The following is a 535,669-nucleotide window of genomic DNA, read 5'->3' on the forward strand; positions in this document are numbered from 1 at the left end:
AACACCAGACCCCCAGCCCAGTATTCCAGAGCTGGGAGGAGAAGTCCATAACTTTGGGCTGTAAAAACCAATGGGGATTGTGACTAAGTGATAGGGAGGATGCAGGAGACTCAGATAGCTCCTCTTAAAGGACTGGCACATGGACTTACAACAGTCCAACTTCCTCTGAGCTCTAGCACCAGGTGGAAGCTTTGGGGGATCCATGGACATACAGGTAGGAACTGGGCTGTCTGGTATCAAGGCAGGAACTCAGGGTAGGCTTTATCTCAGATGGGGTCATTGTTCCTGTGCTGGGACCTCCCCTGTTTCAGTGCCGATTGACAGCCATATCTGAGTTTCCATCAGTGTGGCCCACACTGTTCCCTCTGTTCTGGTGATTCCCTGTGACCCTGCCCATCCAATTTTCAGCCCCATCCAAGCTGTTTTCAGTGGCTTTTCCATATGAATGGCCTATCTTGGCTCAGGCTTCAGACTTTGCTAAAATCTGTCAAATAAGCAACAGCTGGCATCAGTGTGCCCCAAATCTATCAATAAAAGGCCCAAGACCTGGCACTAGCAGCAGTCTGCCTTGCATCACAGCTAGGCCTCACCTGGACACTTCCAAGCCCAATACAAGGAGCAGCAGTCTGCAAACCTCTCTGGAGCTCCTGCTGGGTGGCTCTAGGCAATGACTGACTTTGCAATTCCCAGGAAAACTCAGAGCCAGTGCACCCAGTGAACAGCTTCAGACCATACCAGATTACAACTCTACACATCCAAAAGTGACACACTCAAGGGGAAGACTCAGTGAGCACCAAAGCCCCACTGAAGCATATTCTGCTCCATAGGCATGTCTCCTGCACAGAAGCTCTCCCACTGCAGTCACAGATGGTCCTAACAGCCAATTGGCCTGAAGATCAATTCTTCCCAATGATGCAGCAATCAAGGCTCAACTACAAGACTGTACACACAGCCTACACAGGGTTGCACCTAGGGTGCCTAGCTCAGGTGACTGGGAGGCTGAGTCACTGGGCCCTACAGGACACCTACTATACAAAGCCACTTTACCAATTCCAGGAGAGACAGCAGCTCTATCTAATACATAGAAACTAACACAGGGAAGCAGACACAGAAACAGATCTAAAATGAAAGAAATGTAAGCAAGCAAATTCTAGACACAGAGTTCAAATCAATGGTTATAAGGTTACTCAAGGATCTTAATGAGAGCTTCAAGATAAATAGTGAGACTTCCAAGGATCTTAGTGAGAATTTCAAAGACATGAAAAATAAACAGTCAGAAATTAAGCATACACTAGCTGAAATAAATAATAATTTACAGGGATTCAATAGTAGAGTAGAGGATTATAATAATCAAATAAACAATTTGGAATATGAGGAAGCAAAACACCCCTAATCAAAAGATCCAAAAAATAATGATAATCCAAAAATTTGAAGATAATGTAAGGAGACTCTGGGACAACTTTAAGCATACCAACATTCACATTATGGGGGTGACAGAAGGAGAGCAAGATATTGAAAACCTATTTGAAGAAATAATGACAGAAAATTTCCCCTACCTGGTGAAAGAAATAGAGTTACAAGTTCAAGGACCACAGAGACTTGTGGAACCCAAAGAGGCCCACACCAAGACACATCATAATTAAAATTCCAATAGTTAAAGACAAAGAGAGAATCTTAAAAGCAGCAAGAGAAAAGCAGTTAGATACCTACAAGGGAGCACCCATATGACTATTAGCTGATTTCTCAACAGAAACTTTGCAGGCCAGAGGGTAGTGGCAAGAAATATTAAAAGTGATGAATAGCAAGGACCTATCAATATTACTTTGCCCAGAAAAGCTCTCATTTAGAATTGAAGGTCAGATAAAGAGCTTTGCAGACAAGAAAAAGCTAAAGGAGTTCATCACCACCAAGCCATTATTACATGACATGTTGAATGGTATTCTTTAATAATAAAAATAACAGATAAAAATATCAACAATAAAATGGCAATAAATACATATATGTCAAAAATTAAATCTAAAAATCAAAATAAATGAACAAGAAATCTAATGAACAAAATAAAGTGATGAGCAAAACAGAACCAGAGGCATGGAAACATGGAACAGACTGACAAATCTCAGAGGGAAGAGGGGTGGGAGGACAGGAAGAGCTTAAAGATCTTATATACATACTAGAGGCTCAGTACACGAAATTCATGCATGGGGAGTGGGTGGGAGCGGGCCCGTCCTATGGCCGGGATACCTGCGGGATTGGGCCTAAACTGGCAGTCTAACATCCTTCTCATAATCTGGGACCGCTGGCTCCTAACCGCTGGCCTGCCTGCCTGCCTGATTGCCTCTAACCACATCTGCCTGCCTGCCTAATTGCCCCTAACCACATCTGCCTGCTTGCCTGATTGCCCTTAACCACTCGCTTGCCTGCCTGATCACCCCTAACCACCTGCCAGCCTGATAGCCCCTAATTGTTTGCCTTCCTGCCTGATTGCCCCTAACCACTCTGCCTGCCTGATTGCCCCTAACCACTCTGCCTGCCTGCTTGATTGCCCCTAACTGCTCACCTGCCTGCCTGATCACTCCTAACTGCCTCTGCCTTGGCTCCTGCCACCACGGCTTCATCCAGAAGGACATCCGGAATAATGTCCAGAAGGTCATTAGGTTGCCTGATCTAATTAGCATATTATACTTTTATTTTTATAGATATGCATTACCTGTGGTTACAGAAAATAGGGTGGTGAAGGCCTGGGTCAAGTTGGAAACTGGGTGTAGGTGGGCCATGGGGAGAAAAAGGAGGGTATTTTAATACTCTCTACTATAAAGATTTTTTTAAAGATAAAGAACAGAGTGGGGGTTCCCAAGATGGTGACCAGCAAGAAGGCAGGGAGGGTGTGTGAGAGAGTGAGGGGGCAATAGAGGAGTGTGTGGATGTGTGTGGTGTGTGTGTATGAGCTAGGGACAGTTAGATCCTGCAGGTCTTTCTGGGGGCTGCCAGACCAAGTAGTCTTAGACTGTGAAACCCCACTGCCCCCACAAACACTCCGGGGTGGCCAGCACTGGAACAGAAACAACACCATCTTGAAGAACAGAACTGTTTGTGACTAGGCTCCTAGCCTCACCACTACCCAATTTGGTCTCAGAAACAAACCAGGAACTGACAGGCACTCGGGACAAAGACCTACTACCACATTTGCAGACCCACGGACATCAAGACTCCAGACATCCTGGCCGCAAATTTATGTGAGTCACAGAGCTCATATCCCTCCCCACCAGCCTAATGTAGCGACATAGGACCTGCTAGACCTGCTCCACATGAGCAGGCCTTCTGGCGACACAGGGAAGCTGTGCAACTTAACTTTGACTCTGGGCATGTGCACACTGGGAGTCTTTCCCACAGCACGCGAACAGGCTACCCACTGACATAGGGTGGCTGTACTACCTGAATTTGACTCTGGGCATGTGCACATGAAGTCTGTTTCCCATGGTGCAGGAGTGGGCCTCCCGCCGATACAGGGCGGCTGTGCAACCTGGGCCCCCAACCAGACCAAGGACATTGATCCTCCATGCAAGAGGTCACATTGAACACCATGATTTGACTCTCAGTGCGCACATGCAAGGACTCTGTTTCTCACCCCATGTGCGTGGGAATCCTGCTTCTTAGTGTGCGCACATTGAGCACCAGTGACTCCAATTATCAGCACATTTGTCCATAGGGACCATGATTCTCGGCGCGAGGCTGCACCAAATGACAGAGTCCAATACTCAATTTTCAGCATGTGCCAAGACTCCTACTGTGTCCCAAAGACCACAGGGTGGTGAGGGGACTTTGACTCTTGGCATGTGCTAGGGGACTCTGATTTTTGGTGTGCGCCTGGGGGAACTTGTTCTCAGTGCAGTGAATGCAGGGTCTGTGATTCTAGGTGCATGCATGAGGCTGCACTGAGCACTGGTGACTCTGATTCTCGGTATGCGTGGTTCCCACTGACCCATGGAAGCTACATGTCTCAGAGTCGGAGCTCTTCAGTGAAACTCGGGTGGTGTGACACTCACACTGTACATGGCTCAGGCCCCTGCAACTTGGCGTTTGGACCTTCTGGTGATAGCTAGAATGGGGAGACAATGAAACAATCCCCAGGGGAAAGAAAAAGAAAAATCACCAAGATAGGAAATAAGTGAAACTGAGGCATGCAATATGACAGAAAAAGAATACAGTGTAATGGTCATACAGTTCATAAATTGGATGGATGAGAAAATCAACAACCTATGCAAAAGTCACAAAGAAATCAGAAGTGATATAGCTACAATAAAAAACGCTATTGAAGGTTTCAACAGTAGACTAGATAAAGTGGTTCTCAACCTTCTGGCCCTTTAAATACAGTTTCTCATGTTGTGACCCAACCATAAAATTATTTCCATTGTTACTTCATAACTGTAATATTGCTATTGTTATGAATCGCAATGTAAATATCTGATATGCAGGATGGTCTTAGGTGGCCCCAGTGAAAGGGTCATTTGACTGCCAAAAGGGTCTTGATTCACAGGTTGAGAACCACTGGCTAGAAGAAGCTGAGGACTGAATTAGTGAGTTAGAAGATAAGGTAGAGAAACAAGCCCAATCTGAACAGAAACTGGAGATAAAAAAATGAAAAGCAGGTGGAGAGCCTAAGGGATCTTTGGGACAACATGAAATGCAGTAACATAAGTACAATAGGGTGCCAGAAGGACAAGAAGAGCAGCAAGGATTAGAGAATATATTTGAATAAATAATGACAGAAAACTTCCCTGATATGGGGAAGAAAAAAGTCACACAAGTACAGAGAGTTCAAAGCAAGATGAATCCCAAAAGACACCAAGACACATCATAATTACAATGGCAAATGTTAAAGACAATGAGAGAATTTTAAAGGCTGCAAGAGAGATACAGAGAGTTACCTACAAAGGATCCCCATCAGATTATAAGTGATTTCTCAATATAAACACACAAAGCTAGAAGGGAATGGAATGAAGTATACAAAGTGATGAAAAGCAAAGGACTGAATCCAAGTATACTCTATCCAGCAAGACTATCAATCAAAATTGAAGCAGAAATCAGGAGCTTCACACACACAAAAAAGGCTAAGGGTGTTTATTACTACTAAGCCAGCAATGCAAGAAATGCTAAAGGGAATGCTATAAAAAGAAGAAATAAAAAGAGAGGAAAGAACACAGGCATAAAGTACAGAAATGGCTACAAACAAGTACCTATTAATAATAACATTAGATGTAAATGGATTAAATGCTCCAATCCAAACACATCGGGTGACTGAATGGATAAGCACACATGGCCCATATATATGCTGGCTACAGGAGACCCACCTCAGAAAAAGGGACTTACATAGACTGAAAGTGTAGGGATGGAAAAATATCTTCCAGGTAAATGGATATGAAAAATAAAACTGGGGTAGCTACACTTATATCTGACAAAATAGACTTCAAAGTGAAGACCATAACAAGAGACAAGGAAGGCCACTTCATAATACTAACGGGATCAATACAAGAAGAGGATATAATGCTGGTAAACATATATGCACCCAATGCAGGAGCACCCAAATACATAAAAAAGCTGCTGGAAGATATCGTGAGAGAGATTGACAGCAATACAACCATAGTAGAAGACTCTAATATCTCATTAACATCACTGGATAAATCCTCTAGACAAAAAATTAGCAAAGAAACAGCAATCCTAAATGACTCACTAGATTAGATGGATTTAATGGACATCTTTAGAACATTCCCCCCAAAACTACAGAATATACATTCTTCTAAAGCACACATGGGACATTTTCAAAGACAGACCACATATTATGACATAGACAAAGTCTCTCCAAATTCAAGAAGATTGAAATCATATCAAGCATCTTTTCAGATCACAAAGCATAAAATTAGAAATCAATTACAATAAAAACAATCACAAAAATTCAGACACTTGGAGGCTGAGTAGCATACTATTAAATAATGATTGGGTTACCAAAGAGATCAAAGAAGAAATAAAAAACTTCCTGGAAACAAACGACAATGAAAACACAACCATCCCAAATCTTTGGGACACAGTGAAGGCAATCCTGAGAGGGAAGTTCATAGCATTACAGGCCTACCTCAAAAAAAAGAAAAACTGGTAAGAAACCATCTAACTCTGCAACTTGAAGAATGAGAAAGAGAGCAACAAGGAAAGCCTAGAGTGAGCAGATGGAAGGAAATAATAAAGATCAGAGCTGAAATAAATGACATAGACACCAAAAAACACACACACATAATACACAGCATCAATGAAACCAAGAGATTGTTCTTTGAAAGGATAAACAAAATTGATGAACCTCTAACCAGGCTCACCAAAAAGCAAAGAGAGAGGACCCAAATAAACAAAATCAAAAATGAAAGAGGCAAAATACAACAGACTCCACAGAAATACGAAGAATCATAAAAATATAATATGCGCAACTCAATTCAACAAACTGGTCAACCTAGAAGAAATGGACATACTCCTAGAAAAATATAACCTTCTAAAACTCAACCGGGAGGAATAAAAAAATCTGCATATGCTGATAATTACGGAGGAAATTGAAGCAGTAATCAAAAAACTTCCAACAAACAAATGCCTGCATCAGACGGCTTCAAAGGTGAGTTTTATCAAACATTCAAAGAAGAAATAAAACCCATCTTACTCAGACTATTCCAAAAAATTAAGGAGGAAGGCACACTTCCAAGCTCATTCTATGAAGCCAGCATTACCCTAATCCCAAACCAGATAAAGACACCACATTAAAAGAGCACTAGAGACCAATATCCCTGATGAACATAGATGCTAAAATCCGCAACAAAATTCTAGCAAATAAAATCCAGCATTACATTAGAAAGATCATATACCACAACCAAGTGGGATTTATTTCTGGGATACAAGGATGGTACAATATCCACAAATCAATAAACATGATACGCCACATAAACAAACTGAGAGCTAAAAACTATATAATCATGTCCATTGATGCCGAAAAAAGCATTTGACAAAGTTCAACACCCTTTCCTGATAAAAAATTTCAGCAAAGTGAGAATAGAAGGATCATACCCCAACATAATAAAAGCCTTATGTGACAAACCTACACTCCAAATCATACTCAATGGGCAAAAACTAAAATCATTTCCCCTAAGAAGAGGCACAAGACAGAAATACCCACTCTCACCATTCCTGTTCAATATAGTACTGGAAATACTAGCAATTGTAATCAGAAAAAAAGAAGAAATAAAGGGCAACCAAATTTTAAAGAAGTAAAACTGTCCTTATTCCCAGATGACATGATATTGTACATAGAAAACCCCAAAGACTTTATCAAAATACCACTAGACTTAATAAATGAATTCGGCAATGCAGCAGGATATAAAATTAATACCTAGAAGTCTATGGCTTTTCTATATACCAATAATGAACTCACAGAAAGAGAAACTAAATTAACAATCCCATTTACCATTGCAACAAAAAAATTAAGATACCTAGGAATAAATTTAAGCAAGGAGATAAAGGACCTGTACTCAGAAAGTTTCAGGATGCTGAAAAAAGAGATAGAGGAAGACATGAACAAATGGAATGCCGGGAGCCGGTCCATCCTTGCTGTTTCAAGGGACCTGGCATATATGGCATACTGTTCTTAATATGTTTGCTCACCTTCTTGGTGCTATGTGTTTTAACCAAGGTCACCTCTCCAAGAAAGGTTGTTTCCCCAGGTAGGGATTTTTCCCTGAAGTTAGGGAGGGGATAAAACCCCTTAACTAAGTGCCAGGCGGGTAGTTAATCACTTTAACTACAAACAATCACACTTAAGCTACATAATCTTTACTCCCTGAAATGGAGATAAGAAATGAACTAACCTTTGGAATAGAGATTGATAGGATTGGAATCTACTGGTATAAATAAAGATGTAACAAGACAACAGGAGACACAGAACCTAGAAACAGAACCTAGCGAGAGAACCTGGCTGAAGAACCTAGAGACAGAACCTAGACTCAGAACCTAGACAGAGAACCTAGAGAGAGAACCAAGAGACAGGACTTGGCTGGAGATCCTAGACAGAACCTAGAGACAGAACCTAGCAAGGAAACATGGCAAGGGAACCTGACTAGAATCTGGCGACAGAACCCGACTGGAGATCCGGGCTAGAACCTGGCAAGAGAACCTGGCTACAGAACTTGGAAGAGAACCTAGAGCCAGAACTTCGCTGGAGATCCTGGCTAGAGGTCCTGTCATTCTTCTTCGCCGACTCCGTCCACACCTTTGGGGACCCCTGGACCCGCTGGGGTTGGACCCCAGCAAGGGAAGAATATGCTATATTCATGGGTTGGTAGAATCAACATTATTAAAGTGTCCCCCAAAGTAATTTATAAATTTAATGCAATACCCATTAAAATACCAATGGCACACATCAAAGACCTAGAACAAACTCTCCAAAAATTCATCTGGAATGAAAAAAAAAAAAAGACCACAAATAGCTGTAGCAATCTTGAGAAAGAAGAACAATGTTGGAGTGATCACAATACCAGATATCATGCTATATTACAAAGCCACTGTTCTCAAAATTCCTGGTACTGGCACAAGAACAGACATATAGACCAATGGAACAGAACAAAGAACCCAGAAATAGACCCAAGCCATTGTGCTCAATTAATATTTGTCAAAGGAGGCAAGAGCATATAATGGAGTCAAAACAGTCTCTTCAATAAATGGTGTTGGGAAAATTGGACAGATACTTGCAAAAATATGAAACTAGTCCACCAACTTACAGCATACACAAAAATGAACTCAAAATGGATAAAGGACTTAAATGGAAGATAAGAAACCATAAAAATCTTAGAAGAAGCCATAAGCAGCAAAATAGCAGACATTTGTCATAGCAATATCTCTATTGATACAGCTCAAGGGCAATGGAAACTGGGGAGAAAATAAAAAAAAGGGTGGGACTACATTAAAATAAAAAGCTTTGCCTAACCGGGTTGGTTCAGTGGATAGAGCATTGGCCTGCGGACTGAAAAGGTCCCAGGTTAGATTCCGGTCAAGTGCATGTACCTTGGTTGCTGGCACATCCCCAGTATGAGGTGTGCAGGAGGCAGCTGATTGATGTTTCTCTCTCATCGATGTTTCTAACTCTCTATCCCTCTCCCTTCCTCTCTGTAAAAAATCAATAAAATATATTTTTTAAAAAATATTTTTAAAAAAAGCTTCTGCACAGCAAAAGAAACCATCAACAAAACAACAAGAAAGCCCACTGCATGGGAGAACATACTTGCCAATGTTATCTCCAATAAGCGTTTAATCTCTAACATTTACAGGGAACTCATACAACTTAACAAAAGGAAGATAAACAATCCAATCAGAAAATGGGCAAAGGACCTGCCTGAATAGACACATTTCTAAAGAAGACATACAAAAAGCCAAGAGATATATGAAAACATGCTCAAAGTCACTAATCATCTGAGAGATGTAAATCAAAATGACATCTCACACCTGCCAGAATGGCTATCATCAACAAATGACAAATGCTGGAGAGGATGCGGAGAAAAAGGAACCCTACTTTATTGCTGGTGGGAATGCAAACTGGTGCAGCCACTGTGGAAAACAGTATGGCGTTTCCCCCCAAAATTAAAAATTGGAACTGCCATTTGACCCAGTAATACCACTTCTAGGAATATATCGGAAGAAGACAGAAACACCATCAGAAAGGATATATGCACCCCTATGTTCATAGCAGCACAATTTACAATAGCTAAGATTTGGAAACAGCCTAAGTGCCCATCAGCAGATGAGTGGATTAGAAAACTGTGGTACATATACACAATGGAATACTACACTACTGTAAAAAAGAAGGAAGTCTTACCATTTGTAACAACATGGATGGAACTGGAGAGCATTGTGCTAAGCGAAATAAGCCAGTCATTGAAAGTTAAATACCACATGATCTCACTCATTTGTGGAATATAAACAACATTATAAACTTATGAACAAAAATAGATACAGAGGCAAAGATGCATCGAACAGATGGTCAAACTACAGCAAGAAGGCAGAGGAGGGTTGGGGGCTGTAAGAGATCAACCGAAGGGCTTGTATGCATTCATATAAGCATAACCAATGGACACAAGGCACTGGTGGTGGGGGGAGGTGTAAGGGAATGTGCCAGGGGGTAGTGGATACTGGGGGAGGTCAATTTGGGGAAAAGGACACATATGTACTACTATTTGTAATACTTTAAACAATAAAATAAAATTTTTTAAAAAATAGAGAACAGAAAATGTGAGAACAAAGAATTGGCAGACAACAATGAAAGTACAGAGAAAACCAAAAAAAGGGCCCAAAGAAAAAAGAAATCTGCCAAAATGGAGGGGGAAAAAAGACACAATCCAAAAAACAAGTATGGATAAAATAGAGAAAACAAGGAGAAAATAGAGAAACAAAGAAAACTGAGAATATTAAGGGAGAAAAAAGAGAAATGTCAGTAAAAAATGGAGAAAACAATTAAAACTAGGAATAAAATAGAAATCATTCTTGCTCTCTTTTCTCTTTCCTAATTCTTTTTTCTGTGGTGGACACTTTTTGGGGGGTTATTGGTGCCTTCTGTACATTCAAGTTTTGTTCCTTCTGTGTTGTGTCTTGATGTCTTGTATTTTGTGCTGTTTAGTCAGCACCCTCACAATGGCTGGCATGACATGGTAGGGAGAAAGCCACATAATCACATTGAGAGGAGACTCCATCCATGAATGGGACAATACTATTCAAACCCAACTACATCAGAAGAACCAAAATATCTCAAGTACGGGACATCTCTAGAACACGCATCCCAGGAAAACTGAAACACTGCACCACTGGGTCCCATAAAACATCTCTTACATAAGACCAATTAAAAAAATCCAGGGCATAGCAATTTGATCTAATACATAGAAACAATTACAAAGAAAGAGCCAAAATCGGGAGACAAAGAAACAACCACCAAATGAAAGGAAAGATGCAATCACTAGAAAAGTAACTAAATGAAATGGAGGCAAGCAATTTGAAAGAGAAAGAATTCAGAGTCATGTTCATAAGGATGCTCAAACATTTGGATGAGAAATTCACCAACAAACCTTTTACTCATTTAGCATTAGAACAACTTAATTTCTTAATTATTTCAATAATGCATCTCCATATTTCATGCCTTATATTACCAAAACCAAATAATTTCTTTCTAATTAGCTAGAATTTTATCTATTTTTTGTTTTATATATATATTTTTTATTGATTAAGATATTACATATGTGTCCTTATACACACGTTACCCCCTACACCCCCCCCCACTCATGCCCTCACCCCCCCGTTGTCCGTGTCCATTGGTTAGACCTATATGCTTGCATGTAAGTCCTTTGGTTGATCTTTCCCCCTTACCCCCACACTTTCCTACCTTCCCTCCAAGGCCTGACAGTCCAATCAATGCCTCTCTGTCTCTGGATCAGTCCTTGTTCATCAGTTTATGATGTTCATTATATTCCACAAATGAGTGAGATCATGTGGTATTTATCCTTCTCTGACTGGCTTATTTCACTTAGCATAATGCTCTCTAGTTCCATCCATGCTGTGGCAAATGGTAAGAGTTCCTTTTTCTTCTTCCTCTTCTTAAAGATACCTTTCAGCACTTCATATAATGCTGGTTTGGTGGTGATGAACTCCTTTAGCTTTTGCTTATCTGTGAAGCTCTTTATCTGACCTTCAATTCTGAATGATAGCTTTGCTGGATAAAGTAATCTTGGTTGTAGGTTCTTGCTATTCATCACTTTGAATATTTCTTGCCACTCTCTTCTGGCCTGCATGGTTTCTGTTGAGAAATCAGCTGACAGTCGTATGGGTATTCCCTTGTAGGTAACTGACTGTCTTTCTCTGGCTGCTTTTAAGATTCTCTCTTTGTCTTTTGCTCTTGGCATTTTAATGATGATGTGTCTTGGTGTGGTCCTCTTTGGATTCCTTTTGTGTGGGGTTCTCTGCGCTTCCTGGACTTGGAAGTCTATTTCTTTCACCAGGTAGGGGAAGTTTTCTGTCATTATTTCTTCAAATAGGTTTTCAATATCTTGCCCTCTCACTTCTTCTGGCATCCCTATAATTCTGATGTTGGTACACTTGAAGTTGTCCCAGAGGCTCCTTACACTATCTTTGTATTTTTGGATTCTTTTTTCATTTTGCTTTTCCAGTTGGGTGTTTTTTGCTTCTTCGTATTTCAAAGTTTTGACTTGATTCTTGTGATCCTCTGGTCTGCTGTTGGGAGTCTGTATAATATTCTTTATTTCAGTCAGTGTATGCTTAATTTCTAGTTGGTCCTTTATCACAACATCGAGGGTCTCACTAGATTTCTTGAGGATCTCACTACATTTATGGGCGGTTTACATAAAATTCTTGAAAAATATTAGAACCATGGTTTTGAACTCTATTTCTAGTCATTTGCTGTCCTCCATTTCTGTCATTTGTGACCTGTTTCTTTGTCTTCGAATTTTGTCTGCTTCCCTGTGTTGGTAGAGTGGTTTTGTGTGCTAGGTGTCCTACAGGGCCCAGTGGCTCAGCCTCCCCAGTTACCTGAGGTGGACACTCTTGGTGCACTCCCTTGTGGGCTTTGTGCACAGTCTTGTTGTAGTTTATGCCTTGATTGTTTTAGGTGTCACTGGGAAGAATTGACCTCCAGGCCAATTGGCAGTGAGGATCAGCTGTGTCTGCAGTGGGAGAACTTCTGTGCTGAAGACACCCTTCTGGGGCAAGACTTGCTTCAGTGTGGCTTTGGTGCTCACTGAGTCTGCCCCCTGATTGTGTTCCTTATGAATCTGAGGAGTTGTAATCTGGGTGGTCCCACTCTGACCACTGGGTACACTGGCTCTTGGATCTAAGGAGGTGCTAATTAAGCCTCTGACTGAGGTTACCCAGCAGGAGCTACGAAGAGATCTGCAGATTCCCCTTCCTTTTTTGGGGGTTTGGGGGTGCCCAGATGAGGCCCAGCTGAGAAGCAATGCAAGCTGCTGTGGGGCCTTGGGCCTTCTCTTGGAAGTTCTGGGTCTGTCTGGCCCAGCTGCAATTTGTTAGGTGGTTGTCAGGTTGCAAAGGACCCAGGCATTCATATGCAAAAGGCTTTGCATCAGCCTGGATGGGGCGGGGTCTCGGAATCAACAGGGCGGAGCAAGCAGCTATGGCTGATTCTCAGCCCTGCCCTAAGGGGCGGCGCATCTCAGTGTCCAGGTAATTGCTGCCAGCACCTCTGAGGGAAAGCTGCCCTCAAGTTCCAAGTTCTGCCTGCTGCCAGACAGTCCAGTTTCTCCCCGTATGAGCCCTGGGACCCCAGAGATTTCCGGGAACTGGAGTTCAGAGCAGTCGGGAGCTTGTGACTCCCTCCCAATTCAAAAAGACAGCCGCGTCCTCAGGTGCCCGCCCCTTTCCCTGCGCACTGGAGCCTCCGTACCCCTGCACTTTACTTTTGTAGCTCCTCTGAGTCTGTGTGCTCTTCTCTTTCCTTCTAGTTGTAGAATTTCAACTCAGCCAGCCTTCCTGTGGTTCTGGATGATGACCGTTCTGTCTTTTAGTTGTATTTTTGAAGTTGTTGTCAGAGGCAGCAACTTCTCGTGTTTTCCTATGCCGCCATCTTGGTTTCTCTGAATTTTATCTCTTATAAACATTAAATTTTAGGTGGCAAATTAAGTACTTGGCATTTCTTAGATTAGTAATACATTCATATTTTTAAGAATAAATTTCAAAGAAAATACAAGACATATTCAATTAATATATTCAAATCTATCCTCTAGATCCTTCATATGAGACTAACTCAGATTAATTAATGTTTCAGTATCCTGTTATTTTAAAATACCTAGGTATTTAACATTTTTACTATTTAACCCAGCAAACTCCAAAGTTTTAAGTTACCAAAAACTTTGGAAAACTCTGAAAAAGCTTTATCATATAACCTTTACTTTTGTTATATTTATAACAACTTTGAGATTTCATAGCCAATTATTATTATCCAAGGCATTTTCTTGGCAAATTTTGTAATAGGGATAACTCACCAGCTTTCAGTGGCTTTAATGTGAAAGTACTGTTTTATTTTCCTTTATAAAAACAGGAGTTCTTCCCGCCTTCCTCCGAGTGTTATGGGCAAAAATAGAACATTGAGGACTAGTTATGGTTATGGGAAATAATAATTATGCTGTTAACCATGATTGCCCTTTCTGTTCAAAGAAAGGACATACCTACCTGCCTGCGAGTCATAAGCCCCCCAGACATTGGTGTCAACCTTGGAATGTGGTCCATTCTCATTCAAGAACTGCCCATTATCATGAATCATTAACTTTGTTGCCCCAACAATGGAGTCCCAGCCCAGCCTATATAGCTTACTTTCCAATTCCTATAATCCCTACTTCCCCATGTAATCTTTGTCCCGGTATTCATAAACCAGGGAAGGGAAGAACAAGCTAAAGTCCCCAACAGATAGAAAGTCAAAATTACATTACAAACACACAGACAGAAATCTCACTAGCTAAGAGTCTCTGGTGTCTGAAGCCTTGAGAGGGAGAGCAGGAAGAGTCTCCAAGATTAAGAATTCTTAGCAGCTGCTGGGACTTTCTTGCAATCTCTGTCACATGTTCAGACTCACCACACATAACTGGGCTTCCCCGAAGCGAGTTTTGACCCATCTTTTTTTTTTTTTTTTCTTTATTTTTTTTTATTTTTCGCTTAAAGTATTACAAAGGGTATTACATAAGTGTCCTTTCCCCCCCCCCCCCGCCCTTGACAAACCCCTACCCTCCCTTACCCCCCAGTGTCTTATGTCCATTAGTTATGCTTATATACATGAATACAAGTCCTTCGGTTGATCTCTTACTCCCCTCCCTCCTGCCCCCCAACTCTCTCTGGCCTTCCCACTGCAGTTTGACAATCAGTTTGAGGCAGCTCTGCCTCTGTATCTATTATTGTTCAAAAGTTTGTAATGGTCTTTATTATCCATGAATGAGTGAGATCATGTGGTATTTTTCCTTCATTGACTGGCTTGTTTCACTTAGCATAATGCTCTCCAGTTCCATCCATGATGTTGCAAATGGTAGGAGTTCCTTCTTTTTAACAGCACCATAGTATTCCATCGTGTAGATGTACCACTGTTTTCTAATCCATTCATCTACTGATGGGCACTTAGGCTGTTTCCAGATCTTAGCTATGGTGAATTGTGCTGCTATGAACATCTGGTTACATATATCCTTTCTGATAGGTGTTTCTGGTTTCTTGGGATATATTCCTAGTAGTGGGATCACAGGGTCAAATGGGAGTTCCATTTCCAATTTTTTGAGGAACCTCCATACTGCCTTCCATAGTGGCTGCACCAGTCTGCATTCCCACCAGCAGTGCACAAGTGTTCCTTTTTCTCCACATCCTCTCCAGCACTTGTCGTTTGTTGATTTGTTGATGATGGCCATTCTGACAGGTGTGAGATGGTACCTCATTGTTGTTTTGATTTGCATCTCTCGGATGATTAGTGACTTTGAGCATGTTTTCATATGTCTCTTGGCTTTCTGAATGTCCTCTTTTGAAAGGTGTCTATTTAGATCCTTTGCCCATTTTTTGATTGGATTGTTTATCTTCTTTTTGTTAAGTTGTATGAGTTCCCTATAAATTTTGGAGATTAAGCCCTTATCAGATATGACGTTGGCAAATATGTTTTCCCAAGAGGTGGGTTTTCTTGTTGTTTTGTTGATGGTTTCTTTTGCTGTGCAGAAGCTTTTTATTTTGATGTAGTCCCATTTGTTCAGTTTCTCTTTAGTTTCAACTGCCCTAGGAGCTGTATCAGTGAAGAAATTGTTTTGGCATAAGTCTGAGATTTTGTTGCCTTTGTATTCTTCTAGAATTTTTATGGTTTCCTGTCGTACATTTAAGTCCTTTATCCATTTTGAGTTTATTCTTGTGTATGGTGTAAGTTGGTGGTCTAGTTTCATTTTCTTGCATATATCTGTCCAATTTTCCCAACACCATTTATTGAAGAGACTATCTTGGCTCCATTGTATGTTCATGCCTCCTTTGTCAAAAATTAATTGAGCATATTGGTTCGGGCTAATTTCTGGACTCTCTATTCTATTCCACTGGTCTATATGTCTGTTCTTGTGCCAGTACCAGGCAGTTTTGAGAACAGTGGCTTTGTAATACAGTTTGATATCTGGCATTGAGATCCCACCTACTTTGTTCTTTCTCAGGATCGCTGCAGCTATTCGGGGTCTTTTTTTATTCCAGATGAATTTTTGGAGAGTTCGTTCTAGATCTTTGAAGAAGGCCATTGGTATTTTAATGGGAAGTGCGTTGAATTTATAGATTGCTTTGGGTAGTATGGACATTTTAATGATGTTGATTCTACCAATCCAAGAACATGGTATGTTCTTCCATCTGTTTATGTCTTCCTCTATCTCTTTTTTCAACGTCCTGTAGTTTTCTGAGTAGAGGTCTTTTACCTCTTTAGTTAAGTTTATTCCTAGGTATCTTAATTTTTTTGGTGCGATGGTAAATGGGATTGTTTTTCTAATCGTTTTGACCCATCTTTAAATAAATTAAACCAAACAACAAAGAAACATAACATCAACAGAAATACTCTTATTCAGGCACATACAATGCACTAAAAGTTTACACGAGAGAATGCCTCGAATTAAAAACCAAAATATCAAAGTAGAGCAATGTATCCTGTCCCTGGTTCAGGAAATGCTTCACCCCAAAAACTCAGCATTCTCCAATGGATTGTTTTGGGGGAATGTATTCCCTAGATCTAGAATTTCTGTTTCCCATCCTTGGCAGTTCCTTTGTGACCATTCGTGCTCAATCTCCCATACTGGAGGTGTCTTGCAAAGAACCTGGAGGTGTCCACTTTGTCCCTCTCTGGCCATTTTCCTTGCAGGAGAACAGAACCACAAATCAGAACTCCACAATTGCTTTATATCCCAGACATTTCCCAGTCACATATATCTGGCCTCCAAGGATACCCAAGCACCAAAATGGCATTTAGTCCAATTTATCATTTTGGCCCATGCATGTGGCTTGCCTGGTTGCCACACATATATTCCCCTTGTGTCATTTTTGCTATCTTCCAAAGAAAAATAGTTTCCAATAAATTTTTTGGTATCTGTGAATAGATGGGGCTCAGACTAAGAGGCCACCCCAAATTGGGTGAGACACACCTCCCCTTAAACCAGCCTTTCCCTCTCCACTGGTGTAGAAGTCCTGGATGTGGGCCCAAATTGTGAGAAATGGCTCACCTGTCCAAATTACGGACTAGAAAACAGAAGCATGGTGAAAATGAGAATTTTAATAACACTCTCAAGAAAGGGCACCCATTTTATAAGATCACACTTGGGGCAAGGGACATAGCCTATTTATTTATACCCTCCTCCAGTTTCTCATTGGCTGAGGATTATTAGGTCACCTGTTTCCTAATACATCACCTAGGTGTTGCTGACTCACATTGGGTTATTTTTTAAAAATGGGCAGGGGCCTTTTCTAGTTGTCTCCACCTCCCTTTGTCTAGGGCCGTGGTCAGCAAACTGTGGCTCGAGAGCCACGTGCAGCTCTTTGGCCCCTTGAGTGTGGCTCTTCCTAAGCCTTAGGAGTACCCTAATTAAGTTAATAACAATGTACCTACCTATATAGTTTAAGTTTAAAAAATTTGGCTCTCAAAAGAAATTTCAATCATTGTACTGTTGATATTTGGCTCTGTTGACTAATGAGTTTTCCAACCACTGGTCTAGGGGAATCTTCTTAGGACATGTGCTATTGGCCACATGTACTGGTGATACCCTTTCCCCATCCCCACATCCTGTTTGCTCTGGGGAAATTCAGTAATGGCCTGGCCACATGGTCTTTCTTTTCTATGAAGATAAATTAAATGCTTTATCACCTTCTTACACAAGGACTAGAAAACATGTTTGAAGAAATAATGACAGAAAACTTCCCTGACTTTGGGAAGAAAAAAGTCACACAACTCCAAGAAGCAGAGAGAATACCAAGCAAGATGAAGCAAAAAAGACTGACACATGATAATGAAATTGGCAAATGTCAATAGCAAAGTAAGAATCTTAAAGGCTGCCAGAGAGAGACAGAAAATTACCTAAAAAGGATCTTTCTTTAGACTATCAACTGAATTTTTAACAGAAACACTTTAGGCTAGAAGGGACTGGAATGAAGTATACAAAGTGATGCAAAGCAAGGGACTGACTCCAAGAATACTCTATCCAACAAAGCTATAATGCAAAATAGAAGGGGAAATCAGGAACTTCACATACAAAAAAATGGCTAAAAGAGTTTATTATCACTAAGCCAGCAATGCAAGAAATACTAAAGGGATTGCTGTAAAAAGAAGAAATAATAAAAATGGCAAGAAACAAGTACCTATCAGTAGTAACCTTAAATGTAAATGGATCAAATGTTCCAATCAAAAAACAGGGTAGCCAAATGGATAAGAAAACATGATTCATACATATGCTGTCCACAAGAGATCCACCTTATAACAGGGGTCTCAGACTGAAATTGAAGGGATGGCAACAAAATTTTCAGGCAAATGGAAATGAAAAAAAAAAAAAAAGCTGGGGTAGCAATTCTTATGTCTGACAAAAATAGACCTCAAAATGAAGGCCATAACAAGAGATAAGGAAGGCTACTTCATAACACTAAAGGTATTGATACAACAACAAGAGGATATAACTCTGGTAAACATATATGCATCCAATAGAATAATATATATATATATATATTACATATAATATATTTATATATATATAAAACTTCTGGAGGATATCAAGGGATTGATCAACAGCAATACAATCATAGCAAGGTACTTTAATACCCCACTAACATCACTGGATAAATCTTCTAGATAAAAAAATCAATTAGGAAACAGCAATCTTAAATGATGCTCTACAATAGATGGAAATAATTGACATCTTCAAAACATTTTACTCCAAAGCTATGGAATATACATTATTCTCAAGTGCGCAAGGGACATTTTCAAAGATAGACCACATGTTAGGACAAAAGATAAGTCTCTACAAATTAAAAAAGATTGAAATTGTATCAAGTATCTTCTCAGACCACAATGGCATGAAATTAGAAATTAGCTACAATAAAAAAGCTCAAAAATAATCAAATACATGGAAGCTAAATAGCATGCTATCAGACAATGAATGGTTTATCAAAGAGATCTAAGAAGAAATAAAAACATCCTGGAAACAAATTAACATGAACACACAACAATCCAAAATCTATGGGACACAGTGAAAACAGTCTGAGAGGAAGTTCATAGCAGGACAGGCCTACCTAAAACAACAATAACAACAAAACAAAAACAAACAAACAAAAAACAAGAAAAACTGATAATAAATTATCTACTAGTAACTCTAATAATTAAATAATCAGGAAATGAACAAGAAAAGCCCATAACAATTAGAAGGAAAAAAATAATAGAGATCAGACTAGAAAGAAATGACATAGATGCCACAAAAAAAGGAAAGAAAAGCAAACGAACAAACTAAAATAAAAGATTAGTAAAAACAAGAGCTTCTTCCTTGAAAGGATAAAAAAAGATTGATGACATTCTAGCCAGACTCTCCAGGGGAAAAAAAAAAAAAAACTAAATAAACAAAATCCGAGATGAAAGAGGTGGAGTAACAACTGACCCCACAGAAATATAAAGGATTGGAAAAAAAGAAAAAACACAATACTCTGAATGACTTTACTCCAACAAATGGGCCATCCTGGATGAAATGGACATATTCCCAGAAAAATACAATCTACACTAATAAAAGAGAAACATGCAAATTGGTGTCACTGAGAAGCACCCACCAGCCAATCGGATGAGTATTCAAATTAACCCAACAAAGATGGGCATATGCAGGAACGGAGTGAAGACTGAAGGCTCCGGCAGAGTGAAGATGCAAGGCTGAAGACGATGGAAGACTAAAGAGGCTTGGCTTCTCCGCTGCGGCCAGAGCAGAGGCCTGGGTCCTGGGTGCCATAGGAAAACTGGTGCCAGCAGACAGGGGAAGGGAAGGCCTATTGCATGAATCTTTTCATGCAACAGGCTTCTAGTCTTCCATAATTCAATCAAGAAGAACCAGGAAACCTGAATAGCCAGATACCTGCTGATGAATTTGAAGCCGTAAAACACACACACACACACACACACACACACACAAACAAACGAAACAACGACAACAAGAGCAAAACAATCCAGAAAACAACAGCCCTTGTCCAGACTGATTCACAGGGGAGTTTTACCAAATATTCAAAGAAGAACTGACTCCTCTACTTTTCAAACTATTCCAAAAAATTCAAGAGGAAGGAACACTTCAAAACTCTTCTTATGAGGCCAACATCACCCTAATTCCAAAATCAGAGAAAGACATGATAAAAAAGAGCACTACAGACCAATATCCCTGCTGAACATAGACCCTGAAATCCTAAACAAAATTTTAGCCAACTGAATCCAGTAATACATTAAAAAGATCATATATAATGACCAAGTGGGTTTTATTCCAGGGATGAAGGCTGGTACAATATCTGCAAATCAATAAATGTGATACAGCACATGAACAGATTGTAAGACAAAAGTCTCATGACATTATCAATCAATGCAGAAAAAGCATTTAACAAAATCAACACCCTTTTTAAATAAAAACTCTCAGCACAATGGGAATAGAGGGATCATACCTCAACATAATAAAAGCCTTATATGCCAAACCAACAGCCAACATCATACTCAAAGGGTAAATACTAAAGCCATTTCCCTAAGAACAGGAATAAGACAGGGATGCTGACTTTCACTACTCATATTCAACATAGAATTGGAAGTGCTAGCCAGAGTGACCAGACAAAAAGAAGGAATAAGAGGTATCCAAGTTGAAAAAGAAGTAAAACTGTCATTATTCACAGACTAGAGGCCCGGTGCATGAAATTTGTGCACTCAATGGTGGAGGGGGTCCCCTCAGTCCGGCCTGTACCCTCTGGGAGTCTGAGATCCCTTGGGGGATGTCCGACTACCAGCTTAGGCCCGCTCCCCACTGCCATGGAGGCAGGAAAGGCTTCCACCATCACCACTGCATTTGCCAGCCGTGAGCCTGGCTTCTGGCTGAGCAGCACTCTCCCTGTGGGAGCACACTGATCACCAGGGGCAACTCTTGCACTGAGTGTCTGTCCCCTGGTGGTCAGTGTGCATCATAGTGACCAGTTGTTCTGCCATTCGGTTGATTTGCATATTAGACTTTTATTATATAGAATGACATAATAAAAAATCCATTAAAAAAACTACTAGATTAATAAATGAATTTGGTAAAGTAGCAGGATACAAAATGAACACCCAGAAATCTATGGCATTTTTATAACCAGTAGTGAACTCACAATAAGAGAAACTAAAAAAAAAATCCCATTTACCATTGTAAAAAAAATTAAGATACTTAGGAATAAAATTAACCAAGGAGGTAAAAGATCTGTACTAGAAAAACTACAATATGCTGAAATAAGAGATAGAGGAAGATGTAAACAAGAGGAAAAATTAAACCATGTTCATGGATTGACAGAATAAGCTATTGGTAAAATTCCCATACTACCCAAAGCAATCTATAGATTCTATGCAATCCTTATTTAAATATGAATGGCATATTTCACAGACCTGGAACACTCCACACATTTATATGGAACCAAAAATGATGCTGAATAACTGCAAAAATATTGAGAAAGAAAAACAAAGTTGGAGGAATCACATGCCATATATTAAGTAACAGTACAAATCCACTGTACTCAAAATAGCCTGTTATTGGCACCAGAACAAGCAGATAGATCAATGGAACAGAACAGAGAACTAAGAAATTGACCCAATCCACTATGCTGAATTAATATTTGACAAAGAAGGCAAGAGCATACATAGAAACAGAGATAGTCTCTTTAATAAATGGTGTTGGGAAAATTGGACAGATACATGAAAATAATGCAAGCATTTGGCCCAGTCATCCCACTTCTAGGAATATATCCTAAGAAACCTGAAAAAATCATCAGAAAGAGTATATGCACCCCTATGTTCATAGCAGTGAAATTTACAATAGCTAAGACTTAGAAACATCTTACATGCCCATCAGAAGAGGAAGTGGATGAGAAAACTATGGTACATCTACACAATGGAATACTATGTGGCAATAAAAAAGAAAGAACTCTTATCATTTGCAATGGATGGATGGACCTGGAGAAATATTATGCTGAACAAAATAAATCAGTCAGAGAAAGATAAGTATCACATGATCTCACCCCTATGTAGAATATATTGAACCAAATAAACTGATGGTCAAGAATATACCCTACTGTGGACTCTGGGACCTCACAGTGAGTGCACACTGATGAGACCTCAGCAACCCTTGCCACAAGAGCCAGAACCACAAGCATATCAACAACAGCTTGCACAACGAGGCCTGGGGTGAGTCACATTGTTAGACAACCTGTGACAAGACCTCATCCATGAATGAGAAAGTAACATTTAAGACCCAACTACATCAGGAGAACCTAAATAGCTTAAGTAGGAGGCTCTACTAGAACACTAAACTCAGGAGATCTGAGAGACTGCACCACTGGGTTCCACAAATTACCAACTACAGAGGATGACCCCCAAAAGTACTTGGGTAGCATAGCAGTTGGATATAAGATAGGGGACAGCAAAAATGGGCAGACAAGGAAACAATCCTCAAAGGAAAGAAAAGAAGAATCATCAGAAAAGGAATTAAATGAAATGAAGGCAAATAATTTGTCAAAGAAAGAATGCAGAGTAGTGGTTAAAAAGAAGCTCAAACGTTTGGATGATCAATATAACTCAATGAGAATTATAAGGACCTGAATGAGAATTTCACCAGCATGAAAAATAATCAAGAGGAAATGAAGAATGACATAGTTGCAATAAAGAACACAATGGAAGACTTAACTGGTATACTAGAAGAAGCTGAGGACTGAATCAGCAAATTAGAAGACAAAGTAGGAAAAAAACACCCATGCTGAGTAGCAACTGGGAAAAATAATTAAAACACATTAAGAGAGTCAAAAGGAGCTTTGGGACAACCTGAAATGAAATAACATCCTCATAATTGGGGAACCAGAAGGAGAGGAATCTGAGCAAGGAATATAAAACCTGTTTGAAGAAATAATGACAGAAAACTTCCCTAACTTGGGGAAGTAAAAAGTCACACAAATCTGAGAAGCACAGAGTCCCAAGCAAAATGAAACCAAAAAGACCCACACAAAGACACATCATAATTAAATAGGCAAACATAAAAGACAAAGAATCTTAAAGGCTGCCAGAGAGAGACAGAAAGTTATCTACAAGGGATCTCCCATTAGACTACCAACTGATTTCTAAGCAGAAACATGTCAGGACAGAAGGGAATGAAATGAAATATACAAAGTTATGCAAAGCAAGTGACTGAACCCCTAGAATACTCTATCCAGCAATGCTATCATTTAAAACTTAAGGTGAAATCAGGAGCTTTGCAGACAAAAAAAGGCTAAGGGGGGTTGTTATTACCAAGCCAGCAATGCAAGAAATAATAAAGAGACTGCTATAAAGAAGAAATAAAAAAGGAGAAAGGAAAACAGGCATAGTGGAGAAAGATGCCAAAAAACAAGTACCTATGAATAGTAACCTTAAATATAAATGGATTAAATGGTCCAATAAAAAGACATAGAATAGCCAAATGAATAAGAAAACATGAGCCATATATATGCTGTCTGCAAGAAACTCACCTCAGAACAAAGGACTCCCACAGTCTGAAAATGAAAGGATGGAGAAAAAGGACTCAGGCAAATGGAAAAAAAAAGGTGGGGTAGCAATACTTATGTCTGACAACATAGACCTCAAACTGAAGGCCATAACAAGAGATAATGTAGGCCACTACATAATGCTAAAGAGATAAATACAACAAGAAGATCTAACTCTGTTAAACATATATACATCCAATACAGGGGCATCCAAATACATTAAATAACTTCTGGAAGATAGCAAGGGAGAGATCTACATCAATACAATCATAGTAGGGGACTTTAATACCCCATTGACATCATTGGATAAATCTTATGAACAAAAAAAAAATCAATAAGAAAACAGAAATCCTAAATGACTCACTAGATCAGATGGAACTAATTAATACCTTCAGAACATTTCACCCCAAAGCTACAGAATATACATTCATCTCAAGTCCATCTGGGACATTTTCAAAGAAATACCATATGGTAGGATATAGACTAGACTCTACAAATTCAAGAAGATTTAAATCATATCAAGCATCTTCTCAGATTACAATAGCATAAAATTAGAAATCAACTATAAGAAAAACAATCAGAAATAATCAAACATATGGACGCTCAATAGCATGCTACTAAACAACGAATGGGTTACCAATGAGATCAAATAAAAAAAATAAAAAGCATACTGGAAACAAATGAAAATGAAAGCACAACAACCCAAAATCTATGGGACACAATGAAAGGAATAATGATAGGGAATGTCATACCAGTACAAGCTTACCTCAAAAAAATGAGAAGAGAAAAACTTGTAACAAGTTATCTAACCATACAACTTAAAGAATTAGGAAGAGAGCAACAAGAAAAGCTCAGAATAAGTAGAAGTAAATAATAAAGGTCAGGCAGAAATAAATGACATAGAGACAAAAAAAGTCAATAAAACCAAGAGCTGGTTCTTTGAAAGGATAAACAAGATTAATGAACCTCTCTCCAGACTCACTAAAACAAAGAAAGAGGACCCAAATAAACAAAATCATAAATGAAAGAGATGAAGTAACAAATGACCCCACAGAGATACAAAGGATCATAAAAAAAACCCAAAACTATGAACAACTTTACTCCAATAAACAGGACAACCTTGACAAAATGGACATATTCCTAGAAAAATACAATCTTCTAAAACTCAATCATCAAGAATCAGAAAACCTGAATAGACCAATGACTACTGATGAAATTGAGTCAGTCATAAAACAAAACAAACAAAACTCCCAATAAACAAAAGCCCTGGATCTGAAGGCTTTACAGGGGAGTTTTACCAAATATTCAGAAAAGAACTAACACCTGTCCTAGTCAAACTATTCTAAAAAAATTCAGAAAGAAGGAACATTCCCAACCCCTTCTATGATGCCAGCATTACTCTAATTCCAAAAGCAGATAGAGACATGACAAAGAAAGAGAATTACAGGCCAATTTTCCTGATGAACATAGATGCTAAAATCCTCAACAAAATTCTAGCTATTCAGATCCAGCACTACATTAGAAAGATCATACACCATGACCAAGTGGGATTTATTCCAGGGATGCAAGGCTGGTATAATATCTGCAAAGCAATAAATGTGATACATCACATAAAGAAACTGAAAGATAAAAACCTCATGATTGTATCAATAGATGCAGGAAAAGCATTTGACAAAGTCCAACACTGCTTTTTTGATAAAAAACTGTCAACAAAGTGGGAATAGAGGGGTCATACCTCAACATAATAAGAGGCTCCTATGCAAAACACAGCCAACACCATACTCAATAGACAAACGCTAAAACAATTTTCTATAAAAACAGGAACAAGCAGGGATGTCCACTTTCACCACTCCTGTTCCACATAGTACTAGAAATGCTAGCCATTGTACTCAGACAAGAAGAAATAAAAGGCATCCTAATTGGAAAGGAGGAAGTAAAAGTCTCACTATTTGCAGTTGACATGATACTGTACATAGAAAACCTTAAAGAAAGGTTTCCATTCCATTAGAAAACTACTAGATTTAATAAATGATTTTGGCAATGTAGCTGGATATAAAATTAATACCCAGAAATCTATGGCATCTCTACACACCAATAATGAACTCTCAGAAAGGGAAACCAAACAAATAACCCCATTTACCATTGCAACAAAAGAAATTAGATACTTAGGAATAAACTTAACCAAGGAGGTAAACGACCTGTATTGGGAAAACTATAAGACATAGAAAAAAGAGAAAGAGGAAGATATATGTAAGTGGAACAATATAATGTGTTCATGGACTGGTAGAATCAACATCAATAAATGTCCATACTACCCAAGGCAATCTACAGATTCAATGCAATCCCTATTAAAATATCAACAGCATATTTCACAGAGCTTGAACAAATTCTCCAAAAATTTATATGGGCTAAAAAAAGACCCCGAATAGCTGCAGCAATCTTGAGAAAGAAAACTTAAGTTGGAGGAATCACAATACCAGATATTGTTACTAGTATACTACAAATCTATTGTACTCAAAACAGCCAGGACCTGGAACAAGAACAGGCATATAGACCAGTGGAACAGAACAGAGAATCTAGAAATCCACCCAAGTCATTATTCTTATTTAATATTTGACAAAGTAGGCAAGAGCATACAATGCAGTCAAGACAGGATCTTCAATAAATGATGCTGGGGAAATTGGATAGATACATGGAAAAAAATGAAATTAGACCACCAGCTTACACCATACAGAAAATAAACTCAAAACGGATAAAAGACTTAAATGTAAGATGTGAAACTATAAAAATGCTAGAAGAAATCATTGGCAGCAAAACCTCAGATATCTCTCACAGCAATATGTTTATGGATAGAATAAATCTCCTACAACAATGGAAATTAAGGAGAAAATAAACAAATGGGGAACATCAAAATACAGAACTTTTGCAAAGAAAAAGGAACCATCAATAAAATAATAAAAGTGCCCACCACATGGGAGAACATACTTGCCAATGATACATCCGATAAGGGGTTAACCTCCAAATTTTACAGGGAACTCATACAACTTAACCAAAGGAGATAAACGATCTAATTAACAAATGGGCAAATGACCTCAACAGACATTTCTCCAAAATGGACATACAGAAGGCCAAAAGTGCTCAAAGTCACTAATCATATGAAAGATGCAAATCAAAATGACAATGAGGTGCCATTTCACACCTCATACACTATCATCAACAAGTCAACAAATGATCAGTGATGGCAAGAAGGTGGAGAAAAGGGAACCCTCGTACACTGCTGGTAGGAATTCAAACTAGTGCAGCCTCAGTGAAAAATAGTTTGGAGTTTCCTCAAAAAATTAAAAACGGAACTTCCATTTGACCCAGTGATTCCACTTCTGGGAATATATCCCAAGAATTTAGAAAAACCCATCAGAAAGAATATATGCACCCCCATGTTCATAGCAGTGCAATTTATAATAGTTAAGATTTGGAAACAGCCTAAGTGTCCATCAGCAGATGAGTGGATTAAAAAACAGTGGTACATTTATACAATGGAATACTACACAGCTGTATAAAAAGGAACTCTTACCATTTGTAACAGCATGAATGGACTTAGAGAGCATTATGATAAGTGAAATAAGCCAGTTGGAGTAAGATAAATATCACATGATCTCACTCATATGTAGAATCTAATGACCAACATAAACTGATGAACAAAAATAGACCCAAAGATATAGAAACCACGAAAAGACTGTCAAACCTCAGAGGAAGGCAGAGGAAGATGGAAGTGGACAAGAGATCAACCTATGAACTCTCAAGAACACAGACAGTGGGTGGTGAAGGCTTTGGCAGGGAGGGGTATGGGACAGGGCACTGGAGGAAAAAAATAGACATATGTAATACTTTCAACAATAAAGATTTATTTTTTAAAAAAAAGTAGATCCTGAGTCATAGAAGTATGAACCTCAGAGGAAAGACAGGGGAGGCTGGGTGGGAAGAGATCAACCTACGAACTTGTATATGCATAACCTGTGGACCCAGACAATGGAGTGGTGAGGGCCTAGGCGGGTGAGAAAGGATGGGAGCAGGCTGGAAGTAGTTTACGGGGGGAAAGGGAGGACCTATGTAATACTTTGAACAATAAAGATTGAAAAAAAAGATTCCAATAAAAAAAGCTTTTAACCTGAATGCACTGCTTAAATAGTGAGTTGTTCCCCTTAAAGACACTTAAAAGTCTCCTTTTCTCCTTCTCCAATCAGTCAGTCAAGATTTATTTTCATCTTCAAATAGTGTCCTAATTTTTCCAATAAGAATTTTTTCATGCTGACTTGAATATTCCTTTGACACACACCCACTGTTAGTCATATATATATATATATATATATATATATATATATATATATATATACACACACACACACTAGAGGCCCGGTGCACAAAAATTTGTGCACTCGGGGGTGGGGGGGTCCCTCAGTCTGGCCTGTGCCCTCTCACAATCTGGGACCCCTCGGGGGATGACCACCTGCTGGCTTAGGCCTGCTCCCCAGGGGATTGGACCTAAGATGGCAATCAGACATCCCTCTGGCAGCCCAGCAGCCCTCGGGGGATGTCCACTTGCCAGCAGGGAGAAGACCTAAGCTGCAGTCGGACATCCTTAGCACTGCTGAGGAGGCAGGAGAGGCTCCCACCACCACCCCTGTACTGGTAGCCATCAGCCTGGCTTGTGGCTGAGCAGAGCTCCCCCATGTGGGAGCACACTGACCACCAGGGGGCAGCTCCTGCATTGAGCGTCTGCCCCCTGGTGGTCAGTGTGTGTCATAGTGACCAGTCATTCCCAGTCTTTCTGCTGTTAGGGTCAGTTTGCATATTACCCTTTTACTGTATAGGATAGAGGCCTGGTGCACTGGTGGGGGCCAGCTGGTTTGCCCTGAAGGGTGTCCCAGATCAGGGTGGGGGTCCTGCTTGGGTGCCTGTCCAGCCTGGATGAGGGGCTGATGGCTGTTTTCAGGTTGGCCACACCCCCTTTAGGGTGGGGGTCCCCACTGGGGTGCCTGGCCAGTCTGGGTGAGGGTCTGAGGGCCATTTTCAGGCTGGCCAGCGACTGAAGCTCCCAGCCTCTCCTTTTTTTCTTTTTTTTTTTTTTAGTCTGGGGTTTATTTACCTTCTATAATTGAAACATTGTTGCTGTCACTGGTGCTTCCAGCTCTGAGGCTGCGGCTGGCTGAAAGCAGGTATCTGGGATTTGTTTAGCTTCTATAATTGAAACATTCTTGCTTTCGGAGCTCAGAGCCGGGCCGCTGCAGGCCGGGAACCTTGGCTTCCTCCATCACTGGAGCAAGCAAGCCTCATGTTCGCTTCAGCTGCGTGGCTTCCAGCTGCCATCTTTGTTGGTGGTTAATTTGCATATCACCCTGATTAGCCAATGGGAAGCATAGCGGAGGTACAGTTAATTACCCTTTTTGTCTTTTATTAGATAGGAGATATATATATATATCTTTCTTTCTTGCCCAATAACATGTATCAATTCTTCTTGAATTTTCCTGCTCACAGGCTGCTTTCACATTCTTTAGGAAGCAAATCAGTATTTCTTTTATTTTTACAAAAAAAACCCCTATATTATTTTTAGAAAATGGCAGCCAAATAGGCAGATGTTTCATGCACCTCAACCCAGGGCCAGACTGGAAAAATAACTAAATCAGAGAACATCCACTCAGAATAACAAATTAGACACAGCTGAGGAAACAGTTTACATGGAAGGGCAGAGGACAACTGGAGAATGAACGGGGATGTGGGCTTGAGAGGGACAGCTGGCCAGCAGGCCAAGAGGGTGAGAAGGTAGCTGCTTATCACCAAATCTACATCCCTTGGCGACAGGCATAACATCCAACCATGAAAAGGAATAGCCACAGGTCTGCTGGTAGCTGGGGAATCTGAACCTAAGACCACAGCTTCCAAAGGCTGTGAAAGAAAGGTAGCCCAAAAGGCGGCCCAAGCAGCACCTCGGATAGAAACCCGAAGTTTCATAGTTGTTTTGGTTTTGTTTTGTCTTTGGTTTTATTCACTAACCCCAGAACATAGGACTTTTAAATTGCAAACACTCACCGAGGCTTCAGTGCAGGGAGAGGCACAGACTTGGGGTGCCTGAGGAGAGGCTGTGGAGGGATGCAGAACAGAGAGAGGTGGCCAGGACTCCTGCATTGGGACATTCTTAAGCTCCCAAACCTAAGCAGCCATTTCTCCCCTGAAGAGCTAGCCCCTCCCAGTAGCCTCAAGGCAGGTAATACAGCCTGCCACACCCTGCCTGCATTTTGAGCTATACAAAGGAAACAAAGGCAGAGGCCAATCTTACTGGTCTGAATGGGCCCTAAGAAGCCTCAGTGACTTGATTGAAAGAGTGGCCAGTCTGTCCCGCTATTCTGGGAAACAGACAGATAAAAATAATCCAGGTTGCCAGCCAACCCCATTGGTCTCCATACAATGATCTCTGATCGACCAAGGCTAGAGTAATATTTTGAGCCACTAGCAGAGGAGTAGCTCTGGGTGAAGATGAAAACACCCATTTTACTCCCTTAAAGTAAAACAGCACTAACCTCACTTAAATCCTGCCAGAAGCAGGTATTTGAGTGATTAAGATTGACAGAGGGAAGACAGACAAGGGGGAGGGGGAATTTGCCCCGCCTGTTTGTAGCCAAGGCCTGTGGTGACAGACACAAGCAGAGGACATGTGGATCACTTGGAACTTTAAGCAAGGTGCTAAAAGCCAAAAGACAGTGCCTGACAGTGGCCAGTACCTAAGTAACTAACAGGAAGCCCAGAATTAGCAGACAGAACAGAATAGTGGGATAACAAACCAGCTCCCATGGGGCATTAAAACTCAGCTGAAGTAAAGGACAATTCACTTTTAAATTTTTATTATTTTCAAATTTATTATTATTCTTTTTCTTTTATTTCTATTTTTAACTTTTTTTGCACCTTTTTTCTCACTTCTCTTTCTTTCCTCCTGATTTTCTTCTCCTTTTCCCATTTTAGTTTTTCTATTTCCTTTCTTTTATTGCCTTTTTAAAAATGGATCTTCTTGCGGAAACCGGTTTGGCTCAGTGGATAGAGTGTCGGCCTGCAGACTGAAAGGTCCCAGGTTCGATTCCGGTCAAGAGCATATACCTGGGTTGTGGGCACATCCCCAGTAGGAGGTGTGCAGGAGGCAGCTGATTGATGTTTCTAACTCTCTATCTCTCTCTCTTCCTCTCTGTAAAAAATCAATAAAATATATATATATACATAAAAAATGGATCTTCTTTATCTGCTTTATTGATGTGTTGTTATTTTAGTCCATATTAGTTTTTCATATATAATTTCCTCTTCCCTGCTCCTACCTCATTTTCCCTTCTCTTTCCTTTCTCTTCGCTACTCATTTTTTTCTTTTTTTCTCTCTTATCTTGCTCTTTTCTTCTCCTAGTTGTTTTATTGATTCACTTCCTATCTGCTCTCTCCCCCAGTCTCCTTTTAAAAAAATTCGTTCTTTATTTTATTTTTTCTTATCTTCTCATTTATGTTCTACCTCCTCTATTCTAAACCATGGTCCTCCCCTATTCATCCAATTCCTCAACCTTATTTTTTCTACTTAAGCTCAGCACCTATAGATTCTGCTCCTACCCCTGCTTTTTTTCTGGGTGTTTCTTGTTGGTGCTTTTTGGCTTATTTGTTTGTTATGTTGTGTTTTTCTCCCCATATTCTCTCTGTTGTTGTTTTTTGCTAATATTCTTGTTCTCTTTTCTCTTTCCTAATTCTCTTTCCTCTTGTGGTCACTTTTAGTGGGTTAAAGGTGTCTTGTGTACATTTATGTTGGGTTACTTCTATGTTGTGTCTTGTTGTGCTGTTTGGTCAGTGCCTCCACAATGGTTCTGAGATGGTAGGAATAAGCCACATAATCAGACACCATGAGAGGATACTTCATCCATGAACATTACAATAACATTCAAGACCCAACTACATCAGGATAACCCAAATATAGCAAGTAGGGGGCCTCCCTAGAACTCCCAGTCCAAGAGATATGATGAGAGACTGCACCACTGGGACCCAGAAAACATCTCCTACATAAGAGCAATTAAAAAAATCTTGGGGCGGGGGGCATACAGTTTGATCTAATACATAGAAACAATTACAACGGAAGATCCAAAAAGGGGACAAAAAACCAACTCCCAAAATAAAGAAAAGAAGGAATCACCAGAAAAGGAACTAAATGAAATGGAGGTAACCAATTTCTCAGAGAAAGAATTCAGAGTCGTGGTAATAAGGATGCTCAAGTGTCTAGATGAGAAATTCACCAAAATGTGTAAGAATCTAGAGCAAACATGTCAAACTTGTGGCTGGTGGGCATGTCATCTATGGGCCATGAGTTTGACATGCTTTATCCAGAAGAAATGAAGAATGATATAGCTGCCATAAAGAATACAATGGAAGGTTTTACCAGTAGACTAGAAAAAGTTGAGGACCAAATCAGTAAGTTAGAAGACAAGTGAGAAAACACCCTAGCACAGCAGCAACTGTGAAAAAAAAAACATTAAAACTCAGGAGGAGAGTCTAAGGGAGCTCCTGGACAACATGAAATGAAAAACTATTTGCATAATAGAGGCTCCAGGAGGAGAGGAAGATGAGCAAGGTATAGAAAACATGTTTGAAAAAATAATGACAGAGAATCACAGACATTCCATAAAACTGGGATCTTAAGCCAGCCAAAGGAATGACATTTCAATTTTTCAATTTTATTTTTTTATTATTTTGTTAGCTTTTTTTTTTTTGCTTTTTTCTTTGTTTTCCCTTTTTTTGTTTGTTGCTTTTTTTTCTTTCTTATTTTTTTAATCTCCTTTTTTCATTTGTTCCTTTATTTCCTACTTCTATTCACATTATTTTTTCAACCACATGAGCAACAGACATGTGAGCGGCAAGCTCTTGTCCAGGGAACATCCTCCCCGTGAGCAGCCTGCCTTGAGCCTAAGACCAGCAGCCTCATGTGGCCTGGCCCTGTCCAAGGAGCAGCAGCTGTGTGAGAAGCCCACTTCCCCATCAGAAGAGCAGCAAACACGCGAGCAGTCCGACCTTTCCGAGGAGCAGCAGCCGCAAGAGCAGTCTTCCTACATCTGAGGAGAGGCAGCCTTGCACAGCCAGCCCTGATTCTAGGAGCAGCAGCTGCGCACAGCCCTCACCCTGCACTAGTCTGAGGAGTAGCAGCTGCACAAGCATCTTGCCTTCGCCCGAGCAGCAGCAGCCGCATGAGCAGCCTGCCCAATCCGAGGAACAGCAGCTGTGTGAGAAGCCCACCCCCATCCGAGGAGCAGCAATTCTGCGATTGGCCGGGCCTCATTTGAAGAGCAGTGGCAGCCTATCCTGGTCCGAGGAGCAGCAACCACACGAGCAGACCACACACATCCGAGGAGTGGCAGCTCTATGCAACACCCACCGGTCTGAGGAGCAGAGCCACAACAGCCTACACCTGTCCAATGAGCAGCAGCCAGTCCTAGGAGCAGTAGCCCCACAAGCAGCCTACCACATCAGAGGAACAACAGCAGCATGCAGCCAGACCACATTCAAGGATCAGCAGCCACATGAGCAGTCCACCCCAGTTCAAAGAGTAGCAGCTGTGTGTATAGCCTGCCGCATACAAGGAACAGCAGCCTCGTGATCAGCACATCCTCTGTCTGAGGAACAGCAGCTGTGTGTGAAGCCTCCCCTCACCAGCCAGAGGAGCCACCACAGCTGTGAACAGCACCGACCAGAGGAGTTGCTGCCAACTGAGGAGCAGCTGCTACCACAACTGCCCGAGGAGCAACCACAGCCCAAGAAGCCACTGCCACCCAAGGAGCAGCCCCTGAACAACTCAACATCTAGATATGTCAGTGAGATCAAACATGGGTAGAAAAAGAAACCTCCAAAGGAAAGAAAAGGAGGACTCATCAGAAAAGCAGCTAAGTGAAACAGAGGCGTTCAGCATGACAGAAAAAGAATTCAGATTAAGGGCCTAGAATGCATAAACCGGATGGAGGAAAAAATCAACAACTTGTGCAAGAGGCAAGAAGAAACAGATAAAAAAAAATCAATAAATTGTGTAAGAACCAAGAAGAAATGAAAAGTGATATAGCTGCAATAAAAAAACACCATTGAAAGTTTCAACATTAGACTAGGAGAAGCAGAGGACCGAATTAGTGAATTAGAAGACAGGGAAGCAAAACACACCCAAACTGAACTGCAATTGGAGAAAAAAATTAAAAGACAGGAGGAGAGCCTAAGGGAGCTATGGGAAAACAGGAAACAAAACAACATACGAATAATAGGGGTGCCAGAACAACAGAATGAAGAACAAGGGTTAGAAAACCTATTTGAAGAAATAATATCAGAAAACTTCCTTGAGGTGGGGAAGAAAAAAGTCACAAAAGCACAGAGAGTCCCAAACAAGGTGAACCCGAAAAGACCCACACCAAGACACAACATAATTACCATGGCAAATGTTCAGAACAAAGAGAGAATCTTACAGGCTGCAAGAGAGAGATGTAAAGTTACATACAAGGGATCTCCCATTAGATTATCAAATGATTTCTCAACAGAAACACATCAGGCCAGAAAAGAATGGACGGAAATTTACAAAGTGATGCAAAGCAAAGGACTGAATCCAAGAATACTCTATCCAGCAAGGCTATCATTCAAAATTGAAGGCGAAATAAGAAGCTTCACAGACAAAAAAAAAAAATCTAAGGGAGATTATCACCACCAACTAGCAATGCAAGAAATGCTAAAGGGACTGGTGTAAAAAGAAGAAATAAAAAGCTCAGAAAGAAAACAGCCACAGAAAATAGAAATGGCTACAAACAAGTACCTTTCAATAATAACTTTAAACATAAATGGACTAAATGCTCCAATCAAAAGACATCGACTGGCTGAATGGATAAAAAACCATGACCCATACATTTGCTATCTCCAAGAGACACACCTCAGAAGAAGGGACTCACACAGACTGAAAGTGAAGGGATGGAAAAATGTCTTTTAGGCCAATGGAAATGAAAAAAAAGCTGGGGTAGCAATACTTATATCACACAAAATAGACCTCAAAGAGAAGGCCATAATAAGAGATAAGGAAGGCCACTTCATAATACTAAACGGATCAATACAACAAGAGGGTATAACCCTGATAAACATATATGCACCCAATGCAGGAGAACCCAAATACATAAAAAAACTCCTGGAAGATATCAAGGGAGAGATTGACAACAATACAATCATAGTAGGGGACTTTATCCACTGACATCACTGGATAAATCCTCTAGACAAAAAATCAGCAAAGAAAGAGGAATACTAAATGACTCACTAGATCAGAGGGACTTAATTGACATCTTCAGAACATTTCACCCAAAAGACACACAATATACATTTTTTTTCAAGATCTCATGGGACATATTCAAAAATAGACCATATATTGGATCACAAACATAGTCTCCCCAAATTCAAGAAGATTGAAATCATACCAAGCATCTTCTCAGACCACAAGGCATAATATTAGAAATAAACTACAATAAAAACAAAGGGAGAGATTGACAAAAATACAATCATAGCAGGGGACATAAATACACCACTGACATCGCTGGATAAATCCTCTAGACAAAAATTGGCAAAGAAACAGCAATCCTAGATGACTTACTAAATCAGATGAACTTAATTGACATCTTCTGAACATTTCACCCCAAAGCCATGAAATAGACGTTCTTCACAAGTGCTCAAGGGACATATTCAATAATAGACCACATATTGGGTCAAAAACAAAGTCTCCCCCAATTCAAGAAGATTGAAATCATACCAAGCATCTCCTCAGACCACAAGGGCATAATATTAGAAATAAACTTCAATAAAAACAACCCAAAATACTCAAACACTTGGAAGCTGAATGGCATGTTATTAAATATTGATTGGGTTACCAATGACATCAAAGAAGAAATAAAAAAGCATCCTGGAAACTAATGACAATGAAAACACAACAATCCAAAACCTATGGGACACAATGAAAGCAGTCCTGAGAGAGAAGTTTACAGCGCTACAGGTCTATCTCAAAAAACAAGAAAAAATGGTAGTAAATCATATAACTCTACATCTCAATGAATTAGAAAGAGAGCAACAAGAAAAGCCCAGAGTGAACAGAAGGAAGGAGATAATAAAGATAAGAGCAGAAATAAATGACATAGAGACCAAAAAATCAATACAGAAAATCAATGAAACCAATAGCTGGTTCTTTGAAAGGATAAACAAAATTGATGAACCTCTAGCCAGGCTCACCAAGAAGCAAAGAGAGAGGACCGAAATAAACAAAATCAGAAATGAAGGAGGCGAAATAACAACAGACCCCACAGAAATACAAAGGATTGTTAAAAATTACTATGAACAACTCTATTCCAACAAACTAGACAACCTGGAGGAAATGGACATATTCCTAGAAAAATACAATATTCCAAAACTCAATCAGGAAGAATCTAAAAATCTCAACAGGCCAATACCTATGGAAGAAATTGAAGCAGTCATCAAAAAGCTCCCAGTAAACATAAGCCCAGCACCAGACGGCTTCACAGGGGTGTTTTACTAAACATTCAAGGAAGAAATAAACCTATCCTCCTCAGACTACTAAAAAAATTCAAGAGGTAAGAACACTTCCAAGCTCATTCTATGAAGCCAGCATCACCCTCATACAAAAACCAGATAAAGACAACACAATGAAAGAGAATTACAGGCCAATAACCCTCATGAACATAGATGCCAAAATCCTCAACAAAATCTTAGCAAATCAGATACAGCAGTACATTAGAAAGATCATACACCATGACCAAGTAGGATTTATCCCAGGGATGCAAGGATGGTACAATATCCGCAAATCAATAAATGTGATACATCACATAAAGAAATTGAAAGAAAAAAAACCACATAGTCATATCAATTGACGCAGAAAAAGCATTTGACAAAATCCAACACCCATTTTTGATAAAAACTCTCAGCAAGGTGAGAATAGAAGGATCATACCTCAACATAATAAAAGCCATATATGACAAACCCACAGCCAACATCATACTCAATGGACAAAAACTAACACCATTTCCCCTAAGAACAGGAACAAGACAGGGATGCCCACTCTCCCCTCTCCTGTTCAACATAGTACTGGAAGTATTAGCCATTGCAATTAGGCAAGAAGAAGAAATAAAAGGCATCCAAATTGGAAAAGAGCAAGTAAAACTGTCCTTATTTGCAGATGACATGATATTATACATAAAAAACACTAAAGACTCCATCAAAAAACTATTAGACTTAATAAATAAATTGAGCAATGTAGCAGGATACAAAATTAATGCCAAGAAATCTACGGCATTTCTATACATCAATAGTGAACTAACAGAAATAGAGACTAAAAAACAATCCCATTTACCATCACACCAAAAAAATTAAGCTACCTAGGAATAAACTTAACTAAGGAGGTGAAAGACCTCTACTCAGAAAACTACAGGACATTGAAAAAAGAGATAGAGGAAGACATAAACAGATGGAAGAACATACCATGTTTATGGATTGGTAGGATCAACATCATTAAAATGTCCATACTACCCAAAGCAATCTATAAATTCAACGCACTTCCCATTAAAATACCAATGGCATACTTCACAGATCTAGAACGAACTCTCCAAAAATTAATCTGGAATAAAAAAGGACCCCGAATAGCTGCAGCAACCCTGAGAAAGAACAAAGTAGGTGGGATCTCAATACCAGATATCAAGCTGCATTACAAAGCCACTGTTCTCAAAACTGCCTGGTACTTGCACAAGAACAGACATATAGACCAATGGAATAGAACAGAGAGCCCAGAAATAGGCCCGAACTAATATGCTCAATTAATATTTGACAAAGGAGGCAAGAATATACAATGGAGTCAAGACAGTCTCTTCAATAAATGGTGTTGGTAAAATTGGACAGATACATGCAAGAAAATGAAACTAGACCACCAACTTACACCATACACAAAAATAAACTCAAAATGGATAAAGGACTTAAATGTACGACAGGAAACCATAAAAATACCAGAAGAATCCAAAGGCAAAAAATCTCAGACATATGCCAAAGCAATTTCTTCTAACTAGAGAAAATAAACTAATGGGACTACATCAAAATAAAAAGCTTCTGCACAGCAAAAGAAACCATCAACAAAACAACAAGAAAGCCCACTGCATGGGAGAACATATTTGCCAATGTTATCACCGATAAGAGTTTAATCTCCAACATTTATAGGGAACTATTTGTTGTATAACTTAACAAAAGGAAGATAAACAATCCAATCAAGAAATGGGCAAAGGATCTAAATAGACACCTTTCAAAAGAGGACATTCAGAAAGCCAAGAGACATATGAAAACATGCTCAAAGTCACTAATCATCCCAGAGACGCAAATCAAAACAACAATGAGGTACCATCTCACACCTCTCAGAATGGATATCATCAACAAACAACAAGTGCTGGAGAGGATGTGGAGAAAAAGGAACCCTCGTGCACTGCTGTTGGGAATGCAGACTGGTGAAGCCACTATAGAAGACAGTATGGAGTTTCCTCAAAAAACTAAAAATGGAATTCCCATTTGACCCTGTGATCCCACTTCTAGGAATATATCCCAAGAAACCAGAAACACCAATCATAAAGGATATATGCACCCCGATGTTCATAGCAGCACAATTCACCATAGCTAAGATCTGGAAACAGCCTAAGTGCCCATCAGTAGATGAATGGATTAGAAAACTGTGATACATCTACATGATGGAATACTATGCTGCTGTGAAAAAGAAGGAACTCTTACCATTTGCAACAGCATGGATGGAGCTGGAGAGCATTATGATAAGTGAAATAAGCCAGTCAATGAAGGAAAAATACCACATGATCTCATTCATTTATGGATAATAAAGACCATTATAAACTTATCAACAAAAATAGATACAGAGGCAGAGCTGCCTCGAACAAACTGTCAAACTACAGCGGGAAGGCTGGGGAGGGTTGGGGGGCAGAAGGGTAGGGGGGTAAGAGATCAACCAAAGAACTTGTATGCATGCATATAAGCATAACCAATGGACATAAGACTCTGGGGGGTAGGGGAGGCCAGGGGATTGTCAAGGGTGGGGAAAAAAAGGAGACATGTAATACTCTTTGTAATACTTTAATCAATAAAACAATTTAAAAAAAGTTCTCGTTCAAAGTGCTTTTTTTAATAAAGAAAACATGTCCTATGTGTGAATGCCACCTAGCAGGATGCGCTCACATCCATCGGGTGCTGCAAACTTCTTGCCACACCACTGACAAAAAAATAATAATGATGACAGAAAACTTCCTGGACTTGAGGAAGAAAAAGTCACACAAGTCCAGAAAGCACAGAGAGTCCTAAACAAGATGAACACAAAAAGACTGACACCAATACAGATGGTAATTAAATTGGCAAACATCAATGGCAAAGTAAGAATCTTAAAAGCTTCCAGAGAAAAACAGAAAGTTACCCAAAAGACTATCAACTGAGTTCTCAACAGAAACACATCAGGCCAGAAGGGAATGGAATTAAGTATACACAGTGATGCAAAGCAAGAGACTGAATCCAAGGATATTCTATCCAGCAAGTTACCATTCAAAATTGTAGGTGAAATAAGGAACTTCTTAGACAAAAAATGGCTAAGGGACTTTATTACCACCAAAGCAGCAATGCAAGAAACACTAAAGGGAGAGTTGTAAAGAGGAGAATCAGAAAGGGAAGAAGGGACACAGGCATAAAGAATAAAAATGGCAACAAACAAGTACCTACCAATAATGACCTTTAATGTAAATTGATCAAATGTTCCAATCAAAAGACATAGAGTAGCTGAATGGATAAGAAAACATGACCCATATATATATATATATGCTTTCTATAAGAGACCAACTTAGAACAAAGGATTCACACAGACTGTATTTGAAGGGATGGTAACAATTTTTCAGGCAAATGGAAATTAAAAAAATAAAAAAGCTGGTGTAGTAATACTTATATCTGACAAAATTGACCTCAAAGTGAAGGCCACAACAAAAGTTAAGAAGGCCACTTCATAATACTAAAGGGATTGATACAATAAGAGGATATGACTCTGGTAAACATATATGCACCCAATACAGGAGCACCCAAATACATTAAAAAACTGAAAGATATTAAGGGAGATATTGAAAGCAATACAATTACAAAGGAAGATCCAAAAAGGGAACAAAAAACCAACCCCCAAAATAAAGAAAAGAAGGCCATAGCCGGTTTGGCTCAGTGGATTGAGCGTCGGCCTGCGGACTGAAAGGTCCCAGGTTCAATTCCGGTCAAGGTCATGTACCTTGGTTGCGGGCACATCCCCAGTGGGGGGTGTGCAGGAGGCAGCTGATCGATGTTTCTCTCTCATCGATGTTTGTAACTCTCTTTCTCTCTCCCTTCCTCTCTGTAAAAAATCAATAAAATATAAAAAAAAAAAAATAAAGAAAAGAAGGAATCACCAGAAAAGGAACTAAATGAAATGGAGGCAACCAACTTCTCAGAGAAAGAATTCAGAGTCATGGTCATAAGGATGCTCAAATGTCTAGATGAGAAATTCACCAAAATGTGTAAGAATCTAGAGTAAACATGTCAAACTTGTGGCTGGTGGGCATGTCATCCACGGGCCATGAGTTTGACATGCTTTATCCAGAAGAAATGAAGAATGATATAGCTGCAATAAAGAATACAATGGATAACTCCTCTAGACAAAAAATCTGCAAAAAAACAGCATTTGTAAATGACTCACTAGATCAGATGGAACTAATTGACATCTTTGGATCATTTCAACACAATACATTCTTCTAAAGAGCACATGGGACATTTTCAAAGATAGACCACATATTACAGGCTAAGTCTCTACAAATTCAAGAAGTTTGAAATCATATCAAGGATCTTCTCCGATCACAATGGCATAACCTTAGAAATCAACTACAATAAAAATAAGCAAAAACAACAAAAAAAAACTCTTGGAGGCTAAATAGTGTGCTATTAAGCAATGAATGGGTTACCAAAAAGATCAAAGAAGAAATAAAAAACATTATGGAAACAAATAAAAATGACAAAACAACTATCCAAAATCTATGGGACACTAGCAGTCCTGAGAAGGAAGTTCATAGCAGTACAGGCCTACCTCAAACACACACACACACACACACACACACACAAGAAAAACTGATAATAAGTTATCTAATCCTACAACTTAAAGAACTAGAAAGAGAGTGACAAGAAAAGATAGAGGAAGATATGAACAAGTGGAAGAATATACTGTGTTTATGGATTGGTAGAATTAACATCATTAAAATATCCATACTACCCAAAGCATTCTACATATTCAATGAAATCCCTATTAAAACACCAACAACATATTTCACAGATCTAGAACAAATACTCCAAAAATTTGTATGGAACCAAAAAGGATCACGAATAGCCGCAACAATATTAACAAAGAAGAACAAAGTTTGAGGATTCAAAATACCAGATATCAAGTTATATAACAAAGCCACTGTAATCAAAACAGCCTGGTACTGGCACAAGAACAGGGCAGGTATATAGATCAATGGAACAGAACAAAGAACCCAGAAATTGATCCAAGCCACTACGCTCAATTAATATTTGACAAAGGAGGAAAGAACACACAGCGGAGTCAAGACAGTCTCTTCAATAAATGATGCTGAACAGATACATGCGAAACAATGAAAGTAGACCATCAACTCACACCATACACAAGAATAAACTCAACATGGATAAAATACTTAAATGTAAGTCATGAAACCATAAAAATCATAGAAGAAACCCTAGGCAGCAAAAACTCAAACATCTCTCTTAGGAATATATTTATAGATACATCTCCTAAGGCTAAGGCAACTAAGGAAAAAATTAACAAGTGGTACACATCAAAATAAAATGCATCTGCGCAGCAAAAGAAACCATCAACAAAATGAAAAGGAAGCCCACTGTATTGGAGAACATATTTGGCAATGATATATCTTGTAAAAGATTACTGTAATATCCAAAATATATAAGGAACTCATACAACTTAACAAAAGGAAGACAAACAATCTAATTAAAAAGTAGGCAAAGGACCTAATAGGCATTCCTCCAAAGTGGACATAGAGAAGGCCATAAGGCATATGAAAAAATGCTCAAAGTCACTGATCATCAGAGAAATGCAAATTAAAAACAAAATGAGTTATCACTTCACACCTGTCAGAATGGCTACCATCAACAAATCAAGAAATAACAAGTGTTGGTGATGATGTGGTGGAAAAGGAACCCTAGTTTACTGCTGGTGGGAATGCAGACTGGTGCAGTCACTATGGAAAATAGTATAGAATTTCCTCAAAAAAAAATGGAACTTCCATTTGACCCAGTGATCCCACTTATAGAAATATATCCTGAAAACCTGAAACACCAGTCAGAAAGATTGTATGCACCCTTATGCTCACAGCAGCACAATTTACAATAGCTAAGATCTGGAAACAGGCTGAGTGCCCATCAGTAGATGAATGGATAAAAAAAGTGGTGGTACGTTTATACCATGGAATAATATGCAGCAATAAAAAAGAAGGATCTCTTATCTTGTGAGTTAGCATGGACTGACCTGCAGAGTGTTATGTTAAATTTATGAAATAAGCCAGTCAGTGAACAACAAGTATCACATGATCTCACTCATATGTGGAATCTAATGAACAAAATAAACTGATGAATGGAATAGATCCAGAGACATATAAGCATAGAACAGACAGATGAATCTCAGAGGGAAGGCAAGAAAGGTTGGGTAGGTGGGGAGTGATCAACCAAAGAACTTGTATGCATATGTATATGCATAACTTATAGACGCAGGCAATAGGGTTGTGAGGGCCTGAGGTGGGAGGTGGGAGCTGGCTAGAAGAAATTATTGGGTACAAAAAAGGGAACATATGTAATACTTTGAACAATAAAGATTTAAAAAATAAAATAAAATCATATACTTGATAAAGAATTAGTATGCATAATTTTAAGAAATTCAACATACCAAAAAAGAAAAGACAAACTACCCTTTAGAAAAGGCTCAAAGTTTTTAAATTGGCAACAAATAGCCCAGCTGGTTTGGCTCACTGGTTGAGTATCCACCCAGGAACCAAGAGGTCACTGGTTTGATTCTTGGTCAGGGCACATGAACCAGTTGCAGGCTTCATCCTTGGGGAGTGCAAAAGGCAGTCCATCAATGTTTGCTAGGGGTAGCCAATCAATGTTTCTCCCTCTCTCTCCCTCTCCCTTCCTCTCTCTAAAATCAATAAAAATAAACATTTATTTTGGCAACTAATAAAGGTAGATACCCAAGTGACCAAGAAAAGTGAATAGATAATCTCAATATAATCAGGGAAAGGCAAAAAAAAATAATAATCAATGGGCTACGTTTTTATGTCCATCACTTTGAATGTAATTAAAAATCTGGCAATTCCAAACATTTTGTTAAAGGGAGAAATAGAAAATCTTATGTTTGATAGTGAAAGTAATTGATAAAGTTGTAATTAGCTAGTTATTAATAAAAGAAAAGGAGCAAAACAAAGACCGGACATAGTAAGCATTCCGTTTGGACAGCTTAACCAGGAAGCTGGAACTTTACACTCCCCAAGGAACCACATGCAAATCAGGGAGAAAAGGTCCAACAAAGTGGAGATGGACAAATGAGCAGTAAAATCGGGTTGACATAGGAAGGTACCTCTCAGTTAAACCTGGAAACAGAGATAATTGGTCAGAGGAGGTGGGGCCATTGCAGTACCTCAAAATTTGGGCATACGTAATACCCCAAACAAAGGAGCTTGTTCTCTTGTCTCTCCTGGCTCTTGTGGCTCTCTTGCATTCACGAGTATTCCTAGAAGCAGACCCCACACACAATGGACTGATAGAATGCAGCTGGAAACAAACTAAGCTAGCCTGATGCTGTATTGAAATGTGCCCCATCATGGAAGGGAAACTGGGCAATGGCTTTAATTCTAGCTCTGCTAAAATAAATTCCTTGGCAGAAATGTGAGCTTGAAAATTCAGGGATGTAACCTCCATGCAAATAAATTCCACTCATTCTCCGATGTGAATCTCAGAATTTTTTTTCTCTTTACATTGTAGGAAGCTCACTTCTAGCAGCAACAGGTAGGGACTAGGAGCCCTCCCAACAGACAACAGATGGTGCCCTATGTACACCAAACACCAGGAGAAGAACTAACTTGTGGAAAGCATCTATTCTCTGCTCCTTTCCTACAAAAGGGCTCACAGCCTCCCAAACCTTGAAATCCTGATATGGATTGTGGTGAGATGATCCTCTCTCCCTAGCCTGGAAGCTATATAATTCCCAGCTTCCCCACACACACCCCCGCCCCCGACCCCGGCCCCTTTGCTATGGCTTACATTTCTGCAATTTGTCTGCTCTCTGTTGCCACACTGTGAGACTCAGACCTCAGCTTAGAAACACTCTAATCTGCCCTGACCAGTTTGGCTCAGTGGATGGAGCATAGGCATGCAGACTCAAAGGTCCCAGGTTTGATTCTGGTCAAGGGCATGTACCTTGGTTGTGGGCACATCCCCAGCGGGGAGTGTGCAGGAGGCAGCTGATCGATGTTTTTCTCTCATTGATGTTTCTAACTCTCTATCCCTCCCCTTTTCTCTCTGTAAAAAAAAATCAATAAAATAAATTTTTTTTAAAAAAGAAAGAAACACTCTGGTCTGTAAGCAAAATAGCCCTGACACTGTGTGTCCTTGCAGAGCAATGGACAGATGGGTGCCAGAAGAACACAGAACATGGTAAGCAGGCACACATACTCACTGTTGCCTTGGAATTTACTCCTGGCATGCAAAATTCAAGTGTGCCCAGCCCAGTGGAGCCATGAGCATACTAGTACAGCTCCATTCCCCTATTGCCTCGTCTTGCCATCTCCCCTTCAGCATGAGTCAGAAGGGGATGGCCACAGGACAAGCTTCTACAGGTAGCCCCAGACATGTGGGGCCTGGAAACGAAAAGGGAAATGGGCGTGCACTCACTGTTGCTCAAATTTTTCTACTGGTGGACAAAACCCAGTGCCCCCAGCTTGTTTTAGTCCCAGGAGAGGACAGCAGTCATGTACCCCTAGCTGAGGGCTTAGGGCTTGGCAAGGTTTGCAGCCCAGCAGTTTGTGGCATGCATTAAAAGCCTCTAACCCCATAGCATTGCTCTGCTACTGAGATGAGGCTTGGAAATTTCATCTTTTCCAGTAGTCCCATGAATCCCTAGCCCTGCAGGTTTAGGCTTAGTGGTTCAAATACCTTGGCCAAGAGCTGGGGATGCGGGGAGGGAGGGAATGCCCCTTATCTGCCTGGCCCAGGGTGAGTTCCCCTGACAACTGCTCATTGTTAGGGTAGCAGGACTAAAGCTGCTTGGGCGTTTCCCTTTCTATGGCAGCACTGATAAATTTTTACTTCTATTGGCAAATGCAACTGCTGTGTGTTTTGGCTCATGCAAACACTGATACTTGTCATTAATGTTTCTTCCACAGGTATACCTACTATGGAAAAGCCTCAAATGTACAGGAGCTCAGAAAAAGGAAAGGTTTTTAGTAAATAATCTTGGAGACTGGCTGCTAACAGAATTTAATCCCAGGGCCAGGATTTAAATCTCTGTCCAGTCAAGTTAACAGAGAATGTTCTCTCCTTCTTAAGGGAGGCTGTCTCATCCTGCCAAGCCTTTTGAGGGACTGAGGCTGTTAGGAATATACTAAGAGAGAGCAATAAATTTCTAGCACAGCTATTAGAAACCAAACAAAAGCCAGAATTTTTCTACCTAAGGCAATAACAGGTAAAAACCTCCAATAAGGCCAGAGGCCATCGGAATCACTCATGCAGAGTTAAATAAACCCAACTAAATAGTGCCTTGACCAACAGTGACTGTTGATAAGGCTCCACACTTGGAAAATGATATTACTATTTTGTTTTTTTTTTGTTTTTTTTTTTCTGTACATCAGATTATTTATTCACTTGATTCTTAGATGCACTTGTTGATAGATGCATGTTTGTTGTTCACAATTTGTATCTTTACCTTTTTCTTCTTCCTCTTCTTAAAGGATACCTTTCAGCATTTCGTATAATACTGGTTTGGTGGTGATGAAGTCCTTTAGCTTTTCCTTATCTGTGAAGCTCTTTATCTGACCTTCAATTCTGAATGATAGCTTTGCTGGATAAAGTAATCTTGGTTGTAGGTTCTTGGTATTCAGCACTTTGAATATTTCTTGCCATTCCCTTCTGGCCTGCAAAGTTTCTGTTGAGAAATCAGCTGACAGTCGTATGGGAATTCCCTTGTAGGTAATTGAGCTTGTTTCTCTTGCTGCTTTTAAGATTCTCTCTTTGTCTTTTGCTCTTGACATTTTAATGATGATGTGTCTTGGTGTGGTCCTCTTTGGATTCCTTTTGTTTGGGGTTCTCTGCGCTTCTTGGACCTGTAAGTCCATATTTTTCACCAGGTGGGGGAAGTTTTCTGCCATTATTTCTTCAAATAGGTTTTCAATATCTTGCTGTCTCTCATCTTCTGGCACCCCTATAATTCGGATGTTGGTATGCTTGAAGCTGTCCCAGAGGGTCCTTACACTATCTTCGTATTTTTGGATTCTTTTTTCATTTTGCTTTTCTGGTTGGGTGTTTTTTGCTTCTTCGCATTTCAAATCTTTGACTTGATTCTTGCGCTCCTCTGGTCTGCTATTGGGTATAATATTCTTTATTTCAGTCCGTGTATGCTTAATTTCTAGTTTCTTTATCGTAGCATCGAGGGTCTCATTAGTTTTCGTGAGGCTCTCCACAAGTTTATTGCAAGCCCTCAAAATTGCGTTTTTTAGCTCCATATCCTCCATTTCTGTCATGTTTTTTTGTCTCTGCATTTTTTTATGCTTTCTTGGTGCACCCCCTAGTGGTCTTTGTGCGCAGTCTTGTTCTAGTTAAGCCTTGATTGTTGTAGTTAATACTAGAGGGATTTGACCACCAGGCCGACTGGCTGTGAGAATCACCTGTGTCTGCCCGGGAAAACTTCTGTCCTCTGGGGAGGTGTTAATCTAGCCTTTGCCTGAGGCTATCCGGCAAATGGCTCTGCACAGAGCTTGGGCGGGGCGGGTCGGGTCGCAAGGGATCAGCAAGGCGGGCGGAGGGAGCAGTTATGGCTGCTCTCAGTCCCGTTCCCGGCAGCCGCTGCAAACTTAGGAGAGAAAGCTGCCCTTAGGTTCCAACTGATGCTGGACAATCCCGCTTCTCCCGTCTGAGTCTGAGTCCCTAGAGACTCGCCCAGATCTGGAGCCCAAAGTCTGAGACTCACTCCCGACCGAAAACGACAACCGTGCCCTCAGCCACCAGCCCGCTTTTCGCGCGCACCTCCGCACCTTTAAATTTTCCACACTGCGCCTCCTCTGAGCCTCGGGACACTGCTGTCTTTCCTTCTAGTTGAAGAGTCACTCCTCAGCCAGCTTTCCTGTGGTTCTGGGTGATGTCCGTTCCATCTTTTAGTTGTATTTTTGAAGTGGTTGTTTGCAGCAGCAGTCTCTGGTGTTTACCTATGCCGCCATCTTGGTCGAGTCTTTCGATATTACTATTTTGAGAAGGTCTCAGCCCCCAGTGCTGGAGGGGCAAGACACAAGCCTCATGATGCTGAGACTGGCAGTGGGAGGTCATATTGTGCCAACCCTAAACCTTGGCAACATGACAGCAGAGCTAGGAAAAATTGGGGATGCTTATAATTTTCCTCAGCTACCAAATATCTCCCTCTTTTAAGAGGATGAAATATTAATCTCCCTCTCAGGAGGATGAAAGGTTTTAGGTTTTTTTCTCTTCTAACTCAATAGGCAGTATAATCTCCATTCACAGTGCTTTGAGAGTACATAGTCTGGCATGGAATTTTACTCTGTGTTTGGCAGGGAAAGGTCTGTCTGCTTTAAAGTGCTAATACCTGGTCTCCAAAAACTCATCTAAGACATCTCTCAGAATGCAGATTCTGAAAAATAGATATTATTTGAGCCTAAGCTATCTGAGCCAATCAGTTTGTTAAATCGGTGTGTTTTGTTATAGGATACTTGTCTCCATGGAAGTATGTCTCTTAAAGTGTAAGTATGTTTGCCAGTAAAAAGCATATGTTTCTAAAAATTATGAAATATATCTGCCAATCTAGGAAATGCTAATTGCTTACTTTTAGCTTTTTCTATCTACCTTATCCCTCCAGAATTTGGCAATTCTTTTTGTTTGTTTGTTTTGTTTTTGTTTGTTTTATTGTTGAGAGTATTACAAATGTCCCAGTTTTTCCCTCCCATTGCCCCACCCCACCCAGTTCCACCCTATTGTCTGTGCACATAGGTAATGAATATATGCATATAAATTCTTTGGTTAATCTCCCTCCCCACCCCCACCTTAGTCCTCACCACCCTTGCTTCTCCCTGCCTTCTGAGATTTGTTAATATGTTTCATGTTTTCATGCTTCTGATTTTATTTTATTCATCAGAGTGTTTTGTTAATTCGATTCATTGTTCTTTTATTTTGATTTTTAGATTCAATTGTTGATAGATATGTACTTATTGCCATTTTATTGTTCATTTCCTCCTCCTCCTCCACCTCCTCCTCCTTCATCTTCTCCTCCTCCACCATCTCCTCCTCCTTCTTCTTCTTCCTCCTCTTCTCTTTCTCTTTCTCCTTCTTTCTCCTTCTCCTCCTTCCTAACTGTTTTTCTCTTACTGTTAGATTCTCTCTTTGTCCTTAATCTTTGGCATTTTAATTATGATGCGTCTTGGTGTGGTCCTCTTTGGGGTCCTCTTATTTAAGATGCTCTGTGCTTAGTCTATTTCTTTCCCCAGGTAGGAGGAATTTTCTGTCATTATTTTTTTCAAATAGGTTTTCAATGTCTTGCTCTCTCTCTTCTCCTTCTCCCCCAACTTTCCTAATATGAATGTTGTCCCAGAGGCTCCTTACACTATCTTCTAATTTTAGATTCTTTTTTTCTTTTTGCTCTTCTGATTGGGTGTTTTTTGCTTCCTCATATTCCAAATCATTGATTTGATATTCAGAATCTTTTACACCACTGTTGAATCCCTGTAAATTATTCTTTATTTCAGTTAGTGTATGCTTAATTTCTGACTAGTCCTATTTCATATCTTTGAAATTCTCACTAAGATCACAGAAAGTATCATTAAGTCCCTTGAAGTTCTCATTAAGATTCTTGGGACCTTATAACCTTATAACCATTATTTTGAACTCTATTGAGTGGTTTGCTTGCTTACATTTCATTTAGTTCTTTTTCTGGAAATTTCTTCTGATCTTTCATTTGTGACATGTTTCTTTGTCTCTACATTTTGGTTATCTCCCTGTGTTTGTTTCTTTATATTAGGTAGAGCTGCTATGTCTCCTGGAATTGGAGGAGTGGCCTTGTGTAATAGGTGTCCTGTGGGGCCCAGTGGCTCAGTCTCCTCAGTCACCTGAACTGAGCACTCTAGGTGCACTCCTATGTGGGCTGTGTATACAATCTTGTTGTAGTTGAGCCTTGATTGCTGTTGGTATCATGGGGAGGAATTGACCTCTAGGCCAATTGGCTCTGAGGACCAGTTGCAACTACAGTGGAAGAGCTGCTGGACAATAGAGACCCATAGGGAGCAGGGCTTGCTTTAGTGTGGCTTTGGTGCTCACTGAGTCTGCCCCTTGAGTGTGTCGCTTGTGGATGTGTAAAGTCATAATGTGGTATGGTCTGAAGCTGTCCACTGGGTGCACTGGCTCTGGGGCCTCCTGGGTGGTTCAAAGTCAGCCACTGCCTGGGGTCACTTGGCAGGAACTACAGCGTGGTCTGCAGATGGCTGCTACTTGTATTGGGCTTGGAAATGCCTAGGCAAAATCAAAGTGTATTGGGCCTCTTATTGATAGGTATGGGGCACACTGATGGCAGCTGCTGCCTGTTTAAGAGATTTTAAGAAAGTCTGAAGCCTGAGACAGGACATGCATCCCTATGGAAAAGCCGCTGCAAACAGCTTGGGTGAGGCTGAAAATTGGCTGGGGAGGGGTCTCAGGGAATCACCACAGCAGAGCAAACAGTGTGAGCCATGCTGATGGAAACTCAGATATAGCTGCCAGTTAGTTCTGTGATGGGGGAGGTCTCAGCATACGAATAATGACCCCTGAGAGCACCTCTATCTTGGAGAAAGCTGACCCTGAGTTCTTGCTTCAATGCTAGACAATCCAATTCCTCCCCTATGTCTCTGAATCATCCAATCGATTGTCCCGGTGCTGGAACTTAGAGTGAGTGAGTACATGTAAGTTCATATGCTGGCTCTTTAAGAGGAACTGCCTGAGTCTACAGCAACCTCTGTTTTACTCAGCCACAATCCCCACTGGTTTTTACAGCCTGAAGTTACAGGGACTTCTCTCCAAGCTCTGGGTCACTGGGTTGGGGGTCTGTTGTGTGGCTTGTTACCCTTGCTCTTCATGGGAGGTCTCTACAGTCCAGATATCTCTCCCAATTGAAAAGAAAATGCCACAGTTGGATTTCAGACCAGCTCATTCTGTGCCTCTGCTCTTCCTACCAGTCTCTATGTGCTTTCTTCTTTACTTCTGGACTGTTGGGGTCCAATCCCAGCGGGTCCAGGGGTCCCCAAAGGTGTGGACGGAGTCGGCGAAGAATGAATGACATGGAAACTGGTTTCAGTTCATAGCGAGGTTCTCCCTCCAGGATCTCCAGCAAAGTTCTGGTCAGGATCTCCAGCTAAGTTCTATTGCCAGGTTTTCTAGGTTCTCCAGCTAGGTTCTGAGTCCATGTTCTGTCTAGGTTCTCCAGTGAAGTTCTGTAGCCAGGTTCTGTCCAGGATCTTTTGCCATGTTCTCTGGTTAGGTTCTGGTTAGGATCTGACGATGATCTGTTGTGGATCTGATGAGGATCTGATGATTATTGTCTTGTTACATCCATATTTATACCAGCCGATTTTAATCCTGTCAATTTCTATTACAAAGGTTAGGGCGTTTCTTATCTCCATTCCAGGGAGTAAAGATTATGTAGCTTAAGCATGATTGTTTGTAGTTAAAGTGATTAACTACCTGCCTGACACTTAGTTAAGAGGTTTTATCCCCTCCCTAACTTCAGGGAAAAATCCCTACCTAGGAAAACAACCTTTCTCGGAGAGGTGACCTTGGTTAAAACACATAGCGCCAAGGGGAGCAAACATATTAAGAACAGTATGCCATATATGCCAGGTCCCTTGAAACAGCAAGGATGGACCGGCTCCCGGCACTGGACTACTTCCATTCAGCCAGTTTTCAGGTGGTTCTGAGTGATGGTTGGTCTATATTTTAGTTTGTAATTTTGATATGGTTGTGGGAGGTGGCAAGTACCAGAATTTACCTACCCTGCCATCTTGATTCCTCCCTGGCAATTCTTAATGTTTATACATTTCTTTGCATAAATTCAATAAGACCAGTTTCAAACCATGTGGTCTTATTAACCAAGACTTTTACTGGAATTACTTTGAAAGTAATTAAGAGTGACTCTCGAAGCTAATCAAAGCCCCCTTCAGTAATGGCTTGGAACCTTGCTTGATCACATGATTCATGGCAGTCTTTCCAGGTAAGGAACAAAGGTAGTTTTCCTGAAAGATGTCAGGGAAGGAACCTTAAGACATCTTTGGGGACCTCAAGGACTTGATTAATTTACCTAAACCTACAGGTATTAAAGGAAAACCCTGATGGCAACTATGGCCGTGACTTCTCAGCCCTGAGGGGCTGACTATAGCTTAATCTAAAGATTCCTTGTAAGATCCAGCAAAGCAGATTTGAAAGGTCTTGTGTGATCAATTTGAGGAAGCTGTATGATCTATTTAATCAATTACTATTCTTGTTGTGTTTATGCAAATAATCAGACCACATTAAAGCTGCATTTAATGTAGTCTCTTTGAAAGTGAAGGTAATCTTAGGGAGAAAAAATTGTGTTTCAATGGAAACCACAATGCCCAATTGTGGATATTGGACTCCAGTACAGTTAACTGTCTCCAAAGTTTTGTTTTGAAGGCTGTGTCTGTATGCCATACAGTTCTCAGCACCTGATGACATAACCAGAGATGTTCTAACTGCCGATAATCTATTAGATTGTCACTCCTTGCTTTCATTCCAGCAAAAGCCTTGCATTTAGAAATCTTCTCAACTGGTTTTTAATTTACTATATTGATTAACTTTGAGTTCTTTCTGTTTTCATAGGGTATATGCTTATGTGCTTATTTACCTGATTACTTATACACAGTATAAGCCTCACTTTAGAAGCCATCATCATCACCATTTCCTGAAATGAGACTCAATGATTTGGTCTTATGATTGAGTCAATGAAACATGGACAGTCTATTAGTTTTGCTTGAAACTGCTTTCCCTTTTATGTCCTATGCACTGTTAATATATATATATATATATATATATATATATATATATATATATCTTGCAATGATTGTCTTGACTTGATTTGTAATAGTGAAAATTGAAAATTATCTAAATGTCTTTCAATAAAAATAAGCAATTTCTGAAGTGAAGCAATAAAATTAAGAACAGCTATTAATATGCAATATAAATAAATAAATGCACGAATGTAATATTATAGGCAACATGAATTCCATGTATTTATATAAACTACATATTATTAGAAAAATAAACAAGTAGCAAACTTCATATAACATCATATTTATATAGTCTAAAATACGTAAAGCAAAAGTTACATACATATTGTTTATAAATACTGTGGTAATATTGCAAATCTACACTAATAAAAGAGAAACATGCAAATTGGTGTCACTCCGCTACGCCCACCAGCCAATCAGAGCAACTATGCAAATTAACCCAACAAAGATGTTGGTTAATTTGCATATGCAGGCACGGAGCTAAGACTGAAGGCTTTGGCCAGAGTGAGGAGTAAAGACTGAAGACAAGCCTTGCTGCGGCCGGAGGGGAAAAGCCTAGCCTCGAGGCTTGGCTTCTCTGCTGTGGCCAGACCAAAGGCCTGGGTACCAGGTGCTGGAGGAAAACTGGTGCCAGCAGCCAGGGGAAGGAAGGCCTATTGGGCAAATCTTCGTGCAACGGGCTTCTAGTATTTACATAAAAGTGACAATCACATAATTTAGTTTTCAACCAAGAAAAGACAATGGAAAATAGAATTGAGATAGAGTACTCAAGGGGCTTTGACTGTTTCTGTATTGTATAGTTTATTTTAAAAACCTGAGAAGAATATGTAAAAAAGAGATTTGTAAGACTGGACAATGGGTATATGAAATTTTTATGTTATTCTCTATAAACTATTTTGTATTTGAAAAATTTCACAGGAAAAAGCAATTACACAACAGTATCTATACTATAATAATAAAAGCGTAATATGCAAATCAACTGAATGACCAAACAGCAGAACAACCATCCAGGCGACTTACTGGACAACCATGCTATGACACGCATTGGCACCAGGCCAGCCAAGGTGGGTGCGATATAATTGGTCAGGGGGCCCCTCCATTGCCCCATGATCGCCCCACAGAGGTAGGCCCAGGCCACCTGGCCAGCAGCCACAGAGGGAGGCCCAGGCCATCCGACTGGCAGCACTGTGGCAAGTGGGCGGGGCCTCCCTCTGTGGGGCGATCAATCTGGGGGTTCCTGCGATTGATCACCCCTCAGAGGGAGGCCCAGGCCAGCCAAGCAATTGCACCCCATGCCTGTTGCCCACAGAGGGAGGTGACCAGTGGCAGGGTGCAGGGGGCAGGGGGAGAGAAGCACTGCACAGATGGCAAGCAGTGGCAGCAATGGGGGCAGGGCCAGCTGCTGGCAGCTGGGGGAAGGAAAGTCCCGATAGGCCCTGATCACCAGCCAGGCCTAGGGACCCTACCTGAGGGTCCAAGATTGCGAGAGGGCGCAGGTCAGGCTGAGGGACACCTCCCTGTGCATGAATTTCATGTACTGGGTCTCTAGTCTGAAATATTAGTCACTTGAAAATAGTGGAAACCATGTCTTAGCATTATTAGAGTAGAAAAAGCCTAATGATATTGGACAGCTGACACAATGCCAGTCATTGCAGACAAAAGAATTTCTCATGGAAAAAAAGCATTACTTTGTCTAGTATGTCATGTGCACAGATTAAAAGATACAATATTTAAGAACTAGTAGCCTGGTGCACAAAAATTTGTGCACTCGGGGAGGGGGGGTGTCCCTCAGTTATTAAACATTTATCCATTTATCGGCACAACACTGACCACATTGGTGGTGGTGGTGGTCTTGTCAGAATGTGTTATATTATGCAGATGAAAATCTATTTAAACAGATTTGATGTAGATATTTTCAAAGATGGAAGAATTGTCCCTGTCAACTATTTTAGTTGATTCATATCTTCAGTAATTATCATCATTGCAAAGTTTTCAGACCCCATATGGATTGCTGGATATAATAGGTCATGTGCTGTTCCTGTCCTTTGTAGCCTTTGTGACCTTAAGGAGGACTCTAGTTTTCCATGTATATGTTTAAGTACCAACCTTACCGACTTAAAAATGTAAGCTTTTAACACTGCTCTCTCTGTTCCATATCCTTCCAATGAAAAGTGGAGTTGGGTTACAGCACAGGAGAGAAATTCAGAAGGGGAATATTGAAGTAATGACAACAGTAGGAGAAGAGGGAACCTATTTCCCTGGCCACAGGCACTGGCGCTCTGGACCATAGGGCTGGCAGCTTCTCCGGGTGGCTGCAGCCTGGGACCTCAGGCGGGTGGCTAGTCCGTCTCCTGGGCTGCAGCCAGCCGCAGGTGCTGGTGCCAGGACCAAAAGTGGGTGGCTTCTTCTTCTGTGCTTCCAGGGAGGGCAGTCAGTTATGTGTGTATGTGTGTGCATGCAAACATAGGCATGTACACGTGTGTATGTGGAAATCTGCTGGGCAAGTCAAAACCATAGAAGAGTTGCCCCCTATCTCTTGAATCTTCCAGAGATATCCCCCACTTTTTTATTCTATCACTATTGGAGACTCAGTATTTGCAGCCAGCAAGCCAGTAACTCTCAGTATCTATTTATGACTTCTTCTTTCCCTGTCTGTCTTCCAACCCCTAATCATATTTCCACCTGGATGCATCATTTTTACTCCCAATATGCTGTATAGAGAAGGAGTCAGGATGCTGTCTTCCCATGAATAGTACTCAGTAACAAACCAATTGCATTTTAGTTGGGCAATGCCCCTACCCACCCTTCAAATCCCTTCCACCATGCATTTCTGTTTCCCTTTTTGTTTGTTGGATTTTTCTGCTGCTCCTTCTCCTCACCCCACCACCCTTAGATCAAAATGTAAAATTCTTTTACATTGTCAAGAAATTATTAAAAATACAGGTACTTTGAAAAAAAATTACAGGTATTTCTCTGATCACCGGCAGGGGACAGGAGCAGGGAGGCAGGGAAGAGGCGGCTGCTGGCCCCCCAAGATCTACGTGGCAGCACACATAGAGGCCAGAACCCAGTCTCATGGGTTTTACCCATGTAGTTTGAGAGGTGTTCGAGATCTTCGTGGCAGCCAGAACCCAGTCTCATGGGGTTTGCAGTTTGAAAGGTGCTTACGATCTATGTAGTGGCTAGGACCCGGTCTCAGGGGGTTTGCAGTTCAATCTACGTGGGCGTCAGGACCTGGTCTCATGGGGTTTTACCCGTGCAGTATGCAAGGTGCTCGCAATCTATGTGGTAGCCAGGACCTGGTCTCAGGGGGTTTGCAGTTTGAAAGGTGCTCGCAATCTACATGGCAGCCAGGACCCGGTCTCATGGGGTTTGCATTTGAAAGGTGCTCATGATCTACCTGGCGGTCAGGACCTGTTCCACAGGGTTTGCAGTTTGAAAGGTACTCTGATCTATGTGTAACCAGGACTCGGTCTCAGAGGGGTTTTTACCCGCGCAGTTTGAAAGGTGCTCGCAATCTACATGACAGCCAGGACTCGATCTCAAGGGCTTTGCAGTTCGATCTCCATGGGCATCAGGACCTGGTATCATGGGGTTTTACCCGGGCAGTTTGAAAGGTGCTTGCGATCTACTTAGGTGTCAGTGCCGCCTCTCCCCTACCCCACCTGACTTCTCCGATCAGTGCTGGGGGTGGGGCAAAGGCCCCCACTTCTCCGATCACACTTGGGGGGCCGGGCAAAGGCTCCTGCTTCTCCTATCACACCCAGGGGGGCAGGCAAAGGCTCTGGCTTCTCTGATCACTCCTGGGGGGCCGGACAAAGGCCCCCGCTTCTCACGCCTGGGGGCCGGGCAAAGGCCCCCACTTCTCCGCTTCTCTGATCACGCCTGGGGTGTGGGGTAAAAGCCCCCTCTTCTCTGTTCATGCCTGGGGGGCTGGGAAAATGCTGCCCGGTTCTTGCCTGCTCCCTGGTTTTCCAATCACCGTCAGCAGCAGGCAGCTTCTCCCATCCTTTCCCGTTTGCCTCCCAGCATTGCGCCTATGTATGCCGCCATCTTTGTTGGCCATTAACCGCCATCTTTCTTGGCAGTTAATTTGCATATCACCCTGATTAGCCAATGGGAAGCGTGTCGGAGGTACAGTTAGTTACCATGTTTGTCTTTTATTAGATTAGATGGCTATTTTTCAGATTACACAGTATTTATATTTAATAGTTATGCATATGTTTTTCCAAAGCTTTCAAGCTGCTTCATTTTTAATTTTTGATAGTACCAAAAGTTTCACTGATATAACATACCTTACTTTATTGAAATTTTTTGTTTAGATTCCTTCATTCTCACTAGACTATTAACTCCAAAAATAAAGAAATGATATCTGTGTTTTCAATGTGCTACTTCAAAGACTATTAGAGTTCCTAAAACATAGGGGGTGTTTTGAAAAATAAATAAGAAAGAAAAATAGAAGAAAGGAAGGAAAATAGAGTGGTGAGCAGAGGAGAGAGAGAGACAGAGAGAGAGAGAGGAAAGTGAGAGGGGCCAGAGTTTTTCACCCCCAAATACACCTTTAGTGATATTTCTTATTTTAAGCTGGTTATTTATAAGAAACAAAAGATTCAGAAAGAACTTTTGGTCTTCCCCTTTCCCTGCCTACAGGTAATATTGCAAATCCTATATAATAAAAACCTAATATGCAAATTGTCCCCTTGACCAGCGTTCCACTGGGAGTTCAACCACCTGAACAGTCGCTATGAAGTGCACTGACCACCAGGGGACAGATGCTCCAATCAATAGGTTTGCTTGCTGCAGGTGCTAGTGGGCTGGACTAGAAAGTGAAGTGTGAGGTGAGAGTCATCAGGAAGCTCCCAGGGTTTGGCCCGAGCCCTGGATTGAGGCAGGTGGGGGCAGAAGCCAGGAGGGACTGGGTGGCAAGGGAGGCTGCTATGCATGATCTGAGAGCCATGGACTGCCCAGCCCTCCGTAGCCTGTGATGTTCTCAGTGCACAATTTATAATCTACAGAGCTGCTTCTTTTTATTTGTTAAGTTTCACTAACTACTCCAGGAGAGTGGGTAGCGCCATTTTGGGGGAATGGGCCAGGCGTGCCTACCCAAGGCCAAGGGGCGGCCTCTGGCTCCCAGAGATGCAGAAGAGAGGGGGCGGGGCTGAGTTGGAGAAAACTAGTCCAAAACTTGAAAGGAAGCAGGAGGCAGCTAGGGGCAGAGGGTAACAGCTGCACAGGGGCCTAGAAAAGCTGCTGGGTGGGGGCAGCCGAGGAGCCAGGTGCCTCTCCCACAGGACAGGTCCCTCCCTCCTTCTCCCTGTGACCCATGACCCCAGCTCTCCTCGGAGGCCCTACACAGCCCCACCCCTCCCCACACAACCCCACCTCACCCCCACCCCACAGCCTTTGGGGAGCTCCACCCCCAGAGGAGAAAAGGGGAGGCTACAGCCAGGAGGTCATAGGAGGAGGGGACAGAGCAGGGCCCACCAAGTTAAATGGAGGGGAGAGAGGGAGAGACCCCACAGGACTGGGGACAGAGATGGGTGGGGAAGGAGGGCCATGCGAAAGCGTCACCCTTGGTTGAAGTAGAAATCCTGACCCCATTTTACAGAACCCAGCAGAGCGTGTGTGTGTGGGGGGGGAGGGGGGTGAAGACAAAAGAGGGTGTGAGGGGGCTGGATGGATGGAGAGCAGCAACGTTTGATTCATGGCCTATTTATTTTTATTTTTGTTAATATATTTTTATTGATTTCAGAGAGGAAGGAAGAGGGAGAGAGAAAGATAGAAACATCAATGATGAGAGAGAATTGATCTGCTGCATCCTGCACGCCCCCTACTGGGGATTAAGCCCTCAACCCAGAAATATGCCCTTGACCAGAATCAAACCCAGGACCTTTCAGTCTACAGGCCATGGTCTATCCACTGAGCAAAACCATCTAGAGCGACCCATAGCCTATTTAAAACCACTGCTGTAGGCTGAGCAGGGGTCTTACCACGATGGTGTTACCTGATAATGAAGGTGTCTTTCCTTATGTTGGGGTAATCGGAACTGCAGTGAAGTAAAGACACACCCATAGAGCCTACAAAGGGTTTCCATGCACAGGATGCAATTTACTTCATGTGGCAGCTGAAGAGAGTGAGCAGAGCCTTGGAAGGACATGAGGTTACCAAGACCAGGGGCTGGAGGGAAAGTGCATGCCGAGTATTCTGAGCCATGAGTTACAATCTATATATATAAAAACCTAGTATGCTAAGTGTCCAACTGAGCAGTTGACTGACCATTAGCTATGACATGCACTGACCACCAGGGGGCAGATGCTTCGACCAGTAAGTTAGCTTGCTATTGGGGTCCGGCCAATAGAGACTGGGTGAGACAGGGCCAGACACATCCTGGAGACCTCCCACAGTCCCTCCCCAGCCACCAGCCCCGATTGGCCCTGATCAGGACTGGGGGAGATGGCCCTGATTGTTCCCGATTGCTGACCAGAAAGAGGGACCCCACCTGTGCACAAATTTTGTGCATCAGGCCTCTAGTATTTACATAATTTCAAAAAAAAACCTGCTTCAGGAAGGCAGCCTTAGCACATTTACCTTGGCATGTATGAATTAAGTATAGCAGCAAGCCTGTGTGGTGGACTTCTCTCTGTGTCCCATTGTTTCTGGGTGACCCAGCAAGGATCTTTTTTCCATATATTTGCTTTTTCTCATTTACTTATGAAATGTCTACTTTCCTTTTGAAATCTCAGACCCCTGCCTTCATCTCTTTTGTCCTGATTGGTTTTTAACCCTCAACTGCCCAATGTGTCTTGGGATCTCATATTCTTATGGAACTCCCATATGCACATCTACACTAATAAAAGACAAACATGCCTTAAGCCATGCCCACCAGCCAATCAGAACGACTATATGCAAATTAACCCAACCAAGATGGCGGCTGGCAGCCACGGAGCTGGAGCAAGCAGGAGGCTTGGTTGCCCCAATGATGGAGGAAGCCAAGTTTCCCGCTTGCTGCGGCCTGGCTCTGAGCTCCACTCAAAGCAACAAAGTTTCAATTATAGAAGGTAAATAAACCCCAGATAACTGCTTTCAGCCGGCCGTGGCCACTGAGCTGGAGCGAGCAGGAGGCTTCTCTCCCGCCTGCCCTGGCCAGCTCTGAGCTCCACTCAAAGCTACAAAGTTTCAATTATAGAAGGTAAATAAATCCCAGAATAAAAAAAAGAAAAAAGAATAAAAGGAGAGGCTGGGAGCTTCCATCACCAGGGGGCTTGGCCAGCCTGAAAATAGCCATCAGTCCCTCACTCAGGCTGGCCAAACCTCCATGGGGTGAGGGTCCCCACTGGGGGGCGGGGCTTGACCAGCCTGCAAACCGCCATCAGCCCCTCACCCAGGCTGGCCAGGCACCCCAATGGGGACCCCCACCCTAAAGGAGGTGAGACCAGCTGCAAACAGCCATCAGCCCCTCACCCAGGCTGGACAGGCACCCCAGTGGGGACCCCCACCCTGATCCAGGACACCCTTCAGGGCAAACCAGCCAGCCCCCACCCATGCACCAGGCCTCTATCCTATATAATAAAAGAGGAATATGCAAACTTACCCTAACAGCAGAAAGACTGGGAATGACTGGTCACTATGACACACATTGACCACCAGGGGGCAGATGCCCAATGCAGGAGCTGCCCTCTGGTGGTCAGTGTGCTCCCACATGGGGGAACTCTGCTCAGCCACAAGCCAGGCAGATGGCTGCCAGTACAGTGGTGGTGGTGGGAGCCTCTCCCGCCTTCTCAGCAGCACTAAGGATGTCCGACTGCAGCTTAGGCCTGTTCCCTGCTGGCAAGTGGACATCCCCCGAGGCTGCCGGGCTGCCAGAGGGATGTCTGACTGCCAGCTTGGGCCTGATCCCCCAGGAAATGGGCCTAAGCCAGCAGGTGGACATCCTTCGAGGAGTCCCAGACTGTAAGAGGGCATAGGCCAGGCTGAGGAACCCCCCGAGTGCACAAATTTTTGTGCACCAGACCTCTAGTACATAATAAAGTTGGTCATCCTCTCCTGTGAATCCATTTTATGATAATTTGATTATGAGTCCAGCCACAAGAAATTAGAAAAGTGGGAGAAATTTTCCTTCCTTACAGAAGAAATAAAAGGAAAATTTAAGAAAGTTTATAATTGAGCAGGGAAAAACAGTATTATCCTGATTTTATGCATGTGAATATTAATAAAAAGTATAGACATTAAGGCCAGGGTTTTAACTCAGTCCTAGGACTCATGACACAATGTTTATTTCACTTCAACTTATAAAAAATGCAACATTTGCCAAAACCGGTTTGGCTCAGTGGATAGAGCGTCGGCCTGCGGACTGAAGGGTCCCGGGTTCGATTCCGGTCAAGGGCATGTACCTGGGTTGCGGGCACATCCCCAGTGGGAGATGTGCAGGAGGCAGCTGATCGATGTTTCTCTCTCATCGATGTTTCTAACTCTCTATCTCTCTCCCTTCCTCTCTGTAAAAAATCAATAAAATATACTTTAAAAAAATGCAACATTTCTTATTCTTGTGGGGGAAATATTGGCATAACTTTTTCCAAAAGTAATTATTGAAAATACATTTTCTCTGGTTTTATACATAAGCTTCTATATTAAAATTTGTTTTTATGTGGTTATTTTTGTGAAATTACTGTTAATCAAGTAGTTACTTACAATGCTGGATTGTTCTAGAGGTAGAATGGGCTAGTATACATGGTCGGCAAACTGCAGCTTGCGAGCCACAAGCAGCTCTTTGGCCCTTTGAGTGTGGCTCTTCCTAAGCCTTAGGAGTACCCTAAATAAGTTAATAACAATGTACCTACCTATATAGTTTAAGTTTAAAAAATTCGGCTCTCAAAAGAAATTTCAATCGTTGTACTGTTGATATTTGGCTCTGTTGACTAATGAGTTTGCCGACCACTGTGCTAGTTGAATCATTGTAATTATATGCATTATTCTGACTAATTTTTCAGTGTATAGAATTGAGATGCTATTCTTCAATAAATTACCAATTGACTTCTTGGGTAGCAGGAGTGACTCATGGGCAGCTGTGGTGGCAGCTGTGATGTAATCATGTTGGATGAAGATGATATTAAGATTTTAGTGATAACTAAAGCAACCCACATCCTTGAAGATGGAAACTCTGAGCAAGCCTGTTGTCCAAAGTATCAAAACGGAGAGTAAACAAGAACCTATATGTTCTGCTCAGGAAAGACCAGAGTCCAAACCTTCCAGTGACTGCAAGATAGAAGTTCTTCCTGTTCAGGCATCACTGTTGCCTGGAGAAACTGTTTCTAAAAATGCACCCCAGACCTCATGGGGCTATTAGGACAGCAGGGGCAAGTCCTTATTTTCCTCAGCCTCAGCTACAGTAGCCACAGTAGGACATGGTATTTCAAATGCCATTGAGAAGGAAGGCAGAGACTTCCCTTGTAATCCCTAGTCCCAGAGAAATTTCAACTGAGTTTCAGCATGCAACAGGAGAGATAAATTCCAAAAAGAATAAAAAATCCTCCCCAATTTCTAGGCCATTTGGTGTATTCTCAACCATCTCTACTGCTGTTCAGAGAACAGTAAAAATCATTATCAGTGGGGGTTTAGGTGCCCTAGAATTAATTGGGAAAAAGACAGTGGATGTAATAACAGAAGGACATTCTGGATTTAAAAGGACCAAAGGTGAACAGAAATTCTACACTATCTAAGATTTTATGAGTGGCAAAGGAGGAAGAAAAGCAGTGGACCAACAATGAGATTATTATGGAAACAGAAAAGAAAACTCATTATGGACTATTCTTTGATTAATTTAAAAGCTCTTTTTTATCTAGAAGCTCTTGAGATGATTTCCTGGGAAAGTGAAGTAAAGATGAAATATTAATTCTCTAAGTGAAGGAGAATTAAAGACTCTTAAGCTTATATTGGAAACTGAAAGAAGCATTTTCCCTAGCAGAGTTCTCCGAGGAAGAAGAAGAAAAGAAAAAATGAGATAGGTAACAAAGATATTTTCCCAGATGCATGTCTCCTTCAAACAAGAAAACTTGGCAGGACAAGAAATAGACTAGGAATGGATCAGGACATCTCTGGAGAGGCCATTAGAAGAGAAGAAAGAAGGAGGGAAAACAATTGGAAGGAGGAAAAACTGAACAAATCAATAAAAATTCAAGAGAAGATATCCATGCATTTACAATCCAGAGCCTAGAACAGACTGTGAAACAAATGAATTGTTTCACAAGTAGCAGCTCTGGTTCTGCATGCCCAGAAGCAGGAAGTGAACTCTACAGAAAGAAGCAGAACTTAAAAGGAAAACGAGTTGACAGCTGTGTTTGCATAGAGTTGTTCTGTCTCAAGCAGTGTTTCTCAACCTTGGCTGCCCATTAGAATCACCTGGGAATCTTTTTAAAATCCTTATTTCTGGGCCTTATCCTCCGGAAATTCTGTTTCTTTGTTATGGGGTGGGGCCACAACATTAGTAACAAAGAAACAGAATTTCCTGAGGATGAGGCCCAGAAATCAGGATTTTAAAAAGATTCCCAGGTGATTCTAATGGGCAGCCAAGGTTGAGAACCACTGGTCTAAAGAGTTTACCACCTGCCTAACAACCACTAGTGTCAAAGAAAAGGCAGATGTCCTTAATTTATTAATTATTTCTAGAAGCATCAAATAGTGCTTTCTATATTCAGGATGCCCTTTAGCTACTCTTACTTGTGTTTGTATGGATGAAAAGGGGCCACATAATAACCTGACTAACTCAGAGAAGGCCTGTGTGGTGGCCATGTAAATATAAGAGACCTAAAGTTACCACAAAGGATAGTCTGAAATTAAAATCTCACAGGTGTCAGAATGGCTATCAACAAACAACAAATGCTAGCGAGGATGCGGAGAAAAAGGAACCCTCATGCACTGCTGGTGGGAATGCAGATTGGTGCAGTCACTGTAGAGAAGAGGATGAAGTTTCCTCATAAAACTAAAAATGGAACTCCCATTTGACCCAGTGATCCCACTTCTAGAAATATATCCCAGGAAACTAAAAGCACCAATCAGAAAGAACATATGCACCCCTATGCTCATAGCAGCACAATTTACCATAGCTATTTTTTGAAACAGCCTAAGTGACCATCAGCAGATGAGTGGATTAAAAAACTGTGGTACATCTACATAATGGAATACTACACTGAGGTAAAAAAGAAAGAATTCTTACCATTTACAACAGCATGGATGGAACTGGAGAGCATTATGCAAAGCAAAATAAGCCAGTCAGAGAAAAAAAAATATCACATGATCTCACTCATTTGTGGAATATAATGAACAATACTGATGAACAAAAACAGATCCAGAGACAGAGAAGCATGGATCAGACTATCACACCTCAGAGGGAAGGTAGGGTGGGTGGGAGTAAGGGGGAGAGATCAACCAAAGGACTTGTATGCATGCATATAAGCCTAACCAATGGCCATAGACAGCAGGAGGGTGAGGGCATGAATGGGGGGGTGGAGGGGGAATGGGGGGATAAGGACACATATGTAATACCTTAATCAATAAAGAAAAAAGGAATAAAAAATAATTAATACCAATAAAATTAGATCATAGAGAAAAAAAAGCCTTTTACTTAAGGAGCAGTTTATAGTGGGTACTCATGTCATAGGCCAGTATCTCCCCTGACAAAGATCAACTTAGTTCTTTACTGAGCCAATTGCCTTTTTGCATCTAAGTTAACAAACATACCTGTGGAATGTCAGGGTAACTTGAAACTTCCCTTTTGCTGGACCCCTCAGAGCACAACGATGGAGCCAGGGCACAGATCACAAATTCCCTCACTGTTATTGTGTTAATTGTTGACTGTTAACTATCCTGTACCCACCTGTGTAAGGGAAGCATGTGTCTATCATTTTACTTTGTATCCACCCCCGCCCCTGCTTTGCTTGCTCCCATGCATCCCTAATCCATCACCAATGGATTTACTAGTAATGTAACCCAATTACATCTCCTCTTTTGATTGTAATGTATAAAATCAGGTGAAAAACTGCCATTCTCCTGAGCATTACCCCAATAGGTTGAGATTCTGCTTCCAGGCAATTGTCCACAGCTGTTCAAATAAACTCAAAAATTCTTTACAGGTTTGAATGTTTTTTGCTTTAAGTTAGCAATGGTTATCTAGATCATTGAGAACAAGACTGAATTACCAGAGGGATGAGTTGCAGGGCCAGAGGTCTTTGTCAGAACATTGAAGAACAGAGAAAATTGGCTTGAGACTTGTGATGGTCACGAAATGCACTCAATTCTGGGTAACCTTGCTGAAGTAAGGGAGAAGGGTTATATTAGTATATGAAAATTCAAGCAGGATAGCAGTTTTATAGGAAGTTTGTTGCCTTCACTGCTTGGCTCAAGTATTCAGTTCCTCACACTGCTCTTCCCTGTTGTTATAATTAATAAATTATTTGAAAAGAAACAGTTTTAAAAAGTTTAAGTATAATAGCTCTAGATAAAGGTGAGTGGGACACTCAAGCAAAAATATTGGTCTTTGCTTTGATGATGGAAAACACTAACAATTTTGTCATGGATTTGATTTTGCAGCCCATGAATATAGTTGGTTGTTAAGCAAGAGAAAAAGGACTTAATTTAGTATTCTAGAATTCACATGCTTGATCTATTAATGCCAAACACTTCTTTCTCTAGTAAAATCCATGGCTTTAAGACACTGAGTATATATAAACTCTGTAATGATTACCCTTTATTACACAAAATATTAGAATTGTTTGGAAAGTTTCATCTGTTCTTTAATTCCCAGCAGATAGTTGGCATTGAGGAGAAACTTATAGAATAGACTTGTAGCCACACAAATTAACTATAGCAACATGCCCTTTGGCTGCAAATTGCTCTCTCACCCCAAGATGACAAGCTTCAAGATGTAGTTGACCACCACTGAACTGGATTCAAGATCAGTAAGTGCCTTCTAGAGAAACTGTTTCATGTTTGCAGATATTCTGAGACTCTCTGGGGTGTTTTCAAACATATTCCATGTGCAGGATAAATTCTGTAAGAGCCAGCTACAATGGAGTGTGAAGCACTTTTAGTAATGGGTTTTTTGTTGTTTCAATACCTTTGAAGTAGACTGTAGAGTTCTATAGAAATGATGTTCATTTATAACAGGATTTAACCTGTAAGGCACAGTACATTTTTTTCTCATTATTATTTTAAAGTATTCTTAAGGATATTTATAAATATGTTTATCTTTTAAATCTTCCTTTTTGCTCTATAGGACAATTTTAGAGAAATTTTAGTAAGTATCATCTTACTAAAAGTTACTTTTTAAAAAAATTCTTTAATTTTATTGTTTTACTGATTCAGGTGACTTGTTTGAGTTATACCACTCACCTTCTAAAACATTAATTTTTTATAATTTTTTTCTTTATTGATTAAGGTATTACATATATGTTTTTATTGCCCCCTCCCCCCCTCACTTATGCCCTTACCCACTGTTGTCTGTGTCCATTGGTTAGGTTTATATGCATGCATACAAGTCCTTTAGTTGATCTCTCCCCCATACCCCCACCCTCCCCTTCCTTCCCTCTGAGGTTTGACAATCTTATTGATGTTTCTCTCTCTGGATCTCTTTTTGTTCATCAGTTTATGTTGTTCATCAGATTCCAGAAATTAGTGAGATCATGTGATATTTAACTTTCTCTGACTGGCTTATTTTGCTTAGCATAATGCTCTCCAGTTCCACCCATGCTATTGCAAATGGTAAGAATTCCTTTTTTTTACCACAGTGTAGTATTCCATTGTGTAGATGTACCACCGTTTTCTAATCCACTCATCTGCTGATGGGCACTTAGGCTGTTTCCAAATATCAGCTATGGTAAACTGTGCTGCTTTGAACATAGGGGTGCATATATCCCTTCTGATTGTTGTTTCTAGTTTCTTGGGATATGTCCCTAGAAGTGGGATCACAGGGTCAAATGGGAGTTCCATTTTTAGTTTTTTGAAGAAACTCCATACTGATCTCCACATTGGCTGCACCAGTCTGCACTTCCACCAGCAGTGCACAAGGCTCCTTTTTCTCTGCATCCTTGCCAGCACTTGTTTGTTGATTTGTTGATGATAGCCATTCTTCCAGGTGTGAGGTGGTACCTCATTGTTGTTTTGATTTGCATCTCTCAGATGATTAGTGACTTTGAGCATGTTTTCATATGTCTCTTGGCCTTCCTTATGTCTTTTTTTGAAAAGTATCTATTTAGGTCCATTGTCCCTTTTTTGATTGGATTGTTTATCTTCCTTTTGTTAAGTTGTATGAGTTCCCCGTAAATGTTGGAGATTAAACCTTTATCTGTGATAACATTGGCAAATATGTTCTCCCATGCAGTGGCTTTCCTTGTTGTTTTGTTCATGGTTTCTTTTGCTGTACAAAAGCTTTTAATTTGATGTAGTGCCATTTGTTTATTTTCTCTTTAGTTTCCATTGTGTTCGTAGCTGTATCGGTGAAGAAATTGCTTTGGCATATGTCTGAGATTTTTGCTGCCTTGGATTCCTCTGGTAGTTTTATGGTTTCCTGTCTTATGTTTAAGTCCTTTATCCATTTTGAGTGCATTTTTGTGTATGGTGTAAGTTGGTGGTCTAGTTTCATTGTTTGCATGTATCTGTCCAATTTTCCCAGCACCATTTATTGAAGATACTGTCTTGACTCCATTGTATGTTCTTGCCTCCTTTGTCAAATATTAATTCCGCATAGTGGTTTGGGTCGATTTCTGGGTACTCTATTCTGTTCCATTGATCTATATGTTTGTTCTTGTGCCAGTATCAGGTAGTTTTGAGAAAAGTGGCTTTGTAATACAGCTTGATATCTGGTATTGAGATCCCTCCTACTTTGTTCTTCTTTCTCAGAATTTCTGCAGCTATTCGGGGTCTTTTTTTATTCCAGATGAATTTTTGGAGATTTTGTTCTAAGTGTGTGAAATATGCTGTTGGTATTTTAATGGGGATTGCAATGAATCTATAGATTGCTTTGGGTAGGAAATACATTTTAATGATTTCGATTCTACCAATCCATGAACACAGTATGTACTTCCATCTGTTTATATTTTCCTCTATCTCTTTTTTTTAGTGTCCTGTAGTTTTCCAAGTACAGGTCTTTTACCTCCTTAGTTAAGTTTATTCCCAGGTATCTTAATTTTTGGGGTACAATGGTGCATGGGATAGTTTTTTTAGTCTCTCTTTCTGTAAGTTCACTATTGGTGTATAGAAATGCCATAGTTTTTTGGCGTTAATTTTGTATCCTGCTAAATTGTGAAATTCATTTATTAAGTCTATTAATTTTTTGATGGAGTCTTTAGGGTTTTCTATGTACAGTGACATGTCATCTGTAAATAAGGACAGTTTTACTTCTTCTTTTCCAATTTGATGCCTTTTATTTCGTCTTCTTGTCTGATCACAATGGCTAGTACTTCCAGTACTATGTTGAACAGGAGTGGTGAGAGTGGGCATTTCTGTCTTGTGCCTCTTCTTAGGGAAAATGGTTTTAGTTTTTGCATATTGAGTATGATGTTGGCTGTGGGTTTGTCATATACGGCTTTTATTATGTTGAGGTATGATCCTTCTATTCCCACCTTGCTGAGAGTTGTGTTTTTTTTTTTTTTTATCAAGAAAGGGTGTTGGATTTTGTCAAATGCCTTTTCTGCATCAATTGATATGACTATGTGATTTTTATCTCTCAATTTGCTTATGTGATGTATCATGTTTATTGATTTGCGGATATTGTGCCATCCTTGCATCCCCAAGATAAATCCTACTAGGTCATGGTGTATGATCTTTCTGATGTAATGCTGGATCCAATTTGGTGGAATTTTGTTGATGATATAAGCATCTATGTTCATGATGGATATTGGCCTTTAATTCTCTTTCATTGTGTTGTCTTTATCTGTTTTTGGTATTAGGGTAATTCTGGCTTCAAAGAATGAGCTTGGACGTGTTCCTTCCTTTGAATTTTTTAGAATAATCTGAGAAGGATAGATTTTATTTCTTCCTTGCATGTTTGGCAAAAATCCTCTGTGAAGCTGTCTGGCCTCAGTCTGTTGTTTGATGGAAGCTTTTTGATGACTGCTTCAATTTCTTCCATAGTTATCAGCCTATTGAGATTATTAGATTCTTCCTGATTGAGTTTTGGAAGGTTGTATTTTTCTTGGAATATGTCCATTTCCTCCATGTTGTCTAGTTTGTTGGAATAGAGTTGTTCATAGTATTTTTTAACAATCCTTTGTATTTCTGTGGGGTCTGTGGTTATTTCACCTCTTTCATTTCTGATTTTGTTTATTTGGGTCCTTTCTCTTTGCTTCTTGGTGAGCCTGGCTAGAGGTTCATCAATGTTGTTTATCCTTTCAAAGAACCAGCTATTGGTTTCATTGATTTTCTGTATTGTTTTTTTGGTCTCTATGTCATTTATTTCTGCTCTAATCTTTATTATCTCCTTCCTTCTGCTCACTCTGGGCTTTTCTTGTTGCTCTCTTTCTAATTCTTTGAGATGTAGAGTTATATGATTTACTACCATTTTTTCTTGTTTTTTTGAGATAGACCTGTAGAGCTGTAAACTTCTCTCTCAGGACTGCTTTCATTGTGTCCCATAGGTTTTGGATTGTTGTGTTTTCATTGTCATTAGTGTCCAGGATGTTTTTAATTTCTTCTTTGATGTCATTGGTAACCCAATCAATATTTGATAACATGCTATTCAGCTTCCAAGTGTTTGAGTATTTTGGGTTGTTTTTATTGTAGTTTATTTCTAACATTATGCCATTGTGGTCTGAGAAGATGCTTGATATGATTTCAATCTTCTTGAATTTGGAGAGACTTTGATTGTGACCCAATATATGGTCTATTTTTGAAAATGTCCCATGTGCACTTGAGAAGAACATGTATTCCATTGCTTTGGGGTGAAATGTTCTGAAGATGTCAATTAAGTCCAACTAATCTAGTGAGTCATTTAGGAATGCTGTTTCTTTGTTGATTTTTTTGTCTAGAGGGTTTATCCAGTGATGACAGTGGTGTATTAAAATCCCCTACTATGATCGTATTTTTGTCGATCTCTCCCTTGATATCTTCCAGGAGATTTTTTTATGTATTTGGGTACTCCTGCTGGGTGCATATATGATTATCAGGGTTATATCAGCTTGTTGTATCAATCCCTTTGGTATTATGAAGTGGCCTTCCTTATCTCTTGTTATGATCTTCACTTTAAGGTCTATTTTGTCAGATATAAGTATTGCTACCCCACCTTTTTTTTAAATTTCTATTTGCCTGAAATATATTATTCCATACCTTCACTTTCAGTCTGTGTGAGTCCCTTGTTCTGAGGTGGATTTCTTGTAGACAGCATATATATGGGTTATGTTTTTTTTTTTTCATTCATTCAGCCACTCGATGTTTTTTTATTGGATCATTTTGTCCATTTCCATTTAAAGTTATTATTGAAAAGTACTTGTTTGTAGCCATTTTTATTTTTTGTGCCCGTGTTCTTTCTTATCTTTTTTTTCTTCTTTTTACACCAGTTCCTTTAGCATTTCTTGCATTGCTGGCTTGGTAGTGATAAACTCCCTTAGCCTTTTTTTTTTGTCTCTGAAGCTCCTTATTTCCCCTTCAATTTTGAATGATAGCCTTGCTGGATAGAGTATTCTTAGATTCAGTCCCTTGCTTTGCATCACCTTGTAAATTCCCTTCCATTCTTTTCTTGCCTGATGTGTTTCTGTTGAGAAATCATTTGATAATCTAATGGGAGACCCCTTGTACAATACTTTCTGTCTCTCTCTTGCAGTCTTTTAGATTCTCTCATTTTCCTGAACATTTGCCATCGTAATTATGATGTGTCTTGAGGCTCATCTTGTTTGGGACTCTCTGTGCTTGTGTGACTTTTTTCTTCCCCACATCAGTGAAGTTTTCTGATATTATTTCTTCAATTAGGTTTTCTAACCCGTGTTCCTCTACTTGTCATTCTGGCACCCCTATTATTCATATGTTGCTTCGTTTCATGTTGTCTCAAAGTTCCCTTAGGCTATCCTCCTGTCTTTTAATTTTTTTCTCCAATTGCAGTTCAGTTTGGGTGTGTTTTGCTTCCCTGTCTTCTAATTCACTAATTATTTCCTCTGCTTCTTCTTGTCCATGGTGTTTTTTATTACAGCTATATCACTCTTTATTTCTTCTTTATTCTTATATAAGTTGTTGATTTTTTCATCCATCTGGTTCATGAACTGTATGACCCTTATTCTGATTTATTTTTCTGACATATTACATGCCTCCAGTTCACTTAGCTGCTTTACTGAAAATTCATCCTTTTATTTCCTTTGGGGGTTTCTTTGTCTACCCATTTTTGTTCTCACCGAAGGATCTAGGTGTTAAGTCATGCAGGGGCTTCTCCTTGGGTGGCTGTGGCTCCTCAGTTGGCAGTGGCTCCTCTGATGGGCACTGTATGCAGCAGTGGTGATTCCTCTGGCTGTTGGGGGGAGGCTGCTCGCACAGCTGCTACTCCTCAGACAGGGGTCTGCTGCTCATGGGGCTGCTGCTCCTTGGACAGGTCGGGCTGCACATGGCTGCTTCTCCTCAGAAGGATGCAGGCTGCTTATGTGGCTGCTGCTCCATGGATGGGTCTGGCTGCTCACGGGTCTGCTGCTCCTCAAACAGGGTTAGGCTGCTCGCATAGCTGCTGCTCCTTGGGCGGGTGCAGGCTCAATGTGGCTGCTGCTATTTAGACATGTGCAGGCTGCTTGTGCAGCTGCCACTCCTCTGACTGGGGCAGGCTGCTCGGGCAGCTGCTGCTCCTCGAATGGGGACAGGCTGCTAATGGAACTGCTGCTCCTCAGATGGGGGCGGGCTGCTTGCACGGCTGCTGTTTCTTGGACCGGGGCGGGCTACTAGCACAGCTGCTGCTCCTCGAATGGGGACAGGCTGCTAATGGAACTGCTGCTCCTCAGATGGGGGCAGGTTGTGGGGCTGCCACTCCTTGGTTGTGGGAGGGTTGCTCCTTGGGTAAGGACGGGCAGTTCCTTGGACTGGGATGTTCTGTCACACAGCTGCTGCTTCTCGGATGGGGATGGGTTGTGCGCACAGCTGCTGCTTCTCAGACTGGGGGTCAGGCTGCTCATATGGCGGCTGCTCCTAGGATGGGGGCAGGCCATGTGAGGCTGCTGCTTCTTGGCCTCAGGTGGGGTGCTTGCAGGGCTGCTACTCATGTGGTCGCAGTGCCCTGGTGTTAAAACATTGGGTTGGTCAGAGGGGAGCGTGCTTTGGAACTCACAGGAGCCTGTGCCCAGGGTGGCTGGAGTCTTGGTGACCGTGGGCCTGCAGCCAAGGTAGAAGGTCCCTTGTGGGGGTGGCTGTAGAGTCCTGGGTATTATCTGTGGGCACCCTGGGTAGAGGTGAGGCTGGGTTCCCAGTCACAACAGCTCTCCCCTTCAAAAAGTTGAGGCCTCTGAGGAAGCTCCGGGACTGTTTGCAATGGTAGCAGAAGCTGCCTTCTTAGGCGAGCCTGGTTAGCCTGCCTCCAAAGGTCCTTTGGGATCTAACTTGCCTAAATCACACATACACACACACACACACACACACATGCCACATGACCACCCACTCCTCTGTTTCTCCCTCACTCACACTCTCTCCCTCACTGCTGCCTTCTTCCTGCCTCTGTAGTTGAGTCTGGAGTGTTATTGACCCATTCATGGATGGAGGCTCCTTTCCAGGTGTCTGGCTATGTGGCTCGCTCTCTACACATTGGCCAAACAGGATAAAATTCACCTCGACAAGACACGACATAAAGGGAACAAAACATGAATGTACTCATGACACCGATAACCCCAATATAAGTGACCACCAGAGAAAAGAGAATTAGGGGCAAGAAAAGAGAGCACAAATGATATTGAAGAGTGAAAAAATAGTATGAGAGAAAAGAAAAAGAAGAAAAAGGACTAAAAAGAAAAAAATTATATATGTGGGGGAAAACATCAGAGAACAAACAGGTAAACCAAAACTTTCAAACAACAAATTCCTAGTAGGGTGGGGGCAGAATCTTACATACAGAAAGTAAGGTTAAGAATTGGATGAGTATGGGGAGGACCTCAGTTCAGTGTAGAGGAAGCATAAAGAGGATGAGTGGATAAAGAGGAAGAGAAAGAGAAGAAAAGAAAAATAATAATTAAAAAATTCTAAACATGATTAAATAGGATAAAAATAAAATAAATTAGAATGATAGAAAAATAATGCAATAAGAAATAGAAAATAAAGAAACAAATGAAAAAAGGAAAATAAAGAAGAAAGAAAAAAGATAACAAAATAATAATAAAATAAAATAAAAATGAAAAAGTGAAGTGTCATTCCTTTGGCTGGTTTAAGATCCCACTCTTCTGTACTGTCTGTGGCTTCTCAATTTCCTATTGCTGGGACTGAAGGCATCTCTTCAGGCCAGTCCCTGTGGATTCTCAGGGGCTATTCAGATTTTTTTCTCTTTGTACCTCTCAGGGTGTAGTCTGGGTGTGGCTGTATTGGTTGCCTGGAAACTGCAGGGAGGGGCTATCTCTTCAGGAGAAAATGGCTACCTAGGTCCCACTCATCAGGTATGACTCAGTTCCAGACTCGTGGCCACCTCTCCCAAACCCTCTCCTCTCCTCAGCATCTCCCCAAACTCCATAAAACTGCACCTCAGCCATGGGTGAGTGTCTGTATCCTAAAGGTCCTATTAACTAGGTTCAGTAAAGAAAAGCAAAGACCACAAAGAGCAGAAAGAGATGCACCTCTGAAAGCTCCTCTCTTCCCAGCACTGCATGGTCTGGGCAGCCATCCTGAATACCCACTCTGGGCTCAGTCTGTCGTGACTGTGGGCCCAAATCTAGAATCCCCTGCCACCAGCAGTCCTGCGGACCTCTTTCCACAGAGAGACACTGTGCCTGACCCCAAGGACATGGCCTTTGTGCCATGTGGTTTCCCTCTGACCCTCTGCACTCAGAGATCTTGCAGTTCTCCCCAGCCCAGATCCCTGATTTTACCATTCTACAGGTGTCCTCTACCCTTCCTGGCTGCAAATTGTCTCACCAGCTGTGTCTACTTTGCCAATTCTGGGTCGATGTTATTCGATTTAGTTGCTTGTTCTATCTGCTCTGGGACAAGTCTCGGAACATGTCCGCCTATTCCACTGCCATTTTGTCTCCCCCCCCCCATAACCTTTAAATAAAAAGTAATAATTGTTTCAAATAAATAAATAAATAAATAAATAAATAAATAATTTACCAGTTAAAGTCAGTTAGTATGTGCTTTGTACTCTTATAAATTAGTCATTCCTTATGGGGAGGGGCTAACACCTGAAGTTATAGAGATCAATAAGCTGATATAGCCCAAATCCTCATGGGAATTATCTTCCTCTTTATCTTATTCATTAACTCTGAATTCATGAAATACTTGTTCAATAGTTATTAGGCAAACACTAAGAAGGACTGGGCAGTAGATTTTGTTGCCCTTGTCTTTAGGAAACGTATGTTCTAGTAAAAGTGCTCAGACATATATGGCATTAACTCACCACAGATGTCAAATGGTTTTAAATGGTATATAAGATGGTTTGCAATGGCATAAAAGTTTCCTGAAAGATTTTTTTTTTATCCTTACCTGAAGATGTGTTTGTTGATTTCTAAAGAGAGAAGAAGGGGGAGAGAGAAAGAAATATTGATGTGTGAGAGAAACATTGGTAGGTTGCCTCCCGTGCACCCCTCTACTGGGGATCGAACCTGCAACCTTTGGTGTATGGGACTATACTCCAACCAAGTGAACCACTCATTCAAGGTCAGAAAGATAATTTTTAACATTGTGATCTTGCAAAGTTATAAAATTGCAATTGAAAATTTTGATTATAAAGTTTGCAGAAAGAATGAAAACAAAAAGAGGTGGCAGAGCATAAGTTTCGTCTCAGATCTCAGAAAGAAATGAAAATGGAATATATATATATATATATATATATATATATATATATATGCGCAGGGCATGGCACTGCAGCTGTGGCAGGCGGGTGACAGAGAGAAAAGTTGTGTGCAATGTTTGCTAAACTATGTTAAGAGGAACACTTTCATGACCATGTAACAATTTTGCAAAAAGTATTTTTAAGTATTCAAATTCTAATAGTAGTCAAAAAGTGTATAATTGTAGAACTCATAAAAAATCTCTACATGCCATGAGAATAGTGGTAGATTTGCAATATTGCAAGGTTGACAACAGTTTGGGTCTTATATCCTGGTTCCCACCATTGCTCATATCTTTTTAAGCAGAAGTAGGCATAATCTCTGCCTGCCGTAGAGTATCTCAAAACCAGATAAAGACACTACAAGGAAAGAGAATTTCAGACCAAAATCTGTGATGAATATAGATGCTAAAATCCTCAACAAACCTCTAGCAAAGCAGATCCAGCATTAAATTAGAAAGATCATACACCATGACCAAGTGGGATTTATTCCAGGGATGCAAGGGTGGTATAATATCCGCAAATCAAAAAATGTGAAGCATCACATAAACAAATTGAAAGACAAAACTCATTTAATTATATCAATTGATGCAGAAAAGGCATTTGACAAAAATCCAACACCCTTTTCTGATAAAACCTCTTAGCAAAATGGGAATAGAGGGATCATACCTAAACATAATAAAAGCCTTATATGACAAACCTACACCCAACATCATACTCAATGGGCAAAAACTAAAACCATTTCCCTTAAGAACAGGCACAAAACAGGGATGCCCTCTTTCACCACTCCTGTAACACATAGTACTGGAAGTACTAGCCATTGTCATCAGACAAGAAGAAGAAATAAAAGGCATCCAAATTGGAAAAGAGGAAGTAAAATTGTCATTATTCGCAGATGACATGATAATATACATGAAAACCCTAAAGATTCCATCAAAAAAAATGCTAGACTTAATAAATGAATTCTGCAATGTAGCAGGATACAAAATTAACACCCAGAAATCTATGACTTTTTTATACACCAATGATGAACTCACAGAAAGCAAAACTAAAAAAAAAAACCAATCCCATTTACCATTGCAACAAAAAAATTAAGATACCTAGGAATAAATTTAACCAAGGAGATAAAGGACCTGTACTCAGAAAATTACAGGATGCTGAAAAAAGAAATAGAAGAAGACATAAACAAATGGAAGAATATACTGTGTTCATGAATTGGTAGAATCAAGATCATTAAAATGTCCATAATCCCCAAAGCAATCTATAGATTCAATGCAATCTACCATTAAAATACCAATAGCATATTTCAAAGACCTAGAACAAACTCTCCAAAAATTCATCTGGAGTAAAAAAAAAAGCCCCTGAATAGCTGCATTACTTCTGAGAAGGAAGAACAATGTAGGAAGGATCACAATACCAGATATCAAGCTATATTACAAAGCCACTGTTCTCAAAACGGCCTGGTACTGGTATAAGAACAGATATATGGACCAATGAAATAGAACAGAGAGCCCAGAGATTGCTCCAAGCCATTATGCTCAATTAATATTTGTCAAAGGAGGCAAGCAAATACAATGGTGTCAAGACAGCATCTTAAATAATTGGACAGATACTTGCAAATAAATAAAACTAGACACCAACTTAAACCTTCCACAAAAATAAACTGAAAATGGATAAAGGGCTTAAACATAAGATGGGAAACCTTATCTTAAATATTAGAAGACTCCATGGGCATCAAAATAGTACACATATGTTGTAGCAATATTTTTACTGATACAGCTCCTATGGCAATGGAAACTAAGGAGAAAATAAAGAAATGGGACTACATCAAAATAAAAAGCTTCTGCACACAAAAGAAACCATAAACAAAACAACAAGAAAGCCCATCACATTGGAGAACATATTTGCCAAAGTTATCTCCGATAATGGTTTAATTTCCAAAATTTACAGAGCTCATGCAACTTAACAAAAAGAAGATAAACAATCCAATAAAAAAATGTGCAAAGGACCTAAATAGACACTTTTCGAAAGAGGACATACACAAGGCCAAGAGGCATATGAAAACATTCTCATTCACTAATCATCCTAGAGATGCATGTCAAAACTACAATGAGCTACCATCTCACACCTGTCAGAATGGCTATCATCAACAAATCAACAAACGACAAGTGCTGGAGAGGATGTGGAGAAAAACGAACCCTCATGCACTGCTGGTGGGAATGCAGACTGGTGCAGCCACTGTAGAGAAGAGGGTGAAGTTTCCTCAAAAAACTAAAAATGGAACTCCCATTTGACCCAATGATCCCACTTCTAGGAATACATCCCAAGAAACTAGAAACACCAATCAGAAGGGATATATGCACCCCTATGTTCATAGCAGCACAATTTATAATAGCTAATGTTTAGAAACAGCCTAAGTGCCTATCAGCAGATGAGTGGATTAGAAAACTGTGGTACATCTACACAACGGAATTCTACACTGATGTAAAAACAAAGGAATTCTTACCATTTGCAACTGCATTGATGGTACTGGAGAGCTTTTGTTAAGTGAAATAAGCCATTCAGAGAAAGATAAATATTACATTATCTTACACATTTGTGGAATAAAATGAGCAACATAAACTAATGAACAAAAATAGAAGCAGAAACATAGAAACATCGATCAGACTGTACAACCAATGAGGGAAGGTGGGGGGGGGGGGTGAGTCAATAAGTGATCAACCAAAGGACTTGTATGCATGCATATGAGCAAAACCAATCAACACAGACAGTAGGGGGGTGAGGGCTTGTGCTTGGGGTTAAGGGGTGGCAGGGTAGAGGTCAATGGGGGAAAAGGGAGACTCATGTAATACTTTAAACAATAAAGAATTTAAAAAAAATCAATTGGTGGGGATATGAATGGGTTTGTTTATAAAATATCTCATATCCACTAATAATAATATCTTATATAAATTACTATTTCAAAAAGTGGTGACAGTAAAATATGAGAGATGATTGATATAGTTAAATCAAGCATTTCTACTTTCCACAAGGTGGCATATATATATATATATATATATAATCTGAGGGGGAAAAGGGGACAATGATATTTTAAAAATATTATCCTTATCAATCATTATTGATAAGGATATTTTCCTTTCACCCAAAAATGATTGCCTCGCATGATATTTGACTAAACTTTTGGTCAAATTACTATGGCTCTTCCTAGGTAATTTGGAAGCAAATAAATAATATCATTTTGGTCTGTTTTTTTGTACTATGTGCTAATAATACAGACTAGCTCTCAAATTATTTAAGTCCAAATGTTATTTCTCATTACTGATTAAATAAATTCATTTTTATTTCCAGAATATGGTGCAATGCACTTTTCTCACCCTTTACAACAGTTAATACATTTGTTTTTTTAGTGTTAAATGATGGTAAATTAAAAATAGCAACAAAACAAAGACAAAAAATGCATGGGGTACCACTAAGAAGAACATCGTATATAATAAAAGAGAAACATGTAAATTGACCATCCCTTTGCTACACTCACCAGCCAATCAGGGTGAATATGCAAATTAACCCAAAAAAGGTGGTGGGTTAATTTGCATACAGAGGCGCCGGGTGGAGAGCAGAAGCGGGAGAGCCAGCAGCTTGGGGGGATGTGACTCCCTCAGTTGCTCTCTCAGTCACTCCCTTAGGGGGATGTGGCTCTCTCAGTCACCGGGTGGAGAGCAGAGCAGGAGAGCTGGAGGCTTGGGGGGCCGTGGCTCCCTTGGTCGCTCCCAGTGCAAGGAGCACCAGGAATTCTGTGAATAGTAGTTCCGATGGCAGCCCCAGGACTGGAAGCAGAAGCCCAGAGTGCAGGGAGCACCAAGAATGCTGGGAATCATAGTTCTGGTGGCAGACGGATCTCCTAGACACTAGAGCAAAGTGAGCCTGGAGCAAGTTACTGTTGCAGTGGGGATTGGAGGGAAAGCAAAGATGAGAGACATAAGTAAAATCAAAGTGTCTAGGAAAAATTAAAGGGAAGATATTCTAAAACTTCCAGGAAATCTCCACCAATGAAGCAAAGAAAAAAAAAATGCCTCCATTATTTTGTGAGCAACAAACCAAACTGGGTTGGGGGTCTCAGACAATTCGTTCATATGATTGCAAAGACAGACAGAAACTCCCGGATTGGAGAGGGCTCCACTGAGGACTCCCAGATTGGAGAGGGTGCAGGTCAGGCTGAGGAACACCCCCCAAGCCCCCCCCCCCCCCCCCCCCCCGTGCATGAATCTTTGTGCACCGGGCCCCTAGTCCTATCTAATAATAGACAAACCTGGTAATTGACCATACCTTCGCTACGCCTCCCATTGGCTAATCAGTGTTATATGCAAATTAACCACCAACAAAGATGGCGGCTAATTTGCATACTGAAGGCAGGGCGGGACAGCGTGAGCTGCGAGCACGCCTCCATCCAGGGCAGGCCAGCCCCAGAAGCCCCAGAAGCCACCTGATATGGTAGTAACTCTATCAGTAAGCACTCTGAATGTCAGTGGCATAAATGCACCAATTAAAAGACAGATTATGAGGGTGAATCAAAAACAAAACCCACTTTAAATATAAAGAAACACATATATTAAAAGTAAATGAATTAAGCTGAAGCCTGTTTTTCTCAGTAGATAGAGCATTAACCCATGGACTGAAGGGTCCCAGGTTCGATTCCAGTCAAGGGCATGTACCTCAGTTGCTGGCTTGATCCCCAGTCCCTATCAAAGCATGTGCAGGAGGCAACCAATCAATGTGTCTCTCCCTTTCCCTTCACTCTCTCTAAAATTCAATGGAAAAATATCCTTGGGTGAGGATTAACAAAAACAAAGTAAATGGATTAAGTAACATTAAAGAGATTATAAGAAAAATATATTCCAAATTTATTTGTTAGTTGTATAATGGTTATGTTTAAATTATTAACACCTAAGAAATTGGGTGAAGGGTACATATAATATGCTGTAGTATTTTATTGGTTTTTTTTACATGTATGAGACTATTTCAAATTAAAATATTAAAAAATTAAAAATTAATAAAATATTAATTGAAATGTGTATGGATTACATGGAAAATCTCCTAATTGCCTCTAGCATAATTTATTAAATTGTGCTAAAATTTACAAGGGTTCAATTAAAAAATATCTTAATTCTAAATGATATAATAGAAAATATATAATAGTGCAGTTATATGCACTTATCTGAAAATAAAAATTTAAAGAAGTGAATTTAAAGAAGGGATTAGCCAAAGAAAATATATGCACAACCAATGAACACAGACAACAGTAAGGTGATGGCCAGGGAGAAGTTGGGGGCAAGAGCTGGGTAGAGGGGGCAAAAGGGGGGAAATAAGGACGTCCTATGTAATAATAATAAAAGGCTAATATGCACATTGACTGAACGGCAGAATGACTGGTTGCTATGATGTGCACTGGCCACCAGGGTGCAGACGCTCAATGCAGGAGCTGCCCCCTGGTGGTCAGTGCACTTCCATATAGGGAGTGCCACTCAGCTAGAAGCTGGCTCATGGCTGGCCAGTGCAGTGGTGGTGGCAGGAGCCTCTCCCACCTCTGTGGCAGCACTAAGAATGTCCAACTAACAGTTTAGACCCGATCCCTTGGGGGCCTAAGCCTTTAGTTGGACATCCCCTGAGGGCTCCCTGGCTGCCAGAAGGATGTCTGACTGCAATCTTAGACCTGATCCCCTGGGAGGTGGGCCTAAGTCGACAGGTGGACATCCCCCAAGGGGTCCTGGACTGTGAATGGGTGCAGGCCGGGCTGAGGGAACCCCCCCCCCCCCCCGCCCAAGTGCACACATTTTTGTGCACCGGGCCTCTAGTATAAGATAATAGACAAAAGGTATAAAAAAAGATGATGTTATAATCTGTAATCTGGTTAATTTGTATGTACTTTTAGCAATTATTTCTACATATCCAAACACTTTATAAGCATTACCATTTGTAATCTTTACAATTCTATGAGTAATTACTACATGGAACAATTTGTATAAGATCACACAACCAATAAATGGCATGCTCAGAATTTCAACTCAGGAAAAATTTAACACAGTAGTATAGTCCCTTCTATCCTCAAGGTCTCTGAATTCGACTGGGAGATCTATGAAGTTTCAGAAGGCCTGCTGCAGTCCAGACTTTGAGGACCAGCATAATTTGTATCCCTCCTGTCAATTAGGATGTTTAGGGGCACATTGCACAAAGGACACTCTCCCTTCATAAGAGTAACTTGTCCTGGGATTATTAAAGTCCCCAGTATCTTTGAGCAAAAATGTTTGTTTAGCTATATTATTCTACATAAAATATAGCAATTATTATACATTTCCCCACTCAAAATATCTCAGTGATACCCCAATGCCTAAGGAAATATTTTCCAAACTTTATTACTCTTAAGAGTCAATACAGATGGTATTATGCATGTTCATATGAAGGCCCTGTATCCTGAAACCAAATTTGGTAGCTATCATAAAGTTTTGAGATATTCCATATTTTCAACATGTAGGGCATGAAATCTAATGCTATTTCTTAAAATTTGTGATGACCAGACAATAGGATCACCTGATTGTTTCACCTACCCATATCTGTCTCTATTCAGGATGCCATCAGTCTTTGTTTCCATATATCCATTCAAGACTAAGCAGCACAGATAGAACATAGGTGTTGCCAAACTTCTGGTGGCTATGAGCTAAGGGCATAGCAGTCATGCACATAGTTCTCCAGTTACATGTGGCGCAGTTGAAAAAGTAATTCAGAATGCCAAAATTTAACAATCCAGAAGCTTCCTAAGTAAAAACAAATATAATGTAAAGCAATGTATTAATTTCTTATGAAAAACGTAATTTCATCTTTATAAAAAATATATACTTTTATTGATTTCAGAGAGGAAGGGAGAGGGAGAGATGGAAGCATCAATGATGAACAAGAATCATTGGATGCCTCCTGCACACCTTCTACTAGGGATCCAGCCAGAAATCAGGGCATGTGCCCTGACTGGGAATCAAACAGGGGACCTCTTGGTTTATGGATCAATGCTCAACCACTGAGCCACAGTAATTTCATCTTATAAAAACAAAACACTTCCACCCAATAAAAAGATCTACTTTCTAGCCAAAATACCACATAATTTATAACAAATTTATTATAATCAAAAGTTATAGCCACTGTTTGAAGAACTGTTTAGTCCATGAAGAATCACAAATTATTGAAGCTTTTTACCTGAAAGGAATCAAGGATTTGAAATCTTGAATCCACTCAGTTTTAGTAAGAAGAAGGGCTTTTGCCCCAACATTTCATTTTTAAAGTTATCAAACCTACAGAAAAGAATCTACACTAATAAAAGAGAAACATGCAAATCAGTGTCACTCCACTAAGGCCACGAGCCAATCAGGATGAGTATGCAAATTAATCCAACAAATATGGCGGTTAATTTGCATATGCAGGCGCAGAGCAAAGACTGAAGACGACTAAAGACTGCAAGAGGCTTGGCTTCTCCGCTGCAGCCAGAGCAGAGAAGCCAAGCTCACTGCTGCAGCCCAAGTGGAAAAGCCAAGCCTTGCTGCTGCAGCCAGAGCAGAGAAGCCAAGTCTCGAGGCTTGGCTTCTCTGTTGCAGCTGGACCAAAGGCCTGGGTTCCAGGTGCCAGAGGAAAACTGGTGCCGGCAGCCAGGGGAAGGAAGGCCTATTGCATGAATCTTCATGCAACAGGCTTCTAGTGGTTCAATAAATATCTACTAATCTTAATTCACCAATTATTTACATTTTGCCATCGTTTGCTTTACCTCTTTCTACCCATCTATCCTTTTTCTGTCTATACCATTTGAAATACATGGCAGGCATATTGGCTTTTCCTTGTCTACTAAAAATAAAGACAGTCTCTCCCATCAATTCAATTCTAGAAACATACCTAAGAAAATCACAATAACCCCATAATGTTACCTCATATCCTGTTTATATACAGATTTCCCAAATAGTTCCCAAATGTCTTCCATACCTGCTTATTGTATTTTTCCATCCAATCTAGATTCACACATTGCATTTGGTTATTATGAATTTACTCTCTTTCTCTTTTTTAAATAAGTCATGTCATTTGTCTTACTAACTTGTTTTTAAATTTATCATTATTGTGGAAAGTATTACAGATGTTGTGTGATGTCAGTTTTTTTGGGCTACAGCCTGTCAAACATTGAGTTTTAAGGATCTTGTAACTCAAATTTCCACACATTTGAAAGAATGTAGTAAAACGGAAAGTTTCCAGGTTTTTCATTGGACAGATTATGTAATTTCTTTACTTTTTGCATCAATACAACCACATCTGTTTTAAGAGGCTGTGGAATCATGATTTCAATTTGAAATCCAAGTGAAATATTGAAATATATCAGATAATAGTGTTGTAAATAATCAATATACTTTTAATTGTTGATTAAGATTATATTAGTATATACTTTTAAACACATGTATCACGTAACAAAATGAAGCATTATCATAATATTTGAAGAGAATATGTGGCTTCTCATTTTTCTCACAAAGTTCTATTTTCCCAATCTCTAACCCCTGAAGTACAAAGTGTAAATAAGATTAATGTGTTTTAGGAATTTTATTTTATTACAAGGGACCCAGTGCATGAATTCGTGCACCTTGAAAGGTCTTGGCCCATCCTCTGCACCCCCGCCCAGCCCCTCCTGCCATGGCCCCCGGTCCCCTATCTGCCAGAAGCCCCGTTCCTGCTGCTGCCACCACTCTCACATGCCAAAGGCACCAGCCCTGCTTTCACCTGCTGATGGCACAGAGCAATTTGGGCCTGTGCCAGCAGAAGGTGCTAGCAGGGCCAGTGCAGTTAGCAGGTGCAGGCAGCAGCTGCTTCCCCAATTGCCCCTCAGGAGCAGTGGAAAGTGGAAAAGCCCTCAGGGGCAATTGGGGGGGGCAGCTGCCACTCGCATCCACTGACAGCACTGAGTGATCAGAATCAGTACTGGCACCGGCAGAGGGTGCAAGCAGTGGCTCTGGCACCAGCAGCAGGTGCAAGTGGGACTGTCGGTGGCAACAGATGTGAGCACCATGGCATGTGGGAGCAAAAAATTTTCAGTAACCACCAGAGGCTCGAACTGATGAGAGTGACCAGCACCCCACCTTGGTCTGGCACCCCTGCTCACCTGCTCCACCATCCTACTGTGGCCATTACCTGTCATGTTCTGTGCTCTTCTGCCTGCTGCCGACACTGCCATGTTCCATGCATGTCCCCTAATGGTCAGTGCATGTCTTAGTAACCGGTTGTCTGGTTGTTCTGCTGTTTGGTCAATTTGCATATTAGGATTTTATATAGATAGATTAAAGGGCAACTAATCAAAATATTCTCTTTATTATAATATTACAAAGTATGTATATCTTTTCAATTATCTATCTACACTAATAAAAGAGGAACATACAAATTGGTGTCACTCTGCTATGCCCACCAGCCAATCAGGATGAGTATGCAAATTAAACCAACAAAGATGGCAGTTAATTTGCATATGCAGGCATGGAGTGAAGACTGAAGGCTCCGGCCCCAGCGAAGACCGAAGACTGAAAACGACTGAAGACTGAAGATGACTAAAGACTGAAGAGGCTTGGCTTCTCCACTGCGGCTGCGGTGAAGGCCTGGGTCCTGGGTGCCGGAGGAGAACTGGTGCTGGCAGCCAGGGGAAGGAAGGCCTATTGCACAAATCTCTTTGTGCAATGGGCCTCTAGTTTATAACTAAAATTAGGATTTAGATTCTGTGATTATAAATATTTTACATTTGGAAATAAGTCTTATTACATTGAATGATTGGACTTGCCCCAAGGCTTCATAGAGGCACTTGGATTGCTAATTCTCCTAAAGATATCACATGATCTCACTCATTTGTGGAATATAATGAAAAACATAAACTGATGAACAAAAATAGATCCAGAGACAGAGAAGCATCGATCAGACCATCAAACCTCAGAGGGAAGGCAGGGGAAGGTGGGGGAAAGGGGGAGAGATCAACTAAAGGACTTGTATGCATGCATATAAGCCTAACCAATGGACACAGACACTGGGGCGGGGGGGGTGAGGGCACGAGCAGAGGTGGGGGGCAATGGGGGAATAAGGACACATATATAATACCTTAATCAATAAAGAAAACAATAAAGATATACAAAGGATTTACTGAGAGACACTGTATTACTAAGTATTACTAGTAAAAACATTATGTGGGTTTGGTAATTTAAAAGGAAAATGCATAATAGTTATCTCTTCATTGATTTATTCAACTTTTTTCTTACTTAGTTGTGAAGACTTTCTTAGGCTCATTAGATAGGCCATCATTCTACCTTTCTAACTTACAGTTTAATCATAAATCCAGTTTCTCACAAGGTAAAGCCTCTATTCCTTAAATTACATCAAGTTTCACTTTAAATACTGCATTTTTCTTCCCTAATGTACTAACCTGTTTCTTATGCTTTATTTTAGAGAAGTAGATGAGTTCACAATTATGAGGGTTGTGTTTCTCTTAAGAAATAATCATTTTTTCAAGTTGCTACTTCTTTTTCTCAAATTATATATGTAATCCCACACTGCTTACCTTCAAGCAATTTCTTTATGATTTACTCTCTCTTTCATATGCATTCAAGAGTCAAGCAAACCAAATCAGTGAAACAGTGGTTATGGGATACTGCATGTTAATAAACAGTCTGATCAAATTATATGCCACTAGTTTCTACCACTCTGATCTGCTTTGTCCTCAGATTCACAAATATATTTTATACTATTCATTTAAAATATAGGCATTTATCCCCTAATTTTGCTCAACAAAACACTCTACAGCTATGAGAGTGACAAAAAACTAAAAGTACTCTTTTTCCTTTCTTCTAAAACAAAAGGTAGATGAAAATCTACTTCTGTTTTCTTTTCACTTTGTAGTTTTTTTTAAAATATATTTTATTGATTTTTTACAGAGAGGAAGGGAGAGAGATAGAGAGTTAGAAACATCGATGAGAGAGAAACATCGATCAGCCGCCTCCTGCACATCTCCCACCGCGGGATGTGCCCGCAACCCAGGTACATGCCCTTGACCGGAATCGAACCTGGGACCTTTCAGTCCACAGGCCGACACTCTATCCACTGAGCCAAACCGGTTTCGGCATGTAGTTTTTAATTATGTGCCAGGGTTCTCATTCTTACACTCTAAAGTAGAAAAAGCATGGAATTTGGAGCCACCCAAAATTGATTTGGAATCCCTGTTTTGCCAGTTATGGATTAAATTGTGTCCCCAATAAAAATACACTAAAATACTATCCCCCAGTACATGAGAATGTGACCCTATTTGGAAGCAGTGTAGTTGCAGATGTAATTAGTTAAGATGAGATCAAAGTTGTGTAAGATGGACACCTAATACAATCTGACTGATGCCTTTTTAATTTATAGTTTTTATTCTTTAAATTATTACATATGTCTCCTTTTTCCATGATTGACCCCCCTGCCACTCTCTTCCCTCAAGAGAAGCCCCCACCACCCCAGTGTCCATGTCCTTTGGTTATGCTATTATGCATGCATACAAGTCCTTTGGTTGATTTCTTACCCCCATCCCCTGCCTTCTGTCTGAGATTGGACTGTCCAGTGTTTCTTAGTCTCTGGATCTATTTTTGTTCATCAGTTTATGTTGTTCATCATACCTACATATTGAGTGAGATCATATGATATTTATATTTCTCTGACAGGCTTATTTCACTTAGCATAATGCTCTCCAGGTCCACCCATGCTGTTGCAAACGGTAAAAGTTTCTTCTTTTTAATAGCAGTGTAGTATTCCATTGTGTAGATGTACTACGGTTTTCTAATCCACTCATTTGCTGATGGGCACTTGGGCTGTTTCCAAACCTTAGCTATTATAAATTGTGCTCCTGTGAACACAGGGATGCATATATCCTTTCTGATTGGTGTTTCTGGTTTCTTGGGATATATTTTTTTTTCTTTTCTTTTTTTTTTATTAAATCTTTATTGTTCAGATTATTACATTTGTTCCTCTTTTTTCCCCCCATAACTCCCCTCCACCCAGTTCCCACCCCACCCTCAGCCCTCACTCCCCACCCACTGTCCTCATCCATAGGTGCACGATTTTTGTCCAGTCTCTTCCCGCATCTCCCACACCCCTTTTCCCCCCAAGAATAGTCAGTCCATTCCCTTTCTATGTCCCTGATTCTATTATAATCACCAGTTCATACTGTTCATCAGATAATTTATTCACTTGATTTTTAGATTCACTTGTTGATAGATGTGTATTTGTTGTTCATAATTTGTATCTTTACATTTTTCTTCTTCTTCCTCTTCTTACAGGATACCTTTCAGCATTTCATATAATACTGGTTTGGTGGTGATGAACTCCTTTAGCTTTTCCTTATCTGTGAAGCTCTTTATCTGACCTTCAATTCTGAATGATAGCTTTGCTGGATAGAGTAATCTTGGTTGTAGGTTCTTGCTATTCATCACTTTGAATATCTCTTGCCACTCCCTTCTGGCCTGCAAAGTTTCTGTTGAGAAATCAGCTGACAGTCGTATGGGTATTCCCTTGTAGGTAACTGAGTTTCTTTCTCTTGCTGCTTTTAAGATTCTCTCTTTGTCTTTTGCTCTTGGCATTTTAATGATGATGTGTCTTGGTGTGGTCCTCTTTGGATTCCTTTTGTTTTGGGTTCTCTGTGCTTCCTGGACCTGTAAGTCTATTTCTTTCACCAGGTGGGGGAAGTTTTCTGTCATTATTTCTTCAAATAGGTTTTCAATATCTTGCTCTCTCTCATCTTCTGGTACCCCTATAATTCTGATGTTGGTATGTTTGAAGCTGTCCCAGAGGCTCCTTACACTATCTTCGTATTTTTGGGTTCTTTTTTCATTTTGCTTTTCCGGTTGGGTGTTTCTCGCTTCTTCGCATTTCAAATCTTTGACTTGATTCTTGCGCTCCTCTGGTCTGCTGTTGGGAGTCTGTATAATATTCTTTATTTCAGTCAGTGTATGCTTACTTTCTAGATGGTCCTTTATCACACCATCGAGGGTCTCATTAGATTTCCTGTACATCTCATCAAGTTTATCGACAGACTCTAGAAGCCTCTTGAGAGACCTCAACAGTGTGGTTCTGAACTCAATATCCTTCCTTGATAGTTTTGTCCTGTTTCTTTGTCTCCGCATTTTTTATGCTTTCTTGGTACACCCCCTAGTGGTCTTTGTGCGCAGTCTTGTTGTACTTAAGCCTTGATTGTTATAGTTAATACTAGAGGGATTTGACCTCCAGGCCGACTGGCTGTGATAATCAGCTGTGTTTGCAGTGGAGGAACTTGTGTCCTCTAGGGAGGTGCTAATCTAGCCTTTGCCTGAGGCTATCTGGCAAATGCCTCTGTGCAGGGCTTGGGCGGAGCGGGTCCCACGGGATCAACAGAGCGGAGGAGGGAGCAGTTATGGCTGCTCTCAGTCCGTCCCCAGGGGCTCTACCTCTCTGCCCCAGCAACAGCTGCAAACCTCAGAGGGACTGTAGCCAGACAGTCCTGCTTCTCCCGATTGAGTCTGGGTCCCTAGAGACTTGCCCGGATCTGGAGCTCTGAGTCTGAGGCTCCCTCCGGATTGAAACAGACAACCGTGTCCTCAGCTACCAGCCCGCACTCCGCACCTTAGTATTTTACTTCAGCATTGCGCCTCCTCTGATTCTTGGTTCCTCCTAGTTGTAGAACTTCCATTCAGCCAGCCTTCCTGTGGTTCTGGATGATGTCCATTCCGTCTTTTAGTTGTATTTTTGAAGTGGTTGTTCGAGGCAGCCAACTCCGGCGTTAACCTATGCCGCCATCTTGGTTTTTTCTCTTGGGATATATTCCCAGAAGTGGGATTATGGGGTCGAATAGGAGTTCCATGTTTAATTTTTTGAGGAATCTCCATACTGTTTTTCACAGTGGCTGAACCAGTCTGCATTCCTGCCAGCAGGGCACAACTGTTCCTTTATCTCCACATCCTTGCCAGCACTTGTTGTTTTGTTGACTTTCTTAAAAATATATTTTATTGATTTTTTTACAGAGAGGAAGGAAGAGGGACAGAGAGTTAGAAACATCGATGAGAGAGAAACATCAATCAGCTGCCTCATGCACACTCCCTACTGTATATATGCCCACAACCAAGGTACATGCCCTTAACGGGAATCAAACCTGGGACCCTTGAGTCTGCAGGCTGATGCTCTATCCACTGAGCCAAACCGGTTAGGGCTGATTTGTTGATAGCCATTCTGACAGGTGTGAGATGGTACCTCATTGTTGTTTTGATTTGCATCTCTCAGATGATTAGAGACGTTGAGCATGTTTTCATATGTCTCTCAGACCTCCATATGTCCTCTTTCAAAAAGTGTCTATTTAGGTCCTTTGCGCATTTTTTTATTGGATTGTTTATCTTCCTTTTGTTAAGTTGTATGAGTTCTCTGTAAATTTTGGAGATTAAACCCTTATCTGAGATACATTGGCAAATATGTTCCCCCATTCAGTGGTCTTTCTTGTTGTTTTGTTAATTGTTTCTTTTGCTGTGCAGAAGGTTTTATTTTGATATAGTCCAACTTGTTTATTTTCTCCTTAGTTTCCATTGCCCTAGAAGCTAAATCAGTAAAGATATTGCTACAACATATGTCTGATAATTTGTTGCCTGTGAAGGCTTCTAAGATTTTTATGGTTTCCTATCTTACATTTAAGTTCTTTATCCAGTTTGAGTGCATTTTTGTGTATAGTGTAAGTTGGTGATCTAGTTATATTGTTTTGGATGTACCTGACCAATTTTCCCAACACCATTTGTTGAACAGACTGTCTTGACTCCATTGTATGCTCTTGCCTCCTTTGTCAAATATTAATTGAGCATAATGGGTTGGGTCGATCTCTGGGTTCTCTGTTCTGTTCCATTGGTCTATATGTTTGTTCTTGTGTAAGTACCAGGCAGTTTTGAGAACAGTGGCTTTGTAATATAGCTTGATATCTGGTATTGTTATTCCTCTAAGTTTGTTCTTCTTTCTCAGGGTTGCTGTGGCTATTCAGGATCTTTTTTTTTTCCAGATGAATTTTTGGAGAGTTTGTTTTAGGTCTGTGAATTATGCTGTTGGTATTTTAGTGGGGAGTGCATTGAATCTTTAGATTTTTTTGGGTAGAACGGACATTTTAATGATGTTGATTCTACCAATCCATGAACACAGTTTGTTCTTCCTTTTGTTTATGTCTTCTTCTATCTCTTTTTCCATTGTCCTGTAATTTTCCAAGTACCGGTTTTTTGCCTGCTTAGTTAAGTTTTTTCCTAGGTATCTTAATTTTTTGATGCAATGGTAAATGGGATGGTGTTTTTTGTTTTTGTTTTTGTTTTGTTTTAGTTTCTTTTTCTGTGAGTTCATTATTGATGTATAAAAAAGTCATAGATTTCTGGGTGTTAATTTTGTATCCTTCTACATTGCTGAACTCATTTAATAAGTCTAGTAGTTTTTTGATGGAGTCTTTGGGGTATTCTATATACAGTATCATGACATCTGCGAATAATGACAGTTTTACTTCTTTTCCAATTTGTATGCCTTTTATTTCTTCTTGTCTGATAACTATGGCTAGCACTTCCAGTACTATGTAGTACAGGAGTGATGAAGTAGGCATCCCTGTCTTTTTCCTGTTCTTAGGGGAAATGGTTTTAGTTTTAACCCATTGGCTGTAGGTTTGTCATATAAGGCTTTTATTATGTTTAGGTATGATCACTCTATTCCCACTTTGTTGGGAGTTTTAATCAAGAAAGGGTATTGTATTTTGTCACATACTTTTTCTGTATTGATTGATATGATTGTGTTATTTTTGTCTCTCAATTTGTTTATATAATGTATCACATTTATTGATTTGTGGATATTATACCATCCTTGCATCCCCAGAATAAATCCCACTTGGTCATAGTGTATGATCTTTTTAATGTAATGCTGGATCTACTTTGCTAGAATTTTGTTGAGGATTTTAGCAAATATGTTTATCAGGGATATTGGCCTGTAGTTTCTTTCTTTGTGGTTTTGGAATTAGGGTAATGCTGCCTTCATAGAATGAGTTTGGAAGTGTGCCTTCATCTTGAATTTTTTGGAGTAGTCTGAGGAGGATAAGTTTAGGTCTTCTTTAAATGTTTACTAAAACTCCCTTGTAAAGCCATCTGGACCAGGGCTTTTGTTTGCTGGTAGATTTCTGATTATTGCTTTAATTTCTTCGGTAGTTGATGGCCTATTCAGGTATTTTTATTCTTCCTGGTTAAGTTTTGGAAGCTTGTATTTTTTTAAGACTGTGTCCATTTTGTCTAGATTGTCCAGTTTGTTGGAGTAGAGTTGTTCATGGTATTTTTTTTTTTTACAATCCTTTGTATTTCTGTGGGGTCTGTTGTTACTTCACCTATTTCATTTCTGATTTTGTTTATTTGGTTCCTCTCTCTTTGTTTCTTGGTAAGCCTGGCTAGAGGTTCATCAATCTTGTTTATCCTTTCAAAGAACAAGCTCCTGGTTTTAATGATCTTTTGTATTGTGTTTGTTTTTTTTTGTCTCTATTGCATTTATTTCTGCTCATTTATTTATGCTCTGATCTTTATTATTTCCTTCCTTCTTACTCTGGGCTTTTCTTGTTGCTCTCTAATTCTTTGAGATATAGGGTTAGATAATTTATTACCATTTTCTCTTTCTTTCTTTCTTCTTTTCTTTTTCTTTCATTTTTTTTTTTTTTTTTTTTTTTTTTTTTTTTTTTTTTTTGTAGGTCTGTAGAACTATCAACTTCCCTCTCAGGACTGCTTTCACTGTATCCCATAGATTCTGGATTGGTGTGTTTTCATTGTCGTTTGTTAACAGGACTCTTTTTCTTTCCTCTTTGATCTCTTTGGTAACCTAATCATTGTTAAAAGCATGCTATTTAGCCTCCAATTGTTTTATTTTCTTCATTATTTTTATTATAGTTGATTTCTAATTTTATGCCAGTGTGATCTGAGAAGATACTTGATATGATTTCTATCTTCTGAATTTGAAGAGACTTTCCTGTGTCTCTATATGTGTTCTATCTTTGAAAATGTCCCATGTTGAGATAATATATATTCTGTAGCTTTGGGGAGAAATGAAGATGTCAGTTAATTCCATCTGATCTAGTGAGTCATTTAGGATTGATGTTTCTTTGTTGAGTTTTTGTTTACCTGGTGGTGTTAATACAGTCCACTCCCATGACTGTATTGCTGTGAATCCCTTGATATCTTCCAGAAGATATTTTATGTATTTGGTTGCTGCTGTATTGGGTGCATATATATGTTGACCGAGTTACATCCTCTTGTTGAATTGCTCCCTTTAATATTATGAAGTGCCCTTTCTTATCTCTTGTTACAGCCTTCACTTTGAGGTTTATTTTGTCAGATGTAAATATTTCTACCCCAGCTTTTTTTTTTTTTTCATTTCTGTTCGCCTGAAAAAAATTTTCCATCCCCTCATGAACAGTCTGTGTAAGTCCTTTGTTCAGAGGTGGGTCTCTTGTAGAATATGGTTCACGTTTTCTAATTCATACAGCTACCCTATGGCTTTTGATTGAAGCATTTAATCCATTTACATTTAAAGTTATTATTGATAGTACTTGTTTGTCTCCATTTTTATTCTTTATGCCTGTGTTCCTTCTTCCCTTCCTATTTCTTCTTTTTATAGCAGTCCCTTTAGCATGTCTTGCATTGCTGGCTTGGTGGTAATAAACTCCCTTAGCCCTTTTTTGTCTATGAAGCTTCTTATTTCACCTTCAATATTGAATGATAGCCTTGCTTAGAATAGTACTCTTGGATTCAGTCCCTTTGCATATTTCATTCCATTCCCTTCTGGCCTGATGTGTTTCTGTTGAGAAATCAGTTGATAATCTAATGGGAGATCCCTGGTAGGTAACTTTCTGTCTCTCTGGCAGCCTGTAAGATTCTTACTTTGTTGTTCGTGTTTACCAATTTAATTATAATGTGCCTTGGCATTGGTCTTTTGGGGTTCATTTTGTTTGGTATTCTGTGAGCTTCTTGGACTTGTGTGAGTTTTTTTTTCCAAGTATCAGGGAAGTTTTCTGTCATTTATTCAAGCAGGTTTTCTATTCCTTGCTAAGAAGTGAAGAAGAAAAGGTTGGCAAAAAGGAAAAAAATGAGATCAAGTAAAATAATGATAAAAAATAGAATGTAGAACATTAATCTAAAAAGTGAAAGATTAAAAATAAATAAATAAACAAAATAAAGAAAAAAAATCCCTTTTCTTTCTTAAGTAAAGATAAAAAATAAAAAAGTGAAGTAGTGAAGTGTTGTTTGCTTCAGCTGTGTTTTAAGGTCCCATGTGGGGCTGGTTTAAGACCCCTCTCTACTGTTCTGTCTTCCTATTCTCAGTTTCATGTTAAGTACTCAGCACCGTGTTGAAGGTCTGTCTCTTCTCTTGTGTCTGTCTCCATAGCCTTGGTTTCAGGCATGTTGGTCCAATCTGCCCTCTTTGTCTCCCTGTTTTCAGAAGTATTAACACAATCATCTATTTCTGACATGGGCTCTAGGTGGCAGTCTTGCTGTTCTTGCTGTTATAACTTCCCACAAATGCTCTTTTTTGGCATGAAATTTGACATTTTTAAGTGTAAAAATATCTATGATGTTAACACCTTCGGCAAATTTGACATATGAAGTTTTGAAGCTTGTTGTCAATACAACAAAATAGCATACATATCAAATCACATATATAGCAACATATGTGTAACTCCATCTATTGAAAAAAAAATCCGCATTATTAACCGGTACACCTAGTATTCGTTTCCAGGGCTGCTAGAAGGGGCTAGCTCTTCTGGAGAAAATGGCTGTTTAAGATTGGAGGGACTGGACTGTCCCAGAGCTGGATTCCTGGTCACCTCTCCCTCCTTTGGTCCCCAGCCTCCACCAAACCACCTCCACCTCCACCACAGCCTGGGTGAGTGTAGTTGAAAGATCCTATGTACTGGGTTTAGCAAGTAAAAGCAAGGACATTATAAAGACAGTGTAACCACACTGCTGCACATCTCTCTCCTCCTGGCACTGCGCAACCAGTGCAGAACTTCAGGCTGCCTTTCTGGGCACAGCCTCTCATGGCTGTGGTTTTAGATCTAGAGTCCCCCACTGCTAGCAGCCCTGTGGACCCCCTTCCACAGTCGAGTGTTATGTGTCTCCCCAGGGGACACAGACTTGTTGCAGCACAGTTTCCTTCCAACCCTCTAGTCCAGTGGTTCTCAACCTTCCTAATGCCGCGACTTTTTAATACAGTTCCTCATGTTGTGGTGACTCCCAACCATAAAATTATTTTCATTGCTACTTCATAACTGTAATTTTGCTACTGTTATGAATCGTAATGTAAATATCTGATATGCAGGATGTGTTTTCATTGTTACAAATTGAACATAATTAAAGCATAGTGATTAATCACAAAACAATATGTAATTATATATGTGTTTTCCGATGGTCTTAGGCGACCCTTGTGAAAGGGTCGTTCGACCCCCAAAGAGTCGTGACCCACAGGTTGAGAACCGCTGCTCTAGTCCCAGTGGTTGTGCGTTTCTCCCTCTAACCCAAATCCCGGATCCTACTGTTCTCCAGGTGTCCTCTGACTTTTCTGGCCATGGATTGTCTCACTAGCTGTGTTTAATTCTCCTATTGAGGGTGGATGTTATTTGATTTAGTTTCTTTTATCTTCTCTGTGAGAAGGAGCAGGATGTGTCTGCTTATTCAGCTGCTATTTTGTCTCCCCCTGGACAAACTTTTTAGGAACCCATGGCCAGGGAGGCTGGAGTCTCGGTGTTCATGGGTTCACAGCCGAGGCAGCAGGTCCCTGGCTGGTATGGCTGCAGGGTCCTGGTTGGTGTCCAAGGGCTCCCCAGGTGGAGGTGAGGCTGGGCTCCCAGTCACAGCTGCTCTCCCCTTCAAGATAGCACAGCCTCTACGGCAGAGCTAGCTGTCCAACAGAGATTGCAGCAGTAGCAGAGGCTGCCCGGCTAGGGGAACCTGGCCCGCCAGCCCACAACGGTCCTGCGGAATGTAACTGTCACACACACACACACACACACACACACACACACACACATACACCACATGTCCACACACTCCCCTTTCACTCCCTCACTCACTCACACTCTCTTCCTCACTGCCATTCTGTCGGCCACCATCTTGGATCTCATGACTGATGCCTTTATAAGAGGATGATCATGAGAAGATGCAGAGACAGAGAAAGTTGACCATGTAAAGACATTGAAATGACATACCTACAAGCCAAAAAAGAATCAGGATAGCCAATCATCACCAGAAATTTGGAAAGAGTCACAGAATAGATTTCCCTCAAAACCCTTAGAAAACATCAACTCTATCAGTGGCTTGATTTTGGATTTTTAGCTTACGACTGTGAGAGAAAATATTTCTATTCTTTATGTACCCAATTTGTAGTACGTAGCTATTACATCCTTAGGAAATGAATGCAGTGGGAAAGTTACTCATTTTATTTGTTACTAAATTCCTCCATCTATAAAGTCAAAATAAGAAACCCTACCTTACTATATTGGAACATTGAAATTATAAACAACATATAGTACACACATGTGCACATCAATATTTACTATTAATAATAATCTAAAAAGATTCCAAATAGTATATTTTAAGTAAAATATAGATTGTCAGGATTGTAAATTTATAATCCTATATGATAAAAGCCTAATATGCTGTGTCTGGTTGACAGGTCGACCATTCAACCAGTCAAAGCATAATATGCTAATGAATGCTAAGGATGCTCAACTGCTCATATGACGTGCACTGACCATGAGGGTGCAGACAGTCGACTGGCCAACCTGTTGCTATGATGTGCCCTGACCACCAGGGGGCAGATGCTCCGACCGGTAGGTTAGCTTGCTGCTGGGGTCCAGCTGATCAGAACTGAGCAAGATGGGCTGGACACAGCCTGGAGCTCTCCCATAGTCCCTCCCCAGCTAGCCAACCTCCCGCAACCCTCTCCAGCCCCAATCATGCACCGGTGGGGTCCCTTGGCCTGGCCTGCACCCTCTTGCAATCTGGGACCCCCCAGAAGATGTTGGAGAGCCGGTTTCAGCCTGATCCCACTCAACACAGGAGCTGCTCCCTGGTGGTGAGTGTGCTCCCACAGGGGGAGCTCCGCTCAGCCAGAAGCCATGCTCATAGCTGGCAAGCGCAGTGGCAGTGGCAGGAGCCTCTCCTGCCTCTGTGGCCATGCTAAGGATGTCCAACGGATGGCTTAGGCACACTCCCCCTGAGGGAGGGTGCAGGCTGGGCTGAGGGACCCCACCAGTGCACGAATTTTGTGCACCAGACTTCTAGTATATCAATAATAAGAGCAGCTTTTAGCTATAATTTGAAATTTAGAGGTAAAGACACAGATATCAGAGATAACCTTTGATTTTCTAGGGCTGAGGAGTCCTGAGGGGAACAAATTCATCTTTCTGTCTACCCTAAGAAAACCTGTGACTCCTGCAAAGGAGAGAACTATAAGGAAAGAATAGGCCTTGGCCAAACAATATCTCATAGGAATTCCATCCTATTGAGCCCATCTGTAGAACTGGAGGTAATTTATTGTTGGCCCACACAGAGTCGGTTAGCAGTTTTAGGAATCAATGGCAGTGAGTAGATAATGCTCTATGAGCAGCAAAGACTGAAAGAGAAATTAGTGCTTAAATTATATGGAATAACCACATTCCACTTCCCTGGCACTTCAAACAAGCAGAGAACCTTACCTAAAATCAGTCATTGTTGGGAAGCAAGGAAAAATCAGATGGCTTTATGTGAGCACTGTTAATAATCTTTGGGAATATTTGTGAAATGGAACACCTGCTACAGAAAACTTTGAATGTGACATTTATATTCACCAACAGGTGGATGTATTAACAAAAAATTTATCAAATAAAATTTGACAGTATTTTGATGTCTACATATGAATAAGTATTCCATTCTGGTCAATTCTGATGCTGATTTATTTCCACTATTTAAATCTTGAAGGTTTTCTTATTTTTGTAAATAGAAACAAACTTTCAGAGCTGAATTTGATAATGTGAGGAAGAAATACAAGTCGGGGTTGTAAGACCATGAACCAATTAACTAAGATCTGCTCATTAAATTTGTTTTAGCCGAAACCAGTTTGGCTCAGTGGATAAAGCGTTGGCCTGCGGACTGAAGGGTCCCGGGTTCAATCCCGGTCAAGTGCATGTACCAGGGTTGCGGGCACGTCCCCAGTAGGGGATGTGCAGGAGGCAGCTGATCGATGTTTCTCTCTCATCGATGTTTCTAACTCTCTGTCTCTCCCCCTTCCTCTCTGTAGAAAATCAATAAAATATATTTTAAAAAAATAAAATAAAATAAATAAATTTGTTTTAGTGTTTCTTTCAGGCCATCTCCTCCCATTTTTTGTGTAATTTGTTTCTGAGTTTGGCACCTGTCTGTAACTTTGGGATTTTCAGTCTTCCAGGACACTCCTTCACTGGTAAATGAGTAGTGAAGAACCATGAAAATCATGATACACTTGAATGTATGTTTCATATATCAGGGCTAACCTGGAAGATTAAGCTGAGGCTGGGACTGACTATATCATACCCATGCTGCGGAAGCAAGACTTCCTTTTCACTATTCTGTGTCTACTCCATGACCACTCTTCCCTGCAAGCTCTTCCCTATAAAAGTCTTGCTCTCTGGATCTGCTTCAGTGAAATATATGTTATATAAGATGCATTAAAAAGACCATCCTTTATAAACTGTCCCTCACTACAGTTAGCTAGCAGGTGTTCTAACAATGTCTGGGCAGGAAGAGTGGTGCCTGGCTTCTCATGCAGTAGAACATACATTTCAATAGGAAAGAGGCAAAAAGGGATTGAAGGATTGGGCTTTGAAGTCAGATACCTGAATTCAATTTCAGCTTTTCAATAAGCTACTCTTAAGACTTTGGATAAGTTACTGATTCTCTTGAGGGTTTAGTTTCTTTATCTGTTAAACGGAGATAATAAAAATTTTCACTTTCAGAGTTTACCTGAGGAGTCATAAAATTGTCAAAGAAAGAGTTTACCATGGGGTAAACATTCAACAAATGTACTCATTGGTAATATTTTAAGTTTAGGTTAATATATGAGAACTAGCTAAATAATTTATAATCATGTTAAAAACACACACATATATATCTGAAATCAATCAAATGTCATATGTTGAGATTTTATAAGTTGAATACTTTTAATAGGAATCCATTTTCTATGGGTTGCCTTTCATTTTGAAATTAGAAACTTAAAACTTGGGAATACTGTCACTCATCAGTCAGTGCTTTATAGTTGTGAACTGTGATTTCTACTATACTTCAATTCTGTAAAGCAAGTGGTATTTTATATATTACTTTGATACACATAAAACCAAATTATTACATATCATTAAATGGAAAACTTTACATAAATTTCAATAAACTACTTTAACTTTCTCAAACTTGAAAAAGCTATTCCTTTACCTGGTGACTCCAAATGTGCAATGTTGGCAGTTGTTTACAATTCAGAATATTTCCAAATGTATGAAATAAAGCCAAATGTATTTTTCTAAGATAATTTTCCTATGGTTTTTGAAACTTTGTATATGTGTGTATGTAGAAGAAATTCTATCCATATTCAGGATATACAACATTTATGTTAATAGCATTTCATGTAAGAACATTTGGTCATGAAAACCTTAACCTATGCAGTTATAAGATACTAGAGGCCCGGTGCACAAAATTTGTGCACTCGTGGGGGGAAGGGGGGGTCCCTCAGCCCGGCCTGTGCCTTCTCGCAGTCTGGGACCCCTCGGGAGATAACGACCTGCTGGCTTAGGCCTGCTCCTGGGTGACAGAGGGCAGGCCCCATCCCTAGGTGCAGCCCCTGGTCGGGCTCAGAGTAGGGCCAATTGGGGAGTTGGGGCACTGCCCCCTGTTATGCACAGAGCAGGGTGGATCGGGAGGTTGTGATGCCACCCTCAGTCACGCTCAGGGTAGGGCTGATTGGGGGGTTGGGGCACCGCCCCCTATCACACTCAAGGCAGGGTCAATGGGGAGGTTGCAGCACCACCCCCTGTGATGCACAGAGCAGGGCCAATCAGGGGGTTGGGGCGCTGCCCCCTGTCACTCACAGAGCAGGGCCAATTAGGGGGTTGGGGCACTGCCGCCCCCCCCATCACACACAGAGCAGGGCCCATCAGGGGGTTGAGGAGCTCCCCCCTCTCATGCACAGAGCAGGGCCCATCAGGGGGTTGGGGAGCTCCCCTGTCACGCACAGAGTAGGGCCGATAGGGGAGTTAGGGCACCGCCCCCTGTCACACACAGAGCAGGGCCAATCAGGGGGTTGGGGCGCCACTACTGTCACACTCAGGGCAGGGCCGATGGGGAGGTTATGGCTCTACCCTGTTACAGACAGAGCAGGGCCCGTGGTGGGGGGGGTTGGGGCGCCACCCCCTGTCACACACAGAGCAGGGCCAATCAGGGGGTTGGGATGCCACACCCTGTCACATACAGAGCCACAGGGTGATCAGGGGGTTTGGGCGCTGCACCCTGTCATGCTGATCTGGTGCCAGGAGACCTCTCGGCTCTGCTGATCCCGGTGCTGGGAGGCATATTACCCTTTTACTATATAGGATAGAGGCCTGGGAGCCGGCTGCTTTGCCCTGAAGGGTGTCCTGGATCAGGGTGGGGGTCCCCACTGGGGTGCCTGGCCAGTCTGGGTGAGGGGCTGAGGGCTGCTTTCAGGCTGGCGGTTTTGACTGAAGCTCCCAACCGCTCCTTTCTTTCTTTTTTTTTTTTTTCTTCTGGGCCAGCTTTAGCTCTGGCTCTAGCTCTGAGGCTTCCGCTGCTGATTTGTTTGCCGTTCTATAATCGAAACAATGTATAACTTCAGCTCTGAGATCCCAGCCGGCTATATTTGTTACAAAGTTTCAAACTGCCAGCTCAGAGGCCGGCAGCGCAGGCGGGGAACGTTGGAGTCCACAGTCACGGGAGCAAGCAAGCCTCATGTTCGCTTCCAGCTGCCTGGCTGCCGGCCGCCATCTTGGCTGACAGTTAATTTGCATAAGGATATGCTGATTAGCCAATGGGAAGGGTAGCGGTCGTACGCTAATTACCATTTTTCTCTTTTATTAGTGTAGATAACTAATGTAATAAACTCATTTTCACAGTTGCCCAGACCAACATATAATTTAACATGGATAATCTCATATCTAGAATTTAAAAATAAATTCCCCGGGAACAGAATTAGAAATATCTTATTTGGCAGCATATTACATATAAAAATATTCTGAGTACTTCAATAATTCCTAAAATTAACACTATCACACATGATAAAATGGCAATGCAGTCTTAAGTAGCATTCGAGGAAGTATAATATTGTGACCACAGGAGTTCTCTTAAAGTCATTTCTAGAAAGAGCAATATGAACAATTTTTCACTATTAAAGTTTATTATATTAGTAAGATTACACTGAGTTGCAAGTAAGAGAAAATTGGAATTCTACAACTCCTTAACAGAGTGAGCATAGGTAAATTACTTAATCTTTTTGTGCCTTGATTTCCTCATATATGAATGGGAATAATAACAGTGCCCAAATCATAGATTTGGTAAGAGGACTAAATGTGTTAATATTGACAAGGCAATTAGAACATATCTTAGGACACAGATGATAATATGCAAATATTTGTTAAATAAAAATAAATGTTCCCTGTAATATAACCAAATATTTTACACATATTTATAGGTACCAGATAAATGAATTATAATTTAATAAACAAAAGAGACTCAACAAAATAAAGCATAACTGTAGGATAACGGCCATGATCATCAAGTGCATAGAAACTATACTTTATGAAGAAGGTTTGAATGATGATATTCAAGCTGGGCAAAAATTCATCTATTGTACTCAACAGCAAATCCCTTTCATAGTTAAAAATTTAATTTATTCTGTTTTTCTATATGTCTGTTCTTGTGCCAGTACCAGGCAGTTTTGAGAACAGTGGCTTTGTAATACAGCTTGATATATGGTATTGAGATCCCACCTACCTTTTTCTTCTTTCTCAGGATCGCTGCAGGTATTTGGGGTCTTTTTTCTTCCAGATGAATTTTTGGAGAGTTCATTCTTAGGTCTGTGAAATATGCCATTGGTAATTCAATGGGGAGTGCGTTGAATTTATAGATTGCTTTGGGTAGTATGGACAATTTAATGATGTTGATTCTACCAATCCATGAATATGGTATGTTCTTCCATCTGTTTATGTCTTCCTCTATCTCTTTTTTCAGTGTCCCATAGTTTTTCGCATATAAGTCTTTTACCTCCTTAGTTAAGGTTATTCTAGATATCTTAATTTTTTTGGTGCGATGGTAAATGGGATTGCTTTATTAGTTTCTCTTTCTCTAAGTTCACTGTTGTTATAAAGAAATGCCATAGATTTCTTGGCATTAATTTTGTATCCTGCTACATTGCCAAATTCATTTATTAAGTCTAATAATTTTTTGATGGAGTCTTTAGGATTTTCTATGTACAGTATCATGTCATCTGCAAATAAGGACAGTTTACTTCTTCTTTTCCAATTTGGATGCCTTTTATTTCTTCTTCTTGTCTGATCGCAATGGCTAGTACTTCAACTACTATGTCGAACAGGAGTGGTGAGAGTGGGCATCCCTGTCTTGTGCCTGTTCTTAGGGGAAATGGTTTTAGTTTTGAACATTGAGTATGATGTTGGATGTGGGTTTGTCATATACGGCTTTTATTATGTTGAGGTATGATCCTTCTATTCCCACCTTGCTGAGACTTTTTATCAAGAAAGGGTGTTGAATTTTGTCAGATGCTTTTTCTGCTTAAATTGATATGACTATGTGATTTTTATATCTCAATTTGTTTATGCAATGTATCATGTTTATTGATTTGCTGATATTGTACCATCCTTGCATCCCTGGGATAAATCCTACTTGGTCATGGTGTATGATCTTTCTGATGTATTGCTGGATCTGATTTGCTAGAATTTTGTTGAGGATTTTGGCATCTATGTTCATGAGGGATATTGGCATATAATTCTCTTTCATTGTGTTGTCTTTATCTGGTTTTGGTATGAGGGTGATGCTGGCTTCATAGAATGAGCTTGGAAGTGTTTCTTCCTCTTGAATTTTTTGTAGTAGTCTGAGGAGGATACGTTTTAGTTCTTCCTTGAATGTTTGGTAAAACTCCCCTGTGAAGCCATCTGGCCCTGGGCTTTTGTTTGCTGGGAGCTTTTTGACGACTGCTTCAATTTCTTCCATAGTTATTGGACTATTGAGATTTTTAGATTCTTCCTGATTGCATTTTGGAATGTTGTATTTTTCTAGGAATATGTCCATTTCCTTCAGGTTGTCTAGTTTGTTGGAGTAAAGCTGTTCATAGTATTTTTTAACAATCATTTGTATTTCTGTGGGGTCTGTTATTTCTCCTCCTTCATTTTTTATTTTGTTTATTTGGGTCCTCTCTCTTTGCTTCTTGGTGAGCTTGGCCAGAGGTTCATCAATCTTGTTTATCCTTTCAAAGAACCAGCTCTTAGTTTCATTGATCTTTTGTATTTTTTTTTTTTTTTTGGTCTCTATGTCATTTATTTCTGCTCTGATATTTATTATCACTTTTCTTCTGCTCACTCTGGGCTTTTCTTGTTGCTCTCTTTCTAATTCTTTGAGATGTAGAGTTATATGATTTACTACCACTTTTTCTTCTTTTTTGAGGTAGGCCTGTAGCGCTATAAACTTCCCTCTCAGGACTGCTTTCATTGTGTCCCATAGGTTTTGGATTGTTGTGTTTTCATTGTCACTAGTTTCCAGGATGTTTTTAATTTCTTTTTTGATCTCATTGGTAACCCAATCGATATTAAATAACATGCTTTTCAGCTTCCAATGTTTCAGTGTTTTTTATTGTTTTATTGTAGTTTATTTCTACTATTATGCCATTGTGGTCAGAGAAGAAGCTTGGTATGATTTCAATCTTCTTGAATTTGGGGCGACTTTGCTTGTGACCCAATATGTGGTCTATTTTTGAAAATGTCCCATGTGCACTTGAAAAGAACATATATTCCGTTGCTTTGGGGTGAAATGTTCTGAAGATGTCAGTTAAGTCCATCTGATCTAGTGAGTCATTTAAGGTTGCTGTTTCTTTGCTGATTTTTTGTTTAGAGGATTTATCCAGTGATGTCAGTGGTGTTTTAAAGTCCCTTGCTATGATTGTATTGTTGTCGATCTCTCCCTTGATATCTTTCAGGAGTTTTTTTTATGTATTTGGGTGCTCCTGCATTGGGTGCATATATGTTTGTCAGGGTTATATTCTCTTTTTGTATCGATCCCTTTAGTATTATGAAGTGGCCTTCCTTATCTCTTGTTATGGCCTTCACTTTGAGGTCTATTTTGTCAGATATAAGTATTGCTAGGCCAGCTTTTTTTTTTTTCATTTCCATTTGCCTGAAAGATATTTTCCATCCCTTCACTTTCACTCTGTGTGAGTCCCTTGTTCTGAGGTGGGTTTCTTGTAGACAGCATATACAGGAGTCATGTATTTTTATCCATTCAGCCACTCGATGTCTTTTGATTGGAGCATTTAGTCCATTTACGTTTAAAAGTATTAATGAAAAGTACTTGTTTGTAGCCATTTTTTGTGTGTGTGCCTGTGTTCTTTCTTACGTATTTTTCCCTTCGTTTTACACCAGTTTCTTTAGCATTTCTTGCATTGCTGGTTTGGTAGTGATAAACTCCCTTAGCCTTTTTTTTTTTTTTTTTTTTTGTCTCTGAAGCTCCTTATTTCCCCTTCAATTTTAAATGATAGCCTTGCTGGATAGAGTATTCTTGGATTCAGTCCCTTGCTTTGCATCACTTTGTAAATTTCTTTCCATTCTTTTCTAGCCTGATGTATTTCTGTTGAGAAATCATTTGATAATCTAATGCGAGATCCCTTGTACCTAACTTTCTGTCTCTTACTTGCAGCCTTTAAGATTCCCTCTTTTTCCTGATCATTTGCCATCTTAATTAGGATGTGTCTTGGTGTGAGTCTTTTCGGGTTCATTTTGTTTGGGACTCTCTGTGCTTGTGTTACTTTTTTCTTCCCCACATCATGGAAGTTTTCAGATAATATTTCTTCAAATAGGTTTTCTAAGTCTTGTTCCTCTTCCTGTTTTTCTTGCATCCCTATTATTCATATGTTTGTTCTTTTCATGTTGTCCCATAGTTACATTAGGCTCTCCTCCTATCTTTTAATTTTTTTCTCTAATTGCAGTGCAGTTTGTGTGTGTTTTGCTTCACTATCTTCTAATTAGCTAATTCTGTCCTCTGCATCTCCTAGTCTACTGTTGAAACTTTCCATGGTGTTTTTTATTGCAGCTATATCATTCTTCATTTCTTCTTGATTCTTACAGACGTTGTTGATTTTTTCATCCAATTCTTGATTCTTGCATTAGTTGTTGATTTTTTCCTCCATCTGGTTTATGCACTCTAGGACCCTTAATCTGAATTCTTTTTCTGACATGTTGCATGCCTCAGTTTCACTTAGCTGCTTTTCTGGCGAGTCCTCTTCTTTCCTTTGGGGGTTTCTTTGTCTACCCATGTTCAATCTCACCAACAGATCTAGATGTTGAGTCATTCAGGGGCTGTTTCTTGGGTGGCAGTGGCTCCTCGGGTTGTGGTTGCTCCTCTGGCAGTTGTGGTAGCAGTTTCTCCTCAGTTGGTGGCAGCTCCTCTGGTGGGTGCTGTTCACAGCCGTGGTGGTTCTTCTGGCTGGTGGAGGGAGGCTTCTCGCACAGCTGCTGTTCCTTGGATGGGGGCTGGCTGCATGATGCTGTTGTTCCTCTGATGGGGTGGGCTTCTTGTGAGGCTACTGCTCCTTGGACAGGGGCAGGTTGATTGCAAGGCTGCTGCTTCTTGGACAGGGGTGGGCTGCTCACATGGCTGCTGCTCTTCAGACGGGAGTGAGCTGCACACGTGGCTGCTCCTCTTCGGACAGGAACAGGCCACTCACCTGGCTGCTGTTCATCAGGCAGATGCAGGCTGTGTGTCGCTCTGCTCCTCGGACCGGTGCGTGCTATGCAGGGCTGTCGCTCCTCGAACTTGTGTGGTCTTCACGTGTGGCTGCTGCTCCTCGTACTGGGGTGGGCTGCTGCTGCTCCTCGAATGGGGATGGGCTGCTCACAGAACTGCTGCTCCTCTGATGGGGGCAGGCTGCTCACACAGCTGCTGCTCCTCCGATTGGTGCAGGCTGCTCATGTGGCTGCTGTTGCTTGAACGAGGGCTGGTTGCTTCGCAGCTGCTGTTCCTTGGACTGGTGCAGGGTGTGGGCTGTGCGCAGCTGCTGCTCCTCAGATGGGGGCGGGCTGCACGGGGCTGCTTCTCCTCAGACATAGGCAGACAGCTCGTGTGGCTGCTGCTCCTTGGATGGGGGAGCAGGCCACTCACACAGCTGCTGCTTCGTGGACAGGGGCAGGCCATGTGAGGCTGCTGCTCTTAGGCCTGGGGCAGGCTGTTTGCGGGGTTGATGCTCCTTGGACAGGAGCAGGCTGCTCACGTGTTTGCTACTCATGTGGTTGCAGTGCCCTGGACTAAAGCATTGGGCCGGTCAGAGGGGACCATGCTTCAGAACTCACAGGAGCCTGCGTCTGGGGTGGCTGGAGACTCAATGACCATGGGACCACAGCCGAGGTAGCAGGTCCCTGGCAAGGGTGGCACTAGAGTCCCAGGTGTTTCCTGAGGGCACCCTGGGTGGAGATAAGGCTGGTTTCTCAGTTACATCAGCTCACCCCTTCGAAAAGGTGAGGCCTCTGAAGAAGAGCTGGCCTCCTGGTACTGTTTGCAATGGTAGCAGAGGCTGCCTAATTAGGCTAGCCCGGTTACCTGCCCCAGAAGGTCCTGCAGGGGCCTAACTGTGCCTCACTCTCTCTCTCTCTCTCTCTCTCTCACACACACACACACACACACACACACCACACACAACCACACACTCCTCTTTTACTTCCTCGCTGCCGCCTTCTTCCTGTCTCTGTAGCTGGGTCTAGGGTGTAATTGACCCATTCATTAATGAAGTTTCCTCTCCAGGTGTCTGGTTATGTGGCTCCCTCTCTAGCACTTTAGCCAGACAGGATAAAACTCACCTTAACAAGACATGACCCAAAGGGAACAAAGCATGAATGTACTCACAACACCAATAACCCAAATATAAGTGACCACCTGAGAAAAGAGAATTAGGGGAGAGAAAAGAGAGCACAAATGATATCTAAGAGAGAAAAAAGGATAAGAGAGAAAAGAAAGAGAATATATATATATATATATATATATATATATATATATATATATATAAAACACCACAGAACCAATAGATAAACCAAACAAATACAAACACCAAACACCCAGTAAAGAGGGTGGGGACAGAATCTGTAGAAGCTGAGCTGATATACAGGAAATAAGGTTAAGAATTGTATAAATATGGGGAGGACCTCAATTGAGTATAGAGGAAGTAGAAAAGGGATGAGTGGGTAAGAAGAGAAAGAAGGGGAACAAAATAATACATTCACAAAAAAATTTATTTAAAAATGGTATAAAATAGAAAATAGCAAGTAAAAATAAAATAAAATTGAATGATGGAAAAATAATGTGAAAAGAAATAGAAAATAAAGCAACAAACAAAAGGAAAACAAATAAAAAAGCAAAAAAAGAGCTAACAAAATAATAATAAAAAATAAAAATAAAAATGAAAAATTGAAATGACATTCCTTTGTCTGGCTTAAGATCCCAGTCTTCTGGAATGTCTGCAATTTTTTTTTCTGTTGCTGGGACTGAAGGTCTCTCTATAGGTCAGACCCTGTTAACTCCCAGGAGCTATTCAGATTTTTTTAATCCTTTGTACCATTCAGGGTAGAATCTGGGTGTGGCTGTATTCCTTGCCTTGATACTAGAGGGAGGGGCTATATCTTCAGGAGAAAATGGCTGCCCAGGTCCTGGGCTCAGGCGTGACTCAGCACTCAACTTGCTGCCACCTCTCCTGGACCCCCTTCTCTCCCCAGCCTCTCCCCAGATTCCACTTGTCCCCACCTTCTTCCACCCCTCAGCACGGGTGAATATCTGTATCCAAAATGTCCTATGAACAGTGTTCAGTGAAAAAAAAAAATACAAAAAACAAACTGCAGGCCACAAAAATGGAAAAGACTGAGTCTCTGTGAGCTCCTCTTTTACCGGCACTGTGTGGTCTGGTCAGCGCTTCAGGCTGCACCCTTTGGGCTCAGTCTTCCATAATTATGGCACCCAGATCTCAAATCCCCCGGGGCCAGCAGACATGCAGACCTCCTTTCCCCAGTCAGAGGCTGTGTCTGTCCCAAGGGATGTGGCTGGGTGCCACACGGTTTCCCTCTGACCCTCTGGGCTCAGAGATCTGGCAAACTTTCCTGCTAGGGGGTGATTTTTAGAGTTCCCTTCTGCCAGAAGGCCTGGGGGACCCTTTCCACACTCGCGGATCATGCTGGCCCCAATGGCCGCAGACTTTGTGGGGCGCAGACTTCTCCCGTGTGTGCGTTCCTCTCTCCAACCTGAATTTCAAACTGCACCTTTATCTAGGCAAAATCTGACTTTTCCATGAGGAGGAGAAGGGCTTGTCTGAGTCCACGTATTTGCACTGCTTGATATCTGGTGTTCCTGGGTTCTTAGCTGGTCCCTGGGTGCCGTGGTTGAAGGTTCTCTGGATGTATATGCTTCAGATAACAGCCACTCTCCCCTTCAAGATGGTGTGGTCTCCATGGCAGAGCCAGCCACTCTGGGAGAGATTTCAGCAGCAGTGGAGGCTGTCCGGTTAGGGGAGCCCGATCTGGCAGTCTCCAATAGTCCCCTAGAGTATAGCTATTGCTCACCCACAAATTTACACTCGGTACATCCACACACTCTCCTTTCATTCTCTCACTCTCACACTGTCTTGCAGTCTGCCTTCCCATCGGCAGCCATCTTCCTATCTCTCCAAGGTAAGAATCTTAAAAGAGGCCAGAGAGAGACAGAAAGTTACCTACAAAGGATCCCCCATCAGACTAGCAACAGATTTCTCAACAGAAACTCACCAGGCCAGAAGGGATTGGAATGAAATAAACAAAGTCATGCAAAGGAAGGGTCTGAATCTAAGAATACTGTACCCAGAAAGGCTATCAATCAATACTGAGGGTAAAATGAGGATCTTCACAGACAGAAAAGGACTAAAGGAGTTTATTACCATCAAACCAGCAATGCAAGAAATGTTAAAGGGTCTTCTTTAAAAAGAAGAAATAGGAAGCAAAGAAGGAACACAGGCATAAAGAATAAAAATGGTGACAAACAAGTACCTATCAATAATAACCTTAAATGTAAATGGATTAAATGCCCCAATCAAAAGATTTAGTGTAGCTGAGTGGATAAGAAAACACGACACATATATCTGCTGTCTATAGAAAACCCACCTCAGAAAAAGGACTCACACTGAATGACGGTGAAGGGATGGAAAAGGGGCTTTTAGGTGAATGGAAATGAAAAAAAAAAAAAAGCTGGGGTAGCAATATTTATCTCTGACAAAGTAGATCTCAAAGTGAAGGACATAACAAGAAATAAGGAAGGCCACTTCATAATACTAAAGGGAGCAATCCAACAAGAAGATATAACTCTGGGTAAACATATACGCACCCAATACAGGAGCACCCAAATACATAAAAAAACTTTTGGAGGATATCAAGGAGAGATTGATAGCAATACAGTCATATAGGGGACTTTAATACCCCACTAACACCACTGGACAAATCCTCTAAACAAAAAATCAGCAAAGAAACATCAATCCTAAATGACACACTAGATCAGATGGACTTAATTGACATCGTCAGAACATTCCACCCCAAAGCCATAGAATATACATTATTCTCAAGTGCACATGGTCATTATAAAAGATAGACCATATATTGGGACACAGGCAAAGTCACTTCAAATTCAAGAAGATAGAAATCATATCAAGCATCTTCTCAGATCACACTGGCATAAAACTAGAAATCAACTACAATAAAAATATCAAACACCTGGAAGCTTAAAAGCATGTTATCAAACAATGACTGGGTTACCAGAGAGATCAATGAAGAAAGAAAAGCATCATGGCAACAAACGATAGTGAAAACACAATAATCCAAATGGTAAGAACTCTTTATTTGTTACTGGTGAGGGGATGAGTGGGGGTATAGGAGGTAATGTGGGGATAAGGACACTTATGTAATAACTTAATCAATAAAAAAAAAGTAAAAAAAAAAAAAAAGAAAATACAATAATCCAGATTCTATGAGACACAGTGAAAGCAGTCTTGAGAGGGAAGTTCATATCTCTACAGGCCTACCTCAAAAAAAAAAAAAAAGAAAGAAACAATGGTAATAAATTATCTAACCATACAACTCAAAGAGTTAGAAAGAGAGCTATAAGAAAAGCCCAGTATAAGCAGAAGGAAGGAAATAATAAAGATCAGAGTGGAGATAAATGATATAGAGACAAAAAAAAAAAAATACAAAAGATTTAAAAAACCCAAGAGCGGGAGGAAGCAAGATGGCGGCGATATAGGCAGACGCGTCCCAGGTCTTGTCCCGGAGCAAACGGAGTAAGCAGCTGAAACTAATAACACCCACCCCGAATTGGCAAATTTACTCAGCTGGTGAGACGGCTTGCAGCCTGGAAGGGCAGACCTCCCCTGGAAAGGTTAAAAACCAGGGATCTGGGCAGGAAAGTTTGCCAGACCTGAGCCCAGAGGGTCGGAGGGAGACCGCATGGCAGACAGCCGCGTCTCTTGGGACAGACACAGACCCTGACCAGGGTAAGGAGTTCCGCGGGTTTGCTGGCGCCAGGAGATTTGAGATTTGGATTTTGTGATTGCGGAGAACTGAGACTAAAGGGGGCATCCTGAGGAACTGATCAGACCGTGCAGTGCCCATAAGAGAGGAGCGTTTCCCAGACCATGCAGTGCTGGTAAGAGGAGCGTTTCCCAGACCGGTAAGAGGAGCGTTTCCGCGGCCGGCCGGCGTTTGTCTGTTTCTTTGTTTTCACTGAACCCTGCTCATAGGACAGTTCGGATACAGACACTCACCTGTGCTGAAGAGAGGGTGAAGGTGCAGACGAGGGGAATCTGGGGAGAGGCTGAGGAAAGAGGGGGAGCCGGAGGAGGTGGCAGCGAATTGAGTGCTGAGACCCCCCTGGGCCCAGGACTGGGGCAGCCATTCCTCCAGAGGGTGGAATTCCTCCCCCCAGCCCCCCAGGCAAGGAGCACAGCCACACCCAGATTCCACCCTGTATGAGATAAAGGACTAAAACAAGCTGATTAGTCCCTGGGAGTTACCAGGGTCTGGCCTATAGAGGGATTTTCAGTCCCACCAACAACACAGAGCAGGGTAAGGATTAAAAAAGGATAGAGAAGCTGTATAGCCTCAGAGGCCAACCCAAAAACACTGCCACCCAGAGGTTGAGCCACAAACTGACTCTTAGGGGAATACAAATTAAGGCAGACTGGATCACAAATACGGCCGGCTTTAAAATCAGGACTGTGATTTACAACACGGAGGAACAGTGTAATGCAGGCAACACTCTCCTAAATACCTGGCAGGACCAAGGCGAACCAGGCTGAAGAGTAGAAGAACCGAAAGACCATCACTACTGCAAATTTTTTCTTTTTCTTTTTCTTTTTAATTTTTTCACCTTTTTACTAAGAAACCAATTTTTTTTTCTCTTTTTCTTCTTTTTCCATCACCTGATTTTACCCTTTCAATTACCACATTTTTATTTTTAACCAGTATTATTACTCCTACCATTTTACCATTTTTTAAAGTGCCATTTTATTTTCTCTTTATTTTCTTTTGGGATTAGTGTTCTCCATTCTATTTTCATCGTTCCTTTAGCATTAATTTTCCCTATCTCAATTCCACCTCTTTGCTAAAACCCTCTTCCTTACTTTTCCCCTTTTGGTGTCCTGTTTCTCTTACCCTATTCCTGCTCCAGACTTTCCCAATTCCCTCTTTTTACCCCCTGTCTAATTCCACCCTACTTATATATCCTATTTCCAATCTACTGCTCTAAATCCTTATACACCTATTCTTTATCCTTCTTCACTTTCCAACCATTTTTTTTTCTCTCTTATCTTTCTATTGTTTTCTTGATTGTTGAATATATTGGGCTTTTTTTTTTTTTTTTTTTTTTTAATTTGTTTGTTTGTTTTGTTTTGTGTTTTTTCTTCTTTTTTAGGACTGGTTGTGAGGTTGTTTTTCTTTTTCTTTTTCTTTTTCTTTTTTTTTTCTGCTGGTTTTTCCCTTCCCTCCCCCACCCCACCCCAGCTATTTTTGTGCTTCTGTTTTCCCTTACCCCTCTGGATATTATTGGTGGTATGTAGTTTGCATTCATCTCCAGGGATCTGTTGCTGGAATTTGTTGAGATTAGTGGCAGTTCTATTGGAGTTTGCTCCTCATACGGGGAGTCTCTTCCCCACTTCTACTTCATTCTCTTTTTTCGCTCTCTTTTTTTCCCCCCTCTTTTTTCCCAATTCTATTTTTGCACTCCTTTTTTGTTTGTTTTTTTCTTATTTTTCTTTTCTGTTCTCTCTTTTATCTTCTTCTCTTCTTTCTCCCTTATCCCCTAATTCTCTTAATTCGGGTGGTCACCTTTATTTGGAGTTATTAATATTGTGAATATACTTGTGTTCAGTGCCTGGTACGTTGTGCCTTGCTCTGTTGTATTTTGTGCCTTTAAATCAACGCAGCAGATCCAAGCAACAGCAGCCCCCTGATCACCGCAGCCTCCTGATCACCACAGCCTCCTGATCACCACACCCTCTGTCTGTGGAACAGCAACTGTACGTGAAGCCTCCCCCCACCAGCCAGAAGAGCCAACACAGCTGTGAACAACACCCACCAGAGGAGCTGCTGCCAACTGGAAAGCAGCTGCTACCGCAACCGTCTGAGCAGCAACCACAACCCAAGGAGCCCCTGCCACCCAGGGAGCAGCCACTGAACACCTCAACACCTACATATGTCAGCGAGATCAAACATGGGTAGGCAAAGAAACCCCCAAAGGAAAGAAAAGGAGGACTCGCCAGAAAAGCAGCTAAGTGAGACAGAGATATGCAACATGACGGAAAAAGAATTCAGAATAAGGTTCCTAGAGTACATGCACCACATGTTCAAGAAGCAAGAAGAAACAGATGAAAAACTCAACTACTTATGCAAGAAGCTAGAAGAAACAGATGAAAAAATCAACAACTTAAGTAAGTCCCAAGAAGAAATGAAGAGTGACATAGCTTCAATAAAAAACTCCATTGAAAGTATCAACAGTAGACTGGGAGAAGCGGAGGACCGAATTAGTGAATTAGAAGACAAGGAAGCAAAACACACTCAAACTGTACGGCAAATGGAGAAAAAAATTAAAAGACAGGAGGAGAGCCTAAGGGAGCTTTGGGACAACATGAAACGAAACAACATACGAATAATAGGGGTGCCAGAACAACAGAAAGATGAACATGGATTAGAAAACCTATTCGAAGAAATAATATGAGAAAACTTCCCTGAGGTGGGGAAGAAAAAAGTCACACAAGCCCAGAGAGTCCCAAACAAGGTGAACCCGAAAAGACCCACACCAAGACACATCATAATTACCATGGCAAATGTTCAGGATAAAGAGAGAATCTTACAGGCTGCAAGAGAGAGACGGAAAGTAACATACAAGGGATCTCCCATTAGATTATCAAATGATTTCTCAACAGAAACACATCAGGCCAGAAAAGAATGGACGGAAATCTACAAAGTGATGCAAAGCAAAGGACTGAATCCAAGAATACTCTATCCAGCAAGGCTATCATTCAAAATTGAAGGGGAAATAAGAAGCTTCACAGACAAAAAAGGGCTAAGGGAGTTTATCACCACCAAGCCAGCCATGCAAGAAATGCTAAAGGGACTGGTGTAAAAAGAAGAAATATCAAGCTCAGAAAGAAAACAGCCACACACACACACACAAAAAGAAATGGCTACAAACAAATACCTTTCAATAATAACTTTAAATGTAAATGGACTAAATGCTCCAACCAAAAGACATCGAGTGGCTGAATGGATAAAAAAACATGACCCATACATCTGCTGTCTACAAGAGACCCACCTCATTAGAAGGGACTCACACAGACTGAAAGTGAAGGGATGGAAAAATATCTTTCACGCAAATGGAAAGGTAAAGAAAGCTGGGGTAGCAATACTTATATCTGACAAAGTACATCTCAAAGTGAAGGCCATAACCAGAGATAAGGAAGGCCACTTCATAATACTAAAGGGATCAATACAACAAGAAGATATAACCCTGGTAAACATATATGCACCCAATGCAGGAGCACCCACATACATAAGAAAACTTCTGGAAGATATCAGGGGAGAGATCGACAACAATACAATCATAGTAGGGGACTTTAATACACCACTGACATCACTGGATAAATCCGCTAGACAAAAACTCAGCAAAGAAACAGCAAGCCTAAATGACTCACTAGATCAGATGGACTTAATTGACATCTTCAGAACACTTCACCCCACAGCTGCGGAATATACATTCCTCTCAGGTGCTCATGGGACATATTCAAAAATAGACCACATATTGGGTCACAAGCAAAGTCTCCACAAATTCAAGAAGATTGAAATCATAAAAAGCTTCTTCACAGACCACGATGGCATAATGTTAGAAATAAACTACAATAAAAACAACCCAAAATACTCAAACACTTGGAAGCTGAATAGCATGTTATTAAATATTGATTGGGTTACCGATGACATCAAAGAAGAAATTAAAAACATCCTGGACACTAATGACAATGAAAACACAACAATCCAAAACCTCTGGGACACAATGAAAGCAGTCCTGAGAGGGAAGTTTATAGCTCTACAGGCCTATCTCAAAAAACAAGAAAAAATGGTAGTCAATCATCTAACTCTACAACTCAAAGTATTAGAAAGAGAGCAACAAGAACACCCCAGAGTGAGCAGAAGGAAGGAGATAATAAAGATTAGAGCAGAAATCAATGAAATAGAGACCAAAAAAACAATACAGAAAATCAATGAAACCAAGAGCTGGTTCTTTGAAAGGATAAACAAGATTGACAAACCCCTAGCCAGGCTCACCAAGAAGCAAAGAGAGAGGTCCCAAATAAACCAAATCAGAAATGATAGAGGCGAAATAACAACAGACCCCACAGAAATACAAATGATTGTTAAACAATACTACGAGCAACTCTACTCCAACAAACTGGACAACCTGGAGGAAATGGACAAATTCCTAGAAAAATACAACATTCCAAAACTCAATCAGGAAGAATCTAAAAATCTCAATAGGCCAATAACTATGGAAGAAATTGAAGCAGTCATCAGAAAGCTTCCAGCAAACAAAAGCCCAGGGCCAGACGGCTTCACAGGGGAGTTCTACCAAACATTCAAGGAAGAACTAAAACCTACCCTCCTCAGACTACTACAAAAAATTCAAGAGGAAGGAACGCTTCCAAGCTCATTCTATGAAGCCAGCATCACCCTAATACCAAAACCAGGTAAAGACATCACAATGAAAGAGAATTACAGGCCAATATCCCTCATGAACATAGATGCCAAAATCCTCAACAAAATCTTAGCAAATCGGATCCAGCAGTACATCAGAAGGATCATACACCATGACCAAGTAGGATTCATCCCAGAGATGCAAGGATGGTACAACATCCGTAAATCAATAAATGTGATACATCACATAAACAAATTGAAAGAAAAAAACCACATGGTCATATCAATTGATGCAGAAAAAGCATTCGACAAAATCCAACACCCATTTTTGATAAAAACTCTCAGAAAGGTGGGAATAGAAGGATCATACCTCAACATAATAAAAGCCATATATGACAGGCCCACTGCCAACATCATACTCAATGGACAAAAACTAACACCATTTCCCCTAAGAACAGGAACAAGACAGGGATGCCCACTCTCACCACTCCTGTTCAACATAGTACTGGAAGTATTAGCCATTGCAATTAGGCAAGAAGAAGGAATAAAAGGCATCCAAATTGGAAAAGAGGAAGTAAAACTGTCCTTATTTGCAGATGACATGATATTATACATACAAAACCCTAGAGACTCCATCAAAAAGCTACTAGACTTAATACATGAATTTGGCAATGTAGCAGGATACAAAATTAACCCCAAGAAATCTGAGGCATTTCTATACACCAACAGTGAACTTTCAGAAAGGGAGATCAGAAAAACAATCCCATTTACCATCGCACCAAAAAAATTAAGATACCTAGGAATAAACTTAACTAAAGAGGTTAAAGACCTCTACTCAGAAAACTACAGGACGTTGAAAAAAGAGATAGAGGAAGACATAAACAGATGGAAGAACATACCATGTTCTTGGATTGGTAGAATCAACATCATTAAAATGTCCATACTACCCAAAGCAATCTATACATTCAACGCACTTCCCATTAAAATACCAATGGCCTTCTTCAAAGATCTAGAACGAACTCTCCAAAAATTCATCTGGAATAAAAAAAGACCCCGAATAGCTGCAACGATCCTGAGAAAGAACAAAGTAGGTGGGATCTCAATGCCAGATATCAAGCTGTATTACAAAGCCACTGTTCTCAAAACTGCCTGGTACTGGCACAAGAACAGACATATAGATCAGTGGAATAGAATAGAGAGTCCAGAAATTAGCCCGAACCAATATGCTCAATTAATTTTTGACAAAGGAGGCATGAACATACAATGGAGCCAAGATAGTCTCTTCAATAAATGGTGTTGGGAAAATTGGACAGAGATATGCAAGAAAATGAAACTAGACCACCAACTTACACCATACACAAGAATAAACTCAAAATGGATAAAGGACTTAAATGTACGACAGGAAACCATAAAAATTCTAGAAGAATACAAAGGCAACAAAATCTCAGACATATGCCAAAACAATTTCTTCACTGATACAGCTCCTAGGGCAGTTGAAACTAAAGAGAAACTGAACAAATGGGACTACATCAAAATAAAAAGCTTCTGCACAGCAAAAGAAACCATCAACAAAACAACAAGAAAACCCACCTCGTGGGAAAACATATTTACCAACGTCATATCGGATAAGGGCTTAATCTCCAAAATTTATAGGGAACTCTTACAACTTAACAAAAAGAAGATAAACAATCCAATCAAAAAATGGGCAAAGGATCTAAATAGACACCTTTCAAAAGAGGACATTCAGAAAGCCAAGAGACATATGAAAACATGCTCAAAGTCACTAATCATCCGAGAGATGCAAATCAAAACAACAATGAGGTACCATCTCACACCTGTCAGAATGGCCATCATCAACAAATCAACAAACGACAAGTGCTGGAGAGGATGTGGAGAAAAAGGAACACTTGTGCACTGCTGGTGGGAATGCAGACTGGTGCAGCCACTATGGAAGGCAGTATGGAGGTTCCTCAAAAAATTGGAAATGGAACTCCCATTTGACCCTGTGATCCCACTACTAGGAATATATCCCAAGAAACCAGAAACACCTATCAGAAAGGATATATGCACCCAGATGTTCATAGCAGCACAATTCACCATAGCTAAGATCTGGAAACAGCCTAAGTGCCCATCAGTAGATGAATGGATTAGAAAACTGTGGTACATCTACACGATGGAATACTATGCTGCTGTTAAAAAGAAGGAACTCCTACCATTTGCAACATCATGGATGGAACTGGAGAGCATTATGCTAAGTGAAACAAGCCAGTCAATGAAGGAAAAATACCACATGATCTCACTCATTCATGGATAATAAAGACCATTACAAACTTTTGAACAATAATAGATACAGAGGCAGAGCTGCCTCAAACTGATTGTCAAACTGCAGTGGGAAGGCCAGAGAGAGTTGGGGGGCAGGAGGGAGGGGAGTAAGAGATCAACCGAAGGACTTGTATGCATGCATATAAGCATAACTAATGGACATAAGACACTGGGGGGTAAGGGAGGGTAGTGGTTTGTCAAGGGCGGGGGGGGGGGGAAAAAGGATACTTATGTAATACCCTTTGTAATACTTTAAGAGGAAAATAAAAAAAAAAAAAAAAATAAAAATAAAAAAAAAAAAAAAAAAAAACCCAAGAGCTCGTTCTTTGAAAGGTTAAACAAATTTGATGAAATTCTATCCAGGCTCACCAAGAAGCAAAGAGAGAGGACCCATATAAACAAAATCAGAAATGAAAGAGGTGAGGTAACAACTGATCCCACAGAAATACAAACAATTATGAAAAAATACTATGAACAACTCTATTCCAACAAAATGGACAACCTTGATAAAATAGACACATTCTTAGAAAAATACAAGCTCCCAAAATTCAACTAAGAACAATCAAAAAACCTGACTAGGCCAATAACTACTGAAGAAATTGAAACAGCGATCAAAAATCTTCCAGTAAACAAAAGTCCTGATCCAAACAGCTTTACACAGGAGTTCTACCAAGCATTCAAAGAAGAACTAAAACCTATCCTCCTCAGACTATTCCAAAAAATTCAAGAGGAAGGCACACTTCCAAGCTCTTTCTACGAAGCCAGCATTGCGCTAATCCCAAAACCAGATAAAGACACCACAAAAAAAGAGAACTATAGGCCAATATCTTTGATGAACATAGATGCTAAAATCCTCAGCAAAATCCTAGCAAATAGGATTCAGCAATACATTAAAAAAATCATACACCATGACCAACTGGGATTTATTCCAGGCATACAAGCATGGTACAATATCCTCAAATCAATAAATGTGATACATTGCATAAACAAATTGAGAGACAAAAATCACATAATCGTATCAATTAATGCAGAAAAAGCATTTGACAAAATCCAACACCCTCTCTTGATAAAAACTCTCAGCAAAGTGGGAATAGAGGGATAATACCTCAACATAATAAAAGCCCTATATGAAAAACCTATAGCCAACTTCATACTCAATGGGCAAAAACTAAACCCATTTCCCCTAAGAACAGGAACAAGACAGGGATGCCTACTGTCACCACTCCTGTTCAACATAGTACTAAAAGTACTTGGCATAGTGATCAGAGAAGAAGAAGAAATAAAAGGCATCCAAATTGGAAAAGAAGAAGTAAAACTGTCCTTATTCACAGATGACATGATACTATACATAGAAAACCACAAAGACTCCATCAAAAAACTACTAGACCTAATAAATGAATATGGCAATGTAGCAGGATACAAAATTAACACCCAGAAATCTATGGCCTTTTTATACACCAATAATGAACTCACAGAGAGAGAAATGAAAAAAAAATCCCATTTATGGTTATACCAAAAAAAAAGTAAGATACCTAGGAATAAATGTAACTAAAGACGTAAAAGACCTGTACTTGAAAAACTACAGGACATTGAAATAAGAGATAGAGGAAGACATAAACAAATGGAAGAACATACCATGCTCATGGATTGGTAGAATCAACATCATTAAAATGTCCATACTACCTAAAGCAATCTATAGATTCAATGCAATACCAATTAAAATACCAATGACATATTTCAAAGAGCTAGAACAAACTCTCCAAAAATTCATCTGGAATAAAAAAGACCCCGAATAGTCACAGCTATTCTGAGAAAGAAGAACAAAGTTGGAGGGATCACAATACCAGACATGAAGCTATATTACCAAGCCACAGGTCTCAAAACTGCCTGGTACTGGCACAAGAACAGACATATAGACCAATGGAACAGAATAAAGAACCCAGAAATTGACCCAAGCCATTATACTCAATTAATATTTGACAGAGGAGGTGAGAGCATACAATGGAGTCAAAACATTATCTTTAATAATTGGTGCTGAGAAATTTGGTCAGATACATGCAAAGAAATGAAACTAGATCACCAACTTACACCATACACAAAAACAAACTCAAAATGGCTAAAGGACTTGAGTGTAAGACATGAAACAATAAAAATCCTACAAGACTCCATAGGCAGCAATATTGCAGATATATGTTGTAGCAATATATTTTTTTTTAATTTTTTTTTAATATATTTTATTGATTTTCCACAGAGAGGAAGGGAGAGAGATAGAGAGTCAGAAACATCGATGAGAGAGAAACATCGACCAGCTGCCTCCTGCACATTCCCCACCGGGGATGTGCCTGCAACCCAGGTACATGCCCTTGACCGGAATTGAACCCGGGACCCTTCAGTCCACAGGCCGACGCTCTATCCACCGAGCCAAACCGGTCTCAGCTGTAGCAATATATTTACAGACACAGATCCTAGGGCAAGAGAGACTAAGGAGAAAATAAACAAATGGGACTACATCAAAATAAAAAGCTTCTGCACAGCAAAAGAAACCATCAACAAAAACGCCCACTGCATGGGAGAACATATTTGCCAATGTTATCTCTGATAAGGGTGTAATATCCAACACTTACAAAGAACTCATACAACTTAATTAATAAAAGGAAGATAAACAAATCAATAAAAAAATGAGCAAAGGACCTAATAGACACTTTTGAAAAAGGACATTCAGAAAGCCAAAAGACATATGAAAGCATGCTCAAAGTTGCTAATCATCTTAGAGATGCAAATCAAAACAACAATGAGGTACCATCTCACACCTGTCAGATGTCTATCACCAACAAATCAACAAATGACAAGTGCTGGCGAGGATGCAGAGAAAAAAGAACCCTCTTTCACCGCTGGTGGGAATGCAGACTGGTGCAGCCATTGTGGAAAACAGTATGGTGTTTCCTCAAAAAAATTAAAAATGGAACTCTCATTTGACCCAGTAATCCCACTTCTAGGACTATATCCCAAGAAACCAGAAACACCAATTAGAAAGAATATATGCAACCCTATGTTCATAGCAGCACAATTTACAATAATTCAGATTTAGGAGCAGTTTAAGTGCCCATCAGCAGATGAGTGGATTAAAAACCGATGGTACATCTACACAATGGAATACTATGCTAGTACAAAAAAGAAGGAATTCTTACCATTTGCAGCAGCATGGATGGAACTGGAGAGCATTATGCTGAGTGAAATAAGTCAGTGAGTGAAAGAAAAAATACCACATGATCTCATTCATTTATGGATAATAAAGAACATTATAACCTGATGAACAAAAAGATAAATACAAAGGCAGAGAAGCATCGAACAGACTGTCAAATTACAGCGGGAAGGCTGGGCATGGTTGTGGCAGGGAGGTAAGAGATCAACCAAAGGACTTGTATGCACGCATATAAGCATAACCAATGGATGCAAGACACTGGGTGGAGGGGGGGGGGGGTTAGGGCATGTGCTGGTGGGTAGCGGAGGCCAAGGGAAGGTCAATTGGGAATAAAAGGAGACATATGTACTACTAATTGCAATACTTTAAACAATAAATAAATAAATAAATAAATCTATCTATCTTCCGGATGGCTTTACAGGGTAGTTCTATCAAACATTCAAAAAAGAACTAAAACTTATTCTTCTCAGACTAATCCAAAAATTCAAGAGAAAGACACACTTCTATGCTTTTTCTATGAAGCTAGCATTACGCTAATTCCAAAACCAGATAAAGACACCACAAAGAAAGAGAACTACAGGCCAATATCCTTGATGAACATAGATGCTAAGATACTCAACATATTGGATCCAGCATTCCATTAGAAAGATCATACACCACGACCAATTGTGATTTATTCTAGAGATCCAAGGATGGTACACTATCTACAAAACAAAAAATATGATACATCACATAAACAATTTGAGAGACAAAAATCACATAATCATATTAATTAATGCAGAAAAAGCATTTGACAAAATCCAACACCCTTTCTTGATAAAAACTTTCAGCAACGTGGAATGGAGGGATCACACCTCAACATAATAAAAGCCTTAAATGACAAACCTACAGCCAACTTCATACTCAATGGGCAAAAACTAAAAGCATTTCCCCTAAGAACAGGAACAAGACAGGGATGCCCACTTTCACCACCCCTGTTGGACATAGTATTGGAAGTGTTAGCCATAGTGATCAGACAAAAAGAAGAAATAAAAGGCATACAAATTGGAAAAGAAGAAGTAAAACTGTCATTATTCACAAATGACATGATATTGTACATAGGAAAACCCTAAAGACTCCACCAAAAAAACCAATAGACTTAATAAATGAGTTCAGCAATGTAGCAGGATACAAAATTAACACCCAGAAATCTATGGCTTTCTTATACATCAATAATGAACTTACAGAAGGAGCAACTAAAAACACAATCTCATTTACCATTGCAACAAAAAAATTAAGATACCTAGGAATAAACTTAACAAAGTAGGTAAAAGACCTGTACTTGGAAAACTGCAGGACAATGAAAAAAGAGACAGAGGAAGATAAAAAGAAATGGAAGAACAAACCGTGTTCATGGGTTGGTAGAATCAACATCATTATAATGTCCATACTACCCAAAGCAATTTATAGATTCAATACAATCTCCATGAAAATACCAGCAGCATATTTCAAAGACCTAACAAACGCTCCAAAAATTCATCTAGAATAAAAAAGACCTCAAATAACCACAGAAATCCTGAGAAAGAAGAATAAAGTTGGAGGGGTCACAATACCAGATATCAGGCTATATTACAAAGCTACAGTTCTCAAAACTGCCTGGTTCTGACACAAGAACAGACATATAGACCAATAGAACAGAACAGAGAACCGAGAAATAGACCCAAGCCATTATACTCAATTAATATTTGGCAAAGGAGGCAAAAGCATACACTGGAGTCAAGACAGTCTCTTCAATTATTTTGCTTGGAAAATTGGTCAGATACATGCAAAACAATGAAAGTAGATCACCAACTTACATCATACACGAAAATAAACTCAAAATGGTAAAGGACTTAAATGTAAGAGGAAAAACCATAAAAATCTTAGAAGACTCCATAGACAGCAAAATATCAGACATATGTCATAGCAATATCTTTACTGATACAGCTCTTAGGGCAAAGGAAACTAAGGAGAAAATAAACAAATGGGACTACATCAAAATAAAAACTTCTGCACAGCAAAAGAAACCATCAACAAAACAACAAGAAAACCCACTGCATGGGAGAACATATTTGCCAATGCTATCTCAGATAAGAATTTAATCTCCAAAATTCACAGGGAACAACTTAACAAAAGGAAGATAAACAATCCAATCAAAAAATGCACAAAGGACCTAAATAGAGTCTTTTTGAAAGAGAACATACAGAAGGCTGAGAGTCATATGGAAACATGCTCAAAGTCACTAATCAGCCGAGAGATGCTAATCAAAACAACAATGCGATACCACCTGACACCTGTCAGAATAGCTATCATCAACAAATCAATAAATGACAAGTGCTGGCAAGGATGGGGAGAAAAAGGAACCCTCATGCACTGCTGGTGGGAATGCAGACTGGTGCAGCCATTGTGGAAAACAGCATGGAGTTTCCTCAAAAAGTTAAAAATGGAACTCCCATTTGACCCAGTAATCCCACTTCTAGGACTATATCCCAAGAAACCAGAAACACCAATCAGAAAGGATATATGCACCCGTATGTTCATAGCAGCACAATTTACAATAGTTAATTTTTAGAAACAGCCTAAGTGCCCATCAGCAGATGAGTGGATTAAAAACCTATGGAATACTACGCTGCTATAAAGAAGGAACTTTTACTATTTGCAACAGCATGGATGGAACTCGAGAGCATTATGCTAAGAGAAATAAGCCAGTTGGGTAAAGATAAATATTACATAATCTCACTTATACATGGGATATAATGAACAACATAAACTGATGAACAGAAACAGTTCCAGAGACAAGGTAACACTGAACAGATCATCTAACTTCAGACAAAAACTAAAAGCTTTTCTAAAACTTCTGTTTTATTGTTTTTAGAAACCATAAAAAAAAACATGGAAGCCAGAAAAATGAACCATTCAGAAATGAAGGATACGCTAACTGAAATGAAGAATAATTTACAGGGAATCAACAATAGAGTAGAATCTACTCAGTAGATGAAGCTGAAAATCAAATCAGTATCCAATCTCAGAGAGAGGCCAGGGGAGGGGGCGGGGGTTAGAGATCAACCAAAGGACTTGTATGCATGTATATTAGCATAACCAATGGACACAGACACTGGGGCGGTGGGGGCTTGTCCTGAGGGATGGGAGTGGTGGTGGTGGGGCAGTGAGGGAAAAAGGAGACATATGTAATATTTTAAACAATAAAAAAGAATAAAGGTGTTTTAAGAGCACTAGCAAATTGATTTATTTCAATTAAAAATATTAAAAGATAAAAAATAATTTTGGACAGCATAATGATTTACAAATATATGGTTATATGGCCAGGGTCCCAGATATAGTTGAGATCTATATTATCAACCTTTCCTCCTATTGTTCTGCATTTCCTTTTTGGGAGATTGCTAATCATTTGTAAGTTACCTCATAAAGTTGCTTTTTATGTGTAAATCTTGATTGTTTTTCTTTGAATGTGCAGGTGTTAAGCACATTTAAAAGCAGTTTAAAATAATGATGACTTAATCAACTAAAAAGTGTTAATGAGTAGAGCAATACAATAAGACATTCCACCACCCACAGGTGAGATACTTGTTGGATACATTTAATTTCCTTTTATATGTTTTGGCTATATTCTTCCCAGAAAATTGAAAATAGAATTTAAGCATTATTCACTTATAAACTGATTTAGAAAACAAAAGTCAAAATATATTTTTAACATGGAGCTATTTTGCAAGTTAAATCCATATATTTGTTTAACTGTATATGTACAGTTATGACTATTTTCCTTCAAAAGATTTGTTAACTTCAGAAAGAATTTTCTGCTTAAAAACAGTATAGAAAGTTAAATCTCATTATATATATATATATATATATATATATATATATATATTCAATGGAACTTAAAAATGTCAATAATTATAAAAGGGAAATTTGTTTAAAAATAGTATATAGCAAGCAACCAGGGTTTGCAAATACCTTGTCCAAAACAGTATGGCTTCTCTGAGATATATTCCTCAATCTCAAATACACACACATACCTCTCTCTAAAAGTTTTAGTATGAACCAGTTGTTCAAAAATAAAAGCATATTTTCTCTGAAACTATATTGAAAATAGTCATCATCATGAAAAAAGAAGCATTTGCTAGCTTTATTTTCAGTATAAATGTTATAAGTAAGCACACAAAAATCAATTGCATGTCTATGTAATAACTAACAGTGATCATGCAAAAACAAAATTTAAACCCAATATTATATCAGCTCCAAAGAAAATGAGATACTTAGACATGCAGTTAATAAAATCCTATGTGGAAAATTATAAAATGCTGATGAAAGAAATCAAAGATGACCTAAGTAAGTAAATCTTCTATGTTCATGTATTGGAAGGTTCAACATAATTAAAATGTCACTTCTCCCAAATTGATTTATAGTTTTAACACAATTCTTATCAAAATTCTGGCAAGATTTATTTTGAAATATTAGACAAAATTATTCTCAAATTTATATGGAAAAACAAAGAAAATTAAAGATTTAATTTTTTTAAATAGTTAAATAAAAAGTCCTACAACTAAAGAAGCCACATTAAAACTGGTAGGAGAGGTGGAGATGCCAACAGACTGGGCCAAAACACGAATGTAGAAGATAAAAATTGGAAGGGATATCTCAGCTGTGGAAATATACCTGAGGAATGAGGGGTTCTAGCCCCCAAACAGACTTCCCAGCCCAAGCTTCCAATGCCAGGAAAATAAGTCCCATAACTTTTGGCAATAAAAACCAGCAGGGATTGTGGCTGTTTAAAATGGAAGGCTGTGAAGTCCCAGGCAATTCCTCTTAAAGGGCCCACACATGGACTTACTTGGATTCACTCCCTCTGTGTTCCAGTGCTAGGCACCAGCAACACACGAGATGGAACTGAGTTGTTTGGCATCAGGGGAAGAGCTGAAGGGGATGCTTTCTCCCAGGCAGAGATGCTGGGAGAGGCCATTATTTCTTCTCTGGGCCCTGCCCTCACTAAGTTGGCAGGTTGGCACCATATTTGAGACTCCATCAACCTGGCTGTCACTGTTCACTCCCTGTGTTTGTCTGAGACCCTGCCCTATCCACCTTATAGGCTCACCCATGCTGTTTCCAGTGACTTTTTTATGCAAATGACCTGACTTGGCTCATACTTTGGACTTTTCTAAAATCTCTCAATCAATCAGCATCTGGCTTCGGCATGCCACATATCTCTTGCTAAGTGGCACCTGGCACTAGTGACAGCCAGCCTTGATTCCTGGCTTGGTCTCTCCTGGGCACCTCAAAGCCCAGCACAAGTAGCAGCTATCTGCAGATCACTTTGCAGCTCATTCTGGGTGACTCTAAATCAGGATATAGGTGGTGACTGCCTTGTCCTGTACCTCCCTGGAGACCCCAGAGCCAGTGCACCCAGTATATAGTTTCTCACTATGTCAAGCACCACCCAACCTCCTCCAAGGGACAAACTCAAGGGGCAGACTCAGTAGGCACCAGAGCCCCACTGAAGTAAGTCTTGTTCCATACAGTAGGTCCCTGCACAACTGATCCTCCACAGTGGTGCAGCCAATCCTTATAGCCAATTAGCTTGGGGGTAAATCCCTCCCAATGAGGAGCCAGCAGCAATCAAGTCTCAACTACAACATGATGGTGTACACAGCCCACACAGCCCACACCTGAAGTGTCCAGCTTGAGTGATTAGGAAGGCTGGGCCACTGGACTATACAAGACCTGCTACATAAGGCCACGCTACAAAATCTGGGAGACAAAAGCATCTCTACTTAATACATAGTAACAGATACAGGGAGGCAGCCAAAATGAGGGGACAAAGAAACATGTCCCAGCTGAAAGAATAGAGCAAAACTCCAGAAAAATAACTAAACAAACTAGATGCAGAGTTTAAAATATTGGTTAAAAAAGATGTTCAATGAAGAATAATTGAATATAGAAAGAACTTCAACAGTATGTGGATGAAAGGGGCCACATGCTAACCTGATAAGCTCAGGGAAGGCCTGCATGGTGGTCTTGCTAACTCAACCTTTACCTTAACTGAGCCTATCTGTCTTTTTGCATTTATAATAACATACCCTTGAAATGTCTGGGTAACTTGTAACTTCCCTTTTTCTGGACTCCTTGGGGCACAACTTAATGTGCTGGGCACCAGGACAGATACCACAAATTCCTTCATTATTATCATGTTAATTGTTCCTGCACCCACCTAAATATGTGTCTATCATTTTACTTCTTATCCAATCCCAGGAGTTTCCCCGCTTTGCTTTCTCCTGCCTCTCTAGTCTAGCACCAATGGATTTCATGTAACCCACCTGTGTCTCATCCTTTGATTGCATTATATATATATATATATATATAGAGAGAGAGAGAGAGAGAGAGAGAGAGGAAATATGCTAATTAGGCCTGGACGCAGTAACAGATCACAACTGAACAGGAGGAGGTTGCACACAGCATTGGGGGCAGGGCAGAACTGGGGACTGGCTCCCTTAGTAGTCCTGCAGGGTCAATCTCAAGAGGACAGGCCAGGCACCAATGGACCAGTGCTGCTGGCACTTGAATGTGAGCAGACAGAAGGAAAAAAACCTTCAAGGCCTGTCCAAGGCAGGTTTGTGTTTAAAACCAAATGGGGTGGTCCAGAGCTACACGGCACTGACAACCATGGCAGTCTCAGAGTTGGTGGCACGGCTGTGGCTCGGAGTGTGGGGAGTGAGGGCCATACAAGCAGGAGGCTTTGGCTGCAGTCAGCTAATTTCAGCTCTGAGGCGGCGCGATCAGGGAAGCCGGTGGGACCTTCGCAAAAAAAGAGAAGGCTGAAGAGGAATGATACTTCTGAGAACAGACTAAAGAACAGCTGGTAGCCTTGAAGAAACAACATGAAGAAGAGATCACTCATCATAAAAAGGAGATTGAGCATCTGCAGAAAGAAACTGAGCGGCACAGCAGAACATCAAGAAACTGAAAGATCATGATACTGTGGCGGTGTCAGGGTGAGGGACAACCATTATTTGCTGGTGCGGCCTGAGCTGTCAACAACAAAAAGTGCACAGGAGCTCAGCGGGCGCACAGACGGGCACACGGACACTGGGCCTGCCTCGCTGCCTCCCGGCCTCGCAGGCCAGGCCCTGCTGTGCCCCACTGCCCAGGGAGGATGTCTTACAAACCGAACTTGACCGCGCACATGCCCGCCGCCGCCTTCCTCAACGCTGCTGGGAGCATACGCCCGCCTTCCACCAACATGGCGACGTCCTCCCAGTACCGCCAGCTGCTGAGGGACTACAGACCACCATCTCTAGGCTACGCGCAGGGAACAGGGAACAGCCAGGTGCCCCAGAGCAAATATGCTGAGCTGCTGGCCATCATTAAAGATCTGGGGAAGGAGATTCGACCCACGTACATGGGCAGCAAGAGTGTGATGGAGAGACTGAAACGAGGCATCATCCATGCGAGAGGGCTGGTTGGGGAGGGCTTGGTGGAGACGGAGCGGACCGCCAGGTCCTAGCCTCCGAGTCAGCGGGAAAGGCTTTCCATCTTCTTCCAAGAAGTGACAGCTCATTGCCCCCCCTACCCCCACCCCGCTCCCCAACCCTTTCAGATGAAACTTGGTTTCAAAATGGTAACAGCTTGTTTTCTCCTTCCCGTGCCCCTCCCGTGGTGGTTCGTCAGGCTCCGAACCTCCCATCGCTGAGATGGAGAAGAGATTTTTGCAGTTATTAGGTTTATATATTAGATAGGAACTACCCAGGGCATTTAGTGTTGTTGTTTTTTAAAGCATTGATTTACATGATGCACGTCAGTTACCTATCACAGCAAACCATAGTTGGCCTCCAATGTAACGGTGTTTTTCTTCTGGATACATTTCTGTTACTCACATGTTCTTTATGTTTCTCTTCTGAGCTGATGCAACTCTGAGGGTTTGTTTCAGTCAGTCCTGAGGCAGCACTTTAGTAGCCAGTGCCCGTTCACCACACAGTATAAATTCTGCTCAATGTAACTTTTTTTTTTTTTGCTTAAGCATTTGCATGACTATTAGTACTTTGAAGTCAATCTTTAAAATGCACTAGTTATAAATATAGAAGAAAGACCAACTTATTGAACCTCCCTGACAAGGACCCCTGAAATTTCCCCTAAGGATGTATGTAGATTTCAGTTCCGCCTTTCCCATCAGTGGATCCAAACATCTGGAAGAAAGTGACTAATACTGTTTGCATCTTTGTATGTATTTAGTACTTGATGATGTAATAAGGCTTATTTTCATTAACAACAACAACAAAAAAGAAAGTGAAAGATCATGCTGATGATTAAGTGCACACAGTTCCCAATAGAATGGCGACATACTGTCCACTTCTTTTTTTTTCTTTATTGATTAAGGTATTACAACTGTGTCCTTATCCTCCCATTGTCCCCTCATCCCCCCCCCATTCATGCCCTCACCCCCCGTGTCTGTATCCATTGGTTATGCTTATATGCATGCATACAAGTCCTTTGGTTGATCTGTCCCCCTTAGCCACACCCTCCCCTGCCTTCCCTCTGAGGTTTGAGTATCTGATTGATGCTTCTCTGTCTCTAGATCTATTTTTGTTCACCGGTTTATGTTGTTCATTATAATCCACAAATGAGTGAGATCATGTGATATTTATCTTTCTCTGACCACTTCTATGAAGACATAGTTCTGGTAACTAATATCTATCTATGCTGCCAACAGATTATAATAAATTGTGATCAGTGGGGGGAAAAAAAACATGTGGGATGACGTCGGAATTACCCAAGCATGCCCCCAACCCCTTCACCTGCCCAGACGTCTAGGGTCCCTTTATAACTGGGCTGAGCACAGTGGCACCCAGTGGCCTGGACACCAGGCCTGACCACCTCTCTGATTTGGTCCAAACATCTGAAGTTTGCATTAGTTGCCAAGTTAAGAAATTGGAGCATTCACATAAAATCAGGATTCCCCACTTCTCTTTCCAACGTGGCCATTGGGCTACCAACCAAGGGTGGTTGGTGTCACTTCAACCCTAAGAGGAACCCCCAGCTTGGGGGTGTGGTGAGGAGGAAGCTATCTGTGCAGACAGTTCAGTTGTGTAAACTCCCACTGACTGTGGCACAGCCCAACAGTGTGGCCGTTCAACTGCAAGGCAGCACAGCCATGAAACAGTTCGGTTGATAAACGAGGCCCCTCTCCAGCTTTCAGGGGGCTCAACCTGCTCCAACCCATTGCACCCCACTCTGCCCTGAGCTGCCCAGTGCACCCCACTCTGCCCAGTGAGATAGCTTCAGTGTTTCAGCTCCAGCAGACAGAACACATCCCAGCAGAAAGGGAAAGTGTAGCCATGGCTGGTGTTGCTCAGTGAATAAAGCCTCCGCCTGAGGACTGAAGGACCCAGAGTTCAATTCCCAGTCAGGACACATGACTAGGTTGTGAGCTTCATCCCCAGTGTGGGGCGTGCAGGAGGCAGCCAATCAATGATTCTCTCTCATCACTGATGTTTCTATCTCCTTCCCTCTCTAAAATCAATCTATACTAATAAAAGGGCAATATGCTAATTAGACTGAACAACTTCCGGAAAACTTTCCGGACATCTTTTCGGACAAAGCCATGGTGGCAGGGCTGAGGCAGAGGCAGTTAGGGGCAATCAGGCTGATAGGGGAGAGCAGTTAGGGAAATCAGGCTGGCAGGCAGGTGAGCGGTTAGGAGCCAGCAGTCCCAGATTGCAAGAGGGATGTCTGATTGGAGAGGGTACAGGCTGGGCTGAGGGAACTGCCCCCCCCCCACCATGCACAAATTTCATGCACTGGACCACTAGTGTATAAATATAGATATAACCCACAATTCTCCAGAGCATTATTTCAATTCATTGAGATTCTGCTTCCTGGCATATGTTGACAGTTTGGCTCAAACAAACTCACAAAAAAATTATTTATAGGTTTCAATGGTTTTTTATATTAACAAGTATAAAAAAAGAACACAGAAACTATAAAAAAGAACATGGAAGCCAGAAAAAAGAACCATTCAGAAATGAAGGACACACTAACTAAAATGAAGAATAATTTACAGGGAATCAACAATAGAGTAGAGGAAGCTGAGAATCAAATCAGTAATTTGGAATATAAGAAAGCAAAAAACACCCAATCAGAACAGCAAAAAGAAAAAAAAATCCAAAAAAAAAGAGGATAATATTAGGAGCCTCTGGGACAACTTTAAGTGTACCAACATTTGCATCATGGGGGTGCCAGAAGGAGAAGAGAGAGATCAAGGAGTTAAAAACCTATATGAAAAAAAAATAATTATGGAAAAATTTCCTAATCTGATGAAGAAAATGGACACACAAGTCCAGGAAGTGCAGAGGGTCCCAAACAAGATAAACCCAAAGAGGCCCACACCAAGATATATCATAATTAAAAGTCCAAAGGTTAAAAACAAAGACAAAATCTTAAAAGCAGCATGAGAAAAGCAGTTATTTATCTACAAGGGAGCTCCCCAAAGATTATCAGCTCATTTCTTAACAGAAACTTTGCAGGCCTCAAGAGATTGGCAAGAAATAATCAAAGTGTTAAAAAGCAAGGTCCTACAACCAAGATTACTTCCACTCAGCAAAGCTATCATTTAGAACTGAAGGACAGATGAAGAGCTTCCCAGACAAGTTATAAGAAATGCTAAAGAATCTTTTTTTAAAAGAAGAAGAAGAAGAAGAAGAAGAAGAAGAAGAAGAAATATATATATGTATATATATATATATGATAAAATGGCAATTAATACATATATATCAATTTAATTATTTAATTAATGCAAATTAATTAAATGCTCCAAACAAAAGGCATATGGAGGCTGAAAGGATAACAAAACAAGACCTCTACACATGCTTCCTACAAGAGACTCACATCAGATAGAAAGACATACACAGACTGAAAGTAAAAGGATAAAAATATTTAATGAAAATTGAAAACAAAAGATGGGATAGTAATCTTATGGCAGACAAAATAAACTTCAAAACAATAGGCTAAAAAGGACCCAGCTATTCCACTTTGGGTATTTACCTGAAGAAACCTAAAATAGTAAATAAAAAAAAAAACACATATACATCCATATGTCCATTGCAGCATTATTTACAATAGCTAAGATATGGCAACAACCTAAATGTCCATCAATAGTTGAACAGATAAAGAAGAAGTGGTGCATATATACAATGGACTATGTATGACTCAGCCATAAAAAAAAAAATCTTGCCATCTGAGAAAAGAGGGTATTATGTTAAGTGAAATAAGTCAGACAGAAAATGATAAATACCATATTATTTCACTTATGTGTGGAATCTGAAAAACAAAATAAAGAAACAAGCAGAACAGAAACAGACTCATAAATGCAAAGAATATTTTTGATGGTTCTCAAATAAAAGTGGGCTGGGGGCATCTGTGAAAAAGGTGGAAGGATTAAGAAGTAGAAATTGGTAGTTACAAAATAGTCATGGGGATGTAAAGTAGAGCATATTGTAATGACTACGTATGCTGTGAGATGGGTACTAGATTTATTGGCGTGATCACTTAATAAGTTATAGAAATGTCTAATCACTGGTTTGTACACCTGATGCTAATATAATATTGTATGTCAACTGTAAATGAAAACTGAAATATTGCCCAGCTGGTGTGGCTCATTGTTTGAGCACCGATCTATGTACCAGGAAGTCACAGTTCCATGCCAATCCTTGGTGGGGGCATTCAGAAGGCAGCCAATCAATGATTTTGAAATGGAATTTTTTGACTAGAAACCAGATTCTTTGTCCGCCAGAATTCAAGAATGAATCCACTGACAGAAAGTGGTATAGCAAAGGTGGAGATTTATTGAAGAATAAGTACATAAGATGGCGGATCTGGAAGTAGCCAAAAAGGTCTATATTTACAAAATAGACCTGTCTTAATAAGCAGCAACTGTTGCTGCTCCCAAGTAGGGAGGGGGAAAGGTCCCCATGAATTCCTTTTCCTTATGGCTTATAAAGGCTGCAGATCCTGGTGCCTTGATATCCCCTCTGATTGGTCATTATTCCCTTAGACTGGTTACTATAGTAAATCCTGAGCTCAAAGTTCGAACCTCACATGAGAAATATAAGATTCCCCCCACTCCTTCCTCATTGTTCTTTTCTTTCTGGCTTTCTTCCTTCTTCTTTATTTTGTAAATATAGACCTTTTTGACAACTTCCAGCTCCCCTGTCTTATGTAAATGCAACTGTTGCTGCTCCCTGCACCTGGCTTCCTTGTGTTATGGAGATATACCTTCTCCCAATCTGTAGCCCTGTGTTTTTTCCATGAACCCCAATTCTAAAAATTCCCTAAGCCTGCCTATAATTCCCCTAAAATTTCTGTTTCAATTCTCTCTCATCATTGATATTTCTATATCTCTCTCTGAAATCAATAAAAACATATTTATAAAAAACTAAAAATATAATCTATCCTATCTAATAATAGACAAACATGGTAATTAACTGTACTTCCGACACACTTCCCATTGGCTAATCAGGGCGATATGCAAATTAACTGCCAACCAAGATGGCAGCCGGCAGCCAGGCAGCTGAAGCGAACAGGAGGCTTGTTTGCTCCAGTGAAGGAGGAAGCCAAGGTTCCCTGCCTGCTGCTGCTGGGCTCTGAGCTTGCACTCTAAGAAACAATGGTGCAATTATAGAAGCTAAACAAACCCCATGCTTTCAGCCAGCCGGCCGAGCTGGAGTTGCAACAATGTTTCAAAAATAGAACCCAAACAAACCCAGATACCTGCTTTCAGCAGCTGAGGTCTCAGAGCTGGAGCCGAGCCTCAGAGCTAAAGCTGGCTCTCAGCTCCAGTGTCAGCCATAGAAAGTAAATAAATCCTATAATAAAAAAAAAAAAAAGGAGAGGTTGGGAGCTTCAGTCACCCGCCAGCCTGAAAACGGCCCTCAGCCCCTCACCCAGACTGGCCAGGCACCCCAGTGGGGACCCCCACCCTGAAGGGGGTGTGACCAGCTGCAAACAGCCATCATCCCCTCATCCAGGCTGGCCAGGCACCCCAGTGCAGACCCCCACCCTGAAGGGGGTGTGACCAGCTGCAAACAGCCATCATCCCCTCATCCAGGCTGGCCAGGCACCCAAGCGGGACTCCCACCCTGATCCAGGACACCCTTCAGGGCAAACCAGCCGGCCCCCACCCATGTACCAGGCCTCTATCCTATATAGTAAAAGCGTAATATGCCTATCAGCACTGGGATCAGCGGAGCCGCAAGGCCTCACTGCCCCTGTGTCAAGCAGAGCAACGAGGCCTTCCAGCACTGGGATCAGTGGAGCCAAGAGGCCTCCTGGCCCCTGGAGCAGTGTGACAGGGGGCAGCACCCAAACCCCCTGCGGCTCTGTGTGTGACAGGGGGTGGGGCCACAACCTCCCTATCTGCCCTGCTCTGTTTGTGACAGGGGAAGGTGCCCCAACCCCCTGATCGGCCCTGCTCTGTGCCTGATAGGGGGGAGCTCCCCACCCCCCTGATCAACCCTGCTCTGTGTGACAAGGTGGAGCCGCAACCTCCCCATCGACCCTGTCCTGACTGTAACAGAGGGGAGTGTCCCAACCCCCTGATCAGCCCTGCTCTGTGGGTGACAGGGGGTGGCACCCCAACCCCCTGATTGGCCCTGCTCTGTGTGTGACAGGGGGCAGTGCCCCAACTCTCCTATCGGCCCTACTCTGTGTGTGACAGGGGGGAGCTCCCCAACCCCCTGATCGGCCCTGCTCTGTGTGTGACAGGGTATGGAGCCCCAACCCCCCTAATGGGCCCTGCTCTGTGCGTGACAGGGGGCAGTGCCCCAACCCCCTGATTGGCCCTGTTCTGTGTTTGACAGGGGGTGGCGCTGCAACCACCCCATCGACCATGCCTTGAGTGTGACAGGGGGCGGTGCCCCAACCCCCCAATTGGCCCTACCCTGAGTGTGACTGGGGGTGGCATCACAACCTCCCGATCCGCCCTGCTCTGTGCATGACAGGGGGTGGCTCCCCAACTCCCCAATCAGCCCTGCTCTGAGCCTGACCAGGGGCTGCACCTAGGGATTGGGCCTGCCCTCTGCCACCCGGGAGCAGGCCTAAGCCAGCAGGTCATTATCTCCCGAGGGGTCCCAGACTGTGAGAGGGCACAAGTGGGGCTGAGGGACACCCCCCCCACCACCAGTGCACAAATTTTTGTGCACCGGGCCTCTAGTATATATATAAAATCCTAATATACAAATAGACCAAATGACAGAACAACCAAACAACTGAACAACTGGTTGCTATGATGTGCACTGACCACCAGGGGGTGCACAGAACATGGTGGGCTTCAGCAGCAGGTGGCAGAGCACAAAACATGGCAGGTGTTGGCCCCAGTGGGATAGTGGAGCAGGTGAGCAGGGGTGCCAGACCAAGGTGGAGCACTTTTTGCTGTCATCAGGGTGAGCCCCTGTGGTTACTGAAAATTCTTTGCTCACAGGCGCCACAGTCCTGCCCAGCACTCTCATCTGCTGCCAGCGTCAGCCCCACTCACACTCACTGCTGGTACTGGAGCTTGCACTTGCTGCCAGCGCCCAGCACTGGTCCCAATCACTTGGTGCCATCAGTGGATATGAGCAGCAGCTGCTGGCTCTGATTGCCCCTGAGGGCTTCTCTACTTCCCCCTGTTCCTGAGGGGCAATTGGGGCAGCAGTCATCACTCACACCCGCTGACAGCAATGCCTCCCCTCACACTTGCTGCTGGCGCCAGCCCCAATCACTACGTGCCATCAGCCAGGGCAAGTAGAGCCAATTCCGTCAATGCATGGGAATGGCAGAGACAGGAGCAGGTCTGCCAGCAGATAGGGAACCAGGGGCCATGGTGAGAGGGTCAGGGAGGGGGCTCAGAGGATGGGCTGAGACCCATCCCTTTGCCCACTGCAACATTGCGGCCCACAGTTTCTTTCAAGGTGCACGAATTCATGCACTGGGCCCCTAGTAATTATATAAATTCAAAAATAAAAAAAGAAACAATTTTTTAAAACAAGAATCAAGGGGCAAGAATTAGGTAGATTTTAAGACTTTACATTTAGCTATAGAAATCAAAATTGTGTGGAAGGACATATATATGAATCAATGGAACAGCATAGAAAACCCACATGACTATCCTTCACTGAAAAAGAAATAGACTCACATGAGTAAACTTAACTAATTTTAACAGATGTACAAAAACAGTTCAATGGAATGATAGCCTTTCAACAAATGGTGCTGAAGAATTAGATATCCATAGGCAAAAAAAATTGAACTTTAATCTCTTCATAGCTGTCAGAGATAGTAAGAGCTCTGCTGCTCTGAGTTGTTCTGTGTCTATATTTTCTTCTTAATTCTTCATGACGACGCCAGCACTGGTTCCTTCTTGAGCCCTGTCCACTGTCCCAATTGTTGGGAACTTACCCAAGTTTCTTCTTTATCCTCTGCTCACTAGTAACAGGTGTTGGGTCCAAACCCCTCTGCCTAGGGCTGGACCTCCTTGGACAGCACCAAGTGTCAGAGACAGCAGGTCTCTGTGGCAGGCAGACAGAGAAGCCAGGAGAGGTTGTATGTTAATAAGAATGAGTCTTATTGCAGAAGCCAGTGGCCACATAGCCATCAGACAAGACAATTCTTCACAGCAAAGTACATACAGGCAGGCATCCGTACACCAGCTGGTAAATCTTCCCTACACGGTAGTAGCAGTCTCTATTCCCACAGCCTCAGGTTGCCTCTAGATCCCTAGCTTTTACATAGCAATAGTACATGAGCTCTTGCTTAGAGCTTTAGCCACAGCAGCTTCTCTAGCTTCTGTGGCTCAGCAGCTTTTCCTGTCTTCCTTGCCCAACACACTGGCTGGTCCACATGGTAGCTATGTCTGAGCTCTCTATGAAATCTTAGCCTTACATTGTAGCAGTACCAGCTCTCAGCTCCATCTAAGCTTTCCTGTCTCCTGAACACATAGGAGCTATATTCTCTTTGCCTAATACCTCTGCTTCTCTGAGCTCTCTCTAGCCTCTGCTCTGCCCAGCTGCTGTTTCTAGCAGACTTTTTCACACACTTGGTTAGTAACCCGTATATTACTGCTGAGACAAAGAAGGCTTCATTCCAATAGTTAAAATCAATCATATTGGGTTACAGAAGGGTACAATGTACCGTGTGTCCTTGCACCTGCTCATGGTATCTTAACCTTAGAATCTGATTAGATTCATGCCAGAATGGCCTTGAACATCCTGGTATACGAATAATAAGGCCTCTGTGCTCTCATAAGAGCATATACAAATTATAACTAAAAATAAATAATTGGTTTAAATGTGCTCCGGTCACTGTGACTCAGTTGATTGGGCACTGTTCCATGCATTGAAAGTGCTGGTTCAATTCCCAGTCAGGGCACATGCCTGGGTTGTGGGCTCGATCTAAGGTGTAAGGCGTGCAGGAGGCAGCTGATTGATGTTTCACTCTCACATCAACGTTCCTCTGTCTTTCTTCCTCTCCCTTCCTCTCTCTCTAAAAATCAATAAACTATTTTTAAAAAAATAATAATTGGTTTAAATGTAAAATGTGAAACTATAAAGCTGTCAGAAAAAAAAATACACACACGGAAAATCATCTAGATCTAGAGTTAGGCAGAGTTGTTGGCTATTACTCCAAAAATGGGTGATTCATAAAGGAAAATTTTGATAACTTGAACTTCATAAAAAATTTTAAAATTTGGATTGTGAAAGACTTTGTTAAGAGGATGCAAAAGCAAGCTACATAATGTGGGGAAATATTTATAAGCCTCATGTAATGGACTGAATGTTTGTTCTCTCAAAATCTATACCTTAAAAGCCTAATGTCCCATGTAGTTATATTTGAAGATGGGACCTATATAGAAGTAATTAAATTAAATGATGTCAAACAGGTGGAACCCTGGTCCAATTTGATTAGTGTCTTTATAAGAAGACATACCAGAGAGCTCACTATCTCTCTGCCATGTGAGGAAACAGTAAGAAGGCAGCAGCCCATAACCCGAGGGGTAGCTCTCACCAGATGCCAAAATTGCTGGCACCTTCATCTTGGACTTCTCAGCCTCCAGAAACATGAGAAAATAAACTTCTGCTGCTTAAGCCACCCAGTCTATGGTATTTTGTTTGGCAGCCTGATCTGCCTAATATACCACATATGGAACAAAGAACTAGTTTCTAGAATATATAAAGAAATCTCAAAGTTCAACATAAAAGAACAAACTATTGGCCCTGGCTAGTTTGGCTCAGTGGTTAGAGTGTAAGTCCAGGGACTGAAGGGTCAAGATTTCGATTCCTGGTCAAGGACACTTAGCTGGGTTGCAGGTTCAATTCCTGGCCCCAGGGCATGAGAGGGAGGCAAACAATCCATGTGTCTCTCTCACATCAATGTTCCTCTCTTTCTTTCTCCCCCTCCTCCCTCCCTTCCACTCTCTCTAAAGAGTCAATGGAAAAAAAAAATCCTTGGATGAGGATTAAAAAAAAAAAAAGAACAAATTATTGAATTAGAAAATGGACAAAAGGAAGTGTTCATTTCATGGAACATATGGATGGCAAATAAGCACATGAAAAGATGTTCAATATCTTCAGCCATTAGGGAAATACATATTAAAACCACAATGAGGTATACTATGTTCCTAGAAGAATGATTAAAATACAAAATGATGACAACACTAAATGCTAATGATGTGAAAATAAACAGGAACATTCATACAATGCCAGTGAGGCTATAAAATGATACAATCAGTCCAGAAACCATTCTGACAGTTTCTGAAACTAACATGCAATTCTATATAATAAAAGCCCAGTGACTGAAACAGCAGAACAACCCAAACGACCAGAGACCAGAACGACTGCCGCCTGTTGCCCTGGCCAGCCCTGCCCCACACTGGGGACCCCACCCCAATCAGGGGCATAGTCAGCCTAAAAACTGCACTGCCCCTAGCCCTGGCTGGCCCTGCCCCCCAGTGGGGATTCCCACCCAATCGGGGCATGGCCGGCCTGCAAACCCTCCATGGCCTCTCATCCCAACTGGACCCCCACCCAGTGGGGACCCTCACCCCGATCTGAGGCCCAAACCAGGGCAGGCAGGCTGGCCCCCATCCATGCACTGAGCCTCTATCCTATATAATAAAAGGGTAATATGCAAATTGACCCTAAAGGCAGAATGAGCAGATCGACTGATCGACTGATCGACCAATCGACTAGTCACTATGAGGTGCACTGACCACCTCTTGGTCCTTTTCCCTGGCCAGCAGGCTCTGATCACCCAATGGTGAATGGGGAACCAGGGGTGGGTGGTGGGGGATGCAGGTGGTGCCAGGCCAAAGCCCCCGCCCCACCAGTCACCCCACACACACAGAGGGCAACCTGCAGCATGGGCAGGGCTTGCGAGTGGGCAGAATGGCCAACCTCTCTGTTTTTACCCCCCACCCCACAGGCTCCTATCACCCGATGGCAAATGGGGAACTGGGGGTGGGTGGCAGCGTGGGCAGGGCTGGCTGTGGGCAGCTGGGGAAGATGGCCCTGATCACAGGCCAGGCCTAGGGACCATACCCGTGCATGAATTTCATGCGCCAGGCCACTAGTTATCTTATAATCTAGCAATTGCATGGTTGGGCATTTATTCAATGCCGGAAGCCGGTCCATCCTTGCTGCTTGACACAATCGCTGCAGGGAAGAAACATCTGCACAGCATGTTTCAAGGGACCTGGCATACTGTTCTTAATATGTTTGCTCCCCTTCTTAGTGCTATGTGTTCTAACCAGGGCCACCTCCCCGAGAAAGGTTGTTTCCCCAGGTGGGAATGTTTCCCTGGAGTCAGGGATTAACAGGACTAAGGAAGGGAATAAATCAGTAAAACCCCGTAGCTAAGTGCCAGGCGGGTAGTTAATTACTTTAACTACGAACAATCATGCTTAAGCTACATAATCTTTACTTAGGCCATAGAATAGGATAATCTCCTTCAGTCACTTCCTTGTAGCTTAACAGAACAGAAGAGTAGTGACCTTGGAATGGAGATAACAAACTAGCCCTAACCTTTGGAATAGAATGGATAGGATTAAAATCAACAGAACTAGATGGAGATGGGATTTTTGGCAAAGGTCAGATAAAAAACTATGGACATAAAACAAGGAACTGTAGAAGGTCAAGGGAGGACCCAAAACATACCATGATGTGACTATAGAGGCATGCTTATAGAATCAAATGGTATAAATACAGATGTAACAGGAGAATAAGGGAGAACCTGGCTATGCTGATCATCTGAATGCTGTCTACATGTCCTTCATTCTTCGCCGACCCCGTCCACACCTTTGGGAACCCCTGGACCTCTCCAGCTGGACCCTGGCAATTCAAGACAAATAAAAACTCATGATAACACAAAAACCTCTACATGAATATTTATAGCAGCTTTATTTTTAATAGCCAAAAAGTGAAATGAAGTCAGATTTCTTTCTACTGAGGAATGGCTAAACAAACTCTACAACATACATATCATGGAATATTACTTAGTAATTAAAAGGAGTGGACTGTTGATACATACAACCACTGAATCTCCAGAGAGTTATGCTGAGGGGAACAGTTAATTCTAAAAAGGTATGATTGCATTTATATAACATTTGAAAAAAATAAAACTTTGAAGGAGACTTGACTTAGGGTGGTGAACACACATTATACAGATGATGCATTATATAATTGTACACCTGAAACATATATAATTTATTAACCAATGTCACCCCAATAAATTCAATTTAAAAAATGAATAAAGGGTAGATTAGTGGTTTCCAATGTTTAGAGAAGAGGACAGGCAAGAGGAGAGGTGAATGTGGACAAGAAGAGGAAACTTTGAAGTGATGAAACTGTGTTATATCTTTGCTGTGGTGCTGGTGCATGCACAAACCTAATTTGATGGTTGTTCTATTTATACTGCTAGACATTACCAGATGTTTGTGCATCTAGAATACATAAAGAAATCTGTATCCTCATGGTCACAAGATAGTTGCTCCAACTCCAGGTAACGCAACCACATATGTGATAAAATTTTATAGAACAACACACACACACACACACACACACACACACACACACACACACGTGTGCATCCACAAGTGAGTGCAATATAAATAAAACCAGGGGTGTCTGAATAAGGTTGATGAGTTGTATCAATAGAAATATTTGACACTGATATTATACTATGATTTAATGAAATGTTAGCATTCAGGAAATGGGATAAATGTATATGAGATCCCTTTGTATTACTTTTATAACCATATACAATTCTACAATTATCTTACTACAAGTTCTATTTTAAAATATCATCAAGGGAAAAGAAAACTCTAATAGCCCAGTTGAATGTCATCCAATTACGCCTCAATTAAAAAGACTGAGTTATATTTTTCCAAACTGTTATGGTGAGATTTAATATCCATTACTAAGTTTAAAAAATAAAACATAAAGTAACGTACCTAACTCCATACTTATAAAATAATGACATATATGTATATAAATATACAAATGAGCATATGAGGAAAAAGCAGCATTTAGAATATTACATCAGGTGATGAGCATTAGTTTCTTAAAATAATGGAGTGAATAGGAGAGCAAAACAAATCATTCAAAACTTTTTAAACAGCATACATAATATATTTATATGAAAACCGTATATACATACAGTGTGTCTGTGAAAAAATTTATAAAATTACTAGTGACCCTGTGCACGGATTTGTGCACATTGAAAGGAAATTAATAGGAAAGTGGCCAGTAGGGCACGACTGGGTGAGATGGGCCGTACATTCCCTGGAACCAACCTCTCGCTGTCCCTACCTGGCATCTGCAGAGTGAGCAAGGTCCCTTGGCCTGGTAGGGATAGGGCCAAAACAGGCTCTCCAGCATCCCCTGAGGGGTCCGGAAGTGGGAGAGGGCACTCTGCAAAGTTGCTGTAGTACAAGGTGTAGAACACAAACAAAAGTGCACAGTAAACAAGATTTGGGCTAGACAGTGCCCCAGCAACAACATAACCCATGGCCTAAGGTGGAATCACGCAGCCCTGTAAGGAATCGGGCTCCATTCTCTCTGGTTTCAGTTGTGTAAACTTTTTTAAACCCTTTTCTACACAGTGAATTTACCAGTGAATTCCAAGTAATTCCAAACATGTTTCTACCTAGTTTTCAGCTCTTTACCAGTGATTTCCCAGTGATTTCAAACATGTTTCTATCCAGTTTTCACCTCTTTATCAGTGATTTCCAAGCATTTTGAAACAATTTTCTACACAGTTTCCAGTGCTTTACCAGTGATTTCTGTAGGTTTTTCAAACACTTTACTACAGTTTTCAGCTCTTTACTGGTGAATTACAAGTGTTTTCTAATATATTTCTATCTAATTTCCAATTCTTTACCAGTGATATCCACGTGTTTCCATAGAGTGGGCAGTTCTTTATCAGGGATTTCTAAGCGTTTTGAAACAATTTTCTACAGTTTTCAGTGATTTACCAGTGACTTTCATATGTTTTCACTTTACTAGTTTTCTGCTCTTTACTGGTGAATTCCAAGTGTTTTCCAATATATTTCTATCTGATTTCCAACTCTTTACCAGTGATATCCACGTGTTTTACGCACATTTCTACACAGTTCCCATCTCTTTAATGGTGTTTTTTCGGTTTTGCCAAGCACTTATCTCTTTGTTTCCAGCTCTTAACCAGCGATTTCCAAGAGTTTTTAAATCCTTTTCTACACATAATTCAGCTCTTTACCAGTGAATTCTAAGTGTTTTCAAATAGATTTTGATAGTGTGCAGCTCTTTGTCAGTGATTTCCAAGTGTTTTCAAATACTAGTTCCAGCTTTTTACCAGTGTATTCCCAGAGTTATGAAAACTGTTTGACCTAGTTTCCACCTCTTTACCAGTGAATTCCCAGTGTTCTCAAACAGTTTTATACCTATTGTCTAGGTCTTAACTGGTGATTTTTTTAAGTGATTAGAAAAAGTTTTGTAGAGAGCTACAACTTTTTAGCAGTTACTTCCAAGTGTTTTCAAACACTTCTTTGCAGTTTCTAGCTCTTTAACACTGATTTCCTTGTGTTTTCAAACACATTTCAACAGTTTCCCACTCTTTACTAGTGACTTCCCTGTGTTTTCTCACTCTTTAGTACAGAGTTTTCCATTCTTTACTCGTGATTTCTCACTGTCCTACACAATTTCCAGCTGCGAGTTCCAGGTGTTGTCAAATACTTTTCTCCTAAGTTTCCAGCTCTTTGCCAGTGAACACCCAGTGTTTGCCAACCCTTTCATAGACAGTTTTCAAGGCTCTACCAGTGAATGCCAAGTGTTTTTAAACATGTTTCTACCTAATTTCCAACTCTCTTTACCAGTGATTTGCCAGTGTTTTCAAACACTTTTGTACCTCATTTCATATCTCAACCAGTGATTTCCAAGTGTTTAGAAACAGTTTTATAGCGACTTAGAAACTTATTAGCAGTGACTTCCAAGTATTTTCAAACTCTTTTCTCCCAGTTTTCCAGCTCTTTACCTGTGATTTCCCAGTGATTTCAAACATGTTTCTGCCCAGTTTTCATTTCTTTAGCAGTAATTTCCACATGTTTTCAAATAGGTTTCTATAGAGTGGGCTGCTCTTTGTCAGTGACTTCCAAGCTTTTTGAAACAATTTTCTACACAGTTTCCAGTGCTTTACCAGTGACTTCTGTATGTATTCAAACACTTTACTATAGTTTTCAGCTATTTACTAGTGAATTCCAAGTGTTTTCCAATATATTTCTACCTAATTTCCAACTCTTTACCAGTGATATCCACATGTTTTATGCACATTTCTACAGTTTCCATCTCTTTAAAGGTGATTTTTCTGGCGTTGCCAAGCACATTTCTCTGTGTTTTCAGCTCTTAACCAGCGATTTCCAAGGTTTTTAAACCCTTTTCTACACAGAATTCAGCTCTTTATCAGTGAATTCCAAGTGATTTCAAAGATGTTTCTACCTGGTTTGAAGCTCTTTAGCAGCAATTTTCACGTGTTTTCAAATAGGTTTCTATAGAGTGGGCAGCTCTTTGTCAGTGATTTCCAAGTCTTTTCAAACACTTTACTACAGTTCCCAGCTCTCACCAGTGAATACAGTGTTTTCAAACATGTTTGCCACTTTCCAGGTCTTTACCAGTGAATTCCAAGTGTTTTTTAAACATGTTTCTTCCAGCTCTTGAGAGTAATTTCCAAGTGTTATCAAATAGGTTTCTATAGAGTGTGCAGCTCTTTGTCAGTGATTTCCAAGTGTTTTCCAATACTTTTCTAGTTCTAGCTTTTTACCAGTGTATTCCCATTGTTATAAAAAACATTTTTACCTAGTTTCCAGCTCTTTACCAGTGTTTTCCTTGTATTTTCAAACACATTCTCACCTAGTTTCCAGCTCTTTACCAGTTAATTCCTAGTGTTTTCACAGTTTTACACCTATTGTCCAGCTCTTAACCAGTGATTTTAAGTGTTTAGAAACAGTTTTATAGCGACTTAGAAGCTTTTTAGCAGTTACTTCCAGGTGTTTTCACTTTTCTACAGTTTATAGCTCTTTGCTAGTAAATTCTCTCTGTTTTCAAACATTTTTCTCCTTGTTTCCAGCTCTTTAGCAGTAAATTCAGTGTTTTCAAACAAGTTTCTACATAATTTCCAGCTCTTTAACCAGTGAACTCCACGTGTTGTCAAACATTTTTCAAGTTTCCAGCTGTTTACCAGTGTATTCCCAGTGTTTTTCAGCACTTTAGTACCTAGTTTCCGTCTTTTTACCAGTATTTTCAAACCTGTTTCTTCCTATTTTCCATCTCTAAACCTTTGATTGCCAAGTGTTTTCAAACACTTTTGTATCTAGTTGCCATCTCTCAATCAATTATTTCTAAGTGTTTAGAAACAGTTTTATGGAGACTTAGAAGCTCTTTATCAGTCATTTCCAAGTGTTTTTAAACACTTTTCTACAGTTTCCAGCTCTTTACCAGTGATATCCATGCGTTTTCAAACACTTTTCTACTGTTTCCAGCTCTTTGCTAGTGAACACCTCATGCTTTCCAACCCTTTTCTACACAAAATCCAGCTCTTTACCAGTGAACTCAAAGTGTTTTCAAACATATTTCTACCTAGTTTCCAGCACTTTACCTGTTAATACCCAGTGTTTTCAAACATTTGTATCTAGTTTCCAGCTCTTTACCAGTGTTTCCCCAGTGTTTTCAAACATCTTTCTACCTAATTTTCAGCCCTTTACCAGTGTTTTATGTGTAGTTCAAACACATGTACGTATTTTCAAACACGTTTCAAACACAGCTCTTACCAGTGAATTCCAGTGTTTCCATCTTTTCAGCAGTGAATTCCAGGGCTAAGGCTCAGCTTAGGGTTAGGGATGAGTTAGCATCTGAGTCTTTGCCTGCAAATTGGAATCACTTGGAGAGTTAGTGTTAGGGATAGGTTTAGGGTTAGGGCTAGGCCTAGGGTTAGGGTTAGTGTTATGTTAGGATTAGGGTTAGGGCTGGGTTGGGTTTTATGGTTGGGTGTGAATGCCACATCCATTTGCGGCTAGGGTTCAGGATGTGGAAAAGGGGCCTCACACAAATGAATACACTAGACAGGAAATATGAATTTAGAAGGCATGGGGGCCAGGTGGAAACCTTTATCTAGTGGAGAGGCTCTATGAAGCCCTGTCCCTGTTAGCTTTTATTCAATTTTAGAATACACATCTTGCCTTCAGTTAGGCAGGCAATCTGATAGCAGACAGACTATTTTAAAGGTCAGTAAATATTAGTAAAGATTTACTTTGAGACTATTATGTCAGAAAATGGTTTGAGCCACCATTATTTTTTTTTTTTAAATATATTTTATTGATTTTTTACAGAGAGGAAGGGAGAGAAATAGAGAGTTAGAAACATCGACCAGCTGCCTCCTGCACATCTCCTACTGGGGATGTGCCCGCAACCTAGGTACATGCCCTTGACCGGAATCGAACCTGGGACCTTTCAGTCCGCAGGCTGACGCTCTATCCACTGAGCCAAACCGGTTTCGGCAAGCCACCATTATCTTGACAGAACAATCAGTGCATAGCTTTAGCCCTTGCTAAAGCTCAAGGTCCATCAGCCTGCCAAGTTCCCTTGCTGCACTTTAATGATAGTGTTGACAGTGGATAGCTTCCAGCAGTTGTGTTAGGTGGGTTAGGGTTAAGGTTATGTTTAGTGTTATGGTTAGAGCTAGGGCTACAGTTAGGTTTAGGGCTAGTGTTAGGATTAGGACTTGGGCTATGATTAGAGGTAGGATTAGTGCTAATATTAGGGCTAGGGCTAGGGTTAGGATTAGGGTTGAGGTTTGGGCTAAGGCTAGGGTTAGGGTTAGGGCTAGGGTTACTGTGAGGATTACTGTTATGGACAGGAATAGTGCTAGGTTTATGATTTGGGTTAAGGCTTCAGATATGTTTAGAGTTAGGGTTAGGTTTAGGACTAAGGCTCAGATTAGGATTAGGGTTGGGGCTAGGGTTAGGGTTAGGGTAGGTCTAGGGTTAAGGCTAGTGCTACAGTTATGGTTAGGGTGAGGTTTAGGATTAGCATCTGGGGCCTTGGATCCACGTTGGAATCACCTGGAGAATTTTAAGAACTCCAGATTCCTTAGTTCCACCCCCAGAGATTGATCTAACTGGTCTGAAGTATGGCCAGGGTTCTGGGTCTTTTAAGAGATTCTTGCTCATTCTAATGAGCAAAAAAGTGAGGTCCTCTGATGGAGGGCTCACATTACAGAGCAGGGAGAGCATATTGTGGACACTCTAAGGTTTCAGGCTGATATAGAACCCATTCCCTTCCCTGGTTGGAGCTGGAGGTGAAGGTCAAAAGAGATCTCCTGGAAGCAGTGACCTGTGCTTTCAAGGATGAGTAGAAATAGGTAATGTTACCCACAGAAGAACTGGGGGATGGAGAACTATATGTTGACTGACAAAAAAGGGTGGTTAGGGTTAGGGCTATGGTTAGGGTTAGGGTTAAGGCCAGGGTTAGGGCTAGGGTTAAGCTAGGGTTAGGGCTAGAATTAAGTTTTCAGATAGGTTAGGGTTAGAGTTGTGGCTAGGTCTAGGGAGAGGGTTAGTGTTAGGTTTCAGGATTGGGTTAGCAGCCGTGGGCAAACTACGGCCCAAGGGCCAGATCCAGCCCTTTTGAAATGAATAAAACTAAAAAAAAAAAAAGACTGTACCCTTTTGTGTAATGATTTTACTTTGAATTTATATTAGTTCACACAAACACTCCATCCATGCTTTTGTTTTGGCCCTCCGGTCCAGTTTAAGAACCCATTGTGGCCCTCAAGTCAAAAAGTTTGCCCACCCCTGGGTTAGGGTTAAGGCTAGGGTTAGGTTTAGTGTTAATATTAAGACTAGGGCTAGTTCATGTTAGGGCTAGGGCTAGTTCATGTTAGGGCTAGGGTTAGGTTTAAGATCAGTATTAAAATCAAGGCTTGGACTCGGGTTAATGTTAGCATTAGGTTTAGGGTTAGGATTAGTGATAAGGTTAGTGTCTGGTTTCTTGGATGCACATTGGAATCAGCTGGAGAGTTAGGGTTAGGATTTGGGTTAGGGATAGTACTAGGGATAGTGTTATGGTTAGGGCTAGGGTTATGGTTAGGTTTAGGGGTTGGGTTAGGGTTTGGGCTTGGGCTAGGGTTAAGGTTAGGGTTAGTGGCATGTTTAGGGCTAGGGCTAGGGTTAGGTTTAGTCATAGGTCTAGGGTTAGGGTTAGGTTTAGGACTAGGGCTACATTTAGGTTTATCGTTAGTGTTCAGATTATGTCTAGGGCTCGGGTTAGTGTTAGTATGAGGTTTAGGGTTAGGATTAGTGTTAGGGTTATTGTCCGGTTTCTTGGATTCACATTACAAATTAGGGTTAGTGTTATAGTTAGGGTTAGGGATAGGGCTAGGACTAGTGTTAGGATTAGGGTTAGGGCTATGGCTAGGGCTATAGTTAGGGTTAGGTTAGTGTTAATATTCAGGTTAGGGTTAGGATAGAGTTAGGTTTAGGGTTAAGGTTAGGGCTATAGGGCTAGGGTTGGGGTCAGGGTTATGTTTGAGGTTAAAGCTAGGGCTAGGGCTAAGTTTAGGGTTAGGTTTTAGGGTTGGGTTAGTTTAGGATTAGGGTTAGTATTAGTCTTAGAGCTAGAGTTATGGTTAAGGCTAGGGCTGCAGTTAGGGTTAGCAATAGTTAAGATTAGGGGTAGGGCGCAGGTTAGTATTAGCCTTCAGTTTAGGGTTAGGGTTAGTGTTATGGTTAGGGCTATGGCTAGGGTTAGGTTTAGAGTTAGGGCTACAGTTAGGGTTAGGGTTAGTGTTAAGATTAGGGCTAGGGCTTGGGTTAGTGTTAGCATAGTTTTAGGTTTAAGGTTAGGTTTAGGCTCAGCATCTGGGTTCTTGGATGCACATTAGATCACCTGGAGAGTTAGGGTTAGGACTAGGGCTAGGGTTAGGGTTAGGTTTTATGGTTGTGTTAGGGTTTTATGCTTAGGGCTAGGTTTGGGATAGGGTTTGGGCTATGGGTTGGGTTAGGGTTACAGTTAGGATTAGGGTTAGGGTTAAGATTAGGCTAGGGTTAGGTTTAGGGCTGGGCTAAAGCTAGGTTTAGGGTTAGGTTTTAGGGTTGATTTCGGGTTAGGGTTGTGTTTAATATTGAGATTCTTGGCTAAATATTGGAAAAACCTGGAAAATTTGGTTTAGGGCTAGGGCCACAATTATGGCTGAGGTTAGGTTAGAGCAAGAATTAGGGCTTGAGTTAGGGTTAGGGTGAGTGTTAGTGTTAGGATTAGTATTATGACTATTGTTTGTATTAGAGTTAGAGGTATGGTTAGGGCTAGGGCTAGTACTAGGTTTAGGCTTAGTTTTAGAGTTAGTGTTAGGTTTATGGCTAATGCTTGGGTTAATGTTAGGGTTACAGTATGGTCAGTGTCTAGCTCCTTGGCTGCACATTGGAATAACCTGGAGAGTTAGGGTTAGAGTTAGGTTTTTGGTTAGGGCTAGGATTAGGGTTAGGATTAGATTATCATTAGGTCTATGGTTAGTGTTAAGGTTTATTCCTAATTCTAATCCTAACCTTAATCCTAAATATATCCCTAATGGTAACACTAAATCTCCATGTGACTCTAATGTGCAGTGGACCCAAACACTAACCCTAAACCTATCCGTACCCTTAAACTAAACATACACATAGCCCTAACCCTAAAAATTACCCTAACCCTAACCCTAGCCCTAAAACTATCTCTAACTAAAACTCTGACCCTAATCCTAACCTTAGACATATTCTTAACACTAGTCCTAACCCTAACCCTAACCCTTGCCGTAACCCAAACTCACCCCTGAAACCTAACCCTAACCTTAACCTAATCCTAACAATAACCCTAATCTAACCCTAACCCTAATTATAGCAATAGTCCTAACCCTAACCATAACTTAACCCTAACCCTAGTCCTAGCAATAGTCCTAACCTTAACCCTAACCCTAGCCCTAACCCTAACAGTACAATTAACCCCAGCTCTAGCCATAACCCTTACCCTTGCCCTAGCTCTAATCTTAGCCCTAGCCCTAACCCTAAACCTAATCCTATCCCAAACCTAACCATAACCCTAACTCCAACCCTAACACTAAAACTAACACTAACCCAAGCCCTAGACATAACCATAACCCTTACACTAAACATAGCCTTAGCTCCAACCTGATCCTTATCCCTAACCCTAATCTTAATCCTAGTCCTAGCCCTAATCCTAACCATAGCCTTAAATTGAATGCTAGTCCCAGTCATAATCATAACCCTAACCTTAACCCTAAACCTAGCCCTTGTCCTAGCTTAAACCTAACCCTAACTATAACCATAACCTTAACCATAACTGTAACTATCCAGGTGATTCCAATGTGCAGCCAAGGACCCCTATGCTATCTCTAACTCTAACCCTATCCCTAGTCCTATGCCTAACCATAGCACTAACACTAGCCCTAACCCTAAACTTAACCCAACCTTAAAACCAAATCTAAAGCTAACCCTAATCCTAGCCCTAACCCTAAACATAACCCTAAACCTAACCCTAGCCCTAGCACTGATCTTAACCCTAACCCTAACCCTAACAATAGCCTTAGACCTATCCCTAACCCTAGCCTGAACCATAACCATAGATCTAGTCCTAGCCCTAATCCTAATCCTAATCCTAATCGGAGCCCTAGCCCTTACCCTAAACCTAACTCTAACCCTAACTGTAAATCTTTAGGTAATTTCAATGTGCAGCCAAGGACGTCAACTGCCGTAGACCAATTCCAGCATGTCATAATTTCAAGAGTTTCATCAAAAGGTTGATGAGACTTGGGGACTCAACAGGGTTGAGTCACACATGTAGTCATCTGTTGGGAATGGCCAAAGGCATTTCCCCAAACCTGAATAGGAAACTTGTTATGGCTGCCAGACAGTTAAAGGGCATCTTAATTTACATGTTATTGCCTCCTATTGGCCAAACACCTGAACAGCCGTAGGCTATTCCCCAAACTGACAATACCTCTGTACCCTTTGAAACCTTACCCTTTGAAGTGTATTATCTCCACCTTACCTTAGGACAAATTGTGTTAATAAAAGCAAGGGTCCTAGACAAGGAGGTAGTCTTCAGTTCCTTTAGCTGAAGTTCCTCTGACCCCCAATGCCTTTCAAAATTATATCTCATCTCTGGACTCTTTATTAGTCTCTGGATTCCTATGTCATCTATGCGCAGCGCCTTTTCCAGATTCCTGAATCCTTCCTGATGCTGGGACATGAACCCCGGCAGTCAACACTAAGCTTAAAATGAGCGATAGCCCTAACCCTAACAATAACACTAACTCTAGCCCTAGCACTAATCTTAACCCTAACCCTAACTCTAGCACTAGTCCAAATATTAACACTATCCCTAACCCTAACTGAAGCCCTACTCCTAGCCCTACCGCTAACTCTAGTCCTAACCCCAACCATAACCCTAAGCATAACACTAACCTTAGCCCTAACACAAAACCCAACCCAATCCTACAACCTAACTCTAATGCTAACCCTAATCCTGGAACTAACCCTAACCCAAATCTTAACTCTCCAGGTAATTCCAATGTGCAGCCTGGATGCTAACCCTAACACCAGCCTTAACCCTAGCCCTAACCCTAACCTTAAACATAACCCTAACCATTATGCTAACCCCAACACTAAAACAAATCAAGCCCCAGCCTAAACTAAACCTACCCCTAATTCTAGCCCTAGCCCTAACCCAAACCCTAACCGTAACCCTAGCCTAACCCATAACACTAAACCTAACCGTAGCCCTAACCCTAAACCTAACCCAACTGGGAAACCTAACACTAGTCCTCACCCTCGCCCTAGCCATAACCCTAAACCTAATCCTAATCCTAACAAAAACTCTCCAGGTGATTTCAATGTGAAGCCAAGGAATTGGATGATAAGCCAAAAAGAAGCCTTAGCCAAGACCCTAATCCTAACAATAACCTTAGCCCTGGTCCTAACCTTAATCCTAACTCTAATCCTAACCATAGCACTAGCCCAAATCTTAACACTGTCCCTAACCCTAACTGAAGCCCTAGCCCTAATGCTAGCACAAAATCCAACCTAACCCTAACCATAACACTAACTCTAGCCCTAACCCTAACTTAAGCCCGACCCCTAACGATAACTCTAAACCTAGCCCTAACCCTAACACTAACCCATCCATAAAACTTTACCATAACCTTAGCCCTAGCCTAACCTTAACCCTAAACTAAACCTAACCCTAACCCTTGTTCTAGCTCTTACCCCAACCCTAATCCTAACCCTAAACCTAACCATAACTGAAACTGTAACCATAACTATCCAGGTGAATACATTGTGTAATCAAGGACTCAGAAGCCAACCTAATCATAAAGCTAACCCTAACCCTAACCCTAAACCAAGTCCTATTTATAACCCTAACCCTAACCCTAACCCTAACCCTAACCCTAGCACTAGCCCAAATCTTAACACTAACCATAATCCTAACTGTAGCCCTAGCCCTAACTCTAACCATGTTCCAAACCTAACACTAACCCCAGCCCTATTCCTAAACATAACACTAACTCCAAAGCTTACCCTAATCCCAGCTCTAAACCTTACCCTAGCCTGAGCCCTAACCCTAACCCAAACCTAAAACCTAACCCTAACCCTAGCCCTAACCATAAAACTAACACTAACCCTAACCCTAGTGATAACCCTAACCCAAACCCTAACTTTACCGGAAACCTAACCCTAGCTCTCCAGGTGATTCCAATGTGGAGCCAAGGACCTCAATGCTAACCCTAACACCAGCCCTAGCCATTACCCTAACCCTAATCCTAACCTAACACTAACTCAGGCCTTAGCCCTAACCCTAACCTCAACCCTAGCACTAAACATAACACTAACCCTAATCATAACCCTAGCCCTAACCCTACCCTTAACTCCCCAGGTGATTCCAATGTGCAGACAAGGATCCAAACGGTAACCTTAACCCTAAATAATAGCCTAACCCTAGCCATATGCCTAACAATAACACTAACACTAAACCTAACTCAGCCCCCAAACCTAACTCAAATGCTAACCCTAATCCAAGCCCTAACCTTAACCTAACCCTACCGTGAACCCTAATCCTAACCATAGCCCTAGGCCAAAACATAAACCTAACCCTAACCTTTACCCTTGTCCTAACTCTAAACCTAATATAATACTAATACTAATCCTATCCTAGGCCTTACTCTAATTCTAACCTTAACTCTAACCCTAATCCTAACACTAACCCAAGCTCTAGCCTCACCCTAACCATAACTGTAAATCTCCAGGTGATTCCAATGTGCAGCCAAGGACCTTGATTCTAACCATAACACAAGCCCTAGCCATTAACATAACCCTAACACTAACCTTAGCCTTAGCCCTAAACTTAAACTTAACCCTAATCCTAACCATACCTCTAACCCTAACCCTAATCCTAACCATAGCACTAAACATTACACTAACCCTAATCCTAACCCTAACCCCAATGGTAAACCCAGCCCTAGCCCTAGCCCTAAGCCTAACCCTAGCCCTAGCCCTAACCATAACACTAATCCTAACACTAACCCCAGAGCTAACCTTAACCTTAACCCATCCCTAACACCTAACCCTAATCCTAACCATAGCCCTAGAACTAGTCCTAACACTATCTGTAACCATAACCTTAACCCTAACTCTCCAGTTGATTCCAATGTGCATCCAAGGACCAAAATGGTAAATCTAACCCTAAATATAAGCCTAACCCTTAGTGTAAATCTATTCCTAGCCTAACTATAAGACTAACCCTAGCTCTAACACTAAACCTAACCCAACCCCCAAACCTAATTCTACAGCTAACCCTAATTCTATCCCTAACCCTAACCCTAACCCTAACTATAAACTTAAGCCTAACTCTCCACATGTGATTCCAATGTGCAGCCATGGACTTCAAAGTTAACTCAACAGGAACACTAGCCATAACCCTAACCCTAACCCTAGCCCTAGCACTAAAGATAACATTAACCCTAACACTTACCCTATCTCTAAACCTAACCCTAACCCAACCCTGAAACCAAACTCTAATCCTCTTCTGAGCCCTATCCCTAACTCTAACCCTGACCATAATCCTAAAGCTAACCCAAACCCTAATATTAACACAAGCCTCAGCCTAACCCTAATCCTAACCTTAATCCTAGCTCTAGTCCTAACTCTAACTCTAACCTTAACCCTAACCCTAACCCTAACCCTAACCTAACCATAACCTAACCATAATGCTAACCCAACCCTAAAACCTAACCCCAACCCTAGCCCTAGGGCTACAACTGACCCTAACCCTACTCCTAAGCCTAACCCTAAGCCTAGCCCTAACCATAACATTAACTCTAACCCTAGATATAACCTTAAGCCTAAAATATAACCCTAACCCTAACCTAACTCTAGCCTTAGCCCTAGTGCTTAGCCTAACCATAATCCTAACTCTAACCCTAACCCTAATCCTAATCCTAGCTCTATCCCTTATCATAAACCTAACCCTAACCCTAGCCCTTACCCTAAACTAAACCCAATCTTAAAACCTAACTAATGCTAATCTTAATCCTAGCCCTAATCCTAAACCAACTCTCGAGGTGATTCCATTGGGCAGCCAATGACCCAAATGCTAATTATAACCCTATCCCTAACCCTGACACTAACCCTAAACCTAACCCCAGCCATAACCCTATCTGTAACCCTAACACCAGCCCTAAGCCTAACCCTAAACCTAATCCTTACCCTAGCACTAATCTTAGCACTAATCCTAACACTAACTGTATCCCTAATACCAGCCCTGATACTAACCTTAGTCCTAACCCTAACCCTAACCCTAGCCCTAGACCTAAATATAACACAAACCCTAGCCATAACCCTAACCTTAACCAAATATTTAAACATAAATATAAACCTAGCCATTCCCCTAGCCTTGCTCTAAACCTAAATCTAATACTAACCCTAAAACTAACCCTACCCCTTGCATCAACCCTAACTCTAACCATAACACTAACCTTAAACCTAACCCTAATCCAAAACAAACACTTAAACCTAAACCTACGCCTAGCCATAGCCTTAGCCCTAGCCCTAGCCCTAACCATAACACTAACCCTAACCCTAACCCTAGACCTAACCCTAACCCCAAACAAACCCTAAAACCTAACCTTAACCCTAGGTCTAGTCCTAGACCTAGACCTAACATTAATCCTAACCTAACACTAACCCAATTTCTAGCCATAACTCTATCCTTAACCCTAACCCTAGCCTTAGCCCTAACCATAATAATAACCCTAACACTAATCCTAGCCCTAACCCTAACCCTAAATCAACCCTAAAATGTAAGCCTAACTCTAGCCCTAGCCCTAATCCTAATCTAACACTAATTTTACCCTAACCCTAAACTTAGCCCTAACCCTAAAATTAACTGTAACTCCAGGTCATTCCAATGTGCAGCCAAGGACCCAGATGTTAACCCTAATCCTAACACTAACACTAATACTAATACAAACCTTAACCCGAGCACTAACCCTAACTCTAACCCCAGCCCTAAACCTATCCCTAACCCTAACCCTAACCCTAGACCTAACCCTAAACCTTAGCCTAAATCTAATCCTAATCCTAACCCTAGTACTAGCCCTAATCTTAACACTAACCCTATCACTAAATGTTGTACTACCATAGCCCTGACCCTAACCCTAACCTTAGCCCTAGCCTTAAATATAACACAACTTTAACCATAACCCTAGCCCTAACCCTAACACTAACCCAATCTTAAAACCTAAACCTAGACGTAGCCCTAACCCTAACACTACCTAACCTTAACCCTAATCCTAGTCCTAGCCATAACCTAACCCTAACCCTAACCCTAACCCTAACCCTAACCCTAACTCTAACTCTCCAGGTGATTCCAGTGTGCAGCCAAGGACCCAGACATTAAACCTAACCCTAACTCTAACCTTAACCCTAACCCTAATCCTAACACTAATTCTAAACCCAGCAATAACCCTAACCCAAACCCTAGTCCTAGCACTACACATAATACTAACCCTAACCCTAACCCTAGTCCTAGCTCTAACCCTAACCCAACCCTAAAACTTAACTCTAACCCTATCCCTAACCCTAATATTAAACTTAGCCCTAATCTTAACAGCAACCTGAACCATAATTGTAGCCCTACTCTTAGACCTGATCCTAACCCTAGCCCTTACCCTAAACCTAACCCTAACCCTAGCCCTAACCATAACACAATCCCTAATCATAACCCCAGCCCGAACACTATAAACCAACCTCAAAAGCTAATCCTAAACCTAGCTGTAGCCCTAGCTCTAATGCTAACCTACCTTAAACCTAATCCAAGTGCCCTTACCTTCACCCTCACCCTCACCCTCACTCTAACTCTAACCTTAACCCTTATCCTAACTCTCCATGTAATTCCAATGTACAGCAAAGGACCTGGACACTAACCTTAAACCTAACTGTACCTTAACACTAACCCTAAACTTAGCACTAAACCTATCCCTAACCCAGGCACTAGCCCTTGACCTAACTCCAACCCTAACCCTAATCCTACCCTAATCCTAAACATAGTCCTATACCTATACATAACACTAAGGCTAACCCTAACCTTAACCTTAACCCAACTCTAAAGCCTAACTCTAGCCCTAGCCCTAACTTAACCTTAATCCCAATCCTAACCTTAGCACTAGCCCCAGCCCTACACATAACCATAACACTAACCATAACCCTAGCCATAATCCTAACATTAACCCTACCCTAAAACCTAATCATAATCCTAGATGTAGCCCTAGCCCTAACCTAACCATAACCCTAACTCTCCAGGTGATTCCAAAGTGCAGCCCATGACCCAGCCAATAACCCTAACCCAAACCCTAGCCCTAGCCCTGGAATTCACTAGTAAAGAGCTGGAAACATTGGAATTCCTTGTAAAGAACTGGAAACAAGGAGAAAAGTATTTGAAAATACTAGGAATTCACTGGTAAAGAGCTAGAAACAGTATAGAAAACTTTTTGAAAATACTTGGAGATCCCTGGTAAAGAGCTGAAAACTGTGTAGCAAAATGTTTGAAAACACATGGAAATCACTGGTAAAGAACTGTACATTGTAGAGTGTGTGAAAACACTTGGAAGTAACTGCTAACAAGCTTATAAGTCTCTTTAAAACTTTCTAAGCACTTGGAAATGGCTGGTTAAGAGCATGAATTCAGGTATAAATGGTTTGATAACACAGGAATTCACTAGTAAAGACCTAGAAACTACATAGAAATGTGTTTGAAAACACTAGAAATTCAAGTGAAAAGAGCTGTACACTGTGTAGAAAAGTGTTTGAAAACATTTGAAAGTAACTGCTAAAAAGCATGCAACTCTGTAGAATTCACTTGTAAAGAGTTTGAAACTAGAACAGTGTTTGAAAACACTGGGAATTCACTTAAGAGCTGGAAACTTTGTAGGAAAGTGTTTGAAAACACTTGGACATCAGTGGTAAAGAGATTGAAACTGTGTCAAAAGGTGTTTGAAAATACTGGGAAAACACTGGTGCTGGAAACTAGGCAGACATGTGTTTCAAAAAACACATGGGAATGCAGTAGTAAAGAGCAGTAAACTGTGTCAAAAGTTGCTTGAAAACACTTAGAAATCATTGATAAAGAACTGCCAACTCTATAGAAACATATTGGGAAATGCTTGCAAATCACTGGTAAAGAACTAGACACTAGGTAAAAACCTGTTTGGAAACACTGGGTATTCATTGGTAAGGAATTGAAAACTGTAAAAAAAGTGTTTGAAAACATTTGATATTAACTGAATAAGAGCTGCAAAGTGTTTGGAAACACTTGGAAATCGCTGGTATTGTTACAGAAAAATCGAAGAACCAAGCAATGCTTAGAGAGATGGAGTTACATTTATTACGCATGGGCCCAGAGGAAAATGTCTCTCAAATTCTGGGTGAAATTACATTTGAAGTTCCCCATATTTATACAATTTTACCTTCTTTGTCCCCCAAATATGGGGTTTTTCTGGTTCCCTTTACAAGTTCTTAAAGGGCCCTATGTGCTGGGGCTTTGAGACCTCAACCAAAGGCTTGGCCTGGTGCCAGCACTGATAACTTCGTCTGGGGAAGGTTTAATGGCCCCTATGAAATGGGAGTAGTTTTATTTTCCTTATTATTTAAGCCAGCAAGCATTTACAGAAGCCAGGAATAGCAGGGTTAAAATTTCAAACAACAGTTTTCATATAAGACTAGAGGCCCAGTGCACAAAAATTTGTGCACTCGGAATGGGGGGGGGGGAGGGGGGTCCTCCAGCCCGGTCTGTGCCCTCTCGCAGTCTGGGACCCCTCGGGAGATAACGACCTGCTGGCTTAGGCCTGCTCCTGGGTGGCAGAGGGCAGGCCCAATCCCTAGGTGCAGGCCCTGGTCAGGCTCAGAGCAGGGCTGATTGGGGAGTTGGGGCACCGCCCCCTGTCATGCACAGAGCAGGGTGGATCGGGAGGTTGCGATGCCACCCTCAGTCACGCTCAGGGTAGGGCCGATTGGGGGATTGGGGCACCGCCCCCTGTCACACTCAAGGCAGGGTTGATGGGGAGGTTGCGGCGCCACCCCCTGTCATGCACAGAGCAGGGCCAATCAGGGGGTTGAGGAGCTCCCCGCTGTCACTCACAGAGTAGGGCCGATAGGGGAGTTGGGGCACCGCCCCCTGTCACACACAGAGCAGGGCGGATCAGGGGGTCGGGGCCCTGCACCCTGTCAGTCTCAGGGCAGGGCCAATGGGGAGGTTATGGCTCTACCCTGTCACACACAGAGCAAGGCCCGTGGAGGGGGGTTGGGGTGCCACCCTCTATCACCCACAGAGCAGGGCCGATCAGGGGGTTGGGGCGCTGCCACTGTCACACTCGGAGCAGGGCCGATGCAGAGGTTATGGCTCTACCCTGTCCCACACAGAGCAGAGCCCGTTGGGGGGGGTGGTTGGGGTGCCGCACCCTGTCAAACACAGAGCCACAGGGCAATCAGGGGATTGGGGAGCTTCCCCCATCAGGCACAGAGCAGGGCAGATAGGGAGGTTTTGGCCCCGCCCCCTGTCACACACAGAGCCGCAGGGCGATCAGGGGGTTTGGGTGCTGCCCCCTGTCACGCTGATCCCGGTGCCGGGAGGCATATTACCCTTTTACTATATAGGATAGAGGCCTGGTGCATGGGTAGGGGCTTGCTGGTTTGCCCTGAAGGGTGTCCTGGATCAGGGTGGGGGTCCCCACTGGGGTGCCTGGCCAGTCTGGGTGAGGGGCTGAGGACTGTTTTCCAGAAGCGAGTGACTGAAGCTTCCAACCGCTCCTTGTTTTCTTTTTTGTTTTTTGTTTTTTTTCATTCTGGGCCAGCTTTAGCTCTGAGGCTTCGCCGCTGAAAACATTGATACAATGTTGCTAAAGCCCGGCTGAATGAAAGCCGGTTTCTGGGGTTTTGTTTAGCTTCTTATTTGCAACATAGTACATAGTTGCTTAGAGTTGCAGATGAGAGGCCGGCAAGTGAGGCGGGGAATGTTGGAGTCCACAGTCACTGGAGAAAGCAAGCCTCCCTGCTCGCTTCAGTGCTTGGCTGCCGGCAGCCATCTTGGCTGACAGTTAATTTGCATATACTCACTAATTAACCAATGAAAAGGGTAGCCATCATACGCTAATTACCATGTTCATCTTTTATTAGTGTAGATGGATGCTTCAGTATTGAGATGGAAACTAGGTAGAAACATTTTTGAAAACACTGGGAATGCAGTGGTTAAATGCTGGAAACTTTGTCAAAAGTTTTGTGAAAACACTTGAAAATCACTGACAAAGAGAGCTGCCCACTCTATAGAAACTCAATTGAAAACACTTGGAAATCACTAGTAAAGAGCATGTTAAAAAACTGGATGTTCACTGGTAAAGAGCTGGAAACTGTGTAGAAGTAATATTGTAAATACAATTCACTGGCAAAAAGATGAAGACTGTTGAAAAGTATTTGAAAACCACTGGTGAAAAGTTAAAAACTGTGTAGAAAAGTGTTTGAAAACTGCGGGAAAACACTAGAGCTGGAAACTACGTAGAAATGTGTTTTAAAACACTGGGAATGCAGTGGTAAAGTGCTGGAAACTTTGTCAAAAACTGTTTAAACACACTTGGAAATCATTGGTTGAGACCTGGAAATGAGGTACAAAACTGTTTTAAAACACTTGTAAGTCACTAGTTAAAGTGGGAATCCAGATATAAAACAGTTTGAAAACACAGGAATTCACTGATAGAAGTGGAAACTAGGTAGAAACATGTTTGAAAACACTAGAAATTCATGGGTAAAGAGCAGGACACTGTCAAAAATGTTTGAAAACACTTGAAATTCACTGGTTAAGAGCTGGAAATGGTGTAGAAGAGAGTTTAAAAACACTTGGAATTAACTGCTAAAAAGCTTCCAACTCTATAGATAACTGTTTGATAACACATGGAATTCACTGGTAAAGAGCTGGACACTGTGTATAAAAGTGTTTGAAAACACTTGGAAATCACTGGTAAAATGTTGGAAATTAGGTAGAAACATGTTTGAAAACACTTGGAATTTACTAATAAAGAGCTGGAAACTGCAGAAGACATTGAAAACAGGGAATTCACTGGTAAAGGGCTGGAAACTGTGTATAAAAGTGTTTGGAAACACTTGGAAATCAGTGGTAAAGAGCAGAAACTATGTAGAAATGTCTTAGAAAATACTGGGAAAACGCTCTAAAGCAGCGGTTCTCAACCTGTGGGTCGCGACCCTTTTGGTGGTCGAACGACCCTTTCACAAGGGTTGCCTAAGACCATCCTGCATATCAGATATTTACATTAGGATTCATAACGGTATCAACATTACAGTTATGAAGTAGCAACGAAAATAATTTTATGGTTGGGTCACAACATGAGGAACTGTATTTAAAGGGCCAGAAGGTTGAGAACCATTGCCTATAAACTGGATAGAAATGTGTTTAAAAACATAGGGAATTCATTGGAAAAGAGCTGGACACTAGGTAGTAAACGGTTTGAAACATTGAGAAATCACTGGTAAATATCTGGAAAGTGTAGGAAAATGAAAATACTTGGAAATCACTGATAAAGAGCCAGAAACTTGGTAGAAACTTGTTTGAAAATACTGGAATGTAGTGGTAAAGTGCTGGAAACTTTGTCAAAACTGTTTAAACACACTTGGAAATCATTGGTTGAGACTGGGAAATGAGGTACAAAAGTGTTTGAAAACTCTTGGAAATCACTAGTTAAAGCTGGTATCCAGATATAAATCGGCTTGAAAACACAGGAATTCACTCATAAAGAGCTGGAAACTGTGTAGAAGACATTGAAAACAAAGGGAATTAACAGGCAAAGTGCTAAAAACTACTGAAAAGTGTTTGAAAACCCCTGGTAAACAGCTGGAAACAGTGTAAGAAAGTGTTTGAAAACACTGGGAATTCACTGGTAAAGAGCTAGACATTAGGTAGAAAAGTGTTTGAAAACACTTGGAATTTACTAGGTAATGAACTGGAAACTGTGGAGAAAAGTGTATGAAAACCCTTGGAAATAACTGCTAAAAAAATTCCAACTCTGTAGAAAATGTTTGATAACAGGGAGTTCCCTGGTTAAGAGCTGGATATTGTGTAGAAGTGTTTAAAAACACTTGAAAATCTGAAAAAACTAAACTGACCCCAAACCCTAACCATAACACTAGCCCTAGACCTAACCATAATTAACAGTAAGCCTTAACTCTAACCTAACACTAACCCTAACCATATCAGTAGCCCTAGCCCTAGCCATGGACCTAACCCTAACCTAATATAATCCTAATCCTAACCACAGCCCTAGCTCTAGCCATGGACCTAACCCTAACCCTAACCTCGTCCTCACCTTCACCCTCACCCTCATCCTAACCTTAACCCAAACCCTAACTCTCCAGGTGATTCTATCTAATATGTACATAAGGACCCAGATGTTAACCCTAACCATAACTCTAAGCCAAGACCTAGCCATAACCCTAAACCTAACACTAACCATAGCCCAAGCAGTAATCTTTTTTTAAAATTAAATCTTTATTGTTCAGATTATTACATTTGTTCCTCTTTTCCCCCCCATAACTCCCCTCCTCCCAGTTCCCACCCCACCCTCCACCCTCACTCCCCACCCACTGTCCTCATCCATAGGTGCACAATTTTTGTCCAATCTCTTCCCGCATCTCCCAACCCCCTTCCCCCTCCTCCAAGAATAGTCAGTCCATTCCCTTTCTATGTCCCTGATTCTATTATAATCACCAGTTCATTCTGTTCATCAGATTATTTATTCACTTGATTCTTAGATTCACTTGTTGATAGATGTGTATTTGTTGTTCATAATTTGTATCTTTACCTTTTTCTTCTTCCTCTTAAAGGATACCTTTCAGCATTTCATATAATACTGGTTTGGTGGTGATGAACTCCTTTAGCTTTTCCTTATCTGTGAAGCTCTTTATCTGACCTTCAATTCTGAATAATAGCTTTGCTGGATAAAGTAATCTTGGTTGTAGGTTCTTGGTATTCATCACTCTGTATATTTCTTGCCACTCCCTTCTGGCTTGCAAAGTTTCTGTTGAGAAATCAGCTGACAGTCGTATGGGTATTCCCTTGTAGGTAACTGAGTTTCTTTCTCTTGCTGCTTTTAGGATACTCTCTTTGTCTTTTTCTCTTGGCATTTTAATTATGATGTGTCTTGGTGTGGTCCTCTTTGGATTCCTTTTGTTTGGGGTTCTCTGCACTTCCTGCACTTGTAAGTCTATTTCTTTCACCAGGTAGGGGAAGTTTTCTGTCATTATTTCTTCAAATAGGTTTTCAATATCTTGCTGTCTCTCATCTTCTGGCACCCCTATAATTCGGATGTTGGTATGCTTGAAGCTGTCCCAGAGGCTCCTTACACTATCTTCGTATTTTTGGATTCTTTTTTCATTTTGCTTTTCCGGTTGGGTGTTTTTTGTTTCTTCGCATTTCAAATCTTTGACTTGATTCTTGCGCTCCTCTGGTCTGCTGTTGGGAGTCTGTATAATATTCTTTATTTCAGTCAGTGTATGCTTAATTTCTAGTTGGTCCTTTATCACAACATCGAGGTTCTCATTAGATTTCTTGAGGATCTCACTATCGGCGGTCTCACCAGTCTTTTCAAAGGCCTTACTAAGTTTATCGGCGGCTTCTAGACAGTTCTTGAGAGACCTTAAAAGTGTGGTTTTGAACTCTATATCATCCATTTCTGTCATTTTTGTCCTGTCTCTTTGTCTCTGCATTTTTTATGCTTTCTTGGTGTACCCCCTTGTGGTCTTTGTGCGCTGTCTTGTTGTAGTTAAACCTTGATTGTTGTAGGTAATACTGGGGGGGGGGGGGGGGATTTGACCTCCAGGCCAACTGGCTGTGAGACCCAAGCAGTAATCTTAATCCTAACCATAAACCTAATGCTAAGCCTAGCACTAGCACTAATCTTTACACTAACACTAACCTTAAAAGTAGCCCTAGCCATAACCCTACCCCTAGCCCTAAACATAACACTAAACCAACCCTGAAAGCTAACTATAAACCTATTCCTAGCCCTAGCCATAACCCTAACCCTAACCCTAATTGTAGCTCTAGCCATAACCGTAATCCTAAACCTAACTCTACAGATGGTTCCATGTGCAGCGAAGGACCCAGAAACTAAACCTAAACCTAACCTGACCCTAATACTAAACCTAACCATAGCCCTAATCCTAACCTAAAACCTAGCCCTAGCCCTAATCTTAACACTAACCCTAACCCTAACTAGCACTAGCCCTAATCCTAAGCCTAACCCTAGCCCAACTTTAATCCTAACCTTAGCCTTAAACATAACATTAACCCTAACCCTAAAACCTAACCCTAAACTTAGCCCTAGCACTAGCCTTAACCCTAAAACTAACCCTAGCTCTAGCCGGAAATTTAACTCTAACCCTAACCCTAATCGTAACTTTAGCACTAGCCCTAATCTTAACAGTAAACCTAAACCCAAATGCTAGCCCTAGTCCTAGCCCTAAAACTATCCATAACCTAACCCTAACCCTAACAACCCCATCCCTAACAACCCTAACCCTAAATCTCCAGGTGATTCCAATCTATAGCCAATGACCCAGATGGTAACCCTAACACTAAGCTGAGCCCTCAACAAAACCCTAACATTAACACTCCCTAGCCCAAGACCTAACCTTAACCCTAACCCTAACCCTAATGCTAATCCTTACACTAGCCTTAACCTTAACATTAACTCTAACCCTAACTATAGCCTTAGCACTAACCTTAACCCTAACCGTAATCCTAACCCTAGCCCTAAATATAATACTAATCTAACTCTAAACTGAACCCTAAGCCTAGCCCTAGCCCTAACCCTAACACTAAGCCTATCCCTAACTCTAGCCCAACCTTAACCATAACTCTAGTTGTAAACATAACACTAACGTATACCTAAAACCAAACACTAAGCCTGGCACTAGGCCTAGCCCTAAACCTAACCCTAATCCTAACTTTAGCACTAGCCATAATCTTTACCCTAATCCTAACCCGAGCTCTAGCCCTAGTCCTGCTGGAAGCCGGTCCATCCTTGCTGCTTGACACAGTCGCTGCAGGGAAGAAACATCTGCACAGCATATGTTTCAAGGGACCTGGCATATATGACATAATGTTCTTAATATGTTTGCTCCCCTTCTTAGCGCTATGTGTTTTAACCAAAGTCACCTCTCTGAGAAAGGTTTTTTCCCCAGGTGGGAATTTTTCCCTGGGGTTAGGGATTAACAGGACTAAGGAAGGGCATAAAACCCCTTAACTAAGTGCCAGGTGGGTAATTAATCACTTTAACTACGAACAATCAAGCTTAAGCTACATAATCTTTACTTAGGATAATCTCCTTCAGTTACTTCCTTGTTGCTTAACAGAACAATAGAGTAGTAACCTTGGAATGGAGATAACAAATGCTCTAACCTTTGGAATAGAATGGATAGGATTAAAATCAACTGGTATAAATACAGATGTAACAGGAGAATAAAGACAGAACCTGGCTGGCTAGAACCTGGCTAGAGAACCTGGCTAGGCTGCTGATCAACTGAACGCTGTCTCCGTGTCATTCCTTCTTTGCTGACTCCGTCCACACCTTTGGGAACCCCTGGACCTGCTGGGGTTGGACCCCAACATTTGGCGCCCGAACAGGGTTCCCCTAGGTAAGGCCCCCCCGCACTCAGGATGGATAGGACTGCACTGTAGGGTGCTGAAGACCCCCCTATAGAGGATAAGTAGGGTAAGAGGGTGGATAGTACAGAACCTAGATTGAGAAGATGGGCCATACTGAGTCTAAAGAAAGAAGACTCTGTATTGATCTTATAAGACATATGTTTGCTACCAGAGGAGTTAAGGTAACTCCCAGTCAGACAGAACGTTTTATACAAGAAGTCTGTTCATGGTTTCCTGAGGAAGGAACTGTTAATTTAGAAACTTGGACTGAAGTAGGAGAGCAATTAAAGACTTATTACAGATTCCATAGATCTGAGAAGGTCCCGGCATATCCCTAACCATAACCTAATCCTAACACTAACTGTAGCCCAGGCCCTAACATTAACCCTAAACCTAACACTAATACTAACTTCAGCACTAGCCCTAATCTTAACACTAATACTAACCCTAACCCTAGCCCTAACTCTAACCCTAACCCTAACTCCAATCCTAACCCTAAGACTAACTTGATCCCTAACCATAACCCCAGCCCTAGCCTTAATCTTAATACTGACCCTAACCCTAAAAGTAGCCCTAGATCTAACCTAAACCTAAGCATAGACATAGCCCTGACCATAAAACTAATCCTAACAGTAACCCAAACCTAAAACCTAACCATAACCCTATCCCTATCCCTAAACCTAACCCTAATTTTAGCCCTAGCCCTAAAACTAACCCTAACCATAACACTAGCCCTTATCCCTACCCCTAGCCCTAACCCTAACCCTAACACTAATCCTGGCCCAAGGCCTTAACATAATCCTAACTCTAACACTAATGCTCCAGGTGACTCCAATTTCAGCCAAGGACCCAGACACTAACCCTAACCCTAACCCTAACCCGAGCCTTAGCCATAATCCTAACCCTAACCCTGATCCTGACCCTATCCCTATCCCTAACCCAACCCTAACACTAACCCCAGCCCTAATCCTAACCATAAATCTAGCGCTAACTCTAACATGAACACTGGACCCAACACTAACCATAACACCAACCCTAAACCTAAAACTAGCCATAACTCTTACCCTAACCCAGTGGTTGGCAAACTGCGGCTCACGAGCCACTTGCAGCTCTTGGGCCCCTTGAGTGTGGTTCTTCCTAAGCCTTAGGAGTACCCTAAATAAGTTAATAACAATGTACTTACCTATATAGTTTAAGTTTTAAAAATTTGGCTCTCAAAAGAAATTTCAATCATTGTACTGTTGATATTTGGCTCTGTTGACTAATGAATTTGCCGACCAGTGCCCTAACCCAACCCTGAAGACTAATCCTAACCCTACCCCTAAGCCTAAACCTAACCCTAACCATAACCCTAACTTTCCAGGTGATTCCACTGTGCAGTGAAGGACCCAGACACTAACTCTAAACCTAACCCTATCCTCACACTAATCCTAACCATAGCCCTAACACTAACTGTAACCATAGCCCTAGCTCTAAACCTAACACTAAGCCGAGCCCTAGCCATAAGCTTCATCCTAAATATCCCTACCTCTATCCCTAACTTTAACCCTAACTCTAACCCTAACCCTAGCACTAGCCCTAATCTTAACATTAACTGTAACCCTAACTTTTCCCTAGCCCTAACCCTAACCCTAATCCAAACCTTAGCCCTAAACATAACCCTAACCCTAACTGAGCCCTAAAAACTAAACCTAACCCTCTCCCTAGTTCTAGCCCTATGCCTAACACTAACCTAACCCTAACTCTAATTCTAGCCCTAGCCCTTATCTTGTAAGTAAGTAACTGCTTTTCTCTTGCTGCGTTTAAGATTCACTTTGTCTTTATCTCTTGGCATTTTAATTTTGATATGTCTTGGTGTGGTCCTCTTTGGGGTTCTTTTGTTTTGGGACTCTGTGCTTCCTGAACTTGTAGGTATATTTCTTTCACCAGGTAGGGGAAATTTTTCTGTCATTATTTCTTCAGATAGGTTTTCAGTATCTTGCCTTTTCTTCTGTCACCCCCATAATGCGACTGTTGGTATGCTTGAAGTTGTCTGAGAGGCTCCTCACACTATCTCCATATTTTTGGATTTCTTTTTCTTTTTGCTCTTCTGGTTGGGTGTTTTTTGCTTCTTCATATTTCAAATCATTGATTTGATTCTCAGAATCCTCTACTCTACTGTTGAATCTCTGTATATTATTTTTTATTTCATTCAGTGTATGCTTAATTTCTGACTGGTCCTTCCCCCCACCCTTTTTTTGGAAGTTTCTAGAAGATTCATGAGTAACCTTATAACGATAGTTTTGTACTCTATATCCAGTAGTTTGCTTTCTTCAACTTCTTTCATTTGTGACTTCTTTGTCTCCCCATTTTGGCTGCTTCTCTGTGTTTGTTTCTATGTATTGGGTAGAGCTGCTATGTCTCCATGACTTGGTAGAGTGGCCTTGTGTAGTAGGTATTCTATAGAGCCCAGTGGATCAGCTTCCCTAGTCACCTGAGCTGGGAGCTGTAGGTGCACCCCTTTGTGGGCTGTGAGCACAGTCTTGTTTTAGTTGAGATTTGGTTGCTGTTGATGTCACTGGGAGGAATTGACCTCCAGGCCAATTGGCTGTGAGGACCAGCTATGACAATAGTGGGAGAGCTGCTATGCAGGAGACACCCTTCTGGAGCAGGACTTCAGTGGGGCTTTTGTGCTCATTGAGCCTGACCCTTAAGTGTGTCGCTGGTGGATGTGTAGAGTCATAATCTGGTATGGTCTGACACTGACCACTGGTAAAATGGCTCTTGGGTCTCCAGAGGGGTCCAAAGTCAGCCACTGCCTAGGGCCATCCAGCAGGAGCTACAGAGAGATCTGCAGATTCCCCCTCTTTGGAAAGAGGCTGTGGGGAGTGGCAATGGCTAACCGCCCTGCATCACCATCACCTAGACTAGCCATGCCCCAGGCATGAACCCAGAGGCACCCCACAATCCAGACCCTGTGTGCACCTGCAGGAGACACTGCCTGGACCATGCAGCTAAGTGAACACCAGCAGGATCCTGAGCAACTGCAGCTGTCACCTCTAGAACCAGCTCTGTGGGGGAAGAGAGAATAGCTCAGAACACAGACAATCAAGGTGTGAGACTCAAGGCAGACCCAGCCTCTGGGTTAAGGAGTCCCTGCCTGCTGGATTACTAGGGGCTTCAACCTCTTGGAACTCAATCAGGTTGCCCAGGGCCAGAAAGGGGCAATGACTCACGTTCACCTGCACTAGAGAAGCTCCCAGGAGACCCAGGATAGACACAAGGGACCAGATTCAACAACATCTGAGCAAAATCCAGCGAGCTCCATAAACAGCAGACCTAAAGGTTTTTGAATGTGTGAGTGTGTGTGGTTTTATTTTTTGGTGTGTGTGTGAGTGGACTATTTTTTTTATGGTTTGTTTTTTCCCCCTTTTTTCTTTCTTCTCTTTTTTTTCTTACATATATCTAATTTCTCTCTTTCCTTTGTTTCTATTCTACTTTTGTTTGTTCTTCTTAATTTTTATTTTATTTTGTTATTTTTTCTGGTTTTTTTTTGTTTTATTTTTCCTATCTATATCTTAATATATCCATTATTACCATGTTTTAAATTCATTATTATTATTTCATTTATTTTCGCTTTTCTTCCTATACTAGTTCTTTTAGCTTCCTTCTTGCTTCCATTTAGCCATTTTTTCATTTTTTTCTCCCTTTTTCTTTATATCCCCTCTAAGTCTTTGGTCACACATTTTTTAATATTCTTTTTATCTTTTTTCTTTGCTTTGCTTTTTTTTCTTTTTCCTTCTTAGTCTTTCCTGTTGTTGCATTCGGTGGCTTGATTTTCATAGTGGTTTTGGTTTGGTCCTGTTGTGTCTTATTCCATCTGTCAGCACCCATATAACATCTGGCATGATGACATTGGGGTTGAACCTCACTATCAGAAACTTGGAGGGGAGATCCCTTCCATGAATGGGACATCACCAATCAAGCCCCAATTAGAACAGAAGAGCCCAAATGATGCACACACAAGGCATTCCTAGAGCATCCAGCTCAAGGGATCAAAGAAACTGCACCACCAGACCCCTCAAGAACCCTTCTACATAAAACCATACCACAAAGACTGGGAGGTATAATAGTTCTATCTAATACATAGAAGCAAATACAAAGAGACAGCTAAGATGGGGAGACAAAGAAACAACCCCCAAATGAGAGAAAAAAAGGAATCTTGAGAAAAAGAACTAAATGAGATGTAGGCAAGCAACCTATCATATATACAGTTCAAAGCAATGGTTATAGAGGTGCTTAAGGAATTTAGTGCATATTACAAGGAACTCATTGGGAACTATAGAAGCATGAAAAAGGAAATAGAAACCATTAAACAGAACCAGACAGAAATGAAGAATGATATATCTGAATTAAGAACACACTGGAAGGAATTAAAGTACATTGGATGAAGCAGAGGATTGTATCAGTGATTTGGGAGACAAGGTAGAAATAAATACCGAATTAGAGCAGCAAATGGAAACACAGAATTAAAAATTAGGAAGTTGACTTAAAGGAGCACTTGGACAACATGAAATGTAACAAAATCCACATTATAGGAATACCAGAAAGGGGGAGAAGGTGAGCAAGGAATAGAGAACCTGTTTAAAGAAATAATTATAGAGAAACCAAGATGGCGGCATAGGTAAACACTGGAGATTGCTGCCTCGCACAACCACTTCAAAAATACAACTAAAAGACGTAACGGACATCATCCAGAACCACAGGAAGGCTGGCTGAGTGGAATTTCTACAACCAGAAGGAAAGAAAAAAGCATATCAAGACTCAGAGGAGGTGCAGTGCTGAAGTAAATACAAAGGTGCAGAGGTGCATGCGGAGAGGGCTGGCGGCTGAGGACACGATTGTCTTTTTCAATCAGGAGGGAGTCTCAGGCTCTGAGCTCCAGTTCTGGGCGAGTCTCTGGGGACCCAGACTCATAAGGGAGAAACAGGACTATCTGGCATCGGTCAGAACTCTAGGGCAGCTTTCTCTTGAAGGCACTCGCAGCGATTGCCAGGACCTCTGAAGGCAGGACTGAGAGCAGCCATACTGCTGGCTCGCTCGGCCTGCCCTGTTCATCCCCTGGGACCCCGCCCCGCCCAAGCCATGCAAAGAGGCTTTTGCATATGAAAGGCCCGGCCCTTTGTAATCTGAAAATAACTTAACAAACTGAAGCTGCCCCAAGGCCCCAGGGTAACTTGCATTGCTTTACAGCTGGCTTCTGCTGGGTAGCCTCAGGCAAAGGCTAGATTAGCACCTCCTTAGATCCAAGAGCCAGTGTACCCAATGGTCAGAGTGGGACCATCCAATTACAACTCCTCAGATCTACAAGGGACACACTCAGGGGGCAGACTCAGTGAGCACCAAAGCCCCACTGAAGCAAGTCTTGCCCCATAAGGGTGTCTTCAGCACAGAAGTTCTCCCACAGTAGACACAGCTGATTCTCACAGCCAATTGGCCTAGAGGTCAAATCCTCCCAGTTTTACCTACAACAATCAAGGCTTAACTACAACAAGACTCTGCACAAAGCCCACAAGGGTGTGCACCAAGAGTGTCTACCTCAGGTAATTGGGACACTTAGCACAGAAAGCCACTCTATCGACACAGTGAAGCATAAAAAATGCCGAGACATAGAAACAGGACACAAATGACAGAAATGGAGGAAAGCAAACTACTGGATAGAGAGTTCAAAACCACACTTTTTAGGTTTTTCAAGAATTTTCTAGAAACCGCTGATAAATGAAGTGAGATCCTCAAGAAATCTAGTGAGAACCTCGATGTTGTGATAAAGGACCAACTAGAAATTAAGCATACACTGACTGAAATAAAGAATATTATACAGACTCCCAACAGCAGACCAGAAAATCGCAAGAATCAAGTCAAAGATTTGAAATGCGAAGAAGCAAAAAACACCCAACCGGAAAAGCAAAATGAAAAAAGAATCCAAAAATACGAAGATAGTGTAAGGAGCCTCTGGGACAGCTTCAAGCATACCAACATCCGAATTATAGGGGTGCCAGAAGATGAGAGACAGCAAGATATTGAAAACCTATTTGAAGAAATAATGACAGAAAACTTCCCCTACCTGGTGAAAGAAATAGACTTACAAGTGCAGGAAGCGCAGAGAACCCCAAACAAAAGGAATCCAAAGAGGACCACACCAAGACACATCATAATTAAAATGCCAAGAGCAAAAGACAAAGAGAATCTTAAAAGCAGCAAGAGAAAGACAGTCAGTTACCTACAAGGGAGTACCCATACAACTCTCAGCTGATTTCTCAACAGAAACTATGCAGGCCAGAAGGGAGTGGCAAGAAATATTCAAAGTGATGAATAGCAAGAACCTACAACCAAGATTACTTTACCTAGCAAAGCTATCATTCAGAATTGAAGGTCAGATAAAGAGCTTCACAGATAAGGAAAAGCTAAAGGAGTTCATCACCACCAAACCAGTATTATATGAAATGCTGAAAGGTATCCTGTAAGAAGAGGAAGAAGAAGAAAAATGTAAAGATACAAATTATGAACAACAAATACACATCTATCAACAAGTGAATCTAAAAATCAAGTGAATAAATTATCTGATGAACAGTATGAACTGGTGATTATAATAGAATCAGGGACATAGAAAGGGAATGGACTGACTATTCTTGGGGGGGAAAAGGGTATGGGGGGTGCAGGAAGAGATTGGACAATAATCGTGCACCTAGGGATGAGGATAGTGGGTGGGGAGTGAGGGCGGAGGGTAGGGTGGGAACTGGGTGGAGGGGAGTTATGGTGGGAAAAAAGAGGAACTAATGTAATAATCTGAACAATAAAGATTTAATTTAAAAAAAGAAATAATTATAGAAAACCTCTCCAACCTGGTAATGGGAAATGTCACACAAAATCAGGAGGCACAGAGAGTCCTAATCAAGATGAATCCAAAGAGAGTCACACCTAGACACATCTAAAATTAAAATGACAAATGTTAAAGACAAAGAAAGAATTTTAAAGCCATCAAGATAGAGAGAGAAAATGACGTACAAAAGAGTTCCCATTAGAATGTCAGATGTTTCTCAATAAAAACACTTTGGGCCAGAAGGGAGTGGCATGAAGTTTTCAAAGTGATGAAAAGCAAGGGTCAAAATCCAAGACTACTGTATTGAGCAAGGCTATCATTTAAAATGGAAAACTTTCCAGACAATAAAAAAGGTTAAAGGAGTACATTACCACCAAGCCAGCAATGCAAGAAATGTTAAAGGGCTGCTTTAAGAAGAAGAAAATGAGAGAGAGAGAGAGGATCATAGTTATAACGAAAATAAAAATGGCAATAAATAAATACCATCAATAAACCCCTTAAATGTAAATGGATTAAATGTTCCAGTCAAAAGACATAGGGTGACTAAAAGAGACAAAGAAGGCCACTACATAATACTATAGGAAATGTTTCAGCAAGAAAATATAACCCTTGTAAACATATATGTACCCAATATAAGAGCAACTAAGTATATAATAAAACTTTTGATGGACTTTAAAGGAGAGATTGACAGTAATACAGTCACAGTAGAGGACTTTAACACCTACTGACATCACTGGATATATCTTCCAGACCAAAAAAAAAAATCAACAAGGAAACAGAGGCCTTAAATGACACACTAGATCAGACCGATCAAACTGATATTTACAGAACATTTCACCCCAAAGCAACAAAATGTATATTCCTCTCAAGTGCACATGGAATATCTGCATTTTAGGACACAAAAACAAGTCTATAAAAATTCAAGCAGATTAATATAATTCCACACATCTTCTCGGACACAATGGCATGAAGTTAGAAATAAACTACAATGAAAAACACCCAAATACATGGAGGCTAAGTAGCATGTTATTAAACAACAAATGGGTACCAATGAGATCAAGCAAGAAATTAAAAACTTCCTGGAAACAAATGAATATGAACATACAGCAACCCTAAACCTATGGAACACCGCAAAAGCAGTCCTGGAGGGAAGCTCATAGCATTATAGGCCACCCCCTCCCCAAAAAAAAGCATAAACTAATCCTACAACTAGACGAATTAGAAAGAGAACAGCAAGAAAATCCCAGAGTAAGTAGAAGAAAGGAAATGATAAAGATCAGAGTGGAAATAAATGACATAGAGACAAAAACAAATACAGGACAAAAGATCAATAAATCCAAGAGCTGGTCCTTTGAAGGCATAAACAATTCTGATGAATCCCTGGCCAGACTCATCAAAAAATAGAGAGGACACAAATAAATAAAATCAGAAATGAAAGAGGCAGTATAACAATGGACACCACAGAAATACAAAGAATTGTAAGCAAATACTGTGAACAACAAACTGGACAGCCTGGGTGAAATGGACAAATTCCTAGAAACATATAATCTTCCAAAATGCAATGATACATCTGATAAGGGGTTAATATCCAAAATATATAAAGTACTCATACAACTCAACAAAAGGATGACAAACAATCCGATTAAAAAGTGGCAGAGTACCTGAATATACATTTCTCCAAAGAGGACATACAATAGGCAAAGAGACATATGGAAAAATGTTCAAAGTCACTAATCATCTGAGAAATGCATATTAAAATGACAATGAGATATCACCTCACACCTATCAGAATGGCTATTATTAAAAAATCAACAAACAATTGCTAGTGAGGATGTGGAAAAAAAGGGAACACTAGTACACTGCTGGTGGGAGCACAGATTGGTGCAGCCACTATAGAAAACAGTATGGAGTTTCCTCAAAAATTAAAAATGGAACTTCTGTTTGACCCAGCGATCCCCCCAATTATGGGAATATATCCTAAAACCCCCCAAACACCAAACAGAAAGAATATATGCACCCTTATATATTAATAGCAGCATTATTTACAATAGGTAAGATTTGGATACAGCCCAAGTGCCCATCAGTAGATGAATGGATAAAAAACTATGAGACATTTACACAATGGAATACTATGCAGCTGTAAACAAAGAGGGATCTCTTAGCCTTTGGGACAGCATGGGTAGACCTGGGGAATATGCTATGTGAAATAAGCCAATCTGAGAAAGACAAATGTCACATCATCTCACTTATTTTTGGAAGCTAATGAACAAAATAAATTGACTAACATAATAAGACTCAAAGCATGGAGGTATAGAACAAACTGACATATTTCGATGTGGGATTGGGGGATGAGAAGAGATAAAGCAAAGAACTTATATACTTATATGCATAGCCCATGTACATGGGCAATAGGTTGGTGATGATCTGGGTGGTGGTAGTGGTAGGGGCTGGGTGGTGCTAGAGGGTAAAGGGGGGGAAATGGGAGACATCTGTAATACTATCAACAATAAATATATTTTAAAAAAGTATTGCTATTCTAAAAGACCTCAGGTTAACAGTCCTATTTGACAAAGGCTGTTTTCATAAAGTCTTAAAGATATTAATTTTCCAAAATAGTCAACATCTAGTCAAAATTAAGTATTTACTGAAACTGACTTCTCAACTGTGATTAAAAATATTATTTGCTTTTCCTGCAACTTGAAGAGATCTTTTGAACAGACCACTCCATATTCCAAATGAAGTCAGGTCCCCAAAATGTCATACAAGATGGGCTTTAGTGCTTAGCAAGCAGGAAAATTAAGTGCACATGACAGACAGGAAAATAGTGATAGTGGTAGAGGAATATATAAAGAGATTCTGTCATTAGGATGGAATACTCAATTCACATGTTAATTGTTTTCTATACTTTTATTCTGTAGAGGGGTAAAATTTGATCTGTAAGGTACATTACCAATAATTGTAAATTACTAGTGTTTTTCAAAAATGAAACCTAATAGAGAAAATTAATATACTAGACTATAACTAAAGTATTTGTGTTAGGGGAAAATATTCATGCTGATTCCAATGCACATTGGGGAATTAGAAAAAAATACTGCCATGATGAACATTTAAAGCCTTTGGTAATATATATATGCCCATGCACACACATGCAAACATAAATGGTTATCTTTGACATTAATAGAATTTATTTAATGAAATTAAATTACTTATGGGAATTCTCCTCTTTCTACTGTTTGTAAGTTAAATAATAATGTGCAAATTATTTCCATATAAAAACATTTCAGTTCCTAAAAAAATTTAAAAAAATAGCAATTCCACTTCTGGGTATATATCTGAAGGAAACAAGATCATTATCTCAAAAAGACATCTGCACTCATGTTAATTATAGCATCTATACTAATAAAAGGGTAATATGCTAATTAGGGTAGATGTCTTCCAGACTTCCATCTGGACAAAGTCACAGCAGCTGTGAGGCCCGGGGCTCATGGCAACCATGGGCTCAGGCAGCCATGGGCCTCAGCAGCTGCGAGGCCTGGGGTTTATGGCAACTGTGGGCTCAGGTAGCCATGAGCCGCGGTGGCTATGAGGCCTGGGGCTCATGGCAGTTGTGGGCTCATGGCAGCTATGGGCTCAGGCAGCCATGAGCCCCAGCAGCTGCAAGGCCCAGGGCTCAGGCAGCCATGAGCCCCAGTGGCTGTGAGACCTCAGACTCAGGCCTTGCAGCTGCTGCGACCACGGCTGGCAGTGGCAGTGGCAGCAGCAGCGGGGTGATGGGGATGGTGCCTTCTCTTGATCAGCTCAGTTGTCTTCCGCAGAGGGAGGCCAGACTGCTGTGGGGAGTGGGCCTAAGCTGTCAGTAGGACATCCCCTGAGGGCTCCCGGACTGTGAGAGGGGGCAGGCCGGGCTGAGCCCCCTCCTCCCCAGTGCATGAATTTTCGTGCATCAGGCCTCTAGTTATTTATAATAACCAAGACATAAAAACAACTTAAGTGTCCACTGATGGGTAAATGGGTAAAGAAGTTGCACCACGCACACACATGCACACACATTGGAGTATTAGTCAATCATAAAAAAGAAGGAAAAACAGTCTGTCTGGTGTGGTTCAGTGGTTGAGCATCAACCTATGAACAAGGAAATCACAGTTTGATTCCAGGATAGGGAACATGCCTGGGTTGTGGGCTCAATCCCCAGTGGGGGGTGTGCAGGAGGTAGCTGGTTGATGATTCTCTCTCATCATTGATGTTTCTATCTTCCTCTCCCTTCCTTTCTGAAACCAATAAAAATATTTTTTAAATTTTTTTTAAAAGAAGGAAATACTGCCATTTGTGACAACATAGATGAGCCTTGAGGGTGTTGTTGAGTGAAGTAAGTCAGACAAAGGCAAATATTGTATGCTTTCTCATTTATATGTGGAAGCTAAAAATGTGAACTCACGAAAACACAGTACAGATTGATGGTTGTCCAAGTTGAGCAAGTTTCAAGCTGCAGCTTTCTCTATCTATCCAGTCCTGTCTCTTTTCCATCTTTCAAATTTCCTGATTTACTTATGGGAATTTCTCACTTTCCCTCACTAACCATGAATTTTTCTTTTAAAAAGTACATGTATTCTTTTATTAAATCTAGAATGAGAAGGAAAATAAGCTGTCAGTAGGACATCCCCATGCACTCAGCTGACCACCTCCATCCAATTTCTAGAAACATTGCATGTGATTAAAATAGTGAATAAAGGTCAGCACCCATGGGTACTACCACTGAAAAGAACCAGGACCTGGTACATCTGTCCTCTGAAATGTGCTATAGGCACAGCATGCTGGCTTGCATTAGTAGAATTCTATCTGTTTTTATAAGCAGAGTCTGTCTTGACTGGATAGCATCTATAACATGCCAACTGTTACATATTTGGAATACCATCCCTGAGGTATACTAAATGTAAATCACAAATCATTAATAAAATGTCTCCTCAATGAACTTCATGGATAGGAGGAATTTACTCTAGGTATTAAGTGCTACTAAGAAAAGAGGGAGAACCCAACTTCCTTATTTTCTAAGAGCATCTCCCAGTAATTGTAACATCTTACTCATCACCACATCCTCAATGCTTGTAATAGTTCCTAGCCTACAGTAGAAACTTGAAAAACACAATTGAATAAATATATATTGAGCCCTGGCCAGGTAGCTCAGTTGGTTAGAGCATCATTCCTATATGCCAAGGTTGTTGGTTTGATCTCCAGTCAGGGCACATACAAGAGGCAATCAATGAATGTATATATGAGTGGAACAACAAATCAATGTTTCTCTGTCTCTCTTTTTTTCTCCCCCTTTCTCTCTATCTAAAATCAATAAAATAAAAAATAGAGAAAAATGGATAAAATAATATATATCTCTATTTCCTCACTTGTAAAATAAGTTAGATCAAACCCCTAGTCATTTTGAGATTGAAGATATTAATTCCACTTGAAAGCAAATAGAGTTTTCATTAAGTTATGATACCGGTAAATGTACCAAGCAAAATGAAAAGTCATAGTCTATTATCTCCAGATATTCTTTTAGGCTCCTCAATTATAATTATTTTCTTAAGCTACATCACCAATAATAAAGAAAACAACAGAAACTTATTTTAAATTATTTTATTTTTCAGAATTTTCTAACACATGGTGTTAGAAAAATGAATTTTGGTACCATGACTTAAAACTTCTTCTCAAGGTTAGCCTTTAAATTAAACACAGTAGCTACAATAAGGATATTTAAACCTCACTCAGAGAAATGGTGAAAATCAAGGCACAAATTCTTTTGTGGAGGGAAATTATTTCAAAGTGTGATTTTAAAAAGCTAATAAGAAGAGTAAGAAGGATAAAATAGAGACCATGCTGGGAAGACAAAAAAGTGAATAATTCTCCCTAAAAAGAGAATAAAGAGGGGGGCAAAAAGCAAAAGAAAGGCTCACTAACTTATTTTCCTGATATAAAATTCAAGTACTTAAAACTTTTTTAAAAATCATAAAATGCTGCTACTCATCTCAAAGAAAAAGTAATCTTCATTATTTTCTAGAATTGAAAAACAACAACCTTTTTTACTTAAGGATAGTCAGTGATCTTAAGTCAATACTTAGAAATGGAAAGGTTTGCTTTTCTAAATCTAATATCTACATACTATAATCTACCTTGAAAAAAATCATCTGAAGGAACACAGGACTTTATTTCTAATACAAACGTAAAAAAAAAAATCTAACAATCTAAACAAAAGGGCTTTCAACTGGATATGGAACTTACTATATTTTGCACTAAATTTCTTAAGGACAAACATTGTGCAATACTGTTCTTTATATTCCATCAGGAAGTACTGTAAAACATACCTTCACAGGTGATCAAAAAAGTACTTACACAATTGCACAAAAATTCAGTTAGAATTCCAGTTTTTCAACATTTAAAAAATTGCCAATTTTCACTTATATCCATCTTATCTACATGTTGATAAATAAAATTCTTCCCAGGTGTTGTTAAATAAGAAAATACTAGTCTCATTTGTCACTTGTGCATTTGTACCTGAATATTTTACCAACTGAAACACATATTCAGAAAAATTGTCATTGTTCTCAGAGACAATAAGGCAAAGAAATAAATATTTGCTTTTAATTTTTTTCCTTTCTTTTCTTCTTCAATTTGTGTTTTAAGGCTCAGAGCAGACATTATGATATATCAATTTTTTTTATAAGGTTTTCAAATGTTTGGCCCAAAGTGAAGTTGTTCTGTTGAAGTTACTTAAATATTCCTCTCATCTTCTCAAGTAACTTCAAACATGTTCATGCCAGTCATCCATTCCAAAAGGAGCAGTGATTCAAAGGAAAGTTAATAACTTAGGGATCTATAAAAGACACTGCAATGTATCTTGTTCCATTTTTAACAGGAAGCCCTTCATGCAGATGCGTGAGTCTCCCTGGGTGCATAAAACTCCAGCCTTTTCTCGGTGATTCAATAGAGCAATTGTATCGAAGAAATTTGCATCCACCTCCCTAAAAGAGATGAAACAAATAAATGTATCATCCTATTATGTTTAATATTTTATCACTAGAGGCCTGGTGCACAAAATTCATGTGGGGGGGTGGTGTCCCTCAGCCTGGCCTGTGCCCTCTCGCAATCCAGGGTGCCTCATGCACCAGTGACCATACTTTTCATACAGGTGAAAGGCATCTTGCCGTTGTATAAGCTACATTTTTTTTGCCCTGAGTATAAAAAGTAGTACATAACATGATCCTTCTGAGGCAGTAGTGCCATTTTCCCCATCTTATGGGTGGAAAAACTGAAGCAGAGACAAGTTAAGTAATTGGCTTTGTCACCCAGTTATAAGTGTCAGAATCAGGGCTGACCACAAAATGTGCAAGCCAGAGTCCATGCATGTCATCGCTGCATCATCCTGTTTTTTTCAGTGTTAAGAGTAGATTTGCCAGATTTTAGTTTTTAAATCTAAGAGACTGTTTCCAATATATAGGATTGCATGTTTATTCCCATGTAGAATAAACAGGATGTGGACAGTTTGGAGGTTCTTCTGATGAATTAGGATTAAATAACCACAGATCTCTTTTTCAAATATTGCAGAAGCCACCTTCCTTGTTTAACTGTGTGTGGGATGTAGCCATTTATAAGCTATGACATAGTCACTTGCAATCCGAGACCCCTTGGGGAATGTCCGACTGATGGTTTAGAGGTTAGAAAAAAACCTTGTGAGAGAAAAAAACAAAACAAAACAGAGGCCACTCCAGCGAGGTTGGGTTCTGAGGAGCTAGGGCTAACTTTCTTCGTGAAGATTCACCAGGTCAGGGAAGAGGGGAGGAAGGAGAGAGAGGAAGAAAGAAGGAGGAGGAGGAGGAGGAGGAGGAGGAGGAGGAGGAGAAGAAGAAGAAGAAGAAGAAGAAGAAGAAGAAGAAGAAGAAGAAGAAGAAGAAGAAGAAGAAGAAGAAGAAGAAGAAGAAGAAGAAGAAGAAGAAGAAAAAGAAGAAGGAGGAGGAGGAAGAAGGAGAAGAAGAAGAAGAAAGAGAGAGAGAGAGAGAGAGAGAGAGAGAGAGAGAGACTCCTCCCCAAAGACTCCAGACTCTTATTTTAAAACACAAAACCTTGCTTCCCCACGTTTATCGCACATCTAAACACAAACCATCCTGTACTTCAAGCAACATGTATTAGGGAAAGCGAATATAGCTTTAAAGCAAAGGTTAGGGGTTTCAGAAGTAACTCCTCTATTCTCTTGGGCGGAAGCTCCTGAGGGGGCCTGCCTCTTTGCGAATCCACATTTATCTCTTGGCGCATGGGAGGTTAGGGAGCACAGCATTATCCTGGGAAGGGAAGGTCAGGGGGACTGCACACTTGATACTCACCCCATTTCATTTCCTCACCCTCCCAGGTAGCTCAATTCGACTGGGTGTGGGGAGAGATTGGGCGGCTCTCCGGGGGGGGGGATTCTGCAGCTGCTGGGGGGCAAAGAAAAGCCTCCCCCAAAAAAGGTTTTTCAAAAGCCTTCAGGAAGCCACGACGGTTAAACAGCGCAACTGGGCTCAGTGAGAGCCAAACTGTCTTCCCACTTGCACCTGCATGTCTGTGCCTCTACGGGCAGTCCAGGGGCCCTCCCAGACCCTTGCCCCACCCTCCCACCTCCCTCACACACACTTTGGACTGGGTGCTGCTGCACTGGGGGCTGCTTATATGTCCTCCTTTGACCTCTGCACTATCCCAAACTCCCGAACCCCAGGGCTCACTTCCGGGCTTCCGAAGCCCTCAAAGTCTCTCCCTCAATTCCAAGGCACTGCTCCCGGCCACCTCCCAGCTGCAGCCAACACTCAGACCTGGAGGCGAGTGGCCCTGCGGGCCCACCCTCCTTTTTCTCCTCCACTCACTACGCCCGGGTACTGGCACAGATCTGTGGGCCACGCAGTTTAGTGAACACATGCCCAATGTCAAGAATGGTGCCTTTGCTCGAAGGTAACCGGGGCAGTCTCCCTCTGGAACTCAGTCCTGGGGTGCTGCCTTCCACTTCTAAATTCAGATCTCATGCAATTCACACCAAAAAACCCCTGCTCTCCCAAGGAAGAGACCCACTGAAGAGACTCCTGAGGCAGTGTGGGGCATGCCTCCTCTGCACTTGTGCACAGAGTGAGTGTCATGTTTGCAGTGAGCAAGCCTGCTGCACTGCTCAAGGGGGAGACATGTGTAGCCACCAAAACAGTGGTTCCTATCTTTTCTCTTTTGTTTACAGAGAAAGAGATTCCAATACTATCCCAAACCCCCATGTAGCCATGCACTCAAAACTCCTTCCTATGCCCCTTCTCCAGACACCGGCCCTCCAATGTCCTGGCTGCTTCTGCCCGCTCTGAGAGGGGCTGCACTGTAAGTTCATATGTTTGACTAGTTAAGAAAAAAAACAGGCTGAAATTGGACTTACATGGAACCTGTCCATGGTAACCACTTGCTCTACAGGAGCGCCCATAGCACCCAAGTACTTGAGACCCTTGCAATCTGGGACTCCTCCGGGGATGTCTGACTGCAGGTTTAGGAGCCCGAACCAGGCCAGGTGCCATGCAGCTCACGCTCATCCCAGCCGCTGTGCCTGCTGCCGCCACTTGGTAGTACTGCCCGAGTCAGGAGAGGCTCCCGCTGCTGCAGCTGTGCTCATCAGCCATGAGCCCAGCTTCTGGCTGATCAGCACTCCCCCTGTGGGAGCACACTGACTACCAGGGGGCAGCTCCTGAGTTAAGCGTCTGTCCCCTGGTGGTCAGTGTGCATCATAGGGACTAGTCAACTGGTCATGCTGGTCATTTCACTGTAACGGTCACTGGGCTTTTATATATATAGACTAGTATATATAGATTGGCAAAATTCAAATTATGCCATATAAGAAGAAAAGTAAAAAAAAGGGGGAAGGGTTTAAGGCCTTTTTGTAATGACTGAGGAATGTAAAAAATAAAACCCATAATTACCTGAAAATCTTCTCCCACATTATTGAGTGCAATGTTGATGGTAAATGTAGAAGCATCGTGATGAGGGCGAAGAGAACGCTGTCTGTCAGGGGAGTATTTTACCACAAAATTCAATAATGCAAATCCCTAAAAAGGCAAAGTAAATGAATGGATTTGCTTAGCAATAAAAACATAAAATAGCATATGTGTGTAAAAACTGGTAAGAGGTAGGCAGGAGGAATGGGAGAATAACTACCTTTGTATAATAGCCTGCAAAGACCTTCAGTGTAACTGGTGCAATAAACTCCCGGATAAAATGAAGCCAAACATTCTCCAGATCAATTTGCTTCATGTGGATATCATCAGTTGGGACATTTTCATAACCACCAGATATACGGCTATCCTAAAAACAAATTAATGACATCATAAAGTGTGGTCCACAGCAATCCACATTTATACTATCTTGGAATTTTTTCAATCCCAAGATCATTATAAATAAAGAAATTAACAGTTTAATTATGTCACAGCATCTGCTTTAACTGCAAGACTATCAAAAAAACTTAGGTAAAATGGCTTTGCAAATATATCCATGAAGCAAAACATTACAGAGTTCAGTAGACTCCTTTCCTACTTATTTAATGCGTTAACCCAAAAATAAAAAGACCAAAGTAAGAGATAACAAGTGTTTATTTGAGATTCAAAAGAATAGTTATTTAGAAAGCACCTATTCAGACAGAAACAAAAGCAGTGGGTATTTATGAGAAAGGGAAGGAGAACAATTACATCAATAGAAGGAAGCATTTCTATAGGTGCAAATAAGCTAGCATGGTGATGCTAATGCTAAACAATGTTTTTAATTTCGGTCCAGGTAGTCATGGCATCTTCTTTCTTGTAATCTTTGCACACAGTGGTTTGGGATGCAATGCTGCTCTTGGGTCTAGGTTATTTTGCTCTTTTAACATTCCAAAGATTTGAGGAAGAAGATATGCAAGATTCTGGGATGGCAGCTTCAACTCCATTTTAAAGTGGCTCCATTTAGATTATTTTTACAAATGTGTATTTAAGAGCTGACTATAAAGTAAATAAAATTAATTTCCAAAGCCCTTCCAAGCCTCCTAAAGAATGAGTTTTATACAGTGACCCTTCAGGCAGTCTTAGCTGCTTGATGGATGTAAATTTGTTGGATTACCTACCATAGAAACAAGCTTTCCCTGCTTTGTTTTCTTACTTCTACTTTGTGGCACCCAGTCTTTCTATGACAGGTTTTCATTATCCTGCCTGCAACTTGCTGACTTCAAGTTCTTCATCATTCTTTGAACTTCTGTATCCCTGATCAGCTAACTGATGTAATTTAACAGAGGCGGTAATATTCAAGAGTATTCCACTTAAATTTCTTGGTATTGGGAATGAGCTGGCATGTGAGGACTCTCAGAGGAAAAGAAATACATTGAACCACTGACAGCGAGACTTCCTGCCAAGTCCTTGACACTGAATGTAAATAAAAAACTGACTTACACTGAAGGCATTTAGATTCCTTCTTAAATTTTATACAAAAAAGCTTTGATAATCAACCAGATAAACTTAGTCTTAGTATTTTTCACTATAGCTCACTGTAAAAATGCAGAGAATAAAAAGTGGCCTCAAGAGCAACATCACACAGTAAAGATATACATTACCTCACCATCTCCAGCCTGGGACATGATCCTTAGGGACTAGCCAGTGTAATTACATGCATAAATGAGAAACTGAGGCCCAGAGAGATCAAATGTTAAACACTCATTAGGTAATGGCAGAATTAGACTTAAACACAGCTCTCCTGACAGCCTTGGCTAACCTACTATTCAGGTCTATTCAGAGATGTACAACAAAAAGGACAAATCCACCCTAAATTCTCTAAATATCTACCCTTCCCCCAACCCCACATACACATTTCAGTTTTCTGTGTGAAATTACAACTTACGTGATGTTTCCCTCCAGACCACTGGCCATAATGCTCCATTTCTTCCACCAACTCATCACAGGCTTTTTCAGAAAATATGGGAAACCAAAAGACATCTGGACAAGGCTATGACATTGAGAGAACGCTTTATTTTTCTTTCTCATAAAGCATGGCATCACCATTAAGAGAATAACATTCTGTGTCTTTTTAAAAATATATTTTACTGATTTTTTACAGAGAGGAAGGGAGAGGGATAGAGAGTTGGAAACATCGATCAGCTGCCTCCTGCACACTCCCTACTGGGGATGTGCCCGCAACCAAGGTACATGCCCTTGACTGGAATCGAACCTGGGACCCTTGAGTCCGCAGGCTGATGCTCGATCCACTGAGCCAAACTGGTTAGGGTACATTCTGTGTCTTTTAACTAATAACTAGCATTTTAAAACTAATAGGGCAGAATATTCAATATTTTCTCACTTAGATGTCCTTTTTAGGAGGTCTGTCCCACATTTTTGACATTACTATTATAAACAATACTAGTTTTGGGGATTTTTAACACTTAGAAGACTTTTTTTTTTTACATTTTAACATCAGTAAAATAAAATGTGTCTTAAAGTCAAAGCCAAGCAGCCACTGTGATGTAGTTTTAATGCCCCGGCGCTTAGTAAAACATTCATCCTGCCGTCACCTGTGTGAGTACATATGCACGTCTGTGTGTCCTTTGTATACATGTATTTAGTTGGTGTTGCATTTGCTGAACTGAGTTGCCCTTTAAAATGTCTTTTAAAATGATTTATGCTACAATTTGTGACAGAAATGAAAAGTTACTATGTATACAGTGCACTAGAACATATAACATATATTCCTTAATAATTAATTATAAAATAACTCTTTCAATACGTATAAAATAAAAACATTCTAAATGACCAGAAAACATTGTGTCATAGTTTAATTGGCAGTATTTTATTTTTCTTTCTCATAGTATACAAAATAAAAAGATAACTCAGAATCAAAGATTTCTTATATTCTCTAAAATAAGGTATTAGCAATAGTTTGGAATACTACTAATCTAAAACAGAGCTCATTTTGTAAAAGACATCTCTAAGAGATTCTTGGAGCCTAATTTCTTTCAAAGGTAAACTTTCATGAAAGATATGTCAATGGCTCCTTATTTTTTGTGGTTTGGGAAGGCTACAACATTAACTTATGGACACACACAACAGTGTGGTGATTCCGGGGGGCGGGGTGTGAGGTGGGGGGGGCGGTGGAGGTGGAAGAGGGTATAGGGGGGATAAGTGGTGATAGGGAAAAAATGAAACAAAAAGAAAGCTATGACATTGAGAGCATGCTTCACAAAAATGCATGATCTTAAAATTTTTGTTCATCTACACATTCTACAGTTTTATAACTATATGATCCTTAAGGCTATAAAATTGGGAATTAAGCCATATGAATTTTACCTAAAGAGTAATTACTGCACTTTCAAAACATCCCCCACTAAAGCAGTATTGTAGTAATAATATGCCCTTCTGGAAAATATAGCAAAAAGTTCTACATATCATAATAATTATTAATACAAACCTGTTCAACTATATTTTCAGTGAAAATCTTTGAATAATCATGGTTTATATACTTTTCCTTCCAGTCCTACAAAAAAAATCAATTGCACAGATTAAAGCAAATACCTTTACAAATACTTGAATAAACAATATAAAGTATATCCATTTTAGAAATTACTCAACTTATAGATGACTGTGTTTTAGACCACCGAAACCACAGTTTATGTTTTTCAATATTTGCCTGATTCTATGTATGATCATATATATTTCTATGAAATGAAAAATTTTGGTTTATGAAGCTTATATCTCAGAATTTAAAAATGTGAAAAATATTACAGTGATTAGATTTGTATACTACATCCTATGCATCTACACAGGGTAGATAAATATGTGTTTAAAAGTGAACAATAGAAAATCCTATCAACAAATATTAGTAAATATTAACACATTAGTCAATTTGAGTATTACTTACATAGTGAATTACTTTAAAATAATTTCAATTTTAAAAATGTATTCAAAATTTCTTCCTTCACTGCAGTTTTTAATATCTGTCAAAGAATGATCATAGGGTTCATAACACATTCACTTCCTTAAGTTACTAAATTTAAGATATAGTAAAAATAGATTTTCTTGATGTTAATTCATGAACCAATTCTCCTCTTTGACCAATCTCTGACACATAAAGCACACACTGAAATACCTCAATTTTTGTCAATATCAGCTAGGAAATCCTTTCCCTGGGTCAAGTGTTTCATTTAAAACCCCAATTATTTAGAGAGTATATATTAAAATATGGAGTGAGTTATTATTTAAAAAGATCTCTTCTTAAATGTATTTAGGCAGTCTAACAAAATTCTTAAGTTTCTCTTTATAAAGTACAAATATAGGAAAGTGACAGGAAAGAACTGAGGTACAGATATAAAATAATTCAAATCAAAACATGTTCCAAAAATATTTGTCTGAAATATACTTTTTGAGGCCAGATTTCAAAGGATTCAGATAATTTATGTACATTCTTAGTTTAACATATCTCTGCTTATATGTATCTAAGATATTTCTGATATTGAGAACCAAAACTATCTTTAAATTCTTTAATAAATTTCATTTACAGTATATAAGGATCAAATTACTATATTATCTCATTACTCCCTCTAACAATGATTAGTTTTTGGATTTCAAAATATGGGGAAAAATTAGAAGTAAATAATCATTCATAACATTTCAGAATCCTTCTGTATTCTTTCCTATGTATCATTACTGAAATTAAAGAAAAAAGCCCCTAAAACTTTACATTAATTTTTTATTTAGACCACCTTTCAAATATCATTGAACAAACTGTGAACTTACTAATTTCTTATAAGTTCTGATAATGGGAAAATCATTAAATATGTTGCTATGCATATCCCCTACAAGGTATATCTATATGGTGAATTTCCAAAGAAAACAACAAAGTAAAGCCATAGAAAGAAAAGCTATTCCAACTCACTGGTGATATCATTGCATAGTCTCCAAAGATTTGAATTTTTACACAAACATCTACATTTCAGTACATAATTTGGAATATTTTTTCAGGAAGCTAACATTACCTAAGAAATCAAATAATACTCTTTTTCAAAATAACAAGAAATTTAGCACTAAAGTAAAATATGTAATTCCACCCTCACCATTAAAAAAGCTTCTTCTTAAGTCCATGAAAATGTGCAGCTAAATGGACTGGAGATGCTTTCCTTTATTTATCTACTAGAGGCCCGGTGCATGGATTCGTGCACCAGTGGGGTTCCTCTGCCTGGCCTGCACCCTCTCACAATCTGGGACCCCTCGGGGGATGTTGGACTGCCGGTTTAGGCCTGATCCCCATAGGCAGGTGGCCTGCAGGTATCAGGCTGAAATTGGCAGTCCAACGCTGCCTGCTGCTCCTGCTCATCCTGACCCTGCTGTGCCTGCTGCAGGCTCATGCCCAGTCAATCCCGATCAGGAGAGGCTCGCACTGCTGCCAAAGCGGCGCTCGCCAGCTGTGAGCCCTGCGTTTGGTGCCAATCGGTCAGCTGAGCGGCGCTCCCACTGTGGGAGCACATTAACCACCAGGGGGGAAGCTCCTGCATTGAGCGTCTGCCCCCTGGTGGTCAGTGCATGTCATAGCGACCGGTCGACTGGTCATTTGGTCACTTAGGCTTTTATATATATATAGATTTATGTTTTATTAATCCTCACCTGAGGATATTTTTTCCATTGATTTTTAGAGAAAGTGGAAGGGAAGGAGGAGGGAAGGAGAGAGAGAGAGAGAGAGAGAGAGAGAAGAGATAGAGAACATAGATGTGAGAGAGACATCAATTGGTGAAAATACTTTTAAAGATATTTATTTTTTATTCAACAGAGTATTCAGAGACCATTAAATTTCCTAGTCCTGGTTGTCAATTACTCCTTCAAAATAAAACAGAATTCTGATCAGGTGGATTAAGAGTTTGTAATTTAAGACTTTTACTATTGGCAAGGGAAAACCCTAAATAGTAGTATTACAAAGATGATCCTTTAAGAGAGTATTTTCCCTTGAATAAATGTGCTGACTTCACTAAAGAGAACAGACCAAAAAAAAAAAAAAAAAAAAAGGTTAACTCCTGTAGATTCAAATCTTTCAGGAAAGAAATAATTTTAGAATTTAAAAGGAAATTGTTTCCCAACTTAAGACTTTCGATATATGTTAAATCCAGTTACTCTGAAATTTTCTCTGGCTATCTTTGGTATATATTCACAAATTGTTTTAAAAAATAAACAAGGAGAGATAGAAAATGGTGGCCCAATAGGCAGATGTGCCATGCACCTCATCCTGGGGCCAGACTGGAAAAGCAACTAAGTCAGAGAACATCAACCTAGAATTCACAAGTTAGACACAGCTGAGGAGACAATTTACAACAAGAAAGGGCAGAGAACACCTGGAGAACAGTAGGAACTGGGATCTGGACTGAAGAGGGCCAGCTGGCCAGTGGACCAACAATGTGAGGAGGAAGCTGAGGTGCATCAAAGCCACTTGGCAACAGGCATAACATCCAACTGTGAAAAAGAAAAGCTACAGATTTGCTGCTGGCATGCAAATCTGGACATAAGACCACAGCCTCAAAAGGCTGAGGCAGCCTGAGCAGCTCAGTGCTGGGGGAAGAGAAACATGCAGTTTAGTGGTTGTTTTGGTTTGGTTTTGTCTTTGCTATTATGCACTAAACCCAGAACATAGGACTTTTCAATTGCAAACACTCACCTGAGGCTTCTGCGCAGAGAGAGAGGCACAGACTTGAGGAGTCTGAGGAGAGGCTGAGGAGGGAAATAGGGCAGAGAGACATGGCCAGGACTCCTGCATTGGGACATTCTTAAAGCTTCCAAACCAAAGTGGCCATTTCTTCTCTGAAGAGCTAGCCCCTCCCAGTAGCCACAAAACAGGTAATATAGCCTGCCACACCCTGCCTGCATTTTGAGTTATACGAAGGAAAGAAGGCAGAGGCCAAATTTACACGTTTTAATAGGCCCAAAGAACCCTCAGTGACTGGATAGGAAGATGTGCCGGTCCAGCCCACTATTCTGGGAACCAGACTGATAAAAACTCCAGATTGCTAGCCAACCCCACTGGCCTCCATACAAGGATCTCTGAATAACCAAGGCCAGAGTAATATTTTGGGCCACTCATGGAGGAGTACATCTGGGTCAGGGAAAAAACATCCATCTGATTCCCAGAAAGCCAAACAGCACCACTCACTCCTAAAGCCCTATCAGTGATTAAGATTGACAGTTGGCAGACAGGCAAAACAGACAGATTGGTCCCACCTGCTTGTAGCCAAGGCCTGTGGAGACAGACACAAGCAGAGTGAGTGGTGGATTGCTTGGAGCTTCAACAGGGTGCAAAAAGCCAAAAGAGCCCTAACTGGTTTGGCTCAGTGGATAGAGTGTCAGCCTGTGGACTGAAGGGTCCCAGGTTTGATTCTGGTTAAGGATATGTACCTTGGTTGCAGGCACATCCCCAGTAGACGGTGTGTGGGAGGCAGCTGATCAATGTTTCTCTCTCATCGATGTTTCTAACTCTCTATCCCTCTCCCTTCCTGTAAAGAATCAATAATAATAATTTTAAAAAGCCAAAAATTAGTGTCTGACAGTGGTCAGCACCTAACTACTTAAAAGGAAGCCCAGAATTGGCACACAGAAGAGTGGGATTCTAAACAAGCTGCCACACAGGGCATTAAAATTCGGCTGAAGTGAATGACACTTCACTTTTTAATTAATTAATTTTATTATTATTATTTTTTTACCTTTTTCTACCTTGCTTCTCCATTTTCATCTTGTTTTTCTTCTACTTTCCCCATTTTATTTTTTCTCTTTCTTTTCTTTTTACCCCCTTTTAAAAATTGATCTTCTTTATCTGTTTTATTGATGTGTTATTATTACAGTTGTCTCTGTTGGCTTAGTCATATAGCTAACTTCATCTTCCCTGCTGTCCTACTTCATTTCCCCTTCTTTTTTATTTCTCTGAACTACTCAATTCTTTTTTCTTCTTCTCTCTGGCTCTTTTCTTCTCCTAATTTTTAATTGGTTTCAATTCAGGCCATATGCGCTCTCCTCTATTCTCCTTTTCAAATAAATAAATAAAAATTTAAAAACTTTTTTTTCTTCTTGTCCATTCATTCTCTTTCTCCCTCCTCTATAATAATCCATGGTCCTTCCCCTATTCATCCAATTCCTTAACCTTTTTGTACTTAAGCTGTGCCTCCACAGATTCTGTCCGTACTCCACTTTCCAGATTTTCTGTTTGAGCTTTTGGGTTTATTTTTATTTATTTTTTCTTTTCTCGATATCCTTTTTGTTTTCTTTTCTCTTTCCTAATTCTCTTTTTTCTGGTGGTCACTTTTTGGGGGGTTATAATTGCCTTGTGTACCTTCGTGTTCTGTTCCTTTTGTGTCGTGTCGTATTGTATTTTGTGCTGTTCGGTCAGCACTTTCACAATGGCTGACATGATGTGGTAGAGAGTGAACAGCATAATCAGACACCCTGAAAGGAGGCTCCACCCAAAAAATGGGACAATAACATTCAAGACCCAACTACATCAGGAGAACCCAAATATCTTAGGCAGGTGGACTCCCTGGAACACCCAGCCCAGAAGACCTGAGAGACTGTATCACTGGGTCCCACAAAACATCTACTACATAACAGCGACTGAAAAAATCTGGGTGGCATACCAGTTTGGTCTAATACAAAGAAACAAATACAAGAGAACAACCAAAAATGGGGAGATGAAAGAAAAGGAGAAATCACCAGAAAAGGAAATAAATGAAATGGATGGAAGCAATTTGTCAGAGGAAGAATTCAGAGTAATGGTTGTAAGGATGTTCAAATGGCTGGATTAGAAATTCACCAACATTTGTAAGAATCAAGAGGAAATGAAGAATGACATAGCTGCAATGGAACGCAATGGAAGGTTTCAACAGGAGACTAGAAGAAGCTGAGGACAAATCAGCGAGTTAGGAGACAAGGTAGAAAAAACACCCAAGTAGAGCAGCAACTGGGAAAAAAATTAAAAAGCAGGAGGAAAGTTCTAAGGGAGCTTTCGTACAACATGAAATGAAACAACATCTGCATAATAGGGGTGCCAGAAGGAAAGGAAGCTGATAAAGGAATAGAAAACCTGTTTGAAGAAATAATGACAATGCCAAGAAATCTGAGGCATTTCTATACACCAATAGTGAACTTGCAGAAAGAGAGATTAGAAAAACAATCCCATTTACCATCGCACCAAAAGAATTAAGCTACCTAGGAATAAACTTAACTAAAGAGGTAAAAGACCTCTACTCAGAAAACTACAGGACATTGAAAAAAGAGATAGAGAAAGACATAAACAGATGGAAAAACATACCGTGTTCATGGATTGGTAGAATCAACATCATTAAAATGTCCATACTACCCAAAGCAATCTATAAATTCAGTGCACTTCCCATTAAAATACCAACGGCATACTTCACAGATCTAGAACGAACTCTCCAAAAATTCATCTGGAATAAAAACAGACCCCGAATAGCTGCAGCAATCCTGAGAAAGAACAAAGTAGGTGGGATCTCAATACCAGATATCAAGCTTTATTACAAAGCCACTGTTCTCAAAACTGCCTGGTACTGGCACAAGAACATACATATAGATCAATGGAATAGAATAGAGACCCCAGAAATCGGTCCAAACCAATATGCTCAATTAATTTTTGACAAAGGAGGCAAGAACATACAATGGAGCCAAGATAGTCTCTTCAATAAATGGTGTTGGGAAAATTGGACAGATATATGCAAGAAAATGAAACTAGACCACCAACTTACACCATACACAAGAATGAACTCAAAATGGATAAAGGACTTAAATGTACGACAGGAAACCATAAAAATTCTAGAAGAATCCAAGGGCAACAAAATCTCAGACATATGCCGAAGCAATTTCTTCACTGATACAGCTCCTAGAGCAGTTGAAACTAAAGATAAAATGAACAAATGGGACTACATCAAAATAAAAAGCTTCTGCACAGCAAAAGAAACCATCAACAAAACAACAAGAAAACCCACTGCATGGGAAAACATATTTGCCAACGTCATATCTGATAAGGGCCTAATCTCCAAAATTTATAGGGAACTCATACAACTTAACAAAAAGAAGATAAACAATCCAATCAAAAAATGGGCAAAGGATCTAAATAGACACCTTTCAAAAGAGGACATTCAGAAAGCCAAGAGACATATGAAAACATGCTCAAAGTCACTAATCATCTGAGAAATGCAAATCAAAACAACAATGAGGTACCATCTCACACCTGTCAGAATGGCTATCATCAACAAACCAACAAACGACAAGTGCTGGAGAGGATGTGGAGGAAAAGGAACACTTGTGCACTGCTGGTGGGAATGCAGACTGGTGCAGCCACTATGGAAGACAGTATGGAGTTGCCTCAAAAAACTGGAAATGGAACTCCCATTTGACCCTGTGATCCCACTTCTAGGAATATATCCCAAGAAACCAGAAACACCAATAAGAAAGGATATATGCACCCATATGTTCATAGCAGCACAATTCACCATAGCTAAGATCTGGAAACAGCCTAAGTGCCCATCAATAGATGAATGGATTAGAAAACTGTGGTACATCTACACAATGGAATACTATGCTGCTGTAAAAAAGAAGGAACTCTTACAATTTGCAACGACATGGATGGAACTGGAGAGCATTATGCTAAGTGAAATAAGCCAGTCAATGAAGGAAAAATACCACATGATCTCACTCATTCATGGATAATAGAGACCATTATAAACTTTTGAACAATAATAGATACAGAGGCAGAGCTGCCTCACACAGATTGTCAAACTGCAGCGGGAAGGCCGGGGAGGGTTGGGGGGCAGGAGGGAGGGGGGTAAGAGATCAACTGACGGACTTGTATGCATGCATATGAGCATAACCAATGGACATAAGACACTGGGGGGTAGGGGAAGCCGGGGTATTGTCAAGGGTGGGGAAAAAAAAGGAGACATATGTAATACCCTTTGTAATGCTTTAAGAAATAAAAAAAATATATAAAAAATAAAAATAAAAAAAAATTTAAAAAAATTAAAAAAATATATAAAAAAAAGAAGGATTTTACATATTGAAAATTATTAAGGGTAACTTGAGAAGCTGACTTTTAATATAAAACTGTCTTTATAATAACTGAAACAGTGAATGATTAAGACCTAATGAAAACTTATTTCAGGTTCATTATTTCAACTTATTTCATGTGACTCAATTGTATAGTCACTACCACAATGAAAAGCAATCTATCTGCCTTGTTTATCTTAGTTCCCTAAGGTGAATTTTTATATCATTATATTCATTGCATAATTATATGATTTAATTTGTAATTAGATTTCTAAGTCTCCAAAACCATACAGATGTTATCCTATGGTGACTATATATTCTGTATATTTTACTGGTTTTTAGATGTCTCATTGGTCTGAATATATTTGCAACTATTCCTTTATCTAATATTTAAATTTAAAGGACTAATATCTACCACATTTCTAACTATTCTCCCTTAGTTACATTTATTCTTTGTTACTTTATATTTCCTACCCTCTCCTTCTGGCTTCTTTAGTTTTAACTGAGCATTTTATATAATTTTTCTGCTTTTCTTAACATATCAATTATACTTTAAAAAATCAGTTTAACCACTAACTTAAATGAGTGATAGGCACATGTAATAAAGGATATTATATAATTCGTTAAAATTATTTCCACTAGTCAATTATTTCCTTTTGGTGTCACAGGATTAAAAAAAAAAAAAGAAATAATGACAGAAAACTTCCCTGGTTTGGGGAAGAAAAATGTCACACAAGTCCAAAAAAGCACACAGAGTCCCAAACAAGATGAACCCAAAGAGATTGACACCAAAACACATCATAATTAAATTGGCAAACATCAATGACAAAGTAAGAATTTTAAAGGCTGCCAGAGAGAGACAGAAAGTTATCTACATGGGATCTCCCTTTAGACTATAAACTTATTTCTCAATAGAAACACATCATGCCAGAAGGGAATGGAATGAAGTATACAAAGTGATGAAAAGCAAGGGACTAAATCCAAGAATACTCAATCCAGCAAGTCTATCATTCAAAATTAAAGATGAAATCGGGACCTTCACAGACAAAAAAAGGCTAAAGAAGTTTATTACCACCAAACCAGCACTGCAAAAGATGCTAAAGGGACTGCTATAAAAAGAAGAAATAGAAAGGGAAGAAGGAACACAGGCATAAGGAATAAAAATGGCAACAAACAGTACCTATCAATAATAACCTTAAATGTAAATGGGTTAAATGCTCCAATCAAAAGATACAGGGTAGCTGAATGGATAAGAAAACATGACACATATATTTGTTGTCTATAAAAGATCCACCTCTGAACAAAGTACTCACACAGACTGAAAGTGAAAGGATGGAATTTTTTTTTTCAGGCAAATGGAAATGAAAAAAGAAGCTGGGGTAGCAATATTTTGTATCTGACAAAATAGACCTCAAAGTGCAGGCCATAACAAGAGATAAGGAAAGCCACTTCATACTACTAAAGGGATCAATACAACAAGAGTATATAACTCTGGTAAATATATATGCACACAACACAGGAGTACCAAAATACATTAAAAAAAAAACTTCTGCAAGATATCAAGGCAGAGATCTACAGCGATACAATCATAGTAGGGGATTTTAATACCCCATTGACATCACTGGACAAATCCTCTAGACAAAAAATCAGCAAAGAAACAGCAACCCTAAATGACTCACTAGATCAGATGGAATTAATTAACAACTTCAGAACATTTCACCCCAAAGCTATGGAATATACATCTTTATCAAGTGCATATGGAACATTTTCAAAGAAGACCACATATTAGGACACAGGTTAAGTTTCTACAAATTCAAGAAGATTGAAATCACATCAAGCATCGTCTCATATTAGAATGGCATGAAATTAGATATGAACTACAATAAAAACAATCAAACACATGGAGGCTAAATAGCATGCTATTAAACAATGAATGGGTTACCAAAGAGATCAAAGAAGAAATGGAAAAATTTCAAAAAACAAATGAAAATGAAAACACAACAATCCAAAATCAATGGGACACAGTGAAAGCAGTCCTGAAAGGGAAGTTCATAGCACTAGCTAAACAAATAAACAAACAAACAAACAAACAAAAAACAAAAAACACAAACAAACAAACAAAAAAACAAGAAAAACTGGCAATAAGTTATCTAATCTTACAATTTAAATAACTAGAAAGAGAGCAACAAGAAAAGCCCAGAGTAAGTAGAAGGAAGGAAATAATAAAGATCAGAGTGGCAATAAATGACATAGAGACCAAAAAAAAAAAATATTAAAAGATCAATAGAAACAAGAGCCAGTGCTTTGGAAGGATAAACAAGATTAATCAATCTCTAGCCAGGTTTACCAAGAAACAAAGAGAAAGGACCCAAATAAACAAAATCAGAAATGAAAGAGCTGAAGTAACATCTGATCCAACAAAGGATTCTAAAAAATACTGCAAACAACTTTTTTCCAACAAACTGGATGAAATGGACAAATTCCTAGAAAAATATAATCCTCCAAAACTCAATTAGGAAGAACAAGAAAACCTGAATAGGCTGATAACAACTGATGAAATTGAGTAATAAAAAAACTTCCAGCAAACAAAAGCCCTGGTCCAGACAACTTCATGGGGGCGGTTTTACCAAACTTTCAAAGAAGAATTAATACCTATCCTCCTTAAACTATTTCAAAAAATTCAAGAAAAAGGCACAATTCCAAGCTCTTTCTATGAAGCTAGTATTACCCTAATTACAAAACCAGATAAAGACACTAAAAAGAAAGAGAATTACAGGCCAATATCCCTGATGAACACAGATGCTAAAATTCTCAACAATATTCTAGCAAAACATTAAAAAGATCATATACCAGGACTAAGTGGGATTTACTCCAGGAATGCAAGGCTGGTACATTGTCTGCAAATCAATAAATGTGATACATCACATAAACAAATTGAAAGACAAAAGCCACATAATCATATCAATTGAGGCAGAAAAAGCATTTGAGAAAATCCAACACTCTTTTGTGATAAAAACTCTCAGCAAAGTAGGAATAGAGGGATCATACCTCAACATAATAAAAGCCTTATATCACAAACCTACAGTATGATTACTCAATGGGCAAAAACTAAAACCATTTCCCCTAAGAACAGGAACAAGACACCAATCCTGTTCGACATAGTATTGGAAGTGCTAGCCATAGTGATCAGATAATAAGAAGAAATAAATGGTAACTAAGTTGGAAAAAGAAGAAATAAAACTGTCATTATTCACAGATCACATGATATTGTACATAGAAAACCATAAATACTCCATCAAAAAACTACCAGATTTAATAACTGAATTTGGCAATATAGCACCATACAAAATTAACTCACAGAAATCTATGGCATTTTCATACACCAATAAAGAACTCACAGAAAGAGAAACTAAAAACAAAATCCCATTGACCAAAAAAATTGCAACAAAAAAATTAAGATACCAGGGAAATAAACCTACCTAAGGAAGAAAAAGACCTGTACTCAGAAAACTACAGGATGTTGAAAAAAGAGATAGAGGAAGATATTAACAAGTGGGAGAATATACTGTGTTCATGGATTGGTAGAATCAACATCATTAAAATGTCCATACTACCCAAAGCAATCTATAGATTCAATGCAATCCCCATTAAAATACCAACAGCAAATTTCACAGACCTAGGACAAACTCTCCAAAAATGTGTAAAGAATAAAAAAAAGACCCCGAATAGCCTCAGCCATCCTAAGAAAGAAGAATAAAGTTGGAGGGATCACAATACCAGATATCAAGTTATATTATAAAGTCACTGTTCTCAAAACTGCCTGGTACTGGCACAAAAACAGACATATAAACCAATGGAACAGAACAGAGAATCCAGGAATTGACCCAAGCCATTATGCTCAATTAATATTTGACGAAGTAGGCAAGAGCATACAATGGAGTCAAAGTCTCTTCAATAAATTGTGTTGGGAAAATTGGGCAGATACATGCAAAAAACTGAAACTAGACCACCAACTTACACCATTCACAAAAATAAACTCAAAATGGATAAAGGACTTCAACCTAAGATGGGAAACCATAAAATTCTTAGAAGAATCCATAGGCAGCAAAATAGCAGACATCTCTCATAGCAATATCTTTACTGATACAGCTCCTAGAACAATGGAAACTAAGGAGAAAATAAACAAATGGACTACTGCAAAAGAAATCATCAACAAAACAACAAGAAAGCCCACTGCATGGGAGAACATATTTGACAATGTTATCTCTGATAAGGGTTTAATCTCCAAAATTTACAGGGAACTCCTACAAAAGGAAGATAAACAATCCAATCAAAAAATGGGCGAAGGACCTAAATAGACACTTTTCAAAAGAAGACATACAGTAGTCCAAGAGACATATGAAAACATGCTTAAAGTCACTAATCATCCGAGAGATGAAAATCAAAATAACAATGAAGTACACTCTTTATTGGCTATCATCAACAAATTAACAAATGACAAGTGCTGGTGAGGATGCGGAGAAAAAGGAACCCTTGTGCACTGCTGGTAGGAATGCAACTGCTTAGATGGACCTGGAGAGCATTATGCTAAGTGAAATAAGCCAGTCAGAGAATGATAAATATCATATGATCTTACTCATTTGTGGAATATAATGAACAACCTAAACTGATGAACAAAAATAGATCCAGAGACATAGAAGCATGAAACAGACTGTCCAACCTCAGAGAGAAGGCAGGGGATGGGGGGATAAGAGAGCAACCAAAGGATTTGTACGCATGCATATAAGTATAACCCATGGACACAGACAGTAGGGGGTGTTAGGGCATGTGCTGGGTGTTGGGAATAGCTGGGGAGAGGTCAATGGGGGGAAAAGGAGACATTTGTAATACTTTAAACTATAAAGAATTAAAAAAAAAAGACATTACAAGTGGTGGCGAGGATGTGGAGAAAAATGAACCCTAGTACACTGCTGGCGGGCATGCAGACTGGTGCAGCCATTGTGGAAAGGAGTACAGAGTTTCCTCAAGAAATTAAAAATGGAACTCCTATTTGACCCAGCAATTCCACTTCTAGGAATATACACCAAAAAATCAGAAACATCAATCAGAAAGAATATATGCATCCCTATGTTCATAGGGGCACAGTTTACAATAGCTAAGATTTGGAATCAGCCTAAGTGTCAATCAGCAGATGAATGAATTAAAAAATGTGGTACATCTACACAATGGAATACTATGCTCCTATAAAAAAGAAGGAATTCTTACCATTTGCAACAGCATGGATGGACCTAGAGAGCATTATGCTAAGTGAAATAAGCCAGTTGGACAAAGGTAAATATCACATGATCTCACTCATTTGTGGAATATAATGAACAACCTAAACTGATGAACAAAAATAGATCCAGAGACATAGAAGCATTGAACAATCCATCAAACTGCAGCAGGAAGGTGAGAGCATAGGAGTGGGGGTGATAGATCAATTAAAGGATTTGTATGTATGCATATAAGCATAACCAATGGACACAGACAGTAAGGGGATGAGGGCCTGTGCTTGTGGGAGGGAGCACATGGGGAGAGGTCAATGGGAGATAAAGGAGACACATGTATACAATACTTTCAACAATAAAGAATTTTAAAAAATTTACACAAAATGTTAAAAAATAAAAATTATAAAATGAAATTTATTTTCTCAAACTAATGCTTGATTTTTCTTCCTAAAAATCAAAATGTAATATCAGATGTGAGCTACTTGTAACCATTTTTTTTTCTCAAGTTGTGGTTAAAAATTTGATGTGCTTTTCAATATATAAGTAGAAATAAATTTGGAGAAATAAATTTCCTTCCCCAAACCTAATATATATTTTTATAAAAAAAGTTCTTAGGCAGGTTTAGATCTACTCTATAGAACATAAAATATAATTAATTACATCTTTTTAAAATTGATATGATTTAAAAAAAATTTAAAGCCTCTTACCACATTTTCATATTATTAACCCAATTTATTTTAACCCATTTAGAGTTACAGGAAAACAAGTAATAAATAAAGTTGAGTGTGAAATACATACCACAGGATTTTCAAAAATCTGCCAGAGGTCATTGTTATAATGGGAAGTATTGTAATTTGCAGTTGATAATAGTCTTCCAAATTCATGTCTATTAGAAATGTACATAAATACACCCTATATGTCAAAAAATAATAATATTAACAATCATAGAATAAAGTATAAGAAAATATATTTAACCATAGGAAAATATGAGATATCAATTTTAACCTTTATATTTTCATTTATGAACATGCATTTTTATTTTTCATATAAAATGTACATGATTAAAAATTAAATGATTTTTTATTCATTATGAATTCAGACACCACACAAAACAAATTGTTTGCACTGCCACCCAACTGAAAAAAAAAAGAAGAGGCAGAATGGTCCTTTTCTCATTGATCCTAGATATAGACATCAGGGAAAAATTCCTGTTTAAAATCAGAACTATTCTTGAGACAATGTGCAATTAACTGTATCGCTTTTGGCTTCTTGCCCTTTCAAAGAAGACATCACATTTTTAAACAAGAATTCAAATGTCAATATTCTTTCATCAGTCTATTTTATTTTTTTATTGTCCTAATGTTTAAAAACTGAACACAGAAACTACTCATACATAAAAAGGCGGCTAAAAATCAGTCTCATATCTTTGTGCCAAACCAAATAAATGTGGCAACACCAATAAGGTAAGATTGTTTCTTTTTATACCTGTTTTAATGGTAAAAGAGTTAGTTATCCTATATATAATAAAAGGGTAATATTCAAATAGACCGAACAGCAGAACATCAGAACAACCAATCAAAGCGTACTATGCTAATGATATGCTAAGGCTGCTCAACTGCTCACTATGACATGCACTGACCACCAGGGGCAGAGAGTAGACCCGTCGACCAGTCACTATGACGTGCACTGACCACCAGGGGGCAGATGCTCTGACTAGTAGGTTAGCTTGCTGCTGGGGTCCGGCCAATAGGGACTGAGCAAGATGGGCTGGACATGCCCTGGGGCCTTCCTACAGTCCCTCCCTGGCCTTGATTGTGTACTGGTGGGGTCCCTTAGCCTGGCCTGCGCTCTTTCGCAATCCTGGACCACTCGGGGCTATTTTGGGGAGCCAGTTTCAGCCCCATCCCACAGGCCACTCCCCTTGGGAGGGTGCCAGATGCAGGGCTCATGGCTGGCAAGCGCTGCTGCCTCTCCCAATCGGGACTGATTGGGCGCGAGCTGCAGCAGGCACAGTGGGTCCAGGATGAGCTGGAGGGGCAGGTAGGAGTTGCAGGTGGCATTGGACTGCAAGTTTCCGCCCAATCCCTGCAGGCCACCCAGAAGGACCCCACCCATGCACAAATTCGTGCACCGGGCCTCTAATTAATAATAATAAAAAACTCATGAAGAGTATCAAATTCTAATTTTTATCAAGATGTACTTTATACTTACTTCTACCTCCTCTCCCTTAAAAAAACAAAAACTAATGAAAGGGATTTATGCTTCATTTTCTCATCTATCATAATACATCAGTCATAAAATATAAATCAGCCCAAAGAATTGAGAGTTGAACATCCTACAATGCCCACCCCCAATACACAAAGTTTATAAGCACATACGTAGATTCAGAACCAGTGAATACCAACAATTTACCAACCTAAATGGAAAGAACACTCTTTAAGTAACTTATTGCTAGACAATATACCATATTCAATAAACAAAAACAAATAAAAATAAATAAAAATAACACCTTTGGGGGGCTGAGCATTTGGAATGTTTCCGGAGTAGGGGAGTCTTTTTCCCTTTGTAAAGTCTAAAATGAAGAGAAGCATGGGATAAGTTGACCTGCAAACCCACTCTCTCATGTAGTCTCAGGTAGTAAAATAGCAACCCTTCATGAAAAGCTGACATTCTGAAATGCCCCTCTTAGAAAACATGCAGAACAAGCAAAGCTTAGAGCACACAAAGAAACAACTCTAACCCCCCTTTTCCCCTTGTGAAACATAAATCCAAGCTCATTCAGTAGTATAATTTCCACTAGACATAAAATTAAGACAAAGAGAAAAATGTGTAAGAGAGGCCATTCTGGGATGCGCTGTTGAGTGAAATTAGCCAAACATGAGCACAAATTACAATCATAGATACTGAGGATATTTAATAACTATGCACACAGGTTTGTAGAAAAAACAAACATATTCACACAACACATGCCTTATTAAACTAATAAAAACTACTTGCCAACTTTTTTGATTGTTCACAAAATTACATTTGCTTACATAAATTTGAATACAATAATCAAATCCTTTTTAAAACAGAAAACCATATAAATATGTTTAAAAAGATTTTGAAAACCAAATTATTTTATATAGTCATTTAAGTTATATAATGAAAGTAGATTTTTAAAATAGCAATTTATCATTAATTTTTCACATAGATTAAATATACTACATACCTCAATCCGTCTCCCAGTTTAGTGGTAAGACATACAGAGATATTGATAATAAAGTATGGACACTGATTTTCAGAACAAAAGTGTGTTCTTAAATGTGTAAATGATCATTTCACCTAGGCTTTACCTAATTAATTTTATTGAGATCAAGTTTTCAATACAGAATTACAAATGAAAGTATATATTAATTCTTAAAAATGCTACGCTGATTTGTAACAAATTCATATTTATTATTGAATCCCACTGTTGCTGATGAGTTAGCTTAATCAGTAGCCTAATTTTTCAAGTATTTCATAGGTAAATATTCACAAATTAGTCTCCATAATTGTTCCCAATTTCCCAACACAGAATCAAAAAAATTGGCTAGTATTTACAAACTAGAAAGAAAAAGGACATCAAAAGAAAATAGCACATCAATTGGGAAAGCAAGCCATCTTCTAAGAACACCAAACAAGCCATCATCATATACCCTACCATTTCTCTAGCATTTCGGCAAAGAGCCATGTCAGGATCCAGTCTATCACGAACAAAATAGTTCCTTTCATTCATCTCTGATCGAAGTGTCTTCCCTTTAATTAAGTACACATTAGCCATGTATGGGACATTCCATATCCCTCTGAAAGTAAAGAGAAGACATTCCAAAATACCACAAATATAAAATACTTAGTTTTATTTTTTTATATGTTTTTTAAAATATATTTTTATTGATTTTTTTTACAGAGAGGAAGGAAGAGGGATAGAGAGCCAGAAACATCGATGAGAGAGAAACATCGATCAGCCGCCTCCTGCACACCCCCTACAGGGGATGTGCCCGCAACCAAGGTACATGCCCTTGACCGGAATCGAACCTGGGACCCTTCAGTCCACAGGCCGACGCTCTATCCACTGAGCCAAACTGGCTATGGCACTTAGTTTTATTTTTGTTTTAAAGGTAAATGCCTTATATATTTAAGTTATATAGATAAATTATTGAATCAAGCCCTAACTGGTTTGGCTCAGTGGATAGAGCGTCAACCTGTGGATTCAAGGGTCCCAGGTTCGGTTCTGGTCAAGGGCATGTACCTTGGTTGTAGGCACATCCCCAGTAGCGGGTGTGCAGGAGGCAGCTGATCGATGTTTCTCTCTCATCGATGTTTCTAACTCTCTATCCCTCTCCCTTCCTCTCTGTAAAAAAATCAATAAAATATATTTAAAAAGATTATTGAATCAAATTACATGCAAATACAAATATACTTAATGCCATTTGACACACACACACACACACACATATCCATACATGATATTTATACAGTATGTCCCCAAAACATGTACACACACTTTAACAGCTGATAGTTCAATCGATGTTTCTTTCTTTTCATCCAGACTAAGCTTTAAACAAAGGAAATTCATCCTAAAATGCTACTGGAAGTTTAAAAACGAAATTGAAGTACAAACTCTGCCTTTATAATTATGCAAAGTGTGTTTACATTTTTTGGGGACATTCTATATATGAGATTATCCTATATAATAAAAGCCTAGGTGGCGTAACGCCCTCGTGCGACTTGCAAGATGTCATCACAAGATGGCTGCCACAAGATGGCCGAAAACACAGTGGAGGTGGGGCCTAGTGGCCGCTCCGCACAGTGAGGCCTGGGGGGTCCTGCGGCTCTTCGCGGTGCAGAGGAGGCCGGTCCCGGCGTCTCCACTGCCTTGCATAGAGAAGGTGGGTCACAGAAGGGGAGGGCAGTTGTGGGTGATCAGGCTGGCAGGGGAGGGCAGCTGTGGGTGATCAAGCCAGCAGGGGAGGGCAATTGGAGGTGATGGGGCTGTCAGGGGAGGGTAGTTAGGGGCTAACAGGCCAGCAGGGGAGCAGTTAGGCATCAATCAGGCTGGCAGTGGAGTGGTTAGGGGGAGATCAGGCTGGCAGGCAAGGAAGCAGTTAGGATCCAGCAGTCCTGGATTGTGAGAGGGATGTCCAACTGCCGGTTTAGGCCTGGACTAATGTTTAAAAACTGAACACAGAAGGGACCAGGCCTAAACCGGCAGTTGGACATCCCCCGAGGGGTCCCAGATTGTAGAGGGTGCAGGCCAGGCTGAGGGACAACCATCCCCACCCCTGAATGAATTTCATGCACCAGGCCTCTAATTTGCTATAAATTACATTGTTATGAGATAAACCACTACCCTCCCTAGAGAAACTTTATTTTAAGGCTGATATATGTTTGGCATTTTGACTGTCACCCCTCAGTTGTTACAGTTAGAATATAATATTCTGTTGTACAGAAGGTGTTTCCCTTTAAGGTTAAGCAGTTTGATAGAAAAAAATAATGCCATACAACTAGTTTTCTAGAGCTGGTTTACACTGGCTCCCCAGTGATGACTTGTAACTTCACTAAGTCTATGCTCAGTGACTTCACATTGGAAGCTTGAAATCAGCCACGGTAGAAATATTTACACCTTAGGAATTTGCAAACATTATAAACCAGGACATCCTCCAACCCCAATAACCAGCTGTTAAACATTTACCAGCATACTACTCAATATAGCCTAAAATCCTCCTAAAATATATCCTCTTGAAATTCATTAAGCCACCTCAAATTTTGTTAAAAAGGAAAGATATGAAGAAATATAATCAGAAGGAGATGGGAGGTACATTATTTGGACCTTCATTCTTCCCACAGACCCATCTCCTCACTCCCAATATGACTCACTTCATAAGAACAATATAAGAAAGGATTCGCCTGAAGGGATATATATGCCTGTTGCTTTTAGAGAACAGAAAGGGAAGATCTTGACCAAAAAAATGTACATATTAAAAAAATATGAAATCATTTTGTCTTACTAGATGTGCCTTTAAGAGAAATGGTCATAAAAAAATAAAGAAAAAGAAAACACACACATAAATTTGTCATAAGATGTCATTCCTTCATGCAGTTTTTGTATATGAAGGAATGTACATGTGTATTAACTAGATTAAAAATCTCTACCTTTTTTTGTTTGTTTTTTGTTAATCCTCACCTGAGGATATTTTTCCATTGATTTTTCTTTTTTAGAGAAAGTGAAAGGGAGGGAGGGAAGGAAAGAGAGAGAGAGAGAAAAGAAACATTGATGTAAGAGAGACCTTGATTGGTAGCCTCCTGAACAATCCCTGACTAGGGCAGGGAAATGAACCTGCAACCCAGGAATGTGCCCTTGACCCAGAATCAAACCCGTGACCCTTTGGTCCACGGGCTGATGCTTTAACCACTGCTCAGTCAGGGCTCTACCTTCTTCTTATTCTCACATTTTAGACAATGACAGGAGATTAGACAGAAAATCACATTTATATAGCAACTTAAATAAAACATGAATTTTCTATTCTACGTCTGTGAACTCTTATTTCTACTGTACCCACAGGCACTATCAGGCATATGGTCTATACAAATAATGCCAGAGACAATAAGTACTTTGAAATAACAGAATATAATCTTAGTGTTTTTTCAGCTATCTGCTTCTTAATTTCAACTAACAAAGCCTTCATCATATTTATATCACTCAAATTTGCTATTACTATTTTCACAAACACAACATCTTTTTAATACTCAACTGTTGAACAAGAAGTATTTATGTGATTTTCTTTCTAAATTTAAGGACACATATTTTAGTTATGAAAAAATGTCTGCCCTTTTCAATTGGGCTGATGTACTTGAGAAACTAGGCAAAGTATTTATGACTCAGTCACTTTGGTCCATTGTCTGTATGAAAAAGAATGACACTCTCCTGTAATATTACCTTAGCAAAAAAACCTATTTCAATTGTGACTGTTAGTTTTAAAGATATCAACTATTGTCTCAGAAAAAAATATCAATCATACACACACTTTATAACAAGTATATTCTTTTCAAAGTCTAGAAATTAAATTCAGATATTAGTGAAGAAATTGATCTTTAAAGTAGAATATTTTACACAGAAAACACCTGCAATAGGAAATGTTGGAAGATTTTGATTCTGAGTGTTGTTTGTTCATTTATAAATTTTAAAAGCTATCAAAACAACCTTCATCCTGGCAACTAAATAAATTAGTTAAACTAAATTTGCTTTCCAATCTTTTAACTAAAGAATATTACTCTTCTAATAATCAATCATAAGATTGCTATCCATGGTAACCACATATTGTCTATTAGAATTTCCCACAACTGTGAGTTTGTTCCTTTGAAGATTTAGAATTTTAAAAACATTTTTTTTGTAAAATACTTGTTTACACTAATATTTCAGGATCCAAGTCATCCCCAGGTTCTCAAATTTCCATTAAATATAAAGAAAAAAGATAAATAGTAAAAAATAAATAAAATTCAAGTAATATTAACAAGTCCTCATCTCTAGGTCATGGTATTTTACATTAAAAGATTAAATTAACTAACTTACACTCTATTCCCTTGAACAATATCCACATAATCTTCATATCGAGCAAAGTAGCCATCAGGACTCAGGGCTCCCCAGAAGTTGGACCACAGCTTTCCATGGCGAGTTACAAGAGGAGCAATTATCTTTCTAAAGAAAAAAAAATCCAGGTAACTATTTGTTTTAATCACCACAGAATTATGGTTCTGAACTTAGCTTGACACAAAATCATTCAAGTTCATTTAACACACATGTAGTTAGTCCATAAAACTAAAAGTAAAATAGAGAAATTGCTTCCCAACACTTTTTCTTAAATAAATACACTGCTGATTTTCAGTGATATTTCTTAAAAAGAGTAACAAAAGTAACTCAAAATGTGAATTAAAGTATAAAAAGGATTTTTAAAAGTCCCTTTCTTATGTCCAAAAAGGTGAGACTACCATATAGTATTTCAGAAACTATAATATATAAAATCAAGTATTTCATAATAGTCCATGGTGTATTAAGGTGTCAAATAAATATCCGTTGAACAAAAAAAATGAATGATGATGGGCTAAAATATTTGTAAATAGGTCAGTTTTCTTAAAGTTAAGTCCTGAGGGCAAGTGCTGGGGGGTACAAGAGGCCGGGGGTGGGAGGGGGGAGGTCAATGGGGAAAAAAAAAAGGAGACATATGTACTACTATTTGTAATACCTTAAACAATAAAATTAAATTAAAAAAAATAAAGTATGTTTATAATTTTTACAGCTTTTAAAATGGGTTGCGCTAACCCTGGCAATATGAAACATTTTTCTGGTCCTTTAACTATTTTAGAAAACAAAAGAGTAGATAACTACCATAGCACTCTAACCACCTACCAGGAAATAGTCCCTTTGGGAAAAGCATGTTACAAATCCAAAACATGTCACATTTCTTCTTAGGGAAATCTAATTTACGACGTGTCAACATTTTCCAAATAAACTCACAAAACCTGATGTTCTTCTAAAATTACTTCTAAAGTATTGTGCACTGTAGTGGTACCTCACAATTTTTAAAAAAAGGTCACAAAACTTCTCCAAGAGAAAGCTATGCACCAACTATTCTTCATAAAAAAACCTATTCTCACAACACGCCAATGCTGTGAAGACCAGGCGTGACCTTTCTCTTACAATAAAAAAGTGAAACTTAGTCTATAAAATATACAACATGCAATGAATAATTTTGGTTTATTTTTCCTGATTCCTATTAATAATTAAATATTAACCAGAAACACTTATACCTTGATTTGTTTAAAATACATGGATAAATTAGAATCTATATATAATATTTATTTAAGAAACGATAATTCAATGTCAATAACTGACAAGAACAAATATTTAATAGAAAAAAATCTTGTAATTAAAATCTCAGCTGCCTCCCAAAGATGGATGGGAAAAGAAATGTTGAAAATCAAAATCTATCTGAAGTGTGCCTCAATGGTTTTGAGCATGGAAATACAAGAATAGAAGCTGGGGCCCTGGCCAGTGTGGTCCAGTTGATTTGGTCATTGTCTAATGCACTGAAGGGTCACAGGTTCAATTTCTGGTAAGGGTACATACCCAGGTTTCGAGTTCAAACTCACTTGGGGTGCATACAGGAGGAAACCAATCAATATTTCTCTCTCTCATTGGTTTTTCTCTCCCTCTCTTTCTCTGTCTCTCTCTAAAATCACATATCCTCAGGTGAGGATTAAAAAAAAAAAGAATAGCATCTGGGAGACTAAATAACTAAAGGAGTAAAATTTGGAGCACAGCAGTCAAAATCAGCAATAAGAGGAGGAGAGGAACAAGAGAATTGATGAGATGCTGGAAAGCCACATGCCCTAAGATGTGACCCATCCCCTGACCCTCTAGCCTTCAGTCAAGTCTACTAAATCTTGAAAGAGTCTTGGTCTATGTCAATGCTTTATGTAAACTACATGCTTGGATACAGGTGTGAAAATAATCCTTAGATAATTAACAGAAATTTATGAAGCTGGAGAAATAACCAGTTTTATTGACTCTTTACTTATGAGGGAAATTTTATAATTGACAAGGTTTAAAGCATTATATTAATATTAAAGAGGATATATGTTAAATATGTATATGAATTCATTAACAATTCACTATAAGAATTACTAAATACCTATCAAGTGTCATATAATAAAAACATTAAATATTATAAAAAAGCATATCCTATATAATAACAGGCTAATATGCAAATAGACTGAACGGCAGAACAACCAAACAACCGGTCACTATGACATGCACTGACCACCAGGGGGTGCGCCCGGAATATGGAAAACATCAGCCGCTGCAGGATGGCATAGCAGGTGAGCAGGGTGTTGGTTGCTGTCATCGGGGCAAGCCTGTGGTGATTACTGAAAATTCTATGCTACCATGTGCTGCGGTTCCCCCCCTCTCCACCCCGTGCTTGCATCTGCTGCCGGTGCTGGCCCCACTCGCATCCACTGCCAGTGCCCAGTGCCAGCCCGGATCACTCAGCACCATCAGCGGGTGCGAGCAGTGGCTGCCAACCTTGATCGCCCCTCAAGGATTCTCCACCTCCCCCTTCTCCTGAGGGGAGATCAGTGCCGGCAGCCGCCTCTTGCACCCGCTTTCAGCAATGGCGCTACTCGCACCTACTGCTGGAGCCACCGCTCACACCTGCTGCTGGTGCCCAGCACGGTTCCCAATCGCTCAGCGCCATCAATGGATATGAGCGGCGACTGCCAGGCCTGATTGCCACCGAAGGCTTCTCCACCTCCCCCGTGCTCCTGAGAGGCGATCGGAACAGCAGCCGCCACTTGCACCCACTGACGGTGCTGGCCCTGCTAGCACCTGCTGCTTGCGCCAGCCCCAATTGCTCCACACTGTCAGTGGGTGTGAGTGGAGCTGGTGCTGTCAGTGCATTGGAGTGGCAGCAGTGGGACCAGGGCTGCCTGTAGACAGGGGGCTGGGGCTGCAGTGGGAGGGGCCAGGCAGGTGCATGGAGGATGGGCCGAGACTGCCTCTGTGCCCACCGCAGCCTCACAGCCCACAGTTCCTTTCAAGGTGCATGAATTCGTGCATTGGACCCCTAGTGTATATTATACAGTATTAAATTTCAATCAAATTAAAAGGAAATTAACATGGCAATTTCAAGAAAATGTTACTGAATTCCACCAGGTTTTAAGAATTAAACAGGAGAGATTAAAAATGGCAGCAGAGAGATTAAAAATGGTGAAAGAATAGGTGATACTGCACAGACATGCTCCCAGGAACAAGCTGGAATAAAAACTGAAATACAGAAAGGCTTCCTGAAAAATCAACAGAAACCTCACAGGAGAGAACCCTGATACCCAAGGACTGAAGGTGTGGAGACCGCATAGTGACTGGTAGGAGGGGTGGAGGTGCGAAAGGGCTGGCTGGGCACCCACAGACAGCAACTGAAGTCCCATAGAGATATCTCAGCTGTGGGTGGGGGAGTACCACTGAGAACTCTGGGATCCAATCTCGAAGCTGGCCTCCCCAGCAGAGAGCACTAAACTGAGGAGGATAACTACATAACATCTAGCTGTGAAAATCAGTGGGGTGCTATCTGCCATGGAGTGGCACCTGAAAGTTCCAGCACCCTCTTGAAGGGCCAACACACAAAAATTCCCTATGGAGCCACCCACCTTGTGCTCTGGCAGAGGAAGGGTGAAGTGGACTGGAGGTGTGAGAGCAGAACCCAGGATTGGGAATTCGAGGGATAGAACTCAGAAGGCAGACCCCCCAAGTTTCCTGGGCTGTTATTCCACCATGCAGCAAAGGACATCTTTCCCACATAGACATCTGCCTTGCCTTGGGGGAAGACAGTTGACACACCCTATTGGAAAACATCTTGCCCTGAGACTACTTAAAAGATTAAAAGTAACAATTAGCCTCCAGGCAGAAGCAACTGCCCCACCCTGTTGAAAAACTCTCACCACACCTGAGGATGATTGCCTGGGGGTAATTCAAGTCAGAATTTTATTAGTCTGTAGACAGAGGTGGTCTCTGGAGGATTGAAGTCTTTGTCTGATCCAATTAGTCAGAAAAAGCCTTTAACACAGTCCTGCACTAGAGATTGAGAGGTGTAGAGGATCTACTTAATACATAGTCACAAACTCAAACAGACAACCAAAATGAGGAAACAAAGAAACAAGCCCCAAATGAAAGAACTAGATAATTCTCCAGAAGAAGAGATTAATGAAGCAGAGATAAGAAATTTATCTGAAACAGAGTTCAGAGTAATGATGGTAAAAATGCTCAACAGTATGAAAAGATATAGCAACTATGAGAAAAAAAAGAACAGTCTGAGATAAAGAATGACAACACAAATAAGGAAAACTTTGGAAAGAACACACAGCAGAATAGGGGAAGCTGAGGATCAAATCAGTGAATTAGAAGACAGAGTTGAAAATATCACTCAATTAAAGAACCAAAAAGAAAAAACAATTAAAAAACCAGAGGACAGCTTAAGGGAACTGTGGGACAGTGTGAAATGTAACAATATTAGAATAGCAGGTGTTCCAGAAGAGTCAGAAAGGGAGAAAGGCATAGAGAAGGTGTTTGAAGAAATAATGGTACAAAACTTCCCTAACCAGGTAAAGGAAAAAGTCACACAAGTTTGGGAGGCACAGAGAACCCCAAACAAGAAGAACCCAAACATACCCACACCCAGACACATCATAATTAAAATGCCAAAAGAAAGAATCTTAAAGGCAGCAAGAGAAAAGAAAACTATTACCTACAAAGGAGTTCCCATAAGGATGACATCTGATTTCTCATCAGAAACTCTACAGGTTAGAAGGGAATGGCATGAAGTACTCAAGGTAATGGAAAGCAAAGATATGAAACCAAGATTACTATATCCAGCAAGGCCATCATTCAAAACAGATTTTCAAATAAAGAGCTTCCCAGATTAAAAAAAAAAAAAAGACTAATGGAGTTCATCACAACCAAGCCAGCATTACAAGAAATGCTAAAGGGATTGCTGAGAAGAAACAGAGAGAGAAACCTAGCCATATAGAATTAAAATGGCTATAAATAAGTACCTCTCAATAATAACCCTAAATGTAAATGGATTAAATGCTCCAATCAAAAGGTATAGATTAGCTGAATGAATACAAAAACATGACCCAACTATATGCTCTCTATAAGAGACCCACCTCAAAACAAAATACAGACACAGGATGAAAGTGAAGGGATGGAAAATTTTTTTCCATGCAAATGAAAAAGAAAAAAAAGCTGGAGTAGCAATACTCATATCTGACAAAATAGACTTTATTATTTTAATTAAATCTTTATTGTTCAGATTGTTACAGTTGTTCCTCTTTTTCCCCCCATAGCTCCCCTCCACCCGTTCCCCCCGCCCACCCTCCACCCTCACTCCCCCCACCGTCCTCATCCATAGGTGCACGATTTTTGTCCAGTCTCTTCCATTTCCCCCCAAGAATAGTCAGTCCACTCCTTTTCTATGCCCCTGATTCTATTATAATCACCAGTTTATTCTGTTCATCAGATTATTTATTCACTTGATTTAGATTTACTTGTTGATAGATGTGTATTTGTTGTTCATAGTTTGTATCTTTACCTTTTTCTTCTTCTTCCTCTTCTTAAAGGATACCTTTCAGCATTTCATATAATACTGGTTTGGTGGTGATGAACTCCTTTAGCTTTTCCTTATCTGTGAAGCTCTTTATCTGACCTTCAATTCTGAATGATAGCTTTGCTGGATAAAGTAATCTTGGTTGTAGGTTCTTGGTATTCATCACTCTGTATATTTCTTGCCACTCCCTTCTGGCTTGCAAAGTTTCTGTTGAGAAATCAGCTGACAGTCGTATGGGTATTCCCTTGTAGGTAACCGAGTTTCTTTCTCTTGCTGCTTTTAGGATACTCTCTTTGTCTTTTTCTCTTGGCATTTTAATTATGATGTGTCTTGGTGTGGTCCTCTTTGGATTCCTTTTGTTTGGGGTTCTCTGCGCTTCCTGTACTTGTAAGTCTATTTCTTTCACCAGGTAGGGGAAGTTTTCTGTCATTATTTCTTCAAATAGGTTTTCAATATCTTGCTGTCTCTCATCTTCTGGCACCCCTATAATTCGGATGTTGGTATGCTTGAAGCTGTCCCAGAGGCTCCTTACACTATCTTCGTATTTTTGGATTCTTTTTTCATTTTGCTTTTCCGGTTGGGTGTTTTTTGCTTCTTCATATTTCAAATCATTGACTTGATTCTTGTGATCCTCTGGTCTGCTGTTGGGAGTCTGTATAATATTCTTTATTTCAGTCAGTGTATGCTTAATTTCTAGTTGGTCCTTTATCACAACCTCGAGGGTCTCATTAGATTTCTTGAGGGTCTCATTAAGTTTACCGACGGTTTCTAGAAAATTCTTGAAAAACTTAAAAAGTGTGGTTTTGAACTCTCTATCCAGTAGTTTGCTTTCCTCCATTTCTGTCATTTGTGTCCTGTTTCTTTGTCTCCACATTTTTTTTATGCTTCGCTGTGTCGATAGAGTGGCTTTCTGTGCTAGGTGTCCTATAGGGCCCAGTGGCTCAGCCTCCCCAATTACCTGAGGTAGACACTCTTGGTGCACCCCTTTGTGGGCTTTGTGCACAGTCTTGTTGTAGTTAAGCCTTGATTGTTGTAGGTAACACTGGGAGGGATTGACCTTCAGGCCAATTGGCTGTGAGAATCAGCTGTGTCTGCAGTGGGAGAACTTCTGTGCTGGAGACACCCCTCTGGGGCAAGACTTGCTTCAATGGGGCTTTGGTGGTCACTGAGTCTGCCCCCTGAATGTGTCCTTTATGGATCCGAGGAGCTGAAATCTGGATGGACCCACTCTGACCACCAGGCACACTGGCTCCTGGATCTCTAAGGAGGTGCTAATCTAGCCTTTGCCTGAGGCTACCCAGCAGGAGCCAGCTGTGACACAATGCAAGTTGCCCTGGGGCCTTGGGCCAGCTGCAGTTTGTTAGGTAATTATCAGATTGCAAAGGGCCAGGCCTTTCATATGCAAAAGCCTCCGTGCATGGCTTGGATGGGGCAGGGTCCCAGGGGATCAACAGGGCGGAGTGAGCAGTTATGGCTGCTCTCAGTCCTGCCCTCAGAGGCCCTGTTTCTCAGTGTCCTGGCAATCGCTGCAAGCACCTCCGAGAGAAAGCTGCCCTTGAGTTCCAACTGATGCCAGGCAGTCCAGTTTCTCCCATATGAGTCTGGGTCCCCAGAGACTCGCCCAGAACTGGAGCTCAGAGCTTGAGACTCCCTCCCGATTGAAAAAGATAACTGTGTCCTCAGCCGCCAGCCCTCTCCGTATGCGCCTCTGTACCTCTGTATTTTACTTCCGCACTGCACCTCCTCTGAGTCTCGGTATGCTTTTCTCTTTCCTTCTAGTTGTAGAATTTCCACTGAGCCAGCCTTCCTGTGGTTCTGGATGATGTCCGTTCCGTCTTTTAGTTGTATTTTTGAAGTGATTGTGCGAGGCAGCAATCTCCGGTCTTTACCTATGCCACCATCTTGATTTTTTTGCCCAAAATAGACTTTAAAATGAAGGCCATCACAAGCGACAAAGAAAGTCACTACATAATACTAAAGGGATAGATCCAACAAGAGGATACAACCCTGTAAACATGTATGCACCCAATATAGGTGCTCCTAAATATATAAAAAAAACTTCTAGAGGACTTTAACGAAGAGACTGAAACAATACAGTCATAGTAGCGGACTTTAACACCCCTCTGACTTCCATGGACAGACCTTCCAGACAAAAACTTAACAAGGAAACAGAAACTCTAAAGGACACACTGGATCAGATGGATTTAATAGACACGTATAGAACATTTCACCCCAATGCAGCAGAATATACATTCTTCTCAAGTGCACATGGATCATTCACAAAGATAGACCACATATTAGGATACAAAACAAGGCTCTACAAAGTCAAGAAGATTGAAATCATATAAAGCATCTTCTCAGATCACAGTGAAAATTAGAAATCAACCACAGTAAAAACACCCGAAAATATTCAAATACATGGAGGCTAAAATAGCATGTTATTAAATAATGAATGGGAAACCAAGGAGATCAAGAGAGAAATCAAAAACTTCCTGGAAACAAATGAAAATGAACAAACAACAACCCATATCTCTGGGACACAGCAAAAGCAGTCCTCAAAGGGAAGTTCATAGCATTACAGGCATACCTCAAAAAACAAGAAAAATCAGCAATAAAATATTTAACCTTACAACTTAAAGAACTAGAAAGCGAATAAGAAAAGCCCAGAGTAAGTAGAAAGAAGGAAATAATAAAGATTAGAGCAGAAATAAATAACATAGAGACTAAAAAACAAGACAAAAAAATCAATGAAACCATGAGCTGGTTCTTTGAAAGGATAAACAATATTGATAAACTATTAGCCAGACTCATCAAGAAACAAAGAGAGAGGACCCAAATAAATAAAATAAAAATGAAAGTGGAGAAGTAATCACGGGCACCACAGAAATACAAAGGATTGTAAGAAAATACTATGAACAACTATATGCCAAAAAGCTAGACAATATGGATCAAATAGATACATTCCTTGAAAAATACAATCTCCCAAAACTGAATCATGAAGAATAAAAAAACCTGAATAGGCCAATAACAAGTGATTAAATAGTAACAGTAATAATAAAAAAACAACAACCTCCCACCAAACAAAAGCCCAGGTCTGGAAGGCGTCACAGGGGAGTTTTTCCAAACATTCAAAGAATAACTAACACCTATATTTTCAAACTATTTCAGAAAATTCAAGAGGAAGGAATACTTCCAAACTCTTTTTATGAGGTCAGCATTATCCTAATTCCAAAACCAGATAAAGACACCACGAAAAAATAGAATTGCAGGCCAATATCCCTGATGAACATAGATGCTAAAATCCTCAACAAAATATTAGCAAATTGCATTCAGCAATATATTAAAAAGATCATTCACCATGATCAAATGGGATTTATTCCAGGGATGCAAAGCTGGTACAATATTTGCAAATCAATAAACATGATACTTCACATAAACAAATTCAAAGACAAAAACCACATGATCATATCAATAGATGCAGAAAAAGCATTAGACAAAATCCAACATGCATTTTTGATAAAAACTCTCAGGGAAGCTGTAATAAAAATAGCATATCTCAACATGATTAATGCCATATATGATAAACCTACAGCCAACTTCATACTCGGGCAAAAACTAAAACCATTTCCTCTAAGAACAGGAACAAGACAGGGATGCCCACTTTCACACTCCTGTTCGACATAGTACTGGAAATGCTAGCCATAGCAATCGGACAAGAAGAAAAAATAAAAGGCATCCAAATTGCAAAAGGAGTAAAATTGTCATTATTCGCAGATGATATGATATTGTACAAAGAAAAACCCAAAGACTCCATCAAAAAACTACTAGAGTTAATAAATGAATTTGGCAATGTAGCAGAGTACAAAATAAACACCCAGAAATCTACAGCTTTTTTTATACACCAACTAGATGCCACAAAATTCGTACGGGGGGGGGGGGGGTAGTCCCACAGCCCAGCCTGCACCCTCACCAATCAGGGACCCCTTGGAGGATGTCCGTCTGCCAGTTTAAGCAATCGGACATCCCTCTCACAATCCAGGACTGCTGGCTCCTAACCACTCGCCTGCCTCCCTGATTGCCTCTAACCACTTCTGCTTGTCAGCCTGACCACCCCTACTGACCTACCCTGCCGGCCTGATTGTCGCCAACTGCCTGCTCCCAACTGCCCTCCCTGCCGACCTTATCTCACCCACAACTGCCCTCCCCTGCTGGCCTGATGGCCCCCAACTGCCAACCCCTGCTGGCCTGGTTGCCCCCAACTGCCCTCCCCTGAAGGCCTGGTCACACCCAACTGCCCTACCCTGCAGGCCAGTCACTCCCAACTGCCCACCCCTGCCGGCCTGATCTCGCCCCCAAGTGCCTTTTCCTGCCGCTTCGATTGCCCCAATTGCCCTCCAATGCTGGCCTGATGGCCCCTAACTGCCCTCCCCTGCAGGCCCGGTTGCCCTTAACTGCTCTCACCTGCCAGCCTGATCGTCCACAACTGCCCTCCCCTGCCGACCATCTTGTGGTGACCATCCTGTTACAGCCATCTTATGGTGGCCATCTTGTGGCAGCCAGCTAGTGGTGGCCATCTAATGAAGGCCATCTAGTGGTGGTCATCTTGTGGCGATGTGAGGGTGGCCATCGTGTGGTGGCCATTTTGTGACAACGTTGCACGAGGGCGTCATGCGACACCACCTAGGCTTTTATTATATAGGATAATGAACTCAAAGAAAGAGAAACTAAAAAAAAAAAAAAATTCCATTTACCATTGCACCAAAAAAAAAATGAAGATACCTGGGAATAAACTTAACTAAGGAGGTAAAAGACCTATGCTCGTAAAACTACAGGATGTTGAAAAAAGAGATAGAGGAAAACATAAACAAAGGAAGAATATACAAAGTTGGAGGGATAAAAATACCAGATATCAAGCTGTATTACAAAGTCACTGTTCTCAGAACTGCCTGGTACTGGCACAAGAACAGACACATAGACCAATGGAACCAAACAGAGAACCCAGAGAAGGACCCAAGCCATTATGCTCAATAAATATTTGACAAAGGAGGCAAGAATATACAATGGAGTTAAGATAGTCTTTTCAATAAATGGTGCTGGGAAAATTGGACAGATACATGCAAAAAAATAAAACTAGACCACCAACTTACACCATATACAAAAATAAACTCAAAATGGATAAAAGACTTAAATGTAAGATGGGAGACCACAAAAATCTTAGAAGAATCCATAGGCAGCAAATAGCAGACATATGCCATAGCAATATCTTTACTGATACAGCTCCTAGGACTATGGAAACTAAAGAGAAAATAAACAAATGGGACTACATCAAAATAAAAAGCTTCTGCACAGCAAAAGAAACCATCAACAAAACAACAAGAAAGCCCACTGCACCGGACAACATATTTGCCAATGCTCTCTCTGATAAGAGTGTAATCTGTAAAATTACAGGGAACTCATATTACTTAATAAAAGGAAGATAAACAATCCAATAAAAACATGGGCAAAGGACCTAAATAGACACTTTTCAAAAGAGGACATAAGGAAGGTCAAGAGATATATGAAAATATGCTCAAAGTCACAAATCATCCAAGAGATGCAAATCAAAATGATAATGAAGTACCATCTCACACCTGTCAGAATGGCTATCATCAACAAATCTACAAATGACAAGTGCTGGCGAGGATGTGGAGAAAAAGGAACCCTTGTGCACTGCTGGTGGGAATGGAGACTTCTGCAACCACTGTGGGAAACAGTATGGAGTTTCCTCAAAAAATTAAAAATGGAACTCTCATTTGACCCAGGAATCCCACTCCTATGAATATATCCCAAGAAATCAGAAATACCAACCACAAAGGATATATGCACCCCTATGTTCATAGCAGCACAATTTTCAATAGCTAAGATTTGGAAACAGCCTAAGTGCCCATCAGCAGATGAGTGGATTTAAAAACTGGGGTACATCTATACAATGCTATACTATGCTGGAGTAAAAAAGAAGGAATTCTTACCATTTGCAACAGCATGGATGGACCTGGAGAACACCATGCTAAGAGAAATAAGCCAGTCAGAGAAAGATAAATATCATATGATCTCACTTATTTGTGGAATATAATGAACAACATAAACTGATGAACAAAAATAGAGCCAGAGGGGAAATAATATTCTAGAATATAATAGAAGTAATCCTGTTATTTGCAGATTTTTAATATTTCCTACAATTTTTGTGATATACTGTTAGTACAGTCTTGGTAATATTATTATACTTAAAATCCTTTTATTCTTGAAATATTCATCTTTATTGCATGTAATATTATCTGTAAGATCATTTTTCTTGAATAATTGGTGTTTACTGCTTATAATATTATCATATTTAACATCATTTTTCTTGGATTATTAATGTTTATTGCATGTAACATTATATTTAAGATCATTTTACTTGAAATATTAAGATTTATTGCATGTAACATTACTATATTTAAAATGTTTTTCTTGATATAAAAAAAACTGAAAAAAGAATTATATAACTCTATTTCATATGCTTTTCCTTGTATGATGATTAAAACTTTATGTTTTGAAAACTACGTGCTATTTATAATTATCGTAGATAGATATGTGTCTATTAATAGCTATATACTAGGGCTATATATACAGATTAAAGCTGAGAAATCTTAGATTTTTAAGTTGACAGATTATGTATATACTAAAGGCCTGGTGCACGAAAATTTGTGTACTGGGGGGAGGGTCCTTCAGCCCGGCCTGCGCCCTCTCACAGTCTGGGACCCCTCAGGGGATGTCCAGCTGCAGTCTGGCCTCCCTCCACAGGAGGTGACCAGTGGGCGGCGAGCGGCCAGCCCCATCCCCCATTGCACCACCGCCACTATTGTCCTCCCTCTGCAGGAGGCAACCCCAGTGGGCCTATCTGGGGATGCTGAGTGGCCAGCCCCACCCCAAATCGCCCTGCCATGGTCGCTGGTGGCCTCTCTCTGCGGGAGGTGACCAGGCAGGCAATCAGGAGATGATACCAGCCCCCACCCCCCAACGCTGGTCATCGCTGCCCCTCGTCACCGTCCCCTCCCTCTGCCCACTGGCACGTGCCTTGGCTGGCCTGGCACCACCTGCTCACCAGCCCCGCCCCCCGCCGAGGTCGTTCTGCCATTCAGTCGATTTGCATATTACACTTTTATTATATAGGATAGGGTGGGTTAGTAGAGGATAATAGATTTCTCATGTACTTTACTTGGCAAAATTAAAAAAGTAACTAACATTCACTGCTAACCATTCTATCCGTTATGAGAAATAATTGTGTTAATATATGTAAACATACCTGGCACTTAATAAACACTTATTAAAGGTAGGCCCTAGCTGGTGTTTTAAGTGGTTAGAGCATTGGCTCACACACTGAAGGGTCAAGCACACATACCTGGGTTGCAGATTCAATCCCCAGCCCTGGTCAGGCCAAGTTGTGGGAGGCAACCAATTGATTCTTTCTCTCTTTCTCTCGCCCCCCACTTCCTTTCACTCTCTCTAAAATTCAATGGAAAAAATATCCTTGGGTGAGGATTAACAATAACAACAAAAAAGGTGGGCTATTAGTACAAGTATTAATACTACTAGTAGTGGTAGCAGTAGTATTAATAAGGGAAGATTTAATATCATTATAAGCTGTTACAGATGGTGTCTTTTCTCCATTTCAATTCAGTTAAATGAAAATAGCTATAGACAAGTGATGTGGTTCAATACTAAATAAAATCACAGATCAGGCTGTAAAATAATTTGTACCTCTGAAATTTCAAATTCTAAGAACTACAACTCTGTGTGCAATAAGTTTTTAGGTTAAAATTTTTATGAAATTCTTCTTTAAAAATATCTACAGAAAATTTTAAAATTCCAAATTTTATAGGCATCTGATATATCATAATTTCACTCATCTTTACATAGAAAAATAGGACAAATATAATGGACAAACATCACATTTGTGATTATAACTAACAATAAAAACTTGTAATTTTTATCAGGTTATTTTCTATTTGACTTCCTTATAGGCAATTAATTAGAATTGAAAGTTTATAAGGTGTAGAAATAGTTTAGTGTGAGTTCCCTCAATTTGCTCCTTCCTATTTGCTCATTCCACAAATGTGTGTCAGATTATAGTGTGTCCCCACCGATGAAGAAAATGATAATTTTCCAAATAAATTGACATTAAATTTTATGATACCTGTTTTGTTCAATCAAAATTTTTAAAGTCCTTGGATTTGTCAAAACAACATCTGCATCCACACTGAAGTAATAATCACAGCTGTCATCCTGACGGCAAAAATCCCTGACATTGAAAAAGAAATAAAAATTAGAAAAATATTTATTTGCTGTTGAAAAATGTTAATAAAAAGCTTATATGTAAAATAAAGTTTCTTTAACAGTTTTCTAAGATAATATTCAAAAGGATAAATATTGTATTGAACTTCAAAATGGTCAATTTATCAACACAGATGTTCACAGATAGATCAACATTAAAAATTTTAGGTAGGTAAAATTTGTTTTCAACCAGTAAATATTTTAGGACATAAATCAATCAGTCAGAATGGCAATTTATAATTTATAATTAAATCCTCTCTAAAAGGCAAAAATAATTTACCCCAATGTATTTATTAACAATTTTGTAAAAAAAAAAAGTTTTTGCACATGCACACTGCACACAAATACACACACATGCACATTGCAAAATATGGTATATCCACCAGCTCAGCTTTTACTGAATCCTGGAGATACAAGTCAATGACTCTCTAGATATTAATTCTTTTGGAAGTTGACTTCATTTGATTTTTTTCTAAGATTGTTACTTCTCTGCTTCTTACTAGAAATGTTGACTATTATGAATGTTTTTCTTGGTAGTTTGCAGTGTCCTATCAAGACACCATGGAATGAATCACCTATGATACATGAAATTCTTCCCAGTATTATGGTTCTACATTTTGGGCCCTCTCTTTTCTGGACCCCCAGTTATCACTTTCAGGTATTGTCAATGTGTATCTCCACACTGCATTTGTTTCTAAGCAACTATCAAACCACTACACCAGGCAGTAAATTTTTACATGTAATTTTTAAAAATAAGTTTTAAATATGGACCCAAGGATACTCCAATAAAGAAGTTTTGGAACTGAGGAACCAAGATGGTGGCATAGGTAAATGCCAATACTTGGATCCTCCCACAAACACATCAAAATTACAACTAAAATACAGACCCACCATCATTCAGAACTGCCTAAAATTTGGCTAGATGGAAGTCTGACAACTAGAGGAGTAAAGAAGAAAACACATCAAGACTAGTAGGAGGGGTGGAGGCATGGAATGAGATGGTGTGACACCCACAGGTTGTGTCTTTTGAATCACGAGGGATATCTTGGCAGAGGAGGCCTCCTATGAGAAGCAAAGGGTCCCAGCCCCACATCAGACCCCTCAGCCCAGGATTCCAGAGCTGTGAAGAGAAGTCCCCATAACTTCAGGCTATACAACCCAGTGGGGATTGTGGCTGAGTGATTCGGAGGCTACTGGAGAACCAGGCAGCTCCTCTTAAAGGGCCAGCACACAGACTTACTTGGATTAACTCCCTCTGAGCTCCAGTGCTGGGGAAGCAGCTTTAAAAGATCCAGAGACATACAGGGAGGAACTAAATTGTGTGGCATCAGGGCAAGAATTTGGGACAGCTTTCTCCCAGACAAAAGCTGGGATCTATGAGCTGGGATCTCCCACCAACCGAGCTGACTGACAGACACCAAATCTGAGTATCCATCAGCCTGGCCCACGCTGTTTGCCCCACCCTGGTGATTCCCTGAGATCCTGCTCCACCCAATTGGCAGCCATACCCAAGATGTTTGCAGTGGCTTTTCCATATGAATGACCTGTTATGGACTCAGGCTTCAGACTTTCCTAAAATCTCTCAAATAAGGAACAGCTGTACTCTGTATGCTCAATACCTCTTGATAAGTGGCCGGCCAACCCTAGCAGCAGTTTGCCAAGGTTCACAGCTTGGTTTCTCCTGAGCACTTCCTAGCATAACACAAATAGCAGCCATCTGTAGATCGCTCTGTAGCTCATGCCGGGTGGTCCCAGGCAGTGGCTGACTTGGTACCTCTGGGGAGGCCCCAGAGCCAGTGAACCCAGTGGACAGCTTCAGACTGCACCAGATTACAACTCTACCACATCTATGAGTCACATACTCAAGGGGTAAACTCAGTGAACACCAAATCCCCACTGAAGGAAGTCCAGTTCCATAAGGGTGTTTTCTGTACAGCAGCTCTTTACAGCAGGTCCTCACAGCCAGTTGCCCTGGAGGTCAATTCCTCCCAGTGATGGCAACAGCAATTAAGCCTCAACTACAATAGGACAGTGCACACAGCCCACACAAGGGCATACCTAAAGTGCCCAGCTCAGGTGACTGGGGAGGCTGAGCCACTGGGCCCCACAGGACACCTACTACACAAGGCCACTCTACCAATTCCAGGAGACAAAGCAGCTCTACCTAATAAATAGAAACAAACATAGGGAAGTAGCCAAAATGCAGAGGCAAAGAGATACGTCACAAACAAAAGAACAGAAGAAATCTCTAGAAAAAGAACTAAATGCAAGCAAACTACTAGATTCAGAGTTCAAAACAATGATTATAAGGATGCTTAAGGAACTTAATGAGAGCTTCAAGGAAATTAGTGAGAATGTCAAGGAACTTAGTGAGAATTCCAAGGAAATTAGTGAGAACATCAAAGACTTGAAAAAGGACCAGTCAGAAATGAAGGATACACTGACTAAAATAAAAAATAACTAGCAGGGAATCAATAGTAGAGGACACTGAGAATCAACTCAAAGATTTGGAATATGAGGAATCAAAAACACCCAATCAGAAGAGCAAAAAGAAAAAAGAATCCAAAAATATGAAGATAGTGTAAGGAACCTCTGGGACAACTTCAAGCATGCCAACATTCACACAATGGGGGTGCTGAAAGGAGAAGAGAGGGACCAAGATATTGAAAACCTATTTGAAGAAATAATGACAGAAAACTTCCCCTACCTGGTGTAAGAAATAGACTTACAAGTCCAGGAAGCTCAGAGAGTCCCAAACAAGAGGAATCCAAAGAAGACCACATCAAGACAAGGGTTAAAGACAAAGAGAGAATATTAAAAGCAGCAAGAGAAAAGCAGTTAGTTACCTATAAGGGAGTGCCATAGGACTGTCAGATAATTTCTCAACAGAAACTGCAGTCCAGAAGGGAGTGGCAAGAAATATTCAAAGTGATGAATGGCAAGGGACTAAAACCAAGATTACTCTACCCAGCAATGCTCTCATTTAGAATTGAAGGTCAGATAAAGAGTTTCACAGACAGGAAAAAGCTAAAGGAGTTCATTACCACCAAACTAATGATACAAGAAATGATGAAGGGTATTCTTTAAGAAGAGGGAGAAGAGGAAAAAAAGGTTAAAAATATGAATAATAAAATGGCAATAAATACATTTTTATCAACAACTGAATGTAAAAATCAAAATAAATGAACAAAGAATCCAATGAACAAAATAAACTGATGAATAAAATAGAACCAGAGGCACGGAAACATGAAACAGACTGATGAATCTCAGAGGGAAGGGGAAGGGAAGGTGGGAAGAAATTAACCAAAAAACTTATATGCATATATGCATTATCCATGGCACAGAGAATAGAGTGGTGAAGGCCTGGGGTGAGGCAGAATGTGGTTGGAGGAGGGCAAAGCGGGTGGGGGAGAAGGGGCAACAGTTGTAATACTCTCAACAGTAAAGATATTTAAAAGTTATTGAACGGTTAGTAAAAGCATCAGTTTGGTTTTTCTGAGATCTGATTTCCCACATACATCGCCTTCTTCCCCCGGCAGTATCCATCCCACTGAGCCTTAAGCTTTCCCAGCATAGAACAGGAAGTCACCAGGACTTATTTGCTTTTTCATTAGCAGCTATTAACCCACTGCCTGGAATATTCAATTAACATTTACTGAATAAAAGTCTGTTTTTTAAAAAATATATCTTTATTGATTCAAAGAGGAAGAGAGAGGGAGAGATAGAAACATCAATGATGAGAGAGAATCATTGATTGGCTGCCTCCTGCATGTCTCACACTATAGATGAAACCTGAAACCCAGGCATGTGCCCTTGACTGGAATCGAACCCAGGACCCTTCAGTTCTCAGGCCAACACTCTATCCACTAAGCCAAACCAGCTAGGGCAAAGACTGTTTTTACTATTCAAATAATTTTATTAGTAATCTGTCTAAAGTATCAAAAGGGCTAAACAAAGGACCTAAAATATTTCTTCTGTTACAGTATCTTCTAGATTAGTAGGTAACTAAAATGTAGGAATACCCTTTTCCCCCTTAGTCGAAGACACTCATTTTTACCACACACATCCTTCAGATAATAAACATTTAAATCACTGCTTACATAAGTCATACTATACATTTGTCTGAGTACTTTTTAAAATCTTGATCTGTAGTTTAATTAAAAGTTTGATTAAATATGTAGTCTCTTAGCCATTAAAAGAAAAAAATGTAAGTAACTTCCATGGTCCTTTAAATACAATTGCAGATAGAGTCTAACAGTAGAGGGTGTTCACACCTGCGCGTGCATGTGCACACGCATGTGCGCGCACACACACACACACACACACACACACATATAATTGAGACATCCAAGTTTAGGGTACCAATTTTTTCTAAGTTTATTTAGTAGAAATTATTTAAATTAAATTTATGAAAACATACATTCCCATGTTTCTGGCTTCGGCTTGACTTAGATTTTCTTCTGGTCCTACTATTTTTATAGTACTGATTTCATGTTTAGCTTTATCAAAAAATACCTTGATGTGCTTTTCATGATAAACTTCCTGTAACAAAATTTTAAAATATAAAATTAGTGAGAAAAGAAGACAATAAGATGACTTCAGTATTCATATGTAGGGGTGGGTTCACATTCAAAGAGGTGAATTTCACAATGCACATATTCACTCACAGACCAAATGATAACCAAATTAAGCATGTTTCATTTAAATGTCATCTAAATGTCACATATAGAAGCTCAAATAAATACATATCAATATTTTTTAAAGAGAAAATAGCTCAATATTATTTTAACATTTACTCCTAGACAGGTGCTTACATAAATATTTAAATACTGGGTTCTATGAAGTGTTTCTAACTGGGAGTGTGTGTGGGGGGTAGTGGTGTGGAAATGGCTTACGGGCTGAGAATGTTAGACATGTGTTATAAAATAGCCATTAAAAATGCATATTAAACCTAATAAATATTAATCTAAGTTATAAATAATTTTCTGAAATACATATTTCAATCTTCTGTGAAGTTAGAGGAACAAAAATAATGGCATATATAAAATTGTGAATATCTTTTATTTTACAAAAACAGTATTTAATAAAATTTTATTGATGGGAAAACTATCAACATAAAACCATCAAATTAGTTTCATTAAACTGTGCTAAAACTTCAATAAGATTTTGTCTCCCTTAGAGCATTTCAGAGCTTTTTATGTGTCAAGTCTCAGTAAGTATTTTTAAAAGTTTTTCATAGATTGTTAAAACTACTTGAAACATAAAAACTACATAGAGTTAATTTTTCCTTCCTTCCTATGAAAGGAAGGAAAGCATAAATAAAAGACAATGCAGGGTGGGACAAATGTAAGCTTACAGTTTTTTATATGGAAAATAATACAATAATTAATAAATAATAAGAATAAGCTCTGTGTTTCACATACTCACAACTGTAAACTTTTGCCCCAAAATATTATCTGGAAAAGGCAAATGATTAGCTGACATTTACATTAGGAAGAAAGAATAGTGGTAAACAAAAAGTATTAGGACAGAAGAGAGAAAACAGCATACTTAACTGCTAATGCGTTTTTCTAGATGATGTTAAATACTAACTGTTTTAAACAGGAAAGCGGCAAGTATGGAAAAGTATTGGGAAAAAAATGTCATTAAGTTCAGATTATATGTGAGAGGTGTTTGGGAAGCTCTGAATATTTCTGAAGGAAATGAAACTAATCCTTTGGGGAAGAGCATGCCGTTGTACAATTAATCAAAACAATACTCTAGCTGCAAGATATTTCAAGTTCTAATGTTATGGTGTTACTATTAGCTGAAAACAATTTAATGATAGATTCTAAAAACGAAGTGCCAGAACTAATACAAAGGTAAAGCAATATAAAGACCTCTGACATCTCTTTATTACATATTAAGTTGAGCCATTGGAAATGGTTGATATTCAACAATTTTTGATCTACAAAGTATGTTAGTTTCATGAGGCTTACCCCAATATTATTATACTAGTTTCTAGACTCTTATCCTTAGGTCTTAAAAAATCAGGGCAGTAATTACTCCAAAAAGCCCCTACTTATTTTAGATGATTGGATTTTTTCAAACACAAATAGATAATAACAAATAGTTCCAAAGGAAAATAAATATTTAAAAGATTTAATTTAAAAATACTTGTTACATAAACTATTAATGTCTCAAATACTTACTTTGTTATGAATAAAGACTTTAAGTGCTTCTTTTGGGTAATCCAGTGTCAAAAGTATGTCCAGAAATCGAGGTAGGAAAGGGGTTGGTTGCTCAATAAAAACACCTATTGTTACATTTGGGTAGACCTTTGTTTTATAGCAAACATAAGAAAAATTATCATTAGTGTGATTTTAATTTAAATTCTATTCAAGTCTTACTCAGAACACCAAACATACTAGAATATCAATTCAATGTAATTTGCTAAATTTGAGTGGCCCAATGGCAATTCTCTAATTCTTGAAATACATTTTTGTAGACCCCATCAAAGTGATTGCTTTTACTCCATCACACATTGGCATCATGAATTAGGTTTGAAAAGGAAATTCACTATCATATTTATTACACAGATATCATTAAGGATATAGCCTACTCTACAACTGAAAGCTTCCTTTATGGTAGGTCATAAAGAAACTTCTTTCAAATCTGAATCTATTTGTACATCATCATAGAAACCAGAATACTAATTGGGTTTCTCCTTTTGTTTCCATGGCTTACAAGTTCAGTGGTTAGTTTGTAGAAATAAAGGTCCTGAGCCTTTATTTCTCTCCTTGAATATCTCTTTTAATAGAATTTATTATATATAATCTAATTTTCATATATATATATTTTTTCTTATATAGGAAATGAAGTGCTACTGTCTTCATTGTATAAAAACAAAGTACTATTTTACTTCATAATTATTTTCTATACTAATAAAAGGGTAGTATGCTAATTAGACCAGACATCTTCCTGACGACCTTCCGGAAGTCCTTCCTGACAATGCCGGGCCGGGTGCTGTGGCTGTGGCCAGCCCAGGAGAAGCTGCTCACAATCCTGGGCAAAGAAGTTTCCTGAAGTCCTGGGCAAAGAAGCTGCCAGTGGTCCCAGGTGAAGAAGTCGCTCTGCTGACCAGCCTCCGCCATGGACCTGTTTGGGGACCTGCAGGAGCCCAAGTGCTCAAGGGCTGCAGGTAAGTGAGGAGCCGCCCTGCTGGCGAGGAGAAGGGGAGAAGGGCTGTCTAGAGGCTGCGGCGCCTGAGGTGGTTGGAGGGAGGAGAGGGCAGGCAAGCGTGCTTGCCTCAGGCCCAGCCCCAGCATGCTTGGAGCCTTGGAGTGCTCTGCCGTGTTCGCTGCTTCGGAAGATCCACAGCCTTTGTGTGCGGCCCCCACGCGCTGGCAGCCCAGCTTCCGGTTGCTCAGCGTCAGCCTGGCGCAGAGCCTTCGCATGTGGCGTGGAGTCCAGGGCCTCTAGCCCTCAGCCCTCCGGCCTGGGTCTGAATCGCTTTTCCCTTGAGCAACATTTTTCCGTGCTTGTGTACAAGTTCAGGGTTTGGTTTTATTCAGGGTTACCCCAGAGATTGAAGGAATTGCCAGCGTTATCTTTCGTGTTTTTGAATCATCCTCTGTGCTTCTGTTTTTTCAGTTGATAGTAGTTTCCCGGGTCACGGGAAGTCTCCCTCTCTCCAGAGTCAGGAGCACCAGCCCAGGTCTACCCATCAGCTGAGCCCTGACCACGGGGGTGAGTTCCTGCAGGCTGGGGTTTGATCCCCACGAATTAGCTGTAGGAGACCAGTGCCTTTGTTATTGCTGTGTGTCCGGGTTTTAATTGGACAAATGCCAGCTTAGCAAAATCTTGCAGAAGGAGAATTCTGTCTGGGTTTCCCCAAATTCCCTCAGCCCCTACTCACCCCTCTGTAAAGGCATAGAACAAGTGAGGCCCCTTAAATAAAATTCAGAGGTCTCCAGCAATGGTGGGCATCTCTCATCACAGTCATTTGGACTGGATGGCATTTGAGTATTTATCTAGGCACCATGACAGAGAAACACAAGCTCAAGTCATGATCTCTGCCCTTAAATAATTCACAGTCTTATTAGAGCGAGTGGATGATAAAAGCACAGTAATGACATCAGAATGTAAGGCAACAATACAGAGAGGAACAGAGGCAATTGCTAGGGTTATTTTCCAACAATTAGTACAAAGAGTATGTGCTATGAATTAAATAAAAAAAATATGTGTGCAAGTAGCTGCTTCACGAGTATGACATCCCTTCCTATTTTAAAGGAAACTGAGTTCCATGTGAATTGTGTACTATGCTATGATATTTGAGGCACAGAACAAGGGAGGCCCTAAGTGTACTATGCTTTGATATTTGAGACATGCTTTATTGTTCAATGTGTGCCTCAGTTTTGTAATAGTTAAATTACTAGAATACATCTTGCTATAAAATATTACTAGAAAATCAAATGATCAGGTGACATTTATTGTTATTTTTCTTATAAATAAACACAATCTCTGGCATGCTAAAGTGATACGTATTATAGAAATACTAGAGGCCTGGTGCATGAAATTCATGCGGTGGGCGGGGGGGGGGGGGGAGTCACCACAGCCCAGCTTGCACCTTCTCCAATCTGGGACCCCTCGGGGGATGTCTGACTGCCGGGTTAGGCCTGATCCCAGGGAATGGGCCTAAACCGGCAGTTGGACATCCCTCTCACAATCCTGGATAGCTGACTCCTAATCACTCACCTGCCTGCTTGGTCGCCCCTAACTCCCCTCCTGCCGGCCTGGTCGCTCCTAACTGCACTCCTCTGCCGACCTGGTCATGCCTAACTGCCCCCCCGCCCCCCCGGCCAGCCTGATTGCCCCCAACTGCCCCCCCAGCTGGCTTAGTCACCCTTCACTGCCCCCCCCTGCTAGCCTAATCACCCCCAACTGCCCCCCCTGCTGGCCTGGTTACCCCTCACAGCCCCACCCGCTGGCCTGCTTGCCCCACACAGCCTGATTGTTCAGTTGTTTGGTCGTCCCTCACTAACGCCCCTGTTGGCCTGGTCACCCCAAGCAGTCTGCTTGTTCAGTCATTTGGTTGTCCCCCACTAACCCCCCTGCTGGCCTGGTCGTAGGCAGCCATCTTGTGAGGGCGTGAGGGTTAATTTGCATGTTACCTCTTTATTATATAGGATTCAGATAGGGAGATCTACAGGCTTGATTACAAGTGAGGTTTACTATTAGAACCCAAATTTATTGCTTAAAAAAAAAAAGCAGGGAGCCAACTAGAAACTGAACCAAATATAAGCCCTTGAAAGGCAAATGTAAATTGGATAAGCTTCACGATTACAAGAGCAACAAGAAAGAATTCAGAGGCAAGAATGAGAAGCAAATTGCATCTACTCTAAGTTGCTGCTAAAGAAAAAGAATAGTATACTATGAAAATACTTAATACAGATTGTAAAGAGATTTGTTCAAAGAGGATTTCCTAGAGTAGGTGGTATTTCAGTTAATTTTTTTAAATGTGAAAAGGTTAGCTAGATAAGAAAAAGGTGTAGGGGTCCCGGATTGGAGAGGGTGCAGGCTGGGCTGATACTCCCCTTGCACAAATTTCATGCACCAGGCCTCTAGTATTATATATAGGAAAGCTATTTTCTTTCACTAACACATTTTTTCTTGTATCTATTTTTTTACCATTATAGTGCGATTTATTTTATTTTTTAAACCTTTACTATTCAAAGTATTATATATGTCTCCTTTTTTCTCCCATTGACCCCTTATAGCTGGCCCTAGCCCCTCAACCCAGGTCTCCACCACTCTATTGATTGTGTCCATGGGTTATGCATATATGCATACAAGTTCTTTGGTTGATCTCTTCCCAACCACCCACCAACCCCTACCTTCCCTCTGAGATTCAACAGTCTGTTCAAAGCTTCTATGTCTCTGGATCTATTTTGTTAATTGAATTTCACATATGAGTGAGATTATGTGATACTTCTCTTTCTCTGACTGGCTTATTTTGCTTAGTATATAACACCTCTAGGTCCCTGCATGCTGTCTCAAAGAGTAAGAGATCCTTCTTTTTTACTGCTGCATAGTATTCCATGGTAAAAATGTACCACAGCTTTTTTATTCACTCTTCTACTGGTGGGCACTTGGGCTGTTTCCAGATCTTAGCTATTGTAAATTGTGCTGCTATGAACATAGGGGTGCATACATTATTTCTGATTGGTGCTTCAGGTTTCTTAGGATATATTCCTAGAAGTGGGATCACTGAGTCAAATAGCAGTTCCATATTTAATTTTTTGAGGAAACTCCATATTCTTTTCCATATGGTTGTACCAGTCTGCTTTCCCACCAGCAGTATACTAGGTTTTCCTTTTCTCCACATCCTTGTCAGCACTTATTTGTTGATTTGATAATGCTAGTCATTCTTACAGCTGTGAGGTGATATCTCACTGTGGTTTTAATTGGATATCTCTGAAGATCAGTGACTTGGAACATTTTAAAAACTTTTTTAAATTGATTTCAGAGATGAAGGGAAAGGGAGAGAGAAATAGAAACATCTATGATGAGATGGAATTATTGATTGGCTGCCTACTGCATGCCCTCCACTGAGAATCGAGCATCCAAACAAGGCATCTGCCCTGACCAGGAATTGAACCATGACCTCCAGGTTCATGGGTTGACGCTCAACCACTGAGCCATGCCATCCAGGCGGAACATTTCTTCAGATGGCGCTTGGCCATTTGTACGTCCACTTAGGAGAAGTGTGTATTTAGGTCCTTTGCCCATTTTTAAATTGGATTGTTTGCTTTCTTTTGTTAAGTTCTATGAGTTCCTTATATATTTTGGATATTAATCCTTTATCAGATGTATCATGCCAAATATGTTCTCCCATATAGTGGGCTCCCTTAGCATTTTGTTGATGGTGTCTTTTTCTGTGCAGAAGCTTTTTATTTTGATGTAGTCCCATTTGTTTATTTTCTCCTTAGTTTCCTTTGACATAAGAGATGTATCTGCAAACATATTGCTACGAGAGATGTCTGAGATTTTGCTGCCTATGGTTTCTTCTAGAATTTTAGGGTGTCACAACTTAGGTTTAAGTCTTTTATCCATTTTGAGTTTATTTTTGTGTATGGTGTAAGTTGGTGGTCTAGTTTCATTTTATTGCATGTATTTATCCAATTTTCCCAACACCATTTATTGAAGAGACTGTCTTGACTCCAGTGTATGCTCTTGTCTCCTTTGACAAATATTAATTGAGCACAATGGCTTGGGTCTATTTCTGGGTTTTTTGTTCTGTTCTGTTGATCTACATGTCTATCTTTTCTTGTGCCAGTATAAAGCTGTTTTGATTACAGTGGCTTTGTAGTATAACTTGATATCTGGTATTGTAATTCCTCCAACTTTATTATTCTTTCTCAAGATTACTATATGGCTATTTGAGGTCTCTTTTTGGTTCCATATAAATTTTTGGAGTATTTCTTCTAGATCTGTGAAATAAGTTGTTGGTAATTTAATAGAGATTACATTGAATCTATAGATTGCTTTGGGTAATATGGACATCTTAATGATGTTAATTCTACCAATCCATGAACATGGTATATTCTTCCACTTGTTTATATCTTCTTCTATCTCTTTATTCAATGTCCTTTAGTTTTGTTTTGTTTTTTTTTTTGTAATGAATTTTATTGAAGAATGGCAAAATGTATAATTTATATAATCAACACATAATCCAAGATTTTTGCTTTTTAATAGATGTTTTAGTTTTTTAAAAATATATACTTTTATTAATTTCAGAGAAGAAGGGAGAGGGAGAGAGAGATAGAAACTTCAATGATGAGAGAGAATCATTGATTGGTTGCCTCCTGCAGGCCCCCTACTGGGTATCGAGCCCACAACCCAGGCATGTGCCCTTGACTGGAATCGAACCCGGGACCTTTCAGTCTGTAGGCTGATGCTCTATCCACTGAGCCAAACCAGCTAGGGCTCCTATAGTTTTCTTAGTACAGGACTTTTACCTCCTTGGTTAAGTTTATTCCTAAGTATCTTCATTTATTTGTTGCTATGGTAAATGGGATTTTTTGTTTAGTTTCCCTTTCTGAGAATTCATTATCTATCTATCTATCTATCTATCTATCTATCTATCTATCTATCTATCATCTATCTATCTATCTATGGCTAAGTGACAGTCTGACTGTTTGACCGGTAGCTATGACACGCAATGATCACCAGGGGGCAGATGATCAGCAGGAGCTGCTGAGCTGCAGTGACTTGGCAACAGTGGTTCTCAGGTAATACACCCTGGAACCAGAGAGGAGGGAGCCAGATTCTGGGATGCATCACCTGAAAACTGCACTCTCGAAATACAGGACCCCTCGGGGGATGCCAAAGAGCCAGTTTTGGCCTAATCCCTGCAGGCCAGGCCGAGGGACCCCACCTGCCAGAAGAACCCAGCTCTCTCCGAAGTTGCCCTTGAAGCCATGGGGACACTCCAGGTGCAGCCGGCTGGGGAGGGACTGCAGGTGGGAGGTTGGCTCCAAGGCATGTCTGGCCCATCTCACCCAGTCCTGCCCCACCAGCCACCTTCTCATTAATTTCAATGTGCAAGAATCCCTGCACCAGGTCACTAGTAGGTGTATAAAAAAAGTCATAGATTTCTGGGTGTTAATTTTGTATCCTGCTACATTCATATATTAAATCTGTTAGTTTTTTGGTGTTCTTTAGGGTCTTCTGTGTACAATATCATGTCATCTGTGGATAATGAGTTTCACTTCCTCCTTTCCAGTTTTGGCTGACTTTTTATGTTTTTTTCTTGTCTGATTGCTGGGGCTAGCATTTCCAGTACTATGTTGAGTGAATGTTGTAAAAGTGGACATCCTGTCTTGCTCCTGTTCTTAAGGAAAATGGTTTTACTTTTTGCCCATTGAATATTATGTTTGCTGTAGGTTTGTCATATTTAACCTTTATTATGTTGAGGTATGATCCCTCTATTCCCACTTTGCTGAGAGTTATTAAAAATGGGTGTTGGAGTTTGTTGAAAGTTTTTTCTTCATTAATTGGTATGATCATGTGATTTTTATCTTTCAATTTGTTTATGTGATGTATTACACTTATTGACTTGTGAATACTCTACTCTAGTAGCCTTGAAATCCTGGAATAAATACCGCTTGGTCTTGGTGTATGACCTTTTTAATATATTACTGGATCCTATTTGCTAATGTTTTGTTGAGGATTTTAGCATCTATGTTTTCTGGAAGCTATCCATTGTCTATACCAGTGGTCAGCAAACTGCGGCTCACGAGCCACATGTGGCTCTTTGGCCCCTTGAGTATGGCTCTTCCACAAAATACCACGTGTGGGCGCGCACGTACAGTGCGATTGAAACTTCATGGCCCATGCACAGCAGTCGGTTTTTGGCCTGGGCGAGTCTATTTTGAAGAAGTGGCATTAGAAGAAGTGGGGGTTGTCGGTCGGTCAGGCGACATGATACGCAGTGCGGGGGAGGTGCTAGGGATTCATGCATGAGTTGAGTGAGCCAGTCAGTCAGCAGTCTCATTGTGCAGTGGTTAGTGCTAGTCGCGTCCGCAAATCGCGCGCAGGTGACAAAAGTACCTACTCAAAGCATAAAGTTACCTGTATTTTTCCAACCAGCTGAAAATCCTACAGGTATTTTTGTCATCATTTTAAGAATTGTAATTATTTTGTGTTGGTGGCTTTATTATTATAAAATGAAACATTTTTTTTAGGTGCCCTGTTTGACATGGCTACAAAGAAGAAGCAAACTACCTATATAGTTTAAGTTAAAAAAATTTGGCTCTCAAAAGAAATTTCAATCATTGTACTGTTGATATTTGGCTCTGTTGACTGAGTTTGCAGACCACTGGTCTATACTATCAGGAAAGTGTAAACAAGGAACCCAGAAGGCTGATCAACCTTGAGCTTTCGCAAGGGCTAAAGCTGTGCACCAATTGTTTAGTCGAGACAATGTGGCTCAAGCAATTTCCTGACCTAATAGTCTCAAAGTGAATCTTACTAATATTTACTGACCTTTAAGATAGTCTGTCTGCTACTGAATTGCCTGCCTGACTAAGGGTAAGATGTGTATCTAAAATTGAATAAAAAGCTAGCACGGCCTGGGCACTAGTAAAGCCCTTCCACTAGAGTTGGGTTCTCTACCTGGCCCCCTGTGATTTCCAAATTCATATTTCTTGCCTAGTCTTGTCATTTGTGTGCGGCCCTTTTCCAGGTCCTGGACCCAAGCTGCACAGGTCGCGGCTGTCACATCTTTCATGGACACCTGGAGAAGAAGATTCGCTGGAGTGAAAAACGAAGTTCACTGGAAAGGTGGGAAAAATCACCAAAAAGGTGGGGGGAAATTCGCCACATACAAAGCCCATGCCAGCCGCAGAAATCATGATCTGTAAGTAGGGTGGGAACATCTTTTTTAGCCAGGCTACTTGGGCAGAATTTGGCTAAAGGGGAGAAACTCTATTGTAGACTTTTGGTTTGCATGCTCAAGGATTAAGGAATTAAAGTGTCAGAAGGTATTCTCTTACAGATTTTGCATATAATTATAGAACACTAGAGGCCTGTTGCACGAAAAGATTCGTGCAATAGACCTTCCCTTCCCTGGCAGCCTGCATCGGTTTTCCTTCGGCACTGGGGACCCAGGCCTTCACTCAGGCCAGAGCTGCCTTCAAAGCCTTCCCTGCTCCAGCTGACCCGCTTTGATCACTGCTCCAGCCAGACCCGCTATGATGGCTGCTCCGGTCAGACCGCTTTGATCGCTGCTCCAGCCGGAGCCATCTTCAAAGCCTTCACTGCTCTGGCCGGACCCGCTTCGATTGCTGCTCCTGCGGGACCCGCTTTGATCGCTGCTCCAGACCGCTTTGATTGCTGCTCTGGCCGGACCCACTTTGATCGCTGCTCCAGCCGGAGCTGCCTTCAAAGCCTTCACTGCTGCTGCTGGATCCGCCTTCAGTTTTCGCTCTGCTGCTTCCTGCTACATATGCAAATTAACTGCCATCTCTGTTGGCAGTTAATTTCAATATCTTGCTGATTAGCCCATGGGAAGCGTGTTGGAGGTACGGTTAATTACCATGTTTGTCTATTATTAGATAGGATAATCCTTGGTTTCCTGAAGAGGGTACATTAGATGTTGAATGTTGGGAAAGAGTGGGTCAGAAATTGAAAAAAACTCAGCAGCAGGGGTAAAACTTGCCTCCAAATTGTTTCTCCTTGTGGAGCATGGTATTGCATTTGCTAGAGCCATTTAGGAGGCAAAAGAGGATAGACCTCCTCCCTTTGCACCCTCTGCTCCTAAAGAGGAGCAAAAAAAAAAAATTGGAAGAATGGCCTTTATGCCCCCCTTCACCTCCATGTCCTGATCCTGAAACATTTAATTCGCCGGTAATAGGATCACCTATGCAAAGAGCTATCCGAGAAGGATTAAAGGACATGATGGTGGAGGAGAGATTTGCTTTTCCTATTATACAGGTAGCTGACCCATATCTCCCAAATCAAATAATAAGACAGCATGAAAAATTTGACTTTAAAATGATAAAGGCCTTGTGTGAGAGCATAGTACAAAATGATCCTACTGCTCCTTTTACCAGAGAAATTATGACCAAAATTTCTGAAACATTCTTATCTGCTTATGATTGGTACTCTCTGGCTCGTGCAACTCTGGATGGAGGGGATTATTTACTGCGGAAGGGAGAATTTTTAGAGAAATGTCAGGAGCAAGCTCACGCAAACAGTGGGCGAATGATCAAATAACTTACGAAATGCTGGCAGGACTAGGACCATATAGTGATGTGCAGAAACAACTACATTATGTGCAACAAGCTTATGAGCAAATTAGACTTTGTGGGAGAAGAGCCTGGTGAACTTTACCAGCAAAAGGGGACCCTGAGGGAACTTTTAGTAAATGTATGCAGAGGTCTACAGAGTCATTTTCTGATTTTGTGGCTCGCCTCACTCAAGCAGTGAGATGGCAGATTCAACATGAGACAGCAGGAGACATTTTAATTCAGCAGTTAGCTTATGAAAATGCCAGTGCTGATTGTAAGAAATGCCTGACGCCTCTGAAAAAAAAAATAGTACCATTATAGAAATGATTCAAGCATGTCAGAATATGGGATCAGGCACTTTTCAAGCAAACTTATTAGCTGCCACTGTAACAGTGGGGAATAAAAGATGCTTTAATTGTGGAAAAACAGGACATTTCAAAAAATAATGTAGGCAAACAAGAAGGACACAAGGTGGTGTTCAAGGGAAAGGTGTGAGCATTCCACCTCCTGATTCAAACAAGGCAGATTCAACCTCTTTATGTCCTAGATTTCAGAAAGGAAACCAATGGGCCGGTCAATGTAGATCAAAATTTCATAAAAATGGGCAGCCATTAGATCAAGACATAGGGAATGGCCAACCGCAGGGAAAGGGCCAGAGGGGCTGCCCCCAGCCCTGTCATCAATAGGGGATTTTGCCCTGCAAGGCCCACAGTGGATTCCCTCATATCAGCCACTCCAGGGAGCACAGGCCTAGATTTTAACAGTACAATAGTGGTCACTTTGACCCCCGATATGGCTTGACAAGCTGTTCCTACAGGAATTTGGGGACCTGTGCCACCAGGAACATTAGGATTAGTCTTAGGAAGAAGTGGAAACACTCTGAAAGGCCTACCTGTTTTGCATGGAGTCATAGATTCAGACTATGGAGAAATCAGGCTAGGGAGAGATCAAGGTAATACTAGAATGCAAACATATTATGTAGATTACTCCAGGACAAAGAATTGCTCAGATCCTACTTCTACCTTATATTCAGCAGGGCAAAGCTATAAATAGGCAAAGAGGAACATAAGGGTTTAGAAATCTATTGGATACATGAAATTAGCAAAACCCACCCTATAATTAATTTAAGAATAGAGGGAAAACTGTTTAAAGGTTAAGTAGACACTGGAGTGGATGTCAGCGTTATCAGCAAAGAGCTGTGGCCTCCAAGTTGGTCCATGGTAGAAGTTATGGGCTCTATTAGGGGGGTTGGAGTTCTTGATAATACACAACTTAGGGCTGCAGTGTGAAGGTGGCAAGATGAGGAAGGACAGGCAGGATTGTTTCAGCCCTGCATAGTCTCTGGAATTGCAGTCAACTTATGGGGCCAGGACGTTTTAGAAGGTTTACAAGCTTGTATCATTACTGGCAAGGGACAGCAGTTAATAACTCAGATGGAATATCAGACTGGTCATATATTTAGAAAAAAATAATCAGGGAATTAAAGAGCCCATCCAAGCCAAAGGAAACCTAGGAAGACAAGGATTAGGGTATCAGCCTTTTTAGGAGTGGTCACTGCTCAATCTCCTCACCCCCATGCTGGTCCTATACAATGGAAAGATGATAGACCTATATGGGTAGGTCAGTGGCCATTAATGAAGGAGAAATTAGGTTATATTCATGAATTAATACAGGAACAAATAGAGGCTGGCCACATAGAGCCTTCCAATAGTCCTTGGAATACACCTATATTTACAATACCTAAGAAGGCGACAAGAAAGTAGTGAATATTGCATGATCTTAGAGTGGTTAATGCTACTAAGCATACCATGGGAGCTTTACAGTCTGGAATCCCAGTGCCTTCACAAATCCCTCTAGATTTGTCTCTTATAGTAGTAGATATTAAGGATTGTTTATCACCATTCCCTTGGCACCCCAAGATAAACAAAGATTTGCCTTTTCAGTGCCACCTACACTAATAAAAGAGAAAGATGCAAATTAACCACCACTCCATCACTCCGCCACTCTGCTACACCCACAAGCCATGCCCTCCAGCCAATCAGGAGCAAGTATGCAAATTAACCCAACTAAGATGGCGGCGGCCACAGAGTTGGAGCGAGCAGGAGGCTTGGGTTGCCCCCAGCAATGGAGAAGCCAAGCTTCCTGCCTGCCCTGGCTGGCCTTGGGCTCTGCTCAAGGCTACACAGTTTCAATTATAAAAGATAAATAAATCCCAGATACCTGCTTCCAGCCCGCCAAAACAAAAAAAAGAAAAAAAGGAGAGGCTGGGAGCTTGGGTCGCTGGGGGGGCGTGGCCAGCCTAAAAAAGGCCATCAGCCCCTCACCCAGGCTGGCCAGGCACCCCAGTGGGACCCCCCCACCACCATGAAGGGGCTGTGGGCAGACTGAAAAAAATGGCCCTCAGCCCCTCACCCAGGCTGGCCAGGCACCCCAGTGGAGACCCCCACCATGAAGGGGGTGTGGCCAGCCTGAAAACAGCCCTCAGCCCCTCACCTAGGCTGGCCAGGCACCCCAGCAGGACCCTCACCCTGATCAGGGACACCCTTCAGGGCAAACCAGTTGGCCCCCACCAGTGCACTAGGCCTCTATCCTATATAATAAAAGGGTAATATGCAAATTGACCCTAACAGCAGAATGACTGGGAATGACTGGTCACTATGACACACACTGACCACCAGGGGGCAGACGCTCAATGCAGGAGCTGCCCCCTGGTGGTCAGTGTGCTTCCACAGAGGGAGCTCTGCTTAGCCACAAGCCAGGCTGACGGCTGCCAGCACAGCGGTGTTGGCAGGAGCCTCTTCCGCCTCCTCAGCAGTGCTAAGAATGTCTGACTGCAGCTTAGGCCTGCTCCCCGCTGGCAAGTGGACATCCCCTTAGGGCTCCCGGGTTGCCAGAGGATGTCTGACTGCCAGTGCAGGCCTAAGCCAGCAAGTGGTCATCCCCTGAGCTGTCCCAGACTGCGAGAGGGCACAGGCCGGGCTGAGGGACGCCCCCTCCGAGTGCACAAATTTTTGTGCACCAGGCCTCTAGTATATTAATAATATAGAACCTATGAAAAGATATCAATGGAAAGTTTTGCCTCAAGGAATGGCTAATAGCCCCACCTGTGTCAAACATATGTAACTCAAGCTGTTCAGCCCTTAAGGGACAAATATTCCCAATGTTATATTATCCATTCATTACAGGGATGACTGGCTCTTCGCAAGTCCATGGGAAGAGCAGACTTTAGCAATGTTTTCCCAATTAGAAAAGGAACTCCCTAAATGGGGCTTAAAAGTTGCTCCAGAAAAGGTACAGAAAGAAATATCTAGGGACCATATCCAGGGACTACAATTGTAAACCAATGTATTAGGTCTCAAAAGGTTGAAATATGAAAAGATTGCCTTAAAACTTTAAATGACTTTCAAAAATTATTAGGGGATATTAACTGGTTAAGACCTTATCTGAAAATCTCTACGAGAGAAATGACAGACTTACTTAATATACTTAGGGGTGACTCTAATCTTTCCTCACCCCGAACATTAACAGATGAAGCTAGGAAGGAGTTATTAAGAATTGAGCAGGCAATCTCCTCAGCCCAAGTAGCACAGGTACAGCCTGAATTGCCTTTATTGGGGCAGATAAATCCTATTGCAAATAGTCCCACTGGAGTCATCTCCCAAAATAAAAACTCTTCTGCTATTATGGAATGGGTCCACCTAGGGCATCAATCTTCTAAAACTGTGGTTACATATATAGAGCTCATGGCTCAGTTAATATCTCAACTCAGAAAGCGCTGCAGGCAGCTTAGAGGAGAAGAACCCCAGTGCATTTATCTTCCCCCTCACTGGGAAACAATTAGAAATGTTATTTCAAACTGATTTGAATTGGCAAATTTGACTAAGTGGATATTCAGGGGAACTTAGTTGTCACCTATTAAAAGACAAATTACTACAATTTTTATATAACACCCCCATTATTATACCAAAAATACTAGGCAAGAACCTATTCCTGGAGCATTAACTGTTTTTACTGATGGATCATCTAATGGTAAAGCTGCTTATCATATGATGAATTCAGACCAAGTCATCCTGATCAGTCATACTTTTGTGCAAAGAATTGAATTAGAGGCTATCAAGGCTGCATTGCAGGATTTCCAAGAGCCTCTTAATATTATATCTGACTGCTTATGCTGTAGGCCTGGTGAATAGAATTGAAACTGCTTGATTAAAATGGCTCAGTGACCAAGTCTACTTATACTTTTTAAACAAGTTCAGCAGATTGTACAACGGAGATAATACCCTTTCTATATTATTCATATTAGGGTTCATAGCATATTACCTGGTCCTTTAACAAAAGGAAATGCACATGCTGATCAATTGGTTTCTTTATTAAAACAGGCCACAGAATCTCATCAGCCTGCCAAAATGTTGTCTAAACTATTCTCAATCACTCGACAGCAGGCAAAAAATAATAAAACAATACAAAAACAGGAAGACAACTTAAAGGAGTTGTGGAACAATATGAAACATAACTATTTGCACAGCAGGCAAAACACATTATCAAGGAATGTCCCACTTACATGTTACATCTGCCTCAAGGGCCTTAATTATTTTAAATTTTTTCACTTGTAATGCTGATGGCAGGACACCCATGGAAATACACTGGTATCAGAATAATCCAAAGGAAAATGGTCTGGTTAAATGGAAAGAGCCCAAGTACCTTTTATTGTGTCTTTGATGGCCTTCATTTTAAAGTCTATTTTGTTGGATATGAGTATTGCTACTCCAGCTTTTTTTTTTTCATTTCCATTTGCATGGGAACTTTTTTTTCCCATCCCTCAATGTCATCCTGTGTGAGTCTTTTCTTCTGAGGTGGGTCTCTTGTAGGCAGCATATAATTGGGTCATATTTTTGTATCCATCATTGTCTTTTTTGGAGCATTTAATCCATTTACATTGAAGATTGCTAGTGATAGATATTTATTGCCATTTTAATTCTTTATGCCTATGTTTCTCTCTAAATATTTCTTCTCAGCAGCCCCTATAGCATTTCTTGCAGTGCTGGTTTTGTGGTGATAAACTCATTTAATCAGCTTTTGTGTGGGAAGCTCTTTATTTCACCTTTTATTTTGAATGATAGATTTGCTGAATATAGTAAGCTTGGTTTCAGATCCTTGCTTTTCATTACCTTGAGTACTTCATATCATTCCATTCTGGCCTGTAGAGTTTCTGATGAGAAATCTCCTGACATCCTTATGGGAGCTCCTTTGTAGGTAACAGTTTGCTTTTCTCTTGCTGCTTTAAGATTCTTGTTTTGTCTATAAATTTTGTCATTTTAATTATCTTGTGTTTAGGTGTGGGCCTGTTTGGGTGCTTCTTGCTTGGGACTCTCTGTGCCTCCGGAACATGTGTTACTTTTTCCTTTACCAGGTTAGGGAAGTTTTCTGCCATTATTTCTTCAAACACATCCTCTAGCCTTTGCTCACTTTCTTCCCCTCTTGGTACTCCTATTGTGCAAATAGTTATGTTTCATATTGTTCCACAACTCCTTTAAGTTGTCTTCCTGTTTTTGTATTGTTTTATTATTTTTTGTTCTGATTGATTTTTTTCTATCCTGTCTTCTAATTTATTGACTTAAATCTCTGTTTTCCCTAATCTGCTGTGTATTCCTTCCAATGCGTTTTTTATTAGTGCTATGTCACTTTCCATGATTATCATTTTGAGCATCCCTGGCATCATTATTCTGAGCTCTATGTTTGATAAATATCTTATCTCCATGTCATTTAGTTCTTCTTCTGGAGAATTATCTTGTTCTTTCATTTGGGGATTGTTTTTGGTATCCCCATTTTGGCTGCCTGTTTCTATTTGTGACTACGCATTAGGTAGACCTACTATGCCTCCCAATTTCTAGTGTAGGACAGTGTCAGATGCTGTTTCTGACTGGCCCTGCATACCCTGTTTAGAACTATCAGCAATTTAAAGCTTGTGGCTCCCTTTGCTGGGTCTGGTGCCTTTGGATAGAAACTAGATGTGCACCAAGGTCTGCTTTTCCTAGACCCAAAGCCTCCAGAGATCTACTTCTGCCTGCAATATGATTCAGTATTTTTTTGTTTGTTTATATGTTCTTTTTTTTATTGCTTAAATTATTACAAAGAGTATTACATATGTCTCCTTTTTTTTTTCCACGCCCTTGACAGTCCCCAGGCCTCCCCTACCCCCAGTGTCTTATGTCCATTGGTTATGCTTATATGCATGCATACAAGTCCTTTGGTTGATCTCTTACCCCCCTCTTTTGCCCCCCCCCCACCCTCCCAGGCCTTCCCGCTGTAGTTTAACAGTCTGTTCGAGGCAACTCTGCCTCTGTATCTATTATTGTTCAAAAGTTTATAATGGACTCTATTATCCATGAATGAGTGAGATCATGGGGTATTTTTCCTTCATTGACTGACTTATTTCATTTAGCATAATGCTCTCCAGTTCCATCCATGCTGTTGCAAATGGTAAGAGTTCCTTCTTTTTTACAGCAGCATAGTATTCCATTGTGTAGATATACCACAGTTTCTTAATCCATTCATCTACTGATGGGCACTTAGGCTGTTTCCAGATCTTAGCTATGGTGAATTGTGCTGCTATGAACATAGGGGTGCATATATCCTTTCTGATTGGTGTTTCTGGTTTCTTGGGATATATTCCTAGAAGTGGGATCACAGGGTCAAATGGGAGTTCCATTTCCAGTTTTTTGAGGCAACTCCATACTGTCTTCCATAGTGGCTGCACCAGTCTGCATTCCCACCAGCAGTGCACAAGTGTTCCTTTAGCTCCACATCCTCTCCAGCACTTGTTGTTTGTTGATTTGTTGATGATAGCCATTCTGACAGGTGTGAGATGGTACCTCATTGTTGTTTTGATTTGCATCTCTCGGATGATTACTGACTTTGAGCATATTTTCATATGTCTCTTGGCTTTCTGAATGTCCTCTTTTAAAAGGTGTCTATTTAGGTCCTTTGCCCATTTTTTGATTGGATTGTTTATCTTCCTTTTGTTAAGTTGTATGAGTTCCCTATAAATGTTGGAGATTAGGCCTTTATCAGATATAATGTTGGCAAATATGTTCTCCCATGTAGTGGGCTTTCTTGTTGTTTTGTTGATGGTTTCTTTTGCTGTGCAGAAGCTTTTTATTTTGAGGTAGTTCCATTTGTTTATTTTCTCTTTAGATTCCAATGCCCTAGGATCTCTATCGGTGAAGAAATTGCTTCGGCATATGTCTGAGATTTTGTTGCCTTTGGATTCTTCTAGTATTTTTATGGTTTCCCGTCATATATTTAAGTCCTTTATCCATTTTGAGTTTATTTTCGTGTATGGAGTAAGTTGGTGGTCTAGTTTCATTTTTTTGCATGTATCTGTCCAATTTTCCAAACAACATTTATTGAAGAGACTATCTGGACTCCATTGTATGTTCTTGCCTCCTTTGTCAAATATTAATTGAGCGTATTGGTTGGGGCTGATTTCTGGGCTCTCTATTCTATTCCATTGATCTATATGTCTGTTCTTGTGCCAGTACCAGGCAGTTTTGAGAACAGTGGCTTTGTAATACAGCTTGATATCAGGTATTGAGATCCCACCTACTTTGTTCTTTCTCAGGATTGCTGCAGCTATTCGGGGTCTTTTTTTATTCCAGATGAATTTTTGGAGAGTTCGTTCTAGGTCTGTGAAATATGCCCTTGGTATTTTAATGGGCAGTGCGTTGAATTCATAGATTGCTTTGGGCAGTATGGACATTTTAATGATGTTGATTCTACCAATCCAAGAACATGGTATGTTCTTCCGTCTCTTTATGTCTTCCTCTATCTCTTTTTTCAACGTCCTGTAGTTTTCTGAGTAGAGGTCTTTTACCTCTTTAGTTAAGTTTATTCCTAAGTAGCTTAATTTTTTTGGTGTGATGGTAAATGGGATTGCTTTTTTAGTCTCTCTTTCTGCAAGTTCACTATTGGTGTAAAGAAATGCCATAGATTTCTTGGCATTAATCCTGTATCCTGCTACATTGCTGAATTCTTTTATTAAGTCTAATAGTCTTTTGATGGAGTCTTTAGGGTTTTTTAAGTATAATATCATGTCATCTGCAAATAAGGACAGTTTTACTTCTTCTTTTCCAATTTGGATGCCTTTTATTTCTTCTTCTTCTATAATTGCAATGGCTAATACTTCCAGTACTATGTTGAACAGGAGTAGTTAGAGTGGGCATCCCTGTCTTGTTCCTGTTCTTAGGGGAAATGGTGTTAGTTTATGTCCATTGAGTATGATGTTGAATGTGGGTTTGTCATATATGGCTTTTATTATGTTGAGGTATGATCCTTTTATTCCCACTTTGCTGAGAGTTTTTTATCAAAAATGGGTGTTGAATTTTGTCAAACGCTTTATCTGCATCAATTGATATGACTATGTGGTTTTTTTTCCCCTTCAGTTTGTTTATGTAATGCATCACGTTTATTGATTTGCGGATTTTGTACCATCCTTGCATTTCTGGGATAAATCCTACTTGGTCATGGTGTATGATCTTTCTGATGTACTGCTGGATCTGATTTGCTAAGATTTTGTTGAGGATTTTGACATCTATGTTCATGAGGGATATTGGCCTGTAATTCTCTTTCATTGTGTTGTCTTTCCCTGGTTTTGGTATTAGGGTGATGCTGGCTTCATAGAATGAGCTTGGAAGTGTTCCTTCCTCTTGAATTTTTTGTAGTAGTCTGAGCAGGATAAGCTTTAGTTCTTCCTTGAATGTTTGGTAAAACTCCCCTGTGAAGCTGTCTGGTCCTGGGCTTTTGTTTGCTGGAAGCTTTTTGATGACTGCTTCAATTTCTTTCATAGTTATTGGCCTGTTGAGATTTTTAGATTCTTCCTGATTAAGTTTTGGAATGTTGTATTTTTCTAGAAATATGTCCATTTCCTCCAGGTTGTCTAGTTTGTTGGAGTAAAGTTGTTCATAGTATTTTTAACAATCATTTGTATTTCTGTGGGGTCTGTTGTTATTTCGCCTCTATCATTTCTGATTTTGTTTATTTGGGTCCTCTCTTTTTGCTTCTTGGTGAGCCTGGCTAGAGTTTTGTCAATCTTGTTTATCCTTTCAAAGAACCAGCTCTTGGTTTCATTGATTTTCTGTATTGTTTTTTTGGTCTCTATTTCATTTATTTCTGCTCTAGTCTTTATTATCTCCTTCCTTCTGCTCACTCTGGGGTTTTCTTGTTGCTCTCTTTCTAATTCTTTGAGCTGTGGATTTAGATGATTTACTAACATTTTTTCTTGTTTGTTGAGGTAGGCCTGGAGAGCTATAAACTTCCCTCTCAGAACTGCTTTCATTGTGTCCCAAATGTTTTGGATTGTTGTGTTTTCATTGTCATTAGATTCCAGGATGTTTTTAATTTCTTCTTTAATCTCATTGGTAACCCAATCAATATTTAATAACATGCTATTCAGCTTCCAAGTGTTTGAGTATTTTGAGTTGTTTTTATTGTAGTTTATTTCTAATATTATGCCTTTGTGGTCTGAGAAGATGCTTGGTATGATTTCAATCTTCTTGAATTTGGGGAGACTTTGTTTGTGACCCAATATGTGGTCTATTTTTGAATATGTCCCATGAGCACTTGAGAAGAACTTATATTTTGTGGCTTTGGGGTGAAGTGTTCTGAAGATATCAATTAAGTCCATCTGATCTAATGAGTCATTTAGGAATGCTGTTTCTTTGCTGATTTTTTGTCTAGAGGATTTATCCAGTGATGTCAGTGGTGTATTAAAGTCCCCTACTATGATTGTATTGTTGTTGATCTCTCCCCTGACATCTTCCAGGAGTTTTCTTATGTATGTGGGTGCTCCTGCATTGGATGCTTAGATGTATATCAGGGTTATATCCTCTTGTTGTATTGATCCCTTTAGTATTATGAAGTGGCCTTCCTTATCTCTTGTTATGGCCTTCACTTTGATGTCTATTTTGTCCGATATAAGTATTGCTACCCCAGCTTTTTTTTCATTTCCATTTGCCTGAAAGATATTTTTCCATCCTTTCACTTTCAGTCTGTGTGAGTCCCTTCTAATGAGGTTGGTCTCTTGTAGACAGCAAATGCATGGGTCATGTTTTTTTATCCATTCAACCACTTGATGTCTTTTGATTGGGCCATTTAGTCCATTTACGTTTAAAGTTATTATTGAAAGGTACTTGTTTGTAGCCATTTCTATTTTTTTGTGGCTGTTTTCTTTCTGGGCTTTTTATTTCTTCTTTTTACACCAGTCCCTTTAGCATTTCTTGCATGGCTGGCTTGGTGGTGATAAACTCCCTTAGCCTTTTTTTGTCTGTGAAGCTTCTTATTTCCCCTTCAATTTTGAATGATAGCCTTGCTGGGTAGAGAATTCTTGGATTCAGTCCTTTGCTTTGCATCACTTTGTAAATTTCTGTCCATTCTTTTCTGGCCTGATGTGTTTCTGTTGAGAAATCGTTTGATAATCTGATGGGGGATCCTTTGTAGGTAACTCTCTGTTTCTCTCTTGCAGCCTTTAAGATTCTCTCTTTGTCTTGTACATTTGCCATCATTATTATGACGTGTCTTGGTGTGGGTCTTTTGGGGTTCATCTTGCCTGGGACTCTGTACTTGTGTAATTTTTTTCTTCCCCATATCTGGGAAGTTTTCTGTCATTATTTCTTCAAATGGATTTTCTAATCCTTGCTGCCCCTCTTGTCCTTCTTGGGCCCTATTATGTGTATGTTACTTCGTTTCATGTTGTCCTGAAGCTCCCTTAGGCTCTCCTCCTGTTTTTTAATTTTTTTTCTCCAGTTGCTGTTCAGATTGAGCTTGTTTCTCTGCCTTATCTTCTAACTCACGAATTCGGTCCTCTGCTTTTTCTAGTCTGCTGTTGAAACTTTCCATGGTGTTTTTGATTGTAGCTATATCACTTTTCATTTCTTCCTGATTCTTGCATAGGTTGTTGATTTTCTCATCCATCCAGTGAATGAATTGTACAACCATTATTCTGAATTCTTTTTCTGTCATGTTGCATGCTTCGACTTCATTAATTTCCTTTCTTGGTGACTCCTCATTTTCTTTCCTCTGGGGGTTGTGTCATCTCCCCATTCTGACTATCTCCCGATGGTTCAAACGTTGAGTTGCGTGGGCCTGGGCCGTGTGCAGTGGGAGCCTCCCACCACCCTAGTGTCACTGAAGAGCTCTGACACTAAGATGTGTGGTTGTTTTTGGTTGGTGGGAACCAGGCTCGCTCAGAGTCAGTGTTGCCAGCGCTCAATGTGGCTTCGTAGGTGCCCTTAGAATCAGGGACCCTGCCTGCAGCGTGTTGAAAACCAGAGCCCCCTAGCATGCTCCAGGAGTCAGAGTTCCCCAAGAGACCAGTATCAGAGTCTCTGTTGCTTCGCGGACCTCGCTTTGAGAATCAGGGTCCCTGTGTGCCCTTGCACCAGGAATTGGCTTCACTGGCTCTTAGTATCAATGCACAGGGAATCAGGATCTCAGATACAGGTGATAAGAAACACAGTCAAGTCACTGGTGCTTGGTGCTGCCTCCTGCCCCAAGAAACGGGGTCCCTGGGTCTGTGCTACGTGGACAAATTCCTGTTCTCATGTTTTCTCCCAGCCCAGGGCTCGAAGCTGGTAGTGCGCGAAGGATCAGTTCCAAGGTGCTCGTGCACTTCCAGGCCAAAGTTCCTGCAGCGCTGAGGCCCTGGCAAGGGGTGGGTCTATCAGTTAGTTACTCTGGCGCTGCCCGGGAGCCTGCAGGAAGGGGGGATGGGCTCTGTTACTCACGGATCTGCCACGGGGATCTCTGAACTTTTGGTGTCCGCAGGTCTGTAGCTGGGGATCTCTGAACTTTTGGTGTCCGCAGGTCTGTAGCTGTGGTCACAGGTCTCTGTCCCCAGTGGCTGCAGGGTCCTGGTATGCGTCTGAGATCAGACTGGGTGGTGCTGAGGCCAGGATCCTAGTCTCAAGCAGCTCTGTTTCCCAAGATGGCGTGGTCACTGTTCCTGTGCTGGCTGCCCAGGAGTGTCCGCGCCGGGAGCGGGACTCCGCCGCCTAAGACTGCCCGGTTTAGCAGCCCCTTAGAAGACCTGCAGAATCTAACTGTCCCTAGCTCATACACACACATCACACATATCCACACACTCCTCTATCACTTCCTTGTGCTCTCACACTCTCTCCCTCCCTACCTTCCTGCTGGTCGCCATTTTCCTCCTGCATTCAGTCTTGATTAGCCTCAGGCTTTTGACCACAGGGTGAAGTGCGTTTTCAACAGGTTATGGCAATTGCTTCTGCCCACAGGCTAATTTTTATTCTCAGCCTCTCAATGGGTCTCAAAAACTCCAGAGGCTGGGGCAATAGGTTTCCTATTAGGGTGGGGCAATTGCCTGGATAGCAAAGGTCTACTGGAGAAAGATAGCTTGAGGGAATGACTCAGCCCAGGAAACAGGAGTGACTGCCCTCTGAGCTCCAAACCCAGAGCCCCCAACCCTGGATTCTCCTCACACAGCTTCAGTCCACTCTGTTCTCCCTCTGCTGGAGCCCAAGGTGAGTGCTACAATATTCTGTGCATTGGCCCTTTAAGAGGGTGCCTTCATTTCCAGCCATCTCTCGCTGGCAGATAGCAACCCTGATGTGTTGTTTTTTTTACAGCCAAGTGTTAAGTGGGCATCTTTTTCATTTCTGGTGCTCTGGACTGGAGATCCCAGCTTGGGGTTTAGAACCCAGAGTTCTCAGTGGGAATCCCCCCACCCACAAAGCTAAGATATCTTTCCAGAACTTCAGCTGCTGTCTGTGGGAGCCCTGCCAGCAATTTCACAGCTCCACAATTCCTACCTGTCTCTATGTGGTCTCCACTTTCTGTCCTTGGCTATCAGAGTTCTCTCCAGCTAGTCTTCAGTTGATTATTCAGGATGGTTTTTCTGTAATTTAGTTATAGTTCCAGTTTGGTCTTGGGAGTGTGTCAGTGTAGCACCCTCTTACTCCACTGCCATTTTGGAATCTTCAAAGTAGTCCATTTTATATAATTTTCTTAAATTCTCTGTGTATGTTTTAGGGGATAGTTTATCTTTCATTCATTTGATGCCAACTTCTGAAATATCCATTATATTCATCACTCCTTGTGATAAGTAACATTTAGAAAAGGAATGAAAGTACCTGGCTTCAAAATTTACAAATGGTTGGGGAAGTCAGAAACCTAAGTTAACAATCATGTAATAATTTTATTATAAGAACCATATGAAATTCTTCAATATAATGCCATTTAAAGCCATCTTTTAGCCCTGGTCAGTGTGACTTAGTTTGTTGCAGCATCATCCCCTACATCAAAAGGTGACAAATTCCATATCTGATTGGGGCATGTTCAGGAGGAAACCAATTGATGTTTCTCTCTAACATTGATGTTTTTCTCTCTCTCCTTTCCTCTCCCTAAAATAATTTAAAAAAATAAGATAAAATAAAACTTTATTTTAAAGCCTGAATTTAAGTATTAAATATTTTTTAAAACCATAGATGTTAAATGCTGCAGTAGGGTACCTCTTTCCATCTTTTACCATATCATACCTCACATACTCCTTTGTTACCTAAAATCTAGGTCCTAGATTATATCCTAATATTTGTTTGCATTGAAGCATACCTTGAACACTATTGTATTTCTTTACCAATTCATTCAATCACCTAAGTATTTATTATTAAATGAATAAAAAAGCACAAACAACTAAAGACAAAATATCTACCCTCCAGTTCTTAATAATAAAGGAAAATAATACAAAGTGGATCACAACTCTCCCTTACCAAATGAGATAAAATATTTCATTTAAATTTCATAACCCTAAAGTTACTTGTTATACCAAATTTACATGTTAGAAAAATGGAATTTAGAAAAGTTAAGCAACTCAGAACCATAAATTAGTAGGTAAAGAGTTAGGTTTCAACATGCTATACCTCCATTATCAATCTAAGTTAGTTGTTATATGCTAATGATAATAACAGTAACAATTAATATTAGGGAATGCTTAAAATGTATATATGTATAAAATGTATATATGTATATAAAATATCATTATATATATATAATATCATATAACCCTCCTACCAACCCTCTGAGATAGCCACTATTATTTTTATATATAAAAAAACATGCTTATGGTCCAATCTAAGAATATGGTAAGACTGAGATCTTAACTACCTACATAATTTTAATTTTTATATCTATTGTATGATAACTACATATATAAAACATATAAGAAATTTATTTTGCATAATAGAATGTTTTTCCTTTCTAGTATATTTTAATAGGCTATAAGACAAAACAGCCTAAGAATCAAGTGATTTACTCCTATATGCAAACAAAAGATAAAAATTTAACATAAATATTTTTCTATCTTTGCACCAGAAAGTTTATGTAAATGAAACCAAACATAAAAAGTATTACCCTCCAGAATATAGAACTACTTTCTGCAAAAAAGATCGGGATAAATTTTTATATTATGGCATTCTTTCCAGATAGGAAACAGTTTGTTATTGGAGAGATTGGCTAAAAATTCTTATTTTCAAGAAAATAGAGCACTATATTAAAAGTTCTTCAGTGAATGTGGAGTTGCAGAGCACAATATCTGAAAACCTATGAATTGGGATTACAGAAACATTTTTTTCCTAAGTGACAGGTGCACTTTGTGACTAATCTGAGTCGGGTGGAGAAATAATGAAATATAGTACTCAGACATAAGAAATGTTGCAAATACTGCCATTTGCAACTCCATGGATGGATCTTGAAAATATCATGCTAAGTGAAGTAAAAGTCAGGAAAAGGAAAAAACCATATGATTTCACTCACATGTGGGATATAAAATGGAAACTCATAGACACAGATAGCAGTATGATCGTTATCCAAGGGAGGGGCGTAGTAAAGGGTAAAGAATGTCAAATATATGATGATCGAAGATTTGATTTTGGGTGGTAGGCACACAATGCAATATACAGTTGCTATATCATAAAATTGTACACTTGAAACCTATATAATTTTATTAACCAATGTCACCCGGATAAATCTGAAAAAAGAAAGTGAGTCAGGAAAAACAAACAAACAACTCTTAAATATGCATGAGTTACTCTTTATCCTCCTTTCAGATAGTGATAAGAATAGCAACTATTTAATTCAGGAAATTTAATGTTTTACAGTAAGAGTGTTTTGTATTTGCATGGGTCCAGAAGTTACTGGGAATTTTATTTTTGTCTAATAGTTCTACTTATTGGCAATCTATAGATTCACAATGAACTTAAGGTGAATGAAAGAAGGAATCAGCCTTAATGATCAAAATCATCCTTAGAATGCATACACATAATAGACTCCCAAGTTACAAAAACAATTTTTTGGAAGAAAACTGTTACTATAGAATATCCTAAATCTGGCCCTGGCCAGTGTGCCTCAGTTGGATGGGCACCATCCCATGCACATGAAGGGCTGTGGGTTCCACTCCTGGTCAGGGCACATGCCCAGGTTTCATTGTGTGCAGGAGGTAACCAATCTATGTTTCTCTCTCACATCACTGTTTCTTTTTCTCTTTCTTTTCCTCTCTAATAGCAATAAAAACATTTCTTTTTTAAAAAAGAATATCCTAAAACTGCTCTGGTTGTTAAAAAAATCCATAAAAATATTTTATAGATAAATAATATTTCCATTGCTCATTTATCCTCTAAGTACAACTGATAAAGTATAGTATAATTCTCTATAAAATATATACAGGGTGGGGCAAAAGTAGGTTTATAGTTGTGAGTATGCAAAACACAAAATTTATTCTTGCATCATTATTTATTAATTACTGTATTATTTTCACTCTGTATATCTAAGTAGCACAGTTCCTGGCATATATGATGTACATGACATCTAGGAAAAATTGTATAGTGATCAAGAATATAGGATCTGGCCCTGGCTGGTTTGGCTCAGTGAATAGAACGTTGGCCTGTGGACTGAAGGGTTCCTGGTTTGATTCCGGTCAAGGGCACATGCCTGGGTTGTGGGCTCTATCCCCAGTAGGGGGTGTGCAGGAGGCGGCTGATCAAAGATTCTCTCTCATCATTGGTTTCTATCTCTCTCTCCCTCTCCCTTCCTCTCTGAAGTCAACATATCTACACTAATAAAAGAGAAACATGGTAATTAGCGTATGACCGCTACCCTTCCCATTGGCTAATCAGGGAGATATGCAAATTAACTGTCAGCCAAGATGGCGGCCGGCAGCCAGGCAGCTGATGGGAACAGGGAGGCTTGCTTCCTTCAGTGACAGAGGACTCCAATGTTCCAGGCCTGCCTTGCCGGCCTCGGAGCTTCAGTTGGAAACATTGTAACATTTATAGAAGATAAACAAAACCCCAGAAACCTCCTGTCAGTCAGCCGGGATCTCAGAGCTGGAGTCGCAACATTGTTTCGAATACAGAAAACAAAGGCCAGAAACCTGCTTTCAGCCGAGCCTCAGCGAGAAAGCCGGCTCTCAGCTCCAGTGACAGCCATAGAAGGTAAATAAATGCCAGAATAAAATAAAAAGAAAAAAAGGAGAGGTTTGGAGCTTCAGTTTCCCGCCAGCCTGAAAACGGCCCTCAGCCCCTCACCTAGACTGGCCAGGCACCCCAGTGGGGACCCCCACCCTGAAGCAACAAGATAGCAGCTAATTTGCATACTGAAGGCAGGCGGCAGCAGGCAAGGCTGTCTTCGGTCTGGGACCCGGATCTGTGACCCTGCCGGGTGGGATGAGCGGAGCCGCGAGGCCTCCCGACACTGGGATCAGCATGACAGGGGGCAGCGCCCAAACCCCCTGATTGCCCTGCGGCTCTGTGTGTGACAGGGGGCAGCGCCCCAACCCCCTAATCGGCCCTGCTCTGTGGGTGATAGAGGGCAGCACCCCCCCCCCCACGGGCCCTGCTCTATGTGAGACGGGGTAGAGCCATACCCTCCCCATCGGCCCTGCCCTGAGTGTGACAGTGGTGGTGCCCCAACCCCCTGATTGACCCTGCTCTGTGCGTGACAGGGGGGAGATCCTCAACCCCCTGATCGGCCCTGCTCTGTGCGTGACAGGGGGAAGGTCCCCAAACCCCTGATCGACCCTGCTCTGTGTGTGACGGTACGGAGCCCCAACCCCCCTGATGGGCCCTGCTCTGTGCATGACAGGGGGCAGCGCCCCAACCCCCTGATCGGCCCTGCTCTGTGCGTGGCAGGGGGTGGCGCTGCAACTTCCTTATCGATCCTGCCTTGAGTGTGACAGGGGGCGGTGCCCCAACCCCCCAATTGGCCATACCCTGAGCGTGACTAGGGGTGGCATCGCAACCTCCCGATCCGCCCTGTGCTGTGCATGACAGGGGGCGGCGCCCCAACTCCCCAATCAGCCCTGCTCTGAGCCCGACCAGGGGCTGCACCTAGGGATTGGGCCTGCCCTCTGCCACCCAGGAGCAGGCCTAAGCCAGCAGGTCATTATCTCCTGAGGGGTCCCAGACTGCGAGAGGGTACCGGCCGGGCTGAGAGACCCCCTCTCCCCCCTGAGTGCACAAATTTTTGTGCACCGGGCCTCTAGTATATATATATATATATATGATCTGGAGCCAGATTGCCACAATTCAATTCCTTCTTTCAACACAAAAATTATATGCCCTTAAACAAGTTACTTAACCTGTGTATATACCTCATTTTTCTCATTATAAAACTTAGTTGATAATGTTATCTACTGAAAATTTTATGAAGTTTAAATGAGTTAGTATATGTAAATACTTAAAATAGTCCTTAGTTATATAATATATTATTATTTTTAAATCAAAAATTTAAAATTGAGCATAGATAAAATTAGTCAATAAAAATGCTGAAGCACTATAACCATTTTTCAATGCTTTACCAAGTTAGAAGACTAAAATAAAACAAGAACACCCAATTATAGCAAGCTATTAAATATTAGCAACCAAGCCCCTTTATGGAGGTCAATTATTAGCTGATTTTGCTTTAAAAAATAGTTCAGATATACACAAATCTAGCAATTATCTGAATCATTGTTATAGCTTTATAAATCCATTATCTATTTATCAAGACTATATTATCACTTTTTTACAAATCACTGTATTTCATGACAATGTCATTTTTGTTATTACATTTCACACACACTCAATTGCACTCACATTTACTGCAGACAAGTCAATTGTATCCAATTCACAAAGAGTGCACCCACTGTCCTGTGTCCATGCATTAGGTACATAGTTTCCGAAATAGTTCAGGAGAATCTAGTAAATAAAGGAGAACTGTTTCAACAAAAGTAATCCTCTACTCTCAATGTACTTTTGTTCCATGTAATTGGTACATATAACTGGGTACATTTCTTTAATAATTCTACTAATATTTCTCACTTAGAGGTACATATTGAACAATGTTATCTCCAGATAATGAACCATAAAGTAGGTCAAACTTTCTCTAGAAATGCCAAAAATGAATTATAAATCATATAGGTATATATATATATATATATAATATGTTAATTATCTCTCCGACCATTTGACCTTTTGACCAGTTGCTATGATGTACACTGACCACCAGGGAGCAGGCGCTCCAACCGGTAGGTTAGCTAGCTGCTGGGGTCCGGCTGATTGGGATTGAGTGAGACGGGCTGGACATACCCTGGAGCCCTCCTGCGGTCCCTCCCAGCCCAGAACGTGAACCAAAGGGGTCCCTTGGCCTGGCCTGCACCCTCTCGCAATCCAGGACCCCTCAGGGGATGCCGGAGAGCTGGTTTCAGCCCAATACCCACAGGCCAGGCCAAGGGACCCCACCTGTGCATGGGCCTTTAGTTTCATTATGTAAGGAATGATATCAGAAGAGACACACAAAAAAAAGTCAAACAATGAAACATACATTTTTAATTAGGTTAATGAGACTTATTAGAAAAACACTACAAGTAAAAGCAGTCATGTGAAGAGTAAATTAGTAATAAGATAAATGTTTAAAAGATCAGCATAGATAATTACAGTGAATGGGGCAGTTGCAGTGTGATCTCTTACTAATCATCACCACACAAAACAAATATACACTAATAAAAGAGAAACATGGTAATTAGCGTATGACCGCTACCCTTTTCATTGGCTAATCAGTGAGTATATGCAAATTAACTGTCAGCCAAGATGGCGGCTGGCAGCCAGGCACTGAAGCGAGCATGAGGCTTGCTTGCTGCGGACTCCAATGTTCCCCGCCTCCCTTGCCGGCCTCTCAGTTGCAACTCTAAGCAACTATGTACTATGTTGCAAATAAGAAGCTAAATAAAACTCCAGAAACCAGCCCGACTGAAAGCCAGCAGGACCGAAACTTTGTATCGATGTTTTCAGCAGCGAGGCCTCAGAGCTAAAGCTGGCCCAGAATTAAAAAAAAAAAAAGAAAACAAGGAGCGGTTGGGAGCTTCAGTCACTCGCCACCAGGAAAACAGCCCTCAGCCCCTCACCCAGACTGGCCCGGCACCCCAGTGGGAACCCCCACCCTGATCCAGGACACCCTTCAGGGCAAACCAGCCAGCCCCTACCTGTGCACCAGGCCTCTATCCTATATAGTAAAAGGGTAATATGCCTCCCGGCACCGGGATTAGCGGAGCAGCGAGGCTCCCGGCACTGGAATCAGCGTGACAAGGGGCAGTGCCCAAACCCCCTGATCGCCCTGCGGCTCTGTGTGTGACAGGGGGCAGGGCCACAACCTCCCTATCCGCCCTGCTCTGTTCGTGACAGGGGAAGGCGCCCCAACCCCCTGATCTGCCCTGCTTTGTGTGTGACAGGGTGCAGCGCCCCAACCCCTTCCCCCGCCACGGGCCCTGCTCTGTGTGTGACAGGGTAGAGCCATAACCTCTCCATCGGCCCTGCCCCGAGTGTGACAGTGGTGGCGCCCCAACCCCCTGATCGGCCCTGCTCTGTGGGTGATAGAGGGTGGCACCCCAACCCACCTCCACGGGCCTTGCTCTGTGTGTGACAGGGTAGAGCCATAACCTCACCATTGGCCCTGCCCTGAGTGTGACAGGGTGCAGCGCCCCAACCCCCTGATCTGCCCTGCTCTGTGTGTGACAGGAGGCGGTGCCCCAACTCCCCTATCGGCCCTACTCTGTGAGTGACAGGGGAGAGCTCCTCAACCCCCTGATTGGCCCTGCTCTGTGCGTGACAGGGGGGAGCTTCCCAACCCCCCTGATGGGCCCTGCTCTGTGAGTGACAGGGGGCAGCGCCCCAACCCCCTGATCAGCCCTGCTCTGTGAGTGACAGGGGGCAGCGCCCCAACCCCCTGATGGGCCCTGCTCTGTGAGTGACAGGGGGCAGCGCCCCAACCCCCTGATTGGCCCTGCTCTGTACGTGACAGTGGGTGGCGCCGCAACACCCCAGTTGGCCCTACCCTGAGCGTGACTGAGGGTGGCATCGCAACCTCCTGATCCGCCCTGCTTTGTACATGACAGGGCGGCGCCCCAACTCCCCAATTGGCCCTGCTCTGAGCCTGGCCAGGGGCTGCACTTAGGGATTGGGCCTGCCCTCTGCCACCCGGGAGCAGGCCTAAGCCAGCAGGTCATTATCTCCCGAGGGGTCTCAGACTGCAAGAGGGCACAGGCTGGGCTGGGGGACTCCCCTCCCCCCGCCCCCCGAGTGCACAAATTTTTGTGCACCGAGCCTCTAGTACTATATAAACTTGATTACCAAAAGGCACTAAACTATGCTACTTACTGTCAAGTAGGCTTCTGGGGCACTGATTTCAGGAAAAAAAAAAAAGCTTGCATATTAAAACAAGCTCCTAATTACAGCCCCCCACAAATCCTATCAACAATAAACTAAAGTACAATACTGCTTCCCACCCACCCACTTCAGATCTAGAAGAGCATCTTCTTTGTGACTCCATTTCCTCTCCTTAAACACCTGTTGGCATTCCTTTTTTCTGTAAAATCTGGGTCCTTGTGTGTGTTCTGGATGAGGAAGAGGGTGAGAGAATACGGATGGAGAAAAGAGATAAACACTGTAAGATATATTCTCAGCACTCAAACAAATCTTCAATATACCTAGATTTAAACATCTTAGGGAAAATTCTGCCAATTTACTTTAAAAAATTACTACACTTTCCCTAACCAGTTTGGTTCAGTGGATAGAGCGTCAGCCTGTAGACTGAAGGGTCCCAGGTTCGATTCCAGACAAGGGCATGTACCTTAGTTGCGGGCTCATCCCCAGTAGTGGGTGTGCAGGAGGCAGCTGATCGATGTGTCTCTCTCATCGATGTTTCTAGCTCTCTATCCCTCTCCCTCCTCTCTGTGAAAAATCAATAAAATATATTTTAAAAAAATTACTACACTTGCCCAAGCCAATTTGGCTCAGTGAATAGAGCATCAGTCTGTGGACTGAATGGTCCTGGGTTTTATTCTGGTCAAGGGCACATACCACAGTTGCAGGCTCCATCCTGGCCCTGGTCAGAAGGCAACCAACCAAGGTGTGTCTCTCATATCTACGTTTTTCTCTGTCTCTCCCTCTCCCTTTCACTTTCTTTAAAAACCAATGGAAAAATATCATTGGGTGAGGATAAACAACAGAAAATTACTAGTTTCTGCTGCACTTTTTAAAAAAAAATTTAAATTGATTTCAGAGAGGAAGGGAGAGGGGGAGATAGAAACATCAGCACACCCCCCACTAGAGATCGAGCCCACAACCAGGCATATGCCCTGACTGGGAATTAAACCATGACCTCCTGGTTCATAGGTAGATGCTCAACAACTGAGTCATGCTAGCCAGGCTCCACTGCATTATTAATACCTGTAGTGGTATGAACATCTGCAGATCTTTATTTTTTATTACTTACTATGTCTTTTCAAAAACTAATTATTTTACTTCAAGACAGTGAAGCTGTAGCAAACTAACTGGCTATGACTTTCTTACTTTTAACAGGAAGCAACTGAAATCCTTATTATGCTTATATCCTTGACTCTTCATTGGAAAGGTGAGATGGACTCAAAAGAAAAAGATGTCTATCCATTAAATATGATGGTAGAAAACATACAGAAGTGCCAAGTAAATTTTTCTAGCTCCCTAAGACTCTAAAAAAGATCTTAAGGTATAGGACAATTGAGGTAATCAGTCCAGTACAATTCTACAAAAATCCTCCAAAATATCTGAGATTTCATCCAAATATTTCTATTGTACTAAAACTTAAAAATGCTGTTAAAACAAGTACAATATCAATTACAATGGGAAAATCTGTGTTAGCTACTGTAGACTGAGTTACATTCAATCTGTAGAGCATACAGAAGACATGAACAGCAACTAACTCACTCACATTTCTTACAAACTACATGATAATTCAGGAAAAAAATTCCAAGGCAGGAAATATGTAGTTATGGCATTAGTTAATGTCACTTCAAAAGTCAATATGGTCACTCTGATGTGCCTCTATACCAAAAAAATTTTGAAGTTGTAAACTTACAGATGCAAACGTTAATCATTCATGTTCTATACAAAATTGTTTTTGAAGGAAAAAATAAAGCAATTCATGTGAAAATAAATCTTTTATTTAGTACTAGAGGCCCAGTGCATGAAATTTGTGCATGGGAGGGGGAAGTCCCCTCAGCCCAGCCTGCACCCTCTCCAATCCGGGACCCCTTGGGAGATGTCCAACTGCCGATTAGGCCCGATCCCTGGGATCGGGTCTAAACCAGCAGTCAGACATCCCTCTCACAATCCTGGACCGCTGGCTCATAATTGCTCACCTGCCTGCCTGCCTGGTCACCCCTAACTGCACCCCCTGCCAGCTTGATCACCCTTAACTGACCCCTTGGCAGCCTGTTACCCCCAAGGCCCCCCTATGCCAGCCTGGTAACTCCTGACTGCTCCCCCCGCCCCCGCTGGCCTGATTGCCCCTCACTTCCTGTGTGCCAGTCTGATCACCCCTTATTTCCTCCCCCTGCCAGACTGGTCACCCCCAAGGGCCCCCCTGCCATCCTGGTCACCCCTAACTGCTCCCCTGAGAGCCTGGTCATCCCCAACTTCCCCCAAGCCGGCCTAGTTGCCCATCACTGCCTTCCCTGCCAGCCTAATTGCCCCCAATACCTCCCCTGCCCGCCTGGTCACCCCTAACTGCCCTCCCGCCAGCCTGGTTGCCTCTTACTGCCCCCACCAGCTGGCCTAGTCACCCCAAACTGCCCCCATCTGCTGGCCTGTTCACTCCTAACTGGCCCCCCAAGTCAGCCTGGTCACCCCCAACTGTCCCTCCTGCTGGCCTGGTTGCCCCCAACTGCCCCCCCTGCCGGCCTGGTTGCCCCATGCAGCCTGCTGTTCAGTAGTTTGGTTGTCCCTCACTATCACCCCTGCCAGCCTGGTTGCCCCACACAGCCTGCTGTTCAGTCATTTGGTCATCCCTCACTAACCCCCCTGCTGGCCTGGTCACCCCACACAGCCTGTTTGTTCAGTCGTTTGGTCAACTCTCACTTACCCCCCTGCCGGCCTGGTTGCCCCACGCAGCCTGCTCTTCAGTCGTTTTGTTGTCCCTCACTAAACGCCTGCCAGCCTGGTCGTAGGCAGCCATCTTGCGAGGGTGTGAGGGTTAATTTGCATATTACCTCTTTATAATATAGGATTATTTACAAAAGAGATTTTTTAAAGATTAGTGGGAAATATACAGTTTTGTTTAAAATATCCTGGGAAATAATTTTTTTTTATTTGGCATATTCTTTATTCTTTGGTCAGGCCATGATTCTGTTCAAGGATGGTTCGATTCACAGTAGCTGTTTTACCCTTATTTTTCATCATGACCGCTGACTTTTTCTTTTTTTTTTTGCTTAAAGTATTACAAAGGGTATTACATACGTGTCCTTTTTTTCCCCCCACCCTTGACAATCCTCTGGCCTCCCTTACCCCCAGTGTCTTATGTCCATTGGTTATGCTTATATGCATGCATACAAGTCCTTCAGTTGATCTCTTACCCCCCTTCCTCCTGCTCCCCAACCTTCCCTGGCCTTCCCGCTGCAGTTTGACAATCAGTTTGAGGCAGCTCTGCCTCTGTATCTATTATTGTTCATAAGTTTATAATGGTCTTTATTATCCATGAATGAGTGAGATCATGTGGTATTTTTCCTTCATTGACTGGCTTATTTCACTTAGCATAATGCTCTCCAGTTCCATCCATGCCGTTTAAAATATCCTGGGAAATAATTTTTTTTAAAGGAAGAAAAAGATCGCCCAAATAGTTGGCCATACCTAAAATTCCCATCTATATATAAACATTAGTACTTCCATCACTAGTACTTCCCTCACCTCAGACACCTCACAAAAAATAAATATTTATTTCATGCATTATTGATTAGTCTATTAGAATTCCAAAGTGAATATGAAAATGACAATATTTTTTGAAAGGTCTGAGCATAAAACTCATTAGTTTTAGTTCTCAAAATTAAAACTTTATTTTCTAACCTTTCTACCTCAATTCATTTTTCATAGATAATTAAGATAAATGAAAACCCTGACTTTTGACTGGAAACCTTTATTTCTTAACTTTTCTACCTTAATTTATTTTCATAGATAATTAAGATACATTTAAAACCCTGACTTTTGACTGGAAACCTCCCTCTTGGATTTTTCACCACATAGGCAGAGGTCACCTACCACACTGGCCTTCCATTTACATCTGTTTTCTTCATTAAAAATTGCAAACATTTATGCTGGCAGCTAAGAAAAGTACAGAAAACTGTTTATGTAGTTAGGCTGTTCTGGGAAGGCCTCAGCTACTACATGGCAGTGCTTTCTTAGTCCTTCTTTCACAATATCAAGATGTTTCCAAGTATCATGTCATTTCATTGGCAAATAAACTTTTCCAACCATATCCTTTCTTTTTTTTCCCCAAATCATTCAATGATTCAAGTTCACAGTAACCAAGGCATGGTGGTTTTTATGCAAAAAGTAAATTTTTACTGCAAGTCAAATTAGTTTCAGAAATGTCTTTTTTCATGTGCAAATTAGGTGACTGGATCTTGTTCTGTTAAACTTGTTTCTATGAAAATGTACCACTTTCATAATGATTACCTTAAGATGGATATTATATGATACTAGAGGCCCAGTGCACGAAATTCGTGCATGGAGGGGGTTGTTCCCTCAGCCCAGCCTGCACCCTCTCCAATCAGGGACCCCTCGGGGGATGTCCAGCAGCCAGTTAGGGATCTGGGACCACTGGCTCCTAACCACTCACCTCCCTGCTTGCCTGCCTAATTGCCTCTAACCCTTCTGCCTGCCTGTCTGATCGCCCCTAACTTCTCTACCTGTCTTCCTGATTGTCACTAACTGCCTCTGCCTGCCTGATAGCCCCTAACTGCCCTCCCCTGCTGGCCTGATCTCGCTCCCAACTGCCCTCCCCTACAGGCCTGATCTCTCCCCCAACTGCCCTCCTCTGCCGGCCAAACTGGTTCTGATTGGTCAGTTTCTATGCCAGTCAGCATCTCTCGGCCTATCAATGGGGCCTGATCAGAAAGGCGGGGCTGATCAGCAGCCCTGTTGGAGGCCTGGAGAGAAATGGAGACACGGCTGTTGGCCAGGCTGGGAGAGAAAGAGAGGCAAGTTCTGATCAACAGCTGCTACAGAGGCTACGGATCAGACCCTGCCTCTCTCTCTGCAGGCCTCTCTCCAGGCCTGATCTGCAGCCCCCTTGGCAGTCAGTGCTGGGTGGGGGTGCCCACAGTGGCGCAGTCAGTGCTGGGTCACCACAGCAACCCAGCACTGACTTCTAGTCTGGTTGAGTCTTCGGTCATAATCAGTTGTTATGACCCTGGCTGTTTATTATATAGATTTAAAAGAAAAGAATGGGGGGAGGTTAGAAAATGGTGGAGGAGTAATGAAAGCTATACTGACACTCTCCCAGGACCAAACTGGAAATACAACTAAAATACTGGAAAGTCAACTAAAGATTAGCTGGAGAGAACCCTGATAACCAAGGATGGAAGATAGGGAGAGAACTATGCAGCTATAAAAAAGAAGGATCACTTAGTCTTTGAGACAGGATGGAGAGTGTCATGCTAAGTGAAATAAGCCAGTCAGAGAAAGACAAGTATCATATGATTGTACTCATATGTGGAATCTAATGAACAAAATAAACTGGTGAACAAAATAGATCCAGAGACATAGAAACATGAAACAGATTAGAAGCATGAAACAGATTGTGGAATCTCAGAGGGAAGGTGGGAGAGGGTGGGTGGGATGAGATGAACCAAAGAACTTGTATGCATATATGCATAACCCATGGACACAGTCAATAGGGTGGTGAAATTCCTGGGCAGAGGGTGGGTACAGGCTAGAAGAGGTCAATGGAGGGAAAAAGGAGACACATGTAATACTTTCAACAATATAGATTTAAAAAAGAGAAAAGTTTGGGCATTTCATCTTCCTTATGGCTGAGTAGGATTCCATCGTAGATAGGGACCACATCTTTAGCCAATCATCTATTGAAGGGCACTTTTGCTATTAGCACCATGAATAATGCTGCAATGAACACAATATATCTTTGCAAATGTATGTTTTTGAGTTTTCTGGGCAGATACCCAGAAGAGAAATTGCTGGGTCATATGGTAACTAACTCTATTCTTTTTTTTAATATATTTTTTAATTGATTTCAGAGAGGGAGAGATAGAAACATCAATGATAAGAGAGAATCATTGATCGGTTGCCTCCTGTATGATGCCCCACACTTGGGATTGAGCCCACAATCCAGGCATGTGCCCATATTGGAATCGAACGTGGGACCCTTCATTTCTCAGGCCGATGCTCTATCCACTGAGCCAAATCAGCCAAACCAGGGCACTAACTTTATTCTTAATTTTTTGAAGAGCTTCCATACTGTTTTCCATAGTGACTACTAGTTTACATTCCCATCAGCAGTGAACAAGGCTTTCTTTTTCTCCACATCCTCCCCAGCACTTGTTATTTGTTGCTTTGTTGATAAGAGCCATTCTAACAGGTGTGAGGTGGTATCTCATGTAGTTTTGATTTGCATTTCCCCAATATCTAGTGAAGTTGAATATCATCTTTGCATTCATCTGTTTGTCATTTATATGTCTTCTTGGAAGAAGTGTTCTCTACTCATTTTTTAATTGTATTGTTTGGTGTTGAGTTGTATGAATTCTTTATATGTTTTGGATATTAACCCCTTGTTGGAGCTGTTGTTTGCAAATATCTTTTCCCATTCGTATTAAAATAAAGACCTTAGGAACAGGTGAGATCTTGCTCCTTGACATATGTCATCAGTTTGGCTCATAAACTCTTATAAAATTTGTCTTAAAAAAAGCATCTTCAAAAAAAAGAAAAGCAGGCTGAAATAGCCTCAATAAAATAATCAAACAACTTTTTATTTTAACATGTAAATGTACTCATGCTTTATTGTTTAGCAGAGAAGAATATGTTACAGAATACTATGTACATGAATCCACTTTGGTTTAAAAATATTCAAAGTAACTGTTAAAATACATAATTTTTAAATTCATTTCTTAAGTGTTGGAGCTATGGGTAATTTTCCTCTGTATCTGTTGGAATTAGGTATTTTTTCTACAGTGAATATATGCCATTTGTTACTAAAGATGTTTTAAAATAGGACATACATAAAATCAGTAATTTTATAATGTTACAGAAAAACAGTTACAGGAATGGTGACTCAGGTTAACTGTGAATTTGAGGAAATTGTTTCAAGTTCAAACCCAAACTCCTAAATTGAGGTCAAGGAAGCCATATTACACACTCAGAAGGACTACACTGAAGTCTTTACCCCTGTTAGCGGTTTAGAAAAATGTTCAGCACTTCAAGCACAGAACAAAGATAAAACATTTATTTCCATTGTTATAAAATGTCTTACTAATATACAGATTTATCCCAGTGAATTTCGTTTTATTAGATTTAAGTTTTTATTTTATTAAAGATATCCACCTGCAAAATTATAATTCTAAACTTTTCCACATTAGGCAAATATTTTCTCCTTTATATTAATCACCTTATTGTAAGTTAGGTTTTTTGAGTTTAATTGTGTTGGGCCTCAAAATAGCATCAGAGATTTGATCGCAGCATATCCACAACATTCTGCTATAATAATATTAGCATCTGGGTAGAGATCTGATGACACAGCAATCTGGTGTAACATTAAATTAGTAGATTATTAAGTGATGTTTATATTTTATTTTTTAAAATATTCTAAAGATTTTCAATGTCATCACATATGTGAAACCATAATTCAAAGTAGAGATGGAAAAATTTCAGTATTAGGTCAGGAAATTTGCCTAGTTTGTACAAATTTACCAAAAGTAACAACTAAAAGTATATTTCATCCAAAATATATCCCAAATCTTTCATTCTACTAAAGGGTTCTGAATTCTTCCAACCTTATAAAAACTTTCTGAGAGCTACTTTTCTTGTATGTGTAACAGACTATTCCCTTTTTTTGTTGTTGCTTTCTCTTTTATTATTATTATTTTTTAATCTTTATTGTTGAGATTATTACAAATGTCCCTATTTTTCCCCCATCCCCCCCCTCCACCTGGTTCCCTCCCAGCCCCAGGTCTTCGCCACGATGTTATCTGTGTCCATAGATAATGCATATCTATACTAATAAAAGCCTAGGTGGTCCTCGCACCCTCATGTGACACCCTCACATCATCACAAGATGGCCAACAGGGGAGGGCAGTTGTGGGTGATTGGGCTGGCAGGGGAGGGCAGTTGGGGGTGACCAAGCCTGCAGGGGAGGGCAATTGGGGGCCATCAGGCTGGCAGGAGAGGGCAGTTGGGGTCCATCAGACCAGCAGGGGAGGGCAGTTGGGGATGAGATAAGGCCAGCACGGGAAGGCTGTTGGGGGCAACCAGACCTGCAGGGGAGGGCAGTTGGGGGTAATCATGCCTGCAGGGGAGGGCAGCTGGGGGCAACCAGGCCTGCTGGGGAGGGCAATTGGGGGACATCAGGCTGGCAGGGGAGGGCAGTTGGGGCCCATCAGACCGGCAGGGGAGGGCAGTTGGGGTCCATCAGACCAGCAGGGGAGGGCAGTTATGGGCGACCAGGCCTGCAGGGGAGGGCAGTTGGGGGTGATTGGGCCAGCAGGGGAGCAGTTAGGCATCAATCAGGCTGGCAGGGGAGCAGTTACGGGGCAATCAGGCTGGCAGGCAGAAGTGGTTAGGGGCAATCAGGCAGGCAGGCAGGCGAGCGGTTAGGAGCCAGCAGTCCTGGATTGTGAGAAGGATGTCTGACTGCCGGTTTAGGCCCAAAACTGGCAGTCAGATATCCCCCAAGGGGTCCCAGATTGAAGAGGGTGCAGACCGGGCTGAGGGACCCCTGCCCCCGTGCACGAATTTCATGCACTGGGCCTCTAGTATGCATATAAGATCTTTGTTTAATCTCTTCCTGCCCCCGCCCACCATCCCTCTGAGAATCTTCAGTCTGTTCCATTTCCATGCCTCTGATTCTATTTTATTCACTAGATAATTCTGTTCATTAGATTTCTTATTTGTTTATTTTGATTTTTAGATTCAATTGTTGATAGATATGTATTTATTGCCTTTTTATTGTTTATATTTTGTATCTTTTTCTTTTTCTTCTTCTTCTTCCTCTTGTTAAAGAATACACTTCAACATTTCATGTAATACTGGTTTGGTGGTGAGGAACTCCTTTAGCCTTTTTTGTCTGTGAAGCTCTTTATCTGACCTTCCATTCTAAATGATAGCTTTGCTGGTTGTAGAATATTCTTGGTTGTAGGTTCTTGCTATTCATCACTTTGAATATTTCTTGCCATTCCCTCTGGCCTGCATAGTTTCTGTTGAGAAATCAGCTGACAGTCGTATGGGCATTCCCCTGTAGATAACTAACTGGTTTTCAGATTCTCTTTGTCTTTAGCTTTTGGCATTTCAATTATGATGGATCTTGGTGTGGGCCTCTTTGGGTTCCTCTTATTTTGGACTCTCTGTGCTTCCTGGACTTGTAAGTCTATTTCTTTCACCAGGTAGGGGAGGTTTTCTGTGGTACACTTAAAGTTGTCCCAGAGTCTCCTTATACTATCTTCATATTTTTGGATTCCTTTTTCCTTTTGATCTTCTGGTTGGGTGTTTTTTGCTTCCTCATATTTCAAATTGTTGATGTGATGCTCACAATCCTTTATTCTAATATTGATTCCCTGTATATTATTCTTTATGTCTGTCAGTGTATGCTTAACTTCTGACTGGTCCTTCCCCCCCCCCCTTTTTTTCTTTTTCTTTTGGAGGTTTCTAGAAGATTCATGAGTAACCTTATAAGCGTGGTTTTGAACTCTATATCCAGTAGTTTGCTTTCTTCCATTTCTTTCATTTGTGACATGTTTCTTCATCTTCCCATTTTGGCTCCTTCCCTGTGTTTGTTTCTATGTAGTGGGTAGAGCTGCTATGTCCCCTTGAGTTTTTGGGTGGCCTTGTGTAGTAGGTGTTCTATAGGGCCCACTGGCTCAGCCTCCCCAGTCACCTGAGCTGGGAGCTCTAGATGCACCACTTTGTGGACTGTGAGCACTGTTTCGTTTTAGTTGAGACTTGATTGCTGTTGGTGTCACTGGGAGGCCAATTGGCTGTGACTACAGTGGGAAAGCTGCTGTTCAGGAGACACCCCTATGGAGCAGGACTTGCTTCAGTGGGGCTTTGGTGCTCACTGAGTCTGCCCCTTGAGTGTGTCACTTATGGATGTGTAGAGTTGTAATCTGGTACGGTCTGACACAGACCACTGGGTACACTGGCTCTTGGGTCTCCAAAGAGGTGCAAAGTCAGCCACTGCCTGGGGCCACCCAGCAGGTGTTAGAGAGATATTCAGATTCCTCCTCTTTGTATTGGGTTTGGAAGTGCCCAGATGAGGTCCAGCTATGAAGTAAGGCCAACTGGTGTTGGTGTCGGGTCTTGGGCCTTTTATTGATAGGTTTAGGGCTCCTTGACCCAGATGCCACTTGTTTGAAAGATTTTAGCCTAAGCAAGGACAGGCTATTTCATATGCAAAAGCTGCTGCACACAGCTTAGTTGGGGTTGAAAACTGGATGAGGTGGGGTCTTAGGGAATCATCAGGGCAGAGCAAACAGAAATGGTTGCCAGTCAGCCCTGTAACCCAGGAGGTCTCAGCAAAGGAACAATGATCCCTGTGAGCATTCCTTCTGAGAGAAAGCTGCCCCCACGTTCCTGCCCTGATGCCCGACAATTCAGTTCCTCCTCATACATGTCTGTGTTCCTCAGAGCCTTGCCCTGATGCTAGAGCTCAGAGGGAGCAGGACCTTATAAGTTCAGTTCATGGTACTGGCCTTTTAACATGTTAAGTGCCCAGCCTATTTTGTCTTCCAGATGGAAAGTATAGTGTCAGTCACTGGTGACTGACTGGACACCTAATGTGTTAAGAGGAACAGCTAGGTCTCCAGCAGCCTCTGTGTCACTGAGCCCCAATCCACACTGGTTTTTACAGCCCATAGTTCTTAATCCCCATAGGGACCACTTTTCCCAGCTCTGGGACCCTGCATTGGGGGTATGGTGTGGGGCTGGGATCCCTTGCCCCTCCAAGCAGCCTCCACAGTGATGATCTCCCTCCCAATTAAAAAAGCAGCACATGTGGGTGCCATACAAGCCCATTCCATGCCTCTGCACCTCCTACCAGCCAGCTTTCCAGTGGCTCTGGATGATGGTTGTTCTGTATTTTAGTTATCATTCTGATGTGGTTGTGGGAGGCAATGAGTACAGGCGTTTAACCGTGCCACCAACTTCTGTGAATCTCCAACATTTGGTTTTTATTTTTAAGCATCATGATATAGTACTAACAATAAATTTGCTTTAAGAATAAAAAGTAATGCTTTAAACAATAAATCATAGTTTCCACCTGAAAACTGATTTATATTAGATTTTATCTAGACAAGTATGAAAATTAAATACAATATAGAAACATACAGTGTGTCCCAAAGAAATGTATACACATGTTGAAGAATTATTAATTCCAGTGGATTTAATCTAAAAAGAAAGAAACATCATTTTTTGGGACACCCTATTTTCAAATAAAATGCTAATTAAAAATCACAAAATGGATGAGAGAAGGTGAAGGGATTAGTCAAAGAATATATATGCCTAATCCATAGTCACAGACAACAGTATGGTGATGGCCAGAGGGAAGGAAGGTTGGGTGGAGGTAGGCAAAGGGGGGGGGGGGGTCAATGGGGACATCTGTAATAGTATCAACAATACAAATAAAGTTTAAAAAACACACAAAATTGTTCATAAACCACTATGAAAACAAATGAAAAATATTAATGCTCATGGATGTATACTGAAGGGACATAAAACTGAAAGCAGTTATGAATGAAAACAATATGGGAGGTTAGTGGGGCTGTCAGTTATTTTAAAAATTATTTTTTAAAAATATATTTTTATTTATTTCAGAGAGGAAAGGAGAGGGAGAGATAAAAGCAACAATGATGAAAGAGAATTATTGATTGCCGCCTCCTGCATGCCTCCCACTGGGGATCAAGCCCGCAACCCAGGCATGTGCCCTGACCGGGAATCGAACCATGACTTCCTGATTCATAGGTCAATGCTCAACCACTGAGCCACACTAGCTGAGCTAAAAATTATTTTAAAATTGTTCTTCCTAATAATAGCATGACATTTAGAGAAAGTAACTAAGTAAGAAATTAACTGCCCTAGCTGGTTTGGATAGAATGTCAGCGCTCGAACTGAAGGGTCCCGGGTTTGATTCTGGTCAAGGGCATGTACCTCGGTTGCAGGCTGGATCTCTGGCCATGGTCGGGGCATGTGCAGGAGGTAACCAATTGATGCATCTCTCTCACATTGATGCTTATCTCTGTCTCTTCCCCTCCCTTCTACTCTCTCTAAAAATCTATGGAAAAATATCCTCAGGTGAGGATTAACAACAATAACGAAAAAGAAATTAACTCATTTTTATATACTTTGGTCTATAAACACACTACAAACAATTTATCATTTACAGTTTATATGTCTACAGTAGTCGTCCCCTACCCATAGTTTAACTTTCTGGGATTTCAGTTACTCTGGTCAACCTTGATCTGAAATATTAAAAGAATCATTCCAGAAATAAATAACTCTTAAGTTTTAAATTACACATTGTTCTGAGTAGCGTAATGAAATATGCCATCCGGCTCGCTCCTGCCTAGGACGTGAATCATCCCTTTGTCCAGGTATGAAACCTGTATACATTCCACACCTGTTTAGTCACTTAACAATGACCCTCAAATGCAAGAGGAGTGATGCTGGTAATTTGCTTGCGACCATGAGAAGCTGGAAGTGCTTATTTAAGTGAAAGGTGTGTATGTGCAGGAAAAACACACAGTATATATAGGGTTTGGTACTATTCACTGTTTCAGACATCCACTGAACAAATGGCCCAGGTTTTATTGAATTCCATGTTATGGCACAAAACCCACTGAAATTATATTGATCCCTCAATCAATAAAATAATAACTAAAATTAACTTATATAACTCATATAAAAATGTTTCACTTGTTTATGGTTGTTATATCTAAAGATTAATCTACTTTCTTTCACTGTTAGCCTGTACACAGGGAAAAGCATGATATATTCATGTACCTATATTTAACTTTAACATAATATTATTAAGTATTAGCATTAATTGAATGCTTTTTATATAGTCTTTTCTCAAAATTTTATATTATACCAAATAATAAAAGAAAACTTCATTTTTTGATGCCAAATAAAATCACCAGAAAATAGACTAGCTTGGATCATGTCAGAGAAAATATAACAGGATAACAGGATCATCATACTGATTAAAATGTCAGAAACAGAGGGGAACCAAGATGGCAGCATAGGTAAATGCCAGTACCACCACCTCCCACAACCACATCAAAATTACAACTAAAATAAAGAACCACTATCATTCAGAACTGCCTGAAAGCTGACTGAATGTAAGTCCTACAACTAGAGAAATAAAGAAGAAACCACATCAAGACTGGTAGGAGGGCGGAGGCATGAAACAGGCTGGTCTGACACCCAGGTGTGACTTTTTTTTAATTGGGAGGGATATCTTGGCTGCAGAGGCCATGTGAGGAGCAAGGGGTCCCAACCCCACACCAGACCCCAGCTGAGGGTTCCAGAGATGATAAGAAAAGTCCCCATAACTCTGGGCTGTAAAAACCAGCAGGGATTGTGGCTGAGTGGCATGGAGGCTGCTGGAGACCCAGGTGTTCTTCTTAAAGGGCCAACATACAAACTCACTTGAACTCGATTCCTCTAGGCTCCAGCACCGGGTGGCTTTGGGGGACACAGGTACATATGTGGAGGAACTGGATTATCTGGAATTGCAGCAGGAATTCCAGGGGAGTTTTCTTGCAGACAGGGGTGTTCACAGGGTTCCTGTGCTGGGACCTCCCCATCACAGAGCTGACTCTGAGTTCCTATAATCCTGTCTCAAGTGTTTTCTCTGCCATGGTGATTCCCTGAGACTCTGCCCATCTAATTTGCAGCCCCACCCAAACTATTTGCAGCAGCTTTTCCATTTGAAGAGTCTGTCTTGGCACTGGCGTTAGACTCTGCTAAAATTTCTTAAATAAGCAGCAGGTGGCATCAGCATACCCCAAACCTATTAAATAACATACCCAAGACCTGACACTAACCCCAGACTGCCATGCTTCACAGCTTAGCCTTACCAGGGCACTTCACAAGGCCAATACAAGGAATATCCATCTGCAGACCTCTCTGTAGCTCCTGCCTGGTAGTTTCAGGCAGTAGATGACTTTGCACCTCCTGGGAGGCCACAGAGCCAGTGAATAGAGTGGCCAGCTTCAGACCATACCAAATTACAACCCTAAACATCCACAAGTGACACACTCAAGGGGCAGATTCAGTGAGCACCAAAACCCCACTGAAGCAAGCCTTAATCCTAATCCATAGGGGTGTCTCCTGTACAGCTACTCTTCCACTGCAGACACAGCTGGTCCTCACAGCCAAATGGCCTGAAAGTCAATTCCTCCCAATGATGCCAATAACAATCAAGGTTCAACTATAACATTGTGCACACAGCGGCACATCTTCAGTGCTCAGCTCAGGTGACTGGGGCCCTACAGGACACCTACTACACAAGGGAACTCTACCAATTCCAGGATATATAGCAGCTCTACCCAATACATAGAAACAAACACAAGGAAGCAGCCAAAATGGGGAGACAAAGAAGCATGTCACAAACGAAAGAAATGGAAGAAAACAAACTATTGGATACAGAGTTCAAAACCACGGTTATAAGGGTACTCAAGGATCTTCATGAGACTTTCAAGGATCTTAGAGAGAATGTCAAAGACATGAAAAAGGACCAGTCATAAATTGAGCATACACTAACTGAAATAAAGAATAACTTACAGGGACTCAACAGTAGAGTAGAGGATTCTGGGAATCAAATAAATGATTTGGAATATTAGGAGGCAAAAAAAACACACCCAATCAGAAAAAAAAAGAGCCCTGACTGGTTTGGCTCAGTGGATAGAGCGTCGGCCTATGGACTCAAGGGTCCCAGGTTTGATTCTGGTCAAGGGCATGTACCTTGGTTGTGGGTACATGTGGGGAGTGTGCAGGAGGCGGCTGATCGCTGTTTCTCTCTCATCGATGTTTCTAACTCTCTATCCTTCTCCCTTCCTCTCTGTAAAAAATCAATAACATATATTTAAAAAAAATAAAGGAAAAAGAAAAAACGAATAAAAAATATGAACACAGTATAAGGAGCCTCTGGGACAACTTCAAGTGTACCAACATTTGCATTATGGGGGGTACCAGAAGAAGAAAAGGGAGAGCAAGATTATGGAATATTATTTGAAGAAATAATGACAGAAAAGTACCCCTACATGGTGAAAGAAATATACTTACAAGTCCAGGAAGCTCAGAGAGTCCCAAACAAGATGAGCCCAAAGAGCCCACATCAAGACACATCAAAATTAAATGCCAATGGTTAAAGACAAAGAGAATCTTAAAAGCAGCAAGAAGGTTGAGAACCACTGCTATAAGAGATGGCAGAGTCACCTTACTGTCTCCATCTTCTGAGACACATAGAGAAATCTATAACAGGGTCAAGTAATATCTATTATCACAGTGACATTTACATAATGTGTTGTGCTTTCACAGGTACTCATCTAGATGTGATTGTAAAATAATTTCATTAAATGTGATATTGCTGATGGGCACACTATGAAGCTAAACATAATTGGGAGACATTTTCCTTGTAACTCTTTTGGTCTTTGGAGATGCAATAAAAGATCCCTTGTTAACCTCCTAATAAACTTTTAATCTGGCAAAAAAAAAAAAGCAGCAAGAGGAAAGCAGTTAGTTACCTACAAGGGAGTGCCCATAGGACTGTCATCTGATTTATCAACAGAAATTTTGCAAGCCAGAAGCGAGTGACAAGAAATATTCAAACTGATGAATAGCAAGGACCTAAAATCAAGATTATTCTACTCAGCAAAGCTATCATTTAGAATTGAAGGTCAAATAAAGAGCTTCACAGATAATAAAAAGCTAAAGCAGTTCATCACCACCAAACTAGTATTACATAAAATGTTGAAGGGTATTCTTTAAGAAGAGGAAGAAGAAGAAGAAAAAAAAGGATATAAAATATGAATATTCAAATGGCAAGAAACACATATATATCAACAATTGAATCTATAAATCTAAAAAAATGAACAAGAAATCTAATGAACAAAATAAAATAGAATAAAATAGAATCAGAGGCACGGAAACATGGAATAGACTGGTAAATTTCAGAAGGAAGGGGGGGTAGACTAGAAGAAGCAGAGGACCAAATAAGCAAATTAGAAGACAGGGAAGCAAAACACATACAAATTGAACTGCAATTGGAAAAAAAAAAATTAAAAGACAGGAGGAGAGCCTAAGGGACCATTGAGACATGAAACAAAGCAACATATGAATAATAGGGGTGACAGAACGACAGGAAGAAGAACAATGGTTAGAAAACCAATTTGAAGAAATAATGTCAGAAAACTTCCCTGATGTGGGGAAGAAAAAGGTCACACAAGCACAGAGAGTACCAAACAATATGAACCCCAAAATACCCACACCAAGACACGTCATAATTACGTTGGCAAATGTTCAAGACAAAGAGAGAATCGTAAAGGCTGCAAGAGAGAGACAGAAAGTTACATACAAGGGATCTCCCATTAGATTATCAAATGATTTCTCAACAGAAACACATCAGGCCATAAAAGAATAGAAGGAAATTTACAAAGTGATGCAAAGCAAGGAATGAATCCAAGAATACTCTATCCAACAAGGTTATCATTCAAAATTGAAGGGGAAATAAGGAGCTCCACATACAAAAAAAGGCTAATGGAGTTTATTACAACCAAGCCAGCAATTCAAGAAATGCTAAAGGGATTGGTGTAAAAAGAAGAAATAAAACGGGAAAAAGAAACAGACACAAAAATAAAAATGGCTACAAACAAGTACTTATCGATAATAACTTTAAACGTAAACTGAGTAAATGCTCAAATCAAAAGATATCAAGTGACTGAATGGATAAAAAAAAACATGACCATATATATGCTGTCTACAAGAGACACACCTTAGAACATGAGACTCACACAGACGGAAAGTGAAGGGATGGAAAAATATCTTTCAGGCAAATGGAAATGGAAAAAAAGCTGGGGTAGCAATATTTATAGCTGACAAAATACACCTCAAAGTGAAGGCCATAACAAGAGATAAAGAAGGCCACTTCATAATACTAAAGGGATTGATACAATAAGAGGATATAACCCTGATAAACATATATACACCCAATGCAGGAGTACCCAAATACATAAAACCAAACAAACAAACAAAAAACAACTCCTGGAAGATATCAAGGGAGAGATTGACAACAATACAATCATAGTAGGGAACTTTAATACCCCACTGAAATCACTGGATAAATTCTCTAGACAAAAAATCAGCAAAGAAACAGCAATCCTAAATGTATCACTAGATCAGATGGACTTAATTGACATCTTCAGAACATTTCACCCCAAAGCCAAGGAATATATGTTCTTCTCAAGTGCACATGGGACATTGTCAAAAATAGACCACATATTGGGTCACAAGCAAAGTCTCTCCAAATTCAAGAAGATTGAAATCATATCAAGCATCTTCTCAGACCACAATGGCATAATATTAGAAATCAACTACAATAAAAACAATCACAAAAATTCAAATACTTGGAAGCTGAATAGCATGCTATTAAAAAATTATTGGGTTATCAAAGAGATCAAAGAAGAAATTAAAAACTTCCTGGAAATGAATGACAATGAAAACACCAAATCCAAAGTTTATGGGACACAATGAAAGCAGTCCTGAGTGGGAAGCTAATAGCTCTACAGGCCTACCTAAAAAAAAAACAAGAAAAATGGTAGTAAAACATCTAAGTCTACCACTTAAAGAATTAGAAAGAGAACAACATGAAAAGTCCAGAGTGAGCAGAAGGAAGGAGATAATAAAGATCAGAGCAGAAATAAATGACATAGAACAACAACAACAACAACAACAACAAAGATCAATGAAACCAAGAGCTGGTTCTTTGAAAGGATAAACAAGATTGATGAACCTCTAGCCAGGCTCACCAAGAAGAAAAGAGAGAGGACCCAAATAAACAAAATCAGAAATGAAAGAGGTGAAATAACAACAGACCCCACAGAAATACAAAGGATTGTTAAAACTAGTATGAACAACTCTAGTCCAACAAAATAGAAAACCTGGAGGAAATGGACATATTCCTAGAAAAATACAACATTCCAAAACTCAATCAGGAAGAATCTAAAAACACCAATAGGCTCATAACTATGGAAGAAATTGAAGTAGTCATCAAAAAGCTTCTAGCAAACAAAAGCCCAGGGCTAGACAGCTTCATAGGGAAGTTTGACCAAAAATTAAAGGAAGAACTAAAACCTATACTCCTCAGACTACTAAAAAAAATTCAAGAGGAAGGAACACTTTCCAGCTCATTCTATGAAGACAGCAATACCCTATTACCAAAACCAGATAAAGACAACACAATGAAAGAGAATTGCAGGCCAATATCCCTCATGAACATAGATACCAAAATCCTCAACACAATTCCAGCAAATCAGATCCAGTATTACATCAAAAAGATGACCTAGTAGGATTTATCCTGGGGAAGCAAAAATAGTACATTATCCACAAATCAATAAACCTGAAACATCACATAAACAAATTGAGAGATTAAAATCACATAGTCATAGCAATTGATGCAGAAAAAGCATCTGACAAAATCCAACACCCTTTCTTGATAAAGACTCTCAGCAAGGTGGGAATAGAAGGATCATACCTCAACATAATAAAAGCCATATATGAGAAAACTACAGCCAACATCATACTCAATGGGCAAAAACTAAAAGCACTTCCCCTAAGAACAGGAACAAGGCAGGGATGCCCACTCTCACCACTCCTGTTCGACATAGTACTAGAAGTACTAGAAATTGTGATCAGACAAGAAAAAGAAATAAAAGGCATCCAAATTGGAAAAGAAGAATTAAAACTGTCCTTATTCGCAGATGACATGATACTGTACATAGAAAACCCTAAAGACTCCATCAAAAAATTATTAGACTTAATAAATGAATTCGGTAATGTAGCAAGATACTAAATTAATGCCAAGAAATCTATGGCATTTCTGTACACCAATAGTGAACTTACAGAAAAAGAGACTAAAAAAAATCCCATTTACCATTGCACCAAAAAAATTAAGATACCTAGGAATAAACTTAACTAAGAAGGTAAAAGACCTGTACTCAGAAAACTACAAGACAGTGAAAAAAAAGGAAAGAGGAAAGCATAAACAGATAGAATAACATACCATTATCATGGTTTGGTAGAATCAACATCATTAAAATGTCCATACTACCCTAAGCAGTCTATAGATTCAATGCACTCCCCATTAAAATACCAACAGCATATTTCACAGATTTAGAACGAACTCTCCAAATACTCATCTGGAATAAAAAAAAGACCCCAAATAGCTGCAGCAATCCTGAGACAGAAGAACAAAGTAGGGGGGATCTCAATACCTGATATCAAGATGTATTACAAAGCTACTGTTCTCAAAACTGCCTGGTACTGGCACAAGAGAAGACATATGGATCAATGAAATAGAAGAGAGAACCCAGAAATTGACCCAAAGCACTATGCTCAATTAATATTTGACAAAGGAGGCAAGAACATACAATGGAGTCCAGATAGTCTCTTCAATAAGTTGTGTTGGGAAAATTGGACAGATGCATGCAAAAAAAAAATGAAACTAGACCACCAACTTACACCATACACAAAAATAAACTCAAAATGGATAAAGGACTTAAACATAAGATGGGAAACCATAAAAATACTAGAGGAATCCACAGGCAGCAAAATCTCAGACATATGCCTAAGAAATATCTTCACCGATAGAGCCCCTTAGGGCAATGGAAACTAAAGAGAAAATAAACAAATGGGACTACATCAAAATAAAAAGCTTTTGTACAGCAAAAGAAACCATCAACAAAACAAGAAAGCCCACTGCATGGGAGAACATATTTGCCAACGCTATCACTGATAAGTGTTTAATCTCCAACATTTACAGGGAACTCATACAACTTAACAAAAGGAAGATAAACAATCCAATAAAAAAATGCACAAACGACCTAAATAGACTCTTTTTGAAAGAGGACATACAGAAGGCTGAGTGTCATATGAAAACATGCTCAAAGTCACTAATCATCCAAGAGATACAAATCAAAACAACAATGAGGTACCCTCTCACACCTGTCAGAATGGCTATCATCAACAAATCAACAAATGACAAGTGCTGGCAAAGGTGTGGAGAAAAAGGAACCCTCATGCACTGCTGGTAGGAATGCAGACTGGTGCAGCCACTACGGAGAACAGTACGAAGTTTCCTCAAAAAATTAAAAATGGAACTCCCATTTGACCCAGTGATCCCACTTCTAGGAATATATCCCAAGAATTAAGAAACACCAATCAGAAAGGATATACACACCCCTTTGTTCATAGCAGCACACTTTACCATAGCTAAGATTTGGAAACAGCCTAAGTGCCCATCAGCAGATGAGTGGATTAAAAAACTGTGGTACATCTACACAATTGAATACTATGCTGCAGTAAAAAAGAAGGAATTCTTACCATTTGCAACAGCATGGATGGAACTGGAGATCATTATGCTAAGTGAAATAAGCCAGTCAGAGAAAGATAAATATCACATGATCTCACTCATTTATGGAATGAACAACATAAACTGATGAACAAAAACAGATCCAGAGACAGAGAAGCATCGATTAGATAGTCAAACCTCAGAGGGAAGGTAGGGGGAGGGATCAACCAAAGGACTTGTAGGCATACATATAAGCCTAACCAATGGACAAAGACACCAGGGGGTAAGGGCATGAGGGGGGGCAATAGGGTGATAAGGGCACATATGTAATACCTTAATCAATAAAGAAATAAAAAACATCAATGATGAGAGAGAATCATTGATCAGCTGTCTCCTGTACACCCTGCCCCCACAGAGGATTGAGCCCACAACCCGGGTATATGCCCTAATTGGGAATCAAACCGTGACCTCCCAGTTCATAGGCAGAACTCAACCACTGAGCCAAGCCACTGAACCCCGCAGTAATTTTACAAGTATTTTGTCTTTCCAGAAAAAAACCTTTCTTACCACTCTCAAGAATAATGCTAGATCATTACATTGTTTAGACTCTGACATTCTAATTCCATTTATTGAAACGCTAATATAGGGTACATAAGTGCTGAACCCCAGGAAAACAAAAAGTTAATGGAATATATATGAGTTCTGTAATTCTTAGGCTAAAGCCACAGTAAGTGAGACTAAAAATCAGGTAAATTCTATCACTGTCCAGTGTTGGTATGTACTTGATGGACAAAGTTCCAGATATTATAAAAGCATACATAGGAGTAAAGACTAAGCTGACACTAAAAGATGAACAAGATGGAGTAGGTTGGTAAAGGAGTGGAACTGGGGGCAGAGGCTTCCAGAATGAGTGATATGCATGTACGAAAGACTTACAGAAAGAAAAAAAAAACATGAAAATTTTGTGAAGTTCAAAGTAATTCAGTATGGCAGGAGCTGAGAAAAAGAATGATTGTTTATGAAAACTGTTTGTGTGAATATTTATTGTGCTAGGATTTGGGTATGGGATAGCAGATGAGTGATCACTAAACAGGAGCAAAGTTTTAAAAGAGCCTTATGAGATAAGTTGAGAATTAGGAACTTTACCTAAATCCATGGAGGATGCTGCACAGGTGAGTAAAATGATTGGCTTCTACTTCAGCCAAAAACTCGTGTTCTACCAGTGGTCGGCAAACTCATTAGTCAACAGAGCCAAATATCAATAGCACAAGGATTGAAATTTCTTTTGAGAGCCAAACTTTTTAAACTTAAACTATATAGGTAGGTACATTGTTATTAACTTAATTAGGGTACTCCTAAGGCTTAGGAAGAGCCACACTCAAGGGGTCAAAGATCTGCATGTGGCTCGAGAGCCGCAGTTTGCCGACCATGGTTAGGCTACTACTGTACTGGTGGGTGATTGTTACTGGTGGGAGGTTGCAGGTGGACTGAACTAAGGAAGTTGCCATTGGCACTAAGAAAATTAGATCAACCACCATACATAGCAGTTAGAAAGAACAGCACTTGGATTGGGAGAGGGAAGCAACTACCACTAAAATAAAACCCAGGTTCTGGTTAACCAATTGGATGGAAGAGGAGGCAGAGCTTAAGGTGCTGAGCTCCAGGTCTCATATGACACACAAGGAAATCTACCAACCGGGTATTCAGACCTGGAGTTCAGGAAAAATACCAGGAGTTAGTGGCAGGATCTGCAAATCATCAGCCTTGAGAGAAGATTTGCTGATGTGGGAGTGAAGCAAATTACCCAAAAATGTGTGCAGAAGAGAAAAGGAAGATGTCTCAGATAGATACTGTGGAACTCTTAACTAAAACAGTATAGGCAGAGGACCATTCACCCAAACCCATTGCCCTCCACATAAAAAAGAAAATATTTTAAAAATATATAGTAAAGCAAGAAAAGAGAAAGATTGAAGAGGAAAAACTAGAAAATTAGTAGACAGATCAGCAGAGCATCATGGAAACAAAGGGAAAGAATATTTCAAGTAGGACCAAATGAGATCAACACTGTTGAAAGCTATCTTTGGGTGAATTAAAAATGAGGGCTGACAAGTGTTTTCTATTCATCAAGGATATAACAACCCACAGGACCTGGAGGCTCATTTCCTGGTGGGTGGGAAGGTGCATGGTATCTGTGAGTTGTCTCCACTTTAAAGAAGCAGCCTGGTTGTGATGTGGAGGAGAAAAGATAGGAAGGCTGGAAGGCAATGTGGATTGAGGGGGATATTATAGTTTGTGTTGGCTCAGTTTTGTTTTGTTTAGAGGATGGAAAATATTTGAGGGTCTTTAAAATGGTAATAAGAAGGATAATGCACCTGGGGAAATTGATACATGATAGAGCAGGGGTCCTCAAACTACGGCCCGCGGGCCACATGCAAATACAAATATTGTATTCCCATTTTGTTTTTTTACTTCAAAATAAGATATGTGCAGTGTGCATAGGAATTTGTTCATAGTTTTTTTTAAAAAAACTATAGTCCGGCCCTCCAACGGTCTGAGGGACAGTGAACTGGCCCCCTGTTTAAAAAGTTTGAGGACCCCTGCGATAGAGAAAGGAGAACACATGGGAAAGCCAGCTTTATAGGAGAACTGGAATAGGACAGAAAGCAAGGTAGAAAGATTAACTAGGAGAGAAGGGGAGTCTACTTCCATTTTGATGTTGGAAACACTGCCAAAGTGGGTTTTCCCTTGAATTTCTTCCTATGCATATAGCTTTTACTGGAATTCTGACTACTCACTTTTCTGAAACAGCACACATCTCCCCATCTTGGTCTTCCCACAAAGCAAATCTATTTGTAATCTCTTTTCATATACTTATGAGTAAAGCAGCCAACTCAGTATCTCAGAACATGATTTTAAGCGCGCGCGCGCGCGCGCACACACACACACACACACAATCATGTTCCATTTTAACTGGATACCAGCAATATGAACTTTACCAACTAACCTATACATTTGCAGTCAATTACATTTTCAGCAAGCTCAATTATATACACTTGAAAAGCATCCAAAATTTCATTAGTCAAGTTGTGTTTGTCAACTATAACCCAGGTTGAAAATAAGTGCAAAAGGAAGCATTCTGGGCATATAATTACACCTCAATCTTAGCAGAGTTGTTACTTTAAAAAATGGTGACACGGGTGAAACAAATGATCCCTTAACAACCTCAATTATTCCTATTAAGAGAGGATACCCTATATCAGTGGTTCTCAACCTTGGCTGCACATTAGAATCACCTGGGAATCTTTTTAAAATCCTGATTTCTGGGCTTCATCCTCGGAAATTCTGTTTCTGTGTTACTAATGTTGTGGCCCCACCCCATAACAAAGAAACAGAATTTCCGGAGGATGAGGCCCAGAAATCAGGATTTTAAAAAGATTCCCAGGTGATTCTAATGTGCAGCCAAGGTTGAGAACCACTGCCCTATATGAAGGAAACATGGCTCACTCTCCAGTTAGCTGTTATTATTAAACACTGAAGTGAAATGTGTTTTAAATAGCATAAAAACTTATCACTCTGCTGAGAAAAAGTCATCAGCTAATCTAGATGAAATCAGACAATATACTGTGTAAAAGATAAAGCCATTAAATTGTTGGCACCAAAATAAAGCCTCTTAAAGATATTAAAAAAAGAAGCTGTTCTACATATTGCTCCATAGTCTATCTCCAAAAAATAAGAAAATAGGGAAAAGTCACTGTGACTCACCTTGGTGGGTCCATTTCCATTAATTGCCACTGGTAATGTTTCATAAAATACATTCTTAGCTCTGGCTTTGCCATTTTCAAATTTCAGAACAACCTCATCTGAGTTAAAAAGAAAAACATGTTTTAGTAATTTAAAATGTGCATGTATATTCATATATACATATGTGTGTATATATATATATATATATATACACACACACATATATATTTTTTCTTATTGTTATAAATTTGCTCATGCATGCTATCATGTGCTACTACACTTGTAGTAACTTGGCCTACTCCAAGTCAACAGATACCCAAATGACAAAGAATGAGATTCTGAGTACCTCACATACTCCAACCTGGCACCAGCAGACTGAGGTGCTGAGCCACTGAAGTGTCTGGTGGAAGGAAAGCATCTTTGCAATCCTGCCTCCACCTCCTGATAGTAATATGATCTTAGAAGAGTTAAATTATTGTCACAATTTATTCATCTGTAAAATGGGATCCTTGCCTGCCTTTCAAGGTTATTATAAAGGTAATAACAATACATGTAAGGCAAATAGAACACTGATTGGCACAATAAGCAAGGTTTCTACACTTGGCCGTGACTGATAGTATTTCCAGTTCTTGAAAATCAGGTTTACTGTGGAAAGCATTATGGAGTTACCTCAAAAAATTAAAATTGCAACTGCCTTATGACCCAGCAATTCCACGTCTGGGAATAAATTCAAAGAAACCCAAAACACTAATTTGAAAGAATATATGCACCCCTATGTTCACTGCAGAGTACAAGAGTCAAGATTTGGAAGCAGCCTAAGTGTCCATCAGTGGATGAGTGGATAAAAAACCTCTGGTACATTTATACCATGGAATACTATGTGGCTGTAGAAAAGAAGGATCTCTTACCCTTTGAGACAGCATGGAGGGACTTGGAGAGTATCATGCTAAGTGAAATAAGCCAGTCAGAAAAAGGCAAGTACCATATGATTTCATTCATATGTGGAATCTAATGAACAAAATGAGCTAAATAAGCAAAATAGAGACAAACTCATAGATAGAGAGCAAGCTGACAGCTGTCTGAGGTGTAGGCCGGGTGGAAAGATTGAACAAATAAAAGACAAAAAAAGAGAGATAAAAAAACTCACAGACATGAAGAACAGTGTGGTGATTACTGGACAGGGGGGAGGTGGAGGAGGGTAAAGAGGGGATAAATGGTGATGGAAAGAGACTTGACTTGGGGGGCAGGAGGAACAGTGAACACACAATGCAGTATACAGATGATGTGTTATAGAATTATGCACCTGAACCTATATAATTTGTTAATCAGTGTCATCCCAATAAATTCAACAAAAAGGAAAAGAAAAAGTCAGGCTTAATGTAATTCCAGTAATATACAAGTCATATGGGAGCAGAGAGGTATTTTTATTTGTTTTCAGATTCCTTCCCTCACTTCCTGAGCACTCCAAACTAAATTCTTTCCATTCTGAGAAACCTGTTACTTTATGTACTGCCTTGAAGAATCATATTGAATTGCAAAGTATTTTTAAATTTTCAGTATAATTTATTAATGAATTAATGTATGTTGATATTTAATGTATTGATTAATTAATTTTAATGCATTAATGTATTTCATCAAGATATATGTCTATTTAGGAAAGCACACCACACACACACACTCCACAATGAATGTGCCCAGTTATCAGGTACTTTTCAGCTAGATAAAAAATACTCTTATACTCTACTATTCCTGAGTGATTCTCAATACAGGGAACTTATAATGAAAAATGTGTAACAGTAGGTATAATTAATTTAAAACTACATCTATAGTCCCAGATGATGAGATACTAAATTCTATGTTACCTAAGGCAAGAAGCTTATCTTTTTTTGCATCACTCTGAGGCAGTGATTTGAACTGAATGTATTTACTGCATCAATAAGCTCAAGTCCAGTATATTTTAATAGTTGCAATATCTACACAGTAAACCTTAGTCATAGCCCCAAAATGGATATACCAAACAGCAGCAGTTGAACATACAGATGTCCATTTGTATCCATGAGCAATTCATTATATTGGAAGCATACCTACAGCTCCATTTAAAGTCTGAAAAATTTTGCATTTGTGATCCAATGTGATGTTAAGAGCTTCCTAAAATAAGAACAGAGATAATATTAAAAACAACAATGGAACAACAAACACTATATGTTAATATAGTTTGTTCTTTAAAAAAATTAAATTCCATATGTAAATTATTCCAGCAATATTTTTCAGAAAGATTATAATTTTACTATTGATTAAATTAGAGGATAGAATGTATGGGAAAGCATTCATGCTGTTTTCCAAGTATTTCCACATCTCCACCTTCTGACTAATTCTGACCAGTGAATTGTTAGCAGAAGTAAAATGAATCACTTCCCATCTGGAGATGTCATTGCCAGTTGGAGACCCTAAGTGTGCTACTTCTCTCTGGCACATGAACCAGCAAGGTTGGAGATAGCTGCTTTATCAACTAGGGCCCCACTCCCCTCTACCAAGAGACTACAATAAGCAGGAACCCCTGTTAAGCTGTTGAGCTTGGGGGTTATTATTGCAGCATAAACGGCCTGATTGCCAACAGGCTGGCAATTAATCTGCTTTAAAAACCTTATGATTCTCGCTCAGTCCAGTGTTTGAGCGTTAACCTATGAACCAGGAGGTTGGGGTTCAATTCCAGAGTTGCTGGTTTGATCCCCAGTGTAGGGTGTGCAGGAAGCAACCAATCAATGATGCTCTCTCATCACTGATGTTTCTATCTCTCTCTTCCTCTCCCTTCCTCTCTGAAATCAATAAAAATATATTTTAAAAAACCCTTATGATTCTCAATGCAGTTTTTCAGCTACATTGCTCTTCACAATAATATTCCTAAAAGTATTGTGCATGCTATTGTGTATTGAAACTTTGTGCTCCCTCAAAATTCCTATGTTGAAGCTCTAACCGCAATGAGGGTTAAGTTCAGGTTATAAGAGGGGGTTCCTCATGATGTAAATTTTGTCCTTATGAGAAGAAATTGGTGTTTACACACCTGTGCTTGCCCTCCCTTTCCCTTTCCTTCTCCCTCTGTCTGTCTCTTTCTTCCTCTATCTATCCCATGTGAGGACCAAGTGAGGAAGAGAGTTTTCATCAGAAACTGACCATGCTAGCAACGTTATCTCAGACTTCTAGACTCTTTGAAAACAATTTTTTCTATTGTTTAAAAAACCATCCAGTCTATGGTATTTGGTTATGACAATCCAAGAAGACTAAGACGTATACTGAGCATACCCTTATGCTTAGAGAGAAATTTAAACAGGATTTAGACAACCAAAAATATTATAAACACAACAGTGAGGAAGAACCCTAAGCAAAGACAACTAAATAAGACTCAAAGCACTTTCCTAGTTGAACTACAAGAAAAGATAAGCAGCATGCTGCACCCACATTAAGAGGAGGTTTCTCTCCAGATGAGAGGCCAAATCCCTCAGGCTTGCCGTGGCAGGCACACAGAGGGAAAGTAAAATATAGAGATGAAGAAAAATAGCTTAAGAATGGAGTTTCTTAAGTATTAAGTGTCTAATGAAAATATTTAGGTAACTAAAGTACTTATCTAAGAAACAGAAACAATATAGCTGCAAATTCACTGTAAAATGTACTTTTAAGAAAACCTTGTTTCATAATGACAGCACCCATGAATACACAATTCAGTAAATTCTAGAACTGTAACAGTTATATTAGGTAAATATATTAAAAATATTGTTAAAATTGAGCTTTGGTTATACTTTTCTCCACAGTTTCATTTAAATCAATCTCAGGACTGCTATTTGCCCCAACATCACTCCCCTCCCCACTTAATTACAGAATTCAGATTTCTAGCAAGATACATATACTACAAATAAAAGGTAGCATTTCCTTTGCATATTATATGTAGCCACACAAATATGTTGCAGTCAAAGAAAAAATACAAGAAAGTATTTTGTGAGAAGGGAGTTGACAAAACTGAGATGGTCCCTTATTTACTCTTCTGCCTGCTAACTGCCGGGAAGCTCCAGCAGCCTTCCTGGACAAGGGGGTTACATTGAAAATGGGAGCAGGAGCTATTACATACCCTCTTCAGTGGATCAATGTAAATTTTAGTATAAAATAGCTGATCATCATCATTATCCTGAAGGTTCCACTGTTGAACTATCCGGTTGATATATGGAGCATAACCAATAAATCCTGCAATACAACAGAGAGAGAATATAGAATTTAGTAGTCAAAGACCAAAACTCATGTGTATGTTAATTCTATTGACCAAACACACAGTTATAGAACCCATTAGGTCAAATGCTTAGGCTGGAACATCACAGCTCATCATGAGAGAAATATGAGTTATTGAGACTTCTTTGTTTTATATGTAAATTGCAATAGAGTGAGTTTTAATATCAACTGCAAATCAAAGATGCTTTCAATAAAAAAGCCCCAAAATTAACTTATACAAGAGGGGCAACTAATATGTTCCAGTTACTAGGAAAAGAATAGACTAGAGAAAAGAATGCTCTTTCTGGCCTTCTAAAATGCTCTTCTTGGATCCTTTATACAGTATTCACTGTTTCTGAAACAGAAAATCTCTACTACAGTTGTTTTCCTGTCTGTACCAGAGATGTTAACACAATCAAATGCTGGATTTATCACCGACTATAAACATTTCAAAGGAATGTTATATCTAGGACATTTTGGTAATTTTTCCTTTACTTTAGCTAGTCATTACAGAACCTGCTAAGCCATTTTCTGGCTAGCTTTTGTGTGTCATAGTCTGGAGAAAGGAAGTCTAAAATAGGATTGTTCCCCTTGGCCTTAGAACATAAGCATTAAGTTTGCCAACAAAAACTGTCTATTAAAAACACAGACAGCAGGATCATTTTTCCCTTGGTTGAGTCTTCCTCTGAGTTTCAGAAATGCAGCCAAACAATGTCTCATTGACATGTAATACTTTTTAAAAGAGACCAATATTACTCCTCTGAATTAAAAGAAACTGAACTTTACCCTTAAAATTAAAATTTTATCAAAAGAATAAAAGAAATAAGTCCACCAATTTTACTGCTACCTAGAGAAAATAGACAAAATAAGAACATGGCTAAACCAACCACTGGTTGCTCATTTTAATTATTTTTACCAAATAAGAAAAAATCTTAAAACACTGAAAAATGGAAACTATGAGTGAGGAGTAAGTCGATGCTGCACAGAAATACACACAGGAACAAACTGTAATTATAACTAAAATACAGAAAAACATCCTGAATAATCAATAGAAGACTTGATGAACAGAACCCTGATCCCGAGGATGAAAAGAGGAAACCGAATAGAGATTGGTAGGAAGGGAGGAGGCACTGTTGGGCTGGTGGGCTCCCACAGATAACAACTGAAGTTCAGGAAAGATATCTCATCTGTGAGGGATTGCCACTGAGAACTCTGGGGTCTAATCCCCAAGCTGGGACCCCCAGCAGAGAGCACCAGAACTGAGAAGAGTACACACATAACAGATGGCTGTAAAAAGCAGTGGGGTTGCTGTTTTCCAGGGAGAGACAGCTGGAAATTCAGGCACCCTCATAAAGTGCCAACACACAAAATTCCCTGTGGAGCCAATCACCTTGTGCTCTGGCAGAGGGAGGGTAGAGTGGACTGGAGTTATGTGAGCAGAAGCCAGGATTGGGGCTTTGGGGTTAGATCTCAGAAGGCAGAAACCTTAGTCTCCTGTGCTGACTCATTCCTTCATGCAGACATTGGCTATATAGGTGGCTTTGCCTTGGGGAAAGACAGCTGATGACCACACTATTGGAAAACACCTTGCCCCACTGGGTGGAATTTCTGAGATCCATTAATAGACTGAGAATAACAGTTAGCTTCCACACAGAAGCAATTGCCCCACTCTGTGAAAAACTATCATCACACCTAAGAATGATTGCCTGAGGGGCTATTCAAGATGGAATCCTATCAGTCTGTAGGCAGAGGCAGTCTCTGGAGGCTTTGAGTATTTCCCTGATCTAATTGAGTATTTCCCAGTCTAATTAACATTTGACACTGCCCTGCACTAGAGATTGAGATGTAGCAGATCTCCCTAATACATAGTCACAAACCCAAAAAGGCAGCAAAAATGAGGAGACAAAGAAACAACCCACAAATGAAAGAACAAGAGAATTCCCCAGAAGAGATAAATGAAATGGAGATAAGAAATTTATCTGATAAAGACTTCAGAATAATGATGGTAAAGATGCTCAACAGCATGAGAAAAGGTATAGTTAACTATGAAAAAAGAAATAAAAAATTACATAGCAAAAATAAAGAACACATTGCAAGGAATACACAGCAGATTAGGGGAATCTGAGGATTGAATCAGTGAATTAGAAGACAGTGTTGAAAAAAAATCACTCAATCAGAGAACCAAAAAGAAAAAAACAAAGAAAAAAAATAGGAGGACAGCTTAAAGGAGTTGTGGGACAACGTGAAACGTAACAATATTAGAATAGCAAGAGTGCCAGAAGAGGCAGAAATGGAGTAAGGTATAGAGAAAGTGTTTGAAGAAATAATGGCAGAAAATTCCCTAACATAGTAAAGGAAAAAGTCACACAAGTCCAGGAGGCACAGAGAACCTCAAGCAAGAAACACAAAAAGGCCCACACCCAGACACATCATAATTAAAATACCAAAAATAAAAGACAAAGAGAGAATCTTAAAGGCAGTAAGAGAAAACTAAACTGTTACCTACAAAAGGGCTCCAATAAGGCTGACACCGATTTCTTATCAGAAACTCTGCAGGCCAGAGGGAATGGCATGAAGTACTCAAAGTAATGAAAAGAAAGGATCTGAAACCAAGATTACTATATCCAGCAAGATTATCATTCAAAATAGATGTTCAAATAAAGGGCTTCCTGGACAAAAAAAAGCTAAAGGAGTACATCACCACCAAGCCAGCATTACAAGAAATGCTTAAAGGGACTGCTGTAATGAAAAGAAGAAATAGAGAGAGAAACCTAGGCATACAGAATTAAAATGGAATGAGATTCTGCCCCCACCCTCTTTACTGGGTGTTTGGTGTTTGTATTTATTTGGTTTATCTATTGGTTCTGTGGTGTTTTCTCCGTGTGTGTGTGTGTATGTATGTGTGTGTATATATATATATATATATATATATATATATATATATATATATTCTCCTTTTTCTTTTCTCTCCTATCTTTTCTCTCTCTCTCTCTCTCTCTCTCTCTCTCTCTCTCTCTCAGATATCATTTGTACTCTCTTTTCTCTCCCCTAATTCTCTTTTCTCAGGTGGTCACTTATATTGGGGTTATCGGTGTCGTGAGTACATTCATGCTTTGTTCCCCTTGAGTCATGTCTTGTTAAGGTGAATTTTATCCTGTCTGGCTAAAGTGCTAGAGAGCAAGCCACATAACCAGACACCTGGAGAGGAGGAGCAGCTAAACCTGCAGCTCACTCCCGTCCAAAGAGCAGCAGCCGTGCAAGCAGCCCACCGCCATCCGAGGAGCAGCAGACTTGCAATCAACCTGTCCAAGTCCAAGGAGCAGTAGCCCCACAAGCAGCCCACCACATCAGAGGAGCAACAGCCGCGTGCAGCCAGCCCCCATTCAAGGAACAGCAGCCACGTGAGCAGTCAGCCCAGTTCAAGGAGTAGCAGCTGCGTGTGTAGCCCGCCACCATCTAAGGAACAGCAGCCTCGTGATCAGCACACCCTGTCTGAGGAACAGCAGCTGAGTGAGAAGCCTCCCCCCACAAGCCAGAGGAGCCACCACAGATGTGAACAGCACCCACCAGAGGAGCTGCTGCCAACTTAGGAGCAACTGCTACCACAACTTCCCGAGGAGCAACCGCAGCCCAAGGAGCCACAGCCACCCAAGGAGCAGCCCCTGAATGACTCAACATCTAGATCTGTCGGTGAGATCAAACATGGGTAGAGAAAGAAACCCCTAAAGGAAAGAAGAGGACTCACCAGAAAAGCAGCTAAGTGAAACCGAGGCATGCAACATGTCAGAAAAAGAATTCAGATTAAGGGGCCTAGAGTGCATAAACCAGATGGAGGAAAAAATCAACAACTTATGCAAGAATCAAGAAGAAACAGAGAAAAAAATCAACAACTTATGGAAGAATCAAAAAGAAATGGATGAGAAAATCAATAACTTATGTTATTGCCCTTATAAGAGTGATATAGCTGCAATAAAAAACACCATTGAAAGTTTCAACAGTAGACTAGAATTAGCGAATTAGAAGACAGGGAAACAAAACACACCCAAACTGAACTGCAACTGGAGAAAAAAATTAAAAGACAGAAGGAGAGCCTAAGGGAGGTATGGGACAACATGAAATGAAACAACATATGAATAATAGGGGTGCCAGAACAACAGAAAGAGGAACAAGGGTTAGAAAACCTATTGGAAGAAATAATATCAGAAAACTTCCCTGAGGTGGGGAAGAAAAAAGTCACACAAGCACAGAGAGTCCCAAACAAGATGGACCCGAAAAGACCCACACCAAGACACATCATAATTACCATGGCAAATGTTCAGGACAAAGAGGGAATCTTAAAGACTGCAAGAGAGAGATGGAAAGTTACATACAAGGTATCTCCCATTAGATTGTCAAATGATTTCTCAACAGAAACACATCAGGCCAGAAAAGAATGGATGGAAATTTACAAAGTGATGCAAAGCAAAGGACTGAATCCAAGAATACTCTATCCAGCAAGGCTATCATTCAAAATTGAAGGGGAAATCAGGAGCTTTGCAGAAAAAATAAGGCTAAGGGAGTTTATCACAACCAAGCCAGCAATGTAAGAAATGCTAAAGGAACTGGTGTAAAAAGAAGAAATAAAGAGCTAAGAAAGAAAACAGGCACAAAAAATAGAAATGTCTACAAACAAGTACCTTTCAATAATAACTTTAAATGTAAATGGACTAAATGCTTCAATCAAAAGACATCGAGGGGCTGAACGGATAAGACAACATGACCCATATATTTGCTGTCTACAAGAGACCCACCTCAAAATAAGGGACTCACAAGGACTGAGAGTGAAGGTATGGTAAAATATCTTTCAGGCAAATGGAAATGAAAAAAAAGCTGGGGTAGCAATACTTATATCAGACAAAATAGACATCAAAGTGAAGGCCATAACAAGAGATAAGGAAGGCCACTTCATAATACTAAAGGGATCGATACAAAAAGAGAATATAACCCTGACAAACATATATGCACCCAATGCAGGAACACCCAAATACATAAAAAAAAACAAAAAACTCCTGGAAGACATCAAGGGAGAGATTGACAACAATACAATCATAGTAGGGGACTTTAATACACCACTGACATCACTGGATAAATCCTCTCAACAAAAATTCAGCAAAGAAACAGCAATCCTAAATGTATCACTAGATCAGATGGACTTAATTGACATCTTCAGAACATTTCACCCCAAAGCCAAGGAATATACGTTCTTCTCAAGTGCACATGGGACATTTTCAAAAATAGACCACATATTGGGTCACAAGCAAAGTCTCTCCAAATTCAAGTAGATTGAAATCATACCAAGCATCTTCTCAGATCACAATGGCATAATATTAGAAATAAACAACAATAAAAACAACCCAAAATACTCAAACATTTGGAAGCTGAATAGCATGCTATTAAATAATGATTGGGTTACCAATGAGATCAAAGAAGAAATTAAAAACATCCTGGAAACTAATGACAATGAACACACAACAATCCAAAACCTATGGGACAAAATGAAAGCAGTCCTGAGAGGGAAGTTTATAGCGCTACAGGCCTACCTCAAAAAAAATACAAGAAAAAATGGTAGTAAATCATCTAACTCTACATCTCAAGGAATTAGAAAGAGAGCAACAAGAAAACCCCAGAGTGAGCAGAAGGAAGGAGATAATAAAGATCAGAGCAGAAATAAATGACATAGAGACGAAAAAAACAATACAGAAAATCAATGAAACCAAGAGCTGGTTCTTTGAAAGGATAAACAAGATTGTTGAACCTCTAGCCAAGCTCACCAAGAAGCAAAGAGAGAGGACCCAAATAAACAAAATCATAAATGATAGAGGCGAAATAACAACAGACCCCACAGAAATACAAATGATTATTAAAAAATACTATGGACAACTCTACTCCAACAAATTAGACAACCTGGAGGAAATGGACATATTCCTAGAAAAATACAACATTCCAAAACTCAATCAGGAAGAATCTAAAAATATCAATAGGCTGATAACTATGGAAGAAATTGAAGCAGTCATCAAAAAGCTTCTAGAAAACAAAAGCCTAGGGCCAGACAGCTTCATAGGGCAGATCCTAGCTGACCTCTGGGCCCTTGGCAGCACCTGGGCCCCCACTTGCCTTGGCCTGGTGCAGCCAACTCACCTACTCCACCCTCCTGCCATGGTTCGGGACCTATTGGGGCTTGCAGCGCCTCCACTGCTGCCACTGCCAGTGCCGTGTCGCCAAAGCCTGCCATGTTCTGCGCTGCCCCTGGTGGTTATAGCATGTCATAGCGAGTGGTCGAACTCCTGGTCTCCTCATCAAAGGACCGCCCGAGGGGACAATTTGCAAATTAGACTTTTATTATATAGGATGTTCTTAAACAATGAATGGCTTACCAATGAGATCAAGAAAGAAATAAAAAACTTCCTGGAAACAAATGAAAATGAACACAAAACAGCCCCAAATCTCTAGAAAACAGCAAAAGCAGTCTTGAGAGGGAAGTTCATAGCACTACAGAACAACCTCAAAAAAATAAGGAAAATTAAAAATAAACTATTTAACCCTACAACTTAAATAACTAGAAAGAGAACAACAAGAAAAGCCCAGAGTAAGTAGAAGGAAGGAAATAATAAAGATTAGAGCAGTAATAAATAACAGAGACTAAAAAAACAAATAAATAAAAAAGCCCTGTGAACCCAAGAGCTGGTTCTTTGAAAGGATAAACAATATTGATGAACCATTACCCACCAAAGAGAGAGGACCCAAATAAATAAAATCAGAAATAAAAGTGGAGAAGTAACCACTGTCACTGTGGAAATACAAAGGATTGTAAGAAAATACTAAGAACAACTATATGCCAACAAGCTGGACAATGTGGATTAAATGGAAAAATTCATAAAAAAAATGCAATCTTCCAAAACTGAATGAGAAAGAATCAGAAAACCTAAATAGGCCAATAACAACTAATGAAATAGAAGCAGTAATAAAAAAAACTCCCAGCAAACAAAAGCCCACAACCAGATGGCTTTACAGGGGAGTTTTAGCAAACATTCAAACACCTATATTCCTCAAACTATTCCAAAAAACACAGGAGGAAGGAACACTTCCAAGCTCTTTTTATGAGGCTAGCATTATCCTAATTCCAAAACCATGTAAAGACACTACAAAGAAAATTACAGGCCAATATCCCTGATGCACATAGATCCTAAAGTCCTCAACAAAATAATAACAAATCAGATCCAGCAATATATTAAAATGATCATATACCATGACCAAATGGGATTTATTCCATTCCAGGGATTCAAGGCTGGTATAACATTCACAAATCAATAAACAAATACATCACATAAACAAACTGAAAGACAAAAATCACATGAGCATATCTATAGATGTAGAGAAAGCATTTGACAAAATCCAACATACATTTTTGATAAAAACTCTCAGCAATGTGGGGATAGAGGGAGCATATCTGAACATGATAAAGGCTTATATGACAAATCTGCAGCCAACATCATACTCAATGGGCAAAAACTAAAATCATATTCCCTAAGAACAGGAACAAGACAGGGATGTCCGCTTTCACCACCCTTATTCAAAATAATATTGGAAGTCCTAGCCATATCGATCTGACAAGAAGAAGAAATAAAAGGCATCCAAATGGGAAAGTAGGAAGTAAAATTCTCATTATTTGCAGATGACATGATCTTTTACATTGAAAACTGCCAGGAGCTGGTCCATCCTTGCTGCTTGACACAATCGCTGCAGGAAAGAAACATCTGCACAGCATATGTTTCAATGGACCTGGCATATATAGCATACTGTTCTTAATATGTTTGCTCCCTTTAGCGCCATGTGTTTTAACCAAGGTCACCTCTCCAAGAAAGGTTGTTTCCCCAGGTGGGGATCTTTCCCTGAGGTTAGGGAGGGGATAAAACCCCTTAATTAAGTGCCAGGCGGGTAGTTAAGCTACATAATCTTTACTCCCTGGAATGGAGATAAGAAACGCCCTAACCTTTGTAATAGAAATTGACAGGATTAAAATCGGCTGGTATAAATACGGATGTAACAAGACAATAATCATCAGCTCCTCATCAGATCCTCATCAGATCCTCATCAGATCCTAACCAGAACCTAGCCAGAGAACATGGCAAAAGATCCTGGACAGAACCTGGCTACAGAACTTCACTGGAGAACCTAGACAGAACATGGCAAAAGAACCTGGATAGAACCTGGCTAAAGAACCTGATGACTGAACCTGGCTGGAGAACCTGGAGAACCCTGGCTGGAGAACCTAGCAAGAGAACATGGCTACAGAACATGGCAGGAGACCCTAACAAGAGAACCCAACTATGCTGATCAACTGAATGCAGCCTCCGTGTCCTTTATTCTTCTCCGACTCCGTCCACACCTTTGGGGACCCCTGGACCCGCTGGGATTGGACCTCAGCAGAAAACCCTAAAGAGTCCACCAAAAAACTACTAAATTTAATAACTGAATTTGGCAATTAGCAGGATACAAAATGAATACCCAAAAATTGATGGCCTTTTTTATACACCAATAATGAATTTTCAGAAAGAAAAACTAAACAAACAATCCTATTTACCAATGCAACAAAAAATTAAGATCCTTAGGAATAAACTTAACTAAGGAGGTAAAAGACTTGTATTCGGAAAATGACAGTAACTTGTAAAAAAGATAGATGAAGACATAAATAAGGGGGAAAATATTCTGTGTTTATGAATTGGAAGAATCAACATCATAAAACGTCCATACTACCTAAGACAATCTAAAGATTCAATGCAATTCTCATTGAAATACCAACAGCATATTTCACAGAACTAGAAAAATACTCCAAAAATTTATATGGAATCAAAAAATACCCCAAATAGGTTTAGCAATTCTGAGAAAGCAGAACAAAGTTGGAGGAAACACAATACCAGATATCAAGTTATACTACAAAGTCACCATAATCAAAACAGCCTGGTAGTGGCACAAAAACAGGCATAGAAATCAATGGAACAGAACAGAGAGCCCAGAAATTGATCCAAGCCATTTAACTAAATTAATTTTTGACAAAGGAGGCAAGAGCATACAATTGAGTCAAGACATTCTCTTCAATAAATGGTGTTGGGAATATTGGGCAGATACATGCAAAAAAAAAAAAAATGAAAATAGGCCACCAACTTACACCATACACAATAATAAACTCCAAATGGATAAGAGAATTAAATGTAAGTCATGGAACCATAAAAATCCTAGAAGAAACCATAGGCAGCAAAATCTCAAACACCTCTCATAGCATTATATTTGCAGATAAATCTAGGGCAAAAAAACTAAGGAGAAAAATAAACAAATGGGAATACATCAAGATAAAAAGCTTCTGCACAGCAAAAGAAACTATCAACAAAACAAAAAGGGAGCCCACTGTATGGGAATACATATTTGGCAACGATACATTGATAAAGGATTAACATCTAAAATATAGAAGGCACTCATACAACTTAACAAAAAGAAGACAAACAATCCAATTAAAAAATGGGCAAAGTACCTAACTAGACACTTCCCCAAAGTGGACATACAGATGGCCAAGAGACATATGAAAACATGCTCAAAGTCACTGATCATCAGAGAGATGCAAATTAAAATGATAGTGAGGTATCTCACACTTGTCAGAATGACTACTACCAACCAATTATCTAATGACAAGTGCTGGTGGAGAAAAGGGAATCCTAGTACACTACTGGTGGGAATGCAGACTGGTGTAGCCATTATTGAAAACAGTATGGTGTTTCCTCAAAAAATTAAATATGGAATTGCCATTTGACCCCATTTCTAGGAATATATCCTATGAAACCCAAAACACCAATCAGAAATAATGAATGCACCTTTATGTTCATAGTAGCACCATTTACAACAGTTCATATCTGAAAACAGCGAAAGTGCCCATCAGTAGATGAGTGGATAAAAAAACTGTGGTACATTTATACCATGGAGTACTATACAGAAGTAAAAAAGAAGAATCTCTTACCCTTTGAGACAGCATGGAGAGGCCTAGAGAGTATCATGCTAAGTGAAATACGTCAGTCATAGAAAGAGAAGTATTGCAGGATCTCACTCATGTGGAATCTAATTAACAAAATAAACTGATGACTGGAGTAGATCCAGTGACATGGAAGCATGGAACAGAGTTGTGAAATTTCTGAGGAAAGATGGGGGTAAGTGGGTGGGTGGGAGGTAACCAACCAAAGACCTTGTATGCATATATGCATAATCCATGGATGCAGTTAGTAGGGTAGTAAGTGCCTGCGGGGGGGTGGGTAGTGCTGGAGGGTGTTGATGGAGGGGGGAAGGGGACATATGTAATACTTTTAACAATAACGATTAAAAAATGAAGAAAAAAAACACTGAACAATACAATTTTTAATCCTGTGATCAATCTTCTCTGATGAAAAATACATGCAAGCAGACCATGACATTTTACTGTTTTTCAAAAAATATGTTCCCTTATTTTTTGTATAAGTCCCAAACATCCTAAAAAAATGACAAGTAATTACAGTTGACCCTTTAACATGGGTTTGAACTACCTGAGTCCACTTAGATACGGATTCTTTTCAATAAATATACAGTTGGCCCTCTATATCCCTGGATTTCCTATATGTATATTCAACCAGTTGTGGATAGAAAATAGTAATTTTGATCCAAGGATGAGAATCAACATATGTGGAAGGCCAACTATATGCACTGTTTTACACCATTTTATATAAGACTTGAGAATCCATGGATTTTGCTAATTGGAACCAATTTCCCTCAGACACTAAGTGACTACTGAAGTTTTTGGGGAGTCAAAAGTTATGTGTGAATTTTTGACTATGGGAGGATCAGTGCACTTAACCCCGTGCTGTCCAATGGTCAAATGTGCATCTATTTTCATAGTTATGTGATATATATTTTATACTAGAGGCCCAATGCACAAAAATTTGTGCACTCAGGAGGGTCCCTCAGCCCAGCCTGTGCCCTCTCACAGTCTGGGACCCCTCGGGGAATGACCATATGCTGGCTTAGGCCTGCTCCCTGGAAGATTGGGCCTAAGCTGGCAGTCAGACATCCCTCTGGCAGCTTAGGAGCCCTCGGGAGATGTCCACTAGCCAGCGGGGAGCAGGCCTAGCTGCAATCGGACATCCTTAGCACTGCTGTGGCAGGAAAGGCTCCCACCACCACCACTGTACTGGCAGCTGTCAGCCTGGCTTGTGGCTGAGCAGAGCTCCCGCTATGGGAGCACACTGACCACCAGGGGGAAGCTCCTGCATTGAGCGTCTGCCCCCTGGTGGTCAGTGTGTGTCATAGTGACCAGTGATTCCCAGTCTTTCTGCTGTTAGGGTCAATTTGCATATTACCCTTTTATTATATAGGATAGAGGCCTGGTGCATGGGTGGGAGCCGGCTGGTTTGCCCTGAATGGTGTCCTGGATCAGGGTGGGGGTCCCGCTGGGGTGCCTGGCCAGCCTGGGTGAGGGGCTGATGGCTGTTTGCAGGCTGGCCAAACCCCCCAGCGGGGACCCTCACCCCATGAGGGTGTGGCCAGCCTGGGTGAGGAGCTGATGGTTGTTTGCACGCTGGCCAAAGCCCCCAGCCACCCAAGTTCCCAGTGGAGGTTGGCTGGAAGCAGGTATCTGGGATTTATTTAGCTTCTATAATTGAAAATTTGTTGCCTTTTGTGGAGGCCACAGCTGGCTAGGGCCGGCGGGAAGCTTGGCTTCCTCCATCGCCAGGGCAACCAAGTCTCCTGCTTGCTCCAGCTCCGTGGCTGCCGGTGGCCGGCCGCCATCTTGGTTGGGTTAATTTGCATATAGTCGCTCTGATTGGCTGGTGGGCATGGCTTGGGCATAGCAAAGGTATGGTCAATTAGCATCTTTGTCTTTTATTAGTGTAGATGATTTATATTTTTCTATTAAACATATTTCAAACAAATAAAATTTCTCATATTCTGAAATTTTCCTTATATGGAAACATGTTCACTCTCAATGATAGAGATTTTTTAAATTTAACGATATACTTAGAAACTAAACTCATGTCCCTTAAATAACTCTCAATATATTATTCATGGCTCTGGCTACCTCCATTGGTTGCATATTGTCCCCTGCACCAAAAGGTTGTTGGTTCAATTCCTGGTCAGAGCACATGGCCACAATCTCAGCTAGAGGGCTTTTAGTAGGCAGCCAATTGATATCAGTATTTCTCTTTATTTCTCTCCCTCTCCCTTCTTCTCTCTCTGAAAATCAATAAAACTATTTTTAAAAAATATTTTATTCATGAAATTACATAAACTTTTATTGAGCGTATTTAGATTTTCTACCATCTCTTTAAGTATTTTATTACAAAACTAGAGGCCCGGTGTATGAATTTGTGCATGGGTAGAGTCCCTCGGCCTGGCAGCCAATCAGGGCCATTTGGGGGGCTGTCCAGTTGGGATAGGGACTGTGGGAGGTTGGCAGCTGGGAGGAGGGACCATGGGAGGTTAGCTGGCTGAGGGGAGGGACCACGGGAGGGTGGCCAGCTGGGAGGAGGGACTGCAGAAGGTTGGCCAGCCATGGGAGGTTGGCTGTGGGAGAGCACTGACCATCAGAGGGCAGCTCCTGCATTGAGCATCTGCCCCTTGGTGGTCAGTGAGAGTCAGCAACTGGTTGACTGGTTGTTCGGTAATTCAGTCTGAACAGTTGCTTAGGGTTTTATATATATAGAAGCATGAGCATTATGTTTTGATGCCCTTGTATGATCTCTTTCCCACTTAAGAAATACTTTTCCTTAGTGAAACCTGCTCCCAGAGGCACTCACATGGTAGGTGTCTTTTTGCTATGTCTACAATACTGTGCATCTGTCTGAAATTTAATTCCTGAGTAGCAATATCATGACCTAGATTTTACATATTTCATTATGCATGTTATGTTTGGGGAAAAATCATAAATACAAAATAAAACATCGCAGAATTCTACAACAAAATGTTTTTTAAACTATATAGAACTTAACAATAATTTAAAAGATTAGTCTTATTGAAGGCCTGACAGTTTTGAGGCAGAAGCAGCACCAATCTATAATTCTAGTGTTCAGACAAGAAGTCAAGAGTGAAAAGCCTCCTGAGGGAGAGGCTTTGCCAGAGCATGTACTAGAACTCTAAGGGAAGCTGCTAAGACAATGAGGATGGAGTGACCAATAACAAAAATCCTAGGTTCTGACTTGAATATGGGAGTAAAATCCAAAGGTGGTAGTTAGATAGATTAGGAGAAAATACAATGGTCAAGAGATCCCCAAAACTATGAACTAAGGTTGTATTAAGATTGAAGAGAAAAGGCGGGCTAAAAGTTGGAAGTAAAAACTGGAATATAAGGTTTTGGATATGTTATATTTATATGGGCTAACAAAATTCTCAGGTACAACTATGAGTTATGGCTCAAGGTTGAGCATCAACCTATGAACCAGGAGGTCATGGTTAAATTCCTGGTCAAAGGGCATGCTCAGGTTGTCGGCTTGATCCCCAATAGGGGGCATGCAGGGGGCAGCTGATCAGTGATTCTCTCTCATCATTGATGTTTCTATATCTCTCTCCCTCTCCCTTCCTCTGTGAAATAAGTAAAAAAAATATTTTTAAGTGCAGATGAAAAGAGCTGAAACTGAGGCATCTCAGAGAATGTTAACTACTTGCTAAAGGTTTCATTCCATAACTGGCTGAGGAAAGCCTAGAATTCAGACATGCTGCTACTTAAAGGAGCACGTATGAGAACCAAGATGGCGGCATAGATAAACACCTGAACTTGCTGCCGCGTACAACCACATTTAAACTACAACTAAAAGACAAAACAAGTATCATCCAGAACCATGGGAAGGCTGGCTGAGTGGAAATTCTACAACTAGAAGGAAAGAGAAAAGCGCATTGAGTCCGGCAGGAGGTAGAAGTATAGAGGTACGGAGGTGTACGTGAAAGGGGCTGCTAGCTGGGTACGCTGTTGTCTTTTTCAATTGGGAGGGAGATACAAGCTCCCAACTGCTCTGAACTCCAGCTATAGGCAAAAATTTGGGGACCCAGACTGATACGGAGAGAAACTGTACTGTCTGGCATTGGGGTGGAATGTGAGGGCAGCTTCCTTGCAGAAGTGCTTGCAGTGTTCATTGTTCCTGCATGGGGCATGAGACACAGACCCCAGGACCTCTCAGAGGCAAAGCAGACTGGCAGCCATTGTGGTTTTCCCCGCCCTAGTGGTTCCCTGAAACCCTGCCCCACCCAATTTACATCCCCACCCAAGCTGTGCATGGAGGCTTTTGCATACTAATGGCCTGACCTATCTCTGCCTAAAAACCTGTCAAACTGTATCTGGGTCAGAGAATCCCAGAGATTTCAAAAGAAGGCCTAAGGCTCATCAGCAGCCTGCATTACTTCACAGTGGCACCTCATCTGGGCACCTCCAAACCCCAAACAAAGAGGAGGAATCTGTAGATCTCTCTGTAGCTTCTGCTGGGTGGCCTCAGGCAGTGGTTGACTTTGTACCTCCTTGGAGATCCAAGAGCCAGTCTACCCAGTGGTCAGAGGGAGACCATCCATATTACAACTCTTCACATCCATAAGAGACACACTCAAGGGGCAGACTCAGTGAGTGCCAAAGCCCCACTGAAGCAAGTCCTGCTCCATAAGGCTGTCTCTAGCACAGAAGTTCTCCCATTGTAGACACAACTGGTCCTTACAGCCAATTGACCTGGAGGTCAATTCCTCCCAATGATACCAATAGCAATCAAGGCTTAACTACAAGATCGTGCACACAACCCACAAAGGGGTGCACCAAGAGTGTCAACCTCAGGTAATTAGGGAGGCTGAGCCACTGGGCCCTATAGGACACTTAGCACACAAAGCCACTCTATCAACACAGGGAAGCAGCTAAAATGCAGAGACAAAGAAACAGATCATAAATGAAAGAAATGGAGGAAAGCAAACTACTGGATATAGAGTTCAAAACCATGGTTATAAGGTTACTCAAGAATCTTCTAGAAATCTCTGAGAAATATAGTGAGACCCTCAAGGATATGAAAAAGGACCGATTAGAAATAAACTATACACTGACTGAAATAAAGAATAATATACAGAGATCCAACAGCAGACTAGGGGATCCCAAGAATCAAGTCAATTATTTGAAATATGAAGAAGCAAAAAACACCCAACCAGAAAAGCAAAATGAAAAAAGAATACAAAAACATGAAGATAGTGCAAAGAGCCTCTGAGACAACTTCAATGTACCAACATCTTCTGAGGGTGCCAGAAGAAGAGAGAGAGCAAGGTATTGAAAACTTATTTGAAAAAATAATGACAGAAAACTTCCCCTACCTGGTGAAAGAAATAGACTTACAAGTCCAGGAAGCGCAGAGAACCCCAATCAAGAGGAATCCAAAGAGGACCACACCAAGACACATCATAATTAAAATGCCAAGGGCAAAAGACAAAGAAAGAATCTTAAAAGCAGCAAGAGGAAAACAGTTAGTTACATACAAGGGAGTACCCATATGACTGTCAGCTGATTTCTCAACAGAAACCATGCAGGCCAGAAGGGAGTGGCAAGAAATATTCAAAGTGATGAATAGCAAGAACCTACAACCAAGATTACTCTACCCAGCAAAACTATCATTCAGAATTGAAGGTCAGATAAAGAGCTTCACAGATAAGAAAAAGCTAAAGCAGTTCGTCACCACCAAACGAGTAGTATATGAAATGCTGAAGGGTATTCTTTTTTTTTTAAATATATTTTATTGATTTTTTACAGAGAGGAAGGGAAAGAGATAGTTAGAAACATCGATGAGAGAGAAACATCGATCAGCTGCCTCCTGCACATCTCCCACTGGGGATGTGCCCGCAACCCAGGTACATGCCCTTGACCGGAATCGAATCTGGGACCTTTCAGTCCACAGGCCAACGCTCTATCCACTGAGCCAAACCAGTTTCAGCAGAAGGGTATTCTTTAAGAAGAGGAAGAAAAAGAAAAAGGTAAAGATAAAAATTATGAACAACAAAGTGACAACAAATACATATCTATCAACAAGTGAATCTAAAAATCAAGTGAATAAAAAATCTGATGAACAGAATAAACTGGTGAATAGAATAGAAACAGGGGCATAGAAAGGGAGTGGACTGACAATTCTCAGGGGGAAGGGAGTGTGGGGGGTGAGGGAAGAACTGGACAAAAATCTTACACCTATGGATGAGAACAGTAGGGGGGGGGTAAGGGCAAGGGGGGTGGGAACCGGGTGGAGGGGAGCTATGGAGGGGAAAAGAGGAACAACTGTAATAATCTGAACAATAAAGATTTATTAAAAAATAAATAAAAATAAAAATGGATTTTCAGAAAAAAAAGGAGAATATATTTTAACTAGCGTAAATAGCTATATGTAAATCACTGAAAAACATCTGTTCTCCCAATGCAGCTTGCATGTCCCCCCATCCTGTTTCAGTATACCTTGTGGGTAGATGTTTACATTAATCTCAGTCTCAAAAATCTCTTTGAGTCAGAATAATGTCCAATGTCAAATTTTACTTTCTTCTTTTGAAAAGAAGGGAGAAATGTGATAATTTGTTCCATTAATCCATGGTGGCAAAGCTAATGCAACATTTGAAGTATATCAGACACTGTAAGTTGAATCTCTTTGACTAGTGAATTTCAAGATCAATTACTCATTTATTCTGATATATGTAAAACATAGATAAAATTAAGCAATGCTTATTTTTTAAAGCTCCTGATTGTAGCTTATACTTTTTTGTAAGTTAGAGAATTTACTAAATGCGTTGTCCTATAGCCAGAAAATTCTCAATGACACTATAACCTGCAGACCTGGATCTACATTGCTTTTCTTTTAACATTGAATGTCATTCAATGAAGTCACTTAAATTGGGGGAACAAAGGTTTTCTCACTTATAATTTGGAAATAATAACACACTGTCTAATGTTGCTAGGGGCATCATCCTATCTACTAAAAGAGAAACATGGTAAGTAGCCGTACCTCAGCTACCCTTCCCATTGGCTAATCAGGGCGATATACAAATTAACTGCCAGCCAAGATGGCGGCCGGCAGCCAGGCAGCTTGAAGCGAACATGAGGCTTGCTTGCTTCAGTGACGGAGAAAGCCAACGTTCCCTGCCTGCTGCTGCCGGCCTCTGAGCTTGCAGTTTGAAACACTGTTACAAATATAGAAGCTAAACAAAACCCCAGAAACCTGCTTTCAGCCAGCCGGGATCTCAGAGCTGGGGTTGAAACAGTGTTTCGATTATAGAACCCAAACAAACCAGATACCTGCTTTCAGAAGCCGAGGTCTCAGAGCTGGAGCCAAGCCTCAGAGCTAAAGCTGGCCCAGAATTAAAAAAAAGAAAAAAAGGAGCAGTTGGGAGCTTCAGTCACCCGCCAGCCTGAAAACAGCCCTCAGCCCCTCACTCAGACTGGCCAGGCACCCCAGTGGGGACCCCCACCCTGAAGGGGGGTGTGACCAGCTGCAAACAGCCATCAGCCCCTCACCCAGGTTGGCCAGGCACCCAAGCGGGACCCCCACCCTGATCCAGTACACTCTTCAGGGCAAACCAGCCAGCCCCCACCCATGCACCAGGCCTCTATCCTATATAGTAGAAGGGTAATATGCCTCTCAGCACCGGGATCAGCGGAGCCACGAGCCTCCCAGCACTGGGATCAGTGAAGTCGCAAGGCCTCCTAGCCCCTGGAGCAGCGTGACAGGGGGAAGCGCCCAAACCCCCTGATTGCCCTGCGGCTCTGTGTGTGACAGGGGGTGGGGCCACAACCCCCCTATCCGCCCTGCTCTGTTTGTGACAGGGGAAGGCGCCCCAACCCCCTGATCAGCCCTGCTCTGTGCCTGATAGGGGGGAGCTCCCTAACCCCCTGATCGCCCTGTGGCTCTGTGTATAACAGGGTGCGGCACCCCAACCCCCTGATTGGCCCTGCTCTGTGTGTGACAGGGTGTGGTGCCCCAACCGGCCCCCACCCCACACGGGCCCTGCTCTGTGTGTGATGGGGTAGAGCCATAACCTCCCCATCGGCCCTGCCCTGGGTGTGACACTGGCGGCGCCCCAACCCCCTGATCAGCCCTGCTCTGTGGGTGATAGAGGGCGGTGCCCCAACCCCCCCCCCCCCATGGGCCCTACTCTGTGTGTGATGGGGTAGAGCCATAAGCTCCCCATCGGCCCTGCCCTGAGTGTGACAGGGTGCGGCGCCCCTACCCCCTGATCCGCCCTGCTCTGTGTGTGATAGGGGGCGGTGCCCCAACTCCCCTATCTGCCCTACTCTGTGCATGACAGGGGGGAGCTCCCCAACCCCCTGATCGGCCCTGCTCTGTGAGTGACAGGGGGGAGCTCCCCAAACCCCTGATCGACCCTGCTCTGTGCGTGACAGGGTACAGAGCCCCAACCCCCCTCATGGGCCCTGCTCTGTGCGTGACAGGCGGTGGCGCCGCAATCTCCCCATCGACCATGCCTTGAGTGTGACAGGGGGCGGTGCCCCAACCCCCCAATTGGCCCTACCCTGAGAGTGACTGAGGGTGGCATCGCAACCTCCCGATCCGCCCTGCTCTGTGCATGACAGGGGGCGGCGCCCCAATTCCCCAATCAGCCCTGCTCTGAGCCCGACCAGGGGCTGTACCTAGGGATTGGGCCTGCCCTCTGCCACCCAGGAGCAGGCCTAAGCCAGCAGGTCGTTATCTCCCGAGGGGTCCCAGACTGCGAGAGGGCACAGGCCGGGCTGAGGGACACCCCCTCCCCCCGAGTGCACAAATTTTTGTGCACCGGGCCTCTAGTCTATAATAATAAAAGCATAATATGCTAATTAGACCAGATGTCCTTCCAGAGGACCTTCCAGACAAAGCCGGGGCTGTGAGGGAAGCATGGGTCCTGGGTGTCTACTGGTGGCCAGAAGGAAGCCCGGGTCCAGGTGCCTGCTGGCGGCTTGAGGGAAGCCCGGGTCCTGGGTTCTGGAGGGAAGCTGGTGTCAGCAGCTGGGGGAAGGAAGTCCTTCTCTTGCACGAATTCCATGCATCGGGCCTCTAGTCTTCTATTATATAAAAGCCCAGCGACTGTTAAGGTGGAACAACCAGAATGACTGGTCACTATGACATGCACTGACCACCAGGGGGCAGACACTTGAGGCAGGAACTGCCCCCTGGTGGTCAGTTTGCTCCCAGAGTGGGAACACTGCTCAGCCAGAAGCCAGGCTCAAGGCTGGCAAGTGTAGCGGTGGTGGCAGGAGCCTCTCCCACCTCTGCGGCAGTGCTAATGAGCAGCAAGCCAAGCAGTTAGAAGTGAGCAGGCAGGCGGTTAGGAGCGTGGGGTCTTGGATTGAAAGAGACCACAGGCCAGGCTGAGGTATTCCCCCCGCCACACACACACACACACACACACACACACACACACGAATTTTGTGCATTGGGCCTAAAGTATGATATAATATATATAGGAAAATGCTTTGTCAGCTAAAAATGTACTGTGGATTATAAACTGATGTAATTTTTCCATAGTAATAAGATAATGGTTATTTAAAACTATGTCTATAGTTATACATGTAAAAAAGGTTGTTTCATAATTATTTATAATTACTATAATTTACATTACACTTTTCTGCCAGAATCTTACCCACCTCCGGAATTCAGGTAGCGTTTCCCAATGTGTACAACAGGATACTTGTCTGCTAGTCTCTTATCTGGCCACAGAATTCCATCTGCTGCAAAGACCACTTTGTGGTTTGACTTTTGAAACTTTTTTAGAACTTCTTCTGGACTGCCAGCAAATATGACATCAAAGCTGTTTAGTGAAGGGAAAACATTTTAAAATATATTAAAAAATACATAAACCAAGAAACAGTCTCTAATAAAGGTCAGAATTTAGACTACAACAAAAGATTAACACCAACTATTTAGAGAGTACATCAAACAATTTTCCCTCAACTTAAAGTATATGTATAGTATTAAATTACTAGTGTTTACATTACTTTTGAAATTGAGGTCCATATAAAAGACAAATTTTGTAGTAATTAGTCTTACTATTTTTTCATTAATCACTTATTCAACTAAATCAAAATTTTAAAAGTATTGAAATGTTAAAATGTCAGTAGCTTGCTATCTAATAATATAGACACAATCATTGACAGAACTTTCCATTGTAACTACCTAATGTTTCAATTTAATTTGTACCCATCCATTATAATTTCTGAAGATTTCATTGCCTTGAAAAAAATTCAACCAACTACTAAGTGTCATAAATATTTATATATTAAACTTATATTTTAATCACAACTAAGCCTGAAATCCTAAAATAGTGTATAGATACGCACATCTTTTTAAACCTCAATAAATTTGAAAAACAATATAAAAGTTGATACTTTTATTTAATATCTATAGTTTCACTGATTTTATACAGATTTTATCCCTCACAGCCTATTTACAGAATCACAATGAAGTAACAAAATATGAAATATGAAAGCCTAATATATTCTCACTCTGTAATAAGTTCTCTATTCTTGCTACAACCAAAACTTCTTTTGCATTTTCCTTTTTTACATCAGAGTACCTCAAGGCCAAAGATTTCCAAAGATGAAAACTTAATGACTTAACATCCCAGGTAACAAACAATAAAGCAAACTGATGCTCTTTAATTCAGCACCACCTCTTCATCAAGTCAATAGTCCAGAGCAGCCGTGGGCAAACTACAGCCCGTGGGCCGGATGCGGCCCGTTTGAAATGAATAAAACTAAAAAAAAAAAAAAGACCGTACCCTTTTATGTAATGATGTTTACTTTGAATTTATATTAGTTCACACAAACACTCCATCCATGCTTTTGTTCCGGCCCTCCCGTCCAGTTTAAGAACCTATTGTGGCCCTCGAGTCAAAAAGTTTGCCCACCCCTGGTCCAGAGGCACTGCTGTGAAATCTAAATGGAGGAGGAAAGAGGCTGCTCCACAGCCTCTTCCAGCTAGACTTGCTCTCAAGGAGCTTGTTAATATGCTAGGATAGTAATAATGCATCAAGAAATATTTAGTAACTTTGTGAAAATTTAAATTCTTTGTTGTTTAAAGAATGACACATGGGATTGCATTGAATCTATAGATGGCTTTGGGTAGTATGGAGAGTTTAACAATGTTGATTCTACCAATCCATGAACACAGTATGTACTTCCATTTGTTTAGATCTTCCTCTATCTCTTTTTTCAACAGGATATAGATTTTCAAACTATATCCTGTAGTTTTCTGAGTATAAGTTTTTTACGTACTTAGTTAAGTTTATTCCTATGTATCTTAATTTATTTGTTGCTATGGTAAATGGGATTGATTTTTTAGTTTCTCTTTCTGTGAGTTCACTGTTGGTATATAAAAAAGCCATAGATTTCTGGGTGTTAATTTTGTATCTTGCTATATTGCCGAATTCATTTATTAAGTCTAGTAGTTTTTTGATGGGAGTCTTTAGGGGTTTGTATGTAAAATTTCTTGTTATCTGTGAATAAGGACAGTTTTACTTCTTCTTTTCCAATTTGGATGCCTTTTATTTCTTCTTCTTGTCTAATTGCTATGGCTAGCACTTCCAATACTATGTCAAACAGGAGTGGTGAAAGTGGGCATCCCTGTCTTGTTCTTAGGGGAAATGGATTTAGTTTTTTTCCCATTGAGTATGATGTTGCTTGTAGGTTTGTCATATAAGGCTTTCATTATGGAGGTATGATCTCTCTATTCCCACTTTGCTGAGAGATTATAACAAGAAAGGGTGTTGGATTTTGTCAAATACTTTTTATGCATCAATTGATATGCTCATGAGATTTTTGTCTCAATTTGTTTATGTAATGTATCATGTTTATTGATTTGCAAATATTGTACCAGCCTTGTATTCCTGGAATAAATCCCACTTGGTCATAGTGTATGACTTATCTAATGTAATGCTGGATCTATTTTGCTATAATTTTGTTGAGGATTTTAGCATCTATGTTCATCAGGGATATTGGCCTATAATTCTCTTTCATTGTAGTGTCTTTAACTGGTTTTGGGATTAGGATAATGCTGGAAGAGCTTGGGAGTGTGCCTTCCTCTTGAATTTTTTTGAATAGTCTGAGAAGGATTGGTTTTAGTTCTTCTTTGAATGTTTCGTAAAACTCCCCTGTGAAGCCATCCAGACCAGAGGTTTTACTGCTGGAAGTTTTTTGATTACTGCTTCAATTTCATTGGCAGTTATCAGCCTATTCAGGTTTTTTTATTCTTCCTGATTGAGTTTAGAATATTGTATTTTTCTAGGAATACATCTATTTCGTCTAGGTTGTTCAGTTTGTTGGAGGAGAGTTGTTCATGGTATTATATTACAACCCTTTGTATTTCTGTGGGGTCAGTTGCTATTTCACCTCTTTCATTTCTGATTTTCTTTATTTGGGTCCTCTTTTGGTTTCTTGGTGAGCCTGGCTAGAGGTTCATCAATCTTGTTTATCCTTTAAAGAAACACCTCTTGGAGAACCAAGATGGCGGCGTAGGGAGCGGACCTGTGTGTGCTGCTCTCTCACAGCATCATCGAAACTATCAACTATGAAGTAAACAACCGCCACTCAGAACCATGGGGAAGTTGGCCCAGTGGGAGATCTACAACTGGAGGAAAAGAAAGAAGCGCAGTGAGACTGAGTGGGAGCTACAGAGGCACCAAAACCAGAGGTACGCAGTCACACGCCACGCGGGCTGCAAATGGATTCTCGGTTTTTTACGAACCCTCGAATCCTCTGGGCTTGCTCGGGGCGGGTCTCTGAGGCCCCAGATCCCACAGGGAGAGGCGGCCACGGCCTCGCAGTGGTCGGAGAGTGAGGGAAGCTCTGACACGCGGCTGCTCGCCGGCACTGAGGGACAAGAAGTCCTGGTGTCCCGGGGAGGCGAGGGGCGCGGAGACGGCGCCATCACTATTTCCTCCAAGCTGGCGACTCCCTGTGACCCCGCCCTACCCTCAGGGCTGTGCCAGAGGCACAAGAGGGAGTGACTGTGCTTTTACAAACTCTCAAATCCACTGAGCTGGTTCGGGCGGGTCTCTGAGGCCCCAGGCCCCAAGGCGAGAGACGGCACGGCCTTCCAGCGGTCAGAAAGCCAGGGAGGCTCTGGCGCTCGGCTGCTCGCCGGCACTGGGGGACGCAAAGTCCTGGTGTCCTGGATAGGCAAGGGGCCGCTGAGTCTCCGCCCCGGCGACTCCCTGTGACCCCGCCCTACGCAATTTACATTCCCATCTGGGCTGGGCCAGACTCACAAGTAGAAACGCCTCTGCTTCTGCAAACTTTCAAATCCACTGAGCGGGTTCAGGCGGGATCATGAGGCACCAGACCCTACGGGGAGAGGCAGCACGGCCTTGCAGCCATCAGAAAGCGAGGGAGACTCTGTTGCACATCTGCTCGCCGGCACTGGGGGACACAAAGCCCTGGCAGAGATTCAAGGGGCCGCGGAGACTCAGCCAGTGCAATTTGCTCCGCCATGGCGACTCCCTGAGTCTCAGCACTAATCAATTTACATCCCCACCCAAGCTGTGCCAGGTGCACAAAAAGACCCACCTGCGCTTTTGCAGCCTATCCCAACAAATTGCAGACTTCAACTGCTCGCAGCCATGGGAGACACACTCAAGAAGCAGACCCAGGAGAACCAGGATGTCGGCATAAGGAAGAGAACTGTGCGTGCTACCTCACACAACAACATCGAAACTACCAAATATCAAACACCTATCATATAGAACCATGGGAAAGTTGGCCCAGTGGAAGCTCTACAACTGGAAGGAGAGAAAGAACATTGAGACTGAGTAGGATGTGACACCAAGTACAGAGCCCAACCCAACAAACTGCAGATTTCAACTCCTCGCATAGAAAGAAGCGCATTGAGACTGAGTAGGATGTGCAGAGGCACCAAGTACAGAGCCCATCCCAGCAGGCTGCAGATTTCAGCTCCTTGCATCTGGGAGAACGCAATCGGGGGGCAGAGTCGGGTCCGGGGCCGGCCAGGGCTGGGCCTGACTCGGCCGGCACTGTGGAACTGCTATACCAGCAAGCGCACAAACATGCCCACTGGTCCCAGTCTCTTGTGGGGCGCTGGGGGACAGCAGACAGACAGTCTGTGCACTTGGTGGAGGGCAGGAGTGCTGGATGTTCAACCACCAGGAACGCCTGGAGATTTTGTCTGGTGGGGAGCCGCCAGCAGGGGACAGAGAGCCAAACTTCCTGTTTCCCTGGTAAGGCTGGGATGGCCCCGATGAGGTCGGGATGGCCCCGATGAGGTCGGGATGGCCCCGGTGAGGTTGAAACGGTCCCGGTGTGGTAGGGACGACCCCGGTCAGGTCGAAACGGCCCCGGTGTGGTAGGGACAACCCCGGTCAGGTTGAATCGGCCCCGGTGTGGTAGGGACAACTCCGGTGAGGTTGGAATGGCCCCCGTGAGGTAGGGACGACCCCGGTGAGGTTGAAACGGCCCCCGTGAGGTAGGGACGACCCCGGTCAGGTCGAAACGGCCCCGGTGTGGTAGGGACGACCCCGGTCAGGTTGAAACAGCCCCGGTGTGGTAGGGACAACCCCGGTGAGGTTTAAACGGCCCCCGTGAGGTAGGGACGACCCCGGTGAGGTTGAAACGGCCCCCGTGAGGTAGGGACGACCCTGGTCAGGTCGAAACAGCCCCGGTGTGGTAGGGACAACCCCGGTCAGGTTGAAACGGCCCCCGTGAGGTAGGGACGACCCCGGTGAGGTTGAAACAGCCCCGGTGTGGTAGGGACAACCCCGGTGAGGTTGAATCGGCCCTGGTGAAGTCGGGACGGCCCCGGTGAGGTTGAAACGGCCCCCGTGAGGTAGGAACGACCCCGGTGAGGTTGAAACAGCCCCCGTGAGGTAGGGACGACCCCGGTCTGTAGGGACAACCCCGGTCAGGTCAAAACGGCCCCAGTGTGGTAGGGACAACCCCGGTCATGTTGAAACGGCCCCGGTGTTGTAGGGACGACCCCGGTGAGGTTGAAACGGCCCCTGTGAGGTAGGGACGACCCCGGTGAGATTGAAACGGCCCCCGTGAGGTAGGGACGGCCCCGGTGAGGTTGAAACGGCCCTGGTGAGGCTCAGACGGCCCTGGTGAGGTTGAGACTACTTCAGTAAGGTTGGGACAAATAAAGGGGACCAGTATGGACTGATGTACAGGGGTAGATACAGAAGCAGAGCAACATTGAACAGAATGTTAAACTACAGTGGGAAGCCTGGGGAGGGTTGGGGGGGGGATTAAGAGACCAACTGAAGGACTTATATGCATGCATATAAGATTAACCAATGGACACAAGACACGGGGCGGGGGGGGGGGGCGGGGGGGTAGGGTCGGGGGGAATGTCAAGGGGGGGAAAAAAGGAGACATATGTAATACTCTTTGTAATACTTTAAGAAATAAAAATTATTAAAATAAAAAAAAAAAAGAAACACCTCTTGGTTTTACTGATATTATATATATACATAAATATATATATACACACACACATATATATTATATACATCATATATATATATATATATATATATATATGTAGTTATTGGTCTCTATGTCATGTATTTCCACTCTGATCTTTATTATTTCCTTCCATCTGCTTACTCTGGGCTTTTCTTGTGGCTCTGTTTCTAATTCTGTAAGTTGTAGTGTTAGATATATATTACCTTTTTTTTTTTTTTGAGGTAGGCCTGTAGAACTATGAACTTCCCTCTCAGGATTGCTTGCACTGTGTCCCATAGATTTTGGATTGTTATGTTTTCTTTGTCTTTTGTTACCAGGATGCTTTTATTTCTTCTTTGATCTCTTTGATAACCCAATCATTGTTTAATAGCATGCTATTTAGCCTCCAAGTGCTCGACTGTTTTCATTGTAGTTGCTTTCTAATTTTATGCTATTGTGATATGACAAGATGGTTGATATGACTTCTATCTTCTTGAATGTGAAGAGACTTTGCCTTTCTCCCAATATGTGGTCTATCTTTGAAAATGTCCCATGTGCACTTGAGAATAATGTATATTCTGGGGAGATCCAAGATGGTAGCCAACAGGATGATTTTGAGGGAAATAGTGTGAGTGAGAGAGCAAATGGGGAGTGTATGAACATGTGGGGTGTGTGACTGAGGGACAATTATATTCCACAGGATTGTTGTGGACTGGCAGACCATGCTCCCCTAACCGGGAAGCCTCTACTACTGCTGAAATTTCTCCCAGGGTGGCAGGCTCTGACAGAAAGACCACATAATCTTGAAGGGGAGAGCAGCTGTGATTGGGAGCCCAACCTCACCTTCACCAAGGGATACCATGGACACCACCCGGGATCCTACAGCCACAACAGCCCAGGACCAGCTGCCTCGGCTCTAAACACCAAGACTCCTGCCTCCCTAGCTATGGGCTCATAAGAAATTTGTCCAGGGGGAGAGAAAATGGCAGCTGAATAGGCAGACAGGTCCTATACCTTCTCAAGGAGCAGATAGGAGAAACAGCTGAATTGAATAACATCCACACTGAATTGGTGGATTAAACACAGCTGTGAATGTGGTAGAGCGTGAGCCACATAATCAGACACCCTCAAAAGAGCAAAAATGTAGAGACAAAGAAACAGCCGCAATACAAATGAAAAGGAGGAATCACCAGAAAAGGAAGTAAACAAATGGAGGGAAACAATTTGTCAGAGAAAGAATTCAGAGGAATGGTCATATTGACACTGAAAAGGATGGAAGACAAATTCAACAACATGTGTAAGAACCAAGAGGGAAAGAAGAACCATGAAGAAAGGAAGAATGACAAAGTTTCAAAAAGAACACAATAGAAAGCATCAACAGTAGACTAGGAATAGTTTAGGACCACATCAGTGAGCTAGAATACAAGGTAGGAAACAATCCCCAAGCAGAGCAGCAACTGGAAAAAAAAACAAAAACTTAAAACACAGGAGTAGAGACTAAGGGAGCCTTGGGACAACACTAAATGAAACAACATCCGCATAATAAGGGTGCCAGAAGAAGAGGAAACAGCAAGGAATAGAAAACCTGTTTGAAGAAATAATTACAGAAAACTTGATATTGGGAAGAAAAAACTCACACAGGTCCAAGAAGCTCACAGAGTCCCAAACAAGATGAACCCAAAAAGGCTGACACCACGACACATTATAATTAAACTAGAGGCCCGATGCACAAAATTCATGAAAGAATAGGGTTCCTTCCCCTGACTGTCAGTACCGGATTCCCTCCAGCCGCTGGCAGACACCAGGGACCCAGGCTTCCTTCCAGCCGCCAATAGGTACCCGTAACCCAGGCTTCCTCATAGCCCCAGCTTAGTCCAGCAAGTCATCCAAAAGTACATGTGGAAGGATGTCCAGTCTAATTAGCATATTATGCTTTTATTATTATAGATTAGCAAACACCAATGATAAAGTAAAAATGTTAAGGCTGTTAAAGAGAGACAGAACGTTACCTATAAGGTATCTCCCATCAGACTATCAATGGATTTCTTAACAAAAACACATCAGGACAGAAGGGAATGGAATGAAATATACAAAGTAATGCAAAGCAAGGGACTGAATCCAAGAATACTATACCCAGAAAGACTATCATTCAAAATTGAAGGTGAAATCAGGAGCTTCACTGAAAAAAGGGCTAAAGGAGTTTATTACAACCAAACCACCAATGAAAGAAATGCTAGAGGGACTGCTGTGAAAAGAATAGAAAAGGAAGAAGAAACAGAGGCATAAAGAATAAAAATGGTAACAAACAAGTACCAGTCAATAATAACTTTAAATGTAAATGGATTACATGCCCTGATCAAAAGACATAGGATAGCTGAATGGATAAGAAAACATGACCCATATATCTGCTGTCTACAGGAGACCCACCTCAGAACAAAGGACTCACACACTCTCATAGTGAAGGGATGGGAAAAAAATTGAGGCAAGTAGAAATGATAAAAAAGCTAGGTTAGCAATACTTATATCTACCAAATTAGACCACAAAATAAAGGCTATGAAAAGAGATAAAGAACACCACTTCATAATACTAAAGGGAGCAATTCAACAAAAGGATATAACTCTGGTAAACATATATGCACCCAATACAGGAGCACCAAAATACATAAAAAAAACTTCTGGGGTGTTCGCTGCGCCGCCGCCGCTCTCCAACGCCTGCACCGCCTCCAGCTCGCCGAGCTCCAGCCGAAGGAGAAGGGGGGTAAGTGACTAGGTCCCTGCGCCATGGCTCTTACCAAGCAGACCGCCCGCAAGTCCACCGGGGGCAAAGCGCCTCGGAAGCAGCTGGTGATCAAAGCCGCTCGGAAGAGTGCGCCCTCCACCGGAGAGGTGAAGAAGCCGCATCGCTACAGGCCCGGTACCGTGGCACTTCCTGAAATTAGACATTATCAGAAGTCCACTGAGCTGCTCATTCGCAAGCTTCCCTTCCAGCGTCTGGTGCGAGAAATTGCTCAGGACTTCAAAACAGACCTGCGCTTCCAGAGCGCGGCCATTGGTGTTTTGCAGGAGGCAAGTGAGGCCTATCTGGTTGGCCTGTTTGAAGACACCAACCTGTGTGCTATCCATGCCAAACGTGTAACAATTATGCCAAAAGACATCCAGCTAGCACGCCGCATATGTGGAGAACGTGCTTAAGAATCCACTATGATGGAAACATTTCATTCTTTTAAAACATTTTCTCTTCTTCCTGTTATTGGTAGTTCTGAACGTTAGGTTTTTTTTTTTTCCATGGGGTCAAAAGGTACCTAAGTATATGATTGCAAGTTGAAAATAGGGGACAAATCAGGTATTTGGCAGTTTTTCCATTTTCATTTGTGTGTGAATTTTTTTAATATAAATGCGGGGACATAAAGCATTAATGCAAGTCAAATGTTTCAGTGAACAAGTTTCAGCAGTTCAACTTTATAACAATATAAATAAACCTGTTAAATTTTTTTGGACAATGCCAGCATTTGGATTTTTTTAAAACAAGTAAATTTCTTATTGATGGCAACTAAATGGTGTTTGTAGCATTTTTATCATACAGTAGATTCCATCCATTCACTATACTTTTCTAACTTAGTTGTCCTATATGCAAGTACATGTTTTTAATGTTGTCTGTCTTCTGTGCTGTTCCTGTAAGTTTGCTATTAAAATACATTAAACTATAAAAAAAAAAAATTTCTGGAAGATATCAGGGGAGAGATTGACAACAATACACTCATAGTATGGGACTTTAATACTGATTGACACCACTGGAAAAATCCTTTAACAAGAAAAGCAGCAAAGAAACATCAATCCTAAATGAATCACTAGATCAGATGGAATTAATTGACATCTTCAGAACATTTCACCCAAAGCCATGGAATATGGGTTCCTCTCAAGTGCACATGAGAAATTTTCAAAAATAGACCACATATTGGGTCACAAGCAAAGTCTCCCCAAATTCAAGAAGACTGAAACCATACCAAGCATCTTCTCAGACCACAATGGCATAATCTACACTAATAAAAGAGAAAAATGGTAATTAGCGTACGACCGCTACCCTTCCCATTGGCTAATCAGCATATCCTTATGCAAATTAACTGTCAGCCAAGATGGCGGCCGGCAGCCAGGCAGCTGGAAGCTAACAGGAGGCTTGCTTGCTCCAGGGACTGCAGACTCCAACGTTCCCCGCCTGACTTGCCGGCACTGAGCTGGCAGTTTGAAACTTTGTAACTAATATAGCCGGCTGGGATCTCAGAGCTGGAGTTATACATTGTTTCAATTATAGAATGGCAAACAAACCAGCAGCGGAAGCCTCAGAGCTAGAGCCAGAGCTAAAGCTGGCCCAGAAGAAGAAAAAAAAGAAAGAAAGGAGCGGTTGTGAGCTTCAGTCAAAACCGCCAGTCTGAAAGCAGCCCTCAGCCCCTCACCCAGACTGGCCAGGCACCCCAGTGGGGACCCCCACCCTGAAGGGTGTGGGACCAGCTTCAAACAGCCATCATCCCCTCATCCAGGCTGGCAAGGCATCCCAGTGGGGACCCCCACCCTGATCCAGGACACCCTTCAGGGCAAACCAGCCGGCCCCCAGGCCTCTATCCTATATAGTAAAAGGGTAATATGCCTCCCAGCACCAGAATCAGCGGAGCCACAAGGCCTCCTGGCACCGGATCAGCATGACAGGGTGCAGCGCCCAAACCCCCTGATCGCCCTGTGGCTCTGTGTGTGACAGGGTGTGGCATCCCAACCCCCTGATCGGCCCTGCTCTGTGTGTGACAGGGGTTGGCGCCCCAACCCCCCCCTCCTCCATAGGCCCTGCTCTGTCTGTGATGGGGTAGAGCCATAACCTCCCCATCGGCCCTGCCCTGAGTGTGACAGTGGTGGCGCCCCAACCCCCTGATCCGCCCTGCTCTGTGTGTGACAGGGGGCAGTGCCCTAACTCCCCTGTCGGCCCTACTCTGTGCATGACGGGGGAGCTCCCCAACCCCCTGATGGGCCCTGCTCTGTGCATGAGAGGGGGGAGCTCCCCAACCCCCTGATGGGCCCTGCTCTGTGCGTGATGGGGGGGGGGCAGTGCCCCAACTCCCTGATTGGCCCTGCTCTGTGAGTGACAGGGGGCAGCGCCCCAACCCCCTGATTGGCCCTGCTCTGTGCATCACAGGGGGTGGTGCCACAACCTCCCCATTGACCCTGCCTTGAGTGTGATAGGGGGTGGTGCCCCAACCCCCCAATCAGCCCTACCCTGAGCGTGACTGAGGGTGGCATCACAACCTCCCAATCCGCCCTGCTCTGTGCATGACAGGGGGTGGCACCCCAACTCCCCAATCAGCCCTGCTCTGAGCCTGATCAGGGGCTGCACCTAGGGATTGGGCCTGCCCTCTGCCACCCAGGAGCAGGCCAAAGCCAGCAGATCGTTATCTCCCGAGGGGCCCCAGACTGTGAGAGGGCACAGGCCGGGCTGAGGGACCCCCCCTCTCTCCCCCGAGTGCACAAATTTTTGTGCACCGGGCCTCTAGTATTAGAAATAAACAACAATAAAAACAACCCAAAATACTCAAACACTTGGAAACTAAATAGCATGTTATTAAATACTGATTGGGTTACCAATGAGATCAAAGAAAAAATGAAAAAAATCCTGGAAACTAATGACAATGAAAACACAACAATCCAAAACCTATGGGACACAATGAAAGCAGTCCTGAGAGGGAAGTTTATAGCTCTACAGGCCTATCTCAAAAAACAAGAAAAAATGGTAGTAAATTATCTAACTCTACATCTCAAGGAATTAGAAAGAGAGCAACAAGAAAAGCCCAGAGTGAGCAGAAGGAAGGAGATAATAAAGATCAGAGCAGAAATAAATGACATAGAGACCAAAAAAACAATACATAAAATCAATGAAACCAAGAGCTGGCTCTTTGAAAGGATAAACAAGATTGATGAACCTCTAGCCAAGCTCAACAAGAAAAAGAGAGAGGACCCAAAGAAACAAAATCAGAAATGACAGAGGCGAAATAACAGACCCAACAGAAATACAAATGATTGTTAAAAAATACTATGGACAACTCTACTCCAACAACTAGACAACCAGAAAGAAATGGACATATTCCTAGAAAAATACAACATTCCAAAACTCAATCAGGAAGAATCTAAAAATCTATTAGACCAATAACTATGGAAGAAATTGAAGCAGTCATCACAAAACTTCCAGCAAACAAAAGGGGCCAGACGGCTTCACAGGGGAGTTTTACCAAACATTCAAGGAAGAACTAAAACCTATCCTTCTCAGACTATTCGAAAAAACTGAAGAGGAAGGAACACTTCCAAGCTCATTCTATGAAGCCAGCATCACCCTAATACCAAAACCAGGTAAAGACAACACAATGAAAGAGAATTATAGGCCAATATCCCTCATGAACATAGATGCCAAAATCCTCAACAAAATCTTAGCAAATTGGATCCAGCAGTACATCAGAAAGATCATACACCATGACCAAGTAGGATTTATCTTGGGGATACAAGGATGGTACAATATCCGCAAATCAATAAACATGATACATCACATAAACAAATTGAGAGATGAAGATCACATAGTCATATTAATTGATGCAGAAAAAGCATTTGACAAAATCCAACACCCATTTCTGATAAAAACTCTCAGCAAGGTGGGAATAGAAGGATCATACCTCAACATACTAAAAGGCATATATGACAAACCCAAAGCCAACATCATAATCAATAGACAAAAACTAAAACCATTTCCCCTAAGAACAGGAACAAGACAGGGATGCCCCCTCTAACCACTCCTCTTCAACACAGTACTGGAGGTATTAGCAATTGCAATTAGACAAGAAGAAGAAATGAAAGGCATCCAAATTGGAAAAGAAGAAGTAAAACTGTCCTTTATCGCAGATGACATGATATTATACATAAAAAACCCTAAAACTCCATCAAAAAACTATTACGCTTAATAAATGAATTTGGCAATGTAGCAGGACACAAAATTAACGCCAAGAAATCTATGGCATTTCTATACATCAATAGTGACCTTAAAGAAAGAGAGACTAAAAAAGCAATCCTATTTACCATCGCAACAAAAAAGTTAAAATACCTAGGAATAAACTTAACTAAAGAGGTAAAAGACCTCTACTCAGAAAACTAAAGGACGGTGAAAAAAGAGATAGAGGAAGACATAAAGAGATGGAAGAACATACCATGTTCTTGGATTGGTAGAATCAACATCATTAAAATGTCCATACTACCCAAAGCAATCTATAAATTCAACGTACTTCCCATTAAAATACCAACAGCATATTTCACAGATCTAGTACAAACTCTCCAAAAACTCATCTGGAATAGAAAAAGACCCCGAATAGCTGCAGTGATCATGAGAAAGAAGAACAAAGTAGGTGGGATCTCAATGCCAGATATCAAGCTGTATTAAAAAGCCACTGTTCTCAAAACTGCCTGGTACTGGCACAAGAACAGACATATAGATCAATGGAATAGAATAGAGAGCCCAGAAATTGACCCAAACCACTATGCCCAATTAATATTTGACAAAGGAGGCAAGAAAATACAATGGAGTCAAGACAGTCTCTTCAATAAATGGTGTTGGGAAAATTGGACAGATACATGCAAAAAAATGAAACTAGACCACCAACTTACACCATACACAAACATAAACTCAAAATGGATAAAGGACTTAAACATAAGACGGGAAACCATAAAAATACTAGAGGAATCCAAAGGCAACAAAATCTCAGACATATGCCGAAGCAATTTCTTCAATGATACATCTCCTAGGGCATTGGAAACTAAAGAGAAAATAAACAAATGGGACTACATCAAAATAAAAAGCTTCTGCACAGCAAAAGTAACCATCAACAAAACAACAAGAAAGCCTACTGCATGGGAGAACATATTTGCCAATGATATCACGGATAAGGGTTTAATCTCCAACATTTATAGGGAACTCATACAACTTAACTAAAGGAAGATAAACAATCCAATCAAAAAATGGGCAAAGGATCTAAATAGACACTTTTCAAAAGAGCACAGTCAGAAAGCCAAGAGACATATGAAAACATGCTCTAAGACACTAATCGTCTGAGAGATGCAAATCAAAACAACAATGAGGTACCATCTCACACCTGTCAGAATGGCTATCATCAACAAATCAACAAACGACAAGTGTTGGAGAGGATGTGGAGAAAAAGGAACCATTTTGCACTGCTGGTGGGAATGCAGACTGGTGCAGCCACTGTGGAAGACAGTATGGAGTTGCCTCAAAAAGTTAAAAATGTAACTACCATTTGACCCAGTGATCCCACTGCTAGGAATATATCCCAAGAAATAAGAAACACCAATCAGAGAGAATATATGCACCCCTATGTTCATAGCAGCACAATTCACCATAGCTAAGATCTGGAAACAGCCTAAGTGCCCATAAGCAGATGAATGGATTAGAAAACTGTGGTACATCTACACAATTGAATACTATGCTGCTGTGAAAAAGAAGGAATTCTTGCCATTTGTAACAGCATGGATGGAACTGGAGAGCATTATGCTAAGTCAAATAAGTCAGTCAATGAAAGAAAAATACCACATGATCTCACTCATTTATGGATAATAATGACCATTATAAAGTGATGAGCAAAAATAGATACAGAGGCAGAGCAGCATCGAACATACTGTCATACCACAGTAGGAAGAATGGGGAGGGTTGGGGGGGCGGGAAGCGGCGGTAAGAGATCAACCAAAGGACTTGTATGCATGCATATAAGCATAACTAATGGACATAAGACACTGGGTGTTAGGGGAGGCGGTGAAATGTCAAGGGGAGAAAAAAAAAGGAGACCTATGTAAGACTCTTTGTAATATTTTACCCAAAAAAATAAATTAATTAATTAATAAATAAATAAAAGAGAAAAAAATAAAGAGCTGCATAATCTGCAACAGAAAAAAAAAAAAGAAAACAACATCTGCTACAGAATGCATGCTGCAATCTTAATTTATAGTCAGTTATAAAACTAATTGTCGGTTCTTCTTATGGCATCTTATTATTTTGAATAAAAATTATCCTCAGAGATAAAGAAGACAACTTCATAGTACTAAAGGGAGCAATTTAACAAAAGGATAAAAGTCTGGTAAACATATATGCACCCAATACAGGAGCACCAAAATACATAAAAAAAACTTCTGGAAGATATCAGGGGAGAAATTGACAGCAATATACTCATAGTATGGGACTTTAATACCCATTGACACCACTGGATAAATCCTCTAAACAAAAAAGCAGCCAAGGAACATAAATCCTAAATGAATCACTAGATCGGATGGAATTAATTGACATCTTCAGAACATTTCAAAGCCACAGAATATAAATTCTTCTCAAGTGCACATGGGACATTTTCAAAGATAGACCACATATTTGGAGAAAGGCAAAGTCTCTTCAAATTCAAGAAGATAGAAATCATATCTAGCATCTTCTCAGATCACAATGGCAGAAAATTAGAAATCAACTACAATAAAAACAATGAAAAAAAATCAAACACTTGGAGGCTAAACAGCATGCTATTAAATAATGATTGGGTTACCAAAGAGATCAAAGAAGAAATAAAAGCATCCTGGTAACAAAAGACAATGAAAACACAACAATACAAAATTTATGGAACACAGTGAAAGCAGTGTCACAAGGGAAGTTCATAGCTTTACAGGCCTACATAAAAAACAAACAAAACACACACACACACACACACAAAAACAACAAGAAAAAATGATAATAAATTATCTAACCCTACAACTCAAAGAATTAGAAAGAGAGCAACAAGAAAAGCCCAGGGTGAGCAGAGGAAGGGTATAATAAAGATCAGAGAGGAAATAAATGACATGGAGACAAAAAAACACACACCAACAATACAAAGATCAACAAAACCAAGTTCTTTGAAATGATAAACAAGATTGATGAACCTCTAGCCAGGCTCATCAAGAAGCAAAGAGAGAGGACACAAATAAACAAAATCAGAAATGAAAAGGGTGAAGTAATAACCGATCCCACAGAAATACAAAATATTATGGAAAAATACCTTAAACATCTCTATTCCAACAAACTGGATTACATAGACGAAATGGACATATTCTTAGTAAAACACAAGCTTCCAAAACTGAATCAGGAAGAGTCAAAAAACCTGAATAGGATGATAAGTACCAATGAAATTGAAGCAGTAATTAAAAATATTCCAGCAAACAAAAGCCCTGGTCTGGACAGCTTTACAGGGGAGTTCTACCAAGCATTCAAAGAAGAACTAAAATCTATCCTACTCAGACTAATCCAAAAAAATTCAAGAGGAAGGCACACTTCCAAGCTCTTTCTATGAAGCCAGCATTATCCTAATTCCAAAAACAGATAAAGACACCACACAAAAAGAGAACTACAGGCCAATATCCCTGATGAACACAGATGCTAAAATCTTCAACAAACTTCTAGCAAATTGGATCCAGCGTTACGTTAGAAAGATCATACACTATGACCAAGTGTGATTTATTCTGGGGATCCAAGGATGGTATAATATCCACAAATCCTTAAATGTGATACATCACATAAAAAAATTAAGAGAGACTCCTGAAGATGGCGACCAGCAGGAAGGTAGGGAGGGAGAGAGTGTGAGAGCGCAAGGGAGTGATAGAGGAGTGTGTGGACGTGTGGTGTGTGTGTGTGTGTGTGTATGAGCTAGGGACAGCTAGATTCTGCAGGTCTTCTAAGGGGCTGTTAAACCGGGCAGTCTTGGACAGCGGAGCCCCGCTCCCAGCGTGGACACTCCCAGGCAGCCAGCGCTGGCACAGAGACCACGCCATCTTGAGAAACAGGGCTGCTTGAGACTAGGATGCTGGCCTCAGCACCACCCAGTCTGGTCTCAGACACAAACCAGGACTCTGCAGCCACTGGGGACAGAGACCTGTGACCACAGCTACAGACCCAGGAACATCAAGAATCCAGACATCCCCACAGCAGATCTCTGTGAGTAACAGAGCCCATCCCCCTCCCCGCAGGCTTGTGAGCAGAGCCATAGTAACTGATAGACCCACCCCTTGCCCGGGCCTCAGTGCTGCTACAGGAACCTTAGCCTGGAAGCCCGCGAACACTAGGAACTTGTCCCATGCAGCACGGGCTGCAGGAGCGTTGGCCTGGGAGCTAACACGCGAACACCAGGAACTTGTCCCGCACAGCGCTGGCTGTAGAAACCTTGGCCTGGGGGCTAACGTGAGAACACCAGGGATTAGTCCCGCGCAGTACAGTCCCGGGGACCCCAATTCTCCGGGCAGGAGGCAGCACCAAGCACCAGTGACTTGACTGAGTTTCTTTTTTTAAAAAAATATGTTTTATTGATTTTTTACAGAAAGGAAGAGAGAGAGTTAGAAACATCGATGAGTGAGAAACATCGATCAGCTGCCTCCTGCACACCCCCTACTGGGGATGTGCCCGCAACCAAGGTACATGCCCTTGACCGGAATCGAACCCGGGATCCTTTGGTCCGCAGGCCGATGCTCTATCCACTGAGCCAAACTAGTCATGGCTTGACTGTGTTTCTTATCACCTGCTCCTGGGATCCCTGATTCTCTGTGCATTCACACTAAGAGCCAGTGACTCCAATCCTTGGTGCATGTGCACACAGGGACCCTGATTCTCAATGCAAGGCTGTGCGAAGCAACAGAGACTCTGATACTGAATTCTTGGGGAATTCTGAATCCTGGTGCATGCCAGGGGGCTCTGAATTTCAACACACTCCAGGGGAGTCTTTGTTCCAGCACGATGCAGACGGGGTCCCTAATTCTAAGTGCGCACACGAGGCCACATAGAGCACTGGTAACGCTGACTCTGAGCAAGTCTGCTTCCCACCAACCCACCACAACCACACATCTTAGTGTCAGAGATCTCCAGTGACACTAGGGTGGTGCGAAGCTCCCACTGCACACCGCCCAGGCCCACACAACTCAACGTTTGAACCATCTGGAGATAGTCAGAATGGGGAGATGACACAACCCCCAGAGGAAAGAAAATGAGGAGTCGCCAAGAAAGGAAATTAATGAAATTGAAGCATGCAACATGACAGAAAAAGAATTCAGAGTAATGGTTGTACAATTCATTCATCAAATAGATGAGGAAATCAATAATCTATGCAAGAATCAGGAAAAAATGAAAAGTGACATAGCTACAATCAAAAACACCATGGCATGTTTAAACAGTAGACTAGAAGAAGCAGAGGAGCGAATTAGTGAGTTAGAAGATAAGGTAAAGAAACAAGCTCAATTTGAACAGCAACTGGAGAAAAAAATTAAAGAGCAGGAGGAGATCCTCAGGGTGGTTTGGGACAACATGAAACGAAGTAACATACACGTAATAGCGCTGCCAGAAGGACAAGAAGAGCAGCAAGGATTAGAAAATCTATTTGAAGAAATAATGACAGAAAACTTCCCAGATATGGGGAAGAAAAAAGTTACACAAGTACAGAGAGTCCCAAGCAAGATTAACCCCAAAAGACCCAAACCAAGAAACGTCAAAATAATGATGGCAAATGTACATGACAAAGAGAGAATCTTATTGGCTGCAAGAAAAACACAGAGAGTTACCTACAAAGGATTGCCCATCAGATTATCAAATGATTTCTCAACAGAAACACATCAAGCTAGAAGGGGATGGAAGGAGGTATATAATGTGTTGCAAAGCAAAGCACTGAATCCAAGAATACTCTATCCAGCAAGACTATTAATCAAAATTGAAGGGGAAATCAGGAGCTTTGCAGACAAAAAAAGGCTAAGGGAGTTTATCACTACCAAACCAGCAATGCAAGAAATGCTAAAGGGAATGCTGTAAAAAGAAGAAATATAAAGGTAAGAAAGAACACGGGCACTAAAATAGAAATGACTACAAGCAAGTACCTTTCAATAATAACTTTAAATGTAAACGGACTAAATCCTCCAATCAAAAGACATCGAGTGGCGGAATGGATAAAAATACATGACCCATATATATGCTGTCTACAAGAGACGCACCTCAGAACAAAGGACTCACACAGACTGAAATTGAAGGGATGGAAAAATATCTTTCAGGCCAATGAAAATGAAAAACAAAAGCTGGGGTAGCAATACTTATATCAGACAAGATAGATCTCAAAATGAAGGCCATAACAAGAGATAAGGAAGGCCACTTCATAATACTAAAGGGATCGATACAACAAGAGAATATAACCCTGATAAACATATATGCAAAAAATGCAGGAGCACCCAAATACATAAAAAACCTCCTGGAAGATAACAAGGAAGAGATCAACAACAACACAATCATAGTAGGGGACTTTAATAGACCACTGACATCACTGGATAAATTCTCTCGACAAAAATTCAGCAAAGAAACAGCAATCCTAAATATATCACTAGATCAGATAGACTTAATTGACATCTTCAGAACATTTCACCAAAAAGCCACGGAATATACATTCTTCTCAAGTGCCCATGGGACATTTTCAAAAATAGACCACATATTGGGTCACAAGCAAAGTCTCCCCAAATTCATGAAGACTGAAATCATGCCAAGCATCTTCTCAGACCACAATGGCATAATATTAGAAATAAACTACAATAAAAACAAGCCAAGATACTCAAACACTTGGAAGTTGAATAGCATGCTACTAAATAATGATTGGGTTACCAATGAGAAGAAAGAAGAAATTAAAAACACCCTGGAAACTAATGACAATGGAAACACAATCCAAAATTTATGGGACACAGTGAAAGCAATCCTGAGAGGGAAGTTTATAGCTCTACAGGCTTACCTCAAAAAACAAGAAAAAATGATAGTAAATCATCTAACTTTACAACTCAAGGAATTAGAAAGAGAGCAACAAGAAAAGCCCAGAGTGAGCAGAAGGAAGGAGATAATAAAGACCAGAGCAGAAATAAATGACATAGAGACCAAAAAAATAATACATAAAATCAATGAATCCAAGAGCTCATTCTTTGAAAGGATAAACAAGATTGATGAGCCTCTAGCCAGGCTGACTAAGAAACAAAGAAAGAGGACCCAAATAAACAAAATCAGAAATGATAGAGGCGAAATAACAACAGACGCCACAGAAATTCAAGTAATTGTTAAAAAATACTATGAACAACTCTACTATAACAAACTAGAAAACCTGGAGGGAAATGGACATATTCCTAGAAAAATACAACATTCCAAATCTCAATCCAGAAGATTCTAAAAATCTCAATAGACCAATAACTATGGAAGAAATTGAAGCAGTCATCAAAAAGCTCCCAGCAAACAAAAGCCTGGGGCTAGATGGCTTCACAGGGGAGTTTTACCAAACATAAAAGGAAGAACTAAAACCTATCCTCCTCAGACTATTCCAAAAAATTCAAGAGGAAGGAACATTTCCCAGATCATTCTATGAATCCAGCATCACCCTAATACCAAAACCAGATAGAGACAACACAGTGAAAGAGAATTATAAGCCAATATCCCTCGTGAACATAGATGCCAAAATACTCAACAAAATTCTAGCAAATTGGATCCAGCAACACTTTAGAAAGATCATACACCATGACCAAGTAGGATTTTCCCCGGGGATGCAAGGATGGTACAATATCCGCAAATCAATAAACGTGATACCTCATATAAAAAATTTGAGAGATAAAAATTACATAGTCATAGCAATTGATGCAGAAAAGGCATTTGACAAAATTCAACACCCTTTCTTGATAAAAACTCTCAGCAAGGTAGGAATAGAAGGATCATACCTCAACATAATAAAAGCCATATATGACAAACCCACAGCCAACATCATAATCAATGGGAAAAACTAAAACCATTTCCCTTGAGAACAGGAACAAGTCAAGGATGCCCCCTCTCACCAATCCTGTTCAACAAAGTACTGGAAGTATTAGCCACTGCGATCAGACAAGAAAAAGAAATAAAAGGCATCCAAATTGGAAAAGAAGAAGTAAAACTGTCCCTATTTGCAGATGAAATGACACTGTACATAGAAAACCCTAAAGACTCCATCAAAAAATTATTAGCCTTAATAAATGAATTCGGCAATGTAGCAGGATTCAAAATTAAATCTATGGCATTTCTTTACACCAATAGTGAACTTACAGAAAGGGAGACTAAAAAAGCAATCCCATTTACCATCGCAACAAAAAAATTACGATACTAGGAATAAACTTAACTAAGGAGGTAAAAGACTTATATGGGAAAAACTACAGGACACTGAAAAAAGAGATAGAGGAAGGCATAAACAGATGGAAGAACACACCGTGTTCATGGAATGGTAGAATCAACATAATCAAAATGTCCATACTACCCAAAGCAATCTATAGATTCAATGCAATCCCCATTAAATTACTAGTGGCATATTTCACAGATCTAGAACGAACTTTTCAAAAATTCATCTGGAATAAAAAAAGACCTCGAATAGCTGCAGTAATCCTGAGGAAGAAGAACAAACTAGGTGGGATCTCAATACCAGATATCAAGATGTATTACAAAGCCACTGTTCTTAAAACAGCTTGGTACTGGCACAAGAACAGACATATAGATCAGTGGAATAGAATAGAGAACCCAGAAATTGACCCAAACCACTATGCCCAACTAATATTTAACAAAGGAGGCAAGAGCATACAATGGAGTCAAGACAGTCTCTTCAATAAATGGTATTGGGAAAATTGGACAGATACATACAAAAAGATGAAACTAGACCACCAACTTACACCATACACAAAAATAAACTCAAAATGGATAAAGGACTTAAACGTAAGATGGGAAACCATAAAAATACTAGAGGAATCCAAAGACAACAAAATCTCAGACATATTCCGAACGACTTTCTTCTCTGATACTGCTCCTAGGGCAATGGAAACTAAAGAGAAAATAAACAAATGGGACTACATCAAAATAAAAAGCTTTTGCACATCAAAGGAAAACATCAACAAAGCAACAAGAAAGCCCACTGCATGGGAGAACATATTTGCCAATGATATCACGGATAAGGGTTTAATCTCCAAAATTTACAGAGAACTCATACAACTTAACAAAAGGAAGATAAACAATCCAATTAAAAATTGGTCAAGGGACCTAAATAGACACTTTTCAAAAGAGGACATACAGAAGGCCAAAAGACCTATGAAAACATGCTCAAAGTCACTAATTATAAGAGAGATGCAAATCAAAACGACAATGCGGTATCATCTCACACCTGTCAGAATGACTATCATCAACAAATCAACAAACAACAAGTGTTGGAGAGTATGTGTAGAAAAAGGAACCCTTTTGCTCTGCTGGTAGGAATGCAGACTGGTGCAGCCACTGTGGAGAACAGTATGGAATTTCCTCAAAAAAGTAAAAATGGAAATCCCATTTGATCCAGTGATCCCACTTCTATGAATATATCCCAAGAAGCCAGAAACACCAATCAGAAAGGATATATGCACCCCTACGTTCATAGCAGCTCAATTTACCATAGCTAATATTTGGAAACAGCCTAAGTGCCCATCAGCAAATGAATGGATTAGAAAACTGTGGTACATCTACACAATGGAATACTATGCTGCGGTAACAAAGAAGGAATTCTTGCCATTCGCAACAGCATGGATGGAACTGGAGAGCATTATGCTAAGTGAAATAATCCAGTCAGAGAATGATAAATACCACATGATCTTACTCATTTGTGGAATATAGAGAACAACATAGACTGATGAACAGGGACAGATCCAAAGACAGAGAAACAATGATCAGACTATCAATCCCCAGAGGGAAAGTAGGATAGGGTGAGGGTAAGGGGAAGAGATCAACCAAAGGACTTGTATGCATGCATATAAGCCATACCAATGGACACGGACAACAGGGGGGTGAGAGCCTGAGTGGGGGGTGGGGGAGGTTGGGGGTTAGTGGGGGATTGAGGACACATTTGTAATACCTTAACCAATTAAGAAATTTAAAAAAAGAAATGGAAACAGCCTAATACCCAAAAGAAGGAAAACAATTAAACAAATAAATGATGTTATAGCCATAAGAAGGCATATCAGTCAAACCTTAAAAATTTAGTTTATTAAAAAATGTAGTTTATGAAGACAGTTTAATGTCCTGGGAACAAGTCTGTAATGTACTGCTAGGCACAATGTGAACTTACACATTAAATAATATATCTCCATTACATATATATATATATATACACACACACACATATATATCCATTATGTTAAACAGTAAAGAATAAAGACAAAGAAATATGTTTAAATGTTAACCGTAATCATTTCTAGAATTATAGGTGCTTGTTAGTTTATTTTTAATGGTTTTTTGTTTCGTATTTTCCTAATTGCACACAATGTGTATATAATGATTTTTTTATTTGAAATATTTTTAAAACTTTGCAAAAACAAAATTCCCAGTTTGGGTGAATTAAGAATTTTTAAAATTAATAAAAACAATTTTGGTAAAACTATAAAAAAATGAGAGACAAAAATCACATGAGCATATGTCAATTGATGCAGAAAAAGCATTTGACAAAATCCAACACCCTTTCTTGATAAAAACTCTCAGCAAAGGGAGAATAGAGGGATTATACCTCAACATAATAAAAGCCTTATATGACAAACCTACAGCCAACATCATACTCACTGGGCAAAAACTAAATCCATTTCCCCTAAGAACAGGAATAAGACAGGGATGCCCACTTTCACCACTCCTGTTTGATACAGTACTGGAAGTGCTAGCCATAGTGATCAGACAAGAAGAAGAAATAAAAGGCATCTAAATTGGAAAAGAAGAACTAAAACTGTCCTTACTCACAGATGAGATGATACTGTACATAGAGAACCTCAAAGACTCTATCAAAAAACTATTAGACTTAATAAATGAATTTGGAATGGAGAAGGATACAAAATCAACACCCAGAAACCTGTCTTTTTTATACACCAATAATGAACTCACAGAAATAAAAACTAAAAAAAAAATCCCATTTACCATTGCAACAAAAAATTAGATACCTAGGAATAAATTAACTAAGGAGGTAAAAGACTTTACTCAGAAAACTACAGAACATTGAAAAAACAGATAGAGAAAGACATAAACAAATGGAAGAACATACCATGTTCATAGACTGGTAGAATCAACATCACTATAATGTCCATACTACCCAAAGCAATTTATAGATTCAATGCAGTCCCCATTAAAATACCAACAGAATATTTCACAGAACTAGAACAAACACCCCCAAAATACATCTGGGATATAAAAAGATCCTGAATAGCCACAGCAATCCTGAGAGAGAACAAAGTTGGAGGGATAAAAATACCAGATATCAAGCTGTATTACAAAGTCATTGTTCTCAAAACTGCCTGGTATTGGCACAAGAATGGACATATAGACCAATGGAATAGAACAGAGAACTCAGAAATAGACTCAAGCCATTATGCTCAGTTAATTTTTGACAAAGGAGGCAACAGAATACAATGGAGTCAAGATAGTTTCTTCAATAAATGGTGCTGGGAAATTTGGTCAGATACATGTAAAAAAGTGAAACTAGATCACCAACTTACACCATACACAAAAACAAACTCAAAATGGCTAATGGATTTAAATGTAAGACGGGAAACCATAAAAAATGTTAGAAGACTCCATAGCCAACAAAATATCAGACATATGTCATAGCAATATCTCTACCAATACAGCTCCTAGGGCAATGGAAACTAAGGAGAAAATAAACAAATGGGAGTACATAAAAATAAAATGTTTCTGAACAGCAAAAGAAACCATCAACAAAACAAGAAAACCCACTGCCTGGGAGAACATTTTCCAATGCTATTTCAGATAAGGGTTTAATCTCCAAAATTTACAGAGAACTCTTACAACTTAACAAAAGGAAGATAAACAATCCAATCCAAAAATGGTCAAAGGACATAAGTAGACATTTTTCCAAAGAGGACATACAGAAGGCCAAGAGACATATGAAAACATGCTCAAAGTCACTAATCATCCAAGAGATGCAAATCACAACAACAATGAGGTACCATCTCACACCTGTCAGAATGGCTATCATCAACAAATCAACAAACCACAAGTGCTAGTGAGGATGTGGAGAAAAAGGAACCCTTGTGCACTGCTAGTGGGAATGCAGACTGGTGCAGCCACTGTGGCAAACAGTATTGAGATTCCTCCAAAAATTAAAAATGGAACTTCCATTTGACCCTGTAATCCCATCCCACTTCTAGGACTATATCCCAAGAAACCAGAAATACCAATCAGAAAGGCTATATGAACCTCTATGTTCATAGCAGTACAATTTACAATAGCTAAGATTTGGGAAGAGCCTAAATGTCCATCAGCAGATGAGTGGATTAAAAAACTGTGGTACATTTATACTATGGAATACTACACTGCTATAAAAAAAGAAGGAACTTTTACCATTTGCAACAGCATGGATGGAACTGAAGAGCATTATGCTATGCAAAATAAGGTAGTCAGAGAAAGATTAATATCAAATGATCTCACTCATATGTGGAATATAATGATCAACATAAAGTGATAAACAAAAATACATCCAGAGACAAATGGTAGGGGAGGTGGGGGGTTTAGAGATCAACCAAAGGACTTGCGTGCATGCATGTTAGCATAACCAATGGACACAGACACGGGGGTGGTGGGGGCTTGCCCACACGGGTGGGAGTGGCGGGGAGAGTCAATGGGGCGGGGGGGGAAGGAGACATATGTAACACTTTAAACAATGATTTAAAAAGCACGTATATATATTCTGTAGCTTCGGAGTGGAATGTTCTAAAGATGTCAACTAGTTCCATCTGATCTAGTAAGTCATTTACTATTCCTATCTCTGCTGATTTTTTTAGAGGATTTATCCGATGGTGTCAATGGGGTATTAAAGTCCCCTACTATGATTGTATTGCTATCAGTCTTTCCTTCAATATCTTCCAGAGGTTTTTTTTATGTATTTGGTGTTCCTATATTGGGTGTATATATGTTTACCAGAGTTATATCTATTATTGGATTGCTCCCTTTAGTATTATGAAGTGGCCCTCCATACCTCTTGTTATGGACTTCCCTTTGAGGTCTGTTTTGTCAGATATAAATATTGCTACCCCAGCTTCTTTTTTCATTTCCATTTGCCTGAAAATTTTTTTCCATACCTTAACTATCAGTCTGTGTGAGTCTTTTGTTCTGAGGTGGGTCTCTTGTAGACAGCAAATATAAGGGTCATGTTTTCTTATCCATTCAACTACTCTATGTCTTTGATTGGAGCATTTAATCCATTTACATTTTAGGTTATTATTGATAGGTACTTGTTTGTTGCCATTTTTATTATTTATGCCTATGTTCCTTCTTCTCTTTCTATTTGTTCTTTTTACAGTGGTCTCTTTAGTATTTCTTACATTGCTGGCTTGGTTGTAATAAACTCCCTTAGCCTTTTTTTTGTCTGTCAAGGTCCTGATTTCACCTTCAAGTTTGAATGATAGCCTTGCTGGGTACAGTATTATTGGATTCAGTCCATTGCTTTGCATCACTCTGTGTATGTCATTCCATTCCTTTCTGGCCTGATGTGTTTCTGTTGAGAAATCAGTTGATAGTCTAAAGCAGCGTTCGCCAACCAATGGTCCACAGACCACTGGTGGTCCATGAGGTGTGTAAGTTTAGAGACAGCTGGTCTAAAGGGAGACCCCTATAGGTAACTTTGTCTTTCTCTGGCTGCCTTTAAGATTCTTACTTTGTCATTGATGTTTGCCAATTTAATTATGATGTGTCTTGGTGCCGATCTCTTTGGGTTCATCTTGTTTGGGACTCTGTGTGCTTCTTGGATTTGTGCGACTTTTTTCTTCCCCAAATCAGGGAAGTTTTCTGTCATTATTTTTTCAAACAGGTTTTCTATTCCTTTTTCAGCTTCTTCTCCTTCTGGCACCCTTATTATGCAGATGTTGTTTCATTTTGTTTTGTCCCAAAGCTCCTTTAGGCTCTCCTGATTTTCAATTTTTTTCCTGAAGAGCCAGCCCCTCCAAGCAGCCTCAAGACCAGGGGTCCTCAAACTTTTTAAACAGGGGGCCAGTTCACTGTCCCTCAGACAGTTGGAGGGCCAGACTATAGTTTTTAAAAAAACTATGAACAAATTCCTATGCACACTGCACATATCTTATTTTGAAGTAAAAAAACAAAACGGTAACAAATACAATATTTGTATTTGCATGTGGCCCACGGGCCGTAGTTTGAGGACCCCTGCTCAAGACAGCTAATACAGTCATACCCAGCTTACACCTTGAGCTGTACAAAGGACACAAAGACTCTGAAGCGCCCTCAGGGACTGGGTTAAAAAGGGCCCGTTCAGTTCCAGAAAGCAATATAGCACCACCTCCACCTAAAGCCCTGTCAGAAACAGATGCTTGAGTGATTAGGATTGACAGCAGGCAAACAGGCCAAAGGGGCAGACTGGTCCTACCTGCTTGCAGCCAAGGCTGTGGAGATAGACACAAACAGAGGAGTGGTAGATCCCTTGGTACTTCAACAGGGTGCTGACTGCCTAACAGGAAACTGAGAAGTGGCAGACAGAAGAGAAGAGTGGGGTCTTAAACTGCCGGAATCCATTCATTTTCTTCACTAGCTGAGTTTAAACAGAGACCCCCAAAAGCTAGTAACCTTTGAAGTCCTAGCAAAGGTCAGAACTGCACCACCCAGTTAATCTAGGAACCACCCAGTTAATTTAGGTAGTAATAGCTGAAGCATCCCCACCTTAGTTCCCTTAATTCCCATTTATTATTATGTAAATCCTTGCTGATGGGCTAGTCTGCCTGTTAATGGGGTCACCTGCCTAAGGGCTATGCTATGAGTGCATCCCAGATGAATAAAAGCTTGGTGAGACCTAAGCACAGAGGAGGAAGTCCTTCGGGACTTGCCCGCCTGGTCCCCCAATATTGCAAAATTATCTTGTGTCTTTTTCTTTCATTTGTTGTGTGGCTCCACTTTCAGATACCGAACCCTACTCCACGCAGAACGTGGAGGGAGTGTTACTCGACATTAAACTAGCCCTTATGGGGCATTAAAACAGCTGAAGTGAACAACACTTCACTTTTTTATTTTTTATCTTTAATTTTTTTCTTCATTTTTTAAATTTTTAGTATTATTTTTTTATTCAAATCCTAGCTCTGCCACTTGCTATCTGTATAACCTTAACCAAGTCAGTTACTTAAACTGTTTATGCTTTAGTTCTTTATGCATAAAATCAAAGAGAAAGTAGCATCTACGTGGCAGCCAGGACACAGTCTCATGGGGTTTGCAGTTTGAAAGGTGGTCTCGATCTACATGGTGGCCTGGACCCGGTCTCATGGGGTTTGCAGTTTGAAAGGTGCTCGCAATCTATGTGATGACCAGGACCCAGTCTCGGGGTTGCAGTTTGAAAGGTGCTCGAGATCTACGTGGTGGCCAGGACCTGGTCTCAGGGGGTTTTACCCGAGGAGTTTGAAAGGTGCTCGTGGTCGTAGCGGTCAGGACCCAGTCTCAGGGGGTTTTACCCGCGTACTTTGAAAGGTGCTTGTGATCTACGTGGCGGTCAGGACCCAGCCTCAGGGGGTTTTACCCTTGCAGTTTGAAAGGTGCTTGCGATATATGTGGCGGCCAGGACCTGGTCTCAAGGGGTTTTACCCACACATATTGAAAGGTGCTTGCGATCTACGTAGGGGTGAAGGCCACCTCTTCCATGCCCCACCCGGCTTCTCCGATCACGGGCTGGGAGGCGGGGCAATGGTGGCCCGGTTCTCCTTTCACAGCTGGGGGGCGGGGCAAAGGTGGCCCCGGTTCTCCTTTCATGGCTGGGGAGTGGGGCAAAGGCAGCCCGGTTCTCCAATCACGGCTGGGGGGCGGGGCAAAGTCGACCTGGTTCTTCAATTGGGCTTGGGGCTCTTGCCTGCTGCCTGGGTTTCCAATTACTGTCAGCGGCGGGTGGCTTCTTCCATCCTTCCCATTTCACCTCCCAGCATTGCGCATCCATATGCAAATTAACCGCCATCTTTGTTGGTGGTTAATGGCCATCTTTGTTGGCAGTTAATTTGCATATTGCCCTGATTAGCCAATGGGAAGCATAGCAAAGGTACGGTCAATTACCATGTTTGTCTATTATTAGATAGGATGGACTGTTGTCCATCACTAATGACAAGGTTCTTTATGTCTGCAAACTTTGTCATCATTGTAGGAATGGAGAAGTCTATCAAATAAATCTGGCACAGTTTGTTAAAAGTATAGCCATCATACTTGAAAAGCTTTGCTTTCAGAAAATTTTTACTCTGTCTTTTGTAAAAACTAACCTATATAATAAAAGAGAAACATGATAATTAACCATACCTCCGACATGCTTCCCATTGGCTACTCAGGGCGATATGCAAATTAACTGCCAACCAAGATGGCGGCCGGCAGCCAGGCAGCTGAAGCGAACAGGAGGCTTGCTTGCTCCATGATGGAGGAAGCCAAGGTTCCCCGCCTGCCGCTGCCGGCCTCTGAGCTGCAGTTTAAGAAACATTGTTGCAATTATAGAAGCTAAACAAACTCCAGAAACCTGCTTTCAGCGGTCAGAGCTGAAGTAAGCAGGACCCAAACAATGTTGCAATTATAGAACCCAAACAAACCCAGATCCCTGCTTTCAGCAGCCGAGGTCTCAGAGCTGGAGCCGAGCCTCAGAGCTAAAGCCAGCTCTCAGCTCCAGTGATAGCCATAGAAGGAAAATTAATCCCAGAATAAAAAAAAAAAAAAGGAGAGGTTGGGAGCTTCAGTCGCCCGCCAGCCTGAAAACGGCCCTCAGCCCTTCACCCAGACTGGCCAGGCACCCCAGTGGAGACTCCCACCCTGAAGCAACAAGATGGCGGCTAATTTGCATACTGAAAGCGGGTGGAAGCGGGCAAGGCTGTCCACGGTCCGGGACCCGGATCCGTGACCTGGCGGGTGGGGAGCAGTGCTTGAGGCTGTCCGCTGTCCCGGGACCCGGATCTGAGACCCTGCCGGGTGGAGGACAGCACTTGAGGCTGTCTGCGGTTCCGGGACCCGGATCTGTGACCCTGCCGGGTGGGGGGCAGTGCTTGAGGCTGTCCGCGGGCCCAAGACATGGATCTGTGACCCTGCCAGGCGGGAGGCAGCGCTTGAGGCTGTCCGTGGTCCCGGGACCCAGATCCGTGACCCTTCCCGGTGGGGCAGCAGCTCCCACAGGGGAGGATCGGCTGGGGTAGGGCAGGGCAGGATGCCTGGCTTCCGCCCAGCCCCAGTCACTCTGGGAAGGTGAGCAGCGCAGAGAGCCTCTGGACAGAGGAGGCAGGCCGGCAGAGGGCGGCCTGTACTCCCCACATGGCGGTGGTGACAGCTGTGAGCATGCCAAGGGGAGTCTGCAGGCTGAGCTGAAGTAGCGCCTGCAGGCCATCAGCACCCAGGAGTGGCTGCGCAAGATCCACCTCCTGGCCCAGAAGGTGCAGGATCGCAGGGACAGCCACTGTGGCTGGCCAGACTGATGTCCTCCTGGCTGCACCATGGGGGTTTGCGGATCTGCAAAGCCAGAGGCCTCTGGTGTGCACATCCCCCCCTGGCGTGTGAACATCCCCCAGCACACTGTCACCCTCCCATGCCTGCAACAGTTGCAAACCAAGGCATGCACAAGTTCTCTCCACCTCTCCACTGCACTTCCATCAACCCAGCATGCCTAACACCCCACAGGATGTGCACACATCCCCTCTGATACGCTCACGTCCTTTGGAGAGTGTCTGGGTGTTCTGGGTGCTGAGGGTGTGCGCCTGTGAGATGACAGTGAGAGGGCGGAGTGGTGATGCCCTGTTCCCACGGAGGCCAGTGCAGCTACGAGATCACCTCTGGGGGGGTTAATGCAGGTGCTGAGTCAGGAGCAGGTGCAGACAGACACACCTGGTAGGCACGGGCAGCCCTTGCTGAGGTGCCTTTGGTCAGCATTCAAGATCAAGAACCCAGAGGTAGAGAGGAATTCCATCCTCTCAGTGAAACAGTGGGATAGTCGGGGCGACTGTAGAGGAGGAATGTGCACTTTGGGTGCCAGCACCCATGAGCGAAGGCTGCCCTGACTGAGCCTCGCTTGCTTGGGGCCTAGCACACTCCTGCCAGGCAGTGGGTGACAGGACATGCTTTTCCGAATTAATGAGAGAAAACGTTGATTCTCCTGCTGCCCACAAAGGTGGAAAGTGAAGTGGGGAGACATGTGGGGAGTGAGCGAGGTTACCTGTCTGGGGGTTCCAAATCTGCTGTTGGTTTCTTTCACCGCTGACTAGAGATATACAGCGTGTCCCCCCAAAATGTATACACACTTTGAATACCTACTAATTCCAATGGTTTTAAGTATAAGAAAGAAACAACAATGGAGCTGTTATCTGTTAAAACTGTGGGCACAAACAGGTGGTTGGACATTCCCTGAGGGGTCTCAGATTGGAGAGGGTGAAGGCCAGACTGAGGGGCCCCTTACACCCCCATCCCAGTGCATGAATTTCGTGCACTGGGCTACTAGTCTACACTAATAAAAGAGGAAGATGCAAATTAACCATCACTCCATCACCCTGCCACTCCACTACACCCACAAGCTATGCCCACCAGCCAATCAGGAGCAAGTATGCAAATTAACCCAACTAAGATGGCGGCGGCCACAGAGCTGGAGTGAGCAGGAGGCTTGGGTTGCTCCCAGTGATGGAGGAATCCAGGCTTCCCACCAGCCCTCGGCTCCGCTCAAGGCTACAAAGTTTCAAATATAGAAGATATATAACTCCCAGAAAAAAAAGGAGAGGCTGGGAGTTTGGGTCACTGGGGGGCATGGCCAGCCTGAAAATGGCCATCAACCCCTCACCCAGGTTGGCCAGGCACCCCAGCAGGACCCCCCCCCCCCCCACCATGAAGGGGATGTGGGCAGCCTGAAAATGGCCCTCAGCCCCTCACCCAGGCTGGTCAGGAACCCCAGCAGGACTCCCACCCTGATCCGGGACACCCTTCAGGGCAAACCAGCCGGCCCCCACCCATGCACCAGGCCTCTATCCTATATAATAAAAGGGTAATATGCAAATTGACCCTAACAGCAGAACGACTGGAAATGACTGGTCACTATGACACACACTGACCACCAGGGGGCAGACGCTCAATGCAGGAGCTGCCCTCTGGTGGTCAGTGTGCTCCCACAGGGGGAGCTCTCCTCAGCCACAAGCCAGGCTGATGGCTGCCAGCACAGCAATGGTGGCGGGAGCCTCTCCCGCCTCCACAGCAGCACTAAGGATATCCGACTGCAGCTTAGGTCTGCTCCCCACTGGCAAGTGGACATCCCCCGAGGGCTCCCGGGCTGTCAGAGGGATGTATGACTGCCAGCTTAGGCCCGATCCCCCGGGGAGCAGGCCTAAGCCAGCAGGTGGACATTCCCCGAGGGGTCCCAGACTGCAAGAGAGCACAGGCCGGGCTGAGGGAACCCCCCCACCCGAGTGCATAAATTTTTGTGCACCAGGCCTCTAGTGTAAGACAATATAAAATGTACACATACTGGGTATGTAACCTGAATTATGAGAGGCATAAAATATTTATTTTGTGCAATAAAATAAGATAGAAATTTGATGAGCTGAAGAATAATACATATAAATTATACTCATGACTATAAGAAAATCATAAACATATTTTCACAATTAGCAAAATAATTCAATAAAGTCAACTTTCACAATTTTCTCAAAGTAGGTGATTCTAAGGAAATTATGCTAAAATTCAAAACAATTTTAAAACCTACATTTTTTGTCTGGTCGGCATGGCTCAGTTTTAAGCATTGACCTAGGAACAAGGAGGTTGCAGTTTGATTCCTGGTCAAGGCACATGCCTGGATTTTGGGCTTGGTCCCCAGTAGGGGGCATGCAGGAGGCAGCCAATCAATGATACTGTCTTATCATTGATATTTCTCTCTCTCTCTCCCTCTCCCTTCCTTTATGAAATCAATAAAGACATATCTGGAATGCTGGGGAGGGTTGGGGGGCGGAAGTGGGGGTAAGAGATCAACTGAAGGACTTGTATGCAGTGCATATAAGCATAACCAATGGACATAAGACACTGGGGGGTAGGGGAGGCCGGGGGAATGTCAAGCGGGGGGGGGGAGGGGGAAGGAGACGTATGTAATACTCTTTGTAATACTTTAACCAATAAAACAAAATAACAAAATAAAAATAAATAAATAAAACCTACATTTTTCTTCCAAATTAGGTTTGCTCAGTTTCGTTTGCGGAATGGGTATAATATGAGAATTCCTTGAGGGTGGAAGCTGTGCTTATCTCTTTTTCTGTAGTGATAAGTTCAATGCCTGCATCACAGTTTGTGCTCACTGATCTCACTTTTTAAGCAAAATATGACTTAATTACCAGCCAAAAGAAATGAATACTGGCTGATATGAAAGAGCATTATTTTCATAGTTTATAATCTAAATTCATTCACTTTTTAAATAATTTCAATCTCTGAGATTTAGAAAGTTTTAATGTTTTTCTTCTTTTGTAAGTCATTTATTTCTCTAAACAAATGAAGAACAATCTTTAAAATTTGTTTCAAAGCATCCACTTTATTTCTCCCTCTTTTACTGAAATTTACCTAATACTTACTGATTCCTTGCTTTTACCCTGACAACATGCAAATCAGATACAGACCCCAGCTTCACTGTCTGACACATACAAACAATTACAATTCAATTTGATAAGTGAATAAGCTAGCAATATAGAATCAAAGTGATAAGGTACACACCCTAACAGCAAATATTTGTGTGACCAAGATTTTCAGCCTGGATCAATCTTCCAAACCAGAGCCACTCATAAAACTACAATAATGGATTTTATATTCATTTTAATTCTACATTAACTTTTGTATTGTAACATTGACTACCATTCTAGTTTAAGTGACATTCTAGTAGTCTTCTTTACTGCTATCGTTAGTTAGCAATAGCCTATAAATTACAATGTTAATTTAATCATCTTTAAATAAATATCTAAATGAACTATGAGTTTCATACACCAAAATGCTTGAGTAGATGTTTCATTAAAAAAAAAAAATACTCTTTTTGGTGAGGCAAATAACCACCACTGAAAGGTCATTCAAATATTTTATAAATTGCGAGTCTTTCAAATCGAGCATATTTGTATTCTGAATAATGGTGCAATACTTAGTGCTGCCAAAAAATATAAATGTCTGCTCAGTATAAATTCATATTCAAATAATTGCACCAACTTTATTTCAACTACTTCTCTTCTAAAGAATTTTCATAACTCTAAAATAAAAAAAAATAACCAAAATTTTTGTTAGACATTTATCTGAAACCCAAAAGGCTTCTTCCACATACTTAATTTAGGATCTACTATGCTGGTTTATATTTATTTTACTGTACTCATCCTATATAATAAAAGGCTAATATTCAAATAGACTGTACAGTGGAACAACCAAATAACAGAACAACCCGGTCGCTATGATGCGCGGAACATGGCGGGTGTCGGCAGCAGGTGGCAGAGCGCAGAACATGGTGGGTGTCGGCTGCAGCGGGATGGTGGAGCAGGTCAGCAGGGGCACCAGACCAAGGCGGGGCACTGGTTGCTGTCATTGGGGTGAGCCTCTGGTGGTTACTGAAAATTCTTTGCTCACGCATGCGGTAGTCCCACCCAGCACTCACACCTGCTGCCGGCAATGGCCCTGGTCACACTCCTTATCGGCACCAGAGCCACCTCTCACACCCACTGCTGGTGCCAGCCCTGTTCACACCCGCAGCTGGTGCCAGAGCCGCCACTCACACCCACTGCCAGTGCCTGGCGCCCGGTGCTGGTCCCAATCGCTTGATGCTGTCAGCGGATGCCAGCGGCGGCTGCTGGCCCCAATACCCCCTGAGGGCTCTCCACCTCCCCCTGTTCCTGAGGGGTGATCAGGGCAGCAGGCCCCACTCCATCCACTGCTGGCGCCAGCCTCAATCACTGTGCCATCAGCAGGTGCAAGCAGGGTCGGTGCTGGCAGGAGCAGGGCTGCCGGCTGACAGGGGACCAGGAGCCATGGTGGGAGGGGCCAGAAAGGGGCATGGAGGATGGTCTGAGACCCACTCCTGTGCCCACCGCAGCCTCGCAGCCCACAGTTCCTTTCAAGGTGCATGAATTCATGCAATGGGCCCCTAGTCACAGAATAAGTTTGCAGGAATATTTAGTGTGTATCAAATTTATTCACAACTACTCAAACTCTTCTTTTTACATACTAGGCTACCTATAATTCTTTTTAAAAACCTGGTCATGCCCAGCTGCTGTTACTCAGTGGTTGAGTATCCACCCATGAACCAAGAGGTCGCCAGTTAGATTTCCGGTCAGGACACATGTCTCGGTTGCTGGCTCAATCACAAGTAGGGGGCATGCAGGAGGAAGTGATCCATGTGTCTCTCTCATCAGTGTTCCTCTCTATCTCTCTCCGTTCCTTTCTCTAAAATAAATAAAGACATATTGAAAAGAAATAAGGAAGCCCAGCCTGCATAACTCAGTGGTTGAGCATCGACCTATGAACATGGAAGTCATGGTCTGATTCCCGGTCATGGCACATGCCCAGGTTTCGGGGTTGATCTCCAGTGTGGAGTGTACAGGAGCCAGCAATCAATGATTCTCTCTCATCATTGATGTTTCTATCTCTCTCTCTCTCCCTCTCCCTGCCTCTCTGAAATCAATAAAAATACATTTAAAAATAATAACAAAAATAAAATTTAAAAACCTGGTCACTATATAATAATTAGGTCATTCGGTCATCAATGTGACTAGCAGAAAAGAATATAAGCTTTGGAAAATAATTCTAAAAGTAATGCAAAGTACCTTATTATACAGCTCAAAATGCCCAGGCCCTTGTTTAAAGCAGTTTAAACAAATATGAGTTTTAACAAATAAAATTGTGCTCAAATTAATTCACAAAAGCCTATCTAAATGAGATTCAAGAAATCACTCTGGAGTTTGGAAATGTTCTAAAATTGAGTACTGATGATAATTGCACAACTCTGTAAATTTACCAAAATTAATATATTTAACACTTAAAATTAGTGTGTGTCATGTATATATATTATACTTTTAAAAAGTTATTGTTTTAAATGGGAGTTCCATTTTTAATTCTTTGAGAAAACTCCATACTGTTTTCCATAGTGGTTGCACCAGTCTGCATTCCCATTAGCAGTGCAAGAGGGTTCCTTTTTTCCACATCCTCACCAGCACTTGTCATTTGTTGATTTGTTGATGATAGCCATTCTGACAGGTATGAGATGGTATCTCATTGTCATTTTGATTTGCATCTCTCAGATGATTAGTGACTTTAAGCATGTTTTCATATGTCTCTTGGCCTTCTGTATGCCCTCTTGAAAAGTATCTATTTAGGTCCTTTGCCCATTTTTTGATTGGATTGTTTATCTTCCTTTTGTTAAGTAGTATGAGTTCCCTGTAAATGTTGGAGATTAAACCCTTATCAGTGATAGCATTGGCAAATATGTTCTCCCATGCAGTGGGCTTTCTTGTTGTATTGTTTATGGTTTCTTATCCTATATAATAAAAGGCAAATATTCTGGGATTTATTTACCTTCTGTAATTGAAACTTTGTTGCGGCTCCAGCTCCGAGACCAGCCTGTTGAAAGCAGGTATCTGGGGTTTGTTTAGCTTCTATAATTGCAACATTGTTGCATCCGGAGCTCAGAGCTGGGCTGCGGCAAGCAGGGAACCTTGGCTTCCTCCATGCAAATAGACCGAACAGCAGAACAACTGAACAACCAAACAACCCATCTCTATGACGTGTGCTGACCACCTGGGGCATGCGTGGAATATGGCAGGTGTTGGCAGCAGGTGGCAGAGCATGGAATACGGCAGGCATTGGCCATGGCAAGATGGTGGAGCAGATGAGTGGGGGCACCAGACCAAGGTGGGTCACTGGTCGCTGTCATTAGGGGGAGCCTTTGGTGGTTACTGAAAACAGGAGCAGGGGTAGTTGAAGAAGCCCTCAGGGGTGATCAGAGCCCGCAGCCGTCCCTTGCACCCGCTGACTGCGCCAAGTGATCGGGACCGGTGCCAGGCATTGGCAGTGGGTGAGAGTGGCGGCTCTGCCACCAGCTGTAAGTGTGAGTAGGGCCAGCACTGGCAGCAGGTGCGAGCACTGGGCAGGACCGCAGCCGGCGGGAGAAAAAATTCTTGCAATTATAGAAGCTAAACAAACCCCAGATACCTGCTTTCAACAGGCTGGTCTCGGAGCTGGAGCCGCAACAAAGTTTCAATTACAGAAGGTAAATAAATCCCAGAATAAAAAAGAAAAAAGAGAGACTGGGAGCTTCAGTTGCAGGCTTGGCCTGCCTGGAAACGGCCCTCCGCCCCTCATCCAGACTGGCCAGGCACCCCAGTGGGGATGCCCACCCTAAAGGGGGTGCAAGCAGCCTGAAAACAGCCTTCAGCCCCTCATCCAGGCTGGCCAGGCACCCAAGCAAGACCCCCACCCTTATCTGGGACACCATTCAGGGCAAACCAGCCAGTCCCCACCCGTGCACCAGGCCTCTATCCTATATAGTAAAAGGGTAATATGCAAACTGACCCTAACAGCAGAAAGACTGGGAATGACTGGTCACTATGGCACACACTGACCACCAGGGGGCAGACGCTCAATGCAGGAGCTGCCCCCTGGTGGTCAGTGCGCTCTCACATGGGAGGAGCTCTGCACAGCCACAAGCCAGGCTGATGGCTGCCAGTACAGCGGTGCTGGTGGGAGCCTCTCCTGCCTCCTCACCAGCGCTAAGGATGTCCGACTGCAGCTTAGGTCTGCTCCCCACTGGCAAGTGGACATCCCCCGAGGGCTGCTGGGCTGCCAGAGGGATGTCTGATTGCCAGCTTAGGCCCAATCCCCTGGGGAGCAGGCCTCAGCCAGCAGATGGTCATCCCCCGAGGGGTCCCAGACTGTGAGAGGGCACAGGCCTGGCTGACGGAGCCCCCCCCCCCCCCCCCCAGTGCACAAAAATTTTTGTGCACCGGGCCTCTAGTCCTATATAATAAAAGCCTAATATGCTAAGTATCCAGTCATTCAACCAATCAAAATGTAATATGCTAATGATATGCTAAAGCCACTCAACTGGTCACTATGACGTGCACTGACCACCAGGGGAAAGATGCTCCGACCAGTAGGTTAGCTTGCTTCTGGGGTCTGGCCAATTGGGGCTGAGCAAGATAGGCCGGACATGCCCTGGAACCCTCCCATGTTCCCTCCCTGGCTGGCCAACCTCCCGCATCCCTCCCAGGCCTTGATTGTGCACCGGTGGGGTCGCTCAGCTTGACCTGCACCCTCTCACAATCCAAGAACCCCTCAAGGGATGTTGGAGATCCAGTTTCAGCCCAAACCCACAGGCCAGGCTGAGGGACCCCACTGGAGCATAAATTTGTGCACCGGGCCTCTAGTTGTTTAAAGGAGCCTATCTAGACCATTAAGTACATAAATCTTTGTATTTTTTTTCAGATAGTAGTTACCCATGCTTTCATAAAACTATCACAGTTGAATGGTCCAAAATAAATCATGTAAGAAATAGGAATTTGTTTGATTTATTAAAATTAATGTGTTCTTAATTCTAAACTCAACCAGATGTAAGCTTGATTAGATTAGCAATTATATTAAATTGAATGAGTATCTTATATTAAACAACCTAATTCATTTCTCATTCATTCATAATAATTTTCAATTGTATTAATCATTCTGAATATATTTTTTTAAAAGGGTGTTATTTTTTAAAAAAATAGAGAAAAAAGAGCTCTAAAGTGGCACCAACTATCCACCCCTCTCTTCCTTGATTACTTGCTCTTCATTGCTAGATTTTTCCAAAACATACATGGGTGATAAAGAAAATGTTAATGATTCTTCTTAGATAATGGCTTGGCTGGGGTGAGGCTGCATGTTTTCAGTTAGCTGGCTATTCTCACAGAAAAAGGTGTCAGAAATATTGTCTATTTGGTTCACTAATATAGTTTAAACACTAATAATGCCTGGTACACAGTGACCTTCTATTAAAATTTTGTTGCAGTCTTTCTTATTAAGCGGGGTCTTAAAGTATCATCTAAATAAACAAATGTAACTTCAAGGAGTCTTCAGGTATTTCTTTGTTCCTTCCCTCATTAGAAACAAATTGGCCCCTTATTAAACCAGTTTCTTTCAAGTCTAAATCTTAGGTAAGGGGATAGGGTATGGGATAGGAGGGTAAAGACAGAGCAAAAGTTCTTTCTAAAAGAATCACTAATATGTGATAGGTAACTTTTACAAGGAGACTCTACCTCAAGGTCAAAATCGAAATCTACATGTGGCAAGTTCAAGCTTACCAAAATGGTTGCTTGAAATCCACAGTAATTTTAAACCAAAACATACTCAATATATAACCTAAGCACATTATAAGCTTCCTACTCTTTTGCCAAGGGTAAAACTATATTTAATAATAGAAAAATTCCCAATACACAAGCTAACATCAGCTATACTACATCTCATATTGCAAGAATAGGTAACTATAAGCAGGACTTATTTTTGTGTGTGTACTAGTTATTAGGAAAATTTTAGAGATGCAAGTATATAGACCCTTTCAAAACTTTTAAGTGTTGATGGCACTAGGAGTTCACTGTATACATTTTCTTTTCAAAATTTTGCCTTTTCTATTTACATATTTGCATGTATACTAAGTAAGCATTAGTCTTAATTTCATCTGCAATAATTTGTGGTTTTAGATGTTCAAATTGTGGTAGAGATATAAAGAAACTTTCCTAAGTTAGAGGAGAAAGTGCAAGAGGGTTTCAAATGAGCAATCAATGACCAAAAGATAAAAATTTAATAAAGGTACAGAAAGTGGAAAAAGGTGGCAACCACTAGTACCTCATGACATTATTAAAAACATGTAGGAAGGTAAAGAAAGACAGTAGACACTCAAAATTAAATAGAAGCAAAGTAGAGCCACATATAAAAAGATATTTACACATCGGAAAGGCTTTTCTTTTTCAATAAACACAGGTTTTCTTATTTCTCACTTACAACTTTAAATGAACTACTTCCTCCTGGTTGACCAGAATCCCTTGAGTTACTCTCAATAGAAAAGCTCAGCATGATCTTTACTCTTTCTCTAAATCAAGATTAAAACACAAATTTCCAAAAGTGTCAGCTCCTGCCATGTTTTCTCATTGGTATTTATGGTAACTCATCAGATTTTATCATATTACATAACTATATCAGACTGTGGTTTTATAATTATGAGTAAAACCTACTTCTTAAAACAATGATTCCTTGTGAATAAAATTATTTAATATGTAATCTACACATATGAATTTCAACTCTTTTTAAAAATAATTTAATGTAGACTTAAAAATCACAGGTTATGCCGAAACCGGTTTGGCTCAGTGGATAGAGCGTCGGCCTGCGGACTGAAGGGTCCCAGGTTCGATTCCGGTCAAGGGCGTGTGCCTGGGTTGCGGGCACATCCCCAGTGGGGAGTGTGCAAGAGGCAGCTGATCGATGTTTCTCTCTCATCGATGTTTCTAACTCTCTATCTCTCTCCCTTCCTCTCTGTAAAAAATCAATAAAATATATTTTAAAAAAAAAATCACAGGTTATTTTTCTTACCATTCAGTAAACAAGATAACCATATCCTCATGACTGGCATAATGTTCCATAACTTCTTTCATTAATCTCACTTTTTGGCCTCCTCCAATGCTATTAATTCCATCACCACCTCTCCACTCTTCTCCTTGACCAAGAACCTATAAATAAAATCAACATTTCATCCCTGAGCAAAATTTCAAATGATAGTACCATAAAAACTGTAAGTAATCAGTAACTTGCATAGTATTACACAGTAACCACTTTTTAAACATTTCACTAAGTCATGAAACTAGAAAGCAAACAACGTGATACCTAGTCAGATCATAATTCTTTAATGTTTTCCACCCCTTAAAAATACCATTCCCAATTTTATCATTTCGAAGTAGATTCTAATCTGGGAGAGGGGTGGGAGGTGGGGTGTCACAGAAATTATTTCTCATATTTTATTTCTATTTGTCCAGATTTTTAAAAAAGTGAAGAGAGTTTCCATAACACTTTTCAATAGGGCAGGAAATCAGTATGAGATACACTGAAAGCCCGTGAAGCTCAGTAACTCCTGATAGGGCCATCGAAAGTTTTCCTACTGAACCAGAATAGGTTTATGAGAGAAACATAAGGGGTGGGGGCATCAATCAAGCATTCCCTTCTTTATACATTACCCTCAAAAGCTTAACAGTAATTCATCTATGCAAGAAATTGCCTAAGCACAATTTATCAGAACTAAACTTGGAGCTGTTCTCAATAAGCAGATCCCTCCTGAATTAAAAGGTGACACAAACATAAACCTTGTATCTTTGTTTCATCTGAAGACTGAAATTCCCAAAATAATAATATTCTTGGAGATTTTTGAAATTAAGGATGAATGAAATAAAAAAAATACAAAAGAAAAGGATAAAGTACATTTAGAAAATAAATAGTATTAGTTTCAATTTTACTTAACATTGAACCAAATATAAATCTGGCTGGCAAAGCCCATGGGCTCCCAACCTTACTTCTCTAGTTATCATTTCATGAAGGTTGGAGGAAAAAGGCTAACCAAGAAAACAAACTGATGTGAACCTGGATTCATACTGAGGCTAGTCTAATAGATATTTTAGTTTTGGCCCTAAAATGTGGCCTCCTGCCAGGCCTCTGTGGTTCAGTGGTTGAGCATTGACCCATGAACCAAGAGGTCACTAGTTCAATTCTCAGTCAGGGCACATTCCCCGGGTTGTGAGCTCCATCCCCAGTAGGGGGCATGCAGGAGGCAGCCAATCAATGTTGTTTCTCTCCCATCAATGTTTCTATCTCTCTCTTCCTTCCCCTCTCTCTAAAATCAATGAAAACATATTTTTTAAAAAAGTGGGCTCCTGCCCTGGCTGGTGTGCTAAGTGGTTAGAGTGATAGCCTGTGGATGGAAGGATTTCAAGTCCAGTTCCCAATCAAGAGTATGTACCCAGGTTGCAGTTTAGATCCCCTGTTGGGGCATATGCAGGAGACAACCAATCAATGTGTCTCTCTCACATCAATGTTTCAATGTTTCTCTCCCTCCCTCCCACTTTCCTTCGGTCCCTCCCTTCTATCCTTCCACTCTCTAAAAATCAATGGAAAATATATCCTCTGGTATGGATTACCAACAACAACAAAAATTGGCCGCCTTTGGCCTGAAGATTTATTAGTATTACACTTTCATTCTATAGCCCTCTTGGACTTCTCCAATACCTCAGTAATACCGTGCCCAGGCCCATCTGAGAGAGTCTCTGTACAGTGCACTATAGTAGCCTCAATTCTGCTCAATTTTCTCCTTTCATTCCACTAAATCAGTGTTTCAAACTAGACCCTGCATGTGAATCACATGGAGGGCTTGTTAAAACACAGACTTCCACATCCTGCTCCCAGAGTTCCTGATTTGGCAGGTCTGGGGTGGCATCTGAAAATCATTATTTCTATTTCCCAGATGATGCTGATGAACTCTGAGAACCATCCTATCCTAATATATAAAAACTCAAGGTCCGTAACGACCGACCAAAGGCTCGACCGAACACTGGAAGTCAGTCCTGCAGTCAGTGCTGGGTTGCTGTGGTGACCTAGCACTGACTGCCGCTGCTGTGGGCACGGCGACCCAGCACTGACTGCTGAGAGGGCTACAGATCAGGCCCGGAGAGAGGCAGGGTCTGATCCGCAGCCTCCGTGGCAGCTGTTGATCAGCCGTTGCCTCTCTCTTTCTCTCAGGACTTCGCCAGCAGCCATAGCTCTCTTTCTATCCATGCCTCCGTGGGGGCTGCTCATCAGCCCCACCTCTATGATCAGGCCCAGAGATAGGCCTGGAGATGCTGAATGGCATAGAAACTGACCAATCAGAACCAAATATGGGTGAACTTCGAGGAGCCAATGGCTGCCTAGGAGGCAGAACTTCTGATGCTGACTGGCATAGTAACCAACCAATCAGAACCTAATCTGGGTGAACTGGGAAGGCAAAACCTAAGGTGGGGGCTGAGGAGGGGTTTTAAGAGCAACAGCTGTTTGGTGTAAGGTGTAAGAGAGCAGTTCAATTTTTTAATGACCAGTTTGGCAGTATAGTGCATATGGCTGGCTATCAGTCCAGATATAGGGACTAGGTATTTTTGTCTGCCAAGAGCATCTCCTCCTGCTGAAAAAGTCTTCTCCCCCGCTCCCATTTAAGCAATCCTATTCAATATAATTGATTTATACTAATAAAAGGGTAATATGCTAATTAGACCAGGTCAACCAGCCATCTTCCAGACGTCCGACTTCCTTCCAGACAAAGCCATGGTGGTGGGGGCCAAGGCAGAGGCAGTTAGGGGCGATCAGGCCAGCAGGTGAGGGTAGTTGAGGGTGAGATCAGGCCAGCAGGGGAGGGCAGTTAGCAGTGATAAGGCAGGTAGAGGCAGTTAGGGGTGATCAGGCCGGCAGGGGAGAGCAGTTGGGGGTGAGATAAGGATAGCAGGGGAGGGCGGTTAGGAGTGATCAGGTAGGCAGGCAGGTGAGCGGTTAGAAGCCAGTGGTCTCAGATTGCGAGAGGGATGTCCGACTGCCGGTTTAGGCCCAATCCCACAGGAATTGGGCCTAAACCGACAGTCAGACATCCCCTAAGGTTTCCTCGATTGGAGAGGACACTAGTGCACCAGGACACTAGTATAAACATATTTTCTGTTATTTTATAAACACGTTTATACAAAGCATTAGCAAGTATTATTGTCTGAGTGGCAGAGTATTAATAAGGCCAAAATTTATCTTTAAAACAATCAAATATATATAAAATTTAATAGCAACTATGTAACCAAATTTCACCTTCCTCCTTTGGATTACACTTCCCATTGTTACTATTGTTATAAAAATGTACTTTAGGCACATATTTTAACGTCTCCATGAATTAAAGTTATACCATACCTTCACAGTATAATTGAAGTATTTGGCTGACTGCATAAACCGATGAAATCCATCATTTTCTTTTGTTGCTATAGTTATGACTAATAATTTATCTGGAAAAATAGAAGGAAATATTATAAGATGGTTTACCAAGAAAGAAGTTAAATGCTCCCATTTTACAATCACTTGCACCCATGGGAATGCTCCAGTTTATTAATATACATAAGGATAAACAAAGAGCTGTTCAATAAATAGGCACCTCAAGCTGGTTATACTACTGCCAAATGATGAACCACAGAAAAGAAATCATTTTACTGGTAAGAAAGTGCAATGATGTTTTTGGAAAAGCACACTCTTGACAAGATTTTCAACCCTAAAATAAAAATCACTTCCATAAAATACACAAAATTTTTTATCTGTAAAGATAGACTCTCTTAGGTATTACCTAATCAACCAGCTTCACTGTCACCTATTAAGTCATCACTGATTTATTACACACATCAGTGAGGTCTGGAATCACATGCTATTACTCAAAACACTAGCATGCACAAAAATAAAAGATCCAATCATGAGACTGGTCTTAATTTAAAAAAATAAGTTATGATAAATTGGGAGCATATACTTAGAAACAGAATCTTACTTTTTTCTTCCTATTAATGAACTTTTGTATAAGTCTACAAAAGCAACATTTACATCACACTCAACACTTTGTGTTTTTTTCTTAAAGAATAAAAGAAACATCTTTACTTATACAGCCCCTAGGGCAATGGAAACTAAGGAGAAAATAAACAAATGGGACTGCATCAAAATAAAAAGCTCCTGCACAGCAAAAGAAACCATCAACAAAACAACAAGAAACCCCACTGTATGGGAGAACATATTTGCCAATGTTATCTCCGATAAAGGTTTAATCTCCAACATTTACAGGGAACTCATACAACTTAACAAAAGGAAGATAAAACAATCCAACAAAAAAAATGGGCAACAGACCTAAATAGATACTTTTCAAAAGAGGACATACAGGCCAAGAGACATATGAAAACATGCTCAAAGTCACTAATCATCTGAGAGATGCGAAAACCATCTCACACCTGTCAGAATGGCTATCAAGAAATCAACAAATGCAAGTGCTGGCGAGGATGCGGAAAAAAAGGTGGTGGAATGCAGACTAATTCAGCCTCTGTGGAAAACAGTATGGCATTTACTCAAAAAGTTAAAAATGGAACTCCCATTTGACCCAGTGATCCCACTACTAGGAATATATCCCAAGAAACCAGAAACACCAATCAAAAAGGATATATGCATTCCTATGTTCATAGCAGTACCACTTACAATAGCTAAGATTTGGAAATAGCCTAAGTGCCCATCAGCAGATGAGTGGATTAGAAAACTGTGGTACATCTACACAATGGAATATTATGCTTCTATGAAAAAGAAGGAACTTTTACCATTTGCAATAGCATGGGTGGGCCTGGAGAGCATTATGCTAAGCGAAATAAGCCAGTCAGATAAAGATATAAGTATCACAAGATCTCACTAATTTGTGGGAGATAATGAACAACATAAAATAATGAACAAAAATAGATCCAGAGACAGAGAAACACCAAACAGACCATCAAACCTCAGACGGAAGGCCGGGGAGGATGGTGGCGGGTGGGTAAGAGTTCAACCAAAGGACTTGAATACATGCATGTTAGCATAACCAATGGACACGGACACTGGGATGGTGGGGGCTTGTCCTGGGGGGTGGGAGTGAACAAGAAGGGGTCAATGGGGGAAAAGGGAGACATATGTAATATTTTAAACAATAAAAAAAGAATAAAAGGAACCAGAGTCAGCACTGCCCTGATAAATACAAAGCTTTCAATCCCCATTTTATATGTGATCTTTCTCACATTCCTCTGAAAACCAAAATGGAAATAAAACCAGATTGGGGCCCTTGCCAGTTTGGCTCAGTTGGTTGAGTGTTGTCAAATGCATGGGGTGGTTTGGTTCCTCGTCAAGGCATATGCCAAGGTTTTGTGCTCAATCCCTAGTAGGGGCATAATGGAAGCAGTTGATGTTTCTCTTTCTCAACAATGTTTCTCTCTCTTTCCCTCTCCATTCCTCTCTCTAAAATAAATAAAAACATATTTTAAAAAACACTAAATTGAGGAACATTCACCCTGAATTACCAATTGAAGACTAGCTAAAGGAGAGACTTTTAAACCAAGAAGGGCAGAAAGCACCTGGAGACTGGTAGGAAAGGCCGGGTTGGGAGATGGGCTGGTCCAACTCTTACTGGGGGCAGGCTGAGGTTTCAGAGAGATATCTCTGCTCCAGGTGGGATCCCCCTGAGAAGAGTGAGGCCTGGACTCCAGGCTGGGCTGGAGCCTAGAACTGGGAATAGCTACCCACATAACATCCAGCAATGAAAACGGGGTTTCTATACACCAGGGAGAGACGCAGCCTGCCAGAGACAAAGCTACTTTTGTTCTCTAAGGGCCAGGGAACAGGATTTTCATTTATAGCCACTCACCCTGGGCTTTGGCAGAGTGAGGGTGTTGCAGAATGGAGTCGCCTGAGGAGAGTCAGGGATGGGAGACATTGGAAAGAGACATGGGAGATCAGCTGCCAGGATCCTTGTGATCAGTCATCCCCCGCCCCCAATATCTCAGCAGCCATTTTCCATGAGAGGCACAAGCCCCTCCCAGCAGCAGTCTGGAGAAAGGCAATTACACTGCCCTTGAGGATACAGCTCACCCTACCTTGATTCTCAATCCTTGCTGAGGAGGCAGCAAGCAGAGGTTGGACTCACAGGTCTGGGCAAGCTAAGGGGCTGTCAGTGATGAGCTTTGGAGTGGAGCCATTACACATACTTTCTCAGGAACCTGACTAGCACTTCCCCCTCAAGGGAGAGCTGATAGGAACTCCTGGTTTCTAACAGACCCCACCAGCTGCATACAAGGGGACCTGCCCTGCCAAGGTCAGAAAGATATTCTGAGACACTCACACATGTGATTCTGGGCTAGGGGAACACACACACCATCTTCCCTAAAATCTGAACAGCACTTCACCATCATGGTAGACCCAGAGATTCCATTCTCCTGATTCTGCCAAAAGCATTTTCAGAAATGGCCTTTAAGTGACTGGGTCTGACAGTCAACCAATAGGCAGAGGTGGGCAGAGGCAGATCCCAAAGTGCCTTGGGATGTTTTCTGACATGCCCCTGGGCCTGCTCTAAAGCCAGTCTTGGAGTGCAGCTTGGCCCCTCCCATGCACAGCCAAGGCCAGTGGAGACAGCAGCCATGAACTGTGGATCACTTAAAGGTTGAACAGGTTATTGATAGCCAAATGTGGACAGTTTCTGACATTGGCTTTCACCAAAGAACCTCCTTGGATGCCCAGAATTGGCACAGAAAACAGTAAGCCTCAGAGAACGTAAGAGCAGGTTCCAAAGGGAGATCCCAGCAGGCCCTAAATTCGGCCAAGAAAAACTCTACTCTATTTTTCGTGTTTTTTTTTTTTCAATTATTTTCTTTATTGTTGCTTTGTTATTATTTTCTCTTTTCTTTCATCTCTTATTTTTCACTTTCCTTTTCTTACTCTCTTTTTCCTCTTTTCCCCCTTTTCTTAATTAATATTATTCTTTCTCTTCTTTTTTCCTTTTAATCTTTTTCTTTTCTTTTACCATTTTTCTTTTGCTAATCTTATTATTTTTTTTGTTAATACTTACCAGAGGATATTTTTTCTATTGATTTTTTTATATATATTTTTTATTGATTAAGATATTACATATGTGTCCTTATCCCCATGTTACCCCCCCCTCCTCATGCCCTCACTCCCCTGTTGTCCGTGTCCATTGGTTAGGCCTATATGCTTGCATATAAGTCCTTTGGTTGATCTCTCTCCCTTACCCCCACCCTCCCCTACCTTCCCTCCAAGGCCCGACAGTCCAATCAATGCCTCTCCATCTCTGAAAGAGATTGAAAGGGAGGGAGAGAATGGGAAAGAGAGAGAGAAAAGTCAATGTGAAAGAGATAACATCAATTGGTTGCTCTTGCATGAGCTCCAACCAGGGCCAGACATAGAACCTACAACCCAAGTATGTACCGTTGACAAGGAATCGAACCTGCAACCCTTCATTGCAGGGACTGGCACTCTAATCACTGAACCGCACCAGCAAGGCCTCGCTATTCTTTATTCTTCTATTTTTCTCTCTCTCTTCTTTCCTTTCATATTCATTTTTCTTCCCCTTTTTCCTTCTCATATTATTTTTTTTCCAAAAACTTTTTATTATTCTTGTTCTCTATTTTTTCTTTTGTGGTTATTTTTGTAATTATTGTTGTGTGCATTTGTATGTTTTTATTTTTGTTTTCCTTTGTTCTATAAAACAGCTTGCATTACGTGGTCAGAGTCAGCCTGGTGACTCTGAGGAGAGATCCTACCCATGAGTGGGATAAAAACAATCAAGATCAAATTACAACAGGAGAGCCCAAATAACCCATATGAGGTACAGTCATAGAGAATCCAGCTCAGGTGATCAAAACAACTACATCATTGGGTACCACTGGACAGACACTACATAAAGTCACCATATGAAGACTGTGAGTCATAGCAGTGATATCTAATACATAGAACCAAATACAGAGAGACAGCTAAAATGAGGAGACAAAGAAACAACCACCAAATAAAAGAAAAGGAAGAATCTTCAGAAAAACAGCTAAATGAAATGGAGGCAAGCAATTTATCACAGAGTTCAAAGTAATGGTTATAAGGATGCTCAAGGAACTTAGTGATAACTACAAGAAACCTAATGGAAACTGCAAGGAACTACATCAGCTTGAAAAAGGACATGGAAACCATAAATAAGAACCAGTGAGAAACGAAGAATACCGTATCTGACATCAAGAATACACTGGAAGAAACCAGTACTACATGAAATGTTGAAGGGTATTCTTTAAGAAGAGGAAGAAGAGGAAGAAAAAAAATAAAAGAGAACTCCTAGAAAATGGGGATGGTTAGAGACTGAGGCTGAGACCTCCCCCTGGACGCCAGCTCAGCGGCGAGACCACGCCATCTTGAGTAGCTGTTATCCGCATCCAGAGATCGGCTACTAACCCGGAGGCAACGGCTCTCAAGCAGCGCGACTACATGAACTCAGAGGAGACGTGCTTCTCCCCACGGAAAGGTTAGACTTCCCCCAAAGGTGCGGTTTGCAATTCAGGTTGGAGCGAGGAATGCGCACGCCTGGAGGGAAATCTGCGCCCCCCAAAGTCCGCGCCTATTGAGGCCAGCGTGACCCGCAAGTGGGGAGGGCTCCCGCAGGGCTGCTGGCAGAAGGTAACATTATAAATAAGCCCATAGTTGGACTGGATGCAAAGGGGAAACCTCAGATCTTGCCAGGCGGCTGGCTACTTGGTGCCAGGGGCAAGAGCTCGTGCAGAGACTCCGCGCAGATCTGGAAGGTGGAGCCCTGCGTGTTCGCACAGCTTCCCAGGCTCTTGTTTACACGCTTCCTCTTAAATCTGTGAGTTTGATTGTTGAACCCAGTGCATGGGATTGCCCAGTTAGGGTCGCTAGCGGAGCTTGTTGGGGAAGATTGTTTTTGGGGAGCCTGGGAAACAGAGCTGGGAGTGGCGCCTGGGGAACCAGCTCTGGGCGGAGCTGGTTCAGGTACAATAGAGGGTTCCTGGCCAGAGAGAACTTATAGCCTCGGAGGTCAATCCAGACACACTGCCACCCAGAGGCAGAGCCACAAACTGACTCTTCTGTAAATACAGATAAGGCAATAAGGGGATTTTACGGCCGGCCTTAAAATCAGGACTGTGGCTTACAACACGGAAGAACAGTGTACCAGAGGGAAATTCAACATTATCCTGAACTCTGGGCGTGCCAATAAGAAGAGTAGAAGATCTGAAGCACCTGCATTACTGCACATTTTTATTTTTATTTTTTTAAATTACTTTTTCACCTTTTAACTAAGAAAACATTTTTTTTCCTTTTTTCTTTTTTCTTTTTCTCCATCACCTGAATTTGCCCTTTCAGCTACTACATTTTTATTTTTAACTAGTATTATTACCGCTACCATTTTACCATTTTTTAAAGTGTCATTTTATTTTGTCTTTATTTTATTTTGGGACTAATGTTCTCCATTCTATTTTCATCGTTCCTTTAGCAATATTTTTCTCTACCTCAATTTTGCCTCTGTGCTAAACCCTCTTCCCCACTTTCTCCCTTTTGTTGTCCTGTTTCTCTTACCCTACTCCAGCTTTAGATTTTCCCTATTCTTTTTACCCACTGTCAAAATTTCACCCTATTTATATATCCTATGTCCAATCCCCTGCTCTAAATCCTCATACACCTTTCCCTTATCTTTCTTCACTATCCAAAATTTTTTCTTCTTCTTCTTCTATTTATTTTCTCTCTCTATAGTTTTACTGTTGTTTGCTTGATTGACGAGTATATTGGGGTTTTTTTTTAGGATTGTTTGTGAGTTTATTCTGCTTATTCTTTTTATTTTATCTGCCACCCCCCGCCCCCCCGGTTATTTCTGTGCTTCTGTTTTCGCTTGTGACGCTTGATATTATTGGTTGTTTGCAGTATGTATTCATCTCCAGGAATCTGTTGCTGTAATTTGTTGATCTTAGTGGCGGTTCTTTAGGAGTTTTCTCCCCATATAAATAGTCTCTTCCCCTCTTATACTTCATTCTCTTTTCTCTCTTACTTTTTTTTCCTCTTCTTTTTTCCCCTCCTTTTTTCCAATTACATTTTTGCACTCCTTTTTTTCTTTCTTTCTTTTTTCTCTTCTATCTTTTTCTCTTCTTTCTTCCTTATCTCCTAACTCTCTTAGCTCAGGTGGCCACCTTTATTTGGGGTTATTATTATCGTACATACATTTGTGTTCAGTGCTTGGTACATTGTGCCTTGTTGTGTTGTATTTTGTGCCTTTAAATCAACACAGCAGATTCAAGCAACAGCGGCCTCCTGATCACCACACACTCTGTCTGGGGAACAGTTACTGTGTGTGAAGCCTCCCTCCACCAGCCAGAAGAGCCACCACAGCTGGATCAGCACCCACCAGAGGCCCTGCTACCGACGGAGGAGCAGCTGCTACCACAACCGCCCAAGGAGCAACCACAGCCTGAGGAGCCACTGCCACCCAGGGAGCAGCCACTGAACGGCTCAACAACTAGATACGTCAGAGTGATCAAACATGGGTAGACAAAGAAACCCCCAAAGGAAAGAAAAGGAGGTCTCGCCAGAAAAGCAGCTAAGTGAGACAGAGGAATGCAACAAGATGGAAAAAGAATTCAGAATAAGGGTCCTAGAGTACATTCATCGGATATGCAAGAAGCAAGAAGAAACAGATGAAAAAATCAACTACTTATGCAAGAAGCTAGAAGAAACAGATGAAAAAATCAACAACTTAAGTAAGTCCCAAGAAGAAATGAAGAGCGACATAGCTGCAATAAAAAACACCAGTGAAAGTATCAAGAGTAGACTAGGAGAAGCAGAGGACCGAATTAGTGAATTAGAAGACAAGGAAGCAAAACACACTCAAACTGTACTGCAATTGGAGAAAAAAATTAAAAGACAGGAGGAGAGCCTAAGGGAACTTTGGGACAACATGAAATGGAACAACATACAAATAATAGGGGTTCCAGAACAACAGAAAGATGAACATGGATTAGAAAACCTATTCAAAGAAATAATATCAGAAAACTTCCCTGAGGTGGGGAAGAAAAAAGTCACAAAAGCACAGAGAGTCCCAAACAAGGTGAACACGAAAAGACTCACACCAAGACAAATCATAACTACCATGGCAAGTGTTCAGGACAAAGAGAGAATCTTAAAGGCTGCAAGAGAGAGACGGAAAGTTACATACAAGGGATCTCCCATTAGAATATCAAATGATTTCTCAACAGGGACACATCAGGCCAGAAAAGAATGGATGGAAATCTACAAAGTGATGCAAAGCAAAGGACTGAATCCAAGAATACTCTATCCAGCAAGGCTATCATTCAAAATTGAAGGGGAAATAAGAAGCTTCACAGACAAAAAAAGGCTAAGGGAGTTTATCACCACCAAGGCAGCCATGCAAGAAATGCTAAAGGGACTGGTGTAAAAAGAAGAAATAACAAGCTCAGAAAAAAAAAAAAGCCACACACAAAAAAAGAAATGGCTACAAACAAGTACCTTTCAATAATAACTTTAAATGTAAACGGACTAAATACTCCAACCAAAAGACATCGAGTGGCTGAAGGGATAAAAAAAACATGACCTATACATCTGCTGTCTACAAGAGACCCACCTCATTAGAAGGGACTCACACAGACTGAAAGTGAAGGGATGGAAAAATATCTTTCAGGCAAATGGAAAGGAAAAGAAAGCTGGGGTAACAATACTTATATCAGACGAAATATATCTCAAAGTGAAGGCAATAACAAAAGATAAGGAAGGCCACTTCATAATACTAAAGGGATCAATATAACAAGAAGATATAACCCTGGTAAACATATATGCACCCAATGCAGGAGCACCCAAATTCATTAAAAAAAACTCCTGGAAGATATCAAAGGAGAGATTGACAACAATACAATCATAGTAGGGACTTTAATACACCACTGACATCACTGGATAAGTCCGCTAGACGAACAATCAGCAAAGAAACAGAAATCCTAAATGACTCACTAGATCAGATGGACTTAATTGACATCTTCAGAACACTTCACCCCAAAGCCATGGAATATACATTCCTCTCAGGTGCTCATGGGACATATTCAAAAATAGACCACATATTGGGTCACAAGCAAAGTTTCCACAAATTCAAGAAGATTGAAATCATAAAAAGCATCTTCTCAGACCACAATGGCATAATATTAGAAATAAACTACAATAAAAACAACCCAAAATACTCAAACACTTGGAAGCTGAATAGCATGTTATTAAATATTGATTGGGTTACCAATGACATCAAAGAAGAAATTAAAAACATCCTGGACACTAATGACAATGAAAACACAACAATCCAAAACCTATGGGACACAATGAAAGCAGTCCTGAGAGAGAAGTTTACAGCTCTACAGGCCTATGTCAAAAACAAGAAAAAATGGTTGTAAATCATCTAATTCTAAAACTCAAAGAATTAGAAAGAGAGCAACAATAAAAGCCCAGAGTGAGCAGAAGGAAGGAGATAATAAAGATTAGAGAAGAAATAAATGACATAGAGACCAAAAAAAAAAAATACAGAAAATCAATGAAACCAAGAGCGGGTTCTTTGAAAAGATATACAAGATTGACAAACCTCTAGCCAGGCTCACCAAGAAGCAAAGAGAGAGGACCCAAATAAACCAAATCAGAAACGATAGAGGCGAAATAACAACAGATCCCACAAAATACAAATGATTGTTAAACAATACTATGGACAACTCTACTCCAGCAAACTAGACAACCTGGAGGAAATGGACAAATTCCTAGAAAAATAAAACATTCCAAAACTCAACCAGGAAGAATCTAAAAATCTCAGCAGGCCAATAACTATGGAAGAAATTGAAGCAGTCATCAAAAAGCTTCCAGCAAACAAAAGCCCAGGACCAGATGGCTTCTCAGGGGAGTTTTACCAAACTTTCAAGGAAGAACTAAAATCTATCCTCCTCAGACTACTACAAAAAATTCAAGAGAAAGGAACACTTCCAAGCTCATTCTATGAAGCCAGCATCACCCTCATACCAAAACCAGATAAAGACAACACAATGAAAGAGAATTACAGGCCAATATCCCTCATGAACATAGATGTCAAAATCCTCAACAAAATCTTAGCAAATCGGATCCAGCAGTACATCAGAAAGATCATACACCATGACGAAGTAGGATTTATCCCAGGGATGCAAGGATGGTACAACATCCGTAAATCAATAAATGTGATACATCACATAAACAAATTGAAAGAAAAAAACCACATGGTCATATCAATTGCTGCAGAAAAAGCATTTGACAAAATCCAACACCCATTTTTTATAAAAACTCTCAGCAAAGTGGGAATTGAAGGATCATACCTTAACATAATAAAAGCCATATATGACAGGCCCACAGCCAACATCATACTCAATGGACAAAAACTAACACCATTTCCCCTAAGAAAAGGAACAAGACAGGGATGCCCACTCTCACCACTCCTGTTCAACATAGTCCTAGAAGTATTAGCCATTGCAATTAGACAAGAAGAAGAAATAAAAGGCATCCAAATTGGAAAAGAGGAAGTAAAACCGTCCTTATTTGAAGATGACATGATATTATACATACAAAACCCTAGAGACTCCATAAAAAAACTACTAGACTTAATACATGAATTTGGCAATGTAGCAGGATACAAAATTAACCCCAAGAAATCTGAGGCATTTATATCCACCAATAGTGAACTTTCAGAAAGAGAGATTAGAAAAACAATCCCATTTACCATCACACCAAAAAAATTAAGCTACCTAGGAATAAACTTAACTAAAGAGGTAAAAGACCTCTACTCAGAAAACTACAGGACGTTGAAAAAAGAGATAGAGGAAGACATAAAGAGATGGAAGAACATACCATGTTCTTGGATTGGTAGAATCAACATCATTAAAATGTCCATACTACCCAAAGCAATCTATAAATTCAATGCACTTCCCATTAAAATACCAATGGCCTACTTCAAAGATCTAGAACGAACTCTACAAAAATTCATCTGGAATAAAAACAGACCCCGAATAGCTGCAGCGATCCTGAGAAAGAACAAAGTAGGTGGGATCTCAATGCCAGATATCAAGATGTATTACAAAGCCACTGTTCTCAAAACTGCCTGGTACTGGCACAAGAACAGACATATAGATCAATGGAATAGAATAGAGAGTCCAGAAATTAGTCCAAACCAATATGCTCAATTAATATTTCACAAAAGAGGCAAGAACATACAATGGAGCCAAGATAGTCTCTTCAATAAATGGTGTTGGGAAAATTGGACAGATATATGCAAGAAAATGAAACTAGACCACCAACTTACACCATACACAAGAATAAACTCAAAATGGATAAAGGACTTAAATGTACGACAGAAAACCTAAAAATTCTAGAAGAATCCAAAGGCAACAAAATCTCAGACATATGCCGAAGCAATCTCTTCACTGATACAGCTCCTAGGGCAGTTGAAACTAAAGAGAACATGAACAAATGGGACTAAATCAAAATAAAAAGCTTCTGCACAGCAAAAGAAACCATCAACAAAACAACAAGAAAACCCACTGCATGGGAAAACATATTTGCCAACGTCATATCTGATAAGGACCTAATCTCCAAAATTTATAGGGAACTCATACAACTTAACAAAAAGAAGATAAACAATCCAATCAAAAAATGGGCAAAGGACCTAAATAGACACCTTTCAAAAGAGGACATTCAGAAAGCCAAGAGACATATGAAAACATGCTCAAAGTCACTAATCATCCAAGAGATGCAAATCAAAACAACAATGAGGTACCATCTCACACCTGTCAGAATAGCTATCATCAACAAATCAACAAACGACAAGTGCTGGAGAGGATGTGGAGAAAAAGGAACACTTGTGCACTGCTGGTGGGAATGCATACTGGTGCAGCCACTATGGAAGACAGTATGGAGTTTCCTCAAAAAATTGGAAATGGAACTCCCATTTGACCCTGTGATCCCACTTCTAGGAATATATCCCAAGAAACCAGAAACACCAATCAGAAAGGATATGTGCACCCATATGTTCATAGCAGCACAATTCACCATAGCTAAGATCTGGAAACAGCCTAAGTGCCCGTCCATCAGTAGATGAATGGATTAGAAAACTGTGGTACATCTACAGTATGGAATATTATGCTGCTGTAAAAAAGAAGGAACTCTTACCATTTGCAACAGCATGGATGGAACTGGAGAGCATTATGCTAAGTACAACAAGCCAGTCAATGAAGGAAAAATACCACATGATCTCACTCATTCATGGATAATAAAGACCATTACAAACTTTTGAACAATAATAGATACAGAGGCAGAGCTGCCTCAAACTGATTGTCAAACTGCAGTGGGAAGACCAGGAGGGTTGGGGGGCAGGAGGGACGGGGGTAAGAGATCAACCGAAGGACTTGTATGCATGCATATAAGCATAACTAATGGACATAAGACACTGGGGGGGCGGTTAGAGAGGGCAGGGGATTGTCAAGGGCGGTGGGGGGGGGGGGAAAGGACAGATATGTAATACCCTTTGTAATACTTTTAGCAAAAAAATAAAAATTTTAAAAAAACGAAAAAAAACGAAAAATATGAATAATAAAGTGGCAGAAAATATATATCTATCAACAATTGAATCTAAAAATCAAAATAAACAAACAAGAAATCTAATGAACAAAATAATCTGATGAATAAAATAGAAACAGAGGAATAGAAACATGGAACAGACTGACATGAGGGATGAGGAATGAGAGGGGAGAAAGATATTAACCAAAGATCTTATATGCAGTACCTATGGACATAGACAGTAGGGTGGTGAAGGCCTGGGACAGGGTGGGAACTAGGTGGAGGGAGGCAATGGGGAGGAAAAAGAGCGACATCTGTAATACTCTCAACAATAAAATTTTTTTTAAAAAATAATACACTGGAAAGAATTAAAAGTAGGCTGTATGAAGCAGAGGATTGTCTTCCATAGTGGCTGCACCAGTATGCATTCCCATCAACAGTGCACAAGTGTTCCTTTTTCTCCACATCCTCTCCAGCACTTGTCGTTTGTTGATTTGTTGATGATAGCCATTCTGACAAGTGTGAGATGGTACCTCATTGTTGTTTTGATTTGCATCTCTTGGATGATTAGTGACTTAGTTTGAAAGACAAAATAGGGAAAAAAAACAATCAGACCAACAAAGAGAATGAAGAATTTTTAAAAATGAGGATAGTTTAAGGAAACTTTGGGATAACATGAACCATAACAATACCCATATCATAAGGTACCAGAAGGAGAAGAAAATGAGCAAGGGATAGAAAAGCTGTTTGGATAAAGGATGACAAATTATCTTCCTTAACTTGGTGAAGGGAAAAAGGAAAACAAGTTTAAGAAGCCCCAAGAGTCTCAATAAAGATGAACCCAAAAAGACACAAAACAAGACATATCATAATTAAAATGGCAAAGACACAGAGATAATCTTAGAGGCAGCAAGGAAGAAACACTTAATTACCTATAAGGATAATGCAGTCAGCTTAGTTTTCAAGAGAAACACGTTAGGCCAGAAGGAATTGGCATGAAGTATTCTAAGTAATGAAAAGCAAGGACCTAAAATCAAGACTACTCTATCCAGGAAGACTATCATTTAAAACTGAAGGCAAGAATGATCTAAAGATGGCAGCTGGCAGGATGGAGGTGAGGGAGAGGGTGTGAGTGAGTGAGGGAGTGAAAGGGGCATGAATGGACGTGTGTGGTGTGTGTATGTGAGTGAGGGACAGTTAGATCCTGCAAGAGTATCAGGGGCTGGCAGACCAGGCTCTCCTGGACAGGAAGCTCCTGACAGCACTGCAGGCACTCCCCGGTTGCAAAGCTCAGGCACAGAGCCCATGCCATCTTGAAGGGAAGAGTGGCCTCCACTAGGAACCCAGACTCACTGCCACCCAGACTGGCTTTGGACACTGCCTGGTACCCTGCAGTCACTCCAGCCAAAGTCATGCTGCCTTGCCCAAAGACCTGCAGACCTCAGGACGTCTACCTCCAAGGGCACACGGCTCCCTCATCAGATACTGGGACTTCTCCCTCCCTGGCTTCTGGCCTCTGGACACCATGGTCGCACTGCTCCAGCACGTGGGCCTCCCTGAGCCCACTGCCCTAGCAGGCAGCTCCTGGGCGCCTCTGTGAGCTGCTGCTAGATACACATGTACCCAATCACGGGTGCATGGCTCCCGCAGCAGAAACTGGGACTTTCTTCTCCCCGGCTGCTGGTCTCCAAACACCATGGTCATGCCACTCCAGTGTGGGTGCCCTGAGCCCACCATCCCAGCAGGCAGCTCCTGGGGATCTCTTTGAGGTGCTGCTGGGTGCATGCATACCCAACCAAGGGTGCATGGCTTCAACAGCAGAAACTGAAACTTCCACCTCCCTAGAAGCTGGCCTCTGAAAACTGTTGCACCGCTCCAGCATGTGGGTCCCCTGAGCCCACTGCCCCGACAGGCAGCTCCTGGGTTCCTCTGTACGCTGCCACTGGGCATGCATGTATCCAACCAAGGGCACATGGCTCCTGCAGCAGAAAGTGGAACTTCCCCCTCCCCGGCTGGCAGCCTCCTGACACCATGGTCATGCCGCTCCAGCATGTGAGCCCACAAGTCTGGCAAACAGCTCCTGGGCACCTATGTGAGCCACCATTGGGCATGTGCCTCTCCAACCAAGAGTGCACAGCTCCCTCAGCAGGATCCATGAGTTCCCCCTCCCAAAATGCTTCTGGACAACTTGGTGAGTTACTGAGGCCTCACCTCCCCAAACAAGATGGTGCTGTTTCAGCCACAGACTCCAAGATTCCCACATCCAGGAAATTACCTGGGCCAGGGTCCCACTGCCTCAAGCACAGACTATGGGACAGCTGCCTCCCACCAACATGGGCTCCGAGACCCTCATAGTGAGTTGAAGAGTGATGCTACCCATCAAGAGTCACACAACATTGGCCAAAGTCACACTGAGCCTCAGGCCCCGAAACCCCTTCCTCCCAAGCCATGGTCTCTGGGGTTTCACAGTCAGCACATACCAGTGAGACCTCAGGGAACCCTTTCTACAAGAGCCGGAACCATGAACACATCCACAACAGCTTGCACAATAAGGCTGGGGGGCGGGGGTGGTCACATTGCCAGACAACCCATGATGAGACAATATCCATTAATGAGAAACTAACATTCAAGACCCAACTACATCAGGATAACACAAATAACTCAAGAAGGGGACTCCATTAGAACACCAAGCTCAGGATATCTGAGAGACCGCACCACTAGATCGCAAAAATAACCAACCTCATAGGGCCACCCACAAAAGAACCTGGGTAGCAAAGCATTTGGATCTAAGACATAAAAACTATTAAAAATGTTATAGCAAAAATGGGGAGACAAAGAAACAATCCCCAAAGGAAAGATAAGAGGAATCACCAGAAAAGGAATTAAATGAAATGGAGGCAAGTAACTTGTCAGAGAAAGAATTCAGAGTAGTGGTTATAAGGATGCTCAAATGTCTGGATGAGAAATACACACAATAAGAATTATAAGGAGCTGAATGATAATGTCAATATAAAAAAGGAATCTAGGAGAAATGAAGAATGACATCACTGCAATAAAGAACACAATAGAAGGATTCAACAGTAGACTAGAAGAAGCTAAGGATAGCACCAGTGAGTTAGAAGACACGATAAAAAAACAACCAAACAGAGCAGCAACTGGAAAAAAAATTTAAAAAACAGGGTAGCCTAAGGGAGCTATGGGACAACACGAAACAAACCAACATCCACATAATAGCAGTGCCAGAACGAGAGGAAAGCTAAGCAAGGGATAGAAAGCCTGTTTGAAGAAATAATGACAGAAAACTTCCCTGATGTTGGGAAGAAAAAAGCCACATAGTCCAAGAAGCACACGGAGTTCCAAGCAAGATTAACTGAAAAGACTGACACCAAGACACATCATAATTAAATTGGGAAATATGAACAACAAAGTAAGAAACTTAAAGGCTTTCAGAGAGAAACAGAAAGTTACCTACAAGGGATCTCCCATTAGACTATCAACTGATTTTGCAAAAGAAACACATCAAGCCAGAAGGGAATGGATTGAAATATTCAAAGTGATGAAAAATAAGGGACCGAGTCCAAGAATACTCTACCCAGCAAGGCTATCATACAAAATTGAAGGTGAGGTCAAGGAGCTTCACAAACAAAAAAAGAGTAAGAGAGTTTATTACCACCAAGCCAGCAATGCAAGAAATGCTAAAGGGACTACTGTAAAAAGAAGAAATAGAAAGGGAAGAAGGAACATAAAGAATAAAAATGGCTACAAATAAGTACCTACCTACATATATGAAAGCCTAAACGATCAAACAACCAAACGACCAAATGACCATATAACCAGTTGCTATGATGTGCACTGAACACCAGGGGGCAGATGCTCAATGCAGGAGCAGCCCCTTGGTGGTCAGTGCACTCCCAGAGTGGGAGTGCTGATCAGCTGACTGACGGGAGCCAGACACTGGACTCATGGCTGGGCATTGCAGCTGCAGTGGCAGGAGCCTCTGAGCCTCCACTGCAGCAAGATACCAAGCGGTGGTGGCAGGTGCAGCAGGGCAGGGATGAATGGGAGCAGCACAGCACCCAGACCTGGCTCGGGCTCTTCCCCAGCCACCTGCCACTTCGCTGTGCACTACTACATCCCTCAGGGGATGTCGAACTGCAAGAGGGCACAGGCCAGGCAGAGGACCCCAACGGTGCATGAGTCTGTGCATCGGGCCTCTAGTCAATAATAACCTTACATGTAAATAGACTAAATGTTCCAATCAAAAGACATAGGATAGCTGAATAGATAAAAAAAATATGACCCATATATTTGCTGTCTGCAAGAGACCTACCATGAACAAAGGACTCACACAAACTGATAGTTAACGGATGGAAAAACTTTTCAGGCAAATAGAAACCTAAAGAAAAAAAAAAGCTGGGGTAGCAATACTTATATCTAACAAATAGACCTCAAAATGAAGGCCATAACAAGAGATTAAAGAGGGACACTTCATAATAATAAAGGGGGCAAATCAACAAAAGAATATAACTCTGGTAAACATATATACACCCAATACAGGAGCACCCAAATACATAAAAAACATCTAGAAGATACCAAGAGAGATTTACAGCAATACGGTCATAGTAGGGGACTTTAATACCCCATTGACACCACTGGATAAGTCCTCTAAACAAACAGCAAAGAAACAGCAATGCTAAATGACTCACTACATGACATGGAATTAATTGACATCTTCAGAAGATTTCATCCCAAAGCAACAGATTACACATTATTCTCAAGTGCACATAGGACATTTTCAAAGATAGATCACATATTGGGACACAAGCTAAGTCTCTTCAAATTCAAGAAGACAGAAATCAAACCAAGCATCTTCTCAGATCACAATGGCAAAAAAATTAGAAATCAACTACAATAAAAACAATGGGGAAAAAAACACCCGGAGGCTAAATAGCATGAGAATTAACAATGATTGGGTTCCCAAAGAGATCAAAGAAGAAATAAAAAGCATCCTGGTAACAAATGACAATGAAAACACAACAATCCAAAATCTATAGGACACAGTGAAAGCAGTGTTGAGAGGGAAGTTCATAGCTATACAGACCTACCTCAAAAAAAATAAGAAAAAAAGTAATAAATTATCTAACCCTACAACTTAAAGAATTAGAAAGAGAGCAACAAAAAACCCAGAGTAAGTAGAAGGAAGGAAATCATAAAGATTAGAGGAGAAATAAATGACATAGAGACCAAAAAAAAAACACAACAATACAAATGATCAATAAAACCAAGAGCTGGTCCTTTGAAAGGATAAACAAGATTGATGAACCTCTAGCCAGGCTCACCGATAAACAAAGAGAGAGGATCCAAGTAAACAAAATCAGAAATGAAAGAGGAGAAGTAACAACCAATCCCACAGACATACAAAGGACTGTAAAAAAAAAAAAAATACTATGAACAAATCTACTCCAACAAATTGGACAATCTTGATGAAATGGACATACTCCTAGAAAAATATGACCTTCCAAAACTCAATCAGGAAAAATAAAAAAACCTGAATAGGCTGGTAACTATTGATGAAATTGAAGCAGTAATAATAATAATAATAATAATAATAATAAAACTTTCAGGGAAATAAAAGCCTTGGTCTGGACAGCTTCACAGGGGACTTTCACCAATCATTCAAAGGAGAACTAAAACCTATCCTCCTCAGACTATTCCAAAAAATCCAAGAGGAAGGAACACTTCCAGGCTCTTTCTACGAACTCAGAATTTCCCTAATCCCAAAACCAGGTAAGGACACTACAGAGAAAGAGAATTATAGGCCAACATCCTTGATGAACATAGATGCTCAATAAAATTTTAGCAATCAAATCTAGCATTACAATAGAAAGATCATACACCATGATCAAGTGGGATTTATTCTGGGGATGCAAGGCTAGGACAATCTCCACAAGACAATAAACATGATATATCACATAAAAAAATGAGACACAAAAATCACATGAGCATATCAATTGATGCAGAAAAAACATTTGACAAAATCCAACACCCTTTCTTGATAAAAACTCTAAGCAAAGTGGAATAGAGGGATCATACCTCAACATAATAAAAGCCTTTTATGACAAACCTACAGCCAACATCATACTCAATGGGCAAAAACTAAAATCATTTCCCCTATACAGAGGAACAAGACAGGATGCCCACTCTCACCACTCCTGTTGGACATAGTACTAGATGTGCTAGCCATAGGAAACAGACAAGAAGAAGGAATAAAAGGCATTCAAATTGGAAAAGAAGTAAAATTGTCATTATTAACAGATGATATGATATTGTACATATAAAACCCTAAAGACTCCATCATAAAACTATTAGACTTAACAAATGAATTTGAAAATGTAGCAGGACATAACATTAACATCCAGAAATCTATGGCTTTTTTATATACGAACTATGAACTCAAAGAAAGAGAAACTAAAAACATAATCCCATTTACCATTGTAACCAAAAAATTAAGATACCTACAAATAAAGTTAACTAAGGAGGTAAAAGACCTATACTCAGAAAATTACAGGACGATGAAAAAGAGATAGAGGAAGACATAAATAAATGGAAGGATATACTGTGCTCATAGATTGGTAGAATCAACATCATTAAAATGTCCATATTACCTAGCACAATCTATAGACTCAATGCAATCCTCATTAAAATACCAATGCCAAATTTCACAGATCTAGAAAAAAACATTCCAAAAATTCATCTGGAATAAAAAAGGATGCCGAATAGCCACAGCAATCCTGAGAAAGAAGAATAAAGTTGGAGAAATCACAATAACAGATATTAAGCTATATTACAAGCCACTATTCTCAAAACTGCCTGGTACTGGCACAAGAATAGACATATAGACCAATGGAACAAAACAGAGAACACAGAAATTGACCCAAGCCTTTATGCTCAATTAATATTTGACAAAGAAGGCAAGAGTATACAAAGGAGTCAAGACAGTTTCTTTAATAAATGGTTTTGGGAAAATTGGTCAGATATATGCAAAAAAATAAAACTAAACCATCTACTTACACCATTCACAAAAATAAACTGAAAATGGATAAAAGACTTCAATGTAAGATGGGAAACCATAAAAATCTTAGAAGAAGACATAGGTAGCAAAATAGCAGACATAAGTCATAGCAATATTTTTACCAATACAACTCCTAGGACAATGAAACTAAGGAGAAAATACACAAATGGGACTACATCAAAATAAAAAGCATCTGCACAGCAAACGAAACTATCAACAAATCAACAAGAAAGCCCACTGTATGGGAGAACATATTTGCCAATGTGATATTCGATAAGGGTTTATTCTCCAAAATTTATAGAGAACTCATACAACTTAACAAAAGGAAGATAAACAATCCAATCAAAAAATGGTCAATGGACCCAAATAGACCCCTTACAAAAGAGAACATCCAGAAGGCCAAGAGACATATGAAAACATCGTCAAAGTCACTAATCATCAGAGGAATATAAATCAAAACAACCATGACGTACCATCTCACGCCAGTCAGAATGGCTATCATCAACAAATCAACAAACGACAAGTGCTTTTGAGGATGTGGAGGAAAAGGAACTCTCATGCACTGCTGGTGGGACTGCAGACTGCTGCAGCCACTGTGGAAAATTAAAAATGGAACTCCCATTTGAACCAGTTATCCCACTTCTAGAATATTGCCCAAAAAACCTGAAACACCAATCAGAAAGGATATATTCACCCCTATGTCCATAGCAGCACAATTTACCATAGCTAAGATTTGGAAACAGCCTCAGTGCCCATCAGCAGATGAGTGGATTAAAAAACTGTGGTACATCTACACAATGGAATACTACGCTTGCTGTAAAAAAGAAGGAACTCTTACCATTTGCAACAGCATCAATGCACCTGGAGAGTATTATGATAAGTGAAATAAGCCAGTCGGAGAAAGATAAATATCACATGATCTCACTCATTTGTGGAATATAATGAATAACATAAACTGATGTACTAAAATAGCTCGCGAGATATAGAAGCACAGAACAGACCATTCAACCTCACTGTGAAGGTGGGGGACAGGAGGGATTTTTTTTTGGGGGGGGGGGGGGCGGAGATTAACCAAAGGACTTGTATGCATGCATATAAGCATAACCTATGGTCACAGTCAGAAAGGAGGGTGAGGGCATGTGCTGGGGGGGGGGTAAGAATGAGCAGGGAGTGGTAAATGGGGCGAAAACAATTCATATCTAATATTTTAAACAATAAAGAATTAAAAAAAAACTAAAGGTGAAATAAAGAGCTTCCCAGACCAAAAAAAAAAAAAAAAAAGAAGTTAGAGGAGTTCTTTACCACCAAACCTACAATGCAAAAAATGTTAAGGGACTGCTTTATGAAGAAATAGAGGGAAGAACATACATATAAAGAAAAAAAATGGCAATAAATAAGTCCCTATGAATAATAATCTTAAATGTTAATGAATTACAAGCTCCAATAAAAAGACATAAGGTAGCTGAATGGATAAGGAAACATGACCAAGCTTAGCCAGTGTGGCTCAACGGTTGAGTGTTGACCCATGAACCAAAAGGTCACTGGTTCAATTCCCGGTCAGGGCACATATGAGTGTGTGGGCTCGATCCCCAGTATGGGACATACAGGAGGCATCTGTATATCTCTCTCATCAATCTTTCTACCTCTCTCTCCCTTCCACTCTCTCTAAAAATCAATAAAAAATATTTTAAAAAAGAAAACGACCAATATATATATATGCTGTTCACAAGCAACCTGCCTCAAAACAAAAGGTTCACACAGACTGAAAGTGAAAGGATAGAAAAAAATTCCATGCAAATAAAAACAAAAAAGCTGAGATAGCAATACTCATATCTAACAAAATATACTAAAACAAAGGCAATACTGAGAGGCAAAAAAGTCACTACATAATACTAAAGCAATCAATCCAACAATAGAACATAACCTTTAAAAACAGATATGCACCCAGTATAAAAGCACCTAAATATATATGTAAAAAAGGCCTCTTGGTCGACTTTAAGGGAGAGACAAGCAGCAACACAGTCATTGTAGGGAATTTTAACACCCCAATATCATCATTGGATAGATCTTCCAAACAAAACAATCAACAAGGAAACAGCAACCTTACACAACACACACTGGATCCGATGGACTTAATTGATATTTACAAAACACTTCATCCCAAAGCAACAGAATATATATTCTTCTCAAATGCACATAGGTCATTCTCAAAGACAGACCATATGTTAGGACACAAAATAAGTGATAATAAATTCAAGAAGATTGAAATCATACCAAGCATCTTCTAGGATCACAATGGTATGAAATGAGAAATCAACTATAATAAAAAACTCTAGCCCTAGCTGATTTGCCTCAGTGGATACAGTGCTGGCCTGTGGACTGAAGGGTCCCAGGTTCGATTCCGGTCAAGGGCACATGCTTGGGTTGTGGGCTCAATCCCCAGTAGGGGGCGTGCAGGAGGCAGCCAATCAGTGATTCTCTCTCATCATTGATGTTTTTCTCTCTCTCCCTCTTCCTTCCTCTCTGAAATCAATAAAAAAATATATTTTAAAAAAACCTCTAAGACCCTCAAACACATTGAGGCTAAATAGCATGTTATTAAACAATGAACTGGTTACCAAGGAGATCAAGGAGAGGAAAAACTTACCTGGAAATAAATGAAAATGAATATACAACAATCCTAACCCCATGGGACACTGAAAGCAGTCCTGAGATGAAGTTCATAGCATTACAGGCCTACCTCAAGAAATACAAAAAATCTCAAGAAACAAAAAAGGAACAACAAGCAAAGCCCAGAGTGAGCAGAAGAAAGGAAATGATAAATGTCAGAACAGAAATAAACAAAATAGAGTATAAAAAATACAAAAGTTCAATGAAACCAGTAGTTGGTTCTTTGAGAAGATAAACAAGATTGACAAACCTTTAGCCAGACTCATCGAGAAACAAAAAGAGAGGACCCAAATAAATAAAATCAGAAATGAAAGAGAAGTAACAACTGACATCAGAGAAACACAAAGGACCGTAACAAAAATACTATGAACAACTATATGCCAACAAACTGGACAACTTTGGCAAAATGGACAAATTCCTAGAAACATACAATCTTCCAAAACAGAATCAGGAAGTATCAGAAAACCTCAATAGACCAATAACAACTAATGAAATTGAAGCAGAAAAAACAAACAAACAAAAAAACAAAAACCTCCCAGAAAACAAAGTTTCTGGACCAAATGGCTTCACAGGTGAATTTCACTAAGCATTCAAGGAATAACTAACACCTATCTTCCTCAAACTATTCCAAAAAATTCAAGAGGAGGTAAGACTTCCATACTCTTTTTACGAAGCCACAATTATCGTAATTCTAAAACCAGATAGAGACACTACAAAGAAAGAAAATTACATGCCAATACCCCAGATGAACATAGATGCTAGAATCCTCAACAAATTATTAGCAAACCAAATTCAGGAATATATTAAAAAGACCATACACCATGACCAAGTAGTATATATGCCAGGGATGCAAGGCTAGCACAACATTCACAAATTAATTAATGTGATACATCACATACACAAAATGGAAGATAAAAATCACAAGATCATATCAATAGACACAGAAAAGCATTCAATAAAGTGCAGCACCCATTAATGATAAAAACTCTGAAAAGTGGAAATAGAGTGATCAGACCTTAAGATAATAAAGGTCATATCTGAAAATCCTACAGCCAATATTATACTCAATGGGCAAAAAGTAAAAGCATTTCCCTTAAGATCAATAACAAACAGGGATGTCTGCTTTCACCACGTTTATTCAAAATAGTGCTGGGAGTCTTAGCCATAGTGATCTGACAAGAAAAAAAATAAGGGCATCCAAATTGGAAAAGAAGAAGTAACACTGTCATTAATAGCAGATGACATGATATTGTACATACTAGTAGTATGCCATAAAGGCCCCACCAAAAACCGACCAGATCTAATAAATGATTCTGGCAAAGTAGCAGGATACAAGAATAATATCCAGAAATCAGTAGCATTTTATACACCAATAATAAACTCTCAGAAAGAGAATCTAAGAAAAACAATTCCATTTACTATTGCAACAATAACAACAACAAAAATTAGATACCTAGGAATAAACTTAACCAAGGAGGTAAAAGACTTGTACTTGAGAAATACTAATAGCATATTTCACAAATCTAGAACAAATATTCCCAAAATTTACATGGAACCAAAAAAAAGACCCAGAATAGTCTGAGCAATCTTGAGAAAGAAGAACAAAGTTAGAGGGATCACAATACTGAATACGAAACTACACCACAAAGCCACTATATTCAAAACATCCTGGTACTGGCACAACAGCATACAGATCAATGGAACAGAACAAAGATCCCAGAAATTGATCCAAGCCATTATACTCAATTAAAGAGAAAGGAGGCAAAAGAATATAAGGGAGCAAAAACTGTCTCTTCAATAAAATAGTGTTAGAAAAATTGGACAGAAACATGCAAAATAATGCAATTAGATGACTAACTTACACCATACACAATAAACTCAAAATGGAAAAATAAACTTAAATGTAAGTCAAAATACCATAAAAATTATAGAAGAAAATATAGGCAGTAAAATCTCAGACATCTTTTGGAACAATATTATTGCCAATATGTATCCAATGGCAAGGGAAAGACAGGAATAAATAAGTAAATGGGACTATATCAAACAAAAAATTCTTCTGCACAGCAAAAGAAACCATCAGCAAGATAAAAAAGGAATCCACTGTATTGGAGAACATATTTGCCAATGATTCATCTGATAAGGGGTTAATCTCCAAAATACATAAAGAACTTATACAACTCAATGCCACGAAGACAAACAATGCAATTAAAAACTGGGCAAATGAGTGCCCGTCAGTAGATGAGTGAATAAAAAATATGTGGTACAATTACTATGCAGCTGTAAAAAAAAAGAAAAAAGAAAAAAAGAAGGATCTCTTACCCTTTGAGACAGCAAGGAGAGACCTAAAGAGTATTATGCTAAGCAAAATATGCCAGTCAGAGAAAGACAAGTATCACATGATCTCACTAATATGTGGAACATAATGAACAAAATAAACTAACAAACAAAATAGAACCAGAGGCATGTTTACATGGAAGTGATAAATGTCAGAGTGGATGGGGTTTGTGGATAACTGGATAAAGGAAGGTGAAGGGATTAGCTGTAGAACATATATACATAGCCCATGGACACAGACAATAGTATGGCGAGGGTCAAGCAAGGTGGGGTAGGGATTGGATGGAGGTGGGCAAGGTGGAGGGGCAAGTGGAGGACATCTGCAATAGTTTCAACAATAAAATTTAAATTAAAAAAATGAATTGTAAATATATGAGGCCTTGTGGGCCACATATAATCTTTGTCACAATACTCTTTTTTTTTCTTCTTTATCATCTTTTAAATAACCTTCAAAACTGTCTACTTTATTATTATTATTTTTATTTTTCTGGCTCTTTGTACAAAAACAGACATGGGCCAGATTTTTCCTAGTGTCATATTTTGCCACTGTGGTTGACTGTATGAATCTGAAGACAAACTATTTGGGTTCAAATCCCAGCTTTACTACCACTTATTATGTGTTAGAAATTGGCCTGTTAAACTTTGTGTCTCAGCTTTAATATGTGTGTAATAATAGCAACTGCCTGACAGGTTGGTTGTGAGGGTTAAATTAGTTAATATATGCAAAGTGGCTAATGCACGGTAAGTTTGATATATCTTCTTGTATCTTTCTCTTTTTTGTCTTATATTTTTATTTTTTAAATTTAAATTCTTTATTGTTTAAAGTATTACAGAAGTCTCCTTTTCCCCCCATTGACCTCTCCCCGACCGCCCCCACCCCTACCCAGCACAGGCCCTCACCCCCTGTGTCTGTGTACATTGGTTATGGATGCATACAAGTCCTTTGGTTGATATCTTACCCCCTCACCGCCCTCCCCCGCCCCGCCTTCCCTCATAGGTTGGACAGTCTGTTCTATGCTTCGATGACTCTGGTTCTGTTTTTGTTCATCAGTTTATGTTGTTCATTATATTCCACAAATGAGTGAGATTATGTGATATTTATCTTTCTTCAACTGGCTTATTTTGCTGAGTATAATGCTCTCCAGTTCCATCCATGCTATTGCAAATGGTAAGAATTCCTTCTTTTTTACAGGAGCATAGTATTCCATTGTGTAGTAGATGTACCACTGTTTTCTAATCCACTCATCTGCCGATGGGCACTTAGGCGGTTTCCAAATCTTAGCAATTATAAATTGTGTTGCTATGAACATAGGGGTGCATATATCCTTTCTGATTGGTGTTTCTGGTTTCTTGGGATATATTCCTAGAAGTGGGATTATTGAGTCAAAAGGAAACTCCATTACATTTTTTGAGGAAACAACATAAGGTTCTCCACAGTGGCTGCACCAGTCTGCATTCCCACCAACAGTGCACAAGGGTTCCCTTTTTTCCGGCATCCTCTCCAGCACTTGTCATTTGTTGATTTGTTGATGATAGCCATTCTGACAGGTGTGAGATGGTACCTCATTGTCATTTTGATTTGCATCTCTCAGATGATTAGTGACTTTGAGCATGGCTTCATATAGCTCCTGGCCTTCTGTATGTCCTCTTTTGAAAAGTGTCTATTTAGGTCCTTTGCTCATGTTTTGATTGGATTGTTTATCTTCCTTTTGTTAAGTTGTATGAGTTCCCTATAAATTTTGGATATTAAACCCTTATCAGAGATAACGACAAATATGTTCTCCCATGCAGTGGGTTTTCTTGTTATTTTGTGGATGGTTTCTTTTGCTGTGCAGAAGCTTTTTATTTTGATATAGTCCCATTTGTTTATTTTCTCCTTAGTTTCCATTGCCCCAAGAGCTGTATCGGTAAAGATAGTACTACAACAAATGTCTGCTATTTTGCTACCTATGGCTTCTTCTAAGATTTTTATGGTTTCCCGTCTTACATTGAAATCCTTTACCCATTTTGAGTTTATTTTTGTGTATGGTGTAAGTTAGTGGTCTAGTTTCATTTTTTTGCAAGTATCTTACCAATTTTCCCAGCACCATTTATTGAAGAGACTGTCTTGATTTTATTGTTATGCTATTACCACCTTTGTCAAATATTAACTGAGCATAATGGCTTGAGTTGATTTCTATGTTCTCTGTTCTGTTCCATTGTTCTGTATGTCTGTTCTTGTGCCTGTACCAGGCAGTTTTGAGAACCATGGCTTTGTAGTATAGCTTGATATCTGGCATTGTGATCCCTCCAACTTTGTCGTTCTTTCTCAGGATTGCTATGGCTATTTGGGGTCCTTTTTGTTCTAAATGAATTTTTGGAGAGTTTGTTCTAAGTCTGTGAAATATTCTCATGGTATTTTAAAGGGGATTGCATTGATTCTATAGATTGCGCTGGCTAATATGGACATTTTAATAATGTTGATTCTACCAATCTATGAACATAGTATGTTTTTCCATTTGTTTATGTCTTCCTCTATCTCAGTGTTCAATGTCAGGTAGTTTTTCAGTACAAGTCTTTTACCTCCTTAGTTAAGTTTATCCCTAGGTATCTTAATTTTTTTGGTGCAATGATAAATGGGATTGTTTTTTAGTTTCTCTTTCTGTGAGTACATTATTGGTATATTAAAAAGCCATAGATTTCTGGGTGTTAATTTTGTATCCTGCTATATTGCCAAATTCATGTATTAATTCTAGTAGTTTTTTTTATGGAGTCTTTAGGGTTTTCTACGTACAATATCATGTCATCTGCTAATACTGACAATTTTACTTCTTTTTTTTTCCAATTTGGATGCCTTTTATTTCTTCTTCTTGTCTGATTGTTATGGCTAGCATTTCCAGTATTATGTCAAAAAGGAGTGGTTAAAGTGGGCATCCCTGTCTTGTTCCTGTTCTTGGAGGAAATGGTTTTAGTTTTTGTCCATTGAGTATGATATTGGCTGTAGGTTTGTCATAAAAGGCTTTTATTATGTTGAGGTATGATCCTTCTATTCCTACTTTGCTACGAGTTTTTATCAGGAAAGGGTGTTGGAATTTGTCAAATGTTTTTTCTGCATCAATTGAGATGATTATGTTATTTTTGTCTCTCAATTTGGTTATGTGATATATCACATTTATTGATTTGTGGATTATTATACCATCCTTGCATCCTTGGAATAAATCCCACTTGATCATGGTGTATGATCTTTCTAATGTAATTCTGGATCTGATTTGCTAAAATTTTGTTGAGGATTTTAGCATCTATGTTTATCAGAGATATTGGCCTGTAATTCTCTTTCCTTGTAGTGTCCTTATCTGGTTTTGAGATTAGAGCAGGGGTGGGCAAACTTTTTGACTCGAGGGCCACAATGGGTTCTTAAACTGGACCAGAGGGCCAGAACAAAAGCATGGATGGCGTGTTTGTGTGAACTAATATAAATTCAAAGTAAACATCTACACTAATAAAAGAGAAACATGGTAATTAGCGTACGACTGCTACCCTTCCCATTGGCTAATCAGCATATTGTTATGCAAATTAACTGTCAGCCAAGATGGCGGCTGGCAGCCATGCACTGAAGCGAGCAGGGAGGCTTGCTTGCTCCAGTGACTGCGGACTCCAACGTTCCCCGCCTCACTTGCTGGCCTCTCAGCTGCAACTCTAAGCAACTATGTACTATATTGCAAATAAGAATCTAAACAAAACCCCAGAAACTGGCTTTCATTCAGCCAGGTTCAGTCAGCCACACCGCAACATTGCATCCATGTTTTCAGCAGCGAGGCCTCGGAGCTAAAGCTGGCCCAGAATAAAAAAAAAAAAAAAAAGAAAAAAAGGAGTGGTTGAGAGCTTCAGTCACCCGCTTCTGGAAAACAGCCCTCAGCCCCTCACCCAGACTGGCCAGGCACCCCATTGGAGACCCCCACCCTGATCCAGGACACCCTTCAGGACAAACCAGCCAGCCCCTACCCATGCATCAGGCCTCTATCCTATATAGTAAAAGGGTAATATGCCTCCCAGCACCGGGATCAGCGTGACAGGGGGCAGCGCCCAAAACCCCTGATCTGCCATGCTCTGTGCCTGATAGGGGGAGCTCCCCAATCCCCTGATTGCCCTGCGGCTCTGTGTTTGACAGGGTGCAGCACACCAACCCCCTGATCGGCCCTGCTCTGTGTGTAACAGGGTGCGGCGCCCCAAGCCCCCCCCACCACGGGCCCTGCTCTGTGTGTGACAGGGTAGAGCCATAACCTCTCCATCGGCCCTGCCCTGAGTGTGACAGTGGCGGCGCCCCAACCCCCTGATCGGCCCTGCTCTGTGGGTGATAGAGGGTGGCGCCCCAACCCCCCTCCACGGGCCTTCCTCTGTGTGTGACAGGGTAGAGCCATAACCTTCCCATTGGCCCTGCCCTGAGTGTGACAGGGTGCAGCGTCCCAACCCCCTGATCCGCCCTGCTCTGTGTGTGACAGGGGGCGGTGCCCCAGTTCCCCTATTGGCCCTACTCTGTGAGTGACAGGGGGGAGCTCCTCAAACCCCTGATCAGCCCTGCTCTGTGTGTGACAGGGTACGGAGCCCCAACCCCCCTGATGGGCCCTGCTCTGTGAGTGACAGGGGGCAGCCCCAACCCCCTGATCGGCCCTGCTCTGTGCGTGACAGGGGGTGGCGCCGCAACCTCCCCATCGACCCTGCCTTGAGTGTGACAGGGGGCAGTGCCCCAACCCCCCAATCGGCCATATCCTGAGCGTGACTGAGGGTGGCATCGCAACCTCCCGATCCGCCCTGCTCTGTGCATGACGGGGTGGCGCCCCAACTCCCAAATCGGCCCTGCTCTGAGCCTGACCAGGGGCTGCACCTAGGGATTGGGCCTGCCCTGTGCCACCCGGGAGCAGGCCTAAGCCAGCAGGTTGTTATCTCCCGAGGGGTCCCAGACTGCGAGAGGGCACAGGCCGGGCTGGGGGATCCCCCCGCCGAGTGCACAAATTTTTGTTCACCGGGACTCTAATCATTACATAAAAGGGTACGGTCTTTTTTTTTTTTTTTTTAGTTTTATTCATTTCAAACGGGCTGGATTTGGCTCCCAGGCCGTAGTTTGCCCATGGCTGGATTAGAGTAATGCTTGATTCATAGAAAGAGCTTTGAAGTGTGCCTTCCTCTTGAATTTTTTTCGAATAGTCTGAGGAGGATAGGCTTTAGTTCTTCTTTGAATGTTTGGTAAAACTCCCCTGTGAAGCCATCTAGTTCAGGGCTTTTGTTTGCTGGAAGTTTTTTGATGACTGCTTCAATTTTCTCCTTAGTTATTTGCCTGTTGAAATTTTTTTATTTTTCTTGAGTTTTGGAAGTTCATATTTTTCTAGGAATATGTCCATTTCCTCTAGGTTATTTAGTTTGTCCATTTCCTCTAGGTTGTTTAGGTTGTTTAGAGTTGTTCACAGTGTTTTTGGTTTTGTTTTGTTTTGTTTTTTTTTTACAATCTTCTGCATTTCTGTGAGGTCTGTTGTTATTTTGCCACTTTCATTTCTGTTTTTGTTTATTTGGATCCTCTCTTTGCTTCTTGGTTAGCCTGGATAGATGTTTTTCAATCTTGTTTATCCTTTCAAAGAATCACCGCTTGGTTTCATTGAACTATTGTATTGATGGGTTTCTTTTTTGTCTCTATGTCATTTATTTCTGCTCTGATCTTTATTATCTCCTTCCTTCTGCTCACTCTGGGCTTTTCTTGTTGCTCTCTTTCTAATTCTTGAAGGTGTAGAGTTAGACAATTTATTACCATTTTTTCATTTATTTTCTTTTTTGTTTGTTTGTTTGTTTTTGAGGTAGTCCTGTAGAGTTATGAACTTCCCTCTCAGAACTGCTTTCACTTTGTCCCTTAGGTTTTGGATTGTTGTGTTTTCATTGTCATTTGATTCCAGAATGCTTTTAATTTCTTCTTTGATCTCTTTGGTAATCAAATCATTGTTTAATAGCATGCTATTCAGCCTCCACTTGTTGGAATTTTTGAAATTTTTTGTATTGTAGATGATTTCTAATATTATGCCATTGTGGTCTGAGAAGATGCTTGATATGCTTTCAATCTTCTTAAATTTGGAGAGACTTTGCCTGTGTCCTAATATGTAATCTATCTTTGAAAATGTCCCATGTGCACTTGAGGAGAATGTATATTCTGTAGCTTTGGGGTGAAATGTTCTGAAGATGTCAATTAAGTCCATCTGATCTAATGAGTCATTTAGGGTTGCTATTTCTTTGCTGATTGTTTGTCTAGAGAATTTAGCCAGTGATGTCAGTGGAGTATTAAAGTACCCTACTATGTGGATTAAATACATAGCGCCAAGAAGGGGAGCAAACATATTAAGAACAATATGCCATATACACCAGGTCCCTTGAAACATATGCTGTGTAGAAGTTTCTTCCCTGCAGCAAGTTTGTCAAGAAGCAAGGACAGACTGGCTTCTAGCATCTTTGAATTGTTTTTGCACCAGGAGTCAGTGCAACAACACTGAAAAAAGTTAATAGCATTCAAGGAACAGCAGCCTCCTGATCACCACACCCTCTGTCTGAGAAACAGCAGCTGTGTGTGAAGCCTCCCCAGACCAGCCAGAGGAGCCACCCCAGCAGTGAACAGCACCCACCACAAGAGCTGCTGCCAACTGAGGAGCAGCTGTTACCAAAACCGCCTGAGAAGCAACCACAGCCAAAGGAGCCACTGCCACCCAGGGAGCAGCCCCTGAATGACTCAACGTCTACATATGTTGGTGAGATCAAACATGGGTAGACAAAGAAATCCCCAAAGGAAAGAAAAGGAGAACTCGCCAGAAAAGCAGCTAGGTGAAACCGAGGCATGCAGCAAGACAGAAAAATAATTCATATTAAGGGTCCTAGAATGCATAAACTGGATGGAGGAAAAAATCAACAACTTATGCAAGAAGCAAGAAGAAACAGACGAAAAAATCAATAAGTTATGTAAGAACCAAGAAGAAATGAAGAGTGATAAAGCTGCAATAAAAAACACCATTGAAAATTTCAACAGTACAATAGGAGAAGCTGAGGACCAAAATAGCAAATTAGAATACAGGGAAACAAAACACACCCAAACTGAACAGCATTGGAGAAAAAAATTAAAAGACAGGAGGAGAGCCTAAGGGAGCTATAGGACAACATGAAACAAAACAACATGTGAATAATAGGGGTGCCAGAACAAGAGAAAGAGGAACATGGATTAGAAAACCTATTCAAAAAATAATATCAGAAAACTTCCCTGAGGTGGGGAAGAAAAAAGTGACACAAGCACAGAGAGTCCCAAACAAGGTGAACCCAAAAAGACCCACACCAAGACAAATCATAATTACCGTGGCAAATGTTCAGGACAAAGAGAGAATCTTAAAGGCTGCAAGAGAGAGACGGGAAGTTACATACAAGGGATCTACCATTAGATTATGAAAAGATTTCTCAACAGAAACACATAAGGCCAGAAAAGAATGGATGGAAATTTACAAAGTGATGCAAAGCAAAGGACTGAATCCAAGGACACTCTATCCAGCAAGGCTATCATTCAAAATTGAAGGGGAAATAAGAAGCTTCACAGACAAAAAAAAGGCTAAGGGAGTTTATCACCACCAAGCCAGCCATGCAAGAAATGCTAAAGGGACTGGGGTAAAAAGAAGAAATAAAAAGCTCAGAAAGAAAACAGCAACACACAAAAAAGAAATGGCTACAAACAAGTACCTTTCAATAATAACTTTAAACGTAAACGGACTAAATGCTCCAACCAAAAGACATCGAGTGGCTGAAGGGATAAAAAAAACATGACACATACATTTGCTGTCTACAAGAGACCCAACTCAGAAGAAGGGACTCACACAGAGTGAAAGTGAAGGGATGGAAAAATATCTTTCAGGCAAATGGAAATGAAAAGAAAGCTGGGGTAGCAATACTTATATCGGACAAAATAGACCTCAAAGTGAAGGCCATAACAAGAGATAAGGAAGGCCACTTCATAATACTAAAGGGATCAATACAACAAGAAGATATAACCCTGGTAAACATATATGCACCCAATGCAGGAGCACCCAAATACATAAAAAAAAACCTTGGAAGATATCAAAGGAGAGATCAACAACAATACAATCATAGTAGGGGACTTTAATACACCACTGACATCACTGGCTAAATTCTCTAGACAAACAATCAGCAAAGAAACAGCAATCCTAAATGACTCACTAGATCAGATGGACTTAATTGACATCTTCAGAACACTTCACCCCAAAGCGACGGAATATACATTCTACTCAAGTGCTCATAAGACATATTCAAAAGTAGACCACATATTAGGACACAGGCAAAGTCTCTCCAAATTCAAGAAGATTGAAAGCATATCAAGCATCTTCTGATACCACAATGGCATAATATTAGAAATAAACTACAATAAAAACAACCCAAAATACTCAAACACTTGGAAGCTGAATAGCATGTTATTAAATATTGATTGGGTTACCAATGACATCAAAGAAGAAATTAAAAACATCCTGGAAACTAATGACAATGAAAACACAACAATCCAAAACCTATGGCACACAATGAAAGCAGTCCTGAGAGGGAAGCCTATCATAAAAAAACATGAAAAAATCATCTAACTCTACATCTCAAAGAATCAGAAAGAGAGCAACAAGAAAACCCCAGAGTGAGCAGAGGGAAGGAGATAATAAAGATTACAGCAGAAACAAATGACATAGAGACCAAAAAAAAAAAAAAAAAAAAAAAAACCAACATAGAAAATCAATGAAACCAAGAGCTGGTTCTTTGAAAGGATAAACAAGATTGATGAACCTCTAGCCAGGCTCACCAAGAAGCAAAGAGAGAGGACCCAAATAAACAAAATAAGAAATGATAGAGGCGAAATAACAACAGACCCCACAGAAATACAAATGATTGTTAAAAAATACTATGGACAACTCTACTACAACAAAGTAGACAACCTGGAGGAAATGGACAAATTCCTAGAAAAATACAACATTCCAAAACTCAATCCAGAAGATTCTAAAAATCTCAACAGGCCAATAACTATGGAAGAAATTGAAGCAGTCATCAAAAAGCTTCCAGCAAACAAAAGCCCAGGACCAGACAGCTTCTCAGGGGAGTTTTACCAAACATTCAAGGAAGAACTAAAACCTATCCTCCTCAGACTATTCCAAAAAATTCAAGAGGAAGGAACACTTCCAAGCTCATTCTATGAAGCTAGCATCACCCTCATACCAAAACCAGATAAAGACAACACAATGAAAGAGAATTACAGGCCAATATCCCTCATGAACATAGATGCCAAAATCCTCAACAAAATCTTAGCAAATCAGATCCAGCAGTACATCAGAAAGATCATACACCATGACCAAGTAGGATTTATCCCAGGGATGCAAGGATGGTACAATATCCGAAAATCAATAAACGTGACACATCACATAAACAAATTGAAAGAAAAACCCACATGGTCATATCAATTGCTGCAGAAAAAGCATTTGACAAAATCCAACACCCATTTCTGATAAAAACTCTCAGCAAGGTGGGAATAGAAGGATCATACCTCAACATAATAAAAGCCATATATGACAAGCCCACAGCCAACATCATACTCAATGGACAAAAACTAACACCATTTCCCCTAGGAACAGGAACAAGACAGGGATGCCCACTCTCACCACTCCTGTTCAACATAGTCCTGGAAGTATTAGCCATTGCAATTATAGAAGAAGAAAAAATAAAAGGCATCCAAATTGGAAAAGAGGAAGTAAAACTGTCCTTATTTGCAGATGACATGATATTATACATACAAAACCCTAAAGACTCCATCAAAAAACTACTAGAATTAATACATGAATTTGGCAATGTAGCAGGATACAAAAATTAACCCCAAGAAATCTGAGGTATTTCTATACACCAATAGTGAACTTTCAGAAAGAGAGACTAAAAAAAAACAATCCCATTTATCATCACACCAAAAATATTAATCTACCTAGGAATAAACTTAACTAAAGAGGTAAAAGACCTCTACTCAGAAAACTACAGGACGTTGAAAAAAGAGATAGAGGAAGACATAAACAGATGGAAGAACATACCGTGTTCATGGGTTGGTAGAATCAACATCATTAAAATGTCCATACTACCAAAAGCAATCTATAAATTCAACGCACTTCCCATTAAAATACCAATGGCATATTTCACAGATCTAGAACGAACTCTCCAAAAATTCATCCGGAATAAAAAAGATCCTGAATAGTGCAGCGATCCTGAGAAAGAACAAAGTAGATGGGATCTCAATACCAGATATCAAGCTGTATTACAAAGCCACTGTTCTCAAAACTGCCTGGTACTGGCACAAGAACAGACATATAGATCAATGGAATAGAATAGAGAGCCTAGAAATCGCCCCGAACCGATATGCTCAATTAATATTTCAAAAAGGAGGCAAGAACATACAGTGGAGTCAAGATAATCTCTTCAATAAATGGTGTTGGGAAAATTGGACAGATTTATGCAAGAAAATGAAACTAGACCAACAACTTACACCATACACAAAAATAAACTCAAAATGGATAGAGGACTTAAATGTACGATGGGAAACCATAAAAATTCTAGAAGAATCCAAAGGGAACAAAATCTCAGACATATGCCGAAGCAATTTCTTCACTGATACAGCTCCTAGGGCAGTTGAAACTAAAGATAAAATGATCAAATGGGACTACATCAAAATAAAAAGCTTCTGCACAGCAAAAGAAACCATCAACAAAACAACAAGAAAGCCCACTGCATGGGAAAACATATTTGCCAATGTCATATCTGATAAGGGCCTAATCTCCAAAATTTATAGGGAACTCATACAACTTAACAAAAGGAAGTTAAACAATCCAATCAAAAAATGGGCAAAGGACCTAAATAGACACCTTTCAAAAGAGGACATTCAGAAAGCCAAGAGACATATGAAAACAGGCTCAAAGTCACTGATTATATGAGAAATGCAAATCAAAACGACAATGTGTTATCATCTCACAGCTGTCAGAATGGCTATCATCAACAAATCAACAAACGTCATATCCTGGAGAGGATGTGGAGAAAAAGGAACACTCGTGCACTGCTGGTGGGAATGCGGACTGGTGCAGCCACTATGGAAGGCAGTATGGAGTTTCCTCAAAAGACTAAAAATGGAACTCCCATTTGACACAGCGATCCGACTTCTAGGAATATATCCCAAGAAACTAGAAACACCAATCAGAAAGGATATATGCACCCATATATTCATAGCAGCACAATTCACCATAGCTAAGATCTGGAAACAGCCTAAGTGCCCGCCCATCAGTAGATGAATGGATTAGAAAACTGTGGTACATCTACACGATGGAATACTATGCTGCTGTAAAAAATAAGGAACTCTTACCATTTGAAACAGCATGGATGGAACTGGAGAGCATTATGCTAAGTGCAACAAGCCAGTCAATGAAGGAAAAATACCACGTGATCTCACGCATTCATGGATAATAAAGACCATTATAAACTTATAAACAACAATAGATACAGATTGTCAAACTGCAGCGGGAAGGCCGGGGAGGGTTGGAGGGCAGGAGGGTGGGGGTTAAGAGATCAACCGAAGGACTTGTATACATGCATATAAGCATAACCAATGGACTTAAGACACTGGGGGGGGGGGGGGGTAGGGGAGGCCAGGGTATTGTCAAGGGGAGGGGAAAAAAGCAGACATATGTAATACTCTTTGTAATACTTTTTGCAATAAAACAATAATAAATAAATAAATAATAAATAAAGTACCCTACTATGATCGTATTGCTGTCGATCTCTCCCTTAATATCTTTCAGAAGTTTTTTGTTTTGTTTTTTGTTTGTTTGTTTGTTTGTTTGTTTTTCATATTTTGTTGCTCCTGCATTGGGTGCATATATGTTTACCAGAGTTATATCCTCTTGTTGTATCTATCCCTTTAGTATTATGAAGTGGCCTTCCTTATTTCTTTTTAAGGCCTTCACTTTGACAGATATTTTTCCATCCCTTCACTTTCAGTGTGTGTGAGTCTCTCATTCTGAGATGGGTCTCTTATAGACAGCATGTATATGCGACATGTTTTCTTATCCATTCAGCCAGTCAATATCTTTTGATTGGATAATTTAGCCCATTTACATTAAAAGTTATTATTGATAGGTACTTGTTTGTAGCCATTTTTATTGTTTGTCCTTGTGTTCCTTCTTCCCTTTTTTTCCCCCTCTTTTTACAACAGTCCCTTTAGCATTTCTTGCATTGCTGGCTTGGTATTGATAAATTCCTTTAGGTTTTTTTGTTTTGTTTGTTTGTTTGTTTGTTTTGTCTGTGCAGCTCCTTATTTCCCCTTCAATTTTGAATGATAACCTTGCTGGATAGAGTATTCTTGGATTCAATCCCTTGCTTTGCATTAGTTTGTATACTTGATTCCATTCTCTTCTGGCCTGATGTGTTTCTGTTGAGAAATCATTTGATAATCTAATGGGAGATCCTTTGTAGGTAACTCTCTGTCTTTTCCTTGCAGCCCTTATGATTCTCCGTCGTTAACATTTGCCATTGTAATTACGATGCATCTTGGTGTGGGTCTTTTGGGGTTCATTTTATTTGGCACTCTCTGAGCTTGTGTGACTTTTTTCTTCCTCATGTCCAGGAAGTTTTCTGCCATTATTTCTTCAAATAGTTTCTCTAAACCTTGCTTCAATTCTTGTCCTTTTGGCACCCCTATTATACGTATGTTACTTCATTTCATGCTGTCCCAAAGCTCCCGTAGGCTTTCCTCCTGTTTTCTAATTTTTTTCCCCAGTTGTTGTTCAGATTGGGCTTCTCTATCCTATTTTCTACCTCACTAATTCGGTCCTCTGCTTCTCTTAGTCTACTGTTGAAACCTTCCATTGTGTGTTTTATTGTAGCCATATCACTTTGGATTTCTTCTTGATTCTCACATAGGTTGTTGATTTTCTCGTCCTTCTGGTTTATGAACTGTATGACCATGGCTTCTTTTTCTGACATAGTGCATTCCTCCATTTTATTTAGTCCCTTTTTGGGGGGAGGGGGGTTATTCCTCCTTTTCTTTCCTTTGGGGTTTTTTTTTTTGTCTCCCCATTTTTGTTGTCACTGAATGGCCCATTTGTCGACTTGCATGGGACCTGAGCTGCGACGGTGGGCTTGGTGGGAGTGTAGCACACCCCGACAGTCAAGGGTGGGCTTGGGGTATTGGGAGGTTCAGCCGCCGCAGGCTGGCGGGAGCCCTGTACACACCAAGAGTCAGGGGCCAGCTTGTGTTCCCGGGATATGTGTGGACACCACAGTCCCATGGGAGCTGCGTGCACCAACAGTCAGGGGCCAGTTCAGGTGCCGGGGAGATGAGCGGCTGCCATAGTCCAGCAGGGGCTGTGTACCAACAGTCAGGGCCAGCTCGGCTGCCCAGGAGGTGAGGCCAGCGGGAGCCATGCACATCGACTGTCAGAGGTGGCTTGAGATGCATGGAACCTATGCTGCCACAGCAGGTAGGGGGGAGAGGAACACCCTCCAGGACTCACAAGTGCTTGAGGCTGGGGTGGCTTGAGTCTCAGTGTCTGTGGGTCTGCAGCTGTTATAGCAGGTCTTTGTCCAGAGTGGCTTTAGGATCTCAGTTTTTGTCTGAGGCCAGTCTGGGTAGTGGTGAGGCTGGGCTCCTAGTCACAGCAGCTCTGCCCTTCAAGATGGCATGATTTCTGTGCCAGCACCACCACTAGGGAGTGCTTGCAGTGGTAGTGGGGGCTCCCCATCTATAAGAGCCTGGTCCACCAGGCCCGGAAAGTCTTGTAGGATCTAACTTTCACACACACACACACACACACACACACACACACACCACATCTACACACTCCCGTTTCACTCCCTCACACTCTCACACTCTCTTCCTCACTGCCATTCTGCCAGCTACCATTTCCCCCTCTCTTCTTGTATCTTTCTTATTATTTCTACTCAATAGATGCATGGATAAGGTAGGTTGTAGATGTGCAAATTTCAGCAGATTATAACTTCATCTCTTTCTTTACAAGAATTATACACTCAAGATTCTGATATTTCCCTAGCCAGTTTGGCTCAGTGGATAGAGTGTTGGCCTGTGGACCAAAGGTTCCAGGGTTCAATTCCTGCAAGGGCATGCACCTCAGTTGCAGGCTCTTGCCTGGCCTGGATCCTCGCCTGGGTGCATGCAGGAGGCAACTAACCAATGAGTTTTTCTCACATCGATATTTCTCTCTGTCTTTCCCTCTCTCTAAAATCAATGGAAAAATATCCTTGGATGAAGATTTTAAAAAAAGAATCTTATATCTCTTCCAACTCTCAATATTTTATACTAGTAAAGGTAAGAATGGTTCACTGGTCTAAACTGTACAAATAATATATGTATGCTGAACACACTTTGGGAATTTTGGAGCAGAGGGTGCCCTTTTGACCAGCCCCCAATAAAAACCTTGAGTACTGAGTCTCTTAATAAGCTTTCCTGATAAATAACATTTCACATGTGTTTTCACAACTAGTTACTGAGGGAAATCAACCAAATCCTGTGTGACTACTGGAGAAGGACTGTCAGAAGCTGTGTCTGGTTTCCCTAGGCTTGACCCATGTGCCTTTTCCCTTGGATGATTTTGCCAGGTATCCTTCCACTATACTAAATGATACCATGAATATGACTGTAAGTTGAATCTTCTGAGTCCTCCGGGTGAAAGGTTAAACTGGGGATGGTCTTGCAAATGCCCTTCCCATTATACTTTTAGCTACAGGCAGCAAGTTTTCATCTGGGACTAATTGATGATGTGTCTAATAGAGGGTTGGATATTGGGTTCTGGGCTCAGAAGTCAGGCTACAGAGAGATTAGAAAAACCTCTCAACAACTCCAGAAAAAAACTGTTACATAAGGCAATGATACCCTGCTTCCCACTGATAGTCATTTTGTTTCAGCATAAACTGGCCTCGTGAACAATCTAGCAAAGCCTACTACCTCTTTTACACAGGAGTGATCCAAGATCTAAAGGGAAAACTAGACTTGCCCAAGATCCTGCAGCGAGCCAATCTAACTGAACTCAGGGTTCCCAATTACTAAAAATATGGCTTCCCAAAGGCTTATTGTACAATTGTATTACTTTATTAAGTACTAAGTCACCCAAACAATGACAAACTGGAGCCATAGATCCTAGGCAGCAAGAAAACAAATTTTATTCTGTGGAATTGTTGAAAGAAATTCAAGACAGAAAATCCTCAAGAGCAATTCACACTGAAATTTCAACTAGGGAAAAACCTAAAAAGGGGTGTCAAAGAGACATCAGAGGATACTTTAGCATTTCTTTAGGAAAGGGCGTGAAAAAAACAAATACTTCAGAAAAATAACTTTCAACCACTAGCTACATAGGGAACATGTTTACCCATTAGCATTCAGATGGAAGCCTGAGCTTACACATTCCACTGTGGACAATGCACAGACATACAGCAAATTTTATGTGCTGTAAGGTTGTGGGGGGAGACAGTATGTAAAGTGACCAACCATCCTAGTCTTCCCAGAACTAATGAGACTGCCAAAACACAGGGCCCTTAGCTCTAAACACAGAAAGTTCTGGGCAAACCAGGGTGAGTTGGTCACCCTAGCAGTATGTGAATAAGACTAGACAGGGTATCACCAGATACATATAAAAGACTGGATGAGAAATTATCTGGGAGACAAATAGTAGAAGAGCAGTAAATGAAGGATAAACTCCTCTAGACCAGAATGTCAATCAACACCAGCAATCAAGTGAAACAGGACCAGAGGAACCTAGCAGGTCAAAGTGGACTGAGATCAACTCTGTCCCTCATAAATACTCAAATCATAATATATGTTTTTAAACATTTTTTCCAAACAAAAACATGTTGTACACATATTAAAATTAAAAGCTTTTTTTTTTTAGGTTTTCTGATTTTCTTTTTCGATACCCATGTTTTCTGAATGTGTGTGTGTGTGCACACACATGCCGCGCATGCGCATAAGTTTGTATATATATGACAGAGTCAAAGGGGCTACTAATATGTTCAAGAATTCCTAGAAGCTAGGAATAGTTGAGGGATTAAAATGTTTCCTATCAGAAAAAAAGAGAGGTTTAGCACCTCCCCATCTCCTCATATTTGAAGAGAAAAAAAAAATAGCTTTCCTTCATCTTATTTTATAGGAACTAGTTATCTCCTGGCTGGGGAAGAATTCATGGAGAGGACAGAGATTTTGTATTGATACTGTGTTAATCCATTCAAAGTGCTATAACAAAATACCACAGACCAGGTAGCTTATAAAAAAAACAGAAATTTCTCACAGTTCTGGAGACTGGCACCAGCATGTTCGGGTGAGAGCATTCTCCCTGGCCACAGCCAGTGCCTTCGCTGTGTCCTCCGTGGTAGAAGGGCTGCAGTCTCTTTGGAACCTCTTTAATAAGACCACTACCCCAATTTGTGAGGACTCTATCCTCATGACTTATGCAAAGGTCCCACATTTAATACTAACACCCATAAGGATTAGGATTTCAAATACTAGTATGAATTTGTGGAATGGGGAAGAAAATATTCGGACCATAGCAAATACGAAGTACAAGTAAAAGAATGTAGAATGAATGGACTTGTCTTGGAGAAGCAGTTTACTATCTTTACAAATATTAATACAAAGAACATAGGACCATTTTCCAGGATTTATGAACTGGAGAGAACACTTAATCCCTTCAAAAGTTATGAAATCTGTATCTCCAATGTAGTTTTAATGTCAAGGGAAAAGGGATCTGCCCCTTTCAAACAGGGCAGATTTACTGTTTTTTATATATATATATTTGTATTGATTTCAGAGAGGAAGGGAGAGGGAGAGATAGAAACATCAATGATGAGAATGAGAGAGAATCATTGATCAGCTGCTTCCTGTATGCACCCTACTAAGGATCGAGGGTGCAACCCAGGCATGTGTCCTGACCAGGAATCAAACCATGACCTCCTGGTTCATAGGTTGACACTCAACCACTGAGCAACACAAGCTGGGGGAGCAGACTTTAATTTGTTGAATTCCAAGGGTTCAAAGATTGCAGCAACCTCCAACATAGAAAGATGTTCCAATAATGAGAACATCCTTTGAGTGGGACTATGTAATTCATCTGCTGGCCAAATGATTTAGCAGAGACTATGAATTGCCTGCCAGAAGTCTGGTAGTTTATTCAACTTTGATCTCTTCCTGTTTATTCCATGTTTTACATCGGCACTAAAAATATTTCCCACACTCATAAGCAAAGAGCTTCATTAGTAAATTTAACAACCAGAACAAAACAGCAGGGGCTGAGATAATATATTACTGCTCGTTTGCCTACAAATGAAGAATTGCCCTAGGGCATAGGCCACCTTGAGATGAACTTGTGGTTAGCTTTAAGAGAAAGTTGTAAGGGTAAGGTGCCTAACAAGATGGCTTTTCCTTCTCCATAATGGAAAAAGAAAAATATTTTTTTTATTTTTTATTTTTTTAATATATCTTTATTGATTTCAGAGAGGAAGGGAGAGGGAAAGAGAGATAGAAATATTAATGATGAGAGAGAATCATTGATTGGCTGTCTCCTGCACGTCCCCCACTGGAGATCAAGCCCACAACCCAGGCATGTGCCCTTGACCAGAATCGAACCTGGGACCCTTAAGTCCACAGGCTGACGCTCTATCCACTGAGCCAAACCAGTTAGGGCAAGAAAAATATTTTTAAAGAAGTCTTCCTAATCAAATGAAATGAAAATAAATGAATTTGGAATATAAAGTTAAAAGAAACATAGTCAATCACAAAATAAAAGGAAATGTATTCATTATAAAAATAATGTGTTCTGGTGGTACAATAAATAGATAGAGCAATTTGCTGTAACTTAGGAGGTTGTAGTGTTAAAGTGTGTTGAATCCATAGTAGATTTATTACAACCCTGTGCTATTTCCCTACACTTCTCTCAGATCACTTACTTTATACCTCTTACCAGTATCCAAACAAAACTCATTATTTTATATGAGACTAGAGGCCCAGTGCACGAATTCATGCACCAGTGGGGTCTCTCGGCCTGGCCTGTGCCCTCTTGCAATCTGGGACCCCACCAGTGATCAGGGCCGGGGAGGGACTGAAGGAGGCTTCCAGGGCATGTCCGGCCATTCTCGCCCAGTCCCAATTGGCCGGACCCCAGCAGCAAGCTAACCTACCAGTTGGAGCATCTGCCCCCTGGTGCTCAGTGTGCATCATAGCTACCGGTCGAACGGCTGAACAGTTGCTTAGGCTTTTATATATATAGACTAGAGGCCCAGTGCACAAAATTCATGTGGTGCGGTCCCTAGGTCTGGCTGGCGATCAAAGTGCAAGTGTCTGGCGTGCAAGGGCAGGTGCCAGCTGACCTCTGAGCCCTGGGCAGCACCTGGGTCTCTGGACCCCTGCATGCCCCCCTCTACCTGAGTCATGGTGCCCGAGTCCCCCTGCAGAGATGCAGTGAGCACAGCCGGATGCTGCAGGCCAGGGAGCAGCATGGGCCTCTGGGCCATCCAGCAGCACTGCACAGAAGCCAGGCAGGCAGTGTGTTCTCTCCCGGCCAGCCTCGCAGACCAGTTCCTGAGTGAACCCATGGGGGGCCGGACCGGCCCCTGTGGTCCCAGCGGGTGTGGACTGGATCACCCAGAAGAGGCTGTGCTGGTACGGGCAGGCTCCTTGATTCTCTCAGCATGTAAGCCCTGGTGTCCTGGGGGAGGGTAGCAGGGGGAGTGAGAGCGAGCTTGGCAGACACCCCACATTCTCACTGCACCTCCATCCTGTCACCCCCACCCCCAGGTAGCCAGCAAGAGGTCGCAGCCCCAGACCCAGGTGCCGCAGGAAGTTGGTCGCCACCACCCACCCCCAGGTCCCCATCCCAGCCCAGGGCCCAGACCTGATCGGGCGATCAGGGCCTGCCGGCTGCGGGTCACCATCTGCGGGGTGATCGATCAGGTCTGGGCCCCTGCCCGGCTCCCTCGGTGCCTGGGAACTGGGTGGTGGCCCTGCCCCCAGCCACCACTGCTAGTTGCTGTCTGCAGGGCGATTGGCAAGGTGATCAGGCCCCCAGCTCACACGCGTGTTGGCCTGGCACCGCCTGCTCACCTGCTCCACCATCCCGCTACGGCCCGCTGCCTCCACTGCTGCCCACTGCCGGCACCACATTGACAATGCCCGCCATGTTCCGCGCCACCTCCTGGTGGTCAGCGTACATCAGAGAGCAATCTAACTCCCGGTTGAACAATTTGCACAATAGGTCCTTATGATATAGGATAGTTTAAATGGGCACTTAATTGATGTGCATAATTTCAAAGTTCATAATTTAGTATCCTAATTAAATGTAATGTTATATAGGTGTCCCCCCCCCCAAAAAAAAGAAAAAAAACACGAAAGCAGTCCTGATAAAGTGTGATACAGCTGAAATGGAAATAAGAAAGGAGAAAGTCATAACTTTCATTCATCATCATTCAGCTGTGGCCGGTGTGGCTCAGATGGTTGAAGCATCATCCCATACACCAAAAGTTTACGGGTTTGATTCCCAGGCAGGGCATATACATAAGTTGCAGGTTCCATCCCCAGTTAGGGCACTTATTGGGGGGCAACTGAGTGATCAGTTTCTCTCTCACATCGATGTTTCCTTTCTTTCTCTTTCCTATCTTCTCTCCCCTCCTCTCTCTCTAAAATCAGTAAAAACATCCTCTGATGAGGATTTTTTTTAAAGGACCTTTTCTGTTCTATGCACCTTGTATAGAATTAGTACATTTAATCTGAACAGTAGCCTGTTCTCACTGTCTTGAAAGTTTTATGGCATCTACCTTGGCAACTCAGAATCCTCCCCCAAACTTGCTAGTTCTTCACATTGTTCAACAAGCTGAAGTTTCAATATAAGAAATTACTTGAAAAGTAAATCAGTATATTAGGTATTTTAGGGACATATCTACAATTAAAGATATCTCCTATAGAATTACAAGACTCCAAAAACTGGAGCTTTATTATTTGTTTTAGAATGTAAACATCCTAGTATTATTTGTTTTGGATTGTAAACATTCTAGTATTTACTGTGCCAAACCAGAGATTTTAAAATATCTATATATATAAAAGGCTAATATGCTAAGTGTCTTACTGTTCATTCCACCAGTCGCCATGAAGTGCACTGACCACTAGGGGGAAGATGCTCCGACCAGTAGGTTAGCTTGTTGTTTGGGTCCAGCCGATCAGGACTGGGCAAGATGGGCCAGACATGCCCTGGAGCCCTCCTGCTGTCCCTCCCAGGCTGGCCAACCTCCTGCAGTGCCTCCCTGATCAGGACGGGTTAAGACGATCCTGATTGGCCACAATCGGGACTGAGCGAGATAGGCCAGACATGTCCTGGAGCCCTCCCTCTGTCCCTCCTCAGCCCTGATCATGCACTGGTGGGGTCCTGTGGGAAATGGTTTATTGCCTTCACTATCTGATAAGCGTAGACAGAGAACCCCCCCGAAGGCTGGGTGCCTTTGAAGCCCTAGCAAAGGTCAGAGTTAGGCGCCACCTCTGTTTGTCTAGATAGTAGTAGCTGAAACTACTCTCCCATTTATTATTATGTAAATCCTTGCTGGTGGGCTAGTCTGTCTGTTGCCAGGGGTCACCTGCCTAAGGGCTATGCTATGGGTGCATCCCAGATGAATAAAAGCTTGGTGAGGCCTGAGCACTGAAGGAAGTCCTTCCCCTTGAGTTGGACTTACTCGCCTGGCCCCCCAGTATTTCCAAATTATCTCTTGTCTTTTCATATTCATTTGTGTGTGGCTCTGCTTCCAGTTCCTGAACCCTGACCCACACAGGACGTGGGAAGGAAACACCCAACATCTGGTGCCCGACGGGAAAACTGGAAGTAGTTTTCGCTAGAGCGAAAAAAGGAAGTTTCACTGAAAAAGGTGAGGAAGAAAGAATTCACCGAGAAAAGGTGTGGAAAATTCACCGAGAAAAGGTGTGGAAAAATTCACCGAAAAAAGGCGGGGGAAATTCACCGCAGGCAATGCCCAGGATCAACTTCAGAAGTCGCGAGCTGTAAGTAGGCTGGGAACGTCTTCTTTCGCCAGGCTTATGGGGCAGGATTCGGTTTTTAAAAAGTAAGAAATTTTATTATACACTATTGATTTGCATGCTTAAGGAGTTAAAATTTTAGAAGGTAATCTCTTACAGTTTGTGCATGTTATTATAGAACATAACCCTTGTTTTCTTGAAAAAGGTACAGTTTTTACATGTTATTATAGAACATAACCCTTGTTTTCTTGAAAAAGGTACATTAGATCTTAAAAGTTTGCCAAAAAGTTAATCAGAACTTGAAAAAAATAAAAAGGTCAGCAGCAGGAAAAAATTGCCTCCAAAAATTGTTTCCCCTTGTGGAAAACGGTATTTCATTTGCTAGAGCCTTTAGGAGAGGTCAAGGAGGATAGATCTCCTCCCCTTGCACCCTCCGCTCCTTAAGAGGAGCAGAAAGAAAGAAAAAATGGGAGGAATGGCCTTCATGGCTCCCTCCACCTCCATGTCCTAATCCTGAAATGTTTAATTTGCTATTAATAGAATCACCTGTGGAAAAAGGCCAAATTATAAAGAAATTGGAATATTAAAAGGTACTCTTTTAAATCAGGCTGAAAAAAAAAAAGAGTGCCATGGCCATCTTAATGTGGTTTCTTGTCCAAATTAATATCTTAATTTGTGTTTGGAAACTAAAATCTGTAATAAGAAATGAAATTCCGCGGCTGAATCCGCCTCTGGTGTGGAGAGATCAAAGGTGGCAAGAGAGAGCAGAGCTATAAGCTCTCCCACAATGAGATTACTTAATGTTTTATTTAAAAATTACCGGAGAACATCTTATGACAACCAAACTTTGGCTAACATAACCTTGGGTGTTAGCCATGACTTTAGAAAGCGAAATAGGAAAAAATTTAAAATGTCTTTTTCTATTAAGCATGACTTTGGGAAAAATATGCCATTTTGCTGAAACTTCCCCCAAAGCGGGATGTGGGGGAAGGGAAGAAGGGAACACATGGCGATCCAATATGGACTCCCCCTCCCCAAGCATTCTAATTTAAAGTCCTTCTTGTAATTGAAAAGTTTTACAAAATTTAGAAATGCATCCGGGATTTCTGTGCACATGTAAGGGGAAAAGGCCAGTTTAAAAATGAGTGCGCATAGTTTTGAGCTGAACTTGATCTTTTGCTGTGTACAGAATAAAAACCTGAGACTGTTTTGGCTTTAAAAATGGCGGAGATGAACCTGACAAAGAAATACAGGCTGGTTTCCCAAGGCGATTTAAAGTAGTTCTTTTGAAATTTCCCGCCCTGAGGCAAGTACCACCAGGAAGTTGATAGTCAAGTTTACATGTGAATGGCTGTGGGTTTGCTTCTTAACTTCCCCAGCAGGAAAATTGTGACCATTTTGAAATTTAGCAGCTATGCCAGGCTTATTGGCTGGAAACTTAAAACTTTTAAGTTCAAATCATCTAAAAGTATTGAAATTTATAATACTGAAATGGTGATCTAAGTATGCCTAGTATGAAATCTAGATGATAGAAGTTAATCTATTAATTGAAAATGCCTTATATTTTATTTGAAATGTGTCCTTAAATGTAAAAGCACTGATTTGAAAAATGCTAAGTATTTAATTTGCTACCTAAGATTTAAAGCTCTGAAAGTTTAAAGTGCAAATTGAATCTGGAGAAATTAATTAAATATCTAATGTATAACTTGTTTTTGAAAAAATAAAATGTGTTTTCTCTTAAATAATTAGGAATTCAAAATATGTTACTCATTAGTCTGATTAAAAAGGAGGATTAATTTTAAGATCTCAACTAAATTTTTAATACAAAGACCAGTTTAAATTTAATTGATATTCTTTAAGATAATTATAAAAGGTATAAAGATTTCTGTTTGTCTGCAGTATAATGTTGGCCACCTATCTTTTAGGGATTTTGGTTTGCTCTTCCCTTGTTTATTGTGAGAATAAGGAAATCATCTTTTCTATCAGAGAACAGTTTAGACAGCCACAATATTGAGCTGCATGACTTGGCAGACGCCATGTTGGCCACATGGTTTGCTGCTCCCCTGGGAGCCACCATCTTGAAACAGCAAAGGCCCCTCCCTATGACTTAGCCAATCACAAAAGGAATGTCTGCTCACTGAGGCAGGATGGGGTTTCAGGGGTGGAGTTTTAAGGCGGAGTTTTACTACAGAAATGCAGATGAGGCAGAAAGTATGCTTGCCTTGAGGATTTATTTAATACTATTTTTAAGAAGATATTTTTAATGCTTAATAAATTAGCAATCACGGTCTTAATATAATTTTAGTGGTATGATAGACGAAGGTTTTGAGCAGTTGGCTTTATAAGGGCCGACAATAGAGCTCGTATTTCTTAAAAGGCTTGTAGATAGACATTTTTAAAAGATATCTTAAATTCTCAGTAGAACCACAGTTATATATATATATATATATCATAAACAAATTAAGAGCAATTGATTCCATGGTCAAGACTAGATCCCATTATGTTGAGAACTGTTTTTAAGTGTTGAAAATTTTTAAATTAGATATGTATTTGACAGTTTTTCCTGAGTGCAATATTTCAAAATATAACATGCTTGGTTGCCTAAGGAATTTCTGCCAAATAAAAGAAAAAAATTGATTTGTTAGTAGCAATGTCTTTATTTAAACTAACAAAGGCACCACGCCGCTGCATTTTAAATTAGGCTGGAGGTGGGGCAACGTTCGCACCTCGTATATCAGAATAAAACGTTACTAAATTTACTAATCTTTGTAAGCAATTGAATCCTAGTAAAGTAAAATTCTTCTAAAAAGTTACTGAAGGCTTCACATGATCCCTCTGTATATGCAAATAAGCCGAAAGGGAATGCTGTTTAAAAATATTATTTTAAATTTAATAAAAAGGAGAAATTTTAGTATTTTGAAATATCTTCCACTAATATTTATAGGATAATCTAACGATTTGCTGTTAAAATACCAAATCTGAAAATAAGTACAGTCACCATAAATGTTTAATGACTTTGACTTGAAATACATGGCCTTGTGGCACTATCAGTCAACATCCAAGAAATAACCCTGCAGGTTGCTTCGTGTAAAAGAGAAAGATTTTTCTGTTTTAAGTTGAAGTTCTCCAAGTATAATCCTGCAGGAAGAAGACAAACCAGACAACCAACAGCCCAGAGACCACCTGGGCATGGTAAAGTAAAGTATGGTAACAATTAATTCAGGTAAAAACTAAGTTTCATACTAGTCTTAGAAGGCACATTTTCTCTTTCCCTGGGAAGGACAGCACAGCTATCTCAAAGTCAGAAGCCTCCAGTTAACATGTCAACTCAGTGTTCTGGAGACCCAAAACTGTAATTTGGATAGCATGCTGTCTCTGCTTCTGTAAATTGCTTTTTTTTTTTTTTTTTTTTTTGCTAAGTAGGTTCCTCATTCCAAACCTTGAGACAGCCAGTTTAAAATTAAGTTGTCATGACCTAGAGCAAAGAATATTCTTGCATGGTATTATTCTACAAGTTTTATTCATAATCTTTGATGCTTTACAACAGTATATTGTGCATTTATCCCAAACAAACTTACAAATTAATTCTTTGAATGTTTTAAGGACATTGAAAGGATTTATTCTCTCCTGGGAAGGCACTTAAGCATTCTGTATTGACTTCTCTTGACCTTTTTTTGCCAAGAGGATTCCAATTGTCTACAGCTGTTATCTGAGCTCTCCGTTCAAGCTGAGATCATGAAAAGCTGGTACCATGGATCTGTCTCTTGCCCAATGGCGTAAGCTGGGCCCTCTCTGGAAAAGAAACCTGGGTTCCCTATGATCAATGCCGGGGCCCCGCCAGCAGGCGAGAGGATCCAAAGGCAGTTGCTGGGCATGGAGGCCAGAGGGACATAGGCTACCAAGGAGACAGAACTGATCCTCACATCACCCTACTTGGCCCAGAGATGGCTGGTAGTCAATGATGGGTAAGACTCCACAGGGTGGGGTGACCTAAGACAGGCACAGCCGGGGGCCAGTAGGAGAGAACTTGGGGTTCAACAAAGGTGGGGCACAGATCCTCACCCCCCCCCAATGGTGCAGGGGCTTGAACACTCGCCCCTTCTGAGGAAGGTGTCCTGTCCCCATGGCTGCTTCTTGCTTCCCATACCCAGCCCGGATCAGGAACCAAATAACAGAAGAGACTTGGTCCAGCTGAAAATGGTACCCAGAAAAACGAAGGCTTAGTTTAACAGATTCTAAATTTAAATCTAGCCTAACAAACAGGAATGCTTAAGCCTCCTCAAGGATGTAAAGTGATCCTTTCAATTAATATTTACAGTGTAAATTAAGATTATTGTTAGAATATTAAATTTGACAGTAAAATAGTTGTCAAGTTTTCAAATGAATTAAATTTGGCTAACTTGAAATAAGTAATTATTCAAATAGTATTAACCAAAATTTTCATTTCATGGTAAAATTGCTTAACATGCAATGAACCTAAAGCAGTCATATTTTTGTGCAAAAAATTAACATTTAAAGTAATCTAAACTGCATTAAAAATTTTCCAAAAGCCTCCTAATAATTAAATAAAAAAGGGGGTATAGTGGAAGAATACAATGTAAGGAAAAATATCCTGTAACTAATTACATCTAGAAAAAAATTTTTTTTTTCATTTGTAATGCTAACAGCAAGACACCCATGAAAAACATATGTGATGTCAAAATAAGCCAAAGGAAAATCATTTGGGCTAATATAAAAAGGATCCCCCAAGAAAAATTTCCTTTATTAACCTTTGGTCGAGAATACGTTTGTATAGTTTCAGAGAACAGCTCCAAGACCATGTGGATTCCTGCAGCAACGGAACCCAGAGAGAAACTGACCAGATTTGCTCCAGCCACAAAGACAGGAGAGACATTTCACAGATGGAGATGGTGAAGACGCCTTGCTATGCTGGCAGTCAGCAGCTGTGCATCGCTGCAGGGTGCCCAGGACCAAACCAGAGAGGACCGGACCTGCATTTGTCCACCATCCAAAGCCAGCATTTCATTGCTGGCATGTACACATGAACTGTCTGACATTAAAACTTGGACTCAGAACTGTTGGACATTGAAATTGGGACTTGTTCTTATATGTTTATTTCTGGTCTGCAGATACAAGCCATCTTAAGGAAAAAATAAGGGGGAGATGTGGGAAACTGTTTATTGCCTTCACTATCTGATAAGCGTAGACAGAGAACCCCCCGAAGGCTGGGTGCCTTTGAAGCCCTAGCAAAGGTCAGAGTTAGGCGCCACCTCTGTTTGTCCAGACAGTGGTAGCTGAAACTACTCTCCCATTTATTATTATGTAAATCCTTGCTGGTGGGCTAGTCTGTCTGTTGCCAGGGGTCACCTGCCTAAGGGCTATGCTATGGGTGCATCCCAGATGAATAAAAGCTTGGTGAGGCCTGAGCACTGAAGGAAGTCCTTCCCCTTGAGTTGGACTTACTCGCCTGGCCCCCCAGTATTTCCAAATTATCTCTTGTCTTTTCATATTCATTTGTGTGCGGCTCTGCTTCCAGTTCCTGAACCCTGACCCACGCGGGACGTGGGAAGGAAACACCCAACAGGGTCCCTCAGCCTGGCCTGCGCCCTCTCACAATCCGGGACCCCTTGGGGGATGTCAGAGAGCCAGTTTCGGCCCAATCCCTGCAGGCCAGGCCGAGGGACCCCACCAGTGCACAATTTCGTGCACCAGGCCTCTAGTATATTTATATATACTAGTACAAAGGACTGATTTTTTCTTAGCCAGCCACTTTTTTGTAACTCAATTTTTTGGATAAGGAGATAATATATAAAGTGATATTTTTCCCCAGCACTTTCTCCCAGACATCTAGCTGACTTTCCTTCAGGACATAACAATGACATTGCTCTTACAATGCTTCAAGACACATAATACATATACAAGCAAATACTTTATATTCTATACCCATTTTGCATCTTTTTAAAATTTACATATCTTTGAGATATTTTCAAATGAAACCTGGCTGTAGAGTATTCCATCATATGAATGAACCATAACTTAACTAACCACTGTGCTAATGACAGACATTTACATTGTTTCTAATCCAATGTTGTACTTTAAAAGAAAAAAAAAAACTGGCCTTAGCCAGTTTGACTCAGTGGATAGAGTGTCAGTCTGAGGGCCAAAGGGTCCCAAGTTCAATTCTGGTCAAGGGCACATATCTCAATTGCAGGGTCCTCCCCAGCTGGGGCCCTGGTCAGGGTGCATGCCATGAGGCAACTAATCGATGTGCTTCTCTCACATCGATATTTCTCTCTGTCTTTCCCTCTCTCTTCCATTCTCTCTAAGAAATCAATGGGAAAATATCCTCGGGTGAGGATAAATAAATAAATTGCAACTGATAATGATGTATAAGTAATTTCTTACATGTAAGACTGCATGTGTAGAATAACTTCCAAGTATTAGTTCTGGGTCAAACATTTTCCTCCATTTACAATTCATCTATTGACTCTGTTTTGACTATGATTTTTGCCAGGCAGAATTCCTTTTCTGTTGACATTGTTTTAATAGCCTTGTGTTTCTCAGTCATTTTCTAGGTTTTGTGTTATACTTTAGAAAGGTCTTCTACATGAAGAGGTCAATGGGGGGAAAAGGAGGTCCTATGTAATACTTCCAACAATAAAGATAAAAAAAAAGAACTATATCCTAGGTATGCCAGTGAATATACACACTTAGGTATCTCTAATTCTAGACAACAGCCCAGTGAAGAGGTTAAACAATGAAAGATGAAATCATGAGAGATGGGCATTGGTCAGTGTTTCTCAGTGGTTATAGCATTGGCCCATGGACTGAAGGGTCGAGGGTTCGATTGCAATCAAGGTCACTTACCTAGGTGTGGGAGGTAACCAATCGATGTGTATATCTCTTTCTCTCTCCCCCTCCTCCCTCCCTTCCATTCTCTCTAAAAATCAATGGAAGAAATATTTGGGGGTAAGGATTAATAACAAAAAAGTGTAGATGGGATAGTGCCAAAGAAAGCAAAGTTTAGCTGGGCCTCAAAGATGGGCTAAGATTTAGCTAGTCAGAAATAAGTGAAATAATAGTGTCTCCAGTAACCAGAATGATAGGAAATAGTTAACTGCAAATCATCATTTAGAAGTGAGAGAGCACAGATGGAAGCTGAGATGGGACAGACGATGGAGGCCAAGGCTAAGAGCACTGGGCTCTGTAAGAAGGAACTCTGTAAGTACAGTTTGGGGCAAAAGTAGATTTACAGTTTTGAGCATGTGAAACACAGACTTTATTCTTTTATTGTTATTTATTGTATTCTTTTCCGTATAAACAAAACAAAATAATAGTATTATTTTCCATGTAAACCTATTTTTGCCCCACCCTGTATTTGCACAGCAGTTATGAGCACAAACTCTGGAGACAGGCTGTCTGGGTTCAACTCTAGGCCCTGACATTTATAGTTCATTTAATTTTGGACAACATAACATAACTAAGTATAAAATTGGAATAGCTGTAGTACTTGGATTAAATAAATTAATTGTATCTATGTAGGGGAACTCAGAGATGCAATATGCCTCCAGTAGCAAAGGAATCTTGGGAAATGTTGGACTCAACTCTCTGTAGCCTCAGGTTTGGCTGACTACCCAGAAAACTAGAACGCCACCCAAAGATAAACATCATGCCCCTATGAAGGAGCTTAATAAATGTGTCGAGTATGATAACTGCTGATGTTATCTGTTAGCTTAGGAATACACTATTCTTTCTGGTGGCCTATGTGACTACCCACCATATAGTTTTACTATTAACCCCCTATAAGAAGGAGACCCTGTCCTGGAAAGGGGTGGATTTCTTCCCAGCTGGCCACCGGTGGGAACAGTTGCTTTTTCCATATGTAAGTTTCTCCTATTAAAGCCAGAATTTTAATAAGACTACCTGCCAGTTTTTTGGAATTGTTGCTGAATTTAGACTTTTGGGGCGTCCCCCCAACAATCTACATAGTAGACACTTATTATTACTACTGATAATAGTATTTTAACACTATTATGTTATCCTTTACTCAAAATTTTCTAATAGCTTCATATTATTTTTGGAGTAAAAGCCAAAATATTTACAATGGCCTGCTAGGCTCTTCACAATCTACTCCCTCTGACTTGTGAACTCGCCTCATTTTCTGTCTTGCTTAGTCTCTTCTGGCCATTCTGGGGCCTGTAGTGTCCCTCCTCTCTCCCTCACCACATGTGAACCGGACTCAGGAAGATTTTTATATTTATCACTAGAGGCCCAGTGCACAAAATTCGTGCACAGGGGTGGGGTGTCCCCTCAGCCCAGCCTGCACACTCTCCCATCCAGGACCCCTCACGGGATGTCCAACTGCCAGTTTAGGGCCGATCTGGGCTTAAACTGGCAGTCGGACATCCCTCTCACAATCCTGGACTGCTGGCTCCTAATCGCTTACCTTCCTGCCTGCCTGGTTGCCCCTAACTGCCTCCCCTTACCAGCCTGATTGCCCCTCACTGCCTCTGCATGCCAGCCTGATCACCCCTAACTGCCCCCCCCCCCACTGAATAGTTGCCCCTCACTGCCCCTGCTGGCAACCTAATCACCCCCAACTGCACACCCCCACTGGCCTGGTCACCCCTAACTGCCACTCACCCCGGCAGCCTGGTCGTCTCTTACTTCCCCCCCTGCTGGACTGGTTGCCCCCAACTGCTCCCCTCTCCCAGTCTGGTCGCCCCTAACTGCCCCCTCCCCCTGCCAGCCTGGTCACCTCACACAACCTGCTACTCAGTCGTTTGGTCATCCCTCACTAACCCCCCTGCCAGCCTGGTCGCCCCATGCAGCCTGCTGTTCAATCGTTTGGTAGTCCCTCACTAACCCCCCTGCCGACCTGGTCATAGGCAGTCATTTTGTGAGGGTGTGAGGGTTAATTTTCATATTACCTCTTTATTATATAGGATTTCCTCTTACTGGAAAGATTTCCTTCAAACATCTGCATAGCTAGCTCACTTCCTATGCTTCATGGACCCTCCCAGTGAAACTCGGTTATGATATCCCAAACTGCAACACATTCAAGATGCCCTGTGCCCCTCCCCCTTTCTCTTTAGCCATATAGATTTAGCCATATATATTTTGTTTGGTTTTTGTCTACCTATATTAGAATGTAACGAAAAGGTGGTGGGTTAGATTCTTAGTCAGGGCATATATCTAGGTTATAGATTTGATCCCTGGTCCAGGTGCATACGGGTATGGAAGCAAACCATTAGTAATGTTTCTCTCTCTCTCTCCCTCTCCCTCCCTCCCTTCCTCCCTCTTTTTAAAAAAATCAATGAAAATATATCCTTGGGTGAGAATTTTTTTAAAAAAGTGTTACTATGACATTCTAAATGGTAAGAAATCTAAATGCTATATGCCCTATCTTGTAGGGATGTAGTCCCTATAACTATCTAACCAAATTTTAGTTTTGGTTTGTTTTGGTTTGTGTGGTGTTTTATTGCTGTTGTTGTTAACCCTCACCCAAGGAGATTTTTTCCATTGCTTTTCAGAGAGAGTGGAAAGGAGGGAGGAAGGGGAGAGAGACAGAGGAGAGAGAGAGAGAAACAGAAATGTGAAAGAGACACATTGATTGGATGCCTCCCACATGCACCCCCACTTGGGTCTTGGGATCAAACCTGCAGCCCAGGTATGTGCTTTTGACTGGGAATTGAACCTGAGTTTTGAGAGCCAATGCTCTATCCACTGGGCCACACCAGCCAGGGCCCTAAATGTAGTTTAAGTATTTTATCATAATACCTAAAACAGGATAGTGACTGAACTCATCCTAAAATATCTACACTAATAAAAGAGAAACATGGTAATTAGCGTACAACCGCTACCCTTTTCATTGGCTAATCAGTGAGTATATGCGAATTAACAGTCACCCAAGATGGCGGCCGGCAGCCAGGTACTGAAGCAAGCATGAGGCTTGCTTGCTGCAGACTCCAACGTTCCCCGCCTCACTTGCCGGCCTCTCAACTGCAAGTCTAAGCAACTATGTACTATGTTGCAAATAAGAAGGTAAACAAAACCCCAGAAACCAGCTGGACTGAAACCCAGCCGGACTGAAACATTGTATCCATGTTTTCAGCAGCAAGGCCTCAAAGCTAAAGCTGGCCCAGAATAAAAAAAGAAAGAAAAAGAAAAAAAGGAGCGGTTGGAAGCTTCAGTCACTCACCACCCGGAAAACAGCCCTCAGCCCCTCACCCAGACTGGCCAGGCACCCCAGTGGGGACCCCCACCCTGATCCAGGACACCCTTCAGGGCAAACCAACCAGCCCCTACCTGTGCACCAGGCCTCTATTCTATATAGTAAAAGGGTAATATGCCTCCCAGCACCGGGATCAGCGGAGCAGCAAGGCCTCCCGGCACTGGGATCGGCGTGACAGGGGGCAGTGCAAAAACCCCCTGATCGCCCTGTGTGTGTGACGCGGGGGGGGGGGGGGGGCCACAACCTCCCTATCTGCCCTGCTCTGTTCGTGACAGGGTAAGGCACCCCAACTCCCTGATCAGCCGTGCTCTGTGCCTGATAGGGGGGAGCTCCCCAATCCCCTGATTGCCCTGAGGCTCTGTGTTTGACAGGGTGCAGCACACCAACCCCCTGATCGGCCCTGCTCTGTGTGTGACAGGGTGCGGTGCCCCAACCCCCACCCCCCACAGGCCCTGCTCTGTGTGTGACAGGGTAGAGCTATAACCTCTCCATCGGCCCTGCCCCAAGTGTGACAGTGGTGGCGCCCCAACCCCCTGATCGGCCCTGCTCTGTGGGTGATAGAGGGTGGCGCCCCAACCCCCCTCCACGGGCCTTGCTCTGTGTGTGACAGGGTAGAGCCATAACCTCCCCATTGGCCCTGCCCTGAGTGTGACAGGGTGCATCGCCCCAACCCCCCTGATCCGTCCTGCTTTGTGTGTGACAGGGGGCGGTGACCCAACTCCCCTATCGGCCCTACTCTGTGAGTGACAGGGGGGAGCTCCTCAACCCCCTGATCGGCCCTGCTCTATGCCTGACAGGGGGGAGCTCCCCAACCCCCTGATGGGCCCTGCTCTGTGTGTGACAGGGTATGGAGCCCCAATCCCCCTGATGGCCCTGCTCTGTGAGTGACAGGGGGCAGCGCCCCAACCCCCTGATTGGCCCTGCTTTGTGAGTGACAGGGGGCAGCGCCCCAACCCCCTGATCGGCCCTGCTCTGTGTGTGACAGGGGGTGGTGCCGCAACCTCCCCATTGACCCTGCCTTGAGTGTGACAGGGGGCAGTGCCCCAACCCCCCAATCGGCACTACCCTGAGCGTGAGTGAGGGTGGCATCGCAACCTCTCGATCCGCCCTGCTCTGTGCAAGATGGGGTGGTGCCCCAATTCCCCAACCGGCCCTGCTCTGAGCCTGACCAGGGGCTGCACTTAGGGATTGGGCCTGCCCTGTGCCACCCGGGAACAGGCCTAAGCCAGCAGGTCATTATCTCCTGAGGGGTCCCAGACTGCGAGAGGGCACAGGCCGGGCTGGGGGACTCCCCTCCCCCCACCCCCCAAGTGCACAAATTTTTGTGCACCGGGCCTCTAGTCCTAAAATATAAAGCTTTGCTGTACCTTATAATACTTCACTTAGATTTTCACTCGTTTTAGCAGAAATCAATATGCAGGGTTCTTTAATTTTTAAAAACCTATTTGTAGAATAAGCAAGCCATAGTTTCGCTTTCCTGTATAAATGCCATCACTTTAAGCATTAGTAAGAAATGTGTAACAAGGGTTGGAATGTGTACATTGAAAAGCAACTGGGGAAAAGAAATCAGCAGTTAGCAATGAATACTGTCAGAGGAAGGTCATTGTGAAAAAATTTATCCTTCCTCTCACTTTCTCTCTGTCTCTCATAATATTATATTCAATTAATACCAGCTGCAACATATTAAAAAAGAATGATTCTTTAGAAAGAACAAAAATATAGCAAGTCATCATAAACAAGATACATATTTAAAGAAGATATTTATAAACTAGCTCTTTTGAATGCAATCAAATCTAAGCATTTTAAATTCACATGGGGCAGCAAGCTCCAATGTACTGGGTGAAGTTGTATCTGGACATGTCAGCAGCTCATTCAGGAAACCTGTGTAACAAGAACAAGATACCATGGCTGGAAAGCTCAGCCAGCTTCACAAGGATCGAGATGCTGCAAGGAAGCCTCAAAAGTCCAAGCTCTCGCCCTAACCGGTTTGGCTCAGTGGATAGAGCGTAGGCCTGCAGACTCAAGGGTCCCAGGTTCGATTCCGGTCAAGGACATGTACCTTGGTTTCGGGCACATCCCCAGTGGGGAGTGTGCAGGAGGCAGCTGATCGATATTTCTCTCTCATCGATGTTTCTAACTCTCTATCCCTCTCCCTTCCTCTCTGTAAAAAATCAATAAAATATATTAAAAAGAAGTCCAAGCTCTCAAGAAGTCTCTGCACTCGAGTCAAAAGAGGAGACGTCTCCCCTGCTGAACGGGGTCCTAGCATTACTCATCACAGAACTGCTCCCCAGGGAGGCCTGACTTCATTATGACTTGAAAGGAGGGGTAAGCATTCAGGATTTTCTTAGCATGGATAACTTCTCCAACACTCTTCACCCACTCTTAATTAGAGAATTTCTCCAAGTAAAAGAAAATTTACAATAATGTCATAAAGCCATATACTGTTAAAAATGTGTGTACCTCAAATAATCGAGATTAAACTACATTATTTGTTTAATTTTTCAGAAATATACAATATGACTTAATATAAAAATAAAAAAGATGTCTTAAATTCACAAAGTACTTTCTTCTAGACATTGAGCATTCCAGTTAGTTAAACTATGGAGCTTCTGATCTTTTTCTAAGCACTTCCTATATAATAAAGAGGTAATATGCAAATTGCCTGTCATGCCCTCACACAAGATGGCCGCCCCCATGTGGGCACAAAATGGCTGCCACAAGATGGCCGGCAGGGGTGGGCAGTCGGGGGGAACCAGGCTGGCAAGGGAGGGCAGTTAGGGGTGACTGGGCTGGCAGGGGAGGGCAGTTGGGGGACCAGGCCTGCAGGGGAGGGCAGTTAGGGGTGACCAGCCTGGCAGGGGAAGGCAGTTGGGGGTGGCCGGGCAGGCAGGGGAGGGCAGTTGGGGGCGACCAAGCCTGCAGGGGAGGGCAGTTAGAGGTGACCAAGCCTGCAGGGGAGGGCAGTTAGGGGTGATCAGGCTGGCAGGAAAGGGCAATTGAGGAGGATAAGGCTGGCAGGGGAGGGCAGTTAGAGGTGACCGGGCTAGCAGGGGAGGGCAGTTGGGGGTGATCAGGCCGGCAGGGGAGGGCAGTTGGGGGCAATCAGGCCGGTAGGGGAGCAGTTTGGCGTCGATCAGGCTGGCAGGGGAATGGTTAGTGGGTGATCAGGCTGGCAGGCAGAAGCAGTTAGGGGCAATCAGGCAGGTAGGTGAGTGGTTGGGAGCCAGCAATCCTGGATTGTGAGAGGGATGTTTGACTGCCGGTTTAAGCCCGACCCCACAGGGATTGGGCCTAAATCGGCAGTCAGACATTCCCTGAGGGGTCCGAGATTGAAGAGGATGCAGGCTGGCCTGAGGGACAACCCCCTCCCAGTACATGAATTTTGTGCACCGAGCCTCTAGTCTACAATAAAAGACAAATATGCTAATTGACAGTGCCTTTGCTACACCCAAGCCACACCCACCAGCCAATCAGAGTGATTATATGCAAATTAACACAACCAAGATGGTGGCCGGCAGCCACAGAACTGGAGCAAGCAGGAGACTTGGTTGCCCCGGTGATGGAGGAAGCCAAGCTTCCCACCTGCCTTTTGCAAAAGGCAACAAAGTTTCAATTATAGAAGCTAAATAAATCCCAGATACCTGCTTCCAGCCAGCTTCCACTGGGAACTTGGGTGGCTGGGGGCTGTGGCCAGCCTGCACACAGCCATCAGCCCCTCACCCAGGATGGCAACACCCTCATGGGGTGAGGGTCCTTGCTTGGGGGCTTGGCCAGCGTGCAAACAGCCATCAGCCCCTCACCCAGGCTGGCCAGGCACCCCAGAAGGGACCCCTACCCTGAAGGGGCTGTGATTAGCCTTCAAACAGCCATCAGCCCCTCACCCAGGCTGGCCAGGTACCCCAGCGGGGACCTCAACCCTGAAGGGGCTGTGGCCAGCCTGCAAACAGCCATCAGCCCCTCGCCCAGGCTGGCCACACCCTCATGGGGTAAGGGTCCCCACTGGGGGGCTTGGCCAGCCTGCAAACAGCCATCAGCCTCTCACCCAGGCTGGCCAGGCACCCCAGTGGGGACCACCTCTCTAAAGGGGATGTGGCCAGTCTGAAAACGGCCCTCAGCCCCTCACCCAAGCTGGCCAGGCACCCCAGCAGGACCCCACCCTGATCTGGGACACCCTTCAGGGCAAACCAGCCGGCACCCACCCATGCACCAAGCCTCCATCCTATATAATAAAAGGGTAACATGCAAATTGACCTTAACAGCAGAGCGACTGGGAATCACTGGTCACTATGACACACACTGACCACCAGGGGGCAGATGCTCAATGCAGGTGCTGCCCCCTGGTGGTCAGTATGCTCCCATAGGGGGAGCTCTTCTCAGCCACAAGCCAGGCTGATGGCTGCCAGTACAGCGGTGGTGGTGGGAGCCTCTCCCGCCTTCTCAGCAGAGCTAAGGATGTCCAACTGGAGCTAGGCCTGCTCCCCGCTGGCAAGTGGACATCTCCTGAGGGCTCCTGGGCTGCCAGAGGGATGTCTGACTGCTAGCTTAGGCCCAATCCCCCAGGGATCGTGCCTAAGCCGGCAGGTAGTCATCCCCCGAGGGGTCCCAGACTGCGAGAGGTCACAGGCCGGGCTGATGGACCCTCCCGAGTGCACACATTTTTGTGCATTGGGCTTCTAGTTTTAATATAAAAGGGTATAATTAAGCAAAGCATACCAAATATAACCAATTCCTGATGCTTTATGATTTTTTACTGTACTTTCCTGCGACACAGTAATTCTCCAAAACACACCTTATTCTACAGACCTATTAATCCCCATAATAACTATCCAATAAAGAATGCTGCTTCTGACCTATTTCCCTGGTCTCCACTTGGTGTCTGAGAGTAAGCATGCCTGCCTATGTCAATGGCACAGCATGCTTCTCCAATTTTGCCTCCTAGAATTTTTATATTGTGTGCTGAGAAGGAGAAAACTCATTTGTTCATATTGTGTATTAGATAAAGTCAGTAAATGGTTTTCTTATTTTTTAACCATAAGCAATATAAAGAAACACTTGGATGTTTAGATTAATTATGGGCAAAAAGGTACGAATATAACTATTAAATTAAAAGGGGTATATTTCATAAATTCAACAATAATAAAATAATCACTACTACATGAAGTAGTTAGAAATTTATCTTGCATCTTAAATGGTAAACACTCCCCAGATACAGTTTACAAAATAAGACATAACATTAGGAAGGTTCTAGTTTTTATTGAAAGAAAAGTCAGACTGATGCAATGAAAATTACCTCAGGCTTCCACAGTGTTTGGTGAAAAATCATGTTGCTCTAATAATTATTAGAATGGCATGGAAAAAATTTGAAACTCCTGGGGGAAAAATACACACACATACATGCACACATCCTACCTATATATTCTTCTGCCAAAATAAAACAGTAGTATTTGAAGAGGAAAGAACCCTTTAGACATAAACTCCTTACTCTTCTTTTGCTAGGATAGTAATTTTGGACTCTGTATGATACCTAAAGAGCTTTTAAAAATACTGATGTCCAGGACCCACCTCAGTCACACCAACTAATCACTCAGAATTGCTGGATTTTCGCATTTCCAGTTTCACAGCGGCAGAGAACTCCTGTGCACCACAGGTGTACCACAGAGGCAGATATACTTGGAAACTTCAGTTTGGGAAAGAGAAAAGGAGTCCCAGCCTTGGAAGAAGTTTATTCCCACAATATAGATTTAAATCCTGACTCCACTTCCCCTTGGGACCCTGCATATAATCCTCCATGGTTTTGATTTTCGTTTTGTCAATAAATAGTTACTGACTGTTCTCTGTGAAACAGGTACTGTGAGAAATGTTAGAGTTAATGGTAAAATTGTAGGACATTGTAAATGCCAGGAGCTAATGCATCCCCAATTCAAAGTTGACACATAGTAAGTATTCAGTAAATATTTTAGGAAAATTAAAAATGGTATCAGAGTAAGTGGAAGTTACACTGACACTCTCCCAGGACCAAAACGGAAATACAACTAAAATACAGAAAAACCACCTTGAAAAATCAACTGAAGACTAGCTGGAAAGAACCCTGATAACCAAGGATAGAAAGTGGACACTGCATGGAGACTAGTAGGAACTATGGAGGCATGAAAAGGCTGAGCAGGCTCCCACAGTCAGCAGCTGAGAGTCCGGAGGGATATCTCCGCTGCAGGGGGTCCCCACTGAGAACTATGGGTTTTAAACCCCAAAGTGAGTTCCCAAGCCTAGAGCACCAGCACTCACAAGGGTAGCCACATTACACCTGGCTGTGAAAAGCAGCAGGGTTGCTGTTTACTAGCAAGAGATGGCTAGAAATGCAGGTAGACTCTTAAAGAGCCAAAGTATAAAATTTTGTATGTAGCCACTCGCCTTGGGCTCTGGCAGAGAGAGGATAGTGTGGATTGGAGCTGTGTGAGGAGAATCCAGGGTTGGGGGCTCTGGGGTTGGAGCTCAGAGGGCAGACACCCTGGTTTCCTATCCCGAGTCATCCCCTCAAGCTGCCAAGGACATCGTTCTCCAGCAGACCTTTGCTATCCAGGCAGTTTTTGAATGAGGGAAAGGCAATAGCCACACCCTGTTGGAAGACCTCTCTCCCACTCTGTGGTCCATAGCCTGAGCGAAATAAAAACTGAGTGTCAATGGGACTGCAGGCAGATCCTTGGTCTGTGGAGGTTTTGAGCCTTTGCCTGATCTAATCTGGGGCCTGGAGCAAGAAAAAGCAGACCATGGAGCATATCCTGGTCCTTTCCAAAAGCACCCAAACCCAACAGAGGGAGCCACAAACTGTTGATTGAAGAAAGCAGCAGAGGGCACTCAGGGTCACAAATAGCATCTGAGATTGTCCTGCACTAGAGATTGGGAGTCATAGGAGATCTACCTAATACACAAAAAGAAACTCAAACAGGCAGACAAAATGGAGAGACAAAAAAAACAATGTCCAAATGAAAGAATAAGAGAATTCTCCAGAAGAGGAGATTAAAGAAATGGATATACGAAATTTATCTGATAAAGAGTTCAGAATAATGATGGCAAGGATACTCAGCAGTATGAAAAAAGATAAAGTAACTATAAAAAAAGATCAATCGGAAAGAAAGAATGACATAGCACTAGTAAAGAACACATTGGAAGGAATACACAGCAAATTAAAGGAAGTTTAGGATTGTATTAGTGACTTAGAAGATATGGTAGAAAAAAATCACTCAACCAGAAATCAAAAAGAAAAAACAATTAAAAAGCAGGAGGACCGCTTAAGGGAGCTGTGGGACAACATAAAACGTAATAATATTTGCATAATTATAGTGCCAGAAAGAGAAGAAAGTGAGCAAGGGGTAGAGAATATGTTGGAAGAAATAATGGCCGAAAAGTTTCCCTAATATGGTGAAGGAAACAATCACACAAGTCAGAAGGCACAGAGAGTCCCAAGCAAGAAGAACCCAAACAGGCCAAGACACAGACACATCATAAGTAAAATGCCAAATATTAAAGACAATGACTCTTAAAGGCAGCAAGAGAAAAGCAATTTGTTACCTACAAAGGAGATCCTGCAGATTGTCACTGATTTTTCATCAGCAACTATACAGGCAAGAAGGGAATGTCATGAAGTACTTAAGGTGAGGATCTGAAACCAAGATTACTATATCCAGCAAGGCTATCACTCAAAATAGATGGTAAAATAAAGAGCTTCCCAGACAAAAAAAAAGGCTAAAGGAGATTATCACCACCAAACCAGCACTGTAAAAAATGCTAAAGGGATTGCTGTAGTAAGAAGAAATAGAGAGAGGGAGAAACATAGGCATACAGATTTCAAATGGCAATAAATAAGTACCTATCAATAATAACCTTAAATGCAAATGGAATAAATGCTCCAATCAAAATACATAAGGTAGCTGAATGGATACAAAAATATGACCCAATTATATGCTGTCTATAAGAGAAACACCTCAGAACAAAAGACTCAAACAGTATGAGGATGAAGAGTAAAAAAAAAAAAAAATGTTTCCAGGCAAATGAAAAAGAAAAAAAGCTGGGATAGCAATACTCATATCTGACAAAATACACTTCAAAATGAAGGCCATCACAAGAGACAATAAAGGTCACTACATAATACTAAAGGGATTGATCCAACAAGAGCATATAATCGTGGTAAACATATATGCACCCAATATCAGAGCATCCAAATCTATAATAATAACACTTGGAGTGCGGGAAACGAGTTAAGTCGGCTCGCGTGAATTGCGCGTACACCGCGGGAGCCGTCTTAACTCGGTTCATATAGATTTGCGGTGGAGTGCGGGAAACGTGTAAACTCGGGCCGATTGTAACTGCGTATTACCAAATATTTGTTTGCCGTTCACAAAGATACCTACCTGCGTATGCGAACCGTTTCATACCCATTGGGGTAATAGGTATCATAAAAATCCCTGATTTTGCGCGGGAAACCTAAATAATTGCCCGCGCCATCTTATATTTTGGCGGGAAATTCACCCGACACCGTAGTGATAAAAGCATAATATGCTAATTAAACCAGACAGCCAAACGACCTTCTGGATGTCATTCCAGACAAAGCCGTGGTGGTAGGGGCTGAGGGAGAGTGCTTAGGGGTGATCAGGCAGGCAGGCGAGCAGTTAGGGGCAATCAGGCAGGCAGATGAGTGGTTAGGGGCAATCAGGCAGGCAGACAGAGTGGTTAGGGGAGATCAGCCAGGCAGGCAAGTAGTTAGGGACATCAAGCAGGCAAGCAGAGTGGTTAGGGGTGATCAGGCAGGCAGGCAAGCAGTTAGGGATATCAGGCAGGCAGGCAGAGCAGTTAGGGGCATCAGGCAGCCAGATAAAGTGGTTAGGGACATCAGGCAGGCAGGCAAGTGGTTAGGGGCGATCTGGCAGCCAGGCAGAGTGGTTAGGGGCAATCAGGCAGGCAGGCAGGCGAGCAGGGATTGGGCTTAAACTGGCAGTTGGACATCTCCCGAGGGGTCCCAGATTGTGAAAGACTACAGGCTGGGCTGAGGGACACCCCCCCTGTGCATGAATTTCGTGCACTGGGCCTCTAGTATATAATAAAAACTTTTAGATTTTAACAGAGAGATCAACAGCAATATACTCATAGCAGTGGATTATAGATTATCTGGATAGATCTTCCAGATAAAAAATTAACAAGGAAACAGTGAGTCTAATTGATCAGATGGATTTAATTTACATTTATAGAACATTTCACCCCAAAGCAGCAAAATATACATTCTTCTCAAGTCCACATGGGTCAGTCTCAAAGACAGACCACATATTAGGACACAAATCAAGTCTCTACAAGTTCAGGAAGATTGAAATCATGTAAAGCATCTTCTCAGATCACAATGGAATGAAATTAGAAACCAATTATAGTAAAAAAAAAAAAACATTCAAACACATGGAGGCTAAATATCATGTTGTTAAACAATGAGTGGTTTACCTATGAGATAAATAAAAAAGAAATAAAAAAAACTTCCTGGAAACAAATAAAAATGAACACACAGCAAGCCCAAGTCCCTGGGACACAGCAAAAAACAGTCCTGAGAGGGAATTTCATAGTACAACAGGCCTACCTTAAAAAACCAAGAAAAGTTAATAAAAAATTATTTAACCCTACAACTGAAGAATTAGAAAAAGAACAACAAGAAAAGCCCAGAATAAGTAGAACAGCGGTTCTCAACCTGTGGGTTGGGACCCCTTTCACAGGGGTTGCCTAAGACCATCGGAAAACACATATATAATTACATATTGTTTTTGTGATTAATCACTATGCTTTAATTATGTTCAATTTGTAACAATGAAATTGGGGGTCACCACAACATGAGGAACTGTATTAAAGGGTCACGGCATTAGGAAGGTTGAAAACCACTGAGGTAGAAGGATGGAAATAATAAAGATCAGAGCAGAAATAAAAGACATGGAAACTAAAAAACAAAAAAAAAATACAGAAGATCGATGAAATCAAGAGCTGGTTCTTTGAAAGATGAAGAAGATTGATGAACTGTTATCCAGAATCATAAAAAAAAAAAAACAAAGGGAAGGCACAAACAAATAAAATCAGATGTGAAAGGGGAGAAGTAACAATTGACACCACAGAAATACAAGATTGTAACAAAATACCAAGAACAACTATATGCCAACCAGCTGGACAATGTGGATGTAATAGAAAAATTCCTAGAAAAATGCAATATCCCAAAACTCAATCAGGAAAAATAAAAAAACCCAATAGGCCAAAAACAACTGATGAAATAGAAGCAAACAAAACTTCCAGCAAACAAAAGCCCTGTTCTGGATGGCATCACAGGAAGTTTTACCAAACATTGAAAGAAGAACTAATACCTATACTCCTCAAAATATTATTAAAAATCCAAGAGATATGAACACTTCAAAGCTCTTTTTTTTTTTGAGGCTAGCATTATCCTAATTCTAAAACCAAATAAAGACACTACAAAGAGAGAGAATTACAGACCAATATCCCTGATGAGCATAGATGCTAAAATATTCAACAAAATATTAGCTAATCAGATCCAGCCATACATTAAAAAGATCATATACCATGACCAAGTAGGATTTATTCTAGGGATGCAAGGCTGGAACAATATTCACAAATTAATAAATGTAGTACATCACATGAACAAATTGAAACACAAAAATCACATGATTATATTAATAGACTTGAAAAATTATTTTACAAAATCCGACAACCATTTTTTAAAAATCTTTGTTGTTGAGAGTATTACATATGTCCACCATTTTACCACCACTACTCCCCTCCACCTATTTCCTGCCCCACACCAGGCCTTCACCACCTTACTGGCTGCGTTCATAGGTAAGATCTTTAGTTACTCTCTTCCTGTCCCCCCTTCCACCTTCCCTCTGAGGTTCATCAGTCTGTTCCATGCATCCATGTCTCTGATTCTATTTCATTCACCAGTTTATTTTGTTTACTAGATTTCTTATTAGCTTATTTTATTTATTTTTAGACTAGAGGCTTGATGCATGAAATTCAGGCATGGGGGAAAGGGAGCCTCAGTCCGGCCTGCACCCTCTCCAATCCAGAACCCCTCGGGGAATGTCCGACTGCCAGTTTGTGCCTGCACTTTTAACAGATGATAGCTCCATTGTTGTTTCTTTCTTTTCATGCTTAAACCCACTGGAATTAGTAGGTATTCAAAGTGCGTATACATTTTGGGGGGACACCCTGTATATCTCTAGTCAGCAGTGAAAGGAACCAATAGCAGATTTGGAACCCCCAGACAGGGAACCTGGCTTACTGCCTGCATGTCTCCCTACTCCACTTTCCACCGTCGTGGTCAGCGGGAGAATCAATGTTTTCTCTCATTAACTCAGAAAAGAACATCCTGTCACCCGCTGCCCAGCAGGAGTACGCTAGGTCCCAAGTGAGCGAGGCTCAGTCAGGGCAGCCTTCGCTCATGGGTGCTGGCACCCAAAGTACACATTCCTCCTCTGCAGTCACCCCAACTATCCCACCGTTTCACTGAGAGGACAGAACTCCTCACCTCCTCTGGGTTCCCAATCTTGAATGCTGACCGAAGGCACCTCAGCGAGGGCCACCTGCACCCACTAGGTGTGTCTGTCTGCATCTGCTCCCGCCTCAGCATCTGCATTAGCCCCACAGAGGTGATCTTGTAGCTGCACTGGCCTCCACGGGAACAGAGCATCATCACTCAGCCATCTCACTGTCATCTCACAGGAGCCCACCCTCAGCACCCAGAATACCCAGACACTCTCCAAAGGATGTGAGCCTGCTGGAGGGGTTTTTAGTATCTTGCTCTCTCTCGTCTCCTTCTGGCACTCCCATAATGTGAATGTTAGTACATTTGAAGTTGTCCCAGAGGCTCCTTACACTTTCTTCATATTTTTGGATTATTTTTTTCTTTTTGCTCTTCTGATTGGGTATTCTATGCTTTCTCATATTCCAAATCATTGATTTGATTCTCAGAATCCTCTACTGCTGAGTTCATGTAAGTTATTCTTTATTTCAGTTAGTGCATGCTTAATTTCTGACTGGTTTTTTTCATGTCTTTGACATTCTCACTAAGATCCTTGAACATAACCTTATAACAATGCTCCTGAAGATCCTTGAGTAACCTTATAACCATAGTTTTGAACTCTGTATCCAGTAGTTTGCTTTCTTCCATTTCTTTCATCTGTGACATATTTATTTTTCTCCACATTTTGGCTGCTTCCCCGTGTTTGTTTCTATGTATTAGTTAGAGCTGCTATATCTCCTGGAATTGGTAAAGTGGTCTTGTGTAGTAGGTGCCCTTCAGGGCTCAGTGGCTCAGGCTCCCCAGTCACCTGGAGCTGGGCCCTCTATGTGTACCTTATGTGGGCTGTGTGCACAATCTATAGTTGAGCCTTGATTGCTATTGGTATCAATGGGATGAGTTGACCTCCAGGCCAATTGGCTGTGGGGACCAGCTGCAACTACAGTGGGAGAGCTGCTGTACAGGAAACACCCCTATGGAGCAGGACTTGCTTCAGTGGGGCTTTGGTGCTCACTGAATCTGCCTCTTGACTGTGTTGCTCATGGATGTATAGAGTTGTAATCTATGATTTGAAGCTGTTCACCAGGTGCACTGGCTCTAGGGCCTCCAGGGAGATGCAAAGTTAGCGACAGCCTGGGGCCATGCAGCAGGAGGTACAAGGGAATGGTAGATGGCTGCTATTTACTGTTTTTATTGGGCTTGGAGGTGCCCTGGCAAGGCCCAGATGTGAAGCAAGGCAGGCTAGTGCTAGTGCTGAGTCTAATGCCATTTATTGATAGGTTTAGGGCACCCTGACCAAGCTTCTGCAAGTTTGAAAGGTCTTAGCAAAGTTTGGAACCTGAGCCAGGACAGGCCAGCTGCAAACAGCTTGGGTGGGACTGAAAATTGGATGGAGGATAGGAGTTCCAGGGAGTCTCCAGAGCAGAGCAAACTGTGTGCTCAAGGCTGATGAAGACTCAGATATGGCTGACAGTCAGCCTTGCGAAATGGGAGATCCCAGAACAGGAACAATGACTACTGAGAGCACCCACTTCTGGAAGACAGCTGCCACCGAGTTCCTGCCCACATGCCAATCATTCCAGTTTCTCCCCATATATATCAGGTTCCCCAATGCCACCCTGTGATGGGAGTCTAAGTTCCTGCTCTGGCCCTTTAAAATAGACCACCTGGGGCACCAACAGCCTCCAATGTCACCTGGCCACAATCCCCGCTGGCTTTTTATAGATTGCGGGGACTTCTCTTCCAGCTCTAGAACCCTGGGCTGGAGGGGCTGGTGTGCAACTGGGACCCCTTGCTCCTCAAAGGCGAACTCCGCAGATATGATCTCATTCCCAATTAAAAAGAAGGCACATGTGGGTGTCAAACTACCCTGTTTCATACCTCCACCCCTTCTACCTGTCTCAATATGGTTTCTTCTTTACTTCTCTAGTTGTAGGACTTCCTTTCGGCCAGCTTTCATGCAGTTCTAAATGATGATTGTTCTGTATTTTAGTTGCAATTTCGAGGTGGTTGTGGGAGGCAGCAAGTACAGGTGTTTACCTGCACTGCCATCCAACACCCATTATTGATAAAAAACCCCAGCAACGTGGGAATAGAGGGAACATATCTCAACATAATAAAGGTAATACAGGACAAACCTACAGCCAACATCATACTCAATGGGCAAAAACTAAAATCATTTCCCCTAAGAACAGCAATAAGACAGGGATGTCCACTTTCACCACTCTTATTCAACATCATACTGGAAGTCCTAGCCACAGCAGTGAGATAAGAATAAGAAATAAAAAGCATCCAAATTGGAAAGAAAGAAGTAAAACTTTCATTATTTGCAGATGACATGATATTGTACATAGAAAACCCTAAACACTCCACAAAAAACCTACTAGATCTAATAAATGAATTCGGTAATGTAGCACGATACAAAATTAACATGTAGTAATCGATGGCATTTTTATATACCAATAATGAACTGTCATAAAGAGAAACCAAACAAACAGGCACATTTACCATTGCAACAACAACAAAAAATTTAAGATATGTAGGAATAAACTTAACCAAGGAGGTAACAGACTTGTACTGGGAAAACATCAGTACGTTGAAAAAGAGAAAGAAGAAGATATACCATGTTCATGGATTAGAAGATTTAACATCATTAAAATGTCCATACTACCCAAAGCAATCTACACATTCAATGCAATTCCTAATAAAATACCAATGGCATATTTCACATATCTAGAACAAATACTCCAAAAATTTATTTGGAACCAAAAAGACCCTGATTAGCCACAGCAATCTGGAGAAAGAAGAACAAAGTTGGAGGGATCACATTACCAAATATCAACTTATACTACAAATCCACTGCAATCAAAACAGCCTAGTACTGGCACAAGAACAGGCATATAGATCAATGGAACAGAACAGAAATTGAGCCAAGCCCCTATGCTCAATTAATATTTGACATAGGAGGCAAGAACACACATTGGAGTTAAGACTGTATCTTCAATAAATGGTGTTGGGAAAATTGGACAGATACATGCAAAAAAAAAAAAATGAAACTAGACCACCAACTTACACCATACATAAAAATAAACTCAAGCCCTAGCTTGTTTGGCTCAGTGTATAGATTGTCAGCCTGTCGATTCAAGGGTCCCGGGTTCGATCCCAGTTTGTGAGCTCAATCTCCAGTAGAGGATGTGCAGGGGGCAGCCAATCAATGATTCCCTCTCATCACTGGTGTTTCTATCTCTCTCTTCCTCTCCCTTCCTCTCTGAAATCAATAAATATATATATATATATTTTTTTTTTTTAAAAAGAATAACCTCAAAGTGGATAAAAAGACTTAAATGTAAGTCCTGAAACCATAAAAGTATAGAATAAACTATAGGCAGCAAAATCTCAGACATCTCTCATAGCAATATGTTTATGAATATATCTCTAGGGCAAAGGAAACTAAGACGAAAATAAACAAATGGGACTATCTACACTAATAAAAGAGAAACATGGTAATTAGCGTACGACCGCTACCCTTTTCATTGGCTAATCAGTGAGTATATGCAAATTAACTGTCAGCCAAGATGGCGGCCAGCAGCCAGGCACTGAAGCGAGCATGAGGCTTGCTTGCTGCGGACTCCAACGTTCCCCGCCTCACTTGCCGGCCTCTCAACTGCAAGTCTAAGTAACTATGTACTATGTTGCAAATAAGAAGGTAAACAAAACCCCAGAAACCGGCGGACTGAAAGCCAGGCGGACCGAAACATTGTATCCATGTTTTCAGCAGCGAGGTCTCAGAGCTAAAGCTGGCCCAGAATAAAAAAAAAAAAAAAAGAGGAAGAAGAAGAAAACAAGGAGCGGTTGGGAGCTTTAGTCACTTGCCACCCGGAAAACAGCCCTCAGCCCCTCACCCAGACTGGCCAGGCACCCCAGTGGGGACCCCCACCCTGATCCAGGACACCTTTCAGGGCAAACCAGCCGGCCCCTACCCATGCACCAGGCCGCTATTCTATATAGTAAAAGGGTAATATGCCTCCCGGCACCGGGATCAGTGGAGCAGCTAGGCTCCCGGCACCAGGATCAGCGTGACAGGGAGCAGCGCCCAAAACCCCTGATCATCCTGCGGCTCTGTGTGTGACAGGGGGCGGGGCCACAACCTCCCTATCCGCCCTGCTCTGTTTGTGACAGGGGAAGGCGCCCCAACCCCCTGATCAGCCCTGCTCTGTGCCTGATAGGGGGGAGCTCCCCAATCCCCTGATCTGCCCTGCTCTGTGTGTGACAGGGTGCGGCACCCCAACCCCCCCCCCCCCCCCGCCCCCATGGGCCCTGCTCTGTGTGTGACAGGGTAGAGCCATAACCTCTCCATCGGCCCTACCCCGAGTGTGACAGCGGTGGCACCCCATCCCCCTGATCGGCCCTGCTCTGTGGGTGATAGAGGGTGGTGCCCCAACCCTCCTCCACGGGCCTTGTTCTGTATGTGACAGGGTAGAGCCATAACCTCCCCATTGGCCCTGTCCTGAGTGTGACAGGGTGCAGCGCCCCAACCCCCTGATCCGCCCTGCTTTGTGTGTGACACGGGGCAGTGCCCCAACTCCCCTATAGGCCCTACTCTGTGAGTGACAGGGGGGAGCTCCCCAACCCCCTGATGGGCCCTGCTCTGTGTGTGACAGGGTACGGAGCCCCAACCCCCCTGATGGGCCCTGCTCTGTGAGTGACAGGGGGCAGCGCCCCAACCCCCTGATTGGCCCTGCTCTGTGCATCACAGGGGGTGGCGCCGCAACCTCCCCATTGACCCTGCCTTGAGTGTGATAGGGGGCGGTGCCCCAAGCCCCCAATCAGCCATACCCTGAGCGTGACTGAGGGTGGCATCGCAACCTCCCAATCCGCCCTGCTCTGTGCATGACAGAGGGCGGCGCCCCAACTCCCCAATCAGCCCTGCTCTGAGCCCGACCAGGGGCTGCACCTAGGGATTGGGCCTGACCTCTGCCACCCAGGAGCAGGCCTAAGCCAGCAGGTCATTATCTCCTGAGGGGTCCCAGACTGTGAGAGGGCACAGGCTGGGCTGAGGAACCCCCCTTTCCCCCCCCCCCCCCGAGTGCACAAATTTTTGTGCATCGGGCCTCTAGTCTATATTATAAAAGCCCAGTGGCCCTAACACTGTAACGACTAAAGACTGGCCACAAGGAGGCTGCATGTGCAGCAAGGCGCACTCGGGTGAGGTGCGTGCGGGTGGGCGCGGACTTCACTCTGGGTCCCACGGTGTGCCGGGACTCGGTGTGCTGGGACTCGGGAGAGTGCTATGGCGCGGGCAGGACTCCAGGGTCCCAGGTCTCTCGCGATTTCGCATGCTGAGTCACTAGTATAAAAATAAAAAGCTTCTGCACAGCAAAGAAAACCATCAACAAAATGAAAAGGGAGCCCACTGTATGGGAGTACATATTTGGCAATGATACATCTGATAAAGGGTTAACATCCAAAATATATAAGGAACTTATACAACTTAACAAAAGACAAGCAATCCAATTTAAAAATGGGCAAAGAATCTAGATACTTCTCCAAAGTAGACATACAGATGACCCAGAGACATATGAAAAAATGCTCAAAGTCACTTATCATCAGAGAGATTCAAATTAAAATGACAATGAGATATCACCTCACACCTGTCATAATAAGTGCCATCAACAAATGACATGTGCTGGCAAGGGTGTGGAGAAAAGGGACCCTAGTACACTTCTGGTGGGAATAAAGACTGGTGTAGCCATTATGGAAAACAGTATGGAGTTTCTTTAAAAATTAAAAATTCAACTGCCGTTTGACCCAGTGATCTCATTTCTAGGAATATATCCTAAGAAACCTGAAACACCAATCAGAAAGAATGTATGCATCCCCGTGTTTATATCAGTGCAACCTATAATAGCTAAGATCTGGAAATAGCTCTATTGTCCATCAGTAGATGAGTGGATAAGAAAGCTGTGGTACATTTAAACCATGGAATACTATGTATCAATAAAAAAGAAGGATCTCTTACCCTTTGCGACAGCATGGAGCGATCTGGAGAATACTATGCTAAGCAAAATAAGCCAGTCGGAGAAAGATAAGTATCACGTGATCTCACTCATATGTAGAATATAATGAACAAAATAAACTGATGAACAAAATAGATCCAGAGACATAGAAGCATAGAACAGACTGCAGGATCTCAGAGGGAAGGCAGAGGAAGGTAGGTGGGTGGGAAGAGATCAACCAAAGAACTTGAATATCTGTATCTATATCTATATCTATATCTATATCTATATCTCCCATGGACACAGACAATAGTGTGGTGAAAGCCTGGGGGTGGGCTAGAAGAGGTCAATGGGGGACAAAGGGGGACATATGTAATTCTTTCAATAATAAAGATTTAATTTAAAAACTAAAAAATAAAATTGAATACTGTTTGCACAAAAATAATATTTTGGGAAGGAATTCAGGTACTCAATAAATACTTTTGGAAGAACCATTGTCTTCATAGTAAGCAAATAACTGCATTAATCTAAGTGGAAATTATCGTAAATGCTACTAGTAAGAATGAATTCAAAGCAAGAATGAGATCAGGGATTTTAACAGAGGTACCTGTTTTAAATTGAAAGGTTAGGGAAGACGTCAGGAATTCACAGTAAAACAAGGATCTGAAGGAAAGATAAGTTTGGATGAAAAAATGTGCTGTTTGTATAAGGGGTGGAATTAAATATAGTCCAGGAATATTGATATTTCAGGGGACACCTCTTTGCCAGCTATTCTGAATTTTTTCAATTCTGTCCCTAGAGAGTTAGAGGATTTGTACCCAGGTCCCTTTCTGTACTACTGACCAAATATTCCCATCAAAAAAAAGCAATTACATCAAAAAATAAGCAACAGATCTAAAGAGATACTTTTCGAAAGAGGACATATGGATGGCCAAGAGACATATGAAAACATGCTCAAAGTCAATAATCATCCAAGAGATGCAAATCAAAACAACAATGAGGTATCATCTCATACCTGTCAGAATGGCTATCATCAACAAATCAACAAATGACAAGTGCTGGCAAGGATGCGGAGAAAAAGGAACCCTCGTGCACTGCTGATGGGAATGCAGACTGGTGCAGCCACTGTGGAGAACATTATGGAGTTTCCTCAAAAAACTAAAAATGGAACTCCCATTTGACCCAATGATCCCACTTCTAGGAATATATCCCAAGAAACTAGAAACACAAATCAGAAAGGATATATGCACCCCTATGTTCATAGCAGCACAATTTACCATAGCTACAATTTAGAAACAGCCTAAGTGCTCATCAGCAGATGAGTGAGTTAAAAAATTGTGATACATTTATACACTGGAATACTACGCTGCAGTAAAAAGGAAGGAATTCTTACCATTTGCAACAGCATGGATGGGACTGGAGATCATTATGCTAAGCTAAATAAATCAGTCAGAGAAAGATCAACATCACATGATGTCACTCATATATGGAATATAATGAACAACATAAACAGATGAACAAAAACAGATCCAGAGACAGAGAAGCATAGATCAGACCATCAAACCTCAGAGGGAAGGTAGGGGAGAGTGGGAGTAAGGGGGAGAGATCAACCAAAGGACTTGTATGCATGCATATAAGCCTAACCAATGGACAAAGACACCAGGTGGGGGGCAATAGGGGGGATAAGGACACATATGTAATACCTTAATAAATAAAGAAAATAAATAAATAAATAAATAAATAAATCAGTTACAATTTAACACAGTTTCTTTCTTACTTTTCAAAAAGATGAAGAAAATATGCATCCATTTGAAAGTAACTCTAAATAAGCTACAGCTGAAGCTACTATCTACTGTTATTTAATATACTTTATTTTAAAAAACTGGTTTTTTTTCTACAGATATTTCTCTGGCTTAAATCATGTGTTCATAGCATTTTCCTTTTTCAGAACAGAGAAAATTATGTAATCCAACAAATTTCCTCATTTGAGTAAATTAGCAAAAATTTTAGTGCCCAATTCTCTACTCAGCCATATCAAACTATTCCCTGCTGATGCTTCTCTCTACTATTTTTTCCCTCTCCTTGTAGACTCATTTCCAGTCTCTTTTACCTGTTTTTTTCCCTCCATCTGCTCTAGAAAATTAAGTGGCACTTATAGTAATCGCCAACTACAGGGTAGCTGCATTTTTATGAAAAGCATGGTCAGTGAAAATACTACAAACCCAAACCTTTTATATTACAAGACTAATTTTCCCATGGAACTAAACGGAAACCAAGAAAGAAGAAAATCTTCCAGGCACATAAATCTCGCAAGTTTTTCCCTTTAAACATAATTTAAGCATAACGCACAATAACACTAAATTCAAAATAAAGCTTTTTAATTAGTACACTGCATAAGTTATATGAGAGGGGCATCGTGCACACGCACATTCCCATCTGTCAGGTTCAGCACATTGATGTTTGGTGCAACTATGGCGACACAGACGTGGCAGCAGCATTACTCCTACAGCCCTGAGCCAGGCTCTCCATTTGTTCTCTCTTCCTTGGTTTGGTTATCTGACAGTTTATGTAAACTTAGAAATATGTTTCAAGCTGCTTTGTAATTTTCCAGCACTTTGCCATTCTCCAGTGTGCTCTCTCCCACACTCAGCTCAACAAGCAGTAGCTGATGTGAACTTCTTCCTAGAGGTTAGCACTAAGACTTTCCTTGCACCATTTCTGTTGTAGGGACCTGTTTTTCAACACTAGTACTCCACTGAATAAATACCTGGATAACAACATCATAGCCATAAAAATACTACTACATAAAATATTAATAACGGTAATTATTAAAGTAGCTGTAAAATAGTCACCGAAATCTCTTAAGGAAGGTCCAATCCATGTAAAACAAGAGTGAGAATGTGAAGAATGGCAAGCAGAATGTATTCCTAATTGATGCAGGCTTAGCCAAATTTAAACTTTTAACAGGAAAAATATTAACTCCTCTGTTCCTCTCACATTCCCCCCATATCCAATCTATATGCAAATTTTCTCAGCATTATAGAATCCAGCCTTACCAAACTACCTTCTCTGGGCTTGGCCTACATCTGGGCCCTATTCCTTTCTTCCCTGAGCTACTGAAATGGCCTCCTTGCATTTACCTTGCCCACTTCAATCCACTTCCACACTGCCACTACAGTGACACTACACTCCAGCAGTTGAGGGCTACAATGTACAGCTCAGTAGCTGTACTGCACACAGCCACCCAGCAAAGGGCCAAAGGGGAGAATGAGGCTGAAATCCAGCCCTTCTCCATTCAGAGGAGGTAACTCATTCTAATCCACAGAGATCTTGTCCCTTTTTTCCTCAGAATATTCCAATGGTTTCCTTCTTATTCTCAAATTCCAACTCCTTACCATAGTCTCCAAGTCCCTCAGAGACCCAGTCCTGACTGTCATTCTGATTTCTTCAACCACCAGCCCCTTCAAATCTCTACTGCAGAGTCACATCAAGCACTGGCTGCCTGCAATGCTGCTTCTCCCAGCAACAACGCCTCCTTTTCAAATCCCTGTTCAAATGGAACCAGTATGAAAAGCCTCCCTTGAAAACAGTACCTAAAACAGTGATGGCGAACCTATGACACGCGTGTCAGAGGTGACACGCGAACTCATTTTTTTGGTTGATTTTTCTTTGTTAAATGGCATTTAAATATATAAAATAAATATCAAAAATATAAATCTTTGTTTTACTATGGTTGCAAATATCGAAAAATTTCTATATGTGACACGGCACCAGAGTTAAGTTAGGGTTTTCAAAATGCTGACACGCCGAGCTCAAAAGGTTCTCCATCACTGACCTAAAACAACCTTTCCAAACTCAGCAGTCTCACCCCTAATCCTATTTTATTTTTCTTCTTAGGACTTTCATCTACCGAGTACATCTGTTTAACATCCTTTTTAATGCCACTAGAATGTAAGTTCCATTGACATGAATATGCAACTCACAGAAAAAAATAGCAGTGACAAAAAAGTAAAGAAATGAATCGCTATATATTTAAAAAATAAAAAAAGGAGGATAAAGAAAATCACACCCTATTTTTTCTCTAAAATTGGAAAACATTTCTTTTAAAAATAGTGCTGCTGAGAAGTTTATGCAACAGACCACAGGGTACCGTACTGGTGTAGCAACTTGATAATAAAGAACAAGAGATATAAGAATTCATATTCTTTGATTCCAATACTTTGTTCCTTGGACCTATCTGGTAAAAATGGAAACCAAATTCATTTTGAAGAACATCCCGACAATGTTATTTTGTTAATACAAAATAGTAAACTGTATTCCAAAAATAGGATAATGGTTATACAAATTATGGTATAATCCAATGACAAACATTAACATGTTACTTAAAAATCATGACTTGAAGAGTATGTGAAGCCGTGTGAAAATAATTAGAATATAATGTTTTATGAATAAGGTAAAATACAAACTATCCCTTTGTGCTTATAAATAAGTGCATGTATCCTGATTTTATAAAGAAAACATACAAAGATACATGAACAGGGAAAAAAAGAAAAAGTACTATCACAATGTTTTACATTGTTTATCAATGATAACGAGATTATGGACAAATTTAATTCACTCTTCTTAAATGTCTTCATTTTTAGTTATAAACAAGTTTTATATTGAAACCAAAAATACAATTTTTAGAAGTTATACTATCTTCATGAAGTCTACTATATCATAGTGCTTAACTGATTCTTACTGGTGCCTCAACATTCTTAAATGGCTTCTCTTTGCTGAGTGGCACCCAGACAGACATTGGTGCCCACTTGTCTCGTTAGCTGCAACCAGGGTGAACCAGGGCCTACAGGCAAACAAACTTCCAGAGCTAGTCAACAAAACAGTACAATACTGGCATAGTAACAGACAAATACACCAATGAAATGAAATCAAGAGCCCAAAATAAACCCATGCATATATGGTTACTAATATTTGACAAGAGAGCCAAGAATAGCAATGGAGAGATGACAGTCTTTTCAATAAATGGTGCTGAGATAATTGGATATTCACATGTAAAAGAATGAAACTAGACCCATATCTTACACCACTCACAAAAATTAATTCAAATAGATTAAAGGCTTAAATGTAAGACCTAAGACCATGAAACTCCTAGAAGAAAACATAGTAATAAAGCTCCTCAACATGGATCTTGGCAATGAATTTTTGGTTAAGCAACAAAGTCAAAAATAAACAAGGGGGGTGACATCAAACTAAAAAAAACTTTTAAACAGTAAAAGAAACTATCAGCCCAACCAGCGTGGCTCAATGGTTGAGCGTTGACCTATGAAAAAGGAGGCCATGGTTTAATTTCCAGTTAGGGCACATGCCTGAGTTTCGGGCTCCATCCCCAGTAATGACCAGATCAATGATTCCCATCATTGATGTTTCCCTCTCCCTCTCCCTCTTCCTCTCCCCCTCCCTCTCCCTCTCCCTCTCCCCCTCCCTCTCCCTCTGCTCCTCCCCCTCTCCCTCCCTCTCTCCCTCCCCCTCCCCCTTCCTCTCCCTCTCCCTCTCCCTCCCTCTCTGAAATCAAGAAAATAAATAAAAAATATATTTTTTAAAGAAACTATCAAAGTGAAAAGAAAACCTATGGAATGAGAAAACAATATTTTCAAACCACACATCTGATAAGGGTTAATATCTATAGTATATAAGAAACTCATACAATACAATAGCAAAAAAAAAAAAAAAAAAAAAAAAAAACCAACACACAAAACAAGCCAATTTAATCATGGGCTAAGGAGTTGAATGACATTTCTTCAAAAACATGCAAATAGCCAATAGGAAGATAAAACAAAGTTCAACATCTCTAGTGCTCAGGAAAATACAAATTAAAACCACAATGAGATATTACCTCACACCTATCAGAATGGCTATCATCAATAAATCAACACACAAAAAGTTGTTGGCAAGGATGTGGAGAACAGGGGGAACCCTCATGCACTGCTGGTGGGAATGTAAGTTGGTGCAGCCACTGTGGAAAACAGTATGGAGGCCCCTCAAATTTAAAAATATAATTACCACATGATCCAGTAATTCCACTTCTAGGAATATATCCAAAGAAAACAAAAACACTAAATCAAATAGATAGATAACTGCTCCATGTTCATAGCAGCATTACTTACAATAGCTGAGATAGGGAAACAACTTAAGTGTCTATAGATGGATGAATGGATAAAGAAGCCATGGTATACATACAATTGAATATTATTCAGCCATTTAAACAACAAGGAAATCCTACGATTTGTGACAACATGGATGTGAGGCAGGGTAGTAAGAAGTTAGGGAAATACCTTGAAAAGTGGAATAAGGGGAACTGAGACAATTAGACAAGGCCAAATAATTTGAGCAATTTACATCCAGCTAATAAATTACAAGGTTTATCTTCCCTAACCAAGGAGACAGGATCAAATGGTTTACACATTCCAAACCATCATGGGGTAGACTGGTCTCGGTCCCAGTCCCTCTTCAGTAATGTTCTTTAACCAGAAAATAACCTGGTCCCTGTATACACATATTTTAATGAATCAGCACATTGAAGGACACATTTGAGAAGCTAATGAATATTATGTTAAGACCCTCCCTTGATATCTCTCCTAGGATTCCACCAGACAAGGAAAGATAAAAAGCTTCAAGACTAAAGATCCACAACCTGCTCTTGTGCTCTTCCTCCCGGGAGTAGGCCCACACATTTCCCTTCCCTCACTTTCTGCCCTACACACATGCATCTCCTAAACTCTAAGGGACCTCCTAAGACTTGCAACCAATGGAAAGCAGCAGTTCGTCTGGGATTTCCTCCTGAACTTGTCTCCAAGGCCCCCTTCTCTCTCTAACTTCCCAAACAGCTTACTTCTGACACTGTGACTTTAATTTTTCAGAAAGCCAAAGAAGCCTCGCCTTAGCTTTCTCCTGTTACTTCTTCTATTCTAAACCCTTCTTTCATTTCACTGTCCTCAGTAATACACATACTCTACCTACAGCATGCTCTCACAAGAGCATGCCCATGCCTTGTATTGTTGATGTTTTTATCATAAACTCTAAGGGACCCCAAGACATGTGCAACCAGGGGAGCTTGACCTGGGCTAACCCCTGAGCCTGTCTCCAACACCCCCTTTTCCCTGAGTTTCTCCTGTTGCTTCTCCAACCTTAAGCCCTTCCTTTGTTTCACTGTCCCTAGCTTTAATAAATATACTCTCAAAATCACCTGGACTCCTATTGTGAAATCTTTCCTACACGAAGTCAAGAACCCACACACTACCCACAAATTCTAGACAGACTAGTCCTGGGCCCACACCCAGTCAAGTAACAGATGGACTTTGAAGGCATTTTGCTAAGTGAAATAAGTCAGACAGAGAAAGATACTTAAATACCGTAATGATCTCGCTTATATGAGAAATCTAAAAGAAAAAAAAAATCATAGAAAAAGAGATCAGACTTGTTTCCAGAGATGAATGATGGGGGAGGGAGAATTGGAAAAAGTGGTCTAAAGGTATAAACTTCTAGTTATCTAATCTAATAATAGACAAACATGGTAATTGACCATACCTCCGCTACGCTTCCCATTGGCTAATCAGCCGGATATGCAAATTAACCCAACCAAGATGGCTGCTGGAAGCCACACAGCCGAAGCGAGCAGGAGGCTTGCTTGTTCCAGTGATGGAGGAAGCCAAGCTTCCTCCCTGCTGCGGCCAGGCTCTGAGCTCCACTGTAAGCAACAAAGTTGCAATTATAGAAGCTAAACAAACCCGAGATACCTGCTTTCAGCAGGCCGTGGCCTCGGAGCTGGTACGGCAACAAAGTTTCAATTATAGAAGGTAAATAAATCTCAGAATTAAAAAAAAGAAAAAAAGGAGAGGCTGGGAGCTTCAGTCGCCGGCTTGGCCAGCCTGAAAACAGCCCTCAGCCCCTCATCCAGACTGGCCAGGCACCCCAGTGGGGACCCCCACCCTGAAGGGGGTGTGACCAGCTGCAAACAGCCATCAGCCCCTCACCCATGCTGGCCAGGCACCCCAGTGGGGACCCTCACCCTGATCCAGGACACCCTTCAGGGCAAACCAGCTGGCCCCCACCCATGCACCAGGCCTCTATCCTAACAGCAGAAACACTGGGAATGACTCATCACTATGACACACACTGACCACCAGGGGGCAGATGCTCAATGCAGGAGCTGCCCTCTGGTGGTCAGTGAGCTCCCACATGGAGAAGCTCTGCTCAGCCACAAGCCAGGCTGATAGCTGCCAGTACAGCGGTGCTGGTGGCAGCCTCTCCTGCCTCCTCAGCAGTGCTAAGGATGTCCGACTGCAGCTTAGGTCTGCTCCCCGCTGGTAAATGGACATCCCCCGAGGGCTGCCAGACTGCCAGAGGGATGTCTGATTGCCAGCTTAGGCCCAATCCCCCAAGGAGCACGCCTAAGCCAGCAGGTGGTCATCCCCCGAGGGGTCCCAGACTGCGAGAGGGCACAGGCCAGGCTGAGAGACCCCCCACCCCCGAGTGCAAAAATTTTTGTGCACCGGGCCTCTAGTCTATACTAGTAAAAGGGTAATATGCTAATTAGACCAGACATCTTCTGGATGATCTTCCGGATAAAGCCGCTGCTGCGAGGGCCTAGGCAAGCCTTGGGAGGGCCCATCGCAGAGCCCCAGCTGGGTGGACAGGACCTCCCTCTGCACAGCATTGATCACAGAGCCCTGGCAGGGTGGGCAGGGCGGGCAGAGCCTCCCTGTGGGCGGCTATCAATGGGAGAGGCCAGGCTGAGTGGGAAGGGCCTCCCTCTGCTCTGTGATTGATCACAGGCCAGACCTAGAGATCATACCCATGCACAAATTTACTGTCCCGGGCCTCTGGTCTATACTAATAAAAGGGCAATATGCTAATTAGACTGGGTCAACTGAACATCTTCTGGACATCCGACTTCTTTCCGGACAAAGCCACAATGGCGGGGGCCAAGGCAGAGGTGGTTAGGGGCTATCAGGCCGGTAGGGGAGCAAGCAGTTAGAGGCGAGATCAGGCTGGTGTGGGGGAGCAAGCAGTTAGGGGCGCAATCAGGCCTGCATGGGGGAGCAAGCAGTTAGGGGGCAATCAGGACAGCAGGGGAGGGCCATTGGGGGTGATCAGGCTGGAAGGCAGAGATGGTTAGGAGCAATCAGGCAGGCAAGCAGAGGCTGTTACAGGTGATCTGGCAGGCAGGCAGGTGAGCAGTTAGGAGCCAGCGGTCCCAGATTGTGAGAGGAATGTCCCAGATTGGAGAGGGTGCAGGCCTTGCTGAGGGACACCGCCCCCCCCATGCACGAATTTCATGCACTGGGCCTCTAGTCTATAATAATAAAAACATAATATGCTAATTAGACCGGACATCCTTCCGGACGACCTTCTGGATAAAGCCAGGACTGCGAGGGAAGCCTGGGTCCCAGATGCCTGCTGGCAGCCAGAGAGAAGCCTGGGTCCCGGGTGCCAGAGGGGAGCCAGCGCTGGCAGCCGGGGTAAGGAAGGCCTACTCTTTTATGAATTCCGTGCATCGGGCCTCTAGTAAGACAAATAAGTGTTAGGGATGTAATGTACAACATGATGACTATACATTCAGTTTTTTGGATTGGAGAAGTAGGGACTCTAATGAGGGAAAATGTTAAAATAGAACTTCCTTTAAAAGATTCCAGTTCTTAAAAAAGGATTTTTGGTATCATCAAAAACCACTTTATGAATGGGCAAGATATAGGCCTTTGAAATGATAAGTAGGATTTTGACAATGGAAGGGACCTGGAAAAACAGATAGGACTTTAAAAAGGTGACATTATGCCCTGGCCTTTGTTGCTCAGTGGTTACAGCATTGGCCCACCCACCAAAGGGTCTCAGGTTTGATGTCCGATCATGAGCAAGTACCTGAGTTGCAGGTTTGATCCTCAGCACTGGTCAGAACTTGTGCAGGAGGCAACCAATCAAAGTGTCTCTCTCACATCGATATTTTTCTCTCTTTCCCCTCACCTCCCTCCCTTCCACCACTCTCTCTAAAAATCAATGGAAAAATATAATTGGGTGAGAATTACTAAAAAAAAAAAAAAAACAGATAGTGAAAGCATATTTTGACTGGACAGTGAGGTGACCAGTACCTATACAGTGCAGCAATTTCAACTGGTATGCTGCAGAATTTTTAAAACATGCAATACCTGACTATTTAATCAGAGGCACTGACCTCTTTTCCCTTAGACTGTCAAATAAAAATGTGACAACAGCCAATACAGCAAGAGCCATCTGGTGTGAATGAATCAAAGTTATGCCTTTTTTTTCAGATCAGCAAAAAACATATTTTTTGGTAGGCTGCAGAATTTTAGTAATTAGTTTATGTGTGCCAGGAGATAAAAAAGGCTAAAAATTGCTGATATAGAGCAAAAATTTGGAAATAAGGATAAACAGGATAAATACATTTGGAAATAGGGGAAGCACTGGAAGCTTCTAAGCAGGGCAGTGAAATTAGAACTGTGCCATCAGACTAGAACAGTTTCTCAACCTTGGCTATACTGATATCAGGGCCAGATAATGATTTCTTGTGAGGGGCATTCTATCACTGTAGGATGTTTTAGCAGGTTCTCTGGTTTCCACGTATTGGATTCCAGAGGTACCCACCATTCATGACAATCAGAATGTTTCTAGACATTATCACATATCTGATGGAGGACAATATTACCTTTGGGTAAGAGCCACTGGACTCAACACAGATTAGTATGAGAAAAACGAGGCAAGGGTAATAATTAAGATGCAATCACAGCTGACCCTTGAACAACATGGGGACTGGAGCACCAATCACCATGCAGTCAAAACTCCATATGTAACTTTTGACTCCCCCAAATGACCTTTGGTATCCACAGGGGATTGGTTTGTGGAACCCCCAAATACCAAACATATGAATGCTAGAGTCCCTTATATAAAACTAGAGGCCCAGTGCACAAAATTTGTGCACGGAGTAGGGGGTCCTCTCAGCCCAGCCTGCACCCTCTCTAGTCCGGGACCCCTTGGAGGATGTCCAACTGCTGGTTTAGGCCAGATTCTGGGGATAGGGCCTAAACTGGCAGTCGGACAACCCTCTCACAATCCTGGTCCACTGGCTCCTAATCGCTCACCTGCCTGCCTGCCTAGTCGCCCCTAATTGCCCCTCCTGCCAGCCTGATAGCCCCTTACTGCCTCTGTGTGCTGGCCTGATCGCCCCCAACTGGCCCCCTCTGCTGGCCTGGTCACCCCCAACTGCCCCCGCTGCTGGCCTTGTTACCCCATGCAGCCTGCTTGTTCAGTCGTTTGGTCATCCCTCACTAACCCCCCTGCCAGCCTGGTCGTATGCAGCCATCTTGTAAGGGTTTGAGGGTCAATTTGGATATTACCTCTTTATTATATAGGATGATGCAGAATAATGCATACAGTTGCCCTCCACATCTATGGATTCCCAACTGTGGATGGAAAATATTACCTTCAACCTGCAGCTGGTTGAATCCAAAGATGTGAAACCCAGAGATATGGAGAGCCAACCTATTTTCCAGAATTTGTTGGTCAGCCTACACTTTTTTTCCCCATCATCAACCAAAACACAAGAATGAATTCCATATATTCTTGGTTTCACTTTAGAAAAATGCTAATTAGAAGTTCACTGTTTAAAATAATAACAATAGTTAGCAGCATTTATTGAACAATTTCTGTTTGCAGACCCTGCACTAAGCTTTTTACTGGAATTGTCACATTTAACCCTCAAATCAACTCTAGAAGGCAATCACCATTAGAAAGAAACTATAACTCAGAGAGATAAGTAAATTACTCCAAGAATAATCAGCAAATTAGAGATGGAATGTGTTGTTTTTTTCTCACTGAGGACTTTTTATTGATTTTAGAGAGGAAGGGAGAGGAAGAAAGAGAGAAACATGGATTGGTTACCTCCCGTGCCCACATGCCTGAACCCAAAACCTAGGTATATGCTCTGATCAAAAATTTAACCTGCAAACCTTTGGGTGTACTGGACCATGCTCCAACCAACTGTGCTACAGCAGCCAGAGCAGAGATGAGATTTAGATCCAGACTACTGGATTCTAAAATCCCAACCTCTTATGCATTACCCTACACCAGTGGTCGGCAAACCGTGGCTCACAAGCCACATGCGGCTCTTTGGCCCCTTGAGTGTGGCTCTTCCACAAAATACCATGTGCAGGCGCGCACGTACAGTGCGATTGAAACTTCATGGCCCATGCGCAGAAGTTAGTTTTCGGCCTGGGCGAGTCTATTTTGAAGAAGTGGCGTTAGAAGAAGTGGGGGGTGTTGGTCGGTCGGGCGACAAGAGACATGGCGCAGGCGGGCCGCGGGATATGCAGCGCGGGGGAGGTACATTGTTTTGAGGTACATTCGCTGAGGTTGACCCCTTCCAACTCTCCCATCCACACTCATCTATCTGAAACAAGTATACAAGACGAGTGTGGATGGGAGAGTTGGAAGGGGTCAACCTCAGCGAATGTACCTCAATCAGATTGAGGACATTTTTAGCAAAGGTCAGCTTAGGAGTACCCTAATTAAGTTAATAACAATGTATCTACCTATATAGTTTAAGTTTAAAAAATTTGGCTCTCAAAAGAAATTTCAGTCGTTGTACTGTTGATATTTGGCTCTGTTGACTAATGAGGTTGCCGACCACTGCCCTACACTATCTCCCACAGGGCATCTTTCATAATTAGCATACAAGCTGTTTATGAGCATCTGGCCCTAAAATAAACCATGTATACCAGTAATCTGACAAGTTCATATAGACCTTTAATTCACAGTTAGAAGTATCTAGCCCTCTTCCTGTATGGCAAACTCTCTCTGACTAGATCTAAAAAGCAAACACTCTCTTCTATACTATTTCTGCAGTTGCCCTAAGGTCTGAAGAGCAAAGTAGCATCTTCCTCAAATTCTTAATAATATATTCAGGATGAAAGTGAGACCAATACAGCTTTACATATAATTCAAAGCATAACAGCTTGTACCTCAACTTAGAAATACCAAGCGATGTGAAGTACCCTCTTCCACAATAAAATATATCCATGGGTGGCACCATTGTCATATTGTCTATATTTCTGAACCTCTGCTGATCACCAAGGCAACTAGCTAACCCCTTCAACCATATGAAAAGTAAATCCAGTACCACACACTATCTCAGTGTGCATGTCCTGCCAGAGTCAACACACATTGGACTGCAGGCTGGGAGGCATGGCATGGCAGGAATGGCTGGGATATATAATTTATTATGGTTAATATGAAATACTATGCCATCAGTTAGCATAAGCTTGATCAATAAATCCCTAGCATGAAGCTACTCATACCATATCTCTGCTTAGGGCATGTCCAATTTTACATGAGTAATCTTCCCATTTGCCAGCATTTAGGGCAGTGGCTTCTAGTTCTGGTTTTTCTGAACTAATTGTTTGAACCCATTTAGATCACATCTATAATAATAAAAGCATAATATGATAATTAGACTGGACATTCTTCTGGACGAAGCTGGGGTTGCGAGGGAAGCCCGGGTCCCGGCTGCCTTTCTTCATTGTAAATAAAGAATTGGACAAATTCTATGAAACATCTGTTTGCAAACATTGGACAACTGGCAATGCAGAATTTTGATCACTGAGAGAAGGAAAACAAAGGGAGAGAGCCCTAATATGTATGTCCCTGATTTTCTGCCTGGAGAAACTTTCTAGATCATACATAGTACGTGGAAGGGGATTCTAAACAAAACATGGTGGTCTCACTGAGTTGGGGAAACAGATCGGGGATCAGGGAAGCTGCAGTGGCTGGACTTTGTGGGCCAGTGTATCAGAGAGAAGGGCATTGCCCAGATAAAGAGCCCCAAACATTTGCATGGAGTCTCATTGAGTCTCTAGCTGAATACTGTGCCCTGCATACTTAGAATGAGATTTCAAGTGGTTGGTCAAAGAACAATTACTGAGAACAGAACAAACTACTAGGAAGCTATAGGCTAAACAAGTACCAGCACTAACAAAGAATTGAGAAATGGTAGAGTTCTGACCCCACACAGTAATGAGACCTTTTTGAATATCCAGTACAGTTAATAGAGACCCCAAAAGGGCCATGCCTTCATATTAAGGCTAAATAACCCTACATTAAAGACCACCATAAGTACATACCAAGAGAGCTTAAATTCAAGTCTTGAAATCTGATCTGCAGGCAATTTAACTGTCTTCCAAGTAAAGCTGCTCTTTAAAAGAAGAACAAAAAATTTAGACACTTAGCAATTACTGGGAAGAAGGAGGAAAGTGGGAATCAAAATGAGGAAATATAAATAGACTAAAAAAAACAATAATGATCGAAAGCAGACAAGAATTTTAGACAGCTATTATAAAAATGTTGAGGCACTTAAAGGAAAGCATGAACATAATAAGGAGATAAATAGAAGATATAGAAAAGAGTAAAGTGTACCCTAGCTGGTTTGGCTCAGTGGATAGAGCGTCAGCCCATGGACTGAAGGGTCTCGGGTTCGATTCCAGTCAAAGGAATATGCCTGGGTTGCTGGTTTGATCCCCAGTGGGGGGCATTGCAGCCAATCACTGATTCTCTCTCATCAGTGATGCTTCTATATCTCTTTCCTTCTACCTTTCTCTCTGATATAAAAATATATATAAAATTTTTAAAAAGAGCAAAGTGGAACTTCTAGAAATAAAAGATCTTATATAATAAAAGGCTAATATGCAAATCAACCAAACAGCAGAACAACTGGGCGCTATGATGCGCACTGACCACCTGGGGGCAGACGCTCAATGCAGGAGCTGCCCCCTGGTGGTCAGTGCGCTCCCACAGGGGGAGTGCCGCTCAGCCAGAAGCCTTGAGCTGGGCTCACAGCTGGTGAGTGCAGTGGCGGTAGCGGGAGCCTCTCCTGCCGCCACAGCAGCACTAAGGATGTCCAACTGCCTAAGCCATCAGTTGGACATCCCCTGAGGGCTCCCAGACTATGAGAGGGGGCAGGCTGAGCTGAGGAATGTCCTCCCGCCCCTGAGTGCAGGAATTTCATGCACCTGGCCTCTAGTATTTTATAATTTTCTAACATGCTTGCAAGCAATTTCACCCCATTCTCCACTTATCCTCTACCCTATCACCTCTTCACACAGAATGAAGCTCATTTTCAAAAGGATTTTCTACAATCTGAATATGTTTGAAACTAATTCAAATGTGGACTTTTCTGACACTAAAAAAATTGCATTTTGCAACTACAAGAATTTAAATTCATTTATGAAAAAGGAGATATACTGTAAGTAACATTTGTATTCATTCCTTAAATTTATATGCATGATTTAAAGTAGGCTTCTTAGTTTAACTTTTACCTCAAACTGAAAAATCCTAGCCATCCATTAAGCCACAAGCTGTAACCCTGGTGCTGCTGGTTCTGGTGAAGAGCCTTTCAATGACTGGCTACGGAGAAGAGGGATTGGCTGTTAAGGATTTCACACCATCTGATAAAACCTTACGTGTACACTTGAGACACATAAAAATACCAACTACTTTATATTAAATAGTAATACAAAGATTACTGTATCATTTAAAAGATTTTTCTTTAACCTTACTTACTGTACAGTACAACCATCAGCTAATATTTATTTGTGTATTCAATAAATCACAGTTAATCTCCAAAAACAACATTCAGACTAAATGGTTCTGTGATCTCCTGTAATCTTACACTTGAAAAACTAACAACTGTATATATTTTTTAAATTAAGCCACCCTCTCCTCCTCCAATTGTTTTATTTGAACTGCTTCCTTTACTTTATATAAAATCCCTCTACAAACAGTTATGGGGGGAAAGACTCCACCTTCTCCTCCAGGAACTAGGTCTCAGACTCTCACTCACTAGATGTGCTTCACTCTAGAGGTGCAGGCAAGCACTCTGCATGCCACTGAGAGGGCAACTGAGCAGCACATCAAAGAAAAGGGCAGATCAAACGGCATTCCAACCTTCTATTCCACTCTCAAGGTCTAACAGTAGTCTCCACAGCTAGAAACACACATGCTTTTACACACACACACACACACACACACACACACACACACAAATACTGCTTCTCTCCCATAAACAGACTTTATTTACCATGTTCCTACTTTACTAAATGCAATCATATTTTAGAGATATTTAATGCATCTAAAAAGCAGATCTAGGAGATTTGATAACTGTCTCAGGAACAATTTGGAAGACGGCCTCTAATTTTTAAATAGCACGTTTCTGTAAAAAACATTTTTAACTTCTAAAGAGTTACCAGCACTATTTTTGTTAACCAATATGACTTAAACAGTCAGGAATGAAACAGAGAAATATAAAGTTATTTTTTTAAAGCTTACAATGTTTAAATGTACTGAAGAGTACTTCATTCCTTACAGAAGACCAAAAAAAAAAAAAAAAAAAAAATAGCTTCCTGTAAACCCAGACTGTTTTCTCCTATCATTTTAAAACACCTGGAATATTTTTAAATGTAAATTCAATTCCAGTTATTCTTGCCTTACTTTCTTACCACATTGTATGCGGGAAACGTATTTATACGTTTTACTTATAGGTTTTACGTTGACTGGTAGTAGAGCACGGGACATGTATTAGTACGATTTTATAGACTAGCGGTAGAATGCGGATAACGCATAAATACGTAAACTAAAGTTATCGTAATTTTACTGAACATTGCCATTTGCGCCAAAAAAAATAGCAAAAATGGCCCGCACCACCTGTTAGCACACGATAAAAACTACCCGCAAACAATGTGTTACCTCTAAATAAAAAGTTAGTTAGGAAATAAGCAATATCAAAGTATGTTTTAGAGCAGCTCCTGAAGGAATAACTAGAATATCCTGTATAATATAAGCCCAGCAACCAAAACGGCAGAATTACCAGAAGAAACAGAAACCAGAACGACTGCAGCCCCTTGCCCCAGCCTGCCCCACTCCCCAGTGAGACCCCCATCCCAATAGGGGCATGGTCGGCCTGCAAACCACCTGCAGCCCCTCGCCCCGGCTGGCCCCACCCCCCAGCGAGGATCCCTACCCAGATCAGGACATAGCCAGCCTGCACTCCTCCCCGCAGCCCCTCGCCCCAGCCAGCCCGGCCCCACAGTGGGGACCACCATCCTGATCGGGGGCCCCCATCAGGGCAGGCCGGCCAGCCCCCACCTGGGCACTGGGCCTTTATCCTATATAATAAAAGGGTAATATGCAAATTGACCCTAACAGCAGAATGACCAGAACAAAGGCTCGACCAGTCACTACGAGGTGCACTGACCAGCTCTTGGTTTCTTTCTCTAGCCAGCAGGTTCTGATTGTCCAATGGCGAATGGGGAATCAGGGGTGGGTGGTGGGGAACGTGGGTGGCACCAGGCCAAGGCCTCCATCCCCACCAGTTTCCCCCCACACAGAGGGCAACCTACAGTGGGGGGGAGGGCCACGAGTGGGTGGGAACAGCCAACCTCTTGGTCCCTTCCCCCAGCCGTCAGGCTCCGATCGCCCAATGGCGAACCGAGAACCTGGGTGGGTGGCGGCGGGGACGGGGCCAGCTGCAGGCAGCCAGGGAAGATGGCCCTGAATACAGGCCAGGCCTAGGGACCGTACCCATGCACAAATTTTGTGTGCCAGGCCTCTAGTTAAGAGATAAAAATTACGAAAAGGATAGAAAATGGCGGAGGTATAGATGGACGTGTCCTGTGCCTTGTCCTGGAGCAGATAAGGGTGAGCAGCTGAAACAGGTAACATACAGCCCGAATAGGCAGAGGATATTCAGTTGAGAGACAGTCTGCAGCTGGGAAAGACAGAGAACTCCCGGAAAAAGGGGACAGTTGGAGACTGCAGCTGAAGTTTCTCCTGGTGCACCAGCTCAGCTGGGGAGACTGCGCCATCTTGAGTGGCTGTTACCGGCATCCAGAGATCAGCTACTAACCTGGAAACAAGGGATCTCAAGCAGCACGACTGCATGAACTCAGACGAGCACTGCTTCTTCTCACAGAAAGGTTAGACTTCCCCTAAAGGTGCGGTTTGCAATTCAGGTTGGAGAGAGGACCGCACGCAGGGCGAAATCTACGCCCCACAGAGTCCGCAGCCGTTGGGACCAGCGTGACCCGAGAGTGGGGAAGGGGTCCCACAGGGCAGAAGGGAACGCTAAAAATAAGCCCATAGCTGGACTGGATGCAAAAAAGCAGCCTCGGATTTTGCCAGTCTGCCAGCTGCGCGCAGACCTGGAAAGTGGAGGCTTGCGAATTCGCACACCGTATCAAGCTCTTGTTGTTACAGTTCCCCTTAGATCTGTGTGTTTGATTATTAAACCCAGTGCATGGAATTCTCCAGTTGGGGTCATTCACAGAGCCTGTAGGGGAAAGTTCTTTTGGGGGAACCTGGGAAACAGAGCGGGGAGTAATGATTAAAGAACCAGCTCTGGGCAGTGGACTTTCCCAAACCAGTTTCAAGTACAATAGAGAAAATAAACGCTTCTGATAGAGAGGACTTATAGCCTCAGAGGTCAATCCAGACACACTGCCACCCAGAGGCAGAGGCACGAACTGACTCTTCTGTAAACACAAATAAAGGCGGTCTGGTAAACAAACACAACCTGCCTTAAAATCATGACTGTGATTTACAGCATGGAGGGACAGTGATCGCAGGGAAATTCAACACTCTCCTGAATGCCTGGCAGGACTGAGGCGTGCCAAAAAGAAGAGTAGAAGAACTGAAGCACCTTCACTACTGCACATTTTTATTTTATTTTACTTTTTTAATTCTTTTTTCACCATTTAATTAAGAACCTATTTTATTATTATTTTTTTTCATCACCTGATTTTACCTTTTTAATTACTACATTTTTTTAACCAGTATTATTGCTATCATTTTACCATTTTTAAAGTGTCATTTTATCTTTTTCTTTATTTTATTTTGGGACTAGTGTTCTACACTCTCTTTTCATCATTCCTTTAACATCATTTCTCTCTATCTAACCCTTACCCTTAAGCAAAAACTCTCTTCCTCACTTTTCCCCTTTTGTTGTCCTGTTTCTCTTACCCTATTCCTGATTTAGATTTTCCCTATTCCTTCTTTTTGCCCATTGTCTAAATTTCACCCTACTTATATATCTAAATTTCAATCCCTTGCTCTAAATCCATATACACCTCTCTCTTATCTTTCTTCACTATCCAATTTTTTTCTTTCTCTCTCTGTAGTTTTACTAGTATTTGCTTGATTTTGAGTATATTGGGGTTTTTATGCTTGTATGGGAGATTGTTTTGTTTTTCATTTTTCTGTTTTGCTTATTTTTTCTTTCTCTCTCTGGTTATTTTTGTATTTCTGTTTTCCCTTGCCTCGCTTGATATTAGTGGTTGTTTGTAGTTTGCATTAATCTCCAGGGATCTGCTGCTGGAATTCATTGGGATTAGTTGTGGTTCTATTAGAGTTTTCACCCCATACAAATAGCCTCTTCCCCACCTCTATTTCATTCTCTCTCTTACTTTTTTTTTTCTTCTCTCCCTTTTCCCAATCTCATTTCTGCACTCCTTTTTGTTTTTTCTTTTTCTCTTTAATCTTTTTCTATTTTTTCTTCTTTATCCCCTAATTCTCTTCTCTCGGGTGGTCACCTTTATTTGGGGTTATTAATATCGTGATTACATTTGTGTTCAGTGCTTTGTACGTTGTGCCTTGTTCTGTCGTATTTTGTGCCTTTAAATCAATGCAGCAGAGAGAGAACTACATAACCAAACACCTGGAGAAGAGAGATCGTGGTGAAACAAAGAACCAACCCACATATGAAAGAAAAACAGGCATCATCAGAAAAGGAAGTAAACAAAATGGAGGCAATGGAGGCAAGCAACCTGTCAGAGAATGAATTCAGAGAAATGGCTATAAGGTGGATGAAAAGAATGGAAGACAAATATGTGTAAGAACCAAGAGGAAATGAAGAAAAACCAAGAAGAAATGAAAAATGACATCACTGCTATAAAGAACTCAATAGAAAGCATCAACAGTAGAACAGAAGAAGCAGAGGACCACATCAGCGAGCTAGAAGACAAGGTAGGAAAAAATACCCAAGCAGAACAGCTTCTAGAAAAAAAAAATAAAAAACAGGAGGAGAGCCTAAGAGAACTCTGGGACAACACGAAATGAAACAACATCCGAATAATAGTGGTGCCAGAAGGAGAGGAAACTGAGCAAGGAATAGAAAACCTGTTTGAAAAAATAATAACAGAAAATTTCCCTGATATAGGGCAAAAAAAACTCACACAAATCCAAGAAGCTCAGAGTCCCAAACAAAATGAACCCGAAAAGACCAATGCCAAGGCATATAATAATTAAATTGGCAAACACCAACGACAAAGCAAGAAATTTAAAAGCAGCCAGAGAGAGACAGAAAGTTACCTACAAAGGATCCCCCATCAGAATAGCGACTGATTTCTCAACAGAAACACATCAGGCAAGAAGGGAATGGAATGAAATATACAAAGTCATGCAAAAGAAGGGTCTGAATCCAAGAATACTACACCCAGCAAGGCTATCAATCAAAATTGAGGGTCAAATCAGGAGCTTCACAGACATAACGGTCTACGGGAGTTTTTTACAACCAAACCAGCAATGCAAGAAATGCTAAAGGGTCTGCTGTAAAAAGAAAAAATAGGAAACAAAGAAGGAACGCAGCAGTAAAGAACAAAAATGGTGACTAACACGTTTCTATCAATAATAACTTTAAATGTAAATGGATTAAATGCCCACATCAAAAGACATAAGGTAACTGAGTGGATAAGAAAACATGACCCATATATCTGCTGTCTACAGGAAAAACACCTCAGAAAAAAAGATGCACACAGACTGATGGTGAAGGGAAGGTAAAAGGTTTTTCAGGCCAATGGAAGTGAAAAAAAAAGCCAGGGAAGCAATACTTATATCTGACAAATTAGATCTCAAAGTGAAGGACATAAAAAGAGATAAAGAAGGCCACTTCATAATACTAAAGGGAGCAGTCCAACAAGAAGAAATAACTCTGGGAAATATATATGCACTCAATATAGGAGCACCCAAATACATAAGAAATCTTCTGGAGGAGATCAAGGGACAGATTGACAGCAATACAATCATAGTAGGGGACCTTAACACCCCATTATGACCACTGGACAAATCCTCTAAACAAAAACTCAGCAAAGAAACATAAAACCTAAATGACTCACTAGATCAGATGGAATTAATTGACCTCTTCATAACATTTCACCCCAAAGCCACAGAATATACATTCTCCTCAAGTGCACATTTGTCATCTTCAAAGATAGACCATATATTGGGTCACAGACAAAGTCTCTTCAAATTTAAGAAAACTGAAAACATATCAAGCATCATCTCAGACCAAAAAGGCATAAAACAGGAAATCAACTACAACAAAAACAATCCAAAAAATCAAACACATGGAGACTAAATAGCATGCTATTAAACAACAACTGGGTTACCAGAGAGATCAAAGATGAAATAAAAAACATCATGGCAACAAACTACAATGAAAACACAACAATCCAAAACCTATGGGACACAGCGAAAGCAGTCTTGAGAAGGAAGTTCATAGCTCTACAAGCCTACTGCAAGAAACAAGAAACAATGAGAATAAATGACCTAACTCTACAGCTCGAAGAGTTAGAAAGAGAGCAACAAGAAAATCCCAGTGTAAGCAGAAGAAAGGAAATAACAAAGATCAGAGCGGAGATAAACGACATAGAGACCAAAAAAACAATACAAAAGATCAACAAAACCAAGAGCTGTTTCTTTGAAAGGATAAACAAGATTGATAAACCTCTAGCCAGGCTCACCAAGAAACAAAGAGAGAGGACCCAAATAAACAAAATCAGAAATGAAAGAAGAGAAATAACAACAGACCCCATAGAAATACAAAGGATTGTTAGAAAATACTATGAACAATTCTACTCCAACACACTAGACAACCTGGAGGAAATGGACATATTCCTAGAAAAATACAACCTTCCAAAACTTAATCAGGAAGAATCTAAAAATGTCAACAGGCCAGTAACTATGGAGGAAATCGAAGAAGTAATCAAAAAGCTTCCAGCAAACAAAAGCCCAGGACCAGACGGCTTCACAGGGGAGTTTTACCAAACATTCAAGGAAGAACTAAAATCTAGCCTCCTCAGACTATGTCAAAAGATCCAAGAGGAAGGAACACTTCCCAGCTCATTCTATGAAGCCAGCATCACCCTAATACTAAAACCAGATAAAGACAATACAATGAAAGAGAATTATAGGCCAATATCCCTCATGAACATAGATGCCAAAATCCTCAACAAAATCCTAGCAAATCAGATCCAGCAGTACATCAGAAAGATCACACACCATGACCAAGTAGGATTTATCCCAGGGATGCAAGGATGGTACAATATCCGCAAATCAATAAATGTGATACATCACATAAACAAATTGAGAGAAAAAAACCACATAGTCATATAAATTGATACGGAAAAAGCGTTTGACAAAATCCAACACACTTTCTTGATAAAAACTCTCAGCAAGATAGGAATTGAGGGATCATACCTCAACATAATAAAAGCCATATATGACAAACCCACAGCCAACATCATAATCAATGGGCAAAAACTAAAACCATTCCCCCTAAAAACAGGAACAAGACAGGGATGCCCCCTCTCACCACTCCTGTTCAACATAGTACTGGAAGTACTAGCCGTTACGATCAGACAAGAAGAAGAAATAAAAGGCATCCAGATTGGAAAAGAAGAAGTAAAACTGCCCTTATTTGCAGATGACATAATACTGTACATAGAGAACCCTAAAGACTTCGTCAAAAAATTATTAGACTTAATAAATGAATTTGGCAATGTAGCAGGATACAAAATTAATGCTAAGAAATCCATGGCATTTCTTTACACCAATAGTGAACTTACAGAAAGTGAAACTAAAAAAGCAATCCCATTTACCATTGCACCAAAAAAATTAAAATACTTAGGAATAAACTTAATTAAGGACGTAAAAGACTTAAATGAGAAAAACTACAGGACACTGAAAAAAGAGATAGAGGAAGACATAAACAGATGGAAGAACATACCGTGTTCATGTATTGGTAGAATCAACATCATTAAAATGTCCATACTACCCAAAGCAATCTATAGATTCAATGCAATCCCCATTAATTACCAATGGCATATTTCACAAATCTAGAACAAACATTCCAAAAATTCATCTGGAATAAAAAAAAGGCCCTGAATAGCTGCAGCAATCCTTAGAAAGAAGAACAAAGTAGGTGGGATCTCAATACCAGATATCAAACTGTATTACAAAGCCACTGTTCCTAAAACAGCTTGGTAATGGCACAAGAACAGACATATAGATCTATGGAATAGAATAGAGACCCCAGAATTCGACCCAAACCACTATGCCCAATTAATATTCGACAAAGGAGGCAAGAACATACAATGGAGTCAAGACAGTCTTTTCAATAAATGGTATTGGGAAAATTGGACAGATACATGCAAAAAGATGAAACTAGACCACCAACTCACACCATACACAAAAATAAACTCAAAATGGATAAAAGACTTAAACGTAAGACGGGAAACCATAAAAATACTAGAGGAATACACAGGCAGCGAAATCACAAACATATGCCGACGGAATTTCTTCTCTGATAATGCTCCTAGGGCAATGGAAACTAAAGAGAAAATAAACAAATGGGACTACATCAAAATAAAAAGCTTTTGCACAGCAAAGGAAACCATCAACAAAACAACAAGAAGACCCACTACATGGGAAAACATATTCGCCAATGATACCACCAATAAGGGTTTAATTTCCCACATTTACAGGGATCTCATGAAACTTAACAAAAGGAAGATAAACAATGCAATAAAAAAATGGGCAACGGACCTAGATAGCCACTTTTCGAAAAAGGACATACAGAAGGCCGAAAGACATATGAAAACATGCTCAAAGTCACTAATTATACGAGAGATGCAAATCAAAACGACAATGCGTTATCATCTCACACCTGTCAGAATGGCTATCATCAACAAATCAACAAACAAGTGTTGGAGAGGATGTGGAGAAAAAGGAACCCTTCTGCACTGCTGGTGGGAATGCAGACTGGTGCAGCCACTGTGGAGAACAGTATGGAGCTACCTCAAAAAACTAAAATTGGAACTCCCATTTGACCCAGTGATCCCACTACTAGGAATATATCCCAAGAAACCAGAAACAATAATCAGAAAGGACATATGCATCCCTATGTTCATAGCAGCACAATTCACCATAGCTAAGATTTGGAAACAGCCTAAGTGCCCATCAGCAGATGAGTGGATTAGAAAACTGTGGTACATCTACACAATGGAATACTATGCTGCGGTAAATAAAAAAGGAACTCTTGCCCTTTGCAACAGCATGGACGAAACTGGAGAGCATTATGCTAAGTGAAATAAGCCAGTCAGAGAAAGATAAATACCACATGATCTCACTCATTTGTGGATTATAGAGAACAACATAGACTGATGAAAAGGGACAGATCCAAAGACTGAGAAACAGCAATCAGGCTATCAATCCCCAGAAGGAAAGTAGGGGAGGGCAGAGGTAAGGGGAAGAGATCAACCGAAGGACTTGTATACATGTATATAAGCCAAACCAATGGACATGGACAACAGGTGGATGGGAGCATGAGTGTGTGGGGGGGGTGGGGAGTTTGGGGGTTAATGGGGGGATGAGGACACATTTGTAATACCTTAACTAGTAAAAAAATAAAATAAAATAAAATAAAATTTTAAAAAAGAGATAAAAATTACATAGTCATATTAATTGATGCAGAAAAAGCATTTGACAAAATCCAACACCCTTTCTTGATAAAAACCTTCAGCAAAGTAGGAATAGAGGAATCATACCTCAACATAATAAATGTTGATAAACCTACAACCAAGATCATACTCAATGGGCAAAAACTAAAATTATTTCACCTAAGAACAGGAACAAGACAGAGATGCCCATTTTCACCACTCCTGTTTGACATATTACTGGAAGTGCTAGCCATAGTGATTAGATAAGAAGAAGAAATGAAAGGTATCCAAATTAGAAAAGAAGATGTAAAACTGTCATTATTCGCAGATGACATGATACTGTATATAGAAAACCCTAAAGCAGTGGTTCTCAACCTGTGGGTCGCGACCCCTTTGGGGGTCGAATGACCCTTTCACAGGGGTCACCTAAGACCATCAGAAAACACATATTTTCGATGGTCTTAGGAACCAGGAACCGAGACACTTCTTTTCTATCCGTCTCCACGCGGGTCTGCCCACATGCAGATACACCCACATACGAGTATCCAGCGTATTAAAGGGTCATGGCATTAGGAAGGTTGAGAACCACTGCCCTAAAGACTTCATCAAAAAAACTATTAGACTTAATAAATGAATTTGGCAATGTAGCCGGATACAAAATGAATGCCCAGAAATCTATGGCATTTTCATACACCAACAGTGAACTTACAGAGAGATTAAAAAAACAATCCCAGCCATGACCGGTTTGGCTCAGTGGATAGAGCATCAGCCTGCGGACTGAAGGGTCCCCGGTTCGATTCTGATCAAGGCCATGTACCTGGGTTGCAGGCACATCCCCAGTAGGGGGTGTGCAGGAGGCAGCTGATTGATGTTTCTCTCTCATTGATGTTTCTAACTCTCTATCCCTCTCCCTTCCTCTCTGTAAAAAATCAATAAAATATATTTTTTTGAAAAAATAATCCCATTTACCATTGCACACAAAAAAAATTAAGATACCTAGGAATAAACTTAATTAAAGAGGTTCAACGTACTGTACTCAGAAAACTACAGTACGCTGAAAAAAGAGATAGAGGAAGACATAAACAGATGGAAGAATATATTATGTTCATGGATTGGTAGAATCAACATCATTAAAATGTTCATACTACCCAGAGCAACCTATAGATTCAATGCAATCCCCATTAAAATACCAATGGCATATTTCATAGACCTAGAATGAACTCTCCAAAATTCATCTGGAATTAAAACACACACACACACACACACACACACACACACAAAAAAAACAACCCGAATAGCTACAGCAATCCTGAGAAAGAAGAACAAAGTAGGAGGGATCTCAATACCAGATATCAAGCTATATTACAAAGCCAATGTTCTCAAAACTACCTGGTACAGCATAAAAACAGACATATAGATCAATGGAATAGAATAAAGAGAAATTGACCCAAACCACTATGCTCATTTAATACTTGATAAAGGAGGCAAGAGCATACAATGAAGTCAAGACAGTCTCTTCAGTAAAAGATGTTGGGAAAATTGGACAGATACATGCAAAAAATGAAACTAGACCACCAACTTACAATGTACATAAAAATAAACTCAAAATGGATAAAGGACTTAAATGTAAGATGGGAAACTATAAAAATCTTAGAGGAATCCACAGGCAGCAAAATTTCAGACATTGCCAAAGCAATAGCTTCACTGTTACAGTTCCTAAGGCCAATGGAAACTAAGGAGAAAATAAACAAATGGGACTACATCAAAATAAAAAGCTTCTGCACAGCAAAAGAAACCATCCACAAAACAAGAAAGCCCACTGCATGGAGAACATATTTCCCAATGTTATCTACGTTAAGGGTTTAATCTCCAACATTTACAGGGAACTCATACAATTTAACAAAAGGAAGATAAACAATCCAATAAAAAAAAATGGGCAACGGATCTAAATAGATAATTTCGAAAGAGAACATACAGAAGGCCAAGAGACATATGAAAACATGCTCAAAGTCACTAATCATTCAAGAGATGCAAATCACAATGACAATGAGATACCATCTCACACCTGTTGGAATGGCTATCATCAACAAATCAACAAACAACAAGTGCTGGAGAGGATGCCGAGAAAAAGGAACCCTCCTGCACTGCTGGTGGGAATGCAGACTGGTGCAGCCACTGTGGAGAACAGTATGAAATTTTCTCAAAAAACTAAAAATGGAACTCCCATTTGACACAGTGATCCGACTTCTAGGAATATATCCCAAGAAACTAGAAACACCAATCAGAAAGGATATATGCACCCCTATGTTCATAGCAGCACAATTTACCATAGCTAAGATTTGGAAACAAATGAGTGCCCATCAGCAGATGAGTGAATTAAAAAACTGTGGTATTTCTACACAATGAAATACTACACTGCTGTAAAAAGGAAGGAACTCCTACCATTTGCAACAGCATGGATGGAACTGGAGAGCATTATGGTAAGCGAAATAAGTCAGTCAGAGAAAGATAAATATCACATGATCTCACCCATTTGTGGAATATCATGAACAACATAAACTGATGAACAAAAATAGGTGCAAAGACAGAGAAGCATGGATCAGATCATCAAACTTCAGAGGGAAGGAAGGGGAGGTTGGGGGTAAGGGGGAGAGATCAACCAAAGGACTTATATGCATGCATATAAGCCTAACCAATGGACACAGACACTAGGGGGGTAAGAGCACGAGCGGGAGGAGGGGGGGTTATGGGGGAATAAGGACACATATGCAATACCTTCATCAATAAAGAAAAAAATTAAAAAATATGCCCTTTGCCCAGTTGATCAGAAAGCAGATCGGAAATCAGAACTGCCAAATGACTTTTCAAGGACAGCTCAATTGTCAACCAACTGACCTTTCCCAGAAACTACTAAATGTATACAACTGTACCTTAGTGTTCTTGTCAAAGTAGCAATATTCTACTGATATTTCTTTTACTTCTCTACTTTCTATAGAAAAAATTAATATGGTGGTACCACCTTTCCGGGAACAAACCCACTTCTAAAATTTATCCTGTGTAATTAACTGCATCTCTAAACAAAGATGCCCATTGCTATATTATATTAGAACAATGTGTAAGTAAATTGTGGTACATCCTTTGGAAGAATACTAAGCAGTCATTAAATGTCATGTATAGTAATACCTAAAAATATTCACAATATATTGTTAAATGATAAAGGTTACAAGATGAATAACTGTATTAAGAATTTTGGAAGCGACATCTCTGTAACTGAACATTAAGACAGCTTTCAGTTTTCTGACAGCTAAGGAAAAATAGAAAGTTTTCATGTTTCATAATAATTATTGGATGAGTATTTATCTTCTAAAGAACACTTTTCTTTATCCTTACTGTAAACTTATGAGTTAAGCTTTTATAACATGAAAACATGTTTATACTGTAAACTATTCTAAGGAATAAAAAGGGGGGGGGATTATTATTGTTTTTTTAAAAAAAAGAAGTTAAGACAGTTACTTCTAGAAAGAAAATGGATTCTGGGAGAATTTTTGAAGTTTAGTTAATTAAATAAATGTAGATTTATGCAAGTATGTCAATTCATGTTAGCAAATGTAAATTACTCAAAACCAAGAATTAAAGCAATACCAAAAGACTTAGACAAAAATACATAAAAACTTTCACCTATCAAAAAAGCAGACTGTCTAATCAGGGGTGGGAACCTTTTTTCTGCCAAGGGTCATTTGGATATTTATAACATCATTTGTGGGCCATATGAAATTATCGACTTAAAATTAGCCTGCTATATTTGGTCAAACATTTAATTAATTCACCCCTAATGCTTGGCAGACGAAATGATTTCATGGGCCTTATTCGGCCTACGGGCCAGACTTTCCCCACCACTGGTACTGGCTACGGTTATGCTGATATGTCCTATGAAAGTATAAAAATGTCTAGCTTCCCCATGTCTACGAAAAACTGTTTCTCCTGCATTACTTAAACACAACACCTCTGATAAGAGATATGGCTTTTTCCCCACATTGACCAATTCTCCCACACCAACTGGGTGTCCTGTAATTCAATTCAATTCAATTCAACCAGAATTACAGCATACCCCACAGACTAAAGTATTAATACTATAAAACTGCTCCCACCGTAACCAGTTTGGCTCTGTGGATACAGTGTCAGCCTGCGGACTGAAGGGTCCCAGGTTCGATTTTGGTCAAGGGCATGTACCTTGGCTGCAGGCACATCCCCAGTAGGGGGTGTGCAGGAGGCAGCTGATCGATATTTCTCTCTCTCATCGATGTTTCTAACTCTCTATCCCTTTCCCTTCCTCTCTGTAAAAAATCAATAAAATATATTTTTTTTAAAAAAAAAACTGCTCCCACTTCAGATGCCAATTGCAAGTAGTAGGTCCCTGTTATCCACAACTCCTGTATGACTTGGCTACATAGAACCTAGGGAAAGTTTACTCACTATTTCTAGAGTATTTTATTTTATTTTTTTATTTATTTATTTACTTTTTTTGGTTGTTGTTAATCCTCACCCAAGGATATTTTTTCATTGATTTTTTTAGGGAGAGTGGAAGAGAGATGGAAAGACACAGAGAGAAACATCAGTGTGAGAGAAACACATCGATTGGTTGCCTCCTGCACGAGCCCTGACCAGGGCTCAGGCCGGAGAGGACTTTACAACCAAGGTACGTGCCCTTGACTGGAATCAAACCCGGGACCCTTTGGTCCACAGGCCAATGCTCTATCTGCTGAGCCAAACCGGCTAGGGCTACAAACAGTATTTTAAAAGATACAAGTGAATAGCTAGATAAAGAGATACATAGAGTAAAGTCAGGAAGGATCCCATGGAGTTGGGGTGCACCACCCTCCTAGATTATAAATGCATCACCAACCCAGAAGCTCTACAAATCCCGTACTTCAGAGATTTGTATAGAGGCTTCATCATGTAGGCATGAATGATTATTTACTTATTTTCTAACCCCTTTCCCTCTTCAGAAGGTGGTGGGTAGGACTGACAGTTCTAAGCTTCTAATCTTGGCTTTGTCTTTCTAGTAACCAGCCCCTATCCCAGAGCCCACCAAGAGCTGTTTCATTAGAACAAAAGATGCTACTATCACCCAAGAGCCTTGTGTCAGGAACCAAAGTCAAACACCAAATATTAGCGGGAACTGGGGCAGAGACCAAATATATATATATATTTTTTTATTATTTCATGACTTATTAACACCTATCTACCCATGGACTTCCTGCACTCCAAGCCTGGAGAAGAAAGAGCTGTGTGTAAAATAAAGTGATAAGAAGTAAAGAGTGGGATGAAAGAGTGGAGAATGAAAAGCTGAGCGAGGACACAGAATCTATGAGCCCCTAGGATGCTAGGTATGCAGGTCTCAACTAGAGTCAGAGTAGAGCAGAATTCTGAGTCTCTACTTTGTAAGTCTGTTCATTTCTTTGCTTTGGTGGTTTTCCAGTTTCAGTTTTTTTTGTTTTGCCCTTGGTTACTTAGTAAAGTCACTGTTTAAAAAATTCCAACCCTGTTTAAACTAAACTAAGAAGAAAAGGAGAATTGTCCTTCTCTAGACATGGCTGACAGGAATTTCAGAGAGTCTGGACTGGCAGGGCACTCTGGTCAGAGCTGTGGTGCCAGCTCAAGGCCAGAAATGACCCAGCAAGGCTAGAGATGGAGAGAGAAGACCTCTGAAGACAAGGGGCCTCACAGCTGGCTTGGGCATTACTGGAAAATTCCATCAAAGGGCCAGTTTGCCCTCATCTTAACAGCTCTTTAAGACTTCCCCAGGGAAAGCATTAGGGAGGGCATTTTAGTTTGCCTCTAAACTGTTAGCCAGTTTCTTTGTGTTAAGAAATTATTTAAATTCTGTATTTGCTGATTTTTTTTATATGCTAAAATAAGGCTGGTGTTTAGTATACTACTAGAATCAGAAAAAAAAAATATGATTACATGTTTAAAAAAGAGAGCCCTGGCCGGCATGGCTCATTGGTTAGAGCCCTGGCCGGCATGGCTCATTGGTTAGAGCATCAGCCTGAGCACCAGAGGGTGACAGGTTCGATTCCCAGTCAAGGGCACATACCTGGGTTGCAGGTTTGATCCTTGCCCCCCAGTCAGGGTGTGGTGGAGGGGGCAACCAATCCATGTTTCTCTCTCACATGGATATTTCTCTTTGCTCTCTCTCTCCTCCTCTCCCCTCCCTCCACTCTCTAAAAATGGAGAAAATAAAATATCCTCACTCCTCTGGTGAAAACTAAAAGAAAGAAAAAAAAGCTAGATAATACATTTAAAATATCTAAAAATAACTGGCTCCCTTCTTAGCCCAGTGTACTGCACCTGTAAGTAATTAACACCCTAAGGACCCATGAAAGTTTGGCTTCAAAACAGCAAAACAGACTAGTCAGTGGGCTGATGGGTCACGGGCTCTGTGTTGGAACTCAGTGGTCACTGAAATTAAGAAGTATAGCTTCTGGGACTTTTCCTGAACAATATCCCAGAATTAGAAACCCAAGACTGCCCAGCCAGCATGACTCAGTGGTTGAACATCAACCTATGAACCAGGAGGTCACAGTTTGATTCCTGGCCAGGGCATATGCCTGGGTTTCAGGCTCAATCCCCAGGAGGGTCATAATTGAGGCAGCCAATAGGTGATGCTCTCATCGTTGATGTTTCTGTCTCTTTCTCCCTCTCCCTTCCTCTCTGAAATCATTAAAAATATATTTAAAAAAAGAAACCCAAGACTACCAGGATTCCACAAACTTCTTCCACTTGCTGTTGTGCCTGCAGAGTGTGAAGCTGTGTGGCAAAATGCCTTTTCTAAATCACTTTAGTGCCCTTTAATGTCTGGGGCTGACTGGGGGTGGTGGTGAGAACAATAAACTGCATGTGTTTGAAAGTCCCTTTGTGCCACAGAATCTTTACCAAATGGGTGTCATAGCACAGAGGAGCAAACCACAGCTTTTAAATAAAAGGAAAACCCTCTTTGTCTTTGGAAATAACTTTATAACATACTAGAGCCCTGGCCGGCATGGCTCATTGGTTAAAGCATCAGCCTGAGCACCAGAGGGTGACAGGTTTGATTCCCAGTCAAGGGCACATACCTGGGGCGGGGGGGGGGGGGGGGGGGGGGGGGGGCGGTTTCCTTCAGCCCAGCCTGCACCGTCTCCAATCTGTGACCCCTTGGGGGATGTCCAACTGCCGGTTTAGGCTGGATCCCAGGGATCAGGCCTAAACCTGCAGTCGGACATCCCTCTTACAATCCTGGACTGCTGGCTCCTAATCGCTCACCTGCCTTCCAGCCTGATTGCCCCTAACTGCTCCCTGCCCCGGCCGGCCTGATTGCCCCTCACTGCCTCTGCATGCCAACCTGATCGCCCCTAACTGCCCCCTCTGCCAGCCTGGTTGCCTCTAACTGCCTCCTGCTGCTGGCCAGGTCGCCTCCAACTACCCCCGCCCCCTGCCAGCCTAATCACTCCTAACTGCCCCCCCCACCAACCTGGTCACCCCCCAACTGCACCCTCCTGCCAGCCTGGTCACCCATGCAGCCTGCTTGTTCAGTTATTTGGTTGTCCCTCACTAACCCCCCCTGCCAGCCTGGTCACCCATGCAGCTTGCTTGTTTAGTTGTTTGGTTGTCCCTCACTAACCCCCCTGCCAGCCTGATCGTAGGCAGCCATCTTATGAGGGCGTGAGGGTTAATTTGCATATTACCTCTTTATTATATAGGATTAGTAGTAAGTTGCTCTGGCTTGGTGGCTCAGTTGGTTGAGCGTCACCCCATGCACTAAAAGGTTGCAGGTTTGATATCCAGTCAGGGCATATACCCAGGTTGTAGGTTTGATCCTGGGTTGGGGTGCATAGGAAAGGCAACTGATCGATGTTTCTCTTTTACATCAGTATTCCTTTCCCTCCCTTCCCCTCTCTAAACATATCCTTGGGTGAGGATTAAATAATAATAATAATTACATAATAGTAGTAACTAGAAAATTAATACAATTCCTTTTAAATGTTTGAGAATATAACCATAAAGAAAATGCACAGATGAACAATTAATGTAATAAACACTAGGATGTCTTATGCATCCAAAATAATAAAAGAAATAGTAAAATCAACATGACAATTAATCTCACAAATGAAATTTAATTTCAACGTTGGCCCACTTTAGAAACTCAACAATGTTTGTTATGAACACTTTTCCTCACCATTTAGTCTTCCATGTTAGTTGTTTGAACATACCTCTGCTGTTTGAATTTTGTTTTAAAGTTACTCTGAGTAGGAAACATTAAAAGTGATTTGAACCTGACCAGGATGGCTCAGAGGTTGAGTGTCAACCTATGAACCAAGTTCCATTCCCAGTCAGGGCACATGCTTGGGTTGCAGGCTTTATCACCAGTGGGGGGAGTGCAGGAGGCAGCGCATAGATGTTTCTCTCTCATAGATGTTTCTATCTCTATATTTCTCCCTTCCCCTCTCTCTAAAAAAAATAAAAACATTTTTTAAAGTTGTTTGAAGTTACTGTATTTTTAAATTATAAACACTATTTTTTGAAGGGGCATTCTAGTGACACAGTTAATCCTATATAATAAAAGCCTAATATGCTAAGTGTCTGGTCAACCCATCAGCCGTTCAACCAATCAAAGCGCAATATGCTAATGATATGCTAAGGTCACTCAACCGCTCGCTCTGATGTGCACTGATCACCAGGGGTCAGATAGTCGACCAGTTGACCAGTAGCTATGATGTGCACTGACCACCAGGGGGCAGATGCTCCAACCAGTATGTTAGCTTGCTGCTGGGGTTCAGCCAATAGGGACTGGGCGAGATGGGCTGGACACACCCTGGAGCCCTCCTGCAGTCCCTCCCAGGCTGGCCAACCTCCTGCATCCCTCCCCAGCCCCGATCGTGCACCAGTGGGGTCCCTTGGCCTGGCCTGCACCCTCTCACAATCCTGGACCCCTCGGGGGATGTTGGAGAGCCGGTTTCTGCCCGATCCCGCAGGCCAGGCCGAGAGACCCCACTAGAGGCCTGGTGCATGAATTCGTGCACCAGGCCTCTAGTAGAGTAATAATCAGTTCTGTATTCCTAGACCATCTTCAGTAGCATGATTACAAAACACAAATGGCAAGAGATGGGTCTTGGCTAGTAAGTAGTATAAGGACAACAAATCATAACACTGTTTACCATTCTACTACTCTGGATATCTATTTCTTGGTTAACTAAAATCTCAATAGCTCTGATTATTGGTTCGATCATTTCAGTTTAGTTTAGTGAGGTAAGCACATAGCATACACAAAAAGCTAGTAAAACAGAAAAATATATTTCACTTTTAAAGCAATCAATTTCTCAGTTTAGCCTAATTTATAGCAACAGCTGAATAATAAAAATACTCGTTGATAAATGTGTTAATCATTTCCTGCCAGGAACCTAGCCACAAATTTATAACCAAGTTTCTAGACCAAATTTCTAAAAAACACACACATGCTCTGAAGAAATATGCATCTCCTTTCCAAATAGCCATCAGAGTGTTTCATTCGTTTCTGATCATAAGTACACTATTTACACCAAAGTACTTGTCTAGTTAGCATCAAGTGCCATGTTTAAAATGGTATAACAGAGAAGTTCTATGTTTGAATTCAAAGGTCTAAAATGAAAAACAGTCCTCTCCAAAAGGTATAAATGTCCAGTCATAAGATAAATAAGTACTAGGACTAACTACAGTTAACACTGCTGTGCGCTATATAGAAAAGATGTTTAGAGAACTAATCCTAAGAGCTCTCATCAACGAAAAAAAATGGTTTCCTTTTCCTTTTATTGTATCTATATGAGAACATAGATGTGAACTGAACCTAATGTGGTAATCATTTCCACACTATATGTAAATCAAATAATCAGGCTGTGCACCTTAATCTTTAAAAAATAAATAACAGGCCTTGCAAATGCCCAGAGCCCACAGCGACTATCCAGAGTCCAGCTATTTCCAAGGGAGCAGAAGATCTGCATAAGCCACAGCTTAAGTGGGACTGTTGCCTTCTAAGGCACAAGTTGGCACAACTTTTGTCTACAGGGCAGAAGGTCATATAGTCTCTATAACTAATCAACTCTGCACTTAGCACCAAAGCAATCACAGACAATATGTAAATGGATAATTGTGGCTGTGAGCTAGTAAAACTTTATGGACCCTGAAAATTGAATTTCATTATTTTCACATGGAACAATACATTAGTTTTCCTTTGCTATTTTTCAACCATTGAAAAATGTAAAAACCATTGTTAACTCACCAACCATATTTAAACAAGTAGCCATATCTGTCCCATGGGATTTGGCCTTTGGTCCATAGTTTATCACCCTGACCTAGGTCACAGTTTGCCTTAATTTTTTACCTATCCCTCCATAATGTAAACCTACAAGGTATGTGCCTTTTCTTTTAGCAACAAGTTCCTTTGCTTCTTTAGGTCTCTAATGTCCACAGGTCCCAAAGTCCAACAGAACAATAAAGAGGTCAAGAAAGACATAGAGCATGGACTGAAGAAAGGGCACATGCCCCTCTCATGTAGCTTTGCAGCTATGTGATCTTCTGTAAGTTATATAACCATTCCAAATCTCCACTTCACCATGTATAAAAAGAATATCATGGTATCCAACCAATGAATGCATTTCTGAAGGTAATTCAGAAATGAGCAGGGAAAGTAGAGAAAAAATATAACATATGGAGAAGAATTGCCCACCACAATTCAGAAACAAGGCCTTGCCTGAGATTCACTGGTAAATTGCGAGACTATGATAGTGTAGTGTATGGTCCCAGGTAGAGAAAGGAAGCTCAGTGAATTTAATTAAATCCTGGGAAAAGGAGCAGCTAGCAATCTCACTGACTGCATGCCACTTTTCATATTTCTCTGAGTGGACTAAAAACAACAAACATAAATTGAGAATCTTCTCTATGTTCAAAAAATAGGGAAGTACTATGAAGAGCATAAAGATGAATAAGACTCAGCCCTTACTTCAAAGAATTTATAATTTAGTAAACATAAACATCTATCACACAAAGCATGTATGATTTGTATAAACCAACTGCATTAAGTTCAAAAGAGAGCCAAACAAAAGACAGTAAGAGGAAGAACTTCTAGGAGCTAAATTTAAACAATAAATAGAATTTCAAGAACAGGCAGACACAGCCCTGAACAGCATTGCTTAGTGTTTAGATCCTCGGCCTGTGCACTGGAGGGTTGTGGGTTTGATTCCCAATCGGGGGGCGGGGGAGAACTAGTACTTGAGTTGCTGGTTCAATCCCCAGCCTCAGTTGGAGCATGTGTGGGAGGCAACTGGTTGATGCATCTCTCTCACATGGATGTTCCTTTCCTCTCCTCTCCTCCCCTCCCCTCCCCTCCCGCTCTCCTCCCCTCCCCTTCTTCTTCTTCTTCTTCTTCTTCTTCTTCTTCTTCTTCTTCTTCTTCTTCTTCTTCTTCTTCTCTCTCTCTCTCTCTCTCTCTCTCTCTCTCTCTCTCTCTCCCCCTTTAAAACAAAACAAAACAGGCAGACAGAAATTTGAGAGTACAGTCATACAGATACCACAATTCATAAATACTTAAATCCCTTACATAAAATGGTGTACAACAATGTATGCAAACTATTTCCAAATATTTGAAAATAAAATAACAGTCTTCTAAACACACACACACACACACACACAATGTATGCAGACCATGGATTCCCACCTGCAGGTTGAAAAGACTGTTTTCAGTCCACATCCAGTTGATTCTGACGATGCGGTACCCTCGGATATAGAACCCATGGATACAGAGGGCTGACTATACTATAGGACTGTAGGACATGAGGATTCTCAATGTCAGTAGACATTACTAATTTATTCTCCAAAGATGTTGTTCTTTCAACAGTCTGAGAGTTTTCATCTTTACAACACATAATATGTCATCAGAGTACATTTTAAAATACTTTAGCCAATGTGATGGGTATAAAAGGGTATCTCATTTTCATTTTTATTTCCTATTCTCACATTGTCTAGAGCTATTTGATATGTCTATTTCTATACTATGAAATGGCACAGTATGTTTAAGAATGATGAGTAAGTAGTATGTGGCTGGAACCCAAGACACAGAAAGTGCACAGAGAATAGCTTCTCTCTCTTTCTTCCAGAGGTTTCTCTGGGACCTTGTTCTTTCCCTCTCCACCACGTTAATTGACGGTTTACATCAGCAGTTAGAGACAAATCTCTCCTTTCCTCCTTGAATGTGCCTGAGTAATTTAAAGAGTTTATAAATGAACATGGTTGAAAAATACTGGTCTTGACAGAAATATCTGAAACCATTTCCTCCATTTTTGCCCAAAACTTGATTTCTGCCAAATCTAGATTATGAAAGTCAAGATGCCTTAGGAAACACACAAAAATTCTGATCCACAATGCTCAAATGTGAGGATTATCTGAGGCCAAGGAAGAAAGGGACACACAAGACCTTCAGAAGGAGCAATCCCCAAACAGTCTGAATCTTGCTTTAAAAAGGGCAGAAATTTGCCCTGGCCGAGTGACTCAGTTGGTTGGAGCATCATCCTGTACACCAAAAGTTTGTGGGTTCAATTCCCAGTCAAGGCACATACCTAGGTTGTGGGTTTGATACCTGGTCAGGGTGCAAACGGGAGGCAACTGATGGATGTTTCTCACATCAATGTTTTTTCTCTCTCTCCCCCTCCTTCTCTCTAAAATCAATAAATATATCCTCAAGCGAGATTTAATTTTTAAAAAAAGGCAAAAATTCTCAGATTGAATAGAAAAGCAATGTGGTTGGAATGTAAAATGGTGCCTTGACAGGACAGTTAAACACTTTAATGTTAAATCAAAGCTTATTTTCCTGAATTTTTTTAAAAAATTACTTTAAGTCTCTAATGAAAACTAATTCATGACCTTTGGGAAGATTTCTACTTGTATTAAAACTTGTATCAAAATTTTTTTAAAAATTCTGATCCAGGTCTGGAGACCTGGTTGCAAATCCCTGGCAAGAATGCATCCACTCCTCTCCTCTCATCTAGAAGGCAAAAAAAAGTGCAGGAAAGATAAAGCAAGGTATGAACCCAATTTTTTGACACTCACTTGGAGGGTATTGCCACAAAAGCTTCCATGGGGATATAATTTATTTGTAAATCTTTATTGTTGAGAGTATTACAGATGGCCTTCCCCCCCCCCCCCTCCACTGCTCCCCTCCACCCGGGGTTCCCGCCCCACCCCAGGCTTTTGCCACCCTATTGTCTGTGTCCATAGGTAATGCATACTTGCATACCATCTTTGTTTAATCTCTTCCCGCCCTGCCTTCCCTCTGAGATTTGTCAGTCTGTTCCATCTCCTTGCCTCTGATTCTATATTATTCACCAGTTTATTCTGTTCATTAGATTTCTTATTTGTTTATTTTTAGATTCAATTGTTGATAGATATGTATTTATTGCCTTTTTATTGTTTATATTTTTTATCTTTTTCTTCTTCTTCTTCCTCTTCTTAAAGAATAACCTTCAACATTTCATGTAATACTAAGTTGGTGGTAATGAACTCCTTTACCTTTATCTTGTCTGTGGAGTTCTTTATCTGACCTTCAATTCTAAATGAGAGCTTTGCTGGGTAGAGTAATCTTGGAGGTAGGTCCTTGCTATTCATCACTTTGAATATTTCTTGCCACTCCCTTTTGGCCTGCTTAGTTTCTATTGAGAAATCTGCTGAGTCATATGGGTGCTCCCTAGTAGGTAACTAACTGCTTTTCTCTTCCTGCATTTAAGATTCTCTCTTTGTCTTTAGCCCTTGGCATTTTAATTATGATATGTCTGGATGTGGGCCTCTTTGGGTTCCTCTTGTTTGGGACTCTCTATGCTTCCTGGACTTGTAAGTCTATTTCTTTCACCAAGTAGGGAAAGTTTACTGTCATTATTTCTTCAAATAGGTTTTCAATATCTTGCTCTTCTTCTGGCACCCCCATGATGTGAATGTTGGTATGCTTGAATTTGTCCCAGAAGCTCCTCACATCAAGCATGTCAAACTTACACTTACTTCATATTTTTTTATTCTTTTTCCATTTTGCTGTTCTGTTTGGGTGATTTTTGCTTCCTCATATTTCAAATTATTGATTTGATTCTCAGAATCCTCTATAGTTGAATACCTGTAAATTATTCTTTATTTCAACCAGTGCATGCTCACTAAAGACCCTTGGAGGTCTCAAGAAGATTCTTGAGTAACTTTATAACAGTGGTTTTGAACTCTATATCCAGTAGTTTGCTTTCTTCCATTTCTTTCATTTGTGACATGTTTCTTTGTTTCCACATTTTGGCTGCGTCCCTGTGTTTGTTTCTATGTACTGGGTAGAGTTGCTATGTCTCCTTGAATTGATAGAGTGGCCTTGTGTAGTAGGTTTCTATAGGGCCCAGTGGCTCAGCCTCCCCAATCACCTGAGGTGGACACTCTTGGTGCACCCGTCTGTGGGTTGCATGCACAGTCTTACTATAGTTGAGACTTGATTGCTGTTGATGTCACTGGGAGAAATTGACCTCCAGGCCAATTGGCTGTGGGTACCAGCTGCAACTACAGTGGGAGAGCTGCTATGCAGGAGACACCCCTATGGAGAAGCACTTGCTTCAGTGGGGCTTTGGTGCTCACTGAGTCTGCCCCTTGAGTGTGTCACTTGGATGTGTAGAGCTCTAATCTAGTATGTTCTGACACTGACCACTGGGTGCATTGGCTCTTGGGTCTCTGGGGAAGTGCAAAATCAGCCACTGCCTGGAGCCACCTAGCAGGAGCTACAAAGAGATCCACAGATTCCTCCTTTTTGTATTAGGTTTGGAAGTTCCCAGGCAAGGCCTAGCTATGAAGCAAGGCAGGCTGGTACTAGTGCCAGGTCTTGGGCTTTTTATTGATAGGTTTGGGGCTCCATGACCCAGTTTTAGCTTGTTTGAGTGATTTTAGCACAGTCTGAAGCCTGAGGAGGGACAGGCCATTCATATGCAAAAGCCGCTGTACACAGGTAAGGTGGGGCTGAAAATTGGATGGGGTGGGGTCTTAGGGAATCACCAGGGCAGAACAAATAGAAATGGCTGCCAGTCATCCCTGTGACCGGGGAGGTCCATGGGTATATAATTTTAAGGTAAAATTCCATAAATAAATCTAGGAGAAAAATGATTGTTTTAAACCAGAATCTTATTTAGATTATTTCCATGGTAATAACAAAGTGACAACCAAAAAGGAATAAAAATAGCACACAGCAGAATGCTCAGTAAATATAACAAAAAGCAGCGTTCTTAACTTTGGTCAATACACAGCATCAAAGCTAGAAAAAACTTTATTTCAAATTCTGATTAATGTGATTCGACTAGTACATTCTCAACTTCAGTGGAAAATCACAATAAATGTTTGCTTTCAAAAAAGAGTTGCTATTGGAGAAACCAAGATGGCAGCATAGGTACACAATTGTACTTGCTGCCTTGCACAACCACATCAAAACTACAACTAATAGACAAAACAGATATCATCCAGAACCACGGGAAGGCTGGCTGAGTGGAAGTTCTACAAATAGAAGGAAAGAGAAAAGTGCGTTGAAACTGATAGGAGGTGTGGAGGTGCGAAAGTGCGGAGATACAAAGGTGCGCATGGAAATGGGCTGGCAACTGGATACACTGTTGTCTTTTTCAATCGGGAGAGAGATACAAGCTCCCAATTGCTCTGAACTCCAGTTCCAGGAGAGACTCTGGGGACCCAGACTCATAGGGGAGAAACTGGACTGTTTGGCAACAGCACAGGAATGCGAGGGCAGTTTTCTCGCAGAGGTGCTTGCAGCGATCATTGTTCCTGCACAGGGCTGCAGGACACAGAGACCCAGGAACCTCTCAGAGGCAGAGCAGACTGGCAGCAATTGCGGTTTGTTCCCCCTTGATGATTCCCGGAGACCCTGTCCCACCCAATTTACAACCCCACCCAAGCTGTGAGCAGAGGCTTTTGCATATGAGTGGTCTGTTCTTTTGCAATCTAGAAACTAACAAACAGCTGCTGGGTCAAAGAGCCCCAGAGCTTCCAAAAGAAGGCCTAAGGCTCGACAGCAGCCTGCAATGCTTCACAGCCGGGCCTCATCTGGGCACTTCCAAACACCAAACAAAGAGGAGGAATTTGCAGATCTCTCTGTAGCTCCTGCTGGGTGGCATCAGGCAGTGGCTGACTTTTCACCTCCTTGGATATCCAAGAGCCAGTGTACCCAGTGGTCAGAGTGAGACGATACCAGAGTACAATTCTTCACATCCATAAACGACACACTCAAGGGGCAGACTCAGTGAGTACCAAAGCCCCACTGAAGCAAGTCCTGCTCCATAAGGCTGTCTCCAGCACAGAAGTTCTCCCATTGAAGACACAGCTGGTCCTCACAGCCAATTAGCCTGGAGGTCAATTCCTCCCAGTGATACCAACAGCAATCAAGACTTAACTACAAGACTGTGCACACAGCCCACAAAGGGGTGCACCAAGAGTGTCAACCTCAGGTAATAAGGGAGGCTGAGCCACTGGGCTCTATAGGACACCTAGCACACAAAGCCACTCTGTCAACACAGGGAAACAGCCAAAATGCTGAGACAAAGAAACATGTCAAAAATGAAAGAAATGGAGGAAAGCAAACTACTGGATATAGAGTTCAAAACCACGGTTTATAAGGTTACTAAAATATCTTCTAGAAATCTCCGAAAAATTTAGTGAGACCCTCAAGGATATGAAAAAGGAGCAACTAGAAATTAAGCCTACACTGACTGAAATAAAGAGTAATATACAGAGATACAACAGCAGACTAGAGGACCCCAAGAATCAGGTCAAAGATGTGAAATACGAAGAAGCAAAAAACACCCAACTGGAAAAGAAAAAAGAAAAAAAGAATCCAAAAATATGAAGATAGTGTAAGGAGCCTCTGGGACAACTTCAAGTGTACCAACATCAGAATTATAAGGGTGCCAGAAGAAGAGAGAGAGCAAGATATTGAAAACCTATTTGAAGAAATAATGACAGAAAACTTCCCCTACCTGGTGAAAGAAATAGACTTACAAGTCCAGGAAGCACAGAAAACCCCAAACAAGAGGAATCCAAAGAGGACCACACCAAGATACATCATAATTAAAATGCCAAGGGCAAAAGACAAAGAGAGAATCTTAAAAGCAGCAAGAGAAAAACAGTTAGTTACCTATAAGGGGGTACCCTTATGACTGATTTCTCAACAGAAACTATGCAGGCCAGAAGGGAGTGGCAAGAAATATTCAAAGTGATGTATAGCAAGAACCTACAACCAAGATCACTCTACCCAGCAAAGCTAACATTTAGAATTGAAGGTCAGATAAAGAGCTTCACAGATCAGAATAAGCTAAAGGAGCTTATCACCACCAAACCAGTATTATATGAAATGCTGAAGGGTATTTTTTAAGAAGGATAAGAAGAAGAAAAAGGTAAAGATAAAAATTTTGAACAAATACATATCTATCAATAAGTGAATCTAAAAATCAAGTGACTAAAAAAATCTGATGAACAGAATAAACCGGTGAATATAATAAAATCAGGGGCATAGAAAGGGAGTGGACTGACAATTCTCAAGGGGAAGGGGTTGTGGGGGGTGAGGGAAGAGACTGGACAAAAATCGTATACCTATGGACGAGGACAGGGGTGGGGGGAGTAAGGGCATGGGGCAGGGTGGGAACCGGGTGGATGAGAGCTATGAGGGGGAAAAAAAGAGGAACAACTGTAATAACCTGAACAATAAAGATTTATTAATAAAAAAAGAGTTGCTATTATCATTCCAATAACACTATAATGCAACATTGCCTCACATACACATTTGTCTAATCCAGTGGTTTTCAACCCTTCTGGAGACAGTTGGCCAATTTTCATTTTGAGACCTTTTTTGTTCTTACACTTGGAAAAGGGTACTCTTGGCATCTAGTGGGTAGAGGCCAAGGTAGCTGCTAAACCAAATACAATGACAGGACAGCACCTACAATATATAATTATCTGGCTCAAAATATCAATAGGGCCAAGAAACACTATTTCTTCATAGCTAGCTGGGACATGGTGACAAATACAGGGAGTTAGAGATAAGTACTCTTCTTACAGACCTCCTATGAAGCTACACAACTTAGAGTTCTAGAGTTTACTTGATATATACATAGACAAATAAAAGTTTCCAATTAAGTAATTTTCACTTGAAGTATTTTAGGGAGAAAATGGCGCCCAGAATTCTAGCCATAGTATCAATCAGTGTGCCATCTATATCTATTAGCTTATAACATCTACCTTAAAAAAGTTCATAACCAAACTGGCTACTGCTGGCTCTATGTATTATAAATTCATATTTTTCTGTATTTAGGAGTTAACTGAATTTCCCATGACCATCCACCAAAAGCAACCAGTCCTCAGATTTCAGCAGTGGGTTTTATATGGTCATTTTCTCAGGAAAACATTCGTATCCGAAATTCCCTTTCTCTGATGTTATAGTCCATTAAAACTTTACTGTCCAGCTCCATGAAATTTAAAAGCCAGAATGGGAAAGGAAGGTGATTTGGACTGTAAACTTAAAGGCAGCAACAACAACAACAAAAAATGTCTTCTATAAAAAGTAAAGGGTGTTGGTGATTAAATGAAATAAAATAGACAAAAGCTGAAATGGTCCCTATAAAAGTAGCAAAGTCCTTAGAGGTTATTTTATTTCCCAGTAAGATTCCTTGGGTGTTTCACAAAGAAAGTCATTTTTCTGGTGAATTTCCAAGTATGCTAAAGACATTCACTTGCCTATTTTCTAGCTGTTACTCTAAAAGAAAAAGTTTAAGTTATAAAAAAATTCAGTTCAAATTTAAAGGAATCACACAGGGTTTAGCAATCCATTTTGAAACCATCAGATATATCTGAGAGAAAGAAAAGCATTGTATTAATAGACAGAAACCCATCTGAATGTGAAGTTTCTCAAGCTAATAAAGCAGGAATGTAGAAACATGTTTACCCATTGAAGTCTTCTTAAACACTTAAAGATGAAGATAGGCCCTGGCCAGGTGGCTCAGTTGTTTGGATCCTACTCCTGTGCACCAAAAGGGTGCAGGTTTGATTACTGGTCAGTGTACACATTTAGTTTGTGGGTTCCATGAGTGGTTGGAAATATAAGGAAGGCAACCGATATTTCTCTCTCACATTGCTGTTTCTCTCTCTCCCCCTTCCTTTCTCTCTAAATATAAAAAAATTATATACATATATATCTCCCCTCTCAGGTGAGGATTTTAACGATAAAGACAAAACTATTACTTCTGAGTTTAAGCCTGAAAGTGTTACAGAGTAGGAAAATTTTTAGGCCTGCTTAATTACCTAGCCACCTCAGCAGCTTGACAGCCTGTACAAAGTTTCTAGGAACTGAGCTCACACACCTGAGCAACGGCCCACAAAGAACAAACAGATCAACACTCCTGGGCAACAGGCCCATAAAGAACAAACAGATCAAAATTAAGAATAGTCCTTACCTTTAAGTTACCCAGAAATGAATAACAGGAGGATGATGAATAGCTTGGCTAAAACTACGCAATTAGTTTTTGTAACTTGGCTTTGCTTGCTATGGGAACCTGAACACAAATGTAGTTGTCCCCTTTAAATATTGGACTCTGCAGATGGTCGGAGCCGCTTCTCTCTTGGGCTTCCCGAGTGGAGGAGCGGACACTGGCCAGTCAATAAAGACTCTCTAAATTTCAATCAGTCTGGAGTTCTGGTCATTCTGTCACTCGCACTCCACAACAAAAGCAAAATTCGAGCAGAAAAGTGGCCTATGTACTTACCAAAAAAAGAAAGAAAACAAAAGTGCCAAAATGATCCTAATTAAAAAAAAATAAAGTATAGCAGGACATTTACATGCAAGATCTAATTTCAGATAATTGATCCTATAGTTAAAGCACAAAAGTGGAAAACTGCAAGGATACCTCATGTGTGACAAATGGCAGCAAAGTTATGTTTAAACAAACATGTGGTGAGACTGTCTTTAATCTAGCTAAATGTAAAAAGTGTTGTTTTACATGAACTTGACTATTCACTGCAATTCCAGCTTCTGAAAATAAGAACCGGCACCAGGTTTAGGAAAAGGGCGGCTAAGGGGAGAATCTGTGTCCACAGCTTCCCCTTCAAATCCCCAAGGAGAAAAGCTGCTGCTTAAAGGTATTGAGTAGCTAGGCAGCCCTACTGAAAACAACCAGTTTTGAGCGTTGTTTTTGGCAAGAGGTTATGTGTTACCGGCTTCTTCCTGGGGCGCTTGGAAGGAATGTGTCACCATCAATCAGAAAGTACACTGTTTAGGTCAGGGAAGGAGTACTGACTGCCTCGTCCAACACGGATAAATCATGCACCTCCAGGAAAGGAGGAGAAAGGAGAGTTGTAGGAAAGGTGTTGGTCCCTAGGGACCTGCAAGACCAAAAGGAAATCCGGACTTGCAGTACAAAAATTCTTGCGCTCAGGTTACTGGGAACTCCAGGAGCAACTAGGGTGAGCACCCCCACTCTGCCCCAGGGACCAGCAACGCGGAGAGCGGTTCTGGAGGGGTCCTACGCGGTCTGGGGCGGAGGAGCAGTCTGTCTCACTCACCTTGGAGGGCCTGGGGAGCACAGAGTATCCACTGACCCCTGCGGTGCTGGGAGGGACGGGCTACCCACCTACTCACCTGGCAAGGCCAGTACCAAGAGCTGAAGGATGAATGGGCTGCCCCCAGCGAACCTCACCAGACGGGTGCTGACCGCGGGAGTGCTCACCTGTGGGGATGCTGGAGGGCTTCTCCGAGTCTGCACCTAAGCAGGGACTCCAGGGCTGAAGGAGGAGGGCCAGCAGCAGCAGCTGACACTTCACGGCGCAACCCCCCATCTTCGGCCTCTCGAAGGCCCGCGCGTGCTCGGGCACCCCCACCTCCCGGCGGCGGCGAACTTCTCGCGAGAGCGCGGAGAGTCCAGGTCCTCACCGGCCGACAACCACGGCGACTGCGGCCGGAGCTAGCGAGCCAAGTGCGGGCAGCCGGAGGGAAGCCAGGATCGGTCCTTCGCGGAGGCGCCCCGGGCGCGGCGGCGGGGAATTTATAGGCTTCCCCAGGGGGAGGCGATGGGGCGGGCCGCGCCCTGGCTATTGGCCGCCGCTGAGTTGCCGCGCCGCTGCCTGCGGCCCGTGCAGTCCGTTTCCGGCCCCACGTCGGGGGACTGTTTGCTCCACGCAGACCTATTTAGGGACCGTCTGCGGCTACGTGTAGAGGCGCACGCAGAGCTTCGGGCTGGAACCGGGAAGTGTGTGCTTATTTTGGGAGTGGGCCTGCGAGCGCGGGGAGGAGCCGCGGGCGGGCGGGCAGCGTTCCCCTCCTGCCTCTGCTGCCCCAGCACCAGACGCTTTCTTTCCGTCAGCCTCTAAGGGTGAGACTTGGCTCTTCTCTGCATTTGGATACTAGCCTTGTCAGAAATGACTATAAATCCTCAGCAATCTTGGAGGAAGGCATCTCGCCAGATGCTAGCATAGAAATGAATCCCTCTACTCCTCCCTGTTAAATTCAGGGGTCAAGTTTTTTCTCCCTGGAAAAGGAAGGCCCTGTTTTGATTGCTATGTAAACCGAACGTTTTTACTGTCCGGTGAACGTTTCTTCTCCTCCAGTCCCAGGAGAGCCATAGATAGTGGCTTGTAAATCCTGCTTAATTGGAGGCCAGAGGTGCAACCTGGGGCTATGCCTTACAAGATCATCCTTCAATCCACCTGGAAAATTGCACCCAGAGATCTCCGAGCCAGCTCTCGGCTCCTTGGTGCGTCCTCCCCTGCTTCCAGTTTTTATTCATCTCTTAAGCAAATTTCTTTTTTCTGTATTACTTCTCAACATTTTAGCTAATCCAGTGTTTATTCTGCTGGAATGAGCAGGGGCAAAAACACAAATAAAGGAGAAAGCGTGAAGATGTTGCCTCATATATTTCGTGACATGAGCTGTTTAAAGGGACAAAAAAACTCAGATTGGCAGTATGGCAGTATTCTACCTCTATCTTCCTTAAAAAAGGTGGGGAAGCCTGATTTGAGCCAATACCCTTTCCTACTGAACTTTTGAAGTTAAAAACAAATTATTGAAAAAGATATGTCCCAATTTGATCACATTTTGTCTAAAACTAGCATGATATGGGGGAGGGGTGGGTGAAGGTGGAAGAGGGCATTGAGTGCATAAATGGTGATGAAAAAAATAAAATTAGCAGGATAAAAATAAAAAAAGGTGGAAGCCCAAGCCAGGTAGCTCAGTTAGTTAGTGTCATCCCAATACACCAAGATCACAGGTTCGATTCAGGTCAAGAATCAACCAATGAATGCATAAATAAGTGGAACAACAAATCTCAATCTCTCTTTCTCTCTCTCTCTCTCTCTCTCTCTCTCATCAATCAAATAAAAACAGGTGGAAAAACCAGCAAAGAAATGTTGCCTGGGGTGTGACATTTTAGAAAAGAATAATTTCCTGTGCCCAGAACTAAGCCAGTTGTTACAGTGTTTTGAAGGTTTGGTCTCAGTTTTTTCAAAGGAAAATTGGAGAAAGTTCAGAGAAGAGTAACAAGTAATTAAATGGAAAGTATGACCTGTGAGAATCAAATTAGGTTTATTTAGAACGAAGGAGAAAAAGCTAAGAGATGGATTCCTTAATAATCTTCAGTGTGTGGCCAGCGCCACTCTATAAAACTAGGCAAACCCTGACTGGTGTGGATCAGTGGTTGAGTGTCAATCTATGAACCAGGAGGTCACGGTTCAATTCCCAGGCAGGGCACATGCTGGGGTTGTAGGCTCGATCTCCTGTTTGGGGCATGCAGGAAACAACAGATCAATGATTCTCTCTCATCGATGTTTCTATTTATCCTTCACCCTTCCTCTTTCTGAAATCAATAAAAACATTTTTAAAAAACTAGGCAGAAAGCAAATAGCATTAATCCTCTGAGTCTGAATTCTCTGCTACGAATGGCTGGTCTTTTGGCCAAATCTCAGCCTCCTAACATGTGTAATGGGTCAGACTCTGTCAAACTCTTTGAACTTGATTTCTTGCTTTCCTTTTGTCCAGTTTCTTCAAGAACTTGCATGGTTAAAACCTAGCTTTTTGCCTTCCCTCATGCCCTCATACTCTCATGCACAATTACAGTCTCTCCACATCACAGTACGTGTGTGCTTCTATTACAAAGTCTGCCAAGCATTGCAGGTTACCATGACATTCACCCTTCTCTATTGAGAGTCACAAGGTGAGGATTGTAAGAATTGTATAAAGCAAGTGTTTCTTTGGGATTTTCAAAACAGCCGAACACATGTATCACCATCTGAAAGAGCCCCAATTCAGAAACAAAATCCTTCCTGCCTTCTTGTATTTCCAGCTGTCTACTGAACATCTCTACTTGAACATTCCACTGGCACAAAGTGCAAATGTCTTTAATTCATCAAATCCAGATCCCACTCACAGTTTCCTCATCTCTATTAATGACACTTCTGCTCTCTAACATACATGGACCTGCAACACAAACAGCCCTGCAGTACACACAGCTTGACAACTAATCTTGCATTTTTTTTTCTTTCACATTTTCTCTTCATCTGTTCTTTTCCATGCTCACTGCCACCTCACTAATGCATTTCTGAATATAGCCTAACTATGCTGTTGGAATTGTTTCCTCCCTGTAGATTCTCCTTGCCTCCAATATTATACCATTAGATGCCACAGCTAGATTCATCAGACACAGATATCCTTTTGATTACCTCATCCCCAAACTCAAAGATTTCATAAAGAATTTGGAAACAATCCAAATCCCTTAACCTAGAATTCAAGTTCCTTTGCTATCAAACCTAATCACCTCAGATCCTATATCCAGCCAATCTGGTTTGCTTTATTATCTCCCAAAGACTTTTGTCTTTTTTTTTCTCTAGAGTTTGGGTAAGAATCACTGTCTTCATTTGGGTTCTTCCAGAGGCCAACCCTGAACCAAGATTTAAAAACCACCAGTTTGCCGAAGCCGGTTTGGCTCAGTGGATGGAGTGTCGGCCTGCGGACTGAAGGGTCCCGGGTTCGATTCCGGTCAAGGGCATGTACCTGAGTTGCGGACACATCCCCGGTGGGAGATGTGCAGGAGGCAGCTGATCGATGTTTCTCTCTCATCGATGTTTCTAGCTCTCTATCCCTCTCCCTTCCTCTCTGTAAGAAATCAATAAAATATATTTAAAAAAAAAATAAATAAATAAAAACCACCAGTTTGTTGAGAGTTTGAAGGAAAAGGGGTAAGTTGAAGATAAAGTGATACAGGAAAGGGAAGTTAGCCAGTAATGGGTGCATTATTAAATCTAAGACAGGTGACTAGAGCTTGCTTTTGTTCATATTATCTATCTAAAAAGCTCTTCTCTAAAATTCTCCTCCTCCCATCATTAGGCTAACTTCCTCAGACTCAGATGCCACCTCCTACAGGAAGCCCAACTTGAGTACCTCACCCTACCCCCTGTTCCATGCTTACTCTTTAAACAAACATCTCTCATGTTTGACATATTTTTATTTGTTTATTGGCAGAGGGCAGGATTCAATTTTTTTCAACACTGTATACTAAATAACTGGCACATAATAGCATGTATTCATTCACTGATTAAAAAACAGTATACCTGCATGCCTACTATATCTCATTGTTCTAGATTCTGGTAAAACAAAAATATATACTTTTTAAAATTCCTGTTTTTATAGAGATTTTGCTCTTGTATAATTAAAATAAGTGCTGGCAAGGATGCGGAAAAAAAGGAACTCTAGTGCACTGTGGGTGGGAATGCAGACTGGTGCAGCCACTGTGGAGAACAGTATAGAGTTTCCTCAAAAAACTAAAAATGGAACTCCCATTTGACCCAGTGATCCCACTTCTAGGAATATATCCCAAGAAATAAGAAACACCAATCAGAAAGGATATATGCACCCCTATGTTCATAGCAGCACAATTTACCATAGCTAAGATTTGGAAACAGCCTAAGTGCCCATCAGCAGATGAGTGGATTAGAAAACTGTGGTACATCTACACAATGTAATACTACACTGCGGTAAAAAAAGAAGGAATTCTTACCATTTGCAACAGCATGGATGGAACTGGAGAGCATTATGCTAAGCAAAATAAGCCAGTCAGAGAAAGATAAATACCACATGATCTCACCCATTTATGGGATATAATGAACAACATAAACTGATGAACAAGAACAGATCCAGAGACAGAGAAGCATTGGTCAGATGCTCAAACCTCAGAGGGAAGGTAGGGGAGGGAGGAGGTAAAGGGGAGAGATCAACCAAAGGACTTGTATGCATGCATATAAGCATAACCAATGGACACAGACACCAGGGGGGTGAGGGCATGAGTGAGGGGAAGGCGAGGCAATGGGGAGATAAGGACACATATGTAATACCTTATTCAATAAAGAAAAAAAATTTCTAAATAAATAAAATAAAATAAAAAATAAAGAGAACCTATAATAAAAGGGTAATATGCAAATAGACCAAATGCCAGAACAACCAATCTTAGCATGCTAATGAGATGCTAAGGCTGCTCAACCACTCACTATGACATACACTGACCACCAGGGGGCAGATGCTCCAACCAGTAAGTTAGCTTGCTGCTGGGGTCCAGCTGATTGGGACTGAGCTAGATGGGCCAGACACGCCCTGGAGCCCTTCTGCGGTCCCTCGATCGTGCACAGGTGGGGTCCCTCAACCTGGCTTGCACCTTCTTGCAATCCAGGACCCCTCAGGGATGTCAGAGAGCCAGTTTCAGCCTGATCCAGCAGGCCACTCCCCTTGGGAGGGCGCCAGGTGCAGGGCTCATGGCTGGTGAGTGTTGCTACAGCAGCGTGAGCCTCTCCTGATAGGGACTGATTTGGCGCAAGTCCATGGCAGGTACAGTGGGGCCGGGATGAGCGGGAGAGGCAAGTTGGAGCTGCAGGCAGTGTTGGACTGCAGGTTTTAGCTCAATCCCTGCAGGCCACCCTGAGGGACCTCACCCATGCACAAATTTTGTGCACCGGGTCTCTAGTAAAAATATAATAATGGAAGTGATAGAGAGAAAATAAGTCAGAAACATTAACTAGAAAGAACCAAGAAGGAGAGGATATGCTGAAACTTTAAAAGTCCACACTAAGGCAATGCTTATGCATCACCTGAAAACAGTGGTGGAAAGAAGTGGTTTCTGGGGCCAGAATATATCTAGAGTGAGTGTTGGAGTTGGGCAAGGGGACAATGAGCAGGAGTCCAGTGGCTATGAAATTAGCAGGAGATGAAGCCTGAGTGGTAAAAGGAGGGGAAGGGTAAACAGCAGAAAGTGTGATTAGAGTAGAGCCTGGTTACATCTCTAGCCATGAGGACATTAGGCTAAGTGAAATAAGCCAGTCACAGAAGGACAAATACTGCATGAATCCACTTATATCTAAAATAGTCCAACTTGTTCTGGCCAGTGTGGTGCAGTTAGTTGGAGCATTGTCCATGCACCAGAAGGTGGCAGGTTTGATTCCCAGTCAGGGCACATACCCAGGTTGTGGGTTCGATCCAGGTAGTGGCACATGCAAAAGGCAATGAATCTATGTTTCTCTCTCACATCCATATCTCTCTCTCTTCTCCCCCACCTCTCTCCGTTTCTCTCTCTAAAATATTTTTTTTAAATAAAAGTTGTCAAACTCATAAAAACAAAGACTAAAATAGTGGTTGCTTGTGGCTGGGGGGGAAGGAGGAAGAGGGAGTTACTAACCAGCCTGTATAATGGTATAATATTTACATTACTCCAATTGAATACGTTCTAGATCTGCTGTACAACATTGTGTCTTTAGATAACAATACTGTATCAACAACACTTAAAAAATTGTTCTTATCACAATGAGAGAGAGAGAGCCACTTTTTTGTTGTTGTTAATCCTCACCGGAGGATATTGTTCCATTGACTTTTACAGAGAGTGGAAGAGAGAGGGAGAGACAGAGAGAAACAAACATAGATGTGAGAGAGACACATTGACTGGTTTCCTCGCACACACCTGGACCAGGGACCAGGGCCAGAGATCGACCCAGGTAAGTGACCTTGACCAGCATCAAACCTCAGACCCCTCAGTCCTCTGGCAGATGCTCTATCCACTGAGCCAAACCAGGCACTTCTGAAGTGTTTTACTCCTCTGATTTCTATTGTCTTCAGGAAAACATAAGAATTCTTTATTTACAAACTCTGGTTCCCATGAAGCACTTCCAGCCAAAGTACCATTTTATTAACCTCCATTGTATGTTTTAGTCATCTGAGCATGACTGAACAGAATCCTCCTGTCGACATAAGTAAATTCCAAACCTGTAAAGAATTTTTATGAGATTATTTGAGCCAAACTGACAACATATGCTGGGGAACTAGATGTCAAATTCTCCCTAGAATGATATTTTCAGCTTCTTTTATGCATTTAATATTAAGGAGGGGATGAAAGGAAGATGTAAGGAAGGCAAAAAGCTAGGTGGGGAATGGATTATAGACTGGTTAAGATTATGTGCTCTCTTGAGGGTGTTTATGGCTTATTTCAAAGGTTTGCTAACACAGATGCACAGAAACAATGGACAGGGCTTGCTTAATGCAAAGATAAACTTTTTACTAAAGTTATTTGCATCCACTGACAGACTTTGAACAATCTGATGTTGTCTGTCTGTCTGTCTTTGTGGGGGCCAAGATTGAATAGGGGACTTCATATGCCTGAAAAGAAGAAAAGAAAAAAGAAAAAGAAAGAAAGAAGTTATATATCTGGGGAGTGACTACCCACAGTGATCTGCCCAGTTAGGAATTTATGATCAGATCACATTGTGAGGTTATTTTCCATACCACCCCCTTTTTTTCTTTTTTAAAAATATGGACCACTTCACAAATTTTCATATCATCCTTGTGCAGGGGCCATGCTAATCTTCTCTGTTTCATTCCAACTTTAATATGTCTACTGCTAAAACGAGCACAAGAAGCCCTTTGTCATCCACACTCCCTAGGAAGATCTGAATTGTGAAATCCTTGTACAAAGCAAAAAATTATGTCAGTTGTAAAACTAAATTCAGTCACATTCAAAGTCAGAAGAGCAGGCCAGGATTGTAAGGAGAGCCAGAGTGCACACAGTATTCCAAAGATGATCCTAACAGATGTTTTATGACTAGTTGCACTAATTTGGCCAGAGCTGTCTAGGCCATGAGTCACCCTAAAAGGTCGGCAGCAGAAATGTGGTTTCTGCATTTAGTTTCCAAACATATTTTACTGAAATTCCAAGTTATGATATATTTGTCGGCATAGGGGACACCAGTATGACAATAATTATGATTAACCACAATATAGTATAGTATTAAAAATGTTTTGTTCAACAGTAATTTCTAATGATTTTTGTCAAATATTAATTGAGCATAGCCCTGGCCTGTGTGGCTCACTGGTTAGAAAGTCAGCCTGTGCACCGAAGCGGGGCTGGTTCAATTCTGGGTCAAGTACCTGGGTTGCCAGTTCACTCCTAGCCCCCAGGTCAGGGTGTGTGTAGGAGGCAACCAGTGGATGTGTCTCTCACATTGATGTTTCTCTCTCATCTCTCTCTCCCCCACCACTTCCACTCTCTCTGAAAAGCAATGGAAAAAAATATCCTCAGATGAGAATTAGTAAAAATATATATATAACATAATGGCTTGGGTCGATTTCTGGGGTCTCTATTCTGTTCAATTGATCTATATACCTGTGCCAGTACCAGCCTTTTTTTTTATTATTACAGTTGCTTCATAGAGCAATTCCTAATTATTTTTAATGGCTCTCTGTCCTTATGATCCCTCATTCTTCTACTTCTGAGGAGTATTAACTTTTTTATTTGGAATCATCTCTGCCCAGAAGCAGATTTGCCCTCATGCTGAGAAAATTTGTCATTTCCCCTCACTTGCAAGGGCCTTTGTGAATGTTGAGAGTAGCTGGGAATTATACTATATCTGAGGTTGGAAAGAAAGCCAGGTTGCAATCAAGAACAATTACTGAGCCCTGGCCAGTTTTCTCAGTGGTTAGGGACCAAAGGGTCATGGGTTTGATTCCCCATCAAGGGCATGTACCTCGGTTGTAGGTTCCCACGTGTGGGAGGCAGCCAGTCAATGTGTCTGTTTCACATTGATCTCTCTCTCTCTCTCTCTCTCTCTCTCCCCCTCCCCCACCAGAAAATATCCTGAAAATTAAAAAAAAAATACAGTAAATTGTTGATTTCTTCTCTTATTCTACAGAAATAGTCACTTTTTTGTTTTATATTGGTAACTCCAGTCTTTTTTTTTTAAATCCTCACCCAAGGAGTGAGTATATTTTTTCTATTGATTTTTAGTGAGAGTGGAAGGGGAGTGAGGAGAAAGAGAAACATGGATGAGAGAGACACAGAGATTGGTTGCCTCCCACACATGCCCCGACCAGCCCAGGGGCAGGGATCAAATCTGTAACCCAGGTATGTGCCTTTGACAGGGAATCCAACCCATGACCCTTTGGTCCAAGGGCTGACACCCTACCCACAGAGCAATGCCTGCCAGGGCTCTTTTTTTTCTTAAAGAATCCTTAATAGTCCTTGTTGGTTTGGCTCAGTGGATAGAGCATCAGCCTGAGGACTGAAGGGTCCCAGGTTCAATTCTGGTCAGGGGCACATGCCTGGGTTGTGGGCTCGATCCTCAGTGGGGAGAGGGGGGGTCGGAGGCATGCAGGATGTGGCCAATCAATGATTTCTCTAATCATTGATGTTTCTATCTCTCCCTCTTCCTTCCTCTCTTAAATCAATAAAAAAATATATTTTTAAAAAGAATCTTTAATATAATATAAACTTTAGGCCCCATTAAACCTTAATTTGCTCCTTGTCCTACCCCTAAAATCTAGGCCCAATCCTTTCCATAAGTATTGAGAATATAAGGAGTCTATAATCAACAATTCCTGGGCTTAGTTGGACCTTCCTGAGTCAACACTGATTATAGATTCCAACAATGGTATTCTTACTTCAGCAATCTTGAGACAGAACAAAGTTGAAGGCTACTGGGTATCAAAATATACTACAAGGCCATAGTAATCAAAACAGCATGGAACTGGCATAAAACAGACATACAGATCAAAGTGTTATCAGAGAAAAGTATGAGTAGACTCCCCATTGAGAATGGGAGTAGGGTTATAAGGATACCATTGAAAAAAGCATTTCCGGATGCCCCCACAGGACGATGAGATATGGTTAGAAAGCTTTATTTCCATGAAATTACATTACTGGGTTTCCAAAGTTTCATTTTCCTTAGTCCAGTTATAGAAGAAATATAGCTGGAGTTTCAGTAAAGCTGGAAGCAAAGACAGTGTCCAGAGTTTTCTTTCCATTTTGGAACCAGGTCCAGTTCAGCATCAGGCTAGCAGCAGTCCATTAGTCCATTGTGTTTGGACTAATACAGGAGAAAGTGACCAGAGCAACAAGTCCTAAAAGCATAAAATGAACCAAGAGCATGAACTCCTTAGTTTAGGGCATTAAATATCCCAAATTTTGCACCCCTGTAGTGGCAGTGCACATTCTAGCCAATGACATGTTCCCAGGTGTGACTGACAGCAAAGTACCTTCCCTACATCACCCCAACTTTACTGGACATGGATCTATTCTTCATCTTGTCCAGTATCTTCCCCCAGCAATGTGCGGGTATAGACCAGTGACTCCCTGGGGAGTATAAAGCTTTAGCTTCCTAGTGAAGCTGCTCAAATGACATGCTTGTAATATTTGGTCTTCCCTTTGCTCCTTTTCTGTTATTAGTAACTAGGTTAATAACAACAGTATTAAAAGGAACAGAACAAACAGCCCAGAAATAAAACCACGCCTTTATGGTCAATTAATATTTGACAAAGAAGGCAAAAATATACAATGGGGTAAAGTTAGTCTATTCAATAAATGGTGTTGGGAATATTGGAAAGATTTGTGCAAAAAAATAAAACTAGACCACTTTCTTACACCATACACAAGAATAAAAAATGAATTAATAACTGAAATGTTAGACTCAAAACCATAAAAATTATAGAAGAAAACATAGGCAGTAAAATCTTGGACATTTCCTGTAGCAAAATTTTTTCTGATATATCCTGTTGGGCATGGAAAACAAAAGAAAAGATGATCAAATGGAACTACATCAAACTAAAGAGTTTTTGCACAGCAAAGGAAATTATCAGCAAAATGAAAAAAACAACAACAATCCTCTGAATGTGAGAATGTATTCACCAATGATACATCTGATAAGGGGGTAATATCCAAAAATTATAAGGAACTTATAAAACTCATCACTAAGAAGACAAACAACCCAATTACAAAATGGACAAAGAATCTGAGTAAACCTTTATGTCCAAAGAGGACATACAGAAGGCAAATAGACATATGAGAAGATGCTCAATATCACTAATTATCAGAGAAATGCAAATTCAAACCACAATAAATCTGAATGGCACGGCTCAGTGGTTGAGCGTCAACCTGTGAACCATGAGGTCAATTTCCAGTCAGGGCAAATGCCCGGGTTGTGGGCTTGATTCCCAGTGGGGAGCATGTGGGAGGTAGCCAATCAATGATTCTCTCTCATTGATGTTCTAACTCCCTCTCCCTTTCTCTCTGAAAACAATAAAAACATATATTTAACAACAACAACAACAACAAAAATGAGATAACACCTCACTCCTGTCAGAATGGGTATCATCAATAAATCAACAAACTGCAAGTATTGGAACCCTCATGCACTGTTGGTGGGAATGCAGATTGGTGCAGCCACAGTAGAAAGCAGTATGGAGTTATTTCAAGAATTAAAAACGGAACTCCTTATGAATCAGCCATCCCACTTCTGGGAATATATCTGAATATCCTGAATCACTAATTTGAAATAATACATGCACCCCTATGTTCATTGCAGCATTATTTACAATAGTCAAGAGTTGGAAGTAGTCCAAATGTCTATCAGTAGATGAGCAGATAAAAAAGCAGTGGTACATTTACACAATGGAATACTACTTGGCCATAAAAAAAATAAATATTACCCTTTCCAACAGTATGGATGGACCTGGAGAGCATTATGATAAGTGAAATAAGCCAGTCAGGGAAATACAAGTGCCATATATTTCACTCATATGTGGAATTGAATGAACAAAATAATCTAACAAACAAAATAGAAAGAGACTCATAGATAGAGAACAGACTGACAACTATCAGAGGCTGTATGAAAAGGATGAAAGGGTTGAGCAAAAAAAAACCCAAACAAACAAAAAAACACAAGGCAAAAAAAAAAACCTCATAGATTCAAACAGCAGTATGCTGATTACCAGAGGGAAAGAGGGTCGGAAGAGGTAGAAGGGAGTGAAGTGGGGATAAATAGTGACGGAAAGAGACTTGACTTGGGGTCTTGAACACACAATCCTATATAATAAAGGGTAAGATACAAATTGACCCTAACAGGAGAACAACCAGAATGACCAGAATGACCACTGGACCAGTCACTATGAGGTGCACTGACTACCTCTTGGTCCCTTTCCCTGGCCAGCAGGCTCTGATCACCTGATGGTCACTTGCTGCGGGGGTAGGGCCAGTGAGCAGGCAGGAACAGCCGACCTCTCGGTCCCTTCCCCTGGCTGTCAAGCACCGATCACCCAATGGCGAATGGGGAACTGGGAGTGGGTGGTGGCAGGGGGAGGGGCTGGCTTCGGGCAGCTGGGGAAGATGGCCCTGATCACAGGCCAGGCCTAGGGACCATACCTATGCACAAATTTTGTGCGCACATAATATACAGATGATGTATTATATAATGGTGTAGCCGAAACCTATATAACTTTATTAACCAACTAGAGGCCCAGTGCATGAAATTCGTGCACAGGTAGGGTCCCTAGGCCTGGCTAGCAATCAGGGCCAATCAGGGCCTTCTGGCTGCTGGCTTGGGCCTTCCTTCATTCTGTGCCGCTCCCTGGTGGTCAGTGCATGCCATAGCAGTGGTCAAACTCCCAAGGGAACAGTTTGCATATTAGCCTTTTATTACATAGGATGTCCCCCCAATAAATTAAAAAATAACTCAAAAACTGGGCGGATAAAATAATAGAAAATTCTAAAGCTTTAGCCTGAGAGAAATGGATATTATTTAGGTATATGCCATCATAAGTACTAGTACTATTTTTTTATAGGTAGTACTTTTTTTAAGTCAACATTCTTCAAATATGGAAAATAAATTCTGTAACATACACTGAAGAAAATATTTTTGCAATATAACTGAAAGGAAGGAGAATTTACTTTAAGGGTGGCATTGCCAAGGTGCCATGGCATGCCTAGTCTGCATTCAGCACCCAGAATTATAAGTGTTGTCTTCTTCAGAGCATTTTCCATTACAGGTTTCCAAAAGGGATGGTTTGCATCAGATATAATTTTCTGTACTTTGGACACATCACAATGCACAGAGCTTCTTTATCCTTTTTGAAGCTAGCCATAATGACTATGTAGCCCATTTGCTGACTGCTTGCAAGGCTCTTTGAATCAGGCAGAAAATGTTCAGTGAACTTCCTGTAGGCATCGTATTTTGCAGAGTTTCCTGACATCATAAGACCACTCTGGTATTTGAAGGTAGCCATTTGGTGACTGCCCTCTAATTTCTTTAACTTCAATCACAGTGTTTTTCTTAATTACTGTTCTAGTGTTACTTTGTTGATGTGTGGCCTTCTTATTTTTTTCCAGTTAATCTGATTCTTAAAAATCACAATTAGAGATAATTAACACTAATCTTGTCCAAAAGTAAAAATACTATTTAGGTGCAAAGGATTATTACTATTTCTAAAAATGTGTTTTAGGTGTAGACTATAAAAGGCAAATAATCATTTTTCAAAAAGTTTTTAAACAATTGTTCTCTTTCCCTTAAAAATTTTAAAAATCTCTCAAAATGAGAAATATTTTCAAATCAACTACTCTTGTCATTATAAGACCCTGTAGAGAATTTTATAAAAATTTATTTAAGGCAAAAAGAAGATACACCTGAAGCATGATCTCAACAGACTGAGATAAATGCTCTGGATAAAAACAGTTAAGCAATTTCTTTTATATGTTTGAGATTAAGGAAGGAACATAAGAAAGATTACATGGAGGTGGGAGAAAGCAAGGAGGGGCTGTATTACAGGATAGTTAATAAGATTATGTGCTTTCCTATTTTAAAATATATTTTTATTGATTTCAGAGAGGAAGGGAGAGGGAGATAGAAACATCAATGATGAGAGAAAATCATTGACCCCCGCCCTCCGCCACCCCTCACTGGAGATTGAGCCTGTATATCTGGGAATGTGCCCTGACCAGGAATTGAACCATGAACTCCAGGTTCATGGGTGAATGCTCAACTGGCCAAGCAGATTATGTCCTCTCTTGAGGGTAGTTACTATTTATTTCAAAGGTGTTTTAACCTAGATGCACAGAAACAATGAACAGAGTTTGCTTAAAAACATTTCACTGAGGAAGTTATATGCCTGGGGTGTGACTACCCACCTTGACCTACCCAGTTAGGAATTTATGATCAGATCACCTTGTGGGGTTACTTTGCATAGAACCCCTTTTTTCATTCACACTCTAATATTTCCCTTTGAATTGTTCAGATTTTCAATAACTATAATTTATTGCCTAAATCAAAGCAAATGTCATTAGTATACACATAGCAAAATTGCCCTGAATCAATAACAAAAGGAGAAAATCCCTTTTTCTCTTTATACTACCCATGGTTTCTTTAAAGTGGGTGCACAATTGTTTATTCACTCAATCAACAAATAATTAATGTGCAGCCACCATGTTTCAGATACCATTTTGTCTTCAAGATTTCAAGATAAATCAGATACTTCTCTCTCTTTGAATACCTCCATGTATGTATAAATTATTCTTCTAAGTAATAAACTGAATCCTGTGTATTTCTTTAGACTACAATGTATATAAGTGAAAATTTGTTAAAGAAAAATCAATGTTCTAAATGTTGAATATAAGATTATTTTGGATATATCTTAACATCCCAGATAAAATAATTTGAATTATCTTCTCAAGATAATGTTTTATTTCATTTCTTGCTCTATAAGGATAAGGTCTCTCTATTTTGACATATACTTAAATAATAGGAACATGAAATATTACGTGCTTTCAGCTCTCTCTCTCTTTTTTCTTTTGTCCATGCCAATTTTTTCTATCAGTCTTTTTGAAAACTATAATGCAGACCAAGGAAGAAAATTTTTAATTTTCACCCAATGATATGTTTATTGATTTTAGAGAGAGGAAGGGAGAGAGAGAGAGAGAGAGAGAAATTGGTTGCCTCTCCTACATGCCCCAATGGGGGACCAAACCTGCAACCTAGGTATATGCTATGGCGCAGAATCAAACCTAAGACCTTTCTGTATATGGGATGACACTCCAAACAACTGAGCCACACCAACCAGGGCAGGAAATAATTTTTATCCTAAAAAAATTAACAATGACCAAATATGCGTTTATTTTTATTTTATTATTTATTTATTTAAATAATTCTTTATTGTTGAGAGTATTAGATATGTGCCCTTTTTTCCCCATTGACCCTCTCCAGCCTGCCCCCATCCCCAACCCCAGGCCCTCACCACCCCATTGTCTGTATCCATGAGCCATTCATATCCTATCTAATAAAAGAGTAATATGCAAATTAGTCATCACTCTGTCACAAAGATGGCCACGCCCATAGCCACAAGATGGTGGTGCCCAGTCCCTTCAGCCCTGCTGCTGAAGTGTCCAGGCCTGTTGGCCAGGCAGGTGGCGGGGGAGGCAGGAGGAGGGCGAGGGGCGGAGCAGGCAATTGCAGGAGCCTGGTCAGGGGTGGAGCAGGCGATTGCAGGGGTCTAGGGGTCCCCTGCCCAGGCCTGCAGCCTAGCCATAGGCTGCAGGCTTGGGCAGGAGCAGAGCCGGCAATTGCAGGGGCCTGGGGGTCCCCTGCCCAGGCCTGCAGCAGAGGCTAAGGCCTGGGCAGGGGCAGAGCTGTCAATCGGAGTGAACTGCAGAGGAAACACCTTTCCTGACAGCTCATTGGCTGAGCTCCCTGTATGCCACTGGTAATATTTTTAGTAACTTGGATAATAAGAATACAAAAAGGTGATCTAGTGTTTTTCCACCACACTCCTGGAGAAAAAAAAAAACACGAAGGTCTGCTGCTGTAGGGCTAAGAAATGTCATATCCTGCCCTAGCCAGTTTGGCTCAGTGGATAATGCCTCAGCCTGCTGACCGCAGGGTCTGGGTTCAATTCTGACCAAAGGCATGTACCTAGGTTGTAGGCTCCTCCCTGGCCAGGGCCCTTGTCAAGGCTCATGCAGGAGGCAACCAATCAAAGTGTTCCTCTCACTTTGATGTTTCTCTCTTTCTCTTTCTCTTCCACATTCTCTAAAAATCAATGGAAACATATCCTCAGGTGTCATATCCTATGAAAGACACATCTTGAAAATGCCTAAAGAAAGTTGTCATTTTTTCATGGTGAAGGGACTATAGTCCATGTTGATGAAAACACCTTGGTGGCTGCGGTGACTGGCAGTGGCTGAAGCAGCGGGGTGATGGGGCTGGTGCCTTCCCCTGATCAGCCCGGTCGCCTTCCACAAAGAGAGGACAGACTGCAGCTTAGGCCCACTCTCCAAGGGGAGCAGGACGTGGGCCTAAGCCGTCAGTAGGACATCCCCTGAGAGCTCCCAGTATGTGAGAGGGGGCAGGCTGGGCTGAGGGACCCCCCACCCCCAGTGCACAAATTTTGTGCACCAGGCCCCTAGTATGCATATAAGGTCCTTGGTTGATTCCCTCCCACCAATTCAACTTCTCCCAACTTCCCTCCAAGATTCTGCACTCTGTTCTATACTTTCTTGTCTCTGGATCCATTCCCATCATCAGTTTATTTTGTTACTTAGATTCCAAATATGAGTGAGCTCATGTGATACTTGTCTTTCTCTAACTGACTTATTTCCTTTAGCATTAAAATCTCCAGGTCTCTCCTTGCTGTCTCAAAGGGTAAGAGATTCTTCTTTTATATTGCTGCATAGTATTCCATGGTATAGAGTGTCCCAAAATTCATGCAAGATTTGAATTTTGTGTGAGCACTAACAACAACAACAAAAAAAATAAAAGCCTAATTTTACTTGGTTTATTGAATCAGATTCTAATATCTGTTGCTCTTTGATTTCAATCCCTTCAATTTGATAAGCATTACCAAATACCAATTATGGCCCGGGAGCAGGGACAATGAAGACCAATGAAGACCACGGCTTTGCGTATGTGCCAGCAAAGCCGTGGAGGCCATTTACCCGATGTGCTATTCCATACATAACCCTACACTATATACTTTATGAATCAATAAAAAAATTACAATTTTTAATTATAAACTTGTGTTTCTATCAAAATTACTTCTTGCATGAATTTTGGGACACCCTAGATAAATGTACCAGAGCTTTCTTATCCACTCATCTACTGATGGGGACTTGAGCTGTTTCCATATCTTAGCTATTATAAGGGGTGCATATATTCTTGCTGTTTGTGTTTCGGGTTTCTTGGGATATATCCCTAGAAGTGGGATCAGTGGGTGAAATGGCAGTTCCATATTTAATTTTTTGAGGAAATTCCATACTGTTTGCCATAATGGTTGTACCAGTCTGCCTTCCCATGAGCAATATACTAGGGTTCCCTTTTCTCCAAATCCTCACCAGCATTTGTCATTTGTTGATTTGTTGATGGTAGTCATTCTTCTTTTTATTGTCTAAAGTTTTACATATGTCTCCTTTTTCCCCAATTGACCCCCACCCCCCCAGCCATTCCCATGCCTGGCAAGCCCTCAATGCCCCAGTGTCTATGCCCATTGGTTATGCTAATATGCATGCATATAAGTCCTTTGGTTGTTCTCTAACACCCCCCCTACCATTTGTCTCTATATTGATCTATTTTTGTTCATCAAAATATGTTGATCATTATAACCCACATATAAGTGAGATCATGTGATATTTATCTTTCTCTGACTGGCTTATTTCGCTGAGCATAATGCTCTCCACTTCCATCCATGTTGTTGCAAATGGTAAAAGTTCCTTCTTTTTTATAGTGGCATAGTATTCCATTGTGTAGATGTGCCACAGTTTTTAAATCCACTCATCTGCTGATGGGCACATAGGCTGTTTCCAAATCTTAGCTATGGTAAGTTGTGCTGCTATGAACATAGGAGTGCATATATCTTTTCTGATTGGTGTTTCTGGTTTCTTGGGATATAGTCCTACAAGTGGGATTACTGGGTCAAATGGGAGTTCCATTTTTAACTTTTTGAGGAAACTCCATAGTGTTCTCCACAGTGGCTGCACCAGTCTGCATTCCCACCAGCAGTGCACAAGTGTTCCTTTTTCTCCACATCCTCGCCAGCACTTGTCATTTGTTGATTTGTTGATGATAGCTATTCTGACAGGTGTGAGATGGTATCTCATTGTTGTTTTGATTAGCATCTCTTGGATGATTAGTGACTTTGAGGGATGGTAGTCATTCTGACATGTGTAAGGTGATACCTCATTGCTGGAAGCTACCCATTGTCTACACTATCATGAAAGTGCAGCAGGGAACACAGAAGGCTGACCTTGGGCTTTAGCAAGGGCTAAAAGCTATGCACCAATTGTTCTTTCGAGCCAATGGTGGCTCAAGGCAATCCCCTAACCTGGTAATCTTTTACTTTTTACCAAACCTTAATATTGATATGTCTATTTGCTTTGCTAAAGGGCAAATGTGTATTCTAGTAAATAAAAGCCAATGGGTCTGCGCATTCGGAGAACCTCTCCACTAGAAAGTAAGGTCTCCACTTGGCTCACCTTATGCCTTATAAATTTATATATCTTGTCTAGTGTATCCATTTATGTGAAGCACCTTCTCCAGATCCTGAATCCTCACTGCAAAAGGTTGTGGCAATTCATATATGTTTTAATTATCATCTCACTGATGATCAGTGACTTTGAGCATTTTTTCATAAGTTTCTTGGCCTTCGTTATGTCCACTTTTGAAAAATGTATATTTGGGTCCTTTGCCCATTTTTTGATTGGATTGTTCATCTTTCCTTTGTTAAGAGGTATGAGTTTCCTATAAATTTTGGAGATTAAACCCTTATCAGATGTAACATTGGCAAATACGTTCTCCCGTGCAGTGGGCTTTCTTATTGTTTTGTTGATGGTTTATTTTGCTGTACAGAAGCTTTTTATTTTAATGTAGTTCCATTTATATTCTCTTTAGTTTCCATTGTCCTATGAGCTGTATCAGTAAAGATATTGTCACGACATGTCTGATAATTTTCTGCCTATGGGTTCTTCTAATTTTTTATTTTATTGCTTAAAGTATTACAAAGAGTAGTACATATGTCTCCTTTTTGTTCCCCATTGACCTTCTCCCAGTCTCCCCTACCTTCCCCAGTATCTTGTGTTCATTGGTTATGCTTATATGCATGCATACAGCTCCTTCAGTTGATCTCTTACCTCCCCCACCAACCCTCCCCAGCCTTCCTACTGTAGTTTCACAGTCTGTTCAATGCTGCTCTGCCTCTGTATCTGTTTTTGTTAATTAGTTTAGAATGCTCTTTACTATCCATAAGTGAGTAAGCTCATGTGGTATTTTTCTTTCATTGCCTGGCTTATTTCACTTAGCATAATGCTCTCCAGTTTTATCCCTGCTGTTGCAAATGCTAAAAATTCCTTCTTTTTTACAGCAGTGTAGTATTCCTTTGTGTAGCTGTACCAGTTTTCTAATCCATTCATCTGCTGATGGGCATTAAGGCTGTTTCCAAATCTTAGCTATGGTAAATTGTGCTGCTATGAACATAGGGGTGCATATATTCTTTCTGATTGGTGTATCTGGTTTCTTGGGATATAGTCCTACAAGTGGGATCACTGTGTCAAATGGGAGTTCCATTTTTAACTTTTTGAGAAAACTCCGTACTGTCTTCCACAGTGGCTGCACCAGTCTGCATTCCCACCAGCAGTACAGGAGGGTTTCTTTTTTTCCACATCCTCGCCAGCACTTGTCCTTTGTTTATTTATTGATGATAGCCAGTCTGACAGGTGTTAGCTGGTACCTCATTGTTTTGATTTTCATATCTCAGATGATTAGTGACTTTGAGCATGTTTTCATATGTCTCTTGGCTTTCTGAAAAGTGTCTGTTTAGGTCCTTTGCCCATTTTTTGATTGGATTGTTTATCTTCCTTTTGTTAAGTTGTAGGAGTTCCCTGTAAATGTTGGGGATTAAACACTTATTGGAGATAACATTGGCAAATATATTCTCCCATGCAGTGGGCTTTCTTGTTGTTTTGTTGATGGTTTATTTTGCTGTGCAGAAGCTTTTAATTTTGATGTAGTCCCATTTGTTTATTTTCTCTTTAGTTTCCATTGACCTAGGAGCTGTATTGGTAAAGATATTGCTATGACAAATGTCTGCTATTTTGCTGCCTATGGCTTCTCCTAAGATTTTTATGGTTTCCCATCTTACATTTAAGTCCTTTATCCATTTTGAGTTTCTTTTTGTGTAAGGTATAAGTTGGTGGTCTAGTTTCATTTTTTTGCAAGTATCTGTCCAGTTTTCCCAACACCATTTATTGAAGAGACTGTCTTATCTCCATTGTATGCTCTTGCCTCCTTTGTCAAATATTAATTAAGCATACTGGCTTGTGTTGATTTCTGGGCTCTCTGTTCTGTTCTTCTGGTCTCTAAGTCTGTTCTAGTTCCAGTACCAGATGGTTTTGAGAACAGTGGCTTTGTATTATAGCTTGATAACTGGTATTGTGAACCCTACTACATTGTTCTTCTTTCTCAAGATTGATGCAGCTATTCAGGGTCTTTTTTTTATTCCAGATGAATTTTTGGAGAGCTTGTTCTAGGTCTTTGAAATATGCCCTGGGTATTTTAATGGGGATTTTGTTGAATCTATAGATTCCTTTGGGTAATATGGACATTTTTATGATTTTGATTCTACCAATCCCTGAACATGGGATATTTTTCCATTTGTTCATGTCTTCCTCTATCTCTTTTTTCAATATCCTGTAGTTTTCCAAGTACAGGTCTTTTATGTCCTTAGTTAAGTTTATTTCTAGGTATCTTAATTTTTTTGGTGTAATGGTAAATGGGATTGTTGTTTTTTCTCCCTTCTCTTTCTGTGAGTTCATTATTAGTATATAAAAAGACCATAGATTTCTGGGTATTAATTTTGTATCCTGCTACTTTGCCAAGTTCACTTATTAGGTCCAGTAGTTTTTTATGGAGTCTTTGGGGTTTTCTATGTATAGTATCATGTCATCTGCAAATAAGGACAGTTTTACTTCTTTTACCTTTGGATGCCTTTTATTTCTTCTTCTTGTCTGATCGCTATGGCTAGCACTTCCAGTTACTATATCCAAAAGGAATGGTGAAAGTGGGCATCCTTGTCTGTGCTTGTTCTTAGGGGGAATGGATTTAGTTTTTCCCCATTGAGTATGATGTTGGCTGTAGGTTTGTTGTGTAAGGCTTTTATTATTTTGAGGTATGATCCCTCTATTCCCCCTTTGCTGAGAGTTTTTATCAAGAAGGGCGTTGGATTTTGTCAAATGCTTTTTCTGTGTCAATTGATATAATTGTGTGATTTTTGTCTCTCAGTTTGTTTATGTAATGTATCACCTTTATTGATTTGCGTATATTGTACCATCCTTGAATCTTCAGAATAAATCACACTTGGTCATGGTGTATGATCTTTCTAATATAATGCTGAATTCAATTTGCTAGAATTTTGTTAAGGATTTTAGCATCCATGTTCATCAAGGATATTGGCCTTAGTTCTCTTTTTTCTGTGTAGTGTCTTTTTCTGGTTTTGGGATTATTTTAATGCTGGCTTCATAGAAAGAGCTTGGAAGTGTGCCTTCCTCTTGAATTTTTTGAAATAGTCAGAGGAGAATAGGTTTTAATTCTTCTTTGAATGCTTGGTAGAACTCCCCTGCAAATCTGTCCAGACCAGGGCTTTTGTTTGCTGGAAGATTTTTGATTGCTGTTTCAATTTCTTCTGTAGTTATAGCCTATTCAGTTTTATTGATTCTTCTTGATTGAGTTTGGAGAGCTAGTATTATTCTAAGAATATGTTCATTTCATCTAGGTTGTCCATTTTGTTGGAATAGAGTTGTTCATAGTATTTTTTCATAATCATTTGTATTTCTGTGGGATCGGTTATTACTTTGCCTCTCTCATTTCTGATTTTGTTTATTTGGGTACTCTCTCTTTGCTACTTGGTGAACCTAGCTGGAGGTTCATCGATCTTGTTTATCCTTTCAAAGAACCAGCTCTTGGTTTTGTTGATCTTTTGTATTGTGTTGTTGTTTTTTTTGTCTCTATATCATTTATCTCTGCTCTGATCTTTATTATTTCCTTCCTTGTGCTTATGCTGGGCTTTTCTTGTTGCTTTCTTTCTAACTCTTTGAGTTGTAGGGTTAGATAATTTATTATCATCTTTACTTATTTTTTGAGATAGACCTGCAGAGCTATGAACTTCCCACTCAAGACTGCTTTCGCTGTGTCCCATAGATTTTGGATTGTTTTGTTTTCATTGTCATTTGTTGCCATGATGCTTTTTATTTTCTTTGATCTCTTTGGTAACCCAATCATTGTTTAAAAGCATGCTATTTAGCCTCCAGGTGTTTGATTTTTTAATGGATTTTATTGTAGTTGCTTTCTAGTTTTATGCCATTGTGATCTGATAAAATGCTTGATATGATTTCTATCTTCTTGAATTTGAAGAGACTTTGCCTGTGCCCCAATATGTGGTCTATCTTTGAAAATGACCCATGTGAACTTGAGAAGAATGTATATTCTGTGGCTTTGAGGTGGAATGTTCTGAAGCTGTTAATTAATTCCATCTGATCTGGTGAGACATTTAGAATTACTGTTTCTTTGCTGATTTTTCGTTTATAGGATTTATCCAGTGGTGTTAGTGGGGTATTAAAGTTTCCTACTATGACTGTATTGCTGTCAATCTCTCCCTTGACATCCTCCAGAAGATTTTTTTTTTAATGTATTTGGGTGCTCCTGTATTGGGTGCATATATGTTTACCAGAGTTATATCTTCTTCTTGAGTTGCTCACTTTAGTATTATGAAGTGGCCTTCCTTATCTCTTGCTATGGCCTTCACTTTGAGGTCTAATTTGTCAGATATAAGTACTGCTACCCCAGCTTTTTTTTTCATTTCTATTCGCCTAAAAAACCTTTTTCCATTCTTTCACCATCAGTCTGTGTGAGTCCTTTGTTCTATGGTGGGTCTCCTGTAGACAGAATATATATGGGACACGTTTTCTTATCCACTCAGCTACCCTAAGTCTTTTGATTGGGGCACTTAATCAATTTACATTTAAAATTATTATTGATAGGTACTCGTTTGTCGCCATTTTTATTCTTTATGCCTGTGTTCCTTCTTCCCTTTGTATTTCTTCTTCTTATATCAGACCCTTTAGCATTTCTTGCATTCCTGGTTTGGTGGTAATAAACTCCCTTAGACCTTTTTTGTCTGTGAAGCTCCTGATTTCACCCTGAATTTTTATTGATACCATTGCTGGGTACAGTATTCTTGGATTCAGACCTTTGCTTTGCATTACTTTGGATATTTCATTCCATTCCCTTCTGGCCTAATGTGTTTCTGTTGGGAAATCAGTCGATAGTCTGATGGGAGATCCTTTGTAGGTAAATTTTTGTCTCTCTCTGGTAGCCTTTAAGATTCTTACTTTGTCGTTGGTGTTTGCCAATTTAATTATAATGTGTCTTGGTGTCAATCTTTTTGGGTTCATCTTGTTTGGGACTATGTGAGCTTCTTGGACTTGTGTGAGTTTTTTATTCCTAACATCAAGGAAGTTTTCTGTCTTATTTATTCAAACAGGTTTCCTATTCTTTGCTCAGTTTCTTCTCCTTTTGGTACCCCAATTATGTGGATGTTGTTTCATTTCATGTTGTCCCAAAGTTCCCTTAGGCTTTCCTCCTGTTTTTAAGATATTTTTCCTAGATGATATTCTGCTTGGATATGTTTTCCTACCTTGTCTTCTAGCTCACTGATGCGGTCCTCTACTTCTTTTAGTCTACTGTTGATGCTTTCTATTGAGTTCTTTATTGCAACAATGTCATTTTTCATTTCTTCTTGGTTCTTCATTTCCTCTTGGTTCTTACAAATATTGATGAATTTTTCTTCCATCCTTTTCAGCATCCTTATGACCATTGCTCTGAATTATTTTTCTGTCATATTGCTTGCCTCCATTTCATTTACTTCCTTTTCTTGTGATTACTCCTTTTCTTTCATATGTGTGCTGTTTCTTTGTCTCCCCACAATCGCTTCTCTCAGCGTTTCTGGTTATGTAGCTCTTTCTCTCCTGCATCGACTTAAAGGCACAAAATAAAACACAACAAGATACAATGCACAGGACACCAAACACAACTGTATATTGTGAATACTAATACCTCTAAATAAAGGTGACCTTTAGAGAGAAGAGGTTTCAGTGAGAGAAATTAATGCAATACCACTAAATAAAAGTGACCACCAGAGAAAATAGAATTAGGGGAGAGAAATTAGTGCAAAAATGATATTGAGAAAAGGAAAAAATATAAGAGAGAAAAGAGAGAGAAGAAAAAAAGAAGGGGAAAAATATGTATATGGGAAGAAAACTCCAATAAAACAACAACTAATCCAACAAATGCAAACAAACAACAATCACCCAGAGATGAATGCAAACTACAAAGAACAACTAATCCAAAAAATGCAAACAACAAACCTCCAAACAACAAACATCCAGATGAATCTGAGGTGGCAGAGCTTATTTCCAGGAGGTAAGGTCAAGGAATTGAATGAATGGGGAAATAGCCATAATTCAGTTTACAGGAGGTATAAAGAGATTTGGTGTATAAGAAGAAAAGTAAAAAACTAAATACTATATATATATATATATATATATATATATATATATTTCCTCCTTCTTTAATCTATCTATCTATGTATTTGTTTATTATTGGAAAAGGAGGATAGAGAGTAGATAGGCCTGAGTTGGTGATTGGAATTAGTTAAGCTATTAGTAGAAGAAGAGAACAAGTGAGGAGAGGAAAAACAGAAGCAAACAAAACAAAAAAAATGCTAACCAATAATCAAACAAACAACAAGACAGAAAGAAAGAAAAATGCAAAAAGAGAAAAGAAAAAGAATTTGCATAGTGAAGAAAGTGAAGAGAGAAGTGTGTATGGGTTTTTAACAGGGGAGAGGAAATTAGATGTATGAGTAAAATCAATTTTTAACAGGAAGTAAAAAGAAAGGGTAGAGAAAAACTAAAGCAGGAACAGGGTAAGAGAAACAGGACAAAAAAGGGGAAAAGTGATGAAGAGGGTGTTGTCATAAAGGAAAAATTGAGATAGAGTAAAATAATACTAAAAGAAAAATCAAAATACAATGTATAACACTAATCATAAAATAAAATAAAGAAAAAAAATAACGTAAAATAAAACTTTTTAAAAATTGTAAAATAGTAGTATTAATACTAATAGTTAAAAATGAAAATACAAAACTAATTTCTTAAGTAAAAGATAAAAAATAAAAATGTGAAGTAGTGAAGGTCGTTTACTTCCTCCACTCTTCTGCTTGGTATGTCTTTTTCCTTACAAGTAGTCAGCACAATGTTGAAGTTCTCTGGTGTCATAAGCCACAACCCTATTTTCAAGCAGGCAGGATCTCTCTGCTCTCTTTGGTTCTCAGACTGTTTTTAGTTGTATTTACACACAAGAGTCAATTTCTGCCACAGCCCCTGGGTGACAGTGTTTCTGTCTTAATATCCTGGGCCAATAGGCCTCTCTACTCTGACTCTGCACACAATTCTTTGCACGACTCTGTGTGCGACTCTGAGCAGCTGGTACACTACTTCAGGCTACCTTTCTGGGTCCAGTCCAGCTGTGGGTTAATATCTAGAATCACCTTCTGCCAGCAGCCCTGTGGACTTCCTTCCACATTCGGGGCTACGCTGATCCCAACAGGTGCGAATTTTGTGTGTGTGTGTGTGGGGGGGGCAGTCTTTCTCTAGTTCCCACAGCCTGCGTTTCTCCCTCTAACCTGGATCCCAAATCTCACCTTTCTCCAGCAGTTCTCAACCTGTGGGTCGAGACCATCAGAAAACACATATAGCATATCAGATATTTACATTACGATTCATAACAATAGCAAAATTACAGTTATGAAGTAACAACGAAAATAATTTTATGGTTGGGGGTCACCACAACATGAGGAACTGTATAAAAGGGTCTCAGCACTAGGAAGATTGAGAACCACTGCTTCAGGCAATGCCAGCTGTGTATAATTCGCCAGTTCCAGGTGGGTGCTCTTTCATTCAGCTGTTCCTTCTGTTCTTTGAGAAGGCGCAGGGCCCATCCCCGAATTTGTCTCCCCCTGAGCAGACTTCCCAGGCGCCCGTGGTCAGGGAGTTTGGAGTTCAGGTGTTTGTGGATTCGCAGCTGAGGTAATTCGTCTCAGGGCATTGTGGTTGTAAAGTCCCAGGAGGCATATGAGATCTCCCCAGTTGAAGGTAAGGCTGGAGTTCTGATAACAGTCAGTCTCCAATCACAGCTGTCTCCCCTTCAAGATGGCTCGGACTCTGTGGCAGAGCTGGCTACTCCAGGAGAGATTTCAGCAGCAGTAGAGGCTGCTGAGTCACAGGAGGCTGATCCGCCAGTCCCCAACAGTCCCTTGAAGTATAGCTGTCCCTCACTCACAAATACTGACACTCCCCGCACGTGCACGCACTCTCCTTTCCTTCTCTCACTCTCACACTATCTAGCAGCCTGCAGTCCTATTGGCAGCCATCTTTAAAACTCTTCTAAGATTTCTATGGTTTCCTTACTTACATTTAAGCCCTTTATCCATCTTGCATTTATTTTTGTGTATGGTATAAGTTGGTGGTCTAGTTTCTTTTCTTTCTTTCTTTCTTTTTTTTTTTTTTTTTGCATGTATCTGTCCAATTTTCCCAACACCATTTATGGAAGAGATTGTCTTGATTCCATTTCATGCTCTTGCCTCCTTTGTCAAATATTAATTGGGCATAATGACTTGGATTAATTTCTGGGTTCTCTGTTCTGTTCTATTGATCTCTATGCCCATCCTTGTGCCAGTACCAGCCTGTTTTGATTACGGTGGCTTTGTAGTATAACTTGAAATCTGATTCTTCTAACTTTGTTTTTCTTTTTCAAGATTGCTGCAGCTATTCAAGGTCTTTTTTTGGTTCCATATAAATTTTTAGAATATTTTTTCTAGCTCTATGAAATATGCCATTGGTATTTTAATAGAGATTGCATTGAATCTGTATATTGCCTTGGGTAGCATGGACATTTTAATGATGTTGATTCTACCAATCTATGAACATAATATGTTCTTCCACTTGTTTATATCTTCATTTATCTCTTTTTTCAAAGTTCTGTAGTTTTCCAAGTACAGGTCTTTTGCCTCCTTAGTTAAGTTTATTTCTAATATCTTAATATTTTCTTGCAATGGTAAATGGGATTGTTTATTTAATTTGGGATTGTTTTTCTAAGAATTCATTATTGGTATATAAAAAGCTGTCCATTTTTAGGTGTTGATTTTTGTATCCTGCTACATTACCAAATTCATTTATTAAATCTAGTAGTTTCTTGATGGAGTCTATGTAAAATAACATGTCATCTATGAAAAATGAGAGTTTTACTTCCTCCTTTCCAATCTGGATACCTTTTTTTAAAAATATATTTTATTGATTTTTTACAGAGAGGAAGGGAGAGAGATAGAGAGCTAGAAACATTGATGAGAGAGAAACATTGATCAGCTGCTTCCTGCACAACTCCCACTGGGGATGTGCCCGCAACCCAGGTACATGCCCTTGACCAGAATCGAACCTGGGACCTTTCAGTCCGCAGGCCGACGCTCCATCCACCAAGCCAAACCGGTTTCGGCCTTTTATTTCTTCTTTTTGTCTGATCGCTGTGGCTAGGCCTTCCAGTACTATGTTGAATAAGAATGATGAAAGTGGACATCCCTGGCTTGTTCCTGTTCTTAGGAGAAATGGTTTTAGTTTTCACCCATTGAGTATGATGTTGGCTGTAGGTTTTTCATATGAGGCTTTTATCACTTTGCTGAGAGTTTTTATCAAAAATTGGTGTTGGATATTGTCAAATACTTTTTCTGCGTCTATTGATATAAATATTTGATTTTTGTCTTTGAATTTGTTTACCAGGTGTACCGGTTAATAATGTGAATCTCTTTCAATAGATGGAATTACACATATGTTGATTTATATGCGATTTGATATGTATACTATTTTGTTGTATTGACAGCTAGCTTCAAAACTTCATATGTCAAATTTGCTGAAGGTGTTAACATCATAGATATTTTTAGGCTTAAAAATGTCGAATTTCGTGCCAAAAAAAGAGCATTTGTGGGAAGTTTTAATTCATTACTTTATTTTGAAGAAAAGTGCTGCTGAAAGTTATTGTATACTTTGGGAAGATTATAGTGAACATGCTCCATCTCAAGATACTTGTGAATGCTGGCTTAAATGCTTTAAAAATAATGATTTCGATGTGAAAGACAAAGAACGTCCAGGTCAACCGAAAAAGTTTGAAGACCAACAATTATAAGCATTATGGGATGAAGATGCATGTCAAACTCAAAAACAACTTGCAGAAAGATTAAACGTTGCTCAACAAACAATTTCTGATAGTTTACAAGAAATGGAAAAGATTTTAAAAGAAGGAAAATGGGTGCCACATAAACTGAATGAAAGACAAATGGAAAACAGAAAAGTCATCATTAAAATGTTGCTTCAAAGCATGAAAGAAAGTCTTTTTTGCGTCGAACTGTGACTGGTGATGAAAAGTGGATTTATTTTGAGAATCCCAAATGCACAAAATCATGAGTTGACTCAGGTCAACCATCAACATCGACTGCAAGGCCAAATCACTTCAGAAAGAAGACAATGCTCTGCGTTTGATGGGATCAGGAAGGTATGGTGTATTATGAGCTTCTAAAACCAGGTGAAACCATTAATACTGATTGCTACTGACAACAAATAAGCAATTTGAACCACGCTTTGATCATGCAATGACCAGAATGTTCCAGAAGACACTGCAAAGTAATTTTGCTTCATGATGACGCACCATCACACACTTCAAAATCAATTAAAGACACGTTAAAAGATCTTGCCTGTGAAGTATTAACCCACCCCCCGTATCTCCAGACCTTGCTCCTTCAGATTACCACTTGTTTGGATCAATGGCACACACACTTTCTGAGCAGCACTTCAAAAAGTATGAAGAAGTAGAAAATTGTGTCTCTGAGTGGTTTGCCTCAAAACAAGAAAAGTTCTATTGGGACGGTATGCACAAATTACCTGAAAGATGGGGGAAATGTGTAGCTAGCAATGGACATTACTTTGAATAAAGCACTTTTGGTGTTTCTCTTGAAATTATCGTGTGTTTTTTTTATTACAAAATTCGCTATTATTAACCGGTACACCTGGTATGTGATGTATCACATTTATTGATTTGTGAATATTGTACCAGCCTTGCATCCCTGGAAGGGATTCCACTTGGTCATGCTGTATGATCTTTCTAATGTAATGCTGAATCCAATTTGCTAAAATTTTGTTGAGGATTTTAGTAATCTATGTTCATCAGGGATATTGGCCTGTAATTCTCTTTCTTTGTAGTGTCTTTATCTGGTTTTGGAATTAGGTTAATGCTGGCTTCTTAAAAATAGTTTGGAAGTGTTCCTTCCTCTTAGATTTTTTCAAATAGTTTTAGGAGTTAGTTCATCTTGGAATGTTTGGTTAAACTCCCCTGTAAAGCTGTACAGACCCAGGTGAGAATAAACAAATAACCTTTTCTGTTAAAGAAGGGAGTTTAGGCAGCCGCTATTTTGGCTTACATGACTTGCAGCTCTCCCTTGTGGGCCGCCATTTTCAAACAGCAAAAGTCAACCCCTTTCTTTAAATTAGCCAATCATGCAAGAGTGTGAGCCTAAGCTCTTCCAATAAAGAGTGAGAGACAGATCATATGTGTCAAGAATAAAAAGCCAAGCGGATCACAGCTCAGTGTGTGTGTTCCTTCCACACCATGTGTGTGCACACCTTCTGCTGTAGTAAAGATATTTTCCTTGCTCTCTGGCTCCTATGCATGTTTTGTGTTTTACCAGGACCCCTGATTTGGGGGCCTCACCTTATATCTAACAATTTGGGAGCTTGTCTGGGATTCCATTTGTCCCTATGGGGGGCAATTGGACCTCTCTCCTGAAGAGGCAAACCGCACTGCCAAGTTATGGTGGCCTCAGCCATTACCTCCCCCCACCTTCATCCAACTATGAGCTCAGGATCGAGAGGCAGCCAGCAACACAGAAGAGGCCCAAGCAAGCAAGAAACACAGTAATCAGGTAACCTCATGTAGGAGCCAAGGTGGGAAATTGGACTGAGTACTATTTTGGTGATTGGGTATCCTCGGAGGTCAGGTGTATATAAGTGGGATGTGTCTTGGACATAAAGCAAGTGTGGAGTTCTGATCTGTGGCTCTGTTTTCCTGAGAGGGAAACAGCCAGAGAGGGATGAAGCGGATATTGGGGAGTGCGAGAAATCTCAAATATGGGGGATTGAGCACAGTAGAGAAATATCCAATATGGGAGGTTGAGTACATAGTCACAAAGGACTTTCTGAGGATGTGAAACAAAAATTCTAGGCCTAGGGAATACATTCCCCAAATAGTCCATTGAGAGAATGTAGAGGTTCTGGGGAAGGGAAGTCCCCAAACCAGGCACAGTAGACGTTGCTCTGCTTCAGTGGTGTTTTTATAGAGGGCATTCTGTGGTGTCTGTGGGTCATATGCACTTGTATAAGACTGTTTCTGTTGATGTTTTGTGTCTCTTTGTTGTTTGGTTTAATTTGTTTAAAGATGGGGCATGTCCCACTTTGGGGAATCCCAGTTATGTGTTGCAAGGCTAAACACATGGCAGAGAAGGCAGGAACATCTCAGCAGCTGCCAAGAATTCTTAATCTTGGGGACTCTTCCTGCTTTCCCTCTCAGGGAGTCAGCTGCCAGAAACTCTTAGCTAGTGAGATTTTTGTCTATGTGTCTGTAATGTAATTTTGGTTACTGATTTACTTTGCTTGCTTTCTATTTTGGGGGGCACTGAGTTTGGCATGGGAAAGTAGGGATTACAGGCATGGGGAAGTAAGCAATTCAGGTTAGCGTGGGACTCCATTATTTGGGCAACAAGTTTAATGTTTCCATGATGATGGGCAGTTCTTGAATGAGAATCCAAGTTTGACCCCCCAGTTCCCTGGGGCATGTAACTTAAAACTTTGAGTTTTCTGGGTTAAACGGTAAAAATTATTCATCTGAATTTGCCTCCTATAGAGAATCTAGAGGATGGGTTTGAATCTGTTACTGAATAAGTCTTGTATTTTGTTTTTTAAAATGTGAATATATTGCTAATTTGATGAATGTTAATTACTTACATTGTCAACTAAAAAAATTAAGGTTTCTAAGGGCTAACAATTCTAATTGGAAAGAAATGTTGGTTTTGGTGTCATTTGAAGGAAAAATAAAGTGGGTTCTGAAAGTTGTAAGGTTTGTGAAGAAGGATAATGTTTGTAAAGAGAAATGTTGAAAGGAAGTTATATAAATGATACATGCCAGTAAGCCAGGATAAGTAGAATAGGGAAACTGAGATAGTTAAACAGCAATTTGGAGCATCTTCCCTAAACCATGGACACTTAAGAATAAATAATTTGCATTTTGCCTCCCTAACAAGAGGACAAATAGCTTATATCAACATACTCAGGGAGACAGATAGCAGAAATCCAATTAGTGTCATTTGCTGGCCACACCCAAGGACGAATGAAGTTAAACTATTTTTACCTAGACTTGGCTTTAGGTTATTCCAATGCCTTGAGATCTTCCTACAATAAAGAATAGGGGCCAATTTTTAAGAACTCTTTTTTGGGTATCTCTTCTACTTTAATCTCCCTCAGGTTAGAAGGCCTCTTGACCCAAGGCCCTCCTCTTGAGTTTCCGGTTCATCACCATTGACCAGGAGACTATGTTCATTAATCAAGACTTGGGAGGGAAACAAGTTGGAACCCTCCTGGGAAGGACCCTACGTTGTTTTGCTTACCACTGAGGCTGTTGTTTGGACTGAATATTGGGGTAGACCCATCACACCTGGATTAAGGATGGACCACCAGCTTCTCCAGGTGGAGACACCTCAACTTGGACGGCCATACCAGGACATATCTCCTTGAAATTAATGCTAAAGAAACTAAGCAGTCTATTTGCTTTAAGGCTCTGACAAATTGCAGGGGCTTACAATGTGGGCTGGGGAAATGTGTAAAATCCAGATCATGCTTACCCAGTTAAATTATTGATTATAGATAACTTGAATGATTTGGATACTTCAGCCTTTAGGCCAAAAATATTGGCTAGGACTAGATTTAGGAATAGATGTCACAGAAAAAGATCCCCTAGGCCACTGCTACCACATGCAAATAGAATATCCTATATAATTAAGAGATAATATGCAAATTGACCCTCACTCTGTCACACCGTCACAAGATGACCGCGCCTACAGTGAAGGCGGGGTTCCCGTAATGAGCCGTAACGAGCTATCAGCAGGGACCTGAGGCTGCGTGATGCCAAGCCAGGGCAGAGGGCCTGAGGCCGCACCCCCTGGCCCGGTGCCAGGATGGAGGACCTCAGGCCACGCCCCCACCCCAGCACCTGGCCAGGGGACCTGAGGGGGCACTGTGGGACCTGAGGCTGTGCCCCCTACCCAGCAGGGCTTAATGGGGGTGGGGCCAGCCGGGTCTGGATCTCACTCAATGGAGGTGGGGTAGTCCAGGTCTGGGTCTCGTGCAATTTTGAGGTGCATGTGGGCGGGTGGGGACTTGACTCTGGGTCCCATGATGTGCCCCAGACTCTGACAGGAGAAAGATTTTCATATACATTTTACTAATTTTCTTTCATCTCTGACACTTCTATTATAGAGAAAGGGAAAATAGCAATTTTAAAATATTTCCTCTAATCAATTCTCTTTTAATGTGCATGAATTTCATGCACCGGGCCACTAGTAAGATATAAGGCTGGAATTGGTTAAATATATATTCTGTTTGTGCCCTAAATAAAAACAACTGGAAGGCTAGAGGCCCAAGTGGTTCCATTTCTATTTGGATGGACCTCAGATAGTAACAAGATGGAATGTGTGCTTGCCCTGTGCCAGGAAGAAACCACCTGGGGAAACACTTCCTGTAAGACTCTCTCCCTATTGTTTCCATCCAACAGAGGTAAAGAGCAAGGATCCCCCAAAATGATCCAGTCCCTGTCCTCTGACATAAACTATACCTCTTGCCTCTCAAGGGGAGGAACAGTACTTGGAGTTTGTAAGAAATTTATCTGGATACATAAATGGCCAAGTATCCTCAGAAACCAATCATTCTGCACTGTCGATACCTTGTGCTGATGTCTATTGGTATTTCCAGGGACCATTACTTGTGCCCTTGCCCAGGAGTTGGAGAAGAACTTGTGCTCTGATACAATTGGCTATCCCTTTCACTTTGGCATATCATAAACCTTTTTTAATGGCAGACAAACTAGGAAGAAGAGAGAGAGAGTTCAGGGAGCTACTTCAATCCTCATATTTACACAGATCCATTGGGGTTCCAGGAGGGGTGCCAAATGAGCTTAGAGTTAGAGATCAGATTGCTGCAGGATTTGAATGTGTCCTGTTCTGGTGGCTCACTGTAAATGAGAATGTGGATTGGATTAATTATCTATATATATAAAAGCCTAAATGACTGGCTGATCTGCCAATCAGCCAGTAGCTATGATGTACACTGACCACCAGGGGGCAGATGCTCAATGCAGGAGCTGCCGAGCAACAGCAACTTTGCAGAGTGCCCTCTTGCACTCCTGGACCCGTCAGGGGATGTTGAACTGCTGGTTATGATCTGATCCCCATGGACCAGGCCAAGGCACCCCATCAGTGCACGAATCTGTGCACCGGGCCTCTAGTATCTATAATAATAAAAGCATAATATGCTAATTAGACTGGACAGCAGAACAACCTTCCAGACATCATTCCAGACCTCCTTCCAGACAAAGCCATGGTGGCAGGGGCTGAGGTAGAAATGGTTAGGCGTAATCAGGCAGGCAGACGAGTGGTTAGGGGTGATGAAGCAGGCAGGCAGGCAGGCAGTTGAGCGGTTAAGAGCCAGTGGTCCCAGATTGCAAGAGGGACGTCCTGGATTGTGAGAGTGTGCAGGCCAAGCTGAGGGACCCGCGCCCGCCCCCCCCCCCCCCCCCCCGCACAAATTTTATGCACCTGGCCTCTAGTTTACTATAACCAGCAAAGGATTGTTAAATATACTCAAGATACAGATAAAGGAATAGCTAAACAACTACATGCCACCAGCAGGATGACATGGAAGAATAGGTTGGCCTTGGATATGATTCTGGCAGAAAAGGAGGAGTATATGTAATGTTGGGGGGCCAGTGTTGTACATTCGTCTCTGACAACACAGCCAGACAGAACCATCACTGAGGCATCACAGGGATTAACAACTCTAGTTAATGAGTCAGCTGGGAATCCTGAAATTGAGGATTCTTTCTCTGATTAAGCAATGGTACTGAAAGTGAAAGGGAATGATGGGATACATATTCACCTCTTTGATTATGAATTACAGTGATGTATAAGAGGTCTTATTTAAAGGTTAATTGAAACTGCATTGACCAAGCAGCAAAATAATCATCTCCTAGTCCTAGACCAGGGGTCCTCAAACTACGGCCCACGGGCCACATGCGGCCTGCCAAAAACATTTATCTGGCCCACCGGGTGTTTTTGCTGCTGCTGCCTGTTGCTTAGCAGCCGACTCATCCTGGGCCCGCAGGGCGCATGTGTGGAATGTGCGCCGCACTCTCCGACTCCCTTCCTTCTCTGTCTCTCGACTCCTCCTCTCAGTCTCAGGTGTGATCGGTAGAGTCATGAGCTTGCCTGTGCAGAGCCTGCTGCTGCCTGAGGACCGAGGTAAGGACAAGTTAGGATTTATTGTTTTTTTGAAGTTAGGAGAGCCTTTTTTTTGAAGTTTTGATTTTTTACTTCAAAATAAAATATGTGCAGTGTGCATAGAAATTTGTTCATAGTTTTTTTTTTTTAAACTATAGTCCGGCCCTCCAACGGTCTGAGGGACAGTGAACTGGCCCCCTGTTTAAAAAGTTTGAGGACCCCTGTCCTAGACAGTGCAGAGTATGAAAGTCAATGAATGTTAGCCAAGTTTAAAGAAAAGAGTTTAAATAAAGAAAGGGGGGTGCGGGTTGTGAGAATAAACAAATAATCTTTTCTGCCAAAGAAGGGAGTTTAGGCAGCCATCATTTTGGCTTACATGACTTGCAGCTCCCCTGCAGGCCACCATTTTGAAACAACAAAGGTCAACCCCTTCCTTTAAAATAGCCAATCATGCAAGAGTTTGAGCCTAAGATCTTCCAATCAAGAGTGAGGGACAGATTACATGTATTAGGAATAAAAAGCTGAGTGGAACACAGCTCAGTGTGCATTTGTTCTTAGACCATGTGTGTGCACACCCTTTTGCAGGAGTAAAGGTATTTTCCTTGCTGTCTGGCTCCTGAGTATGCTTTGTGTTTTACCCAGGCTTTTGTTAGCTGGGAGTTTTTTTTATTATTATTATTACTGCTTCTATTTCATCAGTTTTTATTGGCCTATCAGGTTTTCTGCTTTTTCCTGATTCAATTTTATAAGATTATATTTTTCTAAGAATTGGTCCATTTCATCCTCATTTTCTGGCTACTATGTTCATTGCATTTTCTTACTGCCTTTGCATTTCTGTGGTGTCAGTGGTTACTTTGCCACTTTCATTTCTGATTTTATTTATTTGGATCCTCTCTTTTTGTTTCTTGATGAGTCTGGCTAATGGTTCATCCGTCTTGTTTATCTTTCAAAGAACCAGCATTTGGCTTTATTGATTTTTTGTATTATTATTATTTTTTTAGTATCTATGTCATTTATTACTGTTCTAATCTTTATTATTTCCTTCCTTCTACTTACTCTAGGCTTTTCTTGTTATTCTTTTTCTAGTTCTTTAAGTTGTAGGGTTAAATAATTTATTGTTGATTTTCCTTGTTTTTTTGAAGTAGGCCTGTAGTGCTATAAACTTCCCTCTCAGGACTGCTTTTGCTGTATCCCAGAGATTTGCGGTTGTTGTATGTTCATTTTCATTTGTTTCCAGAAAGTATTTTATTTCTTTCTCCATATCATTGGTAACCCATTCATCGTTTAATAACATACTATTTAGCTTCCATGAGTTTGAATGTTTTGGGGTTTTATTATAGTTGATTTCTAATTTCATTCCACTGTGATCTGAGAAGATGCTTGACATTGTTTCAATCTTTTTGAACTTGTAGAGACTTGTTTTGTTTCCTAACCTGTCATCTATCTTTGTGAATGACCTATGTGCACTTGAGAAGAATGTATATTCTGCTGCTTTGGGGTGAAATGTTCTATAAATATCAATTAAATCCATCTGATCCAGTGTGTCCTTTAGAATCACTGTTTCCTTGTTAAGTTTTTGTCTGGAAGGTCAAACCAGAGAAGTCAATGGGGTGTTAAAGTCTCATACTATGACAGTATTGTTGTCAATATCTCCCTTAAAGTCCTCTAGAATTTTTTATATATTCAGGTGATCCTATATTGGGTGCATATATTTACCAGGGTTATATCCTCTTTTCGATGGATCCCTTTAGTATTTTGTAGTGTCCTTTGTTGTCTCTTGTTATGGCCTTCATTTTGAAGTCTATTTTTTCAAATATGAGTATTGCTATCCCAGCTTTTTGTTCTTTTTCATTTGCATGGAAATTTTTTTCCCATCCCTTCACTCTCATCCTGTGTATGTCTTTTGTTCTGAGGTGGGTTTCTTGTAGAAACACATAGTTGGGTCATGTTTTTGTATCTATTCAGCTACCCCATGTCTTTTTATTGGAGTTTTTGTTCCATTTACATTTAAAGTTATTATTGATTGGTACTTATTTATTGCCATTTTAATTCTGTATGCCTAGGTTTCTCTCTCTTTCTTCTTGTCATTACAACAGTCCATTTAGCATTTCTTGTAATGTTGCCTTCATGGTGATGTACTCCTTTACACTTTTTTTTTTTTTGTCTGGGAAGCTCTTTATTTGACCATCTATTTTGAATGATAGCCTTGCTGGGTATAGTAATCTTGGCTTCAGATCCTTGCTTTCCATTACGTTGAATACTTATTGCCATTCCCTTCTGGCTTGCAGAGTTTCTGCTGAGTAATCAGGTGTCAGTCTTATTGGAGCTCTTTGTAAGTAACTGTTTGCTTTAATCTTGCTGCCTTTATGATTCTCTTTATCTTTAATTTTTTTTAAAATATATTTTATTGATTTTTTACAGAGAGGAAGGGAGAGAGATAGAGAGTTAGAAACATCGATGAGAGAGAAACATCGACCAGCTGCCTCCTGCATATCTCCCACTGGGGATGTGCCCGCAACCCAGGTACATGCCCTTGACCGGAATCAAACCTGGGACCTTTCAGTCCGCAGGCCGACGCTCTATCCACTGAACCAAACCGGTTTCAGCTATCTTTAATTTTTGACATTTTAATTATGATGTGTCTGGGTGTCAGCCTGTTTGCGTTCTTCTTGCTTGGGGTTTTCTGTGCCTCCTGAATCAGTGTGACTTTTTCCTTTACCAAGTTAGGGAATTTTTCTGCCATTATTTCCTCAAACACGTTCTTGATCCCTTTCTCCATTTCTGCCTCTTCTGGCACACCTGATATTCGAATATTGTAATGTTTCTGTTGCCCCACAGCTCCCTGAAGCTCTCCTCCTGTTTTTTAATTGCTTTTATTTTCTTTTTGATTCTCTGATTGAGTGATTTTTTTCAACCCTGTCTTCTATTCAGTGATCTGATCCTCAGCTTCCACGAATCTGCTGTGTATTGCATCTAATGTGTTCTTTATTTTTGCTGTCATTCTTTATTTCTGTTTTCATAATTACTATATCTTTTCTCATGCTGTTGAGCATCTTTACCATCATTATTCTGCACTCTGTATCAGATAAATTTCTTATCTCCATTTCATTTATCTCTTCTTCTGGAGAATTCTCTTGTTCTTTAATCTATGGGTTGCTTCTTTCTCTTCTCATTTTCACTGCCTGTTTGGGTTTGTGACTATGTAGTAGGTAGATCTGCCTATGCCTCTTGATGTCTATTGCAGGGCAGTGTCAAATGCTGTTTCTCACTAATTAGATCAGGCAAAGACTCAAAGTGTCCAGAGACAACCTCTGCGTACAGCCTGATAGGATTCAGTCTTGAATAGCCATCAGGCAATTGTGCACAGGTGTGGTAAAATTTTTTTCAACAGGGTGGGGAAATTGCTTTTGCTGGAGGCTAATTGTTATTCTCAGTCTCTTAATGGGCCTCAGAAACTCTGCACAGTGGTGCAAGGTGTTTTCCAGTAATGTGGTTTTACTGTCTTCCCCAGAGGCAAGGCCACCTGTATAGCAAAAGTCTGTTTGAGAAAGATGACTTCAGCATAGGAAACTGGGGTTTCTGCCTTCTGAGCTCTAACCCTAGAGCCCCTAATCCTGGATTCTGCTCATACAGCTCCAGTCCACTCTGCCATCTCTCTGCCAGAGCACAAGGTGAGTGGCTCAACAGGGTATTTTGTGTTGGCCCTTTAAGAGGGTGCCTGAATTTCCAGCTATCTCTCCCTGACAGACACAAATCTTGCTGCATTTCACAGTCTGATGTTATGAGGATAACCTCAGTTTTGATGCTCTCTGCTCAGTCACCCAGCTTGAGGATTAGATCCCAGAGTTCTCAGTGGCAATCCCACATAGCTGAGATAGCTCTCCAGAACTTCCATTGCTGTCTGTGGGAGCCTGGCCAGCCCTTATGTGCCTCCTCCCCTCCTACCAGTCTCTCTGAGGTCTCCACTTTCAGTTCTCAGATATCAGGTTTCTCTCCAGCAATTCTTCCCTCGATTATTCATGAAGTTTTTCTGTATTTCAGTTGTAATTCCTGTTTGGTCCTAGGAGTGTGTTCATGCAGCATCCACTTACTCTACTGCCATTTTTAATCTCTCCCTTCCAGTCTCTCTAGGTTATGGATTTGATCCCTGGTCAGGCACATACAGAAGGCAACTGACTGATGTTTCTCTCTCTCTGTTTCTATTATTTTTATTTTAAAAAATAAAACAATGAATGGTAAGCTATTAGAGTTTAATGTGATCTTTACCCTTCACCAATAGATCATGTCACCTAACTTTCACATGCCCTACATTTCCTCTCTGTCACAAAATTTATTTCTTTTTTAAAGTATACTTTGAAGATAATTTAGAAATGGCAATCCTATATAATAAAAGCCGAGTGACTGAAATGGTGGAACGACCAGAACGACCATGGCCCCTCGCTCCCCCAGTAGGGACCCTCACCCTGATAAGGGGTGTGACCAGCTTTAAAACTCCCAGGGGCCCTTGCCCAGGCCGGCATCACCCCCAGTGGGAACCCCACCCCGATCAGGGGTGTGGCCATCCTGCAAACCCCCCACAGCCCCTCACCCAGTCCAGCTCTGGCCCCCAGCAGGGACCCCCTCCCTGATCAGGGGTTTGGCCAGCCTGTAAACCACCTGCAGCCCCTCAGCCTGGCTGGCCCCGCTCCCCAGCAAGGACCTACACCCCGATCTGGGGCCCCCATCAGGGCAGGTCAGATGGCTCTCACCTGTGCACCAGGCCTCTATCCTAAATAATAAAAGGGTAATATGCAAATTGACCCTAATGGTGGAACAACCAGAACAACCCTGGACCAGTTACTATGTGGTGTACTGACCACCTCTCAGTCCCTTTCCCTGGCCAGCAGGCTCCGATCACCCAATGGTGAATGGGGAACCAGGGGTGGGTGGTGGATGATGCCGCAGCACCAGGCCAAGGCCCCTGCCCCACTTGTTTTCCCACACACAGAGGGTGACCCACGGCAGGGCGGGGCCAGCGAGCAGGCAGGAACAGCCAACTTCTCAGTCCCTTCCCCTGGTCATCAGGCACTGATTACCCAATGGTGAATGGGGATCCAGGGGTGGGTGGCAGCGAGGAGCAGGGCCAACTGCTGGCAGCTGGGGAAGATGGCCCTGAACACAGGCCAGGCCTATGGACTGTACCCATGCATGAATTTCATGCACCAGGCCTCTAGTATGGCATTATGTTTGTATCAACTCTTTCACTAAAGCCAACCTGGATTCCAGTCCTAATTCTACCACTTAATACCTGTGAGTCTTTGGCCTGGTTTCTTAACTTCTTGCACTGGCTAAGATTCTATGAAATTTACTGTTGCACATCTGAAGGTGTCCAGAAGTGGGAGATCCCAGACTTGGTGTATGTGTCTGGCTCTGTTTCTTTCTGATGCTCTTGACTTTTCTTATCCTGCAAGTTTTTGAACAGGTATTAACAAGTGTGCAACAGTTCTGGGCATTATTTTAATAGGAGATATTGGGGGCTGGAGGAGTGGGGAGAGGAATTGCCTTTTTACATGTCTTTGCCCAGAAGCTGCTTAAAATGTTAAAAGACTTCCCCTCATGTCATTGGCCATATTTAGGTCACATGGTCATTCCTAAACCAATATGGGTGGGGAAAGCAATTGCCACTCATAGGTAGCTGGTCAGACTCTTTCCCTAGAGCCATGCATAGAGTTAGCTTTCTCTGAGTCACATGGCAAGGAGGGAGTCTGTTTTAGAAAGTAAACAACATTGAGGTTCTGCCCTGGTAGGTTGTTCGGTGGGTTAGAACATCTTCCAACTATGCCAAGGTTTCAGGTTTGATCCCCTGTCAGGGCACATACAAGAATCAACCAATGCACAGAAAATAGTGCAGTGAAGGTCTAGGGAGGGGATAGGAGAAAGGGGAAGGGAGTAAATCGGGGGAGGGGGGGCTTTCAACAATAAGGATACATTTATAAAATTAAAAAACATAAAAAAAGAGAATCAAGCAATGAATGCATAATAAATAAGTGGAACAACAAATTGATGTCTCTCTCTCTTTCTCTCTCTCTCTCTCTCTCTCTCCCTGCCTTCTTTCTGAAATCAAAATTTTTTTTAATTACCTTCCATTAGGAAGTGAATAAATGGTTGGTGGCCAACATATTTACTATGGTTTCATTGCCCTCTTCTATGCTCCTTGCTTTTCCTGGAATTAAGTACATTTTTAAAAATTTAAGTGTTATGTTTTCAACTAGAGGCCCAGTGCATGAAATTCATGCTTGGGTACAGTCCCTGGCCTGGCCTGTGAACAGGACCATCTTCCCCAGCTGCCTGCAGCTGGCCCCGACCCCCGCCGCCACCCACCCCAAGTTCCCCGTTTACCATTGGGTGATCAGAGCCTGCTGGCCAGAGGGAGAAATCGAGAGGCCGTTCCACCCACTCACCGGCCCTGCCCCTGCCGTAGGTTGCCCTCTGTGTGTGGTGCAACTGGCAGGATGGGGGCCTTGGCCTGGTGCCACCCCCATCCCCCACCACAAACCCCCGGTTCCCTGTTCACCACTGGGCGATTGGAGCCTGCCGACCAGGTAAAGAGACCAAGAGGTGGTCAGTGCGCCTCATAGTGACTGGTCGAGTAGTTGATCTGGTCATTCCACCATTAGGGTAAAATTGCATATTACCCTTTTATTATATAGGATAGAGGCCTGGTGCATGGGTGGGGGCCAGCTCGCTTGCCCTGATGGGGACCCCAGATTGGTGTGGGGTCTCTGCAGGGAGGGAGGGTTGGCTGGGGTGAGGGGCTATGGGTGGTTTTCAGGCTGGCCACAACCACAGTGGGGGTGGAGGGTCGCCACTGGGGGCAGGGCCAGCTGGGGCAAGGGGCCGCTGGGTGGTTTGCAGGCAGGCCACACCGCCTATCAGGGTGGGGGTCCATGCTGGGTGGCGGGGCCGGTCCAGGCAAGGGGTTTGCAGGCCAGCCACGTGCCAAATCGGTGTGGGGGTCCCCAATGCGGGGTAGGGCAAGCCGGGACAAGGGGTGGTAGTTGTTCTATTCTCTGGTCATTCTGGTCATTCCATCATTTCAGTCACTGGGCTTTTATTATATAGGACTAGAGGCCCACTGCATGAAATTCGTGCACAGTGGGGAGGTCCACTCAGCCCAGCCTGCACCCTTTCCAATCCGGGACCCCTTAGGGGATGTCCGACTGCCCTGGATCAGGCCTAAACCGGCAGTCAGACATCCCTCTCACAATCCAGGACAGCTGGCTCCTAACTGCTCACCTGCCTGCTGGCCTGATCGCCCCTAACTGCCTCTGCCTGCCAACCTGATCACCCCTAACTGTTCCCCCTGCCAGCCTGGTCGCCCTCACTGTGCCCCCTGCCGGCCTAGTCACCCCCAACTGCCCCCCTGCTGGCCTGGTCACCCCCAACTCCCCCTCGCCAGCCTAGTTGCCCCGAACTTCCCCCCCTGCCAGCCTGGTTGCCCTTCACTGCCCTCCTTTGCTGGCCTGGTCACCCCCAACTGCCCCCCCTGCTGGCCTGGTTGCCCCTAACTTCCCCCCTCTGCCAGCCTGGTCACCCCTCACTGCCCCCCCCTGCTGGCCTGGTTGCTGCCAACTGCGCCCCCTGCCAGCCTCACCATCCCCTACTGCCCCCTTCTGCTGGCCTGGTGGCCCCTCACTGCCCTCCCTGCCAGCCTGGTCACTCAACACACCTACTGTTCAGTTGTTTGGTCATTCTTCACTAACCCCCCTGCCGGCCTGGTCACCCCACTTAGCCTGTTCAGTCATCCGTTCAGTTGTTTTGGATGTGACGGCCCCTGTTTCTTTATACATATACTAGTAGCCTGGTGCATGAAATTTGTGCACATTAAAAGGGAATTAATTGCCCTAACTGTTTTGGCTCAGTGGTTAGAGCATCGGCCTGTGGACTCAAGGGTCCTGGGTTCAATTCCGGTCAAGGGCATGTACCTTGGTTGCGGGCACATCCCCAGTGGGGAGTGTGCAGGAGGCAGCTGAACAATGTTTCTCTCTCATCGATGTTTCTAACTCTCTATCCCTCTCCCTTCCTCTCTGTAAAAAATCAATAAAATATTTTTTTTTTAAAAAGGGAATTAATTAGCGGAGATATTTTAATATTGCTATTTGCCCTTTCTCTATAATAGAAGTGTGAGAGATGAAAGGAAATTAGTAAAATGTATATGAAAATAATATATAAATTTATTAGTAAATAAACAGTAACAAAAGGATATAACAAAAGAGACATGATATGAAAACAACAAAAACATGATATAAAAACAACAGTGATGCAAACAATGACTGATAAAGTGATTAAACTTATTCTAATATCTCCCTGTACACCACATTAAGAGTGAAAACACTTTCAGAGTGCTTGACTAATTTCCCTTGTGATGAAGTATTTAGAACTTTAACTGTAATTCACATGCTCTTCAAACTCGAGAGAAAGCAACATATAACTAACCATGTGCAAAAATGGGTTCAGGTAGGAATATACCTACTCTGTCTAGAGTTTGTCCTTGTGATTTATTAATAATCATCGCAAATGCTGGCATCATGGAAACTGTCATAGAATTAATTTAAATGGGAGGCCAGTGTCAGATGGGGACAAATCAGTTCTTGAAATCAGAACAACCTCTCCCTCTGCAGATCCTATTAATACTTCAGCTTCGATAATGTTAGGTCGTAATCTTTTGATAATAAATCTGGTACCATTACAAAGACCCCATTTACTATGAAGATTTCTCAATAGCATGATGATTGCACCACTTTCCATTTTAATTTATGACACAGCATTCCTGAAGGAGTAATAATATTAAGAAATTTGATGGCAAAATTTTCCTTTTCAGCATCATCTGTTGAATCAATGGAATCATCACTCAAATATGTGTGAAAATCTCCATTGAGTATATTCAAAATTTCTTCATTTAATTTTTCAACGTGCTCATTTTTTTGAACAAAGAATTTCATGTTTAGATATATTTTCAATATTATCTATAGATATACTATTTCAAAGGTACCTTCAATAATAGATCCATTGGAGAAACCAAGATGGCGGCATAGGTTAATGCGGGAGTTTGCTGCCTCGAACAACCACATCAAAAATACAACTAAAAGACAGAACGGACATCATCCAGAACCACAGGAAGGCTGGCTGAGTGGAAGTTCTACAACTAGGAGGAACCGAGATTCAGAGGAGGCGCAGTGCTGAAGTAAAATACTAAGGTGCGGAGTGCACGCAGCGCCGGCTGGTGGCTGAGGGTGCGGTTGTCTGTTTCAATCCAGAGGGAGCCTCAGACTCTGAGCTCCAGATCCGGGTGAGTCTCTAGGGACCCAGACTCAAACGGGAGAAGTGGGACTGTCTGGCTTCAGTCCCTCCGAGGTTTGCAGCAGTTGCTGGGACAGAGAGACAGAGCCCCTGGGGACAGACTGAGAGCAGCCATAACTGCTCCCTCCTCCGCCCTGTTGATCTCGTGGGACCCGCCCCGCCCCGCCCAAGCCCTGCACAGAGGCATTTGCTGGGTAGCCTCAGGCAAAGGCTAGATTAGCACCTCCCTAGAGGACAGAAATTCTCCCACTGCAAACACAGCTGATTCTCACAGCCAGTTGGCCTGAAGGTCTAGTAGTAATTACCTACAACAATCAAGGCTTGACTACAAGACTGCTCACAGAGACCACAAGGGGGTGCACCAAGAGTGTCTACCTCAGGTAATTGGGACACTTAACACGGAAAGCCACTCTATCGACACAGTGAAGCATAAAAAAATGCCAAGACAAAGAAACAGGCCACAAAGGACAGAACTGGAGGAAAGCAGGCTACTGGATATAGAATTCAAAACCACACTTTTGAGGTCTCTCAAGAGGCTTCTAGAGGCGGTCGATAAACTTGATGAGATGTACAGGAAATCTAATGAGACCCTCGATGGTGTGATAAAGGACCAACTAGAAAGTAAGCATACACTGACCGAAATAAAGAATATTATACAGACTCCCAACAGCAGACCAGAGGAGCGCAAGAATCAAGTCAAAGATTTGAAATGCGAGGAAGCAAAAAACACCCAACCGGAAAAGCAAAATGAAAAAAGAATCCGAAAGTGTGAAGATAGTGTAAGGAGCCTCTGGGACAGCTACAAGAGTACCAATATCAGAATAATAGGGGTTCCAGAAGATGAGAGACAGCAAGATATTGAAAACCTATTTGAAGAAATAATGACAGAAAACTTCCCCCACTTGGTGAAAGAAATAGATTTACAAGTCCAGGAAGCGCAGAGAACCCCAAACAAAAGGAATCCAAAGAGGACCACACCAAGACACATCATAATTAAAATGCCAAGAGCAAAAGACAAAGAGAGAATCTTAAAAGCAGCAAGAGAAAGAAACTCAGTTACCTACAAGGGAATACCCATACGACTGTCAGCTGATTTCTCAACAGAAACTTTGCAGGCCAGAAGGGAGTGGCAAGAAATATTCAAGTGATGAATACCAAGAACCTACAACCAAGAGTACTTTATCCAGCAAAGCTATCATTCAGAATTGAAGGTCAGATAAAGAACTTCATAGATAAGGAAAAGCTAAAGGAGTTCATCACCACCAAACCAGTATTATATGAAATGCTGAAAGGTATCCTTTAAGAAGAGGAAGAAGAAGAAAAAGGTAAAGATACAAATTATGAACAACAAATATGCATCTATCAAGTGAATCTAAGAATCAAGTGAATAAATAACCTGATATACAGAATGAACTGGTGATTATAATAGAATCAAGGATATAGAAAGGGAATGTACTGACTATGCTTGGGGGGTGAAGGGGTGTGGGAGATGCGGGAAGAGACTGGACAAAAATCATGCACCTATGGATGAGGACAGTGGGTGGGGAGTGCGGGCGGAGGGTGGGGTGGGAACTGGGAGGAGGGGAGTCATGGGGGGAAAAAAGAGGAACAAATGTAATAATCTGAACAATAAAGATTTAATTATTAAAAAAATAAAATAAAATAAAGTTAAAGATAACCAAAAAAAATAATAGATCCATTACATATCATTTCACAGGGGATTTCAATAATATCCATTCCTAAATGAAAACTGCTATCATGTTTGCCATCTCAAGTTTTGCTAACTATTCACTATAAGCAGAATCCTCTGATTTCATATTTGTTTTAAGAGACAATTTATTGAAACATCCCCAAACATTACAGTACTTAAAACTCGTTTGTACTATGGCCGATCCCATAGCATGTGGTATAATACTGAGATATTGTTGAAAATCCTCTCCAAGAAGGAGAACTTTCCCACCAAATACAACATTCAAATTCATAATTTCTCTTAGTAATCTGTCTATGGCATTTATAGCATGACTGGATGCCATGATGCATTCATCAATAATGAAATGTTGGGCCTTTTTAATAGTTTTAGCAACTTCACTGTTTATATCAAGTCTAGAAATTGAAGTTTCATTCAGGGGAATTGGTCATTTATATTGGGAATTAAGGGTTCTTCCACCGAGAAGTAAATTTGCAGCAATTCCTGTAGACGCTGTGGGGAAAACAGTACCACCACAACCTCTAATATAATGTATTAAAACTTTATTTTGGGGAGCCACTACAGTGTTTTGGACAAGTTCGAGTCTTGGACTGATGAGAGGGCACAGTCCTCTCATTGCCATGTGCAAGTCCCAGCTTGGAGGGCAGGGTCCTCCCAGCACAATTATAGCCAACAGCTATAGTTGTAAACTTCAACCTATGGTCCAAACACATGGACCCACGTGCCTGAGTGATGTAGGCTTGATAGAGTTCAGGTGCATGTAATTGAGTAGGATTGAAACCCAGGAGAATGTTGTAAACATCATGGTCATGCCCTTACTTTGCCTTGTGGCATCTGCTATAAAATAAAGACACGGCTGTGGGCATGGTCGCTGTCTCTCAGAGAAGCAGCATCCCAGCGAGACCCAGATTTCATTCTCTTGTCTGTCTTTTCTAAGCCTTTCAGCTGCCCCCACTCAGGTTCACCCTTGGCCGTGCTGGTGCAGCACACTTTATAAAGATATGCCTCCACACTCTGAGGGCGGGTTCCTCCCTCAAACCCCGCCCTTACAGGAAACAGCTCCGGGACACAGCTCGGGGGAGGGCGCAGCTGTTTCCAAGACAACGCCTGCAGGACTGACTTCCTTCCACTTGGTCACGATTCTGGCCATGATGTTACACCCATAGTTTTTATATAAGTAGATATAGATGTGCTGTACTTTTAATTGATTTTTAAAAAAATGTATCTTTATTGTTGAAAGTGTCACAGATGCCTCTCCCATTTTCTCCATTGACCCCCTCCACCCTGTCCCCATCCCTCCCAGGCCTTCACCACACTATTGTCTGTGTCCATGGACTCTGCATGTATGCATTAATGTTAATCTCTCCCCAACCCATTCACCCCCCCAAATTAATTGACATCATGGGTAGGAACACAATTATTCTAAGGATTGAAATTCCATATTATTTTGCCAATATTCAATGGCATTTATTTAGTTTCTGCTTCATTTTAGTCACTGATACAGGCAGTGAGGATATAGTGGTAAACATGACACACAAAATTCCTGCCTTCTCAGAAATTATCTACACTAATATAAGAGAAACATGCAAATTGGTGTCACTTCGCTATGCCCACCAGCCAATCGGATGGGTATGCAAATTAACTCAACAAAGATGGCTGTTAATTTGCATATGGAGTGAAGACTGAAGACTGAAAACTGAAGAGGTGCCCTAAACGGTTTGGCTCAGTGGATAGAGCGTTGGCCTGTGGACTGAAGGGTCCCAGGTTCGATTCCGGTCAAGGGCATGTACCTTGGTTGCAGCACATCCCCAGTAGGGGGTGTGTAGTTGGCAGCTGATCAATGTTTCTCTCTCATCAATGTTTCTAACTCTCTATCCCTCTCTCTTCCTCTCCCTTCCTCTCTGTAAAAAAAAAATCAATAAAGAAAAAAAAATATATATATATAAATTTTCCATTAGTTTAATAAAAAAAAAAGACTGAAGAGGCTTGGCTTCTCCCCTCCGGCCACAGTGGAGAAGCCAAGCCTTGCTGTGGCCGCAGTGGTGAAGCCAAGCCTCGAGGCTTGGGTTCTCCGCTATGGCCAGACCAAAGGCCTGGGTCCCGGGTGCCAGAGGAAAACCAGTGCCAGCAGCCAGGTGAAGGAAGGCCTATTGCACGAATCTCTTCATGCAACAGGCCTCTAGTTATAAATAAACAGGAAAACAAATATTTCTGATAGTGCTAAGTGCTGACAAGAAGAAGAGAGTAATTTTGGGGACTGGAAATTCTTTAGGTTGAGGAAGTTAGGCATAACCTTCTGAGGAGGTGAACTGTGAGGAAGGGAGTAAGCTATTTTTAAGATCTGGAAAGAATGCTTTAGGACCCTGAAAAGAAGCAAAGTTTGTGTTAAGACATACAGGTGAATGGACAGCTACTAGATCATTTTTAGAATTGAGCAACTTAATTAAGTTAAGAGAGTGGATTTGAGATAAGTGAGTAAATGTAGTGAAGTGATTCAACTGAGTCATGGAGTTTATGGTATAAACTGAGTTTTATAATTTGGGGAGACATTTTTATTTTTGTTAATCCTCACCTGAGAATATTTTCCATTAATTTTTAGAGTTAGTAGAAGGGGTGGGACAGAGAGAGAGAGAGAGAAACATTGATGGCACATAGATTGGTTGCCTCTCGCATGTGCCTTGACGGGGGCTGGGGATCGAGACTGAAACCGAGGCATGTGCCCTTGACTGGAATCAAATCTGGGACCCTTCAGTCCTCAGGCTGAAGCTCTATCCACTGAACCAAACTGGCTAAGGCTGGCTGAGTCATTTTTGAAATATGATTTCCCAAATTGTTTTAGCAACAGCGACCTTAGGAGGTTCCCCACACTGGCCTCACCCAAGCTAAGTCTTTATGAAGAGTGAATAACATGTTAACAATAGATGTATATATGAGGGCAGTTAAATTTGTAAAGAATTTAGTCTGTCTAAGCATTGAACATATAAATTATATGTAGGTAGATGATATGGTTACTTACATTGTTTTTTTTTTCTTCTTATTGGGAGGGTTATATATACTGTTTGATTTTTTTAAAAATTCTTCATGGAAACTGTAATAATACACTTGAGTCTAGAGCCTGACTGAATAACCACATAATTGAAACTTCAGGGAGCCTGATGTAATGCAGTCTCCTTGAACTCTAAAACCAGAAATGGGTTTTGGCTCATAAAGGGAACTCAAATTAGCTCATCTATCTAGACATATGGAAACATGGCATCTATGTACATTTTTTCCATTTCATTTACTTTACCACTCATGCTTGGGGGGTCTTCCTGTAAATTTGTCTGTGACTCATCCTCAGGCCAATGACTTAATCTAAGCAAGGGAACGGAAGATGATTATTCAACAAATCCACAATCTCCACTTAGGGAGCCAGAAACCTCTAAGGGGGTTAATCCTGTGGCTTAGCACTTTTCATGTTCTCTTTTTTTCTTAAAAAATAAAATAAAAAGCAGTGCTTATAGTTGGTCTGCTAATTGGTATTTTTTTAATCCATTGAGGGTATTTCTGGGTCTGTTTGCTTTGCTAGCTTACACAAGAACCTGGCTCAGCTTCTTTGTACAGAGCAAAACAAGCCCAGTTTCTGCTACTCTTCCTTCTTTTCTTATACCCAGTAAAAACATAAATTATCTCATTGAAATTCTCACAATAACATTGTTATCAAAACAAGTCAGGCATTATGGTTTAATTTTATAGAAACAGAGCAGAGGATCAGGGAGCTTCATTTCTAGCCTAAAGTCACTTAATTAGCAAGGGCGACTGCTGGGCTCAAAGCAAAGTGTGGGACTCAGGAAGTATGGTGTACTCTACTAGATCACATGTCTGCAGTAAACATCCAATACTTACTGCTACACATCTCTCCACACCAATTGCATATTAGAGCTGTTGCAGTGTAAGCCTTCTTTGTTCTCTGATCTATGTGTTACATATAGTTGTGATTGGTGTGGTTAATGGAGAAGTCTAGAGAAAGAGTTTACACATTGGCAGAGATAATAGTCCTTCTTTCTCTTCGATACACCATTTACTGAGACAGTGGTTTATGATTGAAACTGATACTGAAAGCAGCAGTTAGGAGATAAATTTACCTAATTCCTGGTTTAACCCTGACAGGCTATACCCTGAGGCTTACATTTCCATATGAATGAAAGCAAGCAGAAATATTAATATATGAAGGAATGGTTCTCATGGTCCTTCATGCATGCACACACACACTCACACATACTCTCTCTCTCACACACACACTCACACACTGACCAAATCCATATGTGCATTTTCTTTCCAGCGGTTCTCAACCTGTGGGTCACAACCATTGGAAAACATATATAGCATATCAGATATTTACATTACGATTCATAACAATAGCAAAATTATAGTTATCAAGTAGCAACGAAAATAATTTTATGGTTGGGGGTCACCACAACATAAGGAACTGTATTAAAGGGTCACGGCATTAGGAAGGTTGAGAACCACTGCGAACTTTCCTGTGTGGTACAGAAAAATAAGATTAGCAAAATCTGAAAGTAGGTTGGTTAGCTGGTTGAAAGGAGGAAGGGTTGAGGTGGTAGGAGTGACAGGAGCAGACTTTGGCAGTTATTTGCTTATTTGTTGGGTTGGGTGGAGGAATTAAGCCAAGAAATTGAGTCAGTTGATATAAAGCCCAGGACTATTAGGGAAGAGAGATAAATAAAGATGACTTTTAGGTCATTTTACGGACATTAGTATGGTAATCTCTTTTTGCCTCCTCCTCAAGTATTCAGTCTCCTAAAGTTCCCTTTCATACACAGATCTACATTACTCTTTAGTGAATTTTGGAGAACTATTTATGTTTAGTTTGTAGGGTTGCCAGATTTCACAAATAAAAAGACAAGAAGCCCAGTTAAATGTATTTTTATATAAGCAATAAATACTTTCTTTGTGTGCAAGTCTCAAATATAACATGGAACAATCTTTTACTATAAATTGAAATCTGCAATTTAAATTTAACCAGGCATGTTCTATTTCACTTGGCTAAGACATGTATAAAAGCAAGAACATCTGTTTTATTGGCTTTAATGCAAATTGGAGGAAAGTTTATTGGGGGCTTCGGGGTAGTAGCCACTGTTTCCAAACTTGGCTGCATGTTAGAATCACCAGAGGAACTCTGAATTCTGGTGCAGCTTTGGGATGCGGCCGTGATGTGGTACTTTATAAAGCATTCAAGGTAATGCTAATATGTAACAGAGAGATGCTGGGAGACTGGAGTCTGGTAGTTCTCACCCTGCACTACAAATAAAATACAAGTGCCCATAACCTGATCCTACCCCTGAGCAATTAAATCAGAATCTAGGTGTAGTCCCCCTCCATGGCAATTAAGGAAAAGCTGTTAATAAATTGTAATATTCCTTCAAGATTAGAAAGTCATAAATTATAGTAAAAACTTTGACATCCTAGGGAGCACCAGTTACAGGAAACTTTAAAAAATTACCATTAATTTTTAAAATATAAAGTTAATATTTATTATAATGAATTCAAGCAATAAAGACACATGTAAAATAAAGATGAATAAAGGGTCCTGGCCGGGTAGCTCAGTAGGTTAAAATGTTGTCCCAATATGCCAAGGTTGAGGATTCAATCTCTGGCAAGGGCACATACAAGAATCATCAAATGAATGCATAAATAAGTGGAACAACAAATTGATGTTTCTTTCTCCCCTCCTCTCTCTAAAAAATCAATAAAATAATAAAAAAGATGAACTTCCCTAATTCTTCTTTTCAGAGGTATTCATTGTTCCCTGTTAAAACCTTGATCTGTCTTCTCATGCATGGCAAGCATGCAGGGAGGAAGAATCGATGAGAGGTAAATGATGTGTCAGTTATCTTTTTTTAAAGATTTTTAAAATTGATTTTTAGAAAGAGGAAAGGCGAGAGAAAGAGAGAGAGAAACATACATGTGAAAGCAAAATATCGATCTGCTGCCTCCTGCAGGACCCCTACCAGGGACTGAGGCTGAAACCTGGGCCTAAGCCCCGATCTAGAATCAAACCAGCAACCTTTCGGTGCATGGGACAATGCCCAAACAACTGAGCCACACCGGCCAGGGCAGATATGTCAGTTATCTTTTAAAGAAGTTGCCACACGTGCCGGGCTGGCATGACTCAGTGATTGAGCAGTCGACCTATGAGCCAAGAGGCCATGGTTCGATTCCTTGTCAGGACATATGCCAGGGTTATGGGCTCGATCCCTAGTGGGGTGTGTGCTGATGTTTCTATCTCTCTCCCCTTCTCCCTTCCTCTCAAATCAATAAGAGCATTTTTTTTTAAAAAAAAGGAATTGTCACACTTCACTTTTAATGGATCAGAACTTTACCAAGTCACTATGCAAGGGAATGTGTCTATTTCAGGCTTCGCTGTGAGTTAGTGAAATCAGAAGCTATACTAATATAAGGTAGGAATGTGAGGAGAGACATGAGTGGACAAAACAACCTCTACCACAGTCATTCTGCACTCCTGACATTCCCTTGTAATGGCAGTGGCATTGGACACAATCCTGGCCAATCTCTATTCCCTCATTTATTTGCCTCAGGGGCAAGGGTTATTTACCCATGTAGTGAGTTTGAGAGAAGGAACTGGACATAAGTAGTTCAGTTCCTTCTTTTTATCTCTTTGGAGAGGCAGCCTGTCTGCAGGGAGCACACATTCATAGCTCCTCCCTGGCATCAGTTTTATAGGGGCCAGCCTGCACCAGGGATCCCTCCAGTTTTCCAGCTCTGCCTTGAGATAGGGAGGGAAACTCTGATTCTACATTATTCTGTAAACCCCTGGTTGTCAAGGAACACTGCATATTCTTAAAACAGCTTCAATCATTATAAAAACTAGAGGCCCGGTGCACAAAAATTTGTGCACTCGGGCGGGGGCGGGGGGGGGGGGTCCCCCAGCCCGGCCTGTGCCCTCTCATAGTCTGGGACCCCTCGGGAGATAACGACCTGCTGGCTTAGGCCTGCTCCCAGGTGGCAGAGGGCAGGCCCAATCCCTAACTGCAGCCCCTGGTCAGGCTCAGAGCAGGGCTGATTGGGGAGTTGGAGCGCCGCCCCGTCATGCACAGAGCAGGGCGGATAGGGAGGTTGCGATGCCACCCTCAGGGTAGACTGATTGGGGGGTTGGGGCACCGCCCCCTGTTACACTCAAGGCAGGGTCGATGGGGAGGTTGCGGCTCCACCCCCTGTCACGCACCGAGCAGGGCCGATCAGGGGGTTGGGGCGCTGCCCCCTGTCACTCACAGAGCAGGGCCAATCAGGGGGTTGGGGCGCTGCCCCCTGTCACTAACAGAGCAGGGTCCATCAGGGGGGTTGGGGCACTGCCCCTTGTCACTCACAGAGCAGGGCCCATCAGGGGGTTGAGGAGCTCCCCCCTCTCACTCACAGAGTAGGGCCGATAGGGGAGCTGGGGCACCGCCCCCTGTCATGCACAGAGCAGGGCCCATCAGGGGTGTTGGGGCTCCGTACCCTGTCACCCACAGAGCAGGGCCGATCAGGGGGTTGAGGAGCTGCACCCTGTCACACTCAGGGCAGGGCCAATGGGGAGGTTATGGTTCTACCCTGTCACACACAGAGCAGGGCCCGTGGGGGCGGGGGGTTGGGGCATCGCACCCTGTCAAACACAGAGCAGGGCCGATCAGGGGGTTGTGGCCCCGCCCCCTGTCACACACAGAGCTGCAGGGCAATCGGGGGATTGGGGAGCTCCCCCCTATCAGGCACAGAGCAGGGCTGATCAGGGGGTTTGGGCGCTGCCCCCTGTCACGCTGATCCCGGTGCCGGGAGGCATATTACCCTTTTACTATATAGAATAGAGGCCTGGTGCCCGGGTGGGGGCCGGCTGGTTTGCCCTGAAGGGTGTCCTGGATCAGGGTGGGGGTCCCCACTGGGGTGCCTGGCCAGGCTGGCTGAGGGGCTGAGTGCTGTTTTCCCGCTGGCAGTTGACTAAAAGCTCCCAACCGCTCCTTGTTTTCTTTTTTTTTTTTTTTAAATTCTGGGCCAGCTTTAGCTCTGAGGCCTCGCTGCTGAAAACATGGATACAATGTTGCGGTCGGGGGCTGACTGAAAGCCTGTTTTGTTTAGCTTCTTATTTGCAACATAGTAATAGTTGCTTAGAGTTGCAGTTGAGAGTCTGGCAAGGCAGGCGGGGAACGTTGGAGTCTGTGGTCCCTGGAGGAAGCAAGCCTCCCTGTTTGCTTCAGTGCCTGGCTGCCGGCCGCCATCTTGGCTGACAGTTAATTTGCATAAGGATACGCTGATTAGCCAATGGGAAGGGTAGCGGTCGTACGCCAATTACCATGTTTCTCTTTTATTGGTGTAGATAATTTATGTAGCCGAAACCGGTTTGGCTCAGTGGATAGAGCGTCGGCCTGCGGACTGAAAGGTCCCAGGTTCGATTCCGGTCAAGGGCATGTACCTGGGTTGCGGGCACATCCCCAGTAGGAGATGTGCAGGAGGCAGCTGATCGATGTTTCTCTCTCATCGATGTTTCTAACTCTCTATCTCTCTCCCTTCCTCTCCATAAAAAATCAATAAAATATATTTAAAAATAAATAAATAATTTATATTTTCATCCTGATTTCATTCACAATGTACTCTGTTAAAACACCAACAATATAAACATAGTTTCCCTTTGGTAGTTACAGAGCTCTCAGTGAAGAAATTAGCATAAACCTCTCTGATTTCCATGTCCAGGCATGTCCTGTGGCCATATCTCAGACAAGTGGCATGAACACATCATAAACAGAAACACAGAGAAAACTAGAAATGCCCCCTAACTAGTAGAAAAATATTAATAGCAAAGCAACTCAAGGGGATAAAATAGACACTGAACATTGCCAGGAATAATCCTCATAGTTGACTCTCATCTACTAGATCCCTGAATAAAATAATCCCACATCCCCAGCCATGTCATCTGTTTCTGTCATCTGTTGGGCCAACAGGCAGACTAAGTCATATCTATGCAGGAGTTGTTTTCAATTGTCCATTAGCTATATTTTCCTTCCTCTACTCAGGGTAATGGTATGACTGTGTCTTTGTTCAACTGTTTCCTTGTTGAGACAACAATTACATTTCTTTTTAAAAAAATTTATTGATTGATTTTAGAGAAAGAGGAAAGGAGAGAGAGAGAGAGAGAGAGAGAGAGAGAGAGAAAGAAAGAAAGAGGTTTGTTGTTTCACTTATTTATGCATTCATTGGTTGATTCTTGTATGTGGCCTGAACCTGCAACCTTGGTGTGTCAGGATGACTCTCTAACCAACTGAGCTGCCCAGCCAGGGCAACAATTATATTTCTTTGAAGAAGGAAAATCTATCAACAATGCATAGCATTTTTACCAAAAAAAACCCCACAAAAAAACAAAAACAAAAAAATACCCAAACAACAACAACAACAACCCTAAATATACATCTACACTAATAAAAGAGAAACATGGTAATTAGCGTACAACCACTACCCTTCCCATTGGCTAATCAGCATATCTTTATGCAAATTAACTCTCAGCCAAGATGGCGGCTGGCAGCCAGGCAGCTGGAAGCGAACATGAGGCTTGCTTGCTCCAGTGACTGCAGACTCCAACATTCCCCGCCTGACTTGCCGGCCTCTGAGCTACAACTCTAAGAAACAATGTTGCAAATATAGAAGCTAAACAAAACTCCAGAAACCAGCTTTCAGCCTGCCGGGATCTGAGAGCTAGAGTTATATATTATTTCGATTATAGCAGTGGAAGCCTCAGAGGTAGAGCCAGAGCTAAAGCTGGCCCAGAATAAAAAAAAAAAGAAAACAAGGAGCGGTTGGGAGCTTCAGTCAATTGCCAGCCTGAAAGCAGCCCTCAGCCCCTCACCCAGACTGGCCAGGCACCCCAGTGGGGACCCCCACCCTGATCCAGGACACCCTTCAGGGCAAACCAGCCGGCCCCCAGGCCTCTATCCTATATAGTAAAAGGGTAATATGCCTCCCAGCACTGGGATCAGTGGAGCCGCGAGGCCTCCTGGCACCGGATCAGTGTGACAGGGGGCAGCGCCCAAACCCCCTGATCACCCTGCAGCTCTGTGTGTGACGGGGCAGTGCCCCAACCCCCCCGACCCCCCACGGGCCCTGCTCTGTATGTGACAGGGTAGAGCCATAACCTCCCCATCGGCCCTGCCCTGAGTGTGAAAGTGGCGGCGCCCCAACCCCCTGATCTGCCCTGCTCTGTGGGTGACAGGGGGCGGTGCCCTAACTCCCCTATCGGCCCTACTCTGTGCATGACAGGGGGGAGCTCCCCAACCCCCTGATGGGCACTGCTCTGTGCATGACAGGGGGGAGCTCCCCAACCCCCTGATTGGCCCTGCTCTGTGCGTCACAGGGGGTGGCGCTGCAACCTCCCCATCGACCCTGCCTTGATTGTGACAGGGGGCAGTGCCCCAACCCCCCAATCAGCCATACCCTGAGCGTGACTGAGGGTGGCATCGAAACCTCCCAATCTGCCCTGCTCTGTGCATGACAGGGGGCAGCACCCCAACTCCCCAATCAGCCCTGCTCTGAGCCCGACCAGGGGCTGCACCTAGGGATTGGGCCTGCCCTCTGCCACCCAGGAGCAGGCCTAAGCCAGCAGGTCGTTATCTCCCGAGGGGTCCCAGACTGCAAGAGGGCACAGGCCAGGCTGAGGGGCCCCCCTCACCCCCCCCCCCAAGTGCACAAATTTTTGTGCACCGGGCTTCTAGTATTTTAATAAAAAAAAGTTGAACTCAGATGTGAGTGGTGACTATGGATATCACTGTATCAAGGGATGAAGAAATAAAATACACCCCTATGTTCCCCATGACACAAACATTTAAAATATTTCTGTTGTTGTTTTTGTCACATAGTAATTTAGTTTCTTTTTTATAACTAGAAGATCTCTGAAATTAGTTTGGTTTACTGAGGTAGATTCTATAATCATATGCTTACAAATTATTTAGAATATTTAAAAAAATTTGAAACTGGGTTTTTAGTTTTTTTAATTGTTTAAAATTTCAGTGTTATGCAAGATGATGCACAAAATGGTTTAAGTGATTGTTAAATTTTTGGTGTGGTGGTAGGAAATTGGAGTAAGAAATGGAGACCTGTACTTTTACTTCTGGTTCTACTACTGATTCCATATAACTTTGAATACATGATCTGAGTCTCTCTTTAATTTCATCATTTATACATTAGAATGTAGAGCAGATAGTTCTTAATGCCCCTTCCAACTTTAAAATCCTTTAATTTCATTCCTTAAAACTTGTAGATTAGTACCAATATATTCTTGGCTGAAAAAAATTAGCATAGGTTTCTAAAAACATCCATGAGCTAGTGCTGCCCACTATAGTAGAGTGGAATGGGGGTGGTGCTACAAAACTAGAACATTTTGTCATTCTAATTACTATCTTGGGCTGTCCTCTACATGCTTATTTCTGCAAAACCCAGAGTTTTAAAACATTGTCTAATTTCTAGCTGTCTATTTTTATCTGTTAAAATGAAAATATTAAAACTCAAATTATATTTAACTAGAGGCCCAGTGCACGAAATCTGTGTATGGGTAGGGTTCCTAGGCCTCACTGACAATCAGGGCCAATCTGTGGGGCTACCGGCAGGGTGATCGGAGAGGGCACCGCCTTGGCTGGCCTGGTGCCTGCGGGCTGGGGGCAGCTCCTGCATTAAGCATCTGCCCCCTAGTGGTCAGTGTGCGTCATAGTGACCGGTCATTGCACCGGTCATTCTGCCTTCAGTCAATTTGCATATTAGGCTTTTATTATATAGGATGATTTTTAGCTAAGACAATTTGAGTAAACATGTTTTTAAAACAGTTCAAGGAAAGGATTGTTTCTATACTCTCCCAAAATAAACTTATCTGAGCCTGGGACACCCATAGAAGCAAAAGAAAGCCTCTTAGAGAAAGCACACACTCAGATAAGACCACCTCAGAGCCTCACGGGCTTCCCAGCCATAATCCTGAACTTGAGAACACAAGGGGTAACACACTACTATTTTACTCTATTGCTGGCTCTCCATATTTCCCTGTTAACACACAAGGAAATCACATATCACACATGTGGGAACCATGCCAGGTCCCTGGATAGTCAAGGCTGGTGGGAGCACAGAGACCTTGTTATCAATACACCAGAATGGCTAAAGGCTGCTCTGGGTATGTGCCTAAACAGGATGTTCAAGGACTCTGAGCCTGGGAATCCTAATCAGGCTGATACCATGAGCAGGTGCAAAGACACACAGTACACTGTGCCCATCAGTAGCCAATATGATTGATGTAACTATTGGCATGAAGCCCTCTTTGTCTAAATGGTATAAAAGTAGGTTACTGACCAGTCTAGTTGGCTGAGGCGGGAGTGAGAAGAAGTCTGTTGGAGAATGGAGAGAGAGCAGCTAGGATGAAGTGTGTGAAGTCTGCTAGAGAGCAGCTGGGTAGGAGAGATAGAAGTTGCTGAACCGGAGAGCTCAGATACTGCTATGATGTGAGGTGGTGAGTCTAGGAGGCAGCGTGTAGCTGCTCAGATAATAGCTGTGAGTACAGATACTGGTGCTGCTTTATGGGAAAGATATGTTTACCAGCTGGTGTCCAGCTGCCTGCCTGTATGGACTTCGCTGTGAAAGGACTGTCTTGTCTGATGGCTATATGGCCACTGGCTCCTGCAATAAAGACTCATATATACCCACAACCTCTAATGGCTTCTCCATCTAAGACCCGGCATCCTAGGAGGTCCATCCCCAGGCAGAGGGGCTTGGACCCAACACCTGTTACTAGTGAGCAGAGAATAAAGAAGGAACTTTGACTAAGTTCCAAACAGTTAGTACAGTGGGCAGAGTTCGAGAAGAACCAGCCCTGGCATAGTCAGATAGGAGAATTTAGAAGAATACATGGACTCACAGCCAGTCAGACCAGCAGAGCTGTGAGGTGCTCTTGCTGCTGGCTCTGACAACACAGAAGCACAGAGCATAGTGGTTTAAGGTGTAGCCTCTGGAGCCAGCTGCAAATAATGGTGGTGTGGGCACAAGCTGGATACCTAAATCTCTATTTCACATCTGTAAAATGGCAAGTATTATAGTAGTCTATCTCACTGGGTTGTGATAATTGAATGAATTAACATATGGAAATGTCTTAATGGGAATGGTGTCTATTTTATAGGAAGCACTAGAGAGGTAGCTGGTATCATCATCATTGCTGTTATATAGGTAGTTAGTCACATTATATCACCTGTATCATGATTAGGTTACTTTTTCTCCATACATGCTCAGATGCATATCCATCTAGCTTGGAATGAACTCTTTTTTTTTTATTAAATCTTTATTGTTCAGATTATTACATTTGCTCCTCCCCCCCCCCATAACTCCCCTCCTTCCAGCTCCCACCCCACCCTCCGCCCTCACTCCCCACCCACTGTCCTCATCCATAGGTGCATGATTTTTGTCCAGTCTCTTCCCGCATCTCCCACACCCCCTTTCCCCCCAAGAATAGTCAGTCCATTCCCTTTCTAAGTCCCTGATTCTATTATAATCACCAGTTCATTCTGTATATCAGGTTATTTATTCACTTGATTCTTAGATTCACTTGTTGATAGATGCATATTTGTTGTTCATAATTTGTATCTTTACCTTTTTCTTCATCTTCCTCTTCTTAAAGGATACCTTTCAGCATTTCATATAATACTGGTTTGGTGGTGATGAACTCCTTTAGCTTTTCCTTATCTGTGAAGTTCTTTATCTGACCTTCAATTCTGAATGATAGCTTTGCTGGATAAAGTACTCTTGGTTGTAGGTTCTTGGTATTCATCACTTGAATATTTCTTGCCACTCCCTTCTGGCCTGCAAAGTTTCTGTTGAGAAATCAGCTGACAGTCGTATGGGTATTCCCTTGTAGGTAACTGAGTTTCTTTCTCTTGCTGCTTTTAAGATTCTCTCTTTGTCTTTTGCTCTTGGCATTTTAATTATGATGTGTCTTGGTGTGGTCCTCTTTGGATTCCTCTTGTTTGGGGTTCTCTGCGCTTCCTGGACCTGTAAGTCTATTTCTTTCACCAGGTGGGGGAAGTTTTCTGCCATTATTTCTTCAAATAGGTTTTCAATATCTTGCTGTCTCTCATCTTCTGGAACCCCTATAATTCTGATGTTGGTATGTTTGAAGCTGTCCCAGAGGCTCCTTACACTATCTTCGTATTTTTGGGTTCTTTTTTCATTTTGCTTTTCCGGTTGGGTGTTTCTCGCTTCTTCGCATTTCAAATCTTTGACTTGATTCTTGCGCTCCTCTGGTCTGCTGTTGGGAGTCTGTATAATATTCTTTATTTTGGTCAGTGTATGCTTACTTTCTAGTTGGTCCTTTATCACACCATCGAGGGTCTCATTAGATTTCCTGTACATCTCATCAAGTTTATTGACAGACTCTAGAAGCCTCTTGAGAGACCTCAACAGTGTGGTCCTGAATCAATATCTTCCCTTGATAGTTTTGTCCTGTTTCTTTGTCTCCGCATTTTTTACGCTTTCTTGGTACACCCCCTAGTGGTCTTTGTGCGCAGTCTTGTTGTAGTTAAGCCTTGATTATTGTAGTTAATACTAGAGGGATTTGACCTCCAGGCCGACTGGCTGTGATAATCAGCTGTGTCTGCAGTGGAAGAACTTGTGTCCTCTAGGGAGGTGCTAATCTAGCCTTTGCCTGAGGCTACCCAGCAAATGCCTCTGTGCAGGGCTTGGGCGGGGCAGGTCCCACGGGATCAACAGGGCGGAGGAGGGAGCAGTTATGGCTGCTCTCAGTCTGTCCCCAGGGGCTCTGCCTCTCTGTCCCAGCAACAGCTGCAAACCTCGGAAGGACCGTAGCCAGACAGTCCTGCTTCTCCCGTTTGAGTCTGGGTCCCTAGAGACTCGCCGGATCTGGAGCTCAGAGTCTGAGGCTCCCTCTGGATTGAAACAGACAACCGCGCCCTCAGCCACCAGCCCGCGCTGCGCGCACTCAGCACCTTAGTATTTTACTTCAGCACTGCGCCTCCTCTGATTCTCGGTTCCTCCTAGTTGTAGAATTTCCATTCAGCCAGCCTTCTTGTGGTTCTGGATGATGTCCATTCCATCTTTTAGTTGTATTTTTGAAGTGGTTGTTCGAGGCAGCAAAATCCAGCGTTAACCTATACTGCCATCTTCCCAAATGACGGAATGAACTCTTGAGGCAAACTTAGCAACTACACATCTCAAAATTTATGATTTCATATGACTGGCTCCTTTGTTGAGAAGCAGCAGAACTAATAATTACAAGAAAATCTAATGGACAACCATTAGGCTAATTACTGAATGTTTTTAGAATTTGCTATTTACTTTTTGTTTAGATATTATGTGCAGAGCCATCACCATCACCGTGACCGTAGCACCTACCGCAGCTCCAACACACATACCAGTGAACACTCACCAAAAACTCATTCTGAACAACTAGGAACATGGGGTTAGAACAGTAGGCTGCCTGACCAGATTCCAGGTGAAACCATGTGACTGGGAAACTTTGTTCTATCCTTCCTTTTCCAAGAGCTTTCATATTTCTCACCTTTTATCTAATCTTTGTTTTTCTTCATTACAATTACAGAAGGAGGAAGATTCCTTAGCACTCCATCTACTTCTTACTATTACTGCTTTTTTATTTTATTGTTGACAGTATTTTGTAAAGATGCCCCCTAATTTCCCCCCTTTGACCCACTCCTCCCAACCCTGCCTCACCCCAGGCCTTCACCATACTTCTTTTTTCAAGTTCAATCTGCTAGTTTTATTTATTTATTTATTTATTTTTAATGTCCTTATTGTTAAAAATCTATATATATAAAAGCCTAAGTGACCGAATGACTGAACAACTGGTGGCTATTTTGTGCACTGACCACCAGGGGGCAGATGATCAACACAGGAGCTGCCCCCTGGTGATCAGTGTGCTCCCACAGCCAACCTCCCATGGCCGACCAACCTCCTGCGGTCCCTCCCCCCAGCTGGCCGGCCCCGATCGGCCCCGATAATGTCAGCTGGCCAACCCTCCATGGCCCCTCCCTACAGCCGGCTGGCCTAGATGGCCCCAATCAGAACCTCCTGCGGCCCCTGCCCCCTGCTAGCCAACCTCTCGTGGCCCCTCCCCCCACCGGCCAACCTGCAGCCCCTCTCCCTGGCCAACCTCCCACGGCCTCTATTAGTTCCAATTGCTGCCCAGGCCAAGGGACCCCACCCGTGCACGAATTCATGCACCACACCTCTAGTATTACATATGTCTTCTTTTCCCCCCATTGACCTCTCCAAACCCTCTCCTACCTCCCAGCACAGGCCACCCCCCTGCTCAATTGTCTGTGTCCATTGATTATGCTTATAGGCATGCATACAAGTCTTTTGGTTGATCTCTTACCGCTGCACACCCTCCCCACCCCGCCCTTGCCTTTCCTCTGAGGTTTGATGGTCTGTTCCATGCTTCTCTGTCTCTGGATCTATTGTTGCTCATCAGTTTATGTTGTTTATTATATTCCACAAATGAGTGAGATCATGTGATACTTATATCTTTCTCCACCTGGCTTATTCTGCTTAGCGTAATATTCTCCAGGTCCATCCATGCTGTAGCAAATGGTAAGAGTTATTTCTTTTTTACAGCAGCATGATATTCCACTGTGTAAATGTACCACAGTTTTTTTTATCCACTCATCTGCTGATGGGCACTTAGGGTGTTTCCAAATCTTAGCTATTGTAAATTGTGCTGCTATGAACATAGGGGTGCATATATTCTTTCTAGTTGGTGTTTCTGATTTCTTGGAATATATTTGTAGGAGTGGGATTACTGGGTCAAATGAGAGTTCCGTTTTTAATTTTTTGAGGAAACTCCATACTGTTTTCCACAATGGCTGCACCAGTCTGCATTCCCACCACACTTTTTTTTTTAATAATTCCAAATAATTTATCTTAGCTATTCCTCATTAAAGAGTGATATATAACTCCCCTTAAGGGAGGGCAATGCTTAGTGACTCCCTTCCAAAGAGTACAATATGGAAAGTAGAAAAATAACAACTTTATAAGGAAAGACCTGGCAAACAGTATGTCACATTGAGAGCATGGATCTTGCTAGGATTGTGATCAGAAGGGCACTTCACCTCTGTGGTATTTTCCCCTCAAAAGCCCACAGTCTAATTATAGGAAAAACTTCAGAAAAACCCAAGCTGAAGGTCATCCTACAAAATGCCTGAGGAGTACTACTCAAATATCAAGGTCATCCAAAACAAGGAAAGTCTAAGAAACTCACAGTCCAGAGAACCAAATGCTAGATGTGATGTGGTGTTCTGAATGGGGTCTTGAAACAGAAAAAGGGCATCTGGGAAATACCAAGAAAATCTATATAAAATATTTTGTTTAGTTAAAAATAGCATATTAAGATATTAAGAACGTGAATCATTAGTTGTGACAAATGTACTAATGTGAGACATTGACAGTAGGGGTAACTCTGTTTACTATCTTTGCAACTTTCTGTAACTCCCAAACTATTCTAAATTAGAAGTTCATTAAAAATATTTTATTGGCTTTTTAACATTTTATATTGGTGTTCTCTGTAGTGCAAACTGTCTCTAGTTCTCAACCCCATAGTTCAGTATGCAATGCTGAACCACAGTAAGGAAATGAATGGCTTTTTAGAATTTGTGTCATCATCTCAACCCATTTCTGGCTTTGGAAATGCCAACACCACTGGCTGTCCAAATCCCACCAATCCTTCATGGCCTCAATCACTCACTCATTCTCTCATTCACTTACTCATCCAAGCAGATTCACTGCCTAAGCACCCTGCAGTGGATGCATTTAACCTGAGCTACAAAGAACCGCACAGTCCAGTGATGGAGTTGAGAAAAAAAATCACCAAAATAAATACAATCTGTGAAGAGACAATGAACTTTACTCTCAGGGCTGGGAGAAAACTTAAAAGCTCAGCGATATTAGAGAATAGTGTTATAAAAATAGTAAGAAATATCCTGCCAGACAGAAAAGAGAAAGAAGCATTTTCAAAGTGGAGGGATAGCATATGCAAAGGCCTTGGGTACATGGCCTTCCAGGGCCTGTTTATGAGTAAGAATAATTTCTCAAATTTATTTAGCTTCTGCTCTGTATCAGGCAGTATAATAGCATTTATATCAGTTTCCTTGGTGTTGTAACAAATGACCACAAATTCCATGAAGTTACAGTTTTGGGGGTTAGAAGTCTGAAATTGGGTTTTACAAGGCTAAAATCTATCTGCATTATATCTGAAGACTCCTTGTCCTTTCCTGATTTTGGAGATTGGATATATTCCTTGGCTCATGGCCCCTTCCTCCTTCTTTAAAGCCAGCAGCACAGCTTCTTCAATCTTCTCTCTCTTGGACCTCTGTTTCCATCGTACTGAGTGTGGTTCTGTGGGCCAGGTACTGTGCTAAATGCTTTGTTCCTGTTAACTTATTTAATCCTCACAATATCAATATGGATCATTTATTTCCCACTTTAAAGATGAGGAAACAAAGGCACTTGAGAAGTATAGCCAGCAAGGGTCAGGGGATGAAGGGTCTCCTGTATGCTAGAGCAGCGGTTCTCAGCCTGTGGGTTGTGACCCCTTTGGGGGTCGAACGATCCTTTCACAGGGGTCCCCCAAGACCATCGGAAAATACATATATAATTACATATTGTTTTTGTGATTAATAACTATGCTTTAATTATGTTCAATTTGTAAGAATGAAATTGGGGGTCACCACAACATGAGGAACTGTATTAAAGGGTCTCAGCATTAGGAAGGTTGAGAACCACTGTGCTAGAGAGTCTAGATTTTATCCTATGATATCCTTGGCTGTCCCAATGATTTTATATAGAGAAGTAACATGACGAACTATATATTTTTAATATTCTTTTGTTTGTTTTTAAATATAAAAATTGTAATGCTTTTTAAAAAATCTTTGTTGTTGAGAGTATTACAGATATCTCCTTTTCACCCTTCCCCCCATTTCCCTCCTCCACCTGGTTCCCAACCTGCCCCAGCCTTCACCCCGCTAATCTCTGTGATAATAGGTAAGATCTTTGGTTAATCTCTTCCTGCCCCCCTCCCTGCTTCCCTCACTCATTTGTTTGTTCCATGCTTCCATGCCTCTGATTCTATTTTATTCACCAGTTTATTTCACTCATTAGATTTCTTGTTTAGATTCAATTGTTGATAGATATGTATTTATTGCCTTCTTCTTCTTCTTCTTCTTCTTCTTCTTCTTCTTCTTCTTCTTCTTCTGAATACTCTTCAACATTTCATGTAATACTGGTTTGGTGGTAATGAATCCTTTAGCTTTTTCTTGTTTGTGAAGCTCTTTATCTGACCTTCAATTCTAAATGAGAGCTTTGCTGAGTAGAGTAATCCTGGTTGTAGGTCCTTGCTATTCATCACTTTGAATATTTCTTGCCATTCCCTTCTGGTCTGCAAAGTTTCTGTTGAGCAACCAGCTGACAGTCATATGAATGCTCCCTTGTAGGTTACTAACTGCTTTTCTCTTGCTGCTTTAAAGATTTTCTCTTTGTCTTAAACCCTTGGCATTTTAATTATGATGTGTCTTGGCATGGGCCTCTTTGGGTTCCTCTTGTTTGAGACTCTCTGTGCTGCCTGGACATGTAAATCTATTTCTTTCACCAGGTTGGGGGGGGGAAGTTTCATTATTTCTTCAAATAGGTTTTCAATATCCTGCTCTCTCTCTTCTGGTACCCCATAATGTGACTGTTGGTACACCTGAAGTTGTCTCAGAGGCTCCTTACACTTTCTTCATATTTTTGGATTCTTTTTTCGTTTTGCTCTTCTAATAGGGTGTTTTTTGCTTCCTCGTATTCTACCTCATTGATTTGATTATCAGAATCCTCCACTCTACTGTTAAATCCCTGTAAATTATTATTTCAGTTAGTGTATACTTAATCTCTGACCGGACCTTTTTCATGTCTTTGACTTTCTCACTAAGATCCTTGAAAGTCTCATGAAGATCCTTGAGTAACCTTATAACCATGGTTTTGAACTTCATATCCAAAGGTTTGCTTGCTTTCATTTCTTCCATTTTGGCTGTTTCCTTGTGTTTGTTTCTATGTATTAGGTAGAGCTGCCATGTCTCCTGGAATTGGTAGAGTGGCCTTGTGTAGTATGTATTCTGTAGGGCCCAGTGGCTCAGCTTCCCAGTCACCTGAGCTGGGTACTCTAGGTATGCTCCTTTGTGGGCTGCATACACAGTCTCATTATAGTTGAGCCTTGATTGCTGTTGGTGTCACTGGGAGGAATTGACCTCCAGGCCAATTAGCTGTGAGGACCAGCTGTGGCTACAATGGGATAGCTTCTATGCAGGAAATACCCTATGGAACAGGATTTTCTTCAGGGGGCTTTGGTGCTCACTGAGTCTCCCTCTTGAGTGTGTCGCTTATGGATGTGTAGAGTTGTAATCTGGTATGGTCTGAAATGTCCGCTGGGTGCCCTGGCTCTAGGGCCTTCAGGGAGGTGCAAAGTCAGCCACTGCCTAGGGCCACCCTGCAGGAGCTATTTGTATTGGGCTTGGAGGTGCCCATGCAAGGCCCAGCTGTGAAGAACAGTAGGCTTGTGCTAGTGCAGGGTCTTGGGCCTTTTATTGATAGGTTTGGGGCACACTGACTCACCTGCAGCTTGTTTGAGAGATTTTAGCCTGAGCAAGGACAGGCCATTCATCTGCAAAAGCCACTGCAAACAGGTTGGATGGGGCTGAAAATTGGATGGGGTGGGGTCTCAGGGAGTCATCAGGGCAGAGTAAACAGATATGGCTGCCAGTCAGCCCTGTGACAGGGGAGGTCCCAGCCCAGGAACAATGACCCTTGTGAGCACCTCAGTCTCTGAGAAAACCACCTCTGAGTTCCTGACCCAATGCCATGAAGTCCAGTTCCTCCTCGGATGTGTCTGGGTCCCCTAGCCTACTCTTGGCACTGGAGCTCGGAGGAAGCTGGACCATGTAAGTCTGTGCACAGGCTCTTTAAGAGGAACACCTGGGTCTCTAGCAGCCTCCATGTCTTTTGGCCACAATTTCCATTGGTATTTACAGTCCATGGTCATGGGAACTTCTTTTTCCAGCTCTGGGAGCCTGGGCTGGGGGTCTGGTATGGGGCTGGGATCCCTTGCTCTTCATGGGTGGCCTTTGCAGAGATGATCGCCCCCCTGTTTAAAAAAGCAGCACATGTGGGTGCTGGTCCAGCCCTGTCTGCACCTCTGCCCCTCCTTCCAATCTCAATGTGCTTTCCTCTTTACTTCTCAAGTTGTAGGACTTCCATTCAACCAGCTTCCAGGTGGTTCTGAATGATGGTTGTTCCGTATTTTAGTTGCAATTCTGATGTGGTTGTGGGAGGCAGTGAGTATAGGCATTTACCTACACCGCCATCTTGGTTATCTCCTTTACCACACTATTATCTCTGTCCATTGGTTACACATATATGTATATAAATTCTTTGGTTAATCTCTTCCCGTCTCTCTCTCCCTTTCCCACCTTCCCTCTGGTAAATGTCAGATGGTTCCATGCCTCCATGGCTCTGGACCTATTTTGTTGTTACTTCCTTTGAAAAATGGTATTGATGGTTATCTCATGATGCAGTTGGGGGAGTTAAGTAATATACATTTGAAACAAAATAATTTTTATTTTATGCACCAATTCTTTAGTTTTGTGCTGCAATTACATACTTACTTGCTTTAGCCTACTGAGGGATAGAGGATATCGTTTCATTTGTCTTCTTGAACACTTAGTGCAATGTCATACACAGAGAAATTTTGTCATTCATTCCACAAATGTTGGTTGAGCACTGTTCATGTACCACTCTCCTGGGCTCTGTTTACTATCCCAACTTGGCTTGATAGAATTTTGCTAAATTGACCCTCCAATTGTATTTACTATGCATTCAGCTTTCAGACAAGACTGAAAAATGTATCTTATTCCCCTTCAGTAGTGCCTGGAGGTTTACCTGGGCCTAGAATGTGATTAAATAGGACAGAAATATATTATACAGCACATGAGATGGTGCTAGTGACCATGGCCTCTATTGAATGTGTCAATATCCCATTGAATACACATGTCCACTGTGGTCTTCAAAGATGTGTATTTTTTGTTTGTTTAAAATTCTGTCTCATTCATTAGCCTGAGAATCCCTGAGAATAGCAGCTATGTATTTTTTACCTTTGCATTTCCCTCTGTCTTCAAAAATAGTTCAGCAATGAATTAATGGATGCTCAATAAAATAATTATTGATAAGGGGAAATAGTGGAGAGGAGGGTAAAATTGACACCATTGTAATTAACTCAGTTATTAATTAAATAACAGAAAAGGAGCAAAGGAAAGGCCAGATAATATAGGCATGCCATTTGTACTAGAAAGCCTTTGACACTTTACAGGTCTGTTTGCCACAGATCCCAGGGGAAGGGACTGGACAAAGGAAGAGTAGATGCATGCCCAGTAAGGTCTAAATGATGAAAGAAAGGTGATTATCTGTCAGTCACATGTGGGAGCAGGTCATTGGCCAGAATAGGCTTGGCCACTGCAAGGGTGGGAAATCTGCGATACATAAGCTCCTAAAGAAAGGGAATTCCCTTTATTGGCCCTCTTGTGCTCCTGGCTTTCTTGTTGTAGGTGGTGTGCTCCCCTGCATTCACCCACATGGCCCACAGCCATATGGACCCCACATATAAGAAACCGATGAACTAAAATTAGTCTGATGCCCTGCTGGACTCAACTCCACCACAGAATGGAAACTCTGGACACTGGCTTTACTTCTAGCTCTGCTGAATCCCCAGCTGCACGTTTTCCAGATTTGATTTAAAGGAAATGGGACTTTGAAAATCAAGGGATATAATTCCATGCAAATAAAACTTTCTACCACGTATCATCTTCCTGTGGATATTTTTTATAGCAGCACCTCCCTTCTCAGTACCAAACTCCTATCTTAATCCATTTGGGATGCTGTTACAAAAATACTATAGACTGGTGGCTTAAACAACAAACTTTTATTTCTCACAGTTCTGGAGGCTAGTAAGCCCAAGATCAAGGTGCTGGCCTATTCCTCCCCCAAAGTGCCTACCTCCAAATACCATCACATTGGGGTTAATTAATTCATAAAAATATGAACTGTAGTATAAAATATGACATTCTTCCTTAAAGAAAGAGGAATTATAATAACTGTAAGATACAAGTTAATACCACAAAAACTTTGAACAAAAATTTAAAATGTCATATGATAAAAATAATTTTTTTTTTAGTATTATACAGCAGGTCCTGAAATGGGGTATAAGCAAATAAAAACGAGAGTTTATATAAATTTTCTGAATACAATTTTATTTTCTATAGAAAATGTTAGACATTATTATAAGGAATAATATATATGTGTAAGAGTACAACTACATTTTCAAATACAAGGTAATTAGTATTTTAGAAAGCAGCAGTTTTTCCGTTTTTTTAAAGCTATCAGTCATGCATAAAAATGAACATTACAAGAAACTGAGCAGACAATTTTTGCCATGAAAAGATTAATATAATTAAAAACTGAGGCAGCTTTCTTTCACTTCAATAAGAAGTGTGGGTAAAGGCCCTCATCTCAGAATAACCAAACCTAAGAGCACTCAGCTTATTATTATTTTTTTTAATAAGAAGCAGAAGAACACGTTCCATTCAATGTACTGGTTCTGTTAAAAAGACACACAGTCCATGTCCAGATAGGCTGCTAAAGTGCAATAAAAGCAAGCGGATTTGTCACAGTGTAGTCATTGACATAGTATGTTGTTAATTAGTTAATACAAACAAGTACAATTTATACTTTAACTACATTGATCTTATATAATCTGTACTCATCCTATAAAATCTGTAGAAAGTTTATTGTTTTATTATCTTTGCATAGATACAAATTTATCTATTACTTAAAAAGCAGCAAAGCAATAGTAGGCAGTGTCAAAATTTATAGTTCTTGCTTTTACAAAGTGCTACTCAGATTGTCACATTTTAAAATTTGAAAACAAAACTCCAACTCTTGCCATACAAACAGCACATTTTTTATCAGGGATCTCCTCTTTTTTACATCAAAGGAGATACAAAGGTTCAATAGGCAATCTTAGAGATTTGACTGAGAATATTTTATATATAAGGCATCTATGACCAAAAGAGGTTAAATGTATTAAATGCAAGCTTTTTATAAGGGCACCAATGTCTCTAAATTGCTAAGAGATCTAGAGTGGCTGTGGTCCTGGTCACCTTTTTTCCTGATAGTCTGACCTTGTCTTCATATACCAGGTGTACCGGTTAATAATAGCGAATTTTGTAATCAAAGAAAACATGGTAATTTCAGAGAAACATCAAAAGTGCTTTATTCAAAGTAATGTCCATCGCTAGCTACACATTTTCCCCATCTTTCAGGTAATTTGTGGATACTGTCCCAATAGAACTTTTCTTGTTTTGAGGCAAACCATTCAGAGACACAATTTTCCACTTCTTCATACATTTTGAAGTGCTGCTCAGAAAGTGCTTGTGCCATCGATCGGAACAAGTGTAATCTGAAGGAGCAAGGTCTGGTGAATACAGCAAGTGGGTTAATACTTCACAGGCAAGATCTTTTAACATGTCTTTAACTGATTTTGAAGTGTGTGATGGTGCGTCATCATGAAGCAAAATTACTTTGCCGTGTCATCTGGCACATTCTGGTCATTTCAAGATCAAAGCGTGGTTCAAATTGATTATTTGTTGTCAGTAGCGATCAGTATTAATGGTTTCACCTGGTTTTAGAAGCTCACAATACACACCTTCCTTATCCCACCAAACACAGAGCATTGTCTTCTTTCTGAAGTGATTTGGCCTTGTAGTCGATGTTGATGGTTGACCAGAGTCAACCCATGATTTTGTGCATTTGGGATTCTCAAAATAAATCCACTTTTCATCACCAGTCACAATTCGACGCAAAAAAGACTTTCTTTCATGCCGTTGAAGCAACATTTTAATGATGACTTTTCAATTTTCCATTTGTCTTTCGTTCAGCTGATGTGGCACTTATTTTCCTTCCTTTAAAATCTTTCCCATTTCTTGTAAACTATCAGAAATTGTTTGTTGAACAACGTTTAATCTTTCTGCAAGTTGTTTTTGAGTTTGACATGCATCTTCATCC

At 41.2% G+C, this 535,669-nt stretch overlaps 2 protein-coding genes, 1 non-coding gene and 3 pseudogenes across 5 annotated transcripts; 4 read left to right on the forward strand and 2 right to left on the reverse strand.

Annotated features, from left to right (window-relative positions):
• The first annotated feature begins 61,373 nt into the window (after positions 1 to 61,373).
• Positions 61,374 to 64,488, forward strand: LOC139002528 (protein FAM114A2 pseudogene; annotated as a pseudogene).
• A 61,553-nt stretch (positions 64,489 to 126,041) lies between these two features.
• LOC139002024 (ATPase inhibitor, mitochondrial pseudogene) lies at positions 126,042 to 126,216 on the forward strand (annotated as a pseudogene).
• Positions 126,217 to 126,531: 315 nt separating this feature from the next.
• LOC139002023 (cyclin-dependent kinase 2-associated protein 1 pseudogene) lies at positions 126,532 to 126,882 on the forward strand (annotated as a pseudogene).
• Positions 126,883 to 175,646: 48,764 nt separating this feature from the next.
• PLOD2 (procollagen-lysine,2-oxoglutarate 5-dioxygenase 2) lies at positions 175,647 to 465,435 on the reverse strand. 3 transcript variants are annotated; one of them, XM_070405926.1, is made up of 20 exons: positions 465,155 to 465,435; positions 346,348 to 346,439; positions 342,979 to 343,115; positions 302,490 to 302,653; positions 282,681 to 282,793; positions 280,645 to 280,708; positions 278,582 to 278,679; positions 251,824 to 251,925; positions 224,099 to 224,224; positions 222,328 to 222,449; positions 217,771 to 217,875; positions 203,969 to 204,094; positions 200,060 to 200,201; positions 198,887 to 198,949; positions 197,176 to 197,289; positions 183,495 to 183,560; positions 181,935 to 182,039; positions 180,231 to 180,377; positions 179,996 to 180,121; positions 175,647 to 177,043 (listed from the first exon to the last, which is right to left on the reverse strand). In XM_070405926.1, the coding sequence occupies exons 1-20, from the start codon at positions 465,261 to 465,263 to the stop codon at positions 176,888 to 176,890; spliced, it is 2,277 nt and encodes a 758-aa protein (XP_070262027.1). In that variant the 5' UTR covers positions 465,264 to 465,435; the 3' UTR covers positions 175,647 to 176,887. The 3 variants fall into 3 exon arrangements, with proteins under 3 accessions (XP_070262027.1, XP_070262029.1, XP_070262028.1); XM_070405928.1 differs by lacking the exon at positions 224,099 to 224,224; XM_070405927.1 differs by lacking the exon at positions 198,887 to 198,949.
• LOC139002025 (histone H3.3C-like) lies at positions 310,996 to 311,941 on the forward strand. The gene has a single exon (XM_070403481.1). It carries the CDS (start codon positions 311,079 to 311,081, stop codon positions 311,487 to 311,489), a length of 411 nt encoding a protein of 136 aa, XP_070259582.1. The 5' UTR covers positions 310,996 to 311,078; the 3' UTR covers positions 311,490 to 311,941.
• Positions 465,436 to 472,254: 6,819 nt separating the features above from the next.
• LOC139004524 (U6 spliceosomal RNA) lies at positions 472,255 to 472,358 on the reverse strand. The gene has a single exon (XR_011470404.1). It is a non-coding gene; the product is annotated as a U6 spliceosomal RNA (small nuclear RNA).
• Between the last annotated feature and the right edge of the window lie 63,311 nt (positions 472,359 to 535,669).

The sequence above is a fragment of the Myotis yumanensis genome, unplaced genomic scaffold, assembly GCF_028538775.1.
Source record: "Myotis yumanensis isolate MYYU_CA2020_CCGP unplaced genomic scaffold, mMyoYum1.0.hap1 SCAF_2, whole genome shotgun sequence".
NCBI lineage: Eukaryota > Metazoa > Chordata > Mammalia > Chiroptera > Vespertilionidae > Myotis > Myotis yumanensis.

Bases quoted from the DNA above. Each gene is read 5' to 3' on its own strand.
- LOC139002025 (XM_070403481.1), top strand. From the start codon at position 311,079: ATGGCTCTTACCAAGCAGACCGCCCGCAAGTCCACCGGGGGCAAAGCG.
- PLOD2 (XM_070405926.1), bottom strand. From the start codon at position 465,263: ATGGGGGGTTGCGCCGTGAAGTGTCAGCTGCTGCTGCTGGCCCTCCTC. The intron at 224,225-251,823 runs GTGAGTGCAATT...TATAAAACAAAG, and splicing joins TTGACTTGTCTGCAGTAAAT to GTCTACCCAAATGTAACAAT. The intron at 204,095-217,770 runs GTATCATAAAAT...TTTTTTCTTTAG, and splicing joins ATTTTGATTGAACAAAACAG to AAAGATAATTGCTCCTCTTG.